This window comes from Lepidochelys kempii, chromosome 9 (genome assembly GCF_965140265.1).
Source record: "Lepidochelys kempii isolate rLepKem1 chromosome 9, rLepKem1.hap2, whole genome shotgun sequence".
NCBI classification, from domain to species: Eukaryota; Metazoa; Chordata; order Testudines; family Cheloniidae; genus Lepidochelys; species Lepidochelys kempii.
Window position 1 is genome coordinate 44,933,746 of NC_133264.1, and position 576,716 is coordinate 45,510,461.

A 576,716-nucleotide genomic window follows, 5' to 3' on the forward strand; every position below is an offset into this window, starting at 1 on the left:
ACTGAGGGCAGTTACACTGTTATCAGCTTCTAAAAAGAAAGCAAGCAGGTCAGTTTAGGCAGCCTGTCTGTTGCTAGGAACAACACAGTGAAGGCAGGGAACTGTTCAGCCTGGGAATATCCCTGGCAGGAGGGAGCGAGATGCGGGTCTCTCCACCTAAGAAAGGCAACAATCCCAGAGCCAGAAGCCTGAGAGTGGATGCACTTGCTGGGTCATAGGAGGGGAATACCAGTGCAGTTCCCCTGAATGGTGACATATAGCAGTGGTTCTCAACCTTTCCAGACTACTGTACCCCTTTCAAGAGTCTGATTTGTGTTGTGTACCCCCAAATTTCATCTCACTTAAAAACTACTTGCTTACAAAATCAGTGATAAAAATACAAAGGTGTCACAGCACACTCTTACTGAAAAATTGCTTACTTTCTCATTTTTACCAAATAATTATACAATAAATCAATTGGAATCTAAATACTGTACTTCCATTTCAGAGCAATATAAACAAATAATTGTCTATGAAATTTTATTTTGTACTGACTTCCCTAGTGCTTTTTATGTAGCCTGTTGTAAAACTATGCAAATATCTAGGTGAGTTGATGTACCCCTGGAAGATCTCTAAGTACCTCTGGTTGAGAACGACTGACACACAGCAACCTAATAACTACCCTCAATAATTTGGCTTCCGTGTTCGCTACTTAAGTTTGTGATCTATGGATAAATATTTTGGGATTGACAATTAAGCAGTGACGTGGTGATAAGAAAAGAATAGCTTATAAAACTGAAATATTTTACAACTTTTTGGAAAGGTGAGTTATATGCAACATATATAGGCCCTGATTTTCCTGCAATGTAGCTCAATGGGAGTTTTACCAATGGCTAACCTGGGAGCAGGATTGGGCCCAAAATATTACTATGGCAACACTATATTTAACTAATGTGCTTGATAATTCATAATTCCCATTTCCTTCCCCCCTATGACAGGGACCTGACAGGCCCTGAAGAAGGCACTCCTAGCGAAACTTGATCAAGAAAGTGAACTCCTCAGGAGCTGAAATCCCCTCATCTCTGGAGCTATGTGAGCCTTGGACCCATCCCAAATGGTTCTGAGCGTGCCCTGGACAGCCCCTGGAACGGAGATTCTGAATTACGAGACTTGAGTCCATCCTCCAGATCTGAAGGACGATCTCCACTTCTCCCTCCAGGGAAGAATGGGCATCAGGTGGAAGATGAAGGGGTGACTATTGAGAGGCCTACTCCAACTCCAAAAGAAGGGAGAGACAGATTTCATCCTAGGAACTGACAGTACTGGAAAGGCCTGAGGGGCAACGCTCCTGGAACCAACACCATGTGTGTCTGCCCCGCTCTCCCTACACCCATGGTGAGGATTTGTCTTCCTCTTCTGTGATGGCACATGAAGTATGGTCTACTTTGTGCTTTTACAAACTTAACACTGCAGCTTTGTTTCATGCTGCCTGTGTGTTGTGGATGGTATCACACACCATCACCCAAGTACAGACCTTTAGAATTATATGCAACAATTGCACATGTAAAAATGCAGCTCAGTAATCATGCATGCTGATTTTATGCAGACATTTTTGCAGACACAGATCTAAACCCCCTGATCTTTCTTGGGGCATTGAGAACCTTGAACTTCAGCAATGAATCAACTTCAGCATGAAGCACGTGACCTCTGATTGATCTGCAATATCTGCCAGCATTTTAACATGCACTAACTTCATTTAGAGAAAGAAAGGGCTTGAAAACCCTTTAACGTTTTCTCATCCCTCATTAGAACACACTAAGTGAGGGCTCCTCAAAGCCAAGATCTGTGTAGCAAGCTTTCACCATCTGAAATCAGAACTCAATACATATTAATATTTCATGCGAAGCCAAAAATACCAGACCATGCAAATCCATTCCCATTTCACATGGCTTTCTTCACAATTGCTCTTAACCCAATTTCCAGAGCTATTAGTGTTCAAACACAGTTTGCTCATTCACAGGCCAGCTCCTGCTAGCTGATCCTTCTGTGAACTCATAGCCAGGGCTTTGGAATCAGTGCAAGTCTGAGCCTCTGTCTTGTAGGGTATTCCTCCATATTGAGTAATATGCAAGGTATCTAAAGAAATCTCATACCTTACCAAGACCATATCACTGTGCATAGGCACTGACTTCTTCTCTACCCAGGGGTGCTCAACCCTCCCCACTCCACCCCTTCCCCCAAGCCCCCACCCCGCATCTTCCCATCCCTGCTCTAGACTCATCCCCACCCTCACTCCATGCCTTTCAAGGCCCCACCTCTTCTCACCCAGCCCCGCCCCTTTCCACCCCCTCCCCTGTGCCCACCCCATCCCTGCTCCTCCTCCTCACTCCCAACACCTCCTGCACACTGCAGAACAGCTGATCATGGCGGGTGGGAGGCGCTGGGAGGGATAGGGAGGAGTTGATCAGCAGGGCCACCGGTGATGGGAGGCACTGGGTGAGAGGGAGGAGCTGGCTGCCGGTCGGTGCTAAGCACCCACTAATGTTTTTCCATGGGTGCTCCAGCCCTGGGGCATCCACAGAATCAGTACTTATGTCACTGAGAGATATATGAATGGGTAATATTTAAGGAGTAATGTTACCATATTGAAAGTATGCAGTTTTGTTGAAGCTGTGTCAGTCCCAAGACATTAGAGAGACAAGGTGGGTGAGGTAAAATCTTATTTGACCATCTTCTGTTGTTGAGACAGAGACTTTAACGCTACACAGAGCTCTTCTTCAGGTCTGGGAAAGGTACCAAGAGTGTCACAGCTAAATACAGGATCGAACAGATTTGCTAAACTATCTGAAGAACTCTATGTGGCTTGAAAGCTTGTCTCGCTCACCAACAGAAGTTGGTCCAATAAAATATATTACCTCACCCACCTTGTCTATCAGTAAAAGCGTGGTTACCCAGCATGTTGGGGGGAATGGGGGTGCTGGTAAGTAAAAAATTCTGGTTACCTAAGAGGAAGGGAGTTTGGGTGTGGGAGGGGACTCAGGGCTGGAGCGCAGGACAAGGCAGCATGCAGGGCTGTCTAGATGTGCCTCTGCCTAGGAGCAGCAGGGACAGGTTGGTGCTTGCAGGAAGCTGCCCGAGGGGAGCACCACCTGGATCCAGCACCCTGAAACACCTCCCGCACTCTGCACCCCTGCCCTGAGCCCCCTCCCACACCCAAACTCCCTTCCAGAGCCTGCACCCCTCACCCTCTCCCGCACCCCAACCCCAGCCCCACACTAACTGGACTACAAACCAGACTTTCAATTAAGATCAGAAATGCCGGTTTATGGAGCTTTCTGTTGGTAAAGTACCAGATAACACAGCTTTTACTGTATATTGAAAGTATTTTTTTTTTTGGACTTGGAGTAAAAGCTAATCACCAGGGGATAATGTATCGTGGTGATGGCCCACTCAAACAGGAGTGGGTTGTCACCCTTCCATTTACAGGCACTGTAAAGCAAGATTCAGTTGTCCATCCCAAGACTTGCAGTGAAAAACCATCAGAGACCATCGCAAATGATCGAAAGCACCTGGGGAAAAAAAGGAACATTACAAAAGACAGGAGAGCACCCTGTCTCTGAATAAAGACAAATGACTGTTTCCGTCTGACACAGGGTGGGAACAGGCTTTCTGTATCCGGTCACTGGAGAAACAACTTGCAGAGTGGGAGTGTTTCTCATGGAAGTTTGGATCCTGTGAAGTCATCTAACTGTGCAACAGACTGAATTTTGGAAGGAAAACCTACTGTATTAGATAGGAAAGGTAACTATTAAGCGTAGCCCCCTCCTACATTGTGCTTTATGATTTTGTTTTGCATTGTAACCATTAGTTTCTGCTGCTCGCTCTTGGCTTTAGTTGAATCCCTGTTCTTTCTTAAATAAACCTTCTCTTATTTTATTACAAATGCTGTGGGGTTTAAGGTAAAATAGGGGCACACTGCTCCTTTGGGGGCAAAGGATCTGGGATTCCTGTGAATAGCCAGTGTCAGGGCCTGGATATCACAGGGGAATGATTCAGAGGGACTTGGGGATTGGGGCACACCTCTTGTTAGCCTGTAAGGTGAAGACAGGGCTGGCACAGCCCAGAGGAGGGCACTTGAATGACTATTAGGCTTGTGGTGTTAGGGAGCTAACACCCAGCCATCATGGGCAAGACTCTCTCTCCCTAGAGGGAGGGGTAACAAGGCTCACTAAGAACAGTCACACCTACATATAAAGTACAGTCCAAAGCTACAGCTCACACTAGTGTTACTGGAGGGTTTTAGACCATCACGTATAAGCACTGTTCTGTTTTTAGGAGAATCCTTGTATGAGAATCCCTGTCAGGCCCCAAACTGGGAAGCTGCTACAACCAAGGGGAGAGGAGAAGGGAAAGGCAGAGGTTAAGGCCAGGATAAGAGGTACTGGGGATCAAGGTGGCAAAATTAACTTCCCTTTAAAAATATGGGATTCTGCCCAATTTTCAACCCCTCCATTGCTAGAGTATTTTTTTGCGGGGGAGAAGAGAAGAGAGGGAGAGGATCTAGCTTAATACTGACAAGGAATTTAAGCCCCAATATTTTGATATTAAGCTAATTTCCATAACAGATTATGATATGATACATAGGTGCTGGAACTAGAGGTGCAGGGGGTGCTGCAGAACCCCCCCCCCCCGACTTGAAGTGGTTTCCATTATATACAGGGTTTACAGTTTGCTGCTGAGAGCCACTGACCCCCCCCCTATACACATTATTCCAGCACCCTTGATATAACTCCCAGTTTTGCCTTCACTGCAGAAGCAAGCAAAAACTGGATTGACTTACTAAGGAAAGCGGGTTAAAACAAAACATGTTCAGTGACTAAAAAAAAACCCCACTTAAGACACATACTAGCCAATTACATTTTTGGGTATAAATATTCCCTCTCCTCCTGTCCCCAGTTTGCTCCAGTGTGAGATTCCTTCTTTAATATCAGAAGTCAGAGAGGCACTGACTCTCTCCATAACAGTCCCCTTTAAATCACTTCTTCAAAGGGTGATACACTTCAATAACCTTAATACATGTTGAACAGTGATGCATTGCAATAACCTAGAAGTATCTGCTAAGACTGGTCTTTTTGTATTCCAGTTAGCTATGAAAATTGGTGGGAGAAATACAAATTACAATAATTGTGCTCCTGAATTATTCCAAACCTGGTATGTGTGTAGCTGGCTGTGAGCTCACTAGTTTACCTTCAATATTTGACCCTGAGCAAAGGAAGCATTTACTTGCTACCAAACAGATGGCTGAAACAAACATCTTTCCTAAATCACGCTGCACAGGGAAACCTAGAATCTATGTAGGGTACAACAAGCTACAAGCTAGAAGGATTGGGGGGTGGGGGAGGAGGGGAGGAGGAGGAGGAAAAGATAGGAGGTGGAGAATGCCAGTGGAGAGCAGTAGTAGAACAGCCCCTCAGAGTCTGAAAAGCATCACAGGAGCCTCTGGATAAAGATACGCATCCTCAGCAACAAGACTATAGTAGAGAGGATTACTGCTGAATGGTGAAACATGGTGAGTAAGATTTTTGTCATTTGCCTTATTAGCCATTCGTGCAATGGAATTCCTTTTGCTCCGACACCTACAATGAGACTCCAAGGGAGAGACTGTTATTTTGGGATGATTGCTTGTTTTGACACTAGCATGGAGCACTGATTTTCCTGTATTTCTTTTCTTATACATTTTTGATGTACACATTCAATCTATTTTAAAGCAATAACTAACTGAAAGTGTCAAGGGCTGGCAAGGTTAACACTTTACTGTTTGATGCAATAGGCTGCTGGACACAGCAAGTAATAAATGCAGTTTCCCTTTTTCAGATACACAGCAGAGATTTCTGTGCAGCGGTTTTCTCCCTGGAAATAGGTTAATGGTTAAATAGCTCACTGTGCTGGAGTTTATTCGACTCTCCCACAAGGTGTACGGAAAATGTTTCAAGCCAGTACCTTTCTCTCCGCTTCAGGTGAGAAAGAAAAACTGAGCCGTGCAGGATAATGCAAAGGTTTTGCCGTGAAGGGTGTCTCCTTTTGTAACGAATTCACCCCTCTCCCACATTCCTCAGTGTAGTTCTCCCCCTGTTTTCCCTTGGCAGAGAGCTGCAAGTGCTAGTAATTACTGAAACTGTTCAGATGACTAATCAAAGGAATGAAGCTGGTGGCTAGGAGCTAGCCATTGTGCTGAACATGTAGAGATTCTACAGCTTACATGCCCTGTACAATGAACGGGGGGAAAAGAATGCTTGTTTTTCTTCACCCTTTTTGATCTTTTATATGTACCCAGCACATTTAAACACACAAAACTGCAGAGCTCTGCATACCAAGGGGTTTAATTTTACTACTGACATCTCAGCTTTACTGAGCAATTGGCAGTGATTAATTTAAGGTTCAGACTTTCCTGTAGCACATTGCGAATAAGATTAAACATTTAATTACAGATCCTTATAGTATTTGGATATGATGTGTAAGATTTTATTGTGTGTGCATGATAGTGTTTCTTTAGGTCTTTTAGTGATAAAAAGCAGAACCTGACCTAAATCTATATTAGATAATGCAAATTATTAGGTATTCTGGGTTACCCAAGAGAGGCAGGTGATAAAGAGGAATGATAGCATGTAACCACTAATAATGACAAGAATACTCCAAGCAGGTGGTATGATCTCAGTATAAGGCTGCATGTCAGAGGTTTATTTAAAAACAAACCTCCCTCTGTAACATGAATTGTTAGTGCCACTTATCTCCATTTAAAAAAAAGGAGAAATAGAATAAGATACTGGCAGAGTAATCAGTTTAAGAAGTGAGAAGATAAGCAATGCTTTAAAATCTTCTTTGGTTTCCCCTGTGAGGAAACGTTATGTCTGTCTGCCTTTAAGAAACAGAATTGCATATTACAGTTACTGCAGACAGAATATCATCATGGTTCAGCAGGGAACTTCTTTGATTTTAATTAAAAATATTCAAATAGTGAAAAAGAACTGCATATTCCTAATAATAGGAAAATTTTCCACTGGCTTTATTTTGTGACTTTTAGTGAAGGGAATTAAGTGTTTGTGAAAGTAACTAAATTCTATTCTCCCAAACAGAGCCCCTTCAGTAAGATTATATACTCTGCTTTATGCTCTGTTAATTGATCTAGAACAAGTGCTAAGCATTTTTAATATCCATTGATTTTAAACAGGAATCATGGGCACTAAGCCCCTTACACTTGTTTGTTAATCTTTTTTTAGGGTTTTGGATTGGCACCCATCACCATAGTAGCTCAGCATATCCCTAAATTAATTAGCCAGCATGGCAAGGTCTCTAGTAGGCTTCCTGGAGCCTTCAGTTCCATGCCATTTCCTATTCTTCAAATTCTTCATTAAAAATTTGAGAATAAGTTTCACTTCAGTGTTTTCTGTTTAAAAAACTCCAAAAATAATTTAAGTAAGTACACGTTCCATTATATTCTTGTCCATTCATACTACAGTTTTCATTTTGGAGCAAGCAATACATTTTCAAAAAGCAACCAAGTCCCATTTTCAAAAGTGACTTTGACACTCAGGTGCGTAAGTCCACTGTGCTGAAGTCACTTTTGAAAATGGGACTTAGACACCTCAAACATTTTACCCTAAAAACATGCATGCTTATTTTTAATCTCAGTTTTAAAAAATATCAGCAATTAAAAAGAATATTGTGCATAAAAGAATTTGTCAATGGATTGAATTAATAAGATCAAACCCTAGGAAAGGGGCAAGTTTAGACACTATATAGTATGTGGTTGGGAAAGGCACCTCCTTCTCATGGTGTTACTGTTTAAGAATAAACTATTACATTAAATATAAACAAAAGAGAAATAAAAAACTCCCATAAAATAAATAAAAACTCTCCCTAACTTTGCTCATTTGTAGTCTCCAGTGAAAACCCATCACAAGTATATATATGACCAGAGAGTCTTCACCTAGACAGCTAATAAGATTTTGGAACAAATGCTACATAAGGATAGTACTCCTTTTTCCTTGCCTAGGAGAAGCAGCATTGATTCAAGCTTCTATGCCAAGAGTTGATCTAAATTTCTAGTTCCTAAGCCAGTTTCTGCTATTAATGATAGCTATGCTACCTCACTGATGTCAACACTCATCTCCAAATGGGTTGATTTTCCCAGGGTTGCACCCAAGAGAATTGATATTTTTGCCAAAATTATGTGGCCCTCAGGAATAATTTTTCCATTTCTGTAGAAAATGCAAGGCAGAAATATTTTCCAGTAAGAGAGCAACTAAAAGTAATTAACATCCACCCTTAAAGTCAAAGCAATTCTTCTAACATCTCTACAGAAAGGCAGTGTGCTGGGATTATTCCCAAACCATGGGAACACTGGTCTTCCTCACACTTCCAGCATCTCTCTTTTGCTAATACTCAAAGAGTAAACCCATTATTATCCATTCTGCCTAAATCATAAGAGATCTAACACTCAGTGTAAACTAGTGCATAAAAGACTGTCCTTATAAGTTTGATGATGGCGTGTCTTTGAATTTTAAAAACAATATTCTCCAAATCCAGAATGGTGTTTACTCCAAGACTTTATTTCTATTATACTTGCCAGCCTAACCTTTGGATTTAATTGCTTTTTTAGAAGCCTGTGAAACCTTAAGACTAAGTGGTGTGCATGGTCAAGACCCGTAAGTATGTGTCATTCTAGCAACATCATAGATGGGAAAGGCAGTTTCCCCACAACAGCAGCATAACATTTCTTTAGCTGCAGAAAGGTCTGCATCTGAGACCGTGGTGGATGATAATTTAACTGTAGTCCAGCAAAGATTTATGGCTCTCTTACTTAAATGAATTGCATAAGTAATCCACTGATGCCAGAAGAAAGGAGATGGGGCAATTTGAAGGAAAAGTACACACAGAGTCTTGTTGAAAGCATAATGGATTTATTCTTGGTGGGCTGGCAGCCAGTTCCAAAGATTTCTGTCATTCTGAGTGAATTTTAATGGCAAAACATATTTCCTTTACAAAGATGGAAATCATTCCCCAGATATATATTTTTATTCTAGTAGAAGTACAAGATAAAAAAGTGGAAATTAAATGTAAGGGTGAAATAATGGAAAATATGTATTGCTATTCTGTATTTGGAAAGAAGCAGAATGACTTGTATGACTTAAGGATGAAGAAGTACTTTCCAGTCTGTTAGTCAGTCCAAGGAGGTTGTTAGACAACATGTATGAGGGATAAATGTTTTTAAAATGACCAGGGCCAGATAACTTGTACCCAAGAGTCCTAAAAGAGTTGGCTAAGGAGATATCTGGCCCACTGATGGCAACTTTTAATAAATCTTGGAATACCAAGGAGATTCCAGAAGACTAGAAGAGTGCTAGTATTACACCAAATGACCTAAATGACAAGCAGAATGACCCAGGTAACAAGTGGGTGCTTAGCTTGTCATCAATCCCAGGCAAAATAATGGATGTGGGATTCAGTTAATAAAGAATTAAGGACAGAAATACAAGTAATGCCAGTCAATGTGGTTATATGGAAGATAGTTTTTGTCAAAGAAGCCAAATTTCATTCTTTGAGATTACAAGTTTGGTGGATAAAGATAACTGTAGATGTAGTTTACTTAGACTTTTATAAGGTGCTTGACTTGATACGGTATGACATGCTGATTTCAAAAGTAGAACTACAGAGAATCAATTAAATGCATTAAGAACTAGCTGACAGATCTCAAAACAGAGTTGTCAATGGAGAATCTTTGAATGGTAGTGTTTCTAGCTGGGTTCTGGGTTTTATATTTGTTTCCGGATCATTGCTGAAATTCAACATGTTCAGCAATGATCTGGAAACAAATATAAAATAACTGCTGATAAAATTTGCAGATGATACTGATTGGCAAAATAGTAAATAATAATTATAAAGGGTAGGGCAGTCATGCAGAGAGATATAGATGACTTGGGAGACTGGACCATTCAAACAATATGCTTTTTAATACAGCCAAATGCAAAGTTATGCATCTTGAATAAAGGATTATCATCTTGGTTTGTGGCATTAGTTAGACAGATATCAGATTATTGTATACAGTTCTGATGTCCACATTTTAAAACTGGAGAGGGTACAGAAAAGAGTCACAAAAATGATTTGAGAACTTTTTCAATGAGAGACTTTAAGACCTCAATCCCTTTATCTTATCAAAAAGAAGATGGAGTGGTGATTTCATTGCAGTGTATTCTTTGCTTCACAAGGAGCTAGTAACAGGTGCTAAAGGATTTTAATCTATCAGAGAAAAGCATAACAAAAACCCATGGATGGAAGCTGAAACCAGAAATATTCAAATGGGAAAGTAGGCACAAATGTTAACAGCGAGGGTGATTAATCACAGGAATAAGCTACCAAGGGAAGTGGTGGATTCTCCTCCTCCTATGTCTTCAGATCAGGCCTGGATTCCTTTCTGGAACTTATACTTTAGTACAACAAGTTAAAGGGCTCAATATAGCAGTAAATGGGTGAAATTTAATGGCCTGTGATATACAGGAGATCAGACTAGATGATGTAATTGTCCATCTGGCTTCAAACTCTACAAATCTATGAAAACCTTTCAGCCTTTCCTGTCCTGGTTACCAGACCAGCCATGCCTTAGACAGCTTTTGTCCCTCTCAAGTGTGCCCCTTTGGGACAGGTTTTGCTACCATCCCTCTCTTTGGGTGCCCACATGGTTCTAACACTCTTAACCTGAGAGGCCCAACTGGGTTTGATACCCATAAGCCTTTTAATCTGCTGTTTTCACAGACCTATGGAGGTAAAGTGACTCAAAAACAGCTTGTCCAAAACATTCCTCATTGTGCTAGGCAGTGAACATATATGTAGTGAGTGCATCTCTGCCTCCAACTTAATTCAACCTTCACCTTTGATCACCTTAGTTGCTCTCAGGCCACCAATCCAGAGAAGACTTATTCTAATACTCCAAACCCAAGAGCAGTTTCAAACAGCTACCTTTCTCAATATGCCAATCTGCAGGAAAACAAAATGTTCCTTTCTTCCCTAAATGTGGCATTTCCTCCAAAACAATCCCTGCCCAAGGCTCAGAACAGGCAAAATCTGTCCTGGGGCAGCCAGTTTTTCTAGACATAAAAATAATACAACATTGAAGTCTTATCCTTCTGATCCTCAGCCCAGCAGGGATCTTCAAGCTGTTGAGATTTGCATTTTCCCCGGGAGACCCAGCATCTACTTCTAGCACTAGAAGAGTCTGAGATCTTGGAAACCTCAGGTTGATGATGTTATTAAGTTGCAGGAAAGCTTGCTTCAGCTATTTTTAGCAGGTTTTTATGGCTCCTTCTCAATTCTGTACAATTGGATTCATGGTAAATAACACTTCACATTGCAGCAAAGGGGTGCAAAAACATCCCAATAACCTTTTCCTAAAAACTCTAAAATATTTGTAAAGTAACTTTTCTGTAGCATCAGTGACGTGTATGAATATGCAATGGTGTAGTGAGGTAGAAAAGTATTTATTAGCATTCATTACAGATGATCTGAAGAACTCACATTTCCATCTATGAGTAACATGGCTACATCAAAATCATGCTGATAAAACCTTTATTTATCACCACACCATCATGTATTCCATACTCTACACACTGTGCATATATACAGTCACACATCACCCTAAAGTTTGCCACTATTTCCTGCCTTCCCCTGTGTTATAAATGTGCTGATTATAGGCCATACCAGAGCCTCCACTAAAAACTGCTTTATGCCACTGGATGGCCATGGATCTGGCTGCCTGAAGATTCCCTTCCCCGTTGTGGGTTCCAGGACTGGCTGCTCCAAGAAGCAGTCATTTAAGGTGTCAAGAAACTTTCTCTCTGCATCCCGTCCTGAGGTGACAAGTACCTAGTCAATATGGGTATAGTTGAAATCCCCCATTATTATTGTTTTTTATTTTAATAGCCTCTCTAATCTCCTCGAGCATTTCACAATCACCATCACCATCCTGGTCAGGTGATCGGTAGTATATCCATACTGCTATATTCTTATTATTCAAGCATGGAATTACTGTCCCTAGAGATTCTATGGTATAGTTTGATTCATTTAAGATTTTTACTTCATTTGACTCTATGCTTTCTTTCATATATGTAGTTCCACTTCACAACCTGTTCTGTCCTTCCGATATATTTTGTACCTTGCTATTACTGTGTCCCATTGATTATCCTTGTTCCACCAAGTTTCTGTGATGCCTGTTACATCAGTATTCTCATTCAATATGAGGCACTCAAGTTCACCCGTCTTATTATTTAGACTTACACTTGTCACTTTTTAGCTGTTTGCCATTACGGGATGTAATTGAATGGGACTTTTTCATTTGACTGTTTCTCATCAGATCCTACCTTTATTTTATCACCTTCCATCCTCTCCTCCTCACTAGGACACAGAGAATTTCCATTAATAGATCCTCCACTAAGGGATGTCTCTGTCCAAGCCATGTTCTCCTCCGCACTTACCTATCCATTGTGGGAGGATGGTCAGATTCAGCTGACAGAACATCCTCTTAAAGGCCATGGGCAGTTGCTACAATTTAGAGGAGCCCTAAGACTGCTTCAAGTTGTGTCTTCAGATTGCGCCAAGCTCATGACTCGGGGAGGGTGCGTAAAAAGCTGGTTTAAAAACCACCCTTCCTGACTTGTACTGGGTGCAGAAGAGCTGGATCTGAGGCTGGTCCCATGTTTATACACTTCCTTTGAAACACTGGCAGCTATTTATTCTGCTAGGGTAGCTGTGCATGGTTTATCAACGAGTGTTGGATGTAACACTGTGCTGCTAATGTGTCTTTTAATGCGCAGTAATGCAGTCTCAATTATTGCTTACTTTCAGGGCCCAGATGATTTTAGTTTTAGTGTATGTGTAAATGATGCAGATCTAGAGAATTTAATTCTAAACTGAGGTTTAATTCAGTGCCGATCTGAAGGGATTTTATTTTTTTATTTTTTAAAAAAAGAACAGACCTTTGAATAAAAATCTGGGCCACTCTTTTTGTCCAATAAGAATTTTGTTTGCATGAGAGTTTGCATGATGAGTTTGATTCTGTTCTGAATTATGCAGCTATAATCTCATTGCTTTACTCCTGATTTACACTGGCGTAGGGAGGAAGAGAAACAAGTGCTGTCTATTTATGAAATAATTCCAGGGGAGTGGACTATGGCATAATACTTTCATGAATATTTTATTTAAATGTTTATGTACTGCATGAAAACATTAACTGTACTGAACAATGTAGCATACAAGTGTAGACCTCAAGTTTGCAATGAACTATGCAATGCATGTGCATTTAAAAGTAATCAATGTACAATGTGCATATGTTTTGCCAATGCATCTGTGTACTATAGTTGGTCATTGTACAGTTAAAAATGTTTGTCAAGCCAATCCAACTGTCCAGTGATATTTAGTGGTGCCTTTTATAAAAGCTACTTTTGATTTTTTATACTAAAAGTAGTACTACAGAAAACTATAGATTGCACTCTGTGATAGGGTGTAAAAATCCCCCAGGAAAGGTAGGGGTTAGAGAGCTGCTCTGTGCCCAGGTGGCCTCACCGCCCGCACCTGCTATACCTGCACAGGCTGGAGAAGGAGCTTTAAAGGGGGAGCAGAAGCAGCTCAACGTCAGGCAAATGAGCTGACCTACACGCTGGGCTCTTGAGAAGGAGCAACACAGGAGCTCTTGCTGCCTGAGGCCTGGCTGTAGTGACCTCTCCAAGCCTACAAAAAAGGGGACCTGACACACTCTGGAGGTTAGAGACTTTATTCTTGTGTTTCTCTTTTTTGCTTTACCCTGGGGGAAGAGAGGGGACTGGTGGGAAGTGATCCAGGGAAGCAGCTGCCCAGCACCCCCGGATGCAGGATATAGGTGCCTACCATTGGGCCCTGGATCTTAGCCTGGTGATCTTAGTCAGGCTCCTCTACCAACCTTTAAGGAGGGACAACTACAGAAGTTTATCCTTCAGCAGGGAACCTAGTTGTGGGGAGAAGACCCTGATGATAAAAGGATCTGGGCTGTGAGATTTCAACCCAAGACGGAGAGGAGTCCTGAGGCCTCCTGCTTAATCACAAAGAGTCCTCCTCCCACTATTGGACTCTTTATACATACCCCAAAAGGCATAGACTTGCAAATGTGACCTGGCCGGAGGGCAGGGTCACTGGAAGGACAGACCACTGCAGCGCAGAACTGTGGTAATAAAAGGGGGACTCCTGATAGGAAAACAACCTGCCATACCCCCACCCAACCAGTAGGTGGTGTTAGGGGTAAGCATGTCCTTTTTTCAGAGTAACAGCCGTGTTAGTCTGTATTCGCAAAAAGAAAAGGAGTACTTGTGGCACCTTAGAGACTAACCAATTTATTTGAGCATGAGCTTTCGTGAGCAACAGCTCACTTATGCATCTGATGAAGTGAGCTGTAGCTCACGAAAGCTCATGTCCTTTTCACACACTTCAGCAGAAGCAACAGTAATTCAGTTTCCACATGCATTTCAAGCAAATGACCAGTTCACGATGCACAGGCAGGGATTGCTTTGCAGAGATTTTCCATGTAAAATGAAAATCTCTTGTGTTGTATTTTACACGCTCGGCGCTTCCCCCACTTGGGATCTTCCTCATACCTTGATCTAATCAAATACATAAGTTAATGAACGATAATTACCTCCCCAAAGCAGGCCCTTGGCATAAAAGTTCCTGGTGTATCCACCGATCCTTTGTTCTCCAGTGCCACTTCCAATATTAGAATAGCATCTGTTCCCTTTGAGCTGCTCTAGCATGGCCTTGATCCTGTATCTGAGAGCTCAGCAGCTTGACAGTTTCAAAGGCAATCAGGCCAACTAGCCACCAACCTAGAGTGACCTGTTCTTCCTGCTGATTCCTTCAGACCTTTGCAAACCTTACAAGCAACACCCCGTGTTTCACTTGAACTCATTTTCAAGCAACACCATGAGTTATTGACTGAAATCTCTTGCAAGAAATACAATCAGTTCTAATATTACTGATTCCCCCCCCTCCATTTCTCTAGATGTTCTTCAAAATATACAAGTTCTAATGGGGTTCTAGCTGTTTGGGAAACATACCTCAAATCCATACGAGTCCTTGGTTAGTTGAAAGCACACTGCTAGCCAGATTTTAAGATTTCATTCTGCTGTTTCCTCTACAGAAACAAATGTGATGAAGCAGCATGGAGCTAAGGAGAGGAAAGACCTTCATAAAATCGAGTTTGCAGCCGACTTCTGAGAAAGCGCCATTGGTGGACGTGATTCCTACAGACAAGGATGATCTAGGAAAAGACAAAAGTGTAGCAGTCGAGGGGAGCAAAAGTGATGTGGTCCTACCGGCAAGATTGGCCACACACAAAAATGACCGATTTTCTAATACAACAGCAAGGAGCGGGGCTAGTGAAAACATCTTAGCACCATCTGGGTCTTCCTACAAACTGGTAAAAAAAAGTAAAACCCATGACTGTGTGATAGGGGTAGACAAAACAGAACGATGCAGCCACAGTGATAAAGCTTACAAGGAGGGCTTTTCAGCTCCAGAAAGAAGTAAAGGGCGACTCGTCAACAGCAGCAGCTTTTCCGGGGTGGGGAGTACCCTGAATTCTAGTGGTAAGAAAGAGTCCATGTTCAGCCCAAGCCAGTCCACTTGCAGCAGTCAGCAGATGATAGATTACAGAAACTTTGTGCCACAGATGCCTTTTGTACCAGCTGTAGCAAAAAGCATTCCCAGGAAGAGGATTTCCCTTAAGAGATCTACAAAAGGGCTCCGGGATATATTTCACATGAAAAAAAACAAACCAGAGAGCCTAACACTGCTAGCTGAGAAGGGCAAGAGGCTACCTTCTCCAGCGTGGAAGAGTGAGCTGTCAGGCAGGCTTGGGAAGTATCTTTTCAAACCCAGAGAAACCTTTGCAGCTGACTGTTTGGCACAAGACCTCTCTGACAGCGAAATGCAGTCTGATTCCTCCTATGACTACTGCAATGCTCTGTGTGAAGATGTCGCTTCTCTGAAGAGCTTTGACTCTCTCACTGGATGCGGGGAAATCTTTGCAGATGAGAGCTCTGCTCATTTGGAGCTGGAGAGCAGCAAAGAAGTGCTGGTGAGGCGATCCAAGCACAAAGAGAGCCCTGTCCTGGGGTCTTTTCAAGGGGGGGTGGAACAGCTGGCATCCCCTGCCCAAAATGAAGCAGCTGACTTTGTGAAATTTTGGGACAACATCAACAAGTCGGTGCGATTACATCAGAGCGCGTTATTTGATAGGAAGTTGTTGAAGATACCCAGTCCTGATTTGGAAAAGACTAAACATGAAGCTGCTGCTTCAGTGACTGACCTGCTGGTGTCACCTGATAAAGATCCTCACAGTTCCAAAGAAAGCTCCATAGATACAGGGACACCAAAAAGTGACCACCAAGAATCCACCTCCACCAGCGATGAAGGATACTATGATTCATTCTCTCCCGGGCAGGATGATGAAATGAAGGAGGCTCAGACTCCTGGGGTTCCAGGTAGATTTCCAAGAGACAGTTACAGTGGCGATGCCCTTTATGAACTATTCTATGATCCTAATGAAGCCAAAATAAGCCCAGTCCTAGACGATGAGCTGTGTATGTCAGAAAGCATTTCAGAACAGGCCATTGAAATCCCTTTGTCAATTTACAGCTTTCACGTGGGAGCGGAGGAGAATATGGCTTCACAGCCAGCTGTTGACATCATTAGCCAAGGGTTTCTTCACAGCACATGGAAAGGTAAGGAATGCTTGTTAAAGCTCTGTGATACTGAACTTTCACTGACCATGGGGATAATAAACTGGCTGCGAAAAAACCCAGGGTTGGTTTCCCCCACAGACCCGATTAGGAGTCCCGAATCACAGCTGGAAAAAAGTGGTGATCCATTGGTCTCCTGTAGTCCCAGTCCATGCCGGAGTGAGCACATAGCAGCTGAGGAGGAAAAACAAACCAAGGGAGAAACTGATATTTCTAATCCAAATTCTTCTTTGGCTGATAACAATGACATGTCCGAGACGTGTTTAGGGGGCGTGGCTGAAAAAGACCAAAAGGAAGTTTCTTGGCCTCATACAGCTAATGGGCATTCTCAGGTAAGGGAGGAAAACTGCCCTGAGGACTCGTGTACTGAATCTGGGCTTCAGGAAGCCAACAGCACATCAGGTAATGTGCCAAGATCACAAGCTATTGGAGACACTGTAGGGACCGGTTTGTCTGAAAAAGAGAAGATGCCAGTTTCAGGAGAATGCAAGGAACCTGGAGATAAAGCCCCATTAATGGGTGACCTGAGCATGGAGCCTGCTTGCCAGAGCTCTCAAAATCCTTCGCTAAATGATAGCCAGGAAGTGGAATCCTGTTATTCTTATATGACTGCAGCAACTTCCCCAGTAGATTCCCTAGAGACAGCAGTTGGCAATAAAACAATATATCATTCTTTGTCTATTTCCTGCGACAAGCCAATGCAGCCTCTTACTTTGAGACACTTTCAAAACTACATCAGCCCCACACAAAGGGAAAGTGACACTACTATAGTGCAGCTTCTGGAACGTTGTGTCACTCAAGTTGCATCCTTAAAAATCAGCTATGAAAACAAACATCTAGAAGACAAATGCATCGGGAATGAAATGAACAACATAATTTGTAAGATGTCTCAATACAAAAACAAAATATTGTTGCAAAATGAATGCAACTGTATCACCCAGAGTTTAGAATATCCTGGTCTCCCTCACACAAACCAAGATAATTATGAGGCAAGCCTCAAAGCCAGTAATCCATATCAGTTGAAACAAAATAAGGAACTAATTTGCTCTAAAGATCAGAAACACAGAACAAATATCCTAGATCATATAAGTCAGGTCACCGGGAATAAGATAAATTTTGAATATGCCCATCTAAATAATCAAGCCCTCTCTTACATAAAAGACTTCAGACTTGAACCCAGTCCAAGTGACTCTAACAGTATGACACCCCTTACTAGGCCAACATTTTTACCTCTCTTCAACTCCGTTTGCTCGGCTGTACCCAGTGATTTTTCCCAAAACTGCACAAACAGTTCACTGGACAAACCATTGCAAAGTAATGAATCTAAGCAGTGCAGCACAATCTCATGCAGTTACACAGAGGGATACTACCAAGGTCTATTTGAAGGGGCCACTCTTCCTAGTACCCCAGAGGTGACAACCACAGAAAGAGCAGGGACTGGCAAGAACCATCAATGACACACCACTGTAACAAGGTAAGTTCTTGCAGAGAAGATTGAAATAAAATGTGAAAATATGAAGTGTTAGCCATTCCCTTTAAACAGAATTAAAGCCCATTACACCTGGTTCTACTGAGTACTTTGTGCTCCTCGCAGTTTGACCAGGTTCTTAACATCTACTTTATAGAGATAGTCAAAATAAGGAAAAAGAGTTAAAATTGCACAAACTCCCAAAGCTGAGGGCCATATATTGCCTTACCTAAGAGTCAAGTTCATGGACATGAATGAGAGCTCCATGCAAAGGTGAAGGAGAAACTGGGTCTGATTCTTCATTCAGTTAAACCACATTCACTCTCATGTAACTCCATCAAAATCAATAGTGCCTAATTGTAGAGCATTATTCTACACATGTACATTGGGTTGTTAAAACAGTGTAATATATGGTACTAGTGAGTAGTTCACAGGGATTGTTGCACATATTTACCTAGCAATTTTCCAGAAGGTACGGAAAATTCAGGAACATTCCTGATCACAACTGCAGAAACTGACATATCTGATACTGGATGTCAAAACATGGCGGCCATATAGTAAGTGTACAGAAAACTGCATTCATCGCATAATGCTAGATTTTACAAAAGTTCCCTCCAATATTGACAATACAGCTTTATTTGCAGATTCCCCTCCACTACAGAGCATCACTACAAGAAGTTAAAGTAGTCTGGATATCTTGCTTGCACATGGAACATTAATTGCATTTTCTGAGTTCTAACATTTTTAACTCTAATGTCCTTGAAAAGTAACATGGCCTCAAACCACAGATTATTTATCATGTTGAGAACAGCAGGGCTTAGGGGTCAGATGAGAAAGGGGCCCCATTGCGGTAGGTGCTGTACCAACAGGAGAAACTGTCCCTGTCTCGAAGAACTTACAGTGTCCAGCAACCTGAACTCCTCAGCAGTGACAATTTGAGAGTTTATTCCTTATTTTTTTAAATAACCATAAAATGGGACTGGGGAGGGAAAGAAGTTTTGGAGAGGGATTGCCTTCTTCAGGTCTGTAAAGGGGGACCTCACTAAATGTGCACCTCTTAAGATCCTTAGGAGGGAACCTTCTTCTAGGGACCCAAGGAGGTGTGCGTCAGAGGAGGCTCTGCCTGGCACTGACCTTCTGAAGAGCTTTGTGATGCTTGTTGGGACTGCACAATTTATGCCTTGTAATACCCCTTTACAAGGTTTTATGCTTGGGGGGTCTCCTGGGAGCCATCAGAGCTTGTGCAGTGTGTGCAAGAGGGCTGCAGAGAGAAGAAAGGGTCAGGGGAAGGAGCAAAGGAGAAGCTCAGTGCTTCAGAAGAAGGAACTGAAGAACCCTAGCACTTCTTTGGCTTCTGCAGCAGGCAAGGGTTCTGTAGCTCACAGCAGCAGGAGTCCCCTCTGCTTAACCCCAGGTGGTTTGTCAAGTAGAGAAGGCAAGGAAGGGAGAGTGCTCTTCCATGTACGAGTCCTAGGCTTGTAGAGTTCCTGCCCCTCCCAACCCTTTGGAAGCTCAGTCGCACCTTGCTACCCTTTTGACAAGCATCCCAACAGTAGCCAGAGGGTAGCACATTTTGAAAGCTCTCAGAAAAGAAAAGGGCCAAAGACTTCCTCCCCTTCCCCATACAGTAAAAACCTAGGTCTCCAGCAGTCATTTGATGTACTCTGCGACTATAATTGCTAGTTAATAACTTCTGAAATATACTTTATTTTACAAAATTTTGGTGATGGGCACTAGATCTTAATCAAGTAAGGTAAGGTGCTTTTTAACTCCTGCTGCTTTACATTTTTTTTTGTCAAATGGATTTAGAAAAAGGTGGTTGTGGTACTTTTTTGAGCAGCTCTATTTTCAGAGTGCCATAATTCAGGAAATCCCTTTCTCCAATGATTTTTACATTTTGTAGAAAATTTTTACCTCAGGCCCAGGGCTAAAACTGCTGATTTTGAGGCCAATGTGACTGTGGATTCTGAAGGGGGGCCAAAATCAGTTATGTAAAGCATCCTAACTATGGACCTACCATCGTCACTCCAATAACCAAAAAGAAAAAAATAATCTTGTATCGATTGGCCCAGCTCATCATCAGCGAAGTGTTCTGCTCTCTGCTATTGTACTTGTAATGACAACCCAAGATGGCTTCTTTTTCCACTATAATTCCCATAATTTCAGTTTGCACCTAGCCATGAAAGAACAGACTGTAGCTCTTGGAACTAGCTGCTGCTGTGAGATTCATAATTAAAAATTCATAATAAAAAAAGGAAGGATTAGCAGTCAGAGTTGCAACAGATAAGTCCCCAATGCTGGCCATATCTACCTAGCATTAGATCAGTGGACCAATATTTACGTTTGCTTGCTGTTTCTACTTTATAGTTGAAATTCACTCGTAAGGCTCTGCTATGCAGATCCATTAGTTCTCAAGCTTGGACAGTTTGAAGAAATTCTATTTCTGATGCAGGAAACAATCACTGTCTGCTAGAAAGGGAGGGCAGAATTGTAGCTGATGTAACTGTCAGAAGTGGTAATATCCTGTATTGAAACACGATATGAGATATACTGCAAGTAGACATTACTGGTCGCAGGGCATTTTCTACTGCATCATATCAAATGGCAGCTGCTATATGCCACCACTTGTCAGTGTGGATACTTGCAGCATTAGGGATATAATAGAGTTCATATGCCATAGCCCATGCCCCAAAGAGGTGGTAATATTTGCTCTTTGCAAAAGGGATATGCTAGTTTGTGACAGAAGATTTGTCTAACAAACGAATAGCATACACATTTAACCAATTTAAAATGTAGATGGAATTTGCATATTTGTGGGTTGTGTGATCAAACACATAATTTCAGGGAATCATTTTGCTACAGCCTCCTTCATGGTTATTACACTCTTACTGAAAATGAATTTACACAATTATTAAAATGGTATTTAGCATGGATGTTAGAAATAACGGTGGTGGTAGCTATTAACTGTGTATCATGGAGTTTTCCTTTCTGGACTCATCTTCCCTGGTTGTTCTAGATCCCACATTAACAGATGGCTTGTGGGTTCATTTTGGATTTTAATATTTTGGAAGATGACTGAAGATCTCTACCATATTGATGAAGGTGGGAGTGGGAGAAGGGCAGAAAATAAATGCTACAGAGAAATACAACAATAAGAAAATATGCCTGCTCTGGGCAGGACTGCTTAAACCTAGAGAGTTTACGCATGACAAAAGCTCTAAGGCTGCGATAATCTCACTATTCTAAAATGTCATGCTTGGGAAAGGCACTGCAATGACAGTCCTAGAGATTGAAGTCCTTCGTATAGCCACCGAACAAACGCTGCACTGGCAGCATCAGTGCAGGCTTCCTACCGATAATCTTCCACCCTGACCTGCATGCAACCTTCATGCATCCACCAAGCATGGAGATGTTCAAACCTGGTGATGATGGTACTTGAGATCTTCAGCTACATGCACCCCACCTGCACATGTTCCAGTTTCCCCAATGACGAATGACCCTTTGCTCCTCCCTCTCTCCAAACTGGCACATGCTTTCTCCTCAGCCAGGTGAGACCAAATACACTGCTAGCTCTCTTCCTGAATTCTCTACCAACACAGGACCTCCCTGTACCAGCAGCTCTCCTTCTCACCCTCACCTCCCAGCCACTGAAGCCTGATGACTTTGGCAATGAGCATGACAACTGGGAGAAACCGCTCCAGAGCCTCTTCATTCTCCCCCTCAATTCATGGTGTGAATTTGCAAATCCCATTTGTAAGTTACACATCAGTGGAACACGACCAGTAAGTCCTAGCACAATAGATCTGCACCTAAAGCAGGAAGGGAGTGGTTTAACATCCTTGTTTTGAGATGTAGAACATGGGTGTGCACCAGTGGAAGTTACAAGTAAGAAATACTCGGCAAGAGATTGACAAAAGTATTAAACAGTTTATGGGTCAGTGAATAGACACAACCTTACATGGCACTCTAAATTTGGGTTCTGAGGGGTCATGAGAGCAGGCAGGTTCCAGACATTTGGGCCTTCCTCTGAGAACACCCTGGCACTGAAGGTTCTGAAGCAGCAATCCCTCAGTTTGAACAGGAGGAGCTGCTGGGATGGCATTCTCCTGGAGGGGAGTTGTCAGGGTTCCCTCCCCACACTGAACTCTGAGGTACAGATGTGGGGACCAGCATAAAAGACCCCCTAAGCTTATTTCTACCAGCTTCCCTAAGGCACAAATCCTTTCCTTGTCCTTGGACGGTACTGCTGCCACCACCAAGTGATTTAGCCAAAGATTCAGGAAAAGGGCCACTTGGAGTCCCTGTTTCCCCAAAATATTTCCCCAAGTCCCTTCACCCCCTTTCCTGGGGAGGCTTGAGAAGAATATACTAACCAATAGATTAACAAAGCGAGCACAGACCAAACCCTCGGGCTTTTAGGACACTAAAAATCTATCAGGTTCTTAAAAGAAGAACTTTATTATCAAGAAAAAAGTAAAAGAATCACATCTGCAAAATCAGGATGGAAGGTAACTTTACAGGGTAATAAAAATTTAAAACACAGAGGACTCTCCTCTGGACTCAACTTCACAGTTACAAAAACCAGGAATAAAACTACCTCTTAGCATAGGGAAAATTCACAAGCTAAAACAAAAGATAATCTAACGCATTTCCTTGCCTTTACTTACAATTTCTGTAAATTGAGATGTATCATTTCAGGTATCTCTTTAGGAGCTGGTTTACCTGCTTGGTCTCTCTGTGTGTCCTGAGAGGAAACAAAAAGAGAGCACAAGCAAAACCTTCCCTTCTCCCCAGATTTGAAAGCATCTTCTTTCCCTATTGGTCCTTCTGGTCAGGTGCCAACTAGGTTAATTGAACTGATTAACCCCTTACAGGTAAGTGATTCTGTATCTCTGTCCAGGAGGAATTTTCGGTTACTGTATACATAAAGGTTGTTACCCTTCCCTTTATATTTATGACAGGAGACCACACCCCAGGAATTGACAGCAAGAGCAGATTATGCCACCATGACTGGACACAAGTAGAGAGAGGTCAGCTCTCAGATTACTGGGCCCACATTTCTTTTGGGATTCATAGATCTTAACATATATTTGGAACTGCCCTCTTAAGTGAAGAGGTAGATAGGGCAGAGTACCAAGCACTTGTAAGTGCTCATAATAGCTCATCTCATTCAAATGCTAAGCCCTTGCATCATATATCGGCTGATACGTTTGGGTGCCTTTCAAGGATATCATAGAGTACATTACAATAATCTAGTTTTAGGATTAGAAAGGAAGAGATGATTGCAACAAAGTCCATATCAAAGAGGAATGGCCATGCATCTTGGCCAAGTATATATATATATAAATAAATAAAATAAAAGACGACGGTCCAGCGCAAGCCATAGCGGTCATCTAGCAAGCAAGAAGAAGCAATGGGTATAATATGACCCAGATACAGCAAAGTGATATTGTAAAGGTCAGATATACATCTCCAATAGAAGGCATATTCATGGCTAACTCTAGTGTTTTCCCTTACCGATCATCTTCACTTCCATCCTCTCTACCTTAAACTAGGCAGTTGGCTCCCCTGAATACACCCTTGTATCCTTAAGGCACAGGAAAAGCAGAGATGCAATATTTGGGTTTGACAGAGAGGAGATGTAGATTTGAGTCTCATCTAGATATTGGCAACATGGTGGGCTAAAATATACCATTATAATCCCTAGTGGCTGTAGCTACATATTTAACAGGTGGAAAGAAAAAGATGGAACCCTGAGGAAATGCACCTGAGAGCCCTTGAGCAGGGAAAGAGTGTAGTTACATCTTCAAAGGCCTTCCCCTCCACTTCCATATGATTCCACAGCTGAGTAAACTGAATCTTGTGGACAACAGCAGTATCCAACACAACTGAGAGATCTAACAAAATCAGTATGGCTATGTTAGCCATGTCCTTTACCAGTAGAGACGGGGAGAATGAATGCTAGAGATGAGCCCTACTCAAAGAGAATGCCATGGCAGCAATAGCTCCCTGCTTGAAATGACAATTCTTTTGCTTGAGAGCCCTCATTGATGGTAGCATAGAACAGGGAAACAGGTGATCTAAAATAATGGATCTGTGCTCCAATGTTGGCAAGAAGAATGTGCATTTCAACAGAAATGCCTCCTTTTCTGAGGCTTATGGATTTATAAATTGAGCTACCCAAACCTGTTTGCATGCAAGAAGCAGATTCTAAAAATCTCATCTGACAGAATAAGACACACCCCACTCCTGAGACAAAACGTGTCATCATCAGGTACAAATTTACTGCTAGAGACATATGGTACCATGTAACAAGAGAAAATGGAGAGTAAGGTGATGGGCCACTGCCTTTACTAGTGCATTTGAATGTTAGTCACCATGTGCCCAGGCACTAGAGCTAGATGCTAAATTAAACAATTTTCTTCTTCATTAAACATTATGGCTTCCGGACTTGGCTCTGTATCACTCTACTGTCTGCATCTGACTTTTCCACGGATCTTTACTGTGTGTAAAATCAGAGCTTCGTCAGAAAGGGGAAGAGAAGGATTTCACCAGCGTATTTACCAGGAAAGATTTTTAGACATACAGTTCTCAACAAAGATGCTCTCTCTCAGAGGACAGATGCTCTATAACAGTGTTAAATTTGTTTCATTTTGAAGCAGAAGAGATTGATTTGCCATTCTGCCCATGACTGCAGTAGCAGGGTTTCCATGGTTACAGTCTGATAGAGATTCTTTTTCTCCCTGGCAGCCGTAGAGGGCTAAATTATGATCTCAGCTGCACCAGTATAAATCTGAAGGCACTGGAATTACTCCAGATTTGCACTGACAGCAGAATTTAGCTTCTAGTGTTCTGCAGCCCTGTAATCAGGATTTTCACTGACGGGGAACCAGGTTCTGTATTCAGCAGGTGTGGCTAAGGCACAGCGCAAGCACAGCAAACCACTGTGTGTTACAAATGAGAAGTGCAGATGAGCCAAAACCCAAAATATAAAAACACATCAACTGCCTGTTCAATGGCTTAGCAGACCCTCCTGCCAGTTAACTGCAAAAATTCAGGTCTGGTTTTGGCTACCCAAATGAATTACCTCATAATATCTGCCTTGGATTGGACCAAATATTGTTTCATGGGAAAAAGAAGGGAGGGGAGTGTTCTTCAAACTACAGCAATTATTTTTAATACTGATGAAACATAGGAAGGCACAGAGGAAAAAAAAATCAATGTCAGTATCGAATCTATTGAGCAGACATTTTAACCAATACCAGTATATAAGAGGATTGAACAGAGCAGCTGGCTCATAGAGAGAGTAGAGCAGAAGGACTGGCTGAGGCATATTCTGTAGCTGTTTGATTTTGTAGTGACCAGCCAGCTAGTAGCAAACAAAGGAATTTTGTTGTTTTTTTCTTGGGAGGGCAGGCAAGGAGGAGAGTTTTCAGTCTCTCTTTTAGAGTAACAGCCGTGTTGGTCAGTTTCTCTGTATTCATCTGTAAAGTCCCTACCCCGCCTCTATTTTTAAGTTCCTTTTAAAAGCCCACTTCCATTGTGCTCTCTATATAAATTTTTGTTGATTTGTACCAAACTTTCCATTTGGAGGTACTCCCCTTTCCTGACCTTTGTCTGCTTGTCTGTGCGGTCATCCTTAGACTGTGCGCTCCTCGTGGCAGGGGCTTACGTTTCAACATAACTGCACCTGTATTTTCCTGCAGTCCTCCCTTGAAGACACCCACCTAAGGTTTCTGGCTCCCAGCCATCACCACTTCTGGGCAGATACCTGCATCTTTCGCTCTCCTGACCGGGTTTTTTTTTAAGGCTCCACAACTCCCTGCCTTACGTTATGGTATCCCCAGCAAGCCCTTCTGCCTTAAGGCTAGCACCTATGCTTTGCTTTCTCTCGGAGGGCAGTGAACAGTTGCAAGTGACCATACAGCTCTATCTAAGCAAGCTCCTTTATTCTTAAGGAAAAAAAAACCAGAAAACATGTTAATAACCAATTACGGTTCCTATACACATACTAAGAGCTTAGCAGGAGTCACCCATCAGTCTTATGGGGTCCTAGTAGGCCAAAAATCTTTCTAAGGGTTATCCGTTTGTTGGATCAGAGAGAAGGCCCCAAGTCAGTTTAAAGACAAACTTTTTACATCAAAAGCCCTTTCTTTGTCTGTTGGTTGCTGGAAAAAACAATCAGAACCAGTATATGCAAGCCTTCCCAGGGAGAGGTACATCCCTGGAGAAGTTTATTATTTAAGCGCTTCACCTTAATCACCCCCTACTGTTTTTAATTCCTGGAGGAGCTGTGGCAACCTTCCCCCTCTCCCCCTACGAGTTACACATAATCCCTGGCTCACAGTGGTACATAGGCGTTCATACACTTAATACAAAATGGTCTTCATAGATATTTCATGGGGTTGTAATGTGTGTGACGGGCCACACCTTGTTGTGTATTTGGCATAGAAGAGGCACAGATGTACGCTGTTCAGTGCGGATACCAGATTAGCGATTAGCAGAATGCTAATGCAATACAATACAGAATACCTCACAAATTAATTAGACTGGTGGTGGTGTTTCAGAGAGATCACTTGCACAGCAGTGCTAGGTGACATTGGAGAATACTGTTTTCACATTTTTCTTGTGTGGCAGGGGGAACCCACCAAGCCCCCATAAAGACAACATTTTAAATAAAACCAAAACCCCTAGGCCTGCTTCAAAGGTTTAGTACTGCTCACTGAGAAGCCTCCTCTATTCACTGTTCCTCCCCACCCCTGAGGGTCTCACTACCCTGCAATTGAAGCTTGGATAGAGCATACCGGTGCTATCTTTTCCTGGGCCAGCATGGCTAAAAATAGCAGCGTAGTTGCAGCAGTGCAGGCTTCGGCGTAGGCTGTAGAAGCAGGACATAGACCCTGGTATGTAGTTGTGTTCCTGAACCCTGTGCTGCCGCATCAATACTGCTAATTTTAGCCATGCGAGCCCAAGTACATCTACCCGAGCTGCAATCACGCCTCAGATCTCAGTATAGATCTACTTTGAATTACTATTCTAGTCTCTGCTGGTTTTCTTTAGCCGAGTTTGAGGGTCTCCTGATGCAATTTGGGGAGCACAAGTTTTGTCACGACATTCCTCATTTTCATTGTTTGGTTATTTCCTTTAAAAGCAGGTCACCTCTGGTTGAGAGCTAGAAAAAGGGGAGATCGTGTGGGAGTAGACAACATAGCAAAAGTAGTACTTCTGTCTGCAATGGGAAAGTTTTGCTAGCAGGTAGCAGAATACTTCAGTGGGTAACTTTCTTCCTGAACATGTAGCTATTTTATTCTAGAAGTTTCAGTAAAACGTAAGTCAGGATGTATCTGAAATGGTAGGTATCATAACTAGAGCGATGAGGCATTGTTGTAATCATGAGTCAGTGATGGCCAGTTGTAGCACAGGAAGCATGCATAATTAACTGTACTTAAAAAGAAAAGGAGTACTTGTGGCACCTTAGAGACTAACCAATTTATTTGAGCATAAGCTTTCATTTCTCACGAAAGCTTATGCTCAAATAAATTGGTTAGTCTCTAAGGTGCCACAAGTACTCCTTTTCTTTTTGCGAATACAGACTAACACGGCTGTTACTCTGATAACTGTACTTAGTGTTCCTATCTAAAGGGAGCACCCAAAATTGAGCACGATTCTCCATCACCTTTATTAAGAAACAATTCTAGTCAATCCCTTTAGCGGCCACTTACGAAAGGTTTCAGTGTGTATATATAGCTATGACTTGGCAAGTCTCTCTCTACTCTGTTCCAAATCAAGGCATGTGTGTCTCATTTAGTAACATCTGTGGCTGTGGAGGCAGGTTCTAAGTCCTTTATCTTATACCAGCGCTTGGACTCTGATGCTGACAGTATGGGGAGTGGATAGTCCCTTTACTGCATGAGGCATTAAAGCACGGCTCCTCTGTCCCTCTGTGAGCTCTTTGGATGAGGGTTAAAAATGTCATGGCAATGTTACTGAATGTGACAGGAGACAGTGGTGGCTGTTGCCTAAATTAAATAGTGGGTCTTCAGGTAACAAAGGGCCTTTTCCCCATAACCTCTTCCCCTCTCTTGAAGGCTGATTGATATTTTCAAAGGAAAAACTGGGACATTATGATGGGGTGTCACAGGGAAGCATTTTGGGGGCATATGGGAGATGTGGGAAGGAAGAGGCTTCCACTTTTTCTTCCTATTTCCCCATTCAAAATAAAAAACAAACACTGGGACATTTTACAATCAAGGACAAGGTATGAGGAAACAGTATTTATCCCTCTGTCACCTCTTCACTGATCTCTTAGCCTCAACCTTTCCCCCTTCCCCACATCTGGCTCTAACCCTCCCATCTCCTCCATGCCCACCAGTTCTCCTGCTCTCATTAACCAACTGTGCTCAGCTCTCCCATCTCACAAGGTCAGTTCCCTCAGCTCCCTCCTATCCAATCCCCACCTGCTCAGAAGCCCCCCTCCTCCATACCTATCCCCTCAAGGCTGAGAAAACCAGCTTGGAAAACACCCCCTCAGCCCTGGACCATCTCCCAGAAAACCCTCCAGGACTCTGACAAATCATCCCGGGGCTCAGAAGCCTTCCCTCTCCTACATAACACCCACCACCCCCAGGCTCAGAAGGCCTCTCCATCCCCAATTCCTACTATTTCTGAGCCTGAAGTTGCACAGGCAGCAGGGAAGGATTGTTTTGCACAGGGTGGGAAATGCATAAAACTAAACTGTACAATTGCTACAACAGGCCAGCTGTAATAGATGCATGGTTCTTTTCTTAAATTATTTATTATTATTATTATTACTACTACTACACTAGAGATATGTGCTGACTTTGTGGAATCCCACCCTGTAGCAAACTGCAAATGATTGTGCATGAAATGAAAATGCAGAGGTCTGCGCACCAGGAGAATACAGCTAGCCCTGCACACTAACTACAGTGCTGTAGCCACAAAAGCCAACCAAGTTCAGACAATTAAACCCTACAAGGCAACAACAAAACCAAACTTAGCACTGTGTTCTCAGTTCACATTTGCACAGGGGTAGATGACTATACAAGGTGCAAGGCAGTGGAGAATCAGACCCCAAGATTCAGCAAGACTAAGGGTTATTTTTCCTCCATTGCTGTGTATTGAATGTGTCATGGGCACGTTTCTCTCCTTATTAGAAACAAACAAAGGTGGCCTCTGGACTACACTGTTCAAGAGATCAGATGATAAAAGGACCTAAGTTCTTTAAAGAGTAGCTATAATATAAGGCACTTACACAGCAAATTATTCTTGAACGGTTAACTAATGAATTAACATGAACAGTTTGTTACTTGCTTATGTTTGCAATATAGTTGGTTAAAAACAGGAACATTTTTCATGAAAACTGAACATAATGAAACTTTTCCTTGACATTTCAAAACCTGGAAATTTTTCACAGCTCTAGTTTGCAGTAAATTTTAGTTTTCCATAGCACTTCAGCTCATTTGTGCTCTCTGATCGAAAGGAAACCCATCAATAATTTTCCCAACATCGCTTAATGCAAATGTCAGGCATCAATTCAAATTTTCATGCCTTTCAGACGTGTTCTTTTTTCAGAAAGATTTGTGCTAGTGAATATTTGCTCATAGGAATGCTCACGGATATAAAGCAATTTATTTTTGCATATTTACAGTACTTTTCTTGCAATATTTCCCAGCTCTAATCATTAACAAAAAGTGTAAGGCATAGGCTTATTTAATACTGCAGCCTGATCCTGCTCTCATCGAGCTCAATGGCAAAACAAACTATTATTGACTTCACTGGAAACAGGGTAGAGTACCGTTTATAATTGCAGACATTCACTGTAAATAATACAGCAAGAAACTGCACAAGAAATTGTCACAACTGCAACTTTGAAAGAGATGTTTTGTATTTTGCATTCTCAACTATGCTTTTAAAGAAATATTCCCTGGGTGGTGGTTAACTCTGCTTGCTGATGCTGCACCTTGGAACTGAGAAATGCTGGCACATCATCTTATGTTTTGTTTTCTGTAAACGTCAAAAGAAGCCCTTTTGTGGCAGAAAATAGAAAACAATTCAGGAAAATAGGAGCTGCTGTTCAGTCCATTACTATTGAATACAGGATGCTGCAGTTCACAGCACTCAGACAGACAGAGGTTGGATTTCCTTTCCTTTCCCTTCCCATTCTTTCTTGCTTTGAATGTACAATGAAGTTGGTTTTTGCTCTGAAAGCATTAAGCAGACTGTTGCTATAGCAACCAACTCCCTGAAACCCTTATTATAAAAAGGATGGTAGTCTAACAGACCACAAAAATAGGTCTTAAGAAAAACAAGACTTACAGCTTCCTGGCTAATATTTTTAAACTCTAAAAATAATTTTTATCTGAACCGGGCAAGGTTGTTTAAGTTATTTGGCAGCAGAGATTTTTGTATTGAGAAGTATTTCACTCAGTAGCTCAGGTGATAAAAATATACAACAACCCACCATAACTGCATTTGCCAAGAAATAGCAGGGACGTCATTTAAGATTTCTGCTTGATTTTTACCAAGTCTTGATCAATAAAGGGATAGTGCTTGAATCATCTGATAATCTCAAAAGTGCTCTTGGAATATCATCAGTAAAATCTCAGGACACTAAATCAGTCCTCCATTGACTAATTTAACAATATTTCTAGCTTCTTTCAGAATTCAAAAGCTGCTTCATTTTCAGTTCATGTGAAAACACTGATGGCCCAATTTTCTGTTGGGGAAAGGAATTATAATGATATGAAGATGATTCCCCCGTCCCGCCCCCCAGCGTTTATTAAAATGGATGCCAGCTAGACTCTAGGGCAGGAGTGTCACAAGTGAAACACCAGTTAGGAGCAGATTAATCTAAATCTTTATTTAAAAAAAATAAAAAAAGAGTGCAGATCCAGGGCTATGCAATATCGCAATATTAAACTTTCACATTTGTACCAGCAAATCCTTGCAAGCTCTCATTTTCACCTGACATAGCCCTGGATTTGCACTCAATATTTTTTTTAAATAAAGATTTAGATTAATCTGCTCCTAACTGGTGTTTCACTTGTGACACTCCTGCTCTAGAGTCTAGGGGCAATCTGGGTGCGGGCAGCTCAGTGGGGGATCTAGATGCACAGGGGCTTGTTGAGGGGTTCTGGGTGCAATGGTAATGAATTCTGCAGGGGGGTCCAGGTGAAGGTGGTTGGGGCTCAGCGGGGGGGTCTGAGTGTGTGGCAGAAAAGAGCTCAGCAGCGGAGTCTGGGTGTGTGTGGGGGCTCACTGGGGCGGGGATCCAGATGCTGGGGGAGTGGGACTCAGTGGGGTTGGGATCCAGGCGGAGCTGGTTGGGGCTCAATAGGGTGGGGATCTGGGTGTGGGTGGCTTATCGGGGTGGTCCAGGTGCAGGGGGAGTGGAGCTCGTTGGGGTGGTTCTGTGTACGGCGGGATCTGGATGCAGAGAGGTTGGATGGATGGGGGAGCAATTCCTCCTTGTACAGCGATCCCTCCCTCTGCAGTTGAGGAGCGATGGGTGCAGGAAGCGCAGGGTTGGGGAAAGGAGTTCGTAGAGCTTCCTAAAGCTGGGGGAGATAACCTGGGATGACAGCAATGGAGTGTGCCTTGCACCTGGAAAAGAATGTGAACCAGTCACTCCTTGATCTGCACAAGCTGGCAACTGACAAGAATGACCCTCATTTGTGTGACTTCATTGAAAACCTGGGGGTACGTCTGACCTGGCCCCAGATACTGTGCAGGGGAAGAGGAAGTTCTGTTCTCCCCAGCCTAGCCAGGACTAGCACTGAGCCTGGTACAGGGTAGGAGCCCCCAGCCATGTCTTCCCCAGTCCTGCCCCCACCCCACAGTGATTTACCTCTCAGCTGACTGCCCTGGGCACCTGAAACATACTGCTGGGGAGGGTCTCATGACCACTTTTGTGGCTTCCCTTTGCTTCCCCATCAGACAGTCATTGGGGGACATAAATTCTTCACATATTCAGTGGTGCAGAATCCACCCAGAAGTATTCTATTACCCCTTGTTACTGAGGTCCCCTTCAGAATGCCTCTCCCCCTTTGGTGCTCATGTCTCTTCCTCTAGTCACTCATTAGGGAAAATATATTTCTATAGGGCCAAATCTTGCAGTCTATTTTCAGCCAAACACCAATTGAAGCCAACAGGGATTTTGACCGATTAAAACTCTGCAGGATATTGAATTTCTTTCCTCATAAAACCAACCCCACCAGCTTCCCTCTTTCATATTGTTCCTTTCTGAATTCTTTCCAATTTGTTATCTTTCTGATACAGAAGCACACAGCACAGTATTCAGTGATCTAGGTTAGACTGAGCTGTGTTGTATCGAGTTGTACTATCCTCTCTCTGGTCCTACAGTGAAGGATTCTTTGTTGTTGTGAAATAGCATGTAAACTAAAATAATAGAATATCAGTGTTGGAAGGGACCTCTGGAGGTCATCTAGTCCAACCCCCTGCCCAGAGCAGGACCAATCCCCAACTAAATCATCCCAGTCAGGGCTTTCTCAAGCCTGACCTTAAAAACTTCTAAGGAAGGGGATTCCACCACCTCCCTAGGTAACGCATTCCAGTGTTTCACCACCCTCCTAGTAAAAAAAAGTTTTCCCTAATATCCAACCTAAATCTCCCCCACTGCAACTTGAGACCATTACTCCTTGTCCTGTCATCTGCTATCACTGAGAATAGTCTAAATCCATCCTCTTTGGATCCACCTTTCAGGTAGTTAAAAGCAGCTATCAAATCCCCCCTCATTCTTCTCTTCTGTAGACTAAACAATCCCCGTTCCCTCAGCCTCTCCTCATAAGTCATGTGTTCCAGACCCCTAATCATTTTTGTTGCCCTTCGCTGGACTCTCTCCAATTTCTCCACATCCTCCTTGTAGTGTGGGGCCCAAAACTGGACATAGTACTCCAGATGAGGCCTCACCAATGTTGAATAGAGGGGAATGATCACGTCCCTCGATCTGCTGGCAATGCCCCTACTTATACAGCCCAAAATGCCATTGGCCTTCTTGGCAACAAGGGCACACTGTTGAGTCATATCCAGCTTCTCGTCCACTGTCACCCTACGTCCTTCTCTGCAGAACTGCTGCCGAACCTTTCGGTCCCTAGTCTGTAGCGGTGCATTAGATTCTTCCGTCCTAAGTGCAGGACTCTGCACTTGTCCTTGTTGACCCTCATCAGATTTCTTTTGGACCAATCCTCCAATTTGTCTAGGTCCCTCTGTATCCTATCCCTACCCTCCAGCGTATCAACCACTCCTCCCAGTTTAGTGTCATCCGCAAACTTGCTGAGGGTGCAATCCACACCATCCTCCAGATAATTAATGAAGATATTGAACAAAACCGGCCCCAGGACCGACCCTTGGGGCACTCCACTAGATACCAGCTGCCAACTAGACATGGAGCCATTGATCACTACCCGTTGAGCCCGACAATCTAGCCAGCTTTCTACCCACCTTGTAGTGCATCCATCCAGCCCATACTTCTTTAACTTGCTGACAAGAATAGTGTGGGAAACCATGTCAAAAGCTTTGCTAAAGTCAACGAATAACATGTCCACTGCTTTCCCTTCATCCACAGAACCAGTTATCTCATCATAGAAGGCAATTAGATTAGTCAGGCATGACTTTCCCTTGGTGGATCCATGCTGACTGTTCCTGATCACTTTCCTCTTGTCTAAGTGCTTCAGAATTGATTCCTTGAGGACATGCTCCATGATTTTTCCGGGGACTGAGGTGAGGCTGACTGGCCTGTAGTTCTCAGGATCCTCCTCCTTCCCTTTTTTAAAGATTGGCACTACACTAGCCTTTTTCCAGTCTTCCGGGACTTCCCCTGATCACCATGAGTTTTCAAAGATAATGGCCAATGGCTCTGCAATCACATCCGCCAATTCCTTTAGCACTCTCAGATGCAATGCATCCGGCCCCATGGACTTGTGCATGTCCAGCTTTTCTAAATAGTCCTGAACCACTTCCTTCTTCACAGAGGGCTGGCCACCTCCTCCCCATGCTGTGCTGCCCAGTGCAGTAGTCTGGGAGCTGACCTTGTTCGTGAAGACAGAGACAAAAAAAGCATCGAGTACATTAGCTTTTTCCACATCCATCCTAAGAGAGGTGCTACATTCCCTTACGTTACTAAAAGAAGTTCTCTCTGTCTGTATCGGATATCAAATGCTTTATTGGGCTAACCCCACACAGCAGATAGTGTGCAGTGATATTTTGGCAATGCTTCAGGTAGACAGCTGAGTAGCCAACATGCCCATACTATCAAAGTGAAAGTGCTTTGGCAAAAGACTCAGGGCCTGTTTCTCCATTCCCTCAGACTAGTGATATGCCATGTGACTGCCATGAGGGAGTGGAGAATCAGGCCCTGGGTGTGACAATACATAAATCAGCTAGGCAGAGTGTAGACCATAATTATGATTTTTGACTTAGCAATGGATGAAGACAATGACTTCTTTTTATCTAGGCTAAAAACATTTTATATTTACCAATCAAGTATTTCACCTCTATTTTATGCACTGAAGTTTAAAGAACTATCCTAAAAAGGTACAGCGAGTCTCTTGAAGGACTGCGCTAAAGAGTCAGACACTAATGACTGGCAGCGAAGAAAAGGCTTAATAATAGATGAGGACCCAGAGAGGGACAAGGGGACTAACCCCAGCACCACTTGGCTGTTCTTTGCTTGTACTCTGAAGCAAGCAGGGTGACCATGAGCATGACACTGAGAGCTATGCACAATCTCCACGTACGTGATGCATCCTTTGGCTTGGGCAGGACAAAAGTTTTATCTCTAGTCAATAAAGAAGCCAATAGTCAAGTTCCAACACAAAGCATGGTCACACTTCCTGCTGCCAGCTATAAATACCTCAACATCTCCTCACTTTTACAGGTGCAATTAAAATATAATGCAGATTGGAGTAAATTTAAAGGGACACCCAACTGTATAATACTTTAAAAAGTAACTTTACCTTACAAGTGCCTGGGAAGCTCAAAACTGAAATCTGTTCAAATCAGTTGCAGTGAATCAGTTTTGCACGTTTTAAAATTAATATTTCTAAAAACAGAAGCAGCTTCGATGCACACACCCTGGCACTTGCTGCTTCGTCAGCATTAGCATGATGGTACCATTTGCAGCACAAAATTTGCAATCATATGTGCTCTCGAGGGCCAAATCCTGTTTCCCTGCACATAGCCCATTTGTTCTGGGTAAGGGTAGGGGATTGCCTCAGAGATTTTGGGAAAGAGAATCCTCCCCAATCTTCAGAGCAACAGCCTCTGTGCTCTCCCAAGGCGCAGGTTTCAGTCAGTGAATCCATGTAGCTGCAGACCCCCTGGCACTTCCACACCTTTCACCTGACCCACTGTCACTTCTTTTTAGCACTGTGGTAGCAAGCTGCCACAGAGTGCTGCTACCTAGAGCGTGCAGGATGTGCATAGTCCCCTTCTAGCCCTTTCCGTGGCCTACTCCGCCACTCCCCAGCTGTTCTATTTCTTTGTGGTTCCTGCATGCCCACACAATGGAGGGAGCACAGGATTTGGCCCTAAAATAAGTCTTGCACTCAACTGAGCTGATAGGTCTTTGGAGCTAGTATTATTAATAAATGTACTGTTTGTTGTTGTGATTTATAATGGGATGTGTCGTGTATAAAGAGAATAAGCTCTCCATGTATCCTCCAATTAGTTTGGAAGCATTTTCTGGTTCTTTGCCTGGGAGATTTCAGACAACAGGAGCATTGTTAGGAATGAATTGCTACTCCTTAATGTTCAGTTACAAGCATTACTGGCTGAGTAAATAACTACTGACCATCGTCATCTTAGTTTCTTTTTAAAGATTCATGAAACCTTTGAAAAATTCAATTGAAAAGAGGTGTCTGAAAGTCTGACAGAGAATGTATCAGAAGAGTGAGTGAGTAAGTAAGTAAAATGGACAAGCTGACTTGCAATACCATACTATTATGGTATTACCATTTAGAGTAAGGGGGCAGTACCCTACCTGGCATGTGCATACCTCTAAGATCGGCTCCACAACTGTTCTGCTAAAGGCTAGTTCAGCAAAAACAGGCTTTTTGCAACCATTCCCAGTCCTCAAGGCCTGTCCGTTAGGATGCTGTGCCAGGTTTCCTTCCTTATGGGCATGTAGTCGCCAATTGTCTGTCGCACATACAGTCCGGGAACACTGATTTATGTCTGTGCTGCTGAGAAACTGGCTGGCTCTCACCCTGCTCTGCTTCTAATTTAATCAGGCCCAGGACTGGCCATGAGGCGAACTGAGGTGACTGCCTCAGATGCCAGACTCTGTGTGTGTGTGTGTGTGTGTGTGTGTGTGTGTGTGTCACTAGAACCCAAAAATTTGTGTCTGCTGCTGGTGCAGATGTATTCTCTCTGCTCTAGATGCACAGAGATGGTGGAGTGCTGTGCTGGAGGAAGGAGGGCACAAGAGACAACAGGAAGGCAGGTGAAAAGATGAGAGGGAATAACAGAAAGCAGCAGGAGCCTCTTATGTACCTCTCTAGCACCCCCAGGAGCCTGGACTCATTAACACCAGCTTCTCAGGGAGCTTCCTGTTTCCTGCTGCTTCCCTGAACCCACTTGAGGGGAACAGGCAGGCAACTGAAGTAGTAGGAGCCAGTTAGGCCCTTAAGATGCTGATATCTTCCCTCATTCAGGCCCTGCTACCAGCCTGCTAATCTGTCCCCTTCAACTGCGCGTTAGTGTTGAGAGCCACTATAGCTGGCACAGAACAGCAGTCATGAGGGAAAGAAGAAAACGCCCCTCTGGGACAGCATTCAGAAGAATGAAAGAAAGCAAAAGGAAGCTTTTCTATCTAAGCAGGAAGGAGCTCTCCCGAGATACACAGACACAAACGTTCACGGTGAGCCTTCTGGCCCCAGTGAGGATGTGAGTGGTGAGGAGATGCCCGATCTTCCAGTTAGTCAGAGTGTAGGTGACCTGGCAGCTACTGCAGCATCCATATCTCCATCTCAAATGGATGTAACCATGCACATTCCTGAATGAAAGTGTAGATCAGAGAAGAGTGTGGTGGAGGCGCAAGAAACAGCTGCTGCATTTAGTTCCTTAAGTTGAGATGATCCAGGACGGTGGACCCACTTGAGCAGTAGCCTGAGAGACTTCCTTGTACTGCATGGGCCACAGCAAGTAAAAAACTTCATGTTCCCCAAAGACAATGAAAATAGAAGTTTCCATCCAGCACATTGCTGACGTGAAATCCCCAAGGGTGACAAAGTGGAGAGGCCATGGCTTATGTACTCAAAAACCCAGAATGCTGCATCCTGTTTTTGTTGCAAGCTCTTCCAGTCTAATGTTCCAGCCACATTGGATTCTACAGGAACAAAAGGACTGGAAAAATCTGGCTAGAAATCTGGCATGCCATGAGAAGGCAGCAAATCACCGGAGAGCTTGAGATGAGACTAAGGTTCAAGGCCCCCATAGATGATCAGCATCAAGAGAAGATTGCATCAGAGTCTCTTTACCTGCAAAATGTTCTGAAAAGGCTCATGGTCATTGTGAGAATATTTGCTACCCAAAACCTAGTACTGCGTGGCACTTCAGATCAGCTGTATGTGCCAAACAATGGAAACTTCCTTAAAATTTTGGAGCGGATGGCTGAGTTTGATGCTGTACTCCAGGAGCATCTAAGAAGAGTCACCACCCAAGAAATGTACACACACCACTACCTTGGAAAAACAATTCAAAATGAGATCATAGAGTTACTGGCAACAGAAGTCAAGCAGAAGATTGTGGCAGATCTGAAGTCAGCAAGATATTACTCTGTTATTCTGGACTGCACACTTGACATCAGCCATACTGAACAAATGACTTTAATGGTGCATTTTGTAACAACAACAGAACCTAGTGAAAATGTCCCTGCAATGGTGACTGTCAGAGCATTTTCTAGAATTTATTGACATTGATGATACTACAGGAGCTGGTATGGCAAACGTGCTTCTTAAAAAGCTGAAAGATACGGGAGTTGCAATAGCTGACACGAGAGGTCAGGGCTACGATAACAGCGCCAACATGAGAGGTAAGAACAGAGGAGTGCAGACATGGATCCGAGAGTTAAACCCCGAGAGTTAAACCTTTTTTTGTCCCATGCAGTTCTCATTCATTGAACTTGGTGGTCAGTGATCAAGGCCACTCTACAGGTTTTGCCGCCCCAAGCAGTGACCAAAAAAAAAAAAAAAAAAACTGCCACCATGGACAGCAAAGGGAAGAAGCTGCTGCTGAATTGCTGCTGCTGGACAAACTGCCGCCCCTTTCTACCTGCCGCCCCAAGCACCTGCTTGGAACGCTGGTGCCTGGAGCTGGCCCCGTCAGTGATGCAGCATCAGCTTCTAGTGAGGCTGCTGAATTTTTTAATTTAATTCAAAGCATCTATGTATTTTTCTCTGCATCAACTCTTCAATGGCAAATTTTGAAGAAACATCTGGGAACATCCTCTCTGACACTGAAACCACAGAGCCACATGATGGGAAAGTCAACTGCAGGCGATAAAGCCTATCCAACACCAAATTGGGAAGATAGATGATGTCATAGTTGCCATTATGGAGGATAATGCTGTGACAGGAACTGTTCATGGGAGAAAGGCGGCAAAGGGAAATGGAATCACCAGAAACGTACATAACTTCACATTGCTGTGTGCTTAGTGTTGTGGCATGACATACTATTTGAAATAAAATGTTGTAAGCAAGAGACTCCAAGGTGTTGACCTTGATATATCTGGAGCAATGGAACAACTGGACAAAGTCATAATACAGTCTTACTGGTCAGATGAGAGATGTGAAAACATTCTGAAGAGTGCACAGAAGTTGGCAGAGGAACTTCACACTGAAGCTATTTTCCCACCCATTCAAGAATACAAGTGTCACCGAAGATGATGACATTTTGATTACGAGGCACGGGATAATCCCATAAGAGACCCCAAACAACAATTCAAAGTTGAATTCTTTAACCAGGTGCTAGATTGTGCAATACAGTGAGTTGAACGTTTCATGCAGCTCAAGGAACACAGCAGTATATTTGGAATGTTGTATGATATTCCAAAACTCCTCACTATACCTGAGGAAGCCCTACACCAGCAATGCAGGGCACTACAGACAGTGTTGACACATGATGACATGCACAATATGGATGCAAATGATTTAGGTGAACCGAAAGCCCTTTTAAGATATATTCCAGAACAGCCTTTGGAGTTGATCCTGCTGAAATGTAAGTGCACAAATAAGATGACCACGCTTTCCAAATGCTTTGTTGCTCTGCGCATACTTCTAACACTTCCTGTAACAGTTGCCAGTGGAGAACGCAGCTTCTCCAAGCTGAATAAAAACACATCTACACTCCACAATGACACAGGAGAGGCTGGTTGGCCTTGCAACCATCTCAATAGAGTATGAGCTGGCCCAGACTGTGGACATTCAGCAGGAATCAGTTCAAATCTTTGCAACCAAGAAGGCACAGAAAGCATCACTTTGATTATTCAAACAGATAAAAATGCCGGTGTTTACTATGCAGACAAGAAAAGTTAACTTTCAAACGCCTAAACAGTAAATGTAAGTGTTAATTAAAATTTTTGAGGCATTTTAAGTTGTTCTCCTTTATTGGGGTAGGTAGCAGAGCAGTTCCATGAGAGGAGTAGAACAGGAAGAAGGCAGAACTGAGACCTTTCAACATTTGGGCCCAAGCGAGGGGGCATCATTTGAGCTTCCCAGCTCAGGTGCCAAAATGTTGTGGGCCGGCCCTCATCAGGCCATCCACAAATAGGTGGCGTCTGAAACAATGTAATAAAGATGTTTCCAACATACATCCTTGCCCACATTGTACATTCTTGACATGGCAAATACTTGCTTCCACAGTAGAATATACCTTGGCAGTCAACAGGACAAACCATTTATTTTTTTAACACAGGAGTCAAAAGAATAATTTTTTTGGTTGGAAATTCAAATATATGAGCAAGAACAGAGAAATTTGTATTTATTTGCCTAATAATTATACTTCACAGTTATATCTCCATTCATCCAAGGATTTCAAATAAGTTTTTAAACATTAATAATCTTCACAGCCAGAAAGTAGTTATGTAATGTCATCCCCAGGAAATTGGAAAGTCAGGCCCTTAGTGTTTGAGCTGGCCACCCCAGAACTGGAGGCACCAAACATTCATGGGCGTTTTAAAATTTAGGCCTACGTTCCTTGCTGACGAGGAGACAGCAAGTCAGTAGCAGAACCAGGAATAGAACCCAAAATTTCTGACTCCTGCTTCCACATTCTAACCAGTCAACAATAATCCATGAAGATATATTAGGTGAAAATTACAACTGGCATAATCCACTGCAACTCCATTGAAACCAATGGAGTTACATATTGGATTGTGCCAGTGGTAACACTGGCCCTTTATTTTTGGTTAAGATGCTTAGGATAAGCTACTTAAATTAGAGTTCAGATTCTCCATATTGAAGTAGAGAATGTTGCTGGATCACGTGGCCTGCTCATATCTCATAGGTTAAAGGACCAACTAACAATACAGAACTTTCACCTAAATGTTACTGAACTCCCACACATGACCACACTTCCAAGGAAGCTTTTCTGAGCATGCAAGATATGAACATCTCACTTTACCATAAAACTAAGACCTTAAAGTCAATTGTGAAACACAATTAGAGCACAGGCAAGAAGTCAAATCGCAGAAGAGGCTCCAGAGATGGCAATTACAGGCTGCTAAGCCTAACTCCAATACCAGGAAAACTGGCTGAAACAAACACACACACACACACCAGAATTATCAGATATGTAGATGAATGTGATATGTTTGGGAAAAGTCAATACAACGTTTGTAAAGGGAAATTGTGCCTCACCACTCTATTTGAATTCTAGAGGGGGCAAACAAACATGTAGACTAGTGTGATCCATTGATATAGTATACTTGGACTTTCAGAAAGCTTTTGACAAGGTCCCTCACCAAAGGCTCTCAAGCAAAGTAAGCTGTCATGGGCAGGTCCTCTCATGGATCAATAACTAATTAAAAGATAGGAAAAAAGGGTAGGAATAAATGGTCAGTTTTCAGAATGGAGAGAGGTCCATAGTGGCGTTCCCCAGAGGTCTGTACTAAGGCCATGTCCTATTCAACATATTCATAAATGATCTGGAAAAAGGGGTAAACAGTGAGGTGGCAAAATTTGCAGAGGATACAAAACTACTCAAGATAGTTAAGTCCAAAGTTGACTGTGAAGAGTCACAAAACTGTGTGACTAGGCAACAAAATGGCAGATGAAATTCAATGTTGATAGATGCAAAGTAAAGCACCCTGGAAAACATAAGCCCACTATACATACAAAATGATGGGGTCTAAATTAACTGATACCACTCAAGAAAGAACTATCCACAATTACTCCAAGATCTTTGAAAACATCTCCTCAATTTGCCACTGCACTCAAAAAAGGAACCATAAGAAAAGGAAAGAAAAAAATATCATAATCCTTGATATAAATCCATGGTACACCCACACCTTGAATACTGTGTCCAGTTCTGGTTGCCCCACTTCAAAAAGATATATTAGAATTGGAAAAGGTACAGAAAAGGGCAACAAAATGATTAGTGGGTATGGAACAACTTCCATATGAGGAGACATTAAAAAGATGACTAGGATTATTCAGTTTAGAAAAGAGACAACTAAGGGTTGGATATATGATAGAGGGCAATAGAATCATGAATGGTGGAGAAAGTAAGTGTTATTTACACCTTCTTATAACACAAGAACCAGGGCTCACCAATGAAACTAATAGGTAGCTGTCAGAGTTCCTTCCCCACTCTGAACTCTGGGGTACAGATGTGGGGACCCGCATGAAAGACCCCCTAAGCTTATTTTTACCAGTGTAGGTTAAAAACTTTCCCGAGGCACAAATTCCACCTTGTCCTTGAACAATATGCTGCCACCACCAAGTGATTTAGACAAAGAACCAGGAAAAGGACCACTTGGAATCCTATTCCCCTAAGCCCTACACCCCCTTTCCTGGGGAAGGCTTTAGAATAACATCCTCACCAATTGGTACAGGTGAACACAGACCCAAACCCTTGGATCTTAAGAACAATGAAAAAAAATCAATCAGGTTTTTAAAAGAAGAATTTTATTTAAAGAAAAGGTGAAAGAATCACCTCTGTAAAATCAGGATGGTAAATACTTTACAGGGTAATGTGATTCAAAACACAGAGCATTCCCCTCTAGGCAAAAACTTTAAAGTTACCAAAAAAACCAGGATAAACTTCCCTCTAGCAAAGGGAAAATTCACAAGTTGAAAACAAAAGGTAATCTAATGCACCTTGCCTTATTTACTTACTCTTTTTGTAATATCAGAGACTTGTACAGGATGGTTTATAGAAGGAGTTTTTTGACCTGATGCTTCTCTGCTTTCCCCAGAGAACACAACAAGAAACCTCCCCCCCCCCCCAAGATTTGAAAGTATCTTCTTTCCCCATTGGTCCTTTTGGTCAGGTTCCAACCAGGTTATTTGAGCTTCTTAACCCCTTACAGGTAAGAAGGAATTCTAGGCTACTCGTAGCCGTATGGTTATGTCAGTAGCAGGTTTAAAACAAACAAAAAGGAAGTGCTGTGCATTGTTTAAAGAAGTCAACTTGTGGAACTCGTGGCCAGGGAATGTTGTGAAGGTCAAAAGTATACGTGTGGGTTCAAAAAAGAATTAGATAAGCTCATGGAGTTAGCTCCATCAATGGCTATTGTCCAAGATGGTCAGGGATGCAACCCCATGCTCTGGGTGTCCCTAAACCTCTGACTGCCAGAAGCTGGGACTAGACAACAGGGGGAGGATCACTTGATAAGTTCATTTCCTCTGAAGCACCTGGCACAGGCCACAGTCAGAAGACAAGATACTGGGATAGATGGACTACCGGTCTGACCCTATATGGCCATTCTTATTTTCTTATCAAAGGCTTACCTCAGGGGTTTGGGGGAAGAGGACATGCCCTCTAGCACCTGAGGATTCATGAAGAAAGAAAGTTCCAAATCCATAGAGAGACCATCCCTCCACAACTCTGCCTTGCCTCTCCTGGTCCCACTAGCTCCTCCATCTTTGTCTTTTGATGCTTCCCGGTGCAAGGTTGCTGCAGGCAGAGAGCATAAACAGTTTTGCTAGAACCAGCATTAACCTTTGTGTGGACAGCTGTTCATCTAGGAATGGAATATGTTGTGGAAAGTGGCTGCTTCCTGTTCCACTCCCCACATCACTCCACTCATACACTAAGCCAGAGATGCTTGATTGCTACGAAGGGCGACTCCCCACCTTCTGCTGCTTTTGGTGTTTTTAACTCTTCTCTCTCTATTCCTTGGAGCTGAAGAGAGCACATGCATCCCTTGCAGAGGGCATGCGCCCTTCAGGTGATGTAGGCTCAACCCCGATTCTATTAAATTGGCCTAGTAAATCAGTAACAATTGTTATCTAATAAAAGTCTGACAATAATCAACAACACATAAAATCAATAAACTCCAAACAACAATTTGTCACCAGTCATGTCATTCATCATTTATATTTCCTGTCCAGTGCTATAATTAAATGGAGGCTCTGTAAATTAAGAGAAAAACAATAAAAATATGAACAGGCCTATTTGAACAAAATCTCATAATGATGAAAAAATCCTACCCCAAACAGAGCTCTTTCTAACAAAGGAAGAAGAACTAGACAAATCATGAAATCCACCAGGGACTTGGTTATCAACCCTAATTCATGCAGATGGCACTCATACAAGTGCAAAGGGCAGCATTACTAAGCCATCAGATAGACTTCTGACAGTTTTAGGAAAGATTTTCTTGATGCTGGATCATGGAAAGAAATCTATTCCTGGGTGAACACTCAAATTGATACAATAACATCTAACATCAAAACTAGTTTACACAGCTATAATTTTACACATTCAGATCAGTATGAAGGACCATCTGTCTTTTTGGTAAACATGACTGAAAATCCATTTCGGTTTAGACATTTTGAATATACTCATCTGCGTTAAGCCAAATATAAGAAAAGTTTAGTGTAACAATTTCATTCTGTTTCTTTTCCTTTTCACTTGTTCAGTTCCCATAAATTGTACAGTCACATTGGAAATTTATTGTGTTAATATCTTGCTATTAGAACATTTGTAAAATTTCTTTGAGTGTACGTTCATTCTTCCTTTCTGCTAGGTGATAAAATGCATAACCTTTAGTCAGTCACGATAGCAACTATAACACACACACAGAAGTATATGATTCTTTTGACAGGCAGTATTGCGGTACCTGCATCTTTGCTGAAAAAACAGTTTCAATTTGCAAGCTTTCAGGTAAACATTTTTTGTTTTTCTTCCCCCCCCCACAGATTTCTACAGTTTGAGTTTTTCATGTTTCAGGATTAGACAACGCTTGCCCAGCCCCAACCTCTGTTGGTTTGCAGTGAAAGCATAAATCACCCCAATTTAGGTTGTGATGGACCCAGTTTTGCTTGAAAGACTCAGACAATTTGACAAATCTTGCCCTTGATTAGCCACTGCTTCACACACTGTAGTCATTTACACTATGAAGTCAGAATTTTCCACTAAGTTACACCATTGGTGACATTTCACACCCACCTTTCCACAACACAAATGACTGCACAAAGTTCTAAAAAGCTGGTGCCCATTCATTCCTTTTTAATAAATCACATCCATATGCTATATAGATTTCTAATGAAAATTTAATGATCCTTAATTGAATCATCTGCATGAATTAAGTTATTGACCCATCATAACAGATGCTAGTCATGTTTTTAATCGATCAGCACTTCCCTTCCCTCCCACACTGATAGTCAATATACACAAAAGTTATATTTAGACTTATTACGATGCAATGTTACTCACACCATCTTCTTTCCTAGATACCCCAATCCATTCCATGTTTGCATATAGGAATGTGCGCCATTTAATGGATGTCCAAGGTTACACCAAGAAATAACAGCTTCTTCGACTCCCAAACTTAAAAACCAAGGGGACTGCAAAACAAGGTTTGATTAACTGGGTGCAAACAGACCTGCTCAAATGGATGCACTGTAATGGGCCTTTAAGCCCTGGTCTACACTAGGACTTTAGGTCGAATTTAGCAGCGTTAAATCGATGTAAACCTGCACCCGTCCACACGATGAAGCCCTTTTTTTTTTTTTTGGACTTAAAGGGCTCTTAAAATCGATTTCCTTACTCCACCCCTGACAAGTGGATTAGTGCTTAAATTAGCCTTGCCGGGTTGAATTTGGGGTACTGAGGACACAATTTGATGGTATTGGCCTCCGGGAGCTATTCCAGAGTGCTCCATTGTGACCGCTCTGGACAGCACTCTCAACTCAGATACACTGGCCAGGTAGACAGGAAAAGAACCACGAACTTTTGAATCTCATTTCCTCAAGAAAAAAGGCGCGAAACGATTGTCTGCTGCTGCTTACTCGGAGGGAGGGAGGGAACGGGGGCCTGACGATATGTACCCAGAACCACCTGCGACAATGTTTTAGCCCCATCAGGCATTGGGATCTCAACCTAGAATTCCAATGGGCAGCGGAGACTGCGGGAACTGTGGGATAGCTACCCACAGTGCAACACTCCAGAAGTCGATGCTTGCCTCAGTACTGTGGAAGCACTCTGCCGAGTTAATGCACTTAATGCACTTAGAGCATTTTCTGTGGGGACACACACACTCGAATATATAAAAACGATTTCTAAAAAACTGACTTCTATAAATTCAACCTAATTTCGTAGTGTAGACATACCCTAAGAGATGCTAAGTGAACTCTGTTAAATGGTGCAGTCAAGACGATTATAAATTCTTGTCGTTGCTGTGATACAAAGCAGCTAGAAACTCTGTGGACTCAAGTCCTTGAAGATTGCCTGTCTGTACTGGAAATCTCCACGTGGCTTAGAGCCAGAGAAAAGGGGATGTTCGTAAAAGAAGGGGGCATACCTGGGGTTTGCTTATGCTTTGGTGACCCCGCAGCTGCCAGAATGGCCTCCTATGATTTTAGCCAGCAGGACATAAGAATAGCTTTCACTGGCTGCAGAAATGGAGGAATGTAAAGATTTTCTTCACACTGATCCTGTGGGGAGCACGGCTTGTCTGGATTAGAGAATTTGGGCTCAGAGTATTTACACTATGTACAGGGGCAAACACAGCAAAGGAAGCATGTGAAATAAAAGCATAATACGCAGAAATCACTGAAAACTTGTATGCCAAAGAATACTTAGCAGATTCAAAAGCAGTTTCCACAACCCCTACTGGACAAACAACCCCCTTTTATTTTTGAATTTCAATGTGACATTTCAGAACGCAAATGTTACAATTTCTTGAGGATTCATTGTAATTTCTCCTGGTAACATTCATTACTTTTTGTAGGAGGTCAAGGCATCTTGTTTATAGTGCCCCGAGTTTCTTTAGCAGAAAGAAGTGTGGTCTAATGGTAGAGTTGGTCAAAAATGCTAGAAAAACAGCAAAAATTGTCAACGTTTGAGGGTGGGTAGGTTTTTGTTTTGGCTTTTTTTGGGTAAAAAACTGTCAAAAAAATCAAATTCCAGAAAATTTTGAGCAGCTGTAACTCAGAGCTAGGAACTCTGGAGTCTGGATCTATCAAAATATTCCTCTATCACCTTCATCAAGTCATTTAGATCAAAATTTTTAGCCTTGGGTGACTAACTCCACATTTTAAACCTGTATCCAAAATTTTAACCTCAACCTATCTGCCTCAATATGTATATTCAGTGGGTTGGGATATCAAATTATAAAACAAGGATATTGTCTCAAGTTGTAATCATGTTTGTCCAGAAGTCAAAGAATAATTAAAAAGCTAAATCTTATTGACCTAATTATATAACAACACAGAGGATTAAGATCAGGCAATCAATAATGGCATAAGGAGACTCCTGGAAAAATATAGGCATAGCACAGTCTTATGTATTAGTGTTGTATTAATTTAGACAGAATACGTGAGCCCAAAGAGTCAAATCTGTTAACATGACACTGAAATGGTCCAACATTAAAGAGTTTTAAACAAGGTTCGGGGTTTGGTATACAGGGACCTCAGCCTGCTTAGTTCCATGACAAACACACCAGTAACAAGTGTTTTAATCTTTTATTAAAGATACAGAAAAAGGAAAAACAGTTAAAGCATTTCAAATTTAAAGAATTAAGTAATCATGCAGTGTTGTAGCTGTGTTGGACCCAGGATATTGGAGAGACAGGGTGGGTGAGGTAATCTCTTTTATTGGACCGACTTCCGTTGGTGAGAGAGACAAGCTTTCGAGTTTGCACAGTGCTCTTCTTCAGGACTTAAGTAAGGCTTTCATTTAAACATTTTATTCCCTTTAGCTAGAGAGAATTTTTAGAAGGAAATTCCCCCAATATGACAGTGTCTTAGAGGGTATTAAAGATATTAACAACGGTCTGTTCAGGGAAAAGAGAATAAGTTAGTTGAAATGAGCAGAAGCTGTGGTTATTGCTACCTGATCCTGTTTCCTAGAAGACAAAACAAGACCTATGCACACAAAAAAAAAGGAAGGAAGAGAACAGCAAAGAAAAATAATGTAGCTTCCGGCTCTGGTGTTGACTTTTATGTGCAACCTTGCTGCTGGAGAAAGAAAGGCATGGTACATGATCTTATCAGCCACTCTGAGACCTAGCAAACTTGTACCAGCATTGGGCTGTTTAAGGTATTGCTTTTACCTGCCTCTTTCTGGTCACAGTCTTACAGCAGCATTGCAAAATATGCAGACTTAGCTGGCAAAGCCAGACTCTTGTCACACAGAAGGAAAAACAAGAGGGACAACAAAGTGAAGAAATAAAAGTGGGGAAGAAAAAGGATGCATGGTGGCGAGGGTCTCACATCCCAGGTGGTAGATGGGATTTAGACAGAGCCAGTGGAGGTATTGATTTTATCTGGGTCCCTCTCTTTGGCCTAGTCTGGAAAACATCTCCCAGGATGAGGACGACAAAGACCCAGCAGTGTTACAGTGTATCCCAGGGTCTTAAGAGATGGCAGCCATGAAGCTTGTTCTTTTCTGTTCTCCTGTCTTTCAGTCAGCCAGTGTTTGCCAATTTCCTCCACAAAACATCTCTTTTTGAGAGTCTCAAAGGGAGTGGTGTGTGAAATAGCCCCTCCCCTCATTATTTTATTCACCAATTAGGTGTCATTTCTGACACCAATTTTGGTCAATTGATTTCTGGTCCCACACTTCTCTTGTTTACCAGGCATGATCTTAACACAGTCCTTGAACTATATTTAAGCCTTTTCCCTTTTGCACCTATCCCCCCCATCAACGTTTATTATTATAGGTTATTGTGACACCTTTTTTGAAAAGTGGATAAAAGTTTATAGTTAGGCTCACAATTGGGCTAGGCCTACTAGGTCCCAATTATTACCCCATATTCATATTTTATTAGGGACTAAGCTATTATCTTCTGATAGCTGTCCCGTGGCCTATATGAAACGAGTCGTGGGCTCTTTTTCCTCATAGACAGGTATCTAGGTCACAAAATTCAGTATCACAATTGGCACCCCTTTGGGAAGTCTCGAGCTGAATGGAGATGGAACCGGGGTAGTTCAGGGCTGAGTCACAGACGTAGGTAGGGTGGAAGCCTGCATTGCTGTTGCACATGCTGTACCGGTTATGTGGAGAAGGATGACTTAAGTCTACATGGCACTTAACAAGCAATACATCCAGTATAGGCCCGAATCCAGGATTTGTTAAAGTTAAGCCTGGCAAAACTCAAATTTTATTTTTTGCATAATTTTAGAGGGTAACATCAATGTATATTTTTAAGCATTTTTAATTTTTATTCATTTATATTTTCACGGTTGCAGACAGTTATGGGTTGGTCAGACAGTTATTAAATGACAGACGCTGAGATTCAAAGAGTTAAAGCTTTATACCCATTAAGACATAAGTTGTATTTTTTCAACATGTGATGTTGACATAGTAAATGTCTATAAATCAAACTAATAAGTTCTCAAGGAGCTTTTGTCTTACTTCACCTATCTATGAAAATTTTATTATTAATGAAAATATTGTTTTGTCAGTGGCGGGGGAGGGGAGAGTGAAAATATCAATGTTGACTGACATTTAGCAATACAAATCTAATCCTTCCAAGGCTAGTTAAAGTCAGTGGAAAGACTTCATTGCCAGACCTTCATTGCACCTGATGCAAAGCCCATTCAAGTCAATGGAAGTCTTTCTGTTGGCTTGAATGGGCTTTACATCAGGTGCTATAAAGACTTCCATTGACTTTAAGGGGTTTTGGATCAGGCCCTAAAATGTTTAAAAGACAAGGTTTTGAGAATCCTATAAAAGGAAAGGCCTATAACTGCAGTACTTTTAGCTTTTTTATTCAAAAGTAAAAACAGTGGAATGGAAACCATGTAAAAACATTCTTGAAGCCCCACTGTTCGATCCTGGCTGTAACCAGTGCTTTTTGATCTACTCATGTGGAACTCTCAGTTCAAGAAGGATTTCTTTTTTCCTTTTACTGAGTTGCTGCTAACCAAATAGAACTAGAAAGCTGTCCAGGCATCCTCCCAGATACTTGCTGAAGTTGCACTGTGAAAAGTTCAAAGCCAGTGGGGAAAAAAGTTGTCTAATTCAAAGTCAACATCAGTCTCAGTACTGCAGGACAGAAGCTGGGCTCATTTCTATTTATGCACAGGTGAAATGCAAAGGTGCCTCATCCTATTCAGAGTCTAGGGCTGCTGTGAGACCCAACATCTTCAGCAAGGATGATTTTGGTTAATACTGCTCCAGGGCAGGACCTTTACTGAGGATTAATGACCAGGCAGAGAAGCCAATGGCACTACTGAAGGCCATTTTCCCAAGCTGATGATTAATCCCTAGAAATGCCCTGCACAGGCATTTTTATTGCTATCTAACTAAATACGAGAAGCAAAAACATTCTAAATACTTTTTTCATGCTGTTTTTAAAATGGCATGGATACCTCTACCTGGAGTGTAGCACCCAGGAGGTCTGAGACTTAATAGCTGAACAGTGTTAACGAATGAACACCCTGGCTATTTTAAATTTTTTAGGTTTCAGAGTAACAGCCGTGTTAGTCTGTATTCGCAAAAAGAAAAGGAGTATTTGTGGCACCTTAGAGACTAACCAATTTATTTGAGCATAAGCTTTTGTGAGCTACACCGAGCATCTGATGAAGTGAGCTGTAGCTCACGAAAGCTTATGCTCAAATAAATTGGTTAGTCTCTAAGGTGCCACAAGTACTCCTTTAATTTTTTTATTGAGCTTATGATTGGTCACTAGCTATAATATATACACGGTTTCCTGCTCCCTCAAGTCTGCTACCTTGTGTTTGTCCAGTTGTATTTCCTGATCTTCTGAATTATATGAAACTCCCTCCGTTACTTAAGTTAAATCTCAATGATTTTTGGAAAAGGCCCCCAAAACGGCTAAACATTCTAAGCCATAACATTTTAAGCCTAATTCATTTCCCACTCCAAAGCACTTTTCATTTGTTATTTTCATTCTTCTTAACCGAACAAGTCATTTATGTGAGTAATGAAAATAATCTTACCATGCAGCTTCCAATCTATTATTCAGCAGCAAAACAGAAAGTAAAAACTGCTATCGCTATCAATAATTCAACTCTACCACAGTTTTAGTGCTAATGCAGCCGCTCAGCTGAACCCCAGACTAGTGCCTCATCCATTTTTAATTCCTAGGCTGTCTGCATCATGTGAGGTCAAGCATGTGAAATGTGGTTAAAAATATGGTTGTGAAGTGTGGGAAGGTCAACTAAAGTCAATTTACCTATTTGACAACATCCAGCTAATACAAATTAGAACTTGAATATATGTTAATGAGATTGAAAAAAGAAAATTCCTTTGCAGGATAGCAGGTGCCTGTCTGACTTGGCAAAGAGCACAACTAATAAGAGCTTGAAGAAGCCTAAAACAAAACAAAAAAACACCAGTGCAGCACGGAGAGTCTGAGTTTGTAAAGACAAAATCAGGAGCTCTCTACATTCCCACTGCACTTCTACAGATTTTATTAGATGGCAGAGGTGGCCACATGTTCTAATCTCTTCCTAGCTGTTCTCTTCAGTTTTACTTCTGGAGGAGAGTTCTTAAAGAGCTGCTCAGACTTCATGAGAACCTTTTTAAAACATCCATTGTTTCTCTAGGCTACATTTTCTTTATTTTTCTGAGTAGGATGTCGGCAAGGAAAACAGAGGTTTGCTACCGAAGAGTTTTCATCAGCTCCCACTGCTAATTTCCCTCTTGAAGTCAATCATTCTCTCTGACACCACAGTTAGTTGCTGTGGAAGTCATCATTATGTCATAAATATGGTTAAGGAACCCTGAGGTAAATCATCCCCTATGACCTTGACAAGTAAGGAAGGGCAGGAACCCCAAAAAATCCCATATCAATCTCTTCCTGGGGTGCCAAACGGGTCTTTCCATCCTTCCTAGGTAGTGGCAGAGCTGGCATAGCTGATCTATTCATCCCGCTTCCCCATACAGGGTGAGCACTGGAGAATAAGTCACTTCATCACTATCTGCATTGGTAATATGACCAGGGATCTGCTGGCCATTGAGGCAAGCACTGGAAGGATGGGGACCCTCTTTTCCCTCCCATGCCCTGGAGAAATAGAAAAGCACCTCCTCCCCTTATTCTTCCTTTAGGTTGTTTAATTGGAACTGATAGTCCCAATCAATGAGAGATTATACACTTGCTTACTGGCCAACATGTTAGCTGCAAAGGTTTGGAATTTGAAATTGTGCTAATTTATTTTGTCCTCTTTGAAAATTTCACCTGCTCCAATGCTCTGAAAGAAGAGTGGAGGATTTGCCTTATTTTTTCATGGCTAAAAGATGCAGCTTGTGAAATTATATGGACTACCTTGCAGTCTCTCTTCAGGTTTATTTCTTGCTGCCTGACCTTTGTCAATGAAACAGACTGAAATTCATTTGACCCTGGGAGTGAAAGTGTTAATTTTAAGTTAATTGTTCCAGAAGGAAAAGTGGGCTGGACAAAGGTTTCTGCATGGGTCAGGGCACTACTTCATTAAAAAGAAAAAGGAGTACTTGTGGCACCTTAGAGACTAACCAATTTATTTGAGCATAAGCTTTCGTGAGCTACAGCTCACTTCATCGGATGCATACTGTGGAAAGTGTAGAAGACATTATATACACAGATACCATGATACCATGAAACAATACCTCCTCCCACCCCACTCTCCTGCTGGTAATAGCTTATCTAAAGTGATCACTCTCCTTACAATGTGTGTGAAAATCAAGGTGGGCCATTTCTAGCACAAATCCAGGTTCTCTCACCCCCCTACCCCCCAAAATACACACACACACAAACTCACTCTCCTGCTGGTAATAGCTCATCCAAACTGACCACTCTCCTTACAATGTGTATGATAATCAAGGTGGGCCATTTCCAGCATAAATCCAAGTTTAACCAGAACGTCGGGGGGGTGGGGGTAGGGGTAGGAAAAAACAAGGGGAAATAGCCACTCCTAGTCTCTATTTAAGCCTAAATTAATAGTATCCAATTTGCAAATGAATTCCAATTCAGCAGTTTCTCACTGGAATCTGGATTTGAAGTTTTTTTTGTTGTAAGATAGCGACCTTCATGTCTGTAATTGTCTGACCAGAGAGATTGAAGTGTTCTCCGACTGGTTTATGAATGCTATAATTCTTGACATCTGATTTGTGTCCATTTATTCTTTTACGTAGAGACTGTCCAGTTTGACCAATGTACATGGCAGAGGGGCATTGCTGGCACATGATGGCATATATCACATTGGTGGATGTGCAGGTGAACGAGCCTCTGATAGTGTGGCTGATGTGATTAGGCCCTGTGATGGTGTCCCCTGAATAGATATGTGGGCACAGTTGACAACGGGCTTTGTTGCAAGGATAGGTTCCTGGGTTAGTGGTTCTGTTGTGTGGTATGTGGTTGTTGGTGAGTATTTGCTTCAGGTTGTGGGGCTGTCTGTAGGCAAGGACTGGCCTGTCTCCCAAGATTTGTGAGAGTGTTGGGTCATCCTTCAGGATAGGTTGTAGATCCTTAATAATGCGTTGGAGGGGTTTTAGTTGGGGGCTGAAGGTGACGGCTAGTGGCGTTCTGTTATTTTCTTTGTTAGGCCTGTCCTGTAGTAGGTGACTTCTGGGAACTCTTCTGGCTCTATCAATCTGTTTCTTCACTTCTGCAGGTGGGTATTGTAGTTGTAAGAATGCTTGATAGAGATCTTGTAGGTGTTTGTCTCTTTCTGAGGGGTTGGAGCAAATGCGGTTGTATCGCAGAGGTTGGCTGTAGACGATGGAGCGTGTGGTGTGGTCAGGGTGAAGGCTGGAGGCACATAGGTAGGAATAGCAGTCAGTAGGTTTCCGGTATAGGGTGGTGTTTATGTGACCATTGTTTATTAGCACTGTGGTGTCCAGGAAGTGGATCTCTTGTGTGGACTGGACCAGGCTGAGGTTGATGGTGGGATGGAAATTGTTGAAATCATGGTGGAATTCCTCAAGGGCTTCTTTTCCAGGGGTCCAGATGATGAAGACGTCATAAATATAGCACGAGTAGGGGCGTTAGGAGACGAGAGCTGAGGAAGCGTTGTTCTAAATCAGCCATAAAAATGTTGGCATACTGTGGGGCCATGCGGGTACCCATAGCAGTGCCGCTGATCTGAAGGTATACATTGTCCCCAAATGTAAAATAGTTATGGGTAACGACAAAGTCACAAAGTTCAGCCACCAGGTTAGCCGTGATATTATCGGGGATAGCGTTCTTGACGGCTTGTAGTCCATCTTTGTGTGGAATGTTGGTGTAGAGGGCTTCTACATCCATAGTGGCCAGGATGGTGTTATCAGGAAGATCACCGATGGATTGTAGTTTCCTCAGGAAGTCAGTGGTGTCTCGAAGGTAGCTGGGAGTGCTGGTAGCATAGGGCCTGAGGAGGGAGTCTACATAGCCAGACAATCCTGCTGTCAGGGTGCCAATGCCTGAGATGATGGGGCGCCCAGGATTTCCAGGTTTATGGATCTTGGGTAGTAGATAGAATATCCCAGGTCGGGGTTCCAGGGGTGTGTCTGTGCGGTTTTGATCTTGTGCTTTTTCAGGAAGTTTCTTGAGCAAATGCTGTAATTGCTTTTGGTAACTCTCAGTGGGATCATAGGGTAATGGCTTGTAGAAAGTGGTGTCGGAGAGCTGCCGAGTAGCCTCTTGTTCATATTCCGACCTATTCATGACGACAACAGCACCTCCTTTGTCAGCCTTTTTGATTATGATGTCAGAGTTGTTTCTGAGGCTGTGGATGGCATTGTGTTCTGCACGGCTGAGGTTATGGGGCAAGCGATATATGTAGAAGTCTATGTAGAAGTATGCACTCTATGTAGAAGTGCAGTCTGCTGTTTCGACCTTCAGGAGGAGTCCACCTAGAATCCTTTTTTTGTAATGTTGGTGGGGAGGCCTCTGTGGATTAGTATGTTGTTCAGAGGTATTTTGGAAATATTCCTTGAGTCGGAGACGTCGAAAATAGGATTCTAGGTCACCACAGAACTGTATCATGTTCGTGGGGGTGGAGGGGCAGAAGGAGAGGCCCCGAGATAACCCAGCAGAAGCAGCTGTCCTGAGAGTATAGTTGGATAGGTTAACAATATTGCTGGGTGGGTTGAGGGAACCATTGCTGTGGCCCCTTGTAGCTTGTAGTAGTTTAGAAAGTTTAGTGTCCTTTTTCTTTTGTAGAGAATCATGTAGATCTTTATTCCTATTGCCTGTTCCTCTGATGCTTACAAAAAACTATGCATACATAAATTTGTCTATATAGAGGCTTTGTAAGTGTACTGAATAGGCAAACGTATATGGCCTTGTACAGTACAATATCCAGGCTAACAAACCAGAGGGCCTACAGTGGATTTGGTTTTTCAAAATGCTGTCGTAGAGGTTATCCTAGTCACATCTCATATATTATTATGTATTATTTATATTACTGAACCACCTTAGGAGTCCCAGTCATGGATAGGACTCCATTGTGACAGGTGCCATACAAACAAAGAACAAAAAGATGGTCCCTTCCCCACCAGAGCTGCTTATCTCAATATAAGAAAGACCACAGATGGATACAGAAACATAAATGGAGGAGTACAAGGAAGCAGAGAGACAATATTGGTCAGCATTCTAGGCAGAGGTCTTAGCCATAGGCACCAAGTTTCTAACCTGCTGAGGGGCGTGAGCCCCACAGCTCCACCCAGGCCCTGCCCCACTCCCCCCCTCCTCCCAAGGTCCCACCCCTGCGCCACCTCTTCCCGCTCCCACCCCTTCCCCCGAGCACGCTGTGCCCTCGCTCCTCCCCCCTTCCCCCAGTGCTTCCTGATACCGTGAAGCAGCTGATCCACAGCAGGCGGTAGGTGCTGGTGGGGGGGGAAGGCGCTGATTGGCGGGGCCCACTAGCAGGCAGGAGGCACTGGGGGGAGGGGGAGATTCTAGTAGAGGGGCTGCTGATGGGTGCTCAGCACCCATGATTTTTTTTCCCTGTGGGTGCTCCAGCCCTGGAGCAGCCACGGAGTCAGCACCTATGGTCTTAGCGCACCAGGGGCCTAACTGTTGTCCAGTTTTTTGTAGGCCTTACAGCAAAGGAGTGTTTTAAGGAGGGATTTGAAGGAGAACAATGAGTTAGTTTTGCAGAGATTTATGAGGGGCTCCTCCCAAGAAGGAGGGGCAGCATGAGAGAAGGCACAAAAGTTTAACAAGTGACAATTTAACAAGTGGGCAATGGAGGCTGACATTAGCCAACTGTATTCACCATTTTTTTAGTGAATGAGAGATGGTAGGTACAGTGGGGACAGGCCATGAAGGGCCTTGAAAAGTGAAGACAAATAAGCAACTTATATCTGACGTGATAGAGAAGGGGTTGTCAATGGAGGGATGGCAAGCCAGGGGTGATATAGTCAAAGAAACAGACTAGGCAAACGATATTTGCAGCAGCATTCTGAATGGATACAAGCGAGGCAATTCTGAATCTGTCAAGGCCACAAAATCTGGTTGTGAGGACCTAGAGGAAGACTCGAGTCAAAGATGATGTCCAGGTTATGGGCCTCAGTAATGGCAGAATGGTGACATTGTCCACAGTGATTGAGAAAGTGGGGAGAGCTTGGTTATGAAGCTTATCCTCAGATAGACTTCTATCAGCTTGGCATAACACTGATTGCTTGTCATGTTTGCTGACCCTAATTTTCACAAGTTAACCAAACATGCCTTCAAACTCCAAGGCGAGGATCGTAGAAGTTTCAATATTATCCAAGCTGGCATGACATTGTAAACATAGCTACGTTGTATTTAACATTGAATACATTACTGGCTCTAGGTTTCATTTTTTTTTTTAAATTGGAGAATCTGGGTTACCACTTTAAATATAATACTGTTCACATCAAAATAGCAAAAAAACCCCAGCAGTGACATCACTCACATCAACATTAAGTACAAATATTACCTGTAAGATTTAAAACAGATACGGGAAGAGATTATTTAGCATCATTTTATTGCAGGTTTACTGTTAGTCACATTCACTCAGTTGTAGTGACAAAGATTTTGAGCATATGAGTTCGTCCCATCTTACAAACACAGGCTTGTGCAAGCAGCTCTCTCATGCAGAGAGATAAGAAAAAAAACCAATCAGGTTGAGGAAGACAGGGTGGAGAGATTGAAAACTGATATCTAGACTGTCAGTGACCTTGAGACTGAGATTCACTGCTAACGCAGACTGATGGACGCACAACCTGCAAACCCCACAGCAAATTGACAAAGTATGTTTAGATCCACAGCGCAGAAGGCGCAGTCTCTGAGATCGTGATGCAGTGCACATGAAATCATTTACAATGTAAGATATTTTGATTTATAGGACCCCCCCCCATTGTTAAGGCACCTAACAAAGTACACAGGCTCCAAAACTACATTTTTTTCTTTGGGTACTATTTTATGGCTACTGCCCTCCAAGCCGCTGTGATCTAATGTATTAATTAATTATGATTACATTAGGACTTTCAGGGAGTCTTGCTTCAGTACCAAACGAACTGTCAAACTATACCGATAGCTACCAGCTCCATTTCTCCTGCTGTAGTCCCATTGGTTGATCACTGGCTGGTACTATTGCTCTGACTGCTCATGTAGCACTAACTGCAATCAGGTAATATGTTGGCTTGTGTCAAGGTTCCTTCCTCACTCTGAACTCTAGGGTACAGATGTGGGGACCTGCATGAAAACCTCCTAAGCTTACTTTTACCAGCTTAGGTTAAAACTTCCACCAGGTACAAACTATTTTACCTTTTGTCCTTGGACTTTTGCTGCCACCCCCAAACGTCTAACCAGTATTATTTTATTAGGAAACAGGCCGTTTGGAAATGTCTTTCCCCCCAAAATCCTCCCAAACGTTACCCCCCCTTTCCTGGGGAAGATTTGATAAAAATCCTCACCAATTTGCATAGGTGACCACAGACCCAAACCCTTGGATCTTAAGAACAATGCAAAAGCATTCAGTTTCTTAAAAGAAGAATTTTAAGAACAGAAAAAGTAAAAAGAATCACCTCTGTAAAATCAGGATGGTAAAGACCTTACAGGATAATTAGATTCAAAACACAGAGAATCCCTCTAGGCAAAACCTTAAGTTACAAAAAGACACAAAAACAGGAATATCCATTCCATTCAGCACAGCTTATTTTTCTCAGCCATTTAAAGAAATCAGAATCTAACGCATATCTAGCTAGATTACTTACTAAGTTCTAAGACTCCATTCCTGTTCTGTCCCCAGCAAAACCTTCACACAGACAGAGAAAAACCCTTTGTTTCTCCCCACCTCCAGCTTTGAAAGTATCTTGTCTCCTCCTTGGTCATTGTGGTCAGATGCCAGCGAGGTTATCCTAGCTTCTTAATCCTTTACAGGTGAAAGGGTTTTTCCTCTGGCCAGGAGGAATTTTAAAGGTGTTTACCCTTCCCTTTATATTTATGACAGCTTGTATTATGCAGGTCAAACTAGATGACCATATCTGTTCCTTCTGGCCTTAAACTCTATGGTTCTATGATTATAGAACCGGGGGGGGGGGGGATTTAAACCCTGCCCCTCCCTCCAGCCTTAGCCTCTGCTCTCTCCTGGATTAACATCAGATATCCCTGGATGTTTTATAAACCCCTTTTTCCATAGCCTAGACAAGGCCAAAGCATTCACAGACATTCAGGACTTTTCAGTGACAACAGTCTGAGTTTTGAGTTTCTAACTATACAAATAAACCACCAGGCAAGATTTACATTTCACATAACAGTACTTGTAACCCTTGTGGGCTCTCCCATCCCTGTCTCATGTTGGCAGTAGATAAGCAGTATAGTCTAGTGGTTAGAACCAGGGACAGGAATACAGAACTTCTGAGTCCTAGTCCCACCTCTGCCACTGACTTATGATATTTTGGACAAGACTCTTCATCTCTCTGAGCCTTAGTTTACCCAACTGTAAAACTGATGGGCAATGTGGCTTAAGTGGAAATTTTCATAAAACACAGATCCTACAATGGAAAGCTTTATAGAACTGCAGAGTATTAAACAGTGTCACAGTCTGACACAAGCACCTTCATGAGTATTCAACACATCATGAGAGCCCAGCAGAATAAATCCAAGAGAAAAAATAATTCAAATACCTTCAACTTTTAAGTTCAAGTTTTCCAACCAAAACCACTTAGTTTTGTTCTGGCAACAGTAACAAGTTACTGACTATAGGAGTTTCAGGTGCCACACCTCTGTAGTTAGTAGAAAGCATTTTCAATAGCTAGGATATGGCTAAGAAATTGTCTGCACTTGCCAGAAATAATCTGAGAGTTCATCTTGGGTGTTCATTTGATGAATTCATTAATTCAATGTGCTCAGCTCCAGCAAACTTGGCATACAAAGGCAACCCACAGGAATACATCTGTTGGAAACGTGAGCATTGCAGCAAGGACCAATTGTCCAAGTGAGGCTCTACAACTCAAAAGATGTATTGCAAACATATATCTAGCAGTTTGCAAAACGAAATGTGAATAAAAACAGATGGAGCATGAACCACTTTCAGCCACTAGATGGCAGAGTTTCACAAGCAGGGTTTGCACTTTTGGCTTTGATGTGGTGCTGTGCATAATTCACACAATGAATTCTTAACAGTTCCAGCAGTTAATGGACTAAATTTTGAGGTGCTGGATAGTGCAGATGGTTTATTCGTTATCTTGTAATCCCAGGAAAACAGTGTTCAAAACAACTAAACTGCAAAAGCTTCAGAATGTCACACAGTCACTGCCTTTGCTGGATGAGTGTTGTTGCAACTCGTGCGCATCTGCAGGGATTGGCCCTGGGTTAGCACCCCTTCCCATTAAGGATGGGCACAGGGCTCCGACAGCCGTTCTGAGAAGTCAGGAATACATCTATTCCTCACCTTTTTCAGTCTGTGTAATGAGCAGCGGCACAAGCAGGAAAGCCATTTGTGGGCTCTCCTAGAAAACCCTGGCAGGTTAGCAATGCACAGGTGGATCATTGGCATAGGGAATCGCATGTATCAAAGTGCGCTGAGAAGCTAAGAATAACCCTTTGCCCCACTGAGAATCGTCATGACAGTGTCTCCCAAATGTATGAATTTGAAATGCTAGTAAAAGTCAAGAAAAAGAGCACAAATATATTTTGGTTAGAAGTCCACACTGAGAAACTCACCACACAGAGCTCAGAGAGGTGGGAACTCTGTGGACATCTCTCTTCAAAAGAATCCCCCCCACCCCATCTATCTTCTCCTGCCCAATATACCTGACAAGTTACCTTCTGGCTCCCTCCAGTGGAATAATTCCACTCTTCCTTCCATACCTTTCCCCACTACAGGGAAAAGGTTAACATTGACAAGTGGAGAAGAAAGCCGTAAATTCTCTTCTATACTTTGAGATATGTTTAAAGGGCCAAATCTCCAAATAAGCCAGGGTCCTGGGAGCCACGCAGGGTGTGTACGTGCACATTCTGGCCAATTTTAATGACATCTGAATCATCATGGCCACAAAAACAGATCTACGTACACAGAAAATGGAGACTAATGTCTCCTGCGACCCTGCAGACATCTGCTAATATCCAGGCTTCTCTAGATCACTGGGAAAAGCAACAATATCATTTTTTTTTTAAATAAGGAAAAAAATATATCCTCCTCTTTAGCTGGATCTGGACAATGATGGGTCTCAAGGATTGGCTTCTCTTTTTCCTGTCTAAGCTCTGTTCCCTTTTCTGGTCTATTCAATATCTCTCTCACTGTCATGGTGTGCATTTGGCCATGGGGCTTGTAGCAACCATGGCCCAGGCACCACACAAGTCCTGAGATTTTATAGGTACTCCCAAAAGCTTGAATTCATCCAAAAGCCTGAGACAGGCAGCCATGTTCCAGAATGAGGACTCAATTTATTATCCCCTCCCCTACCAGTGACACTACACCCCATATAGTAATCCTATCTTCACATTTAATAAGCACCATCACATCCTATGGAAATAGGGAGTCTTTTTGTACTTAGAATTTTCCCTGCTCAGTTGTGGCTCCCAAGCTGAAGTAACGGGTCTTTTCCCTTTTCATTAAGTTTTGTTCCAATTCTAGGGCTACCAAGGGAATAAAGTGAAAAAAAAAAAAAATGGAAACCCAGCACCAGAGCAAACACAAAACCAGGCAAATATGCTGTAAAAACATACAGTGACAGAGGAATTTCATAAAGACTGGGGCTTGGATAAACATTCACAAGTTTGGATACTTCACTGAATCAACAGAGGCCTCCCCCCAGGCCCAGCCATCCTCCATCTCTTCACAGATCCCCTGCCTGATGGCCGACGAGATAAAATAGTGGCTTGTGAGAGAATGTAGAATGGCCAGCAATGCCACTCTGGTATGGCTGAAGGATGGCTAAAAGACCTATACCACACCTGTCCCTATCAGTATTTTGTCCCCCACTCATCTGTCTGCATCCCCAACCACACCTGTCCACCTAGGCGAAGAGGGCTATAGGAGAGGTGGTGGGGGTTGACTCCATCTCCTACCCCACCATCTCACTACAGCATTAAGTGGTGTTGTGCGTACTGTAGGGCGGTAAATGATGCTTGTATGTTTTAAATGGGAACAGAGCATCCTGGCCACCCTCTGCTTTAGTTCTACACAAAGTCACCTGCTTCCCACCTAACTCTATATTGAGTCTACTGCGATGGAACACACACTGCTGACTTCCCACTGGTCACTGCATGTACGTGCCTCATGGCACTTTGTAATGAGGAAAGAAGTTCCTGAATAATTCTGAGGAGCAGCTGGGTCTCTGGAGGCAGCCTACATAGTCTGGGGAGATTTGAGGGACTAATACCAATACATCAGTTCCCAAGGATTCAAGAGTCAGAAATACCATATGCCCCAACCCAAACAACTGCCCACCAACAGAGAAGGGGCTGGATTTCAGTGCTGAGAGCAGTATTATTACATCAGTACTACATCAATTGCACTGTTAAAAAAAAAATCACAACTAACAGGAGATTTTTCTGACCACGCTGCTATTTGCAGCCAATTTCTATTCTTATTTTTCTAGTTGCGCTACTGCATTTATTCTTTCAACTTATATAATAAAATAAGAATGCCTATAAAAGTGCACACTAAACACAGCTTATTTTTGTTCTGTATTTAGAAGCAATATAAAATGAACACTCAGTATGTTTTCTGCTTATATTTCAGGTACAACACTGAAGAAACCAGTTGTAAATAATGATGGCTTCCCACCTGTGTGTTTAAATGAAGCAAGTCACAATGAGGCCAAGCTGGTGTCATAAGCAACAAGGATTTCTCACCAAGGGACCCAGTGGAGACCGTACAGGGGAAAAATCATCCTACTCTGTCATCTTAACAACAAATATTGTTGGAGCTTAGGACACACACCCTTGAATCCAGGTTTGCAAATGGACAATAAACATGCTCCATTTTTCAATTACAATGAGTTTATGGTGAAAGTTGTTCCATAACATGAATGTGTAATGAAATGAATATATTTTCTGTCATATTGCACCATATGATGAAGTCTTTCAGGCGACAAAAAATACCAGTATGTTTTTTTTTTAAAAATGCAAATATGTGCCGAATAAGCATTAACTTGGTTTAGATAATTTAGAGGATTTTCATTCTTTTGGATAATGTATATATTGTGAATTTCTACTGAACTTCACAGAAGTGCTTAATAGATTTTATTGTAATAGTTTAATCATCTTAAACTTGATCATGCAGATTACATTTGTACGCTGAGATTTACCTGGTTTAAAACATTTTGTAAATATGGAGATAAAAATAACAGGAAGTATAAAATGGTCTGCCCTATATTCTCCAAAGAAGTTTGTTTACTATGTACCCTAGTTATAGAGGGTTGTGTCTGAGAATGACTATTAAAAAGTTGTTACCTTAAAACAGAAGTAAGAAAAACACCCTGTTTAAGTATAAGACAGTGGTTTTATTTAATCCCAGAAAGACTTATTTTTCTAATTTAGAACCCAGTTAGATATACCAGTTAGATATACCACTAATCTCACTTTCATTTTCTACGAAGAAGCTTCTCAAGGTGGTTTAACTCAAGAGCCATTATTTTCAAGATAGTTCTAAGTTATGCTTAATTGCAAGAGGTCACATACTGGAAGGGCACAGGATTATACTGGATTGAAACTGGATACATAAAAATTCTATGGCCTGTACATTGGACTGTGATCTAATGGTCCCTTCTGGCCTTACAATCTATGAAAAGAATATTAGATCATCTAGTCGAGTATCCTGACTCAAATAGGGTTTGACATCTGATGCTTTGTGGAAGGAAAAAAAAATCCATAATGCATGTAGACAATTATATGGGGTGGAGAATGAGGTGAGGGAAGAGGATTCTTTACTGACTTCCAGAAGCAGTCATTTTATACCTTGAAGCATGAGATGTGGTTACCCTTTGCTTGCACAGCGGTTAGTCAAGTACTGTAGATAGATATTTTAAAGCATGGATAATGTAGTGACTATTATCTAAATTTTGCTGAATCTGAATTGGTACAAAAACAACAATGCACTGAGATCAGGGATCTGTGAAATGAAATTCAGTGTTCCAGAGATAGCATATGGTTTAAAAAATGTCTCTCATGGATAGTTATGAAGTGAAACCCTAGGATCACCCAGGTTTCCAGTACAGGTCATCTTCAGGATGAAAGCATTTGCCACGAAGAACCTGTCCTCTACAGTATAGAGGACCATTTGTGACCCTCCTTTGTTGCTGAGATATAGGTAAGGGCGGGCTGCTAAGAATTTACCATTTAGAATGTAAAAAGTCTAAAATCACAAACAAGTCATCACATAGTGTGTCACCTTAGCATTGCTGAAGAGATGCCTATTTGTGGGCTAATCAAATAATAATAAACATATGGCTCAACAGAAGAGGTTGTGTAAGAACGTGTTTTTCTTCACAAAACTGATCTCTTATTTTAGAATTATTCAACTGGCCTCTTATCTTCACAGTTTACTTCCAAACTGTCCTGCAATACTGATGGCCAATGAGAGAATTTCTCTACAATGTGACACATGCTGAACCCTCCCCTTTTCCCATGGATTCTAGGCTTAGGTAACAACGGGGGGTGGGGGGAAGCAGAAGAGAGGAACAAAGCAAGGCGATAGAAGTAAAAAAGAGCCAATACTGTAACTAGAATTAATAGAAATACAGACTACTACCAGCTTGCTCTTATGCAGCACATTCATCCATACCTCTCCTAGTGCTTCACAAAGGAGGTTAGTATCATTATCCCCATTTTACAGCTGGATAAAATGAGGCACAGGGAGGGGACATGACTAGACCAGTTCTCATGGTGCCCAGGATTGCAAGTCTCCTTGTTACTCCCTGACTCCAAAGTGAGGGAAACTTGTTTGTGCTTAGCTGGGTGTTGGCTCCTGAACACCACCAGTCTGTTAACCACTCAAGCACTTGCCTCTGGGCTATGTCAACCCTTACTTTGCCTTGCAAGTTAACAATAGGTGCACCCCAATCCCCAAGTCCTCTTTGAAGCGTTCCCATGAGATATCCAGCCCCTGAATAGCCCCTGGCTACTCACAGACATTCCAGATCCATTGTTCCCAAAGGAATAGAACACACAAGCTTATGAGATTCAGCTCATGTTCAATACTTAGCTTAATACCAGATATATATTTATTTTGAAAACATTATTAAGTTTATTATCAAAGATTCAAGTAACAGTGAAATAAATAGTTACATATAAAAAAAAAAACAAAAACAGCTTTCTAGAGACTAAGCTTAACTAACAGGTTAACCTCCTGTTTAAAAAAGATCTCACCCAAAGTCTTCTGCAGTATTTTCAACCAAGGCTGGCTGAGAGCCCATTTTTATGAATGAAAGCATGCTGTCCATTTACTTTCTAGGTGCAGGATACCGGGTGTCTTCTCTGCCTCTCAGCAATACCCTCAAAGTTCACTGTCTTTACTCTTAGTCAGAAGAACTCCCACATGGCTTGTTTTTTCCTGTGTGCACCTTCCTTGCTGATTTCACATCTCTTTGTTAACATTTGACTTCATATATAAAGAGGCATCTATTGTATTAGCTTAGAATGCATAATTTACATCCTGACAGAGATACGCATTTCTTACCTCCTGTCTAGAGCAAAGCCTCCTGTCTACAGCAAAACCGCTTTTTCCACCTTTGCTGGTGACTAATACCTTGATACAGACTTTATACTGAAAATATGTTTTTTTTTATATACACACACAACTCCTGACAGAGTATCTGTACATATATTTCACAACAATATTAATGACCACTGTGACACTTACTTTCATTTGAGCCCTCACATGGCATTCTGTGGTGAACAAGAAAGCAGACACCTGCACCATGAGGTGCCTGTAACCCGTCTGCTTCCCCTTGCTGGTTGGCATTTAGTGGTTCTTGGGTCACACTCAAGCGGTACTTGTTTCTTTAACTGGTATCTGCTCTTCTCTTACTTTGGTTTTCTCCCTCCCCTATCCCACCCACTAGCTCTGCGTGGACCTCCTTGTCCCCCCTAGCTGCCTGGACTAAAAGTATCTGGTAAGTTTTTTCCCTACCGCCACACCTGTACTTTGCCTAAATGGTCTCCCTCACAGCAAAGATTCCCCTCACCTTCCCCACCCCCCATGGCTAGACCACAGAGATTTATGAGTCTACTACAACCTTATAGCTTGGGCAGTATAGGGGTACACTTTTAGACCCAGAGAGCCTGGGTTTGATTCCTGCAGTCAGCAGCCCAACCAGGGGTGCTGCATGACACATGATGGTGAAAATGCAAGCCACCAGGTCTATGCTAATTGTCTCAGAGTTGCTAGCCTCAATGGTTGCACAAATGCTGAGAGATATGCAGAAATTTTCAGCAAGGACAAGTATGTAATGGTGACACCTCATGGCTCATCTGGGGAATTAGCTCACTACTGTCCATGCCCCATCCTACAGTTAGTCAGCCCTCCTGTTGCCTGTGTCACTCACTCTATCTCTTCTGTGACTCATCCTTCCAGCTAAGTCACAATCATCTTCCCCTTCTGGGGTCTCTCTTCAGGCAGTCTCCAAACCCACTGCAACACTCCCACAGTGGATTGTAAGGGAAGTCAGGGCCCACCTGTTTCTGCACAGGTGATCATCATCCATAATTAAGCCTCATCACATCCTAGGTCTCCTTCAGGTGCAGCCTATGGCTAATTGTCCTCTCTTGCCATTAACCCTGCCAGGACTCTCATGGGGTGAATTCCCCATCAAAAATAATTAAATCCATTTTTTTTCTTTGAACATTAAAAAAATATTCAACCTTCTTGTGGCCCACCTTGAATGAGGTGGCAAACAAACATAGCTGCCACCCACTGGTTCAGCAGCAAGTATCTAGGATAACCTGGTTACATTGTGTATGCTTCATTTTCCTTGCATGTGAAGCTTCAGATGTGCTGACAAATTGAACCCATATAATGTGAATATTCATTTTAAATTGCAGTATGCTTTGAAGGAACAGGTTCCCACTTAGGTCTTTCAGTCTGTAATACATTAGTATTTCTGTTTAGTCTACACATTTTGATGGTCTACTAAATTTTAAATGACTCAAACCTAAGATGAAGGAAGGAAGCCTAATAATCTAAACCCTATACATTCTTTTGTGGCTCATTTAAACCAACTACTGTATATTGTTCCTTGTCTTATATTCTTTGCACAGGAGTGGAGTACTGGGTCCATGGTGAGCACATGCCTATAAGACATGAATAATTCCTTAAGATTTAAAGGCAACCTGAAAAGATTAAAATAATAATACCTAACTCTAAAATAATGCTTTTTATCAATAGATTTCAAAGTGCTTCACAGTCTTTATCCTCTGTGAGATAAGTAGTTATGCCCACATTACAGGTGGGGAATAGAGAGACTAAGTGACTTACCTCCCAATCTTACACAGAACATCTCTGGCAGAGCAGGAAATCAAACCTCGGGTTTCTCAAGTCCTGATCTAATGGCCTAACCACTGCACCATCCTTTCTAAAAGTAATGGGGTTCTACTTATACTCCTTTTTTGGTTCATTACAATGTAGCCAGAAGCCATGAAAGGAATTTTGTGTTTTGTTTTTTATTTTTTTTCTCCTAGAAATAGCAAGCCTTCTCATTCCTGCTTTTGTGGCAGAATTCACTGTGAGCTCTGAGCACTCAGCTGTTGAAACTTTAACAGAGATCTTTTCTCCCAAGGTCATAGGGCAACTGAGTTAAATAGTATTTAAACACTGTAGCCAGAATAAAAAATCACCCGTCCCATCAAAATGGACAGGTTGCATTGCCTGAAAATTACCGACACTACTAGCTTTCCAGACAATTCCAAGAAAAACAGGGCACACAAGATGCAAATTTCTAATGTGAGGCATGCTAAAAAAAAAGGTTGTTTTTAAAAGGCCCACACCTTCCAGGGCTTCTTGATGCATCATAAATAAGCCAGAAAGGGACACTAGGGCACCACTACTTCTTTCCTCTAAAGATCATCTTTAAGGAATAGGAGTCTTCAGATTAAATTGTCAGTGGAGTTTTGAGGCTTGGCAAAAAACTGGAACACTGTGCCAAATTCAACTCACTTGTGTGAATGGGCACAACCCAATTGGTTTCGACTGCTCAATTTAAGGCGTTAAAAATAAGATAAAAAATAAAGTAAATAAAATGTAGATTATGTTTTAAGGGCCCACCCTTAGAATTTTATATATCAAGTAAAAACATTCTAAATCTGAAAGTGACATCAAAATATTTTCAAAAAGAAAAGGAGTACTTGTGGCACCTTAGAGACTAACCAATTTATTTGAGCATGAGCTTTCGTGAGCTACAGCTCACTTCATCAGATGTTTACCGTGGAAACTGCAGCAGACTTTATATACACACAGAAATCATGAAACAATACCTCCTCCCACCCCACTGTCCTGCTGGTAATAGCTTATCTAAAGTGATCAACAGGTGGGCCATTTCCAGCACAAATCCAGGTTTTCTCACCCTCCACCCCCCCACACAAATTCACTCTCCTGCTGGTGCTAGCCCATCCAAAGTGACAACTCTTTACATAATCAAGTCGGGCTATTTCCTGCATAGATCAAGGTTTTCTCACATCCCCCCACCCCCATACACACACAAACTCACTCTCCTGCTGGTAATAGCTCATCTAAACTGACCATTCTCCAGGTTTAAATCCAAGTTAAACCAGAACATCTGGGGGGGGGGGTAGGAAAAAGCAAGAGGAAACAGGCTACCTTGCATAATGACTTAGCCACTCCCAGTCTCTATTTAAGCCTAAATTAATAGTATCCAATTTGCAAATGAATTCCAATTCAGCAGTTTCTCGCTGGAGTCTGGATTTGAAGTTTTTTTGTTTTAAGATAGCGACCTTCATGTCTGTGATTGCGTGACCAGAGAGATTGAAGTGTTCTCCGACTGGTTTATGAATGTTATAATTCTTGACATCTGATTTGTGTCCATTTATTCTTTTACGTAGAGACTGTCCAGTTTGACCAATGTACATGGCAGAGGGGCATTGCTGACACATGATGGCATAGATCACATTGGTGGATGTGCAGGTGAACGAGCCTCTGATAGTGTGGCTGATGTTATTAGGCCCTGTGATGGTGTCCCCTGAATAGATATGTGGGCACAATTGGCAACGGGCTTTGTTGCAAGGATAAGTTCCTGGGTTAGTGGTTCTGTTGTGTGGTATGTGGTTGTTGGTGAGTATTTGCTTCAGGTTGCGGGGCTGTCTGTAGGCAAGGACTGGCCTGTCTCCTAAGACTTGAGTTTACCGTGTCTTGAGTTTACTTGAGTCTTAGGAGACAGGCCAGTCCTTGCCTACAGACAGCCCCGCAACCTGAAGCAAATACTCACCAACAACCACATACCACACAACAGAACCACTAACCCAGGAACTTATCCTTGCAACAAAGCCCGTTGCCAATTGTGCCCACATATCTATTCAGGGGACACCATCACAGGGCCTAATAACATCAGCCACACTATCAGAGGCTCGTTCACCTGCACATCCACCAATGTGATCTATGCCATCATGTGTCAGCAATGCCCCTCTGCCATGTACATTGGTCAAACTGGACAGTCTCTACGTAAAAGAATAAATGGACACAAATCAGATGTCAAGAATTATAACATTCATAAACCAGTCGGAGAACACTTCAATCTCTCTGGTCACGCAATCACAGACATGAAGGTCGCTATCTTAAAACAAAAAAACTTCAAATCCAGACTCCAGCGAGAAACTGCTGAATTGGAATTCATTTGCAAATTGGATACTATTAATTTAGGCTTAAATAGAGACTGGGAGTGGCTAAGTCATTATGCAAGGTAGCCTGTTTCCTCTTGCTTTTTCCTACCCCCCCCCCCAGATGTTCTGGTTTAACTTGGATTTAAACCTGGAGAATGGTCAGTTTAGATGAGCTATTACCAGCAGGAGAGTGAGTTTGTGTGTGTATGGGGGTGGGGGGATGTGAGAAAACCTTGATCTATGCAGGAAATAGCCCGACTTGATTATGTAAAGAGTTGTCACTTTGGATGGGCTAGCACCAGCAGGAGAGTGAATTTGTGTGGGGGGGTGGAGGGTGAGAAAACCTGGATTTGTGCTGGAAATGGCCCACCTGTTGATCACTTTAGATAAGCTATTACCAGCAGGACAGTGGGGTGGGAGGAGGTATTGTTTCATGATTTCTGTGTGTATATAAAGTCTGCTGCAGTTTCCACGGTAAACATCTGATGAAGTGAGCTGTAGCTCACGAAAGCTCATGCTCAAATAAATTGGTTAGTCTCTAAGGTGCCACAAGTACTCCTTTTCTTTTTGCGAATACAGACTAACACGGCTGTTCCTCTGAAACCTATCAAAATATTTTGTGTTCTAACAGGATATTATATTCACAACATAGTAGACCATGAGTGCTGTGCTGGACTGGAGAGGGCTTCTGTTACACAGAAGGGGTAGGGAGCAGGGGCTCTTGGGAGGGCAAATCCCTACTTTAATAAAATGAATGGTCCTGCTACACCAAGCAAGGCCCAGCAACCTGAACACAGATTTACCATGCTTAATTCCTGTTCAAGCCAAACAATGTAAAATGTGAAAAAAACTACATGATGTTAGCAGTGTTGTCATGGCCATGTTGGTCCCAGTGTGTTAGAAAGGTGGGTAAGGTAAAGAGATGAACTTTCAAGGTACACAGAGCTTCTGGTCTGAAGGAAAGCTCTATGTAGTTTGAAAGCTTGTCTCTCACCAACAGAAGTTGGTCCAATAAAAGAACATAAGACATAAGAATGGCCATACTGGGTCAGACCTAAGGTCCATCTAGCCCAGTATCCTGTCTTCTGACAGTGGCCAATGCCAGGTAATCATCAAGTGATCTACCCCCTGTTGCCCATTCCCAGGTTCTGGCAAACAGAGGCTAGGGATACCATCCCTGCCCATACTGGCTAATAGCCATTGATGGATCTATCCTCCATGAATTTATCTAGTTCTTTTTTGAACCCTGTTATAGTCTTGGCCTTCATAACATCCTCCGGCAAAGAGTTCCACAGGTTGACTGTGCATTCTGTGAAGAAATACTTCCTTTTGTTTGTTTTAAACCTGCTGCCTATTAATTTCATTTGGTGACCCCCTAGTTCATGTGTTCATGTGTTATGAGAAGGAGTAAATAATATTTCCTTATTTACTTTATCCACATTAGTCATGATTTTATAGATCCCTATTATATCCCCCCTTAGTCATCTCTTTTCCAAGCTGAAAAGTCCCAGTCTGATTAAGCTCTCCTCATACGGAAGTCGCTCCATACCCCTTATCATTTTTGTTGCCCTTTTCTGAACCTTTTCCAAGTCCAATATATCTTTTTTGAGATTGGGCAACAACATCTGCACGCAGTATTCAAGATTGGGAATATCTATTCCTTTCATAATGATTCCCAACATTCTGTTTGCTTTTTTGACTTCCACTGCACATTGAGTGGATGTTTTCAGAGAACTATTCACAATGACTCCAAGATCTCTTTCTTGAGTGGTAACAGCTAATTTAAGAACCCATCGTTTTATATGTATAGTTGGGATTTTGTTTTCTAGTGTGCATTCCTTTGCATTTATAAACATTGAATCTCATGTGCCATTTTGTTGCCTAGTCACCCAGTTTTGAGAGATCGTTTTGTAGCTCTTCACAGTCTGCCTGGGATTTAACTATCTTGAGTAGTTTTGTATCATCTGAAAATTTTGCCACCTCACTGTTTACCCCTTTTTCCAGATCATTTATGAATATGTTGAATAGGACATGGTCCTAGTATAGACCTCTGGGGGACACCACTATTTACCTCTCTCCATTCTGAAAACTGACCATTTATTCATACCCTTTCCCCTCTATCTTTTAACTAGTTATTGATTCATGAGAGGACCTGCCGTCTTATCCAACAACTGCTTACTTTGCTCGAGAGCCTTTGGTGAGGGACCTTGTCAAAGGCTTTCTGAAAGTCCAAGTATACTATATCACTAGATCACCCTAGTCTACATGATTGTTTGGCCCCCTCTAGAATTCAAATAGAGTGGTGAGGCATGATTTCCCTTTACAAAAGTTGTATTGACTCTTCCCCAACATATCACATTCATCTACATGTCTGATAATTCTGTTTTTTTGTTTTTGTTTTTTACTATAGTTTCAGCCAGTTTTCCTGGTACTGAAGTTAGGCTTCGCGGCCTGTAATTGCCACAGTCACCCCTGGAGCCTCTTCTGCGATTTGACTTCTTGCGATTTGTTCTAATATTTAACAATTGACTTTAAGGTCTTCGTTTTATGGTATAGTGAGATGTTCATATCTTGCATGCTTGGAAAAGCTTCCTTGGAAGTGTGGCCATGTGTGGGAGTTCAGTAACATTAGGTGAAAGTTCTATATTGTTAGTTGGTCCTTTAACCTATGAGATATGAGCGAGCCACGTGATCCAGCAACATTCTGTACTTCAGTATGGAGAATCTAAACTATAATTTAAGTATCCTATCGTAACCAGTTTAAGCACAAATAAAGGTGGAGCAACCAGAACTGCACACAATATTCAAGGTGTGGGTGTACCATAGATTTATATCAAGCCATTATATTTTTCTCTTTTTATCTTCCCTTTTCTTATGGTTCCTTTTTTGAGTGCAGCTGCAAATTGAGCAAATGTTTTCAAAGATATAGGAGTCATTGTGGATAGTTCTTTCTTGAGTGGTAACAGCTAATTTGGGCCACATCATTTTAACCAGTTACCAATCCATAAGAGGACCTTTCTTGTTATCCCATGACAGCTTACTTTGCTTAAGAGCCTTTGGTGAGGGACCTTGTCAAAGGCTTTCTGAAAATCTAAGTACACTATATCCACTGGATCCCCCTTGTCCATATGCTTGTTGACCCCCTCAAAGAATTCTAGTAGATTGGTGAGGCATGATTTCCCTTTACAAAAACCACGTTTACTCTTCCCCAACAAGTTATGTTCATCTATGTGTCTGACAATTTTGTTCTTTACTATAGTTTCAACCAGTTTGTCCGATACTGAAGTCAGGCTTACCGGCCTGTAATTGCCGGGATCACTTCTGGAGCCCTTTCTAAAAATTGGCGTCACATTATCTATCCTCCAGTCATCTGGTACAGAAGCTGATTTAAATGATAGGTTACAGACTACAGTTAGTAGTTCTGCAATTTCACATTTGAGTTCCTTCAGAACTCTTGGGTGAATACCATCTAGGCCTGGTGACTTATTACTCTTTAGTTTATCAATTTGTTCCAAAACCTCCTCTAATGACACCTCAGTCTGGGACAGTTCCTCAGATTTGTCACCTAAAAAGAATAGCTCAGGTTTGGGAATCTCCCTCACATCCTCAACCATGAAGACCTATGCAAAGAATTAATTTAGTTTCTCCGCAGTGGCCTTATCGTTCTTGAGTGCTCCTTTAGCATCTCAATCGTCCAGTGACCCCACTGCTTGTTTAGCAAGCTTTCTGCTTCTGCTGTACTTAAAATTTTTTTTTTTTGCTATTACTTTTTGAGTCTTTGGCTAGCTATTCCTCAAAATCTTTTTTGGCCTTCCTAATTATATTTTTACACTTCATTTGCCAGAGTTTATGCTCCTTTTTATTTTCCATACTAGGATTTAACTTCCACTTTTAAAAGGATGCTATTTTGTCTCTCACTGCTTCTTTTACTTTGTTGTTTAGCCATAGTGGCTCTCTTTTGGTTCTCTTACTATGTTTTTTAATTTGGGGTATACATTTAAGTTGAGCCTCTATTATGGTGTCTTTAAAAAGTTTCTATGAAGCTTGCAGGGATTTTACTTTTGGTGCTGTACCTTTTAATTTCAGTTTAACTAACCTCCTCATTTTTGTGTAGGTCCCCTTTCTGAAATTAAATGCTACAGTGTTAGGCTGCTGTGGTGTTTCCCCCATCACAAGGATGTTAAATTTAATTATACTATGGTCACTATTACCAAGCGGTCCAGCTATATTCACCTCTTGGACCTGATCCTGTGCTCCACTGAGGACTAAATCAAGAATTGCCTCTCCTCTTGTGGATTCCAGGACTAGCTGCTCCAAGAAGCAGTCATTTAAGGTACCAAAAAACGTTATCTCTGCATCCCGTCCAGAGGTGACACAATACCCAGTCAATATAGGGATAGTTGAAATCCCCCATTATTATTGAGTTTTTATTTTAATAGCCTCTCTAATCTCCCTAATTTTATTTTAATAGCCTCTCTAATCTCTCTAATCTCCCTGAGCATTTCATAGTCACTATCATCATCCTAGTCAGGTGGTCAGTAATATATCCCTACTACTATATTCTTATTATCTGAGCATGGAATTACTATCCATAGAGATTCTATGGTATAGTTTGATTCATTTAAGATTTTTACTTCCTTTGATTCTATGCTTTCTTTCACATAGAGTGCCACTCCCCCACCAGCACTACCTAACCCGCTTTGTCTCTCTACAACATCTCTACAGCATAGCGTGTTCCTCCCACTGTTTTCATTTTGCTTGTTATCAGATTGTTTAGCCAGTGAGGCAAAGGACCTGACCAGATGCTGAGCTGAGCATCCTCAGCTTTTGTGAATGATGAGGGCACTCATCACCGAACAAAATTGGCCCTTAACTACATAACACTAAGAGCAAGCGGTGGAACTGATGCAGTCAGAAATTTTAGACATGTGCATGCAAGGTAAGTGTTCCTTAGAAGACTGGGTTATTAAAAAGGATGGGTGGGTGTTGTGAATACGCAAAAAGGCCTTATTTTGGCCTGCCTCACATCTGGTATTTATCTTCTATGTTATTGTTCTTGCTAAGTTACAAAGTCACTGGTAGGTGGATATTGGTTTAAAGATGCACAGCAAAGATGCAATTAGATTGAGGCACATTTAAGAGCAGTAAAAAAAAAAAAAATAGAAGCATTGACATTTCCCCTGCTATGGAAAAGGAAAAAATACTGGTGGTAGCTTTGCTAGGGAAAAGTGTGCATGGATGCCCCGTGCAAACAGAAGATTCTCTGCGAAGTTGTTCAGCTGAAGAATGGATTTTGCAGTAGAAAATCTGAAATGCACATTATTTCTAAACCATGGACTGCAGAGTTGTTGAATACTTCAGTATTGATTGAATTGTAGATTGAATAGACTGAATGTAATTAAGCTACACACATTTATATGCTATGACTACTATATTTGTTAACTCTTTTTCTGTCATATCTGATGTATAGTATTAGGCTTTGTGTATTATATTTTAGTTACCATAATCTACATTGCATATTAAAATCACTTGAATCCTATGTTATGTATGGCTTCTTTTCAACATCATTTTATTTATTTACTTTACATACCATTTATAATTCACCATTTTCCAGCTTATCAGTTTTATTTAAATCTCTCATTTATTTCCTTCTCTACAATATGGCCTTTAGCACACGCAAAATGCAGCCCTTTCCCTTCAATCTCTTCTCTGGGTAGAAGTGCATGTGCTTTTGTACACAGTAGTCATCTGACACATAAGGTTTTCGGATGGCAGAACACCAGTTTAGTATAATTTAATCTATAGGAAACTAGCTAATTCCTAGGTGCAAGCCACCTGGTTAGAGCCTTGCACAGACACAACATTTGGAACTGCATCCGATCAGCGATCTGCAAAAATGGTCCACTGATATCTGCAGATTTGCAGGGCTCTACACATGGGAACTGGATAATTTTCTAAAGTTTCGCAGCTGTGCCTGAGAAGAGGGAAGTTTTCTGACCACTGGGAGGCAGTGCATGTCAAAACACTTGAAAGGAGCCAGTCTCAATTTACCTAGTCAAAGAAACCTTCCTCCCAACCCTATACAACCCTATGGTAGCAAGTACTACATCTGGTAGTAGGTTATTTTATAAACTAGTTAGTTAGCAGACACTCATTTTCCAACCTGTCTACTATAAATGCCTAGTGCATTTTTTAAGTGCCATGTTAATTATACTTACATTTTAATTAAAAAAGATTTTTTATTCTTCTTTGAAGGAGGAAAATACAAGAAATTAAGACTTGGATACTGTGTAAGGGATCACAGATTGGAAATCCAAGTATATACACACAGGCCTTTTCCCATCTTTCTAATTGTGGAACTCCCATTAAAGTTAATGAGAGTTCTGCATACAGAAAAATGGCAAAGGATCAGATAGGGAAAATGAAGGAGAATATACTTTAATATGGCATATTACAATTGTTGGAGGTGCTATAACATAGAATTTGTGAATAAAATTCTGCTTTCAGAAACCCATATGTACATATGTGCATTGGAGAGCCAAATGAGAATTTGAGCAAAAATGCTTTTCTAAGTTGAAATACTGCATTTCTCAAGTTACTTTTGTATCTGATATTTGCAATGTGCATAAAGACCCACATAAATATGATAGCTTTAGAAATAAAAGCAACATTTTAACACGGAGCAGTAGGAGTCAATAGAAATGTCCCTTCAGGTTTGAACACAAAGTAATGATTAAGAGTTAACTGCTGGAGAATTGTTAGGTTTTGCTGTCTAAGACTCTTTCCACACTGTGCCCCCCCATTGTCTCAGAATCACATAGGGCCAAGTGGGGAAGAGTGCAGAGGCCACCTGGACATTCACACTTTGACTAATTTAATGTATATTTTAGGGCTGTCAATTAATCACAGTTAACTCATGTGATTAACTAAAAAAAATTAATCATGATTAAAAAATTAATCATGATTAATCACATTTATAACAATAGAACACCAATTGAAATTTATTACATATTCTTGGATGTTTTTCTACATATTCAATATTGATTTCAATTACAACACAAAAAACAAAGTGTACACTGCTCACTTTATATGATTATTTTTTATTACAAACATATGCACTGTAAAAAGGATAAACAAAAGAAACAGTATTTTTCAATTGACCTCATACAAGTACCAAAGTGGAATCTCTTTATCGTGAAAGTGCAACTTACAAATGCAGGTGTTTTTTGGTTACATAACTGCACTCAAAAACAAAACAGTATAAAACTTTAGCGCCTACAAGTCCACTCAGTCCTACTTCTTATTCTGCAATCGCTAAGACAAACACGTTTATTTACCTTGACAGGAGATAATGCTGCCCACTTCTGATTTACAATGTCAGATTTACAATGTGAGAACAGGCTTTTGCATGGGACTTTTGTAGTGGCGTTGCAAGGTATTTACATGCCAGATATGCTAAACATTCGTATGCCCCTTCATGGTTCTGCCACCATTCCAGAGGACATGCTTCCATCCTGTTGATGCTCGTTAAAAAAATTATGCATCAATTAAATTTGTGACTGTACTCCTTCGGGGAGAATTTTATATTCCCTGCTCTGTTTTACCTGCATTCTGCCATATATTTCATGTTATAGCAGTCTCGGATGATGTCACATGTTGTTGAACAGCATGATTAATCGTGATTAATTTTTTTAATCACTTGACAGACCTCGTATAATTGCTTTCATGCAGCCTACAGCCCCATCCTGTGAGGTCCTGAGCACCCAAAAATCCCACTGAAAGTGAATGGGCATTGAGGATGGTTAGTATCTCTCAGAACTGAAGCCTTAAAGTCTAATCATGTTAAGAGTATTTGAATGGCTTCAGTGGGAAGCATTTTCTCATCCATTTATGGAGGATTTACATCAACAATTTACTGTAAAGCTAACATGAATGTGTATGTCTATTGATGGTAATGAGGAGCTAAACATGCAAATCTCACACACCTGGATGGAAGACTGCAAATTCTCCCATGCTGGAACATTAAAAACATTGAAAGCTGGACACAACATTCAATATAATGTAATAATAATGAGTGTAATGCAAGAAAGTGCTGAACACCCTAAAATTCCTTTAGTGGGTCTTCAACAGTAGTTGAGAGCACTCAGAACCTTGCAAAACCAGGGCTAATGGTAGATGCTGTAATACAAAGAGAAAGGTGCAATGAAGCTGGCGGCATGGTAATCAGAGAGCACCTTTCCTGTCCCTTATGGAAAAGACAAAGGCACACATTGCTATGACTGTGAGTTAGCTGAATAAGCAGCACACAAGAAAATGTGTGTTTGTATTACGGTACACAAAGGATGTGTCTGAGAACTGTCCTCTGTGCTCATGTACAGTATGTATTTTCTGCATGAAAAGAACTGCACAGATTCGATAGGCAGAGCGATTGTGTAAAAGTAGAATGCGATAGTATTCAGCTCCGTAATGAAGTTATATATTTTGCTTACTTGCATGTTACAGCAAACCTTTATGTAAATGCATCCCAGGGAGCAATCTGTAAAAACTAAACTGATATTTACAAAACATACTGTACATTTTAAAAAATCTCAGACTTTTTCAAATGAATTTTTTTGTGTCTCTGTAATTTGAATTAACTTATATCACTGTATTAATAACTTGCCATAAGTGCTGTATGTGTCATTTGGATACTCTTATACTTGCCTTGCGTTTATGTGGTTCAAATACAATAAAAAAAGAGGGCTCAAGAACAAGACCCAATGGAACAGTTGAAAAAATTGCTAACTTGTTTTTGAAAAGCTGTCCAGCCTTGATGTTCTTCTAGGCAATCATTATCTTCTAAAAAATCACTGGTTAGAATTGTACCAAAAATCTGAGCCCTGTCTGGATCAATATTTTGAACTTATTTAAGTAGCATTTGTAATTCCAAGGTACATTTTGTGCTGCTTTTGAATGCTGTTTTCCAACATGTTGTTTCTTAAAGAGTAAATGGATGTTTTATTTGTTTGTTGTACCTGTGTTCATTTTGTCAGGCTTTCACAGCCACATTTTCCCCCTTTTACCAGTGGGAACAACTGAGTATTGTAACTGACCCCACAGCAGGGTCGCTGTGAGAGCTGTGGCATACCAGCCCCCTACAGGTCCAGCAGCACACTGGCTGGCTCTCCACGCACTCGGCTCTCCAGGCTCTAGCCCTCGGTGGGTTTCCACCATGAATGCTCAGTCTAATGGATAAGGCTGCCAGAAATAAAGTCACGGCTTCTTTACTGGCTCAGTGACTCACCCAAGCAGTTCCCAACCCACTCCTAAGGGCAGTGCGGGACAGGGGCAGTAACAGAGGAATCTTGTTGGGACCTCTCCACACCGCTTCTTGTCCTGAGACCTGCTGCCACCGCTACTGCTGGCTCCCTGCCAGCAACAGATTTCTGCCAGGGTTCACACCAGAATGTGGCCAGCAGCAGCCTTTTGTCACTGTGCGGGAGAGAAGGGATGGGAGCTGCTTCCAGCCGCAGGGGAGGAGGAGGGAGAAGGGATGACCTGGCCCGTGTCTTTGCAGAGCTCATCTCTTCCCCACTTCCCCCCCACCCCCCAGCCCGTTCCCCCTGTCCCCTGTGGCTGGAAGCAGTTTGTCCCTTCCTGCCCACACATGTCGAAAGGCAGCTAACACCTCCAGGCTGCTGCTGACCACCTACATAACCCAGCCGCCTCCTGTCCCCTGGCTATAGTGCAGGCAGGAAGGAGTGAAGCCCTATGGATGCGGTGTGCACTAGGGCCCAGGGAACCTGACTGCAGGGGCTTCAGCAAACCTGGCCAGAGACCTGGCTCAGCTTTCCTCTTTTCCGCACCCCTGCGTCCCGCTCCACCCCACCACCACTCCAGAGTTTAGCTGAGGGGCAGAGAGGCTGCCCCATGCCAGCCCTGTGCAGGTCTTTGGCACATGCAGAGCTCGCCCCCTCCTGGCCAATGCCCCAGGCCAGAGGGCCTTAGGCTTTCCAGGGGCGCCAGCCCAGCCAGAGGCAGTGGGGGAAGGAAGGAGCCTGCCGGCCAGGCTGTTGGTGAGCTGAGCACTCCGACCAGGGGCTGGTTCTCCGCACAGTGCTGGGACTGGGCACACCCTGCCGGGGGGGATCTGTAAGAGCAGTGGGTTTGGGGGGGGGGGCGAAGGAGCAAAGCAGGGAGAGGATAGTGAGAGGGAGAACACGTAAAGGGCTGATGGGTGGGCAGCAGAGGTGAAATGCAACTGGCTGCGCCTGGTGCCTGCCCACACTCACCAGTCACCAAAGCTCACAGCCAGTGCCATCCGGAAACGGGATGGGGGGCAGGGCTCTGCTAGCCGAGAGCTGGCACGCAGCGGGGGCTGAGCTGACAGACCAGCAAGGGGAACGGCCAGCCACGTGCGCTGCATCTTCGCCCCACCACCAGCCTTGTACACCCACCCCCATCATCAACCACTGGACACCCCCACTCACTGCTGGTGGGAGGGAGGCTGGCAAGCAGGGATCCAGCCAGCAGCAGTACCCACTAGTATTGATGTGGGGGGGAGGGGGAGACACTAAGACCCTGTTCTTTTGGCATTTCTGACCCAGTCAGAAGCAGCGAGTACCAGAAAACTCACAAGGCGGCTTCCTTTCGTAAGATTTCCTGCCCAGTTTTGTTAGGCTCATGTGATCGGTATAGTTCAAATAAACCCTCAATTTTAGGGTATTAACTGATTAGCGGAACCAAAGCTCTGAATATTTGAATTCAACCCATGACTAATGGAAACATTTTTTTCTTCCTTGATCCAAGCCTACTAAATGTCTCACCTTAAAATACCATGGAACGTTGCTAATTTACACACTTTATAATACACAAAAATGTGGCAGTCTCTCGTATCTCAAGATTTTAAACAATGCCGCAGTGAAGATTCATATACTAAAACATTGTATTAAGAAGATACACTGCACCTGCTAATGCATGGACAGTTAATTAATCAAAATTAGACTGTGAACTGGCCAGAACAGATGACTACTGTACAAGCTGTGATGCAGCAGCCTTGCTGTTACTGAGCTGCGTTCACTAATTTATAAAACTCAGTCCTCTGCAATGGATCCCTTAGTTGCTGGTGTGACTTAGTGAGGATTTTCCTGCACTATGAATTGCTGAGACTTTTAGGGTAAAGGTGCTGAGTATGCATTAAGCAGGGTTGCAACCCTTTATGAGAGTATCATAAGTGTCACAGTTCTGGCCTATTTTGAAGGCTGATTGTGATCAGCCTCAGACAGCTCAGGAATCTTGCTTCAGTCTCTTGCAGTTCCTGCTTTGGTGACTACAAGTGGACATGCTGCTAGAGCGGGAGACAGCGCTGGTTGTGCACCTCAGAGTAGGGCAGATGCAATGCAGCACAGCCACTGAGTTCCTTTATTCCTCTACCACAAGGTAGTCCCTTGATACAGTTTTCAGTTTTGTCTGCCACCCTCTTGAAGCAAGTCAAACTAGTAAAATTAGTTTCCCCCCCAGTGGGTGGGTCTTCTCCAGACTTGTAACCTACCCAGGAATTTGCATTAATAAACCCCCAGTGTTCATAGTTCCTGCAGGAAACCCTCATTGAGTCCGGAATACAATCACTAGCCTCTAAAGATACATATAACATTTATCAAGCTGGTACTAAAATCTGACTCTTCTGTCTGTCCATCACATCTGTCACAGGGGTATTCTGCAAGCTTAACCCAAATGCCTTCTCAGAGAAGCGCTGATCCAAAGCCCACTGAAGTCAGAGGTAGGAAAGCAGATTGCTATGACATATTATGTGTTTCCAGTTGTGAATTTCTATTGACGTACATCACTGGGGGTTTCAAACATGGAATGAGTTCAGAATGTGCTTTAGAGAATAAACTGAAGAGAGGCTTGCCCGTAGTGTACATGCTATTTTCACTGATTTCAGTGAGAATCATGCATCTGAAAGTAAGGGTTGGCTATACTGGGATTTAAAGTTTAAAACGGATTTAAGGTAAAGTGTAAAACCAATCTGCTATTTAGTAACATTGCCCTAATCTAATAAGAGACTAATACAAACACTGCAGAACATTAATTTTAGCACGAAGAGCTCTGCCTCACTGTGATATGCAATTATTGCTACCCTGTGGAATTTAAAATCTTCTAATGCAAACCAAAAATTGGGCTGCTCATCTGTTGATTCATATTTTAAGGCAGCTGTTCTAGGCAGCAGAGCCCTCCAGATTCTTCAGCACAAACTGTTCTGTCAAAGAAGTGGTTCAAGTTTGTGGGGTGTTTTTTAATATGAAAAATGATTCATAGCAGAAGCATGATATCTCACTTCAGAGAAGTTTGTTTAAGGTCCCTTCAGGTCATGCAAAGCTCCCGGTTCCACACTTCTCTTCTACCCCGCCCCCACAGCAGCTGTTCACAAGAACTTTGGATAGGACACTGTTTCTTTCAGATAGAAAACAAAACAAACCAGGAAATTTCATTTCAAAGAGCAACTGAGAGATTTTTTAAACAAAATCCCTAGTTTTTTTCCCTGCACAGTCCTAAATATGCTGTAAGTCTCATAAGTAAGCTCAAAAAGTAATTGTTAATGGGAAATCATCATCCAACTGGGGGGTGGGGAGGCATTTTTAGTAGGATTCTGCAGGGATTTATCTTGGGCTAATACTATTCAGTATCTTTATCAGTTATCTGGAAGAATATATAAAACCATCGCAGGTAAAACTAGCAGATGAAAAATTGGTGGAGGGCAGAGCAGTTATACAGATCAATCTGGGTCACTTGGTACAGTGGACTCATTTGAACAATATGTGTTTTAATACAGCCAAATGAAAGATAGGAACAAAGAATGTATATTTCACAAGACGAAGGACTCTATTTTGGAATACAACACTGAAGAGGACTTAGGAGTTGTGGTAGACAACCAATGGAAAATGATCTCCCAGAGTGATGTGGTAGCTAAGAGGGCTAACATGATATTTAGATACGTAAGCAGAGGAATAGTAAATAAGATCAGGGAAGTGGTGTTACCTCTGTTTATAGCTTTAGTGAGATCATTACTGGAATACCGTGTCCTGTTCTGGTGTCCACACTTCAAAAAGAACGTTGAAAAATTGGAAAGGGTTCGGAAAAGAGCTACAAGGATACTATGAGGTCTGAGAAATATGGCATCTAGTGAGAGATCAAAGAAGTTCAATCTACTTAGTTTATTCAAGAGAAGGGTAAGAGGTGACTTGATCCTGGTCTATATGGTCCCACATGGGAAGATATTGCTGATAACAGACTGTTCTTTAATAGAGCAGAAAAAAGGCATAGGAGCCCTCCTGGTATAAGAGATCCAGTAACTGGAAGTTGAAGCTAGACACATTCAGGCTAGAAATAATATGCAAATTTTTAACAATGTGGATAATTAACATTGGAGAACAAGGTGGATTCTCCATCACTTGAATTCTCTCAGTCAATGTTGGATATCTTTCTAAGAGAAACACTATAGTTCAAGCAGGAGTTATGGGCCTGATGAAAAAATTACTGGGTTGTATGGTCTGTGTTATGCAAGAGGTCAAAATAGAGCCTCATAATGGTTCCTTCTTGCCTTAAAATTGATGACTGAATCTATGAAAAGGAATAGCTATCAAGGTTCTGATTTTTTTCCCCTCCTTTTGGTAGATGTAAGGATGAGGGCCCAGTAGACAAATGGACATTAGCATATTGATAACATCCATCTCTGTGGCCCTGACCCTGAACTATTTAATTCAATGAAAGTCTTACCATTGACTTCACTAGGAGCAGGAACAGACCCCATGGCTCCATATTCTTTGACCCTGCTGCTAGAGCAGTTGAACACTTTGCTCAGTGTTTGATAAGATTAGAGCATGACTAAGAGCTAGATGGCTGAAACTCAATTCAGATAGACTGAGGTGATGTTGGTAGGTGGAGAAAGCAAGTAAAGGAGATCCCAGAGATTTCTGTCCTCTTTCTGATTGCTAAAGGGAGCAAGTGGCCACACTGAGAGTTGAATTTGGTCTCTTGCATTACACTGCAGAGCATTACCACTGAGAAGGGTCCCAGCTCAATAATTTCAGCTAGTTCTTTTGTGGATGATTCCCAATATATTAATGTCAAGACAACATAATGACAAAACCTCACTGTCTGTGTAAGACTCTTAAGAATAGCTTTCTGTGTTCGCAAGACATTGGTGGAAACTCCTCAGAAACACCAAAAGAGAGAATCAATTTGTTTTCTGTAGCAGATATAGCCAGTCCAATTAAACAAGCATTTTGCTTACAAAACCCCACCCTTCGGCAGGACCTTAGGGTATTCGTCAACACATTTATATTCAGTGGAATCAGCTTCATGGACTCTTGCTGATAGAATTTTAAAAGGAAAAGGATCCTACAATTTGGAGGTGGGAAACCCAGTGTCTTGGAAGGACGTGCTATTGCTGTGTGGTACTGGAAAAGCTTGGAATTGGGAGCAGGTTTGACAGAACTATTGAGAATTCATCTGGTATGCAAGTTTGTCTATTTTTTCCCTTGTAGCTTCACAAGTACAGACTTGTAATCCTAGGCAGGGCAAGTCAAAGTTAAAGAAGAATTTAAAAAGTAAGGAAAAGTAGGATTAAAAAATTTAAAAAATTAAAAAAAAGTGATTTGCAGGGACACAGTCAGGTTTCTTTGGCCTAAGTATGGGTCTCCTAAAAGAGAATCGTGAGAAGAAGGAAGGGGTATCACAAATAGTTATTTGAGATCAACAGTTGAAAAGCACTATGCAAGTATTACGCAATAGTTTTTACACTAAAGTTTGAATATTCAAGAAACAGGTTCTAAAGTTTCTTTTACGTGCAAAAAATGACTTTGAAGGGCACAGATATGCACCCATGCAAATTATATTAAATACTGTCTCAGGAGAAACAGGGACAATGTACCTAATCAAATACGATGAAAAGTAGAAATACAGCTGTATTTGTGTACTGATGTCTAAGATGAGCATTGAGGTACTATACAACATACTAATATGGGGCTAGATTCTCCACTGGCTTGAAGCTCGTGGAATCATTTATACCTGTGCAGATTACTTTACACTCATTTGGCAGAGGTGAAAATGGCTATCCAAGGAACAAAGGAGTGAAAAAATCAGGACTAAGGACTGTTAATAGTGAGGTCTTAATCTGAGTACTTTATTTTCCTAAAATTTCTCAGTGGTGCTCTCTCTGCATCAGCTTCACTTGTGGTAGAAATAGCAGGAGTGGCAGCAGAGGCAGGACACTTGTGGCTGCTGGTACTTTAACTACTGCATCATCTGCACTTAGCAGGGTTAGATAACAGGGGTTTAAATGCTGTTAAACTGTTCTGTGCTAGCTCCCTGTAGTTATTAGCCCCTTAAGTGGTAGCAATATTGGAAAGCTTTGGGGGAAAAGGCTAGTGTAGAAATCTCCTTGTGGACAAAGCCAGAGAGGACTCAAAGAGGAGGAAGATCCCGAGGTGGAAATGAGGACTTGACTTTGTTCGTTGGAAGCTCTCACAGTTTGTTGGGGACACGCTGAAGGAAAAGGACTGCACTTTACTAATATGTAAGGTATTCATCTTTAACCACTCTGCAAATTTAAAACCACACTAACTGTTTTCTATAGTGTGTTATTCTAGCTTTGATTATATTCTGTTTAATACCTTAACACACAATATTGGGGCATGGCTGGATGGACAGACCACTTAGCTATTTTCCAGCAGCAGTTGATTGAGCCTTTAACATCTGCACTCCAGATTACGTGCAGGAATGCCAATGGTATTCTTATTTCTAATGTCACTTGCAGCACTTCATTGATCCAATGAAGTTTAGTTCCATAGTTCTCTGCTGTCTCTCCTGCTCACCTTCATGAGTCTGGAAAAATAGGGAAATATTGGCCATTGAATAGTGACCCAGGTTCGACCCCTAGGAGCATGTTTCAGTCAGAATGAGGGCTCTTGTTTGGTAGTCTGCCTTTCCCCTCTATCTCATTATAGATGGATCTAGTCTACAGATGATCTGTAGGTTTGTATTATGCCTTTCACAGTAAAAGCTAGATTCTTCCACTCTTGCTTCACAAATAATCTCATGAATTTCAATCGGATTACTTGTGGCATGGATACTACTCAATGTGAATAAGCGTGGCAGAACTGAACCTTAAGGATTTAGGTGCTTGCAGTGCTTTTACTGAAAAGCTGAAACAATTAAATCTGTTTAATTAAATTAACAATTAAATACTGCTACAATTAAATCTATATTTCTCAAGCCATTTTCTAACAGATATAGGCCATCAAGAATAAAATAAGTTTGTCTTAAAGTGTTCTTAGCATAAACAAATGAATGCTGTCTCAAGGCATAAATGAAGTCCTTAACATTTAGCTGGAAAATTGCTTGGTTAATCTCTCACATGTTTTGTTCATTTTTTGGCCTATGGAAGGACCATTAGTTATTTCAAAATGTCTTGGCCCCTTTCCATCTGCAAGACCTCATTTATTCTTTTGAAATTTGTAGCCTTCACAAGCTCAGCATCTGCAATATCACAGACAATGAATTACTGTGGCTACAAGCCTCTGGAATTAAAAAATCCTCCTCCGTAAGAACATAGTTTGTTGCAGAACTGGGATTTGTTCTGAAGAAGTACAATTGGCAAAAAAAAAAAAAAAAAAGGTTTCAAAGATAACAGCTTTTTCCTTTTTCTTTTTTTTTTAAAATGAACAAGGGAGTACTGATGCCAGGGACTTGCTCTTCAAATAAATGGAATCTTTCTCTCTTCTCTTGGCAACGGGCAGGAGTATTCTTGTGCTGTATGACAAGGCTCTCTAGCCAGTGCTATATTTATCTTGTAGCTGTACACACATTTGCAAAAGGTCGCTCAATAAGAAAAAGGCAATGAGCCAAGGGAGTTTAAACTGCAGAAAGTTTCTTCCACCATAGTCTAACTTTCGGGTTGGCTTAAAGGCAAGGCTACATACTTTTGGAAGATCAGGAAATATAATTACTGATACGAAACAAAAAGTTCCCTGAGTTGTCTGTGGAAAAATCAGGACTTTGTCAAGGAGGAAAAATATCTTTGATAAAATGGAGTTAAATAGGTGCCCAAGTGCATCAGTAGAAGAGGATCAAAGACAAGAGGATGGGGAGGATGCTACTGCTGATGCTGGCAATCGCATTGTCAGTGAAGAGCTGGATCTGGTACAAATGTATCTTACCTGTTTACCGGACACCTACATGAAAGCTAAATTCACCCTGACAGCATACCTGGCATGCTGGTTAGTTCTGAAACTCTGCAAGGTAAGAGATTGAGTACTAATGTATTGGCATTAATAGTTAACTTCCTGAGTGCTGAGAAGGCAAAGTGAGCAAAGCCACCATGCTTTAGAATCTGATAGTCTGAAAGGACAGGTATGTGTACAGTAGTCATCTTAATAACATCTTAGTAAAAGAAGAATGCAAGTATTTACAGTGTATTCAGATGGCTGTACTCAGAAATGCATGCTACTTACAACTGAAAAGCACATAGGGAATATACTCTTTTAGCACTGTGAGTCCAGTACACTGATTAATAGCTGCTACCCAACTTTCCAACATACTTTATCAAACAGATGGAAGGACTAAGAGGTACTGTATATTAAATCTTGTCTTTGCCACGAGAGGAGGAAGCACATTGTATCCTTCAGAGTTCCTCTCTTTATGCCATCAGACACCATCACTTTACCACCTAAAACTGAATGGATAAGAGAGGAATCACCTTGGATTTGATAACAGTGCAAGAAGCTGCCTGCTTCTAGTGGTATTAGTGTTTGCTTTTCTTTCCATTTTGTGCTTGGTAGCACACCATAAGTGTAATTCAAACAGAATGAATCATTAATTCACAGTTCATTTATTTACAACCTAACAAGCCTTATAAATTGTGAGCTCCAAACACGGTAGTAACAGAAGTGTGGTATTTGGCAATTTTACTGTGGAATGTCAAAGTGTATCAGCAATGACTTCATCATATGACTTTGTAAAGAATTTGTGGTCTGTGCTCCTCTAATAAACATATACTCACTGTAATTTATTGTATGTGGAGGTGATACTCACTGATAAACTGTAGAGCCATGTAATGAATTGCATTATTTCTCCCTATCCTTCCAGAAGGTTACACTGTTACTTAGACTTAGGACAGGTGATATTCAGTCCTGCACAACTGATGATTTCAGTTCAGATATTTTGTGATTCTTGGGGGTTAGACACAAAGCTACAACAGTAAAGTCTTAGTTCAGGAAGGTGATGCTTAAAACACTGGACTACAACTCAGGACATCTGGGTCTAATTCCAGCTTTGCCATTGACTTCCTGTTTGGCCTTGGGAAAATCACTTTGGCTCAGATTTTTAAAGGTATTTAGAAATGAGTATTTAGAAAGGTGTTGCAACCAGAGCACAGCAATGCCTAATTGCCTCTACAAATCTGGGCCTTAATCTCTGTGCCTCATCTCCCCATCTGTAAAATGGAGATAATACACTTTCTTTCTCTTGTCTATTTAGATTGTAAGCACTTCAGAGCTGAGCTGGACTGTCTTACTATTTATATAGTGTCTAGTAGAATGGGGCGTTGACCTGGTTGAAGTTTCTCGGCATTACCACATCACAAGTAATAAATCAACATACTTTGTAACATTTATATCCATTTCTATTCATTAAAATAGTCTTCTACTCTACTAACACATCACATTGAGAAAACAGAATGTCCTGACAGAATTTAATATGCCCTGGGACTGTAATACTTTGGAAAATGTTCACGCTTCTAATAAATAGAAAAAGATTAGAACTATGTCCAACATTTTGGTTTGTTTGGTTTGTTCTCTTACAGAACAAAACAAGGGCAGAGGGGTGTAAATCTATCATAAATGTACCCTGGGCTCCAATGACTGTAATATGAACATCTCACAACACCACAATGAGCTAGTGAAGTACTATTAGCCCCATTTTATTGATGAGGAACTGAGGCCTGGTCTATACTTAAAAGTTAGTGAACATAGCTATGCTGGTCAGGGATGTGAAAAAAATCACACCCTGGACTGACGTAACTATGCCAAGCTAACCCCCAGTGCACACACACAGCTATGGAAGAATGCTTTCGTCAGCGGAGCTACTGTTGCACGGGAGCTGGTGTTCCTACACCAATGGGAAAACCCCATCCATTGGTGCAGGCTGCGTCTCCACTATGGGGTTATACTGGGATAGCTACAGAGATGTAGCTATCCTGCATAGTGTCTGCGGTGGAGATATGCCATGAGACACAGAGAGGCCAAATGACTTGTCTAGGGTTACACAGGAAGTCTCTGGAACATAAGGGAATTGAACCTGGGTATCCAGAAACCCCAACTAGTGCTCTGACAATTGAAAATCCATTGTTCCCTGGGTAGGTGAATGATAGTAACAAAAGATTGGTTATATGACTATGAGGAACTGGCCAGGTCCCTTCACTTTTCATTTCCAGACATTTTAATATTTGGGAAGCAGTAGAATTTTTCTACATAAAGTAATTTTTTTTGACGGGGGAATGTTAATTGGACTCCACTGAAATATATTTTCTTTAACTCCAAAGAATGAAGGCCAAGATTTTCAAAAGTGCTTTGGGTGCCCAACTTGAGACAATTTAAAGGGGCCTGATTTTCAGAAAGTGCTGAGAACCCACCCTCTGAAAAGGGGGGTGCCTCACTTTAGGCAGCTTAAATTATATCACTAACTCCAGGGTTACTATTTTGACCAAGATCTTTAATAAAACGTAAGGGACTAAACAGCCTGATTAGCTACATTTATAATTCTCAGCCTCCAAAATTCTTGTTTTGTGGAGGGGAGGGCAGGTCTGACCCCTCATGATCCATCTTGCTTTAATTATTACCAATACTTCTTGCTTTCATTTGGACCAGAAATACCCTAACAAGACTTTGTGATAGTCCCACACTTGATCTTCTGGATGGAACCACGAGGTGCAGAGAGGCAAAGAAATGAAAATGAAAAATAATGGAGAGCAAATTTGAACACATTGAAACCTACAGAAAGGCTTGGTTCAAGTTCATTTCCCATTCTGGGCAGAGGTTCAGGCCAGTTTTTTTATGAGCAGTGTAAATCATTTAATGTGTGCCTGGAAATTCAACTTCCCCCTCACTCTCCTCCCCCCCCCCCAAGAAGCAGAGAGTTGAAATATTTCCAGAATATTTAATATTCAGCAAGCCATGTCTCAGGTCCAGCTCTAATCCATAACCAATATGTTCAGAGAGCACAGGCCATGCAAAGGTGATATACAGAACGAGTATGAAACATCCTTTATAAAGGCAGAGAATGATCTAGCCAGAAAAGCCAACAACATACACTTTATATAGCCACATTTCCTAATACTGACACCCCTTTCATTAAAAAAAAAATCTTCGTGCTCAGGAGCTACTGGTCTGTGAAACAGACTTTATAGATATAATGGCATTCGCTAATGATGGCAGCAGCCAAAAAATATACATTTTCTTTCCTTTGCATTAACTTAGGTCCATTTCCTGCAATGAGCTCCAGACAGGCAGACCCCATTACCACTGGGGCTCTGTTCAGGAAGATAGGTCTGCCTGTGTGGACCTCATTGCAGGATCAGTATCTGTGACTTTAAATAAGTACAAAATACTGTCTATGACTGTAAATCACAAACAGAGTACACACGTAGGCTTAAAAAACTATAAGTAGACAATTTAAAACAAGGTGGGTGATGTAATGCCTTTTATTGTTCCAACTTCTGTTGCTGGGAAGGAGAAGCTTAAAATGAAGTGGGAAGTCAAGGGTTGGCAGGCACTAGGCTGTGTTATAGCTTGTTGTAATGAGCCATACAACCAGACTCCATCAAGTCCATGGTTTTTAGTGTCCAGCAGAGTTAAGAATTTAATTTTCCAGGCTCATCTTTTGAAGGTGTTGTGCAAATTTCCTTTAGAATGAGGATTAAGGATATGTGTAAACTGTAATTAAAAACACACAGCTGGCCCATGCCAGCTGCCTCGGGGTCACGGGGCTCAGGCTTCATTTTAGGTGATCTCCTACAGCATGTGTGAATCCCTTATGCTTAACAATCTGTCCCACCATGTATTTAGCCTGGACACTCTGGTTAGCTTCTCCAGACCTCAGGAAGAGCTCTGTTAAGCTTGAAAGCCGGTCCCTTCTACCAACAGAAGTTGGTCAAATAAAAGATATTACCTCACCCACCTTGTCTCTCATATCCTGGGACCAAAACAGTTACAAAACTGCAAACAATTTAAAACAAAGTATTTTAAAATAATTTCCTTCTGTACTTACTGCCAGCACATGACTGGAAGGTTCCATGCTTTTCCTGGAAGGGTTGATAGCATTACAGACACCTAATCTTAGGAGCTGCATTTCTTCCACTTTGCTGGATGTGATAATGGCTCACTTCTGCCAGAAGAGTGGCAAAGAGTCCTGTGGCACCTTATAGACTAACAGACGTATTGGAGCATAAGCTTTCGTGGGTGAATACCAACTTCGTCAGATGCATGTTGTGGAAATTTCCAGAGGCAGGTATAAATATGCAAGCCAGAATCAGGCTAGGGATAACGAAGTTAGTTCAATCAGGGAGGATGAGGCCCTCTTCTAGCAGTTGAGGTGTGAATACCAAGGGAGGAGAAACTGCTTTTGTAGTTGGCTAGAAACACTGAACTAGTCTTGATAGGGTATAAAACCTATCTGTTGATGTTTTAAGTGCAATTATTTGTGATGTCTTTAAAATAAAGAGTTATTTGTCCATACTTGATGAAAGTGGGCAAATATAGCAGCATTTAAGGCATGAAAGCAGCATAAAAATGCTGGAGGACCCCAACGAGTGGCTCTACTCCAGATTTATGTTGGGTTAACTTAACTGATTTAAAGAACCAGTGTAAATCTCTGGAGGGAAGACAGAGGGGGATGCTCAAATAAGTGGTCGTGAATTCAGGATCTGTATTGTTATGTTTGGAAATGTGCACATGTGCTAAGGAAGAATGCTGCATAATCCAATGAAGAAGCCACTCCTCTTCAGTGAAATCTACCTTCCAATCACACCCAGCCAGGCTCCAATGAAATGAACTTGGTGTGCAATAATGCAGCTAATAACATAAGGAAGTGCAAGCTGTCCCTCCATCTTGCATGTTGTGAGATCTAACAGGTCCATACAGAGCATTTGCCTCACCAGATGAAATGGGAAAACAAACCCCTCTAACTCTCAGCTTCACTCTTGGATAGAATCAGGGGGAGTGCCTACAGTCAATCTATGTGGAGTTGTAGCCATGTTGGTCCCACAATATTAGAGAGACAAGGTGGGGGAAGTCATATTACTTCACTCACCTTGACTCTATACAGTCAATATAGAATTTTAGGCAATGTCACCATTTTGATTATGCTAAGTCCACATAGCCTGTCATTTTGATCATACCAAGAGAAAATGGAAGGAGGCTCCATCCTGAGATCCTCTTTAAACTCATTTAGCAAAAGGTAAAGATTACAGCACTGGGCACCAGAAAATCTACCTGGGATAGAGGAATCTAAAAGACTTCCCATGGTTAAGACACAGGACGTGGAGTCAGGCAACACTAGCTCTGTATCCAGCTGTAGTGAAATCTTCCTGTGTGATCTAAATCTATGCCTCAGTTTTCCCATCTAGAAAATGGTGATCATATGATGTGCCCCCCCAGAAGTGTTGCAATGCTAAATTCAGTACTAAGGCACTTTCAGATCCTTGAGTAGAAACACAATGGAAATGCAAAGTATTATTAAATAGGCCCTTGGCTTACAAAATGTGAGGAGACAAACTTAGGAGGTACATTTGACTTTTTAGCCTTTTCCCATGGTAAGACACTTTGCTCCTAAAAGGAGGACAAAATGCTTTACTAAAGAACATTAAACTGTATAAGAATTAAACTCCCATTCTTTGATCCATTTGGGCCATCCTGCAGAGCTAAGTTTAAAAGGACAAGAAAAAATTTATAGTATGTGGAAACATTTTAAAAATGTTTCTTTGATGCCAAAGCAGACAGACAGCTTTTGTGCTCTCACAGAAAGTTTAGGGGTGGGGCAGGCAGAGGGGACTAGTGTTGTTTCCAAGTAAATGTTTTCTTTTTTCTTTTTTATATTAGTTGCTATAATACCATTTATAAAATGGCACTCACGGTTTTGACACCCAACTTTCCTGCATAAAATGAAGGTGCAGTCATCCTTTGCTTTCACAGACAGCTGCTAATCTAATCATTCCTCACTTCAGTTATGTTCCTGAAGAGACATTATATACTCACAGTAGTGAAAAATGCCTAAATGAAAGTGCATAAAAAGTGAATATCAATGTGTGGGAAACAGGGCCCTGCTTGGGAATTTGGTCATACAGTGCTGGCAACCCAAGACTTGCGAGTTGATGGCAAAGTCCCAGCTCCTGAAGCCAACAGGTTACATAAGAATCTTGGCTTTCACTTAAAAAAAAAAAGGAAAAATAAAGAAAAAAAGACTTTCTAGCTTTCCTGGATGTGGAGGAGATCTTGGAACCATGACACCTAAAGCTCTAGAAACCAAAAGGCAAATAGAAGTACACCCCAAATTTTAAAATCTCATGATTTTTGAATGGTTGGCTTTGGCAATAATCATGTAAGTGGTTTAAAATGTGAGCCAAATATGGAAAGCTAATCCCCACTCATCTGCTTCTGCTTTTTGCGGGGTTTTTCACCCACCCAATCTGAGTGAAAAATACTGGAATACATTTGTACAGGACCCTGAAAAACTTAAACCATTTCAGAAATTAATTAGAGACCCTACACAAGTACAGTCACTGATGTCATAAAATGCAGACACGATTTAGGCAGAAAGTGAAGAACAGCATGCCAAGCTCAATATGCAGGGGAATTTATATCAGCAGAATGTAAAGGGAGCAATGGACGGTTTCTTGAAACAAATAAAAAAAATCAAATTAGCGCTGATGGAAGCAGGCTGAGACACCAGGGCACACTCGTACAAAAGGAGCCCTGGGATCTTTGATGATCAGTGTGATACGGTTTTTCATCCAAAAGACAGCATTTCCAACAATTTAGTGTCCCATAATACCATATTGGGTTAATAGTGCCTTAAAGTGAAGAGAGCCATCTTTTGAATCACCACCACTTCCTGCAGCAGGTGGTGTTCCTGGAAGGGTCTCATATAGCCTGGGACAGAACAGAATGACAGCATAAGGTAGCAATATCTGCAAGCACAGCACAAGTGAAGCTATTCTCATTGTATTTCCAGTCCAGCTGAAGCCAGCAAGCGTGGGAAATATTGACAAACAGCTTGTTCTCATGGGGTTTTTAGCCTAGTTGCCAACACCAGGAGATTGGTACAAGATGAGTATCTGAAGTGAAACTCTGTGGGTTGCCTATCACTATTCTGCACTCATATGCTATGTGATCTAGGATATTCCAAGACAAACCTGAAGTACAGTCTGTGAGGACAGGTAGCCTTACTGGAAGGGAGAAAGAAGATACACGATTTGATGAGCAACAATTAAAAGAGGATGGGTGGACTTGTGGTTAAGGCATCAGAGTTCTGCGTTCAGCTCCTGGCACTGTCATTGCCACTGATTTCCTGAGTGGCCTTAAGCAAATAATTTAATCTCTGCCTTAGTTCCCTATCTGCAAAACGGGGACAGTACTTCCTTTCTCCCATTCTTAGTCCCATTTTAGACTGTATAGCTGTTTGGGTAAGAGAGCGTCGGTGTGTATACACAGTGCCTAGCACAATAGGGAGCCCAAGCTTGGTTGGGGGCTATAGGTATACTACAATGAGCAGGAGTAGAAATATAAAGGATGCGTACCTGTTAGCAAGGAGGAAGTAGAATTTAGACAAAGTTTTTAATTCAGGTTACCGGGGCAAAAGTCATCTAATACTTAAAATGGAATTTCTTAGGACAACATATGGAGGGGAGGAAGAAGGGTGATGAAAGGAGGCTTTAGCAACAGTGTATTGCATGTCCTTTTGGCTAAGTTGTAAGCACTGTCAGAATACTAAAACCAGGTGTGTGAGGCTGATAACAAGGATGTGCTGTATGGGTAGGATATGAGAGATTACAGGAGGTGTCGCTAGACCACTAGGGAGAAGTCAGTGTCATGGAAGGTCAAACAAATCAGAATTTGCATAATGTACAACTTGGAAATAATTTCAGCAATAAGCTTATGAAAAAGGTGACTTCAGTGGGAGCAAGACTGAATCTCTCATCACTTGAGAAAAAGGTTAGATACAGAATATATTATACTTGCCAACTTGGACAGGCTAAGTTTGAAACTCAAGATGTGACTGTGCTGTAGTGTACTGAAATGAAATCTGCCGAATTGAAAGATTGTTTTTCAAACCTCATTTGTTTTCAAAATATGCAATCCTTGGGGAGGTGGATACTTTACAGCAAGTTGCTAGTGTTATTTTTTGCAGAATATCAGAATCAGACTTGTATAAGTTGACTTTTAAAAAAGTGTAACATTGCTGTGATGAAAATGGTAAACCTTAGTCAATGAAGGAAACTATTTCAAAAGGCAATTGGAACAGAGAAAAATAAATGAGAAAAGCAGGTAGCTTTGAAAGCTGCTTTAAGCAAGTTTCAATGTTTTTTTAAATTTTACAGGGATAAACTAGTTTGGTTTTAAATTGAACGATGTATGTTTATTTTTGGAGCTTTAGGAGTTGCATATAGAGATAATCTACTTCCATATCCTTCTCCCAATATCCTACCTATTCTGTCTTTGCCCTTATAGCTCTTTTTTGCCCCTGAATCTGCACAGAACTCATTGTATGATCAGGGATTTAAGTGGGCTTGATAGGAGTTGATAGTAAAACACGGTGTTGATATCAGTAAAAAGGGAAAGCTCTTTAGAGATAAATGGGACACCAACCACAGAGATGAGTGCGAAAACTAAAGGTGAACTGCAAAGGATCTTAAATACTGTGAGACACAAGGTGGGTGAAGTGATATCTTTTACTGAACCAACCCCTGCTGGTGGAAGAGAGAAACTTTTGAGCGTCACAGAGCTCTCCAGATCTGGACCCACATGGGTACCACACCACTTTAAATCATTTATGAAAGAATACAAAGAAATTCAGAGCTATTTAAAATGGAATTATTACTGCATTTACACTAAAATGAGTAACTAACAGTGACTGTCCTGTTAAAAGAAAAGGAGTACTTGTGGCACCTTAGAGACTAACCAATTTATTTCAGCATAAGCTTTCGTGAGCTACAGCTCACTTCATCGTAGTAGCTCACGAAAGCTTATGCTCAAATAAATTGGTTAGTCGCTAAGGTGCCACAAGTACTACTTTTCTTTTTGCGAATACAGACTAACACGGCTGTTACTCTGAAACCTGTCCTGTTAAAAAAATTCACTTTTTAAAGATCTCCTTATTTCATTTTGTCACAATTTGATCCCATTGAGACAGCATGCAAATTTTGGCCCTGATCCCACAAAAGCTTAAGCACAGGCATAGGTATGCTCACATGAGTAATCCCACTGGGTTTATCCATGTGAGTGAAATAGTTATCCATAAGCTTAACTGTTTCCATGGTTGGGGCCTTTGTCTCATCCCAGACCCCAGGTTCATCGGAGGTACAAAGGGAACCTTGATGAAAAATGTAGACATGTTGGGAAATGGAGACTGGGCAAAGAATACAAGGAATGGGGAAGGATCTCAGTGTTTAATAGAAAAACCCTGGTGTTTTCCTTTAAGGGATCCGTAGGAGAGCTAGTCGAAACATTTGTAATAAAACCTGTTGAAAGTGGAAAGTTTTGTTTTGTTTTTAATTTCCAATGTAAAGTTTGGGATATGTTCACCAAAGTTCATGAACTTTTCAGGAACCCTGGGCAAAATTTCAAGCAAGCCTAGGCTGATTTATGGTTTGGGTAAAAATCTAGATGGTTTTGACCCCAAGCCACAAAAAACATGGCAGTTTCTCCTGCATTTAGCTCTGTGTTTTAGCCTTCATTTGAACCCAGAACAAAGTGGAACTAGAGGTTAGAACCCACATAAGCCAAAATTGATGCTTTGCATGAAGCCCTGTGATCTGAGTCTGCTCCGTTTCTGACACCTCTCATTAGCAGTGAGCTGCAGAGCAGGCCTAGTCTGGGCTACATACGTATTGAATGAAAGCTGTTAGCATTTCAGACCTGTTCAGTGTGAATGAGTTATATTCCAATCCCACAAGCCGGTCAGTGCATCAAGCATGAGAGTCGATGGCGCATAGAGGTCTGTTCACGTGATGGCACATAGAGGTCTGTTCACCTGGGTCAGTTTGCAAAATAAAGGCCTGAGTGCTCTCCGGTCCCTTATCAGTGGGTGTCCACACAGGACAAAACTGCCATCACTACTTCACTGATTAATACTATGCTGGCAGTGTCAGTAGAAAGGCCAATTGCCTTCTTGCCCTTAGAGATGATTCCCCCAAAAGAGAAATGAGAGTTAAGACACGCTGGCAGCACACGTTGGATAGCCATTGTCTATGGTGTGTTCATTCTATAAATATTGTTGTACTCAAATTGGCACCCTTTAAGTATTAAATTTGCTTTAATAGGTAAGATGACATTTTTAAAAAAGTAAACAAAATTATGCTTTTGAGTGCAGTCTCTTGAATGGGTCCTGTATATTTTCCAGTTCCTTTCTGTTTTCTTTTTCTGCTGTGCATCAATTCCCTTGAGATGTTCCCTACTGGGGCTAAAGCATTATAATCCTCTAGGTTGACAGATTATATACTCAGAAGGGATCACTGTGATCATATAATTGGACTTCCTATATAACACTGGCCATAGGATTTATTAAGACCTGTTTGAAGTAGAGCAGATCTTTTAGAAAAAATATCCAAACTGGATTTAAAATTGCCCGTGATAGAGAACCCACCACTGCAGTTGGTCAATTATTCCAGTGATTAATTGCTCTCACTGTTACAATTTGTGACTTACTTTCAGCCTTCATTTATCTAGCTTCAACTTCCAGCCTTTGGGTTGTGGTATAGACCTTTGTCTGCTAGATTAAAAAGCCTATTATCATCAACTTTTTGTTCCCCATGCATGTACTTATAGACTGTGACCAAGTCACCCCTTAACTTTCTCTTTGTTAAACTGAGCAGATGGAGCTCATGAATCTCTCTCTATACACAGCATAAAGCATGTCTCCCAATCCTTTAATCCTTCTGGAGATTCTTCTCTGAATCCTCTCTAATCAATTAACAATGTTCTTGAATTGTGGACACCAGAACTGGCCATCGTGCTCCAGTCGTGGTTGCACCAGCACCAAACACAAAGGGGTTTACCTCGGCAGACCACCTTGTTGCTTACAGTGGTGAAATTCCTTGCATTGGATTGGATTCTGCAGCTCTCATGCACTTACTCGTGGCAGTGGTCCTAATAAAGCCACATGCCAGGATTGCAGAATCAGGCCCTAAGATGTTTCTTGGACGTAATTCAGAGAGCAATATTACTATCAAAGGGGAAAACTTTAGAGGAGGATTTTTATAACATAGCATTTTAATAGTGATATTTTCTGTGTTGGTTTCTGTAAAGCAACAGTGCAGTATAGTTTACTGCATCAGCTGCCCTGTAAGTGCTGTTCCTTTTGTCAGCCCTAAATTGTGGACCCACGTTTTAAACTATAAGCTTAACAACAGCAACCTCCTGTGCTTCTTTACAGCATGAAAATTGCTTGACTTGAGTTTTCCTCAAAGGTAATTTCTACTGAAATCAATTAATATTTTTCTTTCCTCTAGCACTTGCGGTTTGACACTCCCTTGAGTGCCAGTGCATAAATAAAATAACAGGGCCTAACAACTTGGCTGCAGAGGGGAGGGGTTGCACTCAATAGAGAACTGAACAGAAGCATCTTTAAATAACAGTATTAGAGAGTCCACGGCTCATTAAATGGTTACGCAGTAACTATATAGTCTAGTGTGCCAGATGCTAGTGGAGATTTCCTGGGACTACTAGCAGTGTATGTTTCTTTATAAGACACTGGGGTTTAGATGAGGACAATAGTGTTAGCCATGATCTTTGAGCAGAGGAGGGAGCAGGTCTTATTCCTTTTAGTTCTCCACCATCTTCCCGAGCTATTCCCCTGATACTTTCAATGGGAGTGCCTCATGACTAGCATTGTGTGGGTGGTAATATTTGCTGTGTACAAATCTCTCCTGGGAGAGAGGGAGCTGTTATTTCAATGTGATTACAGAGCTCTGGAAGCACCTCAAATTCTACAAGCTTGGTTTTCTTACACTCACCTCAAAAAAGTGCCAATCTGCCTGAAATTTACCATTTGTAGCCTCTAGCCAAAGCAGTCAGTGTGGTTGAGGTTAATCAGGTAAGATAAGTTAGAGATAATAGCATTAAGAGGTGTGCTATGCTTTTTTAAAAATGTCTCTCAAATTTGCTAGTCAGCTGTCTAACCTAGCACTTTTGTTGGTATAATTTATGTTGTTCAGGGGTGTGAAAAAAACACCCCTCTGAGTGACATAAGTTATGCTGACAGGAGTGCTGGTGTGGACAGTGCTATGTTGGCGGGAGACCCTCTCAGCCTGACATAGCTACTCCCACTTGTTGGGGATGGTTTAATTATGTTGACGGGAAAGCTGTCTCCCGTTGGCATAGAGTGGCTACACAAGCAATCTCAGGATTGTTTTGCTCAATAGTCCACAATGAAGTCTAGTGCCTAGGACTATGTTGACATGACTAGGTGCCAGAATTTAAGTAATTCAATATGGGCCACTGTCATAAATATAAAGGGAAGGGTAAACCCCTTTGAAATCCCTCCTGGCCAGGGGAAAGCTCCTCTCACCTGTAAAGGGTTAAGAACTAAAGGTAACCTCGCTGGCACCTGACCAAAATGACCAATGAGGAGACAAGATACTTTCAAAAGCTGGGAGGAGGGAGAGAAACAAAGGGTCTGTGTGTCTGTCTATATTCTGTCTTGGCCGGGGATAGACCAGGAATGGAGTCTTAGAACTTTTAGTAAGTAATCTAGCTAGGTACGTGTTAGATTATGATTTCTTTAAATGGCTGAGGAAAGAACTGTGCTGAATAGAATAACTATTTCTGTCTGTGTATCTTTTTTGTAACTTAAGGTTTTGCCTAGAGGGGTTCTCTATGTTTTTGAATCTAATTTCCCTGTAAGGTATCTACCATCCTGATTTTACAGGGGGGATTTCTTTATTTCTATTTACTTCTATTTTTATTAAAAGTCTTCTTGTAAGAAAACTGAATGCTTTTTCATTGTTCTCAGATCCCAGGGTTTGGGTCTGTGGTCACCTATGCAAATTGGTGAGGCTTTTTATCCAACATTTCCCAGGAAAGGGGGGGTGCAAGTGTTCTTAAGATCCAAGGGTGTGGGTCTGTAGTCACCTAGGCAAATTGGTGAGGCTTTTTACCAAACCTTGTCCAGGAAGTGGGGTGCAAGGTTTTGGGAAGTATTCTGGGGGGAAAGACGCATCCAAACAGCTCTTGCCCAGTAACCAGTATTAGTTTGGTGGTGGTAGCGGCCAATCCAAGGACAACGGGTGGAATATTTTGTACCTTGGGGAAGTTTTGACCTAAGCTGGTAAAGATAAGCTTAGGAGGTTTTTCATGCAGGTCCCCACATCTGTACCCTAGAGTTCAGAGTGGGGGAGGAACCTTGACATGGTGGCATAGTAGTGGGATTAACCTGAAATCATTTTGAGATCCAGTTGAGATTTTTTGAACTAGAAATACAGATTTTAAAAAGGAAATTTTTTTTCCTTTGGAGGTGCTGGAAAAGCAGCTTGTTTTCTCTCTGCTTTGGAGCCAGAGCTGAGACAAAAGGGGATTATCTTTGTGAATTGCAGGTTTTCTTTGCCTGGAGGCAGGGTACTTAACTCCTGCAGGGAAATTCACAGTCTTCCAACCCAGAGGTTTTTATTTTTTTTCCCCTAAAAGTAAATAGGGAGGGGGGTGTTCTACCCATTTGCCTGGAGACAAAAGTGGCAGGGTTTTGTTTTTTTTTAGGATTTTGATTTTTTTGTTTTACAAGGAGCACAGGTTTGAAAAGGAAATTTTTTTTTTCCGTTGGGCTGCTGGTAAGCAGGTTTCCAAGTAGTTGGAGGTTTTTTGCTTTGATTTGGGCCAAGAGCAGAGACAAGGAAATTGTCTTTTTCTGTAGGCTGACAATCACTATCAGAGAATAGGTATTCTATTCCAGCACAGCAAAATTTTACAGCCAAGTTTTGTTTGTTTATTTCTAAACCTCGGGTGTAAAGTTAGTTAAAAAACAGAGAGGTTAGGATGATAAAATCCACGACTCGACAAAAGCTGGAATTAGCCAGATTTCAGGCTAAGGAAAAACAAAGGGAACATGAAAGACAGATAGAACTCATGCGGCTGAAGAAGGAACAAGAAAGGGAGGCAGCGAGAGAGGCAGAACAACACCAAGCGGCTGCTCACAGGAGAGCTATGGAAGCAAGGGACAAAGAACTGGAGGAGAAGGAAAAAGAGAGGAAGTATGTGGAGGAGATGGAGAAGATAAAGGCTCAGCAGAATATCCCAACAAACCCTAGTAATCCTTCTCCAAGTACCACTTCCCATCCCAGAAAGTTCCCCACCTACAAGGCAGGTGATGATACTGAGGCCTTCCTAGAAAACTTCAAAAGGGCCTGCCTTGGGTACAACATCTCTACTGACCAATACATGGTAGAGCTGAGGCTGCAGCTCAGTGGACCCTTAGGTGAGGTGGCAGCTGAAATGCCTAAAGAACACATGAACAAGTATGAACTATTTAAATCCAAGGCGAGAGTCAGAATGGGGATAACACCCGAGCAGTCTCGTCGGAGGTTCAGAGCCCTAAGGTGGAAACCAGACGTGTCATTTACCTGACATGCCTACCACATTGTGAAACATTGGGATGCCTGGATATCAGGAGCAAGTGTTGAATCTCCAGTAAATTTGCCCTTCCTAATGCAAATGGAACAATTCTTAGAGGGTGTTCCTGAGGAAATAGAAAGATACATCCTAGATGGGAAACCCAAAACTGTAATTGAGGCAGGAGAGATTGGAGCCAGATGGGTGGAGGTGGCAGAGAAGAAGAAAACTGGTCGCAGTTGGAGCGGAGACCAGAAGGGACCACCCCAGACCACACCCTAGTACCGGGGGCCGCTCAAGGCCCCACCTACCTCCCAAAGAACCCTCCAGACCCCTTATCCTCCCACCACCCCATTCCCCAGCAACCCACCTCGCCCCAGTGACCCGTCAGCTGGACAATGTTTTAAATGTAACGAGCTGGGGCATGTAAAGGCCAACTGCCCCAAGAATCCCACCGCTGACACCATGTCAAGGTTCCTCCCCCACTCTGAACTCTAGGGTACAGATGTGGGGACCTGCATGAAAAACCTCCTAAGCTTATCTTTACCAGCTTAGGTCAAAACTTCCCCAAGGTACAAAATATTCCACCCTTTGTCCTTGGATTGGCCGCTACCACCACCAAACTAATACTGGTTACTGGGGAAGAGCTGTTTGGACACGTCTTTCCCCCCAAAGTACTTCCCAAAACCTTGCACCCCACTTCCTGGACAAAGTTTGGTAAAAAGCCTCACCAATTTGCCTAGGTGACTACAGACCCAGACCCTTGGATCTTAAGAACAATGAACAATCCTCCCAACACTTGCACTCCCCCTTTCCTGGGAAATGTTGGATAAAAAGCTTCACCAATTTGCATAGGTGACCACAGACCCAAACCCTGGGATCTGAGAACAATGAAAAAGCATTCAGTTTTCTTACAAGAAGACTTTTAATAAAAATAGAAGTAAATAGAAATAAAGAAATCCCCCCTGTAAAATCAGGATCGTAGATACCTTACAGGGAAATTAGATTCAAAAACATAGAGAACCCCTCTAGGCAAAACCTTAAGTTACAAAAAAGATACACAGACAGAAATAGTTATTCTATTCAGCACAGTTCTTTCCTCAGCCATTTAAAGAAATCATAATCTAACACGTACCTAGCTAGATTACTTACTAAAAGTTCTAAGACTCCATTCCTGTTCTGTCCCTGGCAGAAAAAACTACAGACAGACCCAGACCCTTTGTTTCTCTCCCTCCTCCCAGCTTTTGAAAGTATCTTGTCTCCTCATTGGTCATTTTGGTCAGGTGCCAGCGAGGTTACCTTTAGCTTCTTAACCCTTTACAGGTGAGAGGAGCTTTCCCCTGGCCAGGAGGGATTTCAACGGGGTTTACCCTTCCCTTTATATTTATGACAGCCACATGCGACCACCTGCAATTACACTGAATAGTAACTTTACTAACAGTTCCACTGAAGTCAAAGGGGCTACTACTGGCATAAGACACTGTTCAATGTAAGGGCAGCAGAATGTGGACCTGTGAAAAGGAAGCTCACAAAATTGTCATATATTGCTGGCAAAACTAGTGGGATTAATAAGTGTCGTAAACCAAGGAGCTAAAAATATCTGCACTCCCACGTGGTAAAAAAATCTTTGTAAACATATGTGGCTTAAATAAATTCTAACCCTATCCTGATTTTACAGCAGATTATTTTCCCCTCTGCTGTAAGTCCAGTGACTCAATGGAGTCATTGACTCCTGAGGTAGAAATGGAGTGACTCCTGATTTCTACCTCAGTGAAAAGAGATCATAGGCGATGTGGATCTTCACTAGTGAACCTGCGGAAACTTGTGCATTCTGTGATTAAAATAGTGCAATGTTCAGAGAGTTTGTAAATTTTTTGCGCAATAGAAATTCTACTGAGTCTGTAGAAGACAGCTTCTAACTGCATGTGGTCCAGCACTGATAAACAAGGGTGGCCAGATTGCTCTATCCCACCAAAAAATCTGTTGAAAAGGACCAGAGGAAATGGAAAACTCTTTGAGATCCCTCTGATGGAGTTTCCTAAGAAGCATCCTTTCATATGGGAAGGGGGTCACATTGTCAGAGGGCAAAGTCTCCCAACTTTGTGGGGCTGAGGGGATTGTGGGGGAAAGGAACCCAGATGATATTTATTATGGTAATCCCCCCAAATTCCAATCCAGTTAATTGTGCTAAGCACAATACAAACCTGACCGTTCTGGTCTCAAAGAGTTTATAATCTCAAAAAAGAAAGGGTGGGCAAAATGGCTAAAACATACAAGCAAAGTGATCAGGGTGATGCTAGGCACAGGTCTTGTTAGTTCCTTTTTTTCTTAACGCTCCCCTTGACCTCCCCCACACTGTTTATGGAGCATTCCCAACTGCCATCCCAAGCAGCTATTAGGTTTTTTCTTTTTCATTTTAACTGTTACCTGTATCCTCTCTCCATTTAACGCTTCCTCTCAGAAAAAGCCTGGGTAAGTAGAAAGCTTTTGCAACGTGCCTTGAAGCGTGTATAGTTATGGAGTGTATACAGTATAATTATGCATAGCACAATGAGACATCATGAAGAGCCTTTGTTTACAGCCTCTCCATCATGAGGGTAGAATGAACAGATTCATTGAGGAAATGCAAAAGCAGCTGCTTTTGGCCAGCTTCTGTTGTTCTCTTTGGCAAAGACATAGAGGCAAATTAATCCCTGGTGTGACTCTACTTGAAGTCAGAGAGTTACACTAGGAACAAACTGGGCCCATTGGACGTAGAATACTGTTTTCAGATCCCCTTCTCCTAACTTGTACCATTTCTCTTTCCATAGAGAGCCTGTGAGAAAGGAGACTCTGCTTCTAAAAAGGTAGGATTTCTTTTTAGTCACAGACTGAATAGTTTTTCATTTCATCAGACTATTGTTAGTAGTTCTGTTTGTCTGCCAATGCCACTCCTGCAGCAATGTGACTACGTAACTAACTAATTGTAGGAAAAACAATGATTTTAGTATATTTAAAATAATTCCATTAATGAATGGACATGAAGCATACAATTGTATGGCATTGGGCAAGACCCCAATATGTTGTTTATGAAAGCATTGAATTTCTTATGAAGGGGAGAGTGAGTCCAGGAATGAGAACCTCCAGCAACCAAAAAACAAAACAACCTTCCCCCTCCCCCACACCAGTAGAAATGACAAATGATAGTCTCTAATATTATAGTTGCAAGTAAAAAAGTTCTATGAGGGCAAATTTTTGACTGCATTTAATAAAATACACTGATACTTATTAGCAAAAGTTAACAGGATGGTTGATGTTTCATTTTTGTTAGTTTTACAGCCAAACATGTTTCCCTACTATGAGCCCAAGTGGTGCCTCTCAAATAAAACCCTGCCATTTATAATTTGCTGAGGCTTCCTTTGTCTTCTACAAGGCAGCTGGCAGGAATACTGACCTCCCTAGAGTAAAACCTTGCCAGCACTAACTAATCAATATTCAGCTGAGTAGGCTGCTCATTATGTGGACATTGATTAGCTCTGGAAGTGACTCGCTCTGTACGTGTCTCATTCTGTAGTTGCTTCCCCCTACCGCACATGCACACATTCCTGTAAACACAATCTTCCTTGTGTGCAAAGCCCTGGAACGAAATCCCATATCCATTTGAAGCTCAGACAGACTAGCCTATTCTCAGCTATAAAGAGACAATTTTGAGGTGACATGCCTTTCCCAGTCCTATGCATTTCTTTATACCAAGAATGATTTCAACGCTTAGTTCCTAGGAACATTTTTTATTAAGAGTTTTAAGTTACGCCAGTGGAGGTGTTTGCTCTATTTTACTTAAGTTGTCATTGCATACTATTTATATTGATTTCATGGATTTTGTATACTATTTATATTGACTGCATAGATCATCTTACGTGGCTGTGCAGAGGAGTAAGCCCCCAACCCCATCCCTTACGAGACCTGCTCAAACCATGGCCCCAGAAGGAGTAAGAAAGGGCTGCACAGCCCAGACTATCCCCCATGAGCAAATGGACAGGAAGGGATGAGGAGTGGCAGACCCATGGTGCTGCCCCGCCCCTCCGACATACCAGTGTACTGGGTTGCATTAGAGAGGACACTGCACCCTGAAATAGTATATAATCATTTACTCTGTCCAATTCAAGAGAGGAGAAGTTATGCCTCTGAGACTCAATGCTTTCTAAGTGTTCTCCCTGAGGCAGGGCACCTATGCACTGCTCCATACTCAGTCTGGCAAAATCTAGCTCATATACTTAAATCAGCAAAGATGCCAATCCACCATGCTAGGCAGCCTAACAATTTAAAATCCACAATCCACACCAGAGTAATTGTCATTCAGTAAAGCAGTGGTAGAAAATCTGCCTACAGTGTGAATTAAAAGTATTTAAATATCCCAAGGCTTAATTTTGCAGGTTATATATTGTGAATACAGATTTACAGAAGATTTAGTAGAATATAGATAACAACACTTTGTGGTACAGATGTAGTTATTCCTGTTTTAAACTTTTCAGCTTAGTTTAGGAGCAGGAATTAGAGTCATATAGGAGAGTTCAAGGGAGGAGGAACCCAGAGCCGGGGATGAGAGACATATGCATCAGAAGGAAAGTAGTTGGAAGATCCATGCAACTATGAAACTGAGTCCCGCCCACCCCTCACTAGCATAACAAGGGGGCTACCCTTGATGGTGCTGCATGGAGATCAGACCTGCTGTTTACCCCCTGATGCTGTGCAAAGGTAGAACACTGCATTTATTAGCAATCTGTAAGCATATAAAATCAATGGAGCTACTCATGCTAATCAGTGCACGGGTGTTGGAAACTGGCTATCCCTGATTATTGCTTTAATCCCACTCTTGTTTGGGGTGAACCACAGATTTGTCAGTGGCTTGTCTGGTGCAGCTGCCTATTCTGATATGCACCTTGGAGACAGGAGCTGGGCAAAAGCCAACTCAGTGACTGTTGCCAGCAATATAATCTTGTCCAGTCATTTGCACGTACCAGAGAGTCAGTGACAGCTATGTGAAAAATGGCAAGCTAGCATCAGAATAGGTATATTTAGCCAGCTGAGTTTCCTGTCAGCTGCCTGTCTTCCTGATCAACAGAAAACAAGGCATGTGATGCAGTGAATCTATCTGGTTGTCACTGAATGTTTAATGAAACGTAAATCAGGGGTTAAAGTAAAGAAGAACAGTGGAGAAGCAGCTTCTCTGCTGAAGTGGAAGTAGCTTCTTCATAAATAGACAATATGCCAATTATCCCCTCTAGTTGCAGAATGACATTTAAGACCGCAAAATACAAATTAAATCCGCTATGAATAATGTGATATTGCACAAACTACAGCATTTCATCTCTAGAACAAGACAAAGCCACTCACTTTCCACTGTGAACTTTCCTACTGTTTAATGAAATGCAACTATATCTTTAGCTTCATTTATTCGGTTTATAGTTTGCTACTGGAATTTGCATCATAAATATGCAGGCTTATTAGATATTATTACCAATAGAGATTTACAATTCCAAGTTGGATTTGGTTTCAAAAGAGCCACTGGTCACTCATCAGTAAAGTGTTCTACTTAACTGGCTTTACCTGCAAAAATCCATGCTGAACACAAGAAGCCTCCTTTTCTAAGGTTACGAAGGAAACTGATTGGATGCATATTTTGAAGACTTCTCATGTTATGTGGATTCTTTACAATACCACAAGCCTGTTCTTTGGTTACTGTTACATTTCTTGCTAGCTATAGTTTATTCTAATGTTCGATGGAGGAAAACTCCTGGCCAAATTAAGTTATAATCAAGATTTACAGCCATGACTTTATAGTTACCAACTATTACCTGAAACTAGGACAAAAAAACCTGTGTTAAAAAAACAATATTTGGTACCTATCAGTTGTCCCAGGTATGTACAATTCTTTATATTGAACTTCAGAGACTTTTGCTTTTGCTACAAGCACATTTTACAATGGCCCCAAGGAAAAAAGGGATAATGAAATAAAGAGTAAAAATTATTAAGTCTATTTTGTAAAACTGAATATTTCAGTTTAAGCACAAGGCCATACCAGCTGCATCTCATTCAAAATGTGTAGGTGCTGACCTGGAGCTTTCATTTCTCGGGCATTCCCAGTGAAGTGTGTGTATGCATTCTGGACACAAAAGTGAAGTTTTAAGATTGTTTGGAAAGTTTTCTTGAGGAAATTATTGTTGCTTTGTATGAGTTATACTAACTCTGCTTTTTCAAAAAAGCCTATTCCTCTTTAGGAACCTGGATCTTAGAGGTATAAGTAGATTGTATACACTGAATTCTCCAAGGTAGCTGCATATCAATCTGTGGCTAGAAATCTCTGTAGGCTTTTGAGGCTACTCAGTTTTCTCCTTTGTGTTCGGTTTTCCTCTCAGGCAGCAAGTCTTCTGATGCTCCACCTGTTGGAGACAGACAGCTGTGGGAGTCAGAAGGCAATCCACTTTTGTAGGGGGTGGCCTTGTTAATAAGTTCTAGGGCTTGTCTATACTGGCAAGTTTCCGTGCAGTAAAGCAGCTTTTTGCGCTCAAACTGCAGATGTGTACACACTGCCAAGCCACTTTGTATGCAGAAACTCCTCAGCTGCAGCGCTGCAAAAACCCACCTGGACGAGAGTCGTAGGCTATTTGTGTAGAGGCTCCAGCGCTCTATTGCCAGTGTAGACACTTGATTGCTTTCTGCGCTGTAATTGGCCTCCGGAGCAGTTCTGTAATGCCTCAAGTGACCGCTCTGCTCATTGTTCTTAACTTGGCTTCCCTGGAGACATGCGCCCCTCCCCTTTCAAAGCACCGTTTCTGACAGCCGTTGTGTGCTGTGCTGATCTGCTCCGGGACACAAAGCAAACCATTAATGTGGAACGCTTGTGCTGTTGAACACAGAGGCAGGTGTCTGTATGTGTGTGTGGGAGAGAGAGATTGCTGTGCAGTGAGCCCAGGGACGGAGGTGGGGGCTGATGTCGGGGTTTCCCCCTCCCCCTGCCTCAGGACTGGTTGCTTCCTGCCACTGTCTGAATTTACAAGACAGCATGCTGACACACTCTCTGTCTCCCAAAACACACTGTCTCTCTACCCCACTCCATACACACACACACTCTCCCCCCACACACTTCAGTTGAAAAGCTGGCAATGTAGTAGGATGCCCATGGAACAATAGCATTGGGAAACCTGCATCATATGACACTGTGCTTGCCCCATAGACACTGCAAACCCTTCCCAAAGCACCCTGCGGCCAGTTGCACTGTGCGATAGCTACCACAATGCACTGCTGTTTTCGCCATTGCAAGAGCTGCTAATGTGGATGCGCTCCAGCGTCACAAGGAACACAGTGTGGACACACAGCAGTGGTTTAATTCCAGCGTTTTAATAATTTTCTGCACTTGTGGTGCAGAATCTTGCCAGCGTACACATACCCTCAGGGTACTGGCTTCATGTGCTGGTTAGGAGGAGCTACACCCCAGCATCCGGAATTGCATAAAAGACCAAACAAAGCACTTAGATCTTTGTTCTCCTTGTTCCTATGTGCCTGGTATGCCAGTGCAGATATTGGCATATATATATATATATATATATAAATTTGAAGTTATTAACTAGTTATAAATATATACATTTGAAGTTATTAACCAGTTATAGCTTTCAGTAGTCTTTGCCCATAGCCAAGGGTGTCTAAATTTTTTATTACAAAAGATAGCTAAAAGTGAATCCTAATTTAACTTTAAAAGCTAAAAATTAAGAGCTGGCAGAGCAGTGCCATGTCAATGCCCGCTAGGCTGGGCAAAACAGCTGGAGCTGCAGGAGGGTGGGAAGGACTGTGTTCATTACCCAACAGTATCCAAAATTGGGTTTCATCATCATTTCTGAACACCAGTCATTGTTCTTTCAGCAGGTTTGTTGCTCATTTGGGGTGTTAATTTGGAGTGCAACAAATGAATTTAAAGTAGTACTTGCCGGTCCAGAACATGTAAGGAATAGAATGAGAGGGCTTAGTTAATAAATGCAATCACAATATCTTTTACAAGACACACAACTGCAGGTTTCAAGACATTTGCAACAGATACTCCCCAGCTACTGACTGCGAGGTGCCAATTTCTAGAAATGCAGCCAGGCAACACTCATTATCAAGGGGTAAAACTAATACATTGAAGCAGTAGGTGTTCATTTAATAAAGAACAGTTTTAGGTTTTACCCTGAGATAATTATACAGCACGTTGATTTATGACTTTTTCCTAATCATGCTTATAGAATTCTAATTCTGAAAGGACTATTGCTACGGTTGCCATCTATCCTTCAAATCAGTGTACTGAATTAACAAAGCTAGAATATTTTCTTTGAGCATGGAGGAGGGTTATTCTAGACAGTAACTGATTTGCATGTATTTGGCCTGCAATTTTGATTTCTTTGATATACACTGGCAACTAAATGTGAGCTCTTTATGTTCCTGGACATGTGAGAAGACAGACAAGATGCAGGGAATGCAGCTTAATTAAGGCTATAACTTTATTAACTGAACTTATTAGGGAGCTATCCAGCAATACCTCGGAGTGCAGGCCATTCCTTCCTTAATGCATTCAACTTAGTGGAGGGCTGCTGTCAGCCCCCCGCCCGTCCAGAACTGGTCCCCAGCCCATTGCTCAGATCCTGCCATGCTTCCCCTGTGTGAGGTTTAAGGGGCTGGAGTAATGGGATTGCATCCTTGCTGTATCAGATATTAGGAACCTATCCCTTTTTCCCAGCATCTCTAAGGGATGCTTTCCTCTAAATCCACTTCTGATTCTGGTTTATCAAGCAACCAGACCCCTATGGAATAAATACTTGCACTGGAAACATGTCACCAGGATGTGCCAGCAATTAGCTTGGCTGCCTCCCCCACAACAGGCTGGTTCCCCGATAATTAACCTCTCTAACAATATATACTTGCTCCCCTGTCAGAGAGATGTCTCTATCGTCCCTGAGTAGTTCACGTACTAAATATGGTATCTATGATTAGTAATTACTGACCCTCCCCATTCCAGCTGCTTTACACATCTTCTGGCCTTGTCAACCCATGGAGGCCTGGCAGCTCCCTGCTGTCTCCTCTGCTGAAGCATTTCAGCCCAGATCAGGGGCCAAGTGCACAGTATTATCTCTGCACAGCCAGTCACCAGCTCCTGTGATCTCTTCACTTGATCCTAAAGGAAGGGATAAACAGGCAGTGTTTAGCTAACAAGACACTGAATTATCCATCCCAACAGGGGCCTCCTTATCCTTGTTTGCATTCAGATGCCACCCTAGATAAGCATAACCCATTTGGGGGTGGCAGGTCACTTGAATTCACTGTGTGCCCCTGCTGCGCTGCCCTCCACCACATGCGCTCTTCACTGCTGCCCTGGCTCCCTCTGCTGCAACCTGGGGTGATTTCCAGCCAGTCTTCACTGGGACCCTGCTGGTCACCCTGTGGCTCCTGGGGACAGATTGTTATTAAGTGCCAATAAAAAGGCCTACCTAGCAATCCCTCTCGTAGGTGGATTAAGACTCACTCAAGGAAGCATCTTCTTGTGGCTTTGTTACCTGGTTTCGAGTAGTGAAGCAGCACTGGTTCACTCCATGAATGAGCCTTTGATTACATCAGCTATTCTGGAGAAGATGCTATAAATCTCCACTGCCTTCTGCACTGGAACTTTGTCAAATGCTTTCTCAAAAGTTAATGAAGCACAGAGCCAGATATTTGTCTCTGCAGAAGCTGTTGTTAGTGCCAGCTTTGAAGGTGAAGATGTAATCTGGACTCACTCTTCTACAATTAGAACTTGCTTGCGCACTTATACACTAAAGCCTATAAAATTTGTCTAAGGAGTACACTGCTGATGCATTTGCTACTAGCTGACGTTTCTGGAGTTGTTGCAGTCCATTATATTTCTAGGAGGTCTCCTTTGCTGCCAATAGAACTAACTTTATGCCTTTGAGTGACTCATCTTATTTTGAAACACACGGTATGGACACGTGACAAGTTAACCAGTTGCTTCCTAACTGCTGATTTTAGTTGAGCTGTTTTAGTGTAAAGGAGGAAGGTGATATTCCTACAGCAATTACCTGTCCCCTTTGATACATTTTCATATGAAGAAAGAAAAAGAAAGCTATCTTTAGGATGTAAGGAACTTTTATGATAGACACCTGCTCCTTATTTTTAATTTATCCACCAAGAGCTGTGAGAAATGCTGTTTTGGTTTGCAAGGATTCATGCCAACTTTATTTTTTTTTCCACCTACATTTACATCCCTTGAGTTTCCATCTCGGCTCTGATGAGATACACACTACCATGGTACCCGAGTGCCTCGTATTAATGAATTTATTCTTCCAACACGCCTGTGATGTAGGGAGACGGGGAACTGAGGCACAGAGAGATTAAGTGCATTGCCCAAGGTCACACAGGGAATCTGAGGCAGATGAAGGAACTGAATGCAGATATCCTGATTCCAAGGCTGGTGCCCTAACCACAAAACCATCCTTCCTCCCTTCAGGTTTGAATGAGCTCAGAAATTTAAAATGAAACCAAACTGTCACGTTCATAGCTAGCTTCAGGTCAGAATGATGCAGAGTCACAGGTTTGACTGGTTTCCATCCAGAATCATAAACTTAGGTCACGTTCACTCAGCCCCAATTTCCAAACCTGGCATGAGGCTTGTGTCTGCGGCAGAGTTTAACCTGTGTTGTGGTTTCGTCAGAGAAGTTTCCTTGCAGCTCTACTTGAGGCCTTGGTACATGCCCAGCACTGAGCTTCCTTTGCTACAGCAGCAGCCTGTCAGCATCTCACGTTTTGATCCTAAGGCCACTGAGGGAAAGGAGCTGGCTTCACAGATGAATTCAGAGCTGTTTCTTTTTATATTGCTGCTCAGTCCTTTTCCAGTCCCCTTGGGAACACTCCCTCCCCTTCTTGGTCAGTTCTATACTGAGAAGCGAAGTTGCTTCTGGTAAAAGATAAAAGTTACTCTTTGCCTCTGAGTCAAGCTTAGCTCAGCTGCTCCTGGGTCAGCCAGGAGAGGTTTCCTTTCAGGTCACCTAGTAACTGTTTCTGGTCTCAGACCATGGACTTTGGGTCTTGGCAGGTTTACACTACCGCTTAAATCAATCTAACGTATGTCGCTTGGGGCATGAAAAAGCCGCCCCTCCCCTGGAACGACGCAAGTTTCGTGCTCTCCTCACCCAGTGCTATGTCAGCTGAAGATGCTCTCCCACTGACATAGCTTCTGCTTCTCACCGAGGTGGAGTAATTATGCCAATGGGAGAGTGCTCAACCGTCGGCATAGTGCGTCTTCACCACATGGGCTACAGCGGTGCAGCTACATCAGTGCAGCTGCGCCAATGTAGCACTGCAGTGTAGACTTGCCCTCAGGTTGGTTGTGGTGCTACACCCTGTTAGAGTTAGGGGAACTCAGTTAATTCTACTCTAAGGGTGTGTCCACCAACTGGCACACAACAGTTTCCAGTACTGCCATTTGTTCTCTCCAAGTTAAAGTGAGGCTGGATGCCCTCACATTTCTCCACCATTTTGGAATGCCTCTCTTGTCACATCAGTTTCTGCTTCCTCAGGCCTTGCATACCTCATGAAGGTACAAATTTAGGGTCAGAGGAGCAAAAAGAACATTCCTTAAGAGCACCCTTCTTCCTAGCTGTAGGTCACTAAGCTAGGAAAACACGTACTTAGAACTGCATGGCCTGTACAGTCCAGACGGCAGCAATGGGTCATCCCTCTAGACTTTTACCTCTGGATTCTTGAATTCAATTCCTGCCTTGTATCACTAGTAGAAGTGAGCTTAGTATCTCATCTTGGTCATTTCTAGCCAAAATGACTTTGCCAGCTTAGGACTTGAATAGCAGGGAATGCTGAGAACCAGAGCTCTCTGGAGGAAGCTGGTAGGAGTCTGACTTCATTATGAATAGGTCTAGCAATTCCTATTTGCCACTCATTTTTATGAACTCCAATGGACACTTAAAACCCCCACCCCCCTTAAAGCTAAACTATGTCCGTGTATTGTTTGCAGTCAGTGAAGGTGGATCAGTTGAGGAGTGGACAACTGTACACTTCCAGTACTTGGGTTGCTGGGCTTGATAAGTTTCATACTCACATCTGCCTGGCTTTGCAGTTTTCCCCGGCTACTGTCAATAAAAATTGAGAGGCATAATAATTAAGATCCTCTTTCAATGTGGTTAAATTGCTTTTCTAGGCAATTACATGGGGCTATTTGATTGTTCTTTTCATCATGGTTTCTTGGAGGGACATTTCATTACAATTTGGTGGATTCTATACAGCACACATGAAACCTTATGAAGCAATGTAAATTATAATGAGGCTACATCAAGACAGCAAAACATTGTAAGGTTACACAATAACAAACATTTCAAACCATATTTGTTGGTAGCAAAGCTGCTCCAGCCACCATCTGTGCAATAAGTCAAAAGTGTCTGTATTGTAAAGAGAATGGGGAGATCCCATTATTTTCCAAAGATGGATTTACAGTCCAATAAATGCTGCTGGCATACTATATGCAATAAGACACATTGGTAACCCTGGTTTAATCATCACTATCCAGATGAAAACCCTTTGGAGACTAGCATCTAAGGTAGAAATTGTGAATCTGTTTTGCTACAGACAGATTTCATTAGGACAATTGATATCACTTTTCAGTGTTGTGGACCTAGGAAGACTCTGCTTAATGAATCACAGGAGGCCAAAACCATTCCAAAGCATATTCATACTTTTTTACGGCTTTAACTTGTTTATGTTTTATTCATTGTATGCTCATGGCTGCCGAAAGACAAGTTAAGAAATAATGTAGAATGCCACACAATAGTACCACAACTGCAATTACAATGAGAGCCATCAGAGCAATAAAATGAAGTCACCCCTCTATCCAATTATGTGTTAAAGAGAACTCCTAAGCACCCCATTGCTTTTAAAGTCCATTTCCTCCCTCCTTCACCTAGTTTAAAATATTCCAGGAATGCTCCTCCATACCTCCAGCTGTCTTTTCCCTTCCCTACTCACTGACATTAAGCACATATCACTCTGCATAGATATCCTTGCACTGCCTTCCAGTTCCGAAGAACCACTTTTGAAGCTAACATCTGACAGCAGGTGTAACCTATTGCACAGCACTGACTTAAAAAAACCCACTTATTTGACTAGTTACTTCCTTAAAAAGGGATTTTTTAAAAAAAAAATACACATTTTTATAGTTTTCACAATTTATAAAGATAATCAAATCTTCAGCACAGCTGACAAAGGCTGGATTTCTCTCCTGCATGTCTGTGCAAGACGCGAGGGTACGAGGAGTCTTTCCCTGTCTTATTCCTCCTCCACAGGGACCAGGCACAGAACTGCAAGTCCCCACACATGCTTGAGCAAGGATAACTCTCTGTTAGCGCTAGCCACCCCCAAAAAGACAAAAGGCATGGCCATGCCCCCCCCTGCACCTTCCAGTACAGAGTGCTAGCCTCAGAAGAGTTGCTCCCTAGAGCGGGAAACCATGGGGATACACTGGGGCACAATTCTTCCTGGGGTCCTAGTGGGATAGCTCAGTTCCACAGCACCCAAAAGCAGGACAATTCCTTCAGGACAAAATCTGGCCCAAATAATTTGCTTACAATTGTAGCTTGTTGGTGCTTTACTTTGAGGAATTGCAAGGATCAAAGGATCATAACTTGTTCAAAAGCACAACAAATGAAAAATCAGCACAACTTCTAGCATCAGGCTGTTTTTGTTGAACTGAGTTCATTCTGCTGCAGCAAGCTGTATAGATGCAAATGTTTGTTCTTGTCATGTATTAGCGTAGTATAATATGCAAAGGGTCTTTCAGCACTTGTGCTGTGGACTGGCACAAAAAGACAGCCAAATGTAATATTTGTCAAGACTGGAAAATGTTCTGTGTTAGCCTGCCAAACCTAAATGATGACTTCTGTTCATTCAGTCCCGCGGAGGCTATTTCTTCAATTGTCTGTATTTTGAGTTTAAATATTATTTGTGGTAAGCAAAAAACTGGCAAAAATATTGTATTGAATCTTTTTCAGAGGTTTTGTTTTTATGGCAAAGACTCAGTTTCACTTGTGCAAGTCATACTGCCCTGAGTTATATACATGTTCATGTAATTCCTAGTTGTTTCAGGCACAGCTCTTTATTTGCAAGATGCATTTTCGCTAAGTAATAATTCTTTTAAAGAAAATAAAGTTCAAACCTAATTCCAGATGATTTACACATCTTGTGTTGTCTAACATCAATAAACAAGAGTGCCCTTTCCAGTTGTCCCACAGCTTCCTTCTACATGACTTCTAGAGCCTCCCTTCTGTTTACTGGTTGCAGGAGAAGCAGATGCTTGAGAACACCAGCACTCTGCCATATGAAGAACTGTTGAGTGCAAAAATACTGATAAACCAAATGCCTAATCCTGCAGTCTTTATACAGGCAATGACTTCTCTGAGAAGCATGCAAGCCCTGCATTCCCTCTCCCCAGCATGAGCACAGTACATTTGATGGTAGGACACACAAAAACACACTGTACATTATGCAGAGATTAGAATCTTTCAATACTTAAGGTTGCCACCGGTTTCCATTATAATCCTTAATTTTTTAAGGATTGACTTGCTCTAAAAAGCTAGCAAGGAATGAAAATTGCTAGGTTTACTTGGAAGGCAAATAGGAATATTTCTGCAAAAAAACCTGATCAAACTGGTTGAGCTAAAGTCGTTCCAAAATTTCCCTGACTGGAGATAAAGAAAAACTAGACAGTCATTCGCAAACTAAAACTGGCTCATCACTACTCCCTGCAAGCAGTTCAATCAATAGAAACATAACTCTATATTTAGCCAGTTGTAATGTTTATTATATAAGTATAGGCAGCTTGCCCTCTGGTGGCTGCTTGCAGTTTAAAGTGCCCACTGGAAAGGGAGAAGCTTCGGCTACAGTACTGTTGAGTTTATTATTGAGTTCTGTGCTGAGAAGTCTAGTCTGTTGGATTGTACAGCAGTTAAACTTCAATGAGTATTTGTGTCAAGGTTCCTCCCCCACTCTGAACTCTAGGGTACAGATGTGGGGACCTGCATGAAAAAACCTCCTAAGCTTATCTTTACCAGCTTAGGTCAAAACTTCCCCAAGGTACAAAATATTACACCCGTTGTCCTTGGACTGGCCGCTACCACCACCAAACTAATACTGGTTACTGGGGAAGAGCTGTTTGGACGCGTCCTTCCCCCCAAAATACTTCCCAAAACCTTGCACCCCACTTCCTGGACAAGGTTTGGTAAAAAGCCTCACCAATTTGCCTAGGTGACTACAGACCCAGACCCTTGGATCTTAAAAACAATGAACAATCCTCCCAACACTTGCACCCCCCCTTTCCTGGGAAATGTTGGATAAAAAGCCTCACCAATTTGCATAGGTGACCACAGACCCAAACCCTGGGATCTGAGAACAATGAAAAAGCATTCAGTTTTTTACAAGAAGACTTTTAATAAAAAATAGAAGTAAATAGAAATAAAGAAATCCCCCCTGTAAAATCAGGATGGTAGATATCTTACAGGGTAATTAGATTCAAAAACATAGAGAACCCCTCTAGGCAAAACCTTAAGTTACAAAAAAGATACACAGACAGAAATAGTTATTCTATTCAGCACAATTCTTTTCTCAGCCATTTAAAGAAATCATAATCTAACACATACCTAGCTAGATTACTTACTAAAAGTTCTAAGGCTCCATTCCTGGTCTATCCCTGGCAGAAACCAGCATACAGACAGACACAGACCCTTTGTTTCTCTCCCTCCTCCCAGCTTTTGAAAGTATCTTGTCTCCTCATTGGTCATTTTGGTCAGGTGCCAGTGAGGTTACCTTTAGCTTCTTAACCCTTTACAGGTGAGAGGAGCTTTCCCCTGGCCAGGAGGGATTTCAAAGGGGTTTACCCTTCCCTTTATATTTATGACAATTTGCATACAAGTATTTGCCTGTCACGTTAACTGCTCTAGAAATGGGAGTCTTCCATCCATAGAACAGTGTGAGCAGCAGCACTAGCTTTCCCACAGAGCCCAGTTAATGTACCTGAAACCTGTACTGGAGCCATCACATGTAGGGGTGAATGAGCCATCCAGTCTCCATGGTTTTACCGTGGTAGGTTGTGCCTGGTCCTTATGTGGAGAGATGGTGGCGCAAGGAATCTTCCTCCCATAAAAGGTGAAAAATCCATTGCTACCTACATATTGCACAGACCACAGTGAGAGATTATGCCATACACTATCAAAGAAACTGAGGAACCACCTGATCAGCATCCTATACAGCAAACAGGAAAACATCAAAAAAGAGCTCTCCAACCTTCCATACAAACGACTTTACTAAAATAAGACAGGAGATCTACATTACACACTTCACCTCTCTACAAAGGAAAAAGGACTGTAAACTGTCTAAAATCCTACCTGCCACATGGGGCCACAACAGTGGTTCCCCTAACTCACCCAGCAATACCATCAATCTATCCAGCTAAACACTCAGCCCGGCAGAAGTCTGTCCTATCTGGGGGACTCTCCTTTTGCCCCACCACCCCCACAAACATGATACAGTTCTGTGGTGATCTCCTACTTTCGCCGTCTCTGACTCAAAGAATACTTTCAAGATAACACTGAACAGTACACTGATACACAGATACCTTCCCACCAACAGCACAAGAAGAAGAACTCCACATGGACTCCTCCTGAGGGTCGAAACAACAGTCTGGACCTATATGTAGAATGCTTCCGCTGATGTGCATAGGCAGAGATTGTGGAAAAACAACATCGCTTGCCTGATAACCTAAGTTGTGCAGAACACAATGCCATCCACAGCCTCAGGAACAACCCTGATATTATAATCAAAGAGGCTGATAAAGGAGGTGCTGTAGTCATCGTAAACAGGTCTGACTACCAAAAGGAGGATGCCAGACAATTCTCCAATACCAAATTCTACAGGCCACTTTCCTCAGATCCAACTGAGGAATACACTAAGAAACTGCACCATCTTCTCAGGACACTCCCTACACTAATACAGGAACAAATCAGCATACCCTTAGAGCCCCAACTGGGGCTATTCTATCTACTACACAAGATCCATAAACCCGGAAATCCTGGACGCCCCATCATCTTGGGCATTGGCACTTTCACTGAAGGACTCTCCACTCAGACCCTACACCACTTGCACTGCCAGCTATCTCCGTGACACCACTGATTTCCTGAGAAAACTACAATGCATTGGTGATCTTCCAGAAAACACAATCCTAGCCACCGTGGATATAGAAGCTCTCTAAACAAACATCCCACACACAGCTGTCAGGAATACAAACTGTCAGGAACAGTATCCCTGATGATGCCACACACAATTGATTGCTGAGCTCTGTGACTTTATCCTCACGCACAATTATTTCAAATTTGGTGACAATATATACCTCCAGACCAGTGGCATTGCTATGGGCACCTGTGTGGCCCGACAATATGCCAACATTTTTATGGCTGACCAGGAACAACGCTTCTTCAGCTCCCGTCCACTCACACCCCTTCTCTGCTTATGCTACATTGATGACCTCTTCATCATCTGGACCCATCGGAAGGAAACCCTGGAAGAATTCCACCACGATTTCAACAGCTTCCACCCCACCATCAACCTCAGCCTGGACCAATCTACACGGGAGGTCCACTTCCTAGACACCACGGTGCAAATAAGTGATGGTCATGTTAGCACCACCCTATACCGAAAACTCACCAACCGCTATGCCTGCCTTCATGCCTCCAGCTTCCATCCCGGACACAGCACATGATCCATTGTCTACAGCCAAGTGCTGAGGTACAACCGTATTTGCTCCAACCCCTCAGACAGAGACCAACACCTACAAGATCTTCACCAAGCATTCTCAAAACTATGATACCCGCATGAGGAAATAAGGAAACAGATCAACAGAGCCAGACGTGTACCCAGAAGCCTCCTGCTGCCAGACAAGCCCAAGAAAGAAAGCAACAGAACTCCACTGGCCATCACATACAGTCCTCAGCTAAAACCTCTCCAGTGCATCATCAGTGATCTACAACCATCCTGGACAACGATCCCCCACTTTCACAGGCCTTGGGAGGCAGGCCAGTCCTTGCCTACAGACAGCCCCACAACCTGAAGCATATTCTCACCAGCAACAACACACCACACCATAGTAACTCTAACTCAGGAACCAATCCATGCAACAAACCTCAAATGCCAACTCTGCCTATATATCTACACCAGCGACACCATCACAGAACCTAACCAGATCAGCCACACCATCACCGGTTCATTCACCTGCATGTCCACCAATGTAATATATGCCATCATGTGCCAGCAATGCCCCCCTGCTGTGTACATCGGCCAAGTTGGACAGTCCCTACGTAAAAGGATAAATGGACACAAATCAGATATTAGGAATGACAATATACAAAAACCTGTTGGAGAACACTTCAACCTCCCTGGACACAAAATAGCAGCTTTAAAGCCATCCTTCAGCAAAAAAACGTCAGGACCAGACTTCAAAGAGAAACTGCTGAGCTTCAGTTCATTTGCAAATTTGACACCACCAGCTCAGGGTTAAACAAAGACTGTGAATGGCTAGCCAACTACGAAAGCAGTTTCTCCTCCCTTGGTGATCACACCTCAACTGTAGAAGAGGGCCTCATCCTCCCTGATTGAACTAACCTTGTTATCCCTAGCCTGATTCTTGCTTGCATATTTATACCTGCCTCTGGAAATTTCCACTACATGCATCTGATGAAGTGGGTATTCACCCATGAAAGCTTATGCTCCAATATGTCTGTTAGTCTATAAGGTGCCACAGGACTCTTTGCCCTTTTTACAGACCCAGACTAACATGGCTACCCCTCTGATACTTCCTCCCATATGCTTCCCTTCCTACCACCTTCCCCCCAAGGTCCAAGGAGAATTGTAATCCTTTCTCTGGGAGAACAGAGGATCTCCTCCATTCAAACATCCCTAGAGAAGGCAAATCATTCCACAAAGGGGTGGATAGGCAGTAAAAGGTGGGATCTTGCCTTCCACTCTGCAGTGGTCACTAGAGCTTTGTGGATGCACAGTGGATAGTACATTGTAGCCCCCTAAGGGAAGGTGTAGCATGCACCCTCCCCAGATCTGCGGTGCATCAGCAGGACACAATCCTCCCCAGAGCTCCCACTGGGCCGTGAGACTCCACCCAGCCCCTCATGCAGGGCTACATATCGTTTACACAGTCTGGCCCTGAGATCTTTAGCTTCTGTTGGGATTGTCAACAGTGGCCACCACCAGGGATGCTGATTCATGCCATTTGTGACCGCTTTTTGTACCGGCTCTTATCAAGCGGAGGCAGACTTTCTGTGGCTATTGATCTTGTTCAGAGTTAAACCAGTGATGAAAAGTCTCCCTATTTCTTTACCTCAAATCCTGAGACATCCAGCTACTCTACCCTTGTGAATTTGTGTCCTGGCTAAGCCATAACCTGGAGCTTAATGTGTCATAACTGCTATCCACACACAAACAGAAAGCTCTATTTCCATGACCTTTTTGGTCTGACAGAATGCTAATTGCTTAGAGCTGATCCAACACTCTGGTCACTAAGCTACTAGCTCCCCTGTCTCTCCCGCCCACAGTGGACTTAATTGGGAGATGGATGCTCAAAGGTCTAATTAGGCAGGGGGCTGACAGGCTAATGAGAGCAATCAACTCATCGGCTGAGAACAGCTGAAGGACAGGAAGGAAGCACAAAGGGGAGGTGGCTGTTGGAGGGAAGGAGATTCAGGGTCTGAGGACAAAGGGCTTTCCCTTACCCTTCCTGGAGAGTGGGCCAAGGGGAAAGCTTACTTCCAATTGTATGTTGCTACATGAGGCTGTACTGGTGGCGGGGATTCAAATAACACAGCGGTGTTTAGAAACATGTAAGTGTCCAGACTGTTTGAGGTGGTCCAAAGGGAGGAGAAGACTGCCCTGGCACATTTGGGTTTTACCATTCACAGGAAGGTCTCAAGAATTAGCTCTCTTGCAGTATGTAGATGAGATACTTTGGGTATTGCCATCTTGTATCTGATGAATGTAAGTTTTTAGAAAAATATTTAGTTATTAGCGTACTTAAATGCTTAGCTGCAGCTGATTTGACCAAGCCTTCTTAAAATAGACCTATTTAGTCAAGGGTATCCAACTCATGGTCTGTTGAATACTAACCCCCACCCCCAAATTCCTAGGGGAATGAATGGCTAGCGGGCAGTGCTGTCACAGTTGCCTAGTAATGGACAGTAGGAGGGATGGCACAGGTTCAGAGGGGCCCATGCTGAAGAAAGGAAACATCAATATCACATTCAGGTAGAGCACAGTATAAAGCAATATACAAAGTGATCCATAACTGTATAATAAGTTTAATGGGTGAATGCATATCTATTCAATAATTTGTCTCAATGAAATATCAAAGAAAGCCAAGAAAAACAGTAATGAACATAGGAAGAAAACAAACAAAAAAATCACTATATTTGTACTTAGTCCCCTGAAGACTGCAGTATTTTGTTTCCAGTGCATGAGTTACTATTTGGCAGGTTTCCTAAAGCACTTTGTCTTTTCACTTCTTGGTAATATGAAAAAGCCTAGGCTCCCTGGAAGGAAAGTTTTGTTGAAAATCTTTCATTATCAAGGATTAGCTGTTTGGTAAACCTGTGCACCCTTAACAGTCTTGGTGGGAAGCACCAGCTAATGAATGGCTCGTTGTGGAGATGCTTTGAGTGTGGAACTTCTTGTGTCTGTTTTATTGCTTGGCTTTCAGTTCGGGGTTCTTTGTGCTTCCAGGGTTTAAAGGGAAATTGAAGCATTTACTTTGGTTCTGCTAGAAATGTACAGTGAAAAGTCTGATTTTTCCTTTTCAGTGTTATTGCTGAGTTAGATTCAAGTCTTTACTGAAATCGTGTTTAATATATATGGGTATGTTATAAAATTAAGGAAGTAGTCCTGAACACCATTTTAAAGCTCAGTACTTTAAGTCCAGTGTGGTATTGGTTAGTCCTCAATGGTTCCATATTAGTTCAAGGTTTAGCTGCAAAGTTCATAGAAAAAATCCAAACAATATCCTCATTCTTATTGGAACACTGGCCAAGTAGAACATGCAATGACCCAAGGATGGAGCAAAGGAGATGGGAGAGATCCCGGTGAATGGGGAAGCAGCCTGTGTCCAAGAATGGACACTCAGAGCCTGTTTTTTCCCAGGGAAGCATGACAACATTGAGAGCATGATGCTGAAGTAATCATTTTACTATAATAGGTCTTTTGTGGTTATTTAAAAGAATGTCTGAAAGATATAAAATTCAAAGTAAGGTTCAGTTATAAAATCCAGTCTCCCTTCCCCCCCAAATATTTGAAAATTAGGAAGTTCATAGTTAAAACTGTACCAAAAAAACAACCAAACAAAAAACCTCCCGACAAAACCTTCAATGCTGACCACATTGACACTGCTCCTTTGCCTATTCAAAACCAAATATCCCACCAACCTATATTGTATATATAATACAGCATGCCTCCTATATTTCCAATAGCACTCACAGATCCCCATCTACCTTAGACTAAATACTGGTGTGTGAGACACAAGCACCATCAAATATGGATCCACAAACCAAAATACCGCACACCTCCCACCGAAAAACATCAACTTCTCATATCTTCCCTCCAGCTATATACCTGATCCACTGCTCTTTGGACCATCTTAAATGACCTCCTCCATTCTCCATACCACCATATACCCAGTGAACCTTCTTTCCAATTTCATATATTACTTAGACACTGCATGATCATAAGGCTGCCATGTAGAGTAGCTGCAGCCACTTTTTAAGTTAGAGAGGAGCTACAGGAATTGTTGGTGAAGCTTTTTATTGCTCATCATTATTTTTGTTAGTTTCATTTTTCATGAATACTGAGAAGTGTGGGCCTACCAAACAAGGGACATAGATGTTAAGATATTGACAAGCTAAAATCCCTTGAAATACAGAAAGCCTTCGTTCTACAGTTAAAGAACAGGTTTCAAGCACTTGCAGACCTTGATGAAGAGATCAACAAGAAGTGGGACAAAGTAACAGCAATCTATAAACAGAGTAGTGAAGCCTGTCTAGGCTACAGGCAGAAGAGAAGGAAGGAAGGAGTGGATTACACCTAGCATATGGAATGTCATACAAACCAGATGAGCCCTGAAGAAAAATGTTTTAGACACAAAATCCCAGAAGCTGAAGGACAAAAACCATGAGCAGTATAGCAAGGCACATCAGGAGGTCAAATGCCTTGTGAGAGCAGACAAATGGCATTATCTTGATAATCTGGCAACACAAGCAGAGGATGCAGGTGCTCCTGGTGAACAAGGAACTGTCTACAAAATGACGTGGCTTATCAGTGGTAAACGGCAGACACCAACAAACACTCTCATCAGGAACAAACAAAGACACCTACTAACAACCGAAAAAGCACAAGAAATGCGCTGAAGAGAGCATTTCAAAGAATTGTTGAACAGGGAGCCACCTAAAGAGAAAGCAAACATCCAGGAGGCAGAAGAAGATCTTGATATCAACACAGACACCCCAACTAAGGAGAAGATCATTCAAGCCATCAAATCCTTAAAAAATGGGAAAGCTCCTGGCAAGGATAACTTGAATGCAGAATTGTACAAGGTAAATCCTAAATTAGCAGCATCTGTCCTGGCCCCTCTATTTTCATCAGTCTGAGAAAAGGAAAAAGTGTTAGATGAGGGACCAATGGGGATATAGTGAAGATATCAAAGAAAGGAACTCTCCGTGATTGTAATAACTGGCATGGTATCACACTTTTATCTGTGCCAAGCGAAGTATTGTGTAAGAGCATAGTCCAGCATATATCAGAGGCAGTTGATAGCGTTCTCAGAAAAGAGCAAGCTGGTTTTTGGAAAGGGCATGATCTTCACTCTATGAAACATAATAGAACCGTGCTTAGAATGGCAACGGCAACTCTACATAAATTTCATAGACTTTGAGAAGGCTTTTGATACCATTCACAGGACCAGCCTATGCCCGCATTCTGCAGGCATATGGAATTCCTTTCCGCATAATCAACATCATCAAAAGCTTCTATTTCAACTTTACATGCAGTGTTGATCACAGTGAGCTCAGTTTTGAAGTCAAAACAGAAATACGTCAGAGGTTTGTCATGTCTGCAATCCTCTTCAACATTGCCATCGACTGAGTAATGCAGCATACAACAGAAGACATGCCAATAGTCATTAAATGGACACTCTTCTCATCCCTTGAAGACCTGGACTTCGCAGATGATGTTGCTCTCCTATCACATACCCAACTCCATATACAAGAAAAAACAACTCAACTCAATGCATTCAGCCAGCAAATTGGACTGAAAATCAACCACAATAAGACAGATATCATAACCTTTAATAGTGTCTCACCATCACCAGTATGGATAGAGGATCATGTTCTCACCAGTGTAGAAACATTCACATACTTGGGCAGCACCATCAGTCAGGATGGTGGAACAAGCCAGGACATCCGGAACAAAATCAATAAAGCCAGGAACACCTTCAGGCTTTAATTCAGCTTAAATAGAGTCTGGAAATCATCAAAATACAACACCAAAACCAAACTTATCAGAGCTGCGTACTTTCAACACTACTTTATAGTGCAGAATGCTGGGGAATGAGAAAGTATGACATGTCCAAACTGTCTTCATTCCATACAACCTGCCACAGAAAAATCCTCTGTATCTTTTGGCCCAGAACAATCTCAAACCAAGATCTATTGACACAGTGCAGCCAAGAGGGTCTGAGCACCATCATTGCCAGGAGGCGTTGGAGATGGATCAGTTACGTGCTTCGGATGGAAACTGATTCCATCACCAGAGTAGCAATAAGTTGGACACCTGAAGGCAAGCAAAAATGAGGCCGCTTGAAAACAAACAACATGGCGAAGAGCTGTGGAAGCAGAGTTGAAAAACCTGGGGCACAGCTGGGGAACCACTGAAAGACTTGCCAGAAACGGACAGGAGTAGACGAGCTTCGTCGCTAGCCTAAACACCAGGGGTGTAATAGGAACATGATGATGATGATGATCATGCTAACTGGGGTTTTTAAAGCAATATTTGATAGTCTTAAATCATATCTTGAAGTTTTTTGCTTTGGGCTCTCCTTGGTTCTTAAAGTACTCTGAATTACTATGATCTTCATTGTACCTTCACGTTTGTTCATCAACTGACTCCTTTTTCATCCTTCATACTTATTGCTTTATAGATAAATGTTAATATTTATTTACAACATAAATACCAAGACTTTAAAAAAGTAAAATACTTCTCTTCCAAAACAGCATGCTAGAAAGCAATTTTCTGTTAAAATATTATAACTTAAATCATGAAAAAAAATGCTAGGAGAAGCCCATCATCTGACCCCATTTCATTTTAAACAGCATTTTTCATCTCAGTAATAAATCTCCCTCATTGAAACTCTCATACTGATAGCTATATACAAAGACATAATTAATTGCAGTATTTGGTTCCAGAGCTGATATACAGTACAAAGACCCTTAGCCTCTTTGCTATTTTCTGTACAAATAAATTCAAGAAAAGGCTGGATCGCTTTAAACAACCCACAGCAATTAATTCATGTGTGTGCTTATTTTGCTCATATTACCTCCTAAGCATAACTACTGTGGTATCTACCCTTGGCATAATACACTTTTGAAACGTGTTGTCAGATTGACGATTATTACCCACATTTGGACATGTGGCCTATACAACGCAGCGAAGCGCCAGCAGGATCTGACAGGGTCAGCTGTAAAGCACTTTTAAAGCCCCACAACGGAACGTCAATGGAGGACAACATGGAGCCTTCACCAGTGACAGTGGGCACAAAGTGATTTATACACAAATTAGCACATTGTGCATGTTTTCTATTAAGTGTTCTTTGGGGAGATTCTGAATCTCCTCTTGAATATGTCCAAAGGACTCTGCTGTCCTTGCTTTGTAAGTTAACAGTGGGTGCACCTAAGCCCCTTTGAAGTGTTCCCTTGTAGCATCCAGGCTCTTCTGGTATTTCTATGAGTGTTCAGTGGAGATCTGCTGTCTCTAGGGGAAGAGTGTACACACCAGCTTGTAGGATTCAGCTCAGGATCAGCAACTGGCTTAATACCCCAGGACTGAGATAGATTTATAGTGAAAACAACCATAAGTTTATTATCAAAGATTTAATAGATAGTGAGTAAGGATAAGGGAAACATAACACGCTTTCTGTAGACTAGACTTAGCAGGCTAACCTCCTGTCTATGCAGCATTTCAAACAAGGCTGATTGAGATTCTGTTTTCATGAATGCAAACATGCTGCCAGTTTACTTCCTAGGTTCAAGAAAAAAGGGTATCTTTGTCCCCATATAGCCCAACGTTCATTGTCTGTACTCAGGAAAAAAATAGCAACAGTGGGTTTTACTATCTGTGTTGTTTTCATGTCCCCCTGTTGACTGTTGGAGTCATTACATTAGTTTACAATACTTAATGACAATGCCAAAAGAGAGAGAGCTGAGCAAACATCTTCTGACAGGAAATCTGTTTGTCAGCTGTCCTTGATACAGACATACTCATTTCAATATACATAACTCCTCACATAGTATCTGTACAAATATTTCACAATGATCTTCCATTGACGTGACATTCTTTGGTGAAGAAGAATGTACCCATCAGAATATTCTTGTAGTTCCCTTGCCTGTTGGTTTTAAGAGGCTTTTGAGTCACACCCTGCTTGGGTCTGAGACTCCCCCTCTCCAACTCCCTGAAGTCAGCTGCCTCTGCAGCATCAGCAGGTGGGACAGAGGAACTTGGGATTTTATATTGAGGCGCTCAGCAGTGAGGAAGCATATTTACATGAGTTCCCCATCCCAGCTGATCGATTGCACTGTAAGTTCACTGTTGTCATTAACCTCCACTATCCCTCTAGTAGATGCAATCCTATTCTGGAGGGCTCAGATCCTTGATTCTCTGAATACATTTCCGTATGTTGAATTCACTAGCAGTGGTGAGGTGGGGTGATAGGCAAACTGGATATTTACTAGAAGACTGTATTATGACCAGATATGGACAGTCAGAGGTACAGTACTTGACTGACATCCTTTTCTGCCCTGTTATTTCCTTAAGGCACCCTTCATAACATTTAGTTATTTTAAGGCATCTAAGCACCAAGGATGAAATATGTATATGTACTTGAAAAAAAATCTAACTTTTAGATAAGTACACACTTACGAAATATCTTACAATACAAAATATATTAATATTTAGATTAATAAGGCCAGAAGGGACCATTATGACCAACTAGTTTGACCTGCTGCATAACACAGCTCACTGAATTTCACCAAGTGATTCCTGCTTTGAGCCCAGTAATGGGTGGCTGAGCAAGAGAGAATTTTAGAAAAAAGCCAGTCTTGATTTAAGGACTTCAAGTAAAGGAGAGTCCACCATATTGTTTGGTGAACGATTCCAGTGGTTAATTATCATCACTGCTAAAAACATGCACCTAGTTTCTAGTTGAACTTTTCTAGCATGAATTTTAGCCATTAGATGTTATGCCTTTGTCTGCCAGATTAAAGAGCGGACAAAATAAATATTTAACTTCCTAGTTATGTTGTTTGTTCTATAATTAGGACCCATTTAATTTCAAAGTTTAGAAGTGTTGCCTGTTTTTAATTGAAAAATAATCCAAACCATTTTCTATGTTAGCAATTTAGATTTGCTATCAGATCAATGCAGATTTTGATGTAGGAAAAATAAAAGCAGAGGAAATACCTTCCATTGTACTTAAATGAAAGAGGCCACTGTGTTTTCTCATTGATTTCCACTGTGGCTTGTTGGTGTTTAGAATGGAAGTGGGATCCCCTTTTATTATGTCATTTCTGAACAACCTTGTTGTACCATAAAGAGTTTTCCCAGATGTTCCCCTTTCAGGAGTTCTTAAAGGCCCAGCACTAATACCCACTGAAATTTACACAAGACTCTTGCTAATCTTTACATTTATAACCCCAGATCTGTCGAGACACCAGCCTTGTACAGCCTCATAATTTATTTTCATCTGTGAAGAGCTCCCAGCACTTTGCATAAACAGTCATGCTCTGCTGGTTTACAAATACCCTGTTTAGACAAGAGCTGGAGCCTGATTTGTAAGTGAAATAAGATAGTGGCTGTTCTAATGATTCTCTGTGTGATGGTGTTGCCTTGGAAACATGAACTCTTAAAGCTTTCAGAAACTCAGAAAACAATTTTTGTCATACTTGGCAGGAGTTTCCCCTTTGCTCTGCAATTGAGAAAACTCTGCCAAAGACTTCACCCCAGCTGGCTTTTAAGACTACAGTATCCATGTGAAAAAGGTATGATGTGCAGTTATTGGGATTTCTATTCTATGTTGAAAGAATCCTGTGAGGTTTTGGTGTTTAGAAAGACTTTGTTCACTGCGGTCCAAAAGTTAGTGTTGGGATAATGGTGAATGTACAGTAATGATGGAGATCTCATGAGAGGGATTAGGACAGCGGGTAACTACAGAACTAATGTGAATTGATAAGAATTAACTAACTTTCACACCAAAAACTCAGGAGAAAATTTTTTGTTGTTTGTTTTTTTATGCTAAGGTGAGAGGTTTATCTGTAGAAAGCTTCACCATGTGCAACAGGAGTAGATGGTCCTAATTTTTCACTACTAAAATGACAAGTAATGTCTCAATCACCAGCTAAGTGTAATGCTGAAAACATGGCCAGCTCATTATATTCACTAGTGGAATATAATTCTCATACATAAGAAAACTTAGCATCTTCAGTCATTCAGACTTTCTATATTCTTTGGGTGTGTCTCAGTTCTTTAACTGCATCCAATTTTACAGCCAACCAGGGTCTCTCAGTTGTCTGCTGGTTAAATGGTGGCCCAACCGTGTCACCATGGCAAACTTAACTGGACTTTGGGAGATTTGCTGAGGGAAATCCCACCCTGCCAACAATAGCACATCATCTTCCTATTGTCTCTGGGGAAAGTAGCGTGTGACACCACATGCCCATGACTCTACACTTGGAGAATATATTGGGTCATATTATACTATCACTTATTCATCTCTGGCTGAGAACAAAGAAAATTGGATAAATCAATGCACTTTTATTTTAAAGTCACATAAAATTCCAACCCTGTCAGGGATAACCAGAAGGTCTAAATGAAAATCCCTATGAATCTGAATAATTATTTTGCTCCCTTGGACTACTGAAGTCATCTGATTTCATTTCCAAACCATATCTTCAGGCTTCCCCCAACAGGAGCCTATTTTGCTCCCTGGGGATTTCTCTCTGTAGGAGCATCCTGCCTCCTGTTCAGTCTTTCCCTGGATCTTGCCCTGTTTTCCAGGCCAGCCTCAGGGATTAGTTCTGTCCTTGCAGTGTTCCCCAGTCAGCCCATGGGACTGTCTGTACCCTGTGTTCACTCCTTGCACACTATTATCATAATCATCATACAAGTATGTCTTGTGAGGTATCATCTGAAAACTCAACTCGCTGGTCAATATCATTCTGATAAAATATGTTTGGCAACATTGTATATAAAGTTATAATATTCCACAGCATGCTGTTACTCAGACATGTTCCAAGTCTGGGGAGCAGCCAAACCAATTCCTCAGAGAAAAAGGGCAAGCTATTGCCTCAGCCAGGTGTAAACAATGTCAAAAGGGCCATCACCTGCTAAATGACTATTCATTGGCAGGAAAAGGGACATAGGCAAAAAAAATCTACATATTTAAAAAGAAACAGTTGAGATTTTTTGTCTCATCAACCTGGCTGCTTCTCCAAGAAGGGAAAAAGCTTTAAGAAGGGAGGGAAAATGCCCCAGTTGATTCCTTCCTTTCTATCTGCCCATGGCATCCATGACACCTGAAGAACAAAGCAAGCACCATTAGACTGAGGGAGGGATCCTGACTTAAAGAAGTTCAGGCAGTAGGGCTGCTGAAACATGTGGCAAGAGAGACCCTGCTTCGAATTCATTCTAGTTGGTTGTTAGGCATTAGTAGTTTTATTTTTCTTGTAACCAATTCTGATTTTTATGCCTCATTAGTTATAGTCACACAAAAAAAATCCATCCTTTTATAGTTAAACTTGCTTTATTGTTTTATCTAAATCAATGTATTTGGATTGAAGTGTTCAGGAAACTCCATTTGGGATAACAGGATTTGTGCATACAATTTTCTATTAATAAAATGGATTTTATATGAGCTTGTATTATCCAGGAGAGAGCTGTGCAGAACAAGACACACATTTCTAGGGAAAGTCTGGGGGTAGGAGTTTGGTGGTGTTGCTCTGTAGTGTAATTCAAGAGTGGTTGGCTACAGCAGTCATACAATATAACAGGGTGTAACTTATGTGTTGGAGACTGCGTGATAGCAGACCAGGAGTGATTGCTTTCACAGCAAAGAAGTGTAAAAGACACCCCAGATTAGAGAGCTGAGGTGACAGAGCTGTTCCTTAGTCCAGGTTATATCCTGGGTACATCACAGGATGCCTTAAACCCTTTCCAGAGAGCTCAGGAACACCTACCTTCTCTCTTATAGGTATTCTCCATTCAGCTGAGTTCCCTCAGCTCCTTATAAAGCCTAGTTCCGCCTCCCCTGGCCAGGAAGCAATTTGGTAATCACCCCCCATGGTGTGGTGCATGATTAATTGAGGTTCTTTCCCTTGCCTTGCAGTTGATGAGTTAAACCCCATCACAGACAGGAAAGGTGTTAGCAGAGGCTTCAGAATTAAACAGTTTCAGCAGTTTACTTAAATACCATTTATATAAAATGGCTCCTCTTGCATTTGAAATCAATACATTTAATAGTCTAAATCCAACAAAATATACGTTCATACTTTTTATGCTGCCTAAATATATAATTACCAATGCTGATATGGAATCTAGTGGGCAAGCCAGTAACAAAGAAAATAAATTTTTGTACAAATCTTGAATCATAAAAACTATCAAATTTGTTGCAATCCCACCTATAAAATCCAGAACGCAGAAGAGGAAAGGAAACCCAAAATATTAATAAAAAGGAGGAAGGCAGCAAAAAAGAACATGTACTTACAAAAACATAGTATCAGGTAATCAATTAACAAAATTAGACTGCTCTAATACTAGAGCCATGGATGCGTCAGAAAGGCAAACAATTTTATGTGGAGATTCATGAATCCCTACCATTATCTTACGTGTTGAGATTTGCTCAGCGTAGTAGGAGGTACAATCAGGGTGCCAGTTCAGTTCCCTGAGTCTCAAGCTGCTCCAACATAAGAGCAACAGCTGGTTATGGTCATCAAGGGCCCAAATGCCAGTTGAATTGGCAATGTGCAAGTATGCTCCTCTCTGTCCCTATGTCTAGGAGGCCACAGTTTGTGTAGTGTGACAGGGTAAAGCCAGATGGCTACAGAAAAGTAGTGGGAAATAGATATATTAGCTCCAGGCTTAACAAATCCCTAGGACCAGGTTAAGTGAAATGGCAGCTGCTCCAGGTCAATTATGACACCTGGGGCCAATTAAGAACTTTCCAGAAGGCAGGGAGAAGGCTAGGTTGATTGCGACCCCTGAAGCCAATCAGGGGCCGGCTGAAACTAGTTAAAAGCCTCCCAGCCAGTCAGGTGTGTGTCAGGAAGTTGTGCTGTTGGAGAGGTTGAGTAGTACACACCATATCAGGCACAAGGAAGGAGGCCCTGAGGTAAGGGTGAAGTGGAGCTTGAGGAAGTGAGGGCTGCTGGGGGGGAAGTAGCCCAGAGAATTGTACATGTCATGTTTCTAAAAGGTCAGCTACCATAGCTGATACTAATAGGGTCCCTGGGCTGGAGCCTGGAGTAGAGGGTGGGCCTGGGCTCCCCCCCCACCTTTGCCCCTGATTAATCACTGAGACTGGGAGACAACAGAGACTGCGCAAGGAAGGATAACTTCTCCTCACCTCCCTTGCTGGCTTATGATGAAAATGGCTCAGTAGACTGTGACCCTTGTCCAAGAAAAAGAAGGGTTATGTGGAAGGTCACAGTGAGCCTCTGAGGCTAGCGAAATCTGTCAGGAAATGTGGGACCCACAGAGGCAAGGACAGAGCTCTGTCACAGTAGGAGATTGTTAAATACAATTTGAGAGTTCCCTGATGCTGGGGAATTCTCAGCTAGCCATTTAGAGACAAATTCCAGCTAATTTTCATAGCCTGACTAGTGCAAGCACATGGAGCAGGAGGAAATAACATGGCCTCTTATCTTTGAGAAGAATGAATATAACTAGGGGCTGATATTGCAGCATTTTTTCCTTCTAAGATTCATTAAAGTTTTGGGAATCTTAAAAAATATTTTCTAAGACTATGATGTGTGGAAGCAAATTTTAAAATCCCTGATTCCAGCCTCTGAGATGACAGCAATTAGGACTTCCCTCTGGCTTATCCTAGAACCATAGTTCAAAGGGATGGAAGAAGACCCGTTAGGTTATCCTTCTACAAGTGCAGAAGTGTTCCCTAGATACTTCCTTTCAAATCATACTTTAGCATTTATCATAAACCTTTGTTTCCAGTTCCTGAGTCAGTTTCCAAGCCCCTTGACAGCATTTATGTATACCAGCTAACTTTAATTAGGTGTGAGATTTCAAGAGACCCTATATCTAATTGTTTACTAAAATCCAGATATCACATTACCACTTTTCCTTCATCCACTAGTTTTGTAATTGTATAAAAAAGCATTAGTCTAGCACTGTTCTTTGTAAACAAAGGACTGTTCTTTGTAAACACTTATTGCTCATGGTTCCATTATCCTGTAGCTGTTTAGGGATTGTTTTCTCTGTATCTATTTCACCAAATATAGAAGACTTGTACAGCTGTTAATTGCCTTGTCATATTTCCCTCGTTAAAAGATCAGTACAACATTGGCTTTTTAGTTTTCTGGTACTTCCCATGACTTTTCAGAAATGACTGAAATTGGCACAGTAAGTTAATTCTTGCTAATTCCAACCCCTTAAGGTGCATAATATTGGGCCAACAGCCTTGTAGCTATTCAAGTTTTCTAAAATTCCCCTTCCAGATCTTTATAACTAGCTGTTTTGTCATCCTTGCTTCCTAAGTGTTGCTACTTTCCTTTATTTTTCTTGTTGAAACAAGGACTTCAGTGTGTCTGCCATTTGAGTTGTTAATTCCATCTGCCTCCATTTACAGATGATCCCTTTGGTCCTTTCTTTATCCCTGCTATATTTCTTTCCCCAGCCTTCTGGCTAACATTAACTCATTGCGCTTTCATGCGGCCCTTAACTTTTCCTGCAAACCTTAATTGAGTATGTATTTTTGATGATCTGCCTTCCTCATTTTCCATTTGCAATACAGAGGATTTTTTTGGTTTTGTTTTTATCATATCTGAGCAGTCCTGCTTGAAACCACGCTTGCCATTTCTTGTCCTTTGCATTCTTCCTGGTCATAAAAACCTGTAGTCTTTCAGCATTTCCCAGCCTCCTTCCTTCCTGTACACTATTTGGCTACTTCCTCCCATTGAATCTTATGTAGATTTCTTAAATCTTCAAGATTTTCTGAAATCCAATACCTTTGTGCTTCTGAATTCTGTGACTCTGATCTTTACACTGGTGAAATTAAATAAGTGTGTATTCACTAGTTCTGTTTCAAACTATATGATTGCTGCCAGCAGACAGGACATGATTGAGAATGTGAGGATTTATAGGTGTGATGGACAGAGGAGCTGACAAGTTATGTCCAGGATAGATTCTTCAAGCAAATGTCTCCAAGTTGTGGTTTTTGCTTTTTGGATTATGAAGTTTTCTTCTACAGAACATAGCTTAGGAACTGCTTTGCTGCTGCATCTTTGGCTCTTTGTGATACAACAGGTAGTTCCTTCAGAAGTATGGTATCCTGTGATTTCAAGTATCTTGAAAGCTGGTCCAAGAATGTGGATCTGAGCTGCTCATTTAACTGTTAGGGTGCTCTATTCTGTGAAAATTTCAATCACAAAAATATTTTCATGTTCATTTGTGACATTCACATTTTTTAGAGGAACTATTTTCCAGCTAAAAAAAACAAGGAGTACTTGTGGCACCTTAGACTAACATTTATTTGGGCATGAGCTTTTGAGAGCTAAAACCCACTTCATCGGATGCATGCAGTGGAAAATACAGTAGAATGATAGATATATACACAGAACATGAAAAAATGGGTATTGCCATACCAACTGTAACGAGACCAGCCAATTATGTTGGGCTATTATCAGCAGGATTAAAAACAACTTTTGTCGTGATAATCAGGATGGCCCATTTCAAAACAGTTCACAAGAAGGTGTGAGTAACAGTAGGGGAAAAATTTTTACTTTGTATAATGACCCATTCACTGCCAGTCTTTATACAAGCCTAATTGAATGGTGTCCAGCTTGCAAATTAATTCCAGTTCTGTAGTTTCTTGTTGGAGTCTGGTTTTGAAGTTTTTTTGTTGGAGAATTGTGACTTAGGTCTGAAATTGAGTGACCAGGGAGGTTGAAGCGTTCTGACTGGTTTTTGAGGGTTATAATTCTTGATGTCTGATTTGTGTCCATTTATTCTTTTGCGTAGAGATTGTCCGGTTTGGCCAATATACATGGCAGAGGGGCATTGGCACATGGATGGCATATCACATTGGTAGATGTGCATGTGAACGAGCCTCTGATAGTGTGGCTGATGTGATTAGGCCCTATGATGTCCCCAAATAGATATGTGGGCACAGTTGGCAACAGGCTTTGTTGCAAGGATAGGTTCCTGGGTTAGCGTTTTTGTCGTGTGGTTGCTGGTGAGTGTGTTGCTTCAGGTTGGAGGGCTGTCTGTAAGCGAGGACTGGCCTGTCTCCCAAGATCTGTGAGTGAGGGATCGTCCTTCAGAATAGGTTGTAGATCCTTGATGCACTGGAGAGGTTTTAGTTGGGGGCTGAAGGTGCTAGTGGTGTTCTGTTACTTTCTTTGTTGGGCCTGTCCTGGAGGAGGTGACTTCTGGGTACTCTTCTGGCTCTCTCAATCTTTCTTCACTTCCGCAGGTGGGTATTATAGTTGTAAGAATGCTTGATAGAGATCTTGTAGGTGTTTGTCTCTGTGTCTGAGGGGTTGGAGCAAATGCGGTTGTATTGTAGAGCTTGGCTGTAGACAATGGATCACATGGTGTGGTCTGGATGAAAGCTGGAGGCATGTAGTTAAGTATAGCAGTCAGTAGGTTTCTGGTATAGGGTGGTGGTTATATGGCCATCGCTTATTAGCACTGTAGTGTCCAGGAAGTGGATCTCTTGTCTGGACTGGTTCAGGCTGAGGTTGATGGTGGGATGGAAATGGTTGAAATCATGGTGGAATTCCTCAAGGGCTTCTTTTCCATGGGTCCAGATGATGAAGATGTCATAAATATAGCGCAAGTAGAGTGGGGGCGTTAGTGGACAAGAGCCAAAAAAATTGGCATGCTGTGGGGCCATGTGGTTACCCATAGCAGTGCCACTGATTTGAAGGTATACATTGTGACTTTGTCCTCACCCACAACTATTTCACATTTGGGGACAAAGTTCAGCCACCAGGTTTGCCTTGACATTATCGGGGATACTGTTCCTGACTGCTTGTAGTCCATCTTTGTGTGGAATGTTGGTGTAGAGGGCTTCTACATCTACAGTGGCCACGATGGTCTTTTCTGAAAGATCACCAATGGATTGTAGTTTCCTCAGGAAGTCCGTGGTGTCTCGAAGATAGCTAGGAGTGCTGGTAGCATAGGGCCTGAGGAGGGAGTCTACATAACCAGACAATCCTGCTGTCATGGTGCCAATGCCTGAGATGATAGGGCATCCAGGATTTCCAGGTTTACGGATCTTGGGTAGCAGATAGAATACCCCTGGTTGTGGTTCTAGGGGTGTGTCTGTGCAGATTTGTTCCTGTGCTTTTTCAGGGAGTTTCTTGAGCAAATGGTGTTTCTTTTGGTAACCCACAGTGGTATCAGAGGTTAATGGCCTGTTGAATGTGGTGTTGGAGAGCTGCCTAGCAGCCTCTCGTTCATATTCCAACCTATTCATGATGACTACAGCTCCTCCTTTGTCAGCCTTTTTGATTATGTGCCAACATTGTCCCTCTGCCATGTACATTGACCAAACCGGACAATCTCTATGCAAAAGAATAAATGGACACAAATCAGATCAGGAATTATAACCTTCAAAAACCAGTCGGAGAACACTTCAACCTCCCTGGTCACTCAATTTCAGACCTAAGTCACAGTTCTCCAACAAAAAAACTTCAAAAACAGACTCCAACAAGAAACTGCAGAATTGAAATTAATTTGCAAACTAGACACCATTCAATTAGGCTTGAAGAAAGACTGGCAGTGGATGGGTCATCACAAAAAGTAAAAACTCTTTTCCCATGCTATTTTTCCCCCTACTATTTCTCACCACCTTGTCAACTGTTTGAAATGGACCATCCTGATGATCACTACAAAAGTTTCTCTCCTGCTGATAATTGACTGGTCTCATTACAGTTGGTGTGGCAATACCCATTTTTTCATGTTCTGTGTATATATCTTCCTACTGTATTTTCCACTGCATGCATCTGATGAAGTGGGTTTTAGCTCACAAAAGCTTATGCACAAAGACATTTGTTAGTCTCTAAGGTGCCACAACTACACTTTCTCTTTTTTTTTTTTTCTGATACAGACTAACATGGCTACCACTCTGAAACCTATTTTCCAGCTGTTTGTTCTCTGGCAGGATGGGTCTAATTAATTAGAAAAGCTACAAATTAACCTGTCCAAAAAGTGTGGAAAAGTACCAGATTGTTGCCAAAATGAAGGAGAAGGCAACAGGAAGAATCCTACTCTTTTACAATTTAATTACAAAAAGAGCTGCTCTGTTTCCCATAAAGGCATTTCATTAAATCAGTGCAAATATTTGTCTCTTAATATTTGCAAGTCTTGGACATACACTTCCTGAAAAAGGAGGGCATTTATCTAATTTCAGAAATTAGACTGAAATGCTAATTTACCCTAAGCCAGGGGTTCTCAAACTTCATTGCACTTCTGACAACAAAAATTCGACTCCAGAAGCTGGGACTGAACCCTAAGCCTGCCTCAGGCAGGTGGGCCAAAGCTGATGGCCAAGGGTTTTGGCTCTGGCCCCAGGCCCAGGCACATCTAACTCCAGCCTTTGCAACCCCTTAAAACAGGGTCACAACCCACTTTGGGGCTCTCATTCTCAATTTGAGAACCACTGCCCTAAGCTATTTGTTAGTGTTGAAAATAGCTGCAATGTTGTGAAAGTCAATTTTTTTTTAATTGGTGTCCTCAAACAATAGTCCATCTTTCCTCTTCAAGATCCCATAGTTTTGGCTGAGCAGAGCTAGATGCAACTACCTCTGGAGCCTATCGGGATCGCTCCTTTGCACCACAGCAACCCCTGCAGTCAGGCAGATGCTCCCTCAGCCAGAGGTTGAATAAGGTACCCCTGTGAGGCCCCAGGCCCCTGCTTTGTTGAACTGGCAAGCAAAAAAACAGACCTAGAAATCAATCTAGGTCTTTTGCATGGAAGTGTACAAGACCAATGCTTTAGTGTGTTCCCAACTGCCTTTTGAAAGGTCATATGACACCTCTTTTGAAACACTATTGGAAAGGATGTAAAATGGAGCAACTGTCAAAAGTTAGTTAAGTTACAGGTCAAACACCTGACAATGTAAAACATTTTCTATTGTTGCCCTGTAAATGTTACACAGCCAGCTGTAGAGACCCTGGGTGCTATTAGCCAGATCAAGAGCTATTTCTAAATCCATACTGAAGAATTTCATAGTTCTTTCCTCCTAATTTACTAAGCACCATGTTAGTTGCAAGTGGCACTGTCTATAACAAACACTCCTTTACTCAGTTTATCATCAGTTAGAAACATGTGTTGGCCATTGTGTGCCATGGTATAGTGATTCCTCTTTCTAATTTGCTGTCTTCCACCAGAGGGCAGTTGATAAAGAGAGAGTGGCATGCTTGCCTGGCTAAAAGTGAGACCAAAGTTAATTTGATGCAAATTACTGGTTGAAATTTCCTCCCTAACCTAAGAGATGTAAGCTCTTTCAGCAATCTATTACTGTACTAGGCACAGGGAATGCTTCTGATAATTAAACATTTTCCTCCACAAAATCCATCCTCATCCTTTATCAAAGTTTGATACTGTACAATTATAACACCTTGAAAAGATGAGCCTGGGAGCTTAAATTCATAACTCTTCTAATCACGGTCTCAGCTGAGACTAACATTTATCTGGGCATAAGCTTTCATGGGCTAGAACCATCTGATGAAGTGGGTTTTAGCCCACGAAAGCTTATGCCCAAATAAATTTTAGTCTAAGGTACCACAAGGACTCTGCTTTTGCTGATACAGACTAACATGGCTACCACTCTGAAACTCATTACAATATATAACCCACTAATTCTCCTTTGTCTTCTGATTGCAGGGGTGTTAATTGCCCCCTTTATTTTGAATGGTTTCTTGCAACATGTGTTAACTTCTTATGCTTAACAATCTGTTTCACCTTGTATTTAGCTGTGACACTATTTCCTTTCCCAGCCTTGTCCCAGACCTAAAGAAGAGCTCTGTAGAGCTTGGAAGCTTGTCTTTCACCAACAGAAATTTATTCAATAAAATATTACCTCACACACCTTTTCCACTTAATATCCTGGGACTAACACCACTACAAGAAGATTGCACAATTAGTCATTTGTGTTTCTGGATTAAAGGCTAAACTCTAAAATCCAATAATACCTCAAAGATGTATTTACACTGAATTCCATTCAACACAGACTTGGCACATTTTCTGTAGTTTAAGGGTGGGGGGGAATGAAACTGTTCACAGAGAATTCAGCATTCCTCCTTTCATAGCACAAAGCCATTTTGCTGCCCAAATGGTAAAGAACCTATGACAAGAGACTGCTATGGGATCAGCATGTAAAAATACATGACATGGTAGTACAATATTTGAGGAAGTGAGGGGTAACTTTAAGTGATTTAACTACAGTTAAGTTATCCTGCCTTTCCTCATGAGTAAAGATAAATGGCATGAAAGATCAGCTGCTATGTAGTCTCTAGCTAATGGACTCAATATCAATCTTTCCCCACACTCTTCACAACCTGGTCTGGTGTATTTTTACTGTTATCAGTTAATGTTTATATTCTTCACTGAAGGTAGAGCCAAGAGGGAATTATGCCAATCATTCCAAACAAGTGGAAATAAACCTAGTAACATCACATAGTTTGCTTGTACCATTTAGAGTCAGTCTAATCTTTTTTGTTCATTTTTTGTCATTTTCATAAATCCCTTCTGCTTTATTTTCCTTTTGAAATATGTTCTTAGTTACTATGAGCTCATGCCTACAGACCTTATTCAGTCAGAACCCCAACTGAGGCCCATGGGAATTTTGCTGAAATAATAACAGATGCTGTTTCTATGGAAATAGATATTAGTATGGGTGGAGCTTAGTGGGGTCCATAATTAAAGTATACATTATGTATATTAATTCTGTGGGCTCCCTCCCCCCCACTTCATTTACATGGGTGTAAGGCCTTGTCTTCCCTGCTTATAAAGGTGTGTGTTACCTCATGGTAAAAAGTGCCATGTCTCACTGTTTTTTATCTTGGGATAGTTCATACACATTAGTTACCCTGAGGTAAAAGATGTACCTTTTTTAGCAGTGAAGACAAGGCCTCAGTGTGACATCCCCTCAGCACAAGCCCAGGATAACAAGGGAATAGCAAGCTATGGGCACTTCTTAGCCCTACGATGGTACCTAAAGAGCATGTTTCTACTGACAAACTGCATTTATCTTCCCTCTGTCTCCAGCTGCTAAGGAAACTTTACACACTACATTAATCTCCCTCCAAGTAGAACACAAAACCTTATTTACAACCTCATATTTCCCTCAAAAAGGCATGGCACACTTAACCTGTGTGCATGTCACCTCTGAATGTGTGCTGATATTGCCAAAGTTGTAATGAAGGCTTTGCATTGTCCTGTGAGAGATGGTTGCGTTTGAGGCATCCTGTCACATGTTTGCTCTTCAGGGCTTTCCTTGGGGATGTCACACTTAACTAGCCTTAATCCCCTTTACCTAAGCACAGCTAGTGTAGGATGGCTATGGGATCACATGCATGGGAGTGGAGAACAGAGATGTTGTCCTCTCTATGGCCTGGGGGGATATGGAGAGAGAAAGGTATGGTTGAAGTTGGGAAGGGGAGAGGAGTTGGGTAACTGTATGTGCAGGGAGGCCAGTTTGTCACTCCAGCAGCACAGTGTCTACATGCATGGGGCTCCTGTCAAGTGCCACAGCTCCTGAGATTATAGAGGAGCCTCTGCCAAAGCTTCAGAGGCTGGAGAACCCCCCAGCACTAGAGCTTGTAAGTATCTCTCTTGCAGGCACCTCTGTTGCTGCTCCACAGCAGAGCTGAGGTGCATGGGGTTGACAGTTTCCTTACAAGTCTATGACGCATAGGCTGTGGCTCTCCTTTGCTAGGGGTGGCCTCACTGTGTCAGAGCAAGCAGAGCTCTTAAATGTACTGTGGTTCAGCTGAGTCTCGCTTCCAGTTTTGGCCAAGCGGAAGAGGGTGATATCCCCAGCAAACTACCTTTTATCTTGGTGGAAGTTGTACTGGGCTGGAATGCAGGAGATCACAAGTTCAAATTTCATCTCTTCTTCTCCCTGCTTCTTATATTTCTATGAACTTTACTACACAAGCTGAGCAGTACCTTATACTCCTACTTTAGGAAGCAGTCAAATATCAGCCACCCAATTTTACTAGTTAACAAGCTTTATAAAATCATTTCTAGCAATGCTGAGAATAGTACTCATGTCTTTGACATGATGAACCCCAGCTTCATCCCCTCAAGCGTCAGAAGGAATCCACCAAATCTATGCGTGTGGCTATGCAGTCTAACCACTAGTCAACATTCCCTTTCCAGAGGGTTGGCTAGAGAACAAACCCTATTGATTACCCATATAAGGGGTATTTGTTTACACATAATAGAACTCCTCCTTTCCAATATTTAATAGCTTAATTCACAGTGAAGAAATTTTTTAAAAACAGCTTTTAAACTGAAGAGCCACTGTTAGTTATGGCACAATATGCAACATTTACATTATTTTCACACATTGGTAGGTATGAGGGTTAAGAAGTAGGATGGCTTTTGTGAAACAGCATCCATTTTCCTAGCAGGCAGCCACTTGATTTAGTCCTCTTGAAAACAAAAGGAAACAGGGCAGCTATCTTTGCAAGGAGTATCTACTCCTCAAGTAGTAGAGATCTCCAGTAAAAATGGCCTATGAGCACCTGCAATCCTATTAGGTAGCTTTAACCCCTCAAATTTTGGCCATTTCGAGTAAGGAGAAATTTTGACTAAAGAAGGAAAAAACAGACTCTGCTAAACTGCAACTCAGTTTTTTAAAGGGTACATTCTCATAGTGTGTTTTTTAGCTGCATGAAAATTCTGGATGAAAATAAAACCAGTTACTAGTCAGTTGGGTACTATGATCTGTTTAAAGTTAAGTCTAGGTGGTTCTTTAAAAATGTCTGTTTCATGTATGAAAACTGTCTGACTTTGACCTAAAAACTCTAGGCAAAAATAATTCCTAGTATCAGCAGGCCTGCTGACAGCAATTCTGGACCCCAGGGCAGAACAGTCAATGGGGCCCCCATAAGCCGTGGACGCGGTCTGCCTGACGTTTGGGCGGTGCTGCACCTGCACTGGCTGGTGCCCAGGGAGCTGCCAGCTGCGCTGCTGGGCGCACTCTTCTAGCACAGCCGGGGTTCCACACGCCCGCTTGGTAGGGTTGCCAACTGTCTCATCGTGCAAACACAAAGATCATTGTCCTGCTCCTTCCCCACGACCATGCCCCCTCCTGCCCCTTCTCCGAGGCCCCGCCTCCTGCTCCCTCCATTCCCCCTCCCTCTGTCAATCGCTTCCCCCCCACCCTCACTCACTTTCACTAGGCTGGGGTAGGGGATTGGAGCGCAGGAGAGGGTGAGGGGGTCAGGCTCTGGGAGGTAGTTTGGGTGTGGGCTCTAGGCTGGGGTTGGGGTGCAGGAGGGGGTCAAGGGGTTGGTGCTTACCTCAGGCAGCTCCCAAAAGCAACCGGCACACCCCTCTGGCAGTGGCTCCTAGGCAGCGGGCCCAGAGGGTCTCCACGTGCTGCTGCCCACAGGCACAGCCCCTGCAGCTCCCGTTGGCCACAGTTCCCAGCCAATGGGAGCTGTGGAGTCAGCGCTTGGGGTGGAGGCAGCACACGGAGCAAGGGCGGGCAGGAAGCTTGCCTTAGTCCTGCTGTGCTGCTGGCAGTGGCAGCCAGGGGGCCCTCAGGTCCTTTTAAATCACCTGGGTCCCTGGGCAATTGCCCTCTTTATCCCCTCCGTTAGTGGGCCTGGGTATAATAACTTTTTGTTGGCACATTACTTAAAAGACTGCTTTGAGTCTAATGTTTCTGTGGGTTAGAGTAACTGAAATGATGGTAGGTTATTGTAAAAGAAATGACAGTTAACAGAAATTGCCAAATAGTAACTACTTATAACTGTGTAGGGTATGATGCTAGTTATGACAGAAAGGCCTTAGTCTGACAAGGATCTGAATGGGCAGATTCAGTTGCAGGATCTGGCTATAAATTATTATAGGTGACTCAGGCTTTGGGAAGCACTGCACCCACAATTAGGGCTGGCCTTTCCAAAGAGTTTGGTAATGTTTGTTCTCAGTGGGAGCTATTGGATTCTGAGCTCTTTTGAAAATCTGCCCTATAACTCATATCCACATAGAGTTCAAGAAATCTGTTTCTATCCACAAGTGTGATAAAGTGTGGTAGCACTGGTGTGTCTTTGGTACCCAGAGGGTTAACTCAGCTTGGCTTTCTCCTTGTACAGGTGCTCAGAGGAAGTGCTACAAGAAGGACTGCTGGAGGGACAGAAGAGGAGATTACTTCTAAGAAGCCAAAGCTCCACACCCAAGTGCTGAGTCAATTTCAGGTGGCAGAATCTCCTTATGTTTTAAGTTGGTAATTTATTTTCGTTCATGGTGAGGTCAGATGGACTCAGTGTATGCACATGTGCAGGGGTCTCCTATATGGAGCTCACTAGAAAACTGGGGTCTTAATCTGTGTTCTTGCAGAGTTTAAAAAGAGAAGTTTTCTCTTCATGATGGTTATAGGTTTTGCAAGAAAGCTCAGGACTGGTCTTAAGAGGTGTACAATCAACTACCTTACAATCATTTGGTGCTTTTAGGAAATTTAATGCAAGGGTAAATTTACATAGTAAACATTCTTTCAAAGTCAACCAATACTAAAACTAAATATGCAATCCTATTTCTACCCTTTGTTCGTAGGGAGCATCATAATCTTTGAAGTTTGATAGTCTTTATGTGACCATTCACTACTTTTCAAACACAATATACCAAAATGTAATTTGATGATTCCTTTAAAGACAATGCAAGCTAGATGTGCTCTGCTCCTCCCAGGAGCAGGCCCTATAGAAACATAACATTTAGGGTTCAGTGGCTAATGTAATTGGGTGGCTGTGTATAATGCTGCACAACCGTGAGTTGTTTGTAGGGAATTGTGGTACCAATTTCCACCAATTAGTCCTGCTTTCATTTCAGTTCAAACGCTAGATTAATGGAATTGTTTGCAGGGTTTGTACAGCTGCTTTACCCATGGTTGCAGAAAATCATGGTCATAAATACACTCCTGTTTGGTAGTTTTGCTGGCCTATTATATTAGCTAGGTTTATCACATTAAACAGACTTGGTGTACATCAGTAACGGGATAGTGCTAGTAAGGCTCTCAGAGGCCTCCTTTCCCTCTATCTTCCACAGATACTGCTGGGTACATAGACACAGTGAGTGGCAGTGTGTCTCAGACTCAGGGTCAGCAGATTTAGTCTTGTGGGGCTTGCACAAAAGAGCTGTGTGGATGTTTGTTGCTCTCTGAAGTCCACTCTGCTCTCTAGGCATCAGACTCCAAGCCACAACATCTACACAGCTATATTTAGCACCACAGCTCAAGTCTGTCTAGGGAGGCTCTGAGACTTGCTGCAGTTCACTGTGTAGACTTTTCCAACATAGCCACAATATCTGAACACCTCACAATGTTTGAAGTATTTACCCTCACAACACCCCTGTGAGGTAGGGAAGTGCTGTTATCCCCAGTTTACAGCTGAGAAGCTGCAGTATGGAGGTTAAGTGATTGAACCTGGGTCTTTTGAGGTTGAGGCTGGTACCCTAACCACTGGACCAACCTTCCTCTTTGAGCCACCTATTGATAATGTGGTCTTCTGTTGTTAACTCTACCTTTTTCCTCTAATTCTGACTCCTTCACCACCCTTCCTCACACTTGTATCTGTTCTCCTTCACTCAGTGCTTAATTTGTGCCAGGGCTGAGACTGAAATCTCTAGGCTTCGCAGTTCATAGCCCTGGCACCTCTGAGCTTGCTGCACTAGTTATGAATGTAAAAAATTGCTTGAGCCCTGGCACCTCTTTCATTACAAATTAAGCACTGTCTTCATTGCTGTTGAGTTCCTTGGGGGGACTGTCTGGGGGACTATGCTTACTTGCTTCACTCTAAATTGCTCTCTCAGCTCTGCTGTCCTTCTGAACATGCACTTCCCTGACCAGCTCTTGGTCATGAAGAGTCGGGGCTTTACAGTTCTCTGCAACATTCTGGGCAGTAGAGAACAAGGTTTAAGCAAGCTTCTTTAATAATAAATTTAAAATTTTCCTCTTTCAATAATCACACAATCCTTTTTTTCCTTATTAAAAGTCAACTCTCTAAACAAAGTTACAATGAACTAAACAGTACAGTTGAGGTTCTGTTAGCATCTGGCTAGTGAAGATCCACTTTCTATAAGGACCAAAATCTTTCTCCCCAAACCTGTACTTCCTTGACTTCACAAATCACTTAGCCTTATTTAGAAATGCTCCCTCTCTAGTTGAAACTGAGTCATCTTCTGAGTCAAATTGCATTGTTTATCCACGAACTATTCAGTGGCAGTATCTCCCTGCTCACACCTGGTTCTGAGGGGGAGGTTTAATTTGAGAGGAAGCCCAATCTAGAACACAATTAAAAATGAAACAAACCTATTAACAATGCTAACTGTCCTCTTTCAGCACATAGCAATTAAAGGTGATTAGTATACATCCTTTTCATGCTAGTGAAATTTAAACAGCATGCAATTATCTCTGGCAATTTAAATATTAAATATTCTACTGAACTCCTGCAATTTCAGTCTGCAGATACATAAGGGTATCCTCTTATGTATGTTGTCATAATTACAGCAATAGGCAACATATTCTAGATACTTGCTTCAGAAAAGTTAGAAGGGCAACACTGGTTATTAAGTTATCCTGCATGTTCCCTGAAAAGAGGTACTAAGATAAACTAGTGTTTATGCAAAACCAGTTGCACAGGACTGCCAGCTGAACGTTTAACTTGCTGCTTTTTGCAGAGTCTTGAATGGTTTCTTCAAAATAAAATGTTTTCTGCTTGCTTTTAACATGGGAGATGATGGGTCCTCTCTCTCCTGGAGAACTTTAGCAAGATTTTTGGAGGACCTAAATAGTAATTTCTCAGAAGGCTAAATTGTACTTCAGCTCCCTTCCTCCCCCTGAAGGGAAAGATTCTGACTTAAATTATCTACAGTTAAGGGCATAGCCTTGTGGGAGTCCACTATTCAGGTTCTCTAAAGATAATTGCAAGGTCATCCAGCAAAAACTGAGTATTTGATATTTCTGGCATTGCAAAAGAAAAAAAATCAACCAGGAGAACTCTTTTGGTAAGAGATACAAGTTACATTTAAAATGTTAAAAAGGTTGTGTACTGGTCTGAATTTGCAAGTGAGGGCACCCTCTTAAATTCATATTAAGGTATCTAAATGCTGAGCCATCATGCCCCTTTTAGTTAGGCGCCTGCACCAATCTGTAGACATTCATGTTTGAAAACTTGGCCGCTTGTTATACTTTGTTCCCTAGTAAATAATAAGACTAACCAAGCTCCCCATTCCTATGAAGAGTGAATGAACTGTCATTAATCAAGAACCATTTTATGCTCCAGTCACTTACTTTGATACTGGAGTTATACTCTAACATATGTGGCAAATTGCCAGCACTACTTTGATGGGTCTCATGCTTTCTCTTCTTGGGGAGGATTCAGAGCAATATTTCTCACCCCTGAACTGGGGTATTAACTGCCCCACTAGTGTCCTAGAGGGGGGGGACCCAGGCCCACCCTCTACTCCAGGTCCCAGCCCAGGGGCCCTAGGGATAGTGGTAAACTGCTTGAACTAGCAGTTCCTTCCCCTGGGCTACTTCCCTCTCCTGCCCTTCACCTTGTGGGGCTTCATGCCCTCCCTCTGCACCAATCTGGTGTCCTTTTACCTAGGGTCTTGGTGGTCTTAGCCCACTACAGCACTTCTCCAAACTCTCCCCTGCTTCCTTCCAATCTGCTCTAACACCAATCCACTCTGCTTCAACTCCTTCCCTTGTGTGATTGAAGCAGGGGAGGGTTATCAGCTGACTGGCTTCTGGTGCTTTAATTAATCTATAGCAAACTTTCTTCCCTCTATAGGGAATAAGGCTCCTTTCTGCTTCCAAACAAAAAAAAAACCACTCTCCTGCTGCCCTCTGGCCATGCTGTATCACACATTAGGACAATTTACATAAACAAAGTTTTTGCCAGGAGGATTTGGTTTTGGTTATCTGTGGAGTCTTCTGAGTTGTTTCTGTTATGGTTGAAGCCATCTTTTTTTCCTCTAATTTTGGGATTGAAGAATTGATTCAAAGTGCAAAGATTACTGCACAGTGGTCCCCAATAAGGTAAGAATGTTGGAACAAAAGTTCCTGTGGGTGATGGGTGTTCTGATTATGGCCCAGTGATAAACTTGGCAAGGGCTCTGTGGGAATGGAGACTGAATTACCCTGTATATCCTAGAAGGGGCATCTCCAAGGGAGCTGAGCCTCATTAGCAAGGCAAGGTGGAGAAACTTCTACTGGAATTGCCCATGCTGTTAAAGAGTCCTGTGCATAACTGACAGCTGGAGACAATAGGATCTTTTAATTTGGCATCTCTCATGAGCACTATGCATTTCCTTGAAACCTGTTTTAGAATATAGCCTTTTTATAGGAAAGCACTAGCTGGCAATGACCCAAGGGGAGCACCCAGCACCCCATTACACCCAAAATCAAACCCTTAGTGACACAGGAGAAATCATGGCACAGCACATAAAGCTTTATTGCTAACTGTGGCTGGCTCTCAGTACCGTTATCAATGCCAAAACAACAAAGCTCAGGACCCTCTGATTCTTTTTCAGTGTCTTCTTCCAGAAATGCTTCCAGATATCATTTCTGTCCCAGCCTTTGGCAAGGCTTTACCCTCTTTTGCCACTTTCCTTCTTATGCTGTACAGTTCTCTGATAAGGCATTTTATCCAGACTGCTTTTGTAAGACTGGTTAAGTGGAGTGGAAAGGAGCAGTAACCACAATGGAGGTGGCTTTATGGTTACATACAGGCATGTGTTAACTTTGACTAGCACATGCACACTGATGTATTTGTACACAAGATGAATGCATAACATTGTAAACCCACACTTGAAGATTTAATTCTTATACATACAAACGTTGTAATTTATTACTCAAGGCTCTCAAAGAAATCTAAGACATACAAGTCATAGGGAGGTCTGGTTAAAAAAAATAAAATAAAACAAATCTTCCCAAACTTAACCCATCTCTAAAACTCAGAATTGCCAAATGGCCTACATTTCCCAGCAGACTGCTGCTCTTTGGGCCTTTCTACTGGGAACCCTGACCAACCTACTCTTCGTAGTATTAGACTCTGGGCTCAGCAATGATTGTTTTTAAAATGTAGCCTTGGCACTAAATGTTCAAAGGTAATTTTCTGCTTCCTTGGCTTCTTCCATAACTTGGATTATCCATATCCAGTTTCTCTGATTAGAGACATAATTTTAACAATATTGTTTCTTGTCTCAGTGTCTACAAATCTCAGATTTTCCATGTCACGTCATTAAAACTTGCTATGAGAATGTCATGGGATTACAATGAAATTATTCAGCCCTTTCCTGGAAGCCAAAAAATGAAGTCTCTTGTAAGAAAAAAAGGGAATGTGTTTTTTGTGTCTGTCCAGTTCTTTAACCTTATTCTGAATTTCCTTGCTTTTGTGAATTAAAGTGGACCTAAATATATCAATAGTCACTTTCTGCCCTTGAACATTGTTTTGGATTATGCTTGCAATGTCCGGTATGCAGTAAATGCTTCATCACGTTGCATCTCCAGAAAAAGAGGATCTTGAGTAAGCAGAAAGATGCTACACAATATTTATTTTGTAGCATAAGTCACCATGGAAGCCTTCAGTTGCTTGGGATTGCTCAGAAAGTCTTTGTTGAATACTCTATGTACAGGATATTCAGTGTTGCCATCTTGAATAAATTTCATTTAGCTGCTTCTTTGTTTTCATATTATACTATATGTGATACATGAAATCCTGGCATAACTTGGTATCTGAACCTCTTTGAATGTTCATCTTGTAAAGAACACCAGCAGTGATCATCAGTGTGTTGCAATGGTTGGCATGTCTAGCATATGGATTGCTTAAGATCCAACCGCTTCCACTTCTTACAGCACACAAGAAAATTAGCTGGTAACTTCTTTTAAGCCCACCCTATGCAGTATTGCAGCTGCCTTCTACCTCTGGAATATAGAATTAGAACTTGTCTGTACACAAGAACTGAAGGTAGCCCCACTATATAGCTAACCTAACAGATGCACTTCCTGATATCACAATTGGAACCTAGGTCATATTCTGAGAGAAAACTACCAAACAGCTTGTAGTTCGCAGCTTACTTTTTCACACAAGCATTACTTTTGTATTATAGGATATGCAATACTTAAGGTGAATGAAGGTTAGAGGCTTTCATATCTGGATTTGCTTGGTGGTCAGATTATTACAGTATATGAAATATTTCAATGCATATAAATCTGGTCTCCTGCTCTGTGGATACTAAGGTCTCACTATACAGTGCGTAAAACAAGGGAAGTGCTACCTACTTTGAAAGGGGCAGGATGCAGGAGGCCAATACCAATGGTTTTGGCTCTTTGTGCCATAGAACTGGGCTCCATCCAAGATGGTATGGAAGGTTATTGGAGATTGATTAGGGTTGTAGCCAGTGGATTGCAAAACTACTTGTTCACCTTCTCTTTAGGAAGATTGTAGCCCTCACGGTGGGATTCTGCCCTTCAAAGGGCATTTCTGTGGTTGGGGTTCAGCCCATCACAGCCTGTTCACTCAAACTTGGAGGAAGGAAAGGATTTGACCCATTGTAAAATAGCTGAACTATCGCTATCCTGGGTACCTCAGGCCTGTGGATCTATCATGAACTTATAATGTGACCCTTAGTGTGAAGAATATTTGAGGATAATAGGGTTTCATATCGTACATGTTGCTTCTCTGCCTACCCAAACTTAACTTTGCCTCCTAAAGCATGAAAATAGACACACAAGTCACATTATACAAATTCCACTAGTTGTTCAAGGGCATCAATTTCCAGCGTCCTAGTCATCTATCTTTTTGACATTGGTACTTAGCCAGTGCAAGTGCCTGTTTACAACTACTTCAGCCTCTACCAACCAGAGCAAGTCTGAGCTAATGATGAAAATTTGAAGGTGTGTTCTCCATTAGCAGTTATCTAAGCCCTCTAGCTTTCCATAAGTAAAGTTTTGTAATATTGTTTTTCAAATAACTTCCCTGCTACCGTCTGTTACCCATATTAAAAACTGGTTGCTCTTACAATATTGTTGTTGCTAATTCATTAAATAATAGCAGTACTTCAGCAGGTAGCTGTAAAATTTATAATCTGAGCAAAATGCAAATGGCAGTTATTAGACAAACAATAAAAGCAAACTTCATGTATTGTGATAGTTGATTCTATGAAGACACTTGCTCTAGCACTGCTACTGGAAAACAAGACTGCATCTGCTAAACTGCATACTGTATTTGAATATAGGAAAGGCCTAATATTCAGCTTTGTGATAGTTTTGGCACCAAGATGAACCTGTTGGTCTGAAATATAAGCAGCAGTGAACAGATCTGCTCTCAAGTGGTTCTGGCTGTGCAAATTCTATCCAAAAATGCACAGTGGTGTTTTCATTAGCTTGCAGCTCACAATAAAACTCTGGAATCTATAAGCACTCAATCGGTGCTTCTCCAAGTTAATTCATAAGACTCCATGGCCCCCTCTTCCATACAGAGGTCACGATGGAGTGAGCCACAGCTGCAGTGCGCAGGGGACATCACCTTTAAACCATTGCTCTCACAGAGTGCAAAGGCTACATGAGTTAGTACCACTAAGAGTTGCGGAAAAGGTTAGCATTGAGGTTGGGCCTTCTTTGGATGGAGGCAAGCATCATAAGGGCTCAACAGAGCTCTGGATGTTTGATTTAATGTGTGAGATAACTGAAGGGGTCAATTTTGTAAAGATTAACCTTCCATGGAAATGTCGCAATGAGGAGATAGAGGAAGAGTAAAATTCCTGGTGGAACAAAAGGTCTGGATATGTCATTACTTGCATGGTTTCAGTTATTGACTCCCCTTATACACACATGCAAATCTGTTATTCATACTCTATGTGCTCTGTCACATCCCCCTTTTACAATTGTATACAGGTAATTACACTATTAATCAGTCACTTAAATGAATACTTTTATTGTCACTCAGATGAATACACAGACATAGGGCAGAGTGTGCAGAAAGTCTACCTTGAAGTATATCTTCAATATTAAATGAGTCCCTCATGTAGCCAGAGTGGTGTAAGTCTTCTGGCACTAATCAATGGCTGAGTTTGAATTCTTAGCTGTTAAATTAATAGATTCCAGCTGCAGTCAATAGAAACACAGTTAATCCTTGAAACACATGGTAAATATATGACAATAACTTGGAACATCAAAGACATAAATAGCATGAGTTTTTGGTGCTTGAAGCAGAGATCCCAACGGATGGTCTCTAAAGAAGTATCTGTTCCGCAGCTGTAACTGCATTTGTCCAGCTTAGTTCTCACACTATTAAGGCATTGTTTTTGTAAAACTTTGTGTTGGTGGTGTCCTCACCCCAAGCGCTTGTATCAATTGTACTGTCAGTGTGAAGCATTGTGGGATGGCTCCTGAAAGCCAGTAATAGTTGACGTAAGCAACGCAGTGTCAACACTGACATTGCATCAACCTAACTACATTGACCTTGACTCTATGCCACTCATGGAAGTGAGGTGATTAAGTCAGCATAAGGGGGCAGTTACATTGGTGGGAGTGAAATTAAGTGTAGACCCTTCCATAGTCAGGTCAATGCCAGCTGCCTGTAGTGTAGTATGTAGACCAGTGGTTTTCAAACTGTGGGTTGTGACCCAGTACTGGGTCGTGGAATGTAAGGCACTGGGCCGCGGAAGCTCTGGTCAGCACCACTGATCAGGCCATTAAAAGTCCCATCAGCAGTGCTGCCCAGCTAAGGCAGACTAGCCCCTACCTGTTCTGACACCACACTGTGACCTGGAAGCAGCCAGCAGCAGGTCCGGCTCCTAGGCATTGGTTCCTGGCCATTGGGAGCTGGGGCGGTGCCTGAGGGCAAGACCCACTCAGAACCGCTTGCATGCCTTCACCTAGGAGCCAGACCTGCTGCTGGCCACTTCCAGTGTGCAGCACGCTCTGTGTGGTGCCAGGACAGGCAGGAAGCCTGCCTTAGTACCCCCGCTGACCGCAAGCTGCCCGAGGTAAGCTCGTGCCCCAATCCCCTGCCCCAGCACTGAGCCCTCCCTAACCCAGAGCCCCTTACTACACCCCAAACCCCTCATCCCCAGCCCCACCCCAGAGCCTGCACCCAGAGCCCCCTCCTAAACCCTGAATCATTCCCAGCCCCACCCTGCAACCCTCACCTAACCTAACGCTCAACTCCAGCCCTGAGCCCCTCCCACACCCAAAACACCTCATCCCTAGCTCCTGTTGGGTCACGGGCGTCAACAATTTTCTTCAACTGGGTCTTCAGAATAAAAGTTTGAAAACCAATGGTGTAGATCAGACCTTGGTCTCTAAGAGGTAGTGAAGGCAAGGTGACTGGAGCCTACCCATAAGGTGTGTTACTTGTTGAACTGTGGTTCCAAACTCTAATGAGGCATACTCCACATGAGTAAGAGGAGCCATAGGTGACTGGAGAAGTGAGAAACATAATATACAAGGAAGAATGTAGACAATGTAATGTGGATGGAAAAGGAGATATAAGAAGGGAGAGAGAGAAGATGGACATTGAAGATGGTGTAGGAAAAAGCAAGCCACAATTTGCTACAGGAAAGAGTGCAGATAAAACAGGAAGGTGGGGGAGCAAGAAGGCAAATTACTTTTTTATCTTTTTTTAAAAGGTTGACACAATCTACAGTTAAGCAGCTCTATTCCCTTACACTAAAGAGTCTGTGGCTTTGGGTTGTGTGGCAGCCAGCTCGTGGGTTTAGTCCATGTGTAAAATTTCAAGTGTGTAACGCTATATGACAGAAATGCTATATCCAGTGTATGAAACGTGTGTGTATATATAGTGAGATTCTTTCTGCTGCATGTTGAGCCCCACATCCTCCATTACTATTTTTAACCTGGCCCATGTGTCATGCGTTTTGGTTTTGACTGGTTCAAAGATCTGTAGAATAGCAAAACAGCCCTCATGGATCAAGCAAGGGCTTATTCAGTCCTAGAATATAAGTGCCTTGTTTATTTCTCTGTTGTGAAGTAGCTAGTGACTGAAGAATTGGCTCAGTCTTGAACACTGGATTACCTTGCAACCTTGACTGCTTTTAGCAGAATTTCTTAAGAGGTGCTGCAGGAGCTTATCACAGGGTGAGACAAGAGTCTGTGGCCATATCCCTAGACTTGTATGTGGACATGCCATGTCTGGAACTCTTTCCTTCTCATTGGCAACCAAATAATTTCCTTTTCCAGTCAAATCCCTTCTTAGAATACTCTGCTTCTGCACTGCCTGGTAAGCCTCCAAGATTAGAAAAACGGATATAAATATCATGCACCTTGAAAGTTTGGCCCATCATCCTATCTGCATTACATATTTGAACTGTGCCTGATTGTGAGCAAGTATTAGATTTGTGTTGCCATTGACACCAATGGGGCTCTTACCATTGGTTTTAATAGAATCAAGCTTTCAGATTGTAAACTCCTTGGGGGCCATCTGGTCATATATTGACACAGGGCTCAGTAAATAGCCTGAATCCTATGGTTGATACAAGGGCTCTGACCTGAAATCAAGTTAATGTCTCTTTTAACATTGATTATAGCTGTATTTATTTTTACTCTCCTGATCAAACACTTCAGGCGGCTAATGCACAACATTGGATTGCATCGGTTACTGCTCATGCGCTTTGAGTTAGCGAAGTGATGTGGCCTCGGGGGCAGTTTGTCTGGTGTTGCTGCAGCAGAGTATGCTGTGTGCTCCTCCCTCTGCCGCAGGTATTGACTCTTGCGGGCATTCTAGGCTGCTTCTCAGAATAACTTTGAAGCAATACCTTGTGGGTCAGGGAATGCGGGGATAGAAAAAGGCATAAAGCAGGGTTCATAATGGCTAGCAGGCTGGATTCTCAGCTGGACCTGAGCAGAGTGCCGATCCAGGGTGCGGTGGGGTGGTTGTGATTCCTGGTTCCTTGCTGCTCAGCTCTGACTTAACCTATGGCTGATGAGATGCTGCTGTAACTTAAGGTCCCTCAGTGATCCAGTGCCATTGGAGGCCTGGAATAGAAGAGCTCTTCTTTGCTGTGCTCCCATGGTCCTAGTCTGTGCCCTGGTCTTGCACCAACACTGTAACTTAGAGGTGGAATGGAAGGCTGGCATAGGAGGTGGCTATGCTGCCTCTGCCAGCTTTATGCCAGCAGAGTTTTCCTCAAGGCAAAGGAAATTCTCAGCTGGCTAGTTTATTTGCTTTGCACCGTGCGCATTTACTTCAGTTGCAGTAGTACATCTGCCTGCAGGGAAATATAACCCATAGGAAAGGAGTACTTGTGGCACCTTAGAGACTAACAAATTTATGTTAGTCTCTAAGGTGCCACAGGTACTCCTTTTCTTTTTGTGGATACAGACTAAAACGGCTGCTACTCTGAAACATAACACGTAGGGAATCCACATGGCATAACCTTTTCCCAGCATGAGTTGAGTAGTAAAATAAAGGCAGTGAGGCTGGGAAGGCCTGGTGTAATGCTGAATGACATTCCTCTTTAAGAAATGTGGCCATGTACAAACATAGTGCTGCCTAAGACCTCGTTTGACTGTTCTCAGGCAGTTCGAAGCAGAATTCAGTATAGAATTGTCATTGTATCAGTGGGCATCTGCTAGTCTTAAAGGACCTACTTTTCTCAAAAGTTAAACACATCTCAAATATAAATGGAAATGAACCTCAAAGAACAGGATTTGTTTTACGTTAATCATCCTATTCTCTTTGGCATGGAATACAGATTAAAAATGCATTGTGTGCTCAGACTTGTTCAGTACTTGATTCCTGTCTGATCTGTGATCAAAGGCAAACTAACTGATTGCCTACAGACAGTCCCGCAACCTGAAGCAAATACTCACCAACAACCACATACCACACAACAGAACCACTAACCCAGGAACTTATCCTTGCAACAAAGCCCGTTGCCAATTGTGCCCACATATCTATTCAGGGGACACCATCACAGGGCCTAATAACATCAGCCACACTATCAGAGGCTCGTTCACCTGCACATCCACCAATGTGATCTATGCCATCATGTGCCAGCAATGCCCCTCTGCCATGTACATTGGTCAAACTGGACAGTCTCTACGTAAAAGAATAAATGGACACAAATCAGATGTCAAGAATTATAACATTCATAAACCAGTCGGAGAACACTTCAATCTCTCTGGTCACGCAATCACAGACATGAAGGTCGCTATCTTAAAACAAAAAAACTTCAAATCCAGACTCCAGCGAGAAACTGCTGAATTGGAATTCATTTGCAAATTGGATACTATTAATTTAGGCTTAAATAGAGACTGGGAGTGGCTAAGTCATTATGCAAGGTAGCCTGTTTCCTCTTGTTTTTTCCTACCCCCCCCCCCCCCCAGATGTTCTGGTTTAACTTGGATTTAAACCTGGAGAATGGTCAGTTTAGATGAGCTATTACCAGCAGGAGAGTGAGTTTGTGTGTGTATGGGGGTGGGGGGGATGTGAGAAAACCTTGATCTATGCAGGAAATAGCCCGACTTGATTATGTAAAGAGTTGTCACTTTGGATGGGCTAGCACCAGCAGGAGAGTGAATTTGTGTGGGGGGGTGGAGGGTGAGAAAACCTGGATTTGTGCTGGAAATGGCCCACCTGTTGATCACTTTAGATAAGCTATTACCAGCAGGACAGTGGGGTGGGAGGAGGTATTGTTTCATGATTTCTGTGTGTATATAAAGTCTGCTGCAGTTTCCACGGTAAACATCTGATGAAGTGAGCTGTAGCTCACGAAAGCTCATGCTCAAATAAATTGGTTAGTCTCTAAGGTGCCACAAGTACTCCTTTTCTTTTTGATTCTGGAGAGTGAGATGGAGTTCTCCTTCATGGCTTTGCGGTTTAGCAACTGTGTGGGGGGGGAACAGTGATCAAGACCAATCACACAATCTGTAAGTCTCATATAACTGCTTTAATAACTTCTCATCACTGCAAACTTATTTCTGAGTAAATTAGGATTTCAACTGGTAGCTTAGGAGTTCCAACATCCAGAACAAAACCTTTAACTCTTGATTTAGGAGACAAATGTTTGAATCCTCTTTAGCGCATGACTGTCTCCAGGCTTTTCTATTCTTCCCTTCCACACTCATGTGGAGACCTACATCCATCTCCTTCTTGATGCCAATATGGAGACAATTGTCAGTGTTGACATGGGCTCCACATCTTCAAGTATGATAATTCAAACTTGCTAAGAATTTTGTTTGCTGTTATGTTACTGGCACTAATCTATATCAGTTGTGTTTAAGGTTAAAAGTAATTATTGTTCCAAATGCAGTAGCTGTATACCGCATGGAATTTTTAAACTAACTAACAAATATCTGCAATGTTTTCTAAACTATAGTAATCTTTTTTTTTTTTTTTTTGGACTAGAATGCCAATATTTAGGTCCCAAGTTACTTGTGCTTTTCAAAACATTAGACTAGTCTCAGGACAGCTAGCTTTGATTTCAACCACTGCAGTTTACGAGAGATTAATTATTTGGCTCCCTGAAGGAGTGGAATATTTGGTGGACAACTTCACTCCTTTTGCAAACTGTCCTCTTCAATAAGGACCATACAAAAAGCACATACTACACTACAGCATAACAAGCCTTAGGAAATGGAGAAGAACTTCTCAGTGCAAAGATAAGGAGGTGACTGTAAGCTTTAACTTTCTCTTGCATCTTTTCAAAAACCATCTCTGTCCGCATAATGGGCTACAGTAAAATGGCACCAACCCTGCATCTGGATCCATGCTGCTTTTTAGCTTCTCCAGTAGTCTTGCACAGTAAAGACAGGTTTCAGAGTAGCAGCCATGTTAGTCTGTATTCGCAAAAAGAAAAGGAGTACTTGTGGCACCTTAGAGATAAATTTGTTAGTCTCTAACCTCTAAGGTGGCACAAGTACTCCTTTTCTTTTTGCCCAGTAAAGTTTCCCTTTCAAAAAGGCATCTCAGTTAGGGGTAAAGGAATAGCTTGTGCAATGCAGTTTCTCTTCTGATTATTTTCCTCCATACAGAGGATATGCTGTTGCTGGTTGCAAGGTTCTCTTTGCAAGCTGCATAACTTCTGCTCTGGGACCAATTGCATTTGCCATTCCTTTTCAGCTTTAGTATGGGTCAGGAATCATTTTGTCTCCCCATAAGACACAAATATATCGAAGATTCAATGAAAGTAGATAAATGTGGGAGAGCTCTAGCCTTCAGCAGGAAGGAAGAGGAAACCATGGACTCTTGTGTGCTCAGTCAGTTCCTAGTGAATTTGAAAGCTGCAGGGTCCGAAATGTCAACATGGCTGGTGTAAGGATAAGGAGTATTAATTTTATTACACCCAAGTGTTCAGCTTTTCTTGAGGAAATCCTATCTCTGCAAGCAGGGTTTTCATTCTAGATCAATATTTCTACAATCATCTCTTTAATTATTTTTTCTGTCTAATAAGACATTGCAGATGCATTGCATGTGTAAATGTGGGAGGCTTTCTTCCTGTATAGATGCCTAAGTATCTAAATTCACAAGATGAATTAAGCCTTATATATTGGATTTTTTTTTAAACTCGCTCGGGGCTAGTGTCATGATTCTCATGACAAGACCAATTTAGAAACTGCTTTGGACTTCTGACTTGCAGCCAGGGATGTGAATGGCAGTTCATGCAAATATACCCATGCTTGCTGTATTCTAGCTAGCTCGTTAAACATAGAAGTGTACCTGGGCAGGGGTTCAAGCCGGCTTGTGCAACCCGCATTGAAGCACACGGCACAGCACCTGCTCTCCTAATCTTAGCAAGCTAGCTAGAGTACAGTTAATGTGGATACATCACACACCCAGCCACAATGTAGATGTACCCTTCGCCATTACATGGGGAACAGTTTGACACCAGAAATGCAGCTGGGCTGAGGAGGCACTACTAGAATCAAAGGATGATTAGGTTCACCCTGCTGACAGCTGGGAGGAAGGTGCAGAGTAGAAATAATTCTCTCCATCCCGGCCTGTTTTTAGTTATAATCTCCAGACTCTGTAGCCCACTATACAGATGGAAAACTTCACTGCTGAGATTGCAGATGGTAAGTTCATAGTGCCTTTAAGAGTGCTTGAACCAACACGTTGGACCACATAAAGAATTATCTTTTGTGATAATAGCAACTGACTGGCTGGCCTCAGGGCAAATGTGCAACTACTAACAAAATGAAAATGGCTTCTATGATCAGAGAAATTAGATTAAAAGTCTAGGAGGTTGCTTAGTCCATCCTGCTCAGCCAGTGCAATTTGGTTCGCTGCAGTGGTCTAGTGTCATTTAATCCCTGGCCTGTGTGGGTGACTACTTAAAGTCCCCATTGTTAGAACTGTAGAACTTTGTGGGTTTTTTTTTTTTCAGTTCCAACTCCCGCCTTCTGTATTTTCATATGAAAAACCATGTGCCTGATGCAAATTGAATGGAAGTCTTTCTAGTGACTTCAAAGGCCTTTGTGTCAGACCCTATGAAGAGAATATTAAGGCTGCACAGGTCAGAGCTCAGGAGACAGGAAGTGTACATTAAAGTTGCATGTACCACAATAACTGTTTCTTGTCCGAATGCTCCCGTGTGTCTTTATTGATGTATAGAAGATAACAAAATGTCTAAACTATAGATTCTGAGGAGAGGGAGGACAGCTAAGAACTCTTATGTCCCATACACATACTGCCTGCCTAATTACAATCCACAACTGCAGTCCCTGCTCTTGGAAGTGCAGAGACTTCTCTCGCCATGAGCTCCATAGGGGTATATGACACCCCACAAAAGGTAAGAAGTTGGGACATTTTCCAAGTCCCTCCTTTGCACCCCCAATATGTACAGCTCATGGGATAGTATGTGTCATCCCTTGAAGCCATAAGACTGGAATGATACCAGCAAACTGTTTCCCCACCTTCTCCTTTGCTTGAAATATTTATTTTAAAATCTCCTTAAAAGCTAGTGGTATTAAACTAATCATAGTAAAGTGGCAACTATCAAAATTATGGCCATAAGTCTTCCTCCATTGCAGGCCTGAGGTTTCAATGAGAGTGGGTGCCCAATTCCCGTCGAAAATTCCAGCCGAGGTGTTTAGTTAAAGTTAGGCACATAAATCTAAGACACAAATTTGAAGATTTTGGACCAGGTGTCTTATGTTGTCTGGTTTCCTAAACTGCAAGTCATTGGGCTGGGGTCCATGTCATCTTCTAAATTTTGTACAATGCTAAAAGTAGGTTTAAAAATTTAGTCTGTCCAGGCCCTGTCAAAAGACAATTTTTTCTGTATTGTTTTTCTGTGATACAGTTGCTCATTTCAACTGCCTTTCTCCTCTGTGATTTTAAAAAGGCCACTCTTACCATGAGCAGAGCAAGATACACAAGGGCACAGAAAAATTCCCCATTAGCATTGGCTACCCAGGTGTAATTGGGCAATAAATTCTTCTTATTGCCTCAAGAGAATAAAAATCACTATTACAGTAACTGAAACATCAGAATCAGATCAGTGTAAAAACTGATCACAGCAATTTGGAAAGGAATGTTTACCTAAGAGGGAGATTTCTAGGGTAACTTCTGTATCTTGGGATGTAGAATGAGGGGAAGAGGAGATTCTTGTAGACTGGATTTTGTACATAACATAAGTTAACTTAATTCATGTGGCAGATTCTCATCAAGACTGTTAGGTCTATTCATAGACCATGAACCTGTATTTCCAAGAAAAGTAAGAAGATTAATGTAACCCTATAATGGTATTTTGAGAGAGACACTCTGCAAAGGCCTGACTTGCTAGAGTCTTTCTTGTAAATTTCTTGTATGATTCAAAATATGGTTCTCTTAAAAGTATTACAAGATTAAGGGAATGTCACAACTTGTACATCTTTTTTGTGAAACAGAATAAAATGCACAAATCTCAAAGCATAAAACACCTAAGCAAAACCACTGATTTACAAAAGGAACTTGGTTAAGGCTAAAAATCCAGCCTGGTATTTCAGCCTATGGAAGAATACATGCCGCAGGCAAGAGAGTGAGTTAAGGACAGTCTCTGTGTGGAGTTTTAGTCTGAACTTTCAATTGCCTGGCTTTTCTGCATTTAAGTGAAATGCTTGGGGTAGACTCTCAACAGATAAATTCTCACATTGCAGTTGTGCATGCAAAAGAGGCACCTATGCACACAAATAACATAATGGACCCCCCCCCCCCCAAATTGATGTCATTTACACATGTGGGTTGGTGCTAATTTAAAAATTTAGCCCTCAATATTGTAATACAAATTGGTGGTTTTATTTCACTTTTTATTCTTTAAATAACGTGAATCCTTTGTGGCAGTAAGAATTAGACTATATTTTAAAGGGCACTTCCCTCCTCAATTGAAATGGCCTGATGTCAGGCCATTGTCAAAGAATGGTCTGGCCTGAATCTTGTAAAGATATGACCTAGGGGATCAATTAATCAATGAGGGCCAGCCAGGAGAATGCAGTCTATATGCAATGTCTTCATTAAATAGGAAAACAGAATCCAAAAACATTACCATAACTCTTTAGAACACACAATAACCCAAATGTCAATATTGCCAACCAAAAATAGTCAAAAATCATGACTCAGGTCTCCAAAATTGAGATTTTAAAGATACATTTTAGGTTTTTAGTTGCCTTCTGCTTTGAGTCTTTTTTTTGGGGGGGGGTTGTATTTTCAGCCTCCCCCCCCCCAACCATTAGGGCTAGACATTTACTCTTTTAAAACAAATATGAAAGTTGAGGTTCATGATTCCAGGAGCTTGGGAAGTTTTTGAGATTTGGCTTTTGCAAGAGCCAGGAAGACAACTTCGTTAAAGCAAAGCTGTCACTTGGTAATGAGTGCACGCTATGCAGTTTAAACCACAGCTTGTATTGCATTTCCAGGCTTATGCTAACACTCAAACCAAATTGCTTGACTGACTGGTTTTTATTAGGTATGTAGTGACATGAACAATCACAATCCTAACTTTCTTGTGCTGTTACAATAATTGCATGTGCAGAGCGAGTGTGTAAATGGTTAAACGGGCCTTACCCATCCAATACCGGTTTGCGTGTGTTACCACAGGAATCAAACCATAGATCTAGCAGTTTAGTTTTTAAAAAAAAAATATTGTAGTGGCTGTACGAAGGTGCTCAGAGCTTTGGAATGTTAGAATGAGTCCGGGGCGGATGGATTAATGGCTAGAGCACAGGTGATGCAGTCTCTGTGAGCGATTGCACAGAGATGCGCACACAGTGCTCTGAGACAGAATACATCGCTTGTTAAGATTTTTTTGGTCTGACTTTTGAATAGCTGAGCTACTCAGCACCAGCTATCATTAATGAAAAACAGATTTAGGCTGCTGGTACCGGTGCCTGATGATTGAAATAATGAAGAAATGCTCCCAGTCTGAGACATATATATATATATATATATATATATATATATATATATATATATATAGTCCTGTGGCAACCCTTGTGGTTTACAATTTTGGTTGGAACTATTCCTGGAGGTTTCATCACATGACCTAATCTTTAAAGATTAATCTTTAATTCCTGGACAATCCTGGAGGGTTGGCAACCCTAGAGTTCAAGGACTGCACAGAAATTGTGATTCCATGTTGGATCCTGGTCTCACCTTGATTCCCTGCTGGGGCAGAGCCCCTTCTCGTGACTGCTTGTGCTGCAAGTGGTGGATCCCAGTCTCAGCTACTCAGTAGCCAGTGTTGCAGTTCTTCCCTTGGGTCTGCCGGGAGCCGCTCTGGAGCGTGCCAGGCTGGGGTTCCTAATTGCCATATTTGTCAGTGTCGCGCCATGGGCAGGCTGGATAGGAAGCAGCAGCAGTGGCCTGGGCTGGAGCTGAGCACGGAGCAAGCTGGGCTCTGATCCCTGTCGTGGGTTGGGCCAGGCCAGGAGGCCAGTACCATGTAGTGACTGACACACACAAACACACACCCCTGACCTGCCACACCGCTTTACTTCCAGTCCACCCCATTGGGGATGGGACAGCCCACTAACCACCCCCAGGCCACAATCTCATTTATATACCTTTAATTTTTACCTATCTTTAATTTTGAGTAAATTATAAACCTCTGAAGCTCGCAACAAAATGTTGACAGATCCTTTACTACAAAAGCATAAAGGCATAAATAAAAGCCTACATAATTTTTTTCTCTCCCATACATTATGAGATTAACATAAACTGAACTTGTCTGTACCCTACAATACTAACCTGCAAAATGTATCATTCCTGCCAGTTGTCTTCACCTTTAGGGATAGACCGAGGGCTCATGCTGTTGTCTTCTCTCCCTTTAAATGACTGTAGTAAGTTTAATACCCATTAATTGAGATTGCTGTTGGCAAAAACAGAAGCGGGCGGGCGGGGGGGGGGGGGGGGGGAATGTAAGTGAACATATGCTGTGCTTTCTAGTTTCACTGGTTACCATTCTTTTAGCAGAGTTCACAAATAGCCATTCTTGCTTTAGTTTCTTTAGCAAATACAGTGGCATCACTCTGGGCATGCCTAGTAGAAATGCTCTGGAGCCAGTAAACTGTGAACAAACCTGTTTGCATTGCTGTACTGTACAGCACAGCACAGATAAGCCCTAATTGTTATGCAACTCCTTAGCATAAGCTCCTGGCATGGCTCATATGCTTCTCTTGTACTAAGACTGTCCAAAATAGCAACAAGAAAGCATGTAACCAAAGACACAGCAGGAGTGTAGGAATTCACACAGGCCTCGGATGTTGTAAGGATTGAACGATTCCTCATTTTTTTTTTTTTAAACCTCCAAAAATGCTAAGTATAATGTATTTTCTTCGGAGCTTCTTCAAGGTAAGCAATTTTTTACTTTTCCTAAGTGTGCGTGTGCTTTGCCAAGAAGGAAACTAGCTGAGAAAGCTTTGTACAGGAATGGGGAAAACTGTGTTGCAATGACTGATGCCCAGTAACTCGGTGCACTCACTAGCTTTGTATTAACATTTTGATTTCTAGAAAGTTATGTTCTGCTACAATGAAAAGGAAAACACTTGCTGTGGTTTTGAGCCAGGGAAATTCTTATTAATTCAAACAGGAGATTTTTACGATCCAAGCCACTTTCAGAAACAGGGAGTAGTTGGCAGCAACTTTCAACAGATCCAGTGATGCGTTTTCTGAGACACAAACCAATTGGAATGCATTATTCTTACATTTCCCTGAAGCTTTTATTGCACTTTAAACATACTTAAGCAAAAGTGACATGGAACAAAAACATCATTGAAAAATATTTTGTTTTAAATATAAAATAGAACGTCAAAAGTTGCCGATAAGCATAATCTTAGGTAGTTACCTATTCTATTAACATTCCCTTCCCAAATTCAGAAGCTAAGTAACGGAAACTAAATTATCCTGGTGCAGTTTCATTATACGTGACATAAAATAGCATGATAGAATTGTACAGTTATGTAACTGAACTTCTTTTACTGTCATCTAATCGATAAAACTAACAGTTGGAGATTTGAGAACAAAATGTTCAGAGCAATCTCATCAATGGTATAGTACTTAAGCATTGCAGTGTCAATGATTGTGACAGGATTTGTTAGACATGTACATTGGCATGCTTGATGATCAGAAATAAGGTGTAAGGAAGGTAAAGTTTAAACACTAACAGTGTTGGACTGATTACTGGTCAAAAGTGCTCTCATAATTTAGAGTGCGGTAGGGAATTATGCTAATTTGAAGGCAATTTGTTAGAGAATAAAATGTTCGTAAGTGTACGAAAACTAACTTTCCATTGAACAGCCATTTTTACTTATACATCTTCAAATCAAACTAACTTACTACTTAGATATTCTGCAGAATTATTACTCTAGGTTAAAATAAGTAGTAGTGTACCACACAACATTGCTGAAACTGGGTCTTTATGGGAAGTTTAAATGGGAAATCAACTGTTTCTGCATCCAAAACGGGAAAAGGGTTTCACTTTGGTCTTTAAACCAAAAGATGCAGCCCATCTCTTGCACCTGCTTTCACTATCCTTTTATAGGAAAATTACTGTATTTTAAAAATAAGTGTGTAATGTATGTAGCAACGTGCTTTAGGATTGCAAATAAACACCTGTTCCACATTCAAGCTCCTTTCTTTAACCTGCCCCATTTGGTTAGAAAAGTTCTGTTTGGGATAGCAAACTAGATCAAAAAAGACTGAGCCCTTTATGCTGTTATAGAGAGTGGAAGTGAGGGACAGACAGACTTCTTTGAGAACTGAGTAGGAGGATTTTTCTGCATCAGTTGCACATAATTATTGACTCATCAGGCTCATTCCAATGTTGTCACCTGACCAGCTTTGGCCTTGAATAATGGTTGGCACAAAACACACACTTGCCATCTAGTAGTCAATGTAAACATTTTATGTTGGCATGGTAAAATATCTTAAACATTTTTTAGATACAAAATAAATAAATGTTTTTATATGAGAAATGGGCATCCCCAAATATTAAGACACCAGACCACTAGATGAAAAATAGGGATTGTTCCAGTAAAACTGGGGCATATGAGCTCTGTTGTGGTGACCACTGGAGCTGGGCTAAACTTCTTTCATTTTGGATTTCTGGAGTATAATACACTGTTTTTGTTCAATGGGCTCAGTGTGGGTGAGTGTCAACTTTGAGTTGAATGAACTAATGCTTAAAGTAAGACTCAGTCAAAATTGTCGGATCTTGTCAGGGTTGGTGCTGAAACAGGAAGGTTTGAGTTACACATACAAACAAACTTTTCCCTGGAACCTCTTGGGAAGTGAGGGGTTTGCTTGAAGCTTGGTCTAGATTCACTCTAAACACACCCTACCCATAATAATGTTCTATGTCCTACAGTAATTGTATGTCACACTGCATTATGCTGTTTTGATGAGGTGGACCACTACGTTAGTAGATCTATTATTGAACTTCTATAGCATCTACCATCTGTGGATTTCAAAGCACTATTACAAGTATTAATATAGCCTCACTGCGTCTTTGTAAGGTATAGCATTTTATGGATGGGAAGAAGATACAATTAATTGTCTATGACCGCTGAGCAAATCCTGCAAATTTTGCAAATAATCTGACTTCCAGCTTGGGAGACTAGCTCAAAATAGGCCAATTTTTGAGCTAACAGCAACCTTTGTCCAATACTAATCGTTTCCTGCTCAGTTAACCTATCAAAATTATTCTCCATTAAAATCTAGATTCACAGATTCCCAGGCCAAAAGAGACCATCGTGATCATCTAGTCTAATCTCCTTTCTGATCTCCTTTATGACACAGGCGAGAGAGCTTCCCCAAAATGATTCCTAGAGAAGATATTTTTGAAAAACATCTTTTCTTGATTTTGACATTGCCAGTGATGGAGAATCCAGCATGGCCCTTGGCAAATCATACCAGTGGTTAATTACCCTCACTGTTTAAAAATGTCTTATTTCCAGTCTGAATTTGTCTAGCTTCATCTTCCAGCCATTGGATCATGTTGTACCTTTCTCTGCTTGACTGAAGAGCCCATTATCAAATATTTGTTCCCTGTTTGTTCTCTATGGCAGGTGACAATGGCTGAAGTGTGGGGCTGATTGAAACACTATTAGTTAATTGCAAAACACCCAGAGAAGTTGAGTAATTTCTCTACTCAAAATGCCTACTAGAAAGTTTTTCATCTGCTGTGGGGAAGATGCTGGATGTTGAGTGCCAGAACTATTGGAAATGTAAACAAAGCATATGAGTACTTTCCTGTGGACTAATTATACAGTATGTACTAAATTGTGCTAGGAACTTTACAAACTGTATTTTTTTATGTTCTGTGAACTTTGGGGCACAGACTAAGTTTGTAGACTGTCTTTGAAATAGTGACCTGAGTGTAACCATAGCAAAGACATCCATAAACAACCTGAAGTGATTGGTATGAGGTGTGAACTGTTGCACATATCTCAATGGGGTGTTAACTCCAAGGCTTGCTGCTCTGAAGAGCCTTGCCAGCACTACTCCAATAGATGACTATGTTGCAGGAGAAGAGTGTCAGTAGGCCCAGCCCAGTCACCCAACTGGGTACATTCTGGCTTCAGGAGTAAGTACTGGCTGGCCCTTTCCTGGGAAAGGGTTAATTGGCTGTCTCTGCTTCTCTCAAGGGAAGAGATCCCAGCTGTAACTCTTGTGAGGACAAGGAAGCACCATGCTGTTGCTCTTGCCTCTGGGAGGGAAAGTACCCCCCTGCTACTCCACAATGGGGCAAAGAGATGGGCTTAAAGGGGAAGAGCCACAGTGGGACCCCAAACTACTTTAATCTGATTTTGGCTGGAGGGTTTTCATAGTGTAGTGCCAGCTGTATTGGCTCTTTGCCTCCAGGAGCATCCTGGGCTGGCTGTTATGCCAGTTTGCCAGCCTGTTTATTCTGCCAGGGTGGCACAGGGAGTTTGGAATCTGGCCCAATACTTAGACAGATCATTATGAAGTTCCAGCTATTGCACCATAACCAGTGTTCAGCAAACACATTGATTTAATTTCTAACTATTGACCATTCTAGGGTTGTAATGCTGGAAAACTTGCTGGAGATTTGTCCCATTACCCTGCAACTTCAGAGTGAGTCACGGGACAGTTAACATATTGAGAGTCTCATTTTTCAAAAAATCAGGCACCTACGTTTTGTATTAAAATTGTGGGCCTAGCTTGCATGTGCACTTCCTCCAGTTAGACCTCCAACAGATGTGTGCCAGTGGCCAAGTAGAGTTGCCACAGATTACAACTTGAATGGCATCACAATTTCCATCACTGCATGTTTAAAGTAGGCACAAAATTGGATGCAGCTCTAGATTTCAGAAGATCAGATGCCATCTTGTGGCTTAGGATATGTATCAGCAGATATATTCTGACACATCTCTGAAGATCAAGATTTCCACCTCACATGAGAGTTAATTTAAGGACTTGTTGTTTTCCTTCCTTTCTGCCAAGAGAAATGTAAGGCTGTATTAGACAATATCATATATTATGCATCCATGTGAGTTTAATTGCTGATTTTTCTCACTAGCTACAGTAACTTTGTAATTAAAATGTCTTAAAATATCCTGTGCCCAAGGCACAATTCTTGTAAAAATGTTTTTAGTTTTATACAGTACACGCATAGAAATCAAAAGTATAACATTTCACTACAGGAGAGAGTCATATATGTGAGTGGTTGGTCAGTCTTTAAACAATGGTAACATTTTGAAATCAAATTGGCATTTTCTACACTGCAGTATTTGTATTTACCATCATATTTTGTTGTACTAGTTTAAGTATGTTACCCCAAAATACAGATTTATAATGCTGACTGTTACAGTCCAGGGCAACTGCACCTGTATTTCCCTCCCTTGTGATCCACCAACAGGACCCCTCTTGGTTCCTGGCTCATCAGCAGTCACCTCTCTTGGACAGAGATCCACCTCTGTCTCCCTCCTGATTGGGGTTTTCCTAGGCCACACAGCTCCTTGCCTATGGGAAGATATTCCCAGCACACAATACTGCCTAAACGGGCCAGTATCTGTACTTTGCTTCCTCTCCGAAGACTATGAACAGCTGTAAATGTCAGCCGTTGAAAGTTACCAGACAGCTCTTTCTAAGCAAGCATATTTATTCTTAAAGCAAAAGCATTACAGAGAAAACATATTAAAAACAATAAAGGAGCCTACACATATACTAATAAGCTCACTAGAGATTAGTCCCCAACTCTAGCAGGGGCTCTGATAGGAGTAAGTCCTGCAAACCCCACTAAGGAGTTTTTCTGTGGTTACAAGTTCATAACTGCTTTTAGCTCAGAACAAACACAGTGCCTGGGCAGCTCAGCCTCTTTCTTTACACAACTTTGGGCCTTTGATCTTCAGATTTCTGGAACAGGTATTCTGTGGACAATGGTCCCTTCCTCAGGGTAGGTTTTTGCAGAACTGGCAGAAGGTATTTGCATTCTCCTCCCTCTAGAGATTCCCCAGTAATTTCACTTCACACATATTGTCCAAAAGACCATGCTAGTCTGTTACCTTGTTCAATGTAATCCTTTGATCATCAGTGGCCACAATAATATTTAACTTTTGCATTTAATGCAATGGGCTCCAAAGATTCTTACACTTAATCCAATAAGGTTCCCCCTGCCCTCCAAGGATATTGCAGGAATTTGCCACATCTGTCACACTGACTTCTTAAAGTGGTGACCACAGGAGAATGATTGACTGCCATGGTTAAAACTAATTTTACCCTCTTATTAATGTGTGACACTGAGTCATTCAAAACAAGGAGCCTCCTACAGTCCGTCTCAGTCCACAGTTAATGGAGCTGGTACGGTAGTAAACAAGGCACCAGTGTAGATTTGCCACTAATGCCACTAATGCGTCAAAAACAGTACTTCTGTTGTTCTCCTAATACTGAAGCTGCTAAGACCAGCTAAACAATTTCTGGCCACTTTAAAAGGCTGATATGTGCTTGGGCTTTAATTGCTACAGTTATTAGTACAGTGCAGATTTGCTGATAGCCTTCCTGATAGCAGCTGCAGCTCAATATGACTATATCTAACTTGAAATCAGAAAAAAATATTGGTTTTGGTTCTGTTCCAATTGCCATGAATGAAATTGCACCACTCATGAAAACTCAATTATTTTGGCATCTCTGCTCCATAGAACACATGTGAGCAATACCATTAGCTGCCTGTCATGTGTTTACAGTGGGATTGTTACCATGATAGCTGTATGATACCCAGGGGTCCTCACACCACTTTCTACTTGCTTATGTCTTGAAGACTAGATGACATGGCAAACATTGCAAGCTGTTGCCAAGGTATTTGGAAGGGATGAAAAACTCTATGGTGTAACAGTGATGACCAGATGTTCCCCATTCAGAGAAATTTGAGAAATGAGCTCTCTCTTGAACCCCTGAACTTTCCCATAGAAATAGCCAGAATGTGATGGTCTTTCCATTCATACTGCAGCAGGTCTGTCATTAAAGCAAAGCATTTCACCCCAGTGTGAAAGAATCTAGAAAGATCTAAATGGGGCATACAGTGCTCTACAAGAAGAGCTAGGTTTACGCAATTATGGAACTTCATCAGTTCAGAACAGTTTCAGTGTTCAAATAGATACTTTCATAAAGTGCCCTCAGCTGCAGCAACCTTCCTAGAATTCAGATCGGTACTTTCTATTTTGGCGCTATGTTGGCTTCCTAACCAGCTCGCTTTAAATCTAAACCTTGGATCTAAACCATCTTCCTCTTTGAGCTATATGTTAAACTTTTATCCCAAGTTTACCTGAATCAGGTTTAAATTGCTTCACCAAGATATACATTTAGTTGATGTTTAGTCAGGACATCATGGCTGTGTCAGCTGCTGCATACATATAGTTAAGTTTGTGTGGTGTCCCGACCAGTTCAGGCTTGGTGTATTTGGTCCAGTGGCTCTCCTCTAATCTGTTTGATATAGTTTATCTTCCCTTATGACTGAAAAACCTTTGTCTATATGCTGAGATTCATTAGTCTCTGTACCTCGGAATCTGTATCCCTGGAAAAGCACCACTTTGTGGTTATTCTGCTCAGGTGCAATAGCCAGAAGAAATATTACATTGAAAAGCACATTTAATTGTAAAATATCAGGCTGGGCTGGGCTCTGGGTATGTTAAAAGGCTTCTTGGCTTTGCCTTTTCCTATCCCTAGTGTGTGCTTTTTCTTTTTTCTTTTTTAAGGCTTGAAGACCTATTTAACTAAAGTCTTTTATTTACATTTTACATAACTAACACAAGACCAACCTGAGTGTGGTGCTGACTACAATCCAAAACCCCACCTTCCAAAATGGCGGCTAACCCTTGTTCTCAGCAGCTAAGACCAATAGCAACTACTCTGCACCCCGTTAGCGCCATCTTTTTGCTGAGCTGAGCTGCCACAGGGTATTATGGGGCACTCAATATCCAGAGTGGCCCAGTCTTGTGTTCCCTGAAGTGTATCTATTTGTCTCAAATGTTCCAGGTGGAAGAACATGATTTATGAAAGCCCTGTCCTTAAGATTGCATGGCACAGTGGTATCCCCTCATCTTAACCTCTAAAATTTATTTAAATGCTTTCCCCATTTTTCTTACTGTTCTGGCTCCCCTCTTGAATTCATTAATGGCTGCCTGTATTTCTGGTGCTGCTGATTCTCTTGCAGTCAGCTTCATATTCTGAGCACCCTTTGTGTAAAGGTATCCTTGTGTGATTAATATTTCAGTCCCTGCATCAAATTCAATCAGAGCTCTTGTCTTCAGATTACGTACAATAGTGCCACTCAGTCACAAATGGGACCTGCAACTGTGTCTGCTAATCAGCTTCCTTGCTGCACCAGAGAATGCCAGAGTATGACTCCATCATCCACTGCCTCAACATTCCCAGACAACCCCTTTTACTTGGGCTTTAACACTACAGGCAGGACAGGTCCCCTTGGTCTGTCCATATCCATCTTTGTCTCTTGACTTAGAGATTATAAACTACTTTGGGGGAGGCAACATCTTTTTCTTCTGTGTTTGTACAGCACTTAGCACAGTGTGGTCTCTGCTACACATTTCCAGTCTCAGTAAAGTTCATACCTGCACTGCATTGTATCCATTAAGGCTGATCTAAAAATAACATAACTTCTCTTTTTCTTTCTTTTTATATTAAGGTAAGGCCACAAACGGTGTTGAAGGGACCCACTGGCACAGCTCCATGCTGAAGCTAAGCTACTAGAAATCCTAAACTCTGTAGGGCCGGAAGAGTGGAGAGCTCTGCTCATGTCACTTCCAATGTACACCTACTAAGGACATGATTGCTGGAACACTTGCTCACATTGACTTACGTGGGCCTATCCATGTGAGCAAGTGCTCAACAGCACAAGTAAAGTTTCCACAACTGAACCTTAAATGTGCAGCAAACAGCACTGCTGGGAATCTTCCAATAGCAGTAGGTGTTCTGTTTCCACTGCATGGGGGTGGTTCCCCTGACTCCCTCTTTTCCATGCCAGGCCACTCCTTCCCAGTATTAGCTGGGTATGGAAATTGTTTGTGGCTTGTTGGCCCCTTACTGCTATATACATCAGCTACAGAACTTGACCCATAGCAAATAAGCTAAGATTCATTAAGATGCTCTTGTCTGCAGTTGTTGACCTCTGAGAGAGAGAGAGAGAGTGCTGAGAACAGCACTAATTGTAAGCTTACCTTACTAGCTAGCATGTTGCTGCAGAGGGAACAAATAACACCTATAAGTAATATAAGCACTACTTAACACTGGTCTACACCTAAAAATTAGATCAACCTAGCTATATCACTCGGGCTGTGAAAAATTTCACACTCTCTGTGTCCTGTAGTTAGGTCGACCTTACCCGCACTGAAGATGCAGCTAGGTCGATGGACGAGGCGGATTAACTGCATTGATGGAAAACCCCCTTCCGTTGGTAGAGAAAGTTTCTACACTATGGTGCTCTAGCAGTGCAGCTGTAACTGATGTAGTGTAAATGTACCCTTATTTGTATGGCACTTCTCAAGCTGATTCAACTCTTATCTGTACAGGCTACATAATTACAGTATGCTCGTCCGTGACCCTGTGCTCACTGTTTCAAAAATATCGTCTATCCGTTGCATCTGTGAAGGTTTAATCTCCTGACTAGTTACGTTAAACAGCATTTATGACTGGGCAAGGATTATATAGTGTTCCTACTGTAGTTTTCTCCTTTCATAAAATAACAATAAGATCCATAGTTAGCAGCATTTGATTTGTTGTTTTTAGTGATGCATTCAACTTGAGGATGGTGCTTTTTGCTACAGTTCTATTCTGAATAATTTTGGAAATCCTCTGACCTTCTTGTAATTCTTGTTTATATGAAACTTTAGGTGTGGGTTTTTGAAGAAATATGTTAGTTTCATTTAGGTGTGTACCAGGCACTAGCTTGTAGGCAGGGACTCTGCTGAACACAGAATCACTCAAAAAAAAAAAAATCAAAACATTGGCCTAGGGAAATATACATTGGTGTATATACAAACATTGGCTATGCTGTGGACAGCAGTAACTTAGTCACATGCTGCCATTTTTTCAACACACGTTTACAGGTTATCAACCTTTGCTACTTAATGCTGGGACTTCTCAGAGTTCACTCAGCACACATTCTAGGTAGCAAATTCAGCTAATACAATCGCTAAAGCTTGAACTTTCAAAATAGCAGCAGAATTATAAGGGACAGAAAAACATGCCCTTTCAGTATAGTGTGGGAAATGCTCTGCCCAAAACTCGCTTCACGCACGGCTAGGTTTAGCCAATGAACTGCTTATAACATACAGAAAACCAAAGCTAATAACTAACCTGGAGCTAAAGTGACTGACCTACATCATCCTTATTTTAATACTAACTAAATAACAATATTTACAGTATGTGAACAACCATATTGCACCAAATACCAATATACTTACCTGAGTATATGAACTCTACCCCATATGCTTGCAGACCCCTTAAACTATAAAGAAACAAACTTGTATGATTGCACATCATGTTGTACTAAGTATTGGTTTATACTGATGTGTGGAATGAGAACTGTATTAAGTACCAGTGACATTCATTCTTGTACATGTGTAGGCTTGGAAGAATTCAGTTTTTATGTTTTTATAATTTCAGTAGATATCTGATTATTTTTAAATATTTTTTCAATTTGTAGCTATGAAAATTTTCAGTTTTGCACAATTATGGGTTTTAAGTAAGGCTGTCAAGCAATTATAAAAACTAATCGTGAATAATCGCGTGATTAAAAAAACTAATCACGATTAATTGCACTGTTAAACAATAAGATAATACCATTTATTTAAATATTTTTGGATGTTTTCTACATTTCCCAATATCTATTTCAATTACAACACAGAATACAAAGGGTACAATGCTCACTTTATATTTATTTTTTTATTACAAGTATTTGCACTGTAAAAAACAAAAGAAATCGTATTTTTCAGTTCACTGTACTGTAGTGCAATCTCTTTATCATGGAAGTTGAACTTGCAAATGTAGAATTATGTACAAAAAACTGCATTCAAAAATAAAACAATGTAAAATGTTAAAGCATGCAAGTCCACTCAAGTTCTTGTTCAGCCAATCGCTCAGGTAAACAAACTTGTTCATATTTGCAAGAGATAATGCTGCCCACTTCTTGTTTACAAGAACAAGTTACCTGAAAGTGAGAACAGGTGTTTTCGTGGCACTGCTGTAGCTGGCATCGCAAGAGATTTACGTGCCAGATGTGCTAAAGCAGGGATCAGCAACCCGTGGCCCGCCAGGGTAAGCCCCCTGGCGGGCCGGGCTGGTTTGTATACCTGCCACGTCCGCAGGTTTGGCCGATCGCAGCTCTCACTGGATGTGCTTGCCGCCACTTCCCGCAGCCTCCATTGGCCTGGAGTGGCCGAACCTGTGGCTGTGGCAGGTAAACAAACTGGCCCGGCCCGCCAGGGGGTTTACCCTGGCGGTCCACGGGCCAAAGGTTGCCAATCCCTGGCCTAATCCATCCAAACCTACATATGTGTAATGAAACTACACCTAAAACCTATATACCTGGGTATCTTTTATCTATATTACCCAGGTGCTTAACTTTAATTATCCTTATAAAGCACAAACAGGACAAACTTTTAAATCTGTGGCTAAAGTTATGCACCTACATTCATACCTAAAGGTCCTAGATAAGGTACCTGACTTTTAGAGGTACTGAAGTAAACGGGAGCTGTGTTCTGCACCTCCAGTAACCAGGCTGTTTGTTTAGATGCCAGATGTGAAAACTTTGGCCAAAGTGACCTGTTCACAGTTGCAGAGGGCATCATGGCCAGAAATAGATCTCATCTTAGTAATTTGTGTTGCCAAGATGCTCCATGTTCTTGACCCCCGAACAAAGATGAAGGCTAATACTTTGCATGTCTGAAATGACTTCCAGCAAAGGATCATGAAGTACTTTACATACATTGAATTAAGCCTCACAACTTGGTGCAACTCATCAATACCCTCAATACTTGGAAGTTCAGGAGGGGTGAGGCTTGTCAGACTGCACTATGCTAGCTAACATTTTTCAAGAAAGCACATTGTGTAGACATATGTCAATGGGCAGTGTGTCATGGGAAAAAGTGTTTCAGCATAGAAGCATACATGGTAGCTGAAGAAGAGAAACAAGATACAGCAGATAACTGCTTCTGTATGAAAGGAAATTAGGTGACATAAGGAAAGAAAGCTATGTGATTATACTAGGAGTTATTTAATGGACTAGAGGATTAAAGAATTAGCCTTGAAAAAGAGAGTATTTTAAACTAAAATGAAACAGGGTTTGGAGGATTTATAATATGTGGGCAATGCAGACATAAAAATGGGGAGGCAAAAGGTGAAAATGAACTCATCACTTCGGAGTGATGGAGATAGGGCATTTTGCTTGCAATAGATTTTACAGAGATACGAAAGCAAGTGTAGTACCGCTTAACATGTAAGGAGTCCAAACAATTAAAGGACATGCGGAACTGAAATTCTCTGAAGAGTTAATGAGGCTATGTGAATACTGGGACTTGGAATGAATAACTAGCCAGGTAATTCTCCAAGAACTTGCAGATATCTAGATCAGCCAGGGTAGGGTGATCAGATGTCCCATTTTTTTGGGACTTTTTCTCATATAGGGGCCTATTACCCACAACCCCCCTGTCCCATTTTTTTCCACAGTTGCTATCTGAGCAGGGGTAGATGTGTACCCTATCCATGGTACTGCTTCAGCAGCTGAGATGAGCTGAGGTGCTCCAGTTTAGTCTCCACATTTAAATATCAGGGAGGAAACAAGTTCCAGGGTCTAGATCATTGGCTTTTATGATTATTACTTATTTCAGTATGCAGGTGTGCATGGTACTTTACAGACAACATAGACTGGTCCATGCTCTGAGGGTCTTACAGTCCAACTGAGCCTTGTGCCACTGAAGAGTAGATACATTAGGTTACAACAGTAGAAGGAAACTTTACCGTACATCTGTTTTCCCAGCTCTTTACTTGAGAGCTGGTGCTGGGATCACTTTTTGGTGATCAGGATTAATTTTACATTGTACAAGTGCCCTGAAATACAGCAATAGGGCATATTTTATACATTAAAACAATCTCCTAGGCATTCGTATAGAACTAGCACAGTAACCATCAGAGCTGGTGGTCAGCTCTGGAAATTCCTGTGAGAGGTGATATATCATATGATGGAGAAAGGCAAGTTCACGGGCAATATGTGAGCCAAATCCTGAAATCCCTGCTCAGCTTTTGCTTGGTCAAATTTCCGATGGACTTCAGGTTTTCACCTAAAAAGGATCTGGGTTCCAAGAATATAAAAATAGACAGCTTGCCAATTGGCATTGTTTGGCAATCCCGTTGGCAGTGCTGGCAAAGAAGTCAGACTGGGCTTGGGAGCTCAATCTTCTCTTACCCTAAAGGTGGTCTCTCTCTGCACTGTGGTTGGAGCGCAGTGCTGGGATGCTTGCACTGCTACGTAACTGTTTGGATAAATAGGATTTTAATGAATGTGCTGTCAATCTAGTACCATTTGTTCAGAAATCATGGATGATACTGCACCATAATTAAATGTTACAGTTAAAATATAGCAGAGGTCTGAAAATCTATGCCTAGGCCATTCTACAAAGCTTAAAATTACCTGACCCTGATGGTAGCCTTAGGCTCAGCTTTTGACCCCAGGGCAGTTATTACCTGAATAAAAATGCCAGAAGGCAAACCATGAGGCTTTGGAGTGATTAAGTTACCAGGATCTGTTCAGTTACTCTCGTGCAACATTTTGATTTATGTGCAGTGGTTCAGGAAAGAAACACAAAGTTAAGATGAAAGGAGGGCACATTTTCTTATTTATAACACATGAGTGCTCCTGGAACAGGAGAGTCTTGTAGCCACCTCGACAAACTGGTGCCTTGGCTTGTTGAGGTCTTTTGAACAAATAGCTGAAATGCTTCATATGTAACACGGGAGCTGTCAGATAATACATTTAAAAATAAAAGGTGAGGTGCTGGGATGCCCTTCAGAAAACAGATCGCGCCAAGTTTATGGCTGGAAGTGCAGCCAGTTCCTGTTCCAACAGCAGGAGACTGTTCCCTCTTTCTGCTAGAATAGTGCTTTGCCTTAAACACTATCCACAGAGCAACTTTCTACCATGAACCTAAGTGGTTAGGGGCCCAGTTAATTATCCATTAATGTTGGAGTGCCACCACTAGATAACGTATCCTGGGTATTCACACCACACACGTTTCTGCAGTGGCAAACTGGAGGCAACATCCATGCTTTGAGTAAAATAGAGCCAGATCATATATATGTGCTTTATGAGGAACCACACTGCTTTCTTCCCTCTCCACTGAGATCTCAGCTCATAGACTTCTGTATTCCTGCAAAACTATCAGTGGAAAAGTAGAGTGGGAATGGACTGCAGATATCAAGAGAGACTGGAATAAGACACATCTGCCCCCAAGCTCTTATAGGAGCTGGATCTTCCCAATTTCCTGGATCTAAAATATTAAATAGACAATACATGGCCAAGATTTCAGTCCTGGCCTCCAGTTTATGGGCAAGATCCTCTGACTTCAACAGAGCTGCATCTATTTATGCCAGCTGAACACCTGGCCATGTGTATCCAGTGTGCCTACATGCACAAAGTTTCAAGGTGTGAATAGCCAGCAGTATGCAGAAATCAGGGCGCTCAGTGCCTGTCCAACTACATGACTTACATGCGCACACATTTTTTTAAAAACTCATTTTGGAGCCGCAATCAGTTGGGCATTCAAAAACTGTCTTGAGCCTGGCTGAAAGTTTGGTCTTCTATACAGTTGTTGAGAAGGGTCAGATACCCTCCAATTCAGAGAATGACCATATCTCTCAAGGGAAAATCTGTTAAGATTAAATAGGGTATAAAATTCTTATTAACCATCTCAAATTCTAGACTAAATATAATTAAATTTATAAAATTATACTTACAAGGCAAATGATCCTCATTAAGGGCTATCTTGATATATAGGCTTAAATTCTGTTTCACCAAATTCTTAGCAAAAGTCACCATATGGTAAAAAGGGAGAAAAGTGATGGGATATAGTCAAATTTAGGATATTTTATACCAGAAATAAGATATTCTGACCGTAACTAGGGAAAGTTAACTGTGCAGCTGCCCAATGAATGAGATACACCTGTCTTTGAGCTTTTGTTCTCTTTTTAGCAATGACTGTCAAATGACTTTGCCTTTTGCTATTTATTTATTTCTTGCATGCGTGGACAATTTTAATGAAAATCATACAGCTTTGTATTTCACCATAAGACAACACCCCATTCCACACTTCAGCATACCACTGATAACTGTAAGGATGTACAGTAGAAAGCAGATGCCAAACCTTAACCTGATTTATAAAAAGTATGTTAATTAATTCAACAGTGAGTCTACAAATACTTTCACGCATAGGAATAAGTTCCCTTTTGTTATGCATGCTGAACAGTCATCAACAGTAGTGGAATCAGTGTGTGCATTGAGGGTAAAATTGGGGGCCCCTCTATAAAGGTCCAGAGCACCTATCCACCATGTTGAGGGACTAAAGTAGTTAGGGCTTAAGTAGTTAGGTCCTCTACACAGTGGGAGTTTCAACCAGAGAAAGCTGGAATGTACTTTAGAGCAGAACATACCTCTGGGCTCGAAGCCATGTATGATTAGCTCTAACTAAGACTTTAGAGTCCATAATATTCAATCAGGACCAAAGTTATTCTAGAAAACTCACGTTTACTGAAGGATTTGGGTAAGTACTAAACATTGTTAAATACTATATTACTCAGAGCAAAGATCAGGCTTGACCCATGTTTGGTGACACATACAACTGTCTAGTCTGAACTGGAAGTATAATTTCAAATAGGTGTGAAGTAAGAGACTTTTCCACTCAAGTCTTTGGCACTTTCCCTCTAAGCACATTGGTTAAAGGTATGCAACTGACTGAAATTAAAGTCAGAACTGACCAAAATGCACTGCATTTTGCATTGTAATATACTGATTTTAATACAGCTGTAGAGAGGGAAGTCTGTAGATGTTTGGCTATAGTGCTAAGGGTAAACATTCTATACCTATATCTTAGTCAGAGATTTAAACTGAACAAAACTCAAAGGACAATCCAAACTCGTGTTTATGTGAGGAAGCAAGTTGCATAGCACATCATGGCTTTGTTTTTGCAAGGGAGTGGGGTTTACAGTGACAATGAAACTTTTTTCTTTTTTTTTTTTTTTTAAGCTTCCGGATTTTCTCACCATATGACACGATGGGTGTCACAATTATTTCACAATGTTAAACGAATCAGCCAGAAGACTAAAAACCCTGCACCCCTCTCAGGAAAAAAACAAAAAACAGAACACCACACTTGGAAACAAGATTATCAGCCTCTCAGTTTTTGTCATTTGTGTTGGCCAGATTCCAGCTCTAACCATTACATTCTCCCTGCTCAGCAACTTCAGCTGGGTACAGAATTCTACTGAGCTGTATCATTGTGACGTTGCTTTGTTTAGTTTTGTTTCACCTGTGGTGTGGCGGCATTTCAGTGGTCGATGAAGTGATTCCCTGATAGCCTTTCTCAGCATCAGACTTAAACCGTAAGACCCTTAGGACAATTATACTTCATCCCAAAGGTTCTAAGCAGAGGAAAGAAAGCCATCCCAAGCTGGGATAACATCCCTTCCCATCTCCCGCGTGTGAGGAGGCTCCACCTCCCTCTCCTCTCTGTAGACATAATAAAAGACCGTAAATGAGAGGCTTGCCTTTCTACCCCTCCACTGGGCCCTCCCCCAACATGCCCCACCCGACAGGTAGAACATTGGCTCCTCAGCCATGTTACTTCTGTGGCTGGTCCATGCTTCCTCTACGGACATACTGCTGGCTTGGCACTTTCAGGTGTTATATACGTAAGGACTAATTAGTTCATGTTAAAACTTTTGGACGAAAGCAATGGAAGAATTGCAATACTTATCATTTTGAATATCTGAAACACTTTCCAATGTTTAAACACTTTTTAGTTTAAAACCTCTGTGGCTTTTGTTTCTCTGAAATCTGTTCAGTGGGATGTGACTTGCTGAAAAGGACAAGCTTTTGCCTTGCTTACTGTTTGGCTAAACATCCAAATCATGATTAAGTCATTTACTGAAAGCAGTTTGTATTTTGATCCTTGCGTACCAGACATAGCTTTCCCATGGCTGGGAAGTTTCCATGGCAACTGATTAATAAAGATTAGCTTTGCTTATAAAGTAGTAAGACCCAAGTACATCTTGTTTTATGGTGTAGATAATCTCTCGATCTCTTTTTGGAGACAGGCACCTATCAAACAAGTGCCACAAGCGATCTGTTCTGATTTACAAACCAGGGTAGAAGGGCCATAAGTGTGACGTCCTTTCTGAGTATTTTCAATTTTCCAACCTCTTAAAATCTGCTTATTGGCCCATTTGGAGAACTGCTTCTAGTGAGCAAGCGTTTCCTGAACCCTTCATGGGGGTTACCACATAATGGCATAGTACTATCTTTTTACTTCTAAACTTTAAGCTAACTTAGGCAAAAGCTGTTTAGATCTACATCTCCCTCTAAAGTGTAAAGAGTTAAAACAAAGATATTTAAATTACAGGGGTAAAAAAGAAATCACTGAAATTTTGGAGGGGGCTCATTTTTGCCCCCATCAATTTTTTTTGTAGTTTAAAATATCTAAAATATCTAAAAAGATAAAATAAAATTCTGTACTTGTGGTTTGGAACAAACACTTGGTTTCAGATCCAATAGGTTTAAATTTTTCTTTAACTATGAAGATGTTAACAATTTTATGTGATTGGGAAAGGGGAAGATGCATGAGCAAGAATGTAAGAGCTGTCCCTTATTTTTCCAGACTTTGATATGAACACCAAATTTGGACAATGGTAGCTGAAAATCTTCCAAATTTCAAGCAAATTTGGGTGAAGTTTGACTGAACTTGGGCCTATTTATTGTTTGAGTGCAAACCAGGAAAAGTTTGGCACTTTAAACTTAATTGTACTTGGACTTTCGCGCAACCTGAAATGCACTTTGTTCTTGAAACAAAAGGAAAATCATGGGCTTTGCACAGCTCTAGAACATAAGGTATGTCTACGCTGCAAGTAAAGGTATGTTTGCAGCACAGGTAGGCATACTTATGCTAGCTTTAATCTAGCTAGCACGGACATGCCTACCTGTGCTATAATCAGTGGAGACGTGCAGTGTAGACACGCCCATAGTCTCCACCTTGATGCTTTGCTAGCTGTTAAGTTTGGGAACCATAAAAATCACTTTGGCCAGAGTCTTGTCATAAGTTTTCCCTTCCTTATACTGTCTATGCCATAAATGTAACGCTTCTTGGATCAGAGTGCAGTACAGTCACTCAGTTTCATGGCCATGCTGGGTCAGACCAATGGTCCATCTAGCTCAGTATACTGTCTTCCAACCATGGCCAATGCCAGATGCTTCAGAGGAAATGAATAGAACAGGGTAACTATTGAGTGATCCATCCCCTGTTGTCCAGTCCCAGCTTCCGGCAATCAGAGATTTAGGGACACCCAGAACCTGAGGTTGTGTCCCTGACCATTTTGGCTAATAGCCATTGATGGACCTATCCTCCATGAAGTTATCTAATTCTTTTTTGAACCCAGTTATACTTTTGGCCTTTACAATGCCCCCCGGCAACAATTTCCACAGGTTGCCTGTGCATTGTGGAAAGAAGTACTTCCTTATGTTTGCTTTAAATGCAGCCTATTAATTTCATTGGATGTTGTTGTGTTTATGTGAAGAGGTAAATAACATTTCTCTATTAACTTTCTCCACTTTTTTAGACCAATATCATATACCCCTTGGTCATCTCTTTCCTAAACTGAAAAGTCCCAGTCATTTTAATTTCTCATCCTGTTCCATGCCCCTAATAATTTTTGTTGCCCTTTTATGTACATTTTTCAATTCTAATGTACCTTTTTTGAGATGGGATGACCAGAACTTCACTAAGTATTCAAAGTGTGGGTGTACTATGTGTGATGCTGGTAGACCAGGTGTCTGCTCATGCCAAGACCCCAGGCCTCACTGAAGACTAACATACATATCTGGAAACTAGTATGGCTTACCTTTTGGGTAATATAGTTAAAATAGATATTCGTGCTATATTACCTTTTTAAATCTAAGACTGTAACTCATTTGTGTGTGTGTATGTTTCCTGTTTTAACCTTGTAAATACTTCTCATTTATTTTCTTAGTTAAATCTTTGGTTAGTTTATTATAGCATTGGCTACAGGTGTTGTCTGTGGTTTGAGATCTGAGTACTATTGACCTGGGGTAAGTGATTGGTCCTTTGGGACTGGGAGTAACCTGAATATTGTGATTTTAGGTGTAAAGTGACCATCTATTACATAGTCCAGCCTGAGTGGGTGGCAAGATAGACTGGACTGCCCAAGGGGACTGTCTGTGACTCCATGGTAAGACCGTTGTTGTGCTTTAGGATTTCACACTTGTTAATGGGTTGCTGAAATCTAATTATGGAACATACAGCCAGTTTGGGGTGTCTACTCTTGACAGTCTGCTCTGAGGTTGGTGTTTAGGGTCGTGAGCCACTCCAGACAGAGTGACACCAGGGTTTTATATAGCAGTATTATGATATTTTCTGTTTTATTATCTCTTTCTTAATGATTCCTAACATCCTGGTATTTTGCATGTCGCTGCACATTGAGCAGATGTCTTCAGAGAACTGTCCGTGGTGACTCCAGGATCTCTTTCTTGAGTGATAACAGCTAATTTAGGCCCCATCATTTTGTATGCTTTGTTTTTTCCAATGTGCATTACTTTGCACTTATCAACATTGAATTTCATCTGCCATTTTGTCCCCCAGTCACCCAGTTTTGTGAGATTCCTTTGTAACTCTTTGCAGTCAGCTTTAGTTTTAACTATCTTGAGTAATTTTGTATCATCTGCAATTTTTGCCTCCTCACTGTTCTCCCCCTTTTCAAGATCATTTATGAATATGTTGAACAGCACAGCCCCAAGTACAGATTATTGGGGGGCCCTGCTATTTACCTCTTTCCATTATGAAAATGGTTTTCTACCTTTTAACCAGTTACTGAACCACGAGATGACCTTCCCTCTTATCCCATGACTTTCCTCTGAGGTTTGTAACTACAGTTCCATGTTGAGCTATCAGAAAGTTATCGAGGGAATTATATTTTAAAGCTGCATGAAAGTGGTTGCACTGTAGTAACTACTGAAGCTGTACTTCAGCTAAATTTTTGGTTTTGAAATGACTTTTGTAGCTTCTTTTCACATAAAGCAATTTTGCAAGTGAAATTCTTCTTGATGGTGATGGTGATGAAATGTTACTGGAGGCCAGTAAGTGTGGACAGGTCTTTCAGCAAACCATAAGGTACCAGATTCTTTTTGATGGGTGGCTTGCAATGGGTTGAGCTCCCTTTGTCTGTCAGAAACTCTCTGAAAAAAACAGCCTTTATAAGAACTGAAAAAATACCTATTGAATAGATTTCTTTTACTCACTCAGTACAGCAGGTTCCTTCACTAGACTTGCATGCCATAAGCAATGCTTGATCTGACAAAACAATTTTCTACTAGGTCTCTCTCTCTGTAATCATTCAGTCCTGCAACACTTTTGCACTAACCATGCCAAGTTCTTTTGATGCCCTGGGAATGTGGGCCACTATTCTGAAAGCTGAGAAATAAGCCAAGACCACACACATTTAAGATGAAACTTGCATTTGCAAACTGAAAGAACTCAGTGATGCCAGGTATAATTTATATTACTGCATTGGAGGACAGCATAATATCCATGAGGCTCAGAACCGCGAAATGCATAGTGGGGTTGTAAGGGAATAAAGCAATTAAACTGTAAGAAGACGCTGCAGCGAATCATGCTAGCAAGATGAAATTCTGGCTTCCGACAGATTCTCAAAGTACTGATTTTTGGGGGACAACTGTTACCTAATCCCTCCTTGGGTCAATATTTTAGAGTGACCCAATGAGAAACTGGGGGAGGAGTCTGGTGGGTGGATTTGAAGAAACACAGGACTGGATTGTCCCCATCCTCCAGCTGTAGAGGGAAAACCTTTTGAGGAGTTGTGTTACCACTAGCTAAATTCCCTCTAGCTGCAAAACAGCCGCCACAGAAGAGGATGCTAATTTAGACAGTATTAATTTCCATTATGACATCCTCACAGATGTCCTCTGGCTCTTCATCAAATGAAAATGTTGCTGGGAAAAATGTAACTTTCAGCAAGAAACCAGAAACCAAAACAATTTTTGGTAATTTTCCATTGGGGCAGATTCTGGCTATCCCAGACACAATTGCACCCCACAAATAAGTTAAAATCATATTGGCTTCTGTGCTGGACTCTCCATTGTGACATGCACTGTTACTAGGAGATTAGGTTCCAAAGAAAGCAAAAGAGGTCGCTGTATTTTGTGGTATGTGCATACATGTCAGTGAAACAAGGCTGAATTTATACACTTGCTTCTTGTGGCAGCTCGGCACCAGAGCTCTGCTTCTTGTGACAGATTGTGGTAGGGCTCCTCTGAAAAGGTGTGAACTTTACCTTCACTTCACTATGCGCAAAACTGGCTTCATTCTTTGCCTCCTTCTCACATTTTATATTTCTATTCTACGACAGCTGTACAGTTTCACAAGCAAACTATCCTCATTTCGCTAATCCCAGGAGTTTGATGTTTCAAAAGAAATTACACTATTTTTATATGATCACGCAAGAACCATTCATTTTGAGATTTGAGTGCAAATGCTGAGGTGAAGGTAAATACAACTATTTCCCTAATTAGAAAACCCATGCAGCAGGTGTTTGTCAAACAAGATTACTCCCATTATTGACCCTCAGAGATTATCCCAAATCTTTTATACTGAGCATCCGTTAGGGTGCAGAAATTTTGAGGTTGGATTATTTGGATTAGGAGACATTTTGTACAAATGCATATGGATTGCCATCTCCAGATAAGAGAAGGGGGAGTGGGCTTTTTCACTTAAGGTCAGGAATAATTGCCTCTTCTGACATGAACTTTAAAAGATTTTATATTGAGAAACTAATGTATAATGCCTTTATAAAGTTGCCTTTTTTCTACAGTACCTTCATCTGAAATGTGGGCAAATTTACTGATCCAGTTATATGTATCTGAGGCTAAAGAGGAATGCATGATGCATTTCTAGGCACAAGTCACTTTTTAAAGAGCTGCATAGACCACTGTGGCATTTGGCCCTTACCACACACTGATGCCAAAACACATTGAGAACATTATCAACTTTTTAAATTGCTACTGGCACGTTCAGGAAATTTACACATGACATTTAATGGCTGCTAAATTTTCAGCAATGAAGAGAAAAGATATGCTTCTATTATAACTTTGTTTTCAGCTTGAATTTATATACAGTATGGAGCTTAGGTAAACATCAGAAATTTTGCCACTGCCATGACACAACTAATAACTCTAACATATACTACTCTTCCATGCGAGCACAAATTATATAAAAGTCATCATTGACCATGATACTTCACTGCCAGTCTTTCCTTAGCATCCGCGAAAGGACAAGTGCAGACTTCCCATTGGTTTCTCTGAAAAGACTCATTAATTATGTCAGTAAAATAACTACTGCATTCTGAGAAGGAGATTCATCCTATTGCAGTCATTCAGATAAAGAAGCCTTTTAAGAAGGGAAATTGGTTAAGTTCTAGACTTCCAGTACTGTATGAATAAGAATCTCTCTTCTCAGAAGTGATGGGAGTGGAATACAAGAGCCTTATTCTTGTAGTGCAAGATACTAGTAAACTACTGCAGTCAGAATACAGCCCTCTAATGTTGTCAGATCCTGTCCTCCTTCATTCCCACATTTTAGTATAGAGATACAGTAACATTTTGTAAATACTTTATATATGAATTTTAAACTTGTCTAGCTCTGAGAAAACTTCCGATGCTTGATGATCAACTCAAAATTTTACTGTTCTCATTATCTCAGATCCCCAGGTCCTTTTCTGCAGAACTGCCACTTGCATCAGTCCCCAGCCTATAGCAGTGCATGTGATTCTTCCGTCCTAAGTGCAGGACTCTGCACTTGTCCTTGTTGAACCTCATCAGATTTCTTTTGGCCCAATCCTCCAATTTGTCTAGGTCACTCTGGACCCTATTCCTACCCTCCAGTGTATCTATCTCTCCCCCAAGCTTAGTGTCCTCCACAAACTTCCTGAGGGTGCAATCTGTTCCATTATCCAGATCATTAATGAAGATGTTGAAGAAGTAATGGTGTTGCTACATGCCACCCTTGGGGTTTTCAGCTTTTCAATTATGGTTGGGATTCCACTGGAAATGCGCTAGACAATTAGCTAGGTAAGTTCATCCCCAACCATCTCTGCTGTGCCTGGCTAAGCTCAGTGGGGGTAGAGTATCTTTTTTTGTTACTGGTTTGAACAGTACCTAGCATAATAGGATGCCTTTTCTTGCACCTTTATAGTACAGGAGCTATAAAGAATAAGGGCTACAGTAGGGGAAAGTTCTGAAATGTTCATTTTTCTCTATGGATCCTGTTCTTCTTTCATTTGTTTTTAAATGATTCTGCACCCCATCAATGTGTTTGGCAGGTGTACATGATATAAATTGATAGTCCCTGATCCAAAGAACTCAGTCAAAAAGAGAGACACTGAAAAGTACACACAGGGAAGCCAGAGAGGATAACTTGGTGACTCTCTAAAAATGCTAGCTCACCTCTTGCAGGCATGAGGAAAGGAGCACTGAATGAGGACAAGTTATATATCCTACTCGACAGTACCACAAAGCGTTTCTTGGGTTCCTCACGGTGGTGACATTGAAAGTGCTCAGGCTCAGAGTGCTCAGTGACATCACTGTGTTAGCCGACGGCCAAGGATGTTTGGTGAGGTGCCAGCTATGCCCGTTTATACCATCCGTGACTTTAACCGCTAGGACGCACAGTCCCTTCGCGGCGGGCAGCCCGGGCTAGGCTGACGGATGCCCCAAGGTCCTAACCACCCGTGACTTTAACTGCTAGAGCTCAGAGCTCCTTCGCAGCGGGCAGTCAATACTGACTGACAGGTGCCCCAATGGCACCACTAAGAGCCTCTCCACACCCGTGACTTTAACTGCTAGAGCTCAGAGCTCCTTCGCAGCGGGCAGCCAGGATTGACTGACAGGTGCCCCAAGAGTTTGCCCCGTGGAGGCGGCACAACTCAACGCTAGGCTCTTAGTACTCTCACCTAATGGCCAGGCTTTAGAGCCAAAACGGCTGAGGTTCTTTAATTGTGTTGGCTGTTTTACAGTAAACCAGAGAAAACAAGTCAGGCTTATGCATAAATGGTTACCAAAATTTATTAAGCTAGATTCTAATCATGTGGTTACAAAATTGCTAGTGCCTACTTATTTAAATGTAGAGATGTTACACACACAAACAAGTTACAAAACTGAAGCCACAATCCCAAAGAAAGAAAACAAAGTATAGAGCTCTATTTCAAAATATGTGTACACTAAAGATAGGAGATCAGGTGTGGGTGCTTCTTACCCTCCTTGCATCTCTCGATTCCAGCGGTGCCAAGCCAGGATCGGTCACTCAATTCCGTGGAAAGACGAATAAGGGACAAGGCGTAGGGACCCTCTTAGCTGCAGAAGCCTTGGGAGGCTGTAACTTATCTGACCAGCAGATAGATAGTGAAAAGCACTCAAAAATCATGGTGCTGTAGGTCCCCTACTTATACCTCTGTACTCCTTTATTCTCTTTCTCCTTTCTTTACACTTGCAAAGGAGATAAGTTTCGACTACTGGACATTTCTTTTGTCAGGGTAAATATTTTCCCACCTAGGATGTTGGTGTGTTTGCATCACACTATTTAGTAGGGGCTAAGAGCCATGTCTGTCACAGGGCCTCTGCCTGCTGTGAGCTTAATCGTTGTATCTGTTCCCAGAGGCACATTGTAGCAGCACACCTGTGCTTTTCACAGCTTCAAAGGCTGTGCTGGAATATATGTTAAGTGCCCTGTTCCGGCTTCCTCCTGTGTTTCCAGCAATGCTGGTCTGGGGGGGGTGGGCTGTCTGTCTGGCTACACACTGTCCATGCAGATGACAGTTCTTCTGATGACAATTCTTCTGTGCTGACTCAAGAGTTCTTGGCTACCATGAAAATGAGGGGACCGTTCCAAATAGCTTCTGGCTTGGAACATATCGTTGGCAACATTTGATCTATGTTTACAGTGGTAAATAGATACTATGACTAAAAGGCTATTCCACCTGCAGTTTGGAATTGGAGTGTGCTTAACTAGTTGGGGCAAATTTTAATTGTCCACCCAAGGAGACTGATAGAACCAGTGGCAAAAAGTTTTGAGCAAGTTACTATGGCACCAACTGACCAGTGCATCACTGGTCTGGGATATTGTCCGGCTATTTCACTGGCTCCTAAACCTCTTCCCCAATTCTGCTTACCAGTTTCTGTGATTTACAAATGGCTTATGACTAGTTGAAACAGGAGGACCCAGAGGATGAACATGGCTCCTCCCCCGTTTTCTAGAACCCAGTTTGTTAAACTTGCTACAGCTCTCTTTATTTTGGGGACGATATGAGGGGAGGGTGGCAAAGGGAGGAGCAGTTGGTGGATGTTTAGAATGCAATGGATTACAGGAATAGAATAAATTGACTGGCTGGATGACAATGGATTTTAGCAATGTAACTGTTAGTCATAGCAGCAAATATTGAACAGGTGTCATGTAGTATCCTTGGGTGCAGTTAGTCCTGCTCTTGCTTCCCGGGATTGTCCCTTGCAGACTGAAGAAGCTGCCAGGCTCTATTAGGGAGTCTTGGAGTCGTCTTCAGCATGTGGTGATCTGAGGTCTCAAGTAATGGTTGAATGAATACAAAGGATCCTGCACTTTACAAGAAAGCAATGTAGCAGAAACTTGCAGGAGAAAATGAATATTTATGGAATCTTGAGAGTGACCAGTTCTTTCAAGGCGAAAAATGGATGAACCCATAAATAGTCCCGTGACCTCTCTGCTTTTTTAAACTTACGACAGAGAAAACCGGCAATATGAGGCAAGTCACATGCTGACATTTTCTTTCATTGGTTTATAAACACGCTTTGAGCATCTACCATGCAAAATCACCCTGCTGGTCATTTGTTAGGTGGCATCAGTTTATTCACTTTATGCTCAATTCACGAAAGCTCATGCTCAAATAAATTGGTTAGTCTCTAAGGTGCCACAAGTACTCCTTTTCTTTTTGCGAATACAGACTAACACGGCTGTTACTCTGAAACCTGTCAAAACTGTGTGCTTTTGAGTTGATCCCACTGTACATATGTCTTCCCTGGAGCTCACAAACCCCATAGGTAGGGCTAGTGAAGCTCTTCCCCGTACTTTGTAACTGTTTAGTAGAGGCCGGATTAAAAAAAAGTATCTACTGTGCAAGAACAGAGTGAGCTGTGCCTGGCCAATGACCATATTACTTTGGGATTGATTTTTTCTTTAATTTTGAAGGAAAACTTTCACCCAGCTTGTAAACCTAAGGAGGGTCAGAGCTAGACAAACAGACTCATTAAAAGTGCTATTTTGGGGAATCCACAAAGCAACTAAATCCATCAAAATGACACTTTTAATTGCTGTGAGACTGAGTGGAGCTGTGCAGAACTTGCTGGGTTTTGATTTATGCTAGACTCTTCAAGATGACTAGTCTGAGGTGAATTTCAGTTTCACAACCAGTGAGGTTCATATGAAGCTTTGTGTTCAAATGAGTCAGTACTCCAGGTGAAACTGTGCCATAACTACTGAGTCGTGCATGGTTTCAGCACAAAGCCTGTTCCGGCCATGCCTTGGGACTCCGATGTGACCTAAATCTTTCTCACCTCTTATTGGTGGAAAGAAATTTTGGCTGGCTGGCTGTCCTCTTGCATTCAGACTGCCTCCCCAAACCTTGTCAATCCACTGGACAAGTCTCCATTTTGGGGCAGCAGGACTTTGAGTGACAAAGGCCGCCTAGGAGCATTAGTTCAGCCACTTTCTCCTGCGCTGCAAGGTATTAGGCTGGAGAAATAGCTGTATCTCACCAGACTTGCACATTGTTACCAACCTCATTGACATCCTCCATCAGCTTCATGATCGACAGAATGAACATGAGTGTAGCAACCAGCATGCGACTGTCTGACACCTTTTTCCCTGATGGTTTGCGTTCCGTTAGTGAGCTTAAATTTGGTTATTCAGAGATTCCATGGCCAGAAGGGACTATTGTGATCATCCAATCTGAACTCTTGTACAGCACAGGCCATAGAACTTCCCCCAAATAATTCCTGGAGCAGATCTCTTAGAAAAACATCCAATCTTGATTTAAAAATTGTCAGTGATGGAGAATCCACCTCAACCCTTGGTAAATTCTTCCAGTGGTTAATTACCCTCATTGTTAAAAATTGATGCATTTCCAGTCTGAATTTGTCTAGCTTCTACTTCCAGTCATTGGATCGTGTCATACCTTTTTCCGCTAGATTAAAGAGCCCATTATTAAATATTTGTTCCTCATGTAGATACTTAGACTGCAATCAACCATTTATTGTGGAGCTAAATAGACTCAAGTAGATCCGTCTATCACCGTAGGCATGCTTTCTAATCCTTTAATCATTCTTGTGGCTCTTCCGTGAACTCTCTCCAATTTATCAACTTCCTTCTTAAATTGTGGGCACCAGAACTGAATACGATATTCCAGCAGCTGTTGCATCAATGTTAATGCAGAGATAAAACATCCTTTCTTCACCTTCTTGAGATTCCTCTGTTCATGCATCCAAGGATCACATTACCCTTTTGGCCACAGCATCACACTGGGAGCTCATGTTCAGCTGATTATCAGCCACGACCCCCAAATCTTTATCAGAGTCACTGCTTCCCAGGATAGAATCCCCCATCCTAAAAGTATGGCCTCCAATCTTTGCTTCCAGATGTATGTATTTACATTTAACCATATTAAAACCCACATTGGATGCAAGCAAACAGTTTACCAACTGATCTAGATCTCTCTTTTTTTTATTTACCACTCCCCCAATTTTTGCGTCATCTGCAGGTTTTATCAGTGATGATTCTATGATTTTTTTTCCAGGTCATTGATAAAAATGTTAAATAGTATAGGGCCAAGAACTGATCCCTGAAGGACTCCACTAGCTACACACCCATTCGAGAGTTCCCTGTTTACATTTTGAGACCTATCAGTTAGTCGTTTTTTAATACATTTAATGTGTGCCATGTTAATTTTATATCATTCTAGTTTTTTAATCACAATGTCATGTGGTACCAAGTCAGTTTGAACCCAGGAGTTCTTTTACGTTTGGAGGTAGAACCACCTGGCCAGGCAATGAGGGAGCCATATTTTTTGTTTCTGCCTGAGTGTAGCTCTCGCCTCTTGAAAACAATTCCTCAGGGGGCAGGTCTTTTACATAAGACTGCACCTCTGCTGCTGAGCATCTGCTTGATTTTTGCAGAAAGACTTGCTGGGAATGGGGAAGTGGAAATAAAAGGCAGGTTCCGTTTCTTAGAGCGGAGAGATCTGGGAAAGTAGCAGCTTGGTAGGGAAGCTCTGCGGGGACCAGGAGGTGGGCATGGGCTGAAGACTGGCAGGGTGCTTGCAGTCTGAATGGGAGTCAGGGAAGAAGCCTAGATGGAGGTGGCTCTAGGATAAAGGAAGCAGGGTAATTTTCGGAGTTTGGAATGGACAGGTGCTTAGTTCAGCCTGGTGTCAGAGCCTGGAGTAGTGGGAGGGAGTGGGCTCCATGGCAAGACCTGGAGTAGGCACGGGATGGGAGGACTTAAAGGCAAGTTGTGACTTTAGGAGTGTGAAGGATGGCTTGAACACCTGACGTGTGAAAAGTTTCCGTCTTATCCAGAAAAAGGTTCAGAGAGAAGGGAAGGATTGCTCTGCTGGTGGGGAGCAGGACTTGTTTTGGAAATCTTGTATTTATGGATTGTTTGCCATAGAGAGAGAGAGATTTTGGCATGGCTGGAGGGCCAAATTGTTTTATCTCCAGTGTGGAAACTGAGGCACAGCTGCAGTAGATAAGCCAGAATGTTGCAGAGTTCCACACAGAAGTAGGCTTACTCACACAAAATGTCTTGAATCCAAAAACAGAATATGTCTCCCATGTTGTGCCAGGGAGAAATTTTTAATTTCGGCACATTCAATCCAGATTCCGAAGTAAAAGCAGTAATTGATTTACACACAGCAAACTTAGTGCTAGGAGTCTGAACCAGTCTACCAGGCTGGACTGGCCTACATCAGTTCACATATACTTTCTCAGAGGCTTCTTTTCAACTCTGGTTAAAAATAATCTATAATAGGGCTGAGAACCCTGAAGAGGGAACCTTTTTCCCTTCACAAATGTTTGCTTTCACCCTCACAATCCAACAGTCAGCAAACGCAGTCAGAAATATCCCTTTCTACCTGTGTGGGTGCTGGAGGAAATATAGGGAGCTGGAAACATGAAACATCCATAAGGATTTTATGGGGTTTACTTAATTCAGGGTTGGAAGAAACAGAAAATGGCTTCTCCCTGTCACCCTGGGTTGCTTGTGTCTCTGCACTGCCAGTACCAGCTGATTTTTCCTTTAACCAAGTGCACCAGCCTGTCTTCTAGGCAGGAGAGGATCAGATAGGAGGGACTAGCAGACTCACTAGAAATACTCAAGTCGAGACCCCCTAGTGGCAAGGGTCTGAGTTGTTCTGAGTGGTGCACCAGCCCTAAGGATAGATAGTTCACTGGGTCCCACCAAACTTTGCATGGAAGAAATTTGGAAGAGATCATGAATGCACTCACTTGCAGTGGGGACAGGAGCAGCTTGATTTCATTTACAGACTGTGCAATTCTGAGACGAACTTGCATTGATATTCTTCATCACAAGTCAGTTCTCTGTCAAATCCCTGCTTGTCAAAAATCAGTGACCGGAACCATCAGGATGCACTATCAAAACCAAATACAGTAATCTCTTGCAAGGGGGAACATTATGATTGGGCGCCACCTACTGGGCATCTCTGCAGTTCATATTTTATTGTGCTGCTATTGCCCATCACACTTATTTTGGAAAACTAGAATGGAAACATGAATGGTCACTTCAGTTGCTTGCATTCACTATTGTTTGGCATTAATTTGTAGACAAGAAAGTGAAGCCACGTTTTTGCTGCCACAGCACTGTAAATCACTCTGGTCTGTAGGATTCTCACACATACAAGTTGTACCAGTATGAGACTGTTAGTTGTTAAACAACTGTTATGGCCTCTGTATACTAATCAGACTCGTACATAATCCATTCACTACTGCTGGCAGCTGAATGTGGCCTGATGTCAGTTGTTAATGTCCATGTGTTTTGAATGGAATGTCTGGAGATTCATTCTGTAGAGAGAGGTTAATATGTCTTGGTTCAAGCTAACATTTGCATAGCTAGCTAGCTACAGGAGTCTATTCCCTTCTCCATTGCTATTAATCAGTTTCACATAGTTATGGTACCAATACAATAAAATATACATTTCCTTTGTTCAGGAATTAAGTGCCCCCAGTGTGCTTGGCGTTACACAAGAAGCATGGAAAATGAGGAAAACAAAGGGGAATATACAGTTTTATACACTGGAGTCCCTCTGCCAGTGAAGAAAACTGTTCTTGTATAATCTCTAGATTTAACTATACAGAACACATTCTGGAATTTAATGAGACAAAACTCTAAGGGTTAATCCTTGGAAATGGACTTACACGTATTAAGGTAATTGGCTTACACATATCAAGGTTACATTTCAAAGCTTGTGCATCTTGATATGCAATAGTTTCTATTTGTATTTCCTTCCAAATGATCAGAGCCTTTCACAAAATTTACTGCTGAGTTACACTGTGGATTAGAGTGTAGAATTTTGCCATAAATTTTAATTCACACCACAGAGTGGCAGCAAAAGCAGTTGATTTCTGCAGATTATTAATGCAACATTCCCCTCTTAGTGTTCTGTTTCCTTTCTGAAATCTGACTTTAATTTTCATCAGTACCAGAGAACTGAATAGCAGTGGATTATGCCATGTGTAATGCAGCCAGGTGCTGTGTGAGCTACCCATACACAATTCAGAATTGAAGTGCTTTGTCAAAGCAGTAACACTTGTTATTCCAGTCCTGGAACTTGTCTGGGCAGCAACTTCCATTTGTGTTCAGTTCTGCGTTGTCTTTTTCATGGCTACTAATGAACAGGATGAAATGCTCAAACTCATTTTTCCTTGTGGTGAATTCAGGCTCTGAATCCAGATCTCCAGAGGTGAAAAGCTAATGCATTAACGCACTGCAGTACGCAGCCCTCCAGGAGCGATAGGCTGACCAGCTTTCAGAGTGAAAACAAAGAGGGGATGGATGGAGCAGTTTCAGTGGAGTTTGCAACTGGGATTTACAAAGAAAGGGTTCCCATTTATTTCTTCCTTTCCTGCCAGTCAAGCAGCACCATTCTCCACCTCCCTACCACCCTCCAACTTAGATCATTAAAATTCAGGACGTGTAAAGGAAAAACATTTTTTACCCATCCGGCCCCTTTACTGTCTTTCAGTTCCAGTCCCTTCACTATATTTTCTACCCTGTATCAGAAGGACCAGCTGGTTTCTACTTAATTTTCTCTTGCTCTGGGTCTTCTTTTGGGCCTGATTCTCCATTCCTTGCTTGCTTTATAAGCATGGCCTCTCATGGATGACTTCTGCTGCAACCAAGGAGATTTCTTACAGGAGCAAAGCTACTCAAAGTAAGGGTTGCAAAGTCTGACACCCTCCTCCCCCATGTGTTTTGCTATTTATTCTATGCTTCTGCTTTTACTCCTATCATCCTCCTCTCATGATTATTTATCATAGTCTTCCTTTCACTGTAGTGTCTCATTCTCTCACTCATTCACTCTTTTCACTCTCCCATTGTGCCCCCGTGCCCTGCACAATCTGTTGCTCACATCCCATGAAGTGAAGAGTTGACAAGCCTAGTTTGGACTCTGTAGACAGCTGCCTTGTGTGACGGTGTGGCTGAGCAAACATTTGAAATATACGCAAGGAATTCAGCTTCCTTCTACTGCTGCAGTTTGTGTGCATGTATTCCGTTTTTGCAACTTGAACAAATAACATTCATTTTTTTCTCTATTGACTGATTGGTCAAATATTTCAAATTCAGGCTGTGGCTTGACTTGATTGTTTCTGTTCCCTGATTTTATGAGTGTGCAGAAAATTAAAACTTGTTTTTCACATGTTGTGCTCTTGACTTTGAAAATTGCTCTTAAACTTTTTTGCCAACCAAACGGGATCATTAATAATCTAGAACCCTTGACTGTGTAATTCTCCCGCCCATGATCTGGTTTATAAAACTAATTTTTGATCAAGAAAAGTATTGTAAACATAAACACTCTTTCACCATGATTACATAGTGTTTAGTTGCTCAGACAAATGGGACAGTTTGTTGAGAGGCTGATTACTTCATTTTTTTTAAGCTTCTAAAACCCGTCTAGTACAAAGTCTTTCGATGCACATGCAATATTTAATGCCATTCTTAACATTTAAGCTTGTCTGGGCAGGGTCAATATTTCTCTGTACAATACCTAAAACAATGGCCCCTTGATAATGACTGGGGCCTCCGAGCGTTATTTGTGACATAAATAAATTGCATAGAAAATGGCATTAAAAACATTATTCAGGTTGCAAAGTCAAGCACTTGAAGGTTAAGAAATGTCAGATTCACGGTTCCTGGTTCACCCTTAATTTGAGTCCCTACTTGCGTATGCATGATGATAGTATGGGATCATGTAATTAAAGACTATCTTTTCTTCGTATTCAGTACCCAGAATGGGGACACAAAGGGCAGAACTAAGGATGCATGGGTATCCATATATAAAGTGCACTGATGTAATCTAGCCTGAAAGTCACAGAACAAGCACTGAATCTGAAACAAAGGGTTGTAATTGACTTACTAGTTGTAGATGAGAAGGTCTATTATGCATGGGAGCGATGTAGTGAGAATGCGACCCTACTTCTTCCTGTGATGCCATTACCCAAGTCAGACAGGGATGAAGAAAAGGCAATCTACTTGATTAGATGACTTCAATCCACTTTTTTTATGGGCCTTGACATGCTCAAACAGCTCACTGGTCCCTCAAATATCCTGACTATGGCAGTGAGCAATAGTTATTAAATCAGAAAAACAAACAAGGAACCCACAGCTAATTGTGCAATGCTGTCCGTGGGGTTTGGGGAGTAGAACTGGATGCATGCAGCTCATTACATTAACATTTGTACAGAGCCCTACATCAGTAAGCAAGTAGAATGTAACCAGTGGTCTTGTCTCAGGCAAAATTCCCAGTAGTTCGTTGCCTGAATCCTACATTACTAATCAGGGGCCTTCTCCTGCTCCCCATAGGAGTTTTACTATTGACGTCGGTTGGAGCAGAAATAGGACCTTGATTATTAAAACTATAAAAAATGGGTTTCATACAACAGAGGACTGAGGAATCCTGCTCCTTACAGGATCCTGATGCTAACTGTGGAAGTGACTCACAGAGAGTTCAAGCTGGAACTTGTTCTCTTCTTTGCCTCGTCCCAAAGAAATGTCATAAACAAAACACAGTTGACTCATAGGAAGCAGAATATTTGACGTGAGCTGGAGAACAGGAGTTGAAGGGTAGATTCCGGATATCTTCCATCTGTTTTCCTTAATCCCCACTTATGGACATGGAATGAAATAAAGGGTTGGTGAAATGAGACACGAGAGAAGGAGTTTATTATGCTGGGCAGGTGTTGTCACTCTTCTTGTTGGCCTAGAATACCAAAGCAAAGCTCACTTTTAAGGCCAACTTTCTTTGAAGATAAAGGGATGCTAAATTTAAGTTTCCAAACTCCACCTTTGTTCCTCGTGGTGTTCATTGCGTATTAGGAATGGGTGAATCAAAACATATAACCCAAACAGTATGAATACAAACAGTCAGAGTAGATAATGATAAAAGTCCTCTTGGTTTTAACTGAGGAAAAGGCACATCACCAGGGGAAATGTATACCCTCCCATGTTGTCAAATGGATTGTCAGGGTACCAAAAGCAACACCCAATAGGAATGGCTAGAAAATGGGACAACTCGAGCAATCTGAAAGGAAAATGACTTTAAACTTTTTTCAACCTGTTAACTGTTGAATGTTCAGATTTCACAGCAGGTGAAAGCAGTTCTCCAACACCTAAAGGAATGAGGGGATCAGAGCAAAATGGCTAGATAACCTAGCTCATGTGACTTAAAAACCTAGCCACAGATTGATTGCAAAGTCCTTAGCCTCAGAAATCACCTGCTAGTCCCAAATCCCACACTGACTAATCACTCATCCAAATTATCCAGCAGTCAAATACTTTCTGACTAAGATGTCTGTGCTGGAACTCCAGCAGGACTACTTGCATGAATAAGTTATTGGCAGAGGCCCTGAGAAAGGAAAAGTCATACAAACTACACGTGAATGTAGATACGATGAATAGAAAACTAAATACACAATCAATGTTTATTTTCTTACATATGGTAAGGCCAAGCATTCTGTCTAAATTGAGTGACTTACTTGAAACGCTGTAGCTATCAAAAGCATAGCATGTCAGCAGTAGCTGTAATTAAAGGTAAAACATATGGAGCTGGAGAAATGAACAGATAGCACGTGCTGTGTAAACTGCTGAGAGGCAATGGGCTGAATTCTCTACTGGCATAAATTGGCAGAGCTTCAATGACTTCCCTGGGACTGGGCTAATTTGCAGCTGCAAAAAACTTGGCCCAGTGGTGTCTGGTTGTCAGGCAGTGGCAGCAAGGAGCTGTTAAGAAGTGAGAAGATAGAGGCAATTCTACAAGGAATATTGTTTCCCAGACTATCTTAATCGCACACTTGTATATGAAAAGTCAGGTTTTCTTGTAATATCCCTTGAAACATGTTTGTGCATGACATGGCTTGGTACTGTGACTGAATGACCTTATGAGAACTGGTGCTCTGCAGATTGTTAACGGTGAAGTACAACTAGCCCATTTAATGAGGGTAAATCACATTTCCAGGAAAAAAGGAAAATTAGTGAGACATACACTGAGCTTTGACCATATCTAGTATGGGGATACTATATGCTTGACTATGTTGAAGGCTATATTCTGCATCACAAGCTTTATGCAGACAAAGGCTGACGTATGAGAAACTAAATATAAGACTCCAAAGGGAACTGCATAAGCCACGTAATGAAAGTATGCTATTTTCTTGCAAATTAAAAAGCAGGAAATATTTCCTACCTTGAGCGGGATTTAAACATTGATGGAGTACAGATTTCTTGGGAAAGACTTGTGGGAAACTTAGCATTCTTCTGAACACTCTTCCTTCAGCCAAGAGGGAATAAGTGTTAACATGCATGTTGATAAAGAGAGGTGAGTGTTTAAGCATATACTGCCACGTGTTCTTTATAAGATGCACATTCTGCTTGATTAGTGCTGTGGATTCAATATGGTAATTCAGTTTTGATTACCATCCAAGTATCCAATAAATGCTTCCTGCTAGTGAGATGTGCTGATTAATTAAGATGAAGGTGATAATTGGTTTGGAAATATTCCTTGTTACTCCTCAGCAGTGTCCATATTTTGTCTGTGTTTGTATTGTTGTGGCTTCAACTTGGTATGATTTGGTGAAATGTCAAGTCAGCACATTTTAGTATATCCGTGTAATGTGATGCTGAGGCTGTTCAAGCCATTAGGATAAATAAAAGTCATGCAGCTAATCAAATTGTAAACTGGAGTCTTGGCTGCTCCTTAAACTTTTCTTTCCTGAAGGGACAGAATTTAGGGTGCAGTGCTTTTCCCTTAGCAAACCCCAGTACTGAGCTTGATACAGCTTCTGTAGAGGCTCGGTCAAAGGCATCCTCCCGTCAGCCCAGGTTCCATGACTGCTACTGCTGCCATGTGACTGCAATAGTCCCACTGTCCCAAAGCACCTGCAGCATCGAGGCAATGGCTAGTGGATCAACTGGGCTTGTCTCCCAAACTGAGCTGTGTCCCTGAGCTCCCTAGCACATGAGAAATATGGGCCCCTGTCCAGTCTCCTCAAATCCTACTTATACAACAGGAGAATACTGGATCCTCTGTGGCTGTTGAGGAGGTGGTGAGATTTGCCCTTTGGTTAGCTCAGCACTCAATTTTACAGTGATGCCATCTTGCGCACCAAGGGGGAAGGTAGATTACTATGTCACAATCAAACTGCAGTCATAGCTCCTCATGTGACCCATCCCTTCCTGCATGCTGGCCAACCACCTTCAGCCTTTTAACCTGGCCTAAACTTGATGCTTGCTTCTGGGCTGTTACCTCCCACAGGACCTGTGCTCCCATTCTTGGAATAGTAGTAGTAATTTACTTATATTTGGTGTATTACATACAATGAATCCCACCAAAATGTTTGGCTTGGTGCACAGCTCGCATTTTTCTCAAATTCAGCTGAAAAAAGGGCTTTTGGCTAAACCTCAGTGATGTGAACTGTCTGACACTAAGGATTGGAGTCAAACTTCATTCATTGCAGGCAACTCCATGCATGTCACAATGTCAGTGTGAAGCTCTGTGCAGGGACACTGGGGTGAGGAATCTTTTTTTGACAGGCTTTGGTCAACAATGGAGTAAAATCCAGTGCAAGGCATGGGGTATTGGCCCATGTTACTCCTGTTAATAATGGCTTCAGACCTTGAGTTGGGAATTAACTTTATTTTATAAGGCATTACAAATCTAGGGGTCAACAGCCCAAATTTTGTACATATTCTGTAATTCAGAATTGGAAATGAAAATATATTTGACCATGGTGAAATGAGAACCAGTTCCAAACTTAACCTGTCTTTCCCACCCAGTTCACTGAATAACATCACAGTGCATTTTTGTGACCTCACAGTTCATTGCCATGGAAGCAATTGTAATCTAAACCTTGGACTGTCATCCCCAAATGAATCTAATCCGCCTGTTCCTCTCATTAAAGTGACAATAGAAACTAACTCTCAAACCCACCAATGCAAAGTAGGGAATTAAATTCTATATTAAATTCTATGGTGTGTGCCTTACTGTAGTAGATCTCAATTAAAGAAGAGAACTACTTAAATCTCTTCATTCTAATTACATTTCTTGCTGTAGAATTACTTAAGCAGTGCAGGACTTCAGTTTAGCATTTCACCTCAAAGCTATTATATTAGTCTAAACACTAACGTACTGACTAAACACTAGTCTAAACACTAGACTAAACACTAACACTAACACTAACACCTCTCCTGTTTCTCTGCATGTGCAACTTGCAACGGATACTTTCAAATGTTTGAATTCTACAATATGAACCTTTGGCTGCCTATGAGAAAATGAACAGTCAGTCCAAATGGGCAGACACTGCTATGTCTTAGAAGGCAGCATTGTCACATGATGATTGCAGTCACTAATGTGTTGTGGGTGATATGGGGGTAGGGAATACATATGTGCAATGAGGGAGGGAGGTGAGCTCGCTAACATTCCCAGAGAAATGCTGGGAACACTTCCAGAGATTGTTTGGAAAATATTTTTTCTCTTTATTCTAGCACTTTTACCCAGGCATCTCGGAGCACTTCACAATCACTAATGGATTCAGACTCATGGGATATACATCTCAGAAAGGAAAAGAATTGTGGCATACAGATTAAGTGAATTTGACCAGGTTCATGCAGGAAATCTGGCAGAACCAGTATTGGAACCCAGTTCTTTGTACAGACAGTCCATTAGCAAAGTAGCCAGTATGCTCTGGCTTAGAGAGAAGCTGTCCATTCCAGTGACTGATAATGGAGTGGTGGAAGATAGATGAGTCAATTATATTACAAAGACCTCAGAAAAACTAGCTTTTAATACTGAATAGATGATAAATTTTAACTGGTGTGAAGTCCACGGCCTAGACTATTTGAAGTTTTCACTGTACAATAACGAACGGGAATATTTTCCTCCGCTAAATATGAGCGATCCAACTTCTAGTATCTTGTTCATTAAATTATTTGATAGCTGCATCAAATTGTTCCTGGTCAGGAGAGAAAAGGAAACCCAAAACAATTATGACATTGTTTTTGGCCTTTAATCTTTGAATTTAAGAGCAGCTGCCTCTTTTGATTTAGCAGATGTTTTCAACTATACCAAACAATGCCAAATCACATCTTAGTAATTAATCACCTTAGAAACAGGGAGGCATGGTTGAGTAATAAACTTGCACTTCAGGGAATAGTCGGGGTTTTTGAATATTTCCAACTAGTTCAGGTGGAGCCACATTTTACCTGACCATTGTGGAGAGTTCTTCTGGTGAGCAACATGTTTCAGCCACAATAGCACAGTTAAAAGGAGCAGATGAGAGGGAAGTGCCTTCATGCAAAGTAAACCAGCTGCTTTAGTTCATGTTGTACTACCCAGAAGAGTCATTGGTCATTCGGTACACTGGATTAAGCCAGCACCAAATGACACCATGTGAAAAGAATCCTGTTCTTTGTCAAGAATTCAACAGAGGAGATTAGGTTATAGTTTAATACAATTTTTCCTGAACAGCAATAGTGGATATGAACTTGTATACTATCTGGGCCTCTTTGCACCTTTTGTACTCAGTTTTACTATTGCAAAATGCCAACAGTTTTGCATTAGTCTAAATCACTCACAAGGAGCAATGGAGAAGCAGGCCCTGTATAATTTTGTAAGTGTCTAATTCTGCCAGCCTCACTCAAATGAAGTAGTACTGTACTCTGAGCAATCCCATTAAGATAAATGGGACTACTCACACAATATGGTTCCTCTCAGCATACAGAACGGTGGCAGAATCAGGCCCTCTATTTTCACTGGATACAAGCATTCAACTGATTGCTTATATGTAGTTGTATAATAGATGATATAAGTGTTCAGTTCAGACTGCCGTGCATGATACTGTAGAGGCTTCTAGTCCTATGATTATAACCAATGCATTGGAGCACATCTGTGCTATATGAAGTATAATGTTGCTTCCAGGATGTTTGGTCCATGAATATTAAAATGCGTTGAAATCCTTGAACAGAAGGCATTATATAGAAGTGCATCGGTTTATTGTCTAATCACAGCTATATACTTCATAGTACTAATGGCGCTCTAAAATTGATCATAGGCTGTAATCCGAGGGTTCTCAACTGTGCTAAAGAGCACTGACTTTGAAATAATAAATGTCTAACATTTCTGATCTTCATGGGCACTGGCTACCTCATTGCATGGTGCTGAATGTATTAACTCCCATTGATTTCAGTGGTAGGTGAAGGCTCAACACCTTCCAAGTTATGCCAATCATTCAAATGCTTTATGAAACAGTGTGATACAAGCAATGAGGAAGCCAGTAGCTCTCTCAGCCCTGGATGTCAAACCTGCTTTCTTTAATTTTATACAAATATAATTGTATTGTTTTTAAACCTGGAAGGAGGTCACACACCAGTTAGATTTACATGTAGTATAATATAGTTGCTGATTGAAGAGTGCATCTAATTGTGCTAGAAGAAACTCCATTTTATTATTTGGCACTATCGCCAAAAGCCGGGGGTCAGAATGAAAACTTGCAATTCACTTTCTGATTATTGCAGTCCTTTACGGAGCACTTGGCAATACTAGAGCTGTATACTAATGAGGTCTGCAGCCACTTTGTGGGGGATAGGCACTGTGGACGGAGAAGGCAAGCAGGCCAATTTACAAAATTGGTATTTTCTTAATCTGAACTGAGTACAAGTGTTAGAATCTCTAGTCCCATGCATTGCTTTGAAAGGCACGGTTGGTGCTTTGTAATTAAATCAAATTATTCCCATTTTGAAAAAATCAGAGACTTGAAAACCCAGGTTGTACAATAATTCATGTGCTCTTGAGCTTTTTGTTGGAGACTGGTGTGTAAGGAGTATCCAAAGATTATCCAGGGTCATATTGTGGCTAGGGTGACAAGAGAGCAAGTGTGAAAAATCAGGACAGGGTGGAGGGTAATAGGAGCCTATATAAGAAAAAGACCCAAAAATCAGGACTGTCCCTGTAAAATCAGGACATCTGGTCACCCTAATTGTGGCTAACTCTGCACAGGTGTGCTTGGGGGAACAAGGACACAAGGAATTCCTTCCTGCCTCACAACCCAGGGCAGCTGAGATGGAGGTAGCTGTAATTTGGTGCAAAGGGTCTGGTAGGCCAGCTAGCTCTGAAAATAGTGCTGTCAGGCCCACAGATGTGTCGTGGTGGACCTATGGCCAAGCCACTTAACTCCCTTTCCTGTCAATGAAGCATGAGCAGTGGAGCACTGAAGTTTGTAACTTCCGAAGGTATAACAGTTGTCAGTCTCACCTCTGTTCTTCCCTCACCCAACGCACCATGGAGATGTGATGGCTGCTTTCGACACTGTTACACTATAAGCTCTCCCAAGACCCCGGAGAATCGCCGGCTTCCAGAGATTCAGACTGTAACACCTTAAAAGGTATAATTTGGAGAGAAATCTCCGTTCCTAAATGGCTTTAATGTCTATTCTTGGTGGATAAGTAAACATCTGTGGCAAAAAAAGTGTCCCTGTCTTTAATTCTAAGTTCTAGCACAGCAGCCCAAGTGACATGCACATGATGCAGTGACCAGCCATCACAATGCTGTGCTATGACGTTTGCTTCAGTTGGTCTGAATTCTGTATCTGGCTGGCTTGGACCACTTGTTACTGTGTGAATTGGTTAGTCTCTAAGGTGCCACGAGTCCTCCTTTTCTTTTTGCGAATACAGACTAACACGGCTGCTACTCTGAAACCTGTGTGAATTCAATATTCCAAAATATCCTGTGTTCAGTCACATCATCTGAAAGGACTATTTTATTGATGATTAATCTGGAAGGGGCTGGATGCGACTATCTTTTGAGACGTCTGCATGAACTAACTTTGCTGTTGCTGTTTTCTATAGGCTGCCATGAACTAAAACACGGGCCACTGATGTCTAAGTGCCAGCCATAACAGGAGGGGTGGGGCATGCTCAGAATCCCAATTTTGAGCCAATTGTTGTTTTGAAATAAAGAAATTAGTTACCTTTGTGTTATAACTGTACCTTTATTGTAGAGACTGAACATTATAGGTTGTGTACCCATTTTCAACATGGAATTTGCATTGTATCATTTTGGAGTGATCATTCAGTTCCTTATATGCAGGAAGAAAAAAATGATGTAAATTCTGTCCCTTAGCTAAATAGTTTGGAGATCTGTGCATCTGGTTCTTAGGGGTTTGAGATGAGTGGTGAGTATGCTTTTACAATCTAGAAATCTGTTGAGCACTGCAGGATTTAAATCTGCAGAATGGAGCATTTTTCAAGGCTTCTATAGGGAATCCAGAAGAAGCTGATGTATTTTTATACATTGCTCAGATGGGAGGGAGGTTTAGTGGAACACTGAGAACTGTTCACAAACCAGCATAAAAACAAATTTTTGAATTTATAAAATGCTTTGTGTGCATTTAGAGTATGTTACTAACCTAGAATTTCACAGTGCGAGGTCAGCAAAGTGACACACGCTGTTTCTAGCTCAGAATATATCACAGTGTAAATTAGCATAATACAAAGTGTACTATACTGTGCTTTGTGTAAGCCAGAAGAACCAACAGAGATAGTATTTCTAGGCAGTTAATGACTAGTTAAGAGGAGGCTAGGGCTCAAGGAAATTGGGCCCTTCACTATAAACCAATAATTAACAGCTTCTGTAAGAACTTCTTGGCCTGGAGGGCCCTATTGTTGCTATAAGTCGTGCAAAATTATGTCATTAAATTCTGAAACAATTACTATTTTTAATGTCTGTTTTGCGTGTCTTGGAACAGGAATCAGAGGGGAACCAGAACCTTATTCTTAGTATTCTGCATATAATGGATAAGATAGGTCTAGGCAGAAATGATCCCAGGTGACCATAAGTTAGTCTCCCCTTACACTGCCAACCACTCAGTTCAGAGTTGCAGTGAGATTGTTCCCACAAAGTCACTTGGGAAATAAAAGAACTGACTTTTACCAATGGAGATGACCCCACACAGCCTCCTCCTTCGGTGTTTGCTTTTCCATTCCTGCTCACTACTCTGCCCCAGTTTAAATCTCCAGGTTTGTGCCTGTAAAAAGCATGGAGAATTGCACTAGCATTTTGCTATGAAAATGTTCTGATATCCTCCCCATAAAATTGTTCCCAACAGGTGCATCTGCTGCTGTGGTACAGGGCTACTGGTAAACAGATCCAGGGGCCATGCAGGGGTGAGACAAGTAATGGAAAATCAATGCTATAGAAGCTATTAGTGAGTGCAATACTTTAAATTGGGTGACACCCCAGAAACCCCATTGTCTTGTAGGAGCAGCAAGGTCACACAGGATCAAAAGCTGCTGTAAGAGTTAATTGCCAAGCCATCGGGATTCCACAGTGTTCAGCAGCAGTCATGGAGATGTTCAGCATTCACTGTATTCTGTAGCTGCGCTTACTGTCGCTAGCTGCTGTAGCTATGAGGCTATGCAATCGGGGGCGGGGTGGGGGGGAACCAGGATGAAACTTGACAAATGCTATTAATAGGATTGTCAATCTGTGGAGCTGTCAGCAGCGCACAGCCAAGAAAGGGGTTGAGGAAAGAGTCACAACCAGTTTCAGATACTATCAAATCACAATGAATGATGTTTAAACTCATATTTCACCATGAATTTGCATTGCACCTGTGAATTTGTTGTCACATATTCAGAGTACAGACAGTAGGCATTAAATAGCCAGATAATGAAATAGGAGAGAACCTAAGGAAATGAAGGTTTAGTAGTAAAATAATGAATAAAGGTCTCTGCAAACATGCCCAAGTCCATTTATTAGCTGCTAGTGCCATAGAACTGCCCAGTCGCTATTTAGTCTTCAAATTAGCAAACTACTTTTCAGTCCTAGGGGCTGCTAGAGCATATCCATGTGGCCTGTTCCTTGCTGACCTATACTGGGATGTGTTTGTCTGGTTATATACCCTGAGACAAATTGTAAAACTTAAAATCACAGTATAAAGAAGATAGTGGTTTTGCTGATAGGCCATCATAAATATAAGGCAGAACCTGTAACACATTAAACATGGAAGATAAAACAAAAACCAGCAACTTCCTTGGGTTTAATAAACTTAGTATGTATTATAACTAATGTAATATTGTGTCTCAGACATTGATAGTAGAAATGAGAGGTCTCCTCTCCTCTGCCTCTTTTGCAAGCCAATTGTAATTAGTGTTAACAAGCTGCTATTCACATTGTCACACCAAAGCTGAGCAAGATTAAGCTTCAAAAAAGATAGTCTAAAAGTTCACATTTACCACTAAGCCCAATTCTCCTCTTGCTTGCACTGGTAAATAAGGGATTCCCTTAAAGCTGGTGGATTTTGACCACTGTAAAATTGAGAAAGGATGTAGAGAACTGGGTCCTTGTATGCAGGTTTGTCACTGGTGCAGCAGTTTGTAGATGTGAAGCTTTAGTTAAGACTTTGTGCTAGGTATTAGTGTGACAGTTTTAATAATAACTGCAGTGACTTGGCATAACTCTCCTCCTCAGTAAGGCTCTGTCCATGCTAGGCCACCACTTAGCACCACATTTAAAAGCCACATTAAAAGTCCCAGTGTAGATAAAGGTACAGGCTGCAGTTGGCATTTAACACCATGTCAGTTTATACCAGGAGTGTGCAAACTACGGCCCGGGGCCACATCCAGACTTTCAGACATTTTAATCTGGTCCTTGAGCTCCTGCTGGGGAGCAGGGTCCAGGGCTTGCCCCACTCTGATGCTCTAGCCAGGGAGCGGGGTTGGGGGCTTTCCCCTCTCCACACGTGTTTTGGCTCCACACAGCTCCTGGAAGCAGTGGAGTGTCCTCCCTCCAGCTCCTACACATAAGGGCTCCACATGCTGCCCCCGCCCCAAGCACTGCCTCCACAGCTCCCATTGGCTGGGAACTGTGGCCAATGGGAGCTGCCTGATCGCGCCTCCATGTAGGAGCCAGAGGGTGGGCATGCCGCTGCTTCCAGGAGCTGCTTGAGGTAAGTGCCAACTGGAGCCTGACCACCTCCCGCGCTCCAACCCCCTGCCCCAGCCCTGATTCCCCCTTCTCCCCTCCAAACCCCTCGATCCCAGCCTGGAGCACCCTCCTGCTTCCAGAACCCCTCTTCCGCAGCCCCACAACAGAGCCCACACACCCAGGCAGAGCTGTACCGCTCACCACACCCCAACTCCCTGCCCCAGCCCGGAGCCCCATCTCGCACCCTGAACTCTTAATTTCTAGCTTCACCCCCTCCCAAGCCCCAACCCCCAATTTCATGAGCATTCATGGCCCACCATACAATTTCCATATCTAGTTGTGGCCCTTGGGCCAAAAAGTTTGCCCACCCCTGGTTTAGACCTATTACAAGCAAAGTTCCTTTGACAATGTTCAAAATGCGAGTGGCAACTGATGGTTCATCTTCACTAGAGCTCCCAAAATTGCTAACACTGGAAGAACTGAAATTAGATGAAGGTTTCTAGCCATCAGAGAGTGAAGTTCTGGAACAGCTTTCCAAGGAGAGCAGTGGGGGCAAAAGACATATCTAGCTTCAAGACTAAGCTTGATAAGTTTATGGAGGGGATGGTATGATGGGATAGCCTAATTTTGGCAATTAATTGACCTTTGACTATTAGCAGTAAATATGCCCAATGGCCTGTGATGGGATGTTAGATGGGGTGGGATCTGAGTTACTATAGAGAATTCTTTCCTGGGTTTCTGGCTGGTGAGTCTTGCCCACATGCTCAAGGTTTAGCTGATTGCCATCTTTGGGGTCGGGAAGGAATTTTCCTCCAGATTGGCAGAGGCCCTGGAGGTTTTTCACCTTCCTCTGCAGCGTGGAGCATGGGTCACTTGCTGGAGAATTCTTTGCACCTTGAAGTCTTTAAACCATGATTTGAGGACTTCAATAGCTCAGACATAGGTTAGGGGTTTATTGCAGGAGTGGGTGGGTGAGATTCTGTGGCCTGCGTTGTGCAGGAGGTCAGACTAGACGATCATAATGGTCCCTTCTGACCTTAAAGTCTATGACTCTAACTGAACCAGTGTTGGTGGTGGGGAACTTTTTAGACAACTATCTCTGATGTACACAGGGCCAATGTGCTCCTACAATGGTAGCATCCAGAATACATCTGTACACACTCCAACATACTGACCTTTATTTAAGGTCATATTTTTGCTTCACTCTGGCCTAGTGGTCCAGAAGGTTCTAATCTTTTTCTGCCACAGACTTGCTATGTGGCGGTGGGCAAACCACTGAAGCTCAATCTGTTATCCTGCCTGTAATATAGGGAGACAAGGTGGGGGAGGTAATATCTTTTATTGGACCAACGTCTGTTGGAGAGAGACACAAGCTTTCAAGCTACACAGAGCTCTTATTCACACCTGAGCCTAAAACAGGGGTAATAGATTTGAGAGGGAATAGTCCATTCCCTTCCAAATCAGTGTTGCCATCACTCTATTGATGACTTATTATGAAAAATGCTTGAAAGAATGTACCGCTTCCTTTTCCCTCCTCTTTTGTCTCCTATTTCTCTGCACTGAACTCCCCTGTCTTTATATTAGAGTTGTCTATTTTTCCATAAATTAGATTATAGTGGGGATGCTCTGTTTTCCCTTGGCAATAATCCAGACCTACCTGAAGACTTTGAATATCAACTTCACAAGAACATAATGAATGTCTTTAAAAAGGGGGCAACATTTCTAATATTTAAGCAATAAGAAAAAAGGCATTTTGGATGGCTTAATGAGGTGGTGTTAGTCCCGTCCAGCTAGTTACCAGAAAATGTCCTCTATGAATATTATATAATTAAACTTACAGAACAAAACATGAAGCATTGCCTATTTACAGCTTGATAAAGCTTCAGCCGATATATTCAAGTCCACTCTACAGAATTAATCCTGTTCATTGGCCAATTGCATTACTCCATTCAACTCTCCTTTACGCCATAGCAGATGGCTTCTGATTTGCTGTGTGACATTGAGCAAGTCACATGCAAACAAATTTTCAAAAGTGGCCACTACTCTTGGTGCCTCAACTAGAAAATCCAGATTCAAGGCCTTTTCTGAAAACTTTGGCAATCATCCTCTCTAAACCTGTTTTCTTATCTGTGGAATGAGGTTAATGGTTAGATTTGGGGCAGGAAGAGAACTGAATGTCTTGGAATTTTTTTCCAGTTTTCATTGCAGTTTTTTGACCAGCTGTAATATCTCTGTTTCAGAGATGAAAAGCTGAGGCACAGTGAGATAAATGACTTGCATGGGATGGAGCTACTGGGACTCAGAAGACTCAACTACTAATCATGGTGCTGACTCATTTACTATCGTGGCCAAGGCACTTAACCTTTCTGAGCTTCTGTTTCCCCATATGTGCAATGGGGAATACTGATCTAGGGATGTTGTGAGGCCTAACTGAGGCCTTGTCTACACTACGACTAAATCGGCACTGCTGCATCAATTTAGCAGGTCTGGCAAAGAAGCGATAAGTCAACGAGAGAGCGCTCTCCTGTCGACTTAATTAATTCACCTCAATGAGAGGTGGAAGCTATGTCGACAGGAGAGCGTCTCCCATCGACATAGCGTGGCACAGACACTGTGTTAAGTCAAGGTAAGTTACTTTGACTTGAATTAGGTAACTTACGTAGCTTAAGTAGCGTAATTTACATCGATTTACATCACTAGCGTAGACTAGGCCTCTATATTAAATCCAAGCAGTACCAGATTTCTGGGATCCCAACTCCATAATTCTAGGCCAGATAGTCTTCTTCAAAAATTCACATGATTGACAGAACTCACTCACTTCAAGCCAAATACCATTCGAAATTATGCACTATCAAAGCTTCACAAACTCTAAAGACAGCAAATTGTGTCAAAACCAAATTTCATGAATTATTTCGCCTAGTTCTAATAAACGCCTGTCCGTAGTTTTACCTGATGCAAAATTCAGCAGGAAAGCTTTGGGGTTGCATATTGTCCTTTTGCCTATCTTTGCTCTGAATGAAACTATTGTGGTCATTTTTTGTCTGTCTTGACCTATTGTCTGCCTGTAGTCTCCTTGTGCCTTTTTATATCTGATTTAGAACCATTTGAAGATGCCTCTTGACCACATTCACTTCTATGAGGAGATCTGAGAGTGTTGTTTGAAACTTTGCTAACTATGGGGATGTTCATGGTTGGCTTGTGACCACTTTACTGCAGCCCTGGTGGTATAAACCAGCTGGATGATGCCTTCAGTAGGGGGTTTCCTCAGCAGATGCAGAGCCTGTATAAGTACCTGTATGTCTGTCTCCCCCTCCCTGGCCATAGGCCCTGGTGCAGGGGACATTCTGGGAATGATGCAGGAGACTGCATCAATGGCCTATAGAGCCATTGCAGACAAGATTAAGCTGCACGTGGGCTGAACCAGTGCCTTGCCTCGCCTTCCAGGATAGCGGCCATTTGGTCTGCATGCTGGGCTCACTTACCTGCTCTGAGCCCATGCAAGCCAGTGAGTTGTTTAGGTATGACTGAAATGTCAAACAATGTAACTAATTGTTCTGATTGCCCTGGTAGTTTTAATCTTGCATGGCTGTGCACAAGGCCAGATTCCTACCTACATCTCCTCTGTCACTTACAGTATTGCATGTTGTCAGTGAAAACTCCTCTAGAGGATAAAATAGCAATCTTTTTTGAGTGAATTTAGAGCAGCAGAAAATTGAAGTTCATTAGGACTCCAGGTGAAGCTGAGGACATTTCCATAAACATAAACAAATCTACTGTTGTCACTATGACTGAGCCTAACTCACAATGTTATTTATGACAGTGTCTTGTGAAGAGCTGGGATGAGACAGTACAGACTCATTTTCCCTAAATCTGCCTTCAGTCAGTTGCTGGAACAATCCATTTTAATCCTGATTGAAAAATGCAAAGGCAGGTGAGTAATCCAGTGAGCCATCCGGTTCCAAGCTTGTAACATTGGTAGCTCCCTATGAATCAACTGAGATGCTCCTGTGAAAGAGGGAAGGTGCAATTAGTGATGGTTCATTCACCAGTCCTGCACCCAGAGTCCTGAAGGTTCAGGGATGAAGTTCTTGCCTAGTTTGGAAAGCTGTTGGTCAAAACATGTGCCACACAACTTTCTCCACACAGAATTTAATACTGTTGGCCAGATCCTCATTTGATGTATCGGCTAGAAACTTCAGTGGAGCTATGCCAATTTAAACCAGCTGAGCATCTGTGAACCCATCTTTCTTAAAAGATTTCGAACAATTTGTTCTGAAATTATTGTGGTATCTTTCCCCATTTCTGTCCATTTGCCTCACATTTCACCTGCTTCCTAGTGGGTTTTTTTCAGAGAGTTCCACTCTGCTGATGAAGTGGTTTACCTTAATCACAGCTTGAGAGATTTCAAAAGAGGGATGTGATAAAAATGGTGCTTATGGCTTGATTCTTCAACATCTGACATCTTGTAGCGTAGTTTACACCTGTGCAAAGTGGGTACAAAATGCTACCAACTTAATCTTCACTTTTATGCTGGTGGCATTTTGTACCCACTTTGCAATCACTTGCACTTGTACAGTATGCAAATGTTCAGGGCAGTGGATCATCTGGCTCATAGTCTTTCCCATTCCTGTTTTGGGAAGAGGTAGTGCTGCTAAAGCAAATTATGACTATTAGCCCTCTAGAAAAGTGCAGAGATGTTGTCGTCTGTGTTAGTTTAGAGAACTTTTTCCTGGATTTTCTTCAGTCCAGGATAATCCAGAGTCACCTGCTAGTTAATGCTTTATTCCATCCTCATCTGTGGTAAAAATCATGTCACCTGTGGAAGTTCCCTACACTGCTGCATGTAAAATTCTTTGTCTAATGAGGTGTGTGATCTTTGTATTCAGAAATAGACCAATTGTATGAACTAATGGGGTTTAGTTAATGGAGGAGTTTGTTGAGAAAGTGGATCTTAAAACCATTTGCAGGATGTATGCAAAACTCATGCTGGTGAAAGACTTGGATGTGCTTGTGGTCTGGCTTTCCAATATGGCTTGCAAGCCAGACTTTTGAAAGGCTTTTTTCCCTTCGTATTGTACCAGTAATGGAATGCTGCACTGTAACTGGAACGGTCCCCAGCATTTGGACTGACACCACATGTGCTTGTCTAAAAACCAAAAATGCCACATTAAGGCTATTGTATAGCAGCAGTATCTAATAACTTGATATTTGGTGGAATACACTATATTTATTTTTACTGTGTTTTCCATACTCTTTGGTTCTTTCCAGTGGAATGCCATCTACTGTCTTGATGATTTCTCCATATTTCATAGGAAGCAACAACACTTTTCCCATGTACTGACTTGCAAGCCTGATGTAGGAAAGGGTGGGGAAGGAAGGAAGGTTTGGTTGAAAATTGCTGTACGTATTGCTTTGTCACATGTGCTATACACAGTAAATAGCAACATATTCTCTGACAACTGGTGTCTTGAAATACAAACCAATGAATATGGCGCCTGTGAGTCTTTTACAGCACCATGGAATATAGCAGACACTTGGCTAAAATACGAAAAATCCTAAAACTTATAATACAGGAACAAACTGTTACCTTAGCCCAAGGAAAGAATCCATGAGGGACTGAATCTCCACTCTTTAGGCAAATGGGTGGTCCAAAATACAGCAAGTCCATTTTAAATACTTGGACAGGGGAAGGCTGGCAGGTCCAGTTCTAGCAGGTTGGGAGTGTGAGAGAAGGATCTCCATTTTACACACATACACACACACATTTTGTAAGTGTGCACATATTTGTGATGGGATATCCAGGCCTCACCCATTCATTGGCATGGAAAGGATTAATGCTCTTTGTGTGAGCTGAGAGAGCAGCCCAGCTGCTTGTGTTGAATGCAGGGATTGCCATGAACCCCAGCCATGAAAGAACTGTGGCTATGCTTCACTGAGTGAGCTGGGATGGGATCCTCAAAGGGGATTTCTCTTTGCTAGCCAGGCCCGCATTATAAGACCATAAGAATAGTCCTACTAGGTTAGTCAATCTAGCCCAGTTCCTGTCTTCTGACTGTGGCCAGTGTCAGATGCTTCAGGGAGAATGAACAGAACAGGGCAATTTTGAGTGATCCATCCCCTGCCATCCAGTTCCAGCTTCTGGCAGTCAGAGCTTTAGGGACACCCACAGCATGGGGTTGCACCCCTGAACATCTTGACTAATAGCCATTGATGGACCTATCCTCTGTGAACTTATCTACTTCTTTTTTGAACCCAGTTATACTGTTGACGTTCACACCGTACCCTGGCAATGAGTTCCACAGGTTGTGCGTTGTGTGAAGAAGGACTTCCTTATGTTTGTTTTAAACCTGCTGCCTGTTAATTTCATTGGGTGACCCCTGTGTGAAGGAGTAAATAATGCTTCCCTATTAATTTTCTCCAGACCATTCATGATTTTATAGACTTCTATTGCACCTTAGTCATCTTTTTTCTAAGCTAACCAGTCCTAGTGTTTTTATCTCTACCCTTATGAAAGCTGTTCCATACCCATAATCATTTTTGTTGCCCTTCTCTGTACCTTTTCCAGTTCTAATGTATCTTTTTTGAGATGGGGTGACAGAACTGCATGCAGTATTCGAGGTGTGGACATACTATGGATTTATAAAGTGTCATTATGATATTTTCTGTTTTATTTTCTATCCCTTTCCTAATGGTTCTTAACATTCTCTTAGCTTTTTTGAATGCTGCTGACACTGAGCAGATGTTTTCAGAGAACTATCCATGATGACCCCAAATTCCCTTTCTTGAATGCTAATAGCTAATTTAAAACCCATCATTTTGTATGTGTAGTTGGGATTGTGTTTTCCAGTGTGCATTACTGTGCATTTATCAACATTGAATTTCATCTGCCATTTTGTCTCCCAGTTACCCAGTTTTGTGAGATCCCTTTGTAACTTTTCACAGTCTGCTTTGGCCTTAGCTGTCTTGAATAATTTTGTATCATCAGCAAACTTTAGCACCTCACTGTTTACCACCTTTTCCAGATCATTTAAGAATATGTTCAACTCCACAGGTCCAAATACAGATCCTCAGGGAACACCATTATTTTGTGTAGTCTAAACAGGATCTGTTGTGGGTTTTTTTTTTTTACTACTGTCTAAGTCAAAGAGTTGATAACTGAGTCCAGTATAGAAACAAACCAGAAGATTAACTGATTTGAAGCTCAAAGCAATCACGCAGCAGAGTGCAAGTGGGCAACTAGATTCAGCAGCAGGCATGGATCAAGGGGTCCCACTAGCTGGCTTAGATGACAAAGTGGAAAAACTGACTGAATCCTGTCAACACTACAGCTGCACCAATGGTGAACTATACTGACTTTGTGCCATTGTAGACACCCCCATGGTTTCCTGGTTTCCAGTCCTATTCTTCTACCTTTGGTCATGCTCCCATTCTGTTGCTATATTGTTGCAAAGATGGGTTATCTCCCAGCAAAATCCAACAAAAGATCACAGAAAGGCCTCTAAATTGAGATCCCACAGTTAATAGCTGACTCTAGATTTGGAGATACAAATATTTCTGATTATATTTTATAATGGGAGATCATTTATATCATGCTTAGTCTGGGCTATTTTTAGACAAGGATGTGGGTGGCATGTGATACACATGCCTTGTCATCCTATGAAAATCACACATATACGCATAGGTATGTTGCAGCCTGCTGGAGAAGCACTCTTCTTGGTGATTGAGTATAATCAGAGTGTTATAGAAATGGAAGATTCTTTCCTTGGACTTAAAGAAGAGTGAGGAGAAATGAAATGATAGTAATATTTCTAAATGCAAAGGCTGTGGCACAAGGTGACATCTTACATGGGGGGAAAGGTGAATTAGGGCTTCCAGAAGCAAAGGTCTGAAAGCTAGGATCTGTGACATTGAAAGTAGGACAGCTGTCGCTTTGAATCCCCAGTCACTGCAGCCCTGCTCTTCTAGCCCCCGTCTCTTGGTAAGAAGCATGCCTCAGTGACATTTGGGGATTGTTTTGCTGTGCTGTGGGTGATCATGAGAAATTAGTGTAGAACCAGTAAACTTGGATTTCTCGTGTGATGCCATTTAAAAGTTTAGCAAGTTTAGGTTTAGGATTTTGGGGCCATACAACAAAACTGCTTTGGAGGAGTGTTGGCATTTCTTACAGCTCTTTTCCTGCATCAAATCCATTCATTTGCCTTCTCTTCCCTTACTCCTTTTCCCTCCTTCCCTGTTGTCAGAAAGGGAGGAACATGCTATTTCTGGTTCAGTAGTGTTCAGGGCAATGAGGCGTTAAAGGGTGGGGTTTTCAGATTACAAGGTGTGGATCAGATGATAGGGAGTGACTGTAATATGTCACTATGCTGACTAGACCAACTCTTGCACAGAGGTGGTGGGAGTTACTATAGGCTACACAACATTTTGACAATGAAGACGGAGGACTCAAACCATCTCCTACCACTGGCATTTTTGCCAGGCCCAGGAGAGCCCCCAGTACCCTGGTCTAATTGGCTGAGGGCTTTTGAGACATGGTTGACAGCAGCTGGATTGGAAAAAGCAGAGGATGCCCAAAAAAGAGCTCTTCTCGGTCACTCTTTGGGCACAGAAGGTCAGAGGGTTTTTGCAATGCTGGGATCGGCGGCCTCCTTTGAGGAGGCGGTGAGGAAGCTTTCGGAGCACTTCCAAGGCAGGCGAAATGTGATGGTACAGAGGTTCCAGTTCCGACAGCGAGCACAACTGCCTGGGGAAACCTTTGTGGTTTTTGCCTCAGTGCTGCGGCGGCTGGCGGCGGCCTGTGATTTTGGACCTCTGCAGGATCAGCTGATCCTGGGTCAGCTAATAGAGAAAGCAGCAGACTGGCGAATTCGGGAGCAGCTCTTGTTGGAACCTAACTCACTGACTCTGGCCAGGGCAGTGGAGCTGGGGTCACAGATGGAGGAGGCGTTCAAGGAGGTGCCCACCAGGGTGATTTCAGCCGCAGTAAAGCAGTGGGAAAGCTGGAGCAGTGGTAACAAGAACTGGGGTATCAGAGATTTCAGCCACTCTAAATTATTGCACCCCCGCGGAGGGGAAAAAACTCTACCATTTGCAAAACAAAGCTGCCAGAGTAAGCAAACTCGATCCATCCTGTATTCACACAGCATGGGGCCATCCACAGCATCAACAGCGATGAGATGTTTGGGCCAGAAGGAGGGATGTCATGCCCCAGCAAAGACCGCACACCTGGGAGTAAAGAACTTCCAGGTAGGTCATTGTTTGGTAAATGAAAAGAGCGGGAACAGATCCTGCAAACTGAGGTATGCTGCTTGTGGAACAATCTAACCAATTATAAGAAGGTAACAATAGTTCCGGTTAGAGGCGGGCTAGTGGCTGTTAAAATCATCTTCATTTGGAGAGGGATGCGGGTAGGGATTGTAATTCTGAGGCAGCGATACAGACTTTTGGCACTGGGAATAGGATGCGTTTTCTCTCCCTCCTTTGTGGACAGGTTCAGACGTCACTTGAAGGCTTTGGGAGTGCGTGAGCTGATAGATCTAGTCCAGCAACACTTAAAAGCAAATAGCTGCCTCGCAGCACCTGCAGCAATATCTGCTGCTGCGTCTGGCAATGATGCATCACGGAGTTAACTGGAGGCTTCTGCTAAAATAATCAGCAATGCAATAGTTAATTGTATTAAGTTTGAGTTATTACACACCTCTCTGCTATTTGATGGGTCTGTCTGAAGTCTCAAGGAAGCTCTTCAGTTTACACTGGGAAGGCTTCTTTGCGGGTTAAGAGTTTCCTTTCTGCAGGGGTAACTTCACAGCTGTGGAATGATGGAGCACAGCGCCTTGCTAACAAAATGAGATGGTATGAGCTAGATTGGGTGGAAGTGTGGGGAAGAAGGGGAATTATAGAGAACTGTAAATACAGTATTAGCATGGCAGGGAGCGGAGGATGGACAGGAACGAGAGGGAGGGACTAACAGGTGTCATATTTTTGAGTCCATATTATACTGGAGATGTCTAGGGCACAAGATTCAACCTTAGAAGCTCCTCTGGGGCATATCCCTATCCAGAGTAATCTGCCTTACAGCCGAGCACTCCATTTGCTCCTTTTTAGCTCAAATGCTTGATGAAACTTCCTCTTTCTAAGCAATGACAGAAGGAAGAGCCAAATTCCTCTCCTGTCTGCTTCTTGCTCAGTAAGAGGCATAGATGAAGTTGGCACCTTCCTCCTCAACTCTAACAGACACCAACAGGCTGGGGGAGAACTGGACTAGTGGTGTGAACAAAACAGGATGCAGAAAGATCTGAGAACAAGGAAGTCTGAATGAAGAATGTTGGCGAAATTAGAGGCCTATAAACTCAATCGCTGAAATAGTTCTCCTTAAAGACTAGGTGCCCTCAAATAGGCTGTGCAGAAATAATACACGGCTTATCTCTCTCTGAAGGCCTAGAACAGAGCAATGTGGAAGAGTTTGATTAGAATCATAGAATATCAGGGTTGGAAGGGACCTCATGAGATCATCTAGTCCAGCCCCCTGCTCAAAGCAGGACCAATCCCCAATTTTTGCCCCAGATAGATCCCTAAATGGCCCCCTCAAGGATTGAACTCACAACCCTGAGTTTAGCAGGCTAATTAGTTTCTCCTACTACTACTTGATCTGACCTCTTTCCCATTAATAGAAGAGGTACACTGCTGTCTCTCACAGAAGCCCCCTCTGGAGAATTCCCCCAAGGCAATTATATGGGAACTACCATGAGGAGAACCCTTAGGCTGACCCGAACAATTGAGTATCTTGCCTATAACGCAACCAAATGTAATTATTCCGTGACATGCAGCAAAAAGTCTACTGAAATTAGAAGGAGGGTATAAATATTCAGTGCTCTTTCCAAATTGTGCTTTGAGACTGGTGAAAAGGCTGGTTGAAGAGAAATGAACTGTATTGAATGCCACCCTAATCTGAGGCAACGTTGGCAGTTTCCTCAAAGAACTGAAGATGCAGGATTTGCATGTTTTGTTTAATGCTGCTCTCTCTCTTTCTGGTTAAAATGAAGCTGACAGCTGTCTCCTTAGCTAAAGTGGATGTCTTTTTGGATATTTGATAGCCATGTGTGCCATTTGCCTCAAAAGGACCTTGAAAAGGGTAGCAAATGAGATGCAGTTTCTGCAAGTCATTTGTTGCCCTGGTCATGCATGGAACTCAGTGCTTTGACAAACAAAATTGCCTGTTGGTACATTATGGTTATTTTGTTCCTGATTCCTTAATGCAGTTGCTGAGAGCTGGACTTTGACTTAAATAGCATTACTTTGGTTGACAAGATGATAAACTACTGAACCTTTCAGCATGTTTTGGTTTAGCATTGGCTCTCTGAGCTGTCTGTCTGACTGGGCATCCATGGTATGGGGCATGCTGCTGTTAAAAGTATATCACTCCCTATATGCTGGATCTTGGTCCCATTTGAATGTGTATTTCTTGCCAGATCTTCTGTATATAATACCTGGGTGGTTACTTACCTGACTCATTGCAGAGTTCTCGCATGTAAAAGGTAATTTTGAAGTCTGGAATGTGTGAGGGCTGATTTAAGCACACCCACTTTAGCAAGGGACTTCCTTGCCGCACAGCCAGTCAAGCTGAAAAGGCTGTGGGTGGGGCAGATCATTGGAACTTCACTTGCCTCTCATTCCAGAGAGGTCGGGGAGGGGAGGGTCCCACTTAAAGCCAGATCCTTTCCTGTGACCGAAGTAGTTTCTGGTCCCAGGAGGCGATATATTCTCACAAATGGCACCTTGTTCAGACAGCAGCTTCTCTTTAGTCCGTTCTTTAGGACTACAAATGAAGGCTGCACAGGTCAGCACTGAAGTCTGCAGATGCCAAAGCTGAGGTTGCACTTGTAATCTTAAGGGCTAGATTCTTGCTCGATGTGGGATGGGGAGGGAGCAGGCATTGGAGCACGGTCCAGCTTCCTGATCTTCCGGGCCAGTGCAAGTCCAATTTCTGCCATTAGCTTAGGGTCCATAATACCGCCTTGCCTGTGAAGAATTACTGTGGCAGAACTCCCCCATGCCCACTATTCCCAGTGCACCCCTTACACAGGGGTGGGGGCAGAAGTGTCATACTGCGGTGCAAATGCACCAACAGGGAGTTCCCCTACACCAAGGGAATTCTCTGTTGGGCATTTGCAGCCAGACTACAGCTTCTCTACACCACCCAATAGCATGAAGGAGCTGTCCCCTTGTGCCTATACATTACAGTAGAGTAATGGCATGACCACATACTACTTCTCAAATACAGTATAATGGAACTTCCTCCTGCAGCCTTAGAGTCCCAGGTCTACTATCTTAGTGCTGTGTGCCGCTGGATGTCAGACAGTACAGGAAGGTCACATTAAACAGAAGATGCATAGCAAAGGAGGCAAGGGATCCTATGACAACAGTGCAATAGCTCTGTGACTGCCTGTACCTCAAAGTATTGCCATGGTACCCCGGTGCGGCAACTAGATAGGAATCATATACATACAGTAACCTTACTGACACTTGTGCAAGACGCACCTATTAACAGTCAATGGGGTTGCACAATATTCTGTGAGGACATAGACTAAGGACAAAAGGGTTACAAAGGGGAACCCTAAAGATGAAGGACTTTGCTATAAAAAAGAGAAACTGGTTTAATTATCAGCTCCCAGGCTGACAGTGTCAGGCAGGAAATGATTTAAATTTACTTACAAACAGTGCAAACTGGAGTTGGAAGTCATCAGGACAACCGTGAAATGCTGTAATGCTCCTTTTAGTCACATTCCATGGTAGAACTGCACTTGAGACATTTGGTCCTAGTAAGCTGACTAAACCCATCCCTCTAGGTACACGATAAAATACTCCATTTGCTTCATTTAATCTCTGCCTCAGATCCCTATCTGGAAGATGAAGATAGTACTTCCTGACACCCTCCCTTTAACTTTTCTAATTAGCCTGTAACTCCTTAGGACAGAGACTCTTAGCATGGATGTACAGTAAACAATGGGACTGTGAACTTTGTTGTGGCATTTAGTTGCTATGTCTTGTGCTCCAAGAAGTGTATTTTAAATTTTCAGAGGATCGTTGGTATTGAATATTTTATATCTGCAGATCTGTCAAAACAGTACAGCATCCAGCATGATGGAAATAGGCAGTGTGATCAGGATAAATCATTTGAAGAGAAAACAAATGTAAGCAGGAGTGGAATGTGTTAATAAGTGTATGCAGCAGACTTCCTTGATGGGCAATAGGAGGTGAAGGTTCCTGTTAAAGAATCCGGGAGGTTATGAAATGCAGCATTCTACAGTCTCACAGTGCTTCTCCCTCCTTGCCCACATGTCCCTCCTTTCAAAGTGTTTTAAGAAAGAATGTGAATGAGTTGTCACTTTCTGCCTGAATTAAAGCGATATTGCATATATGGGGTCAATGGCTGGACTCATGTATAATACAAGCAGGCCTGTGCGAGCTTCCACACGCAATTTGTCACTCCATTGGTGCTCCAAGCCTGGGTCTCTCCTGATCAGACTGCCAGTCATGCAGGGAAACTTAGCATTCTGCACAGGGATACTCAAGAAAAAAGGGACTCCCTGCACCCACCCTCAGTTCCCACAGTATATATACACATGGGCAGTGCTTTGAAAATACTAGGCTCTTTGACTCTGCTCCAACTAATCTGAAAACCCAAAGCAATCCAGGTAGGAGTCTTCTCCCTAGTTCAAACCACTAGTTGTACTGAAGGAGTTATGTGGAAAGCTGACTCTTTAAAACAAAACAATGTATGGGAAATTCTCTGGAGTCTGATGGCAGAGACATAGTTCTGTTAAACTCTGCACAGTTCCCTTAGGCATTCTATGAAGGATATTCTGGATTTCATTCTCAAGGTCTAGAAGAATTCTTGTAACACTCTGTTGGCTTTGGACCTGTTAAATTATGTAGGATATTTCCATATCAGAAGGAGGAAGGATGGTCTCATGAACTGGCACTAACTGAAGACAGGGATTCAGTTTCAGGTTCCACCATGGATTTCCTTTGTGTTCTCAGGCAAGTCAATGAAACTCTGTTCCCAGTCAGTAAAATGTGCATAGTACTTTCTCTCTCCTACCCTTTCTTACCTATGTAGATGGTAACTCCTTACGGCAAGGATTGTCTCCCTGGGTGCACAGTGCCTCACATAATGCGGCCTTGCTCTCTTGGGGTTCTAGGTGTTATGGTAATTTAAATAAAATAGTAAAGCTATGGAAAATGTATTTGTAAGGCAAAATCTTGCATGGTGCTTAGTAGCCTTATCACTGGTGCCCTATAATGGATTAAAAAGCAAATGTGATTCGGGGAGAGGAAAGGAGGAAGAGGGCAAGAGAAGACTAAAGAGCATAAATGAACAAAATAGCTGGCATAAGACTACCAGGTATATTAGTGTTGGGGGCTGAACAGTTCATTTAAATTTATTGGGATGCCTTACTCATGAACCATTCTTTAATGCAATTTTCTTGAACTTTTGGCAATTAACATAGCTAGCTGCTGAGTCTTTTTCATGGATCCGACATGTTGGAGCAGATTGCTGGTATATTGAGAACTGTCACATTCATGTTATTGGTCTGATTTTCTGTCTTTAGCATTTCAGAAAATTATCCCACCAGGATATTGAAGAAAACACACCAAACATTTCACATAAGGAAGGCGGTTAAAAAACTACTAGTCATATCAAGATTTATTTTCAAAAAAAGGTTCAACAAGGTTTAAGAAAATGGATAAGCCATCAGCCATTTAAATGCCTCGCTTGCTTTGGTTCACCAGAATCTATAGACCCACATTTATTTTACCCTGGCCAGTTAAGGCCTCAGTTACACAAAGTATTTAGGCATGTCGTTAAGTGCTTTGAAAAAATACAAGAGTGTTTTATTCATTAAGGCTCCAATTCAGCAGACAGCAATAGGCCTAGTATAATGGGACTGTTGCCCCCTTACTAACATTCAGTGGGGGTGTTTTAGTTGCTAGCTCCCAGTACTAAAAGGGGAAGGGTCTATGGGAAATCAGGACCCTGAGACTGACAGACCCCAGGAACAATGGGGAGAGGCCAGTGCTCCAGGTCAGCCTGAATGACAGGGCCAGCAGGCTAATCAGGGAGTCAGGAGGCCAGGGAGGTCCCATCCTCTGTGTGAGCTGGATTTGCCTGGGTCAGACAGAGGGGGGGCCGAGCTAAGGAGAAAGCAGGGGCCCAAGCTGAGTTAGGGAGTAGAGCTGTGCCAGATCCAGAGGGATCAGAAAAACAGCCCAGAGAGAGCAGACCCTGTGCTGGGAACAGAGTCACAGAAGCAGCCTGCAGAGCAGACCTGTCCTGGGAGCAGAGCTGCAGCAACCAGAGGCAGAGGGGCCAAAGAAGCAGCCCAGGGAGCTGGAGGCAGAGCAGCAGAGACAGAGTGGTGGAGCTGGGGCTGGAGCAGTCTAGAGCTGGGTGTGGTGAGCAGCTGGGAAGACCGAGGGGGACCCCTGGGCAGCACAGGGAGACGCCTCAGCCAAGAGACTCTGCAGGCCAGGCTTGGATCGTAACCCCCACAGGGCGGGGATGACACTGGGAAGAAGGATCCTACCACTTAGAGTCTGAGAGCGTGTGGCCACCACTAGAGCCAGTGTCCAACCCACAGCATCCCTGTAGCACAGCCAGGGCCTGAAAAGAAGGCCTGGGACTTACAAGGAACAGACTGTGAACTGCCCTGACATTCCAGAGACACCATTTGTGATGTTCCCTGCCACAGAGCGGGGTGATGTGTTTCCTTTAACCTTTCCCATTATTTCTTATTCTTTTTAAAATTAATTGTTGATTAAATAACTTCATTTGCTTTAAATTGTATGTAATCGTCAGTGGGTCAGAGAAGTGCTCAGTGCAGAGAGAGTACCCTGGAGTGGGGACACCCTAGCCCCTGTCCTAGGTGACCACAACAGGGTTGGGGGTCAAGCCCCCCATGAATCCTGGGCCCAGCCTTGTTGGGGTTACGAGGACTCTGCCAGACAGGAGAGTGGAAGGGGAGTCCTCAAGGGCAGGGAAGCCACTGGGTAAAGGAAGTGGGAGCGAGGACGCAGATCCTTTCGCTAGCCCACTTCACCGGGGTAGTGCAGAAGCCAGGAAAGTTCCCCACAATATTGGGACTATTCCCCCACTTACACTAGGGTAACAATTTCAAAAGGGCTAAAGTGATGAAGGCCAGGTGCGCGCACACAAAACTTTTGATGGGATAAGTGATGTCTTGTAGGGGTGGTGGTGGTATTTTTACAACATTTTTATACCAGAAAAAACTCTAGTGTAGATACAATTGTACTGGCAAAGTCCCTTTATTGGTAGAGCTTATTTCTTTCTGAATCTGGTGTAAGCTATATGGCAAAAGCATGCTAGGCACACAAGTACTTTTGCTGATCTATGCTGCGTCTACACTGGGGGTTTGCCAGTATAGTATACCAGGATAGCTGTAGTGCACACCTTTTCTAGCCTAGACTAGGCCTTATGTCACTCTTGCAAATGGGACTTAGGTCTCCTAGATCATGTAAGCACTTATGAAAATGTTAGCCTCTATCTTTAGGCTGAACTGTTACTTCCAGCATGACTCCTTTAATCATGTCTTGGCTATTTTTGGAGTATTTCTTGAAGAAAAAAGAGAATTTACTCAGTATCATATTGTATGCAAAAATATTGTTAGTTTTAAAAAAAAATAAAGATAGACGCTAAGAATGGAAACCTGCTGTGTATTAAAGCTGGAATTAAGATGTCAAAACATTTTCTTGTTTTAAATTACCCAGCAGAGGCAGCTATTGCAGGGCAACGAACGCATCAAAACAATTCAAATTGAAGACAAGTTGTGTTAAATGTTCAAATTCCCCAAATGTATGTGTACCAATTTTTATTTTACTATCTTTTTGACTAATAAGACTGGCTGATAAAAAAAACAACAACTCAGAACAGTTCAGGTGCTGATTATTGGTATAACTTGGGAATTCTTTACTGTGAATTGATCTGCTGAATTTCTTCTGATCTTTTTCCTCCCATTACTTAAGCCTTGATCTTGCAAACAGGTCATCCAGCTCGGAGCCCTGCATCTTGTGCCAAATACCATTGAAGTACCTGGGGCTCCTCACTGGCCCAAGAGTTTGGCTCTCCAGATCCGATTCCAGCACTGGGGCCTTACTTAACAATATCAATATTTTAAAAACAGCTCTTCTGAGTCTCATTGCAAATATTTTGCACAGCTTTAGAGTTTTGCATATCATTGTAACTTTTCCAAATAGCCTAATTTTTCCCAAAACCTCTGCTTTTGCTAAAATATAAAGTCATTTTTGAGTGAAAATGAGCAGTTGTTCTTGGCTGGAGCTGTTTGAATAAACATAGCAAATATTTTTTTATAATATTTGCATTTGAAAGTTCCTGTAGTTGAAGATCAACTTTGGCACTGAAAAATATTAAAAAGGAATATTTACACATTTCAGTGCAAAAAAACAGCTAGTGAAGCTTAATGCAAAACAAAACTAGGCAGTCCTCGAATTGTCCAAAACACAATTGCAAAATTATATGAAATATTTAAGGAAACAGTTTTGCACAGCCCTATTTTACAGTTTCTCCGTAGCACCACAGGATGTGAATTTGATTATTTTAATTCTCACATAGTTGTGTTGATAGCTTAGCTCATGGTACCTTGTGCTTAACACACATGTGTGTACACTCCTTTGTTGATCCTCCACCTGCTCTGCCAGATGATCATTATTCTGTTAACGCTGATGTAGTCAGTGGGATGGTAGGAAGTATCTTTATGTCCGGCAGGACGGGATGTGGCTGGAGTGCAGTCAGTATTTACTAGAAAAGTTTTAGTCCACTAGGTAAACTGAGCTCAGACTGTCACCTCATCCCAGCCTCTACCTGGTACCCATGGGTATTAGTAGCAGAGACTCCTAGAGCCTGTCTGAGAGAGTACACCTGGCAGCGGCACAATTAGGGTCAATGAGGGCAGTAATGTCTCTGGCCTCACGGGAGAGGAGCAGCTTCTAGGTGTGGAGTTAGTTTGCGGAGTGGAGTCTGAGGGAAGCTGCATGGTGTCTGCTATAACCCAGGACCTGCAGCATCAAGAGGCCAGGCTTTGTGAGTTACTTCTAGCTCAAAAGGTTGCTAGCTGGCAGTGGTAGTAGACTGTTATCCTCTATGAACCAACCACTAGAGACCTAAGTAATGTAATAGTTTAGTGATTTGATACATGAATGGCTAAATTTTCAGAGACTATAGCTTCAGCATGCATTACAATGCAAATAAGTACACAACTCTACATAAACATATAAATTAAACTAAACAGTATAGTCACAAAACTGTTGAAGATCTTACGGTCAAATTTAGCTCTTGGATGCCTATATACATCTCCCACTGACTTCAGCAGGAATCTGTCAAGGGGAATGTTACTTTCCTGCTCTGATTCTGTGGATCACTGAGCTCTTATTAGTCCCATTAAGTTCAGGCAGCTGCTTGGAATCAAATTTAGTGCAACTGGAAGGAATATTTCACCACTTAATTAAGTGCACAATGCTTTGAAGATTTCAAAGTGAGCATTCTTGAATATTCGCTGTACATCTACCATCTCCTGGCTGCTAGTGCAGCAGAGACATGATGGGAGGGGCAAAAGATGTGGCCAGGTATCCGTTATTCCCTGGCACTGCCTAGTAGCCAGAGTGGCTCCGCTTGTGTAAATCAGAGCATCCTGAAAGAGTGCTGGACCAATGCCAGGAAGGCCCCAGCATAAGGGGCTCAGAAATGTCTTGAAGCCACTTTTTTGCTCCCCCTCCCTGTGCTTACAAAGCGCTTAGAATTCCATTGGCGTGCATTTGGCACACTTAATTAATTTGGGTTTGTTGGTGGGGGTTGACTTGCTTTTAACTTTGCCAGGGTCCAAGTCTACTGACACCCAGAGCTGTAGAGATCTCTGCCATTAGGAGGACTCCAAATAAACATAGGATACCTTACAGCTATGCTTCTCTTCAACCCAGCTCAGCATGCCTATGGGAAGCCCTTCCCAAAGAATCCCATTTTATCCTTTCCAGTGGATGAAGCTTTTCTCTGGAATTCATTCCTCACCCAGAAACCCCAGTGTCTGATCTCTCAGACCATGAATAATTGTGTGTGAGACTGTTGCCCAATTTGTTCTGAAGAATGACTGTAAAAGAGCCACATTTCATTTCAATGTGGGGAGGAATGGTGAATTGAGACCACAGTTGTATCTCTGTGGCCCTTGCACAAGTCTGTTTAAAGGGCTCTTTCACCTTCAGTTATCTTCCTGTGGTGACTGAGGCAGTGTGATGTGTGCAGAGAGGGCAGCCGTGCTCCATGGTTCCCAGGAACCACATTTGAACTCGGTGACTGAATTGCTTGTGAAGGGAACTTTCTTTATTGTGCGTAAAAAGAGGCAGGTGCTTGCCTGGAATCTAAGAGGCTAATCTGATCCCCAAAGTCATTACTATGGCGGCTTTTCAGAAACTTGTTTGAAGGAGTTGGTGGTCTTGGGCCCTGTAGTCCATTTGCTACTCAACAGGTGTCCAAGTCACCACAAAGCACCATTACTTTTGGCACCCTTTGACAGTCCCAGCTGAGAGACCAAGACTTAAATAGAGCCTGGAGATTGAACTTCCCCCTGACATTCAGGGCCTGGTAAGTCTGGGCCAGAGCTGACAGGTGTTAAAGGTGTGATGTGGGGAAGCTGCCGTGGCCCATGCTGTGCCTGTTCCGTGGATATATAAGACTTCATTCTTCACAGAGTGCCCTCAATCCAGCAGCGTTCACAAGCACTAACTAAAGGGTGCTGGGGCCAGTGCTTTCACATTGGATTATCTAGATGAATTTAGGCCCCATAATCCATATTTAGTTGGGGATTGGTCCTGCTTTGAGCAGAGGGTTGGACTAGATGACCTCCTGAGGTCCCTTCCAACTCTGATATTGTATGATTCTATGATATTTAGGCACCTAAATAAGTAGTCTGATTCTTAAATGCTGTTGAGCATCCACAACTCATTTTGACTTCGATGATACCTGTGGGTGCATAGGGGCTACTTGTTTTGGTGTCTAAATATGGGTTTAAAAGCCTAATTTAGGCACCTTTTGAGAAATCTGTCCTGGCTCATTATCTTTGGGGAAACAAAGAAGGATTGTAAATGCTTACGATCTTTGTAAAAATCCCATTTATAAAATGCAAATTAGATCAAACTGTAGTTCCATACCACAGTTCTCAACTAATGCTGTCTGTCATGTCAGGAACTTCAGGTTGCCAGACAGTCTTCAGACACATCTACTTTTCATTCTATTCTTTTTTTCTGTCTAATAATAATAATAATAGCACTGTCCTTCTCAAAGAGGGAGGGAGAGAGAAAGCTCCCATTGGCCTGGAGCAGCGAATCGCGGCTACTGGGAGCCGCGATCGGCAGAACCTGCGGACGCGGCAGCTAAACAAACCGGCCCCGCCTGGCAGGGGCTTTCCCCGCACAAGCGGCGGAGCAAGTTTGGGAACCACTGTACTAGATAACCCATAAGCAGACAGTTGAGGGCAGTGGTGCAAGTAGATTTTAACTCTTTCCGGTACTGTACCAATCCCAACCCCCCTCACAAAAACTGTTCTGTGACTAGAGCCCTGCGCGGATACCGATTTACCTGTGGATGTGGTTATCCACAGATAGAAGTCAGTATCTGCTGAACTGCCGGGCTCTCCTGGGAACCGCCGCGGTGAAAGGAGCAGAATGTGGGGCTGCCGCTCCCGGGAGCCAGCGCCCCGCACCGGCAGCTCCTCCAGCACGGCTGTCCTGCCTCCAGCCCTGCCCCCAGCCCTGTCCTCCGGAGGGGCTGTACAGACCCCAGACAAGAGATGCAGCTGCATGGAAGGGCTGGGGGCGGGGCTGGGGGTGGTACAGCTGTGCCGGAGGAGCTGCCGGCCCAGGGCTCCTTTTGCCACTGTGGTTCCTCGGAAAGCCCTGGGGTACTGAAAATGTGCCTTTCCGGTACGGCATACTGGCATAAATGGCTTAATGGTATGGCATACCTGACCATACTGGCTTACTTGCACCGCTAGTTGAGGGCTTTCTCTGTGTTGTTCTGGTTTTGGTGCTGAGTTTTCTCTCACACTGATAACAGTAGCGGTGAGAATGCATAGCACCACACAGGATTGGGCCATTGGTAAACAATACCCATATGCCGATCTTTATTTGCTTAATCCAATGACAAGTGTAGAGGCTCAATGAGCAAAGAGGATAGTTTAGGGTTACCAATTTTGGTTGACTGTGTTCCTGGAGATTTCATCACATGACATAGTCTTTAATTAAAGATTAATCTTTAATTCCTGGAGGCTCCAGGCCAATCCTGGAGGGTTGGCAACCCCATGATAGCTGGCTGTGGTGCTATTAAGTATTGCATTTCAATCTTATCTCATGATTAACTATAAAAACAACCTTATTATTAGAGAGTGGTGTCTGCACGTGAAGCAGTGCCGGGTTTATTACCTCATTCAGTGCAGGTGGTAAGTATGCAACAGTGCCACACACCGTCTTCCATTTGCGCAAGGAATAATAAGGATTTGTGCACTGTAATGGGCTAATTCAGGAATGGTGGTTACCATCATATCCATTGGGAACAATGGCCATCAGAAGGGTCAGTTGCCACGTTATAATGAGAATGTTTTCACATTGTTTGGACTTGGCACGAAGAACTGACCTATACCTGTCACTGCAGTAGTAAGACAACGTGTAGGTGGGAGTGCAGTCTAGTGCTTAGGGTAGGGGTCTGTGTCAGACTTGCTCTGGGACTCAGAATAAAATGGATACAGTAATATTTACCTCCCGGGATGGATGTGAGTCTGAATTGCAAAAACAAATCTTCTTTCAAAAGCTAGTTAGGCTAAGTGACAAGTGTCACTGGATCCCATTGATTTCAAAACAGAGGAAAGCTAGGAAATGGATAGTTAAGGACTTACAATGGTCACATCATGAACACATTTTTCCTATCAAGTATACATAAATGGTGCAAGTGGAGAATGTGATCCATAGAAATTCAGCCCATTCCACTGCAATCAATGGCAAAAATATCTGATTGTCATTGATGAGAGCAGGACTGGGCCCAAGAGTCCAATGAGAGCAGATGTAACATACTGGCAGTGTTCTATCCCATTCAAAGTGGTGGTCTGCATAGTTGTACCAAGAGTAGTCCCTTCTCTTCCTACAGTTATTCCAAACCTCAGGTGTTAGAAGCCTTCACTGCAAGGCTCAAGGTCGGTCATGCTTATGCATGGTTATGCATTTTACAGGGTTGCATCCACAACACCACCCCCAACAAAAACATTAACTCTGTTAATTTCAATCTGTTTTCTTCACACATGTAAGGTCCATCAGTTTTATCTGTATGGAGTAGTGACAAGGCATTGTAGAGCTAGAGGAAGACACGGAGATATTAGACAGAAGTGAAAACTTTCAATCAGTCCATTTTTTGCCATGACCTGTCACTCAAAACCCATTGGCAAATGTTCCACAAATGCTGCTGTCAGGATTCCCTCCCCACTCTGAATTCTAGGGTACAGATGTTGGGACCCACATGAAAGACCCCCTATCCTTATTTGTACCAGTCTAGGTTAAAAACTTCCCCAAGGCACAAATTCTTCCTTGTCCTTGGACGTTATTGCTGCCACCACCAAGTGAGCTAGCAAAGATTTAAGAAAAGGACCACTTGGAGTTCCTGTTTCCCCAAAATATCCCCCCAAGCCCCTTCACCCCTTTCCCTGGGGAGGCTTGAGAGTAAACAAGGTGAACACAGACCAGACCCTTGAGTTTTTAGGACACTAAAACCCCCGATCAGTTTCTTAAAAACAGAACTTTATTATAAAGAAAGAAAGTAAAAGATGCACCTCTGTAAAATCAGGATGGAAGGTAATTTTACAGGGTAATAAGATTTAAAACACAGAGGATTCCCCTCTAGGCAAAACTTTTAAAGTTACAAAATCCAGGAATAAACCTTCCTCTTAGCATAGGGAAAATTCACAAGCTAAACCAAAAGATACTCTAACGCATTTCCTTGCTATTACTTACTATTTCTGTAATTTTAGATGTATCGTTCAGTAGGAGCTGGATTACTTGCTTGGTCTCTCTCTTTGTCTTGGAGAGAACAACAAAGAGCACAAACAAACCCCCCCCCCCAGATTTGAAAGTATCTTCTTTCCCCATTGGTCCTTCTGGTCAAGTGCCAGTTAGGTTAGTGGAACTGATCAACCCTTTACAGGTAAAGGAGGGATTTTATGCTACCCTTAGTTGTATGTTTATGACAGCTGCAGAAACATTCTCCTGTTCCTGGATGCTCCCTGAAGGCGTCCTTAAACCAAAATAACTTTCTTTGAACTAGCATGCTCCAGTTCAAATGAAGATTTTAGCAAGAATGAATATAACTTGTTTCAAAAGGGGAACAATTAAGCAGCACGATTCTTGCATCTTAAAATGCAATCAGCAATTGTATCCTGTGTTTTCCTTGCAGAATGTCACTAAAAGGTAACATTTTATTCCTAGTAAAGTGAGTGTTTTGAATGGAGCTATGTGAATAACTGATTTTTTGGTTTGGTAGCTGAGATGAAAACTAGAAAAATAACAACAAAGAGTTTAGGGTTAACAGGAAGTTTAAATTTTTTTAGTATTTTTTGTGAACTAAAAGTTTATAAAAAATTAATTCCAGGTCAAACATAACATTCTGTTTAACTTGAAATGAGATATCTAGTTTAGTGTTTGAGATTATTTTTACTTCAATTTTATTAATTTTTTTAGAAGTAAAATTTGAAACAAAGTCGTTTTGAATCAAAACGTCAACATGTTGCATTTAGAAAAGGTTGAAACATTTTGACTTCTTTGGAATTTTTTTTGACTGAAACAACGTGGCAAATTTGACATGGTTTGGTGAGACACTTCAGTCGACTCGAATCTGCATTTTTCAGTGAAAAAAAATGTACACTGAAAATATTTTACCAGCTCTAGCAGACATGCAAAAGCTTTATATTGCTTTTAGTCTTTGCACTCTTGATAATATGTCTCGTCAAACTGAGAGGATGAGCCTCCTTGAGAACCTTTTCCTATTGACCGGATACATGTGGTGCTTTAGCAAGTCCCACCACTACGTACAAGTCAATGAGCCAACTATCTCCCTCTGAGGCATCTTCTTTCCTCTTTCCTATGAAACTATCTTATTTCCATCATGTCCACCTTTTCAGCCTGTGAATTTATGCCCCTGCCCTTCAGAGTGTCGCTAATGTACTGTTGCTCGCCCCTCAGTACATGCTATTTTACTGCTATTTCTTTTTTTGATGCTAGGTAGCTATTTCGCTACAATCTATCCCCCGCCTTCAAAGCTTGCTAGTTTTTTCTTTTCACAAGTTTACCGTCGCTTGCCTGGTTGATGCATCTTCAACAATAGGAGGAATGTCTTTTGAGTTTCTGATACTGGTGGAAATGAGAAAATAATGCACGTCACAGCTGGTCAGGATTGTAAACCTTTTGCAAGACAAGGGCCTAACTGTGCTGCTGCTACAGGCTATTCTCAGAAAAGACCAGTGTCAAACAGTGTCACAATGTGGTTCTAACCATGAGTCTTGCATATTTCTTCCATACCCTTGCCTTTACATTGCTTCTCTATTTTCACATTTCACATAAATGCTTAGGGCCACATTCTGTCCTTAGAATTTCAGTAAGGAGCCCTCTGGGCCTGATTTGGGAGCATCATTTGAATCCTGAAACAGCTGGTCCTATTGAATTTACTGGCATCCTAACTCACTGTTGATCAGCTCGTTGTTTGAGGAGTAGTACTACATGGCTTGTGTTGTCAGTTCTCAAACCTGTTGCTTGGGATTGTCACCGCAGGGGGGAGGAACTTGTACTCACTACAGGAACTAAGGGCCATTAGAAACCTCACCACCTTCTGTTCCAAGTGCAAGAAACACTTCTCCAATATAAACGCATGGCATATACATAGTAAAATAAAAACATTTCCAAAGGCTTACCAAAGCACACCCCTCCACTCTACATACAGTTCTCTCCCTGAGAAGAGGAGAGAGAGAAGAAACCATGTGTGATACATGTTAATCATGCAGATTAATGCACCACTGGAATGCACTCAGATTCTATAGTGGTGGGGTGGTATAAGAACCTATGTAGAATAGAATACTTGCTGTTGAGGTATTTACATAAATACTTGTTTGTTTGCATATTTGCATATAATTGCTCTGTGGATGTTCATGCTGGTGCATGCATAACAGAGCTGGAGAATGAAGCCCACCACACTATACTTGCCCCAATCTGTCTTCCTTTCCTCATCAGCACAGAAAATGCTGCTGCCCCATGACAGTCCAGGGTAGAAGGCAGCAGTTCTGGGCCTGCTCTCAAGCGTTGCAGGGGTGGCTGCTGTGACAGACACGGGAGGAGGTATGGCCTGTGAGCCACCCTTCCCACTAGTGTGCAGTAGCTGGCTCTGCCCCAGCCCTGTACATGTCTCCACAAAGTGGCTGCCAGCTAAAATCTGGACTTCAGCAGTCCCAATCAGCAGCTCTGTGGGACAGAGCACAGGTCATGCAATTTTGGGACTCTCCTATGAGCTATGAATGAAAACAGTAATCCATGCCCTTTGTATCTGGAACTGTCTTCCTCATTTGGTATGTGGACTGAAGTCAATAGAAGGATTTGTCGACCTTGGTGCATATTGAGTAAGGCCCATAAACACCAAAACCAAAATCGGGATACGCTGGCACATCTGTATTTGTCGTGTAGATGGACTCTAATTGATCTGTGTCATAATTTGGGTGTAATTTAATTCATAATTATTCTCAGGACTATCAGGTGTCCTCCTTACTCAGACCCCACTTGCTTGAATAGTTTGTAGCTGACCTCAGTGCCATCTGTAAATTTGTTTAGTGCATCATTCAAGATTCAGCTTTGCTAATGCTGAGCAGCTGCTCCTGTATTCATTGCTGCGTGAGCCAACTGCTCCTGATGGCTGACTGCACCATTGATCAGCATGTGACATGTAAGCCTGTACTGTTGGAATGCTGGTCATTTCTGTCCTGTTAATAGCAGGGCTTGACATTTATTGAAAGACCTCAAATAACACAAACCTCCTCCCATCTCCTCTAGCCATACTTTCATCAGGTTCCAGTCTGTTCAGACAAGGATCTCCTTCCTCTGCCAAATAACCCCATTTTACTAGCTTCCCTAGTTAACCTCCAGCTTTGTCCCTAAACCATCTTAATCTCTGTGTCGTGGTGGCAGGGCTCAGAAACCCTGGCATTTCTCCTTTGGCTCTGTTTTTTTAAATTTGGTTCTTCTCTAGGGCTTCCATTGAGTTGTGCCCCAATGGAGCGGCTGTGGACATCCCTCAAAGCTATATTGACCCGGAATCCTGAGTTCTAATTGCACCTCTGTTATTCATCTTCTGTTTTGTCCCCACCTCTTCTTGCCTCTGTTTTTCCATTTGGAAAGGTCTGAGGTATAAGAACCTAGGGAGCCATCTACCTCACAGGTGTGCTGTGTGAGAGTTAACAGGATACAGATTATATGGAGCTTAATTTGTTGAAGTACATACATAGATATATGAGTCTGAAACCATATGTACCTTGATCAGTCTCAACCATGTAGAATCGTTGGATGCAGCTATAACCAGTGATGGCAGTGGGTGTTAGCTAACATTTTCCCCTCATCCAGCTTTATCAGGATTGGCTCTCCTCCTTTCAGTTTGGGGAAGTTTCAGCTTGCATTCTGATGGTAAAAAACGGAAAAAGACAAGACCTCTGAGATTTGGCCCTTTAAGCAGGGTCATTTAGGACAAAGACTTATCCCTGAGGTTGACAGTGTTGCTTTGATCTCTCTTCCTGTAAGCAGCTGAGCTGGGCTTGATTCACTACTTGGTATCTTCCCTGAACTGAGTTCAAACATCACTTTCAAACTTGGTTCACATTCCAGTGTCCAAATAATTAACTACACTGTGTTCTAAAGAGTGTTTAAAGTGGTCTGAAAAAAGTAGGGGGTCTCTGATAATCTCGGAGCATCAGCTTTGGTAAGACAGTGCTTAAAGTGCACCCTTGAGTGATTGGCTTGATTAAAAAAAAAAAAAAGTCAGGTCTGCTCCACCCACATGAAGCACTGGTTACATAATTGGATAGTAATATCTATGCCCATGATTTCTGCAGTAAATCTCTACTGAGATTCAAAGGTGGATTCACTAATAGTTTTTACATGGAAGGAATTATGTTAATTTAATTTATGTAAAATGTGAAAAGTGCCCTTGGATTGGAAGGGTGCAAAAGATCATAAGTCTTTGGAGCTTCTGCTGCATTTTGGATGCTATATTAAAAATAGTTTATAGTAAAGTTGTAAGGGCATCAAGTCCAACCCTGTGTAAACATCAGATATAATCCCCGAGGAAAGGGGTATACTTGTATTAAATGTATCTTTATTGTGTTTAAATCCCAACACGTTATTTTTTTCTAGAAATATCAGAGAGAGAAACATTCCACTGAATGCATCCGATGCAGTGGACTGTAGCTCACGAAAGCTTATGCTCAAATAAATTGGTTAGTCTCTAAGGTGCCACTAGTATTCCTCATCTTTCTCTCTGATACTCAGCTGCTGAATTCATTCTTGACTAATTTTGGTCTCTTTATTTGCAGACCCCAGAGCCAACTGAAAACTACATCACTGAAGGAGAGTTTGAAGATGACCAGAGTTCTTCTGCCCCAAGCACGGTAGAGTTGGAGATACGCGGGTCAAGCCAGGAAACAGATGAAGATTATTTTGAGACACAGTCGCATCAAAGTGAATCCTTGTCAGACATAAAGACTGAGCCTTATGAAAGTGTGTCAGACACAGAGTCTGTTGCCAGTGACATAAGTGGAGAAACTTGCTTTAGTTCAGACTGCCTTTCCTCTGGAAAAAAAGAACCATGCCATACTTTTCCTGATACCAATGCACAAATACCCCCTCATAAACTTCATTGCATGAGCCAACTGGAGTTGAGTCAAAAGGCACAATTGGAGTTGTCTTCTGACTTAAAAGTAGCACCAAGTAGAAGTGAATTTTGGATACACACTACAAAATCGAGAAAAGAAGAGGAAGAACTAATATTAACTAGTGATCCCTCCAATACAGGGTCTGGCACTAGTGGCGAGGACACTATATCTAAGACAGAGACTAAATTGCTAGTGGATGGATTGCAAGGTGAAGCAAAGTCTGAAAACAATAAAGTGCAATCCTGTGTCAGCTCAGAACCAGCTGAAGATGCTATTGCAAGGAGTAAAAAAAGTCCAGCAGGATTAAGCATTGCTTGTCTGAAAGCAAACTCTGAAAGCTGTTTGACTTTTCCCGAGACTCAGCAATTTCCTTTGCAGCCAGATGTAGGATCAAGCCATAGTTTGCCTAATATTAATTTTGAAACAAATAGAACTGACAGTAAAAGAAACTCTGAGGCATTTGAATTTCACTGTGAACTAGATTCTAGACCCCACATAAAATGCAATTGGAGGAACTCAGTTAACAATGAGGAAACTACAGCTACAAAGACAAGAAACAGAACTCCAGGGGCCACCCTTAAATCAGAATCACTCTTATACCAGCACTGCCTAAAATCCAAATTTCAGCTTCCACACACGAGGCCAGAGATGACAGAAAGTAAAACATGGCACAGTGCACCTGAAAACATAAATGTCGGGGGTGAGAGAGGCTACTTGGGTAACTGCATTAAGCTTACAGATAAATTAAGGTTGTCATGTTCCAGGATACATCTTGAAGGGTTGGGGTTTGAGTACACCTGGAAAAACATAGAAAGGGTTGGTGGGAGCTCTGAAAAAGCAATAAAAGTGGAGGGGAAATTTGGCATAAAAGGATCACTTCTTAGTACCTGCCTAGACTCAAATAACAGTAAGCTATCTCATCCAGTGAGCTCCCAGCAAAGTGCTGAAGTTAATTTGCACACTGAATCAGAGACATGTGGCCTTAACACAGAAGCAGACATGTGTGCTGATGGCTTATCTTCAGCACAGGTCCAGCTGAGAGAGATCTCTGAGTGGGATTCAATAGAAAGGGAGACTCCCTCTGCCTTGGCTTCAGAGCCAATGAGCGTAAATGCTGAAGGAGAGGTAAGAAAAGCTAAATGCAAATCTGAAAGGGGTTTCAAAGCGCATGGGTTCTCTCACAGCATTAACTCTGAATCTGGCATCAGTGAGGACCAAGCAACTTGTCTTGTAGCTGTTTCTGCTGTTGCAGAAAACAAAGGTGATAACCATTTAGCAAACTATGGCCCAGCTGGTAGAACACAGCTGAACAACTTGGAGGAGATCGGCCCTGAATCACCAGGTACTGAGGCTTGTGTGGGAGAAAGAGGTTCAGAGGATTCTTCTGAACTGAATTTGGGTTGGAAATCCCTGGAGACTACACTGAACTCCGGTGGCCAAGACATTGCAGGAGAGCAGGATGCTTCAGTGCTGCAAAACCTGAATTGCAAAAACAATGCCTTACAGAATCACTCTGAGCTTGTAGCAATAAACGGACATCTCGCTGATGCAGGAAAAAAGGATGAGAATGATGGTGGTGATGCCTGTTCTGTTGAAATAACTACCAAACCACATTACATGCACCAGGGGAAAAAATTGATGCAACTTTCAGAGTTAAAACCTGCTCTGATTATAATATCTGTGGAGGAGAAGGGCTTGCAGTCCAAGATGCTGAATGATGACCGTCCTGCTGAAATAATAACTGGAACATTAGGAGAACTAGCCAGTGAGGATTTGGGGTCTCATCCCATTGCCATCAAAGAACCCAGTGAGTCACAGAGAGGTCTGAATGCATATTCCAGCTGTGAAGAGCACACTCTGCCTGTACAGCCCCTCTCTGGCAGTGAAGAGGTGAGCGCTGCTGGGAGCACAGGGCAAGAAGAATCCAAAATTGCGCTGCAGCAAGTGGAGAGAACCGATCCAGATTTGTCTTTAAAACTCCGCTGCAGTGGCTTCCCAGTAACCACTATAAAAAATGAATCCAGTGGGGTGAATTTACAGTTGGAAGATGCTACCGTTCCCTCGAAAGAAAAGGCAGGTGCCCGCACTGGAGCACGTTTGAAATCACCTCGCCTAACTAGTGGGGGAATCTCTCAGGTAGAGCCCTGCAGAACTAACGGTGGGGTGCAGTCAGAAATGGAGCTGCTAAAAAAATCACGCTTCGAAACAAGAGACAGCGAAGTGACTGAGGAAAATGAGTTCAATATAAGTCAAGGCCTAGAGCAAGACATATGTGGGACTAGTGCAACAGCACTGGGAACTGACAGGATTAGTGGCCTGTGTCAGGGGGATGGTGACACCTTCGGGAGCATTGTCTCTTGCGTACAAAGGCTAGAAAAGAAAGAAACTGAAAGCTGTAATATGTCAAAGGAACAAATAGGCATTGGTGAAGAGTCTCCCAGCAGAGAACTAAAGCTGGGCTCTGCTGTGGGGGAGCTGGTGAGCCTTAACAAAGACAATGAACAGAATCCAAATGTGACCGATGCCTTTAACTGTATAGTGAAAACAGAGCGCCAAGAGGCCTCTGCCCTGGGTCTAGACAATGTGAGCACTAGCAGTGCTAACAGTGAGGAGATGGATGAGAATTTGTCCCATTTCTTGGGGAGTAACAGCAGTCTCTATAAAGCTGTGCAGAAACAGACCAAGACTGGGAAACCTTCCAAGTTTTTAGTGTTCTCAAAAATGGCATCCTTCAAGAAAACCAAGACAGTGGATGCTGAAAACCAAGGTAGCAGTAGCTTCTTTGGCAGCAAGACAAAGACAGAAGAACTTGACACTGGGAAAGAGGATGAAGACACAGAAAGCTTGCAGTCTTTTAAAAGCAGTTCATCCAGTTCTACCTTCCAAAGAAAGGAAAGCTACACCTCTGAATATTCTGACGATGATGACTTATTTTATGTAAGACCTGCTGGATTGTTCAGCAGAATCAGTCTGAGGAAGGCTTCTGGCTCTGGTCGGATACTGATGGACAACATAGACACAAATTCTACTTCCCCCTCATTGTTGAATGTCAAACACTCTGAAGCACGAGTCTTAGAATCAGTTGAAAATAAGGACAGTGAAGTGCCACAGTATTCTGGGGTGAGGAAATCCCTGAGTGAGAATGAGTGTAAAAGAAACAAAAACCCAGAGGGTAAAAAATTCAGGACAAGGCTGGCCTTGGCGCATAAATCCTTCTCAAGTTTCTTTGAATCCAAATCCCTGGAGAAGGAAAATCCTGAACAAAGCCCCAAAGGACCACTGAAACTTGAAAAGGAGAGAGCCAAATTTCGCCAGAGCTCCTGGAAAGCATTTCTGAAAAGCAGGGAGGCTGATGGACTGAAAAAGCCCAGCCTTGCAAGTTTATCGCCATCACAGGAGAGTCTTAAAACAACCAGGGGCCACCAGCAAGGTCCTGGTAATGTTATAAGAAGAACATCCACAGAGAAGCAGGAGATCTCTAATGGACAAGCATTTTTGAGATCATATGAGTCTAATGCCACCTTCACAGATGCCAACCATTCCGACACCTCTGTGGAATCCATTGAGGTCTATACACCTATAGATATGAGAAGAAAAAGAGTACTATCCTATGATCTGACTGTCAAATGTCCAGAATACCCAGACTATGCTGAGCAGCAGGAAACAATGGTCAACAGTTTAGATACTTCTGAGGAATACTGGCTGAGATCTCCCTTTAGCCCCAGTGACCCCCAATCACCGTTTACTCAGCTAAGCCCCTCTTGCCCCCAGTTATCGATATATGAAGGTAAAGACATGCCCTGTCGGCCCATGAGCCCTAAACCACAAAGTCCAAGACCCAGCTCTCAACGCAAGAGTTTCCGTTATCCCGGGAGAATAAGTGCCACTTCCATGATTTCTCTTGGGAACAGCTCTGCTATTGACAGCAATTTAGAGGCACCCGAGAGGCCAAAGACACTGAAGCCCAGAGGTACTCTCTTGCTTTCTGTGCACTCATTGGACAATGAATACCTGAGAGAAGACAGTGGGATAAGCAGCCAGTCACAGATCAGCTTAAACACTGCTTCTTCAGTTAGCGATATACTCAGAGATGAGGTGAGTTGCTCTGTAGGAATTATCAGACTTAGTTATGGTTTGCTTTGTAGTGCTCTCCTGCTGGGGTTAAGGAATCCCAAATGCCAAGAGTAGTATTCCGTTAATAGAAGAATGAGCAAATTAGTTAGATTTTAGGATAAACACATCTTTGTGTAAATACAGTAGTTCAACGCTAGTGATTGTTCCTAGCGAATAGTGGGAGATGCTTCTTTGCATCTAAGCTCATTTACATCTCCTTAAAGTGAAGCTTTACTTCAAATGGTGACTGTGTGAAATTGGCATCATGATTCTTTATATTTATTGCCTCGCAATGCCTTTAGATTAGAATTTACTCCTCTTACAAGTAAAAAGATCAGGGTTCTTTCTGGCTTATGTATCATACAAATTGCACAGATCAAATACTTCCCTGTTACACCCATGCTAAGCCATTGTCTTCAGTCAGGTCTTCAAGGCAAAACTGGGCCCTGTAATTGGCACCTGTAAACAATTCTATTGATTCATAAGGCAAAATAGAAATTGACTCACTGTTAGCTGTGTTGCTTTTGCAGGCTAACAGGAGCAAAAAGAAGTGAAATCTTATTTTAAACAGTAAGCTGCTATCATTCAGAATACCACAAGGATCTTACTGTCACTATGGCTTCTCTTTAAATACCCTATATGGACACTCCCCTGCCATCCCTGCAGCAAAAAGAAAATAAATATGGGCTGTATCTCCAGCTGATGTGTGTGGATAATTCTAATACTGGTAATGAGAGAGCTATATAATGGCTGGAGAATGGACCTCAAAGTGAAGAATATATTTCCAATAGGGACAGAAGAAGGGGTTTCTATTGAAACAGTTTGGAGCCAATGCAAGTGCAATTCTTGTGTTTCCATTGGTTCCTAATCACCCATTTGATTTTCCTCATTGGCAAAGCAAAGAGCATACAGGAGAATGCTTGCACTAGATCCTTCTGCGGAATGCTTCGGAGCAGGGTGTTCAGAAACTGGTGTGGCTGAGCTTCATCTTACAGTTATGCTGAGGCTGAGAGGACTTGCTAAAACTCTGTGTTGTTTAAGAAAAAAGCAACATGATTTTGTTGAACCGTGTTTTCAGCACCAGCACCACTACAGGGTTTAGATGTCAGATTTTCTGTCTTGTCCACCAGCTCTGGCCCATGTGCATGCACACACAGTTCTGAGTCTAAAATTTGTTGATCCGCCCTGTAACCCAGGGTTTGTTGTGTCAATCCCATCTCAGCAAGTGGCTCCTTGCAAAGGACTCTGACTGGCCCTTGTGTGGGTGCACGCTGATCTAAAGCATTGATCTTTCACTGCTGCTGTCCCAATTCAAAATCTGAGTTTGAGATGTATAAAATGAATTTGCCTGGCCTCCTCCCAGTGGACATTTCATTTGTGTTCCAAACAACTGCAAGATTTTGCAGCTAATGCTACCTGGAAACTGGGAAAGGAAGCTGGTTGCATGTCACAATGAGGGGCACAGTACTGGAAGAGCAGTGTGTAGGAATTTGCACATCCCCAAGTTACTCTATGCCTTACTCTAGCCAGTACTGTGGGACTCTTGTTTTCACGAGCATAAATTCCTTCACACAAAATGTGTAATAAATACAATATGTTTCAGGTAACAGAAGGATCTCCAAGCACTCCGCAAATAAGGGTAAATTCACATCTCTCCAAAACATTTCAATAGCGACTCAAAGAGCCTCTAAGGGGCTATTAACGCACATTGCCAACAGATGAGAGCCTTCTGGAGGCTGAACAAAAAAGCACTGGTAAATGATCCCAAAGATCATATAGCTAGGATGGCGAGAGAAGGCATGTAAAGCCTTGACTGTGTGAGCCTAAACTCTGAAATCCAACCATTAGGAGCAAATAAATAATTACTTAAAACTGGGGCTAAATTAAATAATTGAAAGGGAAGTATGGAAATTAAAATTGCTCCCAGGCTATAGTTTGGATGGTTTGGAGCAGTTATATTCCTCCCTCTGGTGGCTGTTCTTCATACTGCAGAATATAAATAGGTGGAGTTATATTGTCTTAAAGAAATTAAAGTCCTAGCTTCCAAGATATGAATTCTGACACATGAAAGTACATAGGACCTTTGACTGCTACCAAGGTAGATTTATTTTATGCACTGTGGTTTGATTTGGGACATTGTGAAATGAGGGTAGCCCTGAACCCTACATTATGGCTAAAGGGGTTCAACATGCAGGGTGATTTTCACAGGGGAACTCTGAATATCCAGGACAGGTGCCGAACAAAGTAAATGTTAATAAGATACATATTGTAATAAAATAATAGAATTAAATCTCTCCAATATGGGTTTGCCAATTAAATATATATTCAGGACTATATCTCTGGACATCTGTTGCTATATAAAAATACAGCCAACAATAGATTAAAAGACTACACCCCCCCCACCCGTATCTGATTAGTGGGTGTTATAACTGGAGGGATGGCTAGACAGATGGATAAATGTAGAATTCTTGTGTAAAACAAAACAAAAAACCCCAAAACCTCCAACTTCCCCTCAAAAATTGTTAACTATTTCAAACTTATTTCTAAGACAGAAGAATTTATGCTGAAAGTATAGAATGACCCACTTCTGCACTGCTGACAGTTTGCCCTGTGGCCAGAGTATCACATTAGATGGGCCTTCGAGTGACTTAATCAATCTGAATGATTGTTTTTGACATGCTTTTACTTATTTATGTAACTGTGTTCTCAGCAGGCAATAAAAGGCAGTCCCGATACATCTCCTCTTCCCCTCTAGAGCCCTTCCTTAAGGCACTGGGGTCTAGGGCCTCATATATCTCAGGCTGATACTTCTTTCTCTGCATTCCCATTGGTGTTGGTAAGGATGTATACTGTTGCCAGGCTGTGGCATCACATGCCATTTGGAAGCAAGAACTGAGTGGGCACAGCGCTATTTATGTGGGGGCCTGGTTTAAGAACAGATGGAAAATTACTATTTTTTTTAAAGTTTTCCATACTTGAGTTCTTCAAACAAACTGGGGGATAGCAGGGAGACCCCAGTCACTCTAGAAATCAACCCTCCCTGACATGGAGGATAAACTTCACCTCCTTTGCTCTGAGATGATTCCTGCCCTAATGTCGCTAATCTCTTACCTTTCATATTATCAAACTTTCATTGATATGGCATGGATTAATGGTGAAATGCCTTGTAACAGCTCCATTTTTACATAGCTCCTATGTAAAAGCTGGGGGGTAGCCAGGGTTTTCCCCAGGAATTGAAATTAGGTGCAGTGTTCAAATTGACGGGGGAGGGGGGTGTCAGGGCCAATGAGGGGTGAGACCGTGAGGGTGAAGGTGGGCTGTATGGCACCATAGTAAAAACTAAAAAATGTTTCATGACTATTTTATTAGATTTTAAAATCCTCACACAAATTAACGTTGGCTATTCAAGCCTTCTATGAAGCACTACATCTACATCCTTCTTGGTTTCTTGTTATAATTTTGCACAACTCTGTTAATGAACTTCTTGAATGCAATGCATTCATCTTTGGTGGCTTCTCCTGTGTCCGGTACTTCCATTCCTTCAATTGATATGCTCATTAGTTCATTCACATGATCAGGCAGAAGGCGACTTCTTTCAAAACACAAAATTCTATTCAATGATGAAAAAGAATGCTCAACTGTAGCTGTTGTGACTGGGAGTAGCAAGAGATGAATTCCTACTTCTTTCAGCCCAGGAAACATAGCATAAAGATCGGGTTGAGCCACTAGTGATGATAACAAAGAAGCTGAAGTGAAATCTTCATTCATTCATCGTATGATGTTCCACTCTGTGTTCAAATTCTCTGTTCTGTCCTGAGCACATGGCAGCCCCATTACTGGTAGTGCCTTACTCCACTCAACTGTCGGTGTTTTATAAGACAGGGTTCTGTAAAAGCTAAGTAGCCGTTGAGTAGAATCTAGAAGTTGCTGTTGTAGATTTTTAAGAATCAAGTCTGTGTACTTTTTCAGTTGTCTTAAAAAAACACTTCTTGTCCTCTTCACTTCAGTATAAATGCCTTCATTTGTCAACTTCTGGAGTGAAGTCTTTGCTTCTTCCAATACTTTTTCAATGGATAGCTCTCTGATTGATCCAAATGTAGCTTCTATTGCTGGACAAAGATCTACTACTGTTGTAGCAGATGCCTGGATGGCATTTTTAATGACCCAAGTGGTTTCAACACTAGACTTAGAAGAGAGAGAATGGCAATAGTCTTCTCTGAATGTAGTAGCAAAAGTAATCCACCAGCCTCACTACTTAGATCCATCCCATCTTGGTAGATACTTTCCAAAGCCAGTAATAATGGCTGGAGTAATTTTAAGACAACAGCCAAGGATCGCTCATGAGAAAGCCAGAGGGTTTTCCCAGGTTGGACTAATTTGAACTTCAGTCCCAATGTATCTTCCATATTTTCCAAAATGTTCAGTCTTTTGGACTCTTGCTGAAAAAAGAATATAATGAAGACATTAAATTTCTAGCGTTTTAAATGTCTTTTGAAGAGTCTGCAGCTCGTACTAGTTGGAGTAGATGTCCTCTGCAGTGTGTATAGGAGAGACTAGGGTTACACTTTTCTCTGAGCAAAGCTTGTGCTCCACCAAGTCTTCCAGAGAAGTTTGCAGCTCCATCAAATGCACAGGCAGCCATCTGTTTGGGGTCCCATTGACAAGCATGTAACTCTTCTGAGATGTGGGTTATCACAGATACAGCCAATCTGTCTTCTATAACTTGAACATCTAGAAATGTATCTATTAGCCTACAACTGACATCAAGATAACATACACAATGACTTAATACTTGATGACCATTTGCATTGGTGCATTCATCAGCCATGTATGCAAATTTTTTGAATATGGTGAGAGGTCTTCACTTTTTCAACTGTTGAGTCTTTCACTGTTGCACCACGTGCGTCTAGCCAGTCAGTTGAGTTTCTTGCAGAAAGATAGTGAGCATTTGCTGGTCTTGTTCGGAACCAGTGTTCAGCTTCAGGATGAACAAGTGACAATGCATTTAACATTGGCCTCCAGTTTGTTGTGTGTGGTATCTCTTGCCTAAATAGAAAGTATGATGCCACAGCCATGTTTGTTCGCATGAACTATGTTGTGTAACAGCCTCATTAACACTCACCGGTGTTGTCCTCGGTCAGTGGAGACTCAGAGTTCAGAGGTGGGCGGCAAGAAGGCAACTTGCTCGTTCCTCCAACTGCTCACTGTTCACTCTGGCCACTATTGTTCATTGTGCCACCGTTCACTCCATTGCTTTGTTGCCAATGGCCCTGCGCTGTCACCTTCTGCTGCCACTGTGACCTCTGCAAGTTGGTCTCTTGAGGTTCCACCCAGCTCTCAGTGATTTCAGCTGAGCTCTCAGTGGGGGAACCTCACTGCTAGTGCAGTCTGGGCCGTCTCTTCCACAGAAACACTGTCCCACAACAGGTCTTAGCACTTAGACCTGATTATCAGTGATTTCAGCTGTAGTGGTCACTTAACACAACAAAAGACTATCTGTGGAGCCGAATCAGCTCTGTCTTTAGACAGTGGAGAGGGCCAGGTCAAATAGTACTTGTGACTCAGGCAGACTATCAAGCAAAACACCTGTTCCCCACTCTCTCTTGATGCCCTCAATCAGCACAGGCTAAGTACAGTTCTGCTGCCCTTTACTCATACAATAAGAATAACAACATTTCATTAACACTCGCATTCAAGTGATTTATAACCCATCCCCAACCAAAATCTATCACTTGGGCAACACAGCTCTGTTTGCTGGATACCTAAGTAGATTAGGTGTGAATGTAAATACAAACTGGTCCTGAAGCCTTTCCCCCCAGCTCATCACTAGCTGTCAGGGAGAGCTCATTTAGACTTTGCTTACAAATCATAATATGAAATTATTAGGTTGGCCAACATCACCGAAATGAATGCACTGACATGGTCATAAAAACAACAGCTGTATAAGGAAGCTAGTCTATGTTCATACTTTTAAAATCTATTATACTTTTTCAGATACGTGTATTTTTTCATACACTGTATATACTTTTAAAGTGTGTATTAATGTTTCAATTTCAATTCAAATTTCCTAACGATCACTAAATTGGCAACACTGTATGTAACTAGTTCACAAAACTGGGGGGGGGGTGTTGGGGAAATTCAGGGAGGGTGAACACTCCCATGGGGGGCGTGTAGGGAAATCCCTGCTGGTAGCACGATTGTAATAAACCACAGGACTACCATTGTGACTGGCCCTGTATGAGTGCACAAAGATGAGTATACATGATGATTCTTTCCCTGGTGGCTCTGCGCAGGGAACAGAGGCCATGCACTCAGCTAGTGGGGGTTGAGGGAGGTATCGCTCAGGGCAGAAGGGAACCTGCGTTAGACTCTATCAAAGGACAGCAAAGCTGCCGCTCCAGGGTGCAGTACCTTGAAAGCCCTGAAGCACTCCTAGCTAAGTGAGTCAAGGTTCCTCTACTGTCTACTTTCCCTGCATGTTGGCTGTCATTTGTTGTCTCAATCTGGCCTATAGTGTGTGAGGCAGCTACTAAATGGTATTTTAAAAGGGGAAAATTTTGGCAGGCTCAGAACATTACTGATCATTTTCCCCATTAACTCTCTTTTCCAAAGCCAGCAAATGAACCATAGGTGATTTTTGTTTTAACGCCACAGTGTTTTTCCTTCCCTCCCACTTATGGAACCCGATTTCAGCTTTAAGCTTCTGCTGGGCCTTTAAAATAAACGAGAAAAATCAAATCTGTGCAACACCTTGGTAGCTACCTCTGTATGATGCAATCGCTGCTGCTCTGGTCAGGTTCTCAGGTTTGTGTATGGAGGTGGGGCGGATAGGGTGGGCTTTCAGTCTTCCAGAGCTCAAGTAAAGACTCAGCCCTCCAAGTGGTTCTGGGCCCTGGCACTGAGCTTTGCTGTTCAGTCATGATAAAAAAAAAACACCCTGTGTTTTCACCTGCTGCTTATAACACAGGATCCCCAACAGCAAAGTCAAACGCCACCTGAAAAGAGGCCCAGTGAGAAATGGGTTCTACATCGCAAAAAGAGGTCTCCTCAGATCCTGCTGTCCCCACGGCCATTTTCCAGCATTGAGAGCAAAGTCTGGATGCTCCCCTTCCTCACCCCAGATGGGAAAGCCAAGAAAACATCGCAGAGGAAGAGACTCAAACCCCTGTACAAGCGCTTCAGCTGTGACGATATGTGGCTGGAGAGGTATCGGAAAAGAAATCTAGAGAAGGAGACGCAGCCGGAGAGAGAGATTCAATTGAGGAACCTCCCAGAGGACCAGTTAAAAGTAAGCAATCGGACACCATCGTTCCTCTCTTCTCTGGCACTGTCCTCCTCCTCCTCCTCTTCAGCTGCTTCTTTCTGCTGTCATCTTCTCTCTTCAGGCTGCGTCTCGTGGCAGCACTGTCTGCTTCCCTTTGGGCCTCTGGTCTGTGGCAACCAAGCATGTAAAACGAAACTCTCACCAGCCCAGTGACTGTCTTGAAGACAGGAGGCTTCTGTTGTTGCTAAAAGCATGCAGCTTCTGCTCTGTCACATGGTGTGTGATGGGGAGCGACAGCATCAAATCTTTCTCTCGGCGGGTGGGGAGATGGAAGGAGGGGGGAACAAATCAGTCTTCTAATGTCAATAAAAATACACTCATGAAATCCGTTACTATGCAGTGTTATTCCCTGGGACCTGCTGCGTCTCTTCAAAGAGAGACCCCCCTCTGTTCCATAACCTCTGAGTCAAATGCTGCACTCCTTATTCAGGCAAAATTCCCATGGACTCCCAGAGGGAAGGAGAGCAAAAAGTGCTTGACAGAAACTCTCCATGGGAGCCAGTAAATTGATACTATTAGTTTGAAAACTGCTCTGATTATTGCCCATCAGTAGCGTCTTTAGGAAATGTGTTATTGCTGCTTGTGACAGAGACCATCTGCCACTTCGACTCATGCAGACAACACTGCTTGACTCCCGGCAGCAAGACCAAGGTTTCCATGAACTTTAGTGAGAGCCATGTATGTATCCAAGAGCAGAATTTGGCCTATATGTTGAGAGAGCTAAAGTAAGCTCAGAAAGGAGGCATCTGTGTGCAGCTTTCTGCTAATAAAATGGAAACACTTCAGGCCTAGCTTTGGAAGCAAGATGTAGGTTTTCAAATAAAAAAGCTCCAGTCAGGGATTGTGTGTTGGTGAGTTTGCTGCATTTATTATTTCCCTTTCTCTGTGTAGACTCTTAGAAATGCTAATAGAATGTCTCTGACTGCCATTGTATTAAAGAGATCTTCTTTGAGAATTTAGGCCTTGATCCTGCAAACCCTTAAGCATATGCCTAACTTTATACGCATGAGCAGTCCTGTTGAAGTCAGTGAGACTACTTGAATGCCTAACATTCAGCGTTTCCATTGCTAGCAAGATTGCGGGCCTTATGCCCTATATTTGATCTACCTTAAAATGATTAAGGCAGCCAGATTGATTCTAAAAATAATTGATGAAAAATTATCCTCCATTCTCTCCTCAAGAACTCTGCATGCCAAATTTCTGTAGGCCCACACAACATGAGCTCATCTGCTGGTGCTACCACAGCTGGGTCCTAACAAATATTGGGCCAATCCTATGATGTGCTGTAAACCCTTAGCTCGCCATGGGCAGGTTCTGCTGACAATGAGTGATGCTGCTGGCTCTGAAGATGACATTCTGGGCATACAGTGTACCGTGACCTTGCTGATGTTTTTTAGTAAAAGCGATCATGTCATTTTCAGCATTGTTTAAAATGCTGGGGAAATGACTGATTGTTTTCAAGGGGAAAAATGATTTTTAGACTTACATAGACTCCATTCTAAACAAAAGGCAGTAAAATGTGTTAAAAAATAATTGCTTGACAGTGTAGACGGCGGTAGAAATGTAATTAATGCTACAAGAAATGTTAGCCAGCATCTAGAATATTAAAGTTTGTAGAAAGGGTGATGAATTATTTCATCATCTTTCACTTCTCCCTTTAAGCCCAGATGCTCTTCGTTCTACTCATCTGTTCCCTAGGCTGAAAACTATTGCTACCAATAAACACTGTCTCCATTGAATCTTTCCACTTTCTTTTTCTGCTGCTAACTTTAAACTGCAATCAGATGTGTAAGCATAAGGGCTATTTATAAATCCGTTATTCCTTTAAGGGAATAATTTGCACACAACTTGTTACCCCAAACGGAGTTACCCAGACACTTTAACTTGAACGCACTGGCTTGGATAAAAGAGTAAAACAAGTGTATTACCTACAAAGAGAGAGATTGTAAGTGAGTACAAGTAATGAGCCGTAAAAGTCAGAAATGGTGACAAGAAAAATAAAGATAAAACACTTACTGTTGCCTAACTTAACAAACTATATCAGATTCAAAACAGTTTTCTCACCACATGCTATTAGCAGTCTTACTTACCTAACCCTTTGGGTCAGGACCCCTCCCCCAGAGTCTAACAGCTGCTTCCTTTGTCTCCTCAGGTGCAGTAAATGAGATGGGCAGGGAGAGAGAGAGGGGTGTCCTGGGTGTTTGCCTCTGGATTTTAGAGTTTCAGTCCCACTGTTGAAAAATATTTCCAAGACGACAGGCAGTCTGTGGGGGAAGAAACTCCATGCCGTTTCTTTGCTAAATTGTAGATTTTTGCCCCTGCCCCCTTTCCTGCCAAAGAATGGCCACTTGTTTACACCTGTCTGTGGTGTCAGCTTGCCCTTTGTCTCTGAGGAAACGGTTTGGTCACTCCCCAGACTTCTCTGGAAAACATACTTTTAGTCATGATTTCAGCTTGTGTTTATATCTTCACATATAATGCAGCCACATGGATTTTGCCATGATACTATTGATCAGCAAATTGAGTTTCCAAATGACACCTCACACAGCATACCTTTTACAAACATTATTATGAGTAGGATGTGAACACAGGGGCATAGTCTGTCACAGTTTGCTTTGTTTTGCTCAGGACCAGTAAGATGCTGACCTGCCTTGAATCGGGGGAGTCTACAAAAATCCCCGGAGTCCAGACATGAAGCTGGACTCAGCTGTCACTTACAATGAAATACCACCCATAATAAGCTGAGTATATGCTGATCTCCTGTTTTAAAGTGTTAACATTTAACTGGTCCCAGCTAGCCTTTGAAGTAACACTGCCTGAAGTGGAATGAGAGAAATTCACACCATTGTTGGTAAATCAGTTTCATTTTGCCTGGCAACTGACTTGCATTAATTTACATAGTACAGGGTCTCTCAATGCAGTCTGGAGTATTTCAGATGTATTTTAATGCAATCCTATATTCAGAAGACTAGAGAAAAATCAGTGTCTAATCCGCAGTCCTGTGTAGTCCATTGATTCTTTAGGGGCAATCCAAACCTGTGACCCCCCACTCCCCATCTGTTTTCAGAATTCTTTTTGGAGGAGCTGTTTTAGCAGCATCTAGTCATTCTCTCTTCCCCTCTCTACTTCAACACATCGTTAAACCCTGACTGTTGAACTTGACTGCGGTCAAAAGTGCATCTGGTAGCACACAGCTTCTGGGTAATTCAGCAGAACCCAAATCCCTTGTTGCTGGACTTCTGAGGAATCCAGAAACGGGACAGCACAGGATGGTTATGCCAAACAGTTCCATTTTATACTCTCAATGGAAATAACAGTGGGAAAAGCAAATCCAATCTCTCACCTTGCTAAGCAGACTCCTGTCAGAGTCCCCATCAGAGCCTCATGCCAAACACATGCATTTTACATGTGTGAAACAACAGAAACTTAGGGTGTGTCTACACTGTGTGGTAATGCACACTATGGGGGTGTTGTGATTTCCAGAGCAGACTGTGTTGCAAATTAATTGGTCTGTGTAGACCCTGCTGGTGCACTTTAACGTTTGAAACAGTATTACATCAAAGCATGCTAGGGCACCTTCAGTGCACACCAGCAGGGTCTACACAGACCAACTGATGCATAACACATTAGTGCCTTTAGAAATCACACTCTTATAGAGCACATTGCCCACTGTGCAGATAACCCCTTAGGCTTGTAAGCAACAATTGAAAACAGCAGAATGAAGAAGACTATTATAATTTTAACAATCAACACCAATAACGTGCAGAACATTTTAACACTGTAATCTCCCTTTTCATTGCTAACCAGCTAAACTCTCTACACAGAACACAAGGAAACCTATCTTAATGTAACAAATAAAACATAGCACCCATGTTACAGGAAATGTATATACACATACAGGCCCAAATTATCTTCTCAGGTACGCCATTTGCAATCCCACTAACTTCAGTAGTCAGTTAAATGGGGAGAGCCTTTGGCCCGGAGAGTTGTTAAAGTGTGCAAAAACGTACAATTTCCCATTGTAAAGAGGATGTGTCTCCTTTAACACACAGAGGTATCCTTCTATAAAGATCTGTGATTATAGCCAGATCACGTGCATTGTGGTTGTATCAGGTTCACTCTGGGAGGATAACCAAGTTGTTTGGGAGCAGATCTTGGACCCAGGTAAGGTGCCTCTCTTGTGCATCTGAAGAATCACAGAGATGGGGATGTGGTAAAAGGCCTTTTCCAAATAGGTATAGAATTCCTTAGGGGGGTATTTAACGGCTTGCTGCCATAGGAAGAGCCCAGCTGGAACAAAAGCTTGCATTTTTCTAAGGAGCAGCATTTGGTCCATAGCGTCTGCTGTAACCGTTATGAAACTACAGCGTGTGCACAACACAGTAATGCTTTCTACCCTGTTTACAACTAAATATCCTAGACGTCATGCTTGGTATTTGCATTTCTGTGCTTTGCCTATTTTGTGCTGTCTTGTCGTCATTTGAAGTGGGTGTGCCCCCGGTGGGGCTTCATTGTTATTGTCTAAACAAACAGACACTGCTTAGGTTAATTTGCACAGGATTTACTCCGTTACTCTGGAGATGGCGATTGGTGCGAAAACATTGGCTCTGTTCTGTGTATTCCAATAGAGTAAACCCCATGGACTGGAACGGAATACTATTACTTTCAGCTACCTGAGCAGTGTGGTTGCTTTGCTTTTTTTCTTTCGGAAGAACATTTTGCTAAGAACCTGTTTTCTTAAAGAAGCCATTGGCAGGAAGCCAGGTTTGCATGACACCCTTGGTTACTTACGGTATTGTGGGTGAACAAGGAAGCAAAGATTATGCTTTTGGTGACAGACCAGTGTATTAGCAGGAAAGAAGAAGGATCCTAGTTGGAATACTGGACTTCAGTATCCCAGACCTTTGTTTCGGTCATGGATGAAAATATTGTTGCTGTGAAAAGCTCAGAAGTAGTAAAGGAAAAGGGCAGTAATGGTAGTGGGCTGGGGGCTTGCCATACCCATGAGACTAACCCTTGCTGGCCTGCTGCTGTCACATTAATTTAATTTACACTTGCAGTCACTAATAGTCTACCCAGTGAGCAGCAGCGAGAGACACGAGATGGAGAAATAATAAAAATGAAGTAGAAAAAAATATGCAGTGAAAGCAAACTTAGCTTGTGCTACATTAACTCCAGCGTTTGGTGTCTTTGATCACACTGTATATTGTGCTAAGATCTTGAATGATCTATAATGTGATAGGGTTTAACTTTCATCAGTTTGTAGCACGGTACGTGTCATCTGTGTTCCCTGATGAATTAGTAGAGGGATACTCAGTTTGCAGCATTCCTTTGGCTCCTTAGTGGACCGAGTATTCTGGCTCCAGCAGGTCATTTCTATGTCCTATTGATCCAAAGGGCTGCTTGTTCAATCTCATGAGATCTACCTATGCTATCTCATACTGAGTTCAGCATACTTTCATCACAAATCATGATGGCCAGGTCCTCCAGGTCTGTTTCCTTTCCACCTATTGAATTGCTGAGCTTTAGTATGAATTCTACTGGGAAAAAAGGACCCATTCTAAGACTAATACGGCTCAATCTACCATATCCTGTTTCCATTACCAAGTTCAAGTTGACAGCTGGTAGTTCCTATTTCAAGGTAGTGGGGGATGAATTGGGAAGAACATGTCTTGCTATGGAAAAAGTTACAAAAAAAATAAAGTTTTTCTTGCAATAGCAATAAACAAAGCAAATGAACATTCCTTTCAGGATTTTTTGCGGGGGAGGTGGTTTGGCAGGTGAAAACTGCCTTTTCTCTTGATGAATGTCCCTCTTCCATTTTTATCCATGGAGAAAGCTGCTTGCACTGGCAAAACTGGCTCTGATTAATTTTTATTGGGTAAAAATGTCATGGGATGAATTAGTCCATATTTGGGACTAATATATTAGTCCATCTATTGCTCAGTTTTCAAAAGAAATCTCTTGTCTTTTTTCTTCTTCTTCCTTCACAAGGTGTTTAACAGAAGGGAAATAATTTCATGTGTTTCTAGCGCAAAATAGATGCTACTTAAGAATGACAGGGTACCTATTAACATGGTGACTATACCTGTGCAAGATGTCGTCATGGCTCAGTTAACCTTTCCTTCTGTCCCTTGCAGCTCTGTCCTCTCCATTACTGTTTAAATCTCCATTTTAAAGAAAAGGCTCTTTTTGATGGTACAGATCCATCTCCCTAAGTATAAATCTCCTGATCCTGAAAATCCTTACCTTACTTACACTAGCAATCACTACAGCTGGAAGGAAATGTTTCAGGATGAAGCCTATAATTCTGGGTACCTAAGCTTAATGTCTCCTTTGTTTTCCTTTTCTTTCTTGCAGGCTAGAATGAGTCTGTCCATCACTTCTCCAGTTGCCTTTGAGATTCTTCCCCTGAAGTTGCATCCATTTTCCCAGAGCACCCCAACGGGCTTAGACTGCGTGGGCTGGAAACGGCGTATCTCATTTCCTGGTGTGTATGCTGCGTCCTTCTTACTTTGACAACTATTTTGCAAGAATTAATTTCTGTTTCATTGAATACAGACACTGTATAGTATCGGCAATATCATCCAATTCTGTTATAGTAATATTAATGTCTGTGCCCTTACAGTTCACATATCTTCAGGCTAAAGCTGTGCAGTTAAGTCTCTTTCTGCAGGTGGCTACTACTACCAGCATGTTACAGATGAAGAAAGTGAGGCATAGACAGGTGAAGTCTGGGTTGCACAGGAAGTTAGTGGCAATAGAACCCAGATCCCCTGACTCACAGTCCACTTTTCTAAATACTAGACAACAGTGTCTCCTTCTCTCATTTAGTTCCTTAGATTGCGGGCTTAGCATTGTTTAAACTCACTAGAGAATCCAGCCCCTCACAAAGAGTATTATGGAATAGAAGGGTGTGTCTACATTGCAATACAACTCCTGCAGCTGGTCTGGGTCAACTGACTTGGGCTCAGGCTAGCAGGCTGTAAAATTGTGGTGTAGACATTCAGGCCTGGTCTGGAGCCTGGGCCCTGGGACCCTGTGAGGGGGAAGGGTCTGAGAGCCTAAATGTCTACACCACAATTTTACAGCCCTGTTCCTGAGCCTTGTGAGCCCAAGTCAGCTGACACGGGACAGCTGTGGGTGTTTACTTGCAGTGTAGACATACCCTAAGGGCCACAGTGAAGGGAGTAGTTGATAATCGTTTTCTTTGCTTTACTGTGCCTCATTTAGTATAACTCACTATAGCTATGTAGATCCTGTCAGTGGACTTGAAAGTTTGAATGCATCCTCAGTACTTACAGCCCTTGTAGCAATAACAATGCAACCAAATGTCATCTTTCATGGTATAAGCTAATCACTGTGGGGGGCAGGATGGATTTTTTTCTCCATCTACACATTGCAAAGTTGATTAGATGCACCTTGCAAGCTTTGCATCAGGTGCTGGATGTGGCTGAAGGCAGGATACTTGAATGAATGGTCTGATGCAGTGTAATAAATCCTACTTTTCTTCATCAGTGGGTTCTCTGTGCTCACTCAACTAACTAAGGACACGTCTCAGTAACTCTCCCAGTGCATCTTGGGAATGAGTATTATGTCTGTGAGTGAAGAAGAGGTTTAGGGGAAAGAGGATGCTCCTAATACTTGACACAAACACAGAAGTTCTCTCTCTTAGGTAGTTCAATGGCCCTGGTTTTTGTAGTATCTGAGCACCCGACAATCGTTATTAACTTTATCCTCACAACACCCTTGTGAAATAGGGATTCCCCATCTATCTCCTTTGTATAGATGGGGAACTGAGGCACTAAGACCAAGTGACCTGCCCAAGGTTGACACAGGAAAGCTGGAGCAGGACAGGTAATTGAACCCAGGTTAAACCTGGGTGCCAGGCTAGTGCCCTAACTAGAGGACCATGCTTCCTCTCAATTTTGAGGCTTGTACTTGGCCACACCAGCACATTATATACTTCCAGAGCTTCAGGCCCTGCATTCTGGTGGCTGCAGTGTACCGTGATGGCTTGCGCTGAGAGACTGAGAAACCCTGAAGAAAACGTCTCTGACCCAGGTGCTCCTGTCTGCTTAGTCAGGTGGAGGTAACCATAAAGATATGGAAATGGAGAGGAAAGGGGGCCTGATGCAGCAGCTCCACTGTGAAATCTTTCCATCCTGGAGAGATTCCAGAGCTGTTGCCTGCCACCCTACCCCAGATATTGCTGGGGCTCTTTGGCTTTTGGGTGGGAATGGAGCAACACTGGGATATGGAAGGGTTTGGAGCCCCTCTAGGTGGCCTGGTCTATCTTAACGTTGTAGGTTTCGGAGCAGAAATCTGCAAAAGAGATTGCCACATGCAACATTAACTTCCCCCTGTGATTCCCCCCAGCTTGCAGAAGGGGAGTAGTGCGTAGCCATGAGGGTAATGGTGAGGTGCAGCACAGCTCCTAACTGAGCCTTGCTGCTGGAGGAGAGAGGACTGCAGAGGGCAGTGCAGAGGAGAGTCCAGCAATGGGGATTGCCTTAGGATTCTGATACTTGCGCTGTGCTCTCCCAGAGGATCTGCCCGGTTTGTCAGCCATGCCATCTCTGCATGGCTGCAAACCCCTCCGATGTGACATTGACTCCAGAAGGGTGAACCTTGCAGAGTTGTTAACTGCATTGAGTCCTCCCTGTGGGGTTTCTGTGGGAGGGAAGCATCGGGACTTGTTTGAGTTATTTCTCCCGCAGCGTGGAGCAAAAGAATGCACTTTGTCCCCGATTCGTTGTAAGCATCCCTCATTGCAAGTCCCATTGTAAGTGCAAAGTGTGAACCTGCAACTGATAGAAATAGATCAATAGTAATAATGTATGGCAAGACTTGGGTGGTGAAAGGGGATGTTCTACTGTCTCACGGGAACTCCAGCTAGCTCAAGATGATCTCACCTAAATTGCAGGTTTAATTAGGTTCCAACAAACATAACAGAGTCTCTGCCTCATGCTAGCTGGAGATAATTGGGGTAGGTACAGTAAGATTCTCTAAATTGCTAAGTAGGCACTAAAACAGCTAAATGAGCCTTGAGGACTAAATGTCTCCAGTATTTAAGAGATCACATTAAAGAAGGATATGTGCTGTATTTTTATGTGGAATATGCATGAGATCAGATGTCTACTTAATTTCTAGTTACTTGAATTTTTTTAAAATTCAGATACAAGCCTCACACTTTATTAACCAGGGAAAAGTATCCCTGCCAGGTTCTTGTGTTCTCCAGATAACCATATCTGCAGAAAGATAAGCTGATAACTGTAGCAGTTTTAGAGTGGGATGAAGAAAGAACATGTAGAAGATATTCAAAGGCACAGTTGAAAGAATACAGTTGAAAGGCACAGAAGAAAGAATATGTAGAAGATTTTCAAAGGCACAGTTGGTAGCTAGGTACCCAACTCCTATTTACAGTCAGTGGGAATTGGACGCAGAAATGCCGTTTGTGCTTTTGAAAATCTGCCCTGTGATTTCAGCAATATAGTCACCTGCTCACCTTAACTGATCACTCTTGTTATAGTGGGTGTGGCAACACCCATTTTTTCATGTTCTCTGTGTATATCTATCTATCTTCCTACTGTATTTTCCACTGCATGCATCCGATGAAGTGGGTTTTAGCCCATGAAAGCTTATGCTCAAATAAATTTGTTAGTCTCTAAGGTGCCACAAGTACTCCTCATTCTTTCTGCTGATACAGACTAACACGGCTACCACTCTGAAACCTATATACTAGGTATACAGATTTTAATCCTTATCAGGATGACCGACATCTGCACTAATCATCTACCTAAGCAGAGTATTAGGAACAGTTGGTTTAAAAATTGTTTGCTTTATAGTGGTTAATAAAATTCAAACACAGAGGCTGCAGATTAGCCCTAGAGACCAGAAAACAAACTATTTCTTATCGCAATGTCACCCCCTTCCTCCTTTGCTCTGCCAACAATGATGGCATTGATTGCCGGCCTGTGTGCTATTCCCACAAGCACCTTTGTGATTTCTCCCCTGCTGCCCCTTAGGCTTGGGAAGAACTCCCCAACACAATTCACAAAGCTACTGCCTTAGCCTGTTTCAAATCCTTACCTTTTCTGAGATGTCTACAGATCACAGGAGCCACCTGTGACTACTGACTATAACTATAACTCTGTTACCTTGTCTTGCCTCCATCCTGAGTGTTGCTTTATTCACCAGTTGTATATTGTTTAAATCTTAGGCTCTGATTGTGACCATTCTGGAGCTTGTCAGTGTTGTGCCTAGTCAAATAAAGCCCTAATCCCTGTTTGGGATCCTTTAGGCACTGCCACAATAGAAATGAATAATACTGATGTTCTGTGCGCAGTTGGCTCAGAGAACCTGAAATTCATAGGAGCCCCCAGTGGGGGTTATTTATATTGAAATAGTAGCAACTTTATTTATTCTTTTTTTTTTTTTTTAAGTAAAATGAAAAGTGAATTTGGAGTGACCAATAGGTGGTGCCCTGGGTTTTTAGAAAACACTTCCCTAGCAAAACGGACAATTAAAGTTGCATCTTCTGGGAGGCACAGAATATTCTGAGATCAGCAGTGAATATGAGTGAATGTTTAATGTTATGACCTACACATGAACCTCAGGAATTCTGCTTGAAGCTGCAGCAAACTGGAATGAAATTCCACAACGAAACCTTTTCATATTAACAAAATCCTCTGGAGAGAGAGAGAGAGACGCTTTTCCTAGCGTTGCCATCTCAGTGATCAGCTACTAGTAGGGCTTCATGTAAAAGGGGTGTGTGTGTGTGTGTGTATGTTTGTTTGTGTTTGCTTGCCCATTTTCATCCTGGTACGATGTTTCTCTGAAGCCATTTGACTGGGCAATGCTCCAGGCTCACTGGTGAATCTTAAGATCAAAAACATCTTGGATGCGGCTACAGTATAGAAATATGTACATTTCATTTCTTACACAGCTCTGGTTATTTAATTGCTGCCCTGGACAGAGCTGTGGGTTATTTATAACAAAATCGAATATGACCATTTACCAGATCTTTTTAATATCATTTAATAGTTATTCTTGACTTTAAAGTTTTAATAGCTTCTGTATTAATAATCATTTAATGCATGGAAAGCTACTGTATACACTGATGCAAGGAAAATGAGGGCCCCCTGCGGTTGTGTTGTGTGTGGCCACGTGGTGGATTTTGGTAAAATCCCACTTCCAGAATCTGCTCCGTGCGTCAGGTTGGGCAGGGGGCACTACAGAGGCTTCTGTGAGTTTGGAAATTTCCTAGACTTCCCTCCAGTCCTCCTTGTATGGCAGGATGATGGCCATGATGCATGGCATTCATTGAGGGTGCTTGATTAATGCAGGAAAAATTGTGTGATCTTCATCCATGCTTCTGTTGCTTGTACTAGGACAAGAGGATGCTGTGCATGGTCTTCTAACAATTTAGAAGGTGCGAGACCAGCTACTCCCAACTAAGGCATGGCAACTTTGCCAGAGAGGAGTGGAGTGGAGGAGGTCGTGACCTATAATGCCAAACCAAGCTTCTGGTTAGTTGAAGACCTCTTCCAAGCAGTCTTTGATATTGTTGACCATGAGGCAATGTTTTGCCTGCCTGCCATTCATGTCTGGGATAAACGAGATGCAATAGTTTGATTCTTTTCTCTAAGAGACTCCGGAGGTTGGGGTCGGACAGTTAATTGCATGTTCCAAGGGCAGTTTCTTGTAAAGTTCTGCAAAGTTCCAATCTGTCACCCCTTTGTTCAATGGGGCCACTAGGAAAGCTTATGAGAGACTATTAGGTGGAGGAGATGCAGCTCTAACTACTTTTTACTAAAAATCAGTTGCTTGTGTATTGTTTTCCCGATGTGCGGTGGAGTCTGAATGAAAATGTGTGTGTTGAGCCTGAGTCCAGACAAGTGTGGGGTGATACTGGTAAGTGGTTGTGCTCTGCAAAGGTTATTGAGGGAGATAGGACCATGGTTTGTCAAGGAGATTTGCAATCTGAAGTGGAACTCCTGGCTGCTCTGGGAATCTAAGGTGGCATTGGTTGCTACACTAAGTGCTTTTGCCATTAGTGTTTAGTTAGATGGTTATGACCTTTCCTCTCCAGTTGATGCTTGGCAACAGTTACCTGTGCTGCTGTAACTGGACTACTGCAGTGTACCACAGGTGATGGTATATTTGAAAAAAACAAATTGGGAGCTTCGGTGAGTGCAGTACATGGATGTCCACCTGCTTAGCAAAGTCGACCATAGGACATATAACACAACTCTTCTCCAGAGGCTCTACTGGCTTCCTACCCATTACCTGCTGCAATTCCAGGTATTGACTTTGATCTATGAATCCTTTATGTTTTGGGCCCTATATTCCTGAGAAACTGTGTCTCAGTATGCTGCCTCAGAGGACAAGATCAACTTGTCTGGAGACTGGGAGCAAAATTCAGGTTCTGATCCTAGTTGCAAACATCCTAGATCCACAAACAGTTTGGAGACCTGGGATGAGATTAGTTGAAAAGTACATTCCCCTCCCTGTCAGCTGGCCCATTTCTCCCTCCCTCCTTCAAAGCACCAGGGCCGAACCCCAGCATTATCGTTGCTCTCTTCAGGTGGGCCAGTTGCCTCTCGCCTTGCCAGCACCTCCCTGTTTTGAGGCTGAGTACTCTCTCCCAAACTTTCAGGGCGTGTTATGTGAATTGTCCTCCCATCATTTGGCTTCTGGGGTGGCATCCTGGCATAGCCCACTGTGCACACACAAACTGCTGGAGTCTTTGGTGTGGTCCAGGAAAATACCTGCCTCATTCCATTATAGGGTGAGAGAAGAAAGGAAACATTTCTTCTACCATGACAGCTGGCTCATCACAGGAATATTGACACTGCACAAGACTTAATGTATTCTCTAATATCTGCACACTGGGCATTATGGGAGTCTATGATGCTAGCAGTTTCCTAAAGTAGAAAAGGGAGTGTTTTCCCATCTCCCACTCCAGTGTGTGAGTACAAGGGACGACAAGGAACACCGCTTTTCCTCTCATCAAGACTCTGGTGGTTTGGAGAGAGCAGCCCAAGCCTGGTTTCTAGAAGATGTGAAGAAGCAGCTACTTGGCACCCTCTGAAGGTCCCAAAGAGGGGCTGCTGGGCCCAGTACAAAGAAGGGAAGGAGGGCTGGTCACTGACCTCCTAGAAGAGAGGAATGGTGACATTTTTGGGGGCCATGGTTTGAAGAATGGATGGATAAAAGCATTAGGAGAGCCCTGAGGGGATGGCTGTCCTGATGGTTTTGGTCCAAGGAAACCTGTTAGGGGTTGTTCCACTGCCAGACTGTCATGAAACGTTTGGATGATGTAGTCCAGGTCAATCAAAATCAACAGAGTTTGTTCTCTCCTCATGGGGTGAGTGTAGACAGGTGGAATGTCAGATCAAAAGGCCGCCACTGAAACCAAAGTAAATGTTTTATAAAAGGATGCATCTTATGCCACACTTGCTGTGAATAATAAAACAGGGCTGTGTCTAGAACCAAGTGTTGGAACTCAGTGTGAACAAAACAAAACATAATGGCAGCTGGAGAGTTCCTACCCGAGGAATGGTCTAAGGACTTTCTGAAGTAATGTGTTACCGCAGTGGCTGGCATTGCCTTGCCTCTCTAGGCAAATGAAACATCCCTCATGTTCTCGGAAACAGCAGACAGTAGCCTTCAATTTGAAAACCTCTTTCAGCTAACCAAGACAGCAAGGATATCATCTACACTGTTTGATAAGGGCCTGTCACACTGGGAAAATTTCCTCCTAAATTCAAACTGGATCTGCTAAACCAGTTTTAAAACTGGTCATGGTTGAAGTGTAGACCTGATTTAGGGGGATAGGATCACTCTTAGTGAACCAGATGAGACCACCTTATTCTTGTAACCAGTTCATACCTCTTAAGCCTGGTCTACACTATTTCTCCAGCAAGTTTTAACGCTGGCCCAGCTGAACCAATTTTAAAACCAGGTTGATTTTTTTGGAAATTTCCTCCATGTAGACCAGCATTAAGAGCCAAAGGATATTTAACTTAACTGCCCTGTGACAATCCAAGAGATGAACTAAAGAATGGTGCCTCTGGGTATGCTTCAGCTGCTCACCAGGGTGCACTGCAGCATCAGTACTGACGCTGGAATGAGCCCTGAGCTCGCTCCCTTCTTTCCAGTGGCCACATTGCTCTGGCCATGGCACCTGGGAAACCTGGCCCATTTTTATTTTTGTATAAGCCCCATGTAAAGTGAGTTTTTACATCTGCATTAAATAGACACACAGAGAGCAGTGTCAATGGAAGCAAAGTTAGGGATTCGCTTAGTGAGATGATCTGCTTGGGGTACAGGAAAGTGTTTTTTCAGCAGAGAGACTGTTTGTTTACTCAGCATCCTGTGGCTGACTTTCATCCTGGTTTCCCAGCTCTGGATAGGCTGTTATGCTCACACTGGGCAACAGTTAATATGAAGATGTTTGACAACTGCTGGAGAAATCTATTCAAGGGGGGAAATAATAGCTTAATAAGAGGTCTTCATCATATTTTATAAATATTTAGCAGTCTTGTAGTTTAGCTAAATAACAAGATGGGCTGTTTTACTTACATAGTTTTTTGTCCTTTTTCTTCTTGAAGGGCAAAGTGGTTATGAAACTGACATTATAGAACAAAAAAAGTGTGTGTGTAGGAGGGGTGTGCACGTGTGTGTGTGTGTGTGTGTGTGTTCTCACTCGCACAACTTAAAAGCTAGTGTTGTACCTTGAAATGTCAATTCCTTCCTCTCTTAACCATGGAGAGAGTATTATAGAGTTTAGATGGTTGGAAGCTAATTGCAATGTCATCTTTATTTTGCACTCTGTCTATAAATCATAGAAAGATTAAATGGATTTAAGATTGACATACTGCGTCTAATCTTAACCACCGGTGTTTGCTCTGGCAATGTGTACTCTCTCAAAGATTGCCACATGTATCCTATATTGAAAGCTGTGCTAGCTGGTTCCCAGTGTGAAACATTACTGCGTACCTGTGTATAAGAGAGGGTTTAAATGGGAACGTGCGCACTACCTACCTAGGGAAAAATGTTTTTGTATATCCACAAAACCTTTTTTATCCATTTTTTTTATGGGAAAGTGAAAGCAAATTCTAGAAAAGTATAAACGGCTCTGTAGACAATCCATTTGCCTCCCTCCCCCAAATTAGCCATCTTCAAACACAAAAGACTAGAATAGGTAAACACAGGGGATATTTGATTAAGGTCTCCTGGACAAAGATTGCCTTCTTGTTATGTGTGGTACGGCATCTAGCACAAAAGGGCCCTCATTTGTGACTGGAGTCCATAGGCCTGCTACAATACAGATAATACTTTATCCCATCTTTGCGCTCCCCCAAAACTCTCAGAAGAAAACCAATCCAAAGAAAAAGTTTCTGCCAGAAATGTGTTAGTAGATGGCATCTCTGCAAGGTGGGATGGGGTTCCTGAGTGGGATTTCTGCAGCCATGCTTTATAGTATTTATATATTCCTTACATTGTATTAAAATGTGCCTATCCCCTGACACCATGAGGTCACTATTTTATTATTACTATTACAATAGCACCTACAGGTTCCACCTGAGATTAGGGACCTATTGCGATAGGGGTTGTACAAACACATTGTAAGAGTCCCTAGCAGCTTTCAGGTTAAATAGAAAAGACAAGCAAAGGGTGGGAGGGTAAACAAAGGCGCACAGAGAGAATGATTTACAGTGGATCAGTGGCAGAGGTGGGAGTAAAATCTAGATCTCCTCATTCCACATCAAGTGTCCTCCTAGACCGCACTGCCTCTCTGATTCACTCTAGTTATACTTAATGTGTGTAACCCCACTATTGATATTGGTTCTTGTTATATGTCCCCATCAATCAATGCTTCCTTTAGTGTGTGTTATAATATGAGCAATTCTGGTTAGATTTGACTGGACAGCAAAGAGGAAGTAGTTCTTTTTCAGTCAACCTGAGGATGCAGGGACATTTCTATATTGAGAGACACAGTAGGGTCCATGTATTCAAATATGATGAAACCACAGGTGTCTTTCATTTTTCTGTATTTAAAAGATAATTTAATGGAACTCCCTCATCCCCAGTGGAAAGGGAACATTATTATTGCTGCTACTCCAAGTGCTGCTTATTATAAAGACATAGTGGTCTGTTCAAGGACAAGCTGTCTGAATGGCTGGACAATGTTAAGTGCTTTGTCATAACCAGAAGTGTTTTTTTCAATAGGTTTTCCATTTGAGAAAGCATCAGTGGAATAGAACTCTATCCCAGGAAAATATTCTCCTGCCCCACTACTGAGGCAAACCCAAAGTGATTTCTATGTCAAAGCAGGAGAAAGTGATTGTGGGATAACATCTTTATTTCCCTTTGATAGAATTATTAAAGCCAAAAATGTAAAACCCTGGTATCTAAAGTTAGGGTCCTAGATCTGTATTTAGGAATCTCAATAATAGTGGCTTAATCTTCTAAGGAGCTACCATTAATTTCAGTGGGATTTGTCAGCACCTTTGAAAATCAAATTACCCTTATTAAACCTAAATATGGTATTAGGAGAATTTAGGAAAATCTTGACGTAAACATTGATTACTTTATCTGATGGATGTTGATATCGTAGAGTAACCTGCTGGATTTTGACTGGCTTAGAGCTGATCTGTTGTGTGCTTCAGCTAATCAGAGCCCAGATCAGCTTTATCCATAAATTCATTGTTCTGACTTTCCTTTATCACTTTCGGAGATCCTCACCATCGTTTTGCTTTTTCATATACAAAGGCCAAAGTGTGTGTATTTTAGTCCGTGTATTTTATGTTGGATTGAGAGAACAATGAATGGAGAACAAACATAAAGTCTTATGAGAGAACACTATGTTCACACTGTAACATTCTGCTTCTGAACAGAGGCACAAAATGGCAGCTCACGGACTCCTCAGAGAAAACAAAGGCATAGATTATATAGCTGCATGGACCATCATTATGACAGATATCTTTTCTGAGAAAGAAGGATGAAATGACGTAAGGCTAGCCTCTCCAAAAATTTGGAGTAACCAAAGAAAAGTCTGCCTCTAGAGAACCATCCAAGGTTTTACACAGAGCCTGGTACATGCTGGACCAGGACCCTAGGAGGAACACCAAAGGGGAAAGGGCAAAAACAATCACACTAAAGAGTTGTTTTCATCCTTATGGCCTGTTATAAACAGTAATTCTCATAGACCCAGTGAGGGGGGTAAACGTTATCCCCATTTTTCAGGTAGGGAAATGAAGGTGAAATGTCTAATCCAAGGCCAGAAAGGCAGGTGGTATCAGGGGTGGGATTTTGAACTCTGGGATTCCTGGATCCAATGCCTGTTCTCAGACCACTAGACAACACCTCTTTTTAAAATGTCTTTCCTCGGCAGGGATTACATGTGAAGAGTTAGAAAACTTTGTTTAAGGTTTGCTGAACCAAATCCCCAGATTTCATCCTAGTCTAATAAAAACCCTAGAAAAAGGGCACTTTTAAAGACGTATCCGTCTGCCCTACTAATGGAAGCATGATGGGGTGGCTGTCGCAGCTGACCCATCTGGTTGAAGGCTTGTCTTTTTTGTTTTACTACAGGGGCCCTTGCCACTTCAGAGCTCTGCCCAGGGTGACTGATATGTCTATTACTAATGTCAGCCACGAAGCTCTACATATGAGAGAGATGTGCCTCCATCTCTCTGCGTGTTACGGGAAATGGGAAGCATTAAACTAACAGGCAATTTCCCTGAACCCTCCAGAAATATCTTACTATCACTGGCAATACAGAGCGGAGGGGCAAGATCTCAAGTTCCAGTGGTGTAAATCTGGAGTAACTCCATTCACTGCAGGAGCCATAGTGCCTGAGGCTCCCTCAGCTGCCACTAGTGCCTGGAACCTTGTGGGTAGAGGAAGGAGGCAGCCGATTGTGGGCCTGATTCTGGTCTTACACCCGTGTAAACTAGGAATAACTTCACTGAAGTCGATCAGGTTCCACTGATGTGAAATAGTTGGAGGTAATGGGATAGTCAGGCTGTCTGTCTGCAATAATGTACCTTCCTTTGACTGGTAGGCTTGAGAATTTCAGAACCCTCAGCATAGCTCTCATGGGTTGACCTGGCCCTATGAAAATACTCGTGATACACCTTAAAGGGTGCTGGTTTTGCTAACTGTGAGTTCCCTTCTTTTTACATAAACAAAAAATGTGAAATCCTCATTTCTCACCGGTGTGAGCAGTTTTGCACAATCTCTGCTACAGTGCAAACCGTGTGCTCACTGCTGGCTTATTTTTAAAAGTGTTTGACAAAACTGCAGCCTCAAGGCAGGATTTTTGATGGGTGTGGCAAGGAGAGGCTGGTCTGGAAGTGTCCCTTTGCACTGGAACCTGTGCCATGCTTCAAAGCTCTTGTGGACAGAACAGTTGTTGCTTCATCTTCCAGGAAAATGGCATCCCTGCAGATCACCTCTTCTTTCCATGCTATCGACATACTCTGGCACTTGGAAGCTAACAAGAATATTTTAATTAACTAAGACAAGGGAGTCAATCATTCAGTTTAACTTGGGTCTTCTGCAAGCAATCACATAACTGAACCGAGAGACCATCCCAGTTCTATAGTATGGGAGCGGATGATAAATGATATTATTCAAAGCTCACATGCTCGCAGCAGCAGCCTCACTGAATCCCAATCTTCTGTTCCAGCTTTGAGCATTTATTTTTCATTTTCAATTCTTGTTCTAAGTACTTAAAATAGTTTTTAATAGCAACAGCAGCAGCAGCCAGTACTGACCATGATTAGTTTGCATGTTAAGTCCTTTCTGAGTGTTCTCTGGGGAAGCAGATAACACAAGGTCTTTCTTGCTTGGGCCTTTTAAAGATGTATGAATTCTGCTGTCCCCATTTGTGGTTTAATCTGACAGTTCTGTGGAACTGGAAACGAAGATCTCTGTCCCGCCCTGGGTTTTTTAACGCATTGAGACTGGCTTTAGTACAAAACTGCTTCAGGAAACTGCAGCTGAGAGCTTTTCAGCTGCCACAGAGGGAGCCTCCTTAGTGGACCCCTATGATGTCAGGTTGCATCGTGCAGCCGACTAGCGGGGAAGGGGCTAGGAATGCAGCTCAGCCCTTAGACAGCAGTACCAGGTACCACTGCCCTGAGTGCAGCCACAGAGTGCTCAGCCTCTTTCCTCCTCCAGCCCAGCAGAGCCCTTGGCTCTCACTTTTACCTGTCTGCATGAGGACCCAGCAATGCCCCAGCGAGTCCAGTGGGGCACACAGTGGAGAAAATTGCAGTAGCAGTGGAAGCTCTGGGCTCTCTCCGGGTTCAGATTCGGATAGCAGCGGGGTAGTGTGTGGTGGTGGTGGGATGAGAGGCGTACTGTCAAGATACTGGAGTCTGGAGAGTCTCCATTCAGCTACAGGTAAGAGAAGCTCTTTTATTGCTACGTGATATTGCACTGACCTTGAGAAACAAAATCAGACCATCTGGGGAAATTCCATAAGTTGGAAGTGGGCTGCGTGGTCTCTTAGTTGTAAGTGAAATGACAGAGAACCCTGGAACACTTCTTGGATCAGGTAGCAAGAAATGGGTTCTTAAAGGCTGCAGAAACATTGCTTAGACTCTCACCAACTCAAAGCTATCCTTTCCCTTTGGAATGGTCTTTCTCTTTGCACTATTAATATACAGACCTAGTCTCCAGTGCGGTCATTTTTCTGTTTAAATGACAGTGTGGAGTGTATCTTCTCTTTTATAAAATGCCCAGATGAGAGGGACAGCAAGGTTTGCATTCTAGCACACAGAGGCTAGGGAAAGCAAGGCATTTGAGCTGACTGTACAAGTTGTGCATCTATTTTCTCGACTCATGGGTCGATTCTCTGTGTTTTCAGGATTTTTCAGGGATGTTCACTCCTGCCTGCATATGTAATTCTCGTTGTTTGGTCACTGTCTTGTGTGTTTAGGGTCTGGACACATGAGTTGTGAGCCTGGGAAGAAGACTGTCATTCCTGGCTGACAGTTTAGCAGGGAGACCGCCGCGGAGATCGCCCAGCTGTTCGTTTCTTCTCACATTTGTTGCCTGACTGTTGCAGGCTGGGGAGATTTTTAGCAGGGCTGCAGCAAACTAGTTTCTTCCTTAAGCCAGTTCAGACAAGTGTCTCCAAGCATGTCAGCTGACTGCCATTTTCCAGGCAGCATTGCTCTGTGCTACCAGCCAGAGGCATGCCTAGGTAGAAATTTTAGCTGTGGTGGTATATCTTGCCTTAGGTGTGTATACTGTTAGATCATGAAGGGCCTTGTAAAAGCGTCACTCTGCTGTAAATGGCATGCTGTTCAATACAATCTTTTTATCACTGAACAGAGCATGGCTGCATCTGCACTGCCCTGTCTGAGGCCCTTGAGCATTTGCCCCCTCAGGTTTCTTCTTTGGGAAGAGCACTCCGAACGGATCAGATTAAATCAACAGGTGTGAATCGTGCCTAGCACTGGGATGATACTTTTATTTTTAATTTCAAAGGGTTTTCTATACACATTCATTTGTGGTACAGCCGTACGTGCGGCACAGGGCTGTTTTGTGGGCACCACATGCATCTAACAGGAAGTACAGAGGTGAGTGAGGCACGGAGTCAAAGTTTGAGGACTCTGAGGGAGAAAAAAATCTAGTTTCATCATTATGTTCTTGATGTAATAGTTTAAGAGAAGTAATTCACTGAAGCCTAGGACTCTCTGCTCCTCAAGAATGCTACCATTAATCCTAGTCATAGAGTTTAAGGTCAGAAGGGGCCACTAGATCATCTAGTGTGATATTCTGTATATCACAGAACATCAGTACTCCCAAGCACCTGCACCCTGAATCTAACAATGGAAAAGAGACCAAGTAAATTAGACTCGTAGGAGACTAGATTGCTATATGTTCTCTGCCTTGGCACAAGAATGGCCACACTGCGTCAGACCAATGATCCATCTAGCTGGGTATCCTGTTTTCCAACAGTAGCCAATGCCAGATGCTTCAGAGGGAATGAACAGAACAGGGCAATTATGATCCACTCCCTGTCATCCAGTTTCAGCTTTGAGCAGTCAGAAGTTTGGGGAGACCTGAGCTTGGGGTTGCATCCATGATTATCTTGCCTAATAGCCACTGATGGATGTATCCTCCATGAACTTATCTAATTCTTTTTTGAACTCCATTATAGTTTTGGCCTTTCCAACATCCCCTGGCAATGAGTTCCACAGATTGTGCACTGTGTGAAGATGTACTTCCTTATGTTTGGTTTGAACGTATTGCCTATTAATTTCTTTGGGTAACCTCTGGTTCTTGTGTTATGTGAAAGGGTAAATAACGCTTTCACTTTCTCCACACCATTCATGATTTTATAGATCTCAATCATATCCCTCCCTCAATTGTCTCTTTTCTAAGATGAGCAGTCCAAGTCTTTTTAATCTCTCCTCAAGTGGAAGCTGTTCCATACCCCTAATCATTTTTGTTGCCCTTCTCTGTATTTTTTTTCAATCTTAATATATGTGTTTATTTTAGGTGGGGCGACCAGAACTTCATGTGGTATTCAAAGTGTGGGCATACCATGAATTTATATAGTGGTATTATGATATTTTCTGTCCTATTATCTATCCCTTTCCTAATATTCCTAACATTTGGTTAGCTTTTTTGACTGCTGCTCCGCACTGAGCAGATGTTTTTCAGACAACTGTCCACGATGACTCCAAGATCTCTTTCTTGAGTGGTAACAGCTAATTGAGACCCCATCATTTTGTATGTGTAGTTGGGATGATGTTTTCCAATGTGCATGACTTTGCAGCTATCAACATTGAATTTCATCTGCCATTTTGTCACCCAGTTACCCAGTTTTGTCAGGTCCCTTTGTAACTTTGCAGTCAGCTTTGGTCTTAACTATCTTGAATAATTTTGAATCATCTGCAAAAAAAAAAAAATTTGAATCATCTGCATTTTGTCACCTCCCTGTTTACCCCCTGTTCAGATCATTTATGAAGAGGAGGCACTGAGGTGCACTAGAGCTCAAGGCCCCTGAAATAGCAGGAAAATGATTAAGTGAGATATACCCAGATAATCATGGCAAGTGACCTGCATCCGCATGTTGCAGAGGAAAGCAAAAACATCCCCAGGTCTCTGGCAATCTGACCTAGGAAAAAATTCCTTGCTGACCCCACATACAGAGATCAGTTAGACTCTGAGTATGGGAGCAAGCACCTGTGAGAGAGAGAAAGAGAGAATGCTTGGTGTCACCTCAGAGCCCTGCCCCATCCCGTCCAATTTTCTGACTTCAACCATGGCCTTCCCTGTTGATTCAGAGGAAGGGGATAAAAAAAACCTCACAGAGTACATTGGGAGGGGATACCTTTCTGACCCTTCCTGGTGGATGGCTGAAACCCTGAAGCATGAGCTTTAGGAACATAAGACATAAACCAGAAATGACCACAAGGCTGTTGAACCCTATCCCCACCATCACAAGCAAACCTGCCAAACAGTTGCACTCAGAAATTTGTCCATCTCTCTCTCAAAATGTATGAAGTTATTTGCCCCCTCAACTCCTATTAGGAGATTGTTCCAGAACCTCACCACTTCTGATGGTTAGAAACCTAATTTCCAGCTGAATTTGTTCATGGCTAGTTTGTATCCATTTGTTCTTGAGCCAACATTGTCCTTTAGCTTAAATCGTTCTTCATCCTCCCCGGTATTTACCCCCTCCTGTATTTATAGAGAACAGTCCTGTCCCATGTCAGCCTTCTTTTTGCAAGACTAAACAAGCCAAGCTCTTCCAGTCTCCCCTCATAAGATAGGCTCTCCGTTCTCCTGATCATCCCAGTAGCTCCTCTCTCCACCTGTTGCAGTTTCAGTTTATATTTCTTGAACATGGATGACCAGAATTGTACACTATTCCAAATGAGGTCTTACCCATGCCTTGTACAAGGGCATTCATACTTCTCTGTGTCTACTGGAAATGCCTTACATAAGCATTGTTTCCGTTTGCAAAATGTGTTCAAAGCCACAGAAGCAGTCCATGTCGGAGTTAAGATTAGAACTGTAGACCATGTTTCCCCCTAAAATAATTTGTTTTACTCAGATTTTATTATCTCATTATTCCTGACTGGGGTAATGCTGAAGCTAATGTGGCCAGGAGCACCAAAGTGCTGTTATGGAGCAGCAGGAAAATCAAACCTCAAAGATTTGCATTGAAAGTGTGTTTTTTAAATACTTTAAAGTGCTATCTACTGCAAATCTTAATATTTCATTTTTAAAAAGCACCTGGCCAAGCATGAGACTGCTAGAGTCTGGATTGTAAACTGAGGTTCAAGGCAAGAGTTCTGTCATGGTTTCATGTCATCTCAATTGGTACATGAGGAGATCCTGCTGCGTCACTTAGGGAGACCAACAGAAGAATGAATAGGAAGTGTGTGTATGCACCAAGCGCGTTCAGATGCTTCAGAGTTGCAGAAATGGAAGGTTGGAAGATGAGTCAGCCTACAGAGAATTAATAAAGGTGTTACACATTTCCAGAGTCGACCTCAACAATTTTGGGTGGACCTGGGGAACAATATTTCTATCCCACTGCAAAATGCAGTAGACTTTTGTCCATGATGATCTCGCTGCTGTGCTTGATGCTAGTCTGAGACTTTGGGGAGGTTTACCAAGATGGGATCCAGCCAGAGATAACTGATAAAGTTTTGGGGGGATCTTCAGGAAAAGTGGAATCCAATTGCTTGTGTTGGGTTCCATGCACAGTCACTAACATTTAAAATAAATAAATAAATTGTTTCTTTTAATAAGCTGGAGTTCAAGGGGGCCAATCGAGGTTTATGTGAGACTTCTGGTGAATTTTAACACTTTAGGGAACATAAACAGACATCTCCTCTGTGGAGAAAGTAAATAGCAGTATTTCCACTTTACAAATTGAGTAAATCTAGTCTTGGTAGAAATCTCGCTCTAGTGTGATCAATAAAGGGAACAGATTTTTAAAAATTTGCTATTGGAGGGGGAATGACTAATGAGAAAAAGATCTAAAAGACAAAAGACCCACTGTAACAGCATAAAAGTGCACACCAGTGTTAGCTGGAGAAGCTGTGCAAAGCATTGTTTGGACTTGCATAGGCTCAAATATAGTAGTCTTTTTTTATTGTCAGACCTTGCTATTTTTGGTCTGAATGTCACTCTCCATTACGTGGAGAACCTCCCTCTCTAAATATAGAGGAAGAATGCTTTGCAATTCTATCAAGCTTTTCATTCAAGGATATTAAGGGGCTTTAAAAGCATAAATGAATTCAGCCTTACAACACACCTGTGGGGTATTACTGTCCTTATTTTACTTTACAAATAGGAAACGGTGGCACCAAGAGCTTGAGATCCAAATATTCAAAAGTAGCCTTTAATGTTGGATGATTCACTGTTTGGGTGTCTGCCTTAAAATATGTAAAGGGTTGATTCTTCCTCATGTGCTGGTCCTTATGTGTATTCCACGCTCGGGTACACGAGCACTCCATGTGCCTCAGACCAGAGGTTTCTAGCAAGTCATGTCCATTGTGCTGAACCTGCACAGCTGCCCTCCTCATGCTCCAAACCGAGGGCATAAGAGGCAGGTCGGACCAACACCACTCCAGTTCCTTCTTACCGCTACATGGCCCAAATTGGAAGCTTTTGTGACCGTAACTATGAATTTTGGGCACCAAAAATTGAGGCACCCAAATTTTAGAACATAAGAACGGCCATACTGGGTCAGACCAATGGTCCATCTGGCCCAGTATCCTGTCTTCCAACAAGTGGCCAATGACAGGTTCTTCAGAGGGAATTAACAGAACAGGAAATTATCAAGTGACCATTCCCTGTCATCCCCTCCTAGCTTCAGACAGTCAGAAGCTAGGGACACCCAGAGCATGAGCATGAAGTTATGTCCCTGACCATCATGGCTTATAACCATTAATGGACCTATCCTCCATGAACATATCTAATTCTTTTTAGAACCCCGCTATTGTTTTGGCCTTCACAATATCCTCTGATGATGAGTTCCACAGACTGACTCTGTGGTGTGTGACAAAGTACTTCCTTTTGTTTGTTTAAACCTGCTGCCTATTAATTTCATTGGGTGCCCTCTCTTTCTTGTGTTCTGTAAAGGAGTAAATAACACTTCCTTAATCATTTCTCCACATCATTCACGATTTTAAAGATCTCTATCATATCCCCCCTTAGTCATCTCTTTTCCAAGCTAAAAAGTCCCAGTCTTTTTAATCTCTCCTTATATGGAAGCTGTTCAATACCCCTAATAATTTTTGTTGCCCTTCTGTGTACCTTGTCCAGTTCTAATATACCTTTTTTTGAGATGAGGCAACCAGAACTTCATGCAGTATTCAAGGTGTGGGCATACCATTGATTTATATAATGGCATTATGATATTTGCTGTCTTTTTATCTATCCCTTTCCTAGTGGTTCCTAACATTCGGTTAGCTTTTATGACTGCTGCTGCACACTGAGTGGATGTTTTCAGAGAACTATCCAAAATGACCCCAAGATCTCTTTCTTGAGTAGTGACAGCTGATTTAGATCCCATTATTTTGTGTGTATAGTTGGGATTATGTTTTCCAATGTGTATTACTTTGCATTTATCAACATTGAATCTCATCTGCCATTTTGTTGCCCAGTCACCCAGTTTTGTGAGATCCCTTTTTAACTCTTTGAAGTCTGCTTTGGACTTAACTATCTTGAAAAGTTGCTTGTGAACACTTGGCAATAAATGAGTATGTGGTATCATGGGGACTAGAAACCAGATTTACTGGTTGAGAATTTGTATTGCACCACGCTCTCTGTCCAAACTAGCGTGCCTCCCCAAACCCATTCATTTAAATTTTATTATCCAGCTGAAAAGTTTGGATTTGCTTACTGATATTTTCAGTTTCAGTTTTGCAGGTAAGTCTTTTTGCTTTTCTAGTCCATTTGTTGCTGGCTTAGTCCTTCATTTTATGAAGAGTGCTTCTTGTTCGTTCAGTTGTCCTATGTCTTGAAAAAGAGCATGGAAAAGTGGTGATCACTGAAAACCAATATTTTGACTAAAGGAGGCCACTATGGTTTCACAACAAATCCTCCTTGCCTTTGTGCCTGTGTTGCAATTTGCTTGCACAAATTGTGCATCTGTGTCCAGATTTCCATAGGTATATACTTGATTGTGTATGTGCATGTGGGAGTTTTGAATGCACCCACCATCCCCTCCTTGAAAATGTGGTCCTTTAAACTTGCGGGGGAGGGGGAACCATGAAGTAATTTTTTCACAGCTAGAAAACTGCGTAAGTGAGAGTTGAGCTATTCATTTCTCTTTCCATTTGTTGCATTATTGTTGCTGACTAGGGACCCGTTAGCAGAGCTGCAGCAAACTGTTTGCATATTTCTTGTTTGGTCTGAGAGATTTCCTTTTGAGGCATCTTTCTTTTTCCTCTGGCCCTTCCCTGCAGCACTGATGTCTGCAGCTGTGTTTGTGGACGACAGTGTATAATTTCATTGACCCCTTTTCTCCAGGGTTGTGTAGTTAGCTGCAGTTGAAGAGGTTACGCAACAGGAGATTGATTTAAAGTTCAAAGTCTTTCAGCACGTTTCAAGAGACAAAAAGAAAAAAATACATTCATTGCCTCAAAGCATACACTAGTGCATGTTGACATTGTTTTATGCTCGATGTGGCATGTTGTGAGTTAGGAGATTTCAGTTGGATTAATCAACTCCATCCTCACAAACTCCCCAGATGTGTTTCTTTATATATTTCCCCTGCATTGCTCTATGAGCCACCTGCCAAAGTAGCTCCCACTAGTGTTCTAAGTGATCAACTGAGGTGCTTAAAATATGGGCAAAACCCAGGATTTAAAGAAACAAGCCATGCCATATTAACTTGGATTTTCATTATGTGCCATAGTTTATATCAGATGAGTTAGGCAGGAGGTAAACAGATCCTGAATGCTTTGGGAAAAATTGCAGGGATACCTCAGCCTCGGGATGATGATTTGCTGGCCATTAGGTAAAACTGATGTGGGGATAATTTCAGATAATTACATAGAGGTACTGTTCATTAACCAATGCTGAACTGCAATTGGGAATCCTCATCAAATACTTAGGGCATGTATATTAACACTAACTGAGTTACTTGTATTTAATGTTATCGCAATAATACTAAATCTATGTAATTGACTTGGCCATGTTGCACATTGGATATATTTTTCAACACAAACGGTGATTTAGTTGAATATTTAACCATAAAAACAAGAATAGAAAATACAACATTTCTGCATGGATATGCAATAGAGCTGAGTGAATACTGATTTTTGGAGCTTTAAGAGAAGCATTCCTTGGCTTTTTGTAGTTTTAACTATGCATTAATGCGGGGGAGGGGTATTGCATTGAATTTCCCTTCTTTTTTTTTTTAAAGGAGAAAATGCTTGTTTTTCACAATGTGCCAATTCGGCACTGGGGATGGGGTGGGAAGAGTCCCCACGTTGCAGCGGCTGTGGTTGCAGGGGGAGGAGTTATGCTTCCAGTTATACTCCCCTTTGGCTCTGACGGGCCTGCAGATGGCGAGGAGTGGCAGCAAGAGGTGGGGGAAGTGGAGCGGTCCTTGCACTACGGCTGCAATGGAGCTGGTAAAACAGCTGTAGCATCTTCGAAGCTCTTCCGGCTTCCTGCTGTCCCTTCCATCCTGCTGTTCTAGAAGCCTGAGCTTCAGGCCGTGGGATTAAATCATGGGGGAAGGCAGCCAGCTGTCCAAGGGAGCAGTAGACACCCATGTGAATGGGTAGAGCTCCCAGAGATGTGAAGAGGGGGTAGAGAAACTGGGATTTGGTGAAGACATGGGGAGAGCCGCTGGTGACTGCAGCTCGACATGAAATGGGGCTGGATTATGAAGACTGGAGTGAGGGGGTAAGGAGAGAGTGGCACATATGGTAGGACGGCCATTTTGTTTGCATGGCAAAAGGAGCAGGGCAGGGGACGGGGGGCATTTCAAAGCTGAATAGGTTTGTTGGGCGGAGGTGGATTCTGAATTTGTACTAGATGCAATCTTAATGTGTCCCCCTGCATACGTGTGTGTATTTGTGTGTGTGTGTTACTTTTCCTGTCCTCTGCCCACACCTTTCAGACCTTGTTCTATGTGATTTAACATACCTTGCTGTTGGGTCTTGTGGAAGTTGGAAGTCAGACTTTTTGTAAATAAGAGGAGAGGCTGAACTAGACAAGTTCCTGCCAGTGCAATAGGAATAAAGTGATGTGCTTGTGACCTGAACCTTTCTGGGCAATTGGAAAATGGAAAAACCCACACAAGGTGAGTTTGGTGTGTTTTGGTATCATGGTGCAGGCTAGCCCCTCTCACCCATACTCCTTGACACAGTAAATCCGTGTATAGCTAGGGTATTCTGCTTCTGTATCTTTGCCCAAGTCCAGTTGAAATATAATAATGATACCAAGTATCGGGGGTAGCCGTGTTAGTCTGTATCCACAAAAACAACAAGGAGTCCGGTGGCACCTTAAAGATTAACAGATTTATTTGGGCATAAGCTTTCATGGGTAAAAAACCACTTCTTCAGATGCAGATCTGATGAAGTGTTTTTTTTTTACCCACGAAAGCTTATGCCCAAATAATAATGGTAGTTGCACATTTTAAGAATTAGAGAAATTTAGCTGGCCCTCGGGTGGTTCATGCTCATCTGGAAAGGCTGCTGGCTCAATAGTTGGCATCCTGTCTCATCTAAGACTCTCTGAATAAAAACAACAAGGAGTCTTGTGACACCTTAAAGACTAACAAATTTATTAGAGCATAAGCTTTCGGCGGCTATAACCCACTTCAGATGTATGGAGTGAAAATTACAGTTGGGTAAGGCAACTCCCATCTTTTCTTGTGCTGTATATTTATGCCTGCCTACTGTAATTTTCACTCCATTCATCTGAAGAAGAGGGTCATGGCCCACGAAAGCTTATGCTCTAATAAATTTGTTAGTCTTTAAGGCGCCACAAGACTCCTCGTTGTTTTTGCTGAAACAGACTAACACAGCTACCCCTCGGAAACTTCTCTCTGAATAGGGTTCGTTAATAGCCAACTGTTCAGTGGTATGTCTACAGGTGCTGAAGGTTAAGGGGATGTTACACAATATATTATTCATCTGAGTATACCTGTAGTTCAGTGATGAGCTGCAATGGTAAGTTTATGTACTGAATGCCCCAAATAGCAGGGACCATTCAACACAAAACTGAAGTTAAACTTATTTGTTGTTGTTTTCAGTCCCCTGAAATCACAGAGGCAAGAGCAGGAACTCCCCTGGAGTATGGCCCATAGGAGCTCAGGTTAATAATGCTGCTAATGATGTGGTGCAATCTGGAAAGTTATTAAGTTGTTATCCCAGAGTAATTGAACTCTTTCCAAACCGTGCCATAGTCTCAAGAACCCTTATGCAAGCTCGATGTGCCAGTGACAGTGTCTAATCTACCAGTACCTTTCAAGCTGGGAATTGACAGTGTAACAGTAACTGACTTGTGTTTCATTGGAAACTACACACACGTGTGCACGTGTGCGTATAGACACACACAAGTTCAATATCTTTTATGTGGTAAATGCCCTTCCGCTGCCTAATCTTTGGAGCTTTCTATATGGTACATAACCGTTCAAACATTAAACGTAAAACAGTTTCAGTGTTTGCCAGAAGCTTATCTAAGCCTCTTCAGTATGCAGGTTTGGGTAGGAAATCTCCAAAGCAAATGTAGGTCCCTTATACACTAGACCTAAAATTATATTTGCTGAATCAGCAGTTCAGGTTAACTAAGCGTGGACATGAGCAAACTAGGTTTAAATTGAGTTTAGAAGCTCTGGTTGACTGTGTTTAATTTACGTGGCTTTAGCTCCTGGATAGACAAAGTCTTCCTCATGACATTTTCATTACCTCCTTATTTCAGTTGGATGGAACATAGCATAAGACCAGCCTTTCTCATAGTATTTCTGCCCTTCCATTTATTCAGACAAAAAGTGCAGAGGGGAAAAAGTTATCCCCATTTTTTCAGCTTTCTAAACAAGTTTGGTTTCAATTCTGGATGGAGGCGTTCTTAATTTATGCAAACTTGTTTTTCGCATAAACAGTAATGAGAGACTGTTCTCATAAAATTTCAGCACCATTTGCCAAAAGTAAGACGTTTAGCTAAACTCTGACTGGTTATCTGAGCCAAATCATTTTTTGTCCATAATCTGTATACAAGAGATGTTTCTCTCTCTAAGTGGCTCAACATTAAAAAGCGTATATTGTCAATAGGTATTTCACAGACATGATGGTTGTCAGTTGTTGGTAGAATTGTAGACGGCCACATTTGTTTCATAATTTCCAAAAAAGGGTCGGGAGGAGAATCAACATTAAAATCCAAACACTTTCTTCGGAGCATTTGAATTTAACCCTTTAGAGTCTGCAAAGATATATATTATATCGATAATATATACACACACACCCCTATGTCCTCATAACTGTTCTTTTAGCCGATAGTGTGAAAAATCTCAGCATTCTAGGAGTTTAAACGCCTTTAGAGGGCATTAATATTAGGCTCGGTTTTGAAAATTGGCTTCTAAAAATGCATCTGCAGTTCTTGCGCACGCACACGGCAATCAGGTTTCTGATTCAAGTAGTTGGTTGGATGCTGTAACTTGCTCTCATCATTGCTGTTTACATTCACAAATTTAGCTTTGTGAATACAAGCTGAAGCACGCAAATTGTGGGCACAGTTTGGAAGCCTGTTTTGATGTTGGCTGAATATTTGGCCTGTTACATGCAAACTTGGTACTGTACCGAATCTACAATGTGTATGAATGTAATTCACTTATAATGGAATTCGCATGAAATATGCTGAGCTGCACATAAATATGCACCATTACACGCGTAAGTTATAGGGGTTTTGTGTTGCCATAACAAAAAAAAAAGTGCTTCAGTTTTTCAGCTCGTAATATGCAGACTATTAGGACATAATGTGCATTAGATGTATCCATTATTCTAGAAATTAATATAAAAGTGACCAAGACATTTATTTTGCATCTGTTTTTTCTGATTCAGAACATTTTTACTTTGTTATGGCTCAAAATGTTTTAAATGAATAAGTGAATAAAATTAAGCTATTGCCAATGTCAGTAGTGAAAAGACAGATCTGGGGACAGAGCAAGATGCAGAAGTTAACTGCTGCACTTGATGCATTCTAGGGCAGTTTTATAACAACATGTGTATTCCCTGGATGTTGACGATGATGATGATAGGAATATTGCCACTGATTTAACACATTGCAAAGAAAACTGCCTGTTCAAGGTTTGTAAGGGGTGTTTGCTGGAGTGAAAAGTGGGGTAGCAGAGCTCATTTATGGAAGAAAGGGATTGGGAGGCACTCTTGTCTCCATCACCCTTGGATGATGGTGCTTGGGATAATAAGAGATGCAGAAAATCAGCTATGCGGCCTCCCTCCCCTATAACTCACTAAAGTGACTACTAGGTTTAGATTGTTCAAAGGCCTCGCAGTAAGGTACAGTGGAAGGGAACTGCATTAGCAATCAGGGAATCTCTCTACTCTGTTGTACTGTTTTGTCTTTAATTATGAATCTTGGACTCATCATACAATTGCTGCACTCAGAAGTGCTTCCAACCGAGTCTAAACTTGTTCCCCCCACGAGTGTGTAGAGGCTTCGCTCTGACTTACTTTTATGGGCTCCTGATATTTTAGTTTAAATCCATTTTGAATGTACTCTTCTGGGAGGATTCCTTTTTAGACACTCAAACAAAATTTAAGATAGGCTTGCCTTGGGACGGACAGGAACCAAGGATTCACTGCCTTTATCACAGAACAACACAGTATCACAAACGTGTCTCGTTACACAGTAAGGAAAAATACTAAAGTGAAGGCTACTTTTGTTTTAAAGCAGCTGGCACAGACATATTTCTGAGTAGAAGTGAGATAGCAGGGCAAGAGTTTGTCATCCTGATAATGGAAACATTTTCCACATGGTAGTTTTTAATTAGTGTTACAAATGTCTCTTCCCTGTTGAAAACTGCCTTTATAAATGTAGGCAAAGAGGAGTAACTCAGTGACTGTTCTGCTGCAACAACGGGGATAGGGGGTGTTTTGTATTAGGTTATTGATGGTCATTCTGATTGCCAACTAAACATTCCCACGATGGATGCTGAAAGCCTTCAGCTGAGCATGGGCCAAGTTCATGACTCAGATGAGACACTTGCAGAAAGGCACAAATTGGCATTTGGAAATAGCAATACATAGAAGGCTTTAAGAAGAAAAGGAAATATAGTATGTACAGTATGCTCTATCCCATTGCTGGGGCCAATGTGCAATTTTAGCATAGACTCACTGAAGAATGGGCATTTTCCTTGCAGTGCTATGTGCCTCAGAGGGGGTGGGCGGAAACCTGTTTATCCTTTACAGTGTAAGAAAAGGGTAAAGAGTTCAGCTCTGTAACAACAGGACTCATATAATGAATGCAGTCAGAGTCAATGTAACCTGCTGAGCAAGTACCCATCAGGCATATCAAACCTGCATCAGTTTTGCTGTGTCATGAAATATCCATTCTTGTGCATGCGTACACAAGCATAATAGCTTTTTTTTTTTAAGATATATTGCAGTGCACACCACAGATCTGGGATGGGGCCTGACCCTGATCATATCATATATAGTGCAACAGCACTTAGCTATTGCTTTTGGTCCTGCCTGAATCTTAAAGGCATAATTTCAGCTGTTCAGCACTGTCCTCGTTTTTAATCAGGACTGCAAAAATACAGTGGAAGCCTGAGACTGGGAGGAGAGTCTGGACATAATGTGCACTGTAATTCTAGAGACAGATTATGTTTGTGGAGCTGGGAAGATCATCTGTTAGCACATAAACTTTGTTGTGATGCTATTGTGATTGATATGGCAACTTCCTGCCATATTCTTGGGAGACCTTGTTGAATTAAATGTAAGTGTTTTGGGGGGTTCATTTTATTAAATGAATGGTTTATGACTGGTTGTGTTCTACTGTACAGGGGAGGGCTACCACAGTACCACACTCCTGGGAAGGCTCACATATATCCATTCAAACTGGATTCTCCAGAGACCAGGAGACAAAGAAGGGACTTTTGGAGAAGTAGCCTGAGTTTAAATGGACTCGGGGCTCCTCTTCATGATCTAGCCGATGGGCAGGACTTTCGCCTGTAGGGCTATGCACAGTGTATTTGCCAGCAGTTACAAGCTACCACACAGCTCTTTCTAAGCAAGCACCTTTTTCCTGTAGGTAAAAGCATTACAGAGAAAAACACATACAAACCCTTAAACATTCCTTTATGCTTGCTAAAAGCTTACCAGAGGTTACCCATCCATCGTATGGGGCCCTAGGCGGCTAAAGTTTTTCCAATCCTTCCTCAAGGCTTGTCTGAAAATAACCCTGATTTGTAAGAATTTGAAATTGGTAGTTTTATTGTTCTTAAGAGCATACTTAAGTTAAAAATACAGAGAAACCAGAAGTAATGCAACTTGTTGATCAGATCTATAGCAAGTTATGCAGATTTTTTTTAAAATTAAGTGTCTGGGCCCACTTCTGGGTGGGGAAGAATTCTGAATTCTAACCCTAACCTTAAACCGAACCCTAACTCTGAATTTGTGATCCAATTATGTAACATAAGGCTCACAAAGAGGAAAGGAATATTTCACATTGGTCTGTTAAGGCAGTTGTTCTCAGAGCCCTCTGAGGGGCCACGAGCAGGTTTCAGGGGTCCACCAAGTGTGGTTGGCATTAGACTTGCTAGGGCCCAGGGCAGAAAGCTGCTACCCAGGGTCCAGAGCTCTACCACCCAGGGCTGAAGCCAAAGCCTGAAGCAACTTAGCTTCACGGTGCCCCCTGTTGTTTGGGGTCCCAGGTAATAGCCCTCCTTGCTACCCCATAATGCCGGCCTGGCTTTTATATGCAGAAAAACAGTTGTTGTGGCACAAGTGGGCCTTGGAGTTTTTATAGCGTGTTGGGGGGGAGGGAGGTCTCAGAAAGTAAAAGGTTGAGAACCCCTGTATTAAGAGATTGAGCTAGGTGTTGGGGCAGAGCACTTCTTCCACCGTGCAGCTGTAACTGAAGTATCCATCTTATTGGGCCTAGAGGGTGCAGTTCAGCCATTTACTCAGAGTGTAGCAGAGCATGGGGCTCAGATGAGAGCTGTCTGGCTCAGACTCAATCCTGAAAAGGCTGAGATGATTCTTAAAGACAGGGGGAGTAACAAGAACAAGCGGCAAAGATATTGTCAACGGCTTCCACAGTCGTTACACAGGTTCACTGCCTGGGAATAGTGTTGGATCATTGTCTGCTTCCTGACCTGGTAGCAGCAGGGACAGAGGACCTTTATCAATCTGTGCTTGTCAAGAAAGTTGCATCTAGTTTGTTGTTTGTTTGTCCTCAGTTACACATGTTTTTGTCACCTACAGACTAGAAAGCTGAGTTGTGCTCTAGAGTGGGCCACTCCTGGAAACTTCAGCTAGTACAGAAAGTAGCTGCCTGATGCAGGCACTTCTTAGGGGGGGGCATGTTACACTTGGGTAGCATAGTTTGCACCAGCTGCCAGCTGGTTTCTGGATGAGGTTTAAAGGACTGGTTTTGACATATAAAATCCTAGTCTGGTTCCTGACTACTCCAGGAGACAGCCTTTTTCCTTGTGGGATACCATAGGAGTTGTGATCACATTTGTTGCTTAACCTATCAGCTTCTCTGTTTAAGTGGAGGGGGCTGGTATAAGGGCATTTCCAGTATGAACTTGTGCCTCAAGAATACTTCCCAAGCTTGATTTTAAATAACTTGGTATTTGTTGACCGTGAAACATGCTGCGGGTCTCCCTGCCTTTTTCTGGGGCGGTGTGTTGACCAGGTGAGTACACAGAGGGAAGAGGAGGTCTGTGGATATGAGGTGGACTGAAGAGGGACAATTTTAGTGAGGCTGTAGGGTCATATGGCTCTTGATGCATTGGAATTTGTATATGCTCTTTCAAAATCTGTGTGGGGCCTAGAGCTCTGAATAAACAATGTTAAGTGGAGAAGCAAATTGGAATTTGTAGGCTTGGATTTTCTTAGTGTAAAAGTAAGATTGTATATTTTTTGTGTTGGTTTTGCTGTAATAGTTCTGATCTCCTCTTGTTTCTTACTGTCCTGTTCAGACAGGATGTTGTATCCACAGATAAATCATTCAGTGTCAAACAGTGGCAGCTCTTCCCCCTTTTCGATCCATGAATCTGATCATGCACATTGCTGTGCATCTCCTCAGCTATTCTGCATGGCCTCGCTTCCAAATTGACTCCAGTGGGTACTGGAGTCCCTGAGCAACATTAAGAAGGTGCTCAGCATTTAGCAGACTTAAACCACGAATGAATTGAGATTTGATAACTGCTATAGAAGTGCACTCTGATAGAAGTGCAGGCTTTTACCTGAGCCATAGCCTTGGGCAAATTCCAGGCCAGATTCCGAGGTCCACCAGAAATGGATCCTGGCTATGAGCAGATAGATCTGTATGAAAAATTACCTGGAAGTACTGAGGTTCTACCCTGAGGTAACTAGATGGTCCAAGGATAAATTGCAGTCTTTAGAAGAGAGCAACACAACTGATAGAAGGTTCAGAAAACCTGACCTTTGAGGAAAGGTTAGAAAAGCTGGGCATATTTAGTCTTGCGAAAAGAAGACTGGGGTGAGGGGGGACCTGACAGCAGTCTTCAAATATGTGAAGGGCTGTTTCAAAGAGAATGATGATCAATTGTTCTCCATCTCCACTGAAGGTAGGACAAGAAGTAATGGGCTTAATCAGCAACAAAGGGAGGTTTAAGTTAGATATTAGGAAACCCTCTCTAACTATAAGGGTAGTTAAGCTCTGGAATAGGCTTCCAAGGGAGGTTGGGGAGTCTCCATCACTGGAGGTTTGTACTGACAGGTTAGACAAACACCTGTCAGGGATGATTTAGGTCAGGGGTGGCAACCTGTGGCTCTGGAGCCACAAGTGGCTCTTCAGGCGTTAATATGCGGCTCCTTGTATAGGCACCAACTCCGGGGCTGAAGCTACAGGCATCAACTTTCCAATGTGCTGGGGGGTGCTCACTGCTCAACCCCTGGCTCTGCCACAGGCCCTGCCCCTTCCAGCCCCCTTCCCTGAGCCGCCTTGCCCTCACTCTTCCCCCCCAGAGCCTCCTGCATGCCACAAAACAGCTGATTGGGAGGTATGGGGAGAGTTGGGGAGGTGCTGATTGGAGGGGCTGCTGGTGGGTGGGAGGCGCTGGGAGTGCGGGGGGGACGGACTGATGCGGGGCTGCTTACATATTACTGTGGCTCTTTGGCAATGTACAATGGTAAATTCTGGCTCCTTCTCAGCCTCAGGTTGGCTACCCCTGATCTAGGTATACTTGGTCCTGCCTCAGCTCAGGGAGCTGGACTAGATGACCTCTTGAGGTCCCTTCTAGTCCCAAATGTCTATGATTCTGTGTTTAGACATACAGATTTTATTTAGCCTCTCTGTTTACAGCACTCAATAAAAAACAAGTCATGGCATAGAAGAGAACTGCCATGTTAGACACAGCTGCCCATTGTTCCACTGCTGCAATACTGTAGTTATTTGTTAATCCCCAAAAGCCATGTTAAGGCCAGTGTGCTAGTAAGAATGGGCACTTATGAGTAAATTCCATGGATAACCCAATTTAAACACGGCAGCCCTCTGTTATGAATGGAGTCCTTTGTCACCAAGCATGTGGTGCATAAAGAGTGTATATACATGCGATCTAGCAATAGTTGTTATGGAATTAAGACCCTTCCAAGGACAGTATTTAAATGGTGCCTTCTTTCTTAAACACTGGTCCAATCTTGTTCCTTCCTCTCCCTGCCCAAGCATGCAAGGAAGCATCAAGTTGGGAGTTCTCCTGAAGATCTGTTCTCCATTTGAAGGCAGAACAGAAGGCATGGCACAGAATGTCCTTGATAAGCATTTACTTTGCTTACTCTTTCCCATGCCAGTAGGTGCCATGAACTTCATACTCCCTCTACTTCCTTCCCTTGCAAAGCCTAAATAAAAAGGAGCAGGCTGACTTTGATGGTTGTCCACTGCCCCTATGATAAAGAAAAGGAATGCAGGGCTGGGCAACAAACTGAAAGCTCAGATCTAAATCCAAACACCCAAACCATCATTCTGACTCATATCTGAATTTCTCAAATTGGCCCCATCTCAACTATGAGCTGGGCCAGAACCCAGATTCCAAACACCCCAAATTTAGGAGCGTTCATAGTTTGGATTTGAATTTGGCTGTGTGAGTCCATTTCCAGTTTTAAATAAACAAATAAAACCAGGGCTGGCTCTAACAGTGCTGTCAGTCCTCCAGCCACAGAGAATTTACCTATCATAGCGGGGGGAGGGGAGGGTCCCAGTACTCGGGTGATGTTTACTATTCAGGCTGTCGTGTTGAAGTGTGAAGAACAAGGCACTCTATGCAGACAGCGCTCTGTGGTGCTCATCACTTGAGCCCTGTGTACATGTTGCCCATTTTACTCCCCACCGTCATAGCACTGAATTCACCAAGCTAACACAGCATAGACGAGGTCTCGTGCTGTATCTTGGGCTTTTCAGCTGGAGACCTAGTTGTAACTCTTTGCAGTGAGACCCAGTTGTGCTTGAATTGACCCTGCCAGTTATGTTTTCCAGAAACTCAAGTGAAACCTGTAGTAGAAAATACAAAAGATGTGTCTTCAGGAAAATGTTGGGCTTAATCTAATTCTGAATATTTAGGCGGCCCAGGCAATTGTCTGATCTCGTTAGTTCAGTAGAGAGTTGTGGCCTTTGTGCATCTCTTCCTTCTCTGTGCAGTGAAGTCACACGTCTATATTTGGAACATTCTAGTCTGTTGTCATGGAGATGATTGTATTGACACAGATACAGCAGTGTGACTTCATTCTGTGGAGAAGGATCCGAAAGATGCTGTGTGGGAAGGATGGAGGTTTGCTCTAAACACTCAGCCATCAGCGGTATGGGTGCTTCAGACCAGCGGCTGCATTTGGAGGTGTGTGATGCGTGATTAACCATTCTGAACTTGAGTGTGGAGAGAGCTGTGTAAAGTTATACCCAACATGTAAAAAATAGTATAATTTAAAGCTGCACAGAATAGCAAACAGGTAAGACCCTGGGGCACAACAGCTACGTCCCTTCTGCTGCTCCTGGAAGCCATAATATGCTACTGGTAGTAAAAATGGATTGGAATGGTTGCAGTTTAGAATTTCCAGCAGCACCACACATTTTATGCTCAGAGTTTAAGGATTTGTAGGCAAAATGATCTCATTGATTTCCCTAAATTACTGAGGTTTACCATGCCTGGCAGGCTGTAGGAAGTGACGGAGGAATAACCTAGCCCTCTTAAACTGACACACAGCTGTGAAGCTATGGGCCTGCACATTGGCAGGGTTCCATTTCCAGAACACAACACCCTGTCCACTGGCATCAGCCATGAGTAGTGGAATAAGGCAGGCCCTCATGAAGTCTCCCGAGAACGTTAAAGGGCCTTCTATCTCAACCAGGAAAGGTAAACCATTTTCATTTGAGGTACTAATTGATTTTATTTTAAAATAAATGTATACCTTATGCCAGTTACAAATCACTTCATATCAGTAGATTTTACCAAGTATTTCTAGCTTAGATCCAGTCTCCTTGTATCACTGTGGTTATGCTGAGAAAATGCTGGGTCCTGTTTTCTCATCACTTATGCCCCACATCTCAACACTATACATAACTGAACTCTTTGGGGATTGTGGTCATGTGTCTTCCTTAGCTTTAATTTGTCTGGAAGCCTGGAAAATGCTGGTGTCCTAAGGGTTAATCAAAGAGATGTTATGAGAGTCATTTAAAAATACAAATTAGTTACTTAGACAGTCAAATTTTATGACTCTTGTGGGCCTTGCAACTAGTGCTGGAGAATTGTGCACCCTCCAAAGAAAGAGCTCAAGGAATTAGAAGTGGGGTTGGGGGGACATGGGGGCTGTAACAGGGATGTTGCATTTATTTGCCTCACATAAAAAGCATTCTAACAAGTCATTGCTTGGCTCAACCTCTTACCATGAAGGAGAATCTCAAGATAAGAAACTTCAGAAGGAAAGAGAGAAGCTGCATCCTGAATTTGGGAACTTAACTCTGCAGGGGGTTCTTTCTTTCTGTGGCAGCATCTGCAGGAAGTGTCCCTTTGTCTTCCTGTGCATATTCCAGACACACTGTATAGGAGCCTGTTCTGTAGACTACAATGTGCTGTTTGCATTTTACTGCAGAAAGCAAGTCTTTCACCCTGAATCATAAGTAAGGAAATAGATGAGATATATGCCTAGCGAAAACCTTGCCCTATTCCCAGTACAGCCACACATTTGCCAATTCAGAAAAAAGGCATGTGCCAAAACTAAGATCCACAAGAATCAAAGACAGAGGGTCTCTTCCCAGGTCCATTTCCGAACCCCATTCTCCATGGTGGCCTCTGCAGATTTGACAGTACATCTGCGCTACACATAAATCCCGAGGCTGCCTGGACAAACTGCCATGGTTCTGCACTGGGGTCTTCCTAGTCCACTTCAATACTATGGCTCCAGCAGCCAAGTTCCACCATGCTCAGAACCACTCCATCCCCTTTGATGGATTTCATCTTTAACTTTGATGCTGAATGTTTGCTATTTAATTGTATTTCCAGCTAATGGAAATAGCACTCTCCCATGGTTGAGCAATAGATTGCAACTTCGAGGTATGCAACGTATTCGTAACTACAATTAAACCCCCCTCTAAGTTGTGTTTTCGTATTTTGCAAATCCTAACACTGCAAATGTTGAAGGGAAGACTCCGATTTTTATCTGGGAATGGGATATTGTGATTGAAAGGAGCCTTTGAGATTTTGTGTGGCTTTGATGTACAAAGCCATTTAATGACTCTTTTTGGAAGTCAAATCTGAAGAATATGAAAATGGTGGACAGCTCTAACTGCCGTGTAAACATTAGAGCTGTGTGTGAGAGCTGTTTTGTCCCAGAGAAGACCTCTGGTCTTCCTCAGGGTGTTATCTTCCTGTTTTACAATGGTCACCCATTAAATACTTAGCACTTAACAGTATTCATGGTACTGCAGATACTCTTTGGATAAGGTCAAATATTGAAGACTCGATACTAAGCCTGAGCCTGAAGTAAAATGACAAGTAGCTTAAAAGCCATTCAGCTCCCTGGCTACATAATCAAGGGTAGATTAAATAAGGCAGCAGTTTAATTTGTTGTTCATATTTCCAGGAAGCTAGCCCTCGATTTGTATTAGAGAAGTGGTTCTTAAGCTGGGGTGCACGCACCCCCTCGAGGGTGCAAGATGCCCTTTCTGGGGGTGCGAGATATGCCAGATTTTTGTAGTAGGTAAATCATCAAAAACACATATGAAGCACAGACACTTAAGTACAACTACTTTGTTTAATCAAATCTATGTTTATATGTATATAATTCTATCTCTTTCATTCTATAGTTATTATATATCTAGGTTTAAAAACCTGACCTACTTCAACGATTTTTGATAAGGGGTGCAAGAACATATTTGAGAACCAAAGGGGTGCAGGCTGCAGTAAAGGTTAAGAACTACTATATTAGAGGATACTAGGCTTGTTTTAATGGCCTGGGCACAACTGACCAGAATCTCCTGGGGGCATCACCTTCAGGATATGGTTATATTGTACAACTGTGATGAACAATTCTAAAATGTGAAATATTGTCTAATCATAATGAGTGCCCAAGCTGTTTTGAGTGTAAAAAGCTGGGAAAGCTGCAGGCAGAAAGACTTCCCTTCAGAAAAAAAAATGTGTCTTGGGGAACAGCCCAGTTGCAGACTATTTTAGAGAAACAGAGGTAAAATGGCTTCTGCTGCAGCTCCTGACCTCAGGAAGTAATGTCCCCCTATCCGGGAGCTGTATCTAGTACCGTGTGACCAGTACCAACCAACATACCTCAACCAGGTGCATTTGAACAGCTGCATTTAAACAGTTGCACTTCAAATGGGTGTCTTGGCAATTACACGTGCAACACTTCATTTTTTGCACTGTGTGCTCAGAGAGACAAACGTCAAGCGAATATTTGATATTGGTCTAATCGCCACGTTGATAGGCTATTGACCAAAGAGATGGAGGGATGGCGATGAAGCAGGATGCATATCTCATTTGAACTGTGTGCTTTAGTCTAGTACAGTGGTTCCCAAACTTTAACAGCCCGTGATCCCCTTTCACTAAATTGTGAAATCTCGTGAACCCCCTCCTAAAAATGAATATTTCCAGGGATTTAAGTTTAAATTTCCTCTGCACTCCGTGGGGCTCCTGTTGCTGGACCCCGTTGACCGTCCTGGTCAACTGAGCTCCACTGAGCTTGGGCTGCAGGTCCCACTGACAACCAGGACTTGGGCTGCCAGCCCCAACTGCCCGGCCCCGCTCTCCCTGGGGCTCGGGCTGCCAGCCCCATGCGGAGCACTGGGGTTCGGGCAGCCAGCTCCCCCGCTCACGGTGGCAGGGCTTGGGCTGCCGGCCCCAACTGCCCGGCCCCGCTCTCCCTGGGGCTCGGGCTGCCAGCCCCGTGCGGAGCACTGGGGTTCGGGCAGCCGGCTCCCACGCTCACGGTGGCAGGGCTTGGGCTGCCGGCCCCAACTGCCCGGCCCCGCTCTCCCTGGGGCTCGAGCGGTCTGCCCTGCAACCGGGTCCCACCTGCTGCCGCCAATGCCCGAGGTCGTCTGGCCGCCATGAGTGAATTTTTTCTGGTGAACCCCCTGTAACGTTCTGCGAATCCCCAGGGGTTTGTGAACCTCAGTTTGGAAACCACTGGTCTAGTAGAAAACTGAGGCAGTATGCAAAACAACCTTTTTGTAAAGTTAAAGATAACAAAGGCTGCTGTTGGCCGTTATCTGGCTTCTTTCAGCTGAAGCAGATAGAAATCTTACCTGACACTGTAGTGGAAAATATGATAAAGCACAGGAGCAGAAAATGCCAAATGCAAAAATGTCATTGTTGTTACTATAGAGTGCCAACTTGGCTGATTAAGAAAGCCCAGTGTGTATTTAGCAGTGTGAGTCATTTGACATATTAACTGGTTAGCTGGGCCAAATTCTGCTCAATTACATAATGCAGCTCCCACCAGTTTCAATGGGAGTTTCTTCTCTGTTACATAGTGATTTGTTCTGCTGTGTGTGTTTAATAGATGCAGCAGTGGCAGGCATCCAGTCCAATCAGAGCTGCTCACAAACAAGTTTTACTGGCCAGAGTTTGAGGTTGGGAGCCCATTCATAAGGAGTACTGTAAAGCTTTGTAATCAGATTCTCCATAGGCAACGATTTACCACTAAAATGTTGTGATTGCTGGCTTCTCATTAATAAGGCAGAACATTTCTTGGACACCACAACTTTTGCAGCTAGAGTGGGGAAGGGAATATTGGGAGCATTCGATATTTCTGATTTAGCATTAAAGTCAAGTGAAGTCAACATACTGAAGTCTGATTCCACAACTGGATCTTATGGTTATGGTATCTTCCCCTCACATTTTCAGTGGGGGGAATCTTGTCCTCTCCGGCATCTGTGCCATTCCGTGGTGGCTCTTTTTCTGCCTCACTCTCCAGGGGGTCTACCTCTTTTCTTCCTTCACCCAGCTCCCCTCCCATCTTCTCACATGGCTTCAGTTACCATCTTTATGATACTGGCTCATAGATCTACATTACTACTTCTGATCCCTCTTCCTACACTCAATCCTGCATCTCAGCCACTTGGATGTCTTGTCATCAGTGTATATTAACACGGCCAACTCTCACCCCATTTTTCCTTCCCAAACTTTCTCCCTTCCCCTGGTTCAGTCACTGTTGTCACCAGCCTCATCCCAGTCACCCAAACCCATAATTTAGAAGTCATCTTCAACTTCTCCCACTCTTCCCCTCTCACCCCTCCTCCTCCCCATTCAGATTGTATCCAAATCTTGCAACTTCCTCCTTCATAACTTGTCTATGATATGCTCTTTCTGTCCAGACAATGATTCCTGTCCAGGCTTCCCATCCAATCTGTAACAGCTTCCTCCCTAACATGCACATCTACCCTCTCCCATCCATGCAGAATGCAGCTGCTAAAATCACTGTTTATTGCTCTGATCCGCACTCCTCAGGAGAACAGCAGATAATTGCTGTGCTCTTTACCTCCCCAGGAAGAAGTAGCAGGGAATTTACTATTCTCCATTGTACTGGTTGGAGGGAACAGCTTGTAGTTTGAGACTCCCAAGTGTCAGGGGTTGGGCTGGAGGCTGCATGCGCCTTGTCTTTAGACCATGCTGCTCCTGCTGAGTTATAGTGCTACCAGCAGGATTGCTGCAGTGGCTCTGGATGTAGCTTGAGAGGTGGGGGTCCTGTCCAATAGGTAATCTCACCTCTGTTATAATCTAGGAATAGCAGGCCAATTTAAAGTAACAGATATTTTAGTGGAAGATGTTGTCAGGGTTGAGCATCTTCAGCTGAGCCTGAGGACTAGTAAGACCAGCCTCCAGGCAGCTAAATGAGCTTTGCAGAACTCAGCAGATGTGCTTGTATGGTCAGCAACAGCAGGTCACTGGCTGCTCAATGCTTGAGCCCACAGCTGCAACTGCTCTTGCTCCTGTCCTGAATCAGCGCAGGCACTACTTCTGTCCTGTTCCATCCCTGCTCCAGCCTTGCCCTTGCCCTGATCCTGGTTCCTGACTCCAACCCTTAGTGCTGCTTTCCTCAGCACGGTTCTAACCATTGAGTCAGACTGCCCATGCCCAGGCCTGGTAGATATGTCTGAATTCTAGCTTCCTTTGAAATTCTCAGTGGTCAGAGTTTTCTTTTAAGCTTTATGTTTCCATTAAACAAGAACATAATGGTTTGTGCTCTGTCTGCAGCAGGTGATAACTAGCACATGCTGTTCTCACCTCCAGTGAGTTAGCATTGCTGATTATGCTAATTCACAAATCAGGACACTCTACCAGGGGTCTGTGTAACATAAGCTAAAACCCACAGGGGTAAATTCAGCAAATCTGGCATAAGGAGGTATGATGCTATGGTAACAACCTGACTCATTGTACCTGAGAGCTGAATTGTCCCTGAGAAAGGCAGGATGTTTTTCCAACTTTACCTGTCATTGAAGTTCTGCTCAGGACCGGCTCTAGGCACCAGCAAAGCAAGCACATGCTTGGGGAGGCACAATGCCAGGGGCGGCCTTCTCACCATCCTTTTTTTTTTTTTTTTTTTTTTTTTGCTTGGGCAGTTGTGCACTCGGAGCTTGGGGCAGCAAATTTTTTGCTTGGGTTGGCAAAAAACCTAGAGCCGGCCCTGGTTCTGCTAATTGAGAGCTCTGAGGAAGACCGCTTTAAATCTGCTTGGGTACATAGGAGCTCTGCTACTAGCAGACTGAAGAAAGTGGCTTGATTAACAGGTTTCCTAGAAACATGGGCCATACCTTCGTTTTGGCTTAGGATCTCCCACTTTTGGACCCACTTATAGATCGCCCCATAGTAAAGTAAATTTATTAAGATGTACTCCACCCAGCTCTTAACATTTTTATGTGACTAAAAGTATCCCTATCAAAAGGTGATTTCATTCCAAGACCTTCATGTTCTGGAAGATCGGTCAATTATTGACTCTTTTTATGGTCAAATTCTTTTATTTAACAAGTGAGTGGAGTTGACTAGTAGCAAACTAGGTAGGTATGTCTTTATTCCAGTCATAATTTCTTTCTACATCATACATTAAGGTCATTGTCTCTTGCTCTGATCTTAAACATCCCACTTTGAATCTGTGATTTTAATGCCTTTGCTCAAATACAGGCTAAAATAACATATGAACCAATCTGCTCAGTTGTTTGGTGTACAAAGCTGCTTTTGTTGGCCTTCAGGGAAATACTTCTGAAATGGGTGACTTTCTCAGTGATTAGGCCCATGTTTTTAGAGAGATACATTAGCCGCCAGTTAAGTGCATGGAAGTGATGACTTTCTGTGGAATCAACAGGAAATATTAAATGCTAATACACTCTACAGTGGGGTAACTTCTTATTGTTAATATGATGAAATAGGCACTAGTTAAATGACAGGTAGGAAACATGGGCAGGCCCACAGAAGGGCAATCTGAATTAAATCACTTAAGATACTCTGCTTCTCTCTAGCACTGCAATGTTAAACAAACAGACCATGCCTGTAAAATGGCTTTTATCTTCTGGCTCCTTAGAATTCTGAGATACATTGGCTTTGTGGTCAGGTAATTTGCAGTCAACACTAATTCATGACATAATTCTAGCTTATCTAGCTTTGATGTTGTGTGACAGCTTTGCTGGAGACATAGTAAGAGGCAGAGAAAAAGCAAGGGCATTGTATGTGACATGCAAGATGGAGTTTGAAATGGACAGGAGTCTCTCTCCACCAGGTTAACCTCTTGCAAAGCAGGTTGGGGTGGATTTGTTCACTGTGATGCTGGGATAGCTGTCTTGTGTCTCCTCTCCCAGACAACACAAGCCTTTAACCCTCTGGCATTGCTCGTGCAGAGAGAAAATCCAATGAGAGGTAGCTGTCCATTTCAGATACTTATTGAGGCCCACCGTACTGAGGGAAACAGAAGAGAGCTATGGAATACTAAGCTGCATGTTTCTGATGGGTAGTGTGCTTTCATCTGCCGACTCCATTCTTCTGTGACATACAAGGCTTTTGGACATTTCAGATTCTCTTTTGTGATAGACAAGGTTGTGAGGTAGAAAGACGATAAGCACTTGTCTTTTGTTGTCCGTGGCAGAATAATGAGCACATTTATGGCACAACATTTCATTCCCACTAGAAGCACGGTGCCAGAATCAGATACATCAGCAGTGAGTGATTTGAATGCCTAGAGTTGGTGATATTGTAAACTCGTGAGTTTGGACCCCAAAAATCATGATTTTGAAAAAAAAAGCATTTTGGGTGTCTTTATTTGCCTTCTGGGGTTTATTTTATTTGAGTCTTTATGTTGCACTTGGGTCACACTGAGACTTTGATTCATTCAAAGATTCTTCTCTTTATACTTTGCTCCCTCCCCTGCTGCTTGGACACTTGCTTCTGCATTGGTATGTACTGCCCTTAATCAGTCCATGTGAGGAAGCAGCTACCTCCCAGCTTCAGTTGGTGGCACAGCTCTCAGTGAAAGGAAATAAGAAAGCACTGGGAGCCAGGAGATATGCCATGAATTTCCTCCATAACCATAAACAAATCACTTAATTTCTCCATTCCACAGTTTTTCTTTCTGTAAGCAAGCAATAGCATTTACCAGACCTCCCGAGTCTGAAGTGAGGTTTCGTTCATTAATATTTGCAGAGTTCTTGAAGATCTGGAGATGGAAGGAGTATTATTTAGAGCTCCTTTGTGCTTATGTCCATGGAAGTTCTGTGCCAGATGGTGAAGTGCAACAATAGCCACAGTTGAAATGCTGTCCTTGAACCTGGTGGTTGAACTCTGTGACAGTCCTTGGCTCTTGTTGGAGGTGGGTTCTGTCATTCTGACTGGGTGCGTTGCATGACTTTTGATGGCTGCAGTGTTGTGAGTGTGCCTTAGGGCTTCCTTAATATGCACCAGTTTATGTAACCTTTCCCTGTGCCACTCAGGATGAACGTGGATGCAGTTTGCTTGGAGTATGCCTCTTTTTTCAATGAGGCCTCCCTTTTGGGACTTGCATTTGCTACTCACACAGCCCTGGCGTAAGGTCATTTGTGGCCCCTTTGCACTACCACAGGATGCCTCGCCGTTTCAGCATACACGCCACAATCAGGTACACTTTTTGGGTGACGAAGTTGCATCTAAGTTCTTAAGACTTTCTCCACCACAGGATTGGCCCATCAAGGCTAGGCTATGGGATGGGGGGTTATATAGTCCATGCCAAAAACTACATCCTGCAGTTCCGACCCAGGCAAAACTCCCACAAGGAATTTTGCATGTCTGAAGACTGCAGGATTTGGTTACCTTTTTCCCAGATGTAACCTAATGTAGTCAACACATCTGTGATTCTGAACAATTTTGTTTGAAGGCCTACAGGAATTTTTGGTTGTGTGTCTTTTATTCTAGAAATTAATGTTAGGGCATCTTGAAATTCTGTGTTTGACAACCTGAAATGGAGTACAGAGAAGAGCAATCATCCCAATACCTAAAGGAGAGATTAATGAAAGCTACGAAGTGTTAGCCTCTTAAACCAGCCTCTCTTTAGAAATGGCAATGAGTCTCTCCTCAAGTTTGTTCATTTTCTGAGGCTAATTTATTACTGTGATCAGCAATATTATTTTCCTTAGTACTCTGGAATTTGGTTATATTAACAAAGAGGAAGAAGTCCAGGAGGTGTATCTCGGGCCAGTTATAATTTATGGAAGGAAGAAGCTCAGTGCGGAATCCTAACATTCCCGTTGTCAGTGATAGTCAAATAGTTTTCTCCTCTTGTGTCCAGATGCCGCAGTAAAATAGAGCCTTGGCTTCAACAGACGTGAGACCCAGAGATAATGTCCATAACACCCAAGAAGTTGATGCACTGTTTGGCTCTGAAAAATAATGAGCCTGGGAATTTTTATGAAAGCATATTTGGAAAGAAATTGCTTTAGTGAAGTTAAAAAAAAAACCAACACATCAGGCAGCCAACCAAAGCCCGAGTGAGCTTAGTGTGTGCTTAGTGGAAAAATAAAGTGGAGAAAATGTTTTAAGCAAGAAGAATCTAAGAGGTGTACTATGAATCAGAACATTTTCTCTGGAGGAAATTCTATTACTGTACTCATAAGGGTGAGATCTTGTACTGTCACCAGAGGCAGAGTTACCCAAAACAACACATCCTGTTTGTTTTTTCCCCTCAGAAGAAATTGTTTGCTATTAAAGCATAAAATAGCACTTGGTTACACATTGCACTGAGTTATATAAGGGGAAGCAAGGGCACAAGAACATGAGAAGTTTGAGATCTGATTTGATTCCTATGGGGAGAAGGAAACTATTTGACTGTCACGTAAACTGGAATGGTAGGATTTCTCACTTAAAGAGAAATCAAACAAGCTACATTTCTCAGAATAAACGTCTGCCAAATTTTTGCTTTGCATCATTTGATATCATTGGACTGAAGTGCTGTGAATTCTCTCTTGCTCTCAGCTTTTCTAATCTAGCTCCCATTGACTTCAGCTAGAGCTGTGAGTGCTCAACTAGGTGCCAGGGCTGTCAAATCTAGCACCAAAAATCAATGGGGCATTATAAAAGTTGAGTCCTTAAATTCAGTGCCTCAGTTTACCTGTAGATTTGAGCACCTAAAATGCCAAATCTAATCAAGGCAAGCTGCAGAGAAGCTTGCAATAAATGCTTATTTTACACTTTGCATTTTATACAGCAATCCTTCTCTGTAGACCTCAAGCACCTTACAAAGCCTTATTATGTTTTAAACCATGGCATAATGTGACCCTATCTCAATCAGCATCCTGGTGCTCAGTTACGTACTCCTGAAGCTTTTGGTAGATAGGAGGGCAATATGTCAACCTACTTCTTTTAGGTTGCCTTAGTTGATTAAATTATATGTGGCAATTGAAGAACATAAATATAAAACTTCTGACATGTCTGAGAACATAATGTATATAATCCACAAGATGGTCCAGTTCATCATTTATTTTTGCTACACAGACCTTAGCATGGAAAGTGACTCAGTTGCCATGTGTGTGCGTGAGATTCCATAACACATTCTCAGTTTGAGAACAAGGATGGTAGAGCTGCAAGTGCTACCTGGAATCTGAAAGTCAAGCTGAAATTTCTCTGGGCTGGTCATCAGTAGGAATAAAGATTCAGCAATTAGGATTTAACTGACAATTCTGTTGATTATGTCTGAGTCAGAATAGATTCCAGAGACCTTCCCATGGCTGTAATAGCTCTATAGTGCTAACAGGGGTGTCAAGGTTCCTTCCCTATGCTGAACTCTAGGGTACAGATGTGGGGACCTGCATGAAAGACCCCCTAAGCTTATTCTTACCAGCTTAGGTTAAAAACTTCCCCAAGGTACAAACTTTGCCTTGTCCTTGAACAGTATGCTGCCACCACCAAGGGTTTTAAACAAAGAATAGGGAAAGAGACCACTTGGAGATGTCTTCCCCCAAAAATATCCCCCCCAAGCCCTACACCCCCTTTCCTGGGGAAGGCTTGATAATAATCCTCACCAATTGGTACAGGTGAACACAGACTCAAACCCTTGGATCTTAAGAACAATGAAAAATCAATCAGGTTCTTAAAAGAAGAATTTTAATTAAAGAAAAGGTAAAAGAATCACCTCTGTAAAATCAGGATGGTAAATACCTTACAGGGTAATCAGATTTAAAACATAGAGAATCCCTCTAGGCAAAACCTTAAGTTACAAAAAGACACAAAAACAGGAATATACATTCCCTCCAGCACAGCTTATTTTACTAGCCATTTAAACAAAAGAAAATCTAACGCATTTTCTAGCTAGATTACTTACTAACTTAACAGGAGTTGGAAGGCTTGCATTTCTGATCTGTTCCCGACAAAAGCATCACACAGACAGACAGAACCCTTTGTTCCCCCCCACTGCAGATTTGAAAGTATCTTGTCCCCTCATTGGTCATTTTGGGTCAGGTGCCAGCGAGGTTACCTTAGCTTTTTAACCCTTTACAGGTGAAAGGGTTTTGCCTCTGGTCAGGAGGGTATATACTGAAAGGTGGTTACCCTTCCCCTTATATTTATGACAATGGGGAAATAGTATTTTAAAACTTAAATCAGAAGTTGCAACTGACTACAGTCAGTAGATCATTGATGGAAACTATCTTACCTTAAATTCACATGCAACTCTTAATTTTAAAATCCAGTGAAGTCTTTGCATCAGCTAAGTGTAAAGGTGCCCCTAAATAATGATTAAAAATGTACTATGGACCAAAGATGGACTTAGTGATAGTAAGCAAAAGTTGTTGCTGTTTGGTGATCTATGTGGAGCATATGAGCTGTTTCAGCCCAGTTCCTAGTGGCTGCTGTCCACATCATAATTAAGAACAAGCGGTGTTCCTTGTTATCAAACTCTGGAGAGGCCAAGAATTGAGTAGGCATGACACCTCAGCATCTCATCCCTGGGAGGGTTCCCTCCTGAACAGTATTAAGACACACTCAGCTTTTGCTGGCAGTTTACATGGCTACCATCCCTGCTGCACTTGTTCTGCAAATAAGTGATAAATGGACTTCACATTTCAGAGCTGCTTTCCTTCTTTCTCAAGCGTGCTGTTCACTTTAGAATTAAAGTTACCATTTTGTACATGAATGAATGCAATTTGCACATTAGAGTGAGGAATACCTCCCTTTTTTAGCTGACCTCTTTTTGGCTTCTCAACTTCTTTGACTTGTTTAATAACTAGAGACAAGCTCCATCTGAAATTCCCACACACACACACACTCCTTCTACTCCCCCTGAATCCATAGCCACCTAGAAAGCACTTGCTATTTCTGGATTATTTGTATTAGAAAAAGTCTTCCAGAGAAACTAGAGAGAAATAGCATTTCAGAGTAAAAAGAGAGTTGATACAGCAGTAATAAGAGGTGGGGTTCAGCAACCAAGGGTCTGAGACTATGAAACACCTGTCAGATGGAACCAATACTGAAAATACAGCATGACTAACACACCCTGAAATGGTCTTCATTATGTCACTTCAGTCTGAAACGTCAACCTCTTGAGTGCCACATTTACAGGGTAAATGTAGGCGCCCCAAGGTTTCCAGTCGGGCTCTGTAGCTATACTGTACCAACACAGGACAAATGTTTCAAAGTTTATGCCTTTCTGGATTTTCAGACATCCATAGATTTCCTAAAGAATATAAGTACACATTTTGGACCAGATGCTGATACCCGTCCTCGTGCCGAATAGTACCTTATGCTCTGAATAGTCCTGTTGATTTCAGTGGGACTACATGAGGAGCAAAGTCCTTCTCAAATGGAGTAGAGCTGTCCAAACTTAGTGCTGTCACTTCCCCTTTACATTAAAAGGAAGAGAGGGAGAAAAGACTGGTAACGTGTTCTAGGATTTCTTTTCATCTTTTGCACAAAATAATGAGTGAGATTAAGAACAGGAAAATAAAGTAAATATGGCATTTAAATCCAAATTTTACTTTCCAAGCATTTTAGAAATGCTTAGACTGGGCTGATTTTTGCCACAAGTTCAACTGACTTTCTAAGCAAAGTTTGTTTAGTTGAGTGGCATTTTGGTCACCGATGAGTCTATTTACCAAGACAAATTCATACACATGCTTTAGGTTGACTATTTATGATATATCTCATCTATCTTCATTTACAAAGCATGCTATTTAATAGTGTTCCGAGTACATGCCAAATCATTAAATCTGGGGAACAGTTTCTGTGACAACAGTATTTTCAATAATTAGTTAATCAAATGGTAAATTATAAATGAATCTTTTAGGATGCATGCCCTGTGCAATATCTTTGATCTTAAAACCTAGAAAGTCAATCTTGCAGTCACAACTCCTGATCCTGTTCTAAGTGGTAGGGTCCACTTCTAAAACGCTTTTTGGGGGAAAACATTGAGGTGACCGAGGAAAAGTGCTGAAAAAAAAAGCAACTGGGAGTAGTTAAATAGCTGGGATATTTTGCATTCTCCATCAAGATTCCATCTGAGCGTCGACTGCTTATGTACCCCCAGTACAAAATTAGACCTTAAAAAAAGACTGCACAAAGGGACTTGGGATATTTGTATTATTTTGTGGAGACGAGATACGGAATATAGGTCAGCATTTTGGAGGGGAAAATGGGTTAAAAATGTTGTTGAAATCACCAACGGTCCCTTGATACTGTAGGTATGCAAAATTGATACCATAGACTGTATGTCTGGCATTTTCTAATTATAATTGCTTATGGCTTGCCCAGCTTCTCTCATCCACTGAATGTGTTGGCCCATCCAGGTTATAATTAGAGGACCTAACCCTGCATTCTCTGCACATCCAACAGTCCCACTGACTTTATAGAAAGTTTGGGATGTGCAAGAATTCAAGATTATTACCAAGTGGTATAAAATGCACAAATGACATTCCCATCCCAGAGACCTTTGTCTCAAAGACGGACACAATTTGCACTGGGAAATGCAGAGGTAGACACAGCTTAGGAGCTCTTTTAGTTTCATAAATGTAAACTCACTCCTTGGACATCACAGAACAACTGGTTTTAGCATAGCTGTGTGGATATTTAAGGATATATTTGTTTTAGGGAATTGAGATTAATTTAGTCAAACGGCATCATTGACTTTGATTTACCAATAGGCATTATTTTGTTAGACATTTTTTATACCTCCAGTTCCTTAACTTTGAGCTCTTTTCCTGTTTTTAGCAATAATGAATGAATCCTTCTGACACTGCAAATCTATTTGTATTGCATTGGACTCCTATTCAATGTGTATTTGTGGGTGAGGGGTGTCATTAACAAAATAGAATACTTCCAATCATTTCCCCAAAAGAGGTGCTTTTCTGTCCGTGGATGGCAAAATGACTTATTTCTTCTTGCCCCACCAGAGACTGTACTGGGTGTTCTCTCTTCCCACAATCCTCTCCCTCACCACAGAGTGAGAGAACAGTGGACAAAAGCAGTGAACTTTCAGTGGTAAATTAAAACAGGTGCTGGCTGAGTGTAGTCTTCCCAAGTAAAAAGAGACTCCCCACAGGGTACGGTAACAGCTGAGCTTTCCTGGACTGTCAAGACTAGTGCTGACATCCAGCTGCAGAAGAGCTCTTAAAAAGGTTTAACCTAAAGTCATATCAGCATGTCTCATGAGAGGCACTGCTTGGACATGACTTAAGGCACGGCCAGATATTAGTGAGATTATAGTGCTGGATTTAGTTAGGGACTAGAGTATCTTTACTCTCCAGGCACCTATACTCCGCTACAGGTCCTGCTCATGAAAGCCAAGCTCAGCACTGTTATCCAGCTTTGAGGAAGGACCTCAGTCTAGCTGCTTAAACTCCTACGTTTATACTTGTCAGAGACACCGTAGGACAACATACCAGGGTAGAATTGGAGGCAGTTCTGGTCAGAGATTAGATTCCATGTTGACAGATTGAGTGCTGCCCAGGGTAAACTATTCAGACTATGTACATTTGTTTTTCCTCTGAAGGGGTATCCTAACTCAGCCTATCAACTCTATTTTCTATACACATCATCACTAAATGCATGATTCCAGGAGCTGACTGTATTTCCTTCATTTGCCCACCAGACACTGTGGGAGCTGAGAGAGTCTGATGTTCCTGTGGCTAAAGCTGTAGGCTGCAAGTGTTCTTAATTAGTAGACTGCAGATGACAAGGGAAGTCTGTGGGAAATTGTGCTGCTCAGAAGGACCCTGATGAACTAGGATTTTTTTCCTTCAGACAAACATTTTTTCCCCCTTCTTTGTCACAGTGTTAGAAAGCAAATATAGTACTGATACAGATCGCTAGAATAACAATGCTGGATACTATCTGTGCTGCTCCTGTTCTGTGAGTAGACAGATGGTTTTTGATACAACCATCCCTCATTTTTACCTCCATTTTGATCTGGAGGGACCATGTCTTGTGGTGACAATAGCTTAGTCTTTGTGCCAGTTCAAATCTTGGCTTCCTCCTGAAATTGCCAAGAAGAACATCAGTGTCTATGGCTTGAAATAGACATCTATCCCCTAGGAAATGGAATGAGACCTTCCACTCATGTACATACCCAAGCCCTGGTGCGTGGGTCCAGCCAAGGTGTGCTCAGTACAGGGTCCAAGAATAGAACTAGGGGGCAAAGGGGGCTTTCTGCCATTTTTCTGGTTCCCTTATTCTGAGGCTAGCTGAAGGCTAGTTAAATCCCCCATGTAAGTTAGAGTCACAATGGGGCTGCTTTCACGTATGCCTGCCCATAGCCCCAAGGGGTCTTTCGAGGAGCTGGGGACAGCCATAGCGAAAGGGCATTCTGACCATGCTCCCTGCCCTAGGGTCAGTGTGTGAGAATAGAGCCAGGCAATTAGAGGCAACTAGATAAGGGCAATTCCTGGGCAGCTGGTTAGACAGGCTTTATGGTCTTTATGCTGCTGGAGTGACCATAGCAGACCCAAGAATCAGGCTCACAGACTATCAAACAACAAATAGATAGCAGTAACTTTCATTTTCCCTCTCAGTTGCACAGTACTTCAAAGCTGATCATTTTATCTTCTCAGGGAGCTTCCACAAGTCCAAGACCTTGTTACCAGCCCCTCAGCCAAATTTGAGCACCTGTTCTCTTAAAAAAAAAAAAAAAAAAAAAAAAAAGCAGCAAGCATTGAAATAGAGTTTCTAAGCTCCAGAAGATATTGGAAAGCCTGCCTCTCTGCATGCAATAGACCAAGCCTTATTAACGTCTCTAGGCCTGTAAAGCAAGAGAATGAGTGATGTTTGGAAGTGATCAGCAGGGATTTAAATATTCTGCTCCAATTCACCATAAACAACTTTGCTTTAGAAGTCAAGCTGGGGTAGAAAACTACCGGAAAAGGGAGGACAAAAATGAGAAGCAAGTAGTTGGAAGGTTTTGAATTATTGGCACTTATCAGTTGTAGGCCCACTGATTTCTCTTCAGCAGTGGTCATGCTTGGTAGTGCTTGAAAATATATCATTCTTTTCAACTCTAGCAAGACTCAGTGAAGCTTTACTACTAAGCTGGTAACATTAAAGTGTGCAAATTCCTTGCTAGCAAGTGCTATGTTAAGAGTCTGCCACCGAGGAGAAAGGAATTAAGTCTGTCCTTGGGTGGAACTTTTTAATAATTGTTCTTCCGAGGAAGCACAGAAATTCTGTGATTTCATAGCTATTTCTGTGAGCTCCCACTCAGCTGTGAGAAATGGGCCTTTGTAGCAGTTTGTCCACCTATGTTTATTTGGATTTATAAAACTAAATGGAAGAAGAGCCTTTCTCAGGTTCTAGGTGCCCTTGAGAATGATTGAGAAACACAAATTGCAACACAAAGACAAATCCAACAGCAAACTCCACCACATATTACCTTATAGCAAGTTACCAAATACCCACCCTAGTAACTGTTCATTTCAGGGATAGGCTACTGTTGGATCTGCATTGGAACCCAACTCTATCAAAACTATCCCCCTTAAGAGCCTGTGCCCTGTGGAGGGCAATGGGACTACTGTGCTTAAAGTTAAGCATATGCATAAGTCTTCTCAGGATCAGGATCTTGGTGCATAAGGGGAGAAGAAGGTGTCCAGCGAGCCTCATCCCTTTTTGTACCCCATCTCAGGGTGGGCACAGTCCTGTTGGGGAACATATAAACAGTTCCCTGGTGGTGGTGATGGTAGGTGACCAGAAAGGGTGAAGTGAGGGTATGCCAGTCCCCTCTTCATGGGTTGGGAGGGGAGTTTGTGCCACAGCCATAGCTAGGGTGATGGAGCTGCCCCAAGGCATGCATGTCCTGAGCATTCCACCTGGGCTCCCTGGATGGTTCATTCCAAGTTCTTTGGGTAGATGGTTACTCTGCTGGAGCGTGGCCCCTCCAAATCCCTTCCAATGTGCCTATTGCTGTAGGGAGAATCTCACTCTTAGAGATTCATTCGTTATATGAAGAATGAAAACTGGGACTCCAAGGTATTTTTACGTAGCTTATTACAGCATTGGATCCATTCTAGGAATTTGACAGCAGCTGATATAAATTACATTGAAATATAAGGGGTGGAAGATGAAAGTGATCCAGAATAGTGTGATTGTAAAGTCCAATCTTGTCACTCTCACATGCCATAGGAAACAACCTCAGTTCCCAAACAATATGGATCACTCATTTCTAGCCCTGGTTGCTTGTAAGGAGTCACATTCTGACCTGTCACTGGTATCTCAGACTACCAAGTTTTTTGACTGAACATAGCAAGTGCCTGCCTTTGAACCAAATCTCTCCTCATAGGAATGCTCTACAAACTAGAAGTTGCAGGTTGCTCTGGGATTCATCCCAGCCACTGGAGAAGTTTGAATCCAGTATAACTGTACAGTCTGACCTTGGCTTGGAAAGTAGTGAATGGGCATAACTTTGTTACTTTACTAGAGTAGTACACAGCAGAGTGAATAAAGAGAAAGAAACATTAACTGGGAACCACTAATCACCACTGCTAATTTAAGATCAAACACCGAAGGGTGCTGAGTACCTGAAGTTCACTTTATATTCCAAAGGAGATGCAAGCACTCCGCACTTCAGGATCTGGTACAAAACAATTGAAAGTCCATGTAGATGTTACCTTGAGCAGCACCCAGATCACATTTCTTATAAACTCACTAAGGGTTTTTATGTTGTTGAGAGACTATTGTGTTCATGACATGCTAGAATTTCTTACATTGTGATATTGACATGTTTTCTTTTATTATGGACCCAACCCATAATACTTCAATAGATGTTGGATTGTGCCCTGTGTGTTTAGCATCCCATACTGAGTTGGCACAATGCTAGCAGTGAAGTTAGTAACCAACCCTTTAAATGGCTTGTGAACCAAAATTCACTCCCTTCCCCACCCAGGGCCTGGTGTTTAAGATGCCCATCAGGAGCAGTTTACTGGTTCATCTGGAATTTACATGAACATTTTGTGCAAGGAAAGTATCCAATCTGATAGCAAGCAGACAAATGAGCTAAAAGAGCAGGTTAATCAGCAGATAAAGATGAAAACCAAGTATATGGCTTCTGCAGAGGCCCCAACCCCAAATATTTTGGAAATTGTTTAGGAGGCAAAATGCTAATTGAAATTCTTATTGAAATGGTCACAAAAGTCGATTAGTCAGCTAGTTCTGGAAAATAGACATACAGTGCTTTTCTGCAGTGCTGTTAGCCTTGTGCATCACTATTCATTATAAAAACGTAGCTCTTTAGCGAATTGTTAATTTAATTGGACTGCAGAGATACAGAGACAAATACCGTATCTTCCCCTATTCTGTTCTGAGAGAAGAGCTATATATCCTGAGGAAGTCATGATGAAAAGTCAGCCAGGCTGCCACTGTCTCTTCCTCCAGGGAGAGCTGGAGCCAGAGTGCCACACTTCATTTGTCCACCTGTCTGTTACAATGAATCCTTCCCTTCATTTATTTTAATTTTAGAATGATTTTTACCATCCATTTCAAAGGCCGCCGTGCAGCCTGGCAGTTTTCTTTTGACTTGGTTGAGAGCTTTTAGTCGGTGCCAGGATCCATTTGGTTGATTGTTCTGGGTGTATCACCTCTGTCGTGAACCTATTACAGCACCTAATGTGGAGAATAAAGACAAGAACAGGAAATCAGCAATGGTAACAGCTGCTATTGTGGATTTAATAGTTTTAAATGTTGTGGCAACTTTTCGAATCTATTGAACCGCAACGTTGTTCTACTCTCAGCTTAGGTATCTTTAGCTAGATGTTGTACGAACACTGCTGCAATCACTTTGAGACAGAACCAGATTGCCAATCAGCATAACTTCATTGATTTAAATGGAGCTGTGCTTATTCATACCATTCAGAGATCTGGCTCATTGTATCATCTAATCAGGCTTTCAAATGTCAATTAAGCAAAATTATCAAGGAGACTGAGGAGTTTATCCTGTAACTGAACTCTGCAGTTGCAACTCCCAGTGACCATGGGACATTGGGGGCAACCTGTTTTGGCCAGTATGTAGTTTGTCTCCCGGTAAAATATGCTACTAAATCCAGATCAGTGGGGTAGTGTGCAGATATGACTTACATAGTGTTGAACAGCAGTTTGTAGTCCTCTCATCTGCCAGCTGGGAAGTGCCAGACTTACCCCTGCTTGCCTGTCTCCAAATAGTTTCAGTATAGTTTTATAGAAGATCACTGTCTCTGAATTGTCTCTACAAACAAGGATCATTGCTGGACCACAGATGTGTCAATCCTGCTCAAACAAGACAGGAAGTAAGGATTGTATTATACAGTTTGGTTTTCAAGTCATGTTATCAAGAACTTCCCTTGAGTGCCAGTGTGAAGTAATTGGGCAATTTGGAAAGCAAGTAAAATGAGACAGGACTTTGTGAGCTTACTGGGACTTCACACGTTTGGGCGGCTAAATTCCAAAGGCCAATTAAAAGAAAAAAAGCAGTTGCATTAGACAACTATGTGCTATGCTATCTAGTTATACTTGACCAAAGTTTCCCTTTACATCTATCACTATCTGTAGAGCTGCTTGACTGCTCAACTTTGAAGTAAAAAGCTGTTATCTGAAAAAAGTTGACTTTTCATGAAAGCTATTTTGTTCAGGATATATTCCTCAAGGACCTTCACAGGCCTTTTAGAAAGCATTACAGTTAGAATTTTACAACTGAAGTATAGCCAGCGGTACTGTAGATATGTGGCGAACAATCTGTTAGTTTGTTTACAACTTAAACCAATTCAGGTAGTATTTCCAATTCGATTAGTATAAAAAGATCTGAGTCTACATTTAGTCTCACTTGCTGTCAGTAGACTCCACCTTATTTTTTATTATATTTACCTTGATACAATAAAGGTCTGTTTATTGGGTTTTGTTAAAAGTTGGGGACAAAACTAATTTCAGCCATCCAGTCCCAGATGTCAGCTTTGTTTATTTTTTCTTTAATAACTTTCTTCATGTGGGAAAATGTTACATTATTTTAGCTTCTAAGGCACAGATGGAGCCCTCCCTCACCACACTAGAACATGCAAAACATGATTGCTATACACAACTAATTTAATGGTAGAAATCTTCATAGTGCAAAAGAAGCATTAGTTTCAACATCAGTTTGATTTATGCATTTTTGTTGGAGGATGAACTGTGATGTGAAGACACCTACATTGTGCCATTAAAACTGGATGCTAGCTAATAGAAACAGCGTGAATTTAAACACCTGTGAAACAGACAATTGGCTCTAAAAAAAAAAGTTTCAATGGAAAAAAATGGCATGGTTGCACTTCAGTGAGTTCATTACATGGAAATTATCAGGCAAACTGATCTTTTTGTACTGGCAGGGAATGAACTGGCAGGACAAAATTTGACATATGTTACGTGTTTCGATACATTTAAAATCAACAACTAAAATAGGTGAGCCCTACTCAGAAGATAGTCTGCAAATCTGAAAAAAGGAAGGCTTTACCATCACAGCATGTCATTAATCAGAATTATTTGACATAACTATTACCAGAAAGGGTAATATGTAGCAATGTTCTTCCCAGCTAGGATTCAAGGCTTTTCAGCTACTCATACTGTACCTAGGGCATAAATCTGCCCTCTTTTGCATGTGTACATTACTGAGGTTAGAGGGACGTTGGTTGGCAGCCACCTTTTTAGGACAAGCGGAATCTCAGCTTTTATTAAAAATATGTTAGCCTGTCCTGACCGAGAGAGTTTTGGAAGCTGGAGGCTGATGTAAACTGATCACAGGGCTCCTCTTCTGCAGCAGGTGGCCTCAGAATCTTCCTCCCAAAACCCCCGCCCCACACTTGCGATGTAAGATGAGTGTCAGTCTCGCTGTTAGTCCAGGCCTGTGACTGTGGTAGATAGAAATTAACTGCATTTGGGTGGAGGGGGAAGGAAGCAATCAGTTGTTTCCTAGACCTGCCCTAAAGATGCTCAGGCAGATTCTTCTTGTTGAAAGTTATCATTTTCCCTGATGCTGGCACTGAGCTGGCTGTTGCTCTGACAGCGGATGCACCAGGAAGCACCCGCTGTTGCTGTTGCTGTTGCACTTGCTGCCAGGGAAACTCCGGTCCTGTGTCCCTCACCAGTGCCTATAGGAGCCCAGAGGACACCATATAGTTCCCGTCCTCTTTGCCTGCTGCCCCAGCAATGGATGTGGTGCTGGTGGTGGAGCTAAGATGCTTTTGCTGTTATATTGGCGGGAGTCCTGCCGTAGCTATTCCTCACGTCTCTCTTCACCAGCGCCTTCTTGCCAGCAGTTTGAAGAACCAGTAGTCAGGGAAGACCCACCACCGCATTGATCAGAAGTCCATTTCCCAGCTGACCAGAAGGGGGGATCTGCTCTAATCCACCCAGTCACCCAACAACCAGAGGCTGCCCCACCTATTGCTGCTGCAGGGAACACTTGCCAGGTTAGGAGAACTATCTAGAGCTATCTAGAGCAGCGTCCATGAGTTGCTGCGAGGAAGCTCAATGGGTGGGAGAAGTTGGGACGCATAGACAGACTCATGGATTTTTTTTGTAGAGCAGAAGAATATACAAGTGAATGATTTATTTCAAGGGAGCAAGCTTCCTTTAACCAGGCAGTGTCAGTTGTGCTGATGACTGAGGCAGAAAATTGTTGCGGTAAAACCCTTGTGTGTGACAAAAACATCACTGAAAGAAGGTGCAGGGAGATTTAATACACTCACACAACAGCTGATCAAGATTCTACTCTAGTGTCCTGTGGGGCACCAGCCAGAGATATTGTACCTAAAGGCATAAAATGATAATTGCCTTCTTTAACCTTCTGTGGGATGGGTGAAGAGGCCTACATAAAGAATATGGTATCAATTCAATTTCAGTAGGAGACTATTACTTTCATCCCTATTAAATTCTAGAGAAGTTTCCTTTAAAGCAGTGGTTCTCAAAGCCGGTCCGCCGCTTGTTCAGAGAAAGCCCCTGGCGCGCCGGATTGGTTTGTTTACCTGCCGCATCCACAGGTTCAGCCGATTGCGGCTCCCACTGGCCGCGGTTCGCCGTTGCAGGCTAATGGGGTCTGCAGGAAGCGGCGTGGGCCAATGGATGTGCTGGCTGCCCTTCCTGCAGTCCCCATTGGCCTGGAGCGGCGAACCGTGGCCAGTGGGAGCTGCGATCAGCTGAACCTGCGGACGCGGCAGGTAAACAAACCAGTCTGGCACGCCAGGGGCTTTCTCTGAACAAGCGGCGGACCGGCTTTGAGAACCACTGCTTTAAAGGACTTATAGGTTTATGATATTTTATTGAGTTGGCATTTTACACAAAGTAGATTATAATAATATTTGTAAAATGAACAGAATCGTATCCTGGCATACTTATATAAAGTGAAGATTACATTAAGTTATCATGAACCTTTTCCCTATTCTGTCTAGTATAATTTGATTACTAAGAGGTCCATGTGAATACAAATGTTCAATAGCCACCATTCTTCACCTAGCCATTTCATTATTTCAGGGTAGTCACAAGGGTTTTGTTATCAGTTGTTTCTGTGATTGATTAACTGTGATGTCAGAAATCATAGATTTTAACATCCCAATGAATTAAGGAGAAAGTTGACAATTTATGAAAGATACTATATAGAGATGCTCTTGTAAGTAGTAGGGGTGGGGAAGAAATTATATGACCATTCAGTAGGTTTAGTAAAGCACTGGACTAAGGGTCCCATCCTAGAAACCTTAGCAAACCTGAGTTTGCATGAAACACTGAGTTGGTAGTTGGAATGCTCAGCCATACAATGCAAATAAAAGTCCAGGACACTCAATGAAGTTATGTGAGTCCCTGTATAATAAGGGGGTGTAGTGGATGTGTGTTGTAGAGGGATTGGGTCTACTCAATCTCCTTTGTACTTTACTATGTACCATTAGAAATCCACCCTGTTCTAACATCTAAACAGTCCTTTGCATTTAGTTTGTGCTTTTCATCCGAGGATCTCAAAGTGCGTTACAGACACCTGTTATCCCTTTTACATATGAGGGGGCTAATGCAGAGGTTTAAATGGCTTGATACAGGTAGTCTGTAGCAGAGCTAAGCATACAATGCAGGAATGATAATTCTTGGTTCCCTGTAATCGATAGATTTTAACAAAATGCATGGCCTCCAAAAATAGCTCCACTATGCCTGAGAGGTATATTATGTTCCTTTGTAAGAAGGGACTAAAGTACTCCTGATCACACCAGAACTGATGTCCTCAAAGATAGGGATATTCGACTACTTGCTAGATAATGATGCTCCACAAACTAAAGGGAAAAATTGGTATTCTAACAGCACTGCATGTGAACAGTTGGCTAGTGCTGTATGACCAGTCTTAGGGACATCTCCAGTGTTAATAACCTTAACAGAACTGGGGTCCAGAATACGGACTGCCTTTTTCATCAGTGGTAGTTTTATAATGTAGGAATGTTGTGTGGAAAGTTGGCCAGGACACCAGTGTTGCCTTATGTCAGTGGAGTTTTATGAAGGGGATACATTGTTTTCAAAATCTCTGAGATTTGTTTCCTGCAGTATTTGACTTTGCTGTCAGACATCAGAGCATCCTTGGGTAACTTGCAGCTGAGGTGTTTCCAATGGAACAAATGTCTGAGTGTCAGAGTTTCAGAGACGTAACAGTGAGCTCGTAACTAACTTTACTCCTGTTTAGTGGTCCTTCTGTGTGTGAAAGACTCCTACGCTTATATTTGCATAATGAGTGTGAATTTGTTCTAGGAACAAGGTAAGCAAATAAGTGGTTTGGGTTATCGCACCTGGCAGGCTCTTCCTTACATACTTTTCTGATAATTATAACTAATGGCAAAGAAGGATCAGCCTTAATATTACACACACTCTTAGAGCTTCTGAGCTCTGTATTGATGGCTCTGTTTAATTCTTGACATTCCTTGAGGATTGTTATGCTTAGGAAGGTTAGACCGGAAATGAAGACATATGCTGAACCAGGCCTTGCAGGTCAAGATCCTAACCCAGGCAAACCTTCATTGCATAGGATTGACTTGTGCTTTGATTGGGACCACCGTCTACCGGGGAAAAGATGATTCAGCAACAATAATTCTCACTCCATGCTAGCAGAAGTTTTGTACATCTCTAGAGCCATTTGTGTGCCAGCCACAGAATTCTAGTGATTTTAATGGGAAGATCACAGTGTAAGGAAACTCAGATTTGGATTTTGCTTAAAGTTGATTCAGGTAGAATGTAAAATTAATGCAAAGTTGTGCTTCATGTGCACCCTAAAGTTTAGGCATGCGATACTCATGGCCAACAAGGGGAGTGTGGACAGTCAGTTCCTTCAGAATGAAAATGTGTGTGTGTGTGTCTGTGTGTGTGTATAGATAAATGGAATGTAAGAGCTATATTACAGTGTAATCGATATCGGATGCTAAGGACACACATTTTCCTCTGCAGTTGCAGACATTGGCTCAGGCAACATTAAGAAACTGCAAGTCCATTTATTTCCACCTCCCTTCACCTTTAGACAAAACCTGAACTTTAAAGGAGATTTATTTTTGTCAAAGGTAAGGGGAGAACAGACCAAAAAGCAGAAGGACAGAAAGATAAAGGAATGGGAGAGGGAGGTAGGGAGGTGAAAGGAGAGAGACACCTCGGTTTCCATCTGCCCAGGATTAATCAAAGGTTTGTAAAAAGTTAGATCTGATCTTTTCAAATTTGTCTGAGGCCCCTCTTCTCTTTAGCGTTTTAGGTCAGCCAAAAGCAGATCCTTTCAGTCTCACAGAACAATATTGCATGACATTTATATCATCAGCCTATAATAGCGACGTTCTATATATATACCTGAGTGAATTTGGCTTTTTAAATGATGTTTTGCCCCCATTTATTTCCTGCAGGCTCTTAAAGGAGACTCAGCAAAAAAAAAACAAAAAAAAACCCCTAAAACCACTTTAGGATCAGCCAGTCACATTTCCTTCCCCTCCCACAAGGAAGGACTTTATAGACCAATCACAAAACAGTTGAGACAACATCAGAAATATAATGAAAGATGTTTCCAGCCTGGGGTTTCTAATGCAGACTCTCAGCCCTGGGGCTTTTCTCTCCAGGTAGTGTCTCCTGTTCCTGGAGCACCTGTTTTTAAGGCCTCTGTTTTTAAGTCTGAGGTATTAACCCTTTGCTTACCAAGGAAAGGGTGATGCTTTTGTACCCCATCACATTGCCTTTAACGAATTAGTTTGTGTGATAATAAGTTGCATTCCTATAGCAGCATATGCAGTAGCATCACCAAAGAGATTCTTTCGCCAAACCATCTTCTGAGTGGTCTAATGTAAGACAGGCCAGAAGCTTTGCATTTCCACTAACCAGCCTTTAGAATTGCATTTTCTCACCAAAATGAACATATTTTTTTAACAAGAAGAGTAAAAACATAGGCAGAGCTTTACCCACACAAGTCAGTTTCCAAATATCTCCTCTTTAAGATGATGCCATCTTTAATTTGCAATCAAATACACTGAACTTTTCTATTGACTCGAACATTCTTATTTCCTTAATTTTACAAATCATTGCTTTTGACACATGAATTCACAGCATGGTTTGTAAAGGCTCGTCAGAGTTAAGTTATTTGCCATATAATTATATTATATTTATTATGGCCAGATCATACTAGTAATGTAAAAATATATATCTGAGGGCAATGCATATCCAGCTATGTGGAAAACGTGTGATTGCTCCCCTGAAGGAGCATAAGTCACAACATACAGAGCTAGTGCAGGAAGGGGCCAACTAAGTAGCCACCTGCTTATATGGTGATGTTTATTAAAGAGTTTCAAACCCTACAATAAACAGCATCTTGGCAGACTGAGCAAAAGGTGTCTGGGGCAGAGCTGGTTGGAAGAGGGAAAATTTCATTTTTCAAAGCAGTTTTGACTTTTTCCTGACCAGCTTTAGTCTGGGATAACTGTAGCCTCATGGCCTACAGAGTAGGGAGGAAGGGTGCTACTTATACTTCTAGTGTCCCCATATGCAAGCCAGACACGTTCTAGGCAAGGTCACAGGGAGCATCTGGCCTGGCTGTGGGTTGAACAGAGAATGTGGGCTGAATGATAAAGGTGGCTCTGCAAGTACTCGGAGACAGGACAGAGTGCTTATCCATGTGCTTGCATTGCACACTGGTTGACATTGGGGGCTGCCTCTCTTCTTTCTCCTGTGCTCATTTCTCTTTTTCTTGTGCCTGTGACGCAGTTGGCTAGTTCCTCAAGTGGCTGTGTGTGATGCTTCCCTCCTTCGCCCTGCTCTCTGCCTGCTTTGGAGCACTCAGGGGCAGCTTGGATTGACATGTTCCCTGTGACAAAGCACAGGCATGGGAGCAACGGGCACTGAATGCTGCAGCCATGCAGCTCCTCCCTTGCATGCTGGACAGCCATACACGCTTGAGGCAAAGGGCACAAGCAGATGGCCTTGCTCCCATCCAGGGCTCCCTGTGCAACTCAGGAGTTCAGGCTCCTAAAGTTCAACAAAAGTAGCTAATTTTTATTACTTTAAAACTTTAAATTGCAGTAGCAGCAGGGGCCAGCCAGGCCAGAGCCCCATTGTGCTAGACCAACCTCACTGGACCAACCTCTGCATCTCAGCTGTCTGAGTTGGGCAGATTTTTTTTTAAGTACTACAGACAATTGGACCATATAACAGACTCCCACTGTTGACGTGATCAGACAATAGCCAGATCAATACACAGCCTTCCTACTGTGGCCAGACCTTTTGTAAAGCTGCCTTTTCATTCCAGCCATATAGAAATTGGAGCTCCTGCCTTGGTTATTTTATTAATATTTTGACAAGAGGTGGAAGAGTAGCCTTAGGCTAGTTTTTACTCTCTGCCTCTTTAAGGAATTAATTTGAAGGGATGCTGTCATGGTTGATAGCTGCTGTATAAGATGATGAAAAACAAGTCAGATTTTAGGCCTGTTTACAAAGCCCGTGTAGTTGTTAGTTTTCCCCCAAAAGGTAAGTGCTTCAGGATCTATTTTTAAAAAATCAATAAGCAACTCTACCTTAGGGCCTGAACCCAGATGAAGATGCACAGGGGGAGCAATGTGGTCCAGCAGAGAGTCCTGCAGTGGGACTCAGGAGATCTCGGGTCTGTTCATTATGGGCAAGTCACTTTACCTCTCTGCACTACTTTCCCCCTTCACATTTCATCTCATCTTTAGACTGTTCTTGCACCAAAGAGTATCTGTATTGTGCCAAGTGCAATGGGGCCTTGCTCTGTATTTAAGCCTCTCGACACTATGGGGATAATACAAATATTAATCAAAACCCAGTGAAGTCTATGGCTTCAAAGACTCCCATTGACTTCAGTGGTCTTTTCATCAAGCTGTAAATGAGTAACCCTATTTTAAAAAAAAAAAAAAAGCACTGTTCACACTCATGGAGAGAGAGCAAATGAGGAAACTGATTTCAGTTTCAAGATTCCAAGGAGTGATTATAGACGGTAAATAAAATGCGACTTTAAAACATGATGAAGTGTACCTCCGTACCCTTTTAAAGCATGTAATACATTCACAAATCAATCTAATATTCTGTAGCATGGGCATCCCAGATATTATTGAGCATAACAGTTTAGCAGCACAGTGACAATTTTATTTTAGCTTACCCTATAAACAGCTTTGGGATTATATTACAGAAAGCTCTATTGTCCCTGGATTTTATGCACTCACATTAAAACCAAGAGATTCCAGGAGGTGGCCGAGTTCTTGTATCGCTGATCATTTGTCATGTTCATTCACTGAAGAATATATGGACGAGAGCAAGACAGTAGTTATGGCTTAAATCGTCTGAGCATGCAGAGGGCTGTCTTCCCCAATTACTTTGAAAATTAGTCCGCAGTCTGAGTAGGCTTCACAGGCACTAACTCCCAGGGCTTTCAAGACACTGATTGCCTAAGCAAAGTAAAAAACAACAAACAAACAAACCCAAACAGTCTTGTTTTTCAGGGCTCACGGCCCAATTCTCCTCTCCTCTGACTCCATCAGAGTCTGAAGCACATTTGGAACTGGAAATATAGTTGTACAACTCCAGGAGGGGAACCGAAGCCTGCGCACACCTGAGCCCCGCTGTCCCAGGTGGGGGGGCCAAAGCCAAAGGGTTTCAGCCCCAGGCAAGGGGCCTGTAACCTGAGCCCTGTCACCCAGGGTTGAAGCCCTCGGGCTTTGGCCCCAGATGGTGGGGCTTGGGCTTTGGTTTCGGCCCTGTGTCCCAGCAAGTCTAAGCGAACCCTGGTGACCCTATTAAAACGGAGTCGTGACCCATTTTGGGGTCCTGACCCACAGTTTGAGAACCGCTGATCTAGTGTACTGAACATGGGGAGTCAGGAGCCCTGGGTTCTGTTCCAGACCCTGCTACTGCCTCGGAGCTAGTTGGGACCCCTTGCTCACACTGGTGAGTAGTTACTTACTGAGGTAGTCTCACTGGTTTCAGTGGGACAACTCTAGTGAGTGACCGCACACCAGTGTGAGTAAAATGTGCACCACCTGGTCTTCAGTGCGGGACTTTAGACATCACATAAAGCTCTGTTTCAGTTACCCTGTCTTTAAAAAAAGGAGTACTTGTGGCACCTTAGAGACTAACCAATTTATTTGAGCATAAGCTTTCGTGAGCTACAGCTCACTTCATCGGAATCCGATGAAGTGAGCTGTAGCTCACGAAAGCTTACGCTCAAATAAATTGGTTAGTCTCTAAGGTGCCACAAGTACTCCTTTTCTTTTTGCGAATACAGACTAACACGGCTGCTATTCTGAAACCTGTCTTTAAAATGGAGGATACTATGCTTATTCACTTCATCAGGGAATGCTCCTACCTAACCAGCGATCACATGGTAGCCAACAGCTTCGATGGCACAATAAGATCACTAATGATTGACATAAACTGACTATCCAGCCAGACCCACTTAAGGACCTAGCTAGAGATTGACCCGAGTGGCATTTGATCTGCAAGAGGGGTACCTCCCTTTGAAATTTGCCATGACTATCCACTTTTTGTAAGGCACCAAGAGATCTGTGGATGAAAAGCTTTTAAGTATTAATCCAATTTCCAATGTGACGTTTTCTGTAGAAACCCCCACTTTCCAGAGCACTGCACCACATCAGCACCTCACAATGTGAGGTGCTCAGACTGCAAACGCTCTTCTTGAAAGCTCACAAGGTGTTACCCACAGTTATTTAGGAAATCCGTCCATGAGCCTGGGGCCAGGCATTCCTCCACCGGCCTTGTTCTAGTGCCTACCAGGAGCTAGATCAGGGGTGGGCAAACTGTGGCCCGCGGTCCAGTTCCGACCCGTCAGATGTTTTTATCCGGCGCTTGAGCTCCCACTGGGGAGTATAGTCGGGAGCTTGCCCTGCTGTGCCCATCCGGCACTCCCTAGCCGACTCACAGTTCCCTTGATGAGCACCATCTTCTGGCACACAGAGCCACACTGCTGAGGCGCGACTTCACCACGCTGTTTCCGGGATCGGAACTCTGCCCCTATGCAGCAGCTCCCCCCTCCCAATTCAGCAGCTCTCCCAGTCCCCTCCCGGTCTCCAACAGCCCCACCTTGAGAGCCTTGAAACCGCTCAGGGGCTGCACCTGTCCCAGCTAGGGTGCCTCTGCCCATGGTGATGCCTGGTATGGCCGCCTTGGTGTCACTGCCGGCAGGGCTCCTAGGAGTCCCTGGTACTGCCCCTGTAGAACCCCCCCCCCGCACCACACCCCATGAGGTCCCCCCCACCTCAGTAACATCCCTTATAGAGCCCCCACATGCTACACCCTATAGAGTCCCCCTCCCACACTGGGCATTCATGACCCACCATACAATTTCCATATCCAGATGCAGCCCTCAGGCCAAAAAGTTTGCTCACCCCATGTTACATGGTCTCTATTCTGTCTAATAGGGATGTTGCTGCATAAGAACAGAATTTATGGGGGCAGATATATGGAGGGAATTAACTGTGAGCCCAAACCCAACCAGAGCAATTTTTTCACTGGTATGTGGTAGAGAAATGCTTGGAGTGAGAATGGAAGTCACTCTCCATCTGTGTACTACTGTATTTCCAAGACTGTCTGCTAATTAGCAGGCACTCACTAATTAGAACAAGACACAATTCACCACCACAGCTACTAAGTCATCCTTCATACAGCTGAATTTCCCTAAGCGCAAACCAAACATGGCTAGAAACTGTAACTATTTCTTAGAAACACAGTGAGTTTTCAAGGTTAAGAGATTTTCCTCTGTTTGCTTCTGGCTTATCTGCTTAGCATCCCCCTGTATCAGGGACAAGCATGAGTGGGAGTAGTCTGCTAGCATGAATTCCTGCCCTAAACATTCCTGTCTCTGGGCTGCGACCCCTGTTGACCATTTGATCTGCTATATTTTGTCAGATATTCCTAATTCCCTGCTTCCCACGTCCCTTTGCCTCTGGGGCCTTGGGGAGCTGATGTGAGTCGCGAGCCCTTTGGTCTGAGTGAGACAGATCGAAACCCTGCCAAGAACTTGGGACTAATTACTGAGCCAGCTCTCCCTGATGTAGCCTATAGTGCATGAGGAGTCAAGCAGCAGCCTCTAACTCCAGCGCCCCAGTGTCTCAGAAACAGTATTTGACAGCCAGTGTCAGAGGCCCACGTTTCTGACCACACAGGGAACTTTAACCAACACAGATAACAACAACATAAACAATTTTGCAAGCAACTGATAGTTAAAGGCACAGTGTCGTAGGACTCTGTGGGCTGTGCCTTGCCTGAATACATATTGTACGTGGGTTTGGTGGCAGCAATTAATTAGATAGGGTAAATTACTTCTAGCTGTGGATGTTTGCCAGTGCAATTGTATTTATACCCAGGCCAGCCTAGTGGTGGGGAGAGGAAGGGAGTACTCCAGGTGCCTTTTGGGATTAGGCAGAGCAGAACATCAAGCTGTACAGCTCTTCGCAAGACAGAGACATTGCTGTGTATTTTCCCCTGAGAGACTCACTTCTCTGATAAACAAAGCACACAGCAGTGAGAGAGTCCTCTGAGCTGCACACAACCAGAACTGACAGGCCTTTTTCTAGGAGCCAACTGAGCTGCGGTAAATAAGAGAAAATGAGAGACAGCCTGGATCAGCAAAGCTCTTGGAAGGGATGTGTGCAAAATTCAGGACAGAGTGGGTATTAGACAGAGACTATGCTTTGGGTGTTCAGCCCGAGACAAGACAGGCACAGAGAATGAGAGGGATTTCTCTGTATTTAGCATGCAACTTGGTGAGAATGTTTTCTTCTGGCTTTGCTGAGTGGGTGCGTGATTATGGGTGGCACCTTTTTGAGAATGTATTGCAGAACCTTGGGAAAGGGGCAATTCCTGCCAGTGCCCAGGATTAGACCCACAGCATTAGATCAGAGCTGCTGGAAAAGTGTTCCTGAAAAATGTGTCCCAAGTGATCACAAAGCTTAAATATTTTGACCAGCTCTAGACTTCATCTGAAATGAATGAAGTCAATTGGAGTTTTGCCCTTAACTTAAACGAGAGCAGTTTTACACCTATGGGCCCAGGTCCTGTACTGACTTATGCACATGCTTAATTTTCAGTGTCTGAGGAGTCCCATTGTAGTCAGTGGGACTACTCATGTACATAAAGTTAAACATATGTGTAATTATTTATGCCACTTATGCCCCTATAAATTACAGGGTTTTAATTGCTCTGAGGTGCAAGTGCAGCAATTTTTTTATTATTATTTTATTTTATTTTGACTGCATGGGTAAATAATTTTGGTCACTCCTCAAAATCCTTTAAATAAAAAAAGCACCAGTAATTTCACCACAAAATACTGACGACCTGTAAGTCTTTTGCAGTCTTGTATGTAAGCAGAGTCAGAATGAGCTCCACCCTGACCTCTGGTGGTGAGATGTGGCAAGTTGTGGAAAAGAACTTCAGGGGCTGATCTCATTTGCGTGGGCACACCCACCCCGCCTCGCATGAGCCCATAGCTGCCCAAGTGGTCACTTTGTCTGCTGTGGGATCCCCAGTGTCTCTGTTATTGGGGCAGGAAGAATAAATTGTTATTACCCTGATTATGGGAACTGTGCTTGGAACTGTACTGGGCCTTTTGTTATGATGGAGGGACTCGCCATCAACTAAGTGGCACTCGCTAGGCAAGGGACATGGGTTCCAAAACTCTGTGAATTGAGAAAGGCTGGGGATAGGTATTTATACTTGGTGGTATGGGCCCCCTGGTGAGGGCCTTACATGCTAATTGTACTTCCTCCTCTCTCCACTGTGGAATATCAGAGCTAATGTTGACTCCATTAGGAGTCTAGTTACAGGCTGCTGAGCTGAATTCACTTTGGGCTAATGGTGCGCCAGCACTGAGGCTCCCCTACTACAAGCAGAAATCACTGAGTGTTGTGTTAAATAGTGGGGGAGCCTGAAGATATATTGTGGAGCAGTTTGTGGGACAGCTGGAGCGGCTTGTGGACCGGCTGGTGGAGCAGTTCATGGGATGACGGGAGCTGCTTGTGGGATGCGGAGCCGAGCCGAGTGGAGCAGTTCGTGGACCAGCTGGTGGAGTAGTTCATGGGACGATGGGAACTGCTTGTGGGACGCAGAGCAGTTTGTGGACTGGCTGGTGGAGCGGAGCCCTATGGAGCTGTGGGGCAGTCAGCTTCAGATCATATAAGGTGCCCCTTACCTCTTCCCCTTTCCCTCGCCCCATTTCCAACCAGGTTGGGAGGTAAAACTCTGCAGAAAAACTTTCGAACTCTGGGGCTGCCCTGACCAGGGACAGAGACTTTTGGGCCATTGGACTTTTGGGACTTTGGGTGATTTCGGGTTGCTGGACTCAAGAACCCAAGGGAAAGGACACGCCCCAATTTGCTTGGGGTGGGTTTTTGCTCATGGGTTGTGTTATGAATCCTGTTGGTGGTGTTTCCCCAACATAATGCCACATTGTTTCTCTCTGTTATTGAAAGGCTTTTTTGCTACACTCAGACTCAGTGCTTGCAAGAGGGGAAGTATTGCCTCTTGGAGGCGCCCAGTAGGGGTGGTATATATTTGTCCCAGGTCACTGGGTGGGGGCTTGAGCCGGTTTTGCATTGTGTTATTGGAATGGAACCCCTAGATACTGAACCCGGCCCTTGTTGCTGCCAACTCTGATGGGCAGAAGGGTTACATGTACATATTACTCCCCTGATTATAAACAAATTGCTGCAGTTCTCACAGTGGCTTGCTACACTTCATTGTAATGGTTGTGGAAGCACAGCAATGGTGCTGAGAGCTGTCCTGGAGAAAAGGCCTAATCTTTTAATTTTGAAACAGTTATTTGTATTTTAAAAAGAGACACAGGAGCAATTTGTAAGCATCCACCCTCTAGTAACATCTTATCTACGGCAGTGGTGGGTAACCTGCGGCCTGTGGGCCGCACGTGGCCCATCAGGGTAATCCACTGGCAGGCCACGAGATTGTTTACATTTGCATGGCTGCCTGCAGCTCCCACTGGCTGTGGTTCACAGTTCCCGGCCAATGGGAGCCACAGGAAGCAGCGGCCAGCACGTACGTCCCTGTGGCCCACATCACTTCCCGCAGCTCCCATTGGCCGGGAATGGCGAACTGCAGCCACTGGGAGCTGTGGGCAGCTGTGCAAATGTAAACAAATTACCCTGACAGGCCGTGTGCGACCCATGGGCCAGCCACAGGTTGCCCACCACTATTCTATAGTTTTGAACAATTTAAAGCCCAGTGGAATATCCATTAAGGATGGGCACATTGCTAAACTAGGAGAAGGCCATGTAGTCCAGAAGCTGTGGCACTGGACACAGAGTCTGGAAAACTGGCATCTAGTCCTAGCTTTGCCACTGATCTGCCATGTGATCTTGAGCAAGGCCACTGTTTACCTTCCCGTCTTTTGTCTGTATTTAGACTGCAGGATCTTTGAGCCAGGAACTGTCTCCTACTGTGTGTTCATATCTCACCTTAGCATGGTGGGGCCTCAGCCTCAGTGGAAGCCTCTTAGTGCTACCATAATAAGAAAATAAACAGTTTTGCCTCCATCTCAAACCCAACCTTTGAGGTTCCAAAAAAGGGTAGTTTGCAAACCTGGTCTTCTAAGATTTTTAAGTCAGTGTTTGAGACCCTGTAGGGCTGGTTAAGTATCTAGACTTTGGGGAATTATCTAAAGCAAGTCTCCATACTTTCTGAAAATCACTCATCACATGATACAACTTAGCCCACTTCATGGCATCACCCACTCCTTGTGCATTACAGACAGAATCCAGATGTCAGAAGTTATCCGGGAACATTTCCAGCAGCATGAGTTTCCTGCTTACTAAGTTGTACAGGCTGCTTTTGGTAGCTGTGCCACATATTGACAATCGGCTGGCTGCCAGTGCCTCTGAGTACCTTTGTTCTCCTGACCCCATTATTTCTTCAACACATGCCAATGGTTGTTTTGTTTTTATCCATTCAGAGTAAGGGTTCTACATCCTCCCATGATGCCTCTGATGCCATCTGTACAAAGCATTGTTGAATGTTTTCTGTAAGTCTCTGCCTGCAGCTGCAGAGTCACTCTTGTTGCAGTGGGGATGTAATTAGTGGAAAGTGGAAGTAGATTAAAATCAACACTCCTGGGCAAAAAAGAAAATTGAAACATTGTTTCAACAAACTCCTAATTAGAGCCAGTGTGCGCTGCTTGCAGGACCTATGAAAGGCAATTTACAAGTCCCTCCCAAGTTGAAGTTCACCTGTTTATGCTTGATCATCATCACTGGATGAACGTCACCCATTTGTCTGAGCATGAAGAGTTTTGCCTTGTCTGTGTCATTGCAAATTGGTTTCTGGCACAATTTCAGCCTGCTCCAAGCTCTGAATTTCTAACGGCCAGATCGTCCTCTCTTTCTCCGCATACAGAGGGAGTCCATCTCTGTTAGCTATGGAATGGATGGCCTGGTGGGGAAAGGGGAGCGGAAAAGTACCACTCCTAGAGCATTAGAGGTATGGTGACAGTCTGGACCCTGTAGATATGTAATGTTTGTGAGCCCCAGGAACATGCCATCAGTGAAGAGGGGGAAGGCTTGTGGGGAAGACTTGAGTTCTGGTATCATCACTCTGAAAACCCATAGGACATACAAGAATAAAAATTATGTTGAGCCATTCCAAGTCACCTTAGTTCCCCCTCTGCAATATACAATCCCTTGTCCCCAGGGGACTGTACGTTAGGAAGAACGGTGGAGGGCCCTGGCTTCCAATATCCCAGGATCTGCAGGTTTAGTAGGTTGAATTCTCTACCTTTTTCTTCATGGATGAATCCCAATGGAACAATGCAGTGGAAAAACCATGAGTGGAAACTGAGAGTTTCCTGTACTCTATGTAATTTTTTTCTGTACTGGGGATTTCTAGCTATGAAGCAACAAGGTATAATATTCACAACAATATTACATGTAGTGGACAAGACCAGTGCAAGTAAGAAGTGCACAGAGGGTGTCAGCAAGAAAAAAGAAGTGCATGGAAGGAGATGTAGAATGAGCGCAAAAGCAGCAATTTTAGGGTCCATTTCTCCTTGATCAGAAAAAGCTTCAGATTGGTATAATTAAGTTATAAGCATGGGCAAGAAAAAAATACTTGATTCTACAGACTAGAGTAAAATAAAACAATGCTGTGCAGGATTCCACTGCTGCTGCCACTCCCCCCCGTCCTGCCTGGGCCCCTTTTTAGAAATATTTTATTTTGCTCTTCTTTGTTCACATTAGGGAAAGCAAGTGATTACATGACTATGATATTTCTAGTGCGCCAGTTACTATTAGCTGGATGCTTAACAAAGTATTCAGGAAAGCAGAAGACTATTGTAATGGATTTTTGCTATGTGAGGTAGGGCTGGTCAGGAAATTGTGGGTGAGCCACTGCCACAAGAGAGAGGAAAAAAAGCTGTCCACAGCTTGCTTTCTGGTAAAAGAAAAGACAATAATCTGTGTACCAGATGTGCACATCTGTATGGGCACTTCTGTTACTAATTCACCTGTAGATGACACCATTTTCAGTTGCTCGGGGGTAGATTTTTCTCACTACCATGTTTGTATCTCCTGTAGTTTCAGCTTTTGTTAGCTTTATGGCCTGGAAGTAATGCCAGGAATGTTTATATAAAAATTCGTCCCAACCCCGACTCTTGTTTTTTCAGTAAATTAATTGGTATCATAAGAACATTGAACAACTGATTTTCCTGACTGCAAGAGTATTGACTAAGAGGTCAGTTAGGTTTACAAAAGCAAAACCCCAGAACAAATTCTTCTCTTCCTGTACATTATATTTTTTGCTTCATGATAACAAGAGATGATTGTGATTGTTCTAGGGACCAGAATGAACGAGACTGACACTCCAGTTAGGAAAATAGCATTGTTGGTGGTTGGGAGTTCTCCAGTCTCTCTCTATCACCCCTTTCAGTCCCCCAAAAGAGCTCAGTTGAACATGCAAGGGGAGTGAGGAGAATCAAGCCAAACCATCCCCACATAGGTGAACCAAACCTGCATTGTTACCAAAGGTCAAAGAGTCCAGTTAACTTTGAAGATTTTCTCCTTATGTGTCTTTGCACTCCTTGGTGCCAGCTGGGACCAGAAACACCAAACGTCCAACTATGTCCTCATATTTCAAGTTCAACCGGAAGGATGTAGCATCAGGAATGTCACCACAAGGAAATTGTTCCCCAAGATACCCAGAACAATTTTGCAGACTTTCTTGGTTTGGAACTAAAAGAAACGTGTTTTATTCCTTCATCCCCAAACTCCACTCCGTGAGTAGGCTTGGCAGAATTCAATTTTTATTTTTTAAAATAATTTTGATTAATATTCATGTTTATTTTTAAGCATTTTTCTATTTTTATTTACATTTTCACAGTTGTATGACATGGGTTTTAAGCATATTTCTCAATGGTTATTGATTTCAGTTTTCACAATTGTGGGAACTTATGGGGGGAGTAGACAATGAAGGGAATCACACAGTCATTAATTAATAAGAGTAGATGTTGAGATTCCTAAAGTTAAAGCTTTACAGCCATTAAAATACAAATTGTCAATATCACATGTTAAATATATGACGTTACTATCCTTAAAACAAAATCTAATATGTTCTCAAGCAGCATTTTTCTTAATTTGCCTAGCTATAAATTTCAGTTAGCATTATGGAAATATTTTTTTTGAGTGTATACAGTGAAATCAATGTTTACTGACATTTACCAATAAAAATTCAATCCTTCCAAGTCTGCCCATGATATATCACTCAGTGAGTGAGGTCTTGACAATAAGCTCCTTAAGTTCAAGACTGATTTAAACTAGAGTTGGTCCAAAGCAAAACCCCACATCCAAACACTTCTGGACTCTGATGATCAGAGTCCAAACTCACATCTTGAGTTACAGATAGTAGCCAGCTCCTAACCCTATTGTTTGAGACAAATGATCTGAGCAACCACAGCCTTTAATGAACATAGATGGATAGAGGTGCAGATTTTTCATTTAAGGCCCATCTAATTTAAACCAGCTTGTTTTCTATTACCTCCTACTTTCTGTGTTTGAACTTCAGTTACCACTGACTTCAGATAATATTACTTGGCCTGGGATTACTAATTAAAACTGAAAAATCAAGCTAGCTGGCCAGACTATTTTTTCTCATAAACTCTCACAGCTCTGCTAATACTCTGCATGGTTGTGACTCTTAGTGTCCCCTCCCTCTTGTGTCAATCTCTTCACCTTTGAAAGAGATGTATGTAAACAGAAAGGCATCTTTCCTTCACCGCTCAGAGATAATGATTTCCAATCTTTATCAGCTTGGAAATGTCATGCTCTATGGAAACCAAGACCAGCTCAAGTTGTGTTTGCTTTGATTGCTTTGGTCTGTACTGCTGACATTTTCAAGATTATGCAACTGCAGGATCTGAGCTGTTTGACAAAGGGAATGAGCTCAAACTTTTAAGGTTCCTGTTAGGCTCGAAATGAGAATTACACAGCTATGGAAATGTGCCTTGGAATCAATTGGAGAGAAAATGTTGGATGGAAAGCAATTACGACTCAGAACAACATTTTACTGTTCAAACAAGCTCAGGGTTTACTTATAAGAAAGGAATATCAGAGGCAGGGAGATTGTGTTTAAATTTTGATACACTTTGATGACTACCATCAAAGTTTCAGCAGGAAAGACAAGCAGACACTGGGAAAATTTCCTGCTTTCAATGGAGCTCTACCTGCTGAGCTCCAAAGGGGATTTGGCACAGAGACAATCCCCTTTGTAAAGTCTCACAATTCAATTTATGTTAAAACGGAAAGGAGGCAGACACAAATGTAATGACTCAAAGGAAAGATGGTGGAGAGCTTTATGGACATCAGATGCATGCTGGGCCAAATTCGGCCCTATGCTGGTGCCGTGCAAAGAGAGCGTTAAAAGCTGCCCTGGACAGGCAGCTGGAGATTCCCTTTGCTTGGGGGAGTCTGTGGCTGGCACAGAGTTGGTTCTAAGCAGCTGCCTTTCATCACCTCCCACCAGTGTCAAGGCGCATGGCGTGAGCACAGTGTTCTCCAGCTATCCATGGCCAGCCAAACAGCCCTGGTTGGGGTGGGGGATTTACAAGCTAATGGAATTTAGTACAGCTTTGAGCCTGCTCTAAAGTGTGCTGGGGGATGAACCAGTGACAGGGATTGGGGAGCAAAAAAGGGTTGTGTGCGTCCGAGGATCAGAGTCACAGTTTTCACATTACTATTATTAATTATTCATTGTATAACATAGCTCCTATGAGCCCTGGTCATGGACAGGACCCTACTGTACAAACATGGAACAAAACAAAGGTTACCCTTAAAGGGAAGTCAGTTGCCTTCAGGCCATCTTGTGGGCAGCCCCTTCTCAGTTGGGTGGCCCCAAAAGACCAGTCTTTTGCCCTCTCCACCTACCTGGCAGAGGCCAGTCACAACTATTGACCATTCACTGCCCCGCTTCGCAGAACTAGTGCTGGTAGCAATGCTGGGCACGCTCAGTAAGGTTCAGGAATGGTGGCCTTTCAGCACTGTGCCTCTCCAAGCTCCCACTGCAGTGCACGCTTGTACACCACCGCAAATGTGGGGCTGATGCTATGACACCATTCTGCCCTAAATCTTTTATGCACTATGACAGATCTAGTATGATGTATATGTCTGACGGGATGTACCGGGCCTTCATGGTCCTCTACTGGAGGCCCCGCAGCTCTACTGCACCCCACCCAGGAAAGAGTTATCTTTGGGAGGGAAAGAGCAGCCATTTTGGAAACCAGTGATATCTGGTCCTCTAGCAGTGAGAAGGGCTGGGGATCCACAACAGGCAATCAAGACAAACACCTGTCAAGGATGGTCTAGCTAATACTTAGTCCTGCCATGAGTGCAGAAGACTGGGCTAGAGGACCTCTCGAGGTCCCTTCCCATCCTAGGGTTCCATGATTCTATGAGGCCGTGCAAGCAAAAGTAAAAGGAGCTGCTAGCTCTCAGCAGGTCAGTTCCTAGATGGAGCCGGAGGATTGAAGAGGGATGCTCCCTAAGCTGTTGCCAGAGGAACCAGGCTGGGCCAGAACGAACCCTGCTGATTCAGTCCTGGAGAGGGAACATAACACAGAAAGGGCAAAAGGCTGTTTTGTTTATAATTGGCCTGGAAGGGAAGGAACTGTTTATATCTCTTTTGCGTTTTATACCCCGGAAGAAGTTTTGGACTGCAACATCTGATCAGAGGGCTGAGTCACAGAAGACCTATGGAGGCAGGCCGACAGCTTTCAGGAGGTGCTGGTAGCCGAAGAGAACGGCAGCACTGTAATCGGACAACAAGGGGGTGCTCAAGAGGGGAGTGCAACCTACCACAATATATATATAGGATATCTGTCTTGATTGCACCTGCATAGCCCTATGGACTGATGATGCATCCTGAATTTTCATTAGTTTTGCAGCATGATAAACCTCATGATCATGAGTACACACCACTTGCCTCGTTCTCAGGTTTAATCACATGAATAATCAGCTTTTAAAGCAGCGCAAGCCCTGTGAGAACAGAGCTGCAATTCTACAACTAGAGTCCTTCGGGCTGTTGAACTCAGAGTTTCACACTATTCAGTGGGCCAGATTTGTCTGTCAGTGACACTGGGGTAACTCTGGAAAAGCTCGTGGAGTTGCTTCAGACTTGCACCATTGTAACTGACAAGTTACTGTATAGCTCTCACCACTATTTTTTCCTAATGATCATTGTATTATGATGTAACTCCCCTTTTCTGATACACCATACTGGTTGTCAAGTAAAACAAATGCTTTAGGTGTGGAGCATCATCGGTCACTGTCTAGACAGAGACAGGCGGCGTTCTGGAAGGGATGAAAGGGTTTGTTTTGGGGGGTTATTTTTCCTGTCTGAAGGAAGAATTTATTTATTTTGACAGCAACTCCCTTGGGAGCTTTTTCATTTACTGATATTTCAGTGCTGTCCTTTAATTTAATAGTCCTGCATCGCATAGGCTGTCACTCATGGATGATACAATCAGGCTTCTGATGCAGGATAAATACCACTGAAGTAGAAGATAAAATAATTATTTAAATATACAAGACCCGTGCAAGAGCTGTGCTGTCGGGGAGAGAATGATGTTACTGACATGAGCGTCAAAGGACAGTGCATGTTAAATATGAACACTGGCCAACAACCTGATTCCACAGAAATAAATTATAAACAGATACGGATTTTATGTTTACACTCAATTCAGGCTAGTCCATAAACCAATTCACCAACGCACAGATCCATATAAATAGCCCTTTGACTGCATGACAGTTTTTAATATACCTCTTCCTTCATTGAGGCAGATTTCCCTTTTGCAAATACTGTTGCTTTTCTTGAAACCTTACTTGGAAATGTTACAAAGGTACCAAGACCACCAGCCCCCTGGGTATTGAGCCCACTAAAGCTATTTCATTTTGCTGGAATACGGAACTTGGGTCCAGACTTTAATGGGGAGCAGCAAAGCATGTGTCTTACTTTCCACAATGCAGAGATGATGCCGTTCATTTCCATGTAAGTCTGAGACCTCCGTGATCCTCTCTTTATACATGAAGTAAAATTAGAAAGTCATAAGAATGTGGTTAAGTATTTGAATCTGAAAATGAGTACACAGCACCTTTTAAAGTTATGAAATTTGTATTGAAAATATGCATAGACTAAGGCTAGCTCTTCTGTCATGGTCTGGGCTAAGTTTCAAACTCCAGAGCCTTAGCTGTTGGAAGTCACCATAGATCTGTTGGTTTCTGTGAAGCGACACAAGTTTACACCAGCTGAGTATATGGCCCACTTTCCAAGTCCTGCAGATAGCACCTTCTCATCTCATGCTTTCTTTAGCATGGACTATGAGGTAGCAGAGCCTGTATTATACTGAGCCGCAGCTTCTCCCATTTCCTGCTCCCCTCCCTTCACTCCTTCTGTGGAGAGAGCCTGCTCCATGTCACACCCCGAGTTTGTCTGTGAGGTAAATGTAAACTTTCCAGGGCTCCTTTATTCTTCAAAGAAAAGTCAGGTAGCAGGGAAAAGGGAAGCTCGAACCCTCCTCTACTTCTTTGCACTTGCAGCAGGGCCTCTGCAACGTTCAGCAAGAATACAATTACCTTTTTGGAGAGCACACAATTTTTGAGGAGTCTCCTTTTTCCAAATGCTACATGTTCTGTTATGTTTCACTTGGTGCACCCTAAAACTTCAGTGCCTAGAGGAGTGTTTCAGTGAGATAATAATTTTACTGGGACTGCAGGCAGAGGGTCTCTCTTGATACTTGTTTAACAGCTATAGCAAGGATTTCCCCTCCTGAAGCCACCCTTGTGTGTAGGACTCGAGGACTCTCACTCTACCCACAAACATCCCATCTGGGGGTTGCTGTCTCCTTCCCTCCCCAGCAGGGTGGATTTGATTTAATCAGGAAGACTCGATTTAATCATGGATTTCTACATAAAAGTGCGTTCTTGTTGGTTGTTATAACCTTAATACATATTCTTCACAACTCAGAGATAGATGTAGATTTCATTTTTAGAAGGTACACACGATACATTTTTAAAGTGATTTATTTTGAAAACTTTTCAGGTAGTTTTACAGCTATATCAGAAAATGAATGATTGATTGTTTCGTTACTTCATTTACCAAAGGTAATTGAAGCAGATATTACGAAGTCATTAGGAGGTGAACTATCTCCAATTCAACAGGTTAATCATTAATATTTGAAGTATTTTCTTGCCATGCTGTATTAGGAGAAGAACATCACCAGACAGACATTTAAATTGTTTTATTTAACTAAAACAACAATGTTATGTATTCTGGATATTTTTCTTCAACAGCAAATATATCATATTTTAACAAAATAAGCAGATGAATTTTTGAATTTAGCTAAACATTCAAGTTTTTTAAAATCAAGTTTTGTTTTTGTTAAAATTGTTTTTAACTAAAATAGTTAAATGAAATATCTTTTTTTTTTTTAAACAAAAATTAAATCTACTATGTCAGCCAGGTCAACATGAGAAACTTAAAATATTGGCTTCTGCAACTAACTCAGTCATCTTCACCTTCATTTTCCTGTTTGTTCATAATCTGGAAAAGAAAAACAAGCTTTCCTGCTTTTTCAGGTCCCAAACGATTTCTCAATTTGGAATGAATTAGTCCAAAGGAAGAAAATATTCTTTTTACACCAGCAGAAGAAGCTACTGCTGTTAAAAGTGAAATTATCACTTCAACGGTCTCTGAATCCAAGTGTTTAAGTGACTTCCACCAGTTCACTGGTGTGCCTTTCTTTAAAACATCATCAGCAAACCTATATTTCTTGAATGGTTCTTATTCCCAAACTGGGTCTCTCTTATGGCCTGCTGCCATTATAGGTTTTCCCTTCTAGTGAGAGAATGGTATGGTAGATCTCAAATCAATGAAGACTACACTGAGAAAGACCTCAAGACTTCTGGAATATGGTGCTCAAACAGTTTCATTTTTGTTTCTACTGCCTGTCCCTCCCTTCTCACATTTATCTCCAGACTTCTTCTCCTTGTCCTGATCTATTCTGCCCCAACAATCTTTTATTCATTGAACTTTTTGAAACTTTGCACTTTTAGAGAGAGGTAAGGGTTTGATTCTGTGTACACAAATTTGCAGAGGGACAATAGGGTTCAGGTCTGTTATTTTTCACCTCTCTATATTATTTATTTATTTTTAAAATATTCTTGCTGTTAACAAGCCTGTTTTCTCTGAAGACACAAATCCACAGTTTGTGAACTGCAAAACTAAGCATCTCTGATGGTATCTTCTATCTAGACTAAGCACTGAGTCCCATTGGGTAGATAGAAAGATTAACCTAAATAATCTATACAGAAGCCCGTGGAACCCCAACAGATTGGGTCCCTAATCCCTGAACTATTGGAACTCATTTACAAAATTTTCCTTAAACATTACATGAATATATTGTCTCATGCTATAGAATTAGAATTTATAATCCCTGTTCCATGATGAGATATCTTTGAGCTATAATGTATCTTAATTAAAACTATCTTTAGATACGATTTTTCCTCAAAAAGCATTTTATCAAAAAAATCCAGTTTAAATTTTAAAAAATCCAATTTTTTTTAAATTGATTTTTATCCATCCTGCTCCCCTGTGCACCCCAAAACAGCCAGCTAAATCATACCTGTTTTTCTGCCCAGTGCTCTAGGTGAGTGGATGGTGCTTCTTAAGGCCTAGGCTACACACAGTTTTTGTACCAGTTTATGTATTTCTGTTAGAGGCATGTTGGGTTTTTTTAAATCCGTATAGTTATACTGGCACAATCCCAAGTGTGGATGCAATTACAGCAGTAAAAAGGTACCTTATATCAGTATAGTTTATTCCCCTTCCCATACAGCAAAGGTTATGCCAGTAGAAACACGTTTATATCGGTATAACTGTCCACGCTGATGGAGTTGCACTGTTTTAACTATACTGGCATAGTTAAATTGGTACAGCTTTTGTGTGTAGACAAGGCCTAAGATACTTCATATCACTTAGCTGTGGTTCCCTAATGTGACTTCACGTCCTGAAGTTCCAAGCTGTAGCATGAGTTGTTATAAGAATTCTACATGCAAACTGCATACATATAAGTGCTATGTGTGTAGAAAGTTGTTGTGTGTTAAAAATGCCAACTACTGTCAGATGGCAATATCTAGGATTGACGTTAAGTTTTTAGGTTCAATGAAGTTGTTATTATCACAGTGTAAAATGCTTCCTGATTGCAGAACTAACCCCTTCTCCTACATCCTCCCTTAAGAATGATTGATAGTTGAAATATAATCATATACTATGCAATCTAGAGGTAGAACAAAAAGTTTCCTCAAAGGAATGTACAGTACGTGTGACAACACAGCATAATAGAAATGACATTCAGATGCTGGTAACATTTCTAAACTCAATGTTACCAGCAGCTGTAGTCTTCTAAGCTGTAATTCTAAAAACTGCATCAGGGCCCATGGGATAAGGGATGAAATATTCAGGGCCATGTCTCCGTTTTCACAGATGTCCATGGGAGTTCAATGCATGGAATGACTGTGGAATGTGACTCTTGGTGGCTGTGTCTAGGATGTTTTCAAATTGACTTTTGACACATGAGAATTGTCCTCTTTTCCAGCTTGGAGAGGAATAGGGAAAATGATCCTCTCCTTGATTTGCTCCCAGATTCATTCCTCTCGACCAAATTCTGTTCTTTGTCACATGGGTGCCTCTCTCCCAGACTTGAATATACTTCAAATAAAAAAAACATATAACACCTAGGGTAGAACTATTCATACTTAAAATCTATTTGATGAACTCCACCCACATCTGTGTTCATGATTTGTTCACACACAGTTTGATTATTACAAATGTTCAAAGATTTTATGTGAACACATTTGAGTCTAACAGCCACCTAAATATTATAGGATCTTTGGTCCAGGGGCTGGTGGACACCACAATATTCCCCTTTCTCAGTTGTGTTTACCAACCATTGTACTATTTGTAACTACTTATATTGGTCACCAGCACACATGATGAATGATGGATAGAGGTGGAGACAAAAAGAGATCTGCTAAAGAACATGCTTAGGGACAATTTTTATATGGATATATCCACATAGTTTTGTCATCACAGCCTGGCATGTCTGCTAATGGTAGGCGATGACAATGTTCTGAAAAGAAACAGAAGGCATCTTGTGCAAATGAATAGGAGAAGTTAGAAATCTACTTACGCTTCTTACCCAACACAAATTTTGTTTCTCAGTCAAGCAAATTTCAGCTACAGGAAACTATGGAGAATATCACTTTCATTTCTGATTTGCAAAATGCTTCTTGAATAACTCCTTCATTATCTGCACAGCTTTACTCTTGGTAACTGTGTATTTAGAACCTTCAAGAAAAAATAATGATTGCATCACCTAGCAAGCTACAACAGATCCTTCAGTGCATTCCAATGTTGGGGAGTAAATGTGTATTTTATTAAATGAGCACCTCTTTGAAAGCTAAATCTAGTCAGACACATTTATAGCTGATGGGATGTGTTTGGAAAGCTAAAAACATGTCTGGCACTGATGTATGTATGGCAGAGATAGGAGGGAGAGTGACTTACAATTACTTTGAGTCACTCTAGACAGATAGATTGGGCTCAGGGAAACTATCATTACTATCTCAGAAGAGCTACAGGTTCAGAAACCAGAAATGATTGAAGAACAGTTTTGTTCAGTTAGTTAGATAAATGTGGCTGGAGAGATTACTACAACTGATTTCCTGAGTTAAAACAAGTGTAGGCATTTGGCATGTATATTTTTATTTAATTATTTTCTGGTTGGCATCTGTATTTATTTCATTTTTGCCTCTACCGGACTACTTACCAAGGGAATCCAATCATTTTTCATCTTCATCCATAGGACCATGTATTTATTGGTTCTTGGATAGACCCCACTGAGGGATCTGTTGAGTTCACTGCTTTGAGTTTTGGCTAATCACATGATAAATTTAACTTCTTATCTTTGGATACAGAATAAATAAAATGCGCTCAGAGGCAGACTTTGAGCACCCTGCTGATTATTTAAAATTACAAAACAAAACACAACACTATATGTTAGACTTCACTATAGGCGGCATTGTTCTTTTTCAGCATGCGTTTTATCCCTTATTAGGGTTGCACTGTTCGATCAAACTTGCTTACATTACCTTCACTGCTGCCACTTTTAACAGATATTGCTTTGTATAGGGCCCTTTTCTTACCTTTTATGATATTAGTGATAGTTCAACCAGTCTGATTTAGCAATTACCTCTCATTTAGTGGTGGGGTTACTTTGCTGTTTTAATATTTTTTTTGCTATTTATTTTCCTGTCTCCTAGCATTTTTTACTTTCAGCCAATCTCCAAAGCTTTCAAACTATTCACTGTCATTATGTTTAATGATCTGTAAGTTGCAGTGTGTCATTTTGAACTCCTGGATGTGCATATTTAGCATCTCAGGCTAAACACTTCCATAAAGTGCTGACCCTGTCAATTTCACTTTTCTTAATCCTGTGCTGGAGCCTTCAGCTAACATCCTAAGTAATACATTTCACAATTGGAGGCAGCCTGACCAGCCTGGTGACCTTGCCAGAAAGCTTTCTTTTTTCCAGGATTATGATTAATAATCGGTCTGAATGGAATGTTGTATTTTATTGTACTTATTCCACTAGGAATACATCCTCTACTTGGGAGAAAGTTTGCTAGTGCCAATATAGATTGTATCTAACATATTTAGATTCAGTTCAGACATTGTATAGAATATTGTGAAAAGACCACGAATAATGTGACTATCATTCTCACTTCCATTTACTGGAAAACATGCACTTATTGAATGTAAGTTCTGTTTGTAAGGCTCTTGTGTTTGAGCCCGTAAGTCTTTTATGTTGCTTTTAACCCTGTTGTGATAGTTAACCATTTAAATGCCATGTTTCAGCATACTCGTTTCAGTCAGAACCATGAAGAAATGACGTATTCTGCATGCCCTGAGATCCTCAGGGACTAGCCCTTTAGAGTGAATTTCTATTGTCTCCTTACTTCTCTCTGAACAGAATTGAATGCCTTAGTGACTTTGGACCAGCCTTGGAAGGTTTTTTTAAATATATGTTAAGGCTAATTCTGTCCACTTTACACTTCATTCTGGACTTTGAAAAGCCTTGGAAAAAAAGTTGCTTACATGTATACATTAGGAAGGAAAATTCAGAGGTTTTTGAGAGTGCAAGGGGTGTTTACATAGTCCACAGAGCTGTTCATTCTAGCAATCTGTTTGTACAACTGGTCCTAAACACATGAAATTTAGGGGTGGGATTTTCAAACTGGTTATTGTTGGACTAATTCTACTCCCATTGGAGTCTACAGTAAAACTCCCATTGACTTCAGTGGGAGCAGAAAAAGCCATCATTTGAGTACTTCTGAAAATTCTATCTTACATCTGAATTAGGTCCCTCTAAACTAGGTTACTGTGGCAACTTGTTTTGCAATGACCTTTTTTTGGAGAGACACTTGCTGGTTTGTCTAATTAAAAGACTGCATTACTTTTGGTCACAATGAACAGCCATCCTGCAACTCACTCAGAATAATTCTTCCAAATATCTTTAATTGTCACACCATTGCTTTACAGGGCCCAATTCTGCCACACTTACTCATGTGATGCTTGGATTTGTGCTGGAAATGGCCCACCTGATGATCACTTTAGATAAGCTATTACCAGCAGGACAGTGGGGTGGGAGGAGGTATTGGTTCATATTCTCTGTGTATATATAAAGTCTGCTGCAGTTTCCACGATATGCATCTGATGAAGTGAGCTGTAGCTCACGAAAACTTATGCTCTAATAAATTGGTTAGTCTCTAAGGTGCCACAAGTCCTCCTTTTCTTTTTGTGAATACAGACTAACACGGCTGTTACTCTGAAACCTTTCATAATTCAAGTGTGTTCAGTTCACAAGGGTTGAGATCCCTTCTTCTTAGAACAATTGTAATATACTAACCCCTAATCCTAAATTTGTTTTTCCACAAAAATGTTCTCAGAGCTTGATCCCAGGGATTTTCCTAGAACTGGGATATATATATATATACCTTAAGACTGGACAACTTCTCAAAAATAAAGAGCAGATCTTATACTTGAGGTGCAGAGTTCTGCGGAGAAATTCAGGCCAAAATTTTCAAATGTAAGGGCTACAGTTAGGTTCTTATATCCCTATTTAGGTATCTAAATAAGTGGCCTGGTTTTTCAGAAGTGCTGAGCAGTCACCACTCCTACTGATTTTGCTGCCAATGGTGTGTGTTCAGCACTTGTGAAAAAAAGCTCATTTGCTTATTTAGGTGCCTAAATATGGATTTAGGTGCCTAATTTTAGGCATTCAAACTTAGTAATTTTGGTTCAGAATGTCCAAGGCTGGATGTGCTTACAAATGTGGGGATTTTTTATCATTAGCTAACTTTTCATTCTTTGTTTACTTGTTGAGTTAGAACACTTGGATTTACTCTGAAAAACAAAATGTATCTTTGCTGTTCTCTGAATCTGTCCATTTTTGAAAACACTGAGAGAAATTAGATATTTCCATGCAAAGTACATCATTAGGATGCTACACTTGAAAGGTGCTTTATAAACAATATTTTATAATATGAAGCGTTCTAGAGTCAGCAGAGAACACTGCATAGGAATGACATTTTGGGCTAGTAAATACATGCTTCAATGTAGCTGTACACTACCTGGGTGTAATTTGTAAAGTCAAAATGTCTGAGAATTTACCAGCTGGACAGTAATAGACTGCGATACCCAGTGACAATTAAACCTGATGATATTCTGAACAACAAGAGCCCTTGACCATGCTTGTAGCTGTTTCTGTCACTTCACGCCGTCTCTACAGACATAACAGGCTTCAGAATAATGCACAGACCATTGTGGAATCTTATTATAGAGAGGCTTTATAGAGAGACTGTTTCCAAGCAAGTATGGAAGGCCCAATATGCAGCAGAACCACCGTGCTTCCATTGTGTGACTTAAGATTGAAAAATACTGTGTCATTTAGATGATGAGATTTTGTTGCAGAGTTGGCTTCCAAGCCCCCAGCGCTTCAGAGCAATAGGAAATAAAAGCATAATAAAAATGAAGGAACTCTCGGAATACAAACCAATCAGATTTCTGCAAAGCATGTTTACACTCTCCACTCTATTTAATAAGGTAATGGTACAAGAAATCAAATAGAAAAGTAGAGTCCTTAATAGTTTGGATTCCCCCCATGCACACTTAGGAAGTGGTTTTAGAGCAGAAACTGGTCTTAGAGAACCAAACATCACATTTGGATCAATATAATTAAAACAGACAAGAGCTGTGCCACGTTTTGGGGAAGGGGGGAAACCGGGAGAGTAACTCCATCAGAGTTAAAGCCCCACTAAAGCCTTTGAGAGTAAAGTAAAGGTGAAATGAATGACATTTCCACAAGCTTCTACAGTGCACTTACAACCCAAATTTTCCCATGCTAGGCTGCATTCTCTCTCTCTCTCTCTCTTTCTCTCTCTCTCAACTTCTATATCCCTTGCAGTCAGAAATGGCTGTAAGCTCCTGTTTATTCCCTGATCTCATTTGAGTTGTTTTCTGATAAATTTAAAAAGAATAAAATCAGCTTGACTGGATTTAACTTAAGCTCATTTGAACTGAAACATTCAACTGGGATGAAATAATGGCACAGCAGTAAAGCTGTATGGTTGGTTTGTTTGTCTCCGTTCCCCCCCCCCCCCCTGCAAACAACCAGTTTGAAAAGAGACATGGGAAGCATAAAGTGATCTCTAAGAAATGAAGAGGAGTGCTTGATTGAGGGCAGGTATTCAGATCAGCTAGGGAGATTCCCCTGAAATAATCCTTAAGGAAACAGATGCGTCTGACTCCAACACTGTCAATCCTCTCATTTGTGGACATATCTGTAAGGCTTTGAAAAGCTGGACAGATGCTCTTCTAAAAATAAATAAATAAAATGCCCATGATTTTGCTGGTAAGTCCTCCTTAATTCATATACCAGTTAAAATATGTTAGGTTTGTCAGCTGCACTAAACATGTTTGATCTCTGTCCTCCCCTCCTATGTTTGCCTAATGTAAATAGCTGTTGTTCTAGTTTCCCAGCTCATTTGCTTTAATTTCCTTGATCGTTTGTACTGATTTTGGTAGAAATGGATGGTTAGAGACGCAAGTGGCATTTTCATCTATGCAGATGCATTGAAAACTCATCTGGGGCTCTAGCTGAGATGAGTTGGCCAAGTTTATTTTCTACTGGACAATATCAAATTTACGTATAACCCACAATAACCAAACCAGCAAGTTGTGGAGGTTTATGGGGGCTGGTTAGTTGCTAGGTTGTTGTGGGGTTTTTTTGTTTTGGTTTTTTTTTTGGCGGGTTGGGAGTTGGATTTTTTTTTTTTATTTTATTTAAGGCTCAGCAAAATCATGGAGCTAGATTTTTCCACCCTTTACTTACACTAAATAATAATTTACTTCACAGTAGTCCCCTTAATGGGAGACTAAACAATGTGGCTTATATCCTAGTGAGTATGTCTCACCTATGACACAGCAAAGAACAATGCCAGAACACAGGAGGAAAGGGATTGCTTGTACTGCATATTACTATTTAACATTCACACTGTGATAGTACCTAAAGGCCTCAACCACATGGGCCCCACTGTTCTAGGCACTGTGCAGACATATCGTAAATGATAGGCCCTTCCCCAAAGACCCTACAGTTGAAAGTTGAGATATAACACATGGATGGGAACAAATAGGCATGGGTGGGCAAGGAGAGACATGGTAACAAATAAAGAGAACAGGATGTGTGTAATGCTTCAGCAGGATGACCAGACAATGTAAAATATCTGGACAGGGGGTGAGGGGTAATAGGAGCCTATATAAGAAAAAGACCCAAAAATCGGGACTGTCCCTATAAAATCAGGACATCTGGTCACCCTATGCTTCAGCAGCCAATAGGATTAATAGCCTGGCCATTGCATTATGGCAAAGGTGAGTTTTCAGGAGGGACTGGGCTGTGGATCAAATAGAGATACAATTGTTTTGATGTAAATGTTTGTTCTGCTTTTCAGTTTATCTAATATTTCCATTCTGTCTCAAGCTTCTGCTCTGTCAATCACCAGCTGAAAAGCAGCTAAACCCAGTGTTCCCAATCAAATGCAAGCACCCCAGACCTCTTCTCTTCCTTGTCATCTTTGATGTGTGCAGGAGCAGAAGCATATGAGCTGGAAGCAGATTGCAAGCAACAACCCTAGAGACCAAAATTGCAGAGCCATTCTTAACCTGTGTTTCTCTATTGCCCATACTTATCTACACTACACATGAGAGCCAAAAGCTCCCTCAAGCCTCATTGTGAGTCATTTAGAATTCTAATTGGGATTAAAAAACTCTTGAAATCTGAGTGGGTGGCTCAGTGCATTACAGTTGATGGATGTTACCCTGAGCTACCAACCCTGCAGACCAATACCAGACCCCACTATGTTTTTATTAAAGAGCTGCACCATTTTTTTGTTCCAAAAAGTGGATTTGCACCCTGCTTCAGCTAATTAGCAACTAGCTCATGCACAACAGTGCTGGGTAATGGCAGTTTTACTGAAAGGCTGATTTCATTTTGATGGTTTTTTTTTTCTACTCTTAATTTGTGTTTTAATATGAGGGGTTCTATTCATCATTTGCTTTCTCTGCGTATTTTGTGTGTATGTCTCTCTCATACATAATTTTCTCTCCAAAGATTCCTAAAATCTTGTTTCATGACCAGCATGTAATTGCACATGGAATGGATTAACTCCACAAGGCTTTATTTTGCAGGACCACGCTTTCATTTTTCTCACAAAGCAACATTATTGGTTCCTCTGCCCTTGTCATCCATTTCCCATCAGACTACCCTCTTCCTGTTCCACCAGCCCACAACCAGGAGGACAGTAATGGAAGAGGGTCCATTGGAACAATAAAGAGCCAGAGGAATTGTACTGATGGAACAGAAATGGGATGACATCACTGTCTGATGGATTTTACTGTGGGAGCTGCATAGGGATCACAATATATCAAGCAGATGATAAATGAAGCACATAAGTCAAAGCAGTATTGCTGAATGCTGTTATACACTATTTCTAAAGGAGACCAGAATTTAGCAGTCTAGATTGCAGAGAATAGAGGCCTTTAGCTCAGCTCAGCTGAGCAACTAATTCTCAGTTTGGCCTTTCTTTTGCATACATTTTTTTTAGCCTCCTGGGCCATGTGAACTCTAACTGTAAACTGTTTCACCCTGGCAGCTCCAAAATCAAGAATCATCAGCAGTCTGGGGGCGTGAGGCATGGGGGGTGGGGAGGGGGGAAGAGAGAGAGTGACGTCCTTGGCTCTGAATTCATTTGCTCTGTGAGTGTAAATTGGACTCCTAATGTTATTTCTGTGCATTATTTTAGATTTAATGCTGCACAGAGATAAATTAAGCAGGTGGCTATGGCACCCAGAAAACAGCTTCTATCAGACAGCCTTCCAATGAGCAAAAAATCAAATCCCCTTGGAGGTTATTTTTCATTCATTTGTTTCTAGTTAAATATAGATGCTCTTGGATAATTATCAGCCTTGAAAGCAACCCATAACTGTTGTGGATTATTTCCCTTGCATTCCTATAAAACGCCCTGTGAAAATGAATCTGATGGTTATCAATACGGCTTCTTTTAACTCACTCACCATCAATGCTGGATCACTCCCCACATCCCTGGCCCTTATTCTCAACTGGAATGTATCAGCATAGTTCCACTGAAGACAATGAAGCCACATCTATGTACACCAGCTAAGCATCAGGCCCATCTGACTCAGAGAGTCAATTATGATGAAATTCCAGATTTTAGAGTACCCCTTCCCCTGCCCTAACAAGGAAACTCCCCTTTAGAAAATAACCCTGCATGTTCTCTGGGGAAAGGGGGACCAAACCAATGCATTTGAATAATTAAATGGTTTACTCTGTTTTATTTGCACTTGTAAAATGTGGTTTAAAATACCTGCTGAGTAGCTGCAAAATTTAAAAAAAAGATGACTGCCCAGGAATGTTTGGCCCTTGCATTGTACATTCTATAAACATTGCCTTGTGACTATGAGACTGGACTGGGGCTCAGGAGGTCTCTGCCACAGCTTCCCTCTGTGACCTTAGGCAAATCACTTAAACTTGCTGTGCCTTTGTTTCCCATCTAAATGGAGATGAGGATGCTTTTTCTCCCACCCTTTGGCTGTCTTGTCTGTATTGGATTATGAGCTTTCCAGGGCGGGGGCTTGCTCTCTCTCACTAGGTGCATGCACAGTGCCTAGTGCCCTAGCCCCATCTCAGATGAAACCTCAGCACGGCTATAAAACAAACAAATAACACTCTTGTGAGATGGATAACTATATATCCATTATATAGACAGATGCACATAGGCTGTGTCTACACTTATGGTGGCATGTAGAGTACATATGCCGCCTAGCACGGGTATAAATAACAGTGTAGACAGTGAGGCATTGGTTAGGCGACTAAAGACACACCTGTACCCTGTGGCTGTGTGCCCTACGCAGCTCTGGACATGACCAACCAGTGCATCCCATGTCTACACTGCTATTTTTAGCAGTGTAGTGTCCCATTGCTTTTTCCACCTCGGTGAAAGACTTCAGCTGTGGGAAAAATCTCTGGCGGGGAAGGCAGTGGAGAAAAGCACCGGCAGCTCCCCGCTGCCACAGACTTTCCCCACTGCCTCCCCCTGCCAGAGACTTTCACTTCCATGTGTAGCTACACGCCAGTGTGGACGCAGCCGGTTTACGCTGCAGCCTGTAGCTACATGTATTCTACACTCTGCTGCCAGCATAGACAAGGCTGTAGGCAGAGAGAGTAGCTTGAAGTCATGAAGTGAGCTGCTATTGGAGTTGGGAATAATTATGTAATTATAAGTCTCATCATCATCATTTTAGGCTAGACTGACCTCTCACCCACTGCAGTGCCCTGGGAGGTGTTCCTCTGAGGCATAATTCCTCCATTTGCTCCTCTATAGTGCTGTGTGTGGGAAATAATCTGCTACAGCCCGTTTAAAGAGCACAGCATGCTCCTTCCCCTCCGCCATCTCCCCCAACCCCTCCATTTCTTCACACTGCAGAGAAAAATAAATCACTTTTACCCAAGCAGCCGGAAGAAAGGTGAACCATTTTTCTTTATTCCACTTTTCTGTTTCTAACATATTTAATTAAGCTTAATTTTTATCAAGCCACATTCGTATTTACTCAAATGTGTTCTCGACTCTAACCGTCTTCAAGGTAACGGTGAGTGTAACCGGTGGCAGCCAATGTAATTAGTGCTATCAACACTGATCAGTGTTCTGAGTTTATGACGTTTATTGTAACCCCCCGCTGTTGCTCACGTGTGATGATGGGGCTCAGATCCCTGAACCCTCCTCCCAATGCTGCTGCTTCTGGTTTCGGCAGCACACAGAAGGGTTTATATGGTTTTGTTCTCCTCTCTCCAGAGAATGTCTGCTTCAGGACTAAGAAGAATAACTTATGAGCTAGCATGACAAAGTTTTCTATTTGCTGTAGTATTTTTGTGACATAAATCCTGAGCTCAGGTTCAGACTTGCAGCAATACAAAGCAGGATTTTGATACTCTGGCAGGCAGCCGTAGTGGTAAATCATGGCCTCCTTCCCTCCCCATGTTCTGCAGAGTAGAATCTGTTGTCATAGTTAGTAGAATTTATCTGTACAGCCATCTAAATTCTGGGGAAATTGGTTTAAAATTAATTGGACGTAGTTCAGAGTCTTGTTTTGGGGTGAAAGTTGTTCTTTACTGTTCTGTGTTTTCCCGTGACAGATTAGATTATTGGGCTCAGTGAGAAAAGGAGACAGCCAGCTGTGACCACATCAGTGCATTCAAGTACGGATGAAAACAAGCATTTGTTGTGACTGGGGAGAAGGGCGCAGCAAGGCTGCCTCTGCTTCCTGTGAAGCATAATGGGTGCCTGTCCAACTAGTACTGTGCACTTGATGAGACTAATGAAGAAACCAAATTACTGTTTTAACAATTTTTATCAGGTCCACTTAAAAGATTTTTAGACTCAAGCTTACTTCTTTCCTGCTTGACCTAATTATGACTGTGCATGTTGAATCATTACCTATATTAAGAGCCTTCACTTGCCCTACTTCCTTGACTGATTTCTAGTGTATTGGGTCACTGTTTCAGAGGGTGTTTTTGTTTTTTTATTTTTTTATAATCAACTCTCAGGATTCTTTTTTCCCTCTTGAATAAGCTGCTTCAGAACAAAGTCTCATTCGTCACCATTTTTCTTAACGCTTTCTTCCTGCCTTCTGAACCATGAGCAGTTTTGACAAAATATCATGAAAAAATTCTTTCCTGGACAAATTTCCATCACAGATTAAGAACCAAAAACCTTTTGCATTATTACAAGCAATTGAAACAACGAGGAGTCCTTGTGACACCTTAGAGAATAACAAATTTATTTGGGACCAAATACATTTTTTAGTCTCTAAGGTGCCACAAGGACTCCTCGTTGTTCTTGCTGATACAGACTAACATGGCTACCACTCTGAAACCTGTCACAAGCAATAGAGTTCTCTGGTGAAACTTGCCTATGGCTTTTTGTTTGTTTAGTTAAGTTTGGACAACCAATACAAGATGTAGTAACAGCTTTCAAGGCTAATGAGGCTGACCCCTGAGTCAAAGTTAAGCAAGACATGGTAAGAAAAACAAATCTATATAAGAAAAATAAATAAAGTTGGCCAGAGATTTACCTGAGGTATAGAATATTTTAAGTAATAGAGCTATTCTCCATGAAGCTTTTTTCCCCCCATATAAAACGGATCATAGTACAACTGGGAAAACATGACAAAATCAGAAAGCTTTAAAGATGTCAGGAAACATTTTTCAGGCTGAAAATTATACTCTATGTAATGCAACCAGCAGAGAGGGGGTATAAAGCAAAAGCAATGAAAGCTTGCAGGAATCAATAAGGTACCATGCTAAGGGAGACAGAACACAAAGGAAGAGGAGCTTTGATGGGCTAAACAGTGATGCACTCCTGTACAAAGCAATCCATTATGTTCTTGAAAGTGTACCTTTTGTTTCCGTCATTACACAAATTCCCCCAAAATAGTTCATTAACAGTACAGCGTGTAGCACACACTATCTTTTAGCGGTTCTCAAACTATGGTAGATGTATCAGTTGTGGTAGATTAGTTGATTTAAATAATATCAGAATAGAATCCTTTATAACTGCACTGATTACAATTATGAAGGTGGCAGTTTCAGTACTTTTGAGTTTTATATGTAGTATTCTAGATGTGAGAATGGCTTTCTGTGAAACATATATTTTTAACATACATTCAGTAGGGTGCTGGTAGCTTATATTTGAAATATGTTTGATGTATACTCAGGCTTTTGTCAAGCATCCCTTAAAACACTGATTTTTTTTTTTTGCAACGTCCACGGGTTTTTTATTAACACAGATAAATTTTATTTCTTGGGCAGTTAAACCATTCCACAGCAAACTCTACTTTAATTGTAAGGGCATATTGTCCACAGGCACATAGTTTCCACTAAAATTAATTGAAGCTTTGTGTGCAAATGAAAGTGAGAATCAATAGATCTTTGTCACCTTGCAAATTTCTGTTGAATTTAGTAAATTGTCATTCAAAGGGTAAACTTTTCAAATGTTTCATTCAGATCTGATGTATACTTCAGTCATTATGATGTAAAATAAATGCATTTCGCTGACTACTAACATGTGAGTTTCAACACAATGTGATTGGAAATGATTGCATTGTGAAACCCTGACAAAATGTGGTATACAATGGAAGCACTGACGGAACTGTCATTGCAGTTGTTGGTGTAATCTCTGCTGTGCAGGAAATTTACAACTATATTTCCAAAGCACTGCCTTGGAATTACAGGGACAGATCCTAAGCTGGTGCAGTTGACTTCAGTGGAGTTACACTGGTACACATCAGTTGAGGGTCTAGCCCATAGAGCTATTAAGGACCTAATATTGCACCACTGAATTCAGTGCGTGCTTTGCCATTGGCTTCAAAGACCACAAGCTCAGCTCCTTTGGGCTCTTAGTCATATGGCTAAATTCCCATGTTTGGGGGCCTTTCAAAATGTACCGCATGGCATCTGTTACTTTGATTTGAATTAGAGGTTGTTCACAGTGATATATCAGATTACATCTTTGGACCTGCTTCTGGACCACCTATCATTGCAGCTTGTGCTTTGGATATTATTGACTTCTTTTGGTCAGGCTGAAGGCTTCCTACATATTTCCTGATGATACTAGAGTGTCACTTCTGGATGGTGGTTTTCCTTGGAAAGCAAATAAACTACAAGAAAATACCCTGTAGGGAATGATTCTGGACTAGTTCTTGGAAGATGGACTAGATTAGGGTTCTGAGCCCAGGAGTCATACCCCGCTTGCCCTTCCCCTACTGCAAGGATTTTGAGCATTACATCTTTTGTAACTTGGTCAGTGAGATCACCAAGAGTTCAGATGGTGTTATCTCTTGAGATCTTAATTTCATTTAGCTTTAGTACTACAATACTAGTGAATCCATTGAACTGACATCTTCCATCAGGTGTATTTTATCTGCATTATGTTTGTAGGCATCATGTTATTGCCTTTGTAGAAAGACTCCTTGGAGTATACCTCTTTGTCATGTAAACGGCATATGCTTTATTCGAACACCAGTTGCTAATCACAATACAAATGCCAGTCAGCATTCAGTTATTACCATTGTCTCAGAAAAGCAGGAAGATGATATCCTCTGAGTTTACAAATCAGAAAACATATACACAATATCTTATAAAAGCATAGAATAAGTGAGTGATTATTGGTCAACACCCAGGACATGCGTCTCAGAATGTACTTGGTAAAAAGAGAGTTTCAGAAAATTGCAACTAACCTTGAGAAAACCATACAAAAGGGTTCTATTCTTTAAAGAAGATGACCAGTTTTTCCTTGTGTAAAAGTAGCATAAATGACATTTATTCTCTTCTGATATCTAGTCTGTATTTCCACTGGCTTCAGACTCATGCTCAGGACTTTAGCACTTGTTTTATCCAATAGAAGGAGACAGCCTTTCAGAAGATGTGCCCTCATTTACGTAAAGTTGCAAGAGTAGAATTACATGCCTATGGTGGTAATAGATACTCCTTCAGTGGCAAGTGCTTATTTAGGCAATGAAAAGTGCTATTAGATGTTTTACAAGTTCTATAGAAGATCCACCAAGACAGAGCTTGAGACATACTGATTGTGCCCATCTGGCCAAGATAGTTCTGGTTTATGGATCTGCTGAAGCTCTCAGTTCACCCTCCCAAGAACATCCCCACATTACCAGACCTTCTAACACAGCACAGGGCAGATTCAAGCACCTCAGTCTGCAACTCAGGGCTTGGTATTTGGATGGACATCAGAAATAGAGCACTCATGTTCTAAAAGGGTGCAATCCATCCTTAACCAAAGCAGAAAAGCTTCTACAAGAAGCTGTTACTCAGCAAAATGGAAGTGTTTCTCCTCTTGGACACACCAATGAAACTCAGTTCCAGAATCAGCTGGGATCCCTACTATCTTAGAATCTTTACTTACCCTTAAGTCTTCAGGTCTTGCACTCAGTTCTCTGTGAGTGCATCTAGCAGTGATCAGTGCTTTCCATCCTCCGATGGATAACCGTACTGTATTCACTCATCCTGTCACAACGAGATTTCTGAATGGGATTCTCAGATCCTTTCCACCATTGGTGAAGTTCATGCCTTAGTGTAACCTTAATTTTGTTTTATCATCTCTCACACCCCACCCCACCTTGGAACCTCTAGCTACATACTCTATGGCGCATCTGTCCATGAGGGTGGCTTTTCTAGTACCCATAACGTCAGCCCAGAAGAATCAACAAGCTGGGAGTGCTCATGATGGACCCATCATATATTGCATTCTATAAAGAAAAGGTCTTGTTATGACCCCACCCTAGCTTCGTTCCTAAAGTAGTTTCCAAGAGTCAGTTAATTCACTTACCAGTATGTTTTCCAAAACCCCATGCCTCAAATGAAGAGAGATGACTCCATTCTCTGAACATCCAAAGGGCTTTGCTGTATGTCTGCAAAGAACAAAGTCTGTTAGAAAAACATAAACTATTTGTTTCCCTAGCAAAGTGATGAAGCGGTCAAGTTATATTAATGCAGACAGTTTCAAAATGGATTTTGGGTTGTATTTTCTAGCTCATATTCCCCCTCAGAAGGGGGGGTGAGAGCTCATTCCACTAGAGGGCAAGCTACTTCGGCTGCATCTCTGAGAGATGTTCCCCTTCTAGAGATATGTAGGGCAGTTACTTGGAGTTCTGTGAATACCTTCGTGAGACATTATGCTCTGGTCCAGTCGTCAGCTGCAGATACAGCAGTGGGGACAGCAGTACTACAATCAGCTATCACTTCTGCGTCCTCACACCCACCCCCCATTTGACTACTGCTTGTTAATCTCCCACAAGTGGCATACACATAGGCATCAACACTCAAAGAAGAAATGGAGGTTTCTTATCTGTAACTGGAAATTCTTTCAGATGTATGGTCCCTATCTCTATTCTACTACCCACTGTGACGGGGCAAGGCCAGATGGCTATAGAAAAGTAGTGGGAGATAGATATATTAGCTCCAGGCTAAACAAATCCCTGGTACCAGGTTAAGTGAAATGGAAGCTGCTCCAGGTCAATTAAGACACCTGGGGCCAATTAAGAACTTTCCAGAAGGCAGGGAGAAGGCTAGGTTGATTGGGACACCTGAAGCCAATCAGGGGCTGGCTGAAACTAGTTAAAAGCCTCCCAGTTAGGTGGGTGTGCATGTCAGGAGCTGTGGGAGGAAGTTGTGCTGTTGGAGAGGCTGAGTAGTACACACCATATCAGGCACAAGGAAGGAGGCCCTGAGGTAAGGGTGAAGTGGAGCTTGAGGAAGTGAGGGCTGCTGGGTGGGAGGAAGTAGCCCAGGGAATTGTACATGTCATGTTTCTAGAAGGTCAGCTACTATAGCTGATACTATTAGGGTTCCTGGGCTGGAGCCCGGAGTAGAGGGTGGGCCCGGGCTCCCCCCACCACCTTTGCCCCCTGATTAATCACTGAGACTGGGAGACAACAGAGACTGTGCAAGGAAGGATAACTTCTCCTCACCTCCCTCACTGGCCTATGATGAAAATGGCTCAGTAGACTGTGACCCTTGTCTCGAGAGAAAGAAGGGTTATGGGGGGGGGTCACAGTGAGCCTCTGAGGCTAGCAAAATCCACCAGGAAACATGGGACCCACAGAGGCAAGGACAGAGCTTTGTCACACCACCTTCTGTCCCCGCTGCTGCAGATTATTTGAACTGCAATAAGAATGGGAACTGGAGAGGTGTTGGCGCACACCACCTTTTGTGCCCTTGCTTCAGATAATGAGGAGAGCTATGGTGCATTTGTGGGCCAATGGACACTGTCTATAAAATATTCCAGACTCAGGTGCATAGTGGGCATGCGTATCCCATGTGTGGAATACAGATAGGGATTGTGCATTTCAAAGAACTTCCAATTACACGTAAGTAACCTCCATTTATCAAAATGAAAGAGCAAAGATGGTAATAAATTCAGATGCGTATAAGCTGGTATCAGTCAAGCTTTAGCAAAGGTGAAACAGCTCTGACCACCCAGGATTTCTACCTGAATCCAAACTTAAGTTTACGTTCCCTTGACTTTCCTATTTTTTTTCTGACTAACTCTATGCATTGTTTGCCAAAATAGGAAGAGGATGATGGTTGAGTTCTTCACTCACCTGCACAGAGGTTGAGATTTTGTGTGAAAATAGCTTTTGTTTTGCTCTTCACTTAGGCTCCAATCCTGCAAACGCTGGTGCATGTGCTCAACTTAATGGGCATGTGAGTAGTCCTACAGATCTCAGTGGGCGTATTCACGCATGTTCATAATGGTTTGCAGGATCAGGGCCATAGTGAGATAGAACTTGAAATGGGCATGAGTAGTGAACTGTCCTCTTGCAGCACTGGTAGTTCCTTTACATTGTGTTTTAGCCATTTTTGTGCGGCTGCTTGTGACAGTTTGCATTATTAGTGCCTTTGCTGTTCATGGTCTCTGTATAAACCGACAACTTTGATTTCTAGTGACATCAATCAGCACCTCTCAGTCATGCTAGCAGAACAATTTTAAAATAATTTACTTTAAAATCCAAGATTAATGATCTTTTCCATTTGCTGTCATTCATGTCTCTGCTCAGCAGTGTTGTTAAGCAGTTCATTTCTTGTTGTTGCAGTGATCACTGATGGGGCTCTGGATAAGACAGCTCTTACAGACGATGTGGGAAGTGAGGAGGATCTGTATGAGGACTTTCGGAGTTCCAGTCACCGCTACGGCCATCCTGGAGGAGGAGGAGAACAACTTGCCATCAATGAGGTATTGCAACTGTAGGTCTGTGAAGAAGCAGAAAGGAGGCTGCTTTTGGTTTTTGGTAGTGAGGCATCACCGTTGCAATAGGGTCCTGGTTAAATGGGTACAGCTTCAGTATTCACTTTCTGCGGTCACCATTTTAATTCCATTATCATCCCAAACTCACATTTGGGTTTTCCATATAGCTGCTGCCTCCAGCATCGAAGGAATGCTGATGTGATATAAAATGGAACTGCAGCTCCCTAAACTGCAGGTAACTTCAGTTAGGAGTTCCTCTCTTCTCGTGTGTTTTTAGGCAGAAAGGGAACATACAGACATGAGTGAGCAGCACAGCTGGAATACTTTCCGGGGTGGTGTGATCTGAAGTGTGGTAAGCATTTTTACTTAGTGGGGCTAGAGTGATGATTTTGAAGTCCTTGAAAGGATTGTTCTGAACACATGTTCAAACCTTTCACCTTGAATGCAAGCGTATGTCCAAACAAGTAGCACATTAGTGAAGGGGATGCTTTTAGCAAAGGGTTCTTATAATGCTGACATCAATTTAATTGCTTGTCTCAAATTAGAACGTGTTCCATAGTCTAACTGGGGTGATGAGTATTAGTCAACACACAGGATCTGTCTGGCTGCAAAAGTACAATGCCCTTGTCTAGTGCATTAAAATAGGTGTCGTGCTTTGCAGTATTACACAATATATAGAATGCTCTTTCCTTTGGGCGAATTAATAAACATTTCATTGGAGGAGCTGAGGACATGCTCCCTATGAACTATAACACAGACTGCTGTACTGAGTGTGCTATATGCTCTGCTACCTTTTTGTGACCTGCACAAGGTGGAGGGCCACCGATAAAAGATGTATTATACTTTCTCAGGGGTCAGCTATGGCTGGAATGGTGGTGGCTCCACCTTATGCCTGTGTCAGAGGCAGCCATAAAGCTTCTAGGAGCTGTATGAGGTACATACTTAGAAACAACAGGTACAACACCCTTTTAAAACAGTACAGCATATACTCCTTCCAGTACCAGTCTCCCTGTACTATTGGGAAAGTGGAAGCCTTAGAGCTGCTCTAACTTCCACTCTGTTTCCCACACCCCCCTGTGCATCATAGGGAGCAGAGAATAATTGGAATACAGCATGCTCCAGCTACACTGCTACAATGGGGGTAGGAGCAGGCCCATCACGGGGTCTCTGTGGTAGCTCTATACCGGTGAGGAGGCTTCTAATGAAAGCGGCTTACCAGCACTGTTTCCACCCACTTTACAGCCTCTTCATGTCACCACAGCAGCATAGAACTAAGAATTCATCCCATTACTGGTTTTCCCCTTATTATCGGCAAGTAATCATAAAGAATCTAGAAGAACACCAAGGCATCTACTGCTGTGATACAGATGGGAAAACTGGTAGGATAAAACAAGATTTGCCACAAAACTACTCTCTTGCTCAGTTTCCTGTGCTGTTACATCCACTTCACTTTGTAATGAAAGGGAATTGGAAGTGACATGATACATATGACAGCACTAAGAATGCATTCACCCACATTTAGCTGGTACTTGAGGTGTATTTGGCCAGTAGCCTCTGATATGTTTAGCAGCACAGGAAATGTATTCCACAACATATATTGGATACATTTCGAACTATATAAGGTGTTTACTGCATTTTCTGATTTTTCAAGTGCTTGAGTATGCAACCTAAATAACATTCTTTTAACATAGTTTTTGTAGGTAACTTCCTAGTTCTTGTGATGGGAGGGAGGTTAAAGGAAAAGGATAAAATATAATATTGTAGGGATTACAGATATCCTTAAAGAAGTCTTTATACCTTGTGATAAATTCTGAAAAATATTTTGTTTCACTTGGAAATGGTTCTGTTTCCATATCAGATATTCTCTGTATTTCATTTTCTTCATTCTTTATTACTGAGGACAAGAGATTTTTTTTTCTTTAGAGTTCATTGTCTTTGTTAACTGCTTATGTAACTTTGGATGAGTAAAGGATATTGATTTGTCCAGAGCAGTTGTAACTTGTGAAGGTCTTGAAGCATTTCTGGATCTGTTGGCATTTCAGATCCATAGACTTATCAGGTCAACCAGTCAACACTGATTATTTGTTTATTGACCTGTGCCCTGTAAGCTTGTGTATTGCAACTTGTTTTGTTGGCCCAATAACAGGTAGCACATTATTTACCTTGTCCACTGGTTCTGATGGATAATGATTCCATCATTTAGCATCAATTAGCATTAGCAAAGTGCCTTTCTGCATGATGGACTTCTGGAATGGCACACTATGATGGAATACTAATTTCTAATGCAGGAATTTTAAATGAACAAATACCTGAAAATTTAGAATGGACATTTCTAACATAAACCTTCCCAGTTCCCAGCCATCTTGATGAACTTCAGTGGTGCATCAAAGCCCATAGCCTCTATAAAATAAAAATATTTCTAGGCAGGATCTTCTTGAAGGTTTTCAGTAATAGCCTTGGGGGAATTACAAGTGAAGAAGCTAAAATATAATCATTTAATAAACTTTTCCAAGCTGTGTTTTCCCTGCTTTATTGCATCTCCACTGGTATTTCATTGGTCTAGGGGAAGGAAACCATACCAATTTCCTTGCAGATATCCTCATTCTTAGCCATCTTTAAATAAACAGAGAAAGATTGAAATGTATTTTTAAACGTTTGGCAGACCAAATGTTCCTTATTTTTAACTTCAGTTTTTTTCAGTTTGGGATCAGTAGACAATGGTTGTGAAATGACAATGAAGCCTTTCATGGAAGTAGAATGACTTATTGACAAAGGGGCTTGCGGGATAGAAGAAAAGGGGGAAGGCTTACAGAGCCCACCTAGGAAGAACTGGTCGAGGATGTGTAGGAGCCAAGAAAGAAACCAATCAAAAAGTAATAATAGAGGATGGGTTTGAATTATATGAACCAATTCCTAAGAAAAGAAAAGGGGAAAAATATTTTCTTGGAGGCCCTGTCAAAGCTTTTTCATGAGCAGAGAGAATGTACTTAAAAGAGATTTTTGGTTGAGATTACATTTTTGTTTGGGGTAGTTCCAGGCAACAGATCCACACAGATCCAAAGTATGATCAGCTGAAAAATATGGTAAGGGGAAGCTGTATTACTAATGCTGTGTAGTTTTTCAGTCCTCCGATATGGAAACATAATAAATTGGACACTTGTAGCTATAAATTACATGAAATTGAAGCATATGTATTTAATTTAAGCACTGTAAAATTATTTAAAACTTTGACTGGTTTAGGCACAAAATCTACTTACTCACCCGTACCATGACGGTGACAATAGTGAAGAAAACAATAATACTTTATTTGCTCATCAAATAAAATTAATCAAACTGGGCAAGTAGACTTAGGCATGACTGATTTAGAACATATCAGATCTTAGACAAAGGGCTCATTCCCACTCTGTGCTGTGGGGAGCATGTTTCTGCATAAATTGGAAAATTCACTATTGTACCTGAGCATATCTTTGTTTACTAGATGATTTTTCCAAGATCAACAGCATTGATAGGTTGGGTACAGAGGAAGGAATCAAGCCTCTGGAAATGATCTTTGAAAGCAATGACTAAACTGGTCATTTTTTTCTATTTAGTTTTGTCAATGGACTTAATATATTTTTATGACAACCTGGCCCCATTAAAGTCAATGATAAATCTAATACGTATTACATTACAGTCAATCTGGGGAGAAGTATCTAGTGGGGTCTTGCAGGGAATCTATCCTAGGTCCAGTACTGTTCAATATTTTTATTAATGACTTGGATAATAGAGTAGAGTATGCTTGTAAAATTTGCATACAACACCAAGCTGGGAGGGGTTGCTAGCACTTTGGAGGACAACATTAGAATTCAAAACTACCTTGACAAATTGGAGAATTGGTCTGAAATCAACAAGATTTAATTCAATATAGACCTATGCTTCAGTTAAGAAGACTTCCGTTAAGAAGAAAAATATCAAATGCACAATTACAAAATGGAGAATAACTGGCTAGGCAGTAGTACTGCTGAAAAGGGGTTATAGTTTATTTTATAGTAACAGAAGTGTCATGTCTAAGAAATGGAAGGTAATTGTCCAGCACTACTCTGCATTGGTGAGGTCTCAGTTGGAACACTGTGTCCAATTCTGGGCATCACACTTTAAGAAAGATGTGGACAAATTGGAAAGAGTTCAGAGAAGAGCAACAAAGATGGAGGGGGAAAAAAAGGTTTAGAAAACCTGACCTATGAGGAAAGTTTAAAAAAACTGGGCATGTTTAGTCTTGTGGAAAGAAGACTGAGGAGGGACCTTCAAATATATTAAGGACCATTACAAAGAGGATGGTGATCAACTGTTCTGCATGTCCACTGAAGGTAGGATAGTAAGCTTAATCTGAAGCAAAGCAGATTTAAGTTAGATATTAGGAGAAACTTCTTAAGTGTAAGCATAGTTAAATTTTGGAATAGGCTTCCAATGGGACCCTGTGGAACCCCAGTCACTGGAGGTGTTTAAGAACAGGTTACACAGACACCTATCAGGGATGGTCTAGGTATTCTTGGTCCTGCCTCAGCGCCAGGGGCTGGACTAGATGACCTCTCCGGGTCCATTCCAGCCCTATATTTCTATGATTCTGTGATCATGCCATATAGTTTAGATTAGTGATTCTCAACCAGGGGTCCATGGCCCACTGTGGGGCCACAAACCGTTTCAGGGGGTCTGCCAAGCAGAGCCACTTCGACACCCAAGTCCAGGCACCCAGCTGCTGAAGCTTGGAGTCCCGAGCCCCAGCATCCTGCAGGGTGGAAGCCCTGTGATCCCTGTGAGGCGGCTAGAACCTGGCGCCCCATGGGGCTGAAGCCCCGAGTCCCAGCACCTTGCAGAGCTGAAGCTCTGAGCCCAGGTGTCCCGAGGCCGAGCAGAAGCTGCCCTGCAGCGCAGAAGCCTGGAGCCCCCCATCCCACGGGGCTCCCAAGCACCACCCCAGTCCTGTGGGGCAGAAGCCTCCCCACTCACAGCTGAAGCCCAAAGGCCTCCCCCCGGGCCATGGAGTTTTTATAGCATGTTGAGGGGCTTCCAAAAGAACTCCTAGTTTAAATCACCAGTTTTGCAATAGTTTGAAATATATTTTATTTGTTGTTTCATTGGCTTCAGTTGAAAAACACATTGATCAGTACATCCAGAAAATATATATAATGCTTCTAGTTAACAAAATAACTAATGCACAGAAAAGAGATTTCTTTCATGTTATGGGGTATGAATTATGTGCATCACTCTATAAAAGAGGTAAATACTAGGGCTGTCATGCGATTAAAAAAATGAATCGCAATTAATCGTGCGATTTAAACATAATTAATCGTACTGTTAAGCAATAATAGAATACCATTTATTTAAATATTTTTGGATGTTTTCTACGTTTTCAAATATATTGATTTCAATTACAACACAAAATACAAAATGTACAGTGCTCACTTTATAGTTATTTTTGGTTACAACTATTTGCACTGTAAAAAAACAAAAGAAATAGTATTTTTCAATTCACCTAATACAAGTACTGTAGTGCAATCTCTTTATCATGAAAGTTGAACTTACAAATGTAGAATTATGTACAGTAAATAAGTGCATTCAAAAATAAAGCAATGTAAAACTTTAGAGCCTGCAAGTCCACTCAGTCCTACTGCTTGTTCAGCCAATCACTCAAACAAATTTGTTTACATTTGCAGGAAATAATGCTGACCACTTCTTCTTTACAATGTCACCTGAAAATGAGACCAGGCATTCTCATGGCACTGTTGTAGCCAGCATCACAAGGTATTTCCGTGCCATATGTGCTAAAGATTCATATGTCCCCTCATGCTTCAACCACATACATCTGACCAATAACAATCCAAAGCAGTGCGGACCGACACATGTTCATTTTCATTATCTGAATCAGATGCCACCAGCAGAAGGTTGATTTGCCTTTTTGGTGGTTCAGGTTCTGTAGTTTCCTCATTGGAGTGTTACTCCTTTAAGAATTTTGAAAGCATGCTCCATATCTCGTCCCTCTCAAGTTTTGGAAGGCACTTCAGATCCTTAAACCTTGGGTTTAATGCTGTAGCTATCTTTCAAAATCTCACATTAGTACCTTCTTTGCGTTTTGTCAAATCTGCAGTGAAAGTGTCCTTAAAATGAACAACATGTGCTGGGTCATCACCCAAGACTGCTGTAACATGAAATTTATGGTAGAATGCGGGTAAAACAGAGCAGGGGATAAAATTCTCCTGCAAGAAATTCAGTCACAAATTTAATTAACGCATTATTCTTTTAACGAGTGGCATCAGCATGGAAGCATGTCTTCTGGAATGGTGGCGGATGCATGAAGGGGCATACGAATGTTTAGCATATCTGGCACATAAATACCTTGCAATGCCAGCTACAAAAGTGCCATGCAAATGCCTGTTCTCACTTTCTGTTGACATTATAAATATGAAGATGGCAGCATTATCTCCTGTAAATGTAAAAAAACTTGTTTGTCTTAGTGATTGGCTGAACAAGAAGTAGGACTGAGTGGAGTTGTAGGCTCTGAAGTTTTACATTGTTTTGTTTTTGAGTAACAAAAAAAGTCTACAGTTTTAAGTTGCACTTTCATGACAGAGATTGCACTACAGTACTTGCTATGAGGTGAATTGAAAAATACTATTTCTTTAGTTTTTCTTTCACAGAGTAAATATTTATAATCAAGAATAAGATATACTTTGATTTTCAGTTACAACACAGAATACAATATATATAAATATGTAGAAAAACATCCAGAATTAATACATTTGAATTGGTATTCTATTGTTTAACAGTACGATTAATCGCAATTAATTTTTTTTAGTTAATCGCATAAGTAACTGCGATTAATCAACAGCCCTAGTAAATACAGTAATGGAAGCTGTAATTTGATTCTGAAACTTAGTTTTTAAAATTGCATCTTTAGTCATTCCATGGGATTCAGCACTGTAACACTATTACTAAAACAGGTTAAGTTACCATCAAATAATTCAGGTAAATTTCAATATTATAAAAGACTGCATAAACAGTAACTAATGTACAGAGTATAGTCCATTGCATTTAAGAATAATACATCTAGAATCATTAAGATATTTTGTTTATTATACATTTGTCATACACTTCATGAGCGAACAATATGAAAAAAAATAAGTCTTTAAAACATACCATTCTCCGTGTAACATTTTGCCTCGGAAGGATATAATCAATCTCAAGGATACAAAATAACCTGGGAAAGAAATTGTCAGACTAGACTTCCAGCTACAACATACATAATTAGATAGATCAATCTTTTGGAAGTGATACACTATATTCATGCATATAGTCTAGGAGAGATGATTTATTGCCTCTTTTATGTCTTCATGTGAGTATATTCTCCCAACTGATAGCCAGACTCTAAAGCAAACGTAGCCAGATAACAAATGCCCTCCCTCCCTCCTCCTGCTGGCTCAAGTCCCTGTTTGCAGATCCCACATGTTACTGTGGCCAAGATTTGAACAGAGACAACTATGGTTTGGAAGCAACAATCATTTATTTATTAGGTACCAAGGGTGCTCAACGCTGTAAAGGACAAGAAATTGACAGTTTCTTCCCTGAGGATCCTGTAGTCTAATGCCCAGATCCAGTAAAGGTGTGAGCATATAAGTAACTTTACACATGTGAGCAGTCTGATAAAAATCACTGGGACTACTCATATGCTTAAAGTTAAGCACATACATACATGTTTGCAGCATCATGTTCTAAAAACTCTACATTTTCAGATTTGTGTGTGTGTGTGAGAGAGAGAAAGAGAGAGATTCTTAAATGTGCAAACTTTTAATATTGCATCAGAGGTATTTTGCATTTTATTTTAAAAAGTTTCAGTATATGCAAATACTTCATAGTGAATATGGTATATACTGTGGGCCAGATCCTTAGCTGTACTCCTCACATGTCCAGAGCACCTGATTAGGGAGGTAGAACAGGTTTCCCAGGTAGCTGTCGAGACACCTTTCTGCACTCTCAATCCTGGCGCAGCCACAGGTGGTTCCGGGTTGCTCTAAGTTACACTGTCTGGAGGAATCCCACAGGGACCTCTCTACCAGCTGAGGATCAGACAGAACACTGTGTGCTATGGTCCTGCCCAGTTCTGCTCCTCGTTTTGCCCCCTCCTCTACAACAAGAGATGAGGAGTTGGTGATGTAAAGCGGACTATGCCTGCTTTATGTGAGTTGAGGATTATCCTAGGCTCTTTAGGGCAGAGAAATCCTTGTCAGCCTTTTTAGGGCAGGCTGATGGTTTCTTTGCACCCTTCCAGTCACGCAAAAGACCATGTGTCTTGCCCTATATGTATATACACACATATTTGTATGCAGGTATATGAGATTTCTGTATACAAATATGCACAAATTGACATTAATTCCACCCAATCAGTGTTTTCATTTTAATGACGTAGACAGTTTTGAATCGAGCTTCACCCCAGGCTTTTCCTCAGTAGCATCCTCATTCTCTCAGATTCCTTCCAAATAAAAACAAGACACCCAAGATAGAGCAATGTATTTTGAAATGTTTTTGCCAATCTCATGTGAGCTATTAAATTGTGAAGGCTATAGCAGCTTTGTTAGGCTTGTCAAGGGCAATGCAAGTACTAGGAGATACTGTTAATAACTTCTGTTCTTTGCTAGTATTAAATGCATTCCTAGTTTGGGGAGTTGGGGGAAGAGATGAGCACCCTATCACAGATGAGCACTTCTTCCCTTTGGGGAAAAATATCCAAACAGATTTTTGATTCCAAAAGCTTTTTGTGCCAAAACACCTTGCAGTCTCTGTACGTTATCCAGTATTTCTATAGGTTTGTAAAACCAATCTCTCAATTATATGGGACTCCCCCCAAAATTTAATCTAACCATTGCCACAATAACAGAATCAGAAAACTGGTTTGTTAATTGTTCTAAAACTATTACTAGTGCTCTGGAGAGATGGTAGCTTCTTCACAGATAAGGCTGTAGTCAACTTCCACTATAAAACTTCATTTTCACACTCCATATAAATCTCTAGTTTATTCCCCAACATTGGCTAGGAATATTGATTTGGGCTGAAAATCCCTAGGTGTACTCTGTAGCAAAGACTCCATGTGTGGAGTGGCTACCCAACCTGAACCATCCTGCTGTGCGCTAGCAATTTGTGGTTTGGAGCCACTATGTGTCCACACTGCTCTGTCACCAACATTACACCTAACATCAAGGGAAAGATTTCTTCTTAAGAAGGCAAAAGAGTTTGGCCCTGTTTACCTCAGAAAAAATAACATAACCATAGTTAGGTTTGTAGTACAGGGGTAGTGTACTATGTGCAACAGGCAAGGCTAGCTTCCAAGTTATTACTGATACAGCCGCACCCATACTATGCCACTACTAAGTAGAGTTAGTAGAGTAGGACGGGTCTCCTAGTTCAAGAAGCGCATGTAGTGGCTAGTAGGAGCACAACAGGTTTGGATGTTTCTGCACATATGGTCTCTGAAGAGATGGGGTTTTGGAAGTGATTTGAAAGAGTGAAAAAGCACTTGGTGAAGGTTGATTTAGGCAGTTCCAGACATAAGTGTTGACATGGAAGCAGGAGGGAGTTTCTCTGGAACAAACTGCTTTTCATACCAACTTTTCTATCTCAAACTTCCTTTGGGATGGTTTTAGTGACAGAAAAATTCTGAGATTATTTTTCATCCAGTTCTGACTGAGAAGCTATTTTTCTTTTTGCACTGTAGAATCTGTTTGAATCCTATGGCAGAGAAACAAAAGTCTTTGACTCATTCCCGACTTCTGGAACTTCAGAGAGTATTATTTATCCCCTGGCAGACCCTCCCTTGTGGCTTTGGTGACCTTCGGGACAAAGGGCCAGTGCTGTGTGGACTGAGGACAATGGAAGCAGAACTGGCCTGAGTTTGGGGGCAGAGGAGCAAAGCTCCAGAGCACTTTAATGTAATAAAAGGATTAGAAGGTGCCTTTATCATATTTGATTCTTTTGATTAAAGCATCAAACTGTAGGAACTGCAGATCAGAGAGGGTGTTAATGTCAGTTCTTCAAGGGCTGATCCAGTTCTCATTGAAGTTAATGGAAAGATTTCTATTCCCTTCAGCGGGCTTTGTTTCAAGCCCCATTAGATTATCCTGACCATATGCTCTGAGTGTTGTTATTCTCTTGCTGGTCACGTGATTCATGTCTGCTACTCCCTTTAGAATGAATAGAAGTTACTTGTATTAACCCAATTACTCCCCCACCCATACACATACATACGTGACCCTGAGGGGAGAATAGCTTCCTTTGTCTCTGCCTGTATATAACCTTGGAATAGATTGGCAAATCTCCACATGTTGCATATCTGTGAAGCAGACTCATGGAGACATTTAATCATTGTCCAGATCCTCGAGTGGTGTAAATCGAGCCTCAACTGCCTTTATTGAAGTTGCACTGATTTATGCTAGTTCAGAATCTAGTCCCCAATCTCTTTGTTTAGATTTAGATGTTTGAGGTGGATGACAGTGGTCCTGTAGAATGTTTTGTTCAGTTCTGTTTTGTTTTCAAACCCCCCCCAACCCATTTCAAATTTTATCCTTTCCCAAAGTCCTTGCATCTGGCCAACCCATCTTCTCACCAAGTGGACCAGTCAGTCTGACTCTCTGAACAAATGGAGGGAGGTAACTCACTCCTTCCCCTAAATGTGCTGTCTCAGGGCTAGTCTACACTATACATTTAGATCGACCCAGGTACGTCACTTGGGGTGTAAAAAACCCACACCCTGAGCAGTATAGTTAAACCGATCTAAGTCTCCAAGTATACAGCACTAGGTGATGGAAGAATTCTTCCATTGACCAAGCTGCCACATCTCAGGGAGGTGGACTACCTATGCCGATGGGAGAACCCCTCCCATCGGCATAGGTAGTGTCTACCCTGAAATGCTACAGTGGTGCAGCTGTGCCATTATAGCATTTTCTGTGCAGACATACCTTCAGCAAATTTCCCAGCCCCTCATGGATATTTTGCTAGTAATACAAACAAGAATGACTTATTTATTTACCGTAGGTCAGAGGAGGAGTTGTGTATCAGTAGAGTCACAAAGCAACAATGTCTCCAGTCTGCATTGTTGACCTGTTTGAAAGTTACATTCTGGAGTGTTTATGGGGGAATCATCAAGAGTTGTGTGTCTCGTTATTGTGTTTCTTGGGCAAAACAAATGGGGCACATTACCAGGAACCGCCTGTCATTATTTGTTCTTCAGTGCACATTACTTCGCTGCATTTTCCCTAACTTGTTGGCCTGAATAGAGGCATCAATAGTTGCTAGACTAAAATAGGCCACTTGGACCAATACATTTGTCTCCCTCAAATTTCTCTGAGTCGAGCTTTTTTGCTTTGTAACATTTCATCCAGTCTAGTAGTCTCTTTTTTGAACACAACTCATTTATGTTATTGCCTTCAAATATCCTATTCACTCAAACACTCCAGAGAACTCAGACTTTTTCCAGTTTTTTTAAATTCCATTAGAGGCTGGTGAAAAGAGTTACCACGCAAACTTTACTGTATATTTAGGGCCCTACCAAATTCACGGCCATAAAAAATGCGTCACAGACTGTGAAATCTGGTCTGCCCCTGTGAAATCTGGTCTCTTGTGTTCTTTTACCCTATGCAATATAGATTTCACAAGGAAGACCAGCGTTTCTCAAATTGGGAGTGCTGACCCAAAAGGGAGTTGCAGGGGGGTTAAAAGGTTATTTTGGGAGGGGGTGTCATGGTATTGCCCCTCTTACTTCTGTGCTGCCTTCAGAGCTAAGCGGCCGGAGAGCGGTGGCTGTTGGCCGGGCACCAGTAGCTGTGCAGAAGTAAGGGTGGCAATACCATACCATGTCACCCTTACTTCTGCATTTCCGCCTTCAGAGCTGGGTGACCAGAAAGTATTAGCTGCTGACTGAGGGGCTAGCTCTGCTGGCAACAGTGCAGAAACAAGGGTGGCAATACCCTACCGTGCTGCTGGCAGCAGCTCTGCCTTTTGGGATGGGCTCCCGGCCAGCAGCCACCGCAATCCAGCTGCCCAGCTCTGAAGGCAGTGCTGCCGTCAGCAGCAGGACAGAAGTAAGGGTAGCAGTACTGCAAACCCCCCTACAATAACCCTTACAGCAACCCCACAACTCCTTTTTGGGTCAGCATCCCTGCAATTACATTTCAGATTTAAATAGCTGAACTCATGAAATTTATGATTTATAAAATCCTATGACTGTGAATTTGACCAAAATGGACTGTGAATTTGATAGGACCCTATGTGTATTACTGTGATGGTTCTCGGGGTACCCAGGACTGTGAGTCACCTTGTTACACCCCTGCCTCCATCATTAGGGAGACTTGCTTGTGCTTAAGTGGGTGTCAGCTTCCTGATGCCACTAGCCTGTTAACCTCACAAGCACTCTCCTCAGGACAACATCAGCCCTCATTTTGCTTTGCAGGTTAACAATAGGTGCACCCTTAGGTGACCACTAAGCTCCTTTGAAGCGTTTTCCTGTAGTGTTCAGCCCCTTATCCACTGGACACGCTCAGAAATACCAGGTCTGCTGTCCCTGAGGAAACAGTGTGCACACCAGCTTGTAAGATTCAATTTGGGATCAGCACCTATCTTAATAGCACAGTACTGAGATATCCTTGTTTTCACTATAAATATAAGTTGAGCAAAGGTTCAAGAGATAGTGAGTGAGGATAATGGAAACAAAAAGTTACATATAAAACAAAACCATACCATATTTTCTAGAGACCAGACTTAACAGGCTAACCTTCTGTCTCGAGTTTCTCACCCCAAATATCCTCTGCAGTGTTTCAGCCAAGCCTGGTTATGATTCTATTTCTATGACTGTATATGCACTGCCCATTTACTTCTTAGGGGCCAGATGACAGCATTTCCTCTTTGTTCCCCAAATACAGTGTAGCAAATCTTTGAAGTGTATCACAAGATAAGATTCTCATCCCCTGCTGTGTGCCCTTCCTTGTTGACATCATATTTCGCTGTTGAATTCATATGTAAATGTGCCTCCATTGTGTTTGCTTACAATGCTTAATATACATGTTGCTGCTGCTTCTCGTGTCCTTGTCACAAACTAGATGTTTTTCCAGAACCATGCACAAGCAATGGCTTTTTCCATCGCTGCAGCAAGGTCCTCCTTTGTACAGGTCTCCCTAAAGAGTCAGTAAATGAGCAGGTGCTCCATGGTCTGCACCCTGCCACACTCGCTTATATCATGTCATTAAAATAGTCCCATTTATTCATATTAGTCTTTGATCTGCCAGTTTGCATGCACAGGTGGTTCAGGCATAGCCACATTGACCAGTCTATATCAGCCCCTCCTGGAAAATCCTCCTGGAATTCCAGATCTATTTCAGTGCGTCCAACTGTGAGTAGTCTTTCATTCCATAACCTCAGTCGTATCTAAAGGCACAAAACTGGTTATAAAACTTTTTCGCGATTTAAGGCATTTGATTATTCCTGTGTGACCGTATAATGGATGCTTTGGCTCTTCCATCTGCCAAGATCTTTCCCTTTGACTTGCTACCTTCTTCCTGATATCAGATAGGCTATCCTTTGCTGTTGGCTTTAGAAATCCTGTTGTTCCACGACACCTGTTGCTTAAAACAGAGTCTAATTTCTTAGCATGGACAGATTGTTCCCACAATGGACATGCATACTCTACTATAGAGAAGCACAAGATGATAGCAGTGGTTCGCAAAGTAACTGTACATGCTGACAGAGAGACAGGTGAATAAGAATCTTTTGTCTGACAGGAAACCTGCTTCTGCACCTCTGCTGTGACACAGAAGATAAGAACAATAATCATACATAACTCCTGCATAGTACCTCTGTACATACATCTCACAATGATATCCACAACCAGCATGACCCTGGCTTTCATTTTAAACCTCACGTGACATTCTTTGGTGAACCAGAATGTACATACCAGTATCAGGACCTTCTTGTAACCCCCTTCCTGATTGGCATTGAGGGGTCCCTGGAGTCACGATAACATGCCAGTTGTGCATTCTTTACAGCATTGTTCGGTGTAACGGAATTCAGTATTTTTCACATACAGAACTGGCAAGATTGGGATATTCAGAGGTGGGCAACAAGACAACGCAGTGAGCGCGTCATGGCAGTTCTCTGACCTGAATTGTAGTAAAACACATTGTGTAAAGAAAAGAGATACACAAATGCTCATCCTTTATACTGGGTAGTGTCATTTAAATATGCTGAGCATCACAAAACTAAATGGCTTGCTTGAAAACCCTTATATAATCAGAGAGAGCAAGAGGGAGGGATGGAGGGCAAGAACTATCCCTTCAGCAGAACTTTGAAGACTTTCTACTACAGAGGTCTGAAGGTGAAAGGTCTCCTTCAAAACTGATTCTAGCTTCTAGATTATCCCCAGTTAAGATTTTTTCTTCATACAAGGGATGTCCCCTGTAGAGAACTGCTCCAAAGTGGGATTATTGCATCTTCCTCCAACCTTGAATAAATTGTTTGTGGGCTGGAGTTGTTGTCACTTTCAGAAAGTGTTCCATTCTGAGGAAGTGAGGAGGAACAAAGGTACGGAAATGTCACCAGAATCCTTTAATTTTTGAGGATTTCAGTTATAACTACCTGGTTGAAATGGCTGAACGTCATACCCTTCATCCCCCACCCCATGCAACAATCTCTAAATCTGTGGATCATACAGAGAAATCTGTGGACTAGCTTATTGTTCTTTGACAACCAATGTACCATATCTTAGCACTCTAGAAATGAAACCATCTGTAATATACTAATGGTAGAAAACCTGTAAACTGTCCAGTGCAGTACTGGCTATAGAAACTGAATTATGCCATGTCATACTTGCTGGAAAAACACGCTGTGCTCTATCCGGAATGATGAGAAACAACTCTCTCACACTGTACTCATAACATAGTGGCCATGGAACATTACAGACTGTAAACTTCAGAGGGCATTCTGGACCTATAAAAATCGTTTTCCATTATGGAAATGTTTGGCCATATGCAATTTAAACAGCTGAACTTTTTCCATTCTGACACTTTTAGGCCCTGGCTCAATCGTGAATTACTAGTTACTGCTAATTACTAGTTACATTGATTCCTGAGAGCTAATTCAGCACACGTACAAAATCTCACTGTTACACTTTGCTCCACTATCTAGCCTTAAGCAATGATCAACATCCCTGTAATAAGGAAACATTTTATCTTTCTTACAGGTGCTGTAGGTAGCACTGCCTATGATTAAGGTTACCTGACACTTTCAATTATAAGTCTCTGTTTTCAGAAACATGACTAGATCAAAACACATTAATAAACTGTTAATGCCTGTCACCAGGGTCCACAGACAGTTAGACAGGAGCAGCAGGCTACTGTGAGGTAAATTCACACCCCAGCTTGCCATGATTGATTGTGTGGACAAGCCCTTAATTGTAGCATTTCTTTACTTTGACTGCTTGGCCTTGCTACCTTAATATTATTTTAATATAGTTATTTTTGTGTAATTGATTTTTAATTGTGTGTTAATAAATTCGACTGTAAGCCTGTTTCGTCTGATGATTTGTAGAGCACAAGTTATTTAGAATCATAGAATCATAGAATACCAGGGTTGGAAGGGACCTCAAGAGGTCATCTAGTCCAACCCCCTGCTCAAAGCAGGGCCAATCCCCAATTTTTGCCCCAGATCCCAAATGGCTTCCTCAAGGATTGAACTCACAACCCTGGGTTTAGCAGGCCACTGCTCAAACCACTGAGCTATCCCTCCCCGATATTTGTAGTACCTGAAGTATAAAGGGGCCCAAACTAACCCCAAATAAAATAAATGAAAAGTCAATGGGATTTGGATCAAATCCTCAATCTTTCTATTTCCACTTTCTTATAGGAAGCTCTCTTCTTCCCCCTTCCGATGCCTTCTCCCATTTTATATCTAACACAGACAATCCTAGAAATTCACTTTACTACAGTACCACGAATGACTCCTAGGGGTTCTGTCCCCAATCATTATTTTGCCTTCATGTTATTTACATGCTGGGCCAAATTCTTAGTTGATGTAACTTGGCTTCATTGACTTCAGCAGAGTTAATCCAAATTACACCTTCTAAGGGTGTACTTAATTTGTAATGCAAGAGGTTCAGGGCTCAAGTATTATGCAAGCAGCAGCGCAATGCTCCAGGAACGTTCCTCTGGCAGCTGAATGACGTGTGAGTGGAGGCGGAACATTGCAGCTTGAAACTCTTATGTGCCCAAAAAACCTGATGCAGCAAGCCTAGAGGTACCTGGGGCTCAGCCCTGGCAAGCCCTGGCACAAATTAAGCACTGATCTAAGGATCTGGCCCACAAATATCATGTTTGTCTTTCTAGATTGAAATGTTTGTGCTAAGAGGAATAGAGGAAAGACTTGTGGTTCAGCATCATGCACAGTACTACCACATTTTTTCCCTTCTAGCTCTGTTGTGGATAGAAGCAGAGGTATTGACACCAATATTTGTTCTTACTGCACTGTTTTATTCACTGGATTTGCAATTTGCATCCCATGCTTTTTGCCTTCACAGTTCAGTATAATTGAGAAGACCAATAATAAAGTTATTTAATCCCCTTTTCTGCAGAAGCACCTGTGCTGTTTATTGCAGTTATTAATTTTTTCATATTTATATACAGCTGCTTTTTATGTCCCAGGGCAGCCAAGACAATATTGAAATTTTCTCTTTCATTTGGAAAGCAAGTGGTTTTGTTTGTTCATTACGTCTGACTAACAGGCCTTGCAAAAAGGAGCAATGAGCCAAATCTTTAAAGGCTGACACCACACTAAGTGTACAGAGAAACAATGAAGAGCTGGAGGAATAATTTAGCAAAGATTGATTACATTTTTTTTTTTACTTTCTGTTCCCACGTTACCCAGTAACAGATTTTCATTTTTCTTGAATGTATTCGTTGTTTGAAATTTTAGTCACTGAATATCTTCTGCAAATACAGCTTGGTTGGTAACTTGTTTGTGAACAGATCGTTGGGATTGATCAGTATTCCCAATTTGAGCTGTTTTGAGTGGACACATTAATCACTTGGCATGTTTCTGTTCCCTGATTTGGTGGATCAGATACACTATCTGATGTGGATTATTGCAATTAAAAAATAATTTCCATGAATATTCTGCACTATTCACTTAATATGTGCTGTTTTGGTGAACATTAGAAGAATAACATTTTAGAGTATACCAAATTGCAAGCTAATATTTTAAGTCATTTCCTCTGACAATGACAACACCTACCATATAGGCATATGCATGGTCAGTGATGAGAGAGAACCAGATTTCTGTAATGAAAAGTGCACAAAATAATAGCTAATAACTGAGCGATTGTATTTTAGCTGTCTGCACCAGGGAAACAGTTTGAGTTGCCATGGAAATTATTTCCAGGTACAAATTCTCCTGATCAAGAAATGTTGTTGGATGGTTTGGATGACCTGCCAAGGTAGTAGAAACAAGAGATGTATCACAACCAATGTCAGATTGCAGTATCTGTGCCATTCATGCCTTCACAGTCAGATTATCCATTATGTAAGGTCAGCAAGGAGGCTGTGTGACTTTATTTGAACTTTAAGACATACAAACATTAAATACATTATACCTGACTCATGCATTCCAGCTTGATGCAATAGGGGTTGTAACATAAAGTAAGAGGCATGACAGATATGATCTTTGGGTTAGGACGTCTTCTAAGCTCTGCTGTGATGACAGTTGTATGCAAAATATATTTTTCTTCCACAGACTTTTGTGTTAAAAAAATTTCTTCTTTTGTGTCTGCATCCTGTTTTATGAAAATATATGTAATCATTCTCCTACCCTAAAGAAAGTTCTTCCACTCACTCTTCTTAGCCTCTCCAAAACTTCCCCAGTCCCCACAAATAAGATTCATCCCCTTCATTTCACTTGTGTCCAACCCCAATCCACTCATGGAAAGTCTGCAAGAATAAATAAGCTTTGCAGGCTGTCCTGAAGGTCAGCAAATCAAGTGGGAGAGTAAGTTCTGGAGCTGAAGACCCCTCAAGAACAAATCTGCACAGACACACCTGGAACCCCGACCTGGGGTATTCTATCTGCTACCCAAGATCCATAAACCTGGAAATCCTGGACGCCCCATCATCTCAGGCATTGGCACCCTGACAGCAGGATTGTCTGGCTATGTAGACTCCCTCCTCAGGCCCTATGCTACCAGCACTCCCAGCTATCTTCGAGACACCACTAACTTCCTGAGGAAACTACAATCCATCGGTGATCTTCCTGAAAACACCATCCTGGCCACTATGGATGTAGAAGCCCTCTATACCAACATTCCACACAAAGATGGACTACAAGCCATCAGGAACAGTATCCCCGATAATGTCACGGCAAACTTGGTGGCTGAACTTTGTGACTTTGTCCACACCCATAACTATTTCACATTTGGGGACAATGTATACCTTCAAATCAGCGGCACTGCTATGGGTACCCGCATGGCCCCACAGTATGCCAACATTTTTATGGCTGACTTAGAACAACACTTCCTCAGCTCTCGTCCCCTAATGCCTCTACTCTACTTGCGCTACACTGATGACATCTTCTTCATCTGGACCCATGGAAAAGAAGCTCTTGAGGAATTCCACCATGATTTCAACAATTTCCATCCCACCATCAATCTCAGCCTGGACCAGTCCACACAAGAGATCCACTTCCCGGACACTACGGTGCTAATAAGCGATGGTCACAAACACCACCCTATATCGGAAACCTACTGACTGCTATTCCTACCTACATGCCTCCAGCTTTTATCCAGACCACACGATCCATTGTCTACAGCCAAGCTCTACGAGACAACCGCATTTGCTCCAACCCCCAGACAGAGACAAACATCTACAAGATCTCTATCAAGCATTCTTACAACTACAATACCGACCTGCTGAAGTGAAGAAACAGATTGACAGAGCCAGAAGAGTACCCAGAAGTCACCTACTACAGGACAGGCCCAACAAAGAAAGTAACAGAACGCCACTAGCCATCACTTTCAGCCCCCAACTAAAACCCCTCCAACGCATCATCAAGGATCTACAACCTATCCTGAAGGACGACCCATCACTCTCACAGATCTTGGGAGACAGGCCAGTCCTTGCTTCTAGACAGCCCCCCAACCTGAAGCAAATACTCACCAGCAACCACACACCACACAACAGGAGCACTAACCCAGGAACCTATCCTTGCAACAAAGCCCGTTGCCAACTGTGCCCACATATCTATTCAGGGGACACCATCATAGGGCCTAATCATATTAGCCACACTATCAGAGGCTCGTTCACCTGCACATCTACCGATGTGATATATGCCATCATGTGCCAGCAATGCCCCTCTGCCATGTACCATTGGTCAAACTGGACAGTCTCTACGTAAAAGAATAAATGGACACAAATCAGATGTCAAGAATTATAACATTCAAAAACCAGTCAGAGAACACTTCAATCTCTCTGGTCACTCGATTACAGACCTAAAAGTTGCAATTCTTCAACAAAAAAAACTTCAAAAACAGACTCCAACGAGGGACTGCTGTATTGGAATTAATTTGCAAACCATATACAATTAACTTAGGCTTGAAAAGAGACTGGGAGTGGATGGGTCATTACACAAAGTAAAACTATTTCCCCATGTTTATTCCCCCCCTCCACCCCCCACTGTTCCTCAGACGTTTTTGTCAACTGCTGGAAATGAACCACCTTGATTATCACTACAAAAGGTTCCCCCTCCCCCCCCTCCTCCCCCCCGCTCTCCTGCTGGTAATAGCTCACCTTAAGTGATCACTGTCGTTACAGTGTATATGGTAACACCCATTGTTTCATGTTCTCTATGTATATAAATCTCCCCACTGTATTTTCCACTGAATGCATCCGATGAAGTGAGCTGTAGCTCACGAAAGCTTGTGCTCAAATAAATTTGTTAGTCTCTAAGGTGCCACAGGTACTCCTTTTCTTTTTGCGAATACAGACTAACACGGCTGCTACTCTGAAATCCCTCAAGAAATGGGCTCATTCACTTCAGCTGATGTGCTGTCACACATACAGAGAAGTGGGCTCTTATGTAGTCAGCATCCAAACCACTTAGGACTTTAAAGGTCAAAATGAGTTGGAAGCCAGGAGAGACTCCAGAGCATAGTTGTAACAAACAGGCAGCCATATCCTATTCTCGCTGAGGTTCAAGTGTTCATGCAATGCATGTTGCAGGAAACACAGTCTTGAGGAGACAAAGGCATGAGTAACCTCATCAAGGGCAGCAACCACCTTTCCCCTCCCCACCAAAAGTAGCATCCTTTAGTGTTACAGTTAGGTTTGCTCCATAATGGAGCTCTGCCTCTGTTGGGGAGGCATCCCGGCAAATTGGTTATGCCCCGGCAAATTGGCTTCAAATACTATCCCTTGTGTTCTCACTCATTCTCTGTGAGCAATGAGCATCAATGGTGTTTGTAGTGCCTCGGGAAAGCCCACATTGCTACCAGCTGCACCATCTCCCACTTGTTTCTTCTCCGAACATGGGAGGCCAGGGAACTTTGTCCCCACAAGTTCCTTATGGAGCAAGCTATATGTCCACATGCGCAGTCACATCCAGGACCAGCATCCATCTCCGGTGGCGAGCACCCCTCTGTCTACCATTCTCAGATTCTGGTTCCATCGATACCACCGAAGTCCAACAGGCCCTGCCATGAGCACAAGAAGTATGGCCATGGGCATAAGGGCAGACCTGGACTGCCCACAAATTGCAGTGTTGCCAAGTCAAGCCAGGTTGGGTGAGAAGTCGCGTGTTGACTCAGCTACTAGAGGTCCCAAGCGGCCCTGGACAGAGGGCAAGGACAAGAATCGGCGTGATCCACCAGGACAGCCACTGGCCCCAGTCAGCACTCTGGCATCATCACCGATGCAGCTGCCACCTGTGCCATCTGCACTGTTGACGGTACCCAGACTCTCCAGCCTGCCACACTTGTTTCTGCACACGCCCAGCCACCTGGAACCGCTACTGCCCACTGAAGAGCGACTGCTCCCATATCTGGGTTCTCCTTTTTTCTCTGGATCCCTGGACACCTCATTACTGCCTTCTTGTGCCACTCTGTGATCTCTTGGCATTTACACCTCGGCCCCGAGGCAAAGGCAGCAGAAGCAGTCCTTCTGCCCCTTCCCCACATCTCCTACCCGCCCTACTATCCACACCAGTAGGAGACACCCCGCTGCTGCCAGCAACCTCAACAATCACACTACTCCGCCTCCATCACCTCCACCTCATCAATTCTCTTGCAACACCAGTCCAAGCATCAGATTTGACTCACGGGTTGAGAACTGTAAACCTTCTCCCACCCTTCCCCTGGTGCCCTGTATCATCTTTGGGGACTGTCTTGCCCTGATCGCCCACAATTGGGGAAAGATCACCATGGACCATTGGGTACTGGAGATCATCCATCACGGGTACTCCATAGAATTCCTCTTATTCCTCCCCATATTGTCCACCCCACACTTACCCTGGAGATCCCTCCCATCGAGACTTCCTCCGATAGGAAGTGCATGGCCTCCTCCTCAAGGGCGCCATAGAGCATGTCCCCCTTCCTTATTGGAGACACGGTTTTTATTCCCCATATTTCCTCATCCCAAAAAAGGGAGGCAGACACTGTCCTATTCTGGACCTTTGGGTACTCAACAGATTCATCAGGAAATTCAGATTCTGGATGGTGGCACTCCCCATGATTATCCCTTCTCTCTCCCAGGGTGCCTGGTTTGTGGCTCTCGACATGAAAGAGGCCTATTTTCACATCGACATTCACCCAGCCCACCAGAAATTTTTCCGTTTCACAGTCAGACACTCCCATTACCAGTTCCATGTCCTCCCCTTCGGTTTTGTGGTGGCTCCTTGGGTCATCACAAAGTCTTCACTGTTGTCAGAGCGTAAATGTGACATCTCGGCCACTCTGTATTTCCCTATCTGGACCACTAGCTCCTCATTGTGCCTTCCTACCAACACCTTTTATTGGCCATCCTGGCCTTTCACAATCTCCTCAACACTCTTGGCAACACTCGAGGCAAAGTCGGTCCTCGTTCTGATCACCTTTATTGGTGCACGCTTGGACTCTATCATGGCCTGAGCTTTTCTCCCCGTAGACCGCTTACTTCTATAATCCTGGCTTTGCACTGCAACCCCCGCACCTCCATCTGCTGATGTGTCTCCATCTTCAGCCACATGGTGGCATGTACCTCAGTACCATGCCCACCTCCATATGCGTTGCCTTCAGCTGTGGCTCCTGTCCATCTACGGACCACAGACAGATCATTTGGACAAAACCTCCTGCTCCCCCCAGATTGTTTTGGCCTCCCTCACATGGTGGATCGACCCTTCTAAGATCATGGTCAGTACTCCCTTTACACTTCCCACCCCGCATGCTAGTCTCACCATAGGTGCCTCTGTCACCGATTGGGGGCCCCACCTGAATGGTCACACAGCCCAGGGCATCTGGACACCATGAGAAGCCAGGATGCCCATCATCATCCTGGAGTAAAGGCCATCTGCCTTGCCTGCCGGGAGTTGCTCCCCTCATACGATCCCATCACATTCAACTGCTATCTGACAACATGGCAACAGTACTCTATGTCAACAAGTAAGGCAGCACCAAGTCCCCCTCTCTCTGGGCAGAGGCCATCTACCTGTGGAACTGGTGCATCTCACACTATGTCACACTCCAGGCCACATACCTCTCAGGCTCCCACAACTCCGTTGCAGACATGCTCAGCAGGTCCTTCTACATGGACCACAAGTGGAAACTGCACGATCTCACACTCCAATCTGTCTTCCACAGGTGAGGCACTCCACGATGGGATCCCTTCATGACCAGCAAGAACCACAAACTCCACTTTTATTGCTCCAAGGGGCGTGTGAGGGAGGACTCATGGGGCAATGACCTTCTCCTCCCCTGGACTGGTAACCTATGCTATGCCATTCTGCTCATCCCACAAGTCCTGCATAAGATTTCCCAGGACTGAGCGATGGTTATACTGTTAGCTCCCTTTTGGCCTGACCAGTGTTGGCTCACAGACCACCTCCACCTCTCTGCTCACACCCCGCTCCTCCTCTGCACACACCTGGAGCTCCTCACACAGGTGTGGGGCCAGCTCTGATACCCCAACCCAAGCCCACTGCACTTCACAGCTTGGTATTTGGATGGAGTTTGCACAGAAACAAGGCACAATATCCTCATGCAAAGCAGGAAGTCATCTACCAGGGCCTTCTATCAAGGAAAATGGAAACAATTCACCTCCAGGGATCACCGCCACCATTACCCGCTGGACTTCATAGCTGTTCCTGTCGTACTGTACTATTTTCTCCACCTCAAAACATCAGACCTCGCCCACAACTAACTCCAAACAGGTCCACCTGGTGGCACTCAGTGCCTTCCGACCCTCGGTGGATGGTATCTCTGTCTTCTCACCCCCAACCACAGTTGGCTTCTGCAAGGGTCTGCTGAATATATACCCCCCAATACTCAACCCCACACATTCCTGGGACTTTAATCTTGTTCTCTTTGCCTTCACAAAGCCGCCCTTCGAACCCCTTGTAACATGCTCTCTCTCCCATGTCTCCATGAAGGTGATCTTCTTGGTGGCCATCACATGGGCAAGATGCGTTAGTGAACTGGTGGCCATGATGGCCAACCCCCCCCCACACAGTCTTCCACAAGGACAAGGTTTCCTTACGCCTGAACCCAAAATTCATACCAAAGATGGTGTTAGAATTCCACCTTAATCAGTGCATTCACCTCCCCTTCTTCTATCCCAAACCCCATGCCTCCCACAGGGAAAGAGAATTACACTCCCTCGATGTCCGGCGTGCACTGGCCTTCTACATCCACCGCCCCCGTGCCTTTTGTGTATCGCCCCGGCTCTTTGTTGCCATTGCAGTCTGATGCAAGGGACAAGCCCTCTCCTCACAGTGCATCTCCACATGGATCTCCTGCTGCATTCACGAATTCAACATACTCACCAATGTGTTTCCACCTCCTAGAGTCACAGCAAACTCCACGCGAGCATATGCGGCCACGTCAGCCTGCCTTGCAGACGTGACATGGCAGGACATTTGCTGTGCAGCCACGTGGCACTCCATCCACACCTTCACGTCTCACTATCTCCTTGCCCGGGCGGCAGCTGCAGGTGCAGCCTTGGGCCACACTTGCTATAGACAATAATTTCTCACGAGTCTTCACACCTTTCTCCATGCTGATCACTGCTACTACTCACCCAGGTCTGGAATCCATAGCAGGCACCATCACTTGAAAAAAAAAGAGTAGTTACTTACCTGTAACTGGAGGTTCTTCAAGATGTCATCCCTCTTTGGATTTCGATACCCGCCCTCCATCCCTTCTGCTTCAGACGACACTGCTTATTGGTGGTAGGGATACTGGAGTAGCATTGATCCACATGGCCTCTTATAGTCTCAGCTGCAGACATGAGAATGACGCACGATGCACGTGTGGATCAACGGACCCTGCTACAAATCATTCCAGCGCCTGGCCTGCGTGAGCACCTACATTTAAAATTCATATAGGGACCACACATCTCGAAGAACCTCCAGTTACAAGTAAATAACCTACTCTTTTCCAGTAAGGCATCGTACCAGCAAATCCTCATGCTGAAATACACCAGAAAAAAATAGATTGTGGAGATCAACAGCGTAGATCTGACAACCTCAAATAGATTTTCAAATGTGATATGGATACACAGCCCCTGGTATGTGAGGCAGTGAATGGCAAAGCTGCTGATTCCCAGCCAAAACTGCTAATGGGGCTTGAAGACAATATGGAGCATTATATGCCATGTACTAAATATGCATTGGAGTCTTAAGCCCCCTCCACCTGGGCGTTGTATATCTTGCTCTCCATTTAGGTGTCAGTGATGATTCACAGTACTCTTCACATGCAGATACCAGTGAGCTGCCGTTGTTACAGACTTGTTTTTTATAACAATATCTGCAAAGGACAGATATTTTACACACTACCAAAATATAACAACAGAGAGGAAATGATTTCTCTGGACAGCAGTTCCTACCCAAAACCCGCTTTCCCAAAAGTAGCACAATTTAAAAAAAAAACAAAAAAAAACCCCAAAACCAGATGGCAACTCTCAGAAAGGAAGTTGAGCAATATAAATCCTCAAGAAGAAATGATGTTCAATGTTGGTACCTTCAGTGAGGTGATGTCCTGATTGCAAATCTTGCCAACAGCTGAAAAAAGGTGGTTTGTGTGTTATATATATCACAATAATGGAAGCAAGTTGAGCATTTATCAGCATCCTATTCTTCCCCTCCTTCCCACACCCCTCCTCTGCTTTGTTGTTACTGCAGTGGGAGTCCTGATCTTGATTAGGGCCTCCAGCCACTGTTGTAATATAAAGAAAAAGAATAAATACAGCTGTGGGGCGGGGGGCGGGCACTAGAAAATCACTACATATTTTCCTAATTTTTTTAAATTTCTAAATTTGAAATCTTTCTAATTTGTACACAAACTGAGTAAGAGACAGCACCTGCCCCGAAGAACTTTCCATCTAAATAGAAAAGACAGACACAGGAAATATTATTATTCCCATTTTAGAGATGGGGAGCTGAGGCACAGAAAGGTTAAGTGGCTTGCCTGCCACACAGAAAGGCTGTGGTGGAAATTGAACCCAGTTTTCCTGAATCCCAGTCTGGTGCCTTAACCCCAAATCCATCCTTCCTCTAATCCACACCTGTGCTTTTAGAACTTGGATTTAACTGAAGCATCCTTGCAGCCCTAGATGTGCCCCGCCTCTGTGCTGTCACACTGTGTGGACATTAGTTACATAGCCCCTATGAGGGAGCTCCATTAGCCTTCTCTCCGACTGTGGCATGCTCTTAGCACGGGAGCAAGGATTTAAAAAAGCAGCCGCCTAATCCACTCCTGACCCTCCTTAGAAGAGCCCTCACCCCCCACGTTTTCCTCCCTGCTCTCCTTGTTGCTAGGGCCTGCATGTATCCTGGATACCGAGCTGAGCAAATAGCTGAGTGGCTCTTTGGAAAGCCAGTATCGCAGCTGGGATCGCTGTGCACCAGCACGCGCAGTCTTCCTGCAATAAGGAATTTAATGTCTTCTTTCTGCTAACGCAGCGGAGGCGGTTGCTTTGCTGAAGAAGAATTGGAAACCCGTTGCTGTGCTGAGTTAGAAGGAGATAAGCTGGACTGCTTGGTGGGAGGAAGTGGGGTTCTGGCACATGTGCTGTATCTCGTTATGTACCGATAATGGCTATACCGAGTCCATTAGACTTCTCCTGACAGCTGCAGAAGAGCTCTATTGTGTGTAACTCCCTTCTTCCCTCCCTCCTCCCTCCTTTCCCCGCCCCAGGAACCGTGCAGTAATCAGCTAAAGAACTGTTTTTGTCTGGGGGCTGAGCGGGCCATCGCTGGCCATGGCGAAGGGGCCAGACCGAAGTAGGCATAAATGGAGCGCGCTTCACACGTTCCTCCGCTGCAACATGAACCCGGAGACCCAGCGGGTAGTGGTCTTTGTAATCCTGCTCTTCCTCATCCTCATTAATGTGGTGCTGATGTTCCTCTTGGCGTTTCACTGAAGGAGGACAGTTGTTGCGTGGTGGTGGTGGATTGGGGGTTTCCAGGACTGGGCGACAGATCAGCAGGTCAGCTTGTCATTGTCTGATTCTGGTTTGCCTGTCTCCCATCACGGTGCCCGTGTGTCTGACAGTACCCCTTGTTGTTTTGATTAGTCAGCACTCCTTCCCCAACCCCCCACTCCTTGTTGTCATCGTCTGTGCCTTGCTGTCCGGAGCACCGTTACACCACTGAAAGTGAAAGATGTAACAGAGCCAGCCCTGGCAATTGAATAAGTGCTACCCATGGTGCTAAACAGCCCCCATTCAGAACAATGGTGATCCCATACTTGTGCGTAGCACTTCTCAACCCACAGGATCCCCAATTGCTGTACAGACTGTGCACTCTCTTTGCTTGTTGAGTGGCAATCATTTTATAGCAAACCATCGTGCAAGCAACGGCTACAGGTGCTGTCAAAAGCCTGATCCATTTAAACCTGCATTGCTTTCTAATTGCCACTGTGAAATATGTGCTGTGTGGTGGGATGTGAGTAATGTCCAATTAACTGTAACTGATTAATAATGGATCCTGCGAGTGCATCAGGAATCCATGTTTGACACAAAGCTGCAGCTGTGTGGAAAGAGCATTTTGTTGGCTTTTATCCTGTTTCTTTAATTACCACCCCTTGCTTGTATAGATGTGCATGTCTGCTAAAATGGCTGGCAAAATCACTGGACAGAAAACGGCTTTCATGCCCCTTATTTCTCGTAGAAACACAATATCCCTTCACAGCGTGATCATTGGCTCCAGGAGCACTGAAATAGGCCTGTTAGAAGAGAAGGGGAATGAAGCTGAGCCCCCGACACAGCTTTTTCAGCTTGGTGATGTCATATCACCAGGCTTGTTACTTCATGAAATTCCAGACATACGCAGTGGCACGTAAGTGGAGCAACATTCTAACTGGTAGCATTAAAGGCAAATGAATCTCGAGAAGACACACTAGAAAGGAAGCCATGGGACTGGTTTTTTACTGGCACAGCAAAAGCTCAGTAAAATGTCCAAGCCCTTAAAAAAATCAACACGCTCCCTCTTCATTTTGCAATTGCAAGCAGCATGCAAATGAGATGCAGGTTTCATAAGGGCAGTGCATTTCCCTGTGATGTTATTGGAGCTGCCATGATCTTTTTCAGACCTGAATATTAATGACTTGTGGAGTCTGAGCTGATATTTGGAGAGCTTTGGTTGTGGTGTTGTCTGTGTCATATCACGTATGATGTTCTCTGTACTGATTATTTACATGCATATGAGTAATACATAGATGTTGTGCCAAAATCCTGCCACTTCAGCACACACAGAAATGAAATGTGTATTTCTTTGTCTTTCATTGTAACCATACCTGACACCCATATATTATCCTATGGATCACAGGGCTGAGATACTGCAAATCAGATCCCATGGTGCTTTTCTGAGTACCATCAGTGATCTAATGTCAGTGATCAAAATATACAAACATTCCTTAGAGGACAGCATGGTGAATCCAGCCCTTGGAATTCTCACACATACATTGTTTTCTCAAGCTGTTTAAAAAACAAATCTGCTTTTCAAAGAGCTCTCCCCATTCTAGCTTTGCGATTATTCTGTGATCGTAATTTTTTTTAAAGTTATAACTTTACAGAGGTATTAGGGAAAAGGGATTGTTTATAGGTAGGGGTGAATTATAGATACAGCCAAGCAAATCCCTCAAAATATTAAAGGTCCAGCGTTAAACTTTGTTCTCGGGTGCACAAGTCCCAACTCCCAGTGAAGTCACTGGCAGATGCCTTTGAACGAATGAGAGCAGAATTTGATCTTCATTTTTCACCAGGCTTAAGCAAGCTTTGATGCCTTTGAGGGCTGGTTCCTGCTCCTCCTGAAGTCAATCCGAGTTTTGTCACTGACAGTAACGGGAGCAATACTGGGCCACAGGGTATCAGAACTGCTTACAGAAAGTTAGAAGTCTCAGCTATTAATACCTGTCCTGCTCTATGCCTTGATAAGGTGCAGTACACCTCTGGCGTTTTTGGATAAGAACCAAGGATATTTATGGTGACTCCCTCGTAGAAATATAGCTATAGATAATATTAGTTAGAATTAGGGCTGCCAAGCAATTGCGCAATTTAAAAAAATTTATTGCGATTAATCACACGATTAATCTCCCTGTTAAACAACAATAGAATACCATTTGTTTTAAATATTTTTGGATGTTTACTACATTTTCAAATGTATTAATTTCAATTACAACACAGAATACAAAGTGTACAGTGCTCACTTTATATTTTTATTACAAAGATTTGCACTGTAAAAAACAAAAAAATTGTATTTTTCAATTCACCTCATCCAAGTACTGTAGTGCAATCTCTTTATCATGAAAGTTGAACTTACAAATGTACAATTACGTACAAAAAAAATTGCTTTCCAAAATAAAACAATGTAAAACTTTAGAGCCTACAAGGCCACTCAGTCCTACTTCTTGGTCAGCTAATCACTCAGACAAACAAGGTTGGTTACAATTTGCAGGAGATAATGCTGCCTGCTTCTTGTTTACAATGTCACCTGAAAGTGAGAACAGGCATTCGCATGGCACTGTTGTAGCTGCATTGCAAGATATTTATATGGCAGATGCGCTAAAGATTCACATGTCCCTTCATGCTTCAACCACCATTCCAAAGGACATGCTTCCTTGCTGATGATGGGTTCTTCTTGATAACAATCCAAAGCAGTGCAGACTGACGCATGTTCATTTCCATCATATGAGTCAGATGCCACCAGCAGGAGGTTCATTTTCTTTTTTTGGTGGTTTGGGTTCTGTAGTTTCCACATCAGAGTGTTGCTCTTTTAAGACTTCTAAAAGCATGCTCCACACCTCGTCCCTCTCAGATTTTGGAAGGCACTTCAGATTCTGAAAATTTGGGTTGAGCGCTGTAGCTATTTTTAGAACTCTCACATCGGTACCTTCTTTGTGTTTTGTCAAATCTGCTGTGAAAGAGTTCTTAAAACGAACATGTGCTGGGTCATCATCCGAGACTGCTATAACATGAAATATATGGCAGAATGCGGGTGAAACGGAGCAGAAGACATACAGTTCTCCCCCCAAGGAGTAGAGTCATAAATTTAATTGACGCATTATTTTTTTAATGAGCATCATCGGCATGGAAGCATATCCTCTGGAACGGTGGCTGAAGCATGAAGGGGCATACGAATGTTTAGCATATCTGGCATGTAAATACCTTGCAACGGCAGCTACAAAAGTGCCATGCGAATGCCTGTTCTCACTTTCAGGTGATATTGTAAGTAAGAAGTAGGCAGCAGTATCTCCCATTAATGTAAACAAACTTGTTTGTCTTAGCGATTGCAGAATAAGAAGTAGGACTGAGTGGACTTGTAGGCTCTAAAGTTTTACACTGTTTTTTTTTTTTGGGTGCAGTTATGTAACAAAAAAAATACGCATTTGTAAGTTACACTTTCACAATAAAGAGATTGCACTTCAGTACTTGTGTGAGGTGAATTGAAAAATACTATTTCTTTTATCATTTTTACAGTGTATATATTTGTAATCAAAAACAATAATATAAAGTGAGCACTGTTCACCTTGTATTCTGTGTTGTAATTGAAATCAATATTGAAAATGTAGAAAAACATCCAAAAATATGTAATACATTTCAATTGGTATTCTATTGTTATAAGTGCGATTAATCACAATTAATTTTTTGAGTTAAACGCGTGAGTTAACTGTGATTGACAGTCCTAGTTAGAATGCATCCATTGATCTCCCAATCGTTTGTCTTAATATACACAAACCATGTCTGGGCAGGGTGACATGCATACACCCTGAAATATTGATTACAATCTTTGAAGACCAAACACAGTCCTGTTTGTTAAGGTAGAGTCATGAAACCAAAATAATTCTGTGCTGATCAGTAGTTGATCATGCTATTGGTCACTTAGCCATTTGCCAGCGATCCTTCGGCTTTTCCCCACCTCCTTTTTCAGCCAGTCAGCAGTTGCTGGAATTCAATATCAGGACTCTCATCACCCAGTTGCAGTCTGTTTTTGTCCATTACACACTGCCCAGTGATGTGCCAGAGGGAGGTCCCAGAAGCCCCCTTTTTAAAATATCTACCACAAAATTGGCAGGAGAGTTAGAATGGTTTCCCTGATTCTAAAGGACTCTGCCCTCCTCTAGATATTACTCAGTTGTACCAACTTGATTTGCTCAGTTGTACCAAAATGATTTATTTCTGGGGGAGTTCATAAAAATACTTCTGTAGAGTAAGTGTAACACCAATAGACCCCAGTCGTCGGGACCATGGGGATCAAACCTGGGACCTCTGGAGCTTAGTGCATGAGCCTCTGCTGTGTGAGCTGAAAGCCAACTTGCTGTTAACTAACGCTGACGTCCATCTGTCTCTTCCTCCTTCCCTGCGTGCCTGCCTACTAGGTGGGAAAGAACACCACATCCAGGAGGTATGTGGGTTATATAAGCCTTTGCTTGTGGAAGGAATCAGATTGCAAAATATGTCAAAGAAGAAATAAAAACCCACTGCTCCTCACTCCCTACCAAGGTCTTCACCCCACCCTGGTGTCCTTCAGATCTCACAAGCTGAACACTGAATGCAGGGAATATACTCATTATGCTTTTCAGGAAGTTAGTATACATTTAACGTTGCACTTAACGATTTGCCAAGTGATGTTACCTGTTTTCTTGGTTATAAGAAAGTGTTTCTTGACAGGAAGGAATTCTCCAGTCACAGATGGTGTTTGTCACAGGCTAAATCCAGGGGGAAATTTGTCCCTTGTTAACATATTAGTGACCCTCCTCTTCCACTCTTCTCCCATCCACTGCCACCACCAGTTTCATATCTGTCCCGGGAAGCAGCTTTTGCCCTTTTTTGCTCGGCCACAGTAGCTGATGGCTTTAGGAGTGAGATGCATTCTCACTCCAGCTTCCATGCAGGACACACCACACGATCCATTGTCTACAGATACAACTGCATTTGCTCCAATCCCTCAGAGACAAACACCTACACGATCTCTATCAAGCATTCTTAAATCTACACTACCCACCTGCTGAAGTGAAAAAACAGATTGACAGAGCCAGAAGAGTACCCAGAAGTCACCTACTACACTATAGGCCCAACAAAGAAAATAAAAGAACACCACTAGCTGTCACCTTCAGCCCCCAACTAAAACCTCTCCAGCACATCATAAAAGATTTACAACCTATCCTGAAAAATGATCCCTCACTCTCACAGATCTTGGGAGACAGACCAGTCCTTGCTTCCAGACAGCCCCCCAACCTGAAGCAAATACTCTCCAGCAACCACACAACAAACACACTAACCCAGGAACCTATCCTTGCAACAAAACCTGATGCCAACTCTGTCCACATATTTATTCAAGTAAAACCGTCACAGGACCTAATCACATTAGCCATGCCATCAGGGGCTCATTCACCTGCACGTCTACCAATGTGATATATGCATTCATGTGCCAGCAATGCCTCTCTGCCATGTACATTGGCCAAATCAGACAGTCTCTACGCAAAATAAATGGACACAAATCTGACATCAGGAAACATAACATTCAAAAGCCGGTAGGAGAACACTTCAACCTCTCTGGCCACTCAGTAAAAGATTTAAGGGTGGCAATTTTGCAACAGAAAAGCTTCAAAAACAGACTCCAACGAGAAACTGCTGAGCTTGAATTAATATGCAAACTAGATACCATTAACTTGGGTTTGAATAGAGACTGAGAGTGGCTGGATCATTACACATACTGAACCTTTTTCCCTATGTTAAGTATCCTCACACCTTCTTGTCAACTGTCTAAATGGGCCATCTGGATCATTGCTACAAAAGTTTTTTTCTCCTGCTGATAATAGCTCATCTTAATTAATTAGCCTCTTACAGTTTGTATGGCAATTTCCACCTTCTCTGTATGTGTGTGTGTGTGTATATATATATATATATCTTCTTACTATATGTTCCATTCTCTGCATCCGATGAAGTGGGCTGTAGCCCACGAAAGCTTATGCTCTAATAAATTTGTTAGTCTCTAAGGTGCCACAAGTACTCCTGTTCTTTTTGCCGATACAGACTAACACGGCTGCTACTCTGAAACCATTCTAATACCATTTGCATTAACTTTTGTGGCCCTTCAAAGGTGATGCAGCAGCAGCCAATGGAGTGGATCCTGGGGAGCATATGAGTCCTAAAATTGCTAGTGGTCATTGCTTCTGCTAGCGGTCTGCTTCTGGAGACAACCAAGATGTCTGGTTGGAAGCATAATTCTGGCAGATGGTGCTTCCAGGGCACTGATATACCCCACTGCTGACTGCCATGGCAGCTCCCTTGTTCTTGACATGCAGCAACTTCTGACACAAAGGTTCCTGGACCGCTTCTGACTTGAAAAGTGCTAGCTGCCATTAGTGAGCAGTGGAGAGAGCCTAGCAGAGTTGTGGAAATAGGGTTGGGAGCAAGCTAAAGACAAATAAAAGAAAGGCTTCTTGCAATGCAAGCTATTATCACCCATGTTTTTAAGCTAGTAGCAGAATTCTTTAACACTTGACTCCGTTGCATATGTATATTGTGTGTGTGTGTGGTTGTATATCAAGAATGTACAGTATGTATATGTGTATACACACACACACACTATATACTGGATATAAAACTACATTACAGCAATGTTAAGATTGCAAATTTAAACACACAAAATCCAGGAGATGGAATAATGAAGGTTCTTACAGTGATTTAACATACCCAGTCCTGAATATTGAGGCACACATTTGACAGCATAGCTAGTTATCCAGAATACTACACATGTGCACCCTTGGGCCGTTTAATGTTGCTATGAGAACCTTAACTCTGGCATTTCTTGACTGTTGATCTTTAAATCTGCAATCTTAGCACTGCATTAACTCAGCCTTTTACATTAAAATTCCTTGATAATGTTAATAAATGCAATAAAGAGAGAGAAAAACAAGTCAATGTTTTTTGTGTGTGTGTCATAAAAATTCTCCCATAAAGCCTGACTCTGCCCTCTGTAATTGGCTTGGGGAGAGCCTTACGTCACAAATGCCCCCCTGAAACTATTGAGACTACATGTGGATTAAGGGTATCTCTCGATGTGAATAACAGTGGCAACCTCCGGCTCCAACTATAGTTGCCTTTCCTTTTAAGCCATGAGGTGCTAGAATTGTATGTGTGCGTGTCCTTTTCTTTATCTCAAATTGGATCCTTTGTAGGAAGAAAATCCTCAGCTCAGCAAGGCTGTGGTCCCAAGTGCTGGAGTGTTAAGGGGCACACTTTTCAGTAAAGATAGCAGGGTTGGAGTTTGTGAAATGTGTACAAAGGCTTTTCCTGCCTTCATCTGTACGCTGCCTTTGATTGTTCTGTAATGTCAGTTAATCCACTTCCTTCTTTCCGTAATGATATCCTTGGAAGGCAAGCATTGCTGTACCCAGAAAAAGATTTCTGGGGAAAGTGTCTTGGGGCTGAAAGCACAATACTGAGAGTCAGGAGGCCTGCCGCCTATTCCTGGCTCTGCCATAGATTCTGGGTGACTTTGAGGAAATTGCTTTAGCTCTCTGCCTCAGTTTCCCTCCACAGTAAAATAGGGATAACAAGACTTCTCTCTCACAGGGGAAGTGGGAGACTAAATGAATCAATGTTTGTAAAGCTCTTTCAGCTCTTCAGTGGAAGGAGCTAGGTACATGCTGTATATAATTATTTCACAGCGTAGATGGGAGTTGAAGGGCCCAACAATCCTTATGTCAAAAAGGAAGTTGTTACAAAGACAGTGCAAGTCTGAAATCCTGGAGCAAAGTGCTAATTGGAGGTACAGACAGTAACTCCCCTCTTAACGTCCTCTCGCTTAACGTTGTTTCAATGTTACGTCCATGATCCATTACAGAACATGCTTGTTTAAAGTTGTGCAATGCTCCACTGTAACATCATTTGGCCGCCTGCTTTGTCCACAGCTGCAGCCCCCCATCAGCTCCCTACACCCCCCCCCCGCAGCACCTCCCGCCCGCCAGCGGACCCCGTGGATCAGCACCTTCCCCCTGTTCCCCCTGCCTCCTGCCCACGGCAATCAGCTGTCTTGCGGCATTCAGGAGGCTGCGGGGAGGAGCGAGGACACAGCACACAGCCTCCCCCCTCCCTCCCCTGCAAACCAGCTGATTGCAGCGGGCAGGAGGCAGGGGAGGGAAGGGGGAGGCGCTGATCTGCGGGGTCCGCTAGCGGACAGGAGGCGCTGGAGTGCGGGGGCATAGGGAGCTGATGGGGGGCTGCCAGCCGTGGACAAAGCAGGCGGCCAAACAATGTTAGAGCGAAGCATTGCACAACTTTATTAAATTGCTTGTTTGAAATTGTTTAAAATGTATATAATGCCTTTTGTCTGGCAAAAAAAAAAAATTCCCTGGAACCTAACCCCCCTATTTACATTAATTCTTACGGGGAAATTGGATTCGCTTAACGTCGTTTCGCTTAAAGTCGCATTTTTCAGGAACATAACTACAATGGTTAAGTGAGGAGTTACTGTATATCTCCAGACTCCAGCAGCCCTGGATGGTTGCCAGGGCATACAGGGTAGGGGTCTGAATCTGGGTCTTTTGCCCCTAATATTTAATGAGGAAATGATGGATGAATTTTTTTGGGCATTTCCATCTCTTTATCCAGTTATTTGTAAGATGGCCATTTTCATGGTATCTGGGCATAGTTTTATGGTTGGAAGGGGAACACTTATATTTGTTTCTCTTGCTCCACCCCAGCCTTGCCTACAGTCATATATACAGTCTCAAGCTGGGTACAGCTAATTATGCCATCACATCTGTTTCTGAAAGTGGGATTTCTCACCTTGAAATCCTCACTTCTGGCCTATAGAAGTTAATCAACCTGTATATAGAAACCGTGACTCATTCAAACCTGCCTCAAATCTTAGTTTAAGAAACAACCCGGAGAGATGACATCAGGCCAAGGATTCCGGAGTCGTGTTGGGTGCGAACAGCATCGGCAATGCTGAAAAGACTGATGGGAAAGGAAGGTGATTTGGGATTTGAAGGCACAAAGTTGGCATTCAGTTTTGTTTGTGTGTTTGTTTTTTGCTAGTTTCACTTAATTGTCATCAAAGGTGAAGACCCAGCACTGAGACTGTTCATTTTCTTCACTGCAGCAATGCAGATGTTGGGCTCAGTTGTGCTTTTGGGCACAGCCCTGACTGAGAAGCAGTGTGGAAGTGCAAGGGGGAACACCCAGTGATATTGAGCCTCAGACAAATTTCTGAGGCACAGTGTCTCCCCTGGCTCTCTATTTGTGCTGGAGAGTAATGCCTTGATGCACCTTTTGGGGTACAGTGCACTCTTCCACACCCCACAGCTAGCCAGCTTCTCTGGTCCATACATGGGGGCAAAAAGCCATAGCTCCCCTCACTCCCTACTCACTGTCTTCCTTGTTGCTCCTGGGGGGGAATGTTCCAAGTGCAACCTCTGTACTTACCCAATTGCAAGAAGCGACCCGCATGGGCTGCACAGAGGTGTGTCCTTACTGTCTTCCACTCCCCTACACAGCAATATGGGACCAGGAGAAGCGGTCTAGCTCTAATGCACCAGAACATTTCACTGGCAGTGGCCTGTCCAATGAGAGAGCAGGGCCTGCTAAGCTTGTTTCTTTGCTTTAAATGTAGACAGTACAAAAGTTTGCTCCCTTCCGTTGCGGAGTACTGGACCTATGTCAAGGAGGGAGCTGTTTGCTTTTGATCATGTTTTGGTCTACGTCTATTCTCCAAGGCTAGATTCATTTTTGTAGGGTGACTTTTGATAACCATCCGCTGTCTTTGTGATTTATTCCTGGGCTCTAAGGCATGGAGCTGGCCAGATAAGAAACACGTTAAGTATTTAGAATGATACCATCAACTATTATTTGTAATTTATGCTTTTGCTGTTCTGATTTTTAAAATGTCCCATTGCACAGATTAGATAAGATTAAAAAATGAGGAATGTTTGTATTTATATTGCATCCCTGGGCATGTTAACTAATGAAAAAGCTGCAAAGTATGAAATAAAATGGCATTTCTCTTGTACCTATTGACTTATTCCTCAGTACAGATTTGTGCTGGGGTTACTTCAGGCATTCCAAAACAGCCACCACTTTCAGCATTGTTGTAATACACCGAGTACCAGCTCCTCCGCTGCTGTAAATTGGCCTAGCTCTGTTGAGTTTAAGGAGTTATGCCTGTTTACACCAATCAAGGATCTGGAACAAAGAACCTAACAGAGAAGATTTTTTTCTCCCCCATCAGTCCCCCCCCCAAAAAAAAAGTTTCATAAGTGGATAAGTAAAAGCAGGATTTGAAAATTACCATGAGGAATGTGGTAAGAAATTGTAACTGAATGTTTTAGTATTTATTATATTTGTATTACAGTAACACCTAGAGGCCCCAATAGGAATCAGTGTCTCACTGTACACATATATAGTAAGATGCAGCCCCTTCCCCAAATGTCTCACTGTCTAAACAGACAAAGGGCAGGAAGGGAAGCGGACAGAGAGAAGGGAAGAGACGTTGCCCAAGATCACACAGCAGGTCCGTGTCAGAGTTGGGAATAGGGCGGAGGTCCACTGGGTCAGTCTAGTGCCCTAGCCACTCAAAAACACTGCCTCTGATTGCCTTGCAAAGCTGCTTATTGCAAGGCCTACGATTCATTTTGCAACCTCTTCCATTGCTGAGGGATTCAGTCCCATGGAGGAGGAGGAATCTGTTGAACACTTGTGTGTTTGGCTAGGGTAAGGAAATAGTGTTACACAAGAGGAGGAAGAGAACCTGTGATCTGCCCCAGCTCAGCTGCCTTATTTTCCAGCATGGACTAGAGGCAGCAATATGGATAATGGACCAAGGGAATCCACTGGCTTTCTTGACCAAAATGGCAATCGACACCTCAGATGAATGAGGAAAATGGGAAATATTTAAATGGCATAAGCATGAGAGGACCCCAAAAGATTCCAACCAGCTGCTACTTCTATCTACCCATTACATGTACCATCAATAGGATTTTTAAAAACAACAACATATATTTACTCAGAGAAGGAGTTAGGGAGAGAACTTGATTAGAACAAAGGAGCTCTTGTTAGAATAAAAAAGGAGAAAGTGAGTGACTACATTTTTACTCCCACAGAAACCAATCAGATAAGGAATAATAAAAGAATGACTAATATTTGCCTAATGACGAACATGTGAAACGGCATCAGTTCTGATCCCCCCCACCAGCCCTGCTAATATTGAGATTTTCTTATGGCCACCTAAGAAAGGAAGAATGGACAAGGTCTATTTGATCACTAGCATAATAAGGTGAAAGCCTGAAGTATATGTTTGTGCGTAAGAGAGATACAAATAGAGAAATTGCCACTATAGCTAATTTTTTGGGTCATTGGGCACTTGCAGTTGTTTTTACAGAAGAAGCCAAAGGAAGGAGGCAGAGGCTAATTCTTGAATAGTTCTTTGGGGGCCGGGGAAATTGCCACTAAGGGTCAAATCCTGAAAATTCTGGGGCTCCTCCTGTTAGGTGCTGAGTGTCCTCAGCTCCCATTAACTTGGGGCAGGATCTGGCACATGACTGTTAATCCAAAGGGGATTTTTTACAGACGATCGTAGCAATAAAAATCATTTTAGTGTGTTCCTTGCAGCGTGTTCCATTAAAATTAAATTACACACAAAGACAAATGAGGGCTACTTTCTGGCAAGCTGCCTATCCCAGAACCAGAGATATGCTGACCTTTTGCTGATTTGAAGTGGTTTGCAAACACCACTGTTATATTTGCTTCTTGCAAATGTTTCCTCTTGCCTCATTTGTAAAACAAATTTAGATTAATTTACCTCCAACCTGCAGCTGATTCTGTAAGTTACTGAGTCTCCTGGGGAAGGAATAAAGGTCTGGCTCAAAGCTTAGAGCATTGTGAGTCTTTCTGGTTCCCTCGTCTTTCCACAGATGAAGAGCTAAGGCCAGGTGTTTATGCCCAGGAACTCTTTGGCTGTGTATCTACCAACTTTTTGTTTTTTTGGTGCAGGGGATTCCTGATCCATTAGGGGAATAATTGGACTTCTCCCAATGGAGATAAGGGCACTATGAGCTTCTCAGGCAGTCGCTGCTTTCCTAAAACTGAGCTGGCGTCTCCTGAGTTGTCAATGTGGCCTCCAGCCACAGGGGGCGGCGGTTGTATGGGGGAGCCAGCTAAGATGCAGGCTGCTGGCCCACAGCTAAAGGGCACCTGATCTCCCCACATGTCAAAAATGGCAGCAATACCTTGCAGAGGGAGAAGGAAGCAACGGGGGGGCGGGGAGTACAAAGGAGGAACCTCAAAACTTGGCAGCAGCCCACTTTAGGGACAGGAGTTTAAGGGGAAGTTTGAACTCCAACAAAGAGACAGAGGGACAGGTGGTATCATGGAGGATAGTAAAGGGGACATTGGTAGGAGAGGCTCAAAGAGAAATTCAGATCCTCGAGGAAAGAAGAAAGCGGGGGATGGGGAAGGACCATGGAGAGAGACTAGAATACAGAACACAGCAGCATGTATATGTAGTATAATCACAGGCACATAACATTAAAATGAAGACAATAACTAGCATTCCCAATTGTGTCCCTGAGTAAAGATAAAATTAAAAGTTGCAACAATTTTGCCAGTCACAAATAATTAGAGGTGGGCTGAGGAGGTGATGTTTGGATCTGGATTCCTTCCTGTTAGGTATAGGTTCGGTTTCACAGGGTTTGAAGCCAGGCGTAAAGTAAGGTTCAAGTTTGAAGGTGCCAAAATCGTTCAAGCTGCTGTTGTACAATTAGCTACTCTTGTGAGATTCCCTCTGTTTGGGCTTCAAATTTTATTAGGTCTACCAACATTTTAGCTGTATCCAAGCTAGAACTGGAAAATAGGTCCCTTATTGTCTGGGATCTGACCCACAATCAAGACCACAATGGAAAGTTCACATATGGGGATTCAAATCCAGTCCTCCTTCCTTCCCACCTCCAGAGAAGAAAAGAGAAGAAACTCACAGGTGTTTTGATTTCAAAGTTCTAGTTGTGACTGCTCTCTAGTTAATATTGTAATACACTGACTAGCTCCTATGTGTTGCTTCCCTCTACTGGAGAGAATCAGAACAGGTCAACTGTATGCCATTGGCCCTACACTTAGGACAGCGACTTGAGGTTCTACTTGTCTTCAGCTCAAGGGGCAGGAGGGTTTGAGTTCTGTCCTGGTCTCATGTTGAGTTTTAGAGTGGCTGTGGTGTGCAGCAAAATGTCAAAGCTTAAGAAGTTCAAAGAGACCTAAGGGAGTAAGGTTTCCACTTGCCATTCAAAGTCAATATGAGTTTGGCATGTAGGATACTTTGAAATCCCAGGCAATGCTTTTAGCAGATGGTGCCTGTTGCTTGTTCCCAAACTGTATGGCCAGAGAGGTTGGGTGTGGGTGCGTGTGTGTGTGTGGCGGGGGGGGGAGGCAGGGCAGGCTAGCCAAAATTTGAAGCATCTTAAGCCACTTAAAGGCCTTAGACTGGTATAAGCTGCTTAAGTCACTTTAAGGCTTTAGATGGGTTTAAACTTAAGCTGATTTAAGGCTTTAGAGCAACTTAAGTTCTTGGGCCCTGTGGTTTTAAGATGGTGTGGTCCTTTAAGCAATCACTTAACTGCCAAAGGCCTTTTGAACATTTTTGAACGACACTGTATTTCCTTAGTTTTATACGCATGCCTACTTGTACTGTGCATTCATAGATAGGAGAGTGTTCCCACTCTGCATGCTCCACAGAGGGCATTTTCAAACCCTCATAACTACTAAATGATGAACTACACATTTTCCAGCCTAGCACAGGTTCTGCTATTCCTCACTGAGGAGCCTACACATCAAGTCTGAATGTTCAGAGTTCGGCCATTTGTTAGTACAATGATGGTGAGAATGGGAAACAGAAAATTGCTTTGGTTTTGTTTTTACTATCGTCTCATTCAAAAACAGTTGAACAAAATTAGTTCACAATTACCAGAAAAAAATACGGCTTGAGGCTGGGAAAAGAGTATGGAAAATTTCATCTTCAAAGAATAGTCTTCTGGAAACTTGAGTGAATGATAACAAGGGTTTCTGGAAGCCATTTTACAACCTTAATTAGAGTGGTAACTAACAGCAACTTCTGTAATAAATTAACATTTTGTTACCTGGCGTGATAGCAGGAACTGTCTTTTATAGAATGATGATAACCTTGGGAAGGATTCAGTGGTATTTTATCTTCTGTGGTTTCCTTTGCCTAAGACTGAGGATATTAGCTCTAGAAAGTTAGCAGACTCTGTTACTACATAACACATGATAAAAACAGGAAACTCCCATATCTCTACCAGGAGTGAATGGGATTTCTCTGGGAGAAAGCATTACCGAATTTGTTTCTGGTTGATGAAAGTGATCGGTCATGGAAGGTCAGAGGGGAAAGTTATGGGAAATCTGTCCTTAGAATGGATGTTGAAGAGAAGACTTCCCCCAAAAGGTGCATGTATGTGCTGTGTAGTGGATCCCTAACCTGCAAAGCACTGCAAGCGATGCCTGGGTTGTAGTTCTTTCCTATAACCACTTCCCCCAACACACACACATAGCTTCAAATAAAGGCGAGCACCGCTCTGCCTACTCTGCTAAAAACAAGGATAGCATCCCTCTTCCCCCTGGCTTGGGTAACCTGTTTCTCTACAGCTCCACTTCCTCCTTGGGTGGCGCAGTGGGAGCTCCCCCTCCTGTTTCAATCTACTTTAACCACCTACCGCTGCATATTCCTTGAGAAGGAAATTACCGCAGGGAGCAGGAAGAATTGGAAGCAGGATTCAGTAGGTAAAGAATTAAAGGATAGGAATATAATTAATGACAAGCAATATGCTTTTATGGAAAATAGGCCTTGTCAAACAAATCTGATTTTATTCTTTGTTGAGATTACAAGTTTGGTTGATAAACATAACTGGTAAATGTAATAGACTTTTGTAAGGAATTGGACTTAGTAGCATGTGACATTCTGATATTAAAAAATTGGCACTATATAATATCAATCGAGCACATGCTAAATAGATTAAGGACTGGCTAACAGACAGGTCTCAAAAAGTAGTCATCAATGGGAAATCATCACATGGGGTTGTTTCTAGTGGGGTTCCACATGGATCAGTTCTGGGCCCAACACTATTCAACACTTTCATCACAGGTCTGGAGTCAAATATAAAATCACTGCTGATAAAATCTGCAGATGACACAAAGATTGGTGGAGTGGTAAATAATGATGAGGACAGGTCAGTCATACAGAGCAATCTGGATCACTTGGTAAGCTTGGCCCACTCAAACAAACTGTGTTTTAATACAACCAAATGCAAGGCCATATATTTAGGAACAAAAAATGCAGGGCTGCACCTACATGGGGGGCTGTATCCTGTAAAGCAATGACTCTGAAAGGGATTTAGGGGTCACAGTAGATTAGGGTGACCAGATGGCATGATTTTATAGGGACAGTCCCAATATTTGGGGCTTTGTTTTATATAGGCATCTATTATCCCCTACCCCCATCCCGATTTTTCACATTTGCTGTGTGGTCACCCTATAGTAGATGAGCAACTCAACGTGAGCTTCTAGAGCAATGCTGTAGCAGAAAGGGCTAATCTGGTTAGTATGGCTTACACTGGAATATTGTGTCCAGTTCTGGTGTCCATTTTTTAAAAAGGATTTTGAAAAACTGGAGAGGGTATAGAAAAGAGCCACAAAAACGATTGCAGGGCTGGAGAAAATGCCTAACAGTGAGACACTTAAGGAGCTCAGTCTGTTTAGTTTATTCGACAGAAGATTGAGAGGTGACATGACTACTCTGTATAAGTACCTTCACAGGGAGAAAATCTCAGATACTAAAGGGCTCTTTAATCCAGCAGTGAAAGGCAGAACAAGAACCGATGGTTGGAAGCTGGAGCCAGACAAATTCAAATTAGAAATTAGGCACAGTATTTTGGCAGTTGTGGTGCTGAACCATTCAAACAAACTACTGAGGGAAGTGGTGGAGTCTCTATCTGTGGATGTTTTCAGATCAAGGCTGGATTCCTTTCTGAAAGGTATGCTTTAGCCAAATACAAGTTATTGGGCCAATACACAGGTAACTGTGTGAAATGTAGTGCCTTGTGATATACAGGAGATGAGACTAGAAGAGCTAATGGACCTTTCAGGCCTTACATGCTGTGAATAAATGACCGTCTAGAGGTTCCCTTCTTAGTAACAAAAGGGGAAGATGATTTCTTAAAGCTCCTGGGTAGGGGAATGTTAATTGCCTGGGCCTGGCCCATGCCAGGGGGCTGGTTCTTTCTTATTACTGTTGTTTTTGTGAAAACCAGCTTGCACAGTCTCTGTTGACCTTTTTCTTCTCTCCTCTCTCCTTCCCTGAACACAGAGAGTTGGAGGGCGGGATGAGGGGGATGGAAGCGTTGAACTACAGGAGAAACTTTTAAGTCAGGGGCAGAGATTGGTTAGATTACACCTGTACATTTACAAGAATCTCTAGAGTGAGTGCAGCCATTATTCTGGGCATGATGGGAAATAACATGCTATATAAAACTCCCCTGCTGCACTTTCCATAAAAGCGGGAAGGTGAGCTCCTCCATAGGGGAAGGATTAACAGAGTGAAGCAGCTGGAGCAGTCTGTGGGTTTTGCCTTTTGGGGGGCTTGAAACCATCCCTGGTTTCATAGGGTTTCTACACAGTTCACAGATCTTTTATCTCTGTTAGTATTGCCTGGAGCTTCCGCGAGAACAAGCCTGGGACATATGAGGCAATTATGCTGAGGTATACAGCCTTAGACCAACAAGAGCTGAACAGTCAAAATACAAACATGCATATAGATGCAGTGCTTGGCAAACTCAGTTTCTTTGCATACATATAATTGGCTTAATTTCAGTGTAATTATGTGGATTTGCGGTGGACCCCGGGCTGTTTGTTCGCCCCTCTTGGTCATATTTGTTCTGCCCTAGAAGAGACGGAGCTTGGGATCCTAATGCAGCAGCCTCTAACGTACCTTATTGTTCACTTTTGTGACATATCAAGTAACATACACAGTGCTTCTTTGGTGAACTGTAAATGAGCAGCTAACAAATTACAGCCAATTGTAGCTATGTGGACAGTTAAAAGCAGCTGCAGATGAATAAAAATGCTAATGTAGTATCAGAGCACCTGCAGTACGGTCAATATTCAGTGTCAGTGGTACACTGATAATATTGCATTTGGCTTGCTGATGTATCTTTGCACACTCAACCTGGGTGTAAATAAAGAGAACTCCCTCGTTTCTGTTCATTTACAGAGTTGCAAACAAAACTGACTGAGAGCAGGTCTGAAGAAGGCAAGGTTTGCATTCTGTTTTCTACGATTTCCCTTCCAGAGACTCTGGTTCACACGTTGCTTAGGTCTAAGGTGAGCAGGTAGCAAGTGTGAAAAATCAGGTCACTTTTTGCGGGGGGAGGAGGAGTTAATAGTTGTTTATATAAGACAAAGCCCCTAATATCGGGGTGTCTGGTCATCTTACTTAGGTCCAAGAACAAGTTTAGCTGTAGGAAATGCAGGCCTTTAAGAAAAGCTCTGGAGTGGTCAGAATGAAAAGCTGCCGAAGTCACAGAATGGACCAGTTAAACATTGTTTTGTATGGAAGCTGACCTTTGTTTCTCAGTGACTATGGTAAATAGCAAGAGTAGGGCATGTGATGTGGTAACTGTGAGCCTTTTCAATACTCCATCTAGCGTGATGCTTCTGTGGAAGGCAAGAAGCACTTGTAATTTACCTGCCTAACTGTGCAGTGTTCTTGGACATCTTGCAGAAAACCCTTCTCCTCCTATTGTGCTTCCTCTTAATTAACAAAAGGAGAGTCTTAACCATCCCATTCTTATCCCAGCCACATGTCTCTGCCAGAACAAGCTTTGTTGAATTCTACAGTGTCCATTGTGGTTCAGCGCCATGTCTGGAACAGCTACACTTACAAGTCAGAGAAACTATGTGAAATAATATCAATAGTTTAATAATATTTATGGCAATGACACCATGACTGATGTTGAGTAGTGGCACAGTCTACTCTTAAATGATCTATCTCAGAGGAGGGTCTGTTAAAACAAGGAGTCATGTACTCATTCCATGAGAGTCCAACAAAATATTTTTTTTTAAAAAGCTGCAGATCAAAGACATGATGCACTAAAAGGCAGTACATAATATGCTGGTAATAATCAGTGAACTATTGAATTTTTCAGTACCTGTCCCCTCCCAAAGGCCAAATAGATCCCGGAGTTAAAGTGGCGTTGAATCAGGGAGCTGTAGCCTTCAGTCAAGGTGGTGTTTCAAATGTTGCGGGACTAAATGGGGTGGGAAAGTCCAGAGCCTAAATAAAACATTTTTCTCCTCACTCTTCTGCCTTAATCTCCTCTCATTTTTCCCTTAGTGTAGAAATGGTGTTAACTTTTGATGAAACAATAGTTGGTCTATAATCCCCACCACCATTTTTGAGTAACTACTATGAGTCCCAAACACCTTTGGCATGGATTTATCTGCCTACTCCTGGGTATTTGGTAGTTCAGCTGTGACTCTGTAGCTACATACACAACCACCTTTATAGCTACATTCCTGAATGTAGAAGACTTCAGGTATTAATACTAGATGCTGCATTAAACTAAAGGACAGCTTTGCCATCCACCCATGCCGAAGCCTGAGCTTTTCAAAGCTGATTAAGCGTTTTACTGACACGGCTCCCATCAATTTCTATAGGAATTCTGTGTGTAAAATCCCTTCGTGAGCTGTCAACAGCTCAACCCAAGATCATTGCTAATGTTGGGTCTGATTGGTGGGTCTGATTGGCCATACTGTCTTCTTTATAAAGATAGGCAGTTCTGACTGCCTGGTGCTTACAGTGTTAATTTATTAACGCCTGCTGAATCTTGCTTGTGTTGCAGCAGCAATTTTGTAAAGAAGCGTCATATAGCTGTGTATGGCCCCATTCACGGACTATGACGTGAATGTATCTGGTCCTTGATTCTACACTCAGAGCAGGGGATTTAAGGCCATAGTGGAGTTATTTTATCTTATGAGCTCTTCATAACTTGTGTCTTGAGAGGCCCTTTGAATTCTGTTCTTTTCAAGGATTTCTTAATTAGTCTACTCCATAGCTATGTGACAGTGGAGCAAATGAGTCATGCCTGAAGGGAGAGGAGACATTTCAGCAGTAGGCTTCTATTCCCCTTTGCTATGTGAACCACGAGTAAGCAGCGTGGTAAATAGCCCTAACAGCATTATTGATTAATTATCAAGCCTGAACGCCCACACACACACAGCTTAATAGGACAAATTGTATACCATGCATTTAGAAGTGTGAAAAGAGCTCTCTACTGCTGCACTAGCTATGGTAGCAGTTGGTTTTCTGGGTCACCCACTACCACTATCTGATCCTCGCTTTTCTTACCTAGAAAATGGTCCCATACTAATACCAGTTGTATGATCCAAACTCATCCTAACTCAGTGTAGATGGGAAGTAGTGAGGTCCAGTAGATAAGACACAGGACTGGGATTTGAGTCCTGGATTGTATTCCGGCTCTGTCATTGATAGAGTGTGTGACCTTAGGTATGTCCCTTAACTTCTCTGTAACTCTTTTTTCCCATCTGTAAACTGGGGACAATGACACTTGTCCACTCTTATGGGTCCCTTTGAGATGCACAGATGAGAAGTGCTCTATTCCTGCTAAGCATTATTATAATGCATCCCCAATAGCTGGAGTGCTGAAAAGACATGAGGCATGGCTGAAACATTTTGGACCATTTTAGCTGCTATATTAATTCTAGGGATGGTCAGAAAAGCAACAATTTGATTTCATGAAATATGTCACAGTTTGGGAATTTGTTTGTGAGAGAGCAGAACAAAATGGAGATATTTCAAAACATGTTGCAAAAAACCTCCAGAGAGAGTGAGCCATCCTCTCACCACAAAATAGCCTACTGGTTAGGGCACTCCCCTGGGATGTGAGAGACCCAGGTTAGAGTACCCACCCAGCCGTATTCAGAGCTGGGACTTGTCCCTATGTCTCCTACCACCTAAGTGAGTGTCCAAACTAATTGGCTATTCCAGGAGTCTTTCTCTCCCTCCCTCACCTGGACCTGAGAAGCCTTCCGTGCAACATTTTGGCGAAACCCATACATTGCCACAAAACATTTTGGTTTAGATAAAATAGCATTTTCTGTCCAAAATAGTTAGGTTTTTTTTTTAAATGCAGCCAGCTGTAATGCCTCCTGTTCTGCATCCTGTAGCATGCAGAAGATCCCCTGCCTTTTTTCTTTATGTACTATTTGTATTGGTACCAAGCCAAAAAAACAGTAACACAGGATGTGATCAACTGTGCCTGGAAAAATGTAATCAATCTCAGGTGCATATCATAGCCAATGTTGGGCTATACAGCACAGTGGATGGATACGGAGACAATATTTCAGAAGAGGTTATTAACATGACTGAAGACAGAGTATTGAAGACAGGGTATAATAAGTAACTTTGTCATTGAACAATATGTAATGCTGACAGACCCTGGTCATTGGCAGGTGGGATTGAACCGGGGACCTCTGGAGCTTAGTGCATGAGCCTCTACCACATGAGCTAAAAGCAAACTCATTGTTAGCTAAGGCTGTAGATCAGACTCATTAACTGATCTCTCTCTAAGTGGTTTCAGTGCCACTAGATGGGACAGAACACCACACCCAGAAGGTGTGGGGGTTACACGTACATACAAGTTTTCTCCTTTCCGATCCTCCTTGGGGCTGTTCACGCCACCCAACTTCCAGAGGCTAGCACTGCACAATGGGGTTAGAGAAAATCAGGATTCACACGCCCCCTACATTGGATTGACTGTCTGATGACACTTCCCTAACCAATCGTAATGGGAAGAGTCCAGTGTTTTCTTTGACCTCTCAGCAAGGGAGCCCCCAAAGGTTCTCAGAATCGCATAGATGTCTAAGCCGTCATTCGTAGTCATGTCCAGGCCCTGATGAAAGCCCGTAAGTGTTATTCTCCAGAGGTTAAGGTTAATGGGAAAGTCTCTGACCCAACAAATCAGGATGGACTTGTAGGGAAAAGTCAGATGGACATTCCTTTGGTAGTGACTATCACAGTTCAGGATACAAAGATTTCCCGTATGTACAGTAGTCCCTTGCTTTTATTTCTTCATGCATTTTTTAAAAATGATCTTTTAGGGTTGAAGTATTCCAGGCTTGGTCTCTGCCTGAGCATAGCTTTTAGTTTGAATGTTTGAAGTGAACCTCCTCTGATGTTACTTAATCATGAGTGGGTTCAGGGAGGGGATATTGTCCCCATGATTATAAGGACTTGCTGCTCTGTTTTATCACACAGATCGTTGAAAAATGACTCAACCATGGCACGTAAATAGTCCCCAGTGAGGAGTATGTCCAAGACTAAGTTTAAAAAATATTGTTTGGAAAGTAAGAAAGTTGGGACCATTTGAAAATTACACACTGAATACCCGTAGTAGAATCATTCCTTAAATTCAAGTGATTGTTCGAGGGATGGGTTGTGCATGGGTGCATTTTTTCCAAAGTAAGCACTTTTTGAGATATGTTAGTAACCAGTTGACCCTAAGCTTAAGCATTTGTGTTACTTTGAGGACTTATTTAAAGTGGCTTAAGTGCTAATTTTAACCACCCTAAAGACTTAAAGCAGCATACAATCTTAGGTCACTGTGGGGTACATTCTGTTCTGAAAAGTGGCTCTGTAAAAATGCTACCATTGGGTTCCATTTTTGTATCTCAAGGGCTTCTGTAGCAAATATGACCTGGTGCCACAAATGTTCTCTGAGATCTAAAGTGCATGCTCTGTTCTTTCTGGCTAATGCATAATCACCAATAACAACTCTTTGATCCAAAATCTGCCTCAGTTACCAAGCCCCTCTCACTGTCTCAAACTGGGGTGGAGCAGATGCAGTAGAGGGCACAATCTGGCTGTGCAGCTGGCATGTAGTAATTCTGTTGATGAAGCATGAGCCAGAATGGACTTGGCTTCTTGTCACTTTGCTGCTTCTGAAGGGCTCTAAAGCAATAAAATCTGATTGGGGGGAGATGGCTCTGAATACAAACAGGGTGCAGGGCAGGTCATTTCAGCAAGGAGATGCCATTTGAAATAGTCATTATTCAGCCCTATGAACTGCACTAAGAAATGAATGTGCTTTAAATTCTTGTGCTACTGCAAGGATTTGAAGGTTCTTAGTCACACTAGAATAAGAACCAGACTGAGGCTTTAAACTGGGCCTGTACTGGGACAAGGAGGGGCTACACTGCAGCATGAACCCCTGGAAACCAGGAGTTCACACAAGAATGGCAGCCTTCCAAAGCTTGCAACATGCTGTCTTCTCCAGCCAGATTCACTCTGCTGGACAGTGTGAGTGTGTGTGCAGGGAAGGTGACATGGTTCTGTCCTCCTCTGTTCACAGTGGGGTGACTTGTGCCATTTGTGGCAGTGATCTGGAAGGCCGGTGCTCAGAGAGTGCAAAGACTGCGACTGTGGCTAATGTCTCCCGCACCTCCCATGAGCACCCACACAGAGCCAACTACAATGTAGCCTCGAATATTTGGATGGAAGCTCTCTGAGTGTCCATGTGGGCCTGTGCTAGTTGAGTGAAATGCTTCTGTTGGAGGTAACAGGTTGTCAATGCTTTACTTGCTCTGTTCCCAGCTCATCAGCGATGGCAGCGTGGTGTATGCAGAAGCCCTCTGGGATCACGTCACCATGGATGACCAAGAGCTGGGATTCAAGGCCGGCGATGTCATTGAAGTGATGGATGCTACCAACAAGGAGTGGTGGTGGGGGAGGATCCTCGACAGCGAAGGCTGGTTTCCAGCCAGCTTTGTACGGGTAAGGACCTAAACATTGTTTTTAACCCCAGTCCATTGACACCAGCTTCCTGATAGGAGTGCCCCAAGCACTTCCATGGCTGGAGGTGATTTGGTGTAGAATGCACTGGTGATCAGAGCCATGTACATTGTTGCTTCCCTTTAATAATGCTGTGCTAGGGTTGTCAACCCTCCCGGTTTCACCAGGAGTCTCCCGGAATTGGGCTCTATCTCCCGGAGGCTACTGAAGCCAAACTGAGGGATTTTAGGTTGCTAAAAGTCCAGTGGCACAGCACGGCTAAAGTGGGCTTGCTGCCTGCCCTGGCCCCGCCCTGCTCCCAGAAGCGGCTAGCATGTCCCTGCTGCCCCGGGTGGCGGGGGAAGGAGTCTCCATGCGCTCACCCTGCCCTGAGCACTGATTCCGCAGCTCCCATTGGCCGGGAACTGTGGCTAATGGGAGCTGCGGAGCAGTGCCTGCACCCCCTCCCCCATCCCACACCCCAACCCACTCCCCTAGTCCTGAGCTCCCTTCCAGAGCCAGCACCCCATACCACATCCCAAACCCCCTCCCGCACCCCAACCCTCTGGCCCAGCTCTGAGCCCCTTCCCAACCCAAACTCCCTCACAGAGCTTGCACCCCACACCTCCTCCTGCACCCCAACCCTCTGCCCCAGGCTTAGCCCGGAGCCCCCTCCTACACTCCAAACCCCTTGGCCCCAGCCCAGAGCCCGGACCTCCTCCCACACCCCAGCCCCCTGCCCTAGCTCTGAGCTCCCTCCCAGAGCCAGCACCCCACCCCACACCACCCCACACTCCAAACCCCCTCCTGCATCTCAACCCCCTGCCCCAGCCTGCTGAAAGTGAGTGAGGGTGGGGGAGAACGAGTGACGGAGGATGGAGCGGTGCAGGAGCGGGGTCGCGAGGCGGGGGCAGGGCAAGGGTATTTGGGTTTGTGTGATTAGACAGTTGGCAACCCTATGCTGTGCTGAACTGAAGCCTCAGTGGATCTCTCCATTTCTCAAGGTAGAACCAAATCCCCAGCGAGTGTAAAGCATCATAGTTGAATTGAAATCAATGGAGCCATGCTGAACCTACACCCCAGCTGAGGATCTGGTCCTACAAGCCCCATTTATTGGATGTAACAGACTTGGTGGACAAAATGCGAGCTCCAGAAGTGTAGTCTGTGGTTTGGATAGTGCAGAAGTGGGATTCATTCCTTACTGCTAGTTTGCCAGGACATCCGTGTTCTCCTTACTTATGGGGGAGAACAAGAGTCCAGGCAGATTCAGTGCATGGGCCCCATATTTTCCTTCTCTTTCCAAGTAAGAGGGAATTTAAATGCCATTGTGTGAGCTGCAGTTCTCAGTATGGAATCCCGGCTCTGCATTCACTGCTCATGGGCAGTCTCTTCAGCATGACTACATTAACTGAGAATTTATATGGGCAAATTCAGATCTGTCAGGACACCTGGATTCTCAGTCATTTGTCCTCACACAAATTACTTGATACAAATTATGTATTTATGCCTGTAGCAAAAGTCCTGGTCGGGAGTCTGACTGATTGGGACATAAAAGTTTTGAAATCTTTTGCTAGGGCTGTGCAGGAGGCAAAGAAGAAGTTCCTTGTCTCCTCCTTAGCATCCTTAGTCCCTAGCAGAAGACCTGTTCCAGATGATAAAACGTTGTAGTTTGTAAATAATATCACTTGGATGTGGACCTTGCTCTGACCTTCCATGGGGACAGAACTGTTTCTGGAGAGTCTTTTCTGCTTGAGCACCACACTGAGGTTGCATTGGAGGAGCTTCAGGTTGTTGCCTATAAGTTGGACCCATGTCCCTCCGGCGTGGTAAAACCCTATGGTGAGACAGCATATCTGTTGCTGACAGGCATTGTCAGTGCTGGCCTTTAAAAGGGCAGGATGCCAACTTCTCCTACTGGAATAGTTAGAATCATAGAATCATAGAATATCAGGGTTGGAAGGGACCCCTGAAGGTCATCTAGTCCAACCCCCTACTCGAAGCAGGACCAATTCCCAGTTAAATCATCCCAGCCAGGGCTTTGTCAAGCCTGACCTTAAAAACCTCTAAGGAAGGAGATTCTACCACCTCCCTAGGTAACGAATTCCAGTGTTTCACCACCCTCTTAGTGAAAAAGTATTTCCTAATATCCAATCTAAACCTCCCCCACTGCAACTTGAGACCATTACTCCTCGTTCTGTCATCTGCTACCATTGAGAACAGTCTAGAGCCATCCTCTTTGGAACCCCCTTTCAGGTAGTTGAAAGCAGCTATCAAATCCCCCCTCATTCTTCTCTTCTGCAGGCTAAACAATCCCAGCTCCCTCAGCCTCTCCTCATAAGTCATGTGTTCTAGACCCCTAATCATTTTTGTTGCCCTTCGCTGGACTCTCTCCAATTTATCCACATCCTTCTTGTAGTGTGGGGCCCAAAACTGGACACTGTACTCCAGATGAGGCCTCACCAATGTCGAATAGAGGGGAACGATCACGTCCCTCGATCTGCTCGCTATGCCCCTACTTATACATCCCAAAATGCCATTGGCCTTCTTGGCAACAAGGGCACACTGCTGACTCATATCCAGCTTCTCGTCCACTGTCACCCCTAGGTCCTTTTCCGCAGAACTGCTGCCTAGCCATTCGGTCCCTAGTCTGTAGCGGTGCATTGGATTCTTCCATCCTAAGTGCAGGACCCTGCACTTATCCTTATTGAACCTCATCAGATTTCTTTTGGCCCAATCCTCCAATTTGTCTAGGTCCTTCTGTATCCTATCCCTCCCCTCCAGCGTATCTACCACTCCTCCCGGTTTAGTATCATCCGCAAATTTGCTGAGAGTGCAATCCACACCATCCTCCAGATCATTTATGAAGATATTGAACAAAACCAGCCCCAGGACCGACCCTTGGGACACTCCACTTGATACCAGCTGCCAACTAGACATGGAGCCATTGATCACTACCCGTTGAGCCCGACAATCTAGCCAGCTTTCTACCCACCTTATAGTGCATTCATCCAGCCCATACTTCCTTAACTTGCTGACAAGAATACTGTGGGAGACCGTGTCAAAAGCTTTGCTAAAGTCAAGAAACAATACATCCACTGCTTTCCCTTCATCCACAGAACCAGTAATCTCATCATAAAAGGCGATTAGATTAGTCAGGCATGACCTTCCCTTGGTGAATCCATGCTGGCTGTTCCTGATCACTTTCCTCTCATGCAAGTGCTTCAGGATTGATTCTTTGAGGACCTGCTCCATGATTTTTCCAGGGAATGAATTAATGGCTCTTTGCTCCAGCAACTCAAGCATTGCCAATTATCACTTGACCTCTGATCTATTTCAGGGAAGAGCTATAGGGAATGGAGTATCAAAGCAATTCCAGCTAACCTGGGCTTCTCAGACTTCCTTGATTCTATGCAATCCAGTTTTAGTTGTGGGTCTAACATGGAGATTGCACTGGTTTTCCTGGTCCATGCTCTCCTGCTAGCAACAAAGGCAAATCGGCGTCCCACATCTTTGATCCATCAGCTTTTGTCAATAATGTTGACCGGAATGACTACATTTAGCTATAATTGAGTACACATAGGTCATATGAATGTGGATGTGTGCAATGTGTGGGTATGGATGTGATAATCCTATCTTAACAAATGTTAACTACATAGAAATCTAAACAGACTCTTTGTGTTCACTGCAATATCTGTAGCACTAAAATGGCTGAAGTGGAATGGACATTTGCAAAATGATGTTGCATGTTCCTTACTTGAATTTTCTTTATTCTTTCCTAAGCATTTTGTTTGATACTTTTCTAAATGTTATTAGATATTCAAATGGGGTAACCTGAGACCAGTTAAATATGCGCTATGGCATACTGAACTGGTATGAACTGAATTGAAAATTGCCTGGAATTACCTAACAGTGGTTTTAGTACAGCTGATGAAGTAGACTGTGTACAGCAAGTCTTCTAGGAAAATGCCTGATATTTTTGCCAATATTCATGCTGTGCTGCCATCTAGTGGCCATTCTGAAAGGCACATGAGTCTCATAACCTTGAGCTGTCTCTTCATACGGAATTACTTTCCCATTGGCATCTATATTCAATTTATATAAAGAAATGTTTTATTACTGTTATTTACCTTGTAGTAATGAGTGTCCCCTAATTTACTCCTTAACAAAGACTATCAAAGCAGAATGTATCTAGTGATTTATTACCCTAAACCAGCCCCATAAAAAACCTTCAGTCTTGACTAGTAAATCATTTACTGAGGTGCTTGCCCTGGATTTATATGTATTTCCTCACATCACACCTGTGATCCTTCCATCCAAGAGGGAGCCCATCAATGTCACACCTCAGTTAACGGGAGCAGTGGCTGGGTGATGTGAAGGCATCCCCCAAGTGCTGAATAGCTATCATCTGCCGTATTCTCAGCCCCTCCAAGGTCTACAGAGCAAACGGCCAGGTCTACTGACTGAACCTAGTTATCCCTATCACTAGAATTCCCTCCACCCTCCCGTGGCCAATCTCTGGGCCCAGGTTCTGGATATTTCATAGAATTAATTCTGGAGGACACTGACTAACCAGTGTGTGGGCTCTAGGAATGTGACAGGGAGGAATTGCTGATCACAACAGCCTTGCTGTCCTCCAACATGCCCTTGTTGGTGGTAGAAGGAGCTGAATTAGTGACGCAGGCAAGATGAGAGAGTAAAAACAGGGAATTGAGGGACTGTTACCCAATGGAAACCCATGTGTGTTTGACACAGCTCCGAGTGAACCAAGATGAACCCATGGAAGACTACCCTATGAAGGCAGAGGACGGCAAAGAGGAGGATGCCAGCACCGCCGCCCGGCGTTATGGGGTGGGGCAGACAAGCAAGGACCAAATGAGGACCAATGTTATCAATGAGATCATAAGCACAGAGAGAGACTACATCAAACACCTGAAGGACATCTGTGAGGTAACCAGGCTGTGAAAGGAGAGAATGAGGGGCATATAAAATGGGTGTGACCCAAATGCATGAACTGAACCCACTTCAGAAGGGAGAGATCCCCAACCCCCACCCTACTAAGCTGTCTTGTGCTCTTCTTCTCTCTCTAGCTGCAAACTACTTTTCTTCCCTTAAGAAAAGAACCCTCAGTTAGCAGAGTTGTCTCTCTGTCATATACCTTCTGCCTACCCCCTGTGTAATCACCGTGCATGTTCAGGAAATGGAGAATACTGATTCATTCCAGGAATATCCCAAATGCTCCTTTATTTGGAACACACAGAGGAGTCCTGATTAAATGTAATTAACTGAATTTCTCAAGCCAAGAAGACTAGAATACTAGCACCACTATATTCTTTATTAATAAATGGTGAGAGGTGGCATGATCAGAAATACCCACCTTCGTGCAAATCATATACTCACAGACCCAAACCGTGGGGACTGTTCGGCCTATTAGAGCATTCACTTCTGAACATGCTGAATATTCTGACATCTCCTTTCACAAGAGACATGCCATGTCTGAATGAATAAGTGATAATTGGTGATAACAGCTGATTGGTGAATTGCACTGAATAAGTGATAATTGGTGATAACAGCTTTGCATGGACATAGCACCTTTCCTCCCCAAACACTTCGCAAAATACATACCTAAAACACCACTGATCTGCAGCCTCCTCCAGGATGGAGGAAGGACGCCAACTGGGGAGAATCAGAGCACCCAACAGGGAAAACAGAGACAGTTTTATCTAAGGACTCTAGCATATTCAAGCCCAGATCCTCAGCTTGTGTAAAACAGCATAAATCCATCAATGGAGCTATGTCAATTTATACCAGCTGAGGATCTGGCCCTTTGGGTTTACCAGAGTATCTGGTACCCATACAGTCAGCTAGTTATTTACCGGAGAAGATCCTATAGGGCAGGTCGTACCTTTGAGCATGGGTTACGGTATCATCCAAGGCATGTTTCTGACTATGGTTTGATTTTCAGGTGTGCCATTTTTAGGCATGGTACCTTCAGAAATAGTAATAAAAGCACAGCAGACTCATACTAGAAAAGTATAGGGTTTTGCTCTAAAACCCACTTTCATTGACTCTAGTGGTCTGTGGACCAGGCCCTTGAGCAAGTACCCAACACCCCTTGAAAATCTGACTTCTTTCCAGGGTTACATTAAGCAGTGCCGCAAGAGGGCTGACATGTTTACAGAAGAACAGCTGAAGACAATCTTTGGGAACATTGAAGACATTTACAAATGCCAGAAAAAATTTGTAAAAGCTCTGGAGAAGAAATTCAATAAAGACCATCCACACTTGAGTGAGGTCGGCTCCTGCTTCCTGGAATATGTGAGTTGATTTACAGTGTCTACGTGGGAGAAGGCTAGTGGGCCAGATGTTAGCTGGGGTGGACCAGAAGAGAAGTCTGATATTTCTCTGATGGAATTTTTAAGCTTTAGGTTTTTTAGAATTAAATTTATAGCCCTTCTGGTTGCCAAGAAGACCTTCCCAATGTGACTCGCTAAAAAGCTGCCTTGCTGAGTGCAATACCTCTCCATTGGGGGTGAAAACTCTGTAGCCTAATGTTGCCATTTGCAGGCCAATATTTTAAGTGTTTCACTGCTGATCATTTCATCAGAAACATCCATCTGGGTAGGGGATAGAGTGGCCTGTGGGGTACATGGGATGTTGGACGCATCCTAGCCTGTCTGATAAGTAGCAATTACCATAATTTTTAATTGGCCTCGGCCAGGCAAACATATAGGACATGTATCAGATGGGCCTCTTCTCCCTAAGAGGAGACTGCGGGTTGGCATAATGGAAGTGGCCTGAGGGGCACTTGTAAATCCATCATTGAGCGTATAGGCCCACCAGGGAGAGAAGTATATCAGCGCACCTGGCAGTACCCACTACCAAAAGGCACTACTGCCAAGGCCAGGGTGAGGTGTGGAAGAGACTAGTGGTTGCCTACCAGGATAGGTGGGTGGAGTCCCTTTATTGTGAAGCAGTGTAGGTACTGTAGTTGTTTTGGGCAGAGGGGCCTGCAGTGGCTGAGATCTGCACTGTGCAGCATTTTCAGGCCCAGACTCTGATATGAGAGAGATGACTACTCGGGGTTGCCTTTTCATTCCCATCACAGCAAACAGAGTTCCAGATTTACTCCGAGTACTGCAACAACCACCCCAACGCCTGCGTGGAGCTGTCCCGACTCACCAAAGTCAACAAGTATGTCTACTTCTTTGAAGCGTGCCGCCTGCTTCAGAAGATGATCGACATCTCTCTGGATGGGTTTCTGCTGACCCCAGTGCAGAAAATCTGCAAGTATCCACTGCAGCTGGCTGAACTGCTCAAATATACCAACCCCCAGCACAGGTAGGTGCAACATGTTGGGGAACGGCTTAGATGCACATGGGAATGGGCAATTTGAGAACAGTTGTCTCAGAGTTACAGAAAAAGGATACTCGTGGTAGCTGTATGTTATATTCACAGTTGTTTAGCGTGCCCTCTTACCAGATAGATCCTTTTCTATTAGGCAAACACTGAGCTTTCTCTACCTGTGTAGTAGGTACCACCCTACTGTTTGATCAGTATCGCGTTCACTTCCTTATTTGAGCCCCAAGAGTGATATTAGCACAGCCAATAGGCCTCAACGGTCAATTTTTGCTTCCTTTGCTGGCTGTGCAGGAGCACAGCACAAAATGCTGTAGGTCCTACCAAAACAGAGGCTGTTTTTATGGGAATCTGAACAAAGCCTGAGTTAGAAGTATCATGTCTGAAAGGATGGGTTCTTTGGCCAGAATTAGCCAGGCTGTCTGAACAGCTGGGCTGTGACTGATACTGCAGGGTATGAGGAGAGTAGTGGACTTGGCCTGCTGCTGTCCTATGGCCCAGTGGATTCATAGTGAGCACAGACACTCACCTTCAGGTATCTAGCCTGCCCTCCCTGCCTGCAGGAACTGTGTACTGTTATGGAGATCTTCTCCATAGCATCAGGGGGCATGCACAGTTCATATATTAGGTCTGGGCTGCTTCAGCGCCCTCGCATAGTCAGCCCCCAGCTTTGAAACCCGTTCCTGGGACACACTGCATGGGCACGTTTGTTCCATGTTTTCGATTTTATGGAGTCAGGGTAATAAGCTTAAAAAATACCCAGCTACCTGTTTAGGACCAGATCCTCAGTTGGTGGGAATCACTGCACTTAAAATGTCTTCAGTGGGGCTATGCAAATTGCTAAGGATGTGGCCCTTTGGCTCTAAAGAACTTTCCCTAGGGCATCATAACAATTTTAAGGCACGGCAAACTTGGGGCCTGTGTTTTTAAACAGAATCTCTTTACAGTTTTGACAGAATCTATTCAAATTCTCATAGTGCAACCATCGATCAACTGTTTTTTTAAGGAATCACAGTAAGAGGAACATATTTGTGCCTAATAAAATGTGTCCCTAAATAATGCACCTGGTATAACTAGAGTTACACAAATAAACCTGACAATCTGTATTGGAGGAAAGTGATCATAGTGACACACTGTGAATTGAGCTGGACTTTCAAGTTCCTAATGACCACACTGCTGTTTCTCAGAATTACTTTATGTGTGTGTCTTATTAAATTTTTAAACACAGTGTAGTGAAACTAAGTATATCTGGAAGGGAGTACATGGCACAGTGGGTGCTCTGAGATTTTAGAAATGGTGTGTGAGGCAAGACACTCCAGCCCTCTTCTTCCAGGGCTAGTTTGAACACTAAGTCCCAGAGGAAGTGAGTGAGATGGGGGTAGCAGATGGTGTGTGGGTTGGTTGGGGGAAATTCTGTCCTACCCTCCTGTTTGAAAGGGACCCAAGCATTTCTAAATGGTCTTGCCCCATGCCTGACAATTAAAACTTTCAAATTTAATGGCATGAAAACATTGTGACTTTAACAATTTCACTTAAAGAATAGTTTGCTCCTGCTGGGTCAGAGTTTCAGATACTCGGCGCTCACCATTCGGGCCTGGCTTTCCAAAGAACTCAGCTCCTTTCAAAATCTGACCTATTTTCATGCCTAAATGGGAGATGAGTTCTTCTGAAAACGTGGTCCACAGGGCTCTTTGTGTGACATTCTCCAAATGCTTTAGAAATACAACACAAGTGAGTGGCAGAACCAGAAATGGAACCCAGATTTCCAGCTCTGTGCTCCAGTTCACTAGACTCTAGTGTTGCAGCACTTTTGGATTCCCGTCTGCTCATGTAGGCATGCCTAACGAAATCTGTTTCACCCTAGGGATTTTAAAGATGTTGAAGCTGCCTTAAATGCCATGAAGAACGTTGCTCGACTGATCAATGAGAGAAAGAGGAGGCTGGAGAACATAGACAAAATTGCCCAGTGGCAGAGTTCCATAGAGGACTGGGAGGTGAGGGGACTCAAGTGCCCCACAAAGTGAATGGGGCCCCCAAGTGATTATTTTATATGGCTCACTAGCCCAATCACATTCTGTCACACTCATGCTTGTTGATTCACCTTCTCCTGATAGGGATGGAGGAACTCTGAAAGACCTGAGCTAGCCTGATACCCTTCTACAGCTTTGTACAGCTCTCTGGGTGCTGTTTACCATCCGTCCTTGCTCTTTGCAGAAGGAAATTGGCACAGCTGCTTACTGAAATTCCAATAAATCATTTACTGTTTGAACAATTTTCAAGCATTACTGAGGCAGGCAGACTTGGCATCTAGTATTCTAAATGATATCTATGAGAGGGTTACCAGGCCCTGACAGATAAAATGGCATCTGAATTTTCCTATAGTATTTGTACATGCTCAGAAAAACTCTTTTTAAAACCAGCTTTATTTATTTATTTATTTTTAAGATAAACAAAACTGCCTGTTTTCTAGAGCTGAACAAATGTATTTTGATTAAGTTATCCTTCCCCCCCCCCATCAGCTGGTGTAAACTAACGTAGCTCCTCTGAAGGCAGAGGATTTGGCTCAGAATATCTACTGTGAGCAGCTGATGCAGATCTGGCAAATGGGGCTGAATTCATAACAAAATTTCCTTTTCTGCACATGCCCAGCCAAATTGGTGCTGAATGGATGTGAGAGGGACAGCATCCCTCACCCTGATGGGAGTCAGGGATTGTGCTCCAGTGTTGTGATGGAATGAGATCATGCTGTGGTAACTGGGTCTACAGATTTACCCTAATTGAGAGCTCAATTGTAAAATAGTGTGTTTACGTTCATAAAATGTCACAATAACCTAGAACAACAAATATTGATGGGAAAAGGTGTAACAGGAAAACAGACTGAATCAGTCCAAATAAAAAGGCCTCCTGATATAACTCAAGGAGTGTGTTTAGAGAAGTGTGCAACCAGAAATCAGTGAACCAAAATTGGTGTGTCAGAAACTAGGCCTAACTGGTGGACAAAATAATGAGGGGATGTACTATCCACCCATAACTCCCTTTCAGAGGTCCCTAAAGAAAAAGATGTTGTGGGGAAATTGGCTACTGGAGCAAGTTTTACCATCATGGCTGCTACTCCCCACCATCTCCTGGGACCCTGAGCCTTCATCATCCTGATCCTGGAGATGCCCTGACAGGCCAGGGAGAGTGACCGAGGGGATGTCACCACCACTGCCAGCTCCAGCTGAATCCCAAACACCACCTGAGATGAAACAGGATTGGACTTTAACAGCAGCAGCAGAAGCTCCAGCTCATCTCCACTAACTTCTTCTCTCTTCCCCAAAAGGACAGTTATGACCATCCTTGATGCTATCTAAGAGATGTCAGACAATGGGGCTTTTCCTTCTAAAAACTCTCTCCAGCTAAAGGGAAAGAGAACAAGAAATCTTGTTAAAATGAAAGCCTTACTTAATGCTTTATATTTCAACCGCTTTAACTGTTTTTCCTTCTTCTCTATGTCTTTAATGAAAGCCTAAGGATTTTTAATGGTGTGTTTGCCATAGTACTACGCAGGCAGAGGTCTCTGCATACCAAACCCTGAACCTTGTTTAATGCTGTTGAGTGTTGGACAGTGACTGGGTTATGTTAACACCTTTGGCCCATTTATTCCATCTAAGTTCATACAACAGCCCTCTCGCCTTTTTCACTCCATCCACATTCACAGAGAAGGCCTGCATCCAGGACGCACCAATTTTGGTTCACTGATTTTTGGTTGCACATTTCTCTTGTTTACCAAGCATAATCTTAACACACTTCTTGAGTTATATCCAGAGGCCTTTTTGTTTGGAGTGATTCAGTCTGTCTCCCCTTTGCACCTTTTCCCATCAACATTTGTTGTTCTAGGTCATTGTGACATCTTATGAACTTTCACCTCAGATCCAGGACGGTAAAGATAAAGGACCACACTATTTAACCAGTCAAGCCCAGGCGCTCAAGTCAGCTTGAATTCTTGTGATTCTTGGTACAAACTGACATGCTCTTTGTGGTGCTGCTGCCGCCACCAGGGTGAAGACGTCCTAGTCAGAAGCTCAGAACTCATCTATTCTGGGGAATTAACCAGAATCTCCCAGCCTCAAGCGAAGAGCCAACAGAGAATGTTCTTTCTCTTTGATCACCAGCTGGTCTGCTGTAAGAAGGTAACTTGAGGAGCCTGTCTCTACCTCTGTTAATTGATATGTCCACTGAAGTCAAATCCCAGCTCAGTTCAGTTTTACTTTTTACTTTCCCCTCCCCAGAATATTTTTAAAGAAAGTCAGTACGTAGGTTGGTAGGCTTAAGCTAGACATGTTGGTCTATCAGTCAGGGGGCTGGGGTGGTTTATGTGCATACACAGCAATTTTTTCCTACCATGCTGGTCTACTGTGCACTTGATTGCAGATGATAAATGGAAGTAGCAGGCTCTTGGCAGGCAGGTCTCTTGCAGTGAGAGAGGACAGCTGGGCATTGGCTTTTGTAGGATCAGTATGAGGCTTAAAATCAAATGCGTCAACATTGCCATCATTATTTTCGCTCTCCTCTAAAACGGTTGTCATCAGCAGGAATTTAGGGCCAGATTACTGAAATGGTACTCAGAAGACAAATATGGCTGTGGCTGTATACCTAACTTCCAGCTCAATTAGTTTGGATATGTTGCTCTCAGAGGGAAAGTGTGGTGTGCTACTAACCCAAGGAGATGGCCTATTTAAATAACAGGAGGGATCACAGGACTTAAAACTGTCTGTCTTCCCTTTAGGGGCCAGAGCCAAAGCCCACTGAAGTCAATTAGAGTCTTCCATTGGCTTTGGCTTAGGCTCTAAGTGAGGATGGAACAAGACATTTCACTTGGGGTCCTGCCTTTTGGCACTTTCCCCTGGATGGGCTGTATTGAAAGATCAGTTTTGTATTTTGTTCAGGGGAAGCACAATGTGCCCTCCCCATATGTTGTTCTTTATTGAAAGCTCTTTCGGAGTTGGAGCTAATTCACAGGCCTGATTTTCAGGGTTGCTGAGCTCTCCCAGCTCCAGGTGATGTCAAAGAGCTCAGCACCACTGAAAGCCAGGCCCCCACATCAGTAGGCCAAGCATCACTTGGCTTGTTTTCATTGGGAATGCTGGCTTGTCACAGCTACACGTGTAAGTGCAAAGACTCAGCTGTGGTTGTGGCCTAGTGCGGAGGAACTTTCTACAGCACGTCAAGTGACCGCACCAAAGCTTTTCACTGAGCACATGACCCCCTTCACTTTACCCACGATTCCTTACTCCAAGTGGCTTAAACTAATGAGGGCCTTGCCTCGGACACTAGAGCTGGCTGTATTTTTCACCAGTGACGTTAGCAGGAAAATCCAATCCTGCATTGCGTGGCTTCTTGAGATAGATTGTGGGGGCCAAATCCTGCTCCATTACACTGTCTGAAATCTGGAGGAACAACGTCGACTAGTTGTCTGGCTTCGTAAGTAACCAGAGTCACCGTGTCAGGGCAGTGACAGGAATCTGAGCTTGCCTTTCAGACATTGTGGGAAAGTGACAGTGAATTACAGAAGCACTCTAGTGCAGTTGACAGTAGTGCAGTACATATTATCACACTGCTGTAAGTATAGTCCTGCCCAGACACATGGTCCATCAGCTACAGAAACCATTCCTGGGCCCCACCTGCTTGTTATAAGACTGCAGCCAGCATCAGAAAGCGAGTTCCAAAAAGCCACAGTCAGGGCGAAGAGGCCTAGGTGTCATTGCTTTTTCCCATAAGGCAGTAGTGCTCATCAGCAAGGTAATGGGTCGTCTGTTGTGGCTAGGAAGAGAAAGGAAGTGTGTGCGTGGAAATTGGATATAGTTGCAATGAAAATAATCTCTTCCAGGATCTCCTGCGCCGGGACATCCTCTATTATAAGAGTCGGATCAACATGGATGACATGGAAATAGTGGATGTGGAGGATGGGAAGGATAAGGACTTCAATATCAGTGTTAAAAATGCATTCAAGCTGCTCTGCAGGGACCCTGAAGAAGTCCACTTATTCTGTGCGAAAAAGCCTGAACAGAAACAGCGCTGGCTCAAGGCATTCGAGAATGAAAGGAAACAGGTTCAGCTTGACCAGGAAACTGGTATGGAAAGGCTGTCTGTCTAGCAGGGCCGTCCATCACACTGAACACAAATATGTGAAAATGCAATACATGCCCCTCTGGCCCATGGCTGGGCTGCAGATGTATATATTTTGCATGATGTTTCTTTTCCCCTCTGCTCATCACACAAAGAATAGAGCAGAGAGCAAGCCGTGAAATGAGGTCTTAGGGAGCTGCTAAAATCTTTTGCTTAGCCTGCTTGAACCATTAAATAGAAAGGTATGCTAGTTTTCAATTATTCTTCCCATTGGCAGGGTTGGAGACAGACTCGTCAATAGCCCAGCACAAGATCGATCCAGGATTCTATACATGACCACATGTTCTCTAGGGGGCAAATTCAGCTCACCATTTTTATACTTGGTCTAATGTGACTAGGGCCACACAAGCAGGGCCAGCCCAGTGTGCCAAGAGTGCAGGCCATATGGTAAGCTGCCACTGACCATGCTAACCAAGGAGGCAGGGAGAACTGAGTGGGGGCGTAGCTGCCACAAAGTGAGGCACACGTTGCGTCTTGCAAAAAATTGGCAGAGCACCCTGTGCAGCATACACTCTCCCGCAGCGCCGGGGCCAATTCTGGCTGAATTCTACCCAGAATGTGTCCCGGGGCTCCTGCGGCAATGTAGACCCCAATATGGAGCTGTGCCTGAAGAGCACAATCAAATCCATAGTGATGTGTTCATCCTCACACTTCCCTCTTCTGATCTGTGCGTGAGCCCTGCTGTTTGTTGGAGGAACTAGGTGGAGCCCTAAGCGGTACAGCTGCTAAGAGATTCGGTTTTGTCTTTAAGGTTTTTCAATCACAGAGGTGCAGAAGAAGCAGGCGATGCTGAATGCCAACAAACAGCACCACACCGGAAAGCCTAAGGGTGAGTGTGGCCCTTTCTTTTTCTCCTAAGCACATGAGTACCTCTAAAAGTACTGACTTCAAATAAGCTTGGCTGATCAATGCATTAATTGCCCCCTCCCCCAGCTCGTTCATCTTTGGGAGCTTGGTAAGTGTTACTCTTCTCCTACCACTGTGTGGGGGGGTAGGTTTTAAGATCTTTATTCCAGTGGCACAGGGGTCACTTGGTATGGTGGAGAAAAAAACTGGGCAGGGAAATGAATGAGAAGCAATTGCCCCTGTTTTAGCAATAGCCATTCTAATTTTCTGTCACTCTGGGTTTATGGAGCCTAGGAACAAACTTGATCAAAATGAAGAGTAAAAAATACAAGCTGTAAATCGGATCAGCACATACAGTTTGGAAAACAAATATTTTAGTAAAGTCACGTTTAAATAAAAATCCAGATTCACCGATAAACATGCCTCCCTATTAAGCAATCTGAGCTCGTCAATAAACAGGTGAGCAATGTTTCAGCGTAACTTCCCAGTGACGGTATTTTTGTTTATAACAATATTTACAGTTAGTTATTCCACGGGTTAAGGTAGAATTTCAGTATTAAATAAAGAACACAGTGTTAATTCTGATTCCAGTAGGAGTCCATAGCTAAACACAATGCTAAGGAATCTCACATTGACTGTAGACCTTGAAAATAAATCAGACCCTAGTGCCATCCAGTCAATAACCCCTCTTAGCTGGATGGGAGACGTGACTTGTCACAAACTTTGATCCAGCTCCCTACTCATACTGTTAAGAGGGAAGTGCCTAAGGATTTCCACTGGTTGGTCTTGTTCCACTGGGGTTGAACAGGAACGCTAAAGATGGAGGTGACTAACACCTCACTAACTGCCTACTACCACATTGAGAGCTATTGTCTCCTAGGTGAACTAGGAAATGCAGTGTTATGGGCATGTAATATTTTTGCTGGATCAGGCCCTTCATCACTGACTGATGAGAAAGAAAATACAGAGAAAGAGTCATAACAAGGAAATAGGATCCTGGTGAAATTAATTGAACTATCCCCAAGCTGTGGAAATTACTCAGCACTGTATTTTTCTATTGCTTCCCATTATATGGAAATTTTCCCTGAACAAGCTGATTTTATTGCATGTGATTAGTGTCAATCAAGTGACAATAACGATGCTCTCGGACAGGCCAGCTGGTAGGCTCAGAGTGGTGGGAAATTGCAGGACAGTCCCCAGCAGCTCTCACGAGGTTGAAGACTTGGCAGCCTTAGCTAGGCCAGTGAGATTCAGCAACCCAATATTTCCTGGCTACAAGGGTCATTCTGTGTGTCTAATCATTGGTTCATTTTCCAAAACCCGTAGTGTAGTTCAAGGTAGCTAAATACAATTGGCAGCTTCTGCTTATGAGACTGTTGGATGGCATCTGGCTGGAGACTGGAATCCCCCTCTCAGCCCTAGAAGCCAGGTCTCCAAGCAATTTGAATGGGGCAGCTTGCAGGAATAATGACGAGGAGTTTTAGGGGAACTCCTGGGGAAGTGAAAAGGGATGTCTAGGTTGAGGTCTTTGGGGCAGGGACATTCTCTCTGTATGTTTGTGTGGTATTTGGCACAATATTGGTGCTATCACAATAGAACAGTTAATTAAATACCCGCCCTTTGCTGTACATGGGGATAGGCTAGATGCAGATGATGTGTTCTTCAGTAGTGTCTGTAGGTACCAAGGACAGAAAGCAGCAGCCTAACAAGGGAGGTTTAGCAGTAGCCGAAGGGAGAATGAGCTCTATGAGTTGCAGGGAAGTTTCCCCTCCTTATGCCTGTCCTGTCCTTCATCATGGATGCTACCTCCAGGCGAAGATTCACATAACCGCCCTGAGAAACCAGACTTTGTGGCAGCACTCCCTCTACTGTAGCTTGCCAAGGAATTCAGTCTCTTACCTTTCTATGGTTCCTCCAAAGGCGACTGTTTAACCCTGGGTACTGGGAGGGGAATTAAACACAAGCTGGCAGTTTATTGCACAACCCTGCAAAAATCCGAGGACAGTTTGGCTGTAACCTAAACTTGGAGCCGGATATTGCCAAGTATCATGGGAGTTTGGAAACAGGAGCCGGATCCAGTTGGCATAGGCTGCCCAGTCTCTCTCTGGTGCAGCGAACCAAGGCCCGATCTACACCGAAAACTTAGGTCAACCTAGCGAGGTTGCTCAGGGATGTGTAAAATTCACCCGAAAGAAGTAGTTAAGCTGATCTGAGCCCCATTGTAGACAGCACTAGGTTGAGGAGGAATTCTTTTGTCAACCTAGCTACTGCCTCTTGGATTAACTACAGCGATGGAAAAACCGCTTCCATTGTTATACTGTGACACTACGGCTGCAGTGCCGTAGCTGTGCCATTATAGTGTTTGTGGTCTAGACAAGCCCCTAACTCCAAACACTACTGAACCCCCAGGGCTTCCAAATCCAGATCTATATCTAAATGCTGTGGACTGGGCCCACTGTTCACTAAGACTTTGCAATGTTTAAACATTTACAAATACTTGCATATTTACAACCTGCCACACAGCCCTGGCTAACGTGCACAGGTATGGGTCAGTTAACCAGTCTCCCAAGCATTCAGAATTGGGTTCTGTTTAAGTTTGTCAGCAGTAGAGCACTGTAATGGCATGTCTACACTGCAAAGAAAAATTCGTGGCAGGCCCGTACCAGTTGACTTGGGCTTGGGCTTTGGGGCTGTTTCATTGCAGTGTAGACTTCCAGGCTCGGGCTGGAGCCCGGGTTCTAGGACCCTGCGAGGTGGGAGGGTCCCAGAGCTCGGGTTGTATCTTGGAAGTCTACACTGCAAATGAAACAGCCCTGAGAGCCCAAGTCGGCTGGTACAGCTTGCTGAGGGTTTTCCTTTGCAGTGTAGACATCCCTTAAGTGTCAGGCTTTGTCCTCGCATTGCTGAGCGTGGCTGCAGGCAACAGTCTGAGGGCATGTGAGCAGCTCTGAATTCCAATCAACATTTGGGGCACTCCCAGACTATTGGCTTAATCCCGGAACTGCCTTTGAGGTTAGATAACTCAAAACAGAGTCATCTGTAACTGGCTATTACTTATTATGGCTAACTCTGCCTCCGCTTTGAGAATGACTGTGTGGGAATCAGCCACGGGACTGTATCAGTCTAATGTTTGCTCTTCCCTGTCTCATTGTCTTAACAGCTGTCACCAGGCCCTACTATGACTTTCTGATGCGCCAGAAGCACCCTACCCTGCCTACCAATCTCCCCCAGCAGCAAGTCTTCATGCTGGCAGAGCCCAAGCGCAAGCCCTCGAACTTCTGGCAGAACATCAGCAGGCTGACGCCCTTTCGGAAGTGAGGGGCAGCCCCCTATTTGTGCCTGAATCCCTTCTGAGAAAGCACTTTAGCCATCAGTTCCAGCTGACGGACCCCCGGCTCTTCCACCCCTCTGTCTGCAAAGGATGGCGCATGCTCCTTCCTTCCCTATTTATTCTGCAGACTGACTGTACTTGAATGGGTCCGAAGTGGGACACTTGCGTGTTTTTGTGCCGGTCGAAGTGAGCCATCCCTGCACAACGCTCGGGAGCCATACAAACCCCCAGGAAGAGATCACGACAGGACTAATAGCCTGAACTATTTTTCATCTTACCCTTGTTGTCAGCTGCATCTTGACCCAGTCCTCCCAGCTGTGAACATTATTGCTGTCTGACAACTGCCAGAGAGACTCTGGCCTTCAGCCAACACGGCTGCCCACACAGAGATGGCAGTTTGTCCATTCCAACACCTGCCTGCTTGGTGTCTACTGAGCATGCTCAGAACCATGGTTCATTGTTGCTGATGTGATGCACTTTTGGGGGGACTAAACCCTTCCTTTCAGTGCCCCAATCCCCGAGTTCATCTTCAAAGAAATGATCTTACTACATGGACTGATTAGCCTTTACTGGCACTCAGAGAAGGCAACAATGATATCGCTGTGCCCTTTTTCTTTCCCTGAGGTCAACACACCGCCGAACCATAGTCCGGTAAATGGTGCCAATCAAACCCACAGCATGAGTGAAGTACACGCAGCTTGCAATTGCGTTGATTTTCTTTGAGTTATGTAAAAAAAATGAGTTAGGGAAAAATGTGCCTAAAATAAGTACTGTTTTTAGCTCCTTAGACTTTTCCCACCGTCACCCTGCCATATTTCCTGGCCAATGAAAATGCTAAACGTTTGTAATGTGTTTATTTATGGCAAATACAGAACTGTGTATTTTGTAAGTTTGTAATCAGTCCCGTCAGATGTTGTTAACTTGATGCCTGTTTCGTCTGTCTTTCTTTTTTTCTGTTAACAAAAAACAAAGGCCAATATTTGCAAACTTAATCCCTTTAAGGTAGGGTCCTAACTCCACAGCTGAGCACCTTCATACAAAATGGATGGATTTTTCCAAACCAGAGAATACATCCAAACCCCTCATATCAAGGTGTATTCCAGGTTGCCTGCACCTTTGAAAAAAGAAATCAGGCCATTTATAAGGTGCCTAACTGTGGAATTGAGAGTTTAGCAATAGGCATGCAGGTTTGTAAATTGTGGACAAAAAGAATTCATTTAATCCGTGGTTAGTAAAAAGAAAGATTCGCCTTACAATAGTGAAAGAGTTAGAAGCCATAAGGACTGAATTCCATAGCTTAGGAGAAGTTGTGGGTGGTTGGAAGGAAAACACCCATTCGTTCCAGTGCGTTGCTATTGTGAGTAAGCACTAACTGTCTGCAAAGCTCAGAGTTCCAATGTTTGCTGATACTGTAGCTGACTGAAGTCTGGTTATCCAGGGATATCTGAATTCAGTAGCATGTACAAAGTCATTCTTGCACTATATCTTTCCCCTCACCAGGGGCTACATTTAGTTTCATAAAGAAACTTGTAAAAGTGACTTACAGCCAGTGTTTGTGTCTTACGCATACATGTCTGTCGGTGTGGTCCTCGTTCGGCCTCCTCACAATCCTAGCTGCTTGTTCTCCTTGCTACATAGGTGGCCATGTGTCACTAGAGGCCACTCTGGAAGTGGCATCTTTCAAAGTCCTCCTGGGGATGGCATATCTGTCAAGAGATACAGAGGAGCCTGGAAATATGCTAGTTGGTTGGAATTGAGTGCTCAAGGCTGCCAGTGGAATTAAAGGCCATCTTCCAAATTCCTGTCCTATCCCTTGATAGGTTACAGCACTGAATTTCCTGACATCAGCCGGGCACTTCAAAGCAAGTGCATCATTCGTGATGGTCCATTTCCTATTGATACGTTTTATTTAAATAAGTGGCAGTAGATGCCTTAGCCCTGGATTTCTGTTTTGCCTCTCACTCCTGTGAGGAATGAGATGGGAACATTGTTCCAAGATGTAAAAAATTGCCTAAGAGAGCTTATATGTAGCCATGCAGCAGCTGTATAGCCCAGTACAGAGACTGTCATGGGGCGTGGCCTTTCCGTGAACTTGATGCAAAGGTCACCACCCTTTGTAATTGCAGACACACGCGCAATTTCCTCAGGTCCAGGAGATCCTTATTTTGCAATCCTTTCTGTGAAAGTTGAGCTTTTCAGCTGAAGGACAGATCTCTGCACAAGGTAATTTTTCCGAGTCATGGGGAAAGCGTAAGGTTTAAATACCATGAAAGAGCCAAATTTCAAAAGGGTCCTCAAAACTGACCTTCTGATTGTCTGGGCAACATTGCAGCAATGCAATTAATTGCAGGGCCATAGTCTGTCACTTTTGCAAATGCATCTTTAACTACAGGTAAACAGGTCCCTTAGAAAACTTTACTATATTCAGAATAACATCCTCTGATGACTACTGGTGTGAACAAGCATTCCTTTTCATACTTGTTTGTAGTGTTGCTGTAGCCGTGTTGGACCCAAGCTGTGAGACACACATGGCAGGGGAGGTAATAGCGTTTATTGGACCTAACTTGATTATGACACTCTGGTTACCTTCTCCAGACCTGAGGAACAACTCTGTGAAGCTCAAAAATGTGTCCCTTCCACCAAAAGAAGTTGATACAAGGAGATGTTACACCTCACCCACCTCGTCTCATTTCTTTTAATAATCAACTAACCTAAGCTTACTGCAGGAAATATTTAATTTACTAATGCTTTGGCCTTTTGCTTCTCTTGGTTGCAGTACCTGACGATAGTCTTCCTGCTGGTTTCCTCTTGCCCATCCAACTTTGTACTCCGACTTGCTATGGGAACCAGAACCAAGCAAGCTACAGCCACGTCCTAACACCAGGGCCATCTGCTTGGAGCATGCATGGGTTCACTGGCCATGAATGGACGTGGATTTTTTCCTCAGCCAGCCACTCTGCTAGAACCCAGGCATAGACTTGGCCCCTTAGCAAAGACTTGCTGAGAAGAAATGTCTGTGCCAGCAGTTAGAGGCCTAAAAATGGATTTACCACTGGCCCGCCTTTGTTCAGAGTAGGTCTAGATGGCATACTGATGAAAACACCAGCAGCCAGTGCTGCTGCTGTTGAATGCTTAAGGCTAGTATGGCTTTTACTGAGCCTGTCTCTACATAAGCCAAAATCTGAAGCGTTATTCACTATTAACTTGCCCTAAGGACAACTAATGTGATCCAGCCTCAGGCTTTTGAGTACATTGTAGACTGTGAACATGCATGCGTAGGCCCTGTCTACGTTAGGCCCTGTCTACATTTTCTAATCATGTTTCATGGTTGCTTACACAGGTACCCCTGAGTTAGCAACCTAGGAGGCGCTCACGGAGCTGGGCTGCTGCACGGTTTCTTTTAAAAAGCGTGTCCTGAGTAGGCCTCACGACTGTGGTACTAAACACACTGACAGCAGCCTAACACCAATCAGACCTGTTCAGCACTGGCTTACCTGAGATGGTGTTAAAACCTGCAGCCATCACACTAGGGCCCCTAACGTTGCTAACACTGGTGGAGCTGAAGAAGCATTCGCAATGGTATTTTCAGTGCATGTTCCCACAGAGCCTACGGCTGGCATGATTACAAACCCTGTTAAGAAGCTGGGCTAGACTGTATCTACACTAAACCCTCCATCATTGTTACCACTGGTAGAGGTGAATTATGTAGATACCCCAGACTACTACAGCCACATTAGAAATTGGCTTTCAACATGATCACAAGTCCCTGTAGGGTGGGGGCCTGAAAAATGCGACTTCATCCTAACATTTTGAACCACTCATCATTTGCCTTGGTAACAATCCTTTCCTCTGGGGTTAGTGCTCTGCCTGCTGCTTTATCACGGCAATAACCATGTTACTGCTGCACTGAGCTTCATCTATGACATACAAGCTTCCAATGGATGTCACATGAGTCATCGTTCCCCACACACGTACTGCCTTTGGGGTTCACATGGCTAGGGAGCTGAATCACATTATAGCAATGGAATTACTCACAGAAATCAGGATTGTAGAAAAGGGCCCTTTATCCAACAATTAGAAGAGGAGTCATGTTGATCTCCCAGTTCCCTAGCTCGTTTAACTGAGCTGATGGTGATTTCCTGCCTTGAAGCATCCTTGCAGCATTTAGCTTGCCACACTTCACGGGATTATCACAGCCAGAGCTGGATTGTGTTGCAGAAAGATTCAGCTTGACAGATGGCACTGTTCTTTTTCTGTTTACCCTTCGTGTCTGCATCTCTTCCCCTTTCCCTCCAGCCCCCGCAATATGTCTGTTTTGATTGGCCAGGAAGAAAATAGGTTGGCATATAAGTGATGATTTTCTGATCATGACTGTTTCATAATACATAGTCTGGGGAGCTGGTTTGGCCTGGTTTTAAACTCGGTTTTAATTTCTAAAGCCAGTCAGCCTTGGGATGTAGGCTAACTTCGTACACTGGTATAAGTAGCGGTAATTCCACTGAAGTATAGAACCAGTCTAAGGGAGAGGAAGAGTCTTGAAAAAACAATTTTTTAAGTGACTTGCTTTCCTATTGTCCTCATAGACATAATCTGAAGAGTTTTAACTGTTTTACCTGTCTTGGTTCACACCTAGTTAGTGCACACTACAACTATTTGTGACAAGAATCCTTTTCTAGACATCTCTTTTCTAATAGATGCCAAGATAGATTAGTGCAGCCAAATGCTATCCCTTTTTATGTATTGTATTGAGTACTTGTAATTTATTTCTGGTAGAGAGGAGTGTTCTGCTTAATTGTCTGCTGTCACTGATAATATTTAAAGAGTTCCTTCAGCTGTAATTTTAGCCTTGTAAGAAACATCAAAGACTAGAGGCTGACCTCAGTTTAAGCCTAACATTAGGGATACATATTGGTTACATTGAAGAAGACGGGAGCTTTGCCGTTGAGTAGAATCAGAGTTTAGCTCTATATTCAGTGGAGTTCCAGCACTGATAATTGTATGACTGAGACAAGGATTGGACTCATTTTTTTCCCACGATTTCTTCCCATGCACCAACATGTGTATATATGATATAGCAAATTCACATAGCAGCTAATGGATAGAAAGCAGTTTACATGGGCAGAATTTAGCAAGTAACTGTCAACCCCATGTCTTCTTTTATATCCCGTAATAATTCAGTGTTCTCTAATCATACAAGACCTATTCCTTCATGAATGGACCATTGTGTTATCAGATACCTATGTATGAAATAGACTGGTTTGCTATGATTAAAGTCAGAAATTTTCTCCTGCATTATTGGGTAAAGGTCAAAAATCACACAATCATCCACATTCTCAAGGTGAGTTTTATTTTCTCCTCCCATGCCGGAGCCTGATACTTGGGTAGGAGTTATCATTCAATTTACTGCCAACTGGGGGGGAGGGGCGAAGTGTTTGTATATACCCAGCAGATTTCAGAACATTATCTACTTTCTTAACAGTGGAACATGTTTTCTAGTGTATCAGCAACAGTTCAGTGGAAAAGAGTAGCTTTTTCTTCAAGCAGTCACCAAGGATTATTTAATATAGGGTGGTATGAACAATTATGTTGACAATTATGCCCGAGAAGAACAAGCCATGGCTTTTGACTGTTGTTGGTTGCATGCAGTGGCACTTAGAGGCCAGGACCAGATTGTGCTAGGCACCTTATAAACATAACAAGAATTTGGGCAATCCCAGCAGGGCCCTAGGAGCTAGTCTTTCTCCTCCAGAGATGAGCCTGTCACCTTAGCAAACATAGAAATCTGTATTTTCACATGCCAGTCCTATCTGGACAGAAGCACCTGTCCTTAATATCAGGGGCCCATTCAAGACTGCAGACCAAAGAGTCTACTCCTTCATGTACTGCAAAACTGGGTTACTCACTTGAGGAAGATAAGAGGGATTTGGCCTGGCTTAGAATTTTTCTGAGCCATTATCTTGGAAAAAACGCTTGCCATCTGGTTTTTAGTGAGACAATTCAGTGTGCTCACCAGGTGGGACCTCCTTGTCAGAAGCTACAGGAAAAATATGTATTAATAGTAGAGTACAACTGGTCCAGACTTTACTTATGGTGGAGAGGAGGAGGGGGAATGGTTTAAATGTGAATTGGTTAAAAGACTACATAAGAAATTCTTGAAGTGGCCAGTGTAATGTGGACTTTGTGTGGTTACCAAGAAATCTCTCTTCTGTTTAGAACATATGACTGACTGATCTTCCCACGTAAGCTCACTAGCTGGGAAGAATGACTATGTGGACTGCAAATGTTAGAGTAGGTGTTGTAGCCAGACCCAAGCTTCATGGTTCCCATAGGTTCACCACAACTTTCTGGAAGATGTACGTTAGAATGAGACTTCCTACCAGAGCAAAAGCAAACAAAATAATGAACTGATGAATATCCATGGCAAATAGGAGCTGAACTTTTACATGTATCTGCCTAGTCTAAGTAGTGGAGCTTTTTGGTTTTGTGCTGCAGCTGAAGAGCATGGAAGCTTGTGCTCTTGTCTATTTCAAAAAGGCATATTCCCCATCCGTAAAGTTCCAATTGCTCAAGATGCATCATGCTGCAATACTTGCATCCCATGAATTGTTACCTGTGACCCTGCGATGCAGTCAATTTTGAAGTCACCACACATTTAGATGTCCATCTTGAGGCCCATTGGGCCCGTGACTTTGAGAAGTGCTTCACTTAATAATAGCTGTGGGGTCAGGAAGCCGGGCCGCAGTGGGTCAAGTTGGTCAACCAAGAATGGAGGCAAATAAAAGTAAGAGGCACTTTTGACTAACTTTGTGACTTCATAAGCAGAAATTTCCACTCCTGGTTTAGTAGTCCGGGGCGTTTGCCATTACTCTATCCTCTCTGGAAAACTAAGGGTTTTAATTTTGAGAACTGAAGAAAAATATCAGGGCCCCAGGTTGCCCCCACTGAATTGCTGTTCCATGCAGCAGGATTAGATCCTTTAATAGCAATGGAATTAAATATGCATTGCAAATCACTGTTGGTGGGTTATATTTTCAGTGAAACATCCATTATATCGATTGCCTGGGATTCAAATTTTTTTTTGTTTTAATTAAAACAAACTGATCCCGTGAAATAGATTGCTTTGTGCCAGGGCTAATGCAAATTTCAGAGTGCTAATACATCTAATTTGACCATGTTGTTGCAACTACCTCTCTTTGCATTGCTCTCTTGGCAAGCTTAGCCACATGCCTGCTAATGAGATTATTGCATCACATTAAATGTTGGAACAGGGAGTTTGAGATTGCAGTAACCTTTAGTGCGCTCAGAACAGCCCTTTCTGCTCATATTTCTGCTTTAAACACTCAGGTGTAATCCTGCAACCCCTCCCTGTTAATTGCCCAATGTAACCTAATGGGACCGCATATAATTATTCCAACACAAAGGTGGTCCCTGCCCCACAGAGTTTACAGTGCTAAACAGGGCTGCAGGATCAGGGAGTTCCTAAGTAATGGATTAAAGAATAAGGTCTTGAGTTGATAGATTCTTATTTAAAAATAAGTGTTTGGGACACTCGTGTGAGATGCAATGTTTGATTTACCTAGTTGGGGGTGAGGGGAAATCAATTTCCCAAAGCAGCAGAGTGAAAATCCGTGCAACTCATTTCAGTCACCACTTGCTGCAACTCCACCATTTCATAATTTCATTCCAAAGTGAACCAAAAACATTACTTGGCAGGAACCGGAGTGTCCACATCTGCATTTCTATCACATGCTGCTTCAGAGGAGTGCTGTGTACAGGTTCCAATTTGGGGGTGATGGGATGGGGTTTGCAGTCAGCATGTTTAAAGAGTACATTTCTGAGCCACAAACTCTATTTCACTTGTGTTTTCTGTGTTAGCTGCTGCATAATTTCAGACTCATGAGAAGCAATAGAATTCTGGTTTCCTGGCCTGGTTTATACCCACTCACTATCCACAGCTTTCAATCTCCTTCCTGCTGTGGGATTAACATCCCGCATCACATTTAATCCTTCTACCCACCCCATCTCCTGTCTCCTTCCACAATCATGAGCTGTGATATTTTAAAAAAGCATGGCTTTGACAGGGACTGTGTTCTGCTGAAGGCTGCTTGTCCTGCTTACTTAGATTGACTGTCATTTTTGTCCCTGCAACTACTTTGTACTCCCACCCCAGTACATGGTGGGCTGTTATTCTGCAGCGCTCTCCTAGCAATGCTGCTCTCTGCACTGTTTTAGAGCCCAGTGGGTGGCACATGCATGATCCTTGACCGAGACATGTACATATGCACTCATGAGATGGGAAATGAACAAGGTGTCCACATTTCCGCCTGTCCACTTTTGTACTTTCCACACAAGTGACCTAAAACCACTAAACCAAGCAAACATCAAGAGCTGCCTGTGAGTCCGGGGGGGGGGGGGGAGGATATGATTCTGTCTGGGCTTCTCCCAGCGTTGTTTACCTAGAGGGACAAAGGGCTGTTTGCTTGGTTCCTTGGTTCGTCCCACAAGATCATACTGTAGCCTGCAGTTGTTGTCAGCAATGAAATCACTGGTTTCCCACAAATGCTCTTCTCGGCAAGGTTTCTGGAGAGTGATTTGCCCAACTGAGAGCTATTTGACTTTTTAATTGCAACACCAGTGTTGCTGACTAATTTCTGTGTAAAGGCTGGCAGGTGCTTAAAGAGTTAACGTTGCAGGGCTCACTCTACTAGGAAGTACTGCTACCTATCCATGATAAAGCATTTACCTCTGCTGTAAGACTGATGCGCAGAAAGAGGCAGCATTTCTTCATATACACTGTGGGAGAGCAGGTAGGCAACATACAGCTGGAATCAGGTCAAACTCCAGATCAGGAAAGCATGGAGGGAACAGTGAACACACTGATGAACATTCCATTAAGCAACACCCACAGAACACTAGCTGGGGCCTGGAGAAGCAAATTCAGATGCAGAGGTTCAAAATAAAAAAGCTCAAATATAAGATGACAACTCAACCCAGAAGGCTCTGGAGACAGACAAGCAACAGCAGACTGAAAACCACATGAGGAAGATAGACCAAGAATTCCCAGCTTCCTCAGTGAGCATACCCAGAGAAACAGAACCCCTAACATCACAGAAATCATGCCGCTAGTCCCAGAAGATGCAGGTGATGGTCTCTGAGAGAACAAGGAAGTGAAGATAGCATTCCTGGGTGAAATGGCCACATTGGACCCTGATACAGAACTGCCTGATCACTGGAATGGTGAAAGAGAACTAGAGAGAAAAAAACAAGACATCTGCAATAGAAAATGTTAGAACTGCCAGTGTCTGATGGTGCAAATGCTGAGAATAATTTTTCCTCTATCATCACAATCTCATTTTGGTCAAGAAGTTCTAAATGGAGAGGCAGTCTTGGCTATAAGGTGTAAAATTTTAACAGCGAGACTAATTAACCATTGGAACAATTTACCCAAAGTCATGGTAGATTCTCCATCACTGACAATTTTTAACTCAAGATTGGATGTTTTTTTCTAAAAGATCTTCTCTAGGAATTGTTTTGGAGAAATTCTCTGGCCTGTATTATATAGGAGGTCATAGTAAATGATCACAATAGTCTCTTCTGGCCTTGCAATCTAGGAATCTGAAACATCAATCAAATAAAGCCCAAGAGGAGGAGGAGAAAAAGGAGAGGCCTAGAATCAGAGAAAAGGCACTCTAAAGAAGAAATGAATAGTATATTAATTGAGCCATCTAATTGTAATAATATTCAGGATAATCCTCTCAGTAGGCTCGGGGATCAAGGTAGTCTGCCTCATCCTCCAGTAAACTACAGCGTGGGACCTTGTTGAGCTTTTCAGTATTCAGTGTTTCTAAAGTTTAAGGAAGGGAGATGTGCCGGAATTCTGTAGGTGTCACTACATCTGCATCACTTCCAGATTATTGTTTATAAACCACTCAGAGCTCGGTTATTAGCCAAATGGGCTTCCCCCTTGCTCCCCTGCACCTCCACATCAGGGGCCTGTTGAATCCTGGACACACAACTTTCAAACACTAACAGACAAACAGGACTCCAGCTGCCCAGCACAGCTAGTTCCAGAAGAACATGGTTTCATTTGCCTACTAATTCCTCTTTCCATGCAAAGATGTGCCACTTTAGCAACCTAACTCGTAACATGACTATTTGAAGCTGGCTGGAGGGGTTAATCATGACATTACAGTATTACAAGGAACCAAGGAAGATCATGTAGCACTCTGGGGAAAAGCTCCTGGTCAGAGCTCACAACACCATTTATCCTCTTAAATCCCTCTTTGCCTCATAGCCCCTCTTCTGTAATGTCTTCAAATCACTCCTGGGTGGGCGCAGTTAGCTCAGTGCTGGGTTGCGGTTACTGCTTTTCTGCTAAATTCTCTTTTGTTATCTCAGCCTCTCAACCCACCTCCTTCCTGTCTGTCTGTTTCAGTCACCTGTTTGCCATGCAGCCTGGGAGAGCAGCTAGCACAGTGGGCCCCAGCCCTCGACTGTGGTTTCGAGATAATACTGGACTGTAAAACAACGCCTTAAGGTTTATTGTACACCCAACAACAGGTTAAACTCCCTAAGGATGATTAAGCGCCAAACCCACCCACACAACAAGCCCTTGAAAGCAAGGAAGTGACGAGCTGACGACTTTAACACCTACACATCCATCAACCAGTATGGGGCCTGGTCTACACTGAAAATTTAGATCACCCAAGCTACATCACTAAATTCACACCCTACCCCGAGTGCCGTACTTAAAGTCAACCGAGCCCCTGGTCTAGACTCAGCTAGGTTCACGGAAGTATTCTGCCATCCACCTAGCTACAGCTGCTCAGGAAGGTGGATTCACGACAGCGACAGACAAAACCCCTTCTGTTGATGTGGGCAGCAGCTACACTGTGGTACGCTACAGTGGCATAGCTGCAGCACCTCTAGTGCAGGGCTGGCCTTGGTGACAGACTCACCTCCACCAGGAGCTCCCTTCCTCCTCCCCTGTACCGCCCTGCACACAATTCACACACCCACTTTATCCAACTCTGACCTCACCAACATTACCATTTGTGCATTAGAGTATCCACTGCCTTATTCGGTCATGGGGAAATTAGGTGGTCAGTTTGTTTCAATTGACTGCAGCATTGTCCAAGCCTTTGTTTTTCTCTCCTGTCCATTACAATCACAATAATTCCTGTGTTAGCATCAGCTTTAGGCCATGAGGGTGGCTCTGTGCCTGACTGCATCCTAGTGCTAGAGAAAGGCTCCTGCTGCTAGTTCTGCACTCAGAACACTCAGTCTCTCGGCTTGCTCCATCAGTGCAGTATACAGATTTGAACCAAAGCATAAGTCAGAGGAGGGGTAAAGATTGGATGTTACTTCTCCAGCATTTTAGTCTCTTTCCCATCCCACTCAAGTGAGTGACTTGAGAGAGGAGATTCATCTTTTTATAAGCAAGTCTGTTTATTAGGTTTCTTCGCTTTGGCTGGTACCTTTACCAACAGCCTTATGTTTCTCTTCTCTGGTCCAGAAAGCAGCAAGCTACAACAAATGACTGCAGAACAGCTGAAGGTAAGAGTCCAAACCAAGCAACAGGGTGACTGACATGCTTTCAGCAGATATTTAACTGTATGACTTGGCAGCCTAAAATTTTCAGGTCCACTTTGTTTGGCAACATTTAGTTGGCCAAATAGGAATAATAGTTGTAGCTGACAAATTTGATTCACCCATCGCCAAACAGGCCAGCAATACCCATCACGACAATACAGGTAGCAGAGAACAGCTTCTTCTAACTACCAGAGACCTCTAAGTATTGTGTAAATGCTTTTGATCTTCACAGGACCCAGATTCTATGCCATTACATCTGAAGCCACATAGCTAATGGCTTGATGTGACCCTGAAATAGGACAACAAAAGCATCACACCTGTGGTGCTTGGATGTGGGCTAGCTTGCTACCCATGTGCAAGATGTAGCTACTACATCAGGACCTCGCCTCGTCATGTATTACGGCTGAAGCCTCTCAGGGAACTAACAGTTCAGGCCTGTTTTTTTCCAGGTTTTACAAAAGCTACTACTTGGATTTTACCAATTTTCACCCAAATGTCAGACCACTCAAGTAAGTGAAGATATGGATTATGTTAAGAAAAGCCAGTACATTAGATAGGTGTGTTTAGGTTAATAATAAATTAGCTTAAGTGTAAATGTGAGGCTAAATGTGAGGGTAAGGCAATGTAGTGGAAGCTACACACAAACACGCATGTGTGTGCATATATAAGTCAGTCTGGGTAGATGCAAGAGTGTGATTTTTATTATTATTTTTGCATTTTGTCCTAAATAGACACAATTACACTATGCCATGAATCCATAAGGAATTGGCTCCAGCAGCTGTTTCCATTCATTCTCACAAAGTGTGCTTCTCTGGGTGGAGAAGGCTGGCCTTTCAGTTCAAATCAAGTGCCTTTTTCCTTTGCTTCCTTTCATTTTCTTTGAGAGGTATGTCAGCCCTAGAATAATAAAGGACCTTTTCCCTATAAGCTGAGAAGGGGTTACCTTAGGTCAATTAGGGATACCTGAGTCTAAAAACCCTCTTCTGGTGTGGGAGGGAATGACAAGCTGCTGCAGGGATAATAGCTGCAGGGTGATGGGCTTCTCCAGGGTGAGAGGCTGCTACTCTCCAAGGGGGGGAACAACCAAACTGACTGCCTGTTTAGGGGAAGGACTGACACCAGGGAACAACAGGACAAAACCTCCCCTTCCCCTCCCCAGGATCCATCCGCCAGAGGTCAGGGAAAGGCATCCCCCTTTGTTTTGTTTGCAAATTGGTTTCCTTTTGTTTGCTGGAGGAGCACTCCTTGGGCTTGCCCTGGGGCCTACCTTGAAAATACTGCTAAGAGAACAGAGGGGGAAGCCAAACACCAGTCAGAGTGGTCCAAGCTGCACAGATATGTTTCTAGAATGTTGAAGGCTTTGTCTCTTAATATATTTAAACCTGGGCCAAAAAATGGATTTTCCTACCCTGGCCATTACCCCTGGGGGGTGGCCCACGCAGGAAGACTCCTTTGCACTAAAGTGTTTGTTATTTTAATTATATGAGATGGGGGATTAGCAAAATTGTACATCAGCCCCCCACATACCATTCATGTTCTGGTAGTTTTGTGAAGGGTTTGTCTTCACTAGTTTTTCCTCCCTCAAGTTAACTGACTGACAATTAACTCAATGCAGCTAACGTGTGTTTGTAAAAACCAGTCTGGACACTCCCCACAACCATCCAAACATTTGTAGTTTACCTTATCTATTGGCAATCAATTAACTGGAGGTAAAAAACTCATCAAGACACATCCTAGAAGTTAAATGCCCAGCCACAGATGGGGGAGTTATGCTGGTTGGTAACTGCAGAAGTACATAATGGAACAGGGAACCCTATGCAATTTCAAAGTCCAGACAACTTACACTTGCAGTAAGATTTCCATGATGTCGTACTACCTTCCCGTCTGTCTTCAAATGCACATTGCTTTGATGGAGTATTATCAAACTATTTCAGGTCAAAAACCTAAAATAAATACTGATCCTCTTGTATGAAACATTATACCCAAAAGTCATAATGTTCAAGTTTCACTCTTTGTCTTGCTTCCTGACTATGAACTGAAGAATGTTTACAGCCACCTGCCCTCTAAAGGACTAGATTAGCTGTCTTCATCTCTCTTACTCATGAATTTGCTTGTGGGGAAAGCCCAAAAGAATAACTTAATTAATCCTAAACTTCCTCCTACTCAAGGCTTGTTGCCTTTCTTTAAGAGATCACTGAATCCCAGATACAAGACAAACACTAAGGCATTGTGAAAATGCATGTGCATTTCATTGGTTTCACTAAGTTATACAGTTACACATTTTCCTTATGCTCTAAGGACTCAATCATACCAATTAGACAGAGATGTCAAAGGGGACAACATGGAGCTACACCATCCCTGCTATATACTCAGACGGGGCAGCTTATTCCCACTCTGCTAAGTGAAGTGCTCCATTGTTTCTGGTGGCTAGTTGGTGGCAGGGCAGATTTATCTCTTCTGCACTCAGGCTCCTTTGGGCACCAGGCACACCCAGGGCTGAAATTAGGGAGCAATACCTGCAATTGTGGGTAGCCCTTGGCAGACTACGGAGCCATGTTACTCTGGACCCAACTGGACAGCTACAATTCTAGCAGGGATTCTATTAATTTAAGCCACCACAAGAGAGTTTATTTAAGTGTAGCTAACTGATGGAAGGGAAGAAAATATTCAGCTAATCAGTTAAGTTCAGTAACCTGAAAATTCATAAGGAAGTTATTCTAACATGTTATATTTGTTATGCTGTCAGCAATTAAATAATAAAAAATGTGACCAGTGTTTTTAATAACAAGATAGCGAGACCATAATAAGCAACACAAGTCAACCTTTATTGAAAACTGAAGTATTAATACATAACAATTCTTGTTACAATAAACGTGCTTTTAAGAATTTAAATCTGAGCTCATCTACTCGTTGGATTGCATAAAAATAAAAAAGTATGAATTTACACATAATTGAACTGGCTCAGAATGGAATCTCCACTCCTTTGTGTGTTGATGCAATAGTTCAATGCAGAAGTGAGTGATGGTTTAAAACTTATTCTGGAAGACAACATTTACCTAAACTTCAAAAAGTACCAATATAACTGCTTGTAAGACAGTTTTAAAAAAAGTCATAAAAAAGGAAACCTGTGCCTATTTCGTAACAAACAGAGAGCTATTACTGGGGCCTCTTGTACTTCTGTTGCATGCACTCACTTCCCCCCCCCCCTTTTTCAAATTGTAGGATCTGAGGGCAGCCAATAATAGCACTATAATTAAAAAAAACCATTAACAAATCCATTCTACTTGAAACAAGTCTGTACAGCAGCCAGCTAAAGCAGCTTTCCCCAAAGGCACAACAGGCCTGGAAAGTCACGTTTACTTTTTTGATGTTGGAGCTTCAGGCTATAAACTGTTCAGAATATTTGATATTACAAGTGGACCCGCAACACTGTGGTAGTCCAATAATCCCAAATGTCACATTCAAGAGACAAGGGAAGAGGTTTTTCTCTCCCAGCTAAGCATTGTTCCTCCTCCCCGGCAGCCCCCTCCTCCCCTCAACATTAGTGGCCTCATCACTTCTCATCCCCTCCCTACACACTCACAGGGTAAACAGCACCTGCTGGAAAGTCCTCACTAGCTTAGAAGAGGAAATCTTCAAACAGGCCTGAACATTCTGAATGAGGCATGTTAGTGAAAAATGATCCTGTCTCCCTGCACTGTTTTCCTTATTAACATTCCCAACTGTGTGTACAGATGGCTTACAGTAAGTAAAATTTATCTGCTTAATGCTTCCTTAATTAGAAATACATCGACAAGTTTAACTCTTCCTTATGTTTTCTAACAGGTTTTCCATTAACAGAATGCATTTTAAACTGGGGATTAATGGATTGTTTCAAACCTCCACAAATAGTCACTATAGGATAATTTACACCTGCTGGAGAAGAATGGGCATAAAACGTGTGTATTTTCTACAGACACTGGCCCAAGCTTCTTTCTCTGGTTAGTTTCAAGTTATGCAAACAATAATCAGGACATCTGTCCTCTCTTCCCAGAAGTTTAACTGAAGTATCACCTCACTGTTTCTGTGCCTGTAAGTGAGGATTTCACATACAAGGTATTTTCTATTCTCTTATATGCTTTTAAACCTACAGTTAATGATGGTGTCAAAAGATTGCTGCATTTCTCCATTCTGGCAAAATTAACATGTTTAAGCCAAAACTAATGGTATCCAATACTACGTCCAAGCACTGGGGGAGCTATTGAGTCAAAATTCTGAAATGTTTTTGGCTCAGATACTGTAAGAGGCCTATTCCCTCTGGAGACATTAAGCTAGATTGCTCTGTAAAGACTAATCAATGTGGAGTACCCTGCTGTACATATCTGCACCATGAACTATAAGTCAGAAAACACTAAGACATGGTGATACTGAAGGGGCTTTTCAGTGAGTGAGGTCGTAGGAGGAATGACTTCAACTTAATCCCAAATTATGAACTTTTGTCATCTACTGCTGCATCTAAGCCCTTAACTTGCATAGTACACTCAAAAAGCTTTCAAGAACAGCAATTCCGTAAGTCTTCTAAAACTTCAACAGGAAATGGTTGGTTAAAATAAGTTAATAAACAAGGTTTAAAATAATGAAGTTCTATTTCCTTCCTATTGGCTGGTTAATGACCACACTACAGATTAGGGCTACCAGCTTCTGATGCCAGTGATTTAGCCATTTTCAAGAATATGACTTGATTTTGTTGCTACATTTAAGAGACACAACCAGATGTTACTAACACAGGGAACTCCTGAGCCTTAATACTTTGTTTAAATACAACAGTTGAAGTTAGATCGAAAATGTATGTTGGACTTCTCTCGTATTATTGCTGTAATAGCCGTCTTCAACTACACTTTTAAAGTAGTATTCTTTTTTATTCTATTATATGAAGCGGCCATAAAAGTTTCAGAGAAGCTTGATTTGAACTGGTTTCTACTGCACTAGAGCCCTTTCATTTTCTGGAAATCTCCAATGCAGCCACATACCGTGTCTGTGTGTGTGTGTCTGTGTGTGTGTGTCTGTGTGTGTAAAGCTATACAGGATTTTAAATAGGGAATGTAATAGAAAATGCAGGAGAGAATGTTTCATAAGACCCCCACTGTGTAATGTATGATTTTTATCCCAGTTTCATATCCATGCTTTCCACTATTTGCAACAAAATGCCATTACGATAGTTTATATACACACCGCCCCCTCCCCCACCACTGTGCTTTTGGTTACTCCCTTAAACTACTGGAGAACAGATCAAACCTCCCATTAGTTTATATCACATCTGGAAGGTGCAATACCTTTTCCAAGGTACAATTTCCCCTTTGTGGATGAATCCCATAATGCAACTTAGAAAAAAGTGCTCAAGCGAGACCCCCTAAATGTTATGGAATAGTACTATTAGGAGACAACAATTCCAAGGAAACATTTAGGAATCTAAAGTCAGAGCAAATATATAGGACTTTATATTCTTTCCATGACTATTTATCTATCACAGCATTCATGAAAGTTCTCTCCTAGGGTTTCAAAGCTTTGTTATCACTGGGAAACAAGACAGGAGACAGTAAAGCTTAAAACTTGTTCTCTATAGCTTCTCCCCAAGACAGCATTGTTTCTTACCTCACAACTATTTTTATTAAAAACATACAAAGACAATGAAACTCTCACTCTAAACTAGCTAAACTGTATTAATGTTCACTACAGCTTCTGGAGCACTTGACCAGTCGATGCTGCAAACCTACTACACGAATGGAATTGTTAAACAGACTTGAACAAAGCAGTACAGATTCAAATGGTTTGTTTGGGGTAATTCTCTGCTCCATATATAAATATATGGAAATCCTTAAGCTGTAGTAAGTGCTCACGAGTAGTTTTAAAGTACTTATAGTTAACACCATAGTTATGTTAAAGGCATTAGCAATAAGGGGTAGTCTGTTTACAGTGATCCATGCAAAATAATCCTAAACTTTATAAAACAAAACATGGAAGTAAAAAAATACGAAGAGTGCTTATTGTAAAAAATAGTTACTGAAGACTCTAACCTCTATGGGCATTCAGGTGCCTACACCTCCCACCAGGGTAGAGAATGGGAACGGCAGCATTAAATCAGCACTGATGCTACCCTGAAGTAGCTGCCAAACCCGTAGAAGGAGCAGACCACCCCAACACAAAGCCCAAGTAGATACACAACTTTAAAAAAAAAAATTACTTTTGGATGGAAATTAGACTACAAACACTACAGCCTGACATACCTCTATGTAAACTCTTAAAAGGGAACAACATTTTATAACCATTTACCGCATAATTTATTGCGGGCAGAATGTATCTGGAAAAAAATTGCATCTTACTGGAATCATAAATCAGGCAGGTTTCAGAAAAAACCTTGATTTTTTTGTGCAATATTCAAATTTAAAAATTTAAAATCTTTCCCATAATGATTTTGGTATACAAATGGGTTCCAAGGCTAGCCCTTTATCCTCACAGCATTTGCTTTGAGGTACTTTTTAAAAATTGAAGCTGCGAGCAAGAATACCAGAAATGACTCATTGCAATGAAACACTAATCTACAGTCAGTCTTAATTTGCATGCTTTCCAAGTGCAATTAAGGAGGTAAAAAAAGGAAAACCCAACAATTACATCAACAATTTTGTAACCAATGAATGACTCCTACTATGATCTATTTGTTTTTGCTTAAAAAAAAAGTTTCTGAAATCTCTACATTCTGACAGCCCTGCTATACTGCACCCATAAACCACATTGGCATGTAATATAAGCTAAAAGGAAATTGTGTTAAAATGGTTTGTTCCCCTTTAATACACTTAACAAGCACACAAACTTTCTTCAGGATAATATGTAGTTGAACTCCTCCTGTTGGTTGCGGAAAACCCTAGCATTTCTTAAGTATTAGAAAAGCAAGCTGCGTCAACTGCACATACATTTTCAGCTGATTAGAACATTCTTTAGGGGAAAAACAGAATGGATTTCCTGGACTGAAGCCAAAAAAAATCTGATTCTATCACCATGTATTTTTTTCAGGAGTCAGAATTCATTTTTATACATACATATATGGTGTTACCTCCTCATATAATGGCAGAGATTTGCCTTAAGGAGGTGGGCAGCTTGGAAGGCTGCTTTATTCACATTTTTCATTAACTGGCCACACAACTTCATTTATCATTCCATTCTGATCCTTAAGAATGTCCGCATAACACTGCATCCACTCAATAGAAATGAAAAGGTAAATGTGGTAAACTAATTCTGTGCAGGATTTCTACAGCTCATCAGACTATTTCCAGTCGCTCCAATTTGTGTTAGCTGAATTTAATTAGAAAGGAATACATAACTTAAATAATTTTCCCCCTCCTTTTAACTGGCAACTGCATCAACCCAAAAAGGTTGAAGCAGTTATCTAATGTATATTATGGTATTCTATAAAGAAATTCACTTTTGCGATACTACCTTTTAAGACCCTGCATATGTTACAACAGTGCATTAGTGATACAAGTTGTAAAATACTTTTCGGTTCCTTTGGATTTTGCATATGGTTTTTGCATCAGTCACTGCATGAGCAAGCTTTGTTTTTTTGTTGCCTTTTTTTTTTAAACATGCATTCAACTAGATATGGATCAGAATAAGTTTATACTCCCTTTTTTATCATTATAATTAGCTAAAAAATTGCAAGACAGTCCACAAAACAGGATTTGCTTTAAGACTAACTGCTGGAGTTCCAAGATGTAAGATATGCCGCACTGGAAAAATCTTCAGTGATCTGGAATTAGTAGTGTTTAGCAAAGTGTTGAAAGCATTCAGAAGAAAGAAAGTCCTGGTTGGAGGCATGAGGGCTTCAGCACCAACTTTTAAACCTCAATTACTTGATTGCATATCTCCCATCTTCAAACCTACATTCAGAGAGAAAGAGGCAAGATAGATACTCAAGTAACACCCCAGAATCTAGTTTAATGCTGCAAACTCTACACAGGAATGCATTTAAAACAGACTGTAACCTAATGCTACTTTGTAGCAGTTATGCTGTAAACCCACCATCCACTCACAGCCCTTTAAGTCACCAACTGGGGTGAATCAGGGACAGCAGTTTTTATTACTAGAATATCTTACGTTGACTAGACTTTTTTTAAAAAAAGGTCACTGACAAAGTATTTGATTTAAAAAATATTTATTGTTAGCTTTTGAATTTTCCCACTGAGGAATTTGTAGCGCACTCAAGTACTTCGTACTTTACTGCAGCAATTCTGAATGTAAGACCCTTTGTTTTCCCTCATACACCCAACATCCACGGAGGTGTTATTTTTGTGTAGCTTTGGCAGTGAAGAGGTTTTCCTACAAATTTCATAGCCCAAATTCTGCCTCAAATGCTACTTATAACATGATTGCTGGCACAGATCTGGTACAAAAAAGGACTAGGTTTTAGGAAGCAAACCCCTCACTGACGTTCCACGGACTTCACAAGCAAAAGAGAACAGACATTCCAGATTTGCCAAAATCCAAATAAAATGGCTAACTGCTCCAAATGCAGGCAGTTTTTAATACCGCCACCGAAATGTTTTAAGTCAAAGCATAATACTTTTCTTTCACATCTCATTTGAAGAAAGTTGCTAAGTATTAAAGGCTAACAAAGCACTGAGCAACTGAAGAAATTACCTTAAGAAAATCTGTAGTTACTTCATTCCAAATATATCAGTTTTAGTAACAAGATATTTACAGAAAGACCTGTGCACACACTGTTTCATACGAATGACACTCCCTTCAGATAAGCTTATACTGGTGAAGTTTAACAATCATTCCACTGCGATACTGCAGAAATTATACTGGTCACAACGTGGTCCAGTTGCTATGAAGCTGGCCAGGAGTCACAACTTATGCAAAAGCCACATATATAGGTCAGCAGAGCTAAGTGTTAGTCCCTGCTCGGCCAATCATCTATTGTGGGACCCTAAAAGAATCACTTTACTTCTTTGCCTCAGAAGAACAGAACAAAGGAAAGCATAAAATAAGATTTGCAGATGAAAAATGCTAGATGAGAGTTTATTATAATGGTCCCAATCCTATAGCTTACTCCAGCAAGGTTTCCCTGATGTCACTGGAAACTTTGTGCAAGCGAGGATTACAGAATCATTCCCGCACCCTAGCTGCATATTGAAAGGTTATTGGTGGACAACGTGTACACTGTTATACGCAACTTAATCATCCTTAACAATTCTGCCCTTGTGGTCACAGCACATTGTCCCTTTATGTACACATATAGCATGCTTAGCTGAAATGTGCTATTAGTGCAAACCACTTCAGATATTTAAGCCAATACCACTGAGGGGGTAGTGATAGCTTCTTTTTACAGATCTGAGAACTGAGGAACAGATATTAAACGCCCTATTCAAAGGGCACACAATGAGCCCACGGCAGAACCAGAACGTATCAGCGAGCTCCTGACTTCCAATCATAGAGAGGGACACTGAAAATAGGGGACAGTTAGATTTTGTCTTAACTTGTTATAAACATTGAACAGAGCAATAAATGAAGGGAGCCAGCCTGATTCTGCTCTCACACTGGTTTTATAAACATGTAATTTACACTAGTGGAGTTACTCCTGATTTGCACTGTTGAAACGTGAGCAGAATCAGGCCCCCAAAAGAGTAAGAACAATAAGCCATGTCAATTTTAAGCAGCACTCCCCCATTAAAACTAAAAAAAATGTATAATATGCTGGCTTCATAAATTAGTTAACTACATTGTTTTATCAGTAGAAATCTAAAGCAGATTTCACAAGTCTTTTTTTCCTCCATGTATAGTTTAAACTGTGCTACAGGTTGTAATGATTTTTCCATGAAAACTGTAAACAGTTCAAATTTAAATTTAAACCCACCTGAATTTGGGTGATGGGAATTATCAGTTTCTTACGCTTACTAGTTAGCAGCCTCTCTTTCTGGGAAATGTTCATCACGAAGGAAATATTAAGTGCCCCTTTATTTATGCTGATCCAAATAGCCCCCTTATTTAAGCTGATCCAACTTCCATGTTTTACATATTTTTTCCACTCATGAATCAGAGTGTTGTTGGATTCAGGAATTGTCACAAAACCCAAATTGAGCAAACTAGCCTCTGTTTCATATGGACCCAACAGGGCCTGGGATTCATCAGACCTAACATTTCTACAGCTGTGTAAATTAAAATGCTGTATTTTGAGAAACAGATCATTTTGAATTCTATATACAGGCACCAATGAGATGAATATGCAGAAAAAGGAAGTCTCAGCAGAAGACAGACACATTGTGTTTAAAAAACATCCTTCCTTCTACACAACTTAATCAAAATGAACTGACATTTATATACAGGCCACTGTTTCAACTGTAGACACTGGTAACTTACACTGCCAGAATAATCACCACTGGGGGGGCACATAGCTATAGGTTGGTGTTCCTGGAGCCCGATATGTGGGCATAGTAACTGGATGAGGGGCTACTGGAGTTGGGGAATGAGTTGTCAACAAAGTACCTAGGAGAAACAAAACATTTTTATATTAAATTTTTTTCACAAATATGCCTTTCAACACTTATTAAATGGTCAACTGAAAACCAAAACCATATTAATCAGAACTTGTACATCTTTTGACATATACCAATATGAAACTTGTGAATCTGTATCTTAGCATTTTCAATTCCATCTACCTTCCTTCAAATGTTTATGCAACACGAACACTTTGATATTCTCTCCAATGCATGTTTAGATACTTTTAGCGAATAACTACTTAGCAGCAGCTCCAGATCATAAGCACACATTATACACCGAAAAATACTTTTCCTCACAGCAGGCTCTGTGTGCTGTAGGAACACCTGATGCAAAAGAAAATTCACTAGGGTAAGTATAATTTAGTTCCTGTCTGTGCAAATGGGTTTTATAGATGGAGAGACTGTAGAAGGCAACAGACTGGGACCCCAGAATCCTAACAGTTTCCTTCTACAGCACTTCACATACAAATTACTAATGTTTAGTTGCTGCAGCTTACCCCACACTCAAAAAAGAAACTGGGAAAAATACAAAGGTAATGAAGAGAGCACACAGTGCTGGTCCTGAAAAAATATCCCCACCAGGGCTGTGGGATACCGGAGGTTAGAAAGCTGAAATCTGTAGTTGGAGTAATCCAGAAGACTACCATGTAACACAATCATTAGTTCACCTTGGTTTGCCCATCTGAAAACTTGTAAGTTATCGAAGAGCAGCAGTGACGCGGGGAAAAATAGAATTCTTACACTGTTGATCATTAAACAACAGCATCACTCAAAATTCTGGGGAGAAGCACCCCAAGTGTATAATTCTGTACTAGAAACAGACTTGTTTTTGAGACATTCAATCAAAGACACCAATTTCTTCAGATTGACAAAGTCGCTCAAGTTCTAACAAAGTTTAGGACTAATACGGCCAGGACTGCGTGTTCTGTAACTGTTTTAGGGAACAATGTTACAACCTAGGTCTTAGTTATAAAACTATGTTGTTCTGACAACACTAAAAAAACATGTTAGCACATGGGCACCAGTAACTGACAGTCAAATGTGCTGACCACAGATGTCCTTGCATTATGTCCAGGCCCTAAAACCTTCCCTCTGAAAGTGCAGCTTGGCATCATTCTTGGCAGTTCTGACCAATGATTCTCTGTCTGATTAACTAGAATGGAGAGTTTACTTAGTACTCAGCCTGGGAAAGAGAACTGTACTCTTTAATTCCCAAACCCCAAGTGACTAGAGGAACAAAAGCCCCTCGTGCTGCAATTAGAATGCCACGTCAGATTTCCTTGGTTTCAATGTTTCTATGCTGCTTACTTGGCCTGATCCAGAGTACTAGGATTTTGTCGTTAGAATGGCTTAAAATTCATATACAAGCACACAAACATCTCTCAAACAAAATTAGTGGTTGTGGGAAACCTGTAACTGCAGTACATTTCTGGTAAGGCCTTAACATGTAATGCATCCATACTGTACGAAATGGACCACAAACCCAAACTATACTTCATCAAAAAGTGTAAGCAATATAAATCAATCTACCTGCTGACATTGCCATAGTGGTCCCAGCCACCATTCCCATAGTCACACCATTTCCTCTTGGTGGTGGAATTGGAGCAGGATACATAGTTGCTGGCATGCCATTAGGCTGCACAACTGTGGTGTGATGGATTACGTGGGGTGGTGCTGCATATAAAGGCTGTGTGTAGTAAGTGCCTTGCTGTTGGAAAAGAAAATAAGTAAACCTACTAAGTATATTTTCACTATCACATGTACTGAAAGCAATAATTCAACCTTTGAAATGTTCACGGCAGCAATGTGTTATTCCAGAAATAGGAGTCTGATGTATGTCAGGGACTGGAGACAGAATACTTAAAACTCAAACAGAGAAACTAAAACTTCAGGGTTGAAAAAGAGGGTTTTTCAGCAACTAACTACTGGTTGGGCAGCCAAAACTCCCAAATACAAGCTCTCTCTAGAATTAAGCTGTTTTGTCTCTTCTCTGCATCTGGATTTTGTGGTTTTGTCCCCTCCCCTCCCCTCCCATGCCCTGGGGATCCTTCAAGGTTGCTTTCCCTAAAGGCAATAAACCACCTGGCTGAGGATTGGGTGTGTCTTCTTCCAGAATCAAAAGCCCTAAAAGGTTACTAGAGTGCAACATGGTGAAGCTTTCTTCCCACAGGGCCCAAGTAGACCACTTCAGAGTACTGCCAAGGCCCTGCAAGCAAGTTTTTACTTAAATATTACAACATGCTGTACCCTGACTCCTAAGGGCTGCTCACTTTTCCGAGTCAGTTTTCATCTAGCCCTGCCCCAGCTCTTTCCTCCTTGCTTCTACTTCTGACCTCTCCATAGCATCACACTTATGCCACTGTATCCTAGATACTTGTCTAGTGATGCAGAAGACTGAAACTGATGCTATCATCAGTTTCATTATGCTGCTTCAGCTGGGTCATGGGGGAAGTACTCTGTATGGAACCATCACTCTTTGGAAGGTCAGGAAAAAGGTAAGAGACCTCTGTCTCTACCCCACAACATTGAACAATCACGCTTCTGTTCCTGTTTTCACCATGGCACAGTAGAAGTGGAGTGAAACTGACCAGGACAGCATCAGTGTGATCCTGCTATTCCTGCATAAAGGAGCAACAGCAGCTGCCACAATCCTCTCATAGCAGCACTTTGAAACAGGGGTTAAGAACTTAAGAAAAGGAGTGCCCAAAATTTATTTTCCAAGTCCAGACACAGGCACTTTTGTAATTTTACCCGAAGAGATTTGGAAGCTAACGTGCTATTTTCACAAGTGACTTAGGCACTTAGACTCTTAAGTCTCACTCATTTTCAAGTTTCCAACTTTTGATTTTCATGTTTCTAACTTGCATAATGTGGCTTAAACACTTTTCAAAATTAGGTGACCTATTTAGATAACTAAAGCTAACATTTTCAAATGTGCTGAACACAAACTCACATGGACTTTAATGAGTCTCTCAACATTTTTGAAAATTAAGGCCATATGTTCAGATTAAATCTGGACTCAGAAGCCTAATTTTAGGCACCCGTTTTTTAAACTCTTGACTTTAGTGTACTAGTACAGGATCGTAGAACTGGAAGGGACCTCAAGAGATGATCTAGTCCAGTCCCATGGACTCTTGGCAGGACTAAGTATTATCTAGACCACCCCTGACAGGTGTTTGTCTAACCTGCTCTTAAAAATCTCCAATGATGGAGATTCCACAACCTCCCTGGGCAATTTATTCCGGTGCCTAACCACCCAAACAGTTAGGAAGTTTTTCCTTATGTCTCACCTAAACTGCCCTTGCTGCAATTTAAGCCCATTGCTTCTTGTCCTATTCTCAGAGGTTAAAGAGAATAATTTTTCTGCCTCCTCCTTCTAAACACCTTGTGTACTTGCACTTATGTCCCCTCCCTCTCAGTCTTTTCTTCTCCACACTAAACAAACCCTTCCCTCCACCTCACCTCTCAATCTTCCCTCACAGGTCATGTTTTCTAGACCTTTAATAATTTTCATTGCTCTTCTCTGGACTTTCTCCAATTTGTCCACATCTTTCATGAAATGTTGCACCCAGAACTGGACAGAATACTCCAGTTGAGGCCTAATCAGCGCAGAGCAGAAGAATTACAAGGGAGAAGCCCATCACTGTGCACAACATAAATTTACATGCTGGACAGGGAATTAAGTTTTTTTTTTATATACATGAAGCATTCTGGTAACAAACCCTCAAAACAGGTAGAAATAAGCGGTCATCTTTATTTCATGAAACAACATTTAGAGTTTAAAAGTTTACAATGCATGCTGAAAGCAAGATACTATTTGAACTGGCACAAAACAGTTGAGCTTTACTCTTTACCTGTGCATATGGATTCTGCTGTGGATAGGCACTTCGAACCGGATACACAGCTGTCTGGTAGGGATTGGGTGAAGAAGAATAAGGTGGCACTGCACCACTGGTGGGTGAACAGGATACTTTATATGGTGTTCCTGGTGTATAACCTGAAACAAAGGCAAGTCTGCTTTAAAGCGCCATAGGCAAGACAATGAACAGAGTACTGTGTACTAAAGTTTAAGACTAATATAATTGAATTTATTATTCTTAACCCTCATGTTTCACATTTATCTTATTCAGTATGATATTTTATCATCAATACCTATGCACAAATTCTTAAAAGGCATTAGTCACATAAGGACAGATATAGTCAGTAATACCTGACTGCCTGTCGATCAACTAATTCACATAACTCACCACTTTCCAATTAACTAATGGACATAAGGAAACTGCTTTCCTACAGAAGACTATGAAAAATCCAAAGACCCTCCCGGACTGAGTCAAGTGCTCCAATGAACATAAGGAAGGTGGCAGAACGGAAGAGTTGTGCCAAATGTGGCCACACTCTGATGTCAGGGAGAGGAATCATAGAATCTCAGGGTTGGAAGGGACCTCAGGAGGTCATCTAGTCCAACCCCCTGCTCAAAAGCAGGGCCAATCCCCAATTAAATCAGGAAGGAGGTTGTACAACACATTTGGCTTTTGGCATCTAGAAAACATGTCTTAACTAGGATCTCTTTCAAGTCTACTTCATGCTGTAACTCACATTTGTTGTGACACTGATGAGAAGTTTAGCTCCACCATAATGAGAACGTCTGTTTTGATCCAAATGGCTTGGAATGCATCAAATGCTAACCAAGTTCCCAGCACACACCAATAATCATTACAATCAGTGATCTCTTTGCAAAGAAGAAATCTCAGCAGAAAACTATGCAATGGCAGAACTACCCTACTCTACAGGTTAGAACTATTTTAAATGGTTAGAAGGGCTTCTCAAACATTTTGGAGGGGTGCAGTGACACCTCCCGCTTGCATCTTCCATTTTTAAGTTACCTTTAATGATATTTCCTTACCATTTAACAGCAAATGCCAACATTTTCAGACTTGGATGCCTAAACTAAATTTTTAAAATTTGGACTTCAGTGGTTAAATGCTAAAATAAGATACAAGTAACACAAGCACTTAAGTCACTTAAGAGCTTAAATCCCATTTTAAAAATGGCACTTGTGTCCCTACATTTTATTGGTATTCAGTAATAAAGACCTTTATATAATTTGTGTGCAGACCAGCTCCTAATGATCTCCTATGAATTTTTTAAAATAGATTGATAAAAGGCTTGATGCCACCAGAATGCTTTTACACATCTCGTGAGGTCCATAGAAGTGAGCCTCCCTCTCAGGCATGTTAGGAGCTATGCAGTTATTACCCAGATATGCAGTGACTGAGGCATATGCTCTTGGCTCAGACTCCGAACACCTAAAAGGCATAGGTTCTTTGGGCCTACTCAGTGGGTAAGGAGACTTAGGATAATGGAGCCAATGTCTGACAGGGCAGGCAGGAAAACAGTGAGAAGCAGCAACCTAACTGCTGACAGTGGGCCTTAACTGGCAGAAGCTAGAAAATGAACGCCCTCTGCCAGCAGTGCATACCTCTGCCAATGGAAGGTGGGGCCATACTATGAACAGCCCTAGACTGACTTCTCTGAGGGGAGAGGGAGGAGACCAAGGCCTCAAGTCACACACACAAGTCCCTCATGCTGAACTATATAATCGGCATTCCCAGTAAGGGCACTTTCTGGTCTTGCCTCATGTGGTATGGCTCCATGGAGCTGATGCAAAGCGCTCAGTGTTAACTCCAAGAGAGCCATCAGCAGGTGCCAAAAACAGAATCTAGTGACTGGTCCATCTTGCCTTAGACGTTAGAAGTCCATTGGTTATAGTTGTGCAGCTACTTAAAACTTGAGTTTCTGTATCAGATTTGTGCAGTTTAAGTATTTGCTTCAAAGAAAGAGGATATTATGTGTTAATGTACTGATTCACAAGGGATCGGTGACTGTCATCCTCCTTGGGAAAGTTAGGGTTTTTTTTTTAAACAGGAATTTCTGGCTAATACCAAGTGCCTAATGAAGCTACGTGTCTTAAGTAGAAAAATCTGGACTTAATATTTTAAAAATTTTAAAATAATTTTTAAAAAGTAACCAAAAATGATGGCTGACTATTACTTCTGAAAGAAGAGCTCTCGGTTTCCCCATTCAGCAGTAAAACTCATGGTGTTAGCGTTCAGTAAAATTAGTATGCTTGAGGATGGTGAACAAAGAGGTAGTTCTATCCAGTTTTAATCATTCCCTACAAAAGTGAAAAATATTTCCTTCATCAAATGTAGAACAAGTTCTACCTTAATAAACATGTTGCAAGTTCAGCTCATTCAATAAAGCATGTCAGAAAGACAAATGGCCAAATATTAAATGAGAATGAACTGAAGAGCTGTGGATAAAAATTAATCAAGACCTTAATTTGGTAAGTATATTATATGCTGTTTCTTTTTATATAGGATAATTATGCCTGATTGTGTGTGACTATCCAGAGCCCAAATCTACATACACAATGGCTCTTAAACCACTGTCTGCAGAGAACTAGCAGTTCACAGAACCAATTCCAGTCATCCGTGGACCCACATGGTGCTTCTGGCTTCTTCTCCTTGCTTTCAAGGAGAAGCTAAGAAGCCTACAAAGCAGCAGTCCCTGGAGCCACTATAAGCAGTTGCAACAGGACTTGGATATTAAAACTAAACAACAGAGGTCTCTTAAGTTATCTCAATGGTCCTTAACACTCCAACGCATAGGTACTTCTCAGCAAAGTGATAAGAGTTTTGACCAGGACATGGATGACAGGTCTCCTGCCAGGGTGGATAGAAATCAATGATTTAAAAACAATAAATAATAATAATAATCGGAATTTGATAAAAAGTTTTTTTCCCCCTCAAAAAGCAATCTAAAGACAGTTTTAATTAAGATACATTATAGCTCAAAGATATCTCATCATAGAATAGAAATTATAAATTCTAACTCTCCAGCAAGAGACAATATATTCATGTAATGTTTAAGGAAAGTTTTGTAAATGAGTTCCAATAGTTCATGGATTAGGGACCCAATCTTATGGGGTTCCAGGGGCTTCTGTATAGATTATTTAGGTTAATCTTTTTATCTACCCAATGGGACTCAGTGCTCAAGCTAGAAGATACCATCAGAAATGCTTAGTTTTGCAGTTCTCAAACTGTGGATTTGTGTCTCCAGAGATAACACGCTTGTTAACAGCAAAAATGTTTTTAAATAAATAATATATAGAGGTGAGAAATAACGGACCTCAACCCTACTGTCCCTCTGCAAATTTGGGTACACAGAGTCAAACCCTTACTTCTCTCTAAATGTGCGAAGTTTCAAAAAGTTCAATGAATAGAAGATTGTTGGGGGTGGAATAAATCTGGACAAGAAGAAGTCTGGAGATAAATGTGAGAAGGGAGGGACAGACAGTAGAAACAAAAGAGAAACTGTTTGAGCAGCATATTCCAGAAGTCTTGAGGTCTTTCTGAGTGTACCCTTCATTGATTTGAGATCTACCATACCATTCTCTCACTAGAAGAGAAAACCTCTAATGGCAGCAGGCCGTAAAAGAGACCCCGTTTGGGAATAAGAGCCATTCAAGAAATATAGGTTTGCTGATGATGTTTTAAAGAAAGGCACACCAGTGAACTGGTGGAAGTCACTTAAGCACTTGGATCCAGGGACTGTTGAAGTGACAGTCTCACTTTTAACAGCAGTAGCTTCTTCTGCCAGTGTAGAAAGAATATTTTCTTCCTTTGGACTAATTCATTCCAAATTGAGAAATCGTTTGGGACCTGAAAAAGCAGGAAAACTTGTTTTTCGTTTCCAGATTATGAACAAACAGGAAAATGAAGGTGAAAATGACAGATGACTGAGTTAGCTGCAGAAGCCAATATTTTAAGTTTCTCATGTTGACCTGGCTGACACAGTCTATTTAATTTTTTTTAAATATATTTTATTTAACTATTTTAGTTAAAAACAATTTTAACAAAAACAAACCTGATTTTAAAAAACTTGAATGTTCAACTAAATTAAAAAATTCACATGCTTGTTTTGTTAAAATATGTGTCAGCTGTTGAAGAAAAAAATCCAGAATACATAATGTTGTTTTAGTTAAATAAAACAATTTAAATGTCTGTCTGGTGATGTGTTCTCTCCTCCTAATACAGCATGGCTGTGTGAAACTTGCAAGCTGCTAACTGTGTTAGTACATTCTAAGACAGAGTCTGTTCTCAAAGCAATTCACAGAGAGAGAGACTCAAAGCAATACTCTAACAACAGAAACAGCACCCAGAGACTCCCCGCCCTTTTGTTGTATTAACAATTGTGATTAAAATAGAGATAGAGGATATATGTGGATGGATGCTTGGTGTGGATAATAACTGAATGATCAGGGAGGTGCCAGCCTAAGAATCCAGTGTCCATCGACTGAAGAAGGCGTCAAGTGGAAATAACCAGAGGACCCCCCCTCCGGAGGGCAGACTGGAATCCACCCAACAGCCTCAAGAATGGGAGAACCAAAGAACAAGATAACATCTTGGAGCCCTCAGGAATGTGCTATCTGCTGATTGATTCAGCAACAGCATGATGAAGCAATTCCCATAGACTGGCACAGGAAGAAATTCCTATAAAAATAGACTCTAAAAAGTGAGAACTTTGGGGTCTGATTCTGCAAACCAACTTCCAGGAGCATCAGATGAGCATCTGACAAGGCCCTGCTCCCTCCTCATGTCCAGGCCACCTGGCCAGTGGCTTGGCATGAGCAACTCTAAGGCTGGTAACTATGATAACAACCTTGCAGAACCTGTGTGTGTGTGTGTATGTTTGTATGAATGAATGTGTGAATAAATATGAGATTGAATGGAATGTTATAGCTATAACTAACTGCTTACTATGATTCTTTCTGTATTCACAGTAAATGTGGTATTTTGCCTTTTTCCCTTTAATAAGATCCTGCTGGTTTTATTTTATTGGTACAACACCATACTTTATGTAATGAGAGTCATGAATAGTACAAATGACAAGCCTCCCAGAGCCAGACCTAACATCTACTGACTACTTCCTAGAGCAGCAGTTTGTAGAATGTCAGGCATCATTTAATTTTTTTAAGGTAAATTTAAGAGTTAAATTAAGATTAGTTAAGCTTACATTGCCTGAAATAAATTGTTGTGGAATCACACTTTGTTGACGTGTCCAGGCTGGCTGGCCCTTTAAGAGGAGTTAGGCTCAGCTTGACTTGTGACATAGCATTTAATCTTCAGCTCATCCTCATCTGGTGACTCAATTACAACAAATGATCCCACCTATGAAAAGGTCAGGGAGAACTACATAAAGAGGAAAGAGAACTCACTGAGGGAAGAGTTTCCTCTGTCTGGGAAGTGCCTGGCAAAGGCAGGCTGGAGAGACAGGGAGCAATTAGGTTCCTCTGGGAGGCTGTGGAATAGGGCCTGTAAGAAGCAGAGAGGTCCTTGGGAAAACTGCTGGAGTCCTTGGGGAGGAAAGGCAGTGAGGAAACTTGCTTGGAATAAGAGCCTCCAGGGAGGGAAAAAGCATGGGTGACATTACTCAACTAAAGGAGCAAAGAAGGAATTCTGCAGTCCCCAAGAAGAGGGGTGAAGAGCAGGGAACTTCAATGTAGCCCAAGAGAGACAGAAGAATCCCTGTTGTTGATGTGGATTCTTTGGTCGGACTTTTGTTACTCCAGAAGGGGACACAACTTGAAAGAGGTGACCTAGCTGGAGAACAATGCTATGGAAGAGGTAGCCAGACAGGCCACTGCATAGCCGAAGAAATGGTCAGCAGGGGGCACTGGAAATGAAGACCCCAGCGATAGCAGGTGCTGAGACCAGTGGTTTCTTACATGGCCCATTTATGAATTAGGCTCTTCATACAAATTCCTCTCTTTCCATCCTCTCAATTAATTTGTCATTGCTGCCCTCCCTTTCTCTTCCCCCTCACCCCCAAGTCATCTTTGGTAGGTGCTACACATTGATCGATAAATCCTACATTTTTCTAGATAAGTTGTATGGCAATATGCAAACCAACAAACAGGCTACTTTTTCTCCACTCTCCTTCTTCCTTTCATTGCTCATGTAGATTTATGCAAGCCATAATATTTTACAAAGGACAGTAAGCAATTTCTGCAATTTCTTATCTGAATGTAATATCCCTTTTCAAAGAGAGTCTATGGTTCCCTTTCCGAGTGTATCCTTCTGTTGCGACTGGAGATTAATTTAACAGCTACTATCAGTTTCTCATTCATTCCAATAGCAATAGTATGCTCATCACATTGAGGGATTCTTCCAGAGATTCTCTCACTTCTGTTCGTTGGCCCCTGTGCATTTCTTCTTTCCTCCCCAAATCCCTCCTCCTGCCGGCCCCTTAGCTGAGCAGTATGAGAGTGTTGTTCCTAAACACCGCTCTTTCCCCACAACCCAGTAGGAAAACAATAGTAAAGCTGTCCAGAATCATAGCTGTTTCATCCTGCTGCTAGAATTGTTGGACAATCACTGTATGCAGGAACATGACAGGCACGATCCTGCGGTAGGAAGGGGCACGTAGAATTTAGGAGGTGAAAGATCAGAGGAGGTGATAAAAGGGTATATTCCAGACGCCTTTCTGAAAGAGGAAGGGAAGAGACTTACTGAGGGACATGGAAATAAAGGGAAATATCCAGAGGGTCAGGTCAGAAGGGACTAGGGAAAGAGGTAATCAAAAATTTTTGTAAGGATTTTAACTACCTAATACTTGTCACTGGCAATTGAATAACTCAAACCTCCCCAAAAACAAGTTAAAGTCCTCCCTTATCTATAACAGGGGACTGCATGTGGACACTGTGTAAACATCCCTAGATGCAAAAACTGAAGTCACCGGTTAGTTTGGAAGACCACCATTTTATGCTATTTTCAAAGTAAAAGAAAACTTTATGCATGTCTCCTCACCCCCAATTTTAAATGCTTCTAATGTAGACAGAGTTTTTGAGTATTTCTAAGCAATAAGTATTTTATGCATACCTGTTTGGAAGGTAGGATTTGCTCCTGGGTACATGTTGGGGGAATAGGCAGGGGCAGCTGCTGCATAGCCCATTGGGAAACCAGCTATGACAAAAGAGAACAATTCCAGGTTATTTTCTAGATAAGCAACACAGTGTGACTACATGCTTGTTCTCAGAGAATTTGTTGTGCATGATACTTTTTGACCAAAGATCAACAAAACATTGCAATGTTTCAAAATTCAGGTGACCACTAGTTGGGAAGAAAAGTTAAGAAGTGTAGTAATCCACAGTTCCCCTTTCTCAACCCCCCTTCTGCCCCAAAACACACTTTCAGCAAAAGCCTGAATTAGCCAGCTCTCTAGTAATTGCAGACAGATTGCAAGCTTTAGTATAAAATAATCAGAAAGAACATCAAACACTAAAATGCAATAAGACTACTGAACTCATAGTGAGCCCTTTTTTCACTGTGTAAAGAGAAGAAATACAAGCGTGAGTGACTCATTTCCTGGATCACAGTTTCCCAAACTGGACAGTAAAAGCCAACTTTAACCCTCCAAAATATCTTGTTTTTATTTGACCTAGATCTGTCTCTGCTTTTAGATGTCAGTTATACTCCTATTGTTTCAACCACCCACAATGACACTCAGCAGTTACAATCTGTGATTCACTCTGGCACAGTGGCAAAATGCTGTGTTGACACCTTGACGTTGATCTACACAATTACCGTGACTAAACCAATGGCAAGAAAGACAGGAACCAAGTTCTAAGGTGATAACAGAAAGATCACCAGGGTAGACTGATTTAAATAATAATTAAAATTGATAATTTAAACCAGCAAGCAGGAAACCTTGATTTAAATCGTCCATTTCAATAGTGTTTTGCATTTGTATTTTGTAGTTATTTTCCTTGGTCAGTAACCATTAAAACATGTTAACTTACAACTAAATACAGCCTTTATGCTAAATTTGGTGCTTCTTTTTGCTAACCAGGAGGATACCTATATCTATACACTTATTAAGCAGTAATTGCTTCAGTTACATTTATTCAAATTCTTAATTTTTACATTTTTTGTTACATTAAAAAAGGATTTATTTCTTCTTTACTAGATAACTTTTTACTTGTGATTTCACAGAATCATAGAATATCAGGGTTGGAAGGGACCTCAGGAGGTCATCTAGTCCAACCCCCTGCTCAAAGCAGGGCCAATCCCCAACTAAATCATGCCAGCTAGGGCTTTGTCAAGCCTGACCTTAAAAACCTCAAATGAAGAAGATTCCACCATCTCCCTAGGTAACCCATTCCAGTGCTTCACCACCCTCCTGGTGAAAAAGTTTTTCCTAATATCCAACCTAAACCTCCCCCACTGCAACTTGAGACCATTACTCTTTGTTCTGTCTTCTGCTACCACTGAGAACAGTCTAGGTCAGAGGTGGATGAACTATGGCCCGTGGGCCACATCCGGCCCACGGGACTGTCCTGCCCAGGCCCTGAGCTCCCGGCTGGGGAGGCTAGCTCCTGACCCCTCTCCTGCTGTCCCCCACAGCCTCAGTGCACCGCCAGTGCTCTGGCCCACTCCTCCTGCCGGGCGGCACGGGCAGCATGGCTGGCTCTGACCAGACAGTGGGGTTGCGAGCTCCTGCTGCTCTGAGCAGCATGGTAAGGGGGCAGAAAGGTTGGACAAGGGGCAGGGGGGTTCCAGGGGGCAGTCAGGGGTATGGATAGGGGTCGGGGCAGTCAGGGGACAGGGAGCAGGGGGAGGTTGGATAGGGCGGAGGTTCTGGGGAGGGGATCAGGGGACGGGGGGTTGGATAGGCATGGGAGTCCTGGGGGGCCTGTCTGGGGGTTGAGGTGTGGATAGGAGTCGGGGCAGTTGGGGGACAGGGAGCAGGGTGGGTTGAATATGGGGTGGAGTCCCGGGGGGGTTGGTTAGGGGTGGGGGGTCCCGGGAGGGGGCGGTCAGGGGACAAGGAGCAGGGGGGTGCAGGCGGTTGGATGGGTCAGGGGTTCTGCAGGGGGTAGTCAGGGCGCAGGAAGTGGGAGGGGGCGGGGGCCAGGCCACTTGGGGAGGCACAGCCTTCTTTACCCGGCCCTCTATAGAGTTTCACAACGCCGATGTGGCCCTCGAGTCAAAAAGTTTGCCCACCCCTTGTCTAGATCCATCCTCTTTGGAACCCCCTTTCAGGTAGTTGAAAGCAGCTATCAAATCCCCTTCTTCTCTTCTGCAGACTAAATAATCCCAGTTTCCTCAGCCTCTCCTCATCTGTATCAAGCTCTATTTGGATGGAAATCCAAATGCAACTAAATGCACAAAAACAGCATTTTAAGCTTTGTATTCAATAAAACTAGCTTAAATGTGCTGGACACAAGAAAATATTACCAAAACATGGTTTTCCTTTCAAAAATGATTAAACAAAGAAATATCAGTGAAGTGACTGTTTTTGGTCCCCATGTCTTTCAAGATTTTAGCAGCTCTCATCCTCTCACTTTGTTTCTATTCATAGACTGGAGAGGAAAAAAAGCTTTCTTGCTTTTCCAACTCCCAACTGGTTTCTTAACTTTGAACCAGTCACTCAATTTGTTCTGTTCAATAAACTGGAAAGAAAATATTCTTTCTGCATCTGCAGTAGAAGGCACTGCTGGCAAAAGCTTGTTTGTCACTTCAGCAAGCTTTGGTTCCACGTGTTTAGCCAGTGACTTCATCAGTTCAGTGGTCTGACTTTTTTTAAAAAATTGGCAGCAAAAACTACTGCTTTTTTTGTATTAGATAATAATTGTAGGCCTTGACATATGTTCTCAATTTCAAACTTTAGAAAGTTTTTTAAATCTGATTTTAAAATGATTTTTTTTTGTATTTAAAATCAAATATTTTTATCCATAGTGTCAGCAATTGACTGAGGGTTACAAAACTATGTTATTTCACTGACTTCAGGTGTTAATTAAAAACCAAATGTTTTAATTATAACTTGCCACCTAACACTACTATTTTTAAAGTTGTATTAGCTTTTCAATCATCGATCCTTATTTTATAGGTTTAGCTCCTATAAAGAGGGCTCCTTATAGGTAAGAGTTCCTACTGAGCTAAAATAAGACACTCCTAGAGGAAATTACTTGTGTGAAATGTTAACAAACAGCACAAGGTAAGTAGCAGATTAAACAACTTCTTCCTACAACCCACTAGTCTTTAAATCAAATGTTTTTATTCTTGACTACTCATTTGTTACTGTAATCCTGCCTAAATACCCTTCTTAACAATTTTAGTCCCAAAAACCCTTCCCTGTGTTTGGTATTTATACAGACATCACTGCCTTTAGATAAAATGTACCTTCTAAAAATAGAGACCAGTTCAGCATCAGAACATCCTGCTAAATTCAGCAGTTTTGAACAGAGAATCAGTGGTCTTATCAAAAAGGAGGCCAGAGATGTTTTAGTCATGCAGTGACTAAAAGTGTCTGTATTTCATTAAACACATCCCAGCCTCCATCATTTACTTAACAGAGCATGTTTTGTTCCCTTTAAACCTGAACTAGACAAGATATAGTAATTTACTCTGTTAATATACCACTTTATGGCATTAGATTTACACGTGATTTTTATAAGTCATTTTATCAATTTAACTGAATTCATCCTGTTTAATTCCCTGAATGATTAACTGAAATATGAAAAATCCATATTCATACAACACAAAGCTAAATAAAAACAGTAAACAAAGCTTGGCACTAAATATATATTCAAACACTAAAAAGAAAAAAATCGTAAAAGTTCTGAAGTTACTATCCTGTTTAAAATTAAATGATGAAATTGACAATTTAGGTTACTAACTAAATGTACTATAATCTACTAAAATCAATTAAATTTGCTACATCAGAGAGTCATCAAGTATTAATAGATTTTCAGGGTACAGCTTTAACTACCATATATACTTTTTCATTATCCCATTCTTTTAAAAGCCAACCCCCCAAGATGGATAGGTAAAAATAGTAAAAACTATATGACCCTTTCATAAGCCGAGCCTATGTTTCAGGGGTTGGCAAACTGACTCCCAGCCCATCAGGATAAGCCACTGGCAGGTTGGGACGTTTTGTTTACCTGGAGCATCTGCAGGCATGGAGTCCCAGAGTTGAGGGTTTCCATGCCTGCAGATGCTCCAAGTAAACAAAACAACAATGTATTAGATATTCAATTCAGGTTTCAGAGTAGCAGCCGTGTTAGTCTGTATTCGCAAAAAGAAAAGGAGTACTTGTGGCACCTTAGAGACTAACCAATTTATTTGAGCATAAGCTTTCGTGAGCTACAGCTCACTGGATGCATAAAGACTTTATGCATCCGATGAATTGAGCTGTAGCTCACAAAAGCTTATGCTCAAATAAATTGGTTAGTCTCTAAGGTAACACAAGTACTCCTTTTCTTATATTCAATTCAATGATTTCACAGAGTTTAAAATCATCAAATTTTAGTGTAGACCCATTTATAAGCTGACCCCTGCTCTTTGATGCATCACTTTTTTACCAAAAATATTCAGCTTATGAATGAGTATATATAGTACATACATTTTCGAAATGTATATACTTTCTCTTATACAGTAAAGATTTTGCCTCAATTTCTTCTGGCTTCTGTTTAGCTAGCAGGTGCAGAGAAAATACTCTCTATTTGGACTAGTTCATTCACAGTTGAAAACCAACTTTTTTGTTCCCTCTTCCTTTACCTGGAGAGTTTTAAAAGGAAAAACCCTTGCTTAGAGGGTAATCACTGTCCTTTTGGTTAAAAGAGAAGTTAGTGGAGATGGGTTGGAGCTGTTGCTGCTGCTGAAGTCTAATCCAGTTTCATCTCTGGTGGTATTTGGAATTCAGCTGTAACTGGTAGGGATGGTGGTGTCACCTGGATTCCGCTCTAGCCCAATCTGGTCAGGACATCCCTCTACATTAGTATGAAGGCCCAGGGTCCCAGGAGATGGTAGGAGTGGCCACCATGATGGTGAAACTCACTCCAGAAGGTTCAATCTGTGCTTCCCTATTTCCCCCCCCACCCAAAAAAAAATCTTTTTTAAGGACCCAAACAAGGAAAGATATGTGGAATAGCCCTACCACTTTTTGTTTCATCCACTAATTAAATCTAATATTTGACACACTAATTTTGGTTTATTAATTTTCAGTTCCACATTTTGTTTTCCAAGAGTGATCTTAAGAGTCCTTGAGTGATCATCAGAAGCCTTTTTTTGTTTAGACTAATTAAGTTTCTCATATTTTTTCTATTAACATTTGCTTTTTATAGGTTATTGTGACATTTTACAAATTTACATACTTTTTACAATTGAGCTTGCAATTACAGTAAACCGGTAGGCCCAATTATTACAACAGTACCTCAGTGCAAGAAAGATATGTAAATTGAAAGAGATTCAGAGAAGAGCAACAAAATTAGGGTACTGGAAGAATTTAATTATGAGAATTTTATGCATAATTTGGCTAAGCAGAGACACAAATACCTATATTTGAAGGATGTGAACACAAATAATGGATTTAGTAAGACTGAACAGCATATAAATAAATAGGAAAAAAATAAAACAAGTTCCCGACAGTAACACTTATTGAATTGGAGAACAGTTTTCAATAGAAGTTATAAATTGTATCACTTTGAACATTTAAAAGCAGAATGGACAAAGCAACAAAAAAAATTATGTAGAGAGCAATTCCTGCCCTAAAAGGGCTGTACTTCTCATATCTATAGTTACGTAATAGTAGAATAATCACTTGAAATACTTCATGGCAGAAAAACGTTTAATATTTCTTCACATCACACACTTTCACTGAACTCTGGATAGGCTTAACTAATGGTTTTATTTCAGAGTAGCAGCCGTGTTAGTCTGTATCCGCAAAAAGAAAAGGAGTACTTTTCTTTTTAATGGTCTTATGTTACTTCTGAATTCCTGGAGGCTTCAGAAGCCACGCCTATTCAAACTAAGCATTGGACTGTGAGAAAGGAGGAGGGCATGGGGATGAGAAGCAGAAAGAAAACCTCAGAACAGGAATGGAAAAAGAAAATAAGGGAAATGCACAGAACCCTATAATTTTGGCATCACTAAAATATTGTTTAAAAATCTTTGGCACTGGCACTGTGTCTCATTTTTTGTTTTGTATTTGTGGCACACGACTGCCAATGCCTAATAAAAAAGAACTATAGGATATAAAAGGAAATTGTCAGCCAACAATGGGGAAATAGTCGACCAAATTGTTTCCCTTCAGGCCACCAATTTTAAATTTAGTTACAACCCCTAAGGTAACTTTTTTCCAGACTAGTTTAAGGAACACAAAATACAACACAAAATCACTTAAATGCCCAATCTATTATTGATGTGATCGGTGCAATCTATACGAAGGCTGAAGGACCGATCGATCAAGGTGATCTATTCTTGAAGTATAAGCTTGGTGACTGAAAGTTATCAGAAGGTATGGAAACATTCATAAGTGAGTCACCTGAGTGTCTACGCTGACTGGGTTATAAACAACAACCCACAGACATCCCTTTGAAAGAAAACTTAGAGCAGAAATTCAGTTGTTTACCTGGATAACCAATTCCTTTGGCATTTGCATAGGGAACCCCAGAAGATCCAGGGCTATAAACAGGATTCATGATTTCAATAACTGAAAAGGAAACAAGAACATAATCAGATCAACTTAACCAAGCATATGGAGTCCCTAGAATTCTTGTAGGAGTTTAAATGCAATTGGTGGGAAGGAAAGTGCACATTTCTACCATCCCATCCCAGCCATCAACATTTTAAACTGCAGCTAGAGAAACACACCTGTATAAAAGTTTCTAAGAATGTTTTTTCCCCCTCAGTCCACTAAAGGAGTGGTTACTAATGAGCAAAGTATTTCCCCAATGGTTGAGTGTACTATTTTCAAACTGTGCCCATATCCCCTGCTAACCAAACAAGCATAAAACCACCTAACTGTCTCAAACTAGCATTCACTACCATTAAAAGACGGCTTCAGCTTCCCACTCGCCTTGCCTTCTCCATTTATGTGCACCCCCACCTCAATCTTGGCTTTCTTTCTCTACTGTAAGATTATGTCGGTGATATCCGAAGAGTTACATTCTGCTACTGCTTCTCTTGGCACTGTGGAGTAAGTGCTATGACATAAATGAATCTCTTTCGCATGGAATTCTAATCTCTCAAATTTAAGTTCCTGAAGCGTCAATAGCCTAAGAAATAAATAAAATAGCTGGAAAAAAGGTTCTACACTAAATGGCTCAGAATTAGTATGAAAACAGCACCACAATTCACATGTTCAAGTTTAGTCTACATCAGCACCAATCAAAAAAAAGTTATCTACTGGCTCTTCAGAAGTGATTTGGGGTTTCAGGCCAGTTGTTTTTGGATAAGTGCCCAAATCTCAAAAGTAGCCATAATAAACAGAAAAGAAAAAGCTTAACAGGTACAGTTGCTAAACCATGCTCCCACTTCTAGAGCTGATATTGTAAGGTTGAGGTATTAGCAAGACAGAAAAATTAGAGACTTTCTTGCAATTTATAAGGGATTGCAGTCTCAAACTGTCAGCTTGGCACATTCTAAAAATAAAATTCTCTTTATTAGAGGTTTTTAGAAACAAGACTGTGTGTTCAGTTAATTGTACTGCTTTTAATTTTTAAAAAATTGAGTTTCTCTAAGTTTGTCACATTATTCCAATCCTCTGTTTTAAATATGTTTGCAGCTCCTCTTTTCAGTCCATTAGTGCCAATCCTTCACTTAAAATAATATCTGGTAGCAAAATGGGCATGCTACCAGAACTAGCCATTCCATTATCCTTGTGTCCCTCCCTCTCTCTGTTGCTTGACCTGTAAATGTTATATGAAGGGACACACTACTAGTTTAGGCCCAAAACTGTCACAAAACTTTGAGTATAGAAAGTTTATGAAGCTAAATAAAGAGCTTCAGTAACTAAAACATTACCTGCAGCATTAAAGACTCACTGTTATACTACTATAGGGGAGTTAAAGTTAAACTGGCCACTATAGCGTCACTACCTAAGATGAATGAGTACAAGCAAACAAACAGTATAAATAGCAAAAAAAAAAAAAAAAAAAAAAGTCAGCCGGATTAAGATGAGTAAAGAGTATAGTTCATTAAAATACTGTTTCTAGAACACAGCATGATAAGCAAAGCAGCCCCTTGAACTTGTGCAAACAGAAATTCACTATGCTTTCCACAAAAGCATCTACTGTATCAAGTTTAACAGAAAATCCAAAATACCATAGAAAACGGCACTATATGAACTCAACAATTTTATCTAATACCAATACAAACATTACTTTTTCTAAAAAGAGCAGGCAAACCTCTAGCAGAGAAAAATCAAAACATCACTCAGGATATTGGAAAAAGTCCATTTAAAAACTAAGTTAAACAACAGTAACCCACAATTTACATTGCCTATTAAGGAACATTACCTGCAGCTGCATTTACTACCTGCCAAACTATAAAGGAGCAATTTGACTTAATTCCCATTAGCAACAACATTTCTACAACACTTCCTGACTCACCCTCTATTCCACATACAAAGCTGTGGGATAGTTTACATACAATCACAGTAGGGTTTAAGGATTAATATTTCACTAGCTTGTGCCATTTTACTTTGTCTTTCTCACTCTTCTGTAAATCAACTAACTTTCATCCACTTACACATCAGCACATCTTTCCTGTTGTATGTTCTCTTCTCATCCCTGCACCTCTTTGCCTTCCTATTTCCATCTTTGTCCCCCTTTTAATGTTTTAAAACATTCTGCCCTTTTTGGCCTTAAAAAAAACCCCATGAGATCCCAGCTTTCCTTTAGTCCTTGGATTTCCAGATCATGGAGTGAATGCCCTGGGAGATGGCCACTCCTCTGTGTTCACACCTGCAGGGCTACCACAAATCTCTCCCTCTCTCTGGTGCCCTCAGCCCTGTGACCGTCTCTTTCAAAGTGCAGCCCTCCCCAATCTCTATAGTAACTGGGAGGCAACAGTGCTAAGTAGCATGGGAGACTTCTGGGGAAGGGAAGAAACAGTAAGAGTATTCAATGGAAGGGTGATGGAATAGTAAAGAAAAAAAAACCAAATAAACGGCATGGTCATAAATAAGCAAGAGAGCTGAAGAACATGCAACCTGGGAAAAGCTGAAAAACAAACCCAGAGAAGAGAATTCTATAGAAACTGGACAAAAACAGGTGAGAGAGCAACTCCAGCAGGGCATCACATCAACTGAAATGCAGAGTAAGGAGTCAGCACAAAGGGGACTCCAGACAAGTAAGGCCTTAAATTGCATCACACAGCCTCCTTATGGGAAGTACAGAGCTGTTATTAATACTATGTCAAGTTCTTCCATTTCGGAGGCATCCATACTTGGAAAGTTTGTACACATGTATCTGAACCAATGTAGGCCCACCCATTTGTGCTAACAACAAAGGAAGCTGCAGTTGGACACGGCAGGTGTTTGTACAATTGTGGTGTTTAACCAGCAGCTTCCACCACTGGATGGAGCTATATCAGTATAGAAAAATGCTTACAGGTCTTCCAAGCATGGACTGAGCCTTAGACACAACTCAACTCAGTGAAAAATAATCCTTTCCACATCTTCAGTGAAGGACCCAACGTGTTTGTGTGCTAGAAATCACACAGTCTCCTCCTGGGGGTTGCAACCCCCCGGCCTTTTCTATATTGCTAGCTTTTATTCAGTCATTTTATATGTAGCTAATTCTGAAGTATGCTTGGAAATGTTTAATAGGGAAAAATTTCTTTCCCCCCTTCCCTTTTTGCTCAAGTTTGCCAAATCTCACCTTTGGGCACAGACCAACATGCAGAAAACTTTGTTCCTCTTCTCCTCTCCCCACCCCAACTAATGTTCCAGGAAGCTGAACACATGCAGACAGGCTGCTATAGCTGAAACTGTTTTGGTTAACCTGATTTAGGTGCTGGAAAATACCTCTACTACAGTTAGAGCTGAGAAAGTGTTTCTAGAATGGATCATAGGATTTAAGAATGTATTTCTAAGACTACTTCTACACAAAGATACATGAAAAAAACAAAACTATAAGGCTTCTAAAAAGGTTAGTGGCTTTATTATATTTAACCACAGCTTAGTATTCAAAAATTCGGCTACACCTCAATTGCAGAACTAGAACAATCTGCTAAACGTTGCTTTGTACTCATTTCATTAGATGCTCCATATCACAGGAGTTGGGAAGAATCTCACTTAAACAGGCTGCTTCCCAAAGGCACAAGCGTACTAAAATCCACTATATTTTCATTCAACACCTGACCTGTAGAGTTCAAGGAAACATTAACATTCAGCTATTCTGGATCACTTTTAGAATCCACGTTGCAAATTCTAAGTTTCCACTTGTAATTTGTGTCTGTTGGTCTGTCGATATATTTCTGACTACAGTCAAACTTCCACCCTTGCCCAACTTTACATCAGGTGTTTTCAGATTTGCTCATTGATTTCACCTCTATGAAGCTTAACCAAGAAATGTAAAGCTTTAAATAATTCAATGAACTTCCAAAATCAGCAATACAATGTTTAAAGACCTTTTAATTTTACAAACCAGTTCCTTCATTCTCTACAAGCAAAGACTAGAATTCAGGATTCTTTTGCCCTGAAACAGCGGACATTGGCTAAAACCTTAACTATGTGGTGTTTTGCCAAGACTTCAGTCACTGAGGTCCATGCAATTGTGCAAACCCCTATGCATGCTGCAGTCATGATTTATTTTATCACTACTAGGGGGTTTGCACTGGTGGAAATTTCCAACATAGGCAAGGCCTAGGAGAGCACTTCCTGCACTGTTTTAGATGTTTAGGGATACTTTGCATTTATATAGCTCCATCCAAGGACCTCAAAACACTTCAGAAATATTAAGCCTCCACTTTCCCCCATGAGAAGTATTATCCCCATTTTTTTTAAAAAAAAACCCCAACCTTTAAAAAATTTAGAACCACTAAAAAAAATATGGAGGGAGAGGGATTAAGTGACTTCCCAAAATTGCACAGAAAATGTGTGACACAGATGAGAACAGCACCCAGGTTGAATTGCAAAGCTGAAACACAAACTAACATTATCTAGTCTCTATTTGCACTCGTATCTGAGAACACAAAACATTATGATTATGCATCACAGGAAATTTTAAAATTACAGGAAGCCATTTACATGTACAGATTTACCCCATCAGTTATTAAAGCAAATTGTGGTATAAGCTGACAAGCAGTGCAAGAACCTGAGGATTAACAAACACCATTTGTAATTTATTTACATTATTATACCTTTCCAGCAGCGTAAATACGTAATGCAAAAGAGCTGGAGGATATTTTTCCTCAAGAAGAATGGCAATGAATCTCCCTATATAAGAAAAATGCTAACCTACTCAACTCAGTACTTCATGTAGAATTTCCATTAGCTACATTTGAAGCGAAGTCCTCTCAGACTAGTCCAGTGGTACACCGATCGCACATAGAATCAGAGTTTAACAGGATTTTTTTTTTTTTGTGCCTCATGAGATAATTGATGAGATATGTTATATAATTTGTGAGAAAGTATGATTGGGTAATTGAGCCTCCAGTTCCTTGATAATCAGAGTCCTACAAAAAAACCTACCCCCTCTGCTGATTTTGGGCAGTTAACAGATTTTCAGGTGGAAGGGAAAAAATGAATACTTAAAGAATGAAACCCTTTCAATATATATGTATACTTAAGACAACATTTCTTCTTTTTGGTAAGTTATTAGCCTACAAGGGTGCTTTTCTAAAGTCAGTTTTCACTTGATTCTGCACACCTTTTAGAAATGAGAAGCAACTGTCATGAGTTCCCCACAGAGATGGAACCTAAAAAAGCATTTCTAATTCTTCCTGTCTTTCAACCTAGAAGTTGAAATACATAATTACTGCCACAAAAAGCACAGGTGGGGAAGCTGTGTGTTTTATGACACTTGCAATTAGAAGACTACAAAATTATATTAATTCAGACAAAATCTAGTCAAATTAGATCACAAACATCTTAAATTTATTGTAAAATAATACATATTAAAGTGCAGTTCTACTATTGATCTCTGAAGCAACAGCACTTTACTAAAGGGAAAAATAATTTCTCAGATGGAATAATAAAAACATTTTTCAGCAGAAAATTGTGATGTGTGTCTCAAACACTGCAGGGGAATGTCTAATTAAAGCACAATTGGTATTAGATTTTTTTAAAATCATGGCTGCACATTCAGCAACTGCAAGCAGATTCTTCAGCATGCACTGGAAATATTTGCTGTAACTATTATTTACATAATTTTGCTGACTCTGACCACCTGGTAGCATGCAAATCTCATTTTCATAAAGGTCCTGGCAGGACTGTCATTTAGCCTACATCAATAGAGGACTAACAATATGTTGCAGGAAAGCTTAAAACTTAACTTTTTCTCAGACTTTACCCTAGGGCAGTAACTTTCTCTGGGGGCAGGGAGAGAAAAACGAAGGGCCAAATTAAAAGTAGACTTGGCCTAAGAAAAGAACATGGCTGACAACCACTGGATGCCTTGCCTATCACTTGGCCACTACCATCCTCCAGGCCAAGCCATTTTTGACACCTGTTACAGAACGTGCCCAGGAGCCTCCTGGGACTGCGAATCGTGCTTGCTGCCTGCGATGGCTGCTGGAAGCGGCCTGTCCCTTCGCTAGCGCCCGAAGGGTTTTCAACCCCAGAGGAGGCAGCCTCTCCGGCCCGGGGCCTCCCCGCCTGAAGGGCAGAGCGCCCGGCCCCCCAGGCCTCGGCGGCGGGCGCTGGACGAGTCCGGCCGCTGTCACCCCCGCCAGCAGGAGGGAGGGGAGCGCAGGGGCTGGCCGCAGACCGGGCGGGGGGCGGCGCACCCGGGTGCACGGAGGTAAATAAACCCCGGGCCGGAGGCGATTCCCCCTTCCCGGACATCGGATCCGCCGGGGCCCCCCAGGCTGTGCGGCTCGCGCCTCCCGCCCCCCAGGCCGCAGGGGAGGCAGCGGCCCCGGCCCCCTTCTCCACCGGGGGCGGGAGGGGTCCGGAAGCCGGCGCCATCCGCACTCACCGGGCTGCGGCGCTTCGTGGTGGCGGCCCCGGCCCTGGCTCTGTCGCTCGGTGTCTGCTGCAGGCGGGGGAGTGGGCGGAGCCTCGCGGTCGGAGGGGGCGGGAGCTAGAGCGGCGGCTGGGGCCTGCGTCTCCTGCGGCTGTGTCCCGGCGGCGCCTTCCCGTCCCTCTCCGGAGAGCTGCGCAGCAAGCGAGCGGCCGCACGTCACTTCCGCACGGCGGGGAGGGGGTCGCGCCTGGCCCGGAAGCCTCCCAGGGAAGGAAAAGGAGGGTCACGTGCAAGGAAACGTCTGAGGCGCCCCTGCCACGTGACAGGGAGATTCCCTTGGTAAAATCATAGACGTTGGAGCTGGAGGGGCTGTCACATTTGAACGGCAAAAAGCCCCCCCCGGCCCCCCTCCCCCCCGCCGGCAGCCACCTGTAGAGTCTAGAGCGGTAACACAGATGTCAGGTCAATAACCTGGTTTTCTTATCTCGACCATCGTCCTCGAGATGATTCCCCCGGACGGCATTGATTCGCTGTATTCACTACGGGTCTGAGCGCGACCGCTTTGGCCCTTCACACGTAAAGGCAGCCCCTCGGCTCTGTGTCTTGGATTTGTATTTGCTGTTTCCAGCCATTTCTTATTTTTAACAGCGACATCGTAGCATCTTTAGCTGGACGCAGAAGCCTTTAACATTCCATATCCCAGTGTATTGTGATACTAGTGAAAAGCTTTGAGACCTACATTAAAAAAGTGGAGGATTAAATTATTTTTTCCGGCAAGTGACGAATCCACAAAAAGAACATAAGAAGGGCCATACGGGATCAGACCAAAGGTTCATCCAGCCCCGTATCCTGTCTGCTGACAGCGGCCAATGCCAGGTGCCCCAGAGGGAATGAACAGAACAGGCAATCGCCAAGTGATCCATTCCCTGTCTCACATTCCCAGCTTCTGGAAAACAGAGGCGAGGGCCACCATCCCTGCCCATCCTGGCTAATCGCCATTGGTGGACCTGTCCTCCATGAATTTATCTGGTTCTTTTTTAAACCCTGTTATAATCTTGGCCTTCACAACATCCTCTGGCAAGGAGTTCCACAGGTTGACTGTGTGTTGTGTGAAAAAATACTTACTTTTGTTTGTTTTAAACCTGCTGCCCATTAATTTCATTTGGTGGCCCCTAGTTCTTGTGTTATGAGAAGGAGTAAATTCCTTATTTACTTTCTCCACACCAGTCATGATTTTATAGACCTCTATCATATCTTCCCTTAGTCGTCTTTTTTCCAAGCTGAAAAGTCCCAGTCTTATTAATCTTTCCTCATATGGCAGCCGTTCCATACCCCTAATAATTTTTGTTGCCCTTTTCTGAACCTTTTCCAATTCCAATATATCTTTTTTGAGATGGGGCGACCACATTGGCATGCAGTATTCAAGATGTGGGTATACCATGGACTTATATAGAGGCAATATGATATTTTCTGTCTTATTATCTATCCCTTTCTTAATGATACTCAACATTCTGTTAGCTTTTTTGACTGCCGCTGCACATTGAGTGGATATTTTCAGAGAACTATCCACAATGACTCCAAGATCTCTTTCTTGAGTGTTAACAGCTAATTTAAACCCCATCGTTGTATATGTATAGTTGGGATTATGTTTTCTAATGTGCATTATTTTGCATGTATCAACATTGAATTTCATCTGCCATTTTGTTGCCCAGTCATGTAGTTTTGAGAGATCCTTTTGTAGCTCTTCACAGTCTACCTGGGACTTAACTATCTTGAGTAGTTTTGTATCATCTGCAAATGTTGCCACCTCGCTCTTTACCCCTTTTTCCGGATCGTTGAATAGGACTGGACCCAGTACACACCCCTGGGGGACACCACTATTTACCTCTCTCCATTCTGAAAACTGACCATTTATTCCTACCCTTTGGTTCCTATCTTTTAACCAGTTACCAATCCATGAGAGGACCTTCCCTCTTATCCCATGACTGCTTACTTTGCTTAAGAGCCTTTGGTGACGGACCTTAGCAAAGACTTTTTGAAAATCTAAATACACAGTGTCCACTGGATCCTCCTTGTCCACATGCTTGTTGATCCCCTCAAAGAATTCTAGTAGATTGGTGAGGCATGATTTCCCTTTAGAAAAACTATGTTGACTATTCCCCAACAAATTATGTTCATCTATGTGTCTGACAATTTGTTTTTTACTATAGTTTCAGAAACTGGCCAGGCTGCTCAAATGCTGGCCAGGTGGTAACCCTTACTGGAGGGGGCCTGAAAAGGTCAGCTAGTCCAGCACTGAGACAGGACCCCCACCCCCAGTCCATCCCTGATGGGGTTTGCCCACAGGGGTTCAGGAACAATTTTTATGGTGAGGGTGCTAATAATGGAAACCATCTATTTGGTGTTTGTTATTGCTACTTCAAGCTAAGGGGTATGACAGCACCGCTAGTTCCAGCACCACTGTGTGTCCAACCTCTACTTCAAAATCTCCAGTGGTGGGGGCTCCGTGACCTCCCTTAGAAGCCTGGTCCAGTGCTTGAAACTATCCTTAGAGTTAGAGACTTTTCCCTAATATCTAACCTAAATCTCCCTCCCTGCAGATTAAACCTATTACTTCTTGTCCTAGGATGTGGAGAACAATTGAGCCCAGTCCTCTTTATAATAGTCCTTAACATATTGGAAAGCTGTTATCAGGTCACCCTCAGTCATTTTTTCTCAAGACTAAACAAGCCCTGTTTTTGTAACCTTACCTTATGGGTCAGGTTTGCTAAACTTTTTATCATTTTTGTTGCTCTCCTCTAGACTCTCTCCAATTTTTCCACCTCTTTCTGAAATTGCGGCTCTTAGAACTGGACACAGTACTCCAATTGGGGACCCCCCAGTGCCACGTAGAGTGTGATAATTATCTCCTGTGATAATTATCTCCTGTGTCTTACATACATACAATATCAGGGTTGGAAGGGACCTCAGGAGGTCCTCTAGTCCAACCCCCTGCTCAAAGCAGGACCAATCCCCAATTTTTGCCCCAGATCCCCTAAATGACCCCCTCAAGGATTGAACTCACAACCCTGGCTTTAGCAGGCCAATGCTCAAACCACTGAGCTATCCCTCCCCGTAAGATACTTCTGGTAATATACCCCAGAATCATATAAACCTCTTTTGCAGCTGCATCACACTGACAACTCCTGTTCAGTTTGTGGCCCACAAACCCCCCCAGATTCTTCACAGCAGTACCACCACCTAGCCAGAGTAATTGTTTATTTGATTTTTCCTTCCTAAGTGAAGTACTTTGCACTTGTCTTTATTGAATTTCATTTGTTGAATTCAGACCAATTTTCTGATTTGTCAAGGTCATTTTGAATTTTAAACTAGTCCTCCAAAGTGCTTTTAACCCTTCCCAGCTTGGAGTCATTTGCAAATTTTATAAGCATACTCTCTACTCTATTATCCAAGTCATTAATGAAAATATTGAATAGTACCAGATCCATGTCTGACCCTGCAGGACCCCACTACATATGCCCTCCCAATTAACAGCAAGCCATTGATAATTATTCCTTGAGCATGGTCTTTCAACCAGTTGAGCACCCATCTTATAGTAATTGTATCTAGACTATATTTCGCTAGTTTGCTTATGAGAATGTCATGCGGAACTGTATCAAAAGCCTTACTATCTAGGTATATCATGTCTACTGCTTCCTCCCAACCCACTGAGCCAGTGATCTGATCAAAAACGAACACTGAGTTAGTTTGGCGTGATTTCTTCTTGATAAATCCATGCTAACTATTCCCTTATAACCCTATTATCCTCCAGGTGCTTATAAACTGATTGTTTAATAATTTGCTCCAGCGTCTTTCCAGGTATTGAAGTTAGGCTGATTGGTCTATAATTTCCCATGTCCTCCTTGTTCCCCTTTTTAAAGACAGGTACTTTTTTGCCCTTCTCCAATTTTCTGGGACCTCTCCCGTCCTCCATACTTTCTCAAAGATAATTGCTAAGGGCTCCAAGACTGCTTCAGCTAGTTTCTAAAGTACCCTAGGATGAATTTCATCAAGCCTTGCTGACTTGAATACATCTAATTTATCTAAATATTCTTTAACCTGTTCTTTCCCTATTTTGACTTATTCCTTCCCCTTGGTTGTTAATATTAATTGTGTTGAGTATCTGGTCATCATTAACCTTTTTAGTGGAGACTGAAGCAAAATAGGCATTAAGTACCTCAACTTTGTTCATGCCATCAGTTATTAGCACTCCTTCCCTGCTAAGTAGAGAACCTATGCTTTCCTTTGTCTTTCTCTTGCTTCTAATGTATTTAAGGAACCTCTTCTTATTGCCCTTGATGTCCCTTGTCAGGTGTAACTCATTTTGTGCCTTAGCCTTTCTGATTTTATCCCTACATACTTGTGCTGTTATTTTGTACTTCTCCTTTTCAATTTGGCCAAGTTTCCACTTCTTGTAGGGTTCCTATTGGATTTTCAGGTCATTAAAGAGCTCCTCATGGAACTATATTGGCATTTTACTATTCTCCCTATCTTTCCTTTGCATTAAATAAGTTTGCAGTTGCGCTTTTAATATGGCCTCCTTGAGGACTGCCACCTCTCTGAACTCCTTTTCCCTTAGATTTTCTTCCCATTTTCTTCTACCAGTTCTCTGAGTTTGTTAAAGTCTGCTTTTTTGAAGTCCATTATCCTTATTCTGCAGCTCTCACTCCTTCCTCTCCTTAGAATCATGAAATCTATCATTTCATGATCACTGTCACCCAAATTGCCTTTCACCTTCAGATTCACTACCAATTCCTCTCTGTTGATGAAAATGGCTCTAAAATGGCTCTCCCCTCCCGCCCATTACTTCCTCCACTTTCTGGAACAAAAAGTTGTCCCTGATACATTCCAAGAACTTACTGAAAATTTTGTTTTGCTGTATTACTTTCCCAACAGATGTCTGGATAAAGTCCTCCATTACTACCTGGTCCTGTATTTTGGATGGCTGAGCTGGGAAGTGTGGCCTTCTCCCCGATTCCCTGCTGGGGGTGGTCTCCCTGAGGAGAGGGAGCTATGGAATAGCCCAGCATTGCTGCCCCCTGGCATGCTCCCTCACTCTCAGTGAGGGCAAGGGATGACCTCCCTGGTAGGAGGTCATGGGGAGGCGACCTTCTTGTCAGGGTGGGGACAGCCCCAGCCAAGGCACAGCCATCCTCTGTGGGCAGGGTTTGCTGAGGGGTCTCTGAGAACCAGGCCCTGATTCCATACAGAACCCCTACTTCACAGAATGAGGGGTTGCCTATTGGACACTCGAAAGGTGGGAAGTTTGCATGTGTCCTAACCATCCACCATCACTCATGACAGCGACCCCAGTTATATGGTCACATGCAGCTTCTCACATTGCACCACAGCATCTCACAGACTTTTCTGTCATGATCCTCCCATGAGCTCCACTGCTTGCCATCTGCATACTGCCCATGCTCAGCTCATGGCAGGATCGCAGCCTTAGGAACACATGCTGCATCTTTTACATGAGACTACTCTGTGTACCATGCAGACAAAGTCTAGGACAGTTTGTACTTGCAACCTTAGCTCTGGATTCTCCTGAGTTTCAGCAATTTAACTGTGCAACTATAACAATGTAGGTCTGGAAGGGACTGGAGACAGCCATTCCCCCTGTGCTGAGGCAGGACCAAGTAAGCCTAGAATATTCCTGACAGGTGTTTGACCAACCTATTCTTAAAATCTCCAGTGACAGGGATTCCACAACCTCTTTTGGAAGCCTATTCCAGAGCTTAGCTATCCTTAAAGTTAGAAAGTTTTTCTAATATCTAACCTAAATCTCCCTTGCTGTTGATTAAGCCCATTACTTCTTGTTGTTCCTTTCTTATATCCAGTTAGCATAATTCTTTTTTATGGACTTTCCTAGTGTTTTTTTCTTTTTAGTGTTCATCTATGTAAATGTACAAAATCTGTGTCCCAGTAGGATGGTAGGAAGTGCTGTGTTGATGGATCAGATGAGATGTGCAACTAAGCCCTTGATCCTCTGTAGTCATTAAGGATCATATGACATTTTTTAATAAGAAATACGATCTAACTCTGTTGTCCTAGCCATATTACATTACAGCTAATTATGGCTGCCTCCCTAAATTCCCCCTACAATTTCAATTCAATATACTGTTCATCTTCGTTTGCTGCCCTAAACTGTTGCTTGGTGTTGCAGTACACTGTTTAAAACAGATTACCTTTTGATTTTAAGAACCGACATATCCTGTTTAGGAACATAGGAATTGCCGTAATGGGTCAAAGCAGCAATCCATCTATTCTAGTATCTTGTCCGTGACAGTGACCTGTACCTGATACTTCAAGAAGCCCTGTGAAGGTCAATTATGAAATCACTTACCCATGTAGGGAAGTTTCTTGCTTATTCCAAGGTAGTTAGTTGTTGAGTTATACCATGAATCATGAGTATTTTTATATCTTCTGAATTTATCTATTGTAACAATGGGTGTTCTAATTACCTATTGAAGTATTTTATCAATCTCAAATCTTAAGGTCCAATCCACAGCTAGTGTACATTGTCATGATTCCAACTGAGCTGTGACAATTTACACAAGTTGAAGATCTAGCCCATAGCATGTACATCTTGTGACTATGAGTCCCACTGGATAATTATATATTGTGTAAAAAGTATTTCCTTTCGGATACTAATTAGAAGGATTATGACTTAACATGGAATCTTGTAAAAGGTATTTTTGTTCATCGTTTTGAGTAATTCATAGATTTTAGAGCCACAAAGGACTAGGGTGGAATGATTTAAATCAAAGGACTTTAAATCACCAATTTTAATAATGAATTAAATCAATAAGCAGGAAACCTTGATTTAAATTATCAATTTTAATAATGTTTTTAATTTGTACTTTATAGTTAGTTTCCTAAAGAAAGATTGAGTTTCATTAGTTGGCAACCATTAAAACTAGGGCTGTCAAGCGATTAAAAAAATTAATCGTTCTGTGAAACAACAATAGAATACCATGTATTTTAAATATTTTTGGATGTTTACTATATTTTCAAATGTATTAATTTCATTTACAACACAGAATGCAAAGTGTAGAGTGCTCACTTTATATTTATTTTTATTACAAATATTTGCACTGTAAAAAAATATTGTATTTTTCAATTCACTTCATACAAGTACAATAGTGCAATCTCTTTGTCATGAAAGTTTTAACTTACAAATGTAAAATTATGTACATAAAAAACTGCATTCAAAAATAAAACAATGTAAAATTTTAGAGCCTACAAGTCCACTCAGTCCTACTTCTTGGCCAGCCAATCACTCAGACAAACAAGATTAGTTACAATTTGCAGGAGATAATGCAGCCTGCTTCTTGTTTACAATGTCACCTGAAAGCGAGAACAGGCATTTGCAAGGCACTGTTGTAGCTGGCGTTGCAAGAAATTTACATGCAAGATGCTCTAAAGATTCATATGTCCCTTCATGCTTCAACCACCATTCCAGAGGACATAAGTCCATGGTGCTGACAGGTTCTGCTCGATAATGATCCAAAGCAGTGCAGACCGACAGCTGTTCATTTTCATCATCTGAGTCAGATGCCACCAGCAGAAGGTTGATTTTCTTTTTTGATGGTTTGGGTTCTGTAGTTTCCACATCAGAGTGTTGCTCTTTTAAGACTTCTAAAAGCATGCTCCACACCTCTTCCCTCTCAGATATTGGAGGGCACTTTAGATTCTTAAACCTTGGGTCAAGTGCTTTAGCTATTTTTAGAAATCTCACATCAGTACCTTTGCGTTTTGTCAACTCTGCTGTGAAAGTGTTCTTAAAATGAACGTATGCTGGGTCATCATCCGAGACTGCTATAACATGAAATATATGCGGAAGGCAGATAAAACAGAGCAGGAGACATACAATTCTCCCCCCAAGGAGTACAGTCACAAATTTTATTGATGCCTTATTTTTTTAATGAGCATCATCAGCATGGAATGGTGGCCAAAGCATGAAGGGGCATACAAATGTTTAACATATCTGGCACGTAAATACCTTGCAATGCTGGCTACAAAAGTGCCATGTGAGCACCTGTTCTCACTTTCAGGTGACATTGTAAATAAGAAGCGGGCAACAGTATCTCCTGTCAATGTAAACAAACTTGTTTGTGTTAGCAATTGGCAGAATAAGAAGTATGACTGCGTGGACTTGTAGGTTCTAAAGTTTTACACTGTTTTGTTTTTGAGCGTAGTTATGTAACCAAAAAAATCTGCATAAGTAAGATAAGGTAATTGCACTTCAGTACTTGTATGAGGTGAATTGAAAAATAGTATTTCTTTTGTTTATCATTTTTACAGAGCATATATTTGTAATCAAAAATAATAATATAAATTGAGCACTGTGCACTTTGTATTCTGTGTTGTAATTGAAATCAATATTGAAAATGTAGAAAAACATCCAAATATATGTAATACATTTCAATTGGTGTTCTATTGTTATAAATGCAATTAATTGTGATTAATTTTTTTAATCGCAATTAATTTTTTGAGTTAATCACGTGAGTTAACTGCTATTAATTGACAGCTCTAATTAAAACATGTCATTTGTGAATAAATATAGTCTTAACACCAAATGTAGTGCTTCTTTTTGCTAACCTAGAGGATTTACTATATATATATATATATATATATACATTTACTGATGCAATCGTATAGCTTACCTTATCTTTATTGAGATTCTTTTTTTAATATATTTTTATGTTAGAAAATGGTGATTTACTAGATGATTAATTGTTTACTTGTGATTTGTGTCAAGCTCTGTTTGGATGGAAAATAACATTCAATTAAAAATACATAAACACAGCATTTTAATTTTTTTATTAAACAAATCTACGTTAAAAGTGCTGAAAACATAAAAATAACAGTTTATCAAAACATGTTTTACATTTTAAACTGATTGATTTATTAAACAAAGTAAGTATTATCTGTCATTAATTAATTGAACTGATTGTTTCTGGTCCCCATATCCTTCAAGATTTTAGAACTAGTAGATCTTGTCCTTTCACACCTAGTTTTTGTACATAGATTGGAAAAGGAAACCAGTTAGCTGCTTTTTCTACTTCCAATTGGTTTCTTAACTTTGAATGAAGTAATCATTGAACTGAGTTAGTTGAATAAACTGAAATGAAGAATATATTTTCTCTTCACCTGTGGAAGAGGCTACTGCTGTCAAAAGCTGGTTTCACACTTCAACAAACTCTGGTTCCAGGTACTTAGCCAGTGACTTACACGAGTTTAGTGGTTTGACTTTCTTCATAAGTTGGCAGCAAACATGTGCTGCTTAATTTTTTTAAAATTTACTTTAAGTTATTTTAACAGATTACAATATGTTTGGGCCTTAGCATAGGTTATCAGAATTTAAAATAGGTTTATTAATAAAACTCCATTTAATTTAAATTTTAAAAATCCAATTTAAATTTTTAAGAAATCATTTTTAATCCCCCCTGCAAAAGGCCATTATGATAAGCTAGTGTGATCTCCCGCATAACACAGGAGTAATTTCTGCATCAGGCCTATAACATCTGTTTGAGCTATAGCATATCTTTTAAGAATGATGTCCAGTTTTGTCTTAAAGACTGCAAGTGATAGAGAATTCACTGTGTCCCTTGATAAGTTGTTCCAGTGGTTAATTATCCTGACTACTAAAATTTTGCACCTTATGTCTAATCGGAATTTGTCTAGATTCAGCAGCTAACCATTGGATCTCATTATGCCTTTTTCTGCTAGATAAAAGAGTGGTCTACTAACAGAAATCTCTTCCCGATGTAGATTGTGATCAAGTCACCTCTGAACCTTTTCTTTGCTAAACTAGATAGATTGAGCTTATTTTGTCTGTTGCTATCAGGCAGGTCTCTCAGACCTATGAGCATTCATTTAGCTCTTTTCTGAATGCTTTCTAATTTTTTCTACATCCTTTCTGAAGTGCTGACACAAGAACTTGACACAGTATTCCAGTAATTGCCTCCCTAATGCCTAGGGTCGCTAATTTTGGTTGGACGTATCCCTGGAGGTTTCATCACATGACATACTCTTTAATTAAAGATTAATCTTTAATTCCTGGAGACTCCATGGCAATCCTGTAGGGTTGGCAACCCTACTAATGCCATAGACAGCGTAATACCACTCCCTATTACTATATGACATTACCCTGATTATTCAGCCAAAGATTGTGTTTGCCCTTTTAGCTACCACACTGGAAGCTGATGTTCAGTTAGTTATCTACTGTTCAGCTGGTTACTTACTGTGACCACTAAATCCTTTTCAGAGTCTCTGCTTTCCAGGATGCAATCTCCCATCTTGTAAATGTGACCTACATTCTTTGTTTCTTGCATTTGGCTGTTTTAAAGTGCATATTGTTAAAATTCATGTTCCTCACCTTACCCAGCAAGACTGGTTGGTCTGTATAATTGACCTGTCCCCATCATTATTTCCCACTTTACCAATTTTGTCTCATCTGCAAACTTTATCGTCAATTATTTTAATGTCTTTTCTTGTATTTTAAGAAATAAGGAGAAGCCAGCACCATGTGATCAGCCAGCTCACTGCAGACCGCCAGGAAGTGCTCTGCGGGCTATTGGTGGTCCACGGACCACAATTTCAGAACGCCTGAAATAGGCTGAAATCTGGTTTAAACAGATAACTAAGTCTTCCAAATTGTCTTTAAAATAAATTCAGTTCTTTAAAAAACTAATTTGTTCCTTTGTCTGCTTCTCCAACAGCAGTGACTGTGGTGGGGTGTAGATAGTATATTTTGCAAGTGACAAATTCTTTTTCCCATTATGAAAGATTGGGGATGGGGAGGAAGTCTTTCCATGTGTCTGCTAAGTATTGGATGATATAACCAAAGTGTCAGCCTGTCAGCATATCACTTTCTCTTGTGAGGTGAGAAGGAGGTGATTCACCTGAAGATCTGCCAGTGGTATGTACCCGTCAACGGTTTTCTTTCTGATCTCTTCTGCAGTGTCAATCCAAAGTAAATTATTTACACCAATTATCTAAAACAAATATACTGGAGTAGTCTTATACTGAATTCAAATACTACATAAATGACAAACCCCTGAGAAGAATCATCTCACAAAGGTAAAATTGAATGTAGTTACCCATTTTTGTTTTGTTTTGCTTTTTATGTTTCTGTGAGGTGAATTGTTTTAAAGTTAGTATTTACTTTTGTCACAGGTATACTTTGAAACCATGCAAGATGTTATGGTTTGTCTTTCTAATAAGGCTACAAGAATTGGAGAATAGGAAAGAGAATGCATATGCTTGATCAAACATGTGGGTAGGAGATCTTAATATTAATTTTTTGCTGATGCTAATATGAAGTAAAACAATTTGATTTCTGGGGCTGAGGAAAGATGTCTGATTTTTTGTCCTGCTCTCAGCTTGTGAATAGAGATCTCAGCAGGTGGAAAAGACATCAGCTGACTCTCCAATAGGAAGTATACAATCTAGCATCCAATTCTAAGTTGAGCATTGTTTCAAAACATCTTGGGTTTCTTAAAAGCTGTATAATAAAACTCGTCAAATACAGATGCAGCTAATGGTGAGAACTGGGTTGTACGTAACAGTACATGAAGGATGGTAACATTTTAGAGAGGCTGATGGAGTGGTAACAATTAAAGAAAATAAGGGACAGTTCTCCTGCCCATTTCACTTGAAAACATTGGCTGCGGAGGCAGAGAGATCCAGAAATTCCACAGGCTGGAAGACATTCCAAGTAACTGTGCTATAACCTAGAGGATCTGGAGGAGATGGGTGTGGCAAGGGGAGTGGCTTCCCAATGTTTTAGAGTTTAGAGATGTAATTAAGGGAAAAGGAAGCCTCATATCTGACAAGGCACAAGCCTGCGCCCTCTGTGGTGCTTTTTGGCCCCCATCTCCTTCAGAAATGACTTTGCCATTGGTGAGCTCCCTCTTGTTTGTGTGCCATAGTCAGACCCACTGGCAGTTAATGCTTCTTGAAGCAGCATTGATTCTGACTCACGTATCTCTTGGGATATCCATGGCCTCCGCAGGAAATGATGTCACAGCACGGCTTGGCCCTGTTTCACCTCTGCAACTCCCTTCTCTGCCTATAGATTTCTACAGAGAATGAATCATGTGCAGCTCTATCTGTGGAACTTCTGCAAGCTCCCAAGGTGAATGGGAGGATTTTGTTTGAGAGGCAGCGCTCTCCTTCTGTGTCAGTCCCCCAAATCAGAATCTCCTCTTCTTATGAAAGTACAATCTAGTTCTGTTTAAATACGGATATAATATCCTTTAGTACCATCCCAGCTTCTATTGCTAATGCAGAGCACAGGCTTATTATTCAGATTAGATACAATTATATAAAAACTGTCTAAATAATAAATATTTGTCTAGTGATTTGTATGTTAGTGAAAAATGTACCCGTATGTTCCAAGCAAAATAACAAACAATCTGAACTCTTCTATTAATGGCACAGATGTAAATCCATCACTCCCTGATATGTCTAACTGATTTTAATAAAGTACTATTTATAAATTGGGTATACATGGGACTGATAGCTGTGGCTAGCACAATTCCCACCCTCTGACCCCCTCCAAAAAGCCAAACCCATGAGCGTGGTTGGGAAATCATTTTAAAAAAACTAATAAAAAGGAAGGCTTTTTTTTTACCCTTTGTGGAATTTCATTCACAGGATTTCATTTCTTTAGTAGCAGAGTTAAATGTGACATTCCTCCCCTCGGCAGTGTTGCAAACCAATTCTTAGTTCTCTGACATTTCTGACAGGCAGGACAATTTTCTGTTTTCAAATAATTCTCCTTGAATGTCTCCCTTTCACAGTACCACACTTCCAGAGCTGATAACTGACATACATCAGTAAGGCTGGCCAGCAGCAGACGGCTATTACAGTAAATTGAGTGTTTATAATATTGACCCACGCCCCGTTACAAAAAGAACATTACCATTACTATCTTTACAAGACTGAATTTGTTGAGGAATCTGGGACATTGTCTCTGGCCATTCAGTGCAGTGAAATTTTATTCCTTTTTTGGTTTTTGAACAGATCTAATCAGTCGTCACATTCACAGAAATCACTTTTTGGAGCAAATATGGTTGAGCTATTCCAGCTCTGGAACTGATGACAATCTCCGTAGGAGGGAAGGAGATAAATATACTGTGTAGAAAAAGATAATACTTTCCCTTCCCCCCCCCCATCAAATTGTTTCTTCATCTCATAAAAGAATGCTTCAAAGGTTTGAAAAGAACAGACTACAAGAATTCACCTCTGATAGCTCAGGATTCCCCAAGCTTCATGCTGACCGGTCTGGAAGGACTCTGAACTTTGTTCTCCTGCACACAGGACATCTGCAACCTGACCCTGACCTGAACAGGGAAATATAAACACTGAGTTGTTTAATCACCACCCAGTGGAATCTAGAAGCTACTGCAGAGCTGGAGAAATTCTAAACAATATCTATAAGTACCATCTTCCAGCCATATGTAGGGAGTCATGAGTGGTTATTGACTGTGGTCTTAATTTTTTGTGCTTTTCTATGCCATGCTCTGGCTACCACAAACCATTTAAAATTTTTTTCTAGTGGTAATAGAGCCTCCCAGTGATGAAAGTGTGAGCTAACATGTGCCATGGGCTCAAATTAATTTGTGATAAATCTTGATAATGTAGATATTTGGTGCATTTGCCAGGGGAGAGAGCTATCTTTATACTTCAAGAAGACTGGAAAAAGAATCCAGTGAGTGATAAATATCCATAAGTATGGTGTCTTTAGTTTAAATAATCTCTGAAGAATTTCAGTTGTCCACAGAGCTGGGCAAATACTGCAAAAAGAGTTTCTGAACATTTGTTCTGGTTCTGAGCAACTGCCATTCATAACTCTTATGAGAGGAAGAATGGTTTAGTGGTTAGGGCACTAGCCTAGGTTTTGGGAAACATGGCTTCAATTCCCTGCTCCATTGCTTAGCCTCTCCGTGCCTCGTTCCCCATCTGTAAAATGGGGAATAATAGCACAGCCCTACCTCACTGGGTGTTGTGAGGATAAATGCATTACAGATTACAAAGTGCTTTGAGATCTACTGTTGAAAACCATAGGTGTTATTCACAATTGGTGGCCATTCATGCAAATAAGTTCTTGTTCACGTGCTTAATTAGTTTGAAAATCTAATAATGAAAGGTTGGATACTGGACTAATTTCTGTTGCCTGAAATGAACCATTATGATACGGTCAGTATTCAACACACTTATTGAGATTTATTTTAAGCAGAACTGGTTACATCAAATGTGTCAGGGATGCTAAATCCGGGATGGTCTTAATAGGAATAAGCTGACTCCTTGTAGAAGGTTGTTCAATTGTTTGTAACCCCTTCTTTTCATTTTAACCACCGATGATACTGAATTTTTCTTGAAGGCAAAAGACATAAAGGGGGGGATGGGACCTGTCATAAATATAAAGGGAAGGGTAAACTCCTTTAAAATCCCTCCTGGCCAGAGGAAAAATCCTCTCACTTGTAAAGGGTTAAGAAGCTAAAGGTAACCTTGCTGGCACCTGACCAAAATGACCAATGAGGAGACAAGATACTTTCAAAAGCTGGAAGGAGGGAGAGAAACAAAGGGTCTGTGTGGCTGTTGGTATGCTGCTTTGCCGGGAATAGAACAGGAATGGAGTCTTAGAACTTTTAGTAAGTAATCTAGCTAGGTATGCGTTAGATTATGATTTCTTTAAATGGCTGAGAAAAGAATTGTGCTGAATAGAATGACTATTTCTGTCTGTGTGTCTTTTTTGTAACTTAAGGTTTTGCCTAGAGGGATTCTCTATGTTTTGAATCTAATTACCCTGTAAGGTACCTACCATCCTGATTTTACAGGGGTGATTCCTTTACTCCTATTTACTTCTATTTCTATTAAAAGTCTTCTTGTAAGAAAACTGAATGCTTTTGCATTGTTCTCAGATCCAAGGGTTTGGGTCTGTGGTCACCTATGCAAATTGGTGAGGATTTTTACCAAACCTTTCCCAGGAAGTGGGGTGCAAGGGTTGGGAGGATTTTGGGGGGAAAGACGTGTCCAAACTACGTTTCCCAGTAAACCCAGTTAGAGTTTGGTGGTGGCAGTGGTTATTCCAAGGACAAAAGATAAAATTAATTTGTACCTTGGGGAAGTTTTAACCTGGTAAAAGTAAGCTTAGGAGGTTTTCATGCAGGTCCCCCCATCTGTACCCTAGAGTTCAGAGCGGGGGAGGAACCTTGACAGGACCCAAACACCACTAACCAAAAAACATCAGGAGGGGCTAAAGTAAATATTTATATATGAAGTATACTTAATCCTGCCTCAGCACACTGGAGTCGATGAACACTTAAAGTCCCTTCCAGCATGTGACAGGGTATACCAAGCTCAGAGGCCTGCTGCTGGAGGCCTCGTGTCCTACCACACCATGCCCCAGGAAAAGAGCAGTAGAAGTGAGTCTTCCAACCTGTGCAGAACAGCTGTGGGGAAGTAGCCAATTGGAGAGAGATTGCAGAGATCAGCCAATCAGAGTACAGCAAGTTCATATAAAAGGAGCTGTTGGACAGAGCACATTCAGTTATTGGCTGGAGCAAGAGGAGTAAAGTTGGTACTCCTGGCTGGATGCAGGGATTCAAGAAAGACTTTGGCCCTGAGATAAGGGTGAAGGTACTGGGGCTGTGGGGAAGTGGCCCAGGGAAAAGCAGCAATTAGTAAAGGGACACAATAAGTGGCTGCTACTTATAGGGTCCCTGAGTCAGGACCCAGAGCAGTGAGCGGGCCTAGGTTCTCCCTCTTCCCTCTCCTCTTCTCCCTCCCCCGCTCTCTGCCCCCAAGCCACTAGGGAAATGGCTTAAGCCCTGAGAAGGGAAGTAACCGAGGGAAGGGTCTGAAGCCCCAGAAAGAGGGTCAGTATTTGCAGGACTTTTGATAACACCCCAGAAGGGGACTAAACTGTCAAGAGTGACTCAGCTGGAGAGCTGGGCACAACAGATGAAGAGTCTCCAGGGAGGAAGCCCTGGAGGCACTGCTCCACACCAGAGCAGGGATAATTGAGAGAGAGCCCAGAAGGGGCTGAGAGACCACTGGGGTACTGTGATAGGCCCTGTTGGACTGATTGAGGATTGAGTTCAGGGACAGGGCTGTAGACAGACTGTACTGAGGGCACTGAGATAGATGCACCTCGCCCGCTGGCAGGGGCACTCGCAAGTGGGCCCCATCACACAGCCCTCCATTTCTCTGATTTAGTTCTGAAAAATATGCCATATTGAGAATGTCTTCTTCAATCTCTAACAATATATTAAAATGTTAATCATTATTAGTAAACAATTTTTTTCAAAAAGATTTTTGATTCTTGTTCATTAAAACCTATTCAATAAATATTAACCATATTTGTCTATCTATATATTAGAAATGCAAACTTCAGTTTCCAGATATGTTGAAATCCAATTCATTAAATTAAAATTAAATTAACCAATTCAATAAAGGGGGTGCAGGGCAAATTCTGATTTTCAGGGGAGTACTTTTTAGTTAATATGGTATTATCCATAAAGAAAATGCCAAACTCAACATAGGGATTGGTTAATGTAACAGTTACAGGGATGAGGCAGTCTGGATTAACCTGCTGGATTGATTTTTGTATGGCCTAGAACAAGATATATTTCTTGGCCTTCCTCACAGCACTTTAGCTAATATTAAATGTCTTACAGCAGGTCCAAATCTGGGCTGCTTCACAGCCACGTCCTCTCCAGTCTGTACCCCAAGTACTGCAGCTCTCAGATCACCATTAAACCTCCAGGGACAGGAAACAGCCAATGGAGGATGACAGCTACTAATGTGTGTTGGTAAGCTGATTGATATTCGGGCAAGGAGGGCAGTGGGTGTTCAGCTGTGCCTAGCACCAATGAGACCACAAAAATCAATGGGATTCCTTAATCTCTGTGGCTGTAAACAAACAAATTTCCTTTGGTGCTAATTTAGGTGTGGAATATCCTCTGTATCAAAACATGTAAGGTTGGACCATTCTATTAGTAATCTGAACTTCTTAAATAGCTAAAATAAATCCAAATATGAGGTCAAGAGTATGGCTGTAGTAGCATCCATGGTATTCTGGGTTATACCCAGAGAATCTGTAGCTATTTGGAAGTAATGAACCAGTTGACTGCCCACAGAAGTGATTGAGAACAATATACATGAAGACACCTACACCAGGTGAGAGAACCCAGGCATGAATGGTCAATGGACCAGCAGAACCATATCTTTTGGTCTGTTCTAGGGACACACGGGAAATGGACCCAGGCTCAGCTATCTTTGATTCCATGGCTACCTCAGGCATTGCCAGCATGATGAAAATATCTCAGCTACTCTCCACCTCTTCCTTCTCCATGAGTTGCATCTGTTTATACCAGTAGTGAATTTGGCTCTAGTACTTAACCATAATATGATTAAAGTAATTAAATAACCAGAAAACACATTGTATCACTGGAATTAAGATTACAACTATGTATTAATACAAGACATGACAAGAACTTTGTAATTATCAAAAAATAAACATTGGAAACCAGGAATTTCAGAGTTAAGGGAAAATATAATAGAACCAAACACTGAAATACCTGGAAATACACTGTTAAGATCACTTATGCCACCTTTACTATTGTATATGCATAGATAAGCTTAAACACAAGGGGTGAGATGTTGACTCAATTGAAGACGAGGGGCTTTCTCTCAGTGCAGTCAGGATTTCCCCCATCATGTCTAGTTTTATTGAGGAATATCTGAACATTTCTTATAGACTAAAGATACAGCCCTGCTCAAATATGGAGCAACTGTAAGGCTACTCAGCAAATACACCTCTGTTTGATTTAGGGAGCAGGTCAAATACTTCTCACCATCTGGGCTGTGGTGAGCCTACTCTCTGTGGCTGACAAGCTTCTTATCCTAATACTGTAGTAAGAACCCCCAAACACAGGGTTGGCCTTACCATGAGGCTAACTGAGGTGGCTGCCTCAGGTGCCAGACTGTGGGGGGCACCACTAGGACCCAGGGTGTAGAAAATTGTTGTCTGCTGTTGGTGCATATGTATTCTCTCTGCTCTAGATGCACAGAGATGGTGGAGTGCTGTGCTGGAGGAAGGAGGGCACAAGAGACATAACTGGCAGGCAGGAGAAAAGAAGAAAGGGAATAACAGAAAGCAGCAGGAGCTGCAGGGAGAGAGAGGAGGAGGAGCCTCTTATGTACCTCTCTAGAACCCCCAGGAGCCTGGAGTGATTAACACCAGCTTCTCAGGGAGCTTCCTGTTTCCTGCTGCTTCCCTGAACCCACTTGAGGAGAACTGGCAGGCAACTGAAGTAGGAAGAGCCAGTTAGGCCCTTAAGATGCTGATATCTTCCCTCCCTTAGGCCCTGCTACCAGCCTACTTTTTTGTCCCCTTCAGCTGAGTGTTGAAAGCCACTACAGCTGGCACAGAACAGCAGTCATGAGTGAAAGAAGAAAACGCCCCTCTGGGGCAGCATTCAGAAAAAGAAAGAAAGCAAAAGAAGCTTTTCTATCCAAGCAGGAAGGAGATCTCCTGAGATACATAGACACAAATGTTCACAGCGAGCCTTCTGGCCCCAGTGAGGATGTGAGTGGTGAGGAGATGCCTTATTTTCCAGTTAGTCAGAGTGCAGGTGACCTGGCAGCTACTGCAGCATCCATATCTCCATCTCAAATGGATGTAACCATGCATATTCCTGAAGAAGTGTAGATCAGAGAAGAATGTGGTGAAGGTGCAAGAAACAGCTTCTGCTGAGTTTAGTTCCTTAAGTCTAGATGATGCAGGACTGTGGACCCACTTGAGCAATAGCCTGAGGGACTTCCTTGTACTGCGTGGGCCACAGCAAGTAAAAAACTTCTGTTCCCCAAAGACAATGAAAATAGAAGTTTCCATCCAACACATTACTGGCATGAAATCCCCAATGGTGACAAAGTGGAGAGGCCATGGCTTATGTACTCAAACCCAGAATGCTACATCCTGTTTTTGTTGCAAACTCTTCCAGTCTAATGTTCCAGCCACATTGGGTTCTACAAGAACAAGTGACTGGAAAAATCTGGCTAGAAATCCGGCATGCCATGAGAAGGCAGCAAATCACCAGAGAGCATTCCATAGGTGGAAAGAGCTTGAGATAGGACTAAGATTAAAGGCCACCATAGATGATCAGCATCAAGAGAAGATTGCATCAGAGTCTCTTTACTGGCAAAATGTTCTGAAAAGTCTCATTGCCATTGTGAGAATGCTTGCTACCCCAAACCTAGCACTGCGTGGCACTTCAGATCAGCTGTATGTGCCAAACAGTGGAAACTTCCTTAAAATTGTGGAGCTGATGGCTGTTTGATGCTGTACTCCAGGAGCATCTAAGAAGAGTCACCGCCCAAGAAATGTACACACACTGCTACCTTGGAAAAACAATTCAAAATGAGATCATACAGTTACTGGCAACAAAAGTCAAACAGAAGATTGTGGCAGATCTGAAGTCAGCAAGATATTACTCTGTTATTCTGGACTGCACACCTGAAATCAGCCATACTGAACAAATGACTTTAATGGTGCATTTTGTAACAACAACAGAACCTAGTGAAAATGTCCCTGCAATGGTGACTGTCAGAGCATTTTCTAGAATGTATTGACATTGATGATACTACAGGAGCTGTATGACAAATGTGCTTCTTAAAAAGCTGGAAGATATGGGAATTGCGATAGCTGACCTGAGAAGTCAGGGCTACGATAATGGTGCCAACATGAGAGGAAAACAGAGGAGTGCAGACACGGATCCAAGAGTTAAACCCTCAAGCTTTTTTTGTACTATGCAGTTCTCATTTATTGAACTTGGTGGTCAGTGATGCAGCATCAGCTTCTAGTGAGGCTGCTGATTTTTTTTAATGTAATTCAAAGCATCTATGTATTTTTCTCTGCATCAACTCTTTGATGGCAAATTTTGAAGCAACATCTGGGAACGTCCTCTCTGACACTGAAACCACAGAGCCACACGATGGGAAAGTCGAGTGGAGGCGATAAAGCCTATCAAACACCAAATTGGGAAGGAAGATGATGCCATAGTTGCCAGTATGGAGGATAATGCGATGACAGGAACTGTTCATGGGAGAACAGTGGCAGAGGGAAATGGAATCACCAGAAATGTACCTAACTCCAAATTACTGTGTGGCTTAGTGTTGTGGCATGACATACTGTCTGAAATAAATGTTGTAAGCAAGAGACTCCAAGGTGTTGACCTTGATATATCTGGAGCAATGGAACAACTGGACAAAGCAAAGTCTTACCAGTCAGATGAGGGATTTCAAAACGTTCTGAAGAGTGCACAGAAGTTGGTAGAGGAATTCACACTGAAGCTATTTTCTCACCCATTCAAGTCACTGAAGAAGACGACATTTTGATTGTGAGACACAGGATAATCCCATAAGAGACCGCAAACGACAATTCAAAACTGAATTCTTTAACCAGGTGCTAGATTGTGCAATAGTCAGTTGAAGAACTTTCATGGAGCTCAAGGAACACAGCAGTATATTTAGGATGTTGTATGATATTCCAAAACTCCTCACTATACCTGAAGAAGACCTACACCAGCAATGCAGGGCACTAGACAGTGACACACAATGACATGCACAATATTGATGCAAGTGATTTAGGTGATGAACTAAAAGCCCTTTCAAGATACATTTCAGCAGGATCAACTCCAAAGGCTGTTCTGGAATATATGTGCACAAATAAGATGAACACCCTCTTTCCAAATGCTTTTGTTTCTCTGTGCATACTTCTAAAACTTCCTGTAACCGTTGCCGGTGGAGAACGCAGCTTCTCCAAGCTGAAGTTAATAAACACATCTACGCTCCACAATGACACAGAGGCTGGTCAGCCTTGCAACCATCTCAATAGAGCATGAGCTGGCCCAGACTGGAGCTTCAGGAAGCAGTTCAAGTCTTTGATTATTCAAACAGATAAAAATGCCAATGTTTACTATGCAGACAAGAAAAGTTACATTTGCTGTTCAGGCCTTTGAAAGTTAAGTGTTACTTAAAATTTTTGAAGAAGGCATTTTAAGTTGTTAGTTCTCCTTTATTGGGGTAGGTAGCAGAGCAGTACCGTGGTGGGGTGGTTCCCTCCCCTCCCCCCTGCCATGCCTTGAAGGGCTTAAAACAGCCCTGAGAGAGGGCTGAGAGGGGAAAAAGCTGGGCTGTTTGGGAAAACAGCCACAGCTGTAGCCTGTGTAATTAGGGCCCAGCTGGCCCTTATAAGAGGGCAGTGGGCCAGAAGGAGAGATGCGCTCTCTCTCTCTCTGTGGAGAGAGGAGGACCTGGCTGCTTGGGAAGCATGAGGAAGGTACTGAGGGCAGAGCAGTGCTGGGGAAGGGCAGAGGGAGCTGGGGAGTGCCAGCCTAGCAGAGCTGTAGGCCTAGGCAGTGCTGTGGAAGGGCAGAGAGAGCTGGGGAACTCTTGCCTAGCAGAGCTGCAGGCCGAGGCAGTGCTGCGGAAGGGCAGAGAGAGCTGGGGAGCTCTAGCCTAGCAGAGCTGCAGGCTGAGGTAAAGGCCCATGAAAGGGTACTAAGGCTGCAGAGGAGCAGCCCAGATGTAGACAGAGGCCATGATGAGTGGTACAGACGGCAGTCTGCCCCAGGGAGCAGGGGCTAGATGATGACTGACAGTAGCCGGTAGATAGTAAATAGCCAGTAGATAGTAACTAAGACATGGGAGGGATAGGGGGTTGGGGATTCCCCTGAGAGGGGAGACCCAGACTGAGGGGGTAATGCCAGGGGCAGAACCCTAATCTAGAAGGGCACCAGGATCCAGGAGGGGCACAGGGCCAGCGGTAGGTGAGACAGCAACTGGCAGAGGGTGCTCCTGGCTGAAAAGAGCTAATTCCCTGGACAACCAGTAGGAGGTGCTGCAGCAGTGAGTTGCCGCCCTGCGACAAGTACCATGAGAGGAGTAGAACAGGAGAAAGCAGAATTGAGACCTTTCAAAGTTTTGGCCCAAGCAAGTGGGCATGGGGGCATCATTTGAGCTCCCCGCCTCAGTTGCCAAAATGTTGTGGGCCGGCCCTGCCCAAACATGAATAACAAGATTGAGCCCACATTAGGAGAACCTCTGAGGTGCTGATTAACATGGTTATGAAGCATTGTTTTTATGCTGTGAAGGATCAACGCCCCCCTCCTCCCCAGCAAACATTAAATTGTTGAAAACCCATGGGACAATCTTCTTCAGTTTCATATGCAGAAGTGGAACATAGCCTTTCCCAGATATAGGCTGTTAGCAGTGATTTCGGCACAGTGAAAACTGGCTGCATTGTTACAGTTTCATAAATATGCCTGGGTCTTTACAAACAAAAGTGACAGATTCCTTTCCACAGAACTTTTCAGTATAAGGATCTGATTCTGAGTAGAGCTGGTTGAATATTTGGTGAATTTTTCAGTTTTTGGTCAAATTTATCTGAATATGATTTTGGGGCATTCAACCTCATATTATTGGTAGAATAGAGGTTGGAGGTTCATGGGTACTATAGAGATTCATGGAAAAATATATTTTTTTTTCTATATTTGATCAGTCCTAATTCTGAAGGCTGTTGAACACCTATATTTGCCAGCATCTCTTAGGATCAGGCCCTAAATGATGGCATGATTGGTGACAGGAATGTTCTATCAGGCAGAGAATTGGTTTGGAGCTGAAAAAAGGACTGAAGGGTATACCATTTTGAGAAGGACGCCCATTAATATATCCTGTCATTGAGCTATCCCGTTTTTATTTGATGCATCTGTTGTACAAGGCAGGCTAGGGAAGTAGACCTTATTAAAAAAGGTGGACAAGAAACCCTAATTTCACCATTCAATGTGTTTGAAAACCAAACACACCTCTCTTTTAGTAGATTTACTTGTCCACCATTTTTTTTCACTTCCTGTTCAGTATTGAAATGAACTGGTGCATTGTATCTTATTTATTTGGGTAAATAGTGTCATCAGTTATATTTTTTTTTGCCCCAGGGATTTAGATCTGATGTTCATAGTTAACATTGGCATGAAATCTAGCTGAGCGTAAGTCAGAGAGACAGACTGAAAAGCAGAAGGCTATGGCAGTTTGCTACATTCTGAAAGGATCTGAACTCAGGAGTCCTTTGGAAAAAAAAGTATGTGATCATGTAATTAAAGACTTTCATGGTGCTGTGTTCATGGACACTGTTAATTCTGGCATTTCCTAACTTTTTTGAGTGTTTGACTTTGCCACCTTCTTGTTCTTTTACCCTATTTTGGGGGGATGTTGTCTTTCTTCAGTATGCTTTTTAAAAATATATAACAAATTCCATCATATGGGACCATATTGACCCCTAATTGGGTCATCAGTATTAAGCCTGTTGTCCCCCAAATATAGAAGTCAAACTATGCCTATGATCACCCCCCCACCCCCGGCCCTTAAGCTCTTGCATAGGGGCCAGCCCCAAATTATAGTCCTTGTCCTCCCTTCTAAACATTTGGAAACAGACCAGGAGTGTCTAGCATTGGCAGCAGCAACACTACTAACCCTAAAAGGGGAAGGCGGGGCCTGGCCCATGGCTCTTTCCAGCCTTCCACATTATGGTAGAGCTGAGCTATCTCTGGGGGAACATGCGAGGCCCCCTACTAAAGAGGAAAACAGTGGATGCTGCTGTATGAGCTCCTCAGGTGCACCCCAAGCACTCCAGGGACTATCCCTACAGAACCCTCCCTCCCTCCACCTATTGTATGCTGTGGCTTAAAAGCCATGCTATAGCCCATGGAATATAAAGCAATGGGGGCAGCAAAGATTTAAGCAGAAGACACCCAAAGAGGGTTAAGGTTCCTATTTTGAGATGCTCTACAGGGCCACATTGTCCTACCCTTACTCATAGTGAGCAGTACCTTATGATATGAGTACGCCCATTGATTTCAGTGTACTCAGCCTTGGTCTACACTACAAACATATGTCAGTATAATTACGTTGCTCAGGGGTGTGGAAAATCCATACCCCTGAGTGAGGCAGTTATACCAACCAAACGCCTGTGGTCTGTCAACAGGAGGGCTTCTGTAAGGGCATCTGACTGTAGATTACTAAGAATACAGTGGCAAAGCATCTTTGGAAATGTATACTAGTATTTTATGCCCTTCTACAAACAGAATATGCTGAAAATATATGTTGAACTGGTCAATTTTCCAAAGGAAAAGGTTTTTTGTTGAAAAACTGGCCTTTTTTTCAAAATTGGAAATTTTTGTGAATTAAACAAATTTTGGGGGATGTTGGTGGTTGTGAAACTGGCAAATATTTACTGGCTTTTCATCCCCCACCCCTTCCTTTTCCTCCCTTTGTGCTCCCTCACCCCTTTTAGGAGCAAAAGGGGGAAAAGTGGGGAGGGGAAGGGAAACATTTTTAGATACTTTATTCAAACTCTTTTACAGAAAGTTTTTTTTAAAAAAGAACACACTGTTCCTTTGTGAAACATGCAAAATGAAAATTACTTTCAAAATGTTTTGAGAAATTATCTGTCCAATTTTTACCCACCACTAATAATATAGCTTCTGAAAAGTACCAGAAGCCCTGTTCTGTGTTGACTGTCCTCTCTGCTGCTTTCATCCATATGTTGATTATTTTTTGTCTTAAATCTTTAAAAGCTTGGAAAGATTACATTTTTGTAAATACAGATAAATGATTTCACTGTATACACATACAAACTGATGAATCAATCTCTTGATGATGATTGAAATGTAAAGACTGAACTTATTAGAACTTGGTTTAAGGCTATTTACTTTGTACATAGTGGTATATAATTTGTTTAAACAGTTATAAAAATTTATCCTCTTGAATCTATTGTCAGTAAATTACAATTGTCTGATTCCTCTCAGCCCCTCATAATTTTCCCACAACAGTAAAAATTTAAATTGATCAAAAAATTGCTTAAAACCCATAATTTTGCACAACTCTGAAAATAGAAAACGTGCTTATCAACATTATTTTTAAAATTGCATTCTGCCAAGCCTACTTATATTTCCATGAGATTTGATACTGCTTCACATTCCATATTATCTACTTTGTTTTATTACACAAGCAAAGGGTGGTGTGACATTGCATTCAATATTCCTTATGAAAATATGACATAACAGATATACTTTATGCCAGGTGGCTCATGTGAGAACATTGGAAAGGTTATGATTTACTGAATATGATTATTCAATTTGTATGCCTGTATCATTTCTGTATCTGAGGTTAGGAATATTGACTATGTATCTGTATTTCAAGTATGCTACTTTGGGTGATGCCCACTGCTAACACTTCAGGTACACCAGAAAAACCAGACATGGTGGATGGCCCATCAGCAAGGACAATGGACTGAAAAGCCTGGCCTTCCTGTGGACGCTCCATACTGCCACTGACTCATGGACGCTGTGATGCTACAGGGTCATGTGGTCTTGTTGGCTGATACTAAAACATTACCTGGGACTTCTTGTTCCTTTCCATGGGAAGGGGGGTGTCAAGGTTCCTCCCCCACTCTGAACTCTAGGGTACAGATGTGGGGACCTGCATGAAAAACCTCCTAAGCTTATCTTTACCAGCTTAGGTCAAAACTTCCCCAAGGTACAAAATATTACCCCCGTCGTCCTTGGACTGGCCGCTACCACCACCAAACTAATACTGGTTACTGGGGAAGAGCTGTTTGGACGCATCCTTCCCCCCCAAAATACTTCCCAAAACCTTGCACCCCACTTCCTGGACAAGGTTTGGTAAAAAGCCTCCCCAATTTGCATAGGTGACCACAGACCCAAACCCTTGGATCTGAGAACAATGAAAAAGCATTCAGTGTTTTACAAGAAGACTTTTAATAAAAAATAGAAGTAAATAGAAATAAAGAAATCCCCCCTGTAAAATCAGGATGGTAGATATCTTACAGGGTAATTAGATTCAAAAACATAGAGAACCCCTCTAGGCAAAACCTTAAGTTACAAAAAAGATACACAGACAGAAATAGTTATTCTATTCAGCACAATTCTTTTCTCAGCCATTTAAAGAAATCATAATCTAACACATACCTAGCTAGATTACTTACTAAAAGTTCTAAGGCTCCATTCCTGGTCTATCCCTGGCAGAAACCAGCATACAGACAGACACAGACCCTTTGTTTCTCTCCCTCCTCCCAGCTTTTGAAAGTATCTTGTCTCCTCATTGGTCATTTTGGTCAGGTGCCAGTGAGGTTACCTTTAGCTTCTTAACCCTTTACAGGTGAGAGGAGCTTTCCCCTGGCCAGGAGGGATTTCAAAGGGGTTTACCCTTCCCTTTATATTTATGACAGGGGGGGTCAAGTTTGGGGAAACAAACAATTCCCACCTCATGTAAATACTATTTAAGGGTGGGGAGGAAGACAAACTGGGCTCCTCCTCTCCATGGCCTGTCTACCCAAGAGAAAAGACTGCAAAAGGGAAGGTAAGGTGGGGCGGGAGTCCAGACTCAGACAGAGGTCTAGTCTGAAAAGGAATATAACTGAACCACAGAAGCTTTGCAAACTGCCTGCAACAATATCTAGGGTAAGAAATACTATTTGTAACCAATTTCTTTAGTGAAACTAGCTTAGTTTGCATGTTTGATTTCATTTGCTTAATAATCTGCTTTGTTCTTTATTACCCTTTTTACCACTTAAAATCTGCCTTTTATAGTTAATAAAACTTGTTTTGTTTGTTAAACCCAGTTTCTGTAACTTCTAACTGGGCAGAGAGTTGTGCACACTTCTTGCCCCACATTGAGGGAGGAGGCAAATTTCATAATATATCTTTGGGTCTGTACTCCAAGGGAGGTGGACATTGGAGTGCTCAAGCAAGTCCCTTAAGCGAGTCTTCCCAGAGCTGATCTGCAGCTGTGTGTGGCTGTGTGTGTGTGTTAGAGGGGGTTTTAAGAGCCTGGCTCAGCAAGACAGGTTAAAGGGGGCCTATGCTGACAGAACAGGTAGACTCAGTGGTATCTCAGCATGTCAGGTGGCTTCCCATGGGGTCCATCACAAGTGGGTGTAAATGGTCATAATGCCATTAAATTCAATAGAGCTATACCAATTGGGAATCTGGCCTAATCTCTGGTTTTTGTATGGGCAAGGAATTTGCTTTTGTATATGGCAAATAACTTGCAGTAACTCCTACACATCTTCCTTTTCTTTTTGGATACTCACACTGACTTCCAATTGCTACATAATTTGACAGCTGAATGCCCTGTGGCAGAGTCACTTCTCATGGTGTGTTCCTAGTGCTTCCAAATTATTAAAATGAACAGAGCTGAGACATTTCAGTGGGTAATGCCTTCCACATGTCTGCTTTGATACCTGTATCACCGAGACAAACATTTGACATGCTTTAATGTAGAAACAACCATCACACTTAATAGACTCATCTTAGCAGTGCCTATTCTAAGCTCTCTTAGTGGTAGAGCAGGTATTCTGTAAGACTTACTGCATAAGGGCAAATATTAATTACTGGCAAGACTGTCATGACATTTTGAAGGAATTGCAGCGGCAGTGTATTTCAAGTGCTCTTTCCTCCCTCTAGTACACTGACCCTGGTAACTTTCAGTGATTCCATCCCTGCATCACCACCACCCTTTAATTATTGGTGTGGCCTAGTGGATAAAGCACTGGACTGGGACTCAGCAGACCTAGGTCTATACCTGAGTGTGCCACTGATTTAGGGCAAGTTACTTCCCCTCTCTGTACCTCAGTTTCCCTATCTGTAAAATGGGAATCGTGATACTGGCCTATTTTGTAATGCACTTTGAGATCTACTAACGAGAAGTAAGAGCTAGGTTTTATTATGGATCTACTCAAAGTGTCTTGCAGGGCAAGCTATAACAGTTTGGGACAAGTGTCATACCATATGTGCCAATGATAAGGATTACAAAGAGTTGCCATGTTTGAACACTGAACAAGGAACTTTATTAGAATAAGGAAAAATGTTATCACTATTCTGCTTCATGTGCTCTTGCTCTCTGCTTCATGCATATACCTGGAACCTTCTTCAGCCCCCTCTCCTGACTGGCTTCCCACTACATATTTAAAAACACTGCACATTCTGATATGCTGCTCTCTGAAGGAAAAGGCATATTGCCAGTGGATGTTTTAAACTAGGACATGCCATTTAGCTTTGCAGCATGCTCCAGTAGACAAGCCCTAGTGTGACACTTTCCTTAAACCTATTGCAAGATGTAAAGGAAATAAGCAAAGATTACAGCATTTTTTTTTTTTATATTTGTATAAGCAGTGTTCTCTGTTCAGGTGTGTTCTCTTCTTAAACTGTTACATAAAGGTAAGACTATTACTAACTTCCACAGAATTATACTTGGATGACTTAATAAAATGTAATATCACTCTAGCATCTGTCACAGATGACCAAGCTCTATATGGATCAGCATAATCCATTCATTGATTTATGGACCCAAAATTCTCAGGAGCCTGGATCACCTCTTCATGATGTCCCAGATTTTACATTTAGATTTCAGAGTTACTTGGAAGATCTGCTTAAAAATGACAAGTAGGAGAGCTCCCTATACACTGTATCGAATGAGCATACTGTGCACTGTTTATTCCAGCAAGTATACTGTATCATGCTTGCCAAATGAGGCAGAGCTCTACTTCTCTTCCATGGGGTCATGTGAATAACTAATGTCTCAGTTTGAAAATAGGAATGAAAAAGTTTGGATAAGTGGCCAAGAGTTTAAATGCTTGTCTTAACACCTGGAGTCTGTAAAAGTAGGCTGGGAAGTCTCATGAGAACACATGTTACTTGTAATATTTTGGCACTTTATATTTCTGGCAAGGGCCATAAGCAGAAGTGAAGAGGGACAAAAATTGAAAAGGATTTATAAAATTATCCAACCTATTCTAAAGTTCAGAATAAGAGTTGGTTCAGGTTCCCTGTAAAATTAACCTTTTCAAATGGAGGCTTCAGCTAACTCCCTGTTCCTGGGATGCATGTTTGTCTTGGATTCTGAATTGGAACGCTTTGGAAAAAACACTAACCCCTGGGACCACTGCAGGCTCAGTAACAGATCTGATCATTCCAGGTGGAGTCTTTGCTGCAGATCCACCCACTTCCTTCCAGTCTGCATCACTCAGGAGTATGGAAAATCTGTCTTTCTCCCTACCTTGAAATTTTTCATAAAATGAAATTCCATTTTTTTAAGTTTAGTCAATTGAAACATTGTTTCTATATCAGCAGTTATATTTAAAATTATATATAAAAATAAGTAAGGTTTGAAACAAAAAGTCACTTTGAAATGAAAAGTTTTAACTTTTCATTCTGAAAGTGTTAAAAGAAGACATTTTCCACCATTTTGAAATGCTCTTTCCAACTGTTTCAAACAATTTTGTCTAAATCGATGCAATTTCACAAAGAATTTAAACATAAGAATGGCCATATTGAATCAGACCAAAGGTCCACCCAGCCCAGTATCCTGTCTACTGCCAGTGGCCAATGCCCCAGAGGGAGTGAACGTAACAGGCAGGGCCGGATTAAGACCTTTAGAGGCCCTAAGCACTGAAAAGATTATGGTTGCCTCCCCCCCCGTGTAATTCAAAATAAAAACAATACTATCCTATAAAATAAAATTTTATTTTTCAAAATGACACAAAACGTACGTGTATGCTGAAATTAAAATAGCTTCTTTCTAGATTTTCTGATTGTAAAATTCTGGATAAGTTCATTGAATCTGACTTGAAGAAGCATGTCCGCTTCTGTACACAATAGGGAAAGTGAATCAAGTCTGTCCTGACGCATTGTTGTTCTCTGAGGGTTTTTTATTCTTTTCAGCTGAGAAAAAAAGTGTTCTGCGGAGCAGTTAGTAATCATCAATGTTAGAAAAATACGTAGTGTGATCTCTACATTTAGAAATATGCATTGTATTCCGTCTTTCAATATTGTGTCATGAAGATCAATGTGACTGAATTTCATTTTTCCTATTTCATTAAACTTTGCGCGCATATAACAGTGGAACTGCCGTACTCCTCCACAGAGATTCATGTTCCAGTCAACAGGGTATGAGTCAACTAGCTTTTGGGAACCTTTTGAATATTGTTCGTCAGATAAGTCCATATCATTTAGAAAAGAAAATCTACTTGATACTTCTTTGTACACTTCACCTCTCCTCTTCATATGAGCTCCAAGTGTATCAATTATAGCATAGTAGGTAGATAAGTGAAATTTGTCTCTAGGATTCAGTGCTGTCTCTAGGATTCAATGCTGTTTCTGTTGCACTGCTCTCATTTGCTTGTTTTTTCCTGATTTGCTTGTGGGACTGGGCTTCTTTGTAGTTAGTATCAGGCAAGATATCTTTTGATATGTCTTCAAATCTTTCAAAATCAATCCTCAAAGTGTGTAAGTGGTCTGCTAATTGACAGAGCTCTGCACATGTTTTCAAATCCAATTCTTTTTCTTGGAGAGCTTGACTTGTGTGGTAAAAGCGTTGTAAAATTTCATTCCACATGGTCAACATGAATACAAACTCTAGTTCTTGCATCTTGTTTGCAATGTTTTCTGCCTCTCGTATAGTTTCTCCCTTTTGTGATTGGTCTTCAGCTATACTTTTAATGCATCCACAGTCTTTGAGTAGGACTCCAAAATTGCACTTGTTTCCACTGCATGTGCCTCCCAGTGAGTATTAGAAAGAGATTTCAACACATGATCGTTGCCCAGTTATGTTTTAAGAACTGCCCATCGGTGTGTTGAGGCAGAGAAAAATGTATAAAGTAACTGGACTGTTGAGAAAAAACTTACTGCCACCGGACAACAATCAATAGCACCGTGGCCAACAAGACTGAGAGAGAGTGCAGCACGTGGTATGAATATGGCATATTTGTTCTGTTCTAAAAGCTTCTTCTGCACGGTCCTTGATAACGCCCTGACATGTTGGCAGTGTTGTCATAAGATTGACCTTGCACTTTGAGAAATCTATTTTGCAAACTTGGCACAGATAATGCAGTACTTGATTTGCCATTTCTTCACCAGTGTGGCTTTTCAAATTGAGGAATGTTATAAATCGTTCAACTGGTTTTCCATCTGTGGGAGACGCATCTTTGTACAATACTCAATTGATCAATATGTGAAAGATCAGGTGTAGAGTCGACAGATAAACTGAAGTACCCAGCAGTACTTATTTCGTCCACAATAGCTGAACGAACTTTGTCACTCATTAGACCAATGAGTTCATCACATATTGTCTTGGATAAGTATGATACAAGTATGTGTAACTCAGAAGAATATATCAATAATAAAACATACATTTATTGCAATACATGACAGGATCTGATTTCCTCACATAATTTTGATCTACGTTAGTAGGACGCCTCCCTGGTTTAGGTGGGGATAAGTAATAAAAAGAGAACAGAAAAATGGGAGAAGAGTGTGTAGTGGAGTGTAAGGAAGTCTAACAAAGTTGTGATTTTTCCCATGATGACTACTTTGATGCTTTTTTTTGAAATACCAACTATCAAATTTTTTCAAAAAAACTTTTTTTTTTTTTGGTGCTCCCTGCTTTGCTTCTGCCCTAAGCATGTGCTTAGTCTGCCTATTGGGTAATCTAGCCCTGCTAACAGGTAATGATCTAGTGATCCATCTCCACCCTCTGACAAACAGAGGCTAGGGACACCATTCCTTATCCATCCTGGCTAATAACCATTAATGGACTTAACCTCCATGAATTTATCCACTTCTCTTCCAAACCCTGTTATAGTCCTAGCCTTCACAACCTCCTCAGGGAAGGAGTTCCACAGGTTGACTGTGCGCTGAGTGAAGAAGAACTTCCTTTTATTTGTGTTAAACCTGCTACCCATTAATTTCATTTGGTGGCCCCTAGTTCTAATATTGTGGGAACAAGTAAATAACTTTTCCTTATTCACTTTCTCCACACCACTCATGATTTTATATACCTCTATCATATCCCCTCTTAGTCTCCTCTTTTCCAAGCTGAAAAGTCCTAGCCTCTTTAATCTCTCGTCATATGGGACCCGTTCCAAACCCCTCATCATTTTAGTTGCCCTTTTCTGAACCTTTTCTAATGCCAGTATATTTTTTTGAGATGAGGGGACCACATCTGTACACAATATTCAAGATGTGGGTGTACCATGGATTTATATAAGGGCAATAAGATATTCTCTATCCCTTTTTAATGATTCCTAACATCCCGTTTGCTTTTTTGATTGCCGCTGCACACTGTGTGGACATCTTCAGAGAACTATCCACGATGACTCCAAGATCTTTCTCCTGATTAGTTGTCGCTAAATTAGCCCCCATCATATTGTATGTATAGTTGGGGTTATTTTTTCCAGTGTGTCTTACTTTACATTTATCCACATTAAATTTCATTTGCCGTTTTGTGAGATCTTTTTGAAGTTCTTCACAGTCTGCTTTGGTCTTAACTATTTTGAGCAGTTTAGTATCATCTGCAAACTTTGCCACCTCACTATTTACCCCTTTCTCCAGATCATTTATGAATAAGTTGAATAGGATTGGTCGTAGGACTGACCCTTGGAGAACACCACTAGTTACCCCTCTCCATTCTGAAAATTTTCCATTTATTCCTACCCTTTGTTCCCTGACTTTTAACCAGTTCTCAATCCATGACAGGATCTTCTCTCTTATCCCATGACAACTTAATTTACATAAGAGCCTTTGGTGAGGGACCTTGTCAAAGACTTTCTGGAAGTCTAAGTATACTATATCCACTGGATCCCCCTTGTCCACATGTTTGTTGACCCCGTCAAAGAACTCTAATAGATCAGTAAGACATGATCTCCATTTACAGAAATCATGTTGACTTTTGCGCAACAATTTATGTTCTATGTGTCTGGCAATTTTATTCTTTACTATTGTTTCAACTAATTTGCCCGGTACTGACATTAGACTTACCGGTCTGTAATTGCCAGGATTACCTCTAGAGCTCTTCTTAAATATTGGCGTTACATTAGCTATCTTCCAGTCATTGGGTACAGTAGTTGATTTAAAGGACAGGTTACAAACCATAGTTAATAGTTCTGCAATTTCACATTTGAGTTCTTTCAGAACTCTTGGGTGAATGCCATCTGTCCCGGTGACTTGTTACTGTTAAGTTTCTCAATTAGTTCCAAAACCACCTCTAGTGACACCTCAATCTGTGACAATTCCTCAGATTTGTCACCTACAAAAGACAGCTCAGGTTTGGGAATCTCCCTGACATCCTCAGCCGTGAAAACTGAAGCAAAGAATTCACTTAGTTTCTCTGTGATTACTTTCTCTGCAGGGGCCTCATTGGTTGTTTAGCAGGCTTCCTGCTTCTGATGTACTTAAAGAAACATTTTGTTATAACCTTTTGAGTTTTTGGCTAGCTGTTCTTCAAACTCCTTTTTGGCTTTTCTTATTACATTTTTACATTTAATTTGGCAGTGTTTATGCTCCTTTCTATTTACCTCACTAGGATTTGACTTCCACTTTTTAGAGGATGCCTTTTTATCTCTCTCTGCTTCTTTTCATGGTTGTTAAGCCACAGTGGCTCTTTTTTAGGTCTTTTACTGTGTTTTTTAATTTGGGGCATACATTTAAGTTGAGCCTCTATTATGGTGTCTTTGAAAAGTGTCCATGCAGCTTGCAGGAATTTCACTCTAGTCAATTTAGCTTGCATTGAAACAGCATTTTCTGAAGAAAATCCATTTTGATAAATTTTCTGATCAGCTCTATACCAGAGACAACAAAGAATCTCGCACCTGGTGAACACTTTCTGCTAGAGGGCCAATTTCTTCTGAAAATACTTCATATTATCCCGGTGCATACATTCTGGATGTGATTTTTTTCCACTTTGCAAGAGATTCCCTTGTTAAGAAGTCTTCCTGATTTTTAATTTAATCCAATTACTCTTAATTATTCACCTGATCTCAAAATGGAGCTACCAGAGAAAAGGAAGGGGAGGGGTCAGCAGCACCCAAGGAAGAGAGGAAAGGCCAGCGAAGAAGCCACCAAGATAAATGAGAATTTACTAGGGGAAACAGTACTACAGCGGACAGTGTGGGAGAGGAATGGGGAAAAGTGATGTAGTAGCAACCACCCCAGAAGCAGGGTGTACATGCAACCGTCAGAGAGCAATGTCCCTGCTAAATGTAGGGGAATGAACTATACTGATAAAAGTACCTTTATTCTAGTATAACTGCATACACGGAATCTGTTTCTAAACAGATGTAGTTAAAGTGGTACAAAAGCTGCCTATAGATCAGACTTGAGGCTTGTTGAAAAACAGTGGGACTTAGGTGCTTTTGAACATTTTAGCCCCAGTCTTGTATATTTAGCTGCAGTAGATTCCTTTAAAGGCTCATGCTTTTAAATCCAGAAGTCCCTGGATTAATTCCCATATTTGACCCATCTAGGAATGTTATTTCTTGAAAATTTAAGCTGTTTTCTCCAAGTACGACTTCCAATCAGTTTCTTGTTCAAACCTAACTGTTCTTTTTTCTCTATACAGAAAGAGGTAACAGTTTCCATGACAATTAATAAAGAACAAAATATGAAAGAACAAAAGTAAAGTCCCCATGACAGAGCACAGAGTGTCTCCTATGCACCAGTCTGAACTAAGTAGAACACAAAATGGCTACAGGGAACAGTCCTTAGAGATTTAAAGGTGTAATACACACAGGAAACAAAGGAATAGCAGTTATACAGCTAAACTATTACTCTGAAACATGTTTGTGATGGGGTGTACAGTCTGTACACCAACAAGGAGGTGTTTAAAGAAGGTCTGGGGACCCAACTGGCCCTGCCCCTGTACAGATGTCAAGTGTGGCGTTAAAAGGAAGGAGAGCAAAGCTCTGCTTCTCCTTTGGTGCGAGATGACTGGTTTCAGTCAAGAGTTTGAGACAGTTTGCTGCCTGGATGAGTGTCCCAGTGGATGAGACAACTAGAGAGATCAACCAAAGGACTGGCTAATTAAAGACAGGCCTGGAGTACAAGGGCAGGGTCCCACTGAAGACTCAGCAGATAACCCTATTTTGAGTGCTTAGCATTCTCCTACTTTTTGACTCTGATACCCCTGAAGGGATGGGACTTAAGTGTGCCTGAGCTGTAAGAGGTGGTGACTGACTAATGGTGACCCGGTGACAGGGTGAGTAGTGCCCTGTTCGGCCATGATGGTCACCATGGAGGCAGGCCCTACCACATCTGGGCAAATTACTGATTAGTACAGGCAGGGTAGATTTGATTTAAATCGAAATTAATTTTAATCAAGATTTAAATCATGATTTAAATCACTAATCAGGAAGACTCGATTTAGTCATGATTTTCTACATAAAAGTGCATTCTTGTTGGTTGTTATAACCTTAATACATATTCTTCACAACTCACAGATGGATGTAGGTTTCATTTTTAGAAGGTACACACTATACATTTTTAAACAGTGATTTATTTTGAAAACTTTTCAGATTAGTTTTACAGCTATATCAGAAAATGAATGATTGGTTATTTCATTTACCAAAAGTAACTGAAGCAGATATTTATGAAGCCATTGGGAGGTGAACTATCTCCAGTTCAACAGGTTAATCATTAATATTTGAAGGATTTTCTTGCCATGCTGTATTAGGAGGAGAACATCACCAGACAGACATTTAAATTGTTTTATTTAACTAAAACAACAACGTTAAGTATTCTGAATTTTTTTCTTCAACAACAAACATAATATTTTGACAAAACAAGCATATGTCCCTTACTTCTTACATTTATCTCCAGACTTCTTCTCCTTGTCCAGATCTATTATACCCCCAACAATCTTCTATTCATTGAACTTTTTGAATCTTTGCACTTTTAGAGAGAGGTAAGGGATTGACTCTGTGTACACAAATTTGCAGAAGGACAATAGAGTTGAGGTCTTATTTCTCACCTCTATTTATTTATTTTATTTATTTTTAAACATTTTTTTCTGTTAACAAGCATGTTACCTCTGGAGAACAAATCCACAGCCTGAGACCTGCAAAACTAAGCATCTCTGATGGTATCTTCTAGACCAGTGGTGTCCAATATGTTCACCACTAGCCACATGTGGCTAATAGGCTATTGAATTGTGGCTGATGCATGTGGCTTTTTTATAATGTGGCTAATAAGAAAAATTCAAAACCACAAGAGTAGCTAGCAGTGTGGTTAGCATCGAATTTTTATTGGACACCGCTGTTCTAGACCGAGCACTGAGTCCCATTGGGTAGATAGAAAGATTAACCTAAATCTATACAGAAGCCTGTGAAACCCCATAAACTTGGGTCCATAATCCATGAACTATTGGAACTCATTTACAAAACTTTTCTTAAACATTACATGAATATATTGTCTCATACTATAGAATTAGAATTTATAATCCCTATTCCATGATGAGATATCTTTGAGCTATAATGTATCTTAATTAAAACTATCTTTAGATAGGGTTTTTTCCTCAAAAAACATTTTATAAAAAAATCCAATTTAAATTTAAAAAAATCCAAATTTTTAATTTTTTTTATCCACCCTGAGTGCAGGCAGATAAACTACATATCAATAACTGGCTTTATTTAGGTAAAAGGATGAGGCATATTTGGAGGTCTTATTTGCTCATATTTATCCATGAATCATGATATCATCCACTCCTGGCAGATCTCCAGAATAGCGGTGAGAGAGAATCTGCTGGCGAATAGCATGCTGAAACATTGCAGGGATGGGGGAAAAGTGAACCCTTTATTTCTTGGTCTCTTCACAAAGAAAGTGAGATTTTGCTGGTGGAAAAACAGATTCTGTCACCCAGAATAGAAATGGTCTCACATAGAGCCCGCTCTGGGTAATTCTTATTCCTCAAATTCTTGGCACATTCTTGGTGAGAGAGAACTGGAGAGGAAAGGGGAGTGATTCTGCCTTGCTAAAATGGCAGGGTATTGCTGAAGACTCATTGGATGACCCTATTTTGAGTTCTAGTATGACGGGTTTTGGTCACAGAGATCCCCTTGGGACTGTCACCTGATGTGCTGAAATTACCTCTCAGCTGGTTTTCCCTGCCAGCTTGGGACTCCAGAACCCTGCCTTGTTGAGCCAGACTTGCTAGCCTGCTGCAACACAGACCCGGGGTCTGGGCCACACCCCCAAAGCTTCAGACTTCTCTAAAAAACAGCTTTTCAGGTTACCTCTCTCCAGCACCCAGACACCCAGCTTCCAATGGGATCAAAACCCCAAATAAATCCATTTTACTCCATATAAAGCTTATACAAGGTAAATTCGGAAATTGTTCACCCACCATATCACTGATAGAGAGATATGCACAGCTGTTTGCTCCCACAGGTATTAATCACTTACTCTGGGTTTATTAATAAACAAAAGTTATTTTATTAAGTATAAAAAGCAGGATTTAAGTGGTTTAAAGTAATAACAGCCAGAACAAAGTAAGTCACAAAGCAAAATAAAACAAAGCATGCAAGTCTAAGCCTAATACATTAAGAAACTGATTACAGGTAATATCTCACCCTCAAAGATGTTCCAATAAGCTTCTTTCACAGACTAGACTCCTTCCTAGTCTGAGCCCAATCCTTTCCCCAGTACAGTCTTTGTTAGATCCAGCAGATATCTCAGGTGGTAAGCAGGGATTTTCTCATGACTGACAGCCTTTTTTGTCATGTTCCACCCCCTTTTATAGCTGTGGCACAAATCTTTTGTCTGTGCTTGCCCCACTCCCCACCTCATCAATGGAAAAGTACAAGGATTAATATGGATTCCAGTATCATGTAACATGGTTACATGTCACTGTAAGACCCCTAGTCTCCATTCTTCCTGGGTTGGCCCTCACGTACACAGGAAGGTTTGCAGATAAATAAACCATTTACAACCAATTGTCCTAGTCAATGGGATCCATCAAGATTTTAAACCACCATTAGCGGCCCACACTTTGCATAATTACAATAGGACCTCAGAGTTATACTCCATATTTCTAGCTTCTGATACAAGAATGATACATGCATACAAATAGGAGGAATATATTCAGTAGGTTATAACCTTTGTTATGATACCTTACAAGAGACCTTTTGCATAAAGCATATTCCAGTTACATCATATTCACACTCATAATCATATTTCCATAAAACATATGGAGTGCAATGTCACACTTAGCATTCTTTTATTTTTGGACTTTAATACCCTGGACTGGACTCAAGTGTGCCGTACACAAAGGGCTAAAGTACCACTGTGCTGTATCCCATGTTTGATTGTTGCCCTTGATCCATGTGCTGGCATCAGTAGGGAGTTCTGCGGTGGATCATAGGTGCCATTTGATGGATGCAGTAGGGTGAGTACTTAAAGGCATATCAGCTCATTAAAGAAAAGTGCAAACCTCCTAAATTTCTAGTTTAATACTCTCTTCACTATGTGTTTAAAATATTGCTGCATCCCTGAGCATCACTTTGTAAAATATTGAGGGTTATGTTCAGTTCTAGACTCTATGGCAAAAAATTACTTTGTTTTGGAGGGAGGGTTTACGGGATCTTCTCTCTCCCAATCTTTGCTCTGTCTGTGGGACCATCTAGAGCTTCGCCCATGGCAGTAGCAAGGAGCAGACGGTCTAGCTGCTGAAAAGAAGCTTTCTGCAGTTGTGGGGATCAGAATCAGGGTCCTGTGCGTCTTGAAGGGAAGGAGAGTGGAGCAGCAAAGGCCAGACTGTTCAAAGGATAAAGGACATTTACCAGTGACATCTGCCATGACAGGGAGTGAAAGTACAGGCATCCCTGTTTCCAGTAGAGAGACGCAGGTAAAAATTAGTTCCAAATACAGCCTCAGCAGCTTGCTCCCAAGTGTTCTGCCCCCTGGGGGTGTAGTATTTGGAGAAATGGAGGCAGGGAGCTTCACCAGCTTCACTGCCTCTGGAACTGACCACCCGGACATTGGTCTGCTATGAGAGCCAAGAGAAATGGGTCCTGGGTCTGGCCAGCAACTCTTTCCACCCCTTCAGAGTGGGGACTTGGCTCCCCCACAATGGAAGACGGGGGCTGCAGGAGAAAGAGGGGTTCTGCTGGCTATATGGGGTCCCCATTTCCTTTCTCCAGGTAGGTTTTGCTCATCTCTTATTGCTCTTCACAATGTGTACCAATATACTTTCTGTAATTTGAAAGAGAGAAGAGTCCCTTCTGGTTAAGAAGTACCATGTAGAAATGTTGACTGTTGACTCTGACCATGAGTATGTCACACCAGTCAGCTGCCACTTGGCTTCGAGCGACTACCTCTCTTCGTCTATGATAAGGATGCAGTTGCCAGCTCTAAAGAAACTTGAACTGGGGTCCCCTTGTTTTAGATAACGGAATTGTTGCTGGCAGGGTTTTCTCCATTAGAGCTCTAGGGCATAAACTTTTAAAAGAGAAGGTAATTAACCATTGGAACAATTTACCAAGAGTCTTGGTGGATTCTCGACCATGGTCGACTTGTAGTTTTTCTAAAAGATCTACTCTAGGAATTATTTTGGGGAAGTTCTATGATGTTTGTAATACAGGAGATCTGACTAGATGGTCACAATTGTTCCTTCTGGCCTTGGAATCTGATGTTGGAATTCACTTCCTGCTAGGTCTGAAACAGCCAAATCTGTTGATCTTCAGAGAGTGCTCTAAAGCAGAGTGTATTTTGGACTTAGCTTGTTTAAGAAATTCTTTTTCATGATGGGGGGGCAGGAGGCGGGGAGGAGTTATCCACTAGATTTATTATTTCTATAGGACTGATTGAGGTTTTTAAAAGAAATTAGCAGGGTGCTTAGAGACTGCAATAATAATCTTTTCTTTATGTGTAAATAAATATAACTACATAACAATAAATAGTGCTGTGAAGCTATCTGAATAGTACTTATAAATGTGGCCAGAGTGCTAGAAAATAGAAATCAAGAAGAAAAGAGAATTCTTCCCAGCAATCCCAGCCCCCCTAAAAGCTTTTTTTACGACTAAGTAAAACGATCAAGCTCTGTGCGTTTACTGACAACAAAATAATTAAACCATTGTCCCCATCACTTCAATGGGTATCTCACTCCTTGCCAATTCTCACAGCTGAGGTTGAGAAATACAATTCTGACATTGCGGCAAAGAGTCCTGTGTCACCTTATAGACTAACAGACCGATTGGAACATAAGTGCATGCCCACTTCGTTGGATGCATGTAGTGGAAATTTCCAGAGGCAGGTATAAATATGCAAGCAAGAATCATATTTATACCTGCCTCTGGAAATTTCCACCCACGAAAGCTTATGCTGCAATACATCTGTTAGTCTATAAGGTACCACAGGACTCTGCCGCTTTTACAGATCCAGACTAACACGGCTACCCCCTATTACTTGAATTCTGACACTGTCGATTTTTCAGTTTACACACAAAAGTTGTATCAAAACTAGAGAACCTGATTCTCCCCGCCTTCCCCTGTGACCGATCACCTTCTACCTGTGCAAAACGCTCCCTTTCTGACTTATGGTAGCATTTAAAATCCCCGTTGCACTGACATAAGTGATTCTACAAGGACAAGGCAATGGAGAATCAGATCTGTAGCGTGGGCATTGATAGCAAAGATGGAGAAATTAATTTTCAGAGGAAATACAAAGCATTATGTTGATATGTTTCTGCCCTGATCATATTTGCTGTATAGCTAGTGTGTTTCTTTCCTTCATACATATTATATGAATGAGAAGGAGAAGAGAAGGAGGAGAAAAGGAGAAAAGGAAAGGGACAAATTATTAAGAAAATTGTTGGGGATGCAAGGTAGCTCCTTGCAAGGAGAGGGCATCGCAAGAGGCTATCTAATCTACAGCTCCTTCTGTCAACATCTGTTCAGAAATTCAAAGCACAGAGGCTGGGGGTTTGAGCAGTAATGACATAGAGAGGTTCAGTGGATGAAAACAAAGGGGAAGCGTGCAAGTTAATTAACAGCATAACTTGGCAATGACAGCAGCTGCACATCAAAGACAACAACAGAAGTCTCTGAGAATGATTAATACAACAGTGCACGAGTCAACATGGTAAGAATAGGGCATGTGAGAAGCAGGCTGTAAATATATTTGTGGCATAAATAAATGAAACCTTGCGGCGAGCTGCTCTATGTGAATTTCACCTGCTATATAAATATTGATGATTTAATTAATTTGCGCTCCTTGAAGATATATTTCCCTTTCTTGAACTTTGCTGCCTGTAACAGGCTTACCTCCATTTTCATGGTAATAAAGGTACTGTCTGTAGTTCTTAGCCCTCTCCCCTGCCCCAATAGACTTGTAGGTATGATTTGGGGGGGATTAATACTTACATACAACATAATGGACTCAAGTGGGCCTATATGCTGGCCAGAAGAAGAAACATTGTTTAGACCAGAGATTTTCAATGTTTTTCTTTGAGCCCCCTCACCCCACCTAATGCTATTAAAACTCCACAGCCTACCTGTGTCACAATAATTAATTTTCTGCATATAAAAGCCAGGGCATGTGTTAGGTGGTAGCAGTAGGGCAATTGTCTGGGGCCCTATGCCACAGGGGGCCCTGTGAAACTACATTGCTCAAGCTTCGGCTTCAGCGCCAGGTGGCAGGACTCAGGGCCCTGGGCTTCAGATCCGTGTAGTGGGTCTTTGGCTTTCTGCACTGGGCCTCAGTGAGTCTAATGTTGCCTCTGCTTGGCAGACCCCTTGAGATCTGCTCACAGCCCCACAGGGGGCCCCAGACCCCTGGTTGAGAACCACTGGTTTAGACAAAGCTGGTATCAGAGAGCAATTCTGGCCCTCCAGTCAATGCTGGTGAGTTGGCAGCACCCCAGAGAAGTAGCCATTTTGGACCAGATCTTTGAAGGCACCTAAAGACGCAGAAAGGCACCTAATGACATTAACAAAGGCACCTAAGAAGGGTAGGGAGTGAGTTGCCTCCTTCTGTGAATCTGGCCCCTTGTGTAAAGACAGACTCTCTATGTGGAAGGGGAAGAGCCTGTAATTGTGGGTGAGAACACCATACACACAAAGGCCATGATTGTCCTTTCACTTACCCTAGTTAGTCAGGAGAAACTCCTTGGGCAGTCAATGGTGTTACTGATTCCAAACTAAAGCAAGGGGAGAGTGGGGCCTGTACTCTGTCTGCAGGGTCCGTCACTCAGAAATCTGTCACTTTATTGCTTTCTCCTGAGGGATTTTCAAACTTATGTGTTTTGATACATTCTAGAGAATTTGGTTAACTGACTTGAAATCATCTGAATATGTAGTTGGCCATGTCAATACGTTTTCATGTTATTGTTCCCCTCATGCTCCCTCCTCCTGTTCCATCCTGTTACACATACTTCTTGTATCCTGTCTTAAATTAGAAAATTAGACTGAAAGCTCTTTGGAGCAACAGTGTCCTGTTTTTACTCTGGGTTTGTACAGTGCCTGCAAATAGTAGTAAGCATCTGAAATTAGATACATCCAGGTAATATTTTATAACTTGACTTACTTTATTGGCATTACATCAGCAATAGAATTGAGCTAATATGATAGCTTTGGGGTTCAAAGAGGAGAGTGGAAGAGTGATGAGGCTCTTAATGAACTTTAGTGTGTTGATAAATTGAAAGGGTAGCAATAATTTTCATAGATTTTAAGGCCAGGAAGGAACATAAGATCACGTACTCTGACCTGCTGTATATCACAAGGTATTAACTTTCCCTCTGTTGAGCCCAAAAATATGGGTTTGACTAAAGCCCAACTTGTGTCTGGCTAAGGCATACCTTCCAGAAGGGCATCCAGTCTTGACTAAAGACACAAACGGATGGAGAATCTACCACTTCCCTTGGGAGCTTGTTCCCATGGTTAACCCCCTTCTCTGCTAAAAACATGTGCCTTATTTCTAATTTGAATTTGTCTGGTTTCAGCGTCCAGCCATTGGTTTTTGTTATGCCTTTCTCTGCTAGATTAAAGAGCCCTTTAGCACCCAGTTTTTACTTCCCATGAAGGAACCTCTTTAATCAAGTCATTTATCACTCTATTTTTTTGATCAGCTAAACCAGTGGTGCCCAAAATTTCCCTGTTACCCCCTCCCTTACCAGTAATGGAATGTGTCCGCACCTCCTCCCCAATTACTGCACAGTTGGCTCAGCAGAGGAGCTGGGGCCAGAACTGGGGATGGGGGAGGAGTTGGGGCAAGAGGCAGAACTGGCCTGGAGGCGAAGAGGGAATGAGGGCATAACTGGGGGTTGGCGTGGGGTGGAGCGGAGCTGCAGCTGGGGGCGGAACAGGGCTGTGTGGTGCTTCCTCCTCATCCCCCATGGTGGGGCTGGTTGGCCCCACTGTATGCCCTCCTAAATGTTCCTTCCCAAGGCGGGCTTGCCCCACAGTTTAGGAACCACTGAGCTAAACAGATTGAGCTCTTCAAAGTCTCTCATTGAGGTGCTGACTTTTATTTTTCCTGGTGGGTGCTCCACCCCCTGCTCTGCCCCAAGGCCCCATCCTCACTCCGCCTCTTCCCACCCCGGCTCCTGCCCCTGCCCCTCCCGCAATGCCCCACCTGCTGCTCACTGCTCTTTGCCCTCCCCCGAGCACCTCCCACCAGCCACCAAACAGCAGATCGGTGGCCCTGCCAAACAGCTGTGGCTAGTGGGTGCTGAGCACCCCCTATTTTTTTCCATGTGTGCTTGAGCGCTGAAGAACCCACAGAGTCGGTGCCTACGCTCTCACTATAAGGCATTTTCTCCAGCCCTCAAATCACTCGTGTGGCTTCATTCCTCTCCAATTTTTCAACGTCCTTTTAAAAATGTGGATCCCAGAACTGTACTCAGTCTCCCAGGATGAGTCTCACCAGTGCTGTGTACAGCTGTAAAATCATTTCCTTAGTCCTGCTCATTATTCTGCTGTTTGCACATCGACAGATTACATTAACCTTTTTGCCACAACATCAGACTGAGCGCGCATGTTGAGTTGCTTGTCCACTCTGACCCCTAAATCTTTTTCAGAGTCCTGTCTTTCCAGAATATGGTGCCCCATTCTGGAGGTATGACCTGCATCCTTCATTAGAATCATATAACCATAGGGTTGGAAGGGACTGCCAGGGTAATCTAGTCTAAGCCCCTGCCAAGACGCAGGATTTATTATGTCTAAACTATCCAAGACAGATGGCTATCCAGCCTCCTTTTGAAAACCTCCAGTGAAGCAGCTTCCACAGTCTACCAAGGCAGTTTGTTCCATTGCCTTACTGCTTGTACAGTTAGGAAGTTTTTCCTTAGATTTAATCTAAATCTGCTCTGCTGTAGTTTGAACGCATTGCCTCTTGTCCTGCCATGACAAGAGAGAACAACTTTTCTCCATCTTTTTTATGGCAGTCTTTCAAATATTTAAAGACTGCTATCATGTTCCCGGTAATCTCTTTTTTTCCAAACTAAACATACCCAGTGCCTTCAGCCTTTGCTCATATGGCTTGGATTTCATCTCTTTGATCATCTTTGTCACTTGGCTGTGGATACTTTCCAGTTTCTCTATATCCTTTCTATACATTGGTGACCACAACTGGACACAATACTCCAGCTGAGGCCTAACCAGAACTGAACAGAGCAGTACTATCACCTCCCGTGATTTGCATGCTATGGCTCTGTTACTGCAACCTAAAGTTTCATTTGCCTTTTTTTGAAACAGCATCACTTTGCTGACTCAAGGTGAAATTGTGATCCACCATAACTCCCAGATCCTTCTCAAAAATGCTGACAAGCCAATTACCCCCCATTCTGTATTTGTGCATTTGGTTTTTTTCTTCCCTAGGTGTAGCACCTTACATTTGTCTTTGTTCAATTTTGATTTTGTTGTCTATAGTCCAGTTCTCAAATTTTTCAAGATTCCTCTGAATTTTAGCTCTATCCTCCAAAGTTTTGGCAAACCCCCCAGCTAAATTTGCTCAGTATGCTCTCTATTCCTACATCCAGGTCATTATTAAAGATGTTAAACAACACTGGACCCAGAACAGATCCCTGTGAAACCCCAATTGAGACCTCTCTCCACTCTGACATCATGCCATTAATAATTACTCATTGTTTAAAGTTTGTTAACCAATTCTGTATCCACTTAATGGTAGTTCCACTGAGCCCACATTTCTCCAGGTTACTTATCAGAATGTCATGTGGGACTGTGTCAAAAGCATTGCTGAAGTCCAGGTATATTATGTCCACTGCATTCCCCCATCCAACAAACCAGTTACCTTGTCAAAGAAGGAAATCAAGCTGGTTTGGCATGATTTGTATTTGGTAAATCCATGCTGGCTGTTAGTGATCACCCCTTCATCCTCCAGGTATTCACTAATTGAATGTTTTATACATTGCTCTAGTCTAGTAGCTTCTCAGGTATTGAGGTTAGGCTGATGGGTCTACAGTTCCCTGGGTCCTCCTTTTTCCCTTTTTTAAATATGGGTACTAAGTTAGCCCTTCTCCATTCTACTGGTATCTCTCCTGTCATTCATGTGTTTGCAAATATCAGATTGCAAATATCCCTCAATATGACTTTGCATTTGGATGTATTAAAACATTTTGTTTGACTGGGCCTGGCTTACCAAGAGATCCAAATTGCTCTGTATGACTGACCTATCCTCATCATTATTTACCATTCCGCCAATCTGTGTGTCATTCACAATCACTGATAAAAATGTTGACTAGGCTCAGGCCTACTACTAATCCTACTAGGAATACCCCAAAGCTATGATGATTCCCCACTGACAACTACTTTTTGAGATCTATCAGTTAGCCAGTTGTTGTTAATCCATGTGCTTTATTGATAATATTACTGTTATCAAATTTCTAATCTTATCAAAAAATGAAATTATATTTGTTTGACAAGACCTATTTTCCATAATACTAAGAGAACTAATTCTTTATTAATTGAATCCCATACCAGCTTTTCCATTATTTTGGCTGTGATTTGATTACAGGCTAACTGGTCTATTAACTGGGCCATCCCACTTGCTCTTTTTGAATATTCACACTATGTTAGCACCCTTTCAGTCTTCTGGAATTTCCCCAGTTTTCCAAGATTTGTTCATTTTTAACATCAGCAAGCTAGAGAGCTCCTCGGCCACCTCTTTAGGACTCTTGGGTGCAAGTTATCTGTGGCTACTGATTTAAAAATGTTTATTCCTATTAGATGCTGTTTAACTTCCTCTGTAGTTACTAAGGAACTGAAAAGCAGTTTATCCTCATGTGATATGAGTACATTATCCTGTTTCTTTCCAAATACAGAACAGAAATATTTATAGAACACTTCTTCCTTTACTGAATCATTATTAGATGGAGATAGTAACATTTTTAATAAAGTGATCAAAACTTTATGCTTCTTTCTGCAAAATGGTGATAATGATGCTTATATCCTTGTAAAGTGCTACTGAATAGAAATGCTATATAAGAGTTAGGTACTATTGTTCTATCATAGTGGGTACTATTAAAACCTCCTTCTTATTGCTCTGCCAGCCATGATTTTTTCCCTCATGTCTTTAGCTTCCCTTCTCAATTTTCTGTACTTCATAACTTCTAATTTACATTGTAACCTACTTCCCCTTTTTTCCATTTTTTATATATGTTTTTTAAATTCCAATTGCTGCTCCCACTTCCCCCCTGAATCAAGATGGGCCTTTACCCCAAGTTGTCCTTTTTCACCATTGTGGAAGCATGGCTTTTTGGCCATCTAATAAACTCTTCTTAAACAGCTTCTATATCTCTATATAAATGGAGTACAGACAGACAGTGGATACAGAGATCCTTCTTCCTCTGCAAAGGGAGAGCAGCACAACTGTGACAGTCACGTTAGGACTGATCCAAAGCCCCCCAAAGTGAATGGAAAGAATCTCATTGACTTCACCGGGGCTTTGGATCAGGGCTATTATCAACTTGAAAAAGAGAATAATACTAAAAAGAAAACAGATCGTCAAAAAAGGAAGGATAGCATGGGTGGCGAGTATAATAGGCCAGGGTAGGCTAAGTCTCCCATGGCACAGCTGCCGCTGCTCCACTGCTAACTGGTTCGTGGTGACTCCGCCTGTGCTCTGCCTCTTCCCCTCCCTGCTCCGCCCTTTCACCAAAGCACCCATCGCTGCCTAGTGAGTCCCTCCTCTCCTCTTCCACTCCAACCCCCTCTCCGGAGGTCCCCGCCGCTTGCTGCATCCCTCCTCTCCTCCGCCCCACTCCCGCATGAGACCCCCCACTGCTTACAGTGTCCCTCCTCACTACTCTCACCCCCACAGGAGGGGTGGGGGAGGAGGAGAGGAGGAACACTGCAGGTGCCTCGTGGCAGAGGAGAAGAGGGACGCTGCGAGCAGCGGCAGGGAGGGCAGAGTGAGGAGGAGGTGGGACTTGGGGCGGAGCGGGAGTGGAGTGGAGTGTGCAGGGCCACCGGCAGAAGAGGTGGGACAGGGAACTAGCCTCCCCCAGGGGAAGCTTCACCTGCTGCCCATGAAGGCTAGACAAGATGAAGAAAAGTAAAAATGAGTTATGGTGAAAGGAGTGTGGGCCTAATTCAGAGCCCACTGAAGTCCAGTTTAAGGACTCCCATTGACCTCAGTGGGCTTTAGATTGGGCCCCACGTTAGATTGGGCTCTAAATAATTTTAAAATGAATCCCACCTATCATGAAAATCATTGATTCAGATTGTACATTGAAGTTTGCAATGTTGTTTTAGCTGTGTCAGTCTCAGAATACAAGAGACCAGGTGGGTGAGGTAACATGTTTTATTGGACCAACTTTTCTTGGTGAAAGAGACAAGCTTTTGAGCTTACATAGAGCTCTTCTTCAGGTCTACATTGAAGGTAACTCTTCTGTGTGAACTGGTTTCTGAGTGGGACAGGGCCCATTCCAACCCTGAAACCTTTTTGTTTAATTCAATGGGCTTTGGATGAGGTCCCAAAGAGAAGCTCCTGTTTCCTCTCTTGAACATGTAAAAAACGTGCAACAAATGGAAGAGTATTTTCATTGCTAGCTTAAAATGACAATGTGAAAGCCAGATTGTGTTTTTTGGCCACTGTTCCAGGAGGAGTTGGGAGAAGGACTCTGTTTTAAGCATAATTTGTTCCCCCAGCTTGGTGTGCTGGGGGGTTGTTTCAGCATAAAGCCACGTGAAATGCCGTGGATTGATTTTTTCACTTGGGCATTTTGCATCATCAATATGAATCTGAAGTTCATTGCAAAGAACGGAACAAGAAACAGCATAGATCATATCTACAGAAAATATTTTCATGATATTCCATGTGTCATGGCAGGAACTGCATCTGATTAGGAACTGGTCTGATTAGGTACAAACACTCTCACAGCAAAGTCAAAGCAGGTACTTAGATACTCTGGTGATGCAGGTGGCATAAGTGCCTAGAAGGGTGTACAAATGAATTGAAAGATGGGTTTCCTGAACAGAGATTCTTTACTTCTAAGTTGTCTGACCTGCTTTTGCTCTCACAGCGGTTGTCAGACTCCATTTTATAAAAGTAAAACCTGATTGAATATGGGCTGTGAATATTTTTGGCCAATGCGCTTTTCTAAGGCTCTGATTCAGTGAGGTGCTGAAGCATGTGACTAACTTAAGCATATGAGTAGTCCCAGTGAAGTCAATGCCTACAGTTAGCGTATGATTCGTACTTTGCTGAATCAAGGCGTAAGTTATTAGATCTGAAACAGGGTTGATTCTGAGTGACCATGCACTTAAACTATGGGAGTGCATTTTTTTTATGATCTGCCTGTATCACAGTAGCAATTAGCAGACAAACTGAGACTGAAGCTCCATTGTGTTCGGCGCTGTACAAACACATTGTAAGACAAGCAATTTTCTAAATGTTTTGCTTATTGATAACCTGGTGCGAAGTTCTCTGGAACAGAAAATTCCTGAAAAAGTTCCCCTTACTCTTATTACGCAGGTTAGTTGACGTTCTGTATAAATTAATTCCTTTGAAGACATGGATGTTTATGGAATGGTATTCTGGCTGCAAACCAGGAGGTTCACCTTGAAATATTGAAACAGCTGGTAACAAAACCAAAGTAAAGCCACAATCATTTAAAGTTTCTGTACCTGTTTTTCCTGTTTGGATGGTTTTGAAAAACAGCTTTCAGTCTTGGAACCAATTTATCAACCTGTTGATAATAAGCAAACGGCCTTCAGCTGCCAAATGGGTTTGGGAGTTGGGCTGAATTAACCCTATTATGCCTTGTCTATTTAGATTATATATTCTTGGGGGCAGGGACTGTCTCTTGCTATGTGTATGTACAGCACCTTGTACAATGGGCCTCTAGATGATATTATAATAGGTCTTTTCATCTCTACTTTCTACTAGCTAGGATAATTGCCTTGCAAGTCAGGTAAAGAGCTCCAGTGCTCAAAAGCCTTGATCATATAGGGAGTTATTAGTAAAAACAAACCTGTACATATTTTCAGAATCAATTCCCTATTTGAGAACTGCCTGGATTGTGCTTCTTAATATTCATGACTTCCTGGCATTCACTTTCTGCAAGGTAGGTACACGTGATTATGGACTATAGTCTCAAACATTTGAATATACAAAGTACATACAACATAGATGTCTCTATCCTTTGGGGATTTGTCAATTACAGTTGGTATTGTTTGCAAGGTTTCTCACTGCATCCTAATAAAAAGGCTCTCTTCTAGTAGACATGCTGGCCCAGCTTACTAACACGTGGGAAGTATTGACAGTATTTTAAAATAAAAACTTTTCAAGTTCTACGGTTTTTAGAGAGCATGGTAGCAAATCGCAAACACTTTTAGACCTAAAAAGATAAGCAGCTAGAACTGGGTAATAGCTGCAGTCTGTGGGCCTGATCCTGCACTAACTCCCACTACTGTAAATCAGGAATGACACTTGAAATCAGTAGCTGGAGTACAATTGGTGCAAGTTAGAGCAGAATCCAGCCCTGTGAGAACAAATATAACAATGCCCTGCTTTTTGGCCAGTGATGGCTTCAGAACTGTAGATGCAGGTAAAACTATCCAGTCATAAGGAGGGAGATGGAACTGTGTGTGGGATGAATAATCTTCTATTTGGGCTATTTGCAAATGGCCAGATTGTGTGAAACAGCTCTGACACACAATTTCTCCTTTGCATTTTCCGGGCTGTGGGGAGGGGCATAATTTGCTCCCGGCCTGTTTCACCAGCAAACTATATAGCACCCTGTGAGTGATAACTCAACTACTGTGGCTTGTGAGTGGGGTAGAGGGCAAAGAAATGTGGAACTAAGGCTCTGTCCACTCCTTCCCTTCCCTCTTCACTTGTGCTTGGACATAATTTGGCATTCAACACCTATTTACTTCCACATAGCTGCATCTAAGTCAGGGTAGTGCAAACCAGGGCCAAAGAGGGATTCTTGCCCCTGCTTATTTCTTTGCACAGGTTTGTAATCCAAGTTACAATCTAGCTCCAGCTGGCTTGTATGGCTGACGGCTCCATTATATAGAAACAAGTTCAGAATGTATATGTTTCAGTGTATGTTTTACACTATGTTCGTTTCACATTTGTTTCTGGAAAGGAGCCATCAGATTCCATTTTTGTTTTAAAAAAAATCCAAAACAGCTGGGGACAGTTTGTCTGAGCCTGGCTGCCAAAAAAACAAAACAACACAACAAAACACTGGTGTTTGCTAAGCTCTGCCCTTGGCCATAGCTCCTACTGCTTAATCAAAAGGACTGAAGAGGCTTCTGGGAGATGCAGATACTGGAGTTTGCTCTAATAAAAGGCAGAAGCAAAACAAAAACTCCCACTGTGATATGATAAATTTGAAACTATCAGAATGGTTCACAGTCAAAGGGCATCTTTGGGGGAGAGGTAAACAATAAAGAGGACAGGTCATAAGAACGTAAGAATGGCCATCCTGGGTTAGACCAAAGGTCCATCTAGCCCAGCATCCTGTCTTCTGACAGTGGCAAATGTCAGGTGCCCCAGAGGGAATGAACAGAACAGGCAATCATCAAGTGATCCATCCCCTGTTACCTGTTCTGGCAAACAGAGGCTAGGGACACCATCCCTGCCCATCCTGGCTAATAGCCATTGATGGACCTATCCTCTATGAATTTTATCTAGTTCTTTTTTGAACCCTGTTATAGTCTTGGCCTTCACAACATCCTCTGGCAAGGAGTTCCACAGGTTGACTGTGCGTTGTGTGAAAAAGGTCACTGAAACAGAGCAATCTGGATCGCTTTGTAAGCTAGGTGCAAGCAAACAATATGTGTTTTAACACAGTTAAATGTAAATGTATACATGTAGGCCACGTTTACAGGATGGGGGACTCTAACCTGGGAAGCAGTGATTCTGAAAATGATTTGAGTTTCCTGGTGGATAATCAGCTGAACATGAGCTCCCAGTGTGACTCTGTGGCCAAAAGGGCTAATGTGATCATTGGATGCATAAATAGGGGAATCTCGAATAGGAGTATCTGTATTTGGCAATGATGCGACTGTTGCTACAATACAGTGTCCAGTTCTGGTGTCAAAAATTCATGAAGAATATCGATAAATTGGAGAGGGTTTGGAGAAGAGCCTAAGAATGACTGAAGGGTTAGAAAACATGCCTTACGGTTGGGACTGCAGATTTGTCACAATCAAAAATCATGACACTGTCATGGTAAATTTAGTAAAAGTCCTGGGTTACTGCAGTACTGGGACTGTTCCTGGATTTCTGGTTAAAATATGCCAGCCTCCTTGCCCTGCTGAGGGGCCCCCAACCAGCCACAGCAACATTTTCTGCCCCAGCGACACTGGAACCCTAACCCTGCCCGGTGAGGAGGGGTTGCTGGGGGAGGGAGCATGCCCTACACTCACCCCGGTCCATGGCAGCTCCTGAGGCTGGGCCTGGAGCCCCACTCTGGGCATTCCAACCTAGCATGTGGGGTTGCAGGGCCACTTAGGTTTGAACAGCTGCCACCCCAGATCTCCCCATCATGATGGGGGGGGAACAGGTGGGCCAAACCTGAGTGGCACTATGACCTCGCATGCTAGGTCACAACACCACTCACTGAAGTTTGACCCTACTGTTCCTCCATCATGATGGGGGGGGGGCAGCAAACCTGAACGACACTGCAAAGTGAGTACATGGGTGGGCTCACTCTCCAGCACCCTCTCCCCCACCCTGGGCCTCCCCTCCACACTGGGCTGGTGACCCACCCTTTGAGAAAATCACAGACAGGAAAAATGTCATGGCCAAACAGAAAAATCACAGTATCCTGGACTCTTTTCTCCACCCATGACAAACCTGCAGCCCTACTTATAGTGATAGGCTCAAGGAGCTCAATCTATTTACCTTAACAAAGAGAAGGTTGAGGGGTAATTTGATCAGTCTATACACCAAAATATTTAATAATGGGCTCTTCAATAAGGCATAGAAATGCTGGAAGTTGAAATTAGACAAATTCAAGATGAAATTTTATACCTTTTTTCCAACCATGGAACAATGGAAATTTTAACCATTGGAACAATTTACCAATAGTCATGGTGGATTCTCTGTCACTGGCAATTTTAAAATCAATATTGGACATTTTTCTCAAGGAATTTCTCAAGGAATCTGCTCAAGGAATTATTTTGGGGAAGTTCTATAGTCTGAGCTATCCAGGAGGTCAGACTAGACAATCCTGGTGGTCTCTTCTGGTCTTGGAATCTATGAAATATTTGGGCAAGATACTTGATGTTTGGTTGGGGAGAAATATATACAGACCAATCTAAAGCCCACTAAAGTCAACAGGAGTCCTCCATTGACTTCAGTGGGCTTTGGATTAGGGCATATATATATTTTTCCCCCACCCAAAATATCAAGTATCTTGGCCAAATATTTCATAGATTCCTAAAGAAGTAAGAAGCCCAACTCCCATTGGCATTATCAAGCCAGTGCAAGTTGGGTGCCTAACTACCTTAGGTACTTGAGGAAAATCCTATGCCCAGTGCTTGCTGTTCTTTACAAGGCTACTTGAAACTGAAATTTCCTTTCTAATATTTTTGAGTAACCCTTCAATAACAAACCAAAATGACAAGCATTTTTGACAGTCAGAACAAGGATCAGTGGTTCATCATCATCCAAGCAGAGGCCTAGGAAGGAAGATAGACTGATGGTAGGAAGTTTTATAGTGGCACAGTAGCACCCTATAGTTAAGGTTACATCACAACTTCTGCTTAAGGTTGACCTTTCTAAAATCAACATGCTTAGTCAGATTGCTTTGAAATTTGGTGTGTCTCAGGAGGCTGCAGGGTAGAGTTAGTCATCCAAATTTGGGTTAATCTGAACTAGGGGTTGCAGAGATATAAGCCCCCCAAAATAGCCATTCTCCAAAAAAGATTCTAAGTGGATTCTTTTGCATAGACCTAGAGATTTCACTATTGATGTGAGTCAAAATGGTTTCAATCTGTTAAGTTTTACCCAAGGTTGTGCATGGCACCCACTAAATCTTTGGGGGGTCCCAGACTGAAAATGATATTTGTTTTTACAGTGTGCATGTGCCAATGCAGAAAATGGAATAGAGGATTTCTGTTTCCTCCATTTGATATGTTCTAAAACTTGACTCTTGTAAGTGCTCTAAAATCTAACCAGTTACTCAGATTGCTTTAAAATTTGGTATGCCTGGTGGGGGGCACAGGGTAACAACATTTGCAATCCAGATTTGGAGTCATTTTCCTGAGGTGTTCCTGAGTTACAGCCTTCCCCCACCCCAACCAGTTTCTGCTGCCTTGCACTGTGGAACTGAGAAATACTAGTCAGGAGTGGATGAGTCACAGATGACAGACCTCACTGAGACTGATGGCTGTGAGCTCACCCTTAATTAACCCAGATTTAAGGATAAATTAATCACAAGCCCACACCTAAGACACAAGGAGTTTTGGACTGAGGGAATGGAGGTTGCTACAATTTGTGAATTCTGGGTGGCAATTTTATTTTGGAGGGAATATAATCCAAGTATCTGGGGTACAAAATTAGATGTGTGAATGCTTCCTAGAGGAGAAGGGCCCTAAGGGGTGGGGGAATAGAGATGGGTTTGGGGTTGCAATGAGGAGAGGGTGTTATGGGGAAGAGAGAATGGTTGTGGGGCTCAGATGGGGGAGGTGTGGAGGTTGGGGGGAGTGGAGGGGTGGGACCTGGGAAGGGGGATGTGAGGGTGAGTGGCGGGGAACTGGTGGAGAATAGGGGCAAAAACACCTGACAGCCCCACATTCTCCCCTCGCTTGTGTGTGCCCAGATCTAGGGGGTTCATGCCTCTCTAAGGGGGCCTGAGCACCCTTCTCTGCTCCCTCATATGAGCTAGGATACAGGAGATCTTGCCCCTCTAGAGGCATCTGAGCCCCTTTATCTATCCTCCAATGAATGTGCCAGGATCTGGTGGCTGGCTGTGCCCACCTATGGGGTTAGATCCCCCATCTCCCTCGTTTGCCGGGTTCTGTGGGAGGGTCTGAGGCCCCCGGCCCTGAGTGAGCCAGGACCTGAGGAAGTCCTGCCCCTTCTGGTGGGAAGCTGAGAGCAGGCATACTTCATGCATATCACAGGCTCTAAAGCATTCAGGAGGGCCATGAGAACACCCACTGAGATGAACTGAGCAGTTCATAGGTCTCAGAATTATTGTTTCAGGTTGTCTCAAGATATCTGCCTGCTGTCCTACATACCACACAGTGGTGCCTTTGACCACACCCAGACTCTGTCAGTTCTCCCCTCTCCTTTTACCAGGACAGCCACCCCTAGCCCTTCCAACTGGAGTGTAATCCTCACTCCTCCAAATAGGAGTCACCTATAGCCTCTCTGATAGGGAGCAACCTCATGCTCCTTGGCCCTATCATGATTCCTGTGGGTCCAGCTTTCCAGCCCTGGAGATGTCCACGGGTAAACTCCTCCACTGCTCCCCTGCCTTCAGCCCTCTCTGGCCCTCAGCTCCAGCTTAGAGCCAGCAGACATCTCCATCTTCTGCTGCTGCCATCTGCTCTCTAGCTTGGGGATATCAGCCAGCAACTCACCTTGGGGCTCATCTCCTGCCTTGTTCAGCCTTCCCCTACAAACACCTTCTGCTTTCTTCCAGGACCTCCTCAAGTCCCCCTGGTCTCTGGCAGCTCTCACCTAACTCTGACTGAACCACTCTGCTCTAATTCACTAGGACATTCTCCCTGCCCCCCACCTCATAATCCTTTTCAGTTCCCAGGTGCTGCCCTGCCCTCGTAATTGGCGAAACGGGAGCACCTGTCCTGGCACAGGCGATGGACCTAGTTCATTTACAGGGGCCAGCCGCCTTGTGACCCCTGACTACAGATAACATTCTGCAATTAGCTTTTCTTACTATCTCACAAGCCAACATCACTAAGAAGGAAATAGCTCTGCTGGCTGTGACCTGCGGGAATGTCTGATAAGCATTTGGGTTCTCGTGCCAGTTTGTTTTTAATTAGCATAAAATAGTCCACTGGCAATGAAATCTGGGCCTCTGGAAATGTTTCCTGTTTATCTCCTATCATCAGAGAGTGCAGCGCTACATTGGGCAACCCTCACTACCTGAAGGGCTGCATTGGCCTCTTGCCAGGAGCCCAAAGACTGCATTTCATTTGCATATAAATCTACCCATAATTTCAGAACAAAATGTACAGGGTAATAATTTTATTTGTGGAGCAATATAAGGTGCCCAGAGTGCTCTACAAAATACAGAAGGAAAGGAAGGATAATGAGAGGAAGGATGGGGACAGGACTGAGCATCAGACTTTCTGGATCTGCTACAGACTCCTGCATGCTATTGGACAAGACACTTAATCTCTTTGCCCAGATTTTTAAAGGTATTTAGGCATTGCTCCACTCCGTGTTGCCAAGCCTAAGGGATTTAGATAGCTAAGTCCCATTTTGAAAAGTGACAGGCAGTTAGATTCCTAAATCCTATTGACTCTCTATAAAACTTAGGCTCCTAAGTCACATTTTAAAAGGAGAATTAGCCATCTAGTCTAGCATGCTGAGCAAAGCCAAGCCCAAATACAATTCCCCATGTTTAAAATGGGGATAATATTCCCTTTGTCTGATCTGTTTAGATTTTAGCTCTGCAGGGCAGAGACTGTCTATGATTTGTTTATATATTGCCTAGCACGTTCCTTGTTGGGGCCTGATATTGCTGCTAAAAGGAGTCTCGATGGGTAGCATCTCTGACATAATCCCATATCCTGAAACCTCATTCATCCTCTGGAAGTTGTTGTGGTTCCTGCTGTTAGTGTGAGGACAATGTGTGATTGTTGTGACTTACAGTTTCAGGCCCTTAAACTGGGAGATACAGTAACTGCTCACTTAACATTGTAGTTATGTTCCTGAAAAATGTGACTTTAAACGAAACGATGTTAAGCGAATCCAATTTCCGCGTAAGAATTAATGTAAATGGGGGTGGGGGGGGATAGTTCCAGGGAATTTTTTTTCACCAGACAAAAGACTATATATATATATAGTAACACACACACAGTATAAGTTTTAAACAAACAATTTAAAACGGTACACAACGATGATGGTTGTGAAGCTTGGTTGAGGTGGTGAAGTCAGAGGGTGGGATATTTCCCAGGGAATGCCTTACTGCTAAATGATGAACTAGCACTTGGCTGAGCCCTTGAGGGTTAACTCATTGTTGTTAATGCAGTCTCACACTCAACAAGGCAGCACGAATGGAGGGAGGGGAAACAGCATGGCAGACAGACACACACCGTGTGTGTGCACGCGCATGTGAGAGAGAGATGCGCATTTCCCCTTTAAGTACGCTAACCCCACTCTTAAGTATACTGCCTTGTTAAGTAGATCAGCAAGCTGAGACCGCAGCTGCTGCCAGGAAACTCCCTCCATCCTGAGCTCTGTCGTGTGTCCCTCCTGCTCTATGGAAGATGGGGTAAGCGGGGGGCAGTAGCAAGGGAGAGGGGGACACCCTGACATTAGACCTCCTCTTCCCCCCCACCCCTCCCGCAAAGCAAGCCGGAGGCTTGGGAGCAGCTCCAAGGCAGAGGGCAGGAGCAGCACATTGGCAGTGTGGGGAGGCAATTGCCGGCAATTGATAGCCTGCTGGGCAGCTGCTGCACAGGGAACTTAGGGGAGCAGGGAGCTGATAGGGGGGGCTGCCGGTGCACCCTGGTTCCGAGCCCCCACCAGCTAGCTGCAACGGACTGCTTTTCCTGCAAGCAGTGGTCAAAGCAGGCGGCTGCCAAACGACGTTCTAAGGGAGCATTGCACAACTTTAAACGAGCATGTTCCCTAATTGATCAGCAACATAACACCGTTAACCGGGACGACTTTAAGTGAGGAGTTACTGTAACTCTAGTGGGGATAGGCTCTGCCCCTTCCCCCACCCCCATGCTTCAACCTTGCTGCTCTGGTGGCTTATAAATAGACTTGGTAGAAGGCAATTTTTATTTTTTTTAAACTTTGATGTATACTATCGATTGTTTATTTGTAAACTTTTTTGTATTTTTATAATTTTTAATTTTCACAGTTGTGGGAAATTGGGGGGAGGTCAGATAATTTTTTAATGACAGTAGAACTTGAGGTTCAAAGAGTTTAAGCTTTATAGCTGTTAAAACAAACAGAGACAAGATGGGTGAGGTAATATCTTTGTTTGGGACAAATTTGGTTAATGGAAGAGAGAAGCCTTTGAACTCCACAGACCTGGAGAAGAGCTATGTGGAGTTCGAAAGCTTGTCTCTTTCACCAACCAAAGTTGGTCTAATTAAAAATATCACCTTACCCCCTTGTGGTTCTCCCCCATGAAATCTGTATAGTATAGGGCAGGGGTCCCCAAACTACAGCCCACGGCTTCGATTTGTTCGCCCCCCCCACCCCCAACCAACATCACGTCGGGCAGCGGGACCCCATCTGGCAGGAGCTGGTGGCGGGAATCCCAGAGCAGCAGCGGGCTGAGTGGCTCAGCCTGCCGCCGCTCTGGGGTTCCCGCCACAGGCTCCTGCCAGCTGGGGTCTCAGCCTGCTGCCAGCCTGGGGTTCCTTCACCCAGGCCAGCAGCGGGTGCTGGGTGGGGCCAGCGGCGGGACCCCGGCTGGTAAGGTGCCAGCAGTGGAAACCCCAGAGCGGCGGTGGAACTTCATAACGTCACTGCATTCCTTCCAGGGTCGCAGAGCCGATGAGCACACAGTAGGTAGGTTAGTAGCGGCAGAAGGAACCGGGTGTGTGATGAGTCATTGTTGTTTCTCTTGGTTTTTGTCTTAGCGCGTGTCAGACTAGTGACAAACGTATATTCGTTGTGTTTAAGTCCGTTGCTATTGGGGCGATTATGTCAGGAAAAGGACAGAAGAGAAAGGTTGATTCTGAATGTCGCATGTTTAAAGAACAATGGAGTGTGGACTATTTCATTATCGAATCAGGTAGTAAAGCATTGTGTTTAATATGTAACAAAACTATCGCAGTGCTAAAAGAATACAACATTCATCGACATTATGAAACCAAGCATTTGTCGAACTACTCTCAATTTACGGGAAAGCTACATTCAGATAAATTAGAATCCATGAAACATGGCCTATCGTCACAACAGTTTATATTTAAGAAGAAGAAAACCAAGAATGAAGCTGCAACAAGAGCCACCTTCCAAGTGGCACACCTACTAGTAAAACGAGGAAAACCAATTACTAATGGTGAGCTCATTAAAATAGGTATGATTCAAGCAGCTGAAGAAATATGCCCAGAAAAAGTAGATTTATTTAAGACAATTAGTCTTTCAGAGAACACAGTTGCTCACAGAATCGAGGACATTGGCAGTAATATAATTTTCCAGCTGAATGAAAAGGCTAAGAAGTTTTAGTGGTTTTCCCTCACATTTGACGAGTCAGCCAATGTTTCTGATACTTCGCAGCTGCTGTTGTTTATTTGCAGGGTCAGCAGTAATTTTGAGTAGTTATGGAAGAACTAGCTTCTGTGCATAGTATGCATGGAACAACCACAGGTGAAGAGATTTTCAAAGAAGTTGAAAAGTCACTTTCTCAATACAACCTGCAATGGAAATAACTGAAGTGCGTTACAACTGATGGAGGTAGAAACATGTGTGGTTCAAAAAAAGGTTTGGTTGGACAAATCTACAAAGCGTGTGAAAGTGTGGGCTGTCTTCATCAGCAAGCATTGTACAGGAAATATTTGGATTTGTCATGTGTTATGGAACCCGTAGTTTCAACCGTGAATTTCATTTGCTCGCATGGACTTAACCATCATCAGTTCCAAGCATTTCTGGTGGAAATAGAATCAGAATATCACGATTTGCCCTACCACACTTCAGTTCAATGGCTTAGCTGTGGAAAGGTTTTGTTGCGATTTTTCGACCTTAGAACTGAAATTGAAGTGTTCTTAAATAAAAAAAACCCGACATCTACTTTTACTCACAAACAGTGAATGGCTTTGGAAATTCTTTTTTTTTTTTTTTTTTTGTAGATTTGACCAAGCACATGAATGACTTCAATCTTAGACTACAAGGGGAAAACGGGCTGTCATAAATATAAAGGGAAGGGTAAACCCCTTTGAAATCCTTCCTGGCCAGGGGAAAGCTCCTCTCACCTGTAAAGGGTTAAGAAGCTAAAGGTAACCTCACTGGCACCTGACCAAAATAACCAATGAGGAGACAAGATACTTTCAAAAGCTGGGAAGAGGGAGAGAAACAAAGGGTCTGTGTGTCTGTCTATATGCTGGTCTTTACCGGGCATAGACCAGGAATGGAGTCTTAGAACCTTTAGTAAGTAATCTAGCTAGGTATGTGTTAGATTATGATTTCTTTAAATGGCTGAGAAAAGAATTGTGCTGAATAGAATAACTATTTCTGTCTGTGTATCTTTTTTGTAACTTAAGGTTTTGCCTAGAGGGGTTCTCTATGTTTTTGAATCTAATTACCCTGTAAGATCTCTACCATCCTGATTTTACAGGGGGGATTTCTTCTATTTTTATTAAAAGTCTTCTTGTAAGAAACTGAATGCTTTTTCATTGTTCTCAGATCCAAGGGTTTGGGTCTGTGGTCACCTATGCAAATTGGTGAGGCTTTTTATCCACCATTTCCCAGGAAAGGGGGGGTGCAAGTGTTGGGAGGATTGTTCATTGTTCTTAAGATCCAAGGGTCTGGGTCTGCAGTCACCTAGGCAAATTGGTGAGGCTTTTTACCAAACCTTGTCCAGGAAGTGGGGTGCAAGGTTTTGGGAAGTATTTTGGGGGGAAGGACGCGTCCAAACAGCTCTTCCCCAGTAACCAGTATTAGTTTGGTGGTGGTAGCGGCCAGTCCAAGGACAACGGGTGGAATATTTTGTACCTTGGGGAAGTTTTGACCTAAGCTGGTAAAGATAAACTTAGGAGGTTTTTCATGCAGGTCCTCACATCTGTACCCTAGAGTTCAGAGTGGGGGAGGAACCTTGACACGGGCTTATCTGTGACATGTACACCCAGGTGAAAGCATTCAGGCAAAAACTAGTTCTTTTCGAGTCCCAACTGATGAAGGACTGCTTTGCTCATTTTATATGTTGTGAAAAGTTCAACCCAGACACTGAATCACGATTCCCAACTAGGTTTTCACAAGAAATCATTTCTGATCTGAAACTACAGTTCCAGAAGCATTTCTCTGACCTTGATGTGAATGCAGGAGAAATATGGATCTTCCAAAACCCACTTGATTGCGATCTTGAAAAACTGCCACCTGAACTTCAAATGGAAGTGATTGACCTGCAATCCAATGACTTGTTGAAGGACAAATATAAGAAAGGAAATCTGGTAGAGTTCTATAAATGCCTGCCAAATGATCAATATGCTTACGTAAAAAACTTTGTCCGTGGATTAATGTCAGTGTTTGGCACTACTTATGTGTGTGAAAAAACATTTTCGATGATGAAATATGTGAAATCCAACCACAGATCGACCTTGTCCGATGAACATGTAAAACAGAATATTTCTTTTTTTCTTTTTAAAATTTTTTTCTATTATTTCTTTTAAAAATGATTTTGCATATATTTTTTTTCACAGTTGCTTTGGCCCCCGGATCCCCTTCAGAAATCTAATATGGCCCTCGTCTCAAAGTTTGGAGACTCCGACCTAGACCTACAGTGTTGACTTTCTGAGTAATTTGGAGTGACACACAGGTAGAATTGCTCTCCTTTTTTTGGCATGTGTCAATGGAATGGTCAGCCAGAGTTTGATCAACATGTTTAAAGATCTTACATTGTGAAAGATGAAAAAAAAACCCAACCCTCAATATTTATTTTCTTTAGCTAAAAGTTGCTGGTTATTTTCAGTACTAATAAGGTAGGTTAAATGGGTATCATGTTAAAACACACCAATAACAACAAAGCCTTGCCATCTAAAAATAGCTATTAACAACTCTTTGATCTGAATTTTCCCCAAACACAAGTTATGGATCAATGAGCAAAAGCAACTGAATTCTAACATAACATTTCATAAATGGTACTGACTAGTTTTCAATAAACTTTTTTTTTCTGACCTTATGTATGTTATGAATGTAGTTTTCCACCCTTGGAAAAGACAGATTAAATGTTTTTTAAGAGACACTCAAGTAATTTAGGCCCAAGATTTAAGTTTTGTGGGATAGAATATGAATATAAATGTTTTTGTGATTGAATTTCAAAATCTATGGAAACATATTTTTTGGGTGGGAAAATGCCAAGTGAGCCAGAAAGTGAGAGGGAAGCTGACCAGAAACAGGAAGTAAAACTGAAAGAGGTGAGGGGTGGGGAAGGTGTATCATCCTGGGGACAGCCTATCCCCCTCTGATACTTCAGGCTTCCTTTTCCTCCTAGTGTCTGCTCAGCCACTTCTTTCTTTGCCCCATTTTCTCCTTGGGAATCTCCATTTCCCTCTTTTACCCCCGGCTTGTATCTTCTTGTCTAGGGCAGCGGTTCTCAAACTTTAGCAACCCAAGGACCCTCATTTTGATTTTAAAATTTTTGGGGTTTTCCATCTCTTCTACTTAAACCAGAGATGGGCAAACTACAGCCCACGGGCCACATCCGGCCTGCGGAACTGTCCTGCCATGGGAAGGCTAGCCCCCCGCCCACCCCCTGCTGTCCCCCCTCCCCCGCAGCCACGCCGCTGCACGGGCAGCACTCTGGGCGGCCAGGCTGCATGCTCCTGCAGGGCAGAACGGCTGTGTGTCTGGCTCTGGCCGGGCGGCGTGGTTGCCAGACATGCTGCTCTGAGTGGCATGGTAAGGGGGCCGGGGCTGGAGGGTTGTATAAGGGGCAGAGGGCCCCGGGGGGCAGTCAGGGGACAGGGAGCAGGGGGCGGTTGGATGAGGGGGAGGTACGGGGGGGGCAGTCAGGGGATGGGGAACAGGGGTTGGCTGGATAGGGCAGAGGTTTGGGGGGTCAAGGGTTGGGGAACAGGGGGGTTAGATGGGGGTGGAGTCGTGGGGCGGGGGTCCTGGGAGGGGGCGGGCAAGGGACATGGAGCAGGGGTGGTTGGATGGGTGGGGGATTCTGAGGGGGGTAGTCAGGGGGCGGGAAGTGGGAGGGGTCCAATAGGGGGTGGGGCCAGGCTGTTTGGGGACATGTGCACCGTCTTCCCTACCCTGCCCTCCATACAGTTTCGCAACCTGCTGTGGCCCTCGGGCCAAAAAGTTTGCCCACCCCTGGTATAGGGTAAAAAGTACACAAAAGATCAGATTTCACGGTCCGTGATGTGATTTTCATGGCTGAGAATTTGGTAGGGCCTTAAGTATGATATGCATTCGATACCTTTGTCATTGAAGAGGCCACCACAAGTGTAACCTAAACCAAATTACCTTGCTGAACCAGGGCATATGTATGTGTCTAGCTAGCTTTAATTAGACAACTCACGTGTTTAAACATAGGCACCTACATGAATACCTTAGTGAATGGGGTCCAAATCCACACCCCTGAGAAGCAGCTCGAAGTGCTCAGAGGAAGCCAGGAGGGTGAGACTGAGTTAACAACCTAGAACAGAGTTCACTGAAACGGGCAACTAAATAACTTTTTTTACTTAAAATGAACAGTATATGATAAAAGAAGCAACTCAAAATGAACAGTATATGATAAAAGAAGCAACTCCCTCTCTCTCCCTGCTCACTAGTGCAAGGATGGAAAAAACTAAAGCCCTGCCCCACCATTCACACAATAATTGGGAAAACTTGCAGCTGCGCAGCGTGTATCATGGTCTCACGATATTAAACAGAAATCCAGGAGAATGGCGTAGGGGCGTTTTGGGCTCCTAACACGCCCCTGCAGTATTTTTGGTGCCTGCTTCCTGGGAAAATGACCCCGCTCCCGGCAGTGCTTTCGTTTCAGTTGCGGGCAACAGGAACTCTACAGCGGCATCCACCAAGCGCTCGGACTCCCGCGATCCAGCGGGCTGCACGGCCCACGGGCACGGACTAGGTTCCCAACACGTGCACAGAACCCGGCAGCGCCCGCGGCCTCCGCATCCTGCCCCTGGAAACTACAACTCCCAGCCGCCCCGGAGCCTGCGCAGTAGGATCAGATGAGCTCACGGATCACAGGACGGGCTGACGTCAGAGCGGGGGTGATGAGCGCAGCGAGCGTCAGGCAGGAGCCTGGGGCGCGCTGCGCGGGGGTTGCGCGTCAGGTCTGAAGGAAGCGGCAGGTGCGTAGGAGCGGGCCCCGGGGCGGGTCAGGGCGGCAGCGGCTCTGCGCGTTATCCGGGGCTGGGAACCCCTGCGCGGCTGCGGTCCTGCCCGGAGCCGGTGCCATGGCAAGGCGGGCGCGAGCCTTGCTGGGCTCGGGGCGGCTGGGCTCGCCCGCCCGGGAGCGAGAGGAACCGAGGCGCTGCCGAGGGGCAGGAGGTGCTTTGGAACCAGCCGGGGTGACGGCGCGTCCTGCGCTGCGCTGCCCCGCCCCGCCCTGCGGCCCCCCGCTCGGCCCCGGGAAAATTCCTGCTGACCCACCCCCGACCTCGCCCGCAGGGCGCCTGGCAGGCTTCATGCAGGTTTGCAGCTCCCGGGTGGCAGGTGCTCCGAGTGCCGGGGCCGGCCCTGGGCAGAGCGCAGGGAGAAGAAAGCAGCGGGCAAGAAGCCAAGGAGATGCTAAGTGTCTGCTTGAAATAAGAGAGACACAGCGGGGGAGGGGAGGGAAGGTCGTTTATTGGGCCAGCTTCTGTTGGGGAGGGAGAGAAGCTTTCTAGCCGCGCAGAGCTCTTCTTCAGGTAGGGTACCTTTCCCACACCTGAAGAAGAGCTCTGTGTGGCTGGAAAGCTTGTCTCTCTCCCCAACAGGACAAGTTGGCCAAATCAAAGACACTACCCCCCCTGCCTTGTCTCTAATATCTTGGGACCCACGCGGCTACAATAACACTGCGTACTTGCAATAAGTGCAGCCAACGCCTTCTTCCGCCAGAGGAGAGACTTTTCCTTTCTCCCTTTAAATCCGAAAGAAGCTCCCACTTCACTGGGTCTGGTAAGCAAACAGAACAAAAACTTAAGCCAAATAACTTCAGCTAAACTGAATAGAAGAGGCCTCTTGTCTCCAGCATGTTACCCATTAGGATAATAATCCTTGCCCATAATCTTAGTGTAGTGTTGTCACTGCCTTTTGGGGGAGAGAATCGTGTCCCTTCTGCTGAGGTCATCCAAATGAGGTCTTAGGGTCTGAGATGTCTGTAAAGAGGGGTATTGCCACCCATTCAAAAATCATGAGTCTGAGTTAAAAACAAACAAACAGCTTCAAGATTTTAAATGTGAGGATCTTTTTATTTGTCTTCTGATTTCTGAGTCTTTAGGTTACACTTGCTTTATTTTTTTCAAGCTTGTCCTCAGCCATGAGGACTAGAAATTTCCCTTTTTAATGAAACCTGAGATTCTCATGCACTTTCTTGATTCCAGCACTGGGGCTTTAAGAAAAACACCAAATATTGTGACACTTGTGATTAAACTGAGGGCATCGGGTAGAGCTGATTGAATATATGATTTTTCAGTTTCGTGGCCCAACCAAAAATTTTTTTCTTTAGTTTCAAACTGAAACTGAACTATTTGTTTTGTTTTTGCTTTTTTCCCTCCCTCACTGAAATAAAAAAAGTAAACAATTTCATTCCGGTTTAGGTGTTTATAGCGCTGTATATAATTGGTGAGGTTAGAGAGTCCAGACAGACATGTTTTTGGATGAATACAAAAGTGGTGCAGACTTTGAATGCTTTTATATTATGGATAGACTTGGGAAAGCGGTGCAAGGCATAGTCCTAGTGTAGCCAGGATGGCAGAGGTATAAGTTGTTCAATAGTGGAAAGTTATAAGCCATTTCTGATAACAATAGAGAAACACAGCCGCGTAATACAAGCAAGAAAGCATAAGGGAGGGGGCGGATTGGACAGGGAAGTAACTGGGATATTCTTTCTCTGAGTCATTTGTATCTGAGCTCTGACTTGTGAATCTCCAGTGGTTTTGAATTGGATGACTTTGGCCCTTTCTAATCTTAGCCTAGATCCTGAAAGTGGCTCTGTATGGCGCATGTGTACTTCAGCAGGCTCGAGTCTGCCAACATATAGCCATTTGCAGGATTTGGAAGTTTAAAAGGCAAAGTATTCCCACTTGTTTCAATGGACATAGCTGATGTTTGAATTTGGCCACTATAACTTTTATTTGGGGAGGTGGGATAGAAAAGGGAAGGCATGGTGGGAAAAGAACAAGTTTAGGGAGGAACACTGCTGTTAAGCCTGAAACAACCCCCCCCCCCCCCCCCGCGCAAGATCTGGTAGGGACTACGAGCATAATTCCAAAACTGATCTTTTTGTAACCAGGTCTTTCTGGACCTGATTTTCGGACCAGCCTCACCCTGGTTGCCCTTAATTATATTGTAGTCTTAATTCTCCATCTTCAGTCATTCACAGGAATACTTAACACTACTGAGATGTGTATGTATCTAATGGATGGGAACAATTGGGTATCTGGGCCCTAGGGCAGATTTGATTTAAAACACTAGTCAGGAAGACTTGATTTAATCATGGATTTCTACATAAAAGTGTATTCTTATTGGTTGTTATAACATTAATACATATTTTTCACAACTCAGAGATCTAGGTTTCATTTTTAGAAGGTACACACTATACATTTTTAAAGTGATTTATGGGGATTGGCTCTGCTTTGAACAGGGGGTTGGACTAGATGACCTTCTGAGGTCCCTTCCAATTCTGATATTCTGTGATTTTGAAAACTTTTCAGATTAGTTTTACAGCTATATCAGAAAATGAATGATTGTTTGATTATTTCATTTACCAAAGATAACTGAAGCAGTTCAGCTCCCAATGACTTCATAAATATCTATCTCCAATTCAACAGATTAATCATTAATATTTGAAGGATTTTCTTACCATGATGTATTAGGAGGAGAACATCACCAGACAGACATTTGAATTGCTTTATTTAACTATTTCTCACCTCTCTCTCTATATATATTTATTTATTTAAAATAATTTTTGCTGTTAACAAGCATGTTATCTCTGAAGAGACAAATCCACAGTTTGAGAACTGCAAAACTAAGCATCTCTGATGGTATCTTCTAGACTGAGTACCGAGTCCATTGGGTAGATAGATTAACCTAAAAAATCAATACAGAAGCCCCTGGAACCCCATAAGGTTGGGTCCCTAATCCATGAACTATTAGAACTCGTTTACAAAACTTTTCTTAAACATTACGTGAATCTATTGTCTCATACTATAGAATTAGAATTTATAATCCCTATTCCATGATGAGATATCTTTGAGCTATAATGATCTTAATTAAAATGATCTTTAGATAAAATGCTTTTGAGGAAAAAATCTATCAAAAAAATCTGGTTTAGATAAAAAAAATCATTTTTTTTTTTTAAATCATGGATTTTTTTTATCCACCCTGCTGGGCCCCGATCCTGCAGTTAGGTCTGAATGGGCAGATTCCCACTGAGATCCAGTTGCAGAATTGGGACCGGTGCCATCTGAATTCTATTAATTGTCCCTCCAGTTTTCTTTGCCCTCCCAAAAGCAGATGTGAGTAGGGAAGGCAGGTTTTAAAAATCTGCCCCTGGGAATAGTACAGATCTTACAAAAAGAGACTATTGGATATTCTGGATTATATTTACAGTTTCTGGAAATGAAAGCTGTCGTGTGCAAACAGGAGGAGGAAGAATGCTGCTAATCTTCACAGTGGGGGACAGCCATAGCTCTTTTCAGTCCTGCTGCTGTTAATTCATGTCCAGTGTCTGCAGAGCACTGTTGTATTATTGCCTTTAGATTTCAGTGATTGATTCATTTATCACAGGTGTCAACAAAACTTCCCAATTTGTTCTATTTTAAATCCTGTTTTCATATTAGTTACACTTTAATTTAAGGCAAATACCACTCCATTATAAGTGATCCTATCAAGCTAGTTGTTATAATTTTGAAAATATTTTAAAATTTACTGTTGACTGAATGCATACATCGTATTTCTTCTCAAAACTAAATATTTCCTTACCAGAGGTCTAGAATATCTGTTTGGTTTCAATGCTACTCCCATCTATGTGCTGACAGTAATACATTCTACCTGCCTGTGTGATCCTTATCCTTATATACACTGGTAGTAAGTGTCATGCACTTAATTAAATTAATTTTAGTTTATTTTAATTTACTGCAGCACGTAAGTTGTCATACATGAGATTACATGCAAACTATCGTATAAATACAAAATGTTATCGCCATCATCAATTGCTATCCAATCACTTTGTTTTTTTTGTTTTGTTTGTTTTTCCCATGGTAATAATATATCAACAGTTTTTTGTATGATATGCTTTTAGAGTTTCTACAGGGCTTATCTTTTTAAAAAAGCAGTCCTCCGCTAAACTTTATATGTAGCTTTTAATTGTTCAGACAAAAGGTTTGTTGTCTCTCCTTAAATAAATAAAAATAAATATACAGTTGATGGAAGAAACATGTCTGCTCTGTACCACAAGGGTAACTCTATATTATTCTAACAGTGTGGGTATGTTTCTAAGGTATCAACAACTGTCTCATTGCCTGACACTACACTTACAACCACTGAAGTCAGTGGGATTTCATGAGAGTTTACTGTTGGGACTCCAGTTGACTTTAATAACAACTGAGGGTACTCAATACCACACAGGATTATCCCTTATGTACAGATTGGTATTTCAGTTGTAAACGTTTCACATGCGGGAGAAAATTGTGTGGTTTTTTTTCTTTTTTAAAGCTTAAATACAATTAGAACTTCGGAAGCTCTAGAAAGGAAGGGTTGTCCAGTGGGTAGGGTGCTAGCATGGAACTTTCTGTGTGACTTTGTGCAAGACATTTAGGTCCAAATCATTGCAGGTATTTAGGCTCCTATCTTCCATTGAAATCAATGGAAGTTAGACTAAATAAATATTTTTGAGGATCTGAGCCTTAAGTCTCTCTGTGCCTCAGTTTCCCATCTGTAAAATGGGAATAATAACACTGCCGTACCTTATGGGTGTCATTAGGGTGTACATTAAAGATCGTCAGGTGCTCAGTAATTGGAGTATTTTATAGAACTGTTTTAGTTAGGAGGAAGGAAGTTGTTTTTTCTTCTTTTTAGAAAATGAAGTGAGTAGCAAGACCAGATGATAAGCAATAAAGTGTAAATATGGAGAGCCTCTAGTAGCACTTGACCTTGTGTTTTCTGTGAACTACGGTCACCTCTAGATCAGAGGTTCTCAAACTGTGGTCTGAGAGCCACCAATGGTCCACGAGCTCCATTCAGGTGGTCCGCGGATAGTTCCTTCTAAAGTGTGCACCTGGGCGGCCGCACATGAGAAAATGAAGAGCCACCCACCTAATTAGTGGAGCTGCGCAGGCATGGGTCCACTAATTAGGTCCCTGGACCCTGGAGAAGATGCACATGTGAGGTGAGGTGGTGGCCTTGGGGGGAATAGGGGGTAGGTGGGAGGGGGCAGTGGGGTGAGAAGAGGGGGGTGGGGGACATTTGGGATGTGCAGGGCTGCGGTGGCCAGAGAAAGTGGTGTCTTTCCCCAGCTCCAGGGCTGCGGCTGCCAGGAAGGGATGGCCCTCCTTCCCAGCATCAGCTCTGTGACAGGGGAGAGACCCAGCCCCAGTTTGGAAGCTGCTGTGGTGAGGGGGGGAGAGGGCACATCCATCGCATTAGAAAGGTAAGACTACTGATATTAAAATCTGAGTTGTGTGCTTTTATTTGTCTATAAAACAAACAAAAAAACAACAAAAAAACAAAACAAAAAAAGTTAATTATTAAGGGTTTTTTTATATAGCGCTTTTATCCTAAGCGCTTTACAGTAGTTAGCTAATGGTACAGACAACATTTGGAAAGCTCACTAAGTGGTCCACTGAGACCCTCAGCAATTTTCAAATGGTCCATGGAAAAAAAGTTTGAGAACCCCTGCTCTAGATTTCATGTTAACCTGATCAGTTACAATTTGTCACTTTAAATGGGGGAGGGGAAAAATATAAAGAGATCTACTAATACAAAACAAATCCAAAAGCTAATAAAATAGAAGGGATCTAACATACATGCGAACTGTTGATTTTCCAATATTAGGAATTAGTGGAGAAAGAGTTTCTGTGCCCAATGGTAGCAGTTGATATCTTGCCGGAAAAGGGATGCATTTGTGATGCTGATGGCATAGCTAAGGAGCATTGGGACATATTGATACTGTTATCACAATTGTGAGAACTTAGGCTGTGATCCTGCAAAATCTTAAGCACATGATTATCTTCACATACACTTAGTTCAATTGAAAGCAATGCATAAAAACCAGCCATTGTAAATGTGTATGAAGGTTTGGAGCCTTGGTGTGTAACGCAAGTATATTTTCTGGCTTTAAGCTCGCATTAAAGCAGGATATGAGCTGGTTTAAAGCAGGTTATGATCTTACAAAGGGTTCTAATCAAAATGGATGCTCTAGCAAGATGGCTTAAATGCCAGTTGTAATTAAAAGCTTTATTTTTAAATAGACATCATAGTTTAATGCCTGTCTAGAAGCTGATCTCATTATCCCAAATTTCCAGAATTTTGACTGTGTACAGTGGAAGCAGTTTTCTTTATTAATAGTCCTGGGAATACAGTAATTAGGCTGGGATATCATCTGCTAGCAGTTTGCCTTTCTCCATAGTCTTTGATCATGTTGTAATAACGTAATTAGCCACTTGATGTTAAAGAACACAGAACTGCAGTTAATAAGATACAGTTCAGTATACTCTATATACTCTGTAGCAGAGCTACTAAGAAATACAAGGGTATGTTCAAGCACCTCTTGTAATGTAATGTGTCGCAAGACAATGACAGTACTTTTTTTCCTCATTTTAAAAATTGAGTTCTCACCTAGGAGGAATTTCGCCAACTGTCGACTTGAATTTCGCCAACTGAGAAATAGCAGTGTTTCTCAAACTTTTTGATGCCAGGGTCCCACTTGCTGCCTTCCTAAACTGTGTCAGAGAGATCTCAGGTACTCGTGCCGGTCCACACACTGGTCCTTCAGAACACTGTATATAGTAAAATCTTAAATGACTCCTATTCATCTTATATTGTAACCCAGCCTGATTGTGTGATGTTCCTTTATGCATGTTTAATGTCTGAAACTGCTCTAGTATGTTCTGTTGTCTTTTCTGCCTGGATAACAAAATATCTGAAATCCTGCAGGTAAGATGTGCCACTTTCCTATAGACAGAATTGTGACAGGCATGGAGCTGCTCTATAATAATTTATGAATACTCTGTATTGATTTGGTTATTGGACATTTACTTTATGATTATATTGGTTTAGTAGTTTAAGGGGGCTGTATGGAAAAAAAACAAGCAGGAAGGGAAAGAATGGCTCAAGTTAAGCTACTTCTCAGCAAACACTTGAGAGTTGTTAAGAGACTATGCCCAGATAGGAAAAGGCCGGCATACGCTAGAGATCAAAAAAGTTCTGGACAGTTTAAAAGAGAACACTCTGTCAAGAGTGGCAGAGTTATACCTGGGGCTAAGTAAAGGCATGAGGTCTGACACCTGAGGATGTACATTTAGAAATTAGAAAAGGGGCAGAGGAGCAGATGTCATGCTTACAGGGCTAAGAATATTTTAGATTCTTGTTGTAAGAACTGGGTAGTAAAGCATTACCTGAGTTCTCATTAGGACTTCCATTTTAAACCTTTTTTTTTGTTTTGTATGTGTGGAAAGGTTTATAATTTGATATTAATAAAGGACCTGAGCTAAAACTGAACAGATAGTTTCTGCGTAAGCGAACTTTTCCCTTCTAAATTCGGAGAGTACATGGGGGCAGTTGATACTGGAGCTATTTTTGCACTTTTTTTTTTATCTGTAAATACAAATTATAATGACAGGACTTTGGTAGCTGTTCTAATTTCTCTATCTCTGAAAGGGGATAGTTACCATAATTTGCGAGGGCGTCGAGTCTCCTTTGTAAAGTTCTTTGAGATCCTCAGCTGGAAAGGGGCAGACAACAGCAAACTTGTTAAAGTATGTCAAATCAGTGAGACCTTTAATGGATATTCTTGTGTACTTTCATAACAACCAAATGTTGAATAGTAGGTTCAAAGGGGTCTGAATCTCCTTTAAACTCCTGCATCTTTCATAGTATTAATTTACAAGTTAAAAGTTGTGCCTGAAGATTGACCTTGTTGCAAGTTGGAAAAACAACACTTTTTTGTTCTAGGTGCTCTGGCTGAATCACAGCTAGGTGAGTAAACCCCAACCCTTTAAAAATAAATAACAGTCAAAACAGCTGTGTTATAAAAACAAACCCCCTCCTCCCTACATTTCCTTTTGAGGTTTGTTCAATTTCCTTTATCATGCAACCAAATCCAGAATGTAGCAGCCCAGCAGTTGAGTATAATGTGCAATAGAACTTGGTTTAGTGTAGTGTCCTTTATATGCAGTATCAAGCATTTTATAGTGTCACTTAAAAGCTAAAGAGAAATAAGAACTTTTCATTTTAAATAGGTGCAAGTTTAGGAACAAGAATACCTCTCAGAGGGATATGGAGACAGTTTTCATATGGAACAACAGAGGTCATAAAGGAGAACTCTTCCCTTCCCCATTAACATTATGTCCTCCTTTTTGTCCTGGTGAGCTTTGCTGTAGGCTGGATAGCTGCGGCAGGCGTTCAGCAAGGACTGAAAGAAGGGCACGACTGGAAGTTCTGAGTGGATAGGGAAGTTAGGGGGGTGGTGTAGCTTATGAATTCTGAGAAGTAGAATAGAGGAAATCCATGGAATATCATGAAAACTAGGGGAACAGTTATGAAATTGACCCGTGTTGGGGAATGAAGTCCTCGTTTTTAGTCACCTGCTGACGCACACCCCTCCTAGTGGCAGTTTTAGTTGGGAATGTGTTGCTTTTGTCAGTTCAGGTGAAACTCAGAACTGGTCTTTAATATTGAGAACATAAGAATGGCCATACTGGGTCAGACCTGTAGTCCACTTAGCCCAGTATGCTGTCTCCCGACACTGGCTGGTGGTAGATGCTTCAGAGGGAATGAACAGAACAGGGCAACTATTGAGTGATCCTTCCCCCTTTCATCCACTCCCAGCTTCTGGCGGTCAGAGGCTTGACTAATAACCATTGGTGGACATATCCTCCACAAACGTATCTAATTCATAATCGAAACCAGTTATTCTTCTGGCCTTCACAATATCCCCTGGCAACAAGTTCTACAGGTTGACAGTCGATTGTGTGAAGAAGTACTTCCTTTTGTTTGTTTTAAACCTGATGCCTCTTAATTTCATTGGGTGACCCTTGTGTTATGTGAAAGGATAAATAACACTTCTTTATTCACTTTCTCCACAAAATTCATTATTTTGTAGACCTCTAACAGATCCACACTCAGTCATCTCTTTTCTAAGATAAACAGTCCCAGTCTTTTTAATCTCCTCATATGGAAACTGTTCCAAAACCTTTAATATCTTTTGTTGCCTTTCTCTATGCTTTTTCCAATTCAAATGTATTTCTTTTTTGAGACGGGGCAACCAGAACTTCTCACAATATTCAAGGTATGGGTGTACCATGGCTTTATGGGTGTATAGTGGCAATATATTTTGTCTTTCTCTTTCCCTTTCCTAATAGTTCATTGTTTTAACTTTTTTGACTGCTGCTGCCATGTGTCCAAGATCTTTTCTTGAGTAGTAACAGCTTAACTTAGACCCCATCATTTTGTATGTATAGTTGGAATTACGTTTTTCAATGAGCATTATTTTGCATTTATAATTGAATTTCATCTGCCTTTCTCTTGCCCAGTCCCCTGGTTTTGTGAGATCCCTTTGTAACTCTTCACAGTCAGCTGTGGACTTAACTGTCTTGAGTAATTTCTTATCGTCTGCAAACTTTACCACCGTTTACCTCTTTTCCCAGATCATTTATGAATATATTGAAAAGCACTGGTCCCAGTACAGTAGATCTTTGCGGAATCCCACTGTTTACTTCTGTCCACTGTGAAAACTGACCATTTATTCCTACCCTTTGTGTCCTATTCTGTTAACCGGTTACTGGTCCATGCAAGGATCCTCCCTCCTATCCCATGACTGCTTACTTTGCTTTAGAGCTTTTGATGAGGGACCTTGTCAAAGGCTTTCTGGAAATCCACATATGCTATATCCACTTGATCACCCTTATCCACATACTTGTTGAGCCTCTCAGTGAAATCTAGTAGATTATGAGGCATGATTTCCCAGCCATGTTGACTCTTCTCCAACATATTGTGTTCATCTATATGTTTGATAACATGACTTAGTAAAGAACAGAAATAGGTTACTAGTAGTTAAAGTCTCTCCTAACATCATAGGATATTTTTTATTGCATTCACTAATAGTGTAAAAGTTTGTGGAATATTAACTGATCTTTATTGGGTATCTTTCCAGCTGCCAAAAGATGATCTGGATAGTCTTCATGTAACTCTTGCAGATCACTCTGAAATAGTTCAGACAGTATCCAAGCCATGTAGTCTTTCAACGGGAATGCATTTCAGGAAGGAGACACTCTTGTGCACTCATCAGCTAGATACACCAAGGTGTTTCAACTAGCCAAGATGCCTTGAGATTCCTCTCCCTGATTATGGTTTTGGTTTTTTTCCCCCCTTCTTTTCTCACCCTAGAGTAAACAGAGATGGCATTTGTGAAGAGTGGATGGCTGCTTCGGCAAAGTGAGTGCTTGGCTTTTTACCTACTTACACACAGCCAAACTGTTTGTTGGGGAATCGGTTTCTCTTATAGACAATCAGTAGGGAAAAATGTATTTCCCTATGTCTCATTTAAACAGTTCTGTAAGGATAACATCACCATCTGACCTTTTGGATTACAATAATGGGAAACATAGGCATTGCTATAGCTGAGTGTGCCTGATTTAGTAGTCGTCTTCTATAAGTAATGCTTTGTAGAAAAAAATAAAAATGTAACCCAATGGATTATTATAAGTGGAGCCTGGAAAATTTACCGGACAACTACCAGCCTTTGCTTATTCACTTGGTCCCATGTAGTACTTGGTCACTAGCATGCTGGAATCCTGAAGCATTGGGTTGTTTGCTTAAAAAAACACCCTAGCAATCATAACGCTAATCGTTAAATAAGAAATAACACATAAGGCCTAACTATTGTGCATTATTCGTTGTATATTGTTTGTCCCTTTGTTTTGAAGATGAGATTTCCTGATGCAAAATGAATTAGCAATTAGTTGTTGGACCCTTAGAATACCTTGTTCAAAGGCTCAAATTGAAAAGCTGTTTTGGCTGCATTAGACATGAGCATTTTCCAATCAGTGCTCCCAGAAGTGACTTTCTGCATTCTTTTAGGCACTATTTTACGTCGTTGGAAGAAGAATTGGTTTGACCTATCGTCTGATGGCCATTTACTATTCTATGATGATCAGCAGCGGCATGACATAGAGGATAAAGTCCACATGCGAGTGCACTGCATCAACATCAGAGTGGGAAATGAATGCCGAGGTAGAACGTACTTTTTGATTTTTAAAATTTCTTTCCTGATTCCATATCTGTAAACGAATAAAGGGAGTGGCTTCTCACGGCATTGTATCATGTGGTAATCATCTTGGCATTTGCTGCAATTCACATAGAAAACACTACTCGAGTGATGGTGAGCCTGTGGTATATGACACTGATTCTGCTGGCGTAAACTCTGAGTAAAGGGCTGCACTGTGGCAGAAGTGTGAGTTGGGTGTACCGATAGCAGACTGCTGATGCACCTGATGTCATGCGCTTCTGATGGACATTGTGGAGCTGGCTCTGTCCAGAGGCTTGGGAGGAGAAAAGAGAACTAGAAGGAAGGCCCCATCCAAGTACTAGCAAGCTCATTTCTAGCACGCCTTTTTTTAATTAGAGACACTTGTTCACTTGATACTTGATCGACCAGAAGGACACCAGCAGTAGAGAGTATTTTTATTTGGTAAGAAAACACCTATTCAGTGGGCACAACCCAACAAGAAATACACACAGCTGGTGATGTTCAGTCTAGTGCTCTCCACAGTTTCATGGGGAGGCTGCATCTCCTTTCGTTCTGCATTCTGTCCTGCCATTGTATTCACGGTGCAGCCAGCAAACGGAACAAGGCTGGCCCTTGCTTATGCAGGGCCCTGTGCATGAGGCCTTATTCAGCTGTCTCCTTGCCTATAAATGGGATTGTGCTCTGGCTAGTGACTTGGAATGTGGACTCCTGGCTGATTTAGGTCCTTTGTGGCTGTATTATGCAATATAGGGCTAAGGCCTCTGGTTGAGCAGAATCAGGTTGAGTAGCAATTCACTCCCATGAATATGTTTCCCCACATTTCAGCGTGACCTTCCCTGGTAGGCAGCAAGGCTAGCAGGGTGAATTTGATTTAAATCATGATTTAAATCACTGGTCAGGAAGACTCAATTTAATCATGGATTTCTACATAAAAGTACATTCTTGTTGGCTGTTATAAACTTAATACATATTCTCCACAACTCAAATGTAGGTTTCATTTTTAGAATGTACACCGTATATACTTTTAAAGTGATCTAAAAATCACTGCTGCCATTATAGGTTTTCCCTTCTAGTGAGAGAATGATATGGTAGATTTCAAATCAATGAAGGCTACACTCAAAGACCTCAAGACTTCTGGAATATGCTGCGCAAACAGTTTCACTTTTGTTTCTACTGTCTGTCCCTCCCTTCTCACATTAATCTCCAGACTTCTTCTCCTTGTCCAGATCTATTCCGCTCCCAACAATCTTCTGTTCTTTGCACTTTTAGAGAGAGGTAAGGGTTTGACTCCGTGTACGCAAATTTTCAGAGGGAGCATAGGGTTGAGGTTTGTTTATATAATATATAGAGGTGAGAAATAAAACATTTTTGCTGTTAATAAGCATGTTATCTCTGGAGAGACAAATCCACAGTTTGAGAACTGCAAAACTAAGCATCTCTGATGGTATCTTCTAGACTGAGCACTGAGTCCCATTGGGTAGATAGACAGATTAACCTAAATAATCTATACAGAAGCCTGTGAAACCTTATAAAATTGGGTCCCTAATCCATGAACTATTGGAACTCATTTACAAAACTTTTCTTAAATATTACGTGAATCTATTGTCTCATACTATAGAATTAGAATTTATAATCCCTATTCCATGATGAGAGATCTTTGAGCTATAATGATCTTAATTAAAACTATCTTTAGCTAGGTTTTTTCCTCAAAACATTTTATCAAAAAAATCTGATTTTATATCTTTTATTTTAATTTTTTTTTAAATTGATTTTTATCCACCCTGAAAGCTAGCTTGTCTGTTTTGTTGAGGAGAGGATATACTCACTGAAATAGTGTGCTCTTAGCACATAATTACTCTAACACTGGTGTTCTGCTTGGTCTAGTAACAGGTAAGTGATTCTTTGTCACTGCAGCCTTTTAAATTCAAGATGTGTGTTTGTTTTAAAACTGGTTGAGGCTTCAAGTTGGAAGTGGCTTCATGGTCTGAAAAACTGTTGCATCTTTCCTAAAACACAAAATTGCTGGGGTCTTCTGAGCTGATGCCATATATGTAGGCAGCTTCTGATTTCAGGTAGGGGAGAACTTGAAGTTTAATCTGTGTGTGTTTGACTGAATTTAATTTTTTTTTTTTTTTACCCTCTTGGTCAAGACGGATTTGTGTGTGCAGTTTTGTCTCTAACAGAACTTTTAGCCGAGCATTTTTATATAGAGTAACAACGAAATACAAGCTGGTAGGCCGGAGTCCTTCCCTAAGAGGCTTTTGACTGGCAGCCAATGTAAGCTGTAGTAACTTTCTCCTGTCCTGATGGAGCCCCTACCCTAGTGATATGTCTACGCTGTGATTAGCCTGGGTTAGCTGACTCTGGCTTGGAGGGCTCAGGCTGTGGAGCTATAAAATTGCAGTGTAGATGTTCGAGCTTGGGCTCTGAGATCCCATGAGAGGGATCCCGGGCTCCAGCCTGGGCCAAAATGTCTGCACTGCAATTTTTTAGCTCCACAGTCTGAGTCAGTTGACCCAGGCCAGCCGCAGCTGTGCCATGGGTCTTTTATTGCAGTGTATATGCGACCTAGGAGACCAACATCTGTATAACGCAAGTTCATTGCTTTACTTAAACCTGACCAGAAGGACTGAGACATTATGAATTAATTAGTCTTCAAGAAGTAAAGAATTTTGTTTTCAAAAGATTTCCATTTAATATTTTGGCTTTCTTTTTCTGGAGTAGATTTCCAGCCCCCAGAGGGGAAGCCGAGAGACTCTTTGCTGCAGATTGTTTGTCGGGATGGGAAAACAATCAACCTCTGTGCAGAAAGTTCAGATGACTGCTTGTGAGTTTCCAAAGAATGTTGTTTAACACGCTGTACTTAGCTCCTTGTAGCCCAAGAAAGGGCCCCAAATATTCTGAAGTTCCTCAAGGTAGCTGCATGCTGGCGAATGCTGAGAGAAAGAATGTTCCTTTGACATGGGCTCATGTTCCTCTTCTTTTTACGTTACACCTTGGCACAGGTGCAATTTGGCTGAAGGGATGGTGGGGACACCTCTGTCTCCCTCCCTTCCTCCACTCCAAATTGTTACTTTAGTAGTGATGCCCCATCTTCCGTGTGGCTGCAGGTCTCCTGCATCTTAATGCCTGGCTCTTTGTTGCCCTTCTTTGTATTCGAACAACAAGGAGCCCCAAAACAGCACACATTACTTCTGCCATAAGCTTATGGACTGTTCAGAGGAATTAATACCTCCTTCCTATAATCCCTTTGTGCATATGTCCTACCTAAACTTTAGGCTACCCTTGACCCACTAGGGTGACCAGATAGCAAGGGTGAAAAATTGGGATGGGGTGGGGGGTAATTGGCACCTATATAAGACAAAGCCCCAAGTATCGGGACTGTCCCTATAAAATCGGGACATCTGGTCACCCTGTCTCCCACAGTAACTTTAGTATACATTTCCCACCATATCACTTGTCTACTGAAACTTGTCTCCTGCTGTACATTATAATGCCTAACTGTATTTTGTTCAGAACCTTACTCCACATTTCTTGTATCTCTTTATCCATTAAATAATGTTCCTTGCAGGGCGTGGAAAATTGCTCTCCAGGATGCTAGAACAAATGCGGTAAGTGTACTGTGAACGTTTCCATAGTGATGGGGTAGGGAGTGTGTGTGAGTGGCAGTCAGCCGCCTAGCAATTTTCCTTCACGCTATCTTCAAGAACCCATTTGAATTACTGTGCTTTGTCCAGGATTGCCTGGGCCAAAAAGGGGTATGAACATCATGGATCTGGTGCTCACAACTCTGGTAGAAGGAGGGTTTTGTGTCTGTGCATGCTAGTTAAAAGAGAGGAGTGATCTTTTGGAGTGCTGCAGCTACTGTGCTGTAAGGCTCATTGAAGGAGGAGTCTCAGAAAGCTGGCAGGCATCGTCATGGGGAGAAGGCTGATCTGTAGACCAAGAATGGGGATTGGGGTTGTGGGCACTCATGAATTCTCTTGTAGCTGGTTAAGATGCAGTCTGACTGTCTCACTGCTCATTACCTCTTGGGATCAGGCCCATCTAGATGTGAGTAGTCTACAAGGAAGCCAGATGATGGTGCGGGGAGTGTACGTATAGAGAAGCCTCTAGCTGAAATGAGTGGCAGCCACATTTATGTAGATATTACACAGTTGCTAGACTCACTTGTAGAAGATGCAAAATCTGCCTTTGCAAGCTGCTTTATGTAGTTCTGTGGAAATCATACCGTATAGAACTAACTTCAGAAACTTGGGCTACAGCAAAAATGTTTCATGCATGTATTCAAACTGGATAACTGCATGCTGAAATGCATAGTTTGCATTTGCAGTTAACATTGTATTGTCTTTTTTGAGTCAAATGTTCTATTTTGTATCTAAATACTACCACTGTAAACTCCCTGGAAAACGGAACTAAAAACCCTTTTGTTAGCACCTTAAAGCTTAGCTCTAATGAAAATGGCTTATTCACTCCCTCATCCGTAAAGACCGATCTGTGCTCAGTTGTAAACCCTTGCAGCTTATGATACAACTTGTGGCATTGCTCTGCTGGAAGGCCTAGCCATCCTATTTCTGTCATTGATTCACTTTTTTTGCCTTTCTTTGAGGCTGTCTTATAGAACACTTTCTGGCAATAGCTTTCCCCAAATTGGTAAAGAACAACATTAAGGGGATATCTGGGAGGTGCGATTCCCAGCATTAGTAGGCAGACCTGGTCTGTCTCAGCTCAAGCTAGCACACTAAAAATAGCAATGTGGACTTTACTGCACAAGGGTGGTATGGACTAGCCACCTGAGATCACACTTGGGGGATGGGGAACGGGGGGGGGGAAGGGGGGGCGGCTTGAAATTGGGTGGTGAGCCTAAACTGCTGCTAAATTGGCAACATCCATGTTGCTGTTTTTAGCATCCTTGCTCAAGCTGAGCTGGCACAAGTTTTGCCCACCCCTGCTTTACGCACACATCTCAGCTGCAAGGTAGATGTATCCTTAGACACCATGTGTCTGAAATACTGCCGTTCCATTGGGAAATACTGACCCTGCATCCAAAGGCGTATTTCATACTCTTGACCCGCACGTTGCCACAATAGCTGCTACATCCAATCATGTGACACAATTTGTTTTTGACAGGTTTCAGAGTAACAGCCGTGTTAGTCTGTATTTGCAAAAAGAAAAGGAGTACTTGTGGCACCTTAGAGACTAACCAATTTATTAGAGCATAAGCTTTCGTGAGCTACAGCTCACTTCATCCTTCATTTGTTTTTGGATACCTGAAGCAACATTTGTAGTGTGGTAAAAGTGCTATCTTCTTGTACCAAGTAACTGCTTTACAGTGCAGAATGCCATATTATGTTGCATCGTGGTGTTAAACAGAGGGAAAAGGAATGAATCTCTGAAAACCAGAGGGGGTACAGAACTCCTGTTTTACCCTTGAATCAGTCATTGCACATGGAATTCAAAAATATAGGGAGTTTTGTAAACATTCAGTTATCTCGACACTGAAGCTAACTGGTAGCCGACAGCTTTGCAAATTATGCTCTAACTAATGTCTTGGGCTATGTCTATGCTTATGGTGGTGTGTGGAGTACATACACTACACGCTTCCCTAGCATGGGTATCAACAGATATGTAGACGCTGAGACACTGCTTCGGCAAGTAAAGACATGACAGAACCTTAGGTTATGACTCTCTACATGCCCAAGCAGTGCCTCCCATGTCTACACTGCTATTTTTAGCAACGTAGCGTCCCAGTGCTGGAGCCTTTCTGCACTGCAGTGAAAGACTTGAGCAGGGGGGAAAGACTCCAACAGCTCCCTGCTGCCAGAGCCTTTCACTGCTAATTGTAGCTACTCACTGCAGTGTGGACGCAGCCAGCTTGCACTGCAGTGTGATGCTACATATATACTACAGGGTGCCACGAGTGTAGATGAGGCTTTAGAGAGTGACCTTCAGATGCTATCTACTGTTAAACCTCTAGGATAAGATTTCAGATAAAGAAGTTGAAGTATTCAAAGTCCATCTGTAGGCATCTCAGTGATCATACTTTCAAAAGTGCTGAGCATCCAGCAGCACCCACTGCCTTCACTAGAAATAGCTGGATGCTTCCCACTTCCGACAATTGGGTCACTTAGGCTCTGATCCTGCAAACTGTCATACATCTGAGTAGTCCCATGAGTTCAATGGAAGTCCTTTTGTGTATAAATCTACTTGTGTGTTTGCAGGGAGAGAATATTTAAGAGCTTATGGGAACGGTAGAGCTATAAAGCTAGCCTTTTTCTTTTGGAAAGCCTCTGGTAGAATAGGAGCAGGATTGTGCATCGTCACAACTATGGGCAAATACCCAAGGCCGTTCTGAAACATAAACAAACCATTGGAAATCTACAGTGGTTATTGTGTGAGTTACTTCCCTGCCCCTCCTCACTGCCTTTGGAAGGGACACAGATTCAGCAGAGGGTGCTTCTAAAAATGGCTTCAGTGTAATGTTTTAAATTATGTATGTTTCTATAAATAGCTGAAGGAAGGGGACGTTTTAATATAGATCTGCTATTTTCTGGTCCTTGTCTTATTTGTAGGCAAAGTGTGTGGGTTGCTGAGAAGCTTAAGTCACTGGTATGAAATGTTTGGGTGCAGCTGTGAGCTTTACCTTTGATCCTTATAGGCCAACATCTGTACTCAGTTGTACTGATGTAATTCCATAGAGCTCATGGGAATTACTCTGGAGCGACTGAAAGTGTATATAAACTTGTATGAGAAGAGTCCTCCTTCCCCACCTACAAATTAATCAATTTAACCTGAACAAGAAAACAATAACCTATCACTTGAAAACATTAAGGTAAGGGGAATAACATGAGTCCAAGAAAAGAAAATAGTTGATTCAAGGAGCTGATCTGCATTCCTGACTCCTACCTGACCTGGTGGGGAGGAATAGCTCAGTAGTTGGAGCACTGGCCTGCTAAACCCAGGGTTGTGAGTTCAATCCTTGAGGGGGCCATTTGGGATCTGGGGCAAATATTGGGGATTGGTCCTGCTTTGAGCAGGGGTTTGGATTAGATGACCACCTGAGGTCCCTTCCAACCCTGATATTCTGTGATTCTATGATCTGACCGAAGCTTTGCTCCCCTATTCGGTCTCCTGCTGCGGCATTATGTGATGCACTCTCTCCTCTTTCTTCCTGCTGTGGATCACCCCATGAAGTTATATCCTCTAGAAAACCTTGCAAACTTGGTGTCTGTACTGTGTGCTACTGTAATAAAGCTCCTCATTTAAAGCATAGGTATGGTGTGATATTGACACTTGTATCAGTAATAAATACACTCAGGAATTCTAGGAACACTTCAGTTTACTGTTGGGTCACTTGTATGTTTAGTCCATATTTTAGTCCGTTCTCTTGTATGTAAAGAAGTGAATAACTGCTGTCTACTTTGTTAATGTTTAGGGCTATGTTGGTTCTGAAGTGATGTATGATGAGACTGCAATTTCCTCAGCTCCTCCCCCATACACCGCGTACGCTACCCCATCACCTGAGGTAGGGGTGTAATAAGGAAGCATAAAATAAGTGTGAAAAGACTGTATTGAACACTCAGACTCTGTTCCTTGGAAGTGCTATTGGTTTGACTTTTTTCTTAAACGTAGCTTATTTTTAAATGGAAGAAGCTCAAGATTTTAAAAATGAGTGGTGGTTTTGGGTGCCCAGCTTGAGGCACCTTTAAAGGGTCTTGACTTCTGAATAGTGGTTGCTCAGCACTTCTAAAATCAGGCCCCTTTAAGGTGTTTCAGATTGGGCAGAGAAAAATGGAGGCACCCCAAAATCCCTAGTCACTTCTACTAATCTTGGCCATATGTCCTTAATCTTGGGTATTCACCTTTAATGCAAAGAGATGCAATAATTTTTTGGAAGGCTTTGACAATATATCTGCACTTCCAGGATAAAAATTCTATTTTATAATTCTTCCTGGTTTTACTGCTTGAAGCTGACATTTGTAAAACAGATCAGGACTTTGTGTCCAGGATTTCATAGTAACTCAGGTAACTATAGTTCTCATACGTGTATATATAGATAGATCCTTTTTTCGCTGGGGTTAGGATGGGGCAGCAATTGGACCAAAATATTTGCTGATCTCAGTACGTGCTGACTTATGCTATATGATATTTTCCAAATACTGGTCCTTTTCTGTGCTACTGATTGGGCTTTGGAACAGAACAAACAATCTCTTGTTTATAAATAGTTCTGATTGTGAACAGTCACGGTGAGCAATATGCTTCATTCCTGTAGATTAGTGAAAAGACTGCCTCCGAAGAGGTGTGGCCATAGGGTGTATATCATGAGGGATCAGGGATGTTAACATGTCATTACTGGTCCCATCTTGTCAACTGCTGAATGGCTGTGCTTTTCTATCATATCACAAGGCAGAATTATATAGAAGCCATGGCCAGCCACACTTGTGTGTATTAAGTGACAGCATTATTATAGTTCTACAATGGCTAAACTTGGTGGTGCAGGAACTGAAGATGTTAACTTGCAAAATACTGTGGTTAAACTATATATGGGAAGGTCTCCTGCACCCATTTCACAGCACAGTGCTGCCTTCTACATAGTGGATTTTGGTTATCGCTAAACCGCACCAGGAATGGGGTGGAGAGCTAAGCACTTTAAACAAATCCAAAAGATGCAAAACATCTTCTAACAGGTGCATTTAATTTCCCCAGGTTTATGGCTACGAGCAGTACAATGGTGCATATCCGCCTCCTGGTCCTCAAGTCATCTATGCCTCTAATGGACAAGCCTATGCTGTTCCTTATCAGTATCCGTACCAAGGTAATGAATACCAGTTCCTTCCTCCAGCTTGGTTCATGTGCTTTCTAATCAAGAGTAAAGTTATTATGAAGTGATATTTCCTATGGAATATTGCCATCACTCTTGATGCTGAATGTAGCGGTAGGTGATTTTTAGAAGGAACCCCCCTGTTTGCCGTAACCACTGGACTAACCTTTCCATTTTGAGAGGAAGGAGGTAATTATCACTAGACAAAGTCAGGAAGTGAAGAATTCTGTGTTCAGTTGAAGCTGTTCTGGGGATTAGCAAGAGACTGTACCGACTCAAGATGGAATTTGTCCAAGAGATTTGGCTTAACACGTCTATGCTCCCAAAAAGTTCTGTGGGAACATAATCTTCCCCTTCAGCTTTAATGTGTGGTTTGTTTTTTTACCACCAAGCCTTTAAAGACCACAAGCAGTCAGGACCTTAGCTCTAAGTCACTCAACCACCGCCTCTTGCATATAGTGCCCTCTGGCACCATGCTTGGCCCTTGGTTTAGTCAGACTCTGAGAAAAAAGGTCCCACTTAATGAATTGCTGTGAGCACTTCCTGCTGCATCTAGGTTTTCCCTAGAGAGCTCTTCTCCCAAGTGCCAACCTTACAGGAAGACTGAGGAGTTGCAGGAGCTGCAGGGCAGACTTCTAAGTAACTGGAGACTTAATCCAATGCAGAGATGTGTTGGCTTTGGATATAGTAATACACCTTTGCTCTTCTATATGGCACTTGATCTGAAGATCTCAAAATACAAACATACATGAATTAAGCCCACAACACTCTTTTGAGGTTGGGGATTTTATCTCCATCTTGAATATTGAGAAACTGAGGCACAGAGATTAAGTAACTCATCCAAGGCCATACAAGGAATGTGTGCCAGATCCGCAAATAGAACCTACATCTCTGGTTGCCTAGCCCTATGGGCTAGCCATAGGATTATGCTTCTCCCTTTCTGTGATGTTGGGGAAGGCTGCTGTCTGTACTCTGTCCTAGCAGGTTCAAGAATTGGCATCACCACCCAACTCCAAGGGGGAGTTGGTTTTCACCATATCAACTGCAAGGAAAGAGATTGTTAGTGTTCAAGTATACAGGGTGGGAGAGTGAGTGAATGCGTAGGCTTTTCAAGCCTGCATCTAAAATCAAAACATACGTTCGAACTCTTTCTAATCAAACTATTACTACTTTCTAGGACCTTATGGCCAGCCCCCTGCAAATCATGTCATCATTCGAGAACGTTACCGTGACAATGATGGAGACCTTGCACTGGGCATGCTCGCTGGAGCAGCGACTGGAATGGCCCTGGGATCATTGTTCTGGGTCTTCTAGATTCCTTGGGATCTTCGTATTTGTAGCTCCAAAAAACCTTTATTCTTCCTGTGCAATAATATATTTTGCAAAGTACTGTTTACTGTAAAGGTTTTTAATAAGACAAATGCAGGAATACCTTTTTTAGTAGTGATAATTATAATTAACCCACTTTTACCTATCCCAAGGTGAAGGTTTAAAGGCACCATTTAATTGAAATATGGTTAAAGATGCACTTGAGAATTTCAAGAGAGCTTTTTTTATGAAGCTTGGCTATCTGATGGATTTATATTTTGCCCATTGATCCATGATCAGCATTAGTACCAATGAAATATTATAAGCAAAGGGTTGTCATTTGTCACCAGTCTTAAGAACAGACTGTTAATATAAAGATTCCAGAACAAATGTTTATTTCTAAGCCTTGAATGGTCTAGTTAAGTCCAGGTGCTAATGCCAGCATGTTAGTGTAGTAGCAGCCAAGTGTATTGAAGTCATATATTCAGGGAATTGATGCTATTGACTTCACAAAACACTCCAGAAGACAGATACGCAGGATTCTATTAATTGTCCCCCTAGGGCGATCTCCACTTTTCAGTGGCTGGCACTGAATTTTCGTAAATGAATGTGTAAATTTGGAGGGTTATTGCAATACATTGGCAGTGGAGTTAGCATGCCCGCTTCTCAAACCCATTTTACAAGACAAAATCCTCAGCAAGGAGATTGGTAAAGTGAGGAAATACTCCTTAATTCCTTCTCTGCTAAAAGAAAATTGAATGATTTCAGTACTTGTAAAGCGAGAGAAATGTATGTTACCAATACAAGCCTTTTCTTTAACCTAGTCCGCAAGACTCTAAGCAGTTGGGACTCAGACTTTAAAAAACAGGGTAACAAAACAGGATGGGGAGATTCTGGGATCGAGCAGAGGTGTTCTTTCCCCATGCCCAGTCACAAATACATTGGTGGGGAAGGGGCTGTGGTGTGCAAGGTCCTGGACCTGTGTTCAGCTCTTGTGTCACTGCTCTTTGTACCACGTACAGAAAAGACAGCTGATCACATTCATCCTTGCAGTGCTGGATCTGGCAGTACCCCTAGGTGTGTGTTTGAAGGGTAAGCTGAAGTTGGTTTGAGGAGGGGACCATGGATGAATAGGAAAAGGAGGAGCAGACCGAAAACAGATCGAGGGAAATGGGAAAGAAACTCTAGTGAACCTTGTAAGCAGGCTATGCCATGCGTTTTATGTTACGGGCCAGTGCGTCACAGATGAGCTGCAGATCTGCTTTCCCTGTCCATTACCTTACCAACCCATCAGTTCCCCATAGCAAGGTCTTGCCTGGTGGTGGGTATATGGATGCTGTGATGTCAGGGGAGGTTGTGTGTATATAAAACCCAATCCCTGACAGTGACCACTAGCGCACCATTTAAAAAATACCCCAAGGAGCTGTTCCCTCCTTTGACTGGTTCACTACTGCTGAATGGTTTCTCATTCCTGACCAGTTGCAGAGTCCTGCTTTATAATTCAAACTGAACTGTACTGGGCATGATGGAGGAACCAATGAGCAGACATGTATATACTTTCTTACTGGGGAAAAGGTGTAGGGTGCCTAAGCTTTGATCTTTGTAGAAAGTTGTCTTCTTTTTATACTTCCGCTATTTTTGAGCTTCCTATAATGATGCTGTCTTAATATTTTGAGGCTTTTGCCTCTTTAAGCTTTCAATTGGAAGCTGATTAAGATCCTCAAGGTGTGAAAGCCAGAGTATGTCAGGGAAGATGAAAGTAGATGGGATTTAGCAGCCATATTAGTTTTTGATGAGAAGGAATAAACTTGGCTTAACCAAACTTTCCAAAGTGTTGAAGAGTCCTGTATTGGTTGTACAGCACAACCCAGACAGGCAATACAGCTTTAGGTTAACAGCCACTGAGAGAGCAAAATTTTTGTGACTGTGTTGGGGCCAATTGTCATAAATGGACACATTTTAAAATCCACTGAAAAGAAATGTTCTAATGAGACTGATATTACCTTGGATGTATTGCTAATTATGGGCCTGAACCAAAGCCTACTGGAATCAATGTCCTTCAATAAACTTCAAGAGGCTTTGGAACAAACTTAATTTTACTAATTCTGCCCTTATGTGCATGTAATGGCTCCTAGTGAACTCAACGGGCACTGCACGTGTTCATCTAAGAAAAGTGTGTTATAAGAACATATGTTGTGCAGAAACAACACCTGGCATTTCAAAAGAGGAATAATCCTATTAAAAAGAATACATTTCCCAGAAGGGAAACTGGCCCATGTACCAATCCAAAATATTTGAAATGCATTACTGAATCCTCTCTAAGAGCCCAGTCCTGCAGTGTGCTCATTATCTTGATGTTCATGCAGATGAGGGTGCTAAGCTCTTCCCAGGATCAGGCCCTAAATGAATATTTGTTAATATTGCAAGACTTGATGTTACCATGGAACTGGCTGTATCACAGTAGTACAGAACGCTGTTTGGAGCTCTCCAATCTGACTAGCGGTATAGAACACCCATAGATCACCTATTCCTGTGCTATTTTGTGTGTAACATGTAGAAAATAAAAACAGCTACATATAACTCCAAATTTTGTGTGTTTTGTTTGTTAGATTGTTATGGTGGTGAAAGCAAAGCACACAAAAGAACAGTCTAGTAACTTAGCAGTTACTTCCAAATTTTTACAGGGTGTGTTGACTGCAGCATAGGAGTTGTGTGTCTTGTGCTGAAAGCACAAAATTGTATCTAAGTCCCTGATTGTAGGAATAAAATCCATAAGCAAAAGGAACTCATTGCTGTTAGAATTTTCATGTGCACAGTTTAGTTAAACTTTAAACAGTTTTTTTAAGACACTGATTTCTTTCATTTTGAACTTGCAAATCAAAAAGCAAGATGATCAAACAAAAATAACCCAGACATTGTAGAGTAATGCTTTTAAAAGGAAAATCCTTAAAGAAAAGCTGAAGGGTCCAGTTGGCTTCAATTACAGTAGACTGCTTTCAAACAAAATCTTGGCAGCTGATTGTCTATACTAATTAATAGCATTTGTTTATAGCTGTTAAGCGCACACACTGAACTATATTGGAGCATATAATCAAGATATTGGTTCCTTTGGTGCTGGGAGTCAGAACTTAACAGCCTTCCTGCTTATGATGGAAGATCCAGGCAAAGTAGCATTGAGCAGTTAAGCAGAGATGTCATGCCTCAGATAGAGAAGGCTTTGGTGGATAGTCACATCAACTTACAGTTAATAATGAGAGAGACCATATATAGCAGCCCAAAAATCCACTTCCCTAAAACACTGGCTTGCATCTAATTCCTCAGGATTAAAGTAACAGCTTTATTGTATTGTCTGGGTGGCTACACAGTAATGGCCTTTTTCCTCCTCCATCACCAACTCAGATGTGCCAAGCATCTGCAGATTCCATGGACCGTAACGGGAACTGCAGGACCTCTGCACCTGTGAAAGTCTGCTCATTAATGAGCAACTTTGCTTACTGTTTCAGAAAAGTGTGATAGGGCAGCAGCAGGGATGATGTCCTAATTCAGGTTTAAATTTTCAAAGCTGGCTGAAAACTTGGTCCTAAACAGACCCTGCCGTCTGAATCATGGCATTTGCTGAGACTCTGATTCAAACTATCCCTGTTCAGCAAATCACTTAAGCACATGCCTTGGTGAATCAGGACCTGATACTAGCTCTATGTAGATCTATTGGAGCTATACAGATGCTACTGTTCCATTGATTTCCACCCCGAGTAAGGTACTACGCTAGGGTGGCAGAATTGGGTCCATAGTGACTAATGTATGTTCAGCTTAAACTAGAACATTTGCAGGGACTATGAGTCTATGTTGTCAAATGTGACTTGTGATTTCTTTGTTTTGGTTTTTGGGGTAGTGCCCAACTTGAGAAACATAAGAGGCCTGATTTTGAGGGAAAGTGGATATTTGCCACTTTTAAAATATCTCAAGTGGGGCTCCCAAAATCACAATTGGAAATGTAGACCATAGGCATTTTATTTTACATATATAATATATTTTTTAAAAAAGGTCTGAAAGCCAGTGTGTCAATGAGCTGGTAGAGGTGTATGTGTCTGAGAGCTGGGGATTAGAATTACTATGGGAAGAGCAGTAGCATTGTTTGGTTTGTTTTGTTTTTTGGGAAGATGACGTTTCCTTTGTTTGTCATGGAGCGTATTCTAACCAGTGCCTAGCAGGATCTGGCTTCCAAAACTATGGCACAGAACGGTCAACTTTTTGTTGGGTCTTCGCTTCTAGCACCACCTAGCAAAGTTCAACAAGGAAGCAAAAGGGAAATTTAACCCATATGTTTCTCAAGCATGTGTCTGGTTCTCCCCCTCTTCCCCCCCCCAAAAAATGTAGAGCACGTGATATGGATGGTACAGAAGCGACACACAAGACAATATATAGATAATAGAGGCTAGCATCAACATAAATTACTTTCATTCTAAGGTGCTTTAGTGTTAGATGTTCTTACCCCATGCTCTGTATCTACTGCTCTTTCCCTTACGTCCTGTTCTCTCACTATGCAGTTCTAAATTTATGGTGAAAATTCTTACCAATAAAGTGCTTATTAAACTGTAAGCTCATGTCTTTGTTTTGCTTTTTTCTCTTAAATAAGTCTTTTGTTCTGGTAGCTTGTAAGTGGGTGTACACTTAGAGACACGTGTCCAGCTTGTACAAAACTATGTTTCACTTTACAGGGAGGTCCATGGTTTGAATACTGGAATTCTCTACACATACAAACTTTCCAGAGCAATTATCAGTGACGCTTTGCTCTGTTCTCCAGCAAAAATCAAGAACTGTAGCCTGTGAGGTTAGCATTTCACTCGCCTTTGTTTTGATTTGTATACTTCAGGCTGAAAGCATCAGCCTGATTCTAGTCTCAGTTACATCTAGAGCAGCTCCTATGTATGTAAGGGAGCAGTATGACTGCTCAGAGCTCCGGTACGAAACTGCAGAAAAACCTGAGTGTCTCTGGATTAAGTTTAGAAGTGTGTGCAACAAGAGTGATGTAGTGGTGGGAGTCTGCTATCGACCACCGGACCAGGGGGATGAGGTGGATGAGGCTTTCTTCCGGCAGCTCACGGAAGCTACTAGATCGCATGCCCTGATTCTCATGGGTGACTTTAATTTTCCTGATATCTGCTGGGAGAGCAATACAGCGGTGCATAGACAATCCAGGAAGTTTTTGGAAAGCGTAGGGGACAATTTCCTGGCGCAAGTGCTAGAGGAGCCAACTAGGGGGGGTGCTTTTCTTGACCTGCTGCTCACAAACCGGGTAGAATTAGTGGGGGAAGCAAAAGTGGATGGGAATCTGGGAGGCAGTGACCATGAGTTGGTTGAGTTCAGGATCCTGACGCAGGGAACAAAGGTAAGCAGCAGGATACGGACCCTGGACTTCAGGAAAGCAGACTTCGACTCCCTCAGGGAACGGATGGCCAGGATCCCCTGGGGGACTAACTTGAAGGGGAAAGGAGTCCAGGAGAGCTGGCTGTATTTCAAGGAATCCCTGTTGAGGTTACAGGGACAAACCATCCCGATGAGTCGAAAGAATAGTAAATATGGCAGGCGACCAACTTGGCTTAATGGTGAAATCCTAGCGGATCTTAAACATAAAAAAGAAGCTTACAAGAAGTGGAAGGTTGGACATATGACCAGGGAAGAGTATAAAAATATTGCTCGGGCATGTAGGAATGTTATCAGGAGGGCCAAATCGCACCTGGAGCTGCAGCTAGCCAGAGATGTCAAGAGTAACAAGAAGGGTTTCTTCAGGTATGTTGGCAACAAGAAGAAAGCCAAGGAATGTGTGGGCCCCTTACTGAATGAGGGAGGCAACCTAGTGACAGAGGATGTGGAAAAAGCTAATGTACTCAATGCTTTTTTTGCCTCTGTTTTCACTAACAAGGTCAGCTCCCAGACTGCTGCGCTGGGCATCACAAAATGCGGAAGAGATGGCCAGCCCTCTGTGGAGATAGAGGCGGTTAGGGACTATTTAGAAAAGCTGGACGTGCACAAGTCCATGGGGCCGGACGAGTTGCATCCGAGAGTGCTGAAGGAATTGGCGGCTGTGATTGCAGAGCCACTGGCCATTATCTTTGAAAACTCGTGGCGAACCGGGGAAGTCCCGGATGACTGGAAAAAGGCTAATGTAGTGCCAATCTTTAAAAAAGGGAAGAAGGAAGATCCTGGGAACTACAGGCCAGTCAGCCTCACCTCAGTCCCTGGAAAAATCATGGAGCAGGTCCTCAAAGAATCAATCCTGAAGCACTTGCATGAGAGGAAAGTGATCAGGAACAGCCAGCATGGATTCACCAAGGGAAGGTCATGCCTGACTAATCTAATCGCCTTTTATGATGAGATTACTGGTTCTGTGGATGAAGGGAAAGCAGTGGATGTATTGTTTCTTGACTTTAGCAAAGCTTTTGACACGGTCTCCCATAGTATTCTTGTCAGCAAGTTAAGGAAGTATGGGCTGGATGAATGCACTATAAGGTGGGTAGAAAGCTGGCTAAATTGTCGGGCTCAACGGGTAGTGATCAATGGCTCCATGTCTAGTTGGCAGCCGGTATCAAGTGGAGTGCCCCAAGGGTCGGTCTTGGGGCCGGTTTTATTCAATATCTTCATAAATGATCTGGAGGATGGTGTGGATTGCACTCTCAGCAAATTTGCGGATGATACTAAACTGGGAGGAGTGGTAGATACGCTGGAGGGGAGGGATAGGATACAGAAGGACCTAGACCAATTGGAAGATTGGGCCAAAAGGAATCTGATGAGGTTCAATAAGGATAAGTGCAGGGTCCTGCACTTAGGACGGAAGAACCCAATGCACAGCTACAGACTAGGGACCGAATGGCTAGGCAGCAGTTCTGCAGAAAAGGACCTAGGGGTGACAGTGGACGAGAAGCTGGATATGAGACAGCAGTGTGCCCTTGTTGCCAAGAAGGCCAATGGCATTTTGGGATGTATAAGTAGGGGCATAGCGAGCAGATCGAGGGACGTGATCGTTCCCCTCTATTCGACATTGGTGAGGCCTCATCTGGAGTACTGTGTGCAGTTTTGGGCCCCACACTTCAAGAAGGATGTGGATAAATTGGAGAGAGTCCAGCGAAGGGCAACAAAAATGATTAGGGGTCTGGAACACATGAGTTATGAGGAGAGGCTGAGGGAGCTGGGATTGTTTAGCCTGCAGAAGAGAAGAATGAGGGGGGATTTGATAGCTGCTTTCAACTACCTGAAAGGGGGTTCCAAAGAGGATGGCTCTAGACTGTTCTCAATGGTAGCAGATGACAGAACGAGGAGTAATGGTCTCAAGTTGCAGTGGGGGAGGTTTAGATTGGATATTAGGAAAAACTTTTTCACTAAGAGGGTGGTGAAACACTGGAATGCGTTACCTAGGGAGGTGGTAGAATCTCCTTCCTTAGAGGTTTTTAAGGTCAGGCTTGACAAAGCCCTGGCTGGGATGATTTAACTGGGAATTGGTCCTGCTTCGAGCAGGGGGTTGGACTAGATGACCTTCTGGGGTCCCTTCCAACCCTGATATTCTATGATTCTATGATTCTATGAAATCAGCGAAGTAACTTTGTGTTTACATAAGGATGCCTGAGGCTGGAGACAGGTGCAAATAATCACATTTCCTTATTCCCTGAATATTTTTTAACTTAGTTGAATGCCTCAGCTCAATACTTTTATTTGATCTATGTAGTGCTTGTCGAGATTTCCATTTTCATGCAATGTTGTCAGATCTCAACTGTATACATTTTAAGATTTAGAAATAAATGGTCTATGAAGTCTGTGCTGTTGTGTTACTCCTAGCCTAAATGCAACTGGGCCCAGGAAGGTGCTTTATTATTTATAAATATTTACTTTACATAGAATCTTCCTAATTAGCACAGCCAATAATTTTTATACAACACCGGTGATCTCTCCCTCTCAACAAAACATTGAATAGCAGAGTGACGGGAATATACTATCTTGAATTTACCAGTACACTGGGAATTAAAATTAATTTTTTTCATAAAGAATTTTTTTATTGCAAAACACTAACTTTGATTTCTCTCTGTGGGTGTTTTACTTTATAATTCACAACACTCAGCAGTTTGGGTCTCCACTGGTCATTCGCGTAAATTAGCCACATTGTGCTGTATTAAAAATCGGGAAAATGAGAGAAATCCATCCTGAACAGTTAATGTATGTGTTTTTGATGCACCTAATGGAGTCCAAAGTAGTTGCTTCACAATCCAGTCCTCAAGAAAACATCTGTGTTTGATCCCACATGCTTTGGAGCTAGGTTCATTTAGCCAGTAAGAGGCTTCCCTGTAGATACTGCACTCGCTGGAATGTGCGCTGGGTAGGGGTGGACAGGGCAGGATCTTAGGAGATGCACCCCTGCATGCCAGAGAGGCCAGCTCTGCACCACTGTGGAAGGGCAGGGCCCTCTCTACACCCTGCGCAGCAGAACAGATCTAGTCTCCACAACACTTGCCTTTTCTGAGCCTTTGGCAAGGAAACAGACTTTGCCTCCTCTACAGAATCTTTATATTGCATCCTATGCTTATGTACAAACTACTAATCACAGCCACAGTGCATGTGTTTGGCCATATGTCTACTTACGTCTTTTGTTCCTTTCTTCTTTGTTGAATTCATTACCCTGGACAGAAGTCAGAACTTGTGGGCAGTTCTGTCCTTCCTTCATCCTCCTCAAACTGTAACTGAAAGGTCCCCCTGCTGGTACACTGGCTGACCCAGATGCTGCTGCCTCCCCACTGTCTGCCTCCAGAGAGAACAGAAGAGGAAGCTCTTCCTTTTCTTTCCTTTTCTTTTCTCCAGCTTGGTCTTTGTCTGGAAGGGGGAGAAGATCTTAATGAAAATTGTCTGGGGACCCCATGCCCACTGATGGATTTCCCAGCCCTTATCAGTGGTTGCAGTGTCTGAGTGGCCTTCAGACATCGAAATCCAATTGTGCCAGCTCCCATTTACAGTGCCTTCCATTGCTATGTAGCTTCCATCTGCTGTTTCAGAGTAGGGACGTGCCTCAGCAGTGTGAACGAATCCTGCATCCCCTCACACTGCTCTGCACATGCAGCAATCTGACTGCTGGTGGAAGAGGGATGCGCTGCCTTAGTTGCATAGGAGTGCAGAGGTGGGGCAGAAACAGGTTGGTGGATATGCCATTATATAGATCCTATGGTCAGCAATACCCTATATACCAAGGGTGGGCAAACTACAGCCCACGGGCTGGATCCGGGCTGTGGGATTGCCATCCCCATGGCGCTGCGGGCCCTGCACCACTCCCGGAAGCGCCTGGCATCACTTCCCTGGGGTGGGGGGCAGAGGGCTCCATGCAGTAGGGGGCTCAGGGCAGGGGCTTGGGTTCCCTGTTCCCGGTCAATGGGAGCTTCGGGGGAGGGCTGCGTGTGGAGCCTTCCACCCCCACTCCCCTAGGGGCTGCAGGGATGTGGTGCTGGCTGCTTCCGGGAGCAGCGTGGGGCCATGACAGGTAGAAATCCTGCCTTAGCCCCGCCGCATGCTGCTGCCACCCCGGAGCCACTCCAGGTAAGCAGCACTGGGCTGGAGCCTGCACCCCAAACCTCTCCAGTACCCAGCCCCCTCCCCTGCTGCACCCTGCACCCTTCCACACCCCAATCCCCTGCCCTGAGCCCTCTCATACACCCCGCACCCCTCCTGTGCCCCAACCCCTTGCCCTGAGCCTCCCTTCCCTGGCCCTGCATGCAATTTCCCCACCCAGATGTGGTCCTCGGGCTAAAAAGTTTGCCCACCCCGCCATAGACAAAACAACATAGGAGACAAACTTTTCCCCAGTTACCAAGAAGATTTTAGCCTTTACACCTGTGTGGCTCTCCTAGTGTTCACTCAGAAATAGGAATGGCAGAAATCACATTTGGACAGTCTTACAAAGCACTTAATTACATGCTTAACTCTTAAATATTTTCATTACGTACTTATTGCTTAGTCTTTGCAGGATCAGAGCCTTAGCACTGCCCCAAAAAGCTCATAGTCTATATGAATAATAATACCATGAAAGCAGCTGGCTCAAAATCAGAGGCAGGCTCTGTCTTCAAGCTGATGCTCCATATTCTTATTTATATCCTTTCCTCTTGTGGAGAGAGACCAATGTTTTATTCAATATACCATCTGTCCCAGTGTATCTGAGCACTGTGCTTGAAACAGTAACAACTAAACTGGAGCTGAACCCAATGGCCCACAGGGAAGTAGCCTCTCTGCTAATGGGAACTCCCTTGTTTGCTGTCTCACTCTGTTGCAACATCTCGTTTGCTCGGGTTCTGCCTAAATAGTATTTGCAAAGGCCTGTTGCTGAAAAACAGGTGGAGTTGAGGGAAACAGATATGACCATAACCATTCACCTAGCAGGCTAGTTCAGCTACAGGTAACAGGCTCTGTAAATGTCCAGCTGTCAGCTGGTGTTATATGGATTTCTGTGTTGCCAGCTGAAGATTTCATTACAAGTTTTGTGGTGGTTGGTGTCTTTCCATAAAGCCCTGACTCTTGGAGGCATGTGACTACCTGAGAATCTCTCCTTTCCTTTTTTTTTTTTCCCCAAAAGGAATTTCCAGCTCTCATCGTTATGAAAATGCATAGAATCATAGAATATCAGGGTTGGAAGGGACCTCAGGAGGTCATCTAGTCCAACCCCCTGCTCAAAAGCAGGACCCATACCCAATTAAATCATCCCAGCCAGGGCTTTGTCAAGCCTGACCTTAAAAACTTCTAAGGAAGATTTCCTTAAAGGCACCAAGACCAGAGGGCAAATAAAAACAATTATTTTTAAACAATAATGTGTTTCTGAGGGCTGGCTTGTGATTTTTTTGAATGCTTGGGATTGGCAGTATGGGGCTTAGCATGAACATGAGAGATGGAATGTTTGAGACTGGGCTACAGTGTGTTCTGTACAGAGTGTTCTTAGATTTGGCTTTAGTATCCGAGGCCTATCTGCAAAATCTCAAACTTTGTGCTACTGTCCAGATATAAACCTGATAATGCTCAAGAGCAGATGGTCAAAATGATCAAGAGTGGGTGCCCATAGCTAGACTCCTAAAACCAAATATACCCCCTGCTATAAGTGATTGGATCTTTCAGAGCTGCTGAGTGCCTGCAGCTCCCCCAGACTTCAGTTGTATCTGTGGGTGTTCAGCACTCTGGGAAATGCGGCTACCATTAATTTCGTGTTTGGACGAGGACTTAGGAGCCTAACTTTGGGCACTGAGGACTTTTGTGATGTCAGTGGTGGACTGTGGGGTCCCACTGTAGCACACATCCATATGACTCCACTGCAGCTCTTAATTCTGTTCTCACAGTGGCTTTTCAACATATTTTAAGTTGCCTTGCATATGTAATAGTTGTAACCTGTCGTTTTCCTGGTCTAAAATGATGCGTTCTTTCGAATCTCATTCAGGAAATGCCTGAATTCTCTTTGCTACTGGGTAGACCCCTGCAAATGCAAAAACAAAGGTTATTCATATACAGTAATGCCTTCAGGCTCCAACTGAGGTCAAGGCTGCATTGTGCTAGGCTCTGTCCCATGCACAGGGTAAGATTTTTCAAAGGCAAATAAATGGCCGTAGGGCTGAGCTTCCATAAAAGGCAGTGAGTTGGGTGGCTAACATCTGTGCCTTTGAAGATCTCCAGGACTCCCGCCCCCCAGGAACTCTCAGTCCACATAGACAGGACAGTCAGGTGATACACTATTACCCCCATTTTACAGATAGGCAACTGAGGTACAGAAAAATTAAGTGATATACCTGAGGGGGGGGGTCACATGAAGTCCATTAAAAGAATTATATTGATGTGCACTCTCTCTCTCCTCTCTCTCCTAAGAACATAAGAATGGCCCTACTGAGTCAGACCAAAGGTCCATCTAGCCTAGTATCCTGTCTTCCAACAGTGGCCAGTGCCAGGTGCCCCAGAGGGAATGAACAGAACAGGTAATCATCAAGTGATCCATCCCATCACTCATTCACAGCTTCTGGCAAACAGAGGTTAACGACACCATTCCCGCCCATCCTGGCTAATAGCCATTGATGGACCTGTCCTCCATGAATTTATCTAGTTCTTTTTTGAACCCTGTTATAGTCTTGGCCTTCACAACATCCTCCGGCAAGGAGTTCCACAGGTCAACTGTGCATTGTGTGAGAAAATACTTCCTTTTATTTGTTTTAAACCTGCTGCCTATTAATTTCATTTGGTGACCGCTAGTTCTTGTGTTATGAGAAGTCGTAAAAAACACTTCCTTATCTACTTTCTCTACACCAGTAATGATTTTATAGACTTCAATCATATCTCCTCTTAGCCGTCTCTTTTCCAAGCTGAAAAGTCCCAGTCTTATTAATCTCTCCTCATACGGAAGCTGTTCCATACCCCTAATCATTTTTGTTGCCCTTTTCTGAACCTTTTCCAATTCCCATATATCTTTTTTGAGATGGGGTGACCACATCTGCAGACAGTATTCAAAATGCGGGTATACCACGGATTTATATGGAGGCAACATGATATTTTCTGTCCTATTATCTATCCCTTTCTTAATTATTCCCAGCATTCTGTTTGCCTTTTTGACTGCTGCTACACATTGAGTGGATGTTTTCAGAGAACTATCCACAATGACTCCAAGATGTCTTTCTTGGGTGGTAACAGCTAATTTAGCCCCCATCATTTTATATGTATAGTTGGGATTATGCTTTTCAATGTGCATTACCTTGCATTTATCAACATTAAATTTCATCTGCCATTTTGTTGCCCAGTCACTTAATTTTGAGAGATCCTTTTGTAGCTCTTCGCAGTCTGCCTGGGTCTTAACTATCTTTAGTAATTTTGTACCATCTGCAAATTTTGCCATCTCATGCCTCTCTGTCCCATGCAGGACATAGGGCCTTCAGCGCTGCCTTCAATCTTTGCTGCAGTCTTAGCTTCTTCCCATGTCATTTGGATAGCTTTCTATTGTGCATTTCCACTGTATTCTTGGAAGTAGAAGAATACACTGTATCCTTCCACTCATCACCTCTTGCCCAGTCTAAACGCCTGTCTTATGTTGTTTGGGTCTTTCCTCCATGTGTGTCTTAGCCCTCTCCATTTTGATGGGCTGCATTGTTTAAATCTGATTAATACTAATATTTTATATTACTAGGGTGACCAGATGTCCCGATTTTTGGGTCTTTTTCTTATATAGGCTCCTATTACCCTCCCACCCCCATCCTGATTTTTCACACTTGCTGTCTGGTCACCCTATATATTACTAATAGTTGTTATTATAAATATTAATAATAATTAATTTCATCTCTCTGGCATGGCAGAGTGCTAGGCATTCTCCACAAAATAGCTATCATATGAGTTTTAACCAGATGCCTCTTTAAGCCCACAGCTTTCTGTAGTAGCCATTTAGAAACTATTGATTTCACAAAGTAAGGCTGGTGTGGAAATGAGCAATCCCTTTCCTTAAGAAGAGTCTTGTGTCTGCCAAACTGAGCCACTAGATGGTGGAAAAACACAAGCAATGCATATAGAAACCAGAAAGTGTATTTTCTTCAGTGTGTGTTTTCTGGACTGTAATGTCTGATTAAAGCGCTTGTGTTGGTTAAGTTATTTATCCCAAATAAAGAGGAAAAGCCCTCACAAAGCAAAACTGATATGAGCAGAACAAGCACTCAAATTTCTTTTCTTTTTTCTTTCTGTAGCTGCTCTTCAAGATTAAGGCAATATAAGACAATTTAATTTTCGAGTGGCTTTCATATAACATCTGTTCCAAAATGCTTTATAGTTAGATAGTGCAGTTAGAAATCTAAAATAACAATGAAAGCAGCAGGAGAAAGTAACAGAGAGAGTGGGCAAGCAGAACAGATGTTTTCAAGTCAAATGGAAGGTCAACGAGGTGGAGAGATACAGACAGGAGCTGCAGAACTGAAGATTGCTGTACCAAGAGTAGCTGGATTGTGTGAAGAAACGCAGGAAGCTGATGACAAGTACAGGGAAGATCACATCATCTTCTGGCCAAGGTGCTGGACTGGGTCTCTATTTTTGGCTCTGCTGCAGGATTCGTGTGTGACCATGGACAAGTCACTCCATGCCTCAGTTCCCTGTCTCTGAAATGGGACTAATATGACTTTTCTGTGTCTTAGTCTGTTTAGAATGGAAACTCTTTGGAGCGGCATTTTCTGAATGTTTCGTTCTTAGCTGTACAATCTTTTTGGTATGTAATAGCCTAGGATATTTAAAAAGAAGAAAAAATATGGAAAAAAGTTTAACATACCCATGAAAAGAAGCTTCCTTTTTTTAGGTTTTCAGGTGTCCGCTGGCTTGCAAAAACTGCTAATACTGCATTAAAATCCATCACCTGGGACTCTTTGACTAGGCAGCAGTGGACCACTCTGTCCCATGTCAGGATACGTGGAAAAGGGAGCCCATCTCATTCTCAGTTTACAAGGTCCTTTGGAAAGTGTCTCTGTCCTACAAAGTTTAGGAGATGTATAGAGATCCACCAGAATAAAGCTTACTCTTGGAAACCTTGCAGAATATAATGCTGCCCCCTCTATCCCCTCTGCACCATCCAAGATGGAGTCTTGCCTAACCCCCGGGCATATTAGTGTTATATTTTTGGTCCCTCGTGAATTTAGTTGCAAAGCTTTTTGGGGCAGGGATTATCTTTGTTCTGTGTTTACATGTGCCTGGCACAATGGGATCCTGTCTCTAATGGGGGCTTTGAAGCGCTACGGCAATACAAATGGGCCTGTGTAGTGCAGCCTTCCTTACCTGCAGACTTTTCAAGCTTAGCAAGAAACTGCTTTCTACATCTGTTGCTCATCGCAGCCAGTTTTCACTGCAACACTCAAAAGACATGTCTCTGTAGTACAGGACTAGCTGCGTGCTACGTTTCAAATCCCTAGCTGCTTCAGCTGTAGAGCTGTTCACAATAAAGGTCCCAAGAATATTTTATAATAGGGGTAGGGGTAGTTATACCCATTCTCTTTGTACTCCACAACTGGCCGGACGTTTTTAGACCTTTAAAACGTCTATCCTTCGGGCCAATACCAAGCCTAGAACATCTGAGCCCAAAAATGAGCTCTGAGTGGCTGGAAACAGGGTTAGAAAAGAAAGTTTGGGGCAGCCTGAGCAGTGCTAGTTGCTGTCTCTGCTCAAGCAGTGCAGGCAATAGGCTTAGCAGTTTCCCAAATAGTCCATTAACTAGAAAGGATGGGCTGAAGCTTCTGGCCTGGGACTTTAGAGTTTTAGCTTCAATTCCCAATTCTGCCACAGACTTCATGTGTAAGCTCGGGCAAGTCACTTCACTTCCCTGTGCCTCAGGTCCCCCATTTGTTTAACAGGGTTGCTGATAAAACTCCCTTTCTCTGTCTTGTCGATTTAGACTGTAAGCTCGTCAGGGCAGGCGCTGTCTGACTGAGCGTTTGTGTAGCACGTAGCACAGTGGGGCCCTGATCTTGGTTGAAGCTTCCGGGGGTGTCTACAATGACAAATAACAGTCCATTGGGTGTAACTGAGAAGTAGCCTGGGGGTTGGAATGTTGGATTTGTGGCTCTGTGGGTTGGTAGGTTTGTGCACGCCAAAGGAGTGTGTTATTTGGGAACAATAATTTTAAAAGGGAATGTTGACGTTCTACTTCCATGTTTTAAATACATTTTAACTGTGCTGATTTTTAGATGGAAGATGTTCAGTTTAGGAGCTGCTTTGCCCAAATTCATAGCAAGTATTTCTCCTGGCAGATCTGACCATCAGGACCTGTATCTTTTTTTTCTCAAACCTGTGCGTACAGCAGCAGATCTCTTGAGAGTGTCGTTCCTATCAGACCATGCGTGATAAGGCAGGGACTCTCAATGCATGGATTTAATGTCTGGCGCCTACGTCCTCACAGATCTAGTTTTAAATATCTTCCATGTTGCATCTATTGGATAAGAGAGGGGGGAGACTATTAGGGGATATTTGCCCTTCTATCTACTCAGAAAAAAAATTAAAGGTAAATCAGTTTCATGTCTTTTGAGTGACATTCATCCTGGTGCAGGGGGTTCAATAATGCCCTGAGCTGGCCCTCTGCACAAGGGTGAATTTCACTCACCACAAATTGGGTCAGAAGAATTAGTCTGAGAGCTAAAAAAAAGTAAGAATCCTGCACCTAACCCAAGACTTTTTGCTCATTTCTGGAAACATATCTGAGCTCAAGGTTCTAAATTTTTTGGTTAACTGTCCCTCCCCATCTTTCTTTTTCATTTCAATGTACCTCTCTAGTGGCTAGAAGCAGAACAACTGAAATTCCATAAGAGAGAGACTTGTTATTGTTTGTCCAGCCAACCTTTGAAATGCCAGGATATTTGGATGAATATGTGATCTTTTGAGAACAAATCCTGAACTCTGTACCTTGCCCCCCAAAAGTTGTCCCTTTAAATCTTTAAAATGGGATACTGTGCCTAGAGCAGGTAAGAACAATATTGTTCCCACAACATGTCTGTGTCGTGAGCTCCTCTGCAAAGGTGCTGAAATGTCCCCGCCACTTGTTTGCTTTTCTTCAACCTTTCTTTTAAAGATCGTCCTCAAAGGCCACAGCATATGAAAACTTCCTGGCAGGTTAAGAAAGCAAAAGCAGATGCTGAAAGGACAAAACAATCCCCAAATAAATCAATAGCTATATTTCTGACTGTTTTAAAACCAATTGCTTTAGGTGCCACTATTGTGAATCACTTCTTGTTCTGATCAATACCCCTTGGCAGCCGTACAGCTATTCAGATAAGCTATCAGTGGAACTAATTGTTGTTGAAACCAGACCTGTTTGATCCGTAAGGCAGGGGTGTTTTTGTTTTTCTTCTGTTAGTGGCATAGAATGGCTTCAGTTAAATTTGACTTGTGCCAGACTTTGCTCACTCATTTCAAGGGTGTGCCCCCAACCTAATGGAACAAAACTTTGCTGGGTCTTCACACTGCACACGAGAGAGCTGGAAATACTTCCGTTCAGAATTGCTCACAACGTTGGCCCCAATGCAGCAAAGCACTTATGCATGTGCTTAAAATTAAGCATATAAAGTAGTTCCATTGACTTCAGTGGGGCTGCTCATGTGCTTAACTTTAAGCAAGAACCAAGTTGGTTGGAATTGGCTGAACACCGCACAAAAAAGAGCACAGGGCAGATTGTCAGCTGCTATACATCAGCATAGCTCTAATGAAGTCATATGCCAACTTACCTCATGGGTTTATTGTATATTATCACTCTCTTAAATTTCCATTTTAATTAAAGGACATTCCTACACAGTACACAATGAAGTCTGCTTTGCTTTTCAGACAGAAGTATTCCCATATGCTTCAGACATGACCACAATCCAGTACTGTGCAGAGGCATCAATATACTCTTCTGTGCGTGGAAGCATCTACAGATGTTGTAGCCAGCTGTACTGTATTTTAGTGCTGCATGTGCAAAGTGAGGCTCAGAGAGCAGAGTTCAGATCTTTTTATGAAACAGACAGGAATTATACGATGGAAGAGGAGATCTAGGTGTTGCAATTTAAACAAAGCCACAGAGTTAAGGTGACAGAGGGAGGCTATTGCAGAGAATGATAGCCTATCCCTGCACCCGCCCGTGAAGGTGAGATTAAACATACTGAGCCAAACTCACCAGTGGCATAAGCCATGCAATTTAGTCAAGACCTAGTTGCAAATATGTGCAGGTATTTGGTTTGCCATACCTGCCAACGATTTTAAAACCAGGACAGGCTGAATGTTTTCCATAGAAGAGAATCAGGGGATGAGGCCCTCCAAGTAGAACTCATGAAGCATTGCAAACACCTTTCCAAATGGAAATTGCCAGTTTCCTGCTGAAAAATTCTCAGAAGAAAATTGGGTTTCTAATTTTTTTACCAAAACGTCAAAGTTTTCTGTAGAAAACAACTGGTGAAAACAGGTGGTGGTGTTTTTTCCTCCATCAAAATATTCTGCAGGAAAATCCCCATTTTCTGACCATCTCTAATTAAAACACTATTGATTAAGTTCAGTGTGTTTTGAAGATGACTGTCCACTGACTGCTCTTCTTCCTTGTCCCCTGACAGTCTTTGTGTCTGGCAGTTTAAGGGGTTCATTTTAAAAACAGGCTGAAGAATCTTACTGTGCTAAATGAGGGGGATGTGAGGAAAGAGTTTTCTGTCTGTTGCATCACCTGTTGTGTCATGTCTTATATGTTGATTAACTCTTCAGGGCAGAGCCATCTCTTTGTACAGTGGTTAGCAGAGTAGGCCTCTGATCCATGATTGGGGTCCTTAGGCGATACAATAATACAGACAAATAATGGTGAATGATTTTGTGAAATGTTTTCTGTGAATAAAATTAATTAATTTTGAAAGTTTGACCAGCTCCACTGAAACAAGGTTCCATGCAATGATCATAATGGTTCCTGCTGGCCTTAGAATCTGAAAGCTCTTTGTTCTATTACTATTCATTAGGCTTCATTCAGCCTTGGTGTACCTGGCTCAAGCAAATTTGGGGCCAGCTACAAGAGCATTCAATTGCTCCCATAGCTGCAAGACCTAAGATTCAATGTGTGACCATCTCACACCTGCCCCAAACTCCTACCGTAAGCCAGCTGGGTGAATTCATTGCAAAGACAAGGGGATGCAGAATGGGAATGTGTCCATGGCTGGTGCATGTTTGTAGAGGAGGTTAAGGTAATAGCAGCCGGGGGTTTCCTGTTAAAGTGGATGGGGTGGGGAGGAACCTACTATGACCCACAACCAGGACTGTGATAGAGGTGAAGATCCCAGTTCTCTATAGGGTTGTTACCACAAAGCATTGTCAGCATGAGTTAGTGCATTTTATGCACCATGTGACAATGAAGCATGAACAGTAAAAACAAGATTAGCATGGATGAGATTCCATGGCAGCACTGTCTGAACTGGTTATTACAAGAGGGGTGAACATGTCCCAGTCTGATTATTTTTTTGATAGTCCCAAAAAGCTAAGTAATCATATTTGAAATGCTGACTCACAAGCTTTGTCCTTACATCCCTTCACTGGCTGTGAATTTTCAGAAAATCCATTGAATAAGGGTAGTATTTTTCCTACCACATACTATCTCCAGAGTTATGGCTTTGTGTGAAGATTTGCTTTTCTTTCCCTATCTCTCTTCAAACCCAGATAGCTTGGGTTACTATTGCAGTATTTTTTTGTACCTGGGAATAGAATTGCAGTTCCAGTACAAAGAGGTTTTTAACACTGTAGGTTGCTCTCCTCTTTAAGGGCCGGCTTTCTGCCTTTCATGGTACTTCCAAACAAATTGCCTGCTTTCATGATTTGCTCTTGCTTTTAACATCAGGTAGATCTTACAATAATGTCATGTGGATAATACTAAGTCATTTCACTTGCTTCAGAAATGGGTGCATTGGTATGCCACCAGTCTGTGTAAAACTGCAATTACATCAACAATTAAAACTGAGAAAGGAAGCAAAGGAAACGCTTTACATTAAATAGTACCAATTACAGAGTAAGTACCATGCTGCTAAGAAAAGTAAATGTTCTAGTTTATGTTATATAACTAGCAAAGAGCAAACTCTTGTACTGTTTGTAGATGTTTGACTTTATTGTTTCAGAAACAGATAGTCTGCAGCTGTGCTACCTGCGAACTCATAAAATAAGTAGAGTCATGTTTGGTAGACATTTGGATGGGAAACCTCCATGGAATAATCAGCATTCCTAAGACATGTTGGTGTTTGTTTAGTAGATAGCTCAATACTGCTGTGTTTCAGTCAAACCCATGCCTTGTCAGTGTCATAGCAGTGTACCGTGTTGTTGGAGGTGAGATCCTGCAGAAAAGATGCAACATTTAGGCATGGATCATTCATGGTTGTTGAAAATTCCACAACTCTCTTTCAGGAGTAAGATTTCTCTACTGGAATCTTGGGATTACATTCTGTCTACTTAAATTCTATTGTCATTTTTAACTGCCTCAGTATTTTCTTTTCTTTTCTCCTACCATCTGTCCCTACAACTGTATGGTTTAATTATTCTGGTGCCTTTATAAGCCAGTGATGAGTTCACTTCTCATGTGCTATTGGACAAATCATATAACCTTTCTCTGGCTCCATGTCCTCCCATCTGTAAAATATTTCCCTCCCTTAAACAGTACTATGGGGAAAAACTCATTAAAGTTTGGGAGTTGCTCAGATCCTCTGGTAATGAGCACCACAGAAAAGAATTGCTAGCTGCAGCATTGACGTCTTTTCCAGAGGTAGCTGCATTTTGTTGATGGCTGATCTGAAATGTGTATGTAGCTTATAATTCTGTGGAGTGCTCTGCTGCTTGCAAAAGGTGCTATGTCAGTAAATAATTATGACATCTGTCAATGCTACAGTGTCACAATCTGAACACAAAGCAGTGTTTTGTTACACAGGGGCTGTAGTGGAGTCTTGCCATGTGCAATAAATGGAAATAAATGGATGCTTGAGAGACTTGATCCGTTCTGGCTGGATTTGAGGCAGAAGTATTAGTTCAGCACAGAATATAATGGGCTCCACGTTGTACAATTTCTCTCTTTCTGATTGTGTGCCCAGTTGGTCTGCTGTCAAAGCTCACGGTACAGGGTTTAAGACAACCTCTAGCAGGAGGCAGGGTGAGACCTTCAAGGAGCAGATCATCCCACATCTATCTGCTGTGGGGTCCCTCATGTCTGTCGGGGAGGCATCTGCTGCTAGTCCCTGTTGGACACAGGATAAGCTGGACCACAGGTCTGATCTGGTATGGAAATTCCTATGGCTCTATAACTTTGAGAGAGAGAGATCTACAGTTCTCCCCCATAGTTTCCTTCATCCCCTGACTACTGCCCTCATTCTCCAACTCCTATCCCTTCCTGGCTCTGATTTCCTTACCAGAGTGCTCCTCAAGAGCGTGCGTGGATGGTAGGTTCAGACTGTGACCCATAGGGCGTGGAGTTTCTCTGCCGTCTGGCCAGGCTGCCGTAAGTGGAGAGGATGCTCCAGCTGCATTTCCCAGCTCCAGTCCACACTACTGCATTGGGAAGGGAGCACGTCAGCTGTCCTTCTCCCAGCTGCTCCTCAGCGCCTTCCACAAATCCTTGGGTGTCTCTGGCCAGTCAAAGAGAGTGGTAGGGAAAGGGATGGAACAGCATTTTTATTTGCATTTTCAGCCACCGCAGGATATCAGTGGCCAGAAACCGTTATATTTACATGTGTCCTTGACATCCTGTACAGCATGTCCAAAACTGATGCTGTACTATATTATTTGGAGTATATGGGTCTAAATCACACTGGTCTACTTGGTCCTGGTCAGTTTTCATGGGTGTCAATTCCCATTTTAAAGATAGCAGAGGCAAGATGACAGCAATGGATTTGGGTGGTCCAACCTTTCCAGTGCAGCGGGATGGATGCTAGTTTTGGGCACCTTTTTAGGGCACATACAGAAGTACAGATGTGTGCTCGATGTACAGTGCATGCAAAGTCATGCCACATGGAAGATGCCATTTTGTAGAGTTGGTCTGCTGCAGCTGTGTTCAGGGGCTGGCTGGAATAGTTCTGCGGGCCGAATCCGGCCCATAGGCTGCCAGTTGGATCACCACACCAGCTCTGCTACCATGTAGAGCTTCCTTAGTCTACCACTGTCCATGACTTTTGGGTATGATAGTTTGAATTATTTCTTATGATGTGTATTTGAGGCAGTAGGATGGTTCAAGGAAAACAAAACTTTACATGCAATATTGGTTGTATGCTGAGGTTTGGAATATCCCTGAGCAGATGCCAGCAAATATATGTAACTGATGTCAACAAGCTTTTTGTCAATTGGTGTGCAACTAATTAAAGTTACAAATGATAAAGGAGATAAGCAAGAACTGTGGCACATCATTTGTAACTGCTTATGTTCTTCTTTGCAAGAAGTAGCAAAGTTTCAGAACACTGCAGGGTGTTGTCTTTTGATTACTAGTGCAAATCTGGCCCAGGGTGATGTGACGGAAAGCCCCCCGTATTCACACCCTAAGCACTATTGTAATAATCTTTGTACAAAATGTGCCTTGTAAGGTATTGTTTGAAAACTCATAACAATAATACCATGGTGAAATGTATGTAGCAACATGGTGTAAAATTATGTATTGGTGGCACATGTTCAAACCCACGTAGCCCTGATTAGGCACAAGTGATCAAACAGGTCTCAAACAAAGGAATGTGTGTTCACCGCAATTGATATGTATGTTGTGAACAGGATCCTCAGACAATGAAAGGGTCAAGACAGGAGAAAAGAAAGCTCTGAATTTCAGCAAACAGAGGTGACAGGAAACAGCATGGGACCTCTTTCACTACTAGACATCATGTCACTTTCTTTACTGTTTGAATAAACTGCTTTGAGGGGTAAGTGTCAGGAAAATGTATCTTAAAGAGGGACTGGACTCTAAAAGTGAGGGGCAAAAACACCATAGCATCTCTCTCCCTATCCATCTCTCTCTTTTCACTAAGAAGACAAAAGAAACAGCTGTTGGACTTTAGGAGCAGATCCTGGCCTGAGAGTTTGGTCAGCAATGTTACTGGAAACCTGATAAGAGACGTCACCTTGAACCAAGTCTAGCTTTTTGAGTTTAGAACGTGTTTTATCTTTTTCTTGTAACCATTTCTGACTTTAATGCCTCATTACTTGTACTCACTTAAAATGTCTCTCTTTGTAAGTAAATAAACTTGTTTTATTCTTTAATTAAAACAAATCCAGTGTTGTGAATTGTTTGGGTAACTCCATTTGAGGCAGCAGACTGTTGTATGTTGATCCCCTTAGAGGGGCAATGGACCTAATATATCTGGACAGTCCAGGAGAGGGCTGGACAGTGCTGAATACATGTTTTTTGGAGGAAGACTTGCAATGAATTAGGGTCACCCTACAAGTAGTAACCAAGGCTGCTGGAAGCCAGAGTGTGGCTGGTGTTTGCTGACAGGCTGCTGGGGTCAGAGCTGCTGGACCGGGGCTGTGGCTATATGCAGATACTCAGGGTGTGACCTGCCTGCTGTTTGTGAGGAGCCCAGGTTGGGAGCTACAGCAGCACAGCATTGTGAGGCACCCCAGTCTTCGGAGGCAAGTGGTGACAGCCCCTCACAGGTCTGGATTGCACCCCGGAATGTCATAGGTGGTAGCCACTAAATATCCTAAGCATTTGAAGGCTGTCAGACTGTCTGCCTCAGATGAATTAGTGGCCTCAGCCTAAATCCTAGCAGACAAGTGTCCACATCAGAAAAATCACCACCATAATATGCACTAGCTGGTCCCATTGTCAGGAGAGGCCAAAGACTGAGCTGTCCTTTCACTTCTAGAGGGGGGTCCTCCAAGACAGGGTCATGTTCCATTGGTGGGGCCACGTAAGGGAGCCTGGTTCGGTCCAGTGAATAAACAGAGGACGTGTCTCCCTGGCTCTCCCTCTGGAACCCTAACGTGTGTTCAGCACTTTGCCGATGGCTGCTAAGACTGTCAGGATACCCAGGCTAGCTGCACTGCTGTTCCCTCTCTGGGTCTCTCTGCATGCACCCCCAGAAGTGATGATCCTCGAGTTTTCAGTTCTCTCAGGATGGAATCACATGACTCTCCCTCTTACACCAGGACCTCAGTTGCAGATCGCTGTGTACTAACCAAGATTACCCCAGCAGGCCCAATTACCTGCAGGTCTGCTCTTGGGGAGCTGTGTCCAATGGTCTACACAGAATGGCTGTAGGGCCTTTCCAAAACAAGGTACTGTTTATTTTTAGTGGCAGGAACACTGCATAGCACAAGAGAACAATGTTTTTTAACCAGTAAAGCAGTCTATCTCCCTAGAGCTATCCCCCCATGACAATAGACAGGGAGGCCAAGCTTCTTCATACTTCCTCTGTCGAGCTACTCTCTGCCTCAGCCTTTTCCCCCAAACAGCCCCTGACAGCTGAACCCCCCCCCCCTTATAGATAGAGGCTTTTTAACCATTTCATGTCCTTTTAATGTTAGGGCTGGTCTAGATGACAAAGTTAGGTCGGCTTAACTATGTCGCTCAGAGCTGTGAAAGATTTCCTACCCTGTGCAATGTAATTAAGCCAAGCTAAGCCCCGGTATAGACTGTAATGTGTCGATGGAAGAATCCTTCTGTTGACCTACCTACCATTGCTATAATAAGTGGCTACACATTTTTAGTGCTGATGTAATCTTAGGCCTGGTCTACACTAGAGAATTAGGTCAGTTTTACTATGTTGGTCAGGGGGTGTGAAAAATCCACACGCCGCTGAGTGGCATTGTTAAGCTGACCTAAGTCTTCGATTGACCTACTTACTGCCTTTTGGGGAAGTGGATTATGTACACGTAGGTAGCGTCTACACTGAAGTGCTACAGCAGAGCCGCTGTACTGGTTTAAGTGTAGACAATTCTTTACGCTCCTAGCCCAGGCAAAATAAGCCCTTTAATTTCACTGGAGCCAAGGCACACAGGCTTTTCCCAGTTAATATCCCACTCTTTCTTCTCGAAGGACCCTGAAGTATTTTACTGAGAGGTGTCTTATCTCTAGTCATTGTTTTATTTCCTGCTTATTTTTCTTAACAGCCTCTTTTCACTTCACACAGGCAGGGTGTGTTTATGCTACACGGGCACAGCTATGCTGCTGCAGCTGTGTTGCTGTAGCACCATCTTGTCAATGCTTCCTCCATCGATGGAAGGGGTTTTATATACCGTAGTTAATCCATCTCTGAGAGGCAGTAGCTAGGTTAGCAGAAGAGTCCTTCCATCGACCTAGCTGCCTTTACGCCGGGGGGTTAAGCCGAGCTTACCAAGGCATGCAAGGCATAACATTTGTCACAGCCCCAAGCAATGTAGCCAGGTCGATATAATTTTTAAGTGTAAACCAGGCCTCACACTGAAGATATTCCTTACGGGACAACTGGACAACCATATGTAGGGTTCATAAATTAATATAGAGCAGCCCCACATCCTCACAGAAGCCACTAGCTGCAATAAATGAGGTAGCATTTATTTTGACCAGCACAAAAATAATTTGAAAATAAATGTCTAAGTGTTTGTTCATCTCCTCACACCACTATCATAGTCTGAGCACCATTTGGAGATAGCTATTTCCTTTGCCTAGCTGCAGTGCGCTGGTGAACACAAAGAAAGAGAAAGACGACTCCGGAAACAGAGCCTTACACATTTGCTTCAAATCTATTTTCATTACAAGCCTGGTTAACAGGCAATTAATTATGGATTAGCCTTTCCACGCTGGGAAATCTGGCTGGCATTTGTCCATTTAAAAAAAACCAAACCAAACCAGTGCAGATGTTCTGGTGGGATTTGCTCAGGAGAGTTTCTGGAGTAGAATAGCAGCGGTGGTGCAGGTTCAGGCTGAGGCTAATTTAAGTGCAGCCCCCCCGCTATATCTGGCCCTGAGTTTGCAAATTAATATTTGGCTTAGGTTTACTGTCAGTTAAGCCTTCCCCTTCTCAATGAATATTATTTGCTTGCTTGAATATTTCATCTTTACAGCACTGTGGATGATCATCCAAGTGGCCTTCCCTTCCCCTCTCCCAGGATGCCTTCATACAGTCATCTGTGATTAGCCTAAAAGGTTTGGTTTTTGTTTGTACCACGCGGGGATACTTCTCTTTATATATGAAATACTCCTTGCAAGGGGCACTGCTGAATGAGCCAGGAACAATGGGAGAAGGGATTTCTTAATTAACATAAGGCTATGGAAAAACTCTGTAAAGGGCAAGAAAAACTTTCCTGAACAATTCTCTGAGCTCATCTTGCAGGAAACAAGCTCTTGCTGCATTTCTTCCTTTGGTTTCCACACGCACACACCTCGTTAAAAATAAGCAAATACTGGGCTTGACTGTGGTGGGTAAAGGCAAGTCTCTTCTGATCCAGAATGTGTTCATGGTGGGAGAGCGACATAATTGCAGATACTGATATCGGATTTTAATGAAGACAACCCCATGCAACATCTGACTGTGTGTGAATATCTGCACTGAGTGTTTACATGCACTGGCAACTCTTGCTTAAAATCCCACCCACAGTTGTCATTGTGCTGAAAACTTAATATTGGATTTATTTTTTAAACAAAAGAAACTAAAAATAAAATAATTCTTGTGGGTAGAGAAGCTGGTATGAAGCTATCAGATTCTCCATCTCAGTAAAATAACAGTCTGTGCTTTTGGGCCCGGATTCAGGAAAGCATAGCTATTCAGGATAACACGTAAGCACAGTTCATATTCACAAAGGTACTTAGGTACCTGACTCCCATTGAATTGAAAGGGAGTTAGTGAATCTGGATCCATGTACTTTACTTTATGCAGGTGCTTATCTGATGTTCTAAATAGGGATGAATATAAGCATGTGCTTAAGTGCTTTCCCAAACTGAGGCCTTAGATCCTGAGTTATAATTTAACCAATCTGTGACTGACAAAGAGCCTGATCAAAAGCCCATTGAAATCAATGAAAAATTTCCCATCGACTTTGATGGGCTGGGAACCAGGCCCTAAAACCAAACCACATATATGAGGAATTATAGACGGAGCACACAAATATGGAACAAACAGTTAATATAAAAGAGCTTCCCTCTCTCAGTGTCACTATCGGAGTGTAATGTCACTGTCCAAGAGTGACCAGCTCTCTGATGAGCTGTGGGTCTCAAAAAGGAAGTCTGACACTTTACTTCTGAGTGACTATCATCAGAATTCAGCACATCTATGAACCAACTGACTCATCATACTGGTAACATGCTAGTCAGCACACGCTGTTTGAACTAGTGAAGACAAAGATATTTCTTTATCCAGTTAAAATAGGTGTGTATTTCCAGCAGAAGATGAACAAATGATGCAGGATGTCAAGCGCCCATTTAGGACTTATTTCACAGGTCAAGCTGCCCATTCAGGACTACTCTATTTTGTAATTTTGACACTCATAATTATGAACAAGAGCAGTGTGTAGGAGTCAGTGATCCATGGGAAGGATACAGGGATTTCAAAGCAATATTGGCATGCAAAATCGAGCAAAATCAAGCAAAATCAACCTTGATGTAATTGCAAGTTGTTACACCAAGGATGAATAGTATTTTTCAGAATGTGCGCTATAGTGTTAGAATCATGCATGCAGGAACTGGATGTTGTCCAGAGCTCTGTTTGCCACTGGGATACTCATTTCTATAACATTCTTTAATATATTGTATTAAAATTAAAATATAGCCCATATGAGATGTTCCCCTATAGCAGTTTTCATACGTAATATAACAACAGCCATACTGGGTCAGACCAAAGGTCCGTCTAGCCCAGTATCCGGTCTTCCGACAGTGGCCAATGCCAAGTACTTCAGAGTCTGCTACAGCTGCTCACTAATAGACCCTAAGTCTTGGAGCTCAACTGGTAGAGGCTCATGTTCTTAGTGCTGAAGCTGTTGGGGTTAAACTCTTTGGGGGTCAGTTACAAAAACAACATTTTATTAATATCAGATCTGCTAAGAACGTAGTAGAAAATGCGAAACAGCTTCATACGAGAAACCATTTGAATGGGCTGAGCAGGTTTGAGGAAAACTGGGTGTCTCTGAGCACAGAAGTGATGGGACGCCTTGGAGCAGAGTGGGTATTTTGGTTCTACCAACACCTTTCTGAACAGTGGTAGATGCTGCAGCGTTGGTTTCCTTGAAAATGTTGCCCATAATAGGGTGGCTTGCCTTTGGACTGGAGAGCCTGGGGTTAAGCCAGCCCTGACTACAGGATGAGCCCCACTTGTGAGAACCAGGCAATTCCTTCATAAAAGGGGTCAGGTTTAAGGGCTGACAGGGTCCAGATGGGGAAGGAGTTGGAGGGAAGAGAGTGTAAGGGTCAAGAAGAGTTTTATAGGACCTTGAGTCAGAAGGAGAATCAGAGCAGGAAAGGAAGCTCAGAGGAGGGACGCAAGCTCTTCAGGCAGGGAGGCCTGCGTGGGAACTTGATCGAAATGGGAGAGATTGGGAGACCCAGAGGGGAAGTAAAGATGTGAGATAGGAAGTGGCCCAAGGCAAACTGCACTACAGGTAAAGGAGTTGACCTAGCTGTGCAGCCCTGAGCTGGAACCCAGAGCTGAGTGTGGGATTGGTTTCCCCTACCAGCCCCAGTGAAGGGGGCTGCAGGCTGAACCTTGAAGACAGGCTGAGGAATAGCCCCTGAGAGGGCAGAAGGATCTGTTTGGCATTGACATTTTGGGGACTTCTTAGGTTGGACGGTTGTGACCACTGAAAGGGGTGGACTTAAGATGGTTACCTGGCTGGAGGGCTCTGTGAACAGATAGAGGAAACTGCCACAGCACTGGAGCAACCATCAGCAGGAGGCGCTAGCCATGCAAGAGAGCTGCAGTGCTGCCCAAAAGGTGGGTGCCCGGGGTAAGAGGACTCATTTATGTTGCTCTTGAAAACGCAACTTCCTGTTGTGTCACTCAAAACGTGGACTGGTTGGTGCTAACGTCGCTGCTGGGATCTGATGATAGCGGCCTGTGTTGGAATTATGAGGTTATTTGGCACACCTCCCTAGTCAGGCATCCCATTAACAGCAGATAATTCAGTGATGACCCCCTCCCTATATGAGGCTCATTTTAGCATTGACTAAAGGAGGAACTAGACAATCTAATTTCTATGATTAGAACTTGAGCTTTCGTGAGCTACAGCTCACTTCATCGGATGCATACTGTGGAAACTGCAGCAGACTTTGGGGGGGTGGAGGGTGAGAAAACCTGGATTTGTGCTGGAAATGGCCCAACTTGATGATCACTTTAGATAAGCTATTACCAGCAGGACAGTGGGGTGGGAGGAGGTATTGTTTCATGATCTCTGTGTGTATATAATGTCTGCTGCAGTTTCCATGGTATGCATCCGATGAAGTGAGCTGTAGCTCACGAAAGCTCATGCTCAAATAAATTGGTTAGTCTCTAAGGTGCCACAAGTACTCCTTTTCTTTTTGCGAATACAGACTAACACGGCTGTTACTCTGAAACCTATATTTAGAACGAGAGGCAAAAAGATGAACATTTATACCCTTCACTTCATTTTCTGTATTAGGCTGAAATCAGTGCCTGAGGTTGCATGCAGACAAGCACGCAGACAAACCCAAGCCTTCTGGTATATTTTGTCTGAGCTCAGAACTCTGAGCTGGCCTGTAAAATAAATGAACTAGAAAAGCATTCTGGGTACTGGCATGGAAAAAAGCATACCAAGCATTCTACTTTGCTTGCAGCAACTTTTTCAATACCATATTGTAGATAATCTATGTCGATTACATTTCTGTGTGGCAGAGAAACGGGGGTAGTTCTGGAGCTCATTCAGTTTCGGCTTGGGGATCTGTGGAACTGTGCTTCCCGGTAGCTTTTCAACTGCTTACAAAACATTGCTCAGTGTAACTATCAACGGACACACAAGTTCCACAGGGAAATGGGAAGGGAGTTTAGCAGCTCTGAGAAAATTGCTTTTCTTGTGATCGCAATTTTAACATTTTACAGACAGGAGGAAACTATTTGTTATTCAATGCATAGGTGCTGGAACTAGGGGTGCTGGGGGTGTTGCCGCACCCGCTGTCTTGAAGTGATTTCCATTATAAACAGCGTTTGTAGTTTGGTTCAATGTCTCTGAGCACCGCCACTGTAAAAATTGTTCCAGCACGCTTGATTCAATGTGACATCAGAGTTGTTTGGATGTTTCTGAAGAGGTGTTCGCTTCAGGTCAATGAAAATTCTATTGCTCTAGTAGAATTCCAGGCATCTGGCAAAATTCTTGGTCCACACTGGCCAAAGGAGGATTCTCCTGGTCTGAGGGGATCCCCACGTGGCTGGTTGATATATCAGGCCCTCCTGGTGACCACTTGTAAATCACCACCTCCTGGTCACTGGCAATCCCCAGATGCCAGAACTGCCCGGGGCAAGCTATAGGCTGCTCTAAGTTGTGCTGGGGACTAGCCCTCCCGGATGGTCCCTGTAAAGCCACCTTTGGCCCTGCACCCGAGGCTCAGCTGGACCATTGTATGTTTATTCTAGCCCTAGGTCACATACCTCCAAGCTACACAGTGTGCTTAAAAAATATTAAATGGTTAGTCTTAACAAATCCAACACCAATAAATCACCTTATGAAATCAGATTTAAGAGAAAAATCAGCTCCTGTTTCCCAGCCTTCCTTTGCAACTCATTGGCTTATGGCAGGGACAAAGTGACTTCTTCTAGGAGTCTCTGTATTTCACAAAGGGTTCATCATGTGTTCCTTCTTGCTGCCAGTAGGGGGCGTGGAGTGGGTCATCTCAGGGTTCTTTTACTGATTTTTTTGCAGATGATTAGGTACATTAATACAAGGGTAATTTTTTACCTGCTCACTTGGTTTCTGCGAGTTCCTTATCTATGAAATTTCTGGAGGATGAGATATTGAAAAACTAAATGTTGTACCTAATAGAAGCCTTCCAGCTGCAATGCATGCAATAATCAATTAATATTTAAAGATATATACTGAACAGAGTCTTAGGCCCCGATTCAGCAAAGCATATAAACCTGCAAATAATCCCATTGAAGTCAACAAAGCACTTAAGCAAGGGCTTAAGTTAAGGAAGTGCTTTGCTGAACTCAGGTCTCAATAAATATCCATTGCAATCAACCCTTCTATACAGAGATCTTACATTTTATTTTACCTAGTTAGATTGTAGAAGTATTTTATATAGGATCCTTCACATTGAGGACTACAAAATTTTCACACTGTTGAATTATAAGATAAAGAGCTAAGGAAAGTTTTAAAGCCAGAGAAGAAGCATCTTAGAGGGAAGGGAAAAGAGTTCCATATAAATGGAGCAATAGAAATGAAAGAATGACCCTTACTGCTCTCACCAGAGCTAAACTTGCACCCATCTCAAACTTTTGTCTCATTTTTTTTTTCTTTATCCTTTCTATAGTCTGGCTGGGACCAGGAGCAAAGGGACCAAGTTACCACTAGAAAAACTGTCCTAGTATTTCCAGCCTGGCTGGAAGCAGGAAGTTGTTTGTTCCCATGAGATCCCTCCTTTGGTTTTGCAGATGTAAGAAGTCTGGATATGTATCCAAGTGTTGGAGCCCCTAATGGAACCAAACCCAGACTCCAAACCTTCTGAGGTTAAAAATGTCCCAGGCGACCACCCTGTAGGAAATTAACAGAGGAGGCCAAGATTTGATCAAGAATTGAGCAAGCCAGTGGGGCGGAATAATAGGTCCTCTAGTGACTTACTGGTTGAATTGCACTGACCACCCACTTATTGTTTTGATTTGAGATAATCTTTTTTTCTTACATAAACCAGTTTTGATTGGCACAAAACTGTACTCCTAAACACATATCTACAGCCAAGTCTTTTGTCTATGTCCTACCCTCAAGTCTCTTTCCATAGGAAGTAGGTGAGCTAGACCATGTAACAGCTACCTACATAAAGCAGTGCTTTTTTGACACCATGAGATGTAAGCAGGGAAGTCTGGATGGCCAGGACAACCATGGAGAATTGGAGGATGCAGCTTTACTGTAATTTCATTCATTAAATGAAAATCATGGTAAGAAGAGTAGCCATTCTATGCCTCTAGCACACAGATCATGGGGAACCCAGAACTACTCAAGACTAAGGCCTGGTCCACACTACGAGTTTATGTCAGATTTAGCAGCGTTAAATCGAATTAACTCTGCACCTGTCTACACAACGAAGCCATTTTTTTCGACATAAAGGGCTCTTAAAACTGATTTCTGTACTCCTCCCCAACAAGGGGATTAGCGCTGAAATCGACATCACCGTTTCAAATTAGGGTTAGTGTGGATGCAATTCGAAGGTATTGGCCTCTGGGAGTTATCCCACAGTGCACCATTGTGACCGCTCTGGACAGCACACTCAACTCGGATGCACTGGCCAGGTGTACAGGAAAAGCCCCAAGAACTTTTGAATCTCATTTCCTGTTTGGCCAGGCGAGTTCATCAGCACAGGTAACCATGCAGTCCCAGAATCTAAAAAGAGCTCCAGCATGGACGGAACAGGAGGTAGTGGATCTGATCAGTGTATGTGGAGAGGAATCCATGCTATCAGAACTACATTCCAAAAGATGAAATGCCAAAACATTTCAAAAAATCTTTGAGGCCATGAGGGACAGAAGCTATAGCAGGGACACAACACAGTGCTGCATGAAACTTAAGGAGCTCAGACAAGCGTACCAGAAAACCAGAGAATCAAACAGACACTCCGGGACAGAGCCCAAGACATACCGCTTCTACGCTGAGCTGCATGCAATTCTAGGGGGGGCCGCCACCACTACCCCACCCCTGTCTGCGGACTCCGATGATGGGGTACTTTCCGCCATGCCTGACGATTTTCTAGATGGGGAAGATGAGGAGGAGGAGGATGAGCTTGTGGAGAGCACACAGCACACCGTTCTCCCCAACAGCCAGGATCTTTTTATCACCCTGACTGAAATACCCTCCCAACCCAACGAAGCCGGAGAAGGGACCTCTGGTCAGTGTACCTTTTAAAATATAATACATGTTATAAAAGCAAGCGTTTTTTAATGATTAAGTAGCCCTGAGGACTTGGGATGCATTCGTGGCCAGTACAGCTACTGGAAAAGTCTGTTAACGTGTCTGGGGATGGAGCAGAAATCCTCCAGGGACATCTCCATGAAGCTCTCCTGGAGGTACTCTAAAAGCCTTTGCAGAAGGTTTCTGGGGAGAGTAGCCTTATTCCGTCCTCCGTGGTAGGACACTTTACCACACCATGCTAGTAGCAAGTAATCTGGTATCATTGCATGACAAAGCCTGGCAGCTTATGGTCCCGTGTTTGCTGGCATTCAAGCAACATCCGTTCTTTATCTCTCTGTGTTATCCTCAGGAGAGTGATATTGTTCATGGTAACCTGATTGAAATAGGGGAATTTAATTAAGGGGACATTCAGAGGTGGCCGTTCCTACTGGGCTGTTTGCCTGTGGC

General features: G+C 42.4%; 5 protein-coding genes across 27 annotated transcripts in view; 4 read left to right on the forward strand and 1 right to left on the reverse strand.

Moving 5' to 3' along the window:
• Positions 1 to 5,430: 5,430 nt before the first annotated feature.
• AMER3 (APC membrane recruitment protein 3) lies at positions 5,431 to 63,770 on the forward strand. 12 transcript variants are annotated; one of them, XM_073360084.1, is made up of 5 exons: positions 5,431 to 5,548; positions 8,639 to 8,688; positions 13,617 to 13,787; positions 15,194 to 18,270; positions 62,052 to 62,139. In XM_073360084.1, the coding sequence occupies exon 4, from the start codon at positions 15,215 to 15,217 to the stop codon at positions 18,251 to 18,253; it is 3,039 nt and encodes a 1,012-aa protein (XP_073216185.1). In that variant the 5' UTR covers positions 5,431 to 5,548; positions 8,639 to 8,688; positions 13,617 to 13,787; positions 15,194 to 15,214; the 3' UTR covers positions 18,254 to 18,270; positions 62,052 to 62,139. The 12 variants fall into 12 exon arrangements, with proteins under 12 accessions (XP_073216185.1, XP_073216186.1, XP_073216196.1 ...); XM_073360085.1 differs by having other exon boundaries at positions 8,639 to 8,684; XM_073360095.1 differs by lacking the exons at positions 8,639 to 8,688; positions 13,617 to 13,787 and adding an exon at positions 44,570 to 44,628 and having other exon boundaries at positions 15,194 to 16,538; positions 16,693 to 16,778; positions 62,052 to 62,129.
• A 22,191-nt stretch (positions 63,771 to 85,961) lies between these two features.
• Positions 85,962 to 417,949, forward strand: ARHGEF4 (Rho guanine nucleotide exchange factor 4). The gene is given in 17 exon segments (XM_073360097.1): positions 85,962 to 86,419; positions 103,800 to 103,835; positions 142,924 to 143,025; positions 233,496 to 237,929; positions 244,915 to 245,235; positions 251,632 to 251,761; positions 345,221 to 345,360; positions 394,780 to 394,959; positions 399,709 to 399,903; positions 401,092 to 401,271; positions 402,062 to 402,294; positions 404,177 to 404,306; positions 406,353 to 406,484; positions 408,182 to 408,425; positions 409,232 to 409,309; positions 412,487 to 412,584; positions 412,587 to 417,949. Coding segments are annotated over 17 exon segments (7,059 nt in total). The 5' UTR covers positions 85,962 to 86,206; the 3' UTR covers positions 412,800 to 417,949.
• A 9,104-nt stretch (positions 417,950 to 427,053) lies between these two features.
• FAM168B (family with sequence similarity 168 member B) lies at positions 427,054 to 459,011 on the reverse strand. The gene is made up of 7 exons (XM_073360098.1): positions 458,774 to 459,011; positions 452,260 to 452,340; positions 445,725 to 445,808; positions 438,636 to 438,778; positions 436,312 to 436,489; positions 434,642 to 434,767; positions 427,054 to 432,159 (listed from the first exon to the last, which is right to left on the reverse strand). The coding sequence occupies exons 2-6, from the start codon at positions 452,327 to 452,329 to the stop codon at positions 434,655 to 434,657; spliced, it is 588 nt and encodes a 195-aa protein (XP_073216199.1). The 5' UTR covers positions 452,330 to 452,340; positions 458,774 to 459,011; the 3' UTR covers positions 427,054 to 432,159; positions 434,642 to 434,654.
• Positions 459,012 to 522,006: 62,995 nt separating this feature from the next.
• On the forward strand, positions 522,007 to 548,363 carry PLEKHB2 (pleckstrin homology domain containing B2). Of its 12 annotated transcripts, XM_073360107.1 has the most exons (10): positions 522,325 to 523,125; positions 529,010 to 529,129; positions 530,341 to 530,364; positions 532,774 to 532,821; positions 533,467 to 533,619; positions 536,357 to 536,462; positions 537,207 to 537,246; positions 541,071 to 541,160; positions 542,342 to 542,450; positions 543,634 to 548,363. In XM_073360107.1, exons 4-10 carry the CDS (start codon positions 532,785 to 532,787, stop codon positions 543,768 to 543,770), a joined length of 672 nt encoding a protein of 223 aa, XP_073216208.1. In that variant the 5' UTR covers positions 522,325 to 523,125; positions 529,010 to 529,129; positions 530,341 to 530,364; positions 532,774 to 532,784; the 3' UTR covers positions 543,771 to 548,363. The 12 variants fall into 12 exon arrangements, with proteins under 12 accessions (XP_073216212.1, XP_073216207.1, XP_073216201.1 ...); XM_073360111.1 differs by lacking the exons at positions 522,325 to 523,125; positions 529,010 to 529,129 and adding an exon at positions 522,007 to 522,317; XM_073360100.1 differs by adding an exon at positions 522,011 to 522,317 and having other exon boundaries at positions 522,945 to 523,125; positions 529,010 to 532,821.
• A 26,353-nt stretch (positions 548,364 to 574,716) lies between these two features.
• The window catches only part of LOC140916910 (uncharacterized), a 3,051-nt gene continuing 1,051 nt past the window's right edge, over positions 574,717 to 576,716 (forward strand). Inside the window, exon 1 of the mRNA XM_073358806.1 lies at positions 574,717 to 576,246. Within this exon, the coding sequence (XP_073214907.1) occupies positions 575,877 to 576,246 (370 nt within the window). The 5' untranslated portion in view covers positions 574,717 to 575,876. The remainder of the gene's footprint in view (positions 576,247 to 576,716) is intronic.

Bases quoted from the DNA above. Each gene is read 5' to 3' on its own strand.
- FAM168B (XM_073360098.1), bottom strand. From the start codon at position 452,329: ATGAATCCTGTTTATAGCCCTGGATCTTCTGGGGTTCCCTATGCAAAT. The intron at 436,490-438,635 runs GTAAAGAGTAAA...CTTTTCCAACAG, and splicing joins AGCAGAATCCATATGCACAG to CAAGGCACTTACTACACACA. The intron at 434,768-436,311 runs GTAGATTGATTT...TGTTTCTCCTAG, and splicing joins CACTATGGCAATGTCAGCAG to GTACTTTGTTGACAACTCAT.
- PLEKHB2 (XM_073360111.1), top strand. From the start codon at position 532,785: ATGGCATTTGTGAAGAGTGGATGGCTGCTTCGGCAAA. The intron at 533,620-536,356 runs GTAGAACGTACT...CTTTTTCTGGAG, and splicing joins AGTGGGAAATGAATGCCGAG to TAGATTTCCAGCCCCCAGAG. The intron at 541,161-542,341 runs GTAGGGGTGTAA...TAATTTCCCCAG, and splicing joins ACGCTACCCCATCACCTGAG to GTTTATGGCTACGAGCAGTA.
- AMER3 (XM_073360084.1), top strand. From the start codon at position 15,215: ATGGAGCTAAGGAGAGGAAAGACCTTCATAAAATCGAGTTTGCAGCCG.